The 492536-nt window shown below is 42.1% G+C and overlaps 11 protein-coding genes, 2 non-coding genes and 3 pseudogenes across 24 annotated transcripts; 6 read left to right on the plus strand and 10 right to left on the minus strand.

Moving 5' to 3' along the window:
• Nucleotides 1-38635: 38635 nt before the first annotated feature.
• Nucleotides 38636-64175, plus strand: TERF2 (telomeric repeat binding factor 2). 4 transcript variants are annotated; one of them, XM_027618736.2, is made up of 10 exons: nucleotides 38636-39058; nucleotides 39163-39258; nucleotides 39916-40046; nucleotides 50595-50681; nucleotides 51728-51874; nucleotides 53705-53811; nucleotides 55542-55934; nucleotides 60542-60627; nucleotides 62532-62572; nucleotides 63014-64175. In XM_027618736.2, the coding sequence occupies exons 1-10, from the start codon at nucleotides 38680-38682 to the stop codon at nucleotides 63170-63172; spliced, it is 1626 nt and encodes a 541-aa protein (XP_027474537.1). In that variant the 5' UTR covers nucleotides 38636-38679; the 3' UTR covers nucleotides 63173-64175. The 4 variants fall into 4 exon arrangements, with proteins under 4 accessions (XP_027474537.1, XP_027474539.1, XP_027474538.1 ...); XM_027618735.2 differs by having other exon boundaries at nucleotides 38637-39058; nucleotides 62529-62572; XM_027618738.2 differs by lacking the exon at nucleotides 60542-60627 and having other exon boundaries at nucleotides 62529-62572.
• On the minus strand, nucleotides 61210-74712 carry NIP7 (nucleolar pre-rRNA processing protein NIP7). 2 transcript variants are annotated; one of them, XM_027618748.2, is made up of 5 exons: nucleotides 74572-74712; nucleotides 74363-74449; nucleotides 74128-74266; nucleotides 73483-73623; nucleotides 61210-61713 (listed from the first exon to the last, which is right to left on the minus strand). In XM_027618748.2, exons 1-5 carry the CDS (start codon nucleotides 74625-74627, stop codon nucleotides 61660-61662), a joined length of 477 nt encoding a protein of 158 aa, XP_027474549.1. In that variant the 5' UTR covers nucleotides 74628-74712; the 3' UTR covers nucleotides 61210-61659. The 2 variants fall into 2 exon arrangements, with proteins under 2 accessions (XP_027474549.1, XP_027474548.1); XM_027618747.2 differs by lacking the exon at nucleotides 61210-61713 and adding an exon at nucleotides 72043-73275.
• TMED6 (transmembrane p24 trafficking protein 6) lies at nucleotides 64317-71845 on the plus strand. Of its 2 annotated transcripts, none has more exons than XM_027618745.1 (4): nucleotides 64317-66386; nucleotides 67666-67792; nucleotides 69369-69520; nucleotides 71393-71845. In XM_027618745.1, the coding sequence occupies exons 1-4, from the start codon at nucleotides 66180-66182 to the stop codon at nucleotides 71624-71626; spliced, it is 720 nt and encodes a 239-aa protein (XP_027474546.1). In that variant the 5' UTR covers nucleotides 64317-66179; the 3' UTR covers nucleotides 71627-71845. The 2 variants fall into 2 exon arrangements, with proteins under 2 accessions (XP_027474546.1, XP_027474547.1); XM_027618746.1 differs by having other exon boundaries at nucleotides 69423-69520.
• A 29-nt stretch (nucleotides 74713-74741) lies between the features above and the next one.
• On the plus strand, nucleotides 74742-87054 carry COG8 (component of oligomeric golgi complex 8). The gene is made up of 7 exons (XM_027618729.2): nucleotides 74742-75278; nucleotides 76636-76843; nucleotides 77671-78498; nucleotides 80278-80446; nucleotides 81210-81477; nucleotides 81725-82455; nucleotides 83321-87054. Exons 1-7 carry the CDS (start codon nucleotides 74884-74886, stop codon nucleotides 83476-83478), a joined length of 2757 nt encoding a protein of 918 aa, XP_027474530.2. The 5' UTR covers nucleotides 74742-74883; the 3' UTR covers nucleotides 83479-87054.
• VPS4A (vacuolar protein sorting 4 homolog A) lies at nucleotides 86577-97939 on the minus strand. Of its 2 annotated transcripts, none has more exons than XM_027618742.2 (11): nucleotides 97761-97939; nucleotides 93858-93969; nucleotides 93627-93774; nucleotides 92381-92439; nucleotides 92146-92265; nucleotides 91486-91642; nucleotides 90800-90948; nucleotides 90341-90422; nucleotides 89891-90110; nucleotides 88168-88308; nucleotides 86577-87453 (listed from the first exon to the last, which is right to left on the minus strand). In XM_027618742.2, exons 1-11 carry the CDS (start codon nucleotides 97779-97781, stop codon nucleotides 87352-87354), a joined length of 1311 nt encoding a protein of 436 aa, XP_027474543.1. In that variant the 5' UTR covers nucleotides 97782-97939; the 3' UTR covers nucleotides 86577-87351. The 2 variants fall into 2 exon arrangements, with proteins under 2 accessions (XP_027474543.1, XP_035580960.1); XM_035725067.1 differs by having other exon boundaries at nucleotides 92381-92442; nucleotides 97761-97938.
• Nucleotides 97940-104176: 6237 nt separating this feature from the next.
• Nucleotides 104177-213867, minus strand: SNTB2 (syntrophin beta 2). The gene is made up of 7 exons (XM_027618739.2): nucleotides 212001-213867; nucleotides 163860-164073; nucleotides 149594-149804; nucleotides 138397-138539; nucleotides 124691-124887; nucleotides 113956-114140; nucleotides 104177-111711 (listed from the first exon to the last, which is right to left on the minus strand). Exons 1-7 carry the CDS (start codon nucleotides 212578-212580, stop codon nucleotides 111619-111621), a joined length of 1623 nt encoding a protein of 540 aa, XP_027474540.1. The 5' UTR covers nucleotides 212581-213867; the 3' UTR covers nucleotides 104177-111618.
• LOC113936223 lies at nucleotides 164673-166775 on the minus strand (annotated as a pseudogene). The gene is made up of 2 exons (XR_004819752.1): nucleotides 166302-166775; nucleotides 164673-164705 (listed from the first exon to the last, which is right to left on the minus strand). The product of XR_004819752.1 is annotated as a zinc finger protein 510-like (transcript).
• A 7071-nt stretch (nucleotides 213868-220938) lies between the features above and the next one.
• On the minus strand, nucleotides 220939-256197 carry UTP4 (UTP4 small subunit processome component). Its single transcript, XM_027618728.2, is given in 18 exon segments — nucleotides 220939-221140; nucleotides 222640-222750; nucleotides 224333-224518; nucleotides 227070-227165; nucleotides 228168-228253; nucleotides 228256-228273; nucleotides 231675-231831; nucleotides 232230-232352; nucleotides 234194-234258; nucleotides 235014-235110; nucleotides 236747-236838; nucleotides 236940-237111; nucleotides 243418-243629; nucleotides 247135-247224; nucleotides 249654-249738; nucleotides 251022-251213; nucleotides 254146-254306; nucleotides 256049-256197. Coding segments are annotated over 17 exon segments (2058 nt in total). The 5' UTR covers nucleotides 254305-254306; nucleotides 256049-256197; the 3' UTR covers nucleotides 220939-221023.
• Nucleotides 225194-225255, minus strand: LOC113936835. Its single transcript, XR_003524393.1, has one exon. It is a non-coding gene; the product is annotated as a U7 small nuclear RNA (small nuclear RNA).
• CHTF8 (chromosome transmission fidelity factor 8) lies at nucleotides 256142-266982 on the plus strand. The gene is made up of 4 exons (XM_027618749.2): nucleotides 256142-256239; nucleotides 263484-263541; nucleotides 263803-263920; nucleotides 264322-266982. Exons 2-4 carry the CDS (start codon nucleotides 263519-263521, stop codon nucleotides 264544-264546), a joined length of 366 nt encoding a protein of 121 aa, XP_027474550.1. The 5' UTR covers nucleotides 256142-256239; nucleotides 263484-263518; the 3' UTR covers nucleotides 264547-266982.
• On the plus strand, nucleotides 256154-266982 carry DERPC (DERPC proline and glycine rich nuclear protein). 2 transcript variants are annotated; one of them, XM_035725065.1, is made up of 4 exons: nucleotides 256154-256239; nucleotides 263484-263541; nucleotides 263803-263920; nucleotides 264322-266982. In XM_035725065.1, exon 4 carries the CDS (start codon nucleotides 264543-264545, stop codon nucleotides 266160-266162), a length of 1620 nt encoding a protein of 539 aa, XP_035580958.1. In that variant the 5' UTR covers nucleotides 256154-256239; nucleotides 263484-263541; nucleotides 263803-263920; nucleotides 264322-264542; the 3' UTR covers nucleotides 266163-266982. The 2 variants fall into 2 exon arrangements, with proteins under 2 accessions (XP_035580958.1, XP_035580959.1); XM_035725066.1 differs by lacking the exon at nucleotides 263803-263920 and having other exon boundaries at nucleotides 256162-256239.
• A 417-nt stretch (nucleotides 266983-267399) lies between these two features.
• HAS3 (hyaluronan synthase 3) lies at nucleotides 267400-288595 on the minus strand. Of its 4 annotated transcripts, none has more exons than XM_027618731.2 (5): nucleotides 288581-288595; nucleotides 279535-279638; nucleotides 274970-275608; nucleotides 271558-271659; nucleotides 267400-270721 (listed from the first exon to the last, which is right to left on the minus strand). In XM_027618731.2, exons 3-5 carry the CDS (start codon nucleotides 275606-275608, stop codon nucleotides 269798-269800), a joined length of 1665 nt encoding a protein of 554 aa, XP_027474532.2. In that variant the 5' UTR covers nucleotides 279535-279638; nucleotides 288581-288595; the 3' UTR covers nucleotides 267400-269797. The 4 variants fall into 4 exon arrangements, with proteins under 4 accessions (XP_027474532.2, XP_027474533.2, XP_027474531.2 ...); XM_027618732.2 differs by lacking the exon at nucleotides 288581-288595 and adding an exon at nucleotides 286782-286911; XM_027618733.2 differs by lacking the exons at nucleotides 279535-279638; nucleotides 288581-288595 and adding an exon at nucleotides 278966-279080 and having other exon boundaries at nucleotides 269795-270113; nucleotides 270206-270721.
• Nucleotides 288596-288879: 284 nt separating this feature from the next.
• Nucleotides 288880-485074, minus strand: TANGO6 (transport and golgi organization 6 homolog). Its single transcript, XM_027618723.2, has 19 exons — nucleotides 484942-485074; nucleotides 471478-472118; nucleotides 469351-469467; nucleotides 467016-467157; nucleotides 463049-463185; nucleotides 461085-461247; nucleotides 454709-454791; nucleotides 437160-437272; nucleotides 435544-435720; nucleotides 432189-432321; nucleotides 428566-428754; nucleotides 420917-421051; nucleotides 413468-413977; nucleotides 410921-410978; nucleotides 379507-379647; nucleotides 344481-344632; nucleotides 333522-333635; nucleotides 295152-295353; nucleotides 288880-288937 (listed from the first exon to the last, which is right to left on the minus strand). The coding sequence occupies exons 1-18, from the start codon at nucleotides 485036-485038 to the stop codon at nucleotides 295177-295179; spliced, it is 3279 nt and encodes a 1092-aa protein (XP_027474524.2). The 5' UTR covers nucleotides 485039-485074; the 3' UTR covers nucleotides 288880-288937; nucleotides 295152-295176.
• Nucleotides 331028-331993, minus strand: LOC113935987 (annotated as a pseudogene).
• LOC113936825 lies at nucleotides 458551-458656 on the minus strand. The gene has a single exon (XR_003524386.1). It is a non-coding gene; the product is annotated as a U6 spliceosomal RNA (small nuclear RNA).
• Nucleotides 458636-460094, plus strand: LOC113936222 (annotated as a pseudogene).
• Nucleotides 485075-492536: the final 7462 nt, after the last annotated feature.

The raw sequence follows: 492536 nt of genomic DNA on the forward strand, positions 1-492536 counted from the left end.
AGGAAACCCACAAGTTTCCTGAAAGGGACGGAGGGAGGGGAGCGGTAGAGGCAAGGGGATGGTCGGAGGGGAAGGGCTACATACTGTAGGCAGGGAGATCAGACCTTCTGTGCCAGGGCTCCCAGCTAGCAGACTACTTGAGACCCAGGGCAGAGGCTGTCAGCTCTACAAAAGATCTTTTGGGAAGTGAGCAATGTGGCCTGAAGGCCAGAGGGCTCTTCCTGAATGTTTTGAACTATGTAAAACCCCTGGGAAGGAGGGGAACTGCTCCCATAAATGATTAAGACTGAATTTGTCATCATCCTGGCAAGTGGAATTAGGATCACATTAAAGTGTTTTTTAAATTAATATTTAAATTCCTTTTTTTAGAATTTCAAACAGGTACATTGAAAGAATAATACAATGAACTCCCATATACTTTTAACTTAGATTTACTAACTGTGAATGTCTTTTCATATTTGATTTCTTCCATATATATTTATTATTGCTGTTGTTGTGAATAATGTTAGACCATTTCAGAACAAGTTGTAGACATCATGACCCTTTACCTCCAAATAATTATGTATCTCCTAAGAATGAGAACATACTCTTACATAACCCCAGTATGATTTTCAAATTCAAGGAATTTAACATTCATACATACCTCCCCACTCCTGCTCTCTTGCTATCTCTGTCTCTCTCCCAAATAAATAAATAAAATCTTAAAAAAAAGAAGACATTTATATTGTTTAAAAGCATGACCTCAGATTGAATTTTTTTTTTAAAGATTTTATTTATTTGACAGAGGGAGAGAAAGAGAGCGAGGGAGAAAGAGAGAGAGAGAGACAGCACAAGCAGGGGGAGCGGCAGGCAGAGGGAGAGGGAGAAGCAGGCTCCCTGCTCAGCAGGGAGACCAATGCGGGGCTCGATTCCAGGACCCTGGGATCATGACCTGAGCCGAAGGCAGACGCTTAACCGTCTGAGCCGCCCAGGCATCCCTTTAGTTATTTATTATTTTTTTATTTTATTTTTTTTAAAGATTTTATTTATTTATTTGACAGAGAGAGACACAGCGAGAGGGAACACGAGCAGGGGGAGCGGGAGAGGGAGAAGCAGGCTTCCCGCGGAGCAGGGAGCCCGGCGTGGGGCTCCGTCCCAGGACGCTGGGATCATGACCTGAGCCGAAGGCAGACGCTTAACGACTGAGCCACCCAGGCGCCCCAATGAATAAAATATTTTAAAAAAATAAATAATAACTAGGGGCGCCTGGGTGGCTCAGTCGTTAAGCGTCTGCCTTCGGCTCAGGTCATGATCCCAGGGTCCATCGGGCTCCCTGCTCGGCGGGAAGCCTGCTTCTCCCTCTCCCGCTTCCCCTGCTCGTGTTCTCTCTCTCGCTGTGTCTCTCTCTGTCAAATAAATAAATAAAATTAAAAAACAAAAACAAATTCTTAACAAAATATTTTATTTATTTTTGAGAGAGAGAGAGCACGTGCGAGCAGGGGGAGGGGCAGAGGGAAAGGGAGAGAGAGAATCTCAAACAGACTCGCTGCTGAGCACAGAGCCCAACACAGCGCTCTATCTCGCGACCCTGAAATCATGACCTGAACCAAAATTAAGAGTTGGCCGCTCAACTGACTGAGCCACCCACGCGCCCCATATTTGCTGAGCCCAACAGAGTGCTCAAACTTAAAACCCCAAGGTCAAGAGTCACATGTTCTACCAACTGAGCCAGTCACGCACCCCGTTTTCTTCTTTTTTAATTTCATTTACTCCTAAAGCAGCAATCATGCAGGACAAAGATATATGAATAGGGTAAGGATTCAGGTGAGTGAATATAGTCTCCCACTGCCTCTCTTCAATCTCAGGGAGTGTGCTGAAATTGAGCATGTACAGACCAGACTCGAAGCAGCTTGCAGCTAAGGCTAAAAAAACTAAAGAGAGATCTGAACTGCTGCACATCATAGGCAAGACAAAGTCTGCAGTCTGAGTCTAAGTTAACTGCCTAGTAAAACAAAAAAAAATTTTTTTTAAGATTTTATTTATTTGACAGAGAGACAGCGAGAGAGGGAACACAAGCAGGGGGAGAGGGAGAGGGAGAAGCAGGCTTCCTGCTGAGCGGGAGCCTGATGCGGGGCTCGATCCCAGGACCCTGGGATCATGACCTGAACCAAAGGCAGATGCTTAACTGACTGAGCCACCCAGGTGCCCCTTCAGATTGAATTTGATTCAGAAAAAGATTGTAGCCTAAATGTACTGATTATTAAATTCATATTCACAATTACCACGCGTTAGCCAGAAAGTCTAGCTTGGAATCCCCGTCCCTGCCACTCACAAGCTTGGTTAATATTAGGTAGCTTTCTTGATCTCTTTTTTTTCCAAGTGGATACCCAACTGAACCAACACCATTTGATGAAAACATAATTCCCCAATGAATTATATTCATGTCTTTCTTGAAAATGAATTACCCATATCAGTGTGGGTCTTTCTCTGAACTTTCTATTCCGTTCCAGTGATTTGTCTATTCTAAGGCCAATTCCACACTGTCTTGATTACTATAGTTTTGTAGTAAGGCTTGAAGTCAGGTAATGTAAATCCTTCAGCTTTGCTCTTATTTTTCAAAATTGTTTCTATTTTAGATCTTTTGTATTTCCACATAAATTTTAAAATTATCTTGTTGAACCAAGTAACCAAAGTTAACATCAGTGATAAATCATATTGGTAGCATGTGTTAGTGATGTAGTATGTGATGAGGAGAGCACTTCATCACTATGTAGTCTTCCCCAAAACCCATAATCCCAGTGGAAGCATAAGAAAAACATTAGGCAAACCCAAATTGAGGGGCATTCTACAAAATGCCTGACCAATATTCCTCAAAACTGTCAAACTTATTAAAAACAAAACACGGAATCACTTAGAAACTGTCACAGACCCAAGTGGACTAAAGACATAAGACAACTAAATGCAAAGTAATATCCTGGACTGGATCCTACAACAACAACAAAAGGACATTAAGGGAAAAAACAGTGAAATCCAGATAAAGTAATAGTAAGGTGCCAGTGTTGACTTCTTAGTTTTGACAAATGTACTACAGTAAATATAACATGTTAATGTTACGGGAAGCTGGGTGAGGGGTATATAAGAACTCTCTGTACTGTTTTGCAACTTTTCTGTAAATCTAAAATTATCCCAGAATAAAAAGGTAATTTTAAAATCAGCCAGTTAATTTCTAAAAAACAGCTTATAGATTAATTTATAGAGAGTAAACATCTTAACAACCTTGACTCTCATAATCCACAAATATGGTATACTGCTCATTTATTTGAATCTTATTTTAATTTGTAGTTTTCAGCATAAAGGTCCTTTGCATTTTTGTTAAGTTTATTCCTAAATATTTTATGATATTTATGATATTATAAATAGAGTTATTTCAGTTTTCACTTGTTTGCAGCTATAACAGAGAAATATAATGGATTTTGTACATTAACTTAAGTATCCTATGACCTTGCTAAATTCACTTAGAGTTCTAGTGGTTGTTTTGTATATTTCTTTTCCTTTTTTTTTTTTTAAAGATTTTATTTATTTATTTGACAGAGAGAGACACAGTGAGAGAGGGAACACAAGCAAGGGGGGATGGGAGAGGGAGAAGCAGACTTCCCACAGAGCGGAGAGCCCGATGTGGAACTTGATCCCAGGACCCTGGGACCCACGACCTGAGCCAAAGGCAGTCGCCCAACGACTGAGCCACCCAGGCGCCCTGTTTTGTATATTTCTTAGAATAACCTATATAGCAATCATGTCATCTGCTAATAGAGACAATTTACTTCCTCCTTTCCAATCTGTGTGCTTTTTCTTTTTTTCTTGCCTTATTTCACTGGCTGGGACTTCTAGTACAACATTAAATAAAAATGGCGAAATGAGCATCCTTGCCTTGTTTCCAGATTTAGGAGGAAAGCATTCAGGTTTTCATGATTAAATATGATGTTGTCAGGATGCTTGGGTGGCTCAGTCGGGTAAGCATCTGCCTTCAGCTGGGGTCATGATCCCAGGATCCTGGGATGGAGTCCTGCATCGGGTTCCTTGCTCAGCGGGGAGCCTGCTTCTCCTCCCTCTGCCTGCTGTTTTCCCTGCTTGTGCTCTCTCTTGCTGACAAATAAGTAAATAAAATATTTAATAAATATATAAATAAAGAAAGAAATAAGATGTTGTCTGTAGATTTTTTTCAGCTGATGCCCTTTATCAGATATAAGGCAGAATTCCCCCATATTCCTAGTTGCCTTTTTTTATCATAAAAGGATATTGAATCCTGTCAGATATTTTTTCTGTATCCTTTGAGATGACCATTTGATTTTTTTCCCCTTTATTCTGTTAAGATGGTGAATTATTTTGAATGGTTTTCAAAAACTTAACCATCTTTGCATTCCTGGAATAAACTCCATTTGGTTATGATGTAGCTTTTTTATATATTGTTGGATTTAATTTGCTAGTGTTTTTTAAAGATCTTTGCATCTGTATTCATGAGGAATATTGGCTGTAATTGTCTATTCTTGAATGCCTTTGATAGTTTTTTCCAAGCTTTTTGATAAATATTTACTGAGTAACTACAGCTAAGTACTGTGTCAACATAAGTATTAAACAAAACTCAGCACAGTGCCTGCCACAGACAGTCCTCAGTAAATGCTGGATATTTTGGAGTTATTACTTCTAGATGCTATAAATGAGACCCACCTCCTAAAGAAATTTACTAAGAGGAAGATGGCACCTACCATATAAAACTTTTTTTTTTTTTTAGGTAGTCTCCATGCCCAATGTGAGGTTTGAACTCATAACCCTGAGATCAAGAGTTGCATGTTCTACCAACTGAGCCAGCCAGGCATCCCACCATATAAAACATTTTTTACATTAACATTTTACTTTTGCTGGGGCACCTGGGTGGCTCAGATGGTTAAGCGTCTGCCTTCGGCTCGGGTCATGATTCCAGGGTCATGGGATCAAGCCCCACATCAGGCTCCTGGCTCAGCGAGGAGCCTGCTTCTCCCTCTGCCTCTCCCCCTGCTCATGCTTTCTCTCTCTGTATCTCTGTGTCTCAAATGAATAAATAAAAATCTTTAAAAAAAATTTTTACTTTTGCTGTTTTTATGTATTAGAAAATCTCCCCCCGAGCTGTCCAGGAGCATGCTCTGAAATTTGTCTCTGCTAACAGTGGGATCAATGTGTGAGAATCTGCTCCAGGGAAGTCGTTATTTACCTTGCAACCTCATTCTACTATTTTTGTATAAATAGTGGAATTGGAACAGGAAACAGTCAAGGAAAACACTGTGCATGCTCCATGAGAATAGAGTAAGAAATAAGGATTCTGTCTCATTTTTTGCAGACATCAAACACACCTCCTGTGTTCTCACACCTTTTTGCAGGGGGAGGGGTCCCCTTTCCTGTTCCAGGAACGGAATACAATGAGGTAGCCCTCAAACCTGCTCTTGCCCTTCTCAGGGTATTATGTCCCCTGGCAACCTATTCTCTTTCCCTGCCAGAAGGAAGACAAACTCTTAAAGCCATCACAGTCCAACACTCTCCTTCCCTTCCTAGGGCCAAACCCAGGTCATCCAGTGTCAGGGAAGCTTCAGGAAGTTGATGCAAAGTGAGAAGCCCTAATTCTCCAGGGTATGGCCTCAGGGAGGGTTTGGTTGCAAGCATCCTACAGTCGTTCCAACCCTCAGGTCAGCCAGACCTCCCTGGCCTGTTGGGTGGATTCTTCTGGAGCTTCCCCCAACACTATCCTGTTCAGTCTTATGCCAGTGGGGCCCAACCTCCAACAGCCCAGCCCAGTTTCTTTTCTTTTTTTTAATTTTATTTATTTATTTGACAGAGAGAGTGAGTGAGCACACAGAGGGAGCAGCAGAGGGAGAGAGAGAGAGAGAGAAGTAGGCTTTCCACTGAGCAGGGAGCCTGATGCAGGGCTTGATCCCAGAACCCTGGGATCGTGACCTGAGCCGAAAACAGACGCTTAACCAACTGAGCCACCCAGGCAGCCCCCCAGCCCAGTTTCATTTCCAGAAATGAAAGAAAGTATCACTGTGTAAATAGCTATTAATGAGGATGGTTTCTACCCTGGCTTGGTTTTCCTGGCTTCAGAACACTCACTTTTTTTTCTTTCTGATGTTTGTTAGCTTACTCTAAACAGGTAAATACATACACATGTTTCAAAAAGAAAATATATGTGTGCCCCTTTATATGTATATTTATTATTATTATTATTATTTTTTTTTTTTTTTGGTGGGCAGCAAAGCAAAATTTATTGAGAGTAAAAAGCTCCTGATGAGGGAGGGGACCTGAGAGGTTGCCCATGTGTCCCTTTATATTAATGTGTATATAAATATAAGCAAATTACCCTTCATATGGGATGTATTGATTTACACACCCTCCCACAAGGTGTCAGGGCGCCTGCTTTTATAAAGTCCTACCAATAGACCACTAAAACAAAACAGAGTCCTAAAATGCATTCAAGAATAGAAGACGTGTAAAAAAAGAGAGAGAGAGAAGGGCAGTGTCTGGCTGGCTCAGTCAGTGGAGCATGCAACTCTTGATCTTGGGGTCTTGAGTTGGAGCCCCATGTTGGGTGTAAAGATTACTTTAAAAAAAGAATAGAAGACATGGTAAAAATATTATCTCAAATCACCGAGGAAAAGGAGGCCTTTTACGGTGTACATAAAATCTTAATAAAAACAAAAAACTAAAAACTTCTGTGCTGCAAACAATACCATTAAAGACTGAAGAGACAGGGGTGGCTCAGTCATTAAGTGTCTGCCTTTGGCTCAGGTCATGATCCCAGGGTGCTGGGATCGAGCCCCGCATCGGGCTCCCTGCTCTGTGGGAAGCCTGCTTCTCCCCCTCCCACACCCCCTGCTTGTGTTCCCGCTCTCACTGACTCTCTCTCTGTCAAATAAATAAATAAAATCTTAAAAAAAAAAAAATTGAAGAGACAAGCCACAGATTGGTAGAAAATATATGCAAATCACATATCTGATAAAGGATTTGTATCCAGAATACATAAAGAACTTTTACAATCAACAATAAAAAGACAACCCAATTTAAAAATGCACAAAGGATCTGAGTAGACATTTCACCAAAGAAGCTCTACAAATAGCTAATAAGCATATGAAAGGATTCTCAACATCACTCTTAGGGAAATGCAACTCAAAACCATGATGAGATTGTACTTCATACTCGCTAGGATGGCCATAGTGAAAAAGGACAGACAAAACAAGTGGTGGTGAGTATTCCGAGAACATGGAACACTCCTACACTGCTAGGGTGAATGTAAAATGGAGCATCCAGGGTGCCTGGGTGGCTCAGTTGTTAAGCATCTGCCTTCGGCTCAGGTCGTGATCCCGGGGTCCTGGGATCGAGCCCCGCATCGGGCTCCCTGCTCAGCGGGAGGCCTGCTTCTCCCTCTCCCACTCCCCCTGCTTCTCTTCCCTCTCTTGCTGTGTGTCTCTCTCTCTGTCAAATAAATAAATAAAATCTAAAAAAAAAAAAAAAATGGAGCATCCACTGTGGAAAACAGTTTGCAGCTCCTCAACAAGTTACACATAGAGTTACCATAGGATTTAGCAATTCCACTCCTAGGTATATACCCAAGAAAAATGAAAACTATGTGTCCACACAACTTGCTTACAAATGTTTATAGCAGCACTATTCATAATAGCCAAAAAGTGGAAACAACCCAAATGTCCATCAACTGATGAATGGATAAAGAAAGTATAGTGTGTCCTTACAATGGGTTATTATTCAGCAGTAAAACAACATGCTGAAACATGGATGTACCTTGAAAACATCATGCTAAGTGAAAGAAGCCAGTCACAAAAGACTGCATGATTTAATTGATGTGAAATCTCCAGAAGAGGCATGTTTAGAGACACAGAAAGTAGATTTAGTGGTTGCACAGGGCTGAGACGGTTGGGGGACTGGGGATGACTGCCAACAGGGTAGGGGATAAAAATGTTCTAAAATTAGTTTGCATGGTAGTTACACATCCCTGTGCCTGTACTAAAAGATATTGAATTGTACATTTTCAGAAGGTGAATTACATAGTCAGTTATATCTCAATAAAGCTATGGGTGGAAAAAACAGACAAAACTTAGATACAATGTTAGAAGTCTGGGTTAGTGGTTGAAAAAGGGCAGGAAGAGGGGAAAGGAGAAATATTTTTTTTTAAAGATTTTATTTATTTATTAGAGAGAGAGAATGAGAGATAGAGAGCACAAGAGGGAAGAGGGTCAGAGGGAGAAGCAGACTCCCCACCGAGCAGGGAGCCCGATGTGGGACTCGATCCCGGGACTCCAGGATCATGACCTGAGCCGAAGGCAGTCGCTTAACCAACCAAGCCACCCAGGCGCCCGAGAAATATTTTTTAAAAACATACAAAAGCTGTAATAATTCCCAAATGTGGAACCAATGAAAGAATGCATGTAAAAAGATGTTCAAATGTTGAAGTTTTTTACAATGTAAGTGGTTCTTTTTGTTTTTTGTTTTTTTTAAAGATTTTATTATTTATTTATTTGAGAGAGAGAATGAGATAGAGAGAGCATGAAAGGGGAGAGGGTCAGAGGGAGAAGCAGACTCCCTACTGAGCAGGGAGCCCAATGTGGGACTCGATCCCGGGACTCCAGGATCATGACCTGAGCTGAAGGCAGTCACCCAACCAACTGAGCCACCCAGGTGCCCTAAGTGGTTCTTTTTGATAAAGATAATCTAGTACATAGACTGGATGATGTCACTGTTTTTACTTCAATCTGCTGGACAAAAGGCCACTTTGAAAAATCATGTTTCCATAAACACAATTTCCTTTAGGCTAGTTTTGCCCTAGGAATTCTCCCATTGTCTTTGGTCAAGGCCTTTATCTGATCCGTTGAGTATGAGTAGCAAGGCACAGAAAGCTCCTTGGTGATTAGATTAATTGCTAATATATTTTTGAAATCAGCTTTATTAACCATCATCCACACATAATTAAGCAGAAATTTTCTCATGGGGGAGGTTGGATAAGTAAACAATGGCTATGGATTAAGTGATAAATTTTTAAGTTTATTTATTTAGGTAAGTAATCTCTACACCCAATGTGGGACCTGAACTCACAACCCTGAGATCAAGAGTCACATGCTTTTCCAACTGAGCCAGCCAGGTGCCCCAAAGTGATAAATTAACAAATTCAGATAAGGGGTAGCAGAAGGGGCAATTTTTTAATTTTTTAAGGCCCTAATACATTCACATGGTTCAAAACTAAAAAAAAAGCTGGGGCACCTGGGTGGCTCAGTTGTTAAGCGTCTGCCTTCGGCTCAGGTCAGGATCCCAGGGGCCTGGGATCGAGCCCCACATTGGTCTCCCTGCTCAACGAGGAGCCCACTTCTCCCTCTCCTTCCAGCTTGTGCTCTCTCTCGCTATCTGTCTCTCTCTCTCAAATAAATAAATAAAATCAATTTTTAAAAAAGAAAACATCTCAATGAAGTCTCTTGCCCACCCTTTCTACCCACTTTCCATCCCCTTCCACTCACCCACCCCAGATAATCACTTAATATTTTTTGTGTATATCCTTCCTGAGTTTCTGTATGCAAATGCTAGTAAATATAAATATTTATGCCTACCTTACTCACTTTTTTAAATTTTTATTGTTATGTTAATCACCATACATTACATCATTAGCTTTTGATGTAGTGTTCCATGATTCGTTGTTTGTGCATAACACCCAGTGCTCCACGCAGAACGTGCCCTCTTTAATACCCATCACCAGGCTAACCCATCCCCCCACTCTCTTCCCCTACCTTACTCACTTTTATGTAAAAAGTAGCATAGTTCTGTGTCTTGCTTTTTTTACTTAATGACATCTTGGAAATGTTTAGATAGTAATACACAGAGAGCTTCCTCATTTGTTTTTACAGTTGGATAGTTTTCCATAGTTAATATTCATTGTTTGATATGAATGTTTCATAACTTTGTCTCCTACTGGGAAATTTGGGTTTCCAGTCTTTTGAAATTACAAACAATGCTATAATTAATAACCTTGGTCTTACATCATTTTACATACATAAAAGAAATGGGACTTCCAGGTCAAAAGCATACGCATTTGTAGGGTTAGCAAGGGTACTGATTTTTATTTTCACTGGTGATGCATTTAAATGACAGCTTCCTCACAGCCCCACAGAGCGTGTTACCAAGTTTTTGAGTTATACCAATGTGACATTTAAAAAATGCTATCACGGGGCACTTGGGTGGCTCAGTCAGTTAAGCATCTGCCCTCGGCTCAGGTCATGATCCCAGAGTCCTGGAATCGAGCCCCACATCAGGCTCCCTGCTCAGTGGGGAGCCTGCTTCTCCCTCTCCCTCTCTGTGTGTGTGCTCTCTCTCTTAAATAAACAGATAAATAAATAAATCTTTTAAAAAATGCTATCACACTGTAGTTTTGATTTGTATTTCTCTTCTTATGGGTGAGGTTGAACATCTACACACTTAAGATTCAGAAAGGAATTTATCAACTTTCTATCTAGATCAACTCCTGGAAAATAATCCTAATAGCCAAGAATTTCTTTTGAGTGGAGATGGTTTATTTTCCACATGCCAGGAATGAGCCTACCTTCGGGGATATTCCCTCTACCTAGAATGGTCGTCTCTCATCCCGACTTCACAGATTTTCTCTCTCTTATCTCAAGTTAAATGTCACCCTCTTGGTGAAGTTTATATGAGCCACCTCATCATAAGTGGCTACCCATTCTAATATATAATTCTGTTTTCCTTTTCTCCATAGAACTCATGGCTACACATATTTTTCTGATTTATGTGTTGATTGATTTGTATGCCCACCATTGTAGTCCCAGTATCTTGGCACACAGTAGGTGTTTACTCTCTGTTGAATAGATAAATGCCCAACTTCTGGAATGAGGGAGAAGGGGTTAAGTTTCTAAACAGAGTTTTCTGAAACTGGAGTGTGGGAAAGGAATTTGGCCTTGCCACTGGATTAAGAATGCCTACAGGGAGCCCCTAACCCTGAAACTTTATTCTTAAAGCATTTTAACTTCATACTAAATTTGAGCCGTGGACGTGAGACCCACCCATGGTTAAGTTCAGGTTAGGTTTGGGACACTGGGACATTTTCTTTCATCCATAATCACTGGATCAAGGCCTATAAATCAAATAGTTAAGACACAAAACACAAACAAGGTCGTAATTTGTTTCTTCCTGCCCTCTGTTTTTCTTGGCATGGAAAAACTCCAGCTTTTCCTGACTAGGGATGGGTAATGACACTGGGGGGTGATTCATTAAAAGTGGCCTGAGTAACTGGCCTTTTATTTCTTCTCATTCTTTCCCTTTATTGTCCCAACTCATGTAAGGAAGCACATTGAATAAAATAATTCTTCTGCTGATAAAGAACTTTCCCTTGACTCTTTGTTCACTTGCAGTTACATGTTCCCAGAATCAAAATCTTGGTTGTAGGGAGGCCGAAGTGGCTAAGGGTGGATGTAATGTATATTTCTGGTAGAGAAGGAAGGCGAAGAGTCCTGGCTTATGGAAGCCCCTTCTTTTGCCTTCTTTTCTTAACAAAGTTGCCTATTTTATTAGGAAATTGTTCCAGTCTCCAGGGAACCTGACAGGAGTTAGGTATGACTGTGGGTAAGTCTGAGAACCTTAGTTCCCCATCTCTAAATTGGATGTCACAATATCAATACTTTCCTCTCAAATGAGTGCCATTAATGTCAACCATTCCTAAGGCCAGAAGAGAGAAGAGGAACTGGTAACAACAAAAAATATTCAATTTAATAGTACACATAGATCATGATAATAAGAGAAATCACAGAGTATAGTATGTTCATCTTTTACATTATACACTTCTATTTTATTTGAAATGTTTTTATATTTTTTAAATAAAAGATAAATTTTAAAATATGTATAGAAAAAAAAGCTGGACAATAAGAGGCCAAAAGGCTAACAACAGCTATCGCGGGGCAGAGGGCTTGGAGTGGATTTTTGTTCTCATCTTTATCCATCTCTACAACTTTTTAGTTCTTTTCACAGATTGTGTATACTTTTGTGATTAAAAAGAAATAATAATAAAATGTTGTTATATTTAAGTTGGTTTGTGTGCCCCAACCTCCTGCACCTTTCTGTGGAAACTGAACAATTTATTTTCCAAGAGGTGGGCATAGAAGGACATGAGTGGGACTATGATCCAGGTCAGGGTGAGGCAGTGGAAAAATACCAGTGATGCCTCACCCTCAGCATGGTTCTGGTGAAGGCCACTAGGAAGTCACCCCCTCCTTCGGTTTCTTTTAACCCCCCTCCACGTGAAATAATCCCAGTTCCTCTCACCTGCTGTTGTAAATCTGTTGTAAATCTCAGAGTCCGCTCCTAGCGCTCCACAGTCTCTGCGGATTCCCGAGGTAACCGGCTCCTCGGCGGGGGATGCATCTAGGAAGGGGAGAGTGAGAAGATGAATCTGTGGGTCTCTGATGTTCTAAACTGGTGGTTCTTGCTGACTTTTGAGAAGAGGCCTCAGTAAGACAGCATGCCTCCTCCCTACTCAGGCTCCGGGTCGGGTAGGGGTCTAGGTAGTCCGAAGACGGATTACCTTCTACTAGGGCTACACGTTAGGTTGGAGAATGTGACTCAGGGCGTGAGCCCAGTAGGCTTCCTTGTATCCTAATTAAACAGACTTTCCTACCAATCCCAGGTAGCAGTGGACTAGGCTGCCCTCCCCGTGTGGAGTGAGACGAGAGAACCTGCGCGCCCTCCCAGGATCATGGTCCTAAAAGACCAGGGGGAGGAAGACACTGACGACTCATGCCCAGTTTCTCCTGATGCTCTTCCTTCTCGAAGTGCAGAAGGAGAAAGGGGAAAAGAGGGGCCTAGAGCATGACTGTTGATGGCCCTCTACAGGAAGGAAATATCTGGAGCTGGAAGAAAGCACTTTCCTCTCCAAAAGTTCTTACTATGTCTTGGATTATAGAACACTTTGAGGATATGAAGCAAGGTGCACATACGTGCCGGACTTTGATATTAGTGGTTTATATCTGCCTGTCTTTCCCTTTCTTCTGGAACCCCCGTCTTCCTCTAGGACTGTTACGTCCTCATCTCCGCGAAGCCCGCCCGGTTGTCAATCAGTATGCCCCACCTCCCCGTGCTTACAGGTGAGGCATCTGATCCAATCTATCCAATCAGAGAAGCTCATTTCCCCGGCCCCGCTGTTTCCGGAACCTGCGCTTGAATTAAAGCAGCAAAACAGGGAAAGAGAACTAAGAGAGGGTAGGGGAAGACCCCTTTTTTATTCAGAGAACACCAAACTGGAGAAAAGTAAAGCTTGAGGCTCTCCAGGGCTATTTTGTCTGCCTAGTTGAAAGAGTCTCAAGAAGAGAGCCCAACAAAATGGAAAGTGTCCTCAGGACATCGTTAAATCCTTGAATCTGGTCGTAAATGAAAAACCTAAACATAAACGAGCCACTTAATTTCCTTTTATTTCCCCCCGCTCAAGCTACGTTTCTGTTCTTTGTAACTGACGTGCCCACATAGAACTTGGCCTCCACTTTCCAGGGGTGGTCAGACTCTGAAGCCCAAACCTCCATTGGAGTTCAGAGCCCTTTCTGTTAGTGGTGCCCCTTATAAATTTGAAAATTGATCAAGTATTCTAAAAGATTCAGATACATCTGATAACTGAATTTGCGGCAGCAGCACTTGCTTCTTCACGTTGGCACCATTTCTGCTTAGCAGCAACTCGAAAAACACCCTGAGAGCACAAAGCTGGAGGGCCCAGAGCTTGAGAGAAAACAAGTAGCCTGGGTGTGTTAGAAGGCAAAAATGTTAGGAGAAAGAGACTCATCCTCTTTTTCTTTTTATATAATCCACCAGAGTTGCAGGTGGAAAGGAGAGAAGGAGAAACCCACCCAAACCAAAGAGGATGTGGGGGCCAGTTAACCTGCAAAAGGGCACTAGGAATTTGATACAGGGTGGTGTAGAAAAAGCTCTGGGATAATAAGAGCTTACATTTTATTAAGCATTTACTCTAGGCTAGAGTTACACTAAATACTTTACATGCATTATAACGACTCTAGGTGGCAGGGGCTATCTTTATTCCCATTTTGCAGATGGTAACACTGAGACTGAGAGGAATTAGGCACAAGAGAGTCCCCCAGCTCCACAGGTTGGGGAGCCAGATCCCGTATCAGGGAAGTCTGAATCCCACACTTCCTACCCACCATGTCCCTCCTGTTTAGCGAAGGACCTGGGTTAGAATAAAGCTTCTCGCACTTGCTGGTTGAGTGACTTTGAGTAAAATCAGCCTCTCTGAGTTTGTTGCCTCCCCTGAGAAATTCAGATATTGTATTACATAACTTAATCTCTTTCCAAGCCAACATTTCAAAAAATTTTTCAACAATTTCAAGAATTAAAAAAAAATCCCCAACTCCCCAAATGAAGATTTGTATTGCTGGCCTGTGCTTTTCCCCTCAAGACCATATAGATTTGTTTTCCCATGGATTAGGATCAAAGGGCTCCTTTGGGTTATGTAGTCCTTTGAAATGAATTCAAAGGCATGCATTTTCCAAGTGCAGGGGGGATCTGGAAAGCCTTCATCCTTGCTGAGTGAATCAGCATCCAGGGAGCACAGGTGACAAGACCTGACCCATCCCTTCACTGTCTGATAAGCCCAAAGGTCCCAGCTCTGAACTTGACCCCACTTCTCCTTCTTCCTGCCCTTTTTGTGGGTTTTCTGATAAGGTGCCCTAAGTCAGCTGTGACACTGTTTTCTCTCTCTGCAAACATAGCCCCCAGGGCGTGCACTCTGCCTGTGAGCTCCCCAGCTGCTTCCAGCTCTCCCTTTGCCCACAGCCTTTTAATTGCTGCATTCCAACAAATTAGCCATGTGACAGAAGATTATTTTTAACTTCAATAGAGCAGCTCCCTCTCTTTTAATATATCATGCTTGGCCCACATTCCCTCGGTGAAAAGGGCACCATCGGCTACTTCTGAGAACTTTTAATTACTCCAATTGTTTGCAAACCTCTTAGAAGCTTGGGGAAAAAAAAATACATTTCTTTTCAGTTTTCCCATTTCTTATTTAATGGGAGCTGAGGCTGAGTCCAACCTGGGGACTTACCAGGTTCAACAGGTCTCCCCAAATCCCCTCCAGCCCCCTCCCACCTGTTCTCCACAGGACTTTTTTTTAAAGTGCAAATCCACTGGGAGGATGAAGGGTGGGCAAGTTCCAGAGTGACAGGGACTCCCCTCCCCCAATCCCACAGAGAGCCTGGAAGATAGCAGGAATGGAGGTAGGGCTGGTGGCCCCAGGAAGACTGAGTGCTCAGCACCTCCTAGATCTTGGAATCCTCCAAGAGGGTCCTGATGATTGAGCTTGAGCTTGAGTCTGAGCCTTCCAATTTTGGGTAAACCACACAGAACAATAAGCATCTCAATGGCCATCACATGGACCAAAGGCCAATCTCCAGTTTTTCTGAATGTCCTAAGCCCCAGATATTTCTCTAATCTCAGGAAGCCAAGTGGGCTGTGTGGCCAAAAATGATTGGGATTATATCACCCACCTCCACCCAGAAAGGTAGAGATTGACTCGCATTTAAGTTTGAGTTCCCCTCCCCCGCCCGCCGCAAACTGAGAAATGTGTAATTTCTTATATGTGAGTTCTGCAAAGTAGTTCAAACAGGTTATATCAGTATGGGATCATTACAGCCATTTGCTATGCTATATGTATTTTGACACACAATGAATTATAAAAAGACAGGTGTGTGTGTATGTGTGTGTGTGTATGTGTGAGAGAGAGAGAGACAGAGAGAGGGAGAGAGAATGGGTGCAGTCGTGTGTTGGTAAAAGGGAAGAAAAAGTGTTCCAGGCAGTGGGAAGAGCATATATGCTAGCTGTTGGGTGCGGAAAAGCATTGTGTTTGGAGAATTAAAAAAAGGCCAGCGTGACTGTAATCTACAGAGAGTAACACATTATGCTCCCAGAGCCCAGTCCTCTCAAGTTTTTAAAATTGAGGTATAGGGGCTCCTGGGTGGCTCAGTTGGTTAAGCGACTGCCTTCGGCTCAGGTCATGATCCCGGGGTCCTGAGATCGAGCCCCGCATCAGGCTCCCTGCTCAGCGGGAAGCCTGCTTCTCCCACTCCCCCTGCGTGTGTTCCCTCTCTTGCTGTGTCTCTCTCTGTCAAATAAATAAATAAAATCTTTAAAAAAAAATAAGGGGCGCCTGGGTGGCTCAGTTGTTAAGCGTCTGCCTTCGGCTCAGGTCATGATCCCAGGGTCCTGGGATCGAGCCCCGCATCGGGCTCCCTGCTCAGCGAGGAGCCTGCTTCTCCCTCTCCCACTCCCCCTGCTTGTGTTCCCTCTCTCGCTGTGTCTCTCTGTCAAATAAATAAATTTTTTAAAAAAGATTTTTAATTAAAAAAATTAAGAAATAAATAAAATTGAGGTATATTTTACATAAAATAAAACACTAACATTTTAGTGTATAGGTCAGTGAGTTTTTTTAATGCTTTGTTTCCTCCACACATTTTATTTTATTTATTTTATTTTTTTAAAGATTTTATTTATTTATTTGACAGAGAGAGAGACACAGTGAGAGAGGGAACACAAGCAGGGGGAGTGGGAGAGGGAGAAGCAGGCTTCCCGCTGAGCAGGGAGCCCGATGTGGGGCTCGATCCCAGGACCCTGGGATCATGACCCGAGCCGAAGGCAGACGCTTAATGACTGAGCCACCCAGGCGCCCCTAGGTCAGTGAGTTTTGACAACTGCAAATGCTGCTACCCAAATCAATATTCAGATTTTCCATACCTTCAGAAAGTTCCCTGGTGCCCCTATCCAGTTAATGCCCCCAACCTCAGGCGGCTGTTGTTCTGATTTCTATCACCATAGATTCAACTTGTTTGTCCTTGACTTATCATCATATAAATGGGATCATACAGTATGTACTTTTTGTGTCTTTACTTTGTTTTACAATACATCATCTGTATTGTCCCAACAGTTCCAATCTCTATGGCGTTTTTCTGTTGGATTTGCAGGAATTTGTGAGTTTGAGCCCATGTTGGGTATAGAGCTTACTTAAAAAATACATATTAAAAAAAAAAACAGAATAAAATCCCTTCCCTCATGGAGCTTCCATTCTAGTGACAGGGGTGGGAGAAAAAAAATAAACAAAAAATGTATTTGAATAGTGTGCTATCATTAATGTAAAATGGAAGAATAAAAGCTGGGGAAGAAAACATAAATGTATTCTTTTATTTGTTTATTTAATTTTTAATTTTTAAATTTTTAATTAATTTTATTTTTTAAAGATTTTATTTATTTATTTGTCAGAGAGAGCGAGCACGCACAAGCAGGGAGAGGGGCAGAGGGAGACGCAGTCTCCCCCGCTGAGCAGGGAGCCCAATGTGGGGACTCGCCTCCAGGACCCTGGGATCATGACCTGAGCCGAAGGCAGATGCTTAACTGACTGAGCCACCCAGGCATCCCTATTTTTATTTTTTTAAAGTTTTTTTTTAAAGTAATCTCTATACCCAAAAACGCAGGGTTCAAATTCCCGACCCCAAGATCAAGAGCCACAGGATCCACTGACTGAGCCAGCCAGGTGCCCCATAAATGTGTTCTTTTAAAGCTGCAGGAAATTCCTATCTCAGAGAAAACACACCAGAAACTGGTAGCCCTGAGGCAGGGAGCTGGGCAGCTGGGAGAACGCAGGCAGAAGAACAAAGTCACCTTCTGCTCTGTGTATCTTCTGAATTTATAAATGATTGAATGTGTTATCTAATCCAGAATTAATGGATACAATTACAATAGTTTTGTTAAGTTGGAAGAAACGTTTGGCAGTACTGCCAAGCACCTGGGCCCTGAAGTTGTGGGAAATGCCTCCCGGCGTTTTAATCAGGGCTGGAGGAAAGGGCGGGCTCCCAGCTGTCACTCACGGCAGTCATGAACCAAGTCATACCATCACTCCAGGGAGATAAAAGAGCCACTGAGAGGACAGAAGGAAACACAATCAGTCTTGAGTCGCATACGTTTCAAGGATAGTTATAAAAGGCGTAGGCAGCTCCTTCCTAAATGTGAATTAATGTCAAAAGAGAATCATTTCAGGAAGTGTTGAGTTCCTCTCTTCAAACTTTTTGGGACCATCCCACTCTGGTATGAATCACATAGACCCAAGTTCATTCACAGGGAACATCTGTGTGGGAGGAAGGGGGGGCACAAAAAAGAGACCATCTGACACTGAACTTGGATACCTATTGTCTTTTTTCCCAGCTTCCCTTGGGATGTCCACTTGTTTGGTTGTATGGGAAGGAAGGTCTTTAAAATGCTTATATGGCTATTATTTGAGTTTATTCATTTAATATGTGAAAATGGCAATTTGGAAGAGGAGCATGACTGAAATCCACATTCTTTGTGAATGTTTGCATTCCAGAAGTTTTGCAGAGTTGTTGGAAAGTGGCTTTGGGATTTCTCTCTCCTTGTGGCCTCTAGTCAACCAAGATGATAAAAAACAGGGGTACCGGGCTGGCTCAGTCAGTGGAGCCTGCGACTCTCCATCTTGGGGGTGTGAGTTTGAGCCCCACATTGGGTGTAGAGATTACTTAAAAATAAAATCTTTAGGGCGCCTGAGTGGCTCAGTCTGTTAAGCGTCTGCCTTCAGCTCAGGTCACGATCCCAGGGTCTTGGGATCGAGTCCCGCATCGGGCTCCCTGCTCTGCTGGGAGCCTGCTTCTCCCTCTCCCACTCCCCCTGCTTGTGTTCCTGCTCTCGCTATCTCTCTCTCTGTCAAATAAATAAATAAAATCTTTAAAATAAAATAAAATAAAATCTTTAAACCAAATAATCAGGGGAGCCTGAGTAGCTCAGTCGATTAAGCGTCTGACTCTTGGTTTCAGCTCAGGTCATGATCTCAGGGTGGTGAGATCAAGGCCCCCCTCATCTACTTGAGATTCTCTCCCTCTCCTCTGCTCCTCCCCCCATGCGTGCTCTCTCTCTCTCAAATAAAGAAATAAAGTATTTTAAAAACAAACAAACAAAAAACAAAATAATAAAAAATGTTTGGCTTGGGGGCGCCTGGGTGGCTTAGTTGGTTAATCAACTGCCTTCGGCTCAGGTCATGATCCCAGGGTCCTGGGATCGAGACCCACATCAGGCTCCCTGCTCCCCGGGGGGGCCTGCTTCTCCCTCTCCCTCTGCCTGTCACTGCCCCTGCTTGTGCTCTCTCTGTGTCAAATAAATTTAAAAAATCTTTAAAAAAAAAAGTTTGGCTTTGAATATCAAGTTTATAATTATTGATCTTATCTCAATAAAGTACCTCTTACAAAATCCTACCATGATTTTTCCTATATTTTATTAACTTTTAATTGCTATTAATTTAGGAATACATCCTTCTTTCTTTCTTCTTCTTTTTTTTTTTTTAAATAGAATGTTGCAGGGGCACTGGTGGCTCAGTCGTTAAGTGTCTGCCTTCAGCTCAGGTCCCTGGGATCAAGCCCTGCATCGAGGCCCTCATCAGGCTCCCTGCTCAGCAGGAAGCCTGCTTCTCCCTCTCCCACTCCCCCTGCTTGTGTTCCCTCTCTCACTGTGTTTCTCTCTGTCAAATAAATAAATAAAATCTTTAAAAAAAAATAGAATGTTGCAGGTAAACTTTTGGTTCTCTTTAGTCATTTTCCATAATGCTAATTTAATTGGCCTCGAGTGTGGTTGGCAAATAATTACTTTAACACAGTGATTCTAATATGCAGCAAAGTATGAGAATCACTTGTCTAACTGATATAGGACCCCAATGTTCTTGGAAACTCAGTACTAGAAATGATGGGAAATACATATTTAAAAAATATAATAAATTGTTTTCCTTCTTTAAGTGAAGGGTAAGATTTGCCTTTCAAGACGGATTGCATTTTACCAAGAACGCATCAGTGAACTTACGGATGTGCAAATAAAAAGCCAATATGCAATTCTAGAATGGAGTCTGGGGACAAGATGACCCTAAACTCACCATATAAAAGTTGTCATTGTTGTGGGCATGTTGCATCTCTGTAGAGTATTAAGATATGGCTGGAGACTGGGGATTGAAGAAGAACTGATTGAAGAAGTTTCTTGGCTAGAGAAAGAGAGGGCCATAAAAAAGACCCCTGTGAAAGAGTCAGGCTGAGACTCTTGAGGACTGTGTTGTCCAACATGGTAGCCACGAACCACATGTGGTTATTTAATTCTAAATTTAAGTGAATTGATATGAAATCAAATTTTTTTTTAAGATTTTATTTATTTGACAGAGAGAGATACAGCGAGAGAGGGAACACAAGCAGGGGGAGTGGGAGAGGGGAGAAAGAAGCAGGCTTCCCGCTGAGCAGGGAACCCCATGCGAGGCTTGATCCCAGGACTCTAGGATCATGACCTGAGCCAAAGGCAGATGCTTAATGACTGAGCCACCCAAGCTCCCCGAAATGAAATCAAATTAAAAGTTCAGTTCCTCAGTCATAGTAGCCACATTTCAAGTGCTCAATAGCCACATGTAACCAGTGGCTACCATACTGGATGCAAATATAGAACATTTACCTCATGAACGAAAGCTCCATGGGACAGTGCTACTCTAGAAATCATTATATATGGTCTTACCTAGTAGCTAGTTTTAAATTTTCATTCATGCAGTGTAATTACTTGCTTTCCTCCCAAGCCGTCAACAAAGTTTTAAAATAATAGTAACAGCTAATATTCATTGAATACTTATGTATTGGTCAGTTTTCTTGGTTGCAGACAAGTTTCACTCTTGTTAATTTAAGCACAAAGAGATTTACTGAAGGGTATGGCTAGCTCACAGAATCATTTGGAAAGTTAAGAAATACACTCTGGGCTAAACATCCAGGAATGACTTCCAAAATTATACTGCAGAACTGGGTTGACAAGCAAGCCGCAGCCTCTGCCACCATCTAGAAGATTCAGAACTGCTAAGCTGCCGCCAACAGCAGCTGGCTTCAGAATCACATTGCCTTTGCCATGATCAGCACCAGCAAAATGAATGCTTCTTCACACCTGCCTCTCCCTGCATAGGGTTCACAGTTTTAAAGTCTCATACAAATGGCATAAATCACAAACAGAATTGGAGCAGCAAGGGAGTTTGAGAAATGTAATAAGTGTTTAGCTTTCTATTTCCTGCAGTTCAGAAAGCAAGGTAGAAAGGGGTTGCAATGGATTTTGAGAGAACCAGTCTAAAGTATCTGTCACAACTTGCCATGTGCCAAGTCCGGTAAACATGCCCAATCTCATTTCATTCTTACAAGAATTCAGTGGGGAAGGCCCTGTAATTATCCCCATTTGCCAGATGAAGACACTACAGTAAATGGTGGGACTCACAGTATGAACCTAGTTGTGCTTTTGGAAGTTAAAGGAGCCCTCTGTCCACTCTTGGAAAGAACTTAAGGGAAGCAGGGAAAGGACAGCTGACTGAAGAAGCCAGGATGGAAGATGACAACCCATGAGAATAAAGCAGCAGTCCCAAGGTGACAAAGGACAGCCAGAATGAATCTGAGAACTCAGGAGTGGTGCCAGATTCATGCCAGATTCCAGAGTCCCTACTCTCTCCCCAAAGTCCATGCTGCCCCCAATGGAAAGAACCAGAACTTACACACCAGTGACAAAGACTGAGAAGACTTCTCTGGTTTCAACGGTCCCAGTTGCATCTGTGACACAGAACAGAATGCAAAATAAAGAACTCAGCCGGGAAGGCTTCCAGAAGGAGGTGCATTTTCAGTCAGTTTTAGAGGAGAGAAGTGTTAGCTTACCCTACTGCACTGAGAAGGCAGAGGGTTTCAGATGAAAGAACTCATATGTCTCATGCCAAGACTCAGGGCTGAAACGGACCAGCCACTGTAGCATATCAAAGCAATGTCCTTGACTAAGGAGGAAGGAGGTGGGTCAGTGTTTAGCAGAAAACAATAAATCTGGTGGGGAAGAGAATTGATTGCAGGATAAAATCACATGAAACCCGTCCCATGGTTATAGTTATATTAAAATATTAATAAAGTATGGACTGAAATTCAATTTGGAACAAAATTAAAATCTCAGGGAGTGGAACTCAGAAATTTTTTCTTTTCTTTTTCTTTTATTTTCTTTTATTCATTTATTTGGGAGAGAGCACAAGTCAGGTAAGGAGCAGAGGGAGAAGCAGACTCGAGTGGGGTGAGGGGCAGAGAGAGAAGGAGAAGCAGACTCCCCGCTGAGCAGGGAGCCCGATTCGGGGCTCTATCCTGGGACTCCAGGATCGTTACCTGAGCCGAAGGCAGACACTTAACCAACTGAGCCACTCAGGTGCCCTAAGAACCCAGAAATTTTCTAACAAACACTCCAAGTTGATTTGTCTTGATTTGCCTGTCACAAGGGCTGTTCCCAGTCCCAGTTCTCCTTCCCTGTGAAAAAACCCAAACTTCTGGTGCCCCTTTGCCACCTCATTCTTTCTTGAAGACATTCTAGTAGGATCACAAGATAACCATGCTCGGGGGATAGAATAAATCTCAAGGAAATGGGTCGCTTGGTGCTGAGAGCTTCAGGTAATTTGAGAAAGCAGTGTCAACATCTCAGAAATGTGGTAGCTCTGTGTGATTCTTACTTTGCTTAAGCTTTATCAAACAATATTACTAACTAACATTCTAACAAGCCTTTGCATCTGCTAGGTCCTAGGCTAAGCAACTTAGTAATGCTTTATATCACTGAACCCTCACAACAATTGCCTATACTAGAGGCTATTAATATTCTCATTTTACTAATAAGGAAACTGTGGCTTAAGAGGTCCCACAGCTAAGAACTGGACTCTGCAGCCCATAGATTTAGCCATGCTGCTATGCTGCCTTGATTTCTTCTTTCTTAATTGTGTTTCCCTATTATTTTTCACATGGTATGTTTGTTTACTCATTGGCTCTTCACTCCTCCAAAAACTATAAGTTTCTTAAATGTGATGATCAAGTCTAATTCATCTTTAGACACCCTTACCCTCAATACCTGACAAAGACTAGCACATAGTGAGTGCTTAATATGTGTGAGCTAGACAGAGCTTTGTGACATAAAAGTCACTCATTTTATATACTTATACACAATTACTCTTGCAGATATTCACAGCTTCTGGATAACAAGTTGATGACGTTTGTACTCTCATTTCATATAGTGCCATGGTCAAGTGTGAGGGTCGTAGAGCCAGATAGTTACTGGTTTGAATCCTGCCTCAGCCACTTATTAGTGGTGTAAATTTTGGCAAATGTTAAAAGAAAAAAAAGTGTTACAATTTATAAAGGGTTATCTGTAAAAGGAGCACTGCTCTTGGGTCGTGAAGAAATAGTTGGAACAGTTTATGATTCAGATGCTTAAAAATATATATATGTGTGGAGGCACCTGGGCGGCTCAGTTGGTTGCGCAGCCAACTCTTCATTTTGGCTCAGGTCATGATCTCAGGGTCAGGGGATCAAGCCTTGTGTGGGGCTCTGTGTTCAGCTCGGAGTCTGCTTGTCCCTCTCCCTCCGTTCCTCCCCCTGCTCTCTCTTTCTCTCTCAAATAAATAAATAAATTTAAAAACTATATATATGTGTGTGTGTGAAGACACATGAAAAGATGCTCAACATTGGGGCGCCTGGGTGGCTCAGTTGGTTAAGCGACTGCCTTTGGCTCAGGTCATGATCCTGGAGTCCCGGGATCGAGTCCCACATCGGGCTCCCTGCTCAGCGGGGAGTCTGCTTCCCCCTCTGACCCTTCCTCCTCTCATGCCCTCTCTCTCTCTCATTCTCTCTCAAATAAATAAATAAAATCTTTTTAAAAAAAAAAAAAGAAAAGAAAAGATGCTCAACATCACTAATCATCAGGGAAATGCAAATTAAAACCATAATAAGGGGAGCCTGGGTGGCTCAGTCATTAAGCATCTGCCTTTGGCTCAGGTCATGATCCCAGGGTCCTGGGATCGAGCCCCGCATCGGGCTCCCTGCTCCGCGGGAAGCCTGGTTCCCTCTCCCACTCTCCCTGCTTGTGTTCCCTCTCTTGCTGTGTCTCTCTCTGTCAAATAAATAAATTAAATCTTAAAATAAAATAAATAAAACCATAATAAGATACCACCCCATTCCCATCAAAATGGCTATTATTATCAAAAAGTAAGCTACAACAAATGTTGAGACATCTGGGTGGCTCAGTTGGTTAAGCATCTGCCTTCGCTCAGGTCATGATCTAAAGGTCCTGGGATTGAGCCCCGCAGTGGGCTCCCTGCTCAGTGAGTGGGGAGCCTGCTACTCTCTCTCCCTCTGCCCCTCCCCTGGCTCATGATCTCTCTCTCAAATAAATAAATAAAATCTTAAAGAAATAATAAATGCTGGCAAGGCTTTAGAGAAAAGGGAACCCTCATGCACTGTTGGGGGGAATGTAAATTAGTACAGCCACAGTGGAAAACAGTATGGGGCTTCCTCATAGATAAAATAGAACTACAGTACAATCCAGGAATCACATTTCTAGTTATTTATCTGAAGAAAATGAAAATACTAATTTGAAAAGACATATGCACTCCTACGTTCGTTGCAGCATTATATACAATAGCCAAGATTTGGAAGCAACCTAAATGTCCATTGATAGATGAATGGATAAATAAGATGTGGTATATACATGCAATGGAATATTACCCACAAAAAGAATGAAATCCTGCCATTTATGACAACACTTGTGGATCCGGAAGGTATTATGCCAAGCGAAATTAGTCAGAGAAAGACAAATATTATATGATTTCACTTATATGTGGAATCCAAAAATCAAAACAAATGAACAAACCAGAAACAGATTCATAGATACAGAGAACAAACTGACCGTTGCCCAAGGGATGTGGGGTGTGGGAATGGATGAAATAGGTGAAGGAGATTAAGAAGTACAAATTTGCAGGGGTGCCTAGGGGGCTCAGTGAGTTAAGCAACTGACTCTTGACCTCAGTTTAAGTCTCACAGTCGTGAGTTCAAGCCCTGCATTGAACGTAAAAAAAAAAAAAAGAAGAAGAAGCACAAACTTACAGTTACAAAATAAATAAGACGTGGGGATGTAATGTACAGCATAGGATATATAGTCAGTAATATTATATCAACTTTGGTGACAGATGTGACTAGATTTATGTGGTAACCATTTTGTAATGTATATAAATATAGAATCACAATGTTGTATACCTGAAACGAATATGACACTGTATTTCAATTATTCTTTAATAAAAAATATGTACTTGATAAAAGTGGTAGATGGGTGGGTTCTCAGAGGAGCCCGGGGTCTTCCTAGAGTAGCTAGTAGCCTACTGAGAGGAGAACCTACTCCTACTCAGTCGCCTCCTACTAAGAAAGATGGAGCAGCAAGAACAGGGACTTGCTGGGGTTAAATGTTAACTTGTGTTTATTTCTCTACAACTGCCTGCTGTTTAATTTGGCCAACCCAGTGAAGATTCTTTGGTAAGCCAGTGTGTAATTTCTAAACACCAGACCTACGACCTTTATACACATGCTAAACATTTATAGAGTGGGAGAGTTCTTTTTCCCCATCAGTGAATTGAATAAATAACAACATCCTCCCCTCTCCCCCCAAAAAAGCATTCTTTGATCTACACGAAAGATAAATTGGTAATAATTCATCCTGATCAGCTAAGGATTGTAAAGCAGAGTCTTTGATAAGCCAATTAATTTCAGAGGGCACGGGAGCTTGTTTCTTCCTGATACTGATTTATATTCTCAAAGCTATAGAATGTTAGAGCTGAAAAGAAACCTTTTAAGATTATCTCTTCAAATCTTCTGATTTTAATGGATAAGAAAACTGCGCACTCCAGAGAGGAAAGTTTAGACAAATGCTAATAAAGAACCATATAGAAAATGTTTTGTCACAACAATTCCTAAAGCATTTTAAGCTTTCTGTGGTTGTTGCTTTTTGTTTCCTTTTTAATCTGGTGATCCAAATACATTATTTGGGTCTGGATTTGGAAATCTGTGGGCACTAATCCTCAGTTTTGTGCTGACGTCAGAGATATTTGAGAATCACTGCTGTCCCCTGCTGGAAATTTAAATCTCACAGGTTTTCAAGGTTCTATGGAATTTTTTTAACAGTCAAACAAATGATAAAAGTAGTATCTCCTTAAGGTAGTGAGTTTAAATAGCATAAAAGGGTATGAAGAGAAAAGTAAAACTGGGAAAGTGGTAACTGTCATTAACAATTTTATTGAACATTCTTCCATAATTTTTTACTTATATATTTATATATATCTACACATATGTATAATACATTTTAAAAGATTTATTTATGGGGTGCCTGGGTGACTCAGTTGGTTAAGCGTCTGCCTTCGGCTCAGGTCATGATCCCGGGGTCCTGGGATCGAGCCCCACCTCGGGCTCCTTGCTCAGTCAGGAGCCTGCTTCTCCCTCTGCCTCTGCTGCTCCCCCTGCTTGTGTGTGTGCAGGTGTGAGGTGGGGGAACAGAGGGAGAGGGAGAGAGAATCTTAAGCAGGTGCCATGCTGGGGAGTTCTGAGTGTGGGGGGCTCCATCTCACAACCCTGAGATCATGACCTGAGCTGAAATCAAGAGTCCTATGATTAACGGAAGGCACCACCCAGGCGCCCCAATATGTTTATACACACATAGGAAAATGCTATATGCAGGGTTTTGTAGCTTAGTTTTCTCTTTTTTCTTTCTTTATTTTGAATAGGAATATATTCAAAAGCTTCCTATTTTTTTTTTTTAGAAATATGTCCTGAACAGTCTTTTAAAAAGTAATCTCTGTGCCCAGTGTGGGGCTTAAACTCAACCGGGAGATCAAGAGTCACATGCTCTTCCAGCTGAGCCAGCCAGCCACCCCCTCCCCAGGGGCTCCTGTCTTGAACATCTTTTTTTTTTTCTTAAGATTTTATTTAATTTTGACAGAGAGAGAGTGTACAAGCAGGGGAAGCAGCAGGCAGAGGGAGAGGGAGAAGCAGGCTCCCCGCTTGGCAGGGAGCCCGATGCGGGGCTCGATCCCAGGACCCTGGGATCATGACCTGAGCCTAAGGCAGATGCTTAACCATCTGAGCCACCCAGGCACCCCATTGAACATCTTTTTAAAGCAGTATATTGGGGCAGCTGGGTGGCTCAGTTATTAAGCGTCTGCCTTAGGCTCAGGTCATGATCCCAGGGTTCTGGGATCGAGCCCCACATCGGGCTCCCTGCCAAGCGGGGAGCCTGCTTCTCCCTCTCCCACTCCCCCTGCTTGTGTTCCCTCTCTCGCTGTGTCTCTCTCTGTCAAATAAAGAAATAAAAATCTTAAAAAAACAAGCAGTATATTGACAACCTCATTTTTGATGGGAGAATAATATTCCATTGCTCAGGTGTATCATAAATTATTTGTTTAGTCCTCTTTTGATAGACTAAAATGTAAATCTCTCTAAGAGTAGGGAATTTATTATTTTGTTGTTGTTACTGCTGTCTCAATAAAATTTGCTTAATAAATGACTGGACATTTTCCTAGTTTAAAGTATTTCTCTGCTTAAAAATGCTGCCCTGAATACCCTTGTGCCTGTATTTTGGGGCAGTAGATAAAGTCTGGAAGGAAGTACAGGTTCAAGGACATGTGAATTTTAAGTTTTGACAGGTGAATACTTCTGATGAAACATGGATCCAGATGTTTAGTAATTCTATCATTCCCATACCTGCTTGAGCATCGAAGCCAGAAGCTCCCAGAGAATTAATGAAAAATAGCTCTTTCTGCACATCCCTTCTCTGTTTTAATTCAGTAGTGTGTGTGGGGGGTCAGGAATATTTAAAGCCCCCGCCCCCAACTATGATTCCCGTGCACACTCAGAACTGGCAATAGCCACATAATACCCATGTCTTGCTACACTGCAGCAGAAGGGAAGGTGCTCCTATATCCCAATGTTCATGTGGTAACTCATCTGTTATTCACCTGATGCTTATCCAGTGCCTACTGTGTGCAAGACCCTATGCTCGCTCAACCACGGGCAAGATTGTGCAGGCGGTGTGGTACGGATTTCGCCACTGCCCTGGGTGGTGGTGCTGGGAGCAGACGGGTGAGTTTGTTGTTGTACGAGTCGGCTGGTGGTTGGGGTTTGGGGAGGGAGCGCTGTGTGGGTGAAACTTGGGAATCCTGCACTACAGCGGCAGGAATTTTAAAAAGGCCCAGCCCTGCCCTCGGTGACATGTATGTGTGTCTAACAAACATGGAGCCCCCACAACTTCTAGGTCTTCCTAGGCAGGAGCTACTGGGGGTGACCCCAGCAGTGGTGCGGGGCAGGGCCCAGGCCTTTCCCTCTGGGCCCTTCTAAGCCAGATAAAATATCATGCAGATGCAACACACGTGGGAAATGCGCCATGGACAGCCAACAGATGGCAGTCATAAAAAGAGATGACAGATTCCACCGTCATTCACGACCCACCCAAATGTCACGTCCGCTGGGCTCTTTCCCTGACAGTTACTGCCCCGAGCAGGTGTTGTTTTCATGTACTCCGTGGCAGTTAAAATATAACAACAGAAAAAAACTCCAACAACCAAAAACCAAAAAACCGAACTATTAGTACTGCTCCCCGAGGCTTACTGGATCAGAACTTCTAACCACCTTATTGCATGACCCCATTGTATTCTCCCAACAGTGTAGGGAACTCAGAGAAGTTAAATAACCAGTTAAAGGCCACACAACTTAAGTAGATTGATCTTCACATTCTTCTTGCTTGCACATCTCATCAAATAATTTTGAAAAATTGTCTACCCCTAGAAACAGACATACACATCTATGGTCACTTAATTGATAACAAAGGAGGCACTACAGAGAGTAGGAAAAGATCTTAATAAATCATGCTGGAATAGCTAGATACCCATATAGAGAAAAAATGAAATTGGTCTCCACTTCATGCCATACACAACATCAGATCCAGGTGGATAAAAGACAAATGTGAAAGGCAAAAATCTACAGCTTTTTAGAATATATGAAAATATCTTCTTGACTTCTGAATAGGAAAGCATTTAAGCCACTAACAGCCCTCAAGACAAAGGAAAAGAAAGGTAGATAAAGAGAATGATTCAGTGACACTAAAGTTATACATTGTGGTTCATAAATATATTATGTAGAGAGTTTGACAGATAAACCACAGAGTGAGAGAAGATAGTTGCAACAAATGTAACTATATGCTCATCGCAGCTTGTTGCAACACTAAACTAAGGCAACAGTATTCAGTGGTACCACTTTGGAAAACAGTTTGGCATCCTTTTTGTACAAATGTTATAGAGTTGCCCCTTAAACACCACTGGTGGTTTGACTGAACCTGCAGGTCCACTAATACACAGATGTACACTTAATATTTTTTCTTAAAATTTTCTCTTATAGTTTTCTTAATAATATTTTCTTTTCTCTAGCTTATTTTATTGTAAGAATACAGAATGTAATATACATAACATACAAAATATGTGCTGATCAACAGCTTATTTTATATCGGTAAGGCTTCTGGTCAACAGCAGGCTATTAGTAGTTAAGTTTTGGGGGAGTCAAAAGTATTATGCAGATTTCTAACTGCATGGGGGTCAGTGTCCCCAGCTTTGCATTGCTGAAGGGCCTACTATAGTTGACAATGAAAAGGAAAAAGACAAGAAATCACTGCCTAAGAATGTGTATCTCCTTCCACATTTTAAAGTTGACATCTAAAAGTTTCCATCTTATTTACTTTTTTTTTTTACTTGAACAATAATGCTTATAGCAGCCTTATTTGTAATGCCCCAAACAGGAAACAACCTAAATATCTATGGAGAATGAATAAATAAATTGTGGATTTTCATATAATGGAACAATACTCAGCAATAAAAAGGAATGACATGGGTGAATCTCAAAAACTGTTACGCAAATTAAGTTAGACACAAAGAGTACCTACCATATGATTCTGTTTATATGAAATTTAGAAACAGACAAACTAAGATGTTTGAAATCCAAACAGTCATTGGTGGATGGGGAGTATCTTGAAAGGGGCATAAGGGAACATTCTGGGGGTGATTCAGCACGCATTTAACTAGATGCAAAAGATGTACTTTCTGGTACATTACAGATGTTAACATTCAAAAATAAAACTGTGATATTACCGCCACAAATACACCCAATGAAATATAAGTACCATACTGATTTGATATCCACCATCATCTATTTAAAAATAAAAAAATATGGACAGGCCCTTCTTGAGCAGTCATACTTTTTTTTTTAAAGATTTTATTTATTTATTTGAGAAAGAGAATGAGAGATAGAGAGCACGAGAGGGAAGAGGGTCAGAGGGAGAGGCAGACTCCCTGCTGAGCAGGGAGCCCGATGTGGGACTCGATCCCAGGACTCCAGGATCATGACCTGAGCCAAAGGCAGTCGCTTAACCAACTGAGCCACCCAGGCGCCCCGAGCAGTCATACGTTTTAATAAACTTTTTTTTCCCTTAAGTAAGCTCTATCCCCAACATGGGGCTTGAACACACCACCCTGAGATCAAGAGTCACATGCTTCACTGGCTGAGCCAGCCAGGCACCCTAACAGTCATACATTGTAAATCATTCTTTTTCTTCTTGAAATCTATGTCTCCCACCAAATATTACTCTAAAGTAACATGGTTTTATGTTTGAAAGTCCTTTATTCATCATCTATTACTCTGCAACAACATATGACCATTTATTTTTTGTTGCATTCTAAAATCTTAAAAAATATACTATCACCACAAGGCTTTATTTTGTTTAAATTTATTTATTCGTCAGAGAGAGAGAGAGAGAGTGCATGCACAAGCAGAGGGAGAAGCAGGCTCCCCGCTGAGCAAGATGCCCGATGTGGGACTCGATCCCAGGACCCTGGGATCATGACCTGAGCTGAAGGCAGATGCTTAACCAACTGAGCCACCCAGGTGTCACTCACAAGTCTTTAAATATTAATTTTCTTCGGGCTTAAGCTAGCATTATAAGTCATACACTAATAATATTGATCAAATTAGCATAAAATTATGTCCATTGAAAATTCATCTCTCAGGGTGCCTGGGTGGCTCAGTTGGTTTAAGTGTTCAACTTTTGATATCAGCTCAGGTCTTGACTTCAGGGTTTTGAGTTCAAGTCCCTCATTTGGCAGGCTGGGCATGGAGCTTACTTAAAAATAAAAAAATCATCTCTCAAAAATGGATGAGGGAGTAGTTAATGGGACCTTAATTAGTCTTTTTTTAAAAGGCTTTATTTATTTATTTGTGAGAGAGAAAGAGCGAGCGAGAGACAAGATGAAGGGGGGAGGGGCAGAGGGAGAAGCAGACTCCCTGTCGAGCAGGGAGCTGGACTCGGGGCTCAATCCCAGGACCCCAGGATCATGACCTGGGCCAAAGGCAGAGCTTAACTGACTGAGCCACCCAGGTACACCGGGACCTTAATTAGTCTTGAACTATGCCTGTATTTGTATCCAAACTCGGTTTCTAACACCATAATATACACCAATATACAACATAATATACACCAAAGTGAGATGCGGATGGTATGCCTTATCTTTTGCAAGGTGGGAGAAATCTGACTGGGAAAGGGAAACTGGCAGGATCTCTGACATTGGTGTATTCTTACATCAGTTTTAAGAAAGATAACACATGAAGGTTGATCCCCCTTGAAAAGTGTTCATGCTTAGGGATATGTGTAATTCCGGTTTGAAGACCACCAGTTTAGAATGTGTGGAGATGGAATTCTGACCCAGATATATCTGACTCCCAGCCAACTACCCCATACAATCCTAATTTATTCCTTATCACTTTGACCTAAAAAAAAATTTTTTTTAGGAATATTTATTTGCCGGGGGAGGGTTGGGGGCAGCTCTAGAAGTAATACATAACCATTGCTCAAAATTGAAATACAGTGTCATTTTTACATGTTGGTATTCCACCTAGACCTTAAATTCCTTCAGGGCAAAACTAGTGTTTTATCTATATTCATGGCCCTAGAACCAGTGGAGCTTCAATTCACAAAGCAGGGCCTCAATAAATACAGAGCAAATGCCCATGGTGGACAGGACCATATCTGAGTCTTCGACCTGCATGGATAAGGGCCCCAGGTTGGGAGAGGTGATGCCAATGGGTGACTCGGCTTTGGAGTTTAAGCCTCCTGTTATTTCCATCAGTCCCTTCCTCCATTCTTTGCTACAGACAACTGTTGTTTTCTCAAACCAACATCCAATGCTTGATGCACTTGGCTTCAAGACAGTACCCTCACTTAGCCTTCCAACGAGATTGTCCCCTGGTCCCACCCCAAAGCCTTCCTTTATCAGATTTCTGTAACTCTCACTGCTGACCACAGAGAACTTTCATCTGTGGGATTGGGAAGAACCAGCCATGTGTGTTCTTGACACAGATGTTCCATGTGCAGAGTGAAAAAGACTGAAGAACCTTCTGTCCATGCTGGGCTTCATCCCCTGTTGCTGTTCTCTAGCCCACAAATGCCAGAACAGTGCTTCCCACACTCTCAGCATTCCATGTCACCTTTATGACTTTGGGTATATCCACAGGCCACCTGTATTTACATCCTACTTTTCTTTATATGACTCATTATTTTTTACCTAAAAACTTGCTTAAGCTTTGTCCTGAGCAATAATATCGAAGTAATGACATGCCTGATGAGTGAAGTATGATGTGTGTATATGTGTATGTGTATGTGTGTGTTTCAAATGTGTTTTAAAAAGTTCATAGTTATTAATATTTTTAAAATATTAGTTGGTGTATGTTTAAGAAAAAAACACCCAGTTTTCCCCTCCTTTCACTTTCACACAAAATGCTTTACTTCTGACACTTGTGGTCACCAAACGTATGGGGTTTCTTCCCCACACCAAGCAATTCTTTGTGACACCAGCTGGATGTTCTATAGTTTAACTCCATTACATACAACTTCTGTCCAATGTGTCTACAAATCAGAGGTTGCCATGATCCCCCCAATTTCCATTAATTTGCTTAGAGTGGCTCATAGAATGCAGGAAAACATTTATGTTTACCAGTTTATTAAAGGATATGATTAAGAATAGAGATGAACATTCAGCTGAAGAGATACATAGGGCAAGTTCTGGGAGGGTCCCCAGCACAGGAGCTTCTGTCTTGGTGGACTTGAGGTATGTCACCCTCCAGTTATATGGATGTGTTCACCAACCTAGAAGCTCTCTGAACCCCATACTACTGGGATTTTATGGAGGCTTCATCATGTATGCATGAGAGATCATGAGCTCCATTTTTAGCCCTCCTTCTCCCTTCTCAAGAGAATAGGGGAAGGGGTGGAAAATTCCAAGTTTCTAATCATGGCTTGGTCTTTCTGGTGACCAGCTCCCATCTAGGAGCCATCTGCGAGCCCACCCAGGGTTATCTTTTTAGAACAAGAGATGGCCCCAGTGCTCTTATCACTTAAGAAATTACCAGAGTTTTAGAAGCTCTGTGCCAGGAACCGGGGGCAGAGACCAATATATCTATATTCTACTATCTCACAGTGTACTACTTAAAAAATCTCCCATATAAGACTGGAAATGTCCTGTTCTAGACAGGAAGTTATTAGGCTATGCAGCTTTCTTTTTTTTTTTAATTTTTTATTGTTATGTTAATCACCATACATTACATCATTAGTTTTTGATGTAGTGTTCCATGAGTCATTGTTTATGCATAACACCCAGTGCTCCATGCAGACTGTGCCCTCTTTAATACCCATCACCAGGCTAACCCATCCCCCCACCCCCCTCCCCTCTAGAACCCTCAGTTTGTTTTTCAGAGTCCATCGTCTCTAACGGTTCGTCTCCCTCTCCGACTTACTCCCCTTCATTCTTCCCCTCCTGCTATCTTCTTCTCCTTTTTTTTTTCTTAACATATATTGCATTATTTGTTTCAGAAGTACAGATCCGTGATTCATCAGTCTTGTACAATTCACAGTGCTCACCATAGCACATACCCTCCCCAATGTCTATCACCCAGCCACCCAATCCCTCCCACCCCCCACCACTCCAGCAACCCTCAGTTTGTTTCCTGAGATTAAGAATTCCTCATATCAGTGAGGTCACATGATACATGTCTTTCTCTGATTGACTTATTTCACTCAGCATAACACCCTCCAGTTCCATCCACGTCGTTGCAAATGGCAAGATCTCATTCCTTTTGATGGCTGCATAATATTCCATTGTGTATATATACCACATCTTCTTTATCCATTCATCTGTCGATGGACATCTTGGCTCTTTCCACAGTTTGGCTATTGTGGACATTGCTGCTATAAACATTGGGGTGCACGTACCCCTTCGGATCCCTACATTTGTATCTTTGTGGTAAATACCCAGTAGTGCAATTAGGCTATGCAGCTTTCTTCATCCTCTTTCGAGTCAGGAATCATGGTAAGGTTTCATAAAGCACAACATTTATTGGGGACCTTTTCCCTCTACTCCCTGTAGAAAATTAGGAAAATACAGAAAGGTCTAAGGAAGAACAAATTTGAAATCTCTTGTTGTTCTATCTTGGTTAATACAAATAGATCTGGATTTAAAATCAGACTCAGACATAAATTCATTATAATGTCTTGGACAAGTCACTTAACCTCCTAATAAACTGAATAATCCTCAGTTTATTCATCTGTAACCTGGCATAATGATACATTTTTTGAAGGATTTTGATGAAGATTAAATGAAATAATAGCATTTAATTACCGTAGCATGGTAAGTGATAAATAGTAAATGCTCAAAAAAGTATTTTACAGGGGCACCTGGGTGGCTCAGTTGTTAAGCGTCTGCCTTCGGCTCAGGTCATGATCCCAGGGCCCTGGGATCGTCCTGGGATCAAGCCCCGCGTCAGGCTCCCTGCTCTGCAGGAAGCCTGCTTCTCCCTTTTCCACTCCCCCTGCTTGTGTTCCCTCTCTCACTGTGTCTCTCTCTGTCAAACAAATCAATAAAATCTTAAAAAAAAAAGTATTTTACAAATTATAACTTCCATAAATGTGTGGTCACATTATATGTTTCTATCCCTTTTGTGTTATTTTATCTTGAGCATAAAGTAATCTTTGAGTACATAATTATTTATTTTATGGGGGGGCAAAATTTTTATCACAGAATAAAATTCCTTACTATGAACACACCATGACTTATTTAATAATCTTATTATTGGCTCTTTCTAGTTCTAATGTACACTGTAAGTAATGCTGTGATGAAAATCCTTGCACTTAAATCTTGGTGCTCATTTACAATTATTTCCATAGAATGAATTTCTAAACAATGGAAGTTTTATGGCTCTTGTTTTTTTATTTGGTTTTATTTTGTTTTGTTTTCCTGAATTGCTCCCTGGAAAGGTTTTATAGATTGACACTTTCAGCAGCACTGGCTGAAAGTGCTTGTTTCACAGCACCCTCCCTCACACTGGGTATTTTTTTTTCTAGACTTGCTAACTTAATTAACATATATCAGGCATTGTTTACAGGCCTTATCTCATTTCATCTTCACTACAACCCTATGAAGTGTCCATTTGGTAATCTGTACTCTTTAGCAGGTAGGGGAAACAAGATCCTTAGAGGTTAAGTTCTTACCCAAGCCAGTAAATTTTTAGGCCAGGAAAAGCCTGATCATTAACTTGCTGATCATTAACTTGCTGACTGTAGCTTTTCCCCCTATACCACCCTGCCTCCTGCTGGTGTCCAGAGGGAGGGCAGGAAGCACTGAAGTTCCTCAAAGCAGAATCCTTAACTCAGAGCTGGGGTGTTTGTGGTGAGTAAAGAGTGATGTCGTGACAATCATATGATGGTGGGGCTTTGAAAAATGAGGAGAAAACTCAACAAGTTTTACACTTAATATTTATGCACTTTATGTAAGTTATAACTTAATTTAAAAAGAAAAGGAAAAATGAGAATTTTTGATAGAAAAGAGGAGGAAAGACTTTTCAGACAGATAGTGGATGAGCTCATAGAAATAGCTTACACTTACTGAGCCCATACAACCAGCCAAGTCCTCCACGAAGGGCACTGGAAATAGTAACTCACTTAATTTTCATACAATCCCCATGAGGCACCTCTGTTATTTGGGCTTGACAGATAAGAAAACAGAAGTAGGAGAGAGATGGTTAAGCATTTTTTAAAATTTATTTATTTGAGAGAGAGCGCGCACACACTCGAGCAGGGGGAGGAGCAGAGGGAGAAGGGCAAGCAGACTCCACAGTGAGCTCAGAGCCCAACGCAGGGCTCAAGGCTCGGTCCCAGGACCGTGAGATCATGACCTGAACCTAAATCAAGAGTCAGACGCTCAACTGACTGAGCCACGCAGGCTCCCCAACGGTTTAGTAATTTGCTCAAGTTTACATGGCTAACAAGCAGAAGAGTCAGAATGTGAGGCAGGTAATTTGGCTTCTGGTTAAGAGAGGCAGGCTGGGATGGCAAAGCAGCCAAAATCACCAAAGATCTGTCAGACTTAGAGGCCTCTCCCTCTTCTGGAATGTCCACAACATAGAGATTTTGAAAAAACAGGATGCTATACAGACTCAGATCTTTGCCTAACTAATTCAAGGGTCTAGCATGTGATTTCACAACCTCAGTGATGCTGCTACTTGCCCTCCTGAGTTGTCCGTTAATAGCCCCAAACTGGATCTCTGCTGGTTCTAAACCAGTGAGGTAGGTAGAAAAGTCTTTTACGCTCAACCAGTTACTGGACCTCTCAGAGAGGTGGCACACCACTCCCACAACTAGGATTTCTCTATTTGGTCCAGGTGCTGGGTGGTGGAATTCCAAGAGCATCAAAGATACCTATAGGTGATTCATATCCTATGTCCCCACTTCCTTCCTACACCGACTCCAGGCCCACTCAGTCGTCTGGAAATTCTCCTTGTTCATTCATTCCCCCACCTGTGGAAGATACGGACAATGATGCACCCAATGAAGGAATGGGAATTGACTCTCCAAGGTCTATGTGGCAAACCCATCACAGAAATGAAAAAGAAGAAGAAGTAAGTAAGGTTCAGGAATGTGCCCAGCAAGGCGAGGGCTGAAAGTGGATTTGGAAGTGGAGTTGGACAAGAAGAGAACCTGGAGAAGGAGAGAAGGACCATGATTTTTTTTTTTTTTTCAAGTCCTCTCCAGTCTGATCTACAAGGACAGAAAAGGAGAAAAGAACTCAGGGAAGATATCCTGTACAGTCCTAAAATTATGTAGTCAGCTGTTCTGTATCTAGAAAATCACGACACAAATACACAAGAAATGGGAGGCAGCCTTAATGAATAAGAATGTTCCTATTTCAATAAATATGGTTTGCTGGTAGGCATGAAATTAAATTGCAGTAAATAAAATTTGCTGGTGGTATGGTTTTTCAATGTGTTATCAAAAGCCTTTCTCGTGTGCCTAGTCAACTCCAACGTCAAGAAATATGTCAGGCCCTGGGCTAGGTTCCAGGATGTAGGGTGGACAAGCAGACAGGGTGTCCGCTTCCCAAAGCAGCTAACTCTAGATAATGTATTTTAGGAAGGATGAAATATTAGATGCTAAGGAGGGCGCAACAGGGGGTTTAACCCTGCCCAGAAAGTCAAGAAAGGTTGAAATTCTCTTAAATGAGGCTTGAAGGACAAGAAGGACTTAGGCTAGAATAGGCAAGATAATGGCTCCATGCCAACTGAGTAGCAGGTGAAAAGGAAATGACAGAAGTTGTTCATACACACACTTGAGCACAAAATGATGTTGACAAATAGGCAACCTCTTCAAGCTTTAAACATCATGTTAAGGCATCCGCAACTGTTCAAAAGCAAAAGGGAACTGCCAAAGAGTAACAAGTGAAATATTTTGATATGTGTTCTACTGTGTATCCTTTGACTAATTCCGCTTTAAGGAAAGGATCCTAAGGAAATAATTATAAATTTGTGCAACTATACTGTTAAAAGTGTGTTTCTAATATTGAGATTGTCTAAAATTAGAAAATTTTGAAATAACCTAAACGTCTTATAGTAGGGGCTTAAATGAAGAAAACTTTGGTTTTCACCCATACATTAACAGCTATATAGCTGTTAAAGATACTGCGGAAAAAATATTTAATGGCATGGAAAGATGTTTGTTATATGTTAAATGAAAAATGATTATATAAAATATATATAACACCGTTTTTAGTAAAAAATATATGTACACACATACACGCACACACAATATGTACAAAAGACACTGGAAAGCTATAAAACTGCACGTCAAATTATTCTTTCCTGCGGGATTATGGGTGATTTAAATGTTCATCCTTTTGCTTATTTTTTTTCTAACATGTCACTTTTGTGATTAAAAAATTATATGTCTTATATGTCTAGAGGTTTCTCGGGTGCCGGTCATAATCTATTTCTTGACCTTGATTGGGTTTACAATGGCCTTTGTTTTAAATTATTTGTTAAAAAAACAATTTGTTTAAAAATGTAAATCTGTTTAATAAACTTTCTTTTATAAAATGTGTTACATTTCACAATTTTGTGTTTAATAAACTGCACGTATTTCTTTTTCAATATCTTATACGTAGTCCCAGTATCTTATAGCGTTCCATAACTCCGAAGGGAACTCGACACTTAACCGCAAACCCGCTTGGTTCACCCGCCTAGACGGCTTGGACTTCAAGCCCCAGCAAGCATTGCGGCCTGCACATCGGGAACTACGGGGTCCGAGACAGGGTTAGGGATGCACGGTCTTTTCCCTCCCAGAAGCCCGCGGGCTGCTAGGAACACCGTCCGTGTCATGGCCGCGGGAGCCGGGACGGCAAGCCCCGCTTCCGGCCCGGGCGTCGTACGTGACCCGGAGGCGTCACAGTCGAAGAAGCGGCCCGGCCGGGAAGGCGGGGAGGGCGCGCGGCGATCGGACGCGATGGCGGGAGGAGGCGGGAGCAGCGACGGCAGCGGGCGGGTGGCAGGCCGGCGGGCGTCCCGCAGCGGCGGGCGGGCTCGGCGGGGGCGCCAGGAGCCGGGGCTGGGGGGCGCCACGGAGCGGGGAGCGGGGGAGGCACGGCTGGAGGAAGCGGTCAACCGCTGGGTGCTCAAGTTCTACTTCCACGAGGCGCTGCGGGCCTTTCGGGGTAGCCGGTACGGGGACTTCAGGCAGATCCGGGACATCATGCAGGGTGAGGGCCGGACCTGGGGAAGGGGGCTGGCTGGAGAAGGGGATCTGTGGGCCCCGGGGGAGGCGCTGGGGGGATCGTCGAGCCAACGATGTCTTCTTTCCCAGCTTTGCTTGTCAGGCCCCTGGGGAAGGAGCATACCGTGTCCCGGCTGCTGCGGGTTATGCAGTGTCTGTCGCGCATCGAAGAAGGGGAAAATTTAGGTATGGCAGTTTCTGTATTCTTCTCTGGGCTTATTTATGGTTACGTTGTTGTTTTCCAACTTATGTCCGGAACTGAAGGATTCGGGGTTAAGGTGCACTACTATGTTTCGATCACAGTGGTCTTTTTTCTTCTAGAATGAATCTGTTCTTTGGGTCTAGCTTTCTCCAGTTAAGATTCTCTTGGCTACTTTTCTGTTTTTTATTTCGTCCCACCTGTTCCTTGCTTGCCCCAACTTTGCTGCGATCTAGTGAGTTATATTAAGAAGGCCAAATTTTCCCCCATAGTAGAATGTTTTTCAGAGTATAAGCACTTTTTTTCTTTTAATTGAACTTAAGAGCTGTTTAGCAAAACTGTCTTCAGTTTCTGGTCGCATGTATCTGAGGAGAATGTGTGTATCCTGAAATTTGAGATGCAAATGCATGTGTTAAAAAATAAATTTTTACTTGTTTTTGAAATTATTAAAAAATAGTCACTTCAGATTCACTGGTTTGAATTTGAACTCCTAACATGTTTGTAAGCTTGTAGCCAGTATGTTAGAAAATTAAATGCAAATCTTTCTATATTTACATGTGTCTTTTCTGATAAATGTGTATTTTTGGACATGTTTTTGCTCCTTATAAAAATAGCTTAAAGCGAAACTGTGCTCTTTGTCCTAGACTGTTCCTTTGATATGGAGGCTGAGCTCACACCACTGGAGTCAGCTATCAATGTGCTGGAGATGATTAAAACGGAATTTACACTGACAGAGGCAGTGGTCGAATCCAGTAGAAAACTGGTCAAGGAGGCTGTAAGGCTCTATTTTTCTTTTTCTTTTGACAAAAATCAGATGTCTTTGAGGATAAAATGCTTATCTTTTCTGTGTGGGGATGGAGAGAGCAAGTGAGCACACTCCAACATAGACACGTACAGATGTTACATCTCTTCAAGTGACTTCTAACCAGGCCAGGCTTGGAAAGTATTAATGGCAGGTATGTTGCTTTTGTGATTTTGGTAGTGTTCCTTGTGGCCTTGGCAGGAGAGGCCACAATACACAAGAACCGGGTTGACATTGAGGACTGACATTTTGGAGGTTATTACACCATTCAGGAGCATTGTTAAAGGGCTAGAAGCAACTGGCCTAGGTTTTGGTCATCCTTGTTTATAATAAACCAAAGAGGATAGCTGGGGCCTTGGGAAATGTGGGACTGACTTTGAAGAGGAACATTCCCTTTGAACACACAGAATTAAAGATGCTAGGACAATCATCAGCCAGTTAGAAAAACAGTAATGGTAGAAGGCTGGCACAGCCAGTGTTCTTGACAAGTAAAAAGCTACTGGAGTGTCTAGGAACTTGGGACTGTGTGTCATGGCTCAGGTAGCTCCAAGTAGTAGAACTTATTTTTATTTAAAACATAACTGGCAATGGGATCCAGTCAGAAAAAGCTTTTTCTTTCTCAGTAACGAAGGCTGGGGTGTGGAAGCAGATGTAGAGGTGGGGCCTGAAGAACAACAGCTCAGCATTGCCTTGGTAGTGGAAAGTAAGGAAACTGGTAAGAAAAGAGCACCCCCTAAAAAGATGGTATCTGACATGGGGGTGGGAGGATAAAACTTTGCTTAGCAAGGAAGACTTTCTGTCCCTTAGCTGTGTGCTGGGTACTTAGGTACCCTGCTAAAAAAATAACTAGTGGGTGGGAGGTGCAGATATTTATTCAGTCAAGGACCTTGGGCAGGAACTACTTTCAGTCTTGGAAAGAATGCTCAGGTAATCCAAATTCCAAAGAGGAATAACTCCAATAATAGATTTTTAGTATAGGTAGGTCAGGTTTGTGTTGGAGGGAAAATGCCAGAAAAGACATATTAGCAAAGGAGGAGAAATCCATGCCTCCTTTCAGAAGAGCTAAGGATCTTTTGAATGGGAAGAAATGGCTCCGTTGGTGGAGCATGCAACTCTTGATCTCGGAGTTGTGAGGTCGAGCCCCACGTTGGGTATAGAGATTACATAAAAATAAAATCTTGAAAAAAAACTGGGCAGGAAAGGGTACCATTTCAAAGTAATTCATGTAATTCCTTTTAAGTAGGTAGCTGATTCAGAAGTGCATCTCCTTCAGAACAGAAAAGCTATAGATTTGTCTCTGTCCCCTCTTCTGGAAGAGTCTTGTGGACTTTCATCTGTATACTTGTTAATTTATTATTATTTATTATTTAAGTTTATTGGTCTCGTTTGGGGGGCTTCCTTATGAAAAAAATCTGTTAGCGAAGTCTAAATTCTTTTAAAATAGTCAACCGTACTCTTAATGTTGACTCCCTTCTGCTTTTCCATTTTCCATCATGTACCAGATTTCTTGTTATACTTACCATATTACTGTTATTGCTGTGTACCAAATTACCCCCAAATCTAGCAGCTTAAAACAGGAAATATTGTCTCTCATTTTCTAAGAGTTCGGTTCAGCTGAGTGCTTCTGGCTTGAGGTCTCTCATGAGATTGTAGTCAAGCTGTCTGCTAGGGTTGCAATCATCTCAAGACTCCACTGGAGCTGAAGGATCTGTTCCCATGCTCACTCACATGGTTGTTAGCAGGACTCACTTTCCTTGCTGGCTGTTGGTTGGAGTCTTCAGCTCCTTGCCTCTCCACAGGGCTGCTTACAATATGATAGCTTGCTTTCTCTAAAGTATGTGATCCAGGAGAACAAGAGCCCAAGACAAAAGCTGAAGTCTTTTATAACCCAATTTCAGAAGTATCATTACTTCTGCCATATGCTGTTGGTCACACAGACTGGACCAACTATGGATTAGTGTGTGGAATGGGACTATGCAGGGGGTGGGGATCATTGGGGGCCATCTTAGAGGCTGGCTACTACAATTACCTTGAACTCTTAGTTATTAAATGATACCATATCACTTGCCTCAATTTATTATTATTTTTTTAATTTTTCATTTAGAGTCATAGGATCTGTTAATGGTCATCTTCGGGAAAATACCATGGGGTGCCTAGGCTATTTGAGGCTTTTCGATGCATTTTAAGCTTTGTAAAGTGTCACAACAGTTCATTTAAAAGTCTATTAAGTTTTTGTTAAAGTTTATCAAATAAGTTACTAAGTTAGAACTTTTCGTTATATGGTGTGGGGATTTCTGCAGGTCTTCAGGACCCTTTCAGGAATCAAAACTATTTTCATGACAGTGCCAAATCATTAGTTGACTTTCAGTGCACTGATTTTGCACTAATGGTGCAAAAGCACTGATGGATAAAATTGCTGGTGCCTTAACATGACCCAGGAGGTGGTTACTAGTCATTGTAGTCTTTGCCACATACGTGCAGTTAAGAAATAAAAAGCCAGTTTCAATTAAGAATGTCTTTGATAAAGCAGTAAAATTAATTTTATTAAATCTAGACCCTTGAGCAAACATCTTTTCAGTATTTTGTGACAAAGTAGGAAGTTTGCCTAAAGCATTTCTGCCACATAAAATGATGGTTGTCTTCAGGAAGTCACTCGTGTGATTGCTTGAGTTGCATGCTGCTCTAGATGCTTTTTTTAATGGAACACCTTTCTTTACTTGAAAGAACTGAAAATTTTGGTTATTTAGGTGTGGGCATTTGGCAGTCATTTTCTTGCAAAAGAGCAATGGGAACTTGTCACTTCAAAGAAAACAACTGGTAGTGCTAAAACTCAAGCTTTATCAAGTAAAAATTCAAATTTTGGAAAACTTGTATTGATGTACCTGACAGCCTCCTAATCCTTACGCTTTTCTGATAAGATTGATGGTGGTTATTAACAACTGTGATTTAAAAAATATTTTTAACGAATGTGTCAACATTTGGAAGATCTCTGTAACTCAGTAAATAAATATTTTCCAAATGGCCAGTGCATTAATTTACAAAATCATTCATGGGTAAAAGATCCATTTAAAATGCAAGATAGACTAAAAGATTTTAATGTAACAGATGATGAAAAGTTCACTTGCCCAAGTTTGCTGTAGAGTCAAAGAAGAATATCCACAATTTTCTGAAAGGTCTATTAAAATACTCCTCCCTTTTCCAACTTATCTGTGTGAGGCTGGATTTTTTTTTAAATATACTTTAACCACAACAACACATCACATCAGTATAAGTGGAGAAGCAGATATGAGAATCCAACTTTCTTCTATTAAGTCAGATATTATGGAGATTTGCAGAAATGTAAAACAAGGCCAGCCTTCTCATTAAACTTTTGTCTTAGAAAACATAGTAACTTTTCATAAAGTTATATTTACATTAACCTGCAATGGGTTTGTTATTTTTTAATGAATTAATGAATTAATAAATATTTTAAATTTTTCTCAGTTTTATATTTCTAATACGGTGATCTAATGCACATAAGCAGAAGCTCTTTGGGGTCCTCATTAACATTTAAAAGTATAAAGGAATCCTGAGACTAAAAAGTTTGAGAACTGATCCTGTAAGCTGTTAATGATATTGAGGCCAAATTGATTTTCTCTTCATAACCAAAGATTCCTCAGTTAGGTTCCCATGGAGAACAGCAGAGAGTAACATGTATGGCATATTATTGCAACATTCTCCCCTGCACCTTTGGTAACAGCATCTTTTCTTTTTTGGGGCCTTACCCCATTTTGGGGGGTGGTGCATAAAACACAGTCTCTAAGTACCTTAATTCTTGAAATAAAAGGCTTTGTCAGAGCTTTTTGAGCATTCCTGTTTCCCATAACAGCCTGTTTTTTTTCTGAGTTTTCTTCCTTAGCCTTTCTTTCCTTTTTTTTTTAAAGATTTTATTTATTTATTCATGAGAGACAGAGAGAGAGAGAGAGAGAGAGAGAGAGAGGCAGAGGGAGAAGCAGGCTCCCAAGGAGCAGGGAGCCTGATGCGGGACTCGATCCCAGGACCCTGGGATCATGACCTGAGCCGAAGGCAGACGCTTAACCATCTGAGCCACCCAGGCGCCCTTAGCCTTTCTTTCCTAATGTGAGTTTTGGTTTTCTCTTTCTATGTGCTTTCTGCTATTACCCCCCAAGATACCTATCTCACCTCTAATGAAAATCTATGCTTGGAATTTCCTTTTTGTTTAAGTTAGCCAGAGACCATTGCTATTACTTAAACCCTAAGAACCTTAACAGCTATATAAGAGATGAAATTATACTTCTTTCTGAAAACTCTCAAGTGAAAAAAAAAAAAGCAATAGTTCATCTCTTAAAAAAAACAAAACAACTTTCCAGGAAATTAAAAATAGTTTTAAAAGATAAGCTCATGGGGCGCCTGGGTGGCTTAGTTGTTAAGCATCTGCCTTCAGCTCAGGTCATGATCCCAGGGTCCTGGGATCGAGCCCCGCATCGGGCTCCCTGCTCGGCGGGAAGCCTGCTTCTCCCTCTCCCACTCGCCCTGCTTGTGCTCCTGCTCTCGCTATCTCCCTCTCTGTCAAATAAATAAATAAAATCTTAAAAAAAAAAATAAGTTCATAGTATAAACGTTGGAGGCAAACTTTTAATTTATAATTTGAATGCATTCACATTTCCTTTCTTATTTCACAAATTAAATATAGTAGGACCTGGTTCTAATTCTGGAAAAGACAGAGTAAGCATACTCTCTTCTGTCCTTCTTAATGCAAGTATAAATCCTAGATAGAATGTGTGGAGCAGCTGTCTGAGGATTCATAAATGTAAATGGTAGTAAGCAGACGGGGAAGAAGACCAGAATTTGAAGATCCACCAAACTGGTGATGATTAGTATACAATGTTTTTCTTCTCTGATAGCATCTAGCCTGGACTTGAAGTCTCCTGAGAAACCTAGAAATGCACTCCAGGTGGGAACAGAAAGAACTCCAAGAAAGGCTTCCTCTGGCCTGAGGAGCAAGAAAGGGATGTCCTAAGAGTCAGGGAGGGTGCGAGAAATCCCAGGGTTTCTTTTCTCTCTGCTCTCCTGCTCTGGCACCCAGGCAATACTGCATTGGTAGCAGCAGTGACCCAGTGCCGACAGTGACAGCAGGGCTGGCACTACAACTGAAGGAAGAGAACCCATTCTCTTTAGCAGTGGAGCTGTGACCCCCAGAACTTAGAGCACATTCCACTGCTTTTTTTTTTACTGTCTATCCTGCTGCTTAGCCCTGGATGCAGATACAGTGTGTGGCACAGTAGGGAAACTAAACCCCAGGAATGCAAGGCTGGTTTGAAATTTGAAAATCAATCAACGTCCTTCATTCTATTAGTTTAAAGGAGAATGAAATATAACATCTATCAGTTGATGCAGATAAGGCATTTAACAAAATTCAACATTAGTTCATGATAAAAACACTCAGCAAACTATGAATAGAAGAGAACTTAATCTGATAAAAGACATCTACAGAAAACTTATAGCTAACATCATACTTGATGGTGGAGGATAGAACCAAAAGGCAAGGATGTCCATTCTCACCACTTCCATTCCATATCATACTGGAAGACCTGGCTAGTGCAGTAAGTCAAGAAAAAGAAAAGAGACTAGAGAGGAAGGGAAAAAAATGTCCCTATTTGCAGATGATATGACTGTCCATATGGAAAATCCCATGCAATATACTAAAAAGTCTATAAGTTTAGCAAGATTGAAGGATACAAAAATCAACAGTTATTCATATTTCCAGTATATATTAGCAGTGAATGACTTGAAATTACCAAAACAATGCCACTTACAACAGTCCAAAGAAAAATACTTAAGGTCTAGGAAAACATGTACAGTATCTGTATGTGGAAAAACACAAAATGCTGATGAGAGAAATCAAGACCTAATAAATGGAAAGGCACACCATGTTCATGGACTGGAAGACAATATAGTTAAGACATCCATTCTCTCCAGCTGATCTGTAGATTTATTTATTTATTTTTAAAGATTTTATTTATTTGAGAGAGAGAATGAGATAGAGCATGAGAGAGGGGAGGGTCAGAGGGAGAAGCAGACTCACTGCTGAGCAGGGAGCCCAATGCGGGACTTGATCCCGGGACTCCAGGATCATGACCTGAGCCGAAGGCAGTCGCTTAACCAACGGAGCCACCCAGGCGCCCTGATCTGTAGATTTAATATAATTCCAATCACGATCTCAACAGGATTTTCTGTAGACACTGATTCTAAAATACAAATGGTAAAGCAAAGGAACTAAAATAACCCAAACAATTTTGTAAAAGAAGAACAAAGTTGAAGCACTCTCTACCCAATTTTAAGAATTACTATAAAGATACTTATGACCATAAATAAAGATTAATGAAACAGAAGACAGAGTCCAGAAATAGGCCTACACAAATGTGACATTGATTTTTAACAAAAATGTGAAAGCAATGCAATAGAAAAGGTATTCAATAGAATACCTTTGTTGTCTTCAACAAATGGTATTGAAACAGTTGGATGTCCACATGCAAAAATTGAACCTTGACCTCACAAAAACTCAAAAAACTAGTTCAAAATGGGTCATAATCTAAATTTGAAATGTAAAGCTGTAAAGCTTAGAAAATAAGATGAAAGAAAAACTTTATGTTCTGGACTTAGGCAAAAAGTTCTTAGTTACGTATGACGCTAAAAGCATGATCCATAAGAGGAAATTTTGGTAAGAGGAAATAATGGTAAATTGGTCTTAATCAAAATTTAAAACTTTTTTTAAAAGATTTTTTATTTATTTGACAGACAGCGAGAGAGGGAACGCAAACTGAGGGAGTGGGAGAGGGAGAAGAAGGCTTCCCAGTGAGCAGGGAACCCAATGCTGGGCTGGAACCCAATGCTGGGCTCAATCCCAGGACCCTGGAATCATGACCTGAGCCGAAGGCAGACGCTTAATGACTGAGCCACCCAGGCACCCCCAAAATTTAAAACTTTTGTTCAGAAAGATACTGTTAAGAGAATAAAGACAAGCTATAGACTAGGAGAAAATATTTGCAAATCACATATCTGACAAAGAACTTGCATCCAAAATATATAAAGAACTCTCAAAAGGAAATAGTGCTATTTAAAAAATGGGCAAGGGCACCTGGGTGGCTCAGTTGGTTAAGCAACTGCCTTCGGCTCAGGTCATGATCCGGAGTCCTGGGATTGAGTCCCACATCGGGCTCCCTGCTCTGCAGGAAGCTTGTTTCTCTCTCGGCTTGTGTTACCTCTCTTGCTGTCTCTCTCTCTCTCTCAAATAAATAAAAAATTTTAAAAAAAATTTAAAAAAATTTAAAAAAAAATTAAAAATGGGCAAAAGCCTCACCAAAGAGAATATACAAATGGCATATAAACACATGACAAAATGTTCAACATAATTTAGTCTATAGAGAAATACCAATTAAAATCACAATGACTACTAGGACGTACCTATTACAATAGCTAAACTTAAAAAAATACACTAATGCGTGCTAATGAGGATGTGGAGCAACTGGAACTCTCATACATTGCCAGTGGGAGTGCAAAATGGTATAGCCACAAAGGAAAACAGTTTAGCCATTTCTCATATAAGTTAAATATATTTTTTCCATATGACCCAGCAATCCCACTTGTGGGTATTTACCTTAGAGAAATGTTATGTTCACCCCAAAACCTGTACATGAACGATTTAACATCTATTCCTAATCACCAAAAATTGCAGACAACCCAGATACCCTTCAGCGGGTCAGTGGATAAAAGTAGCACAGTAGCCCACCCACCCCACCCCACCCATAGTTGCACTCTATAGTTTCAGTTATCCATGGTCAACTGTGGTTGGGAAGCGGACGATCCTCCTTCTGACATATGGTCAGAAGGTAGAAGGTCAGGAGTAGCCTTGGGCTAAGTCTTAATATATATGTCATTCACCTCACTTCACCTCATCACATAGGCATCTTACCATCTCACATCACAAAAAGGGTGAGTACAGTACAATCAGATATTTTGAGAGAGAGACCACATTCCCATAACTTTCATTACAGTATATTGTTACGTTCTGGTTTACTGTTAATTTCCTACTTGCCTAATTTATAAATTAAACTTTATCATAAGTCGGTATGTATAAGAAAGGGAAGTGGGAGGCATTACTATACATTCAAATAATGCAATACTGCTCAGCCATCAGAAAGAAAGAATTATAGATAATGCAACAACAAAGATGGATCTCAAAGGCATTTATACAGAAGGAAAGCGTCTTAGGGTTACATCCTCTAAAAAAATAAGCACTACATGCTGTAGGATTCCATTTATATGACATTCTTGAAGAGATAAAACTGAAAAGATAAGTGGTTGCCAAGGGTTGCGGTTGGGGGAGGGGTGACTACAGAAGGGTAGCACAAAGGGAGGTTTTTGGATTCCTGGTTTTTGTATCCTCATTGTGGTAGTTAATAGGAGTCAATACATCTATTAAAACTCAAGATACTACACCCTCCAAAAGTCCATTTTACTGTATGCATGTTAAAATTTAAAAACATAATAGGATATAAATTATTTTATACAGAGTAAAACCTTTGAATTCTTCAAGAAAGTTATTCTGCTGAAAATGATGTAAAAGTGAATGTGGTCATCTGACTATAAAATGAAAAGTCCTACTTTGTAACTTCCCGGGGCAGCAGGAATTCATGGTTGTGCCTGCTATCAAGAGCATTTGACACCAGTTTCCTTTGCATGCTGAGGACAGAATCACCAGAGATTAATACTGAATTCCCTTTGCTATTCCTCCGTCTTTTGCCTTCAGTTCTTCCCTGAAATGAAGATTGAAGACCAGTTTTCCTTCCGGGGTGTGTGTGTGTGGGTGTGTGTGTGTGTGTGTGTGTGTGTGTGTGTGTGTGTGTGTGTGTTTCTTTTACCTCCTGGTGTGTGTGTGTGTGTGTTTCTTTTACCTCCTGGTGTGTGTGTGTGTGTGTGTTTCTTTTACCTCCTGGTGTGTGTGTGTGTGTGTGTGTTTCTTTTACCTCCTGGTGTGTGTGTGTGTGTGTGTTTCTTTTACCTCCTGGTGTGTGTGTGTGTGTGTGTGTGTGTGTGTGTTTCTTTTACCTCCTGGTGTGTGTGTGTGTGTGTGTTTCTTTTACCTCCTGGTGTGTGTGTGTGTGTGTGTGTTTCTTTTACCTCCTGGTGGGTGGGGGTGTGTGTGTGTGTGTGTGCTGTTTCTTTTACCTCTCTTTGAGACAGGATTTAGGGTAGCTACTTCATCCTGTTAGATAACTCCAAGTGCTCCCAAGTTTTCCCTGGCTTTTCTAATTTTTAAAAAAATGACACCTATATTTTAGGGATGTCTGGGTGGCTCAGTCAGTTGAGCAACTGCCTTCGGCTCAGGTCATGATCCTAGGGTCCTGGGATCGAGCCCCGCATCGGGCTCCTTGCTCAGCAGGGAATCTGCCTCTCCCTCTCCCTTCTACTCCACCTGCTTGTGTGTTCTCTCTCTCAAATAAATAATCTTTAAAAAAATTTTAAAAATGACACCTATATTTATTTTATTTTTTTAAGATTTTATTTATTTATTTGACAGATAGCGAGAGCAGGAACACAAGCAGGGGGAGTGGGAGAGGGAGAAGCAGGCTTCCCGCTGAGCAGGGAGCCCGATGTGGGACTCCAGGACCCTGAGATCATGAACTGAGCCGAAGGCAGACGCTTAACGACTAAGCCACCCAGGCGCCCGACACTTACATTTTTAAAATACCACTTAAAATTTTCGATCACTGTCATTTTTCCTCTATATATATTTTCTTGGGGTTTCTTTACTAAAGGACTCTTTTTCTCATGAGACTTCTGCATCCTATCTGGAATTTTGCCCTCCTTGTGTGCTACCTGTGGATGCCCTGGGTTTGTTCATCTCAGTAATTCCCTGCACACCTGAACTCGAGTTGCCAGCTAGGGTTTAGGGTAGTGAGAGGCTGTGCTGGTTGTCCTACAGAAATGGCCTCAGGACTTTCCTGAATGGAACTAGCAGAACTCCATGGTCAGCAAATGGCTTTTTTTTTCCCCTCACAGTATATCCTCCCCCCTCTGTCCCTATCATTATATCAAAGATTTTGCATCCAAAAAGAACAGATCCAATTGTTCTGGGGACCTGGAATGACTCCTGTCCATTTTGCCTTTCCTTAGGAGGCCCTATTCAAATTGGGTAAATGGTCTGTAATCCAGAGGATCAGATTTTGCTTTATCAGCTATTTTTTAAAAATCCAGTGTAATGTTGAAAATCTACTCCCCTACACAATGAAAGAAGAGTGCTTACAGTTGTTCATAATGCCTGAAAAGTGATTGTTAGTTTTTAAGTACAGGAATTTGACAGAATGTGAAAAAGTTCTTGGGTATGTAAGACTCACTTTTACTTTTTAGTAGTTTATTTTAGTATCTGATATTCTGATTACACCTGTCATTATACAACAGTTAAAACTGTCATTATACAACAGTTAAAAAAAAAAAAGTGTTTTTTTTCCCCTTTTGTAGGCTGTCATTATTTGTATCAAAAACAAAGAATTTGAAAAGGCTTCAAAAATTTTGAAAAAACATATGTCCAAGGACCCCACAACTCAGGTAAATTTGATGTATTTTTGCTCCCATAACTTAAATCCATCTCATTGTTTTTTGTGGGGAACAGGGAAAGGGTTCTTTGTCAGGAATTTATCTAAATATTTGGCACCTTTAGCATGTTGTCTTTTATATCCAAGATTGCTTACTGTAAGATTGGCTTTTCAAAATTTATTTTTCATTATACAAATTTACCTAAATTATTTTCTTGCCCGTTTCTGTCAGGTTTGTGACAGAACTTTATTTAAAGTGATCAGCACCAGATATTAAACTATCAAGTTCTGTAACACTTTTAACTTTATTTACATAAATGCTGATCCTGCAGACTTGAGAATCTGCTTGGTGAGGACTTAATTCCTCTGGTTCCTGGTGTCAAAAGCTCTGTTGGTGTCCTGCTCTTTTTTTTTTTTTATAAATCTAATTTTGAGTTCTTGAAAAGGTAATACATGCACATAATAAAATTCAAAAGGTACAACAAAAGAGCTTAGCTCATCTCTTAAGTCAGCCACCTCATTCCTCTTCATAGGCAACCAGTTTTTTTTCTTTTATCCTTTCAGAGATATTCTGTGCATATGCAAGCAAACAAATGTGCATGTGTGTATATAGAGATATACACGTATATCCATTCTTCCTGCTCTTCCCATATGCACATGTGAGCATATTCTACACCCTAATTTGAGCATTTCGTAAATTGCTTTTTTCACTTAACATATCTTGAAGATTGTTGTGTATTACCACATAAGGAGCTGCTTCATCCTTTTTTTTCTTAAGTTTAAAAATCTTTATGTAAATGTATAAAGGTACTTTAGATCCTAAGCTTCATCTTTTTTTTATAGCTACATAGTAACCCACTATGGCTGATACATAATTTATTGACCTGTTCTTTGTGGTATGCTTGCATAAATCTTCCCCTTCCTATATATATATATATATACCAGTGATTGCAATTGACAGCATTGTGAAAGTTCTGATAATGTTGTCTCAACTCATCATCATTGAATTTTTACTGGAGTTTTCCTCTCTTATGTCACAAATATTGGTCCTTTGTGTAGAAGCTGAGAAATGATCTCCTGAACATTATCCGTGAGAAGAACTTGGCCCACCCTGTTATCCAGAACTTTTCCTACGAGACCTTCCAGCAGAAGATGCTGCGCTTCCTGGAGAGTCACCTGGATGACGCAGAGCCCTACCTCCTCACGGTGGGCCTTGGCCTTCTCTTCCCATAACCGTGATGTGGCCTTGAGGATGTGCAGGCAATTAGAAAAGGACAGCTCTTTTTAGAAGTGAAAAGAGTAAATGTGTGTAAAAGACTTTGAATTATATGCACTGTCTTCCTTAATTAAATGCCTTAAATATACAGAAGCAGAGATCCTGACAGAGACAAAATAGAACATACCTGGTTTCCCTCACCTCCCATTTATACCTTCTACATGTGATTAATCTGTGTGGCTAAAGTAGGGGCACACTTAAAATTAGTGGTGGTTCCCAAAGGAGATGAAATTTGAGTTCAGTTTGGGAGGAAGAGTGGTTTGGTAGACATGGTGTGATGGGGTTGTTAACACGAAGAGGGAATAACTGGAGAAAAAAGGTGTGACTAGAAGTATAAGGGAAAAGAAGCCAAATGTAGACATTCTTTAACTGGATCAAAGTGATCAGCAGAAAGAATGGTAGCAGTGAGGCTTAGGACAGCATGTGGAAGAATTAGAACACAGTCTGTTCTAGAGGGTGGGCTGTGATATTGGATAACTGAGTGAGTTTTGTTGTTGGTTTTTTTGTTTGTTTGTTTTTAAATCACCAACATTTAGAGAGTGTTGAGAATATCTTAGTTTGGGGTGACTGGCTGGCTGAGTCAGTAGAGCATGCAACTCTTGATCTTGGGGTTGTGAGTTTGAGCCCCACATTGGGTATAGAGATTACTTAAAAATATCTTAAAAAAAAAAAAGAAAGAAAATATCTTAGTTCATAACAGTAGATCTGCCAAGCCCATGTTAGGATAGTGTCATTGATCGTAGCAGTCATTTGGCAGATGTCAAATTATCTGCAAAGCAGATAGTTTGAGATATTCAGAGTACAAGTGTCAGGATACTTGAGCCTTGCCTACTGTCCTTTCTCTTATATTACAGATAACTGGAAAATAAACTGCCACTGTTTCTGTGAGGGGAGAGACCTCTCAGTTCTTAAGACATTACTTGTTACAGGCATACATATCTGAAACAGAATGATACTGGACTGATTAGAAATTTTTTCTTTTTTTTAATAATTTTTTATTGTTATGTTAATCACCATACATTACATCATTAGTTTTTGATGTAGTGTTCCATGATTCATTGTTTGTGCATAACACCCAGTGCTCCACGCAGAATGTGCCTTCTTTAATACCCATCACCAGGCTAACCCATCCCCCCACCCCCCTGGACTGATTAGAAATTTATAAAATTTTAGTCAAAGGGAGGGAGATGAGCAGTTGGAGTCAGAACAAGATTGGCACACTCAGGACTTTATGTGGTATTAGGATTTTCAGAGTTACCAGGCAACATATTTGTGGGAATATAGTTACAAAAAATTTTAGACACAAACTAAAAGACACTAACATAAACATTAGTTATCTTAAGTTTGAAAAAAAAAAGTCTGACTTTTGTGCATGACCCCAAAGGTATATTTGGCATTCAGAAACTAGATTAGGGATGAGATTGGAAGAACAGCAAAGGAAGAACAAAGTAAAATTACGTACTTATTTGTTGTCCAAAAGGTTAAAGAATTCTTGCAAGTATCAGGATGGTTAGCACCACTCAAATTGAATTCTCTTTTAGTATAGAAAACTGTGAGCCATTTTTTGAAGAAGGAAAAAGCAGGATATTTGAAATAGTTCTTGTGAGTTCTCTCCCCTTCTATGTCCTCCTCTAGTTTATGCCTAGATTGGATTTATAAGTGAACATGTTTGCATGTTGAGTATGTATGTTTGTGGTGAAAGAAGAGAATTAATGAAATTCTGTGGCTTCCTCTTCCTGATGACATCCTTCTTTTCCCAGATGGCCAAGAAGGCTTTGAAATCTGAGACTGCTGCCTCAAGTACAGTGAAGGAAGATAAACAGCCAGCACCAGAGCCTGTGCAAAAGCCACTCAGAGAACCTGCAAGGTGAGAGGGATGCCCTTTTGCAATCTTGGGCGAAACAAGGGTAGTCTGTTGGAAACAGTCTCCTTAGAGCAGAATCAGTTAGTTCCTCCTGGTACTGAAATGTTACTGGATTACTTGTACCAGGCACTGTGGGAGTTACAGAGCATGCCCTGGGAAAATGAGAATATTGAAGACAGGATGTCATATCCCAGACAGAAGTTGCTGACTGGCTATTCCTCAGAGGTTCTTTCCTTCTTTGTTCTCCTATCCTTGCCTTGCCCATATCTACACACTGCTTCCTTGTGGATACCTGATCTCTTAATGTAGTGTTCAGACTTGTGAATCAGATTCCCAAAACAAGTTTTTAAAGTAGGGATCAAAGTTTAGATGCCTTTGGGGGCCCAGTAGGAAATGTACAAGAGTGGGTGTAGGATAATACAGAGCATGTGAATGTGAACCAAAGAGTGCATGCTTTTCAGCTTTGTGTGATTGTTGCTATGTGGGAATGTCCAAGGATGCCCAAACTTAGTTCAAATTTTTGTGTGAGACATTTAGGGTTTTTTGTTTTTGTGGTTTTTTTGAGCTTTCCCAGTTTCTGAATGTTGGTAGTTAGTCCAACTAAAAAAAAACAACAAAATTTGCATAGGTTAGGCAACAAGACATATCTACCAAATGGGTTTGGCTTGTAGGCTGCCAGTTTGCCCTCTCCTAACAGTTTTTATTTAAAGTATACTAGTGGGGTGCCTGGGTGGCTCAGTTGTTAAGCGTCCGCTTTTGTCTTAGGTCATGATCCCAGGGTCCTGGGATCGAGCCCCGCATCGGGCTCCCCACTCCACAGGAAACCTGCTTCTCCCTCTCCCACTCCCCCTGCTTGTGTTCCCTCTCCCGCTGTGCCTCTGTCTCTCTCTGCCAAATAAATAAATAAATATCTTTTAAAAAAATAAAGTATACTAGTTATTCCAAATGATAAATGAACTTACCTTTATTATGAAAAGGCAGTTTCTCATTGTTCTAAGACTGTGTGGCACACTTCTAACTTGGGAGAATTCTCAAAAGTCCCATTTAGAAGTGTACTGTAGGAGGAAGGGGGCAGAATGGAGACCGATCTTTTCCTTCTCTCACAGGAGGGTTGGACTGGACAGCAAAGTGAGATTGCTAGATTGTCGGTTGGTTGCCCAGGCTGACTTGTAGCTGTTAGGCACTATACAGAGTTCTTACATAGTGGAAAGCAGTGTTTTACTGTGCTTTAGTTCATGCAGACAAAAGGGGTTAGTGCACTGGCTAAAAAGGTCTCTTGGAGGGGGAGTATCATTGGCTCTAGTCCTTTAAAGTTCTTACTTGGAGTTTAAACTCCAGAGTTCAACTTACATATTTAAAGCCTCTACTTATGCTTATAAATGCAAGCTTTATAAAGTTGTTCAGAGTTTTTTCTTTTTAATTTTTTAAAGATTTTATTTATTTGTGAGAGAGAGAGCACAAGCAGGGGGAGCTGCAGGCAAAGGGAGAAGGAGAAGCAGGCTCCCCACTAAGCATGTAGCCTGATGCGGGGCTCAATCCCAGGACCCTGAGATCATGACCCGAGGTGAAGTAAGACGCTCAACTGAGCGAGGCACCCAGGCACCCCTCTTTTATTTTTTTAAATGAAGAGTCCTCTTTCTCATTTGAAGCTTCACACTTTGGAAAAGTTGTGGCTCTTTGGATGAGCATCAGTAATGGTGAGATTGATCTTTGTATATTTGCTTTATATATAGGCAGTTACGGAGTACTCCAACCACCATTGGAATTATGACCTTGAAAGCAGCTTTCAAGACTCTGTCCAGTGCACAAGATTCTGAGGCAGCCTTCTCAAAACTGGACCAGAAAGATCTGGTATTTCCTAATCAAGTGTCCCTACCATCACCAGCCCTCAAAAACAAGAGACCAAGAAAAGATGAAAATGAAAGTTCAGCCCCTGCTGAGGGTGAGGGTGGCTCTGAACTGCAGCCCAAGAACAAGCGCATGACAATAAGCAGATTGGTTTTGGAGGAGGACAGCCAGAGTACTGAGCCGAGCGCAGGTCTCGACTCCTCCCAGGAGGTCGTCCCAGCATCACCATCCAAGCCCACCGTTCTCAACCAGCCCCACCCTGGGGAGAAGATTCCCAAGTATGAAGACCTTCTTTGTAGCAGTTTTGGGGCTGGTTGGTGGTCCTGGTTGGGCCTGGTATTGCTTCCATGAATGAAGTAACTTTCAGCTAAGTTATTCACCACCAAGGCTTGCTCAAACTGCTAGAATGTGACTTGGGAGTGGGGAGTGACAACATAGCCATCCCTGGCAGTTCTGAAGCCCCACCTGTGGGCTTCCAGGCATTGCTCTAGGTGTGAGTGAGGATGGAAGGGTTTCAGAGCCTCCTCATTGCTGCTTTCATTTCTAGTAAACTTCTGAATGCCCTGACTACTAAATATCAGTCTTCTTTGTTAAAAGAAATTTGTTTGAATTAGGCTACTTTAGACTTTGATCTTAAAAAAGATTTATGAATATTTATAGTTTTGCACCTTCTAAGAGCAATTAAGACTTGGCAAATTGAGTAAATATCTACTAATCTCTCACATTCTACTAGGTTCTATGGGGCAGTGGTTAGAATGCTTTTATTTTGCTCCCCATCATGACCCCCAACCTAGCTTTCAAGTTTTGCTACCCTTTGTGCCCTCTTGTGGATCCTTCCTCCAAGCAAACTGGTTTGCTTGTTCTCTCTGGAACACACTTGGTTTTTGCTACTGTACTCTTCTTGCTTCCTGTCATTCCCCACAGTTGGACTATCATTCCTCCATCGTTCCTTGTGAGAATCCCATCCATCCTTCAGAGGGAAAAGATGCTGATATTGACTAAGTACTTTCCATGGGCCAAGCACCTCTCACATATTATTTTACTGAATCTCTAGAATCCTCATTCTGTGAGTGATATATTAGCCCCATTTTAGAAGGTTTAGAAAAGTTATTAACTTGCCTGAAGTCACAAACCTGAAAAGTGGCAAAGTTGGGCTTTGGGATTTTTTTTTTAAAGTAGGCTCCACACTTGGTGTGGAGCCCAGTGAGGGACCTGAACTCAGATCTTGACTCAGAGTCCATGGCCTATACACCACATACGACAAGCTGCCTCTTAAAATTCTGCCTCCTCCATGTATCTCCCCTGGTCACCCTGCTGTAAGTGATCACCTCGCTGGTCCCCCAAGGCCATTGCCATCTCTACCACTGCTCTGTTGTAGTTGTGTGGAGACCTATGCTCTGACATGCACGTGCTAGATACCCAGAGAGGCTGTGACATCTAAATGATTAATACTCAGGCATGAATCTTCACTATATGTACCACTACCTGCATTTGGGTGTGAGTGAGTCATTGGCCGGGCAAGCAAATGGAGCTCAACACATTTTATTCTCATTTGATACATGATCTCCTTTATTCCTTGCAGTAATCCTATAAAGTATAGCTATTATCCCATGAACAGATGAAGAAACTAGAGAGAGTACATGGTTACAGTGGTTTTATAAATGGGAGGATTTGTGAAGGTTTAGACCTTTCCACCTCTCTCATGTGTCAAGGGCATGAAGTATGATGGGTACTCTAAAGCAGAGGTTGGCAAACTACAGCCCCTGGGCCAAATCTACCTGGTACCTGTTTTTGTAAATAAAGTTTTATTGGAACTCAGCCACGAACATTATATATGTATTGTCTGTGGCTGCTTTTGATGCTACACTGAGTTGAGTAATTGGAACAGAGCCAATAAGGCCTGCAAATCTGAAGATATTATCTGGCCCTTTATAGGAACAGCCTGGTTGTAAAGGAATTGTGTGAGTTACCCGGGAGCTCCAGGAAGAAGAGCTGAGTCTGCTCAGCAAAGTTTTGGGTAGATCAAGCCTTGCAGAGGAGCAAATGTTGAGCTGACCTTGAAGGAAGAGTAGGAAGTCATCAAGCATATTGTGGGTGGGGGTTCTAGGCAGCAGAAACCCCTTATATAAAGTCATGAGAAAGCCTGGTATGCTCCAGAAAATGTCATGTACTCTGTATGGCAGAATATAATGCACAGAGAGGATGAAGGGAGAAATGTCTGGATGGGTAGATGGGCCAGGTCTTGAGTTCCTATTGTATTCTATCAGGCAGAGGTTCTTAAGCTGGGTTTCGCATCACAGTTACCTGTGGAATGTTTAATAAAATACACAATCCCAGGCTCCTGAGTACTGAATTAGAAGGGGCAGGGGATGGGTCTGTAATCTTCTTTTCTAACTGTGCTCCCAGATAATTCTAATACAGCTAATCTGAGGGCCTAATGAACTACCATTGATGGCTTTTGAACAGGCACTGAGGCAAAGGAGACAAGATGGGTGGCTGGAGACTGCTACGGGATGAGTAGTTAGGACCTGGAGAAAGCTGGGCTGGTGGAATTGAAGGCAGGATTAGGGTGTATCACCTGGAGGGCAGGGTCACAACTACTAGATTTTTATATGTTCTATGGCACTTGGCAAGGACAAGTGCTGATTAGATACTTTCTGACCAAATAATAATTCTTGGTTCTTGCAATTTAAAGGGTCATACCCAAAACTTCTATAAAAGGCCAGCAAAGGATTAACATATTAGGCTTTCTGGACCACTTGTGTCTCTGTTGTTTATTTTTTGTTTTGTTTTGTTTACAACCCTTTGAAAATGTAAAAACCATTCTTAGCTCAAGGGGTGTACAAAAACCAGCCACAAGCTGTAGTTTGCCGACCCCTTGAGACCAGACCCCTCTAGCCCATTCATTGCTCATCAAATTCTAACTTCACAAAGAGGAGCTTAAGGACCAGGAAGTGACCTGACTTGCCCAGAACCGCAGAGCCATCAAACAATGAGATGAGGACCCAGATCTCATTCTCTTCTATAATAGAAGTTAGGCAGTACCAAACATTTGTACACAAAATAAGTGCTGAGTTCAAAGGAAGAGCAGGTTACCAAAATGATCTGTGCAGATTGTCTGCAGGAAGAATGAGCAGGTAACGCAGGTGGAAATGACAGATCCGGAGGTTAAAATCAGTTTTATCCCAGCATGGGGATAAGCAGGTAGAAAACTGAAACTATAATCCTGACTTATTTATAAATAGTAATTAACACAGTTAATATCCTGAAAAGGAAAAACCTCATGTAATCTTTTCACTTGTCTCAAGCAAATTATTCTCAAAAATAACATTTTGGGGGATATGAACCAATTCAAATATAATGAAAAGTAGATGGTTCACCATTTGTCTCAGCCATCTAAGTAATTTCATAGAAAACTCATGGAACTCAAATTTTTTTCAAGTCTGTACTTCTTAAACGAACTGCTTTCATTACTCATTTGCAAAATACCTAGCCAGTCTTAAAAATAGATTTCTGGTCATAGTGGGGGAAGGAGACTGAAGTTTGTCTCTACTCTCTTGATCAAGTTTTATAGGATCTGATCTATATAACTTCTTCAAATTACTTCAGATACTTCCCATGTTACTTTGTAATTGATGTTACAATTCTGAGGTCAGATTTGTGCTGTGTTCTGTTCCCAGGGCAATTGTACTATTAATCAGGTAAACATGGTTACAGTTGATTAGAAAAGACTGACTACAGTTTTCATTTATTCAATAATTTGGGTTTGGGATTATTTTTTAGTTTTGGGATTTTTGGTTATACTCAAGTACTTAACATTTCATGTGCACAGAAAGGATTCTTACTTGCTTACTATGCTAATCTTCAATGGTATAATTTATTTGCTGCTCTTTGATAATCCTATTTTTACTTTAGCACGTTTTTCCAGCTGCTGTTAGGGTATGTGTTACCATGCTAGGTGTTTGGGATGGACAGATGAAGATACAGCCCTTGCTTGCAACGTGCTTATGATTAGGGTGTATGTTATGAAATGGCTGTTTTAATAAAATGGAAGCACAACCACAAGGGCAGAGGAGTGAGGTTTTTTTGTGTGTTGGGGGCCTAGATTTAGGGCAGGCTTCATTGGGAATGATGGCCTTAAAAAATGGGTAGAATTTTACTTGGCAGGGAAGAGAATCCTAAGCAGAGGGAACTGTAGAGAGAAAAGTTATAGAGTTTATAGAAGGAAAAGAGGAGCAGAAGGCGTGGCTCTGCTGTTTGTGCTGATGCGGTTGTGGAGGCAGGGTTGGAGAGAGGAGGCTTCGGTAGCAAAAAACTGGCTGGAGCCAGAGTGGATGATCTTGACTGATCCTCCATACAGGCTTCATTGTTGAGGCAGTGAGAAGTGATCATGGAACGGAGAAAGGATGAGGTAATTTTAGACTGATGTTCAGATGGTTTTGGAACGGGAAGGGGCTAGGGACAGAGACTCCAGTTAAGAGACCAGTGTTAGGTACCATATGCTTGGACAAGAGTGCAGTCCAGAGATAGGACTGGGCATGTCTTTGAAGGACTGGGAGCAGTTTGCTCATTCTAGGTTAGAAGAATGCTGAGACCTTCAAAATCAGAGTCAAAACCAACCAAACAAAACCAGGAAAATGAGCAGATTTTGAAGGGGTTAGTGGTGTATTCACTGCTCAGTTTGAGGGATGATCCTGCGGCCTGTGGGACAACGACATGGAGATGCCCAGCCAGGTCAGCATTTGGGAGTTGTGTGTTAAGTGAATCTCAACTGTGGTCACAGCAGAACAGGGAGGAGTATAGGCCATGAAGAGAGCCAAGGACAGACTATAGATGACCCCAATGATCTGTTTTACATCTTGTCCTCTTGTTGATCTCCCCTCAGAGTACCCAAAGGCAAGTGGAACAGCTCTAATGGGGTTGAAGAAAAAGAGACATGGGTGGAAGAGGATGAACTGTTTCAAGTTCAGGGTAAGCTAGGACATTCTCCTCGGTCCTTGACATTAGCTGAATTATAGACAAGTGTTCCTATCACATTAATGTTCTAAAAACTGCTGTCTCCAAACTAGAAAAAGTCCAGTAAGTTCCTTACTGTGATTCATGAGTAGTCCTAGTTTTATGTCCTTTCCCATTAAACAGTGGGGAGACTGTCAAAGCAGCACTTTATATTTAAAGAGAATGCCTGGTTTTGTTTTAATAAATCCTATATCTAATTGTAGCTGATGTTCTTCCTAAAGTCTTTAAATTAAAAAAGATAGATGTGGTCATTCCCTGCATTTCCTGTTTAAGTAAAAAATCTCTTACCAGTTTCAATATATAATTTTTTTCTAAAATAGGAAACTTTACTTTTCCATAATTAATACTAAAGTTCATAGCATTTGCAGTAGAATCTCTCCCACCACATACTTTGCATTCTAATGGAAATATCATAATCTTGGAGATTCTAAAGACTTTGGTAACACAGCAACAGTAAACCTCTGCCAGTCCCAAAGGTTTTGTCCTTAAAAAGTACCTTCATTGGCACAAACATAGTTGGCAGGATCAAGATCACAAAGGAAATGGGGGAAGTAACAGAAAATCAATAAAAGTGGCATAAAATATTTAAAAACAACAGGATATAAAAGTTCTAGAAAACATCCACATCCAGTGCAGTCCAGATTTGTCAACTTTAAAATCTGCTTCCACTATAGTATGAAATACTTCATAACTTAAAACTAAATAATCTGCTCCTCTAAGTATCCCTTTTCCTGAGCCACCTTCATTGTTTAAGAAGACCTGCTAGGACAGTAGCATCTGCTGAAGCAGACATTCAGCAAATCATGTTTATGCAACTTTGCCTTTTCTTGCAGCTTTTTAATGGCTCTTGTTGGCTTCCAGTGGCATGTCTTTTATACTAGTAGACCCTTCTGTAGTCCTCTGGCCTTTAAAAAAATTATCTTGGTGCATTTTTTTGAGGCCTCATGTCTTTCCATATGGTGAGAGGGTGGAGCTTGAGCAGATCTCCTACGGTCTCTCTGAGTGGGGAGCAATAACTCTCCTGTTCTTTTGCTTAAGGAGCTGAAACACATTTTATTTACATAAAATGATCAGGGATTTTGAAAATTCTGGCGTAAAACAGTAAAATTGTGTTATTTCAAAGCAGTGGTTAGCAAGGGGTTACAAAGCAGAAATTATACACACACACACACACACACACACACACACACAAGTATATAATACAGTCGACCTGTAAACAACACAGGTTTGAAATGCACAGGTCCACTTATACACATTTTTTAAAATACAGTATAATACTGTAAATATATTATGATTTTCTTTTTTTATGATTTCCTTAACCTTTTCTCTAGCTCACTTTATTGTGAGAATATAATATATGATACATTTAACATGCAAAATATGTGTTAATTGACTGTTTATGTTATTGGTAATGTTTCTGGTGAACAGTAGGCTATTATTAAGTTTTTGGGGAGTCAGCATGGATTGACTATATGGGGAGTTGGTGCCCCTAAACCCTGCATTCTTTAAGGATCACCTGTAGATGTGTATATATTAGAGTTTTAAATACCACAGTCCCTCAGTAATTTTAGAAAATCATGTAGGTTTTACTAAAGAGCCTGAAATCCATCACTAACCAATATTTATTGAATGTCCGTATGTAAAATATTTGCTTTGTACAGATTCTCATTGGCTGAAATGATTGATATCTTTCAAACAAAGGACAAAAACAAATTACCCTTCAGTGATATACTTTTTCTCTCAATGTTGGGAAATTTCAGTCACGTTTTGCCTTTAGGAACATTCTATGTCTTTTTCTTGTGGTTTGTGCAGAGAAAGGTGAACTCTGAAATGAGTCTATTTTTAATGTTTTCCAGCAGCACCAGATGAAGAGAGTACAACCAGTATAACAAAAAAGCAGGTAATTTAAAATTACTTTTTCTGACCTTTTCTGGTAATGTGGGTAGAACAGAGGTAAAATAAGCACATCTCCTAGCATAGGCTATCCATGCACCTGTAAAAAGGTATTTTGCAATTTTCAGATAATCCAAACTGAGTTAAAGTCATAGTTATTTTCTGGAAGAAAAATCTGGACCAGAAATCTGACACATTCTCCTGACCATGAACAACATAACGTTTGAAGTTTTGAATGCAGAAGTGATTAGGATGAAATAGGACATTGAAAATTATTAAATGTCTAAATCCACAGTGTTAACTTATCTCTATCGTGTTTTAAAAATATAAACCCTTCTTTTGGGTTCAGATTCTTGTCCTAGGATTCTTGAGTTTACCTCTTAACCGTATGAAAATGTGAATAAGTGGAGAGACAGGTTGTGATAAATATTTTGGTCTTCTTTTGCAGAAGTGGACTGTAGAAGAAAGCGAGTGGGTCAAGGCTGGAGTGCAGAAATATGGGGAAGGAAACTGGGCTGCCATTTCCAAAAATTACCCATTTGTTAACCGAACAGCTGTGATGATTAAGGATCGCTGGCGGACCATGAAAAGACTTGGCATGAACTGAAACAGGCTTTCATTTCCACAGAATTCACAGGAGCATGGTTCCTAATAATAGCCCCTGATAGTCTGTTGTTTCTTTCAGAAGCTGGGCTGGGATGAGAATTTTGGGCATCCTCCTCCAACGTGGGGGAGGTCCCAGTTCTACTTCATCGATGTTGGAGATCATGGAGCTGAGAAACAAAGCCAAGTCCACCCCATGTCCTTGGCAGAGATGACAGGCACATAGCTTGTACAGTGCCAGAATATCATTAGTATTTCCCTTCTTTAGTGGTTTGCTTGAATTTAAATCCCTGGTAATCAGTAGAACCTTCTCCTAGGAAATGGTGGAGTCTGTTAGGAGCCACTTATGACTCTGACCTGTTAAAACCAGCAACATGAGCATTATTTGGAGTGAACTTGTTCCAGGTAAAGCTTTGGCCTTCTGATGCAAATGCAGAGGAACTTCATCTGTCATGAACTCAGGCTGATGAGAGCCCAGTCCTGGTGGAATCAGAGTCTCTTTTAAAAACTCTTTAGCCAGTTGTAACATCAACATCCAGATCTGACAGCCTTGGCATTTGCTCTTAATATTTGCTGGGCTACGTAGGCAGGTTTAACCTCCACCTCTCCTGTGGTTGAACCAGTGTGTTTTTTTTGTAAAACGGTGATTGTAGATAAGCTTAGCCTTTTCCTCCATCCCCTCTGCCCAATTCCCTTCCTTATGCTGGACTTTTAAAGCTTAAAAAATCCTGACTGAATATAAATGCTTAATTCCATTCTTTGTGAAATGGTTGCTTCCGCCTGATTCCCTTATTGTGCTGTGTTAGTGTCTTGCTCTAAAAGTCAACATTCCCTTCTCCTTTTGTACTGTGTCGTGCTTGCTGTCTCTCTCGGACATCCTTAAAGACTGTCTTTTTGGCACACACACACAAAAAATCAGTAAAGTGTTTTCTGTAATCTTTTTTTAAAATATGAGAACTAAATACTGTCCATAACTTGTAGCATTCTTCATTAAAGTCTTGCTTCTCTCAAATGTTAAGTAGCTATTTAATTCCAGCACAGCATGTATGAGCAGTTGGAGGTAGCAAAATTGTTAAACAAGCTTTGCTGAACCATGCTGACTATGTTAAGACGCTGATGTCAGACTGTATTGGATGTTTTAATCCTTGAAAGCCATGTCAAACAGAAATGTGGGAATGTCCTCTTAATTTGTCCATACCCTCATATAACATATTTTTGGGACAAAATTCCCCCTTTCTCACTTTTGAGTCAGTGAAAAGCAAGGTTCAGTTTTAAAATTCATCCTGTAGGTACAAGTTAGAAACTTTGTATAGCTTTATTATCTATTTACATGTTTTGGGATTTGGTACTACTGTCTTTTTTTTTAAGTTAACCCCAAATGAAGCTACAGTGAAAGGGTGAAACTCTCGATCCCTCCTGATCTGGTTGCAGCTATTTGTGGTCTTCCTCTAAACGTGGTTAGGATCCAGGAGCTTTTATCTCTTCCACGCTTAACATTATTAGACTACGCTCTCTGGGTAGAAGAGTGACACTGTGATACATTTAAGGAAGCAGAATATCCTTATCAGTGTTTCTCAAATTGAGAAATGCATAAGTCCATTAACACTTATAACTTCAGGGGTATTTTTATTATACTATTCCTGAAATGTGTACAAACATAAAACTATGTTTTACATAGTTTACACCTTCTATAGAACTATAATATACACTATGAACTGATGATTGTTTTGCTGAATCTAAGTCACTGCTCATGACATGGGTAGTGTTGGGACTGTAGCAATGATAGGATGTGGGTGGGGATGCTTGTGCATTGGGAAGTGATCCCAGTCTCTCCCACCTTCACCTTAGCAAGACTGATGCAGAGCCACTGTGCCTGCAGAGTACTGTGATGTTACGTGGCCTTTGCTAGAAGTGAATACAGTTATGAGGTCTGTTCTTTGCTTATTAGTTTATGACACTTAAGGAATTACCACTTGGGAGTCAATGCAGTGAAGCAATACGTGGTAAGAAGGTGCTGATGCTGTTTTGTTTTTTTAAGATTATGGCTGAAACCAAAATATTTAGGCACTGTCAGCACTCAGACTGACAGAAACACTGTCCTGATAGGTAAGAGTGTGAGACCCACTCGGGGCCCCAGCTGCACCAGCTGTGCTTCTGGGACACAGAGCTGGCCGGTGGAATCTCTGAATGTCCCATTTCCTCATCTCTAAGGCAGTAGGTAATGGTATCTCCCTCCCAGGGCTGTTGTGAGAACATATAGGAAGCAAGTAAATCACTTAGCTCAATGCCAGCCATGAAGTCAGTGGTTGTTCAATGAGCCTTTTCCCTGCTGAAGAAGTCATAAATAAAGGAGGAAAGATTGAAGGTTTGAACAATATAAATACTCTTTAAGTTGGTTTTTCGATAGCTTTAGAAGAACAGATCAGGGGGAAAGTAGAACGAGAATGATCAGTGGAGAAGTTTGACCACTGCCTCTTGCTCACTTTATTTGTCCATTAAAATTTTTGCACACACTTCTATGCTATGCTTTTTGCTAAGATCTAGCACTGGGCAGAAAATATTCTGTTGAAAGAGGTTTGCCCCACATATCTTACTGAAGCAGCAATAGGTATCACCTAGCAATTTGATACGAACAGGAGAAACAAATCTCTCCAGGCAAACTGTCCGTATATTCAGATGGTTGTAAATAAACTTGGCCAATGTTTATTCCTAAGAACTGAAAAATGATAACCTAAAGGAAGGACAGAAATACCTCTTCTGAAGTAGATTCTGTCTAGCACCCATGAAGTAGGTTTGGTAAGCCACTGAGTTTTTGAGGTAAAAACAAAAACTTCCTGTGAGCCAAGCATGGGGATATATCATGCCAGTTCTATTATGGAATATCCATGTGTGACCCTGAAACTGGCCTAAGTGTGACTTGTAAGTTAATGATTACCCTAGCAGTTGTCTAAACTACTTGGTTTCACTAGACTGCAAGCACTTCACCTGCAGAGGAGTCTCCAGAAAGCAGCATGTTCCCTTTGCTCTTTGGGGCTGGACTGGTGGTTCTGAACCTAGTGACTTCTGCTAGGAGCCAGGAACCCCTTAGTGGCTCTGGGGACCAGCTGCTCTTCCATGGAGCAGATCGATCTGACTTTGCCATCATGATCCCTCCAGCAGGCATAGAATGCTTCTGGCAATTTGCCCGCCAGACTGGATACTTCTATTTCAGTTACGAGGTGAGTACACGGGCCCCTCTGGCCATACCGGGGACTTGCTTTTTTGTTTCCTTTTGCAAAGTGGGTCAGGTTTTATTCAGATAGAAGATTCTGGTTGTCTTTATTATGCTGTGATTCCCTACCTGTTAATGAAATGGACCTGCATTTAGATGGAAACTCCTGATGGATGAATAATCACTAAAACATATGGCTTGATTTCTCAAACTGGGGGCAACGGAGGTGTGCTCAAAGCCATGGGACAAACAGACTGCCTCTTCCTGGAGAGGTAATCATATATTAACTCAGATTTGGAGATGAGAGGAGAGAGAATACATTTTTTAAAATAATAATAAGGATATGGTACAAAGTCGAATGAAAACTTACATGAACTTTGGCAACAGACCCTGAGATTTCAAAGAAAGATACTTCAGTTTATGGGACTGGGGGAGCCACATTTAGTCTCCCGCTTTAATGGGTAATTCTGGCAAACTACAGAATTACTGGCTCAAGGTCGATTTGGCCAGACAATCCTGTTTCTTAAGGAAGGTTAATGTTTTCAACTTGCCTGTTTACAGGCCAAGGACATTTATCTATCCTGTGGTCTTACACCACAGTGCCCAAGGATGGTGAACTCAATAGTAAAGTCAGAGGCTGTTAATTTCCTTTGTTCTTCATCTTAGAAATCTGTTAAAGCTTTCTAAATTTTGTTTACATAGTAATAAACTATTTTGATCTTATTCCATTGCACTGTAACTCAAAGCTTATTTTAAATTAGCTTATCAGAGCCTTTCCTTGTCTCTGAATTTATAACAGAACAGTAGCTACTAGTAAGCTCACTATAGCCTGGGCTTATCAAGACCCAGCTTGAGGAGAAGTGCCTACCGAATGCCTTATTTGCTGTCAAGCAGCAAGTAAACCCAAGTCTGGGAAACCACCAGGGAAGTCAAAACCAAGCAAGTTCAATCAAGAACTCTACAGCCAAAAACATACATATTGATCAATATACACCAGATGTACGTTCTGAGACAGGTCTTCTTAAAAGGAGTGTTACTGGCATTTTGGGCAATTCTTTGTCTTGCAGTACCGTTTCTAACGTGGCAGGATGTTCAACATTGCTGTCTCTTCCTACCCACCCCCCAACACCACTGTTGTCTCAACCCAAACTCCCAGGGAGGATTGGGCAGTACCATCCCCGATTGAGAACCACTGTGCTGATGATCAGGAATGTCAATCTTAGCACTTAGCTAGCTTTCTGGTGATGTAGCAGGGGCTTTTCTCCCTCTTTAATGTGTCTTGGCAGGTGCAACGGACACTGGGAATGTCACATGACCGACATGTTGCTGCCACTGCACATACCCCACAGGGTTTCCTCATAGACTCCTCTCAGAATGTTCGAGGCCAGATAAACTTCTCTATCAAAGAGACAGGTCTGTTTTAATCACCACAGTTACTGTAATAATCATAAGTGTCTTTGAAACTGAGTCAATAATGAGGAAGTACTGAAATTACTCAAGTACATGAAATGTAAAAGCTCTGGGTTTTTCACACAGGGATAATCAAACAGTAGGGGGACTAAACTGCCTTGAACACCAAAAACTATCCTTCCAACACCAACATCAAATCTTTATTGGAGATTGCTGGCGGCAGAGGACATAAGTGGCAGGCTGTCCACTGGCAGATTCGGGACAGGGTCTCCAGGTGACTAATTATTGTAACTCCAGACTCCAGAAGCTCAGTTTTATCTCATTGCCTCCAACTGACCAGGTTATGAGAAAGTGACCAAAATAGACCCACTTGTAATACAGAATTCCAATTAACAAATTTATTATAGGATAGCATTTCTTTCTAAAGTTATCAGAATACCTGAGGCAGTTATTAAACAGCAGACTCAGAACGAAAGGAAACGCATAGCCATGAAAATATCCACATTCCACAACAAAGCACTTCTCCAGTTACAAGAAAACTTCTATAGCCAGATCGAGTCTGTCCCCACCTTGGACAACATGGGTCAGTTTTTTGGGTTTTTTTGTTTTTTCCAAGAGCAAGCGAGCAAGAGCACAAGCACGCACGTGAGCAAGCACACAAGTGGGGGAGGGGCAAAGGGAGAGGGAGAAGCAGACTCCCCACTGAGCAGGGAGCCTGACACGTGCGGCTTAATCCCAGGACTCCAGGATCATGACCCAAAACCAAGGCTGATGCTTAACCAACTGAACCACGCAGGGGTCAGTTTTAATTGCCCTATCAGCCGGGTATACGAAAAAAGACAATGTTTTTCAACCAGGGCATAAAACAATCCATTGTGTAGCACAGGATATTCATCATCTTTGGCCCCTACCTGCCAGTAGTGCCTTCCAATCATTTTGACAATCAGATACACTGCCACACCTTTCTAATCCTGCTCCTCCCCACTTCCAAACACACAAGAAGGATGGCGACACCAGTTAAGAACCAGCACCAGTACATACCCTAAACCATCAGTTCCTGTACAAACCACCTTGCAGAAGTTACTCCATCCAGCAGAATAGCTTCTTTCATTCAAAACACATCAATTTTTTTTCTAGTTTCAAGTTCAAGATGGTATCCCCCAGCTCTAATGGTATACAAGAAGTAGGAAAACACCATGCTCTTAATTTCAATTCATTTTGTTAAACAGAAGTTTCAATAAGAGATGTGAGAAATATAAGTTGAAAAAGACGGAGAAAAAAACATTGTTTTCAATCTAGTATAGAACTTAGTAAATTTACTTACAAATTTACTAATTTATAGAACTAAGTTACTAATATTTGGCAAAACACAGTATTGTAACTGGTACTTAGTAAAGTAAGTTTCATGGAAGATCATATAAGGTCTTCCACATCAAAAATTGAATCTACTTCCTAAGTAAAAAGAAGGAACTACAGTAGCACCTTTAACACTGGTAAACATGTATCTCCAGGGAAATCAAACAAAGGGTCAACAAAGGGTGGAGACCAAGATTTGGTAATGATCTAGGGATTCCTACAGGTTTTTATCAGCTTTGTCTAAAAAATCAGCAAAATCACTTTGGTTCTGTGCAAGTGTACCTCAATTTTGGAGTCTTCTATGAGGGGCCGGAGATGGACCACAAACAGAAGAATGAAAGAAAACAACTGAATGATACTCTGGATGCAATTGAGGTAACTATTTTGTGGGAGATTGTGGAAACATCCTTGGAAATGGGTAATATCATCTGAGTGAGCGCTCATTTGGGGAGAAACCAAACAGGCACAGGGATCTGAAACCTTTAATTTTTAGGACTTGGAGCTCTTGAAACTCCTCACTTGTTTTATACCAGGAGTTGGCAAACTATGGTACACAGACCAAATCTGGCCCACTGCCCATTTGTCTTTTTAATTAAGATAGAATTCACCATTTTAAAATGTACAATTCTGCGGTTTTTAGTATATTCCCAAGGTCCTGCCACTATTGCATCTAATTCCAGAAGTTTCATCACAAAAAAGAACTCCATACCTTTTAGTCACTCTTCCTTCTCCATGCCCCCCTCCCAGTCCTGGGTAATTATTCACTAATCAACTTTCTGTTTCTATAAATTTGCCTATTCTGTACATTGTATGAGTGGAATCATACAATGTGGTCTTTGTTTCTGGCTTCTTTCACTTAGCATGTTCTCAAGGTTGATCCACATTGTAACAAGTATTAGTACTTCATTCCCTTTTATGGATGACTAATATTCTCTTGTATGACTATACCACATTTTGCTTATCCACTCATCAGCTGATAGACATTTGGGTTGTCCACTTTTTGGCTATTATGAATAATGCGGCTATGAACATTTGCATGACGTTTTTTGTAAACATGTTTTCATTTCTGTATACCAAGAAGTGGTATAATCTGGTGGGTCATATGGTAACTGTTTAACTTCGTAACTGCTATTTTTCAGTAGCTAAACCATTTTACACTCCCACCAGCAGTATCTGATGGTTTCAATTTCTCCACATCTTTGCCAACATGCCACTGTCTCTTCTATTATTGACATCCTAGTGGGTGTGGAGTTGTATCTTATGGTTTTGAGTTCTGGCTCCCTAATGGCTAAGGACATTGAGCCTCTTTTCATGTTTTTTGGCCATTTGTATATCTTCTTTGGAGAACTGTCTATTCAAATCCTTTACCCATTTTAAAATTGGGTGGTCTTTTTATTGAGTTATAAGTTTTTTATATATTCTAGATATAAGTTCCTTATCAGGTAAGTGATTTGCAGACATTTTCTCCATTCTGTGGGATGTCGTTTCACTTTTATTTTTAAAGATTTTATTTATTTGAGAGAGCGAGAATGAGAAAGAGAGAGAGCACATGAGAGGGGGAAGGGTCAGAGGGAGAAGCAGACTCTGCTGAGCAGGGAGCCTGATGTAGGACTCAATCTGGGGACTCCAGGATCATGACCTGAGCTGAAGGCAGTCGCTTAACTGACTGAGCCACCCAGGCGCCCCAATGTTGTTTCACTCTGATAGTATTTTTCAGTGCACAAAAGCCCACTGCCTGTTTCCGTAAACGAAGTTTCAATGAAACATAGCTATGCTCATTTGACAATTACATATGGCTGCTTTTGTGCTAACAATAGTGGAGTTTGGTAGTTGCAACAGAGATTGTATTGCCTACAAAGCCTAAAATATTTACTATCTGGTCCTTTAATAAGTTTGCAGGCCCTCGTCTTCTACCATATACAAAGAACAGAAGACATTGCCAGAACGGCAGTGACGTTCGGAATACGTGCCTAAGTCTAAAAATACTCTGAAAGAGCTTTCTAGTTTCAGCACTGAAATTTTTCATTATAAAATTATATCTTTTTAAACTGAAGTCCAGACCTTTTTTTTCATATACAGCAAAACCAGCTTTACTAACAACTACAATAATCAACTTACTACATATCATAAAATTACGAGTAGGTTACTCAACTTCCAGGTAACTTAGATTAGTGCTTGTGAGCACCCAGGTGAGACTAGATGCGAGGTAGGGAGGACCCTCTTTTTATTTCATTTTCTGTCCCACAGGAGAGTACACAGAAGGTGCAAAACAATATCTTTCACATGTGGAGATACTACAACTTTGCACGCATGAGGAAAACGGCTGACTTTTTCCTTCTCCAATCAAATCATAACTATGTGAACTGGTGGTCGACAGCTCAAAGCCTCGTTATTGTTCTTTCTGGAATCCTGCAGCTTTATTTCTTAAAGCGTCTCTTCAATGTCCCGAAGACTACAGACACAAAAAAGCCAAGATGCTAAGCCAAAATGACTACAGCACCTTAACTCTTTTCTTCTGGGGCAGACGCTTTGTCAAAGTTTCAGTCAAATAAGCTTTGTAAAGTTACTGGAAAAAATCAATTTATCTTGTTAGAACATCTTAGTCTACTGCTCTCCTTTCCTCTCCAATTGCCTCAAAATGGCAATAAAATAATAAATGTGCAAGTTTTGATATTAACTATGAGTGTGTACTAAATGCTACCATCAAAATACTGTTCAAAATACAGTAGTCCCTTAACCTTTACTAAGTCTATTTATAGAGAGTTAACACAGAACCTCGGGAGAAAGGAGTTGAAAAAATGGGACAAAACATATCTCAGTTTTATATGTTACATACAAAAACAGGAATTGGTAGACTGCTTTTTTGTAGTTAAAAATTTTATTTTTAGAGATGTCACCTTTGGAATTTAAAGTAAGCAGGAAAAAAAGAAAAAAGCAATATATTTAAAGAAATGTTTTATAATACAGGCAGTTTTAAAAAACTTAGTGGAATTTTTTCATTTCTAAAAAATATTTCAGTAATTCCAAAAATAATTTTGTCAGGCATGGGCAAGGTTAGAGGAGCTGAATTATTTCAGTGGTCTCTGATTAGTGCTTTCTGTCTAGTCCAGTCAGGTAAGTAAAGGTTTGTAAGGGAAATCATGTTTTAAGAAATCAAGGTGATGAAAAAAACATTAGCCTGGGATCATACCATCTAAGAAAAAGGAGAACAAGAACCAAGATATATAATCAAACTATACTCATGAGATCCTATCCTTAGTAATAGAAATACCCAGTATATGCAATATAAAAATAATTCTTACCATTTATTTAAACCTAACATTTGCCAGGCACTGTGCTAAGTGCTTTACAAACATGATTTCTAATTCTAAGACCATTCGTAGGGAGATGGTTAAAGCTGTTTTTTGAAGCAGGAGAAAATAAGCTTATCAAAGTTTAATGACGCCTCTAAAGCCATATAGCTGGTAGGTGTGAGAACTGGGGTTTGAATCCAAGGTTTTCTTGCACACCACACAGAACCTACTATATAGAAAATTAGCAGAATAAATTGCTATTATTTTATCCAAATTTCATTTGTAAAATCCCATACATGACCTACCGTTCTAATATGGCAATATCTGACTTTCATGGTATTAATAAATAATGAAGAAAATCTATTGTGTTCTTATCGTGAGTTTGGAAAACAGTGTTATCACAGACAACAATAAGCTAGCTATTCTTGTCCTCAGTTCCAATGACTTAGAACCTGTTACTCAAGACAAGAAGCCCTCTGATTCAAATATAAAACACAGTATTCTATTTAGTCACAAAGATCCGAAACACCGTTTTTGAGCCATTTCCGCATAAGAATCCAGCCTGCATTCGTCCATAATAGAAAGAATATTAAACTAAGAAGTCCCTGAAGAAGTCACAGTGTTGACAAAATTCAACATGATGATGGAGCCTACACAGACACAGGAAACAAAGCTAGGCCCTTCCACACAGCCATAAGTCCTCGCGATGATTTCGTTTTAAGTCAAAGTCTCTTCATGCCGCACATATTCCCCAATGTCTGCTTGATGAAATACCACAATCGCCATGGGGTCTACTTTCCTGCAGTCTTGTGTAGACTTTGCTGCCACCCCAAAACCCTGGGATTCAAAAGAAGAGACACTGATTCACTCAAGTCATTCAATAGGCACGCATTGAGGGGTAGAAATAATGAAGATGAAAAAAACAGTTCTTTGAGAAATTTGAAAGGTGCTAAGAATTTAGTCTCTGAAGCGCACAGACTGAAAATACATCCTTCTTGATTAAAAAGATACTTGATTTTTGTAACAGCTACCATCTCTACTCACCAAAGGGACGTCTGCCATGGAGTACACCACCACTCCCTGGTACTGACAAGTATTTTCGGTGATTCGACCCAGTCCAGATTTCAACACATGGTTCCCATAAAGGAAGGACTGTTCTGCTCCAGGCTTTATCCACACTTTATACTACAAAAAAACAGAATTAAATCCAAGAGACATTAAAATGCTAATTGTTGTATCCCTGCAGATAAGCCAGCTGCTGGATATGTGATTAATTTCTTGAAAGCATTTTAAGGAAAAGAGAAAAACGGATGGTTATCTCAAATTGTTCACTCCCTAAAAAGAACTACCAGGACGTTCTTTCTTCAACTCTACAATCTCTCTCATGGATAGTTTAAAAGCTCTTTTTCTGGATCCCACTATGCTCTCACCAAAACCACCAATTTGCTTTTTTTTGAGTGAGGTCTGCATAGGCTTTTCTACTCTGCTGGACCTAACTACGACTATGCAACCGCACAGCATTCCCATGCCAGAACCCCAACCATACCCAAGCAGCAAGTCCTGGAAACACCTCCATGTGCTGGCACTGACTCCCTGGCAGCGAAGCTGCCCAATTATCTGCTTTCTGACGTGGCCCTCATCTTTGACTTCCTTCATCCCCAGTGGCCGAACGAATACCACCCTACAAACCTTGGCATAGGGTGCAAGGTAATCCAGAGCTGTGATGTGCAACCGGAACTTGTGAGTCTTAGTGAATTTTCCGAAGCAGGTCCCCAGCGACACCAGCTTGTCCCCAGAGATGTTGGCGGCCAACTTCAGAATCTTCTCACTGAAGGGGTAAGGAAGAAGAAGGTGTCAGATGAGGGAAGCTGGTGGGACCCAGCCTCCACCCGGGTCCATTGCTGTCCACCCAGCACCGCCTCACCTCACGTAGTACACCCGGTCGTTGTGCAGCCTGAAACAGTAGGTGCCGTCGGGCCTGTCGACCAGCAGCTGAAGGTTCTCCCCGATGCTGAAGGCAAAAGGAGGACTGGAGACAGCGCCCCAACAGACTCCTCCCGGCCCCGCGCCCCCACTCTACCCGCGCTCTTCCCGCCACACACACATTTCCCCTTCCCCTCCGCACCCGCTTACTATTTCGCTATCTTCTCAAACATTACGCGGGTCTCTTCTTCAGTCAAAGGCCGCATTTTCCCGCTGGGTTACAACACCGAATCCGCGTGCCTCAGAGGCCGGAAACGGAAGTCAGCCGCCGGCCGCTCCCTGGCAACCCCAAAGCCTGCCTCTCTAGCCGCCTTCAATTTCTTCCCCACGCCAGCGCCCCGTAGCCTGGAGGACCGTCGGGAAAGAAAGCCGGCCGGATACGAACCCCCGGCTGCTTCCGGGCCTAGATTCTGAGCCAGCGCCCTCGCTGGGCCGGAGGGGAAGTGACGCTGCTGCCGGAATATGGCGGCGACGGCGGCAATCGCTTCGTCGACCACGGCCTCTGCCACGGCGACGGTCACTGCAGCGGCTCTCGGGGAGGTGGAGGATGAAGGGCTCCTGGCATCGCTGTTCCGAGACCGCTTCCCCGAGGCCCAGTGGCGGGAGCGGCCCGACGTGGGCCGCTACCTCCGGGAGTTGAGCGGCTCCGGGCTGGAGAGGCTGAGGCGCGAGCCCGAGCGCTTGGCGGAAGAGCGAGCGCAGCTGCTGCAGCAGACGCGCGACTTGGCCTTTGCCAACTACAAGACCTTCATCCGAGGCGCCGAGTGCACCGAGCGCATCCACCGCCTCTTTGGCGACGTGGAGGCGTCGCTGGGCCGCCTGCTCGACCGCTTGCCCAGCTTCCAGCAGAGCTGCAGGTGCGGCGGGCTCGGCACTAAAGGGGCTTTTAGCAACTGTAATAGCTGACATTTATGATGAAAGAAATAGCTAACACTTACAAAGCACTTACCATGCATGGGTCAGGCTCTCCTCTGAGCATTTTAAAAAATCCATTTAAGCTTCACAACAGCTTTGGAGGTAGGTACTGTTATTCCCATTTAATGTTATGAGTAAGTTGAGACAGCTTAGGAATTGTCGAAGAGGCTCTTGGAAGCTAGTAAGTTTCCAAGTTAGAATTGGACACCAGCAGCAACTCCCTCATAGGACTGTTGTGAGTATTAGAGAATACATGCAAAGCACTTATCATTGGGTCTGACATAGCTAACACTCTGCAGTTGTCAGCTATAATATACACATGCAGACTGTCCAAAACTTTCATTGAGAGAAGTCTGACAACGAAATCTTTCCATTTGGAGGCAGCAAAAATTATCAAAAAAATCTCTCTTAAGCCATATTCTACCTCTCTAGATCCTCAGTCTCTTATCCTTAATTCTGCCTTTCATGGTAAAAGTTTAAGTTGTGAGTCTTTGGATATTTGACAATAGCTTCTGTACCCTTCCACCCTCCAGAATAGATAAAAGACTTCATAAAGCAGATCTCTGCAATTATGGAGAAGTGAAGACTGTGGAATTAAAAGTGGAACAACAGCCTACGAGAAGATTAAGGGGCTGAGGGAATTTGAGGGTGAGGTTGTAGCTTTTTTTTTTTTAAGATTTTTATTTATTTATTTGACAGAGACAAAGCAAGAGAGGGAACACAAGCAGGGGGAGTGGGAGAGAGAGAAGCAGGCTCCCCGCAGAGCAGGGAGCCCGATGTGGGGCTCAATCCCAGGACCCTGGGATCATGACCCGAGCTGAAGGCAGATGCTTAACGACTGAGCCACCCAGGCACCCCAAGGTTGTAGCTTCTAAACTGGTTAGTGATCACAAAAAGAATAGATATTATTAACATTTACTGTGTGTCCAGTTCTGTGTTAAATGCTTCATACACATCATCTCATTTAATCCTCACAGCCTTATGAGGTGGGTCCTACTAAATAGTACCGATGAGGAAAGAGTTCAGAGAGCCTAAGTACCTTGCCAACGCTAATTAAGTGGCAGATCTGGGCTCACATATTTTTATCATTTGTTAGTTGTGTGATCTTGGACAAGTTGCTTAGCCTCTCTGGGATTAAAGTTGTCTCAAGAGTAACAGTACTTACCTCACAGGTTTGGTGTGAAGATTAAATCATAAACCATCCAGCTCAGTGTCCAGTTCATAGTAAGTGCTTGGTAATTGTAGCTAACTTTCGGATGTAGAGCAGTGAGCAACCAATATTCTCCTGTTTGTTACTAGAAACTTTGTCAAAGAGGCTGAGGAGATCAGCTCCAACCGCCGGATGAACACCCTGACTCTAAACCGGCACACAGAAATCCTGGAAATCCTGGAGATTCCTCAGCTAATGGACACCTGTGTCCGGAACAGCTATTATGAAGAGGCCCTGGAGCTTGCAGCCTACGTACACCGACTGGAAAGGAAATACTCCTCCATCCCTGTCATCCAGGTAGTCAAACTGACCCAAAAGGACTCAAATTGATGTTCTTGTAATCAGTAATTCTGTGGTCATCACTGAACCTTTAGGCAGAAATCTTAGGGAAATTTTGCATGTTTCATATCGGTTTCTGCCAGCCAGACAGGTTTGAACATGAAACATTCATTCATTCATTCAACTGATAAATATTAATCATGTGCCAGACACTGATCTAGGTGCTGGGAAGACAATGAGACAAAGCAGAGAAGGCCCTAGTTTTCATGAATGTAAGTTGATAGTTGGCAAATAAATAAATAACATGATCCTTTCAGATAATGGTAACTGTCTGAAGAAAATAAATTAGGGAATGGGTAGAAGGAGACTAGGGTGAGGTACCCTAGATAGAGTGGTGAGGAAAGGCTCTGTTGGAGAGATAATATTTAAGCTGAGAACCAGATGACGAGAAGGAACCAGCCACACGAAGATGTGGGGAAAGAGCAAATCAGAAAGTGGAAAGAAAAGGTATAGCAGACTGACAAGGGAACAAGTTGGGAGTGTTTAAGAAATACAAAGGAAAAAAAAAAAAAGCCAGTGTGACAGGATTGCAGTGAGCAAGGGGACAGAATTAGGAAGCGGGTGAGGCAGGAGAACAAAACAGGGCCTCTAGGCCACAGTGAATAGTTACATACGGCCACAGTGAATTAGATCTTTGTTGGTAAGCCTGTACACATCAACTTTAGGAAATCTTCATATATCAGGAAAAGCAGTGGGAATGCTGATCTGTAGTATTCAGGGGTAGTGGAATGGATTCCTGGAAATGTCTTTCCCAGTGTGGTGTGACTGACCCCCTATCTTGTCAGGGCATTGTGAACGAAGTGCGCCAGTCCATGCAGCTGATGCTGAGCCAGCTGATCCAGCAGCTAAGAACCAACATCCAGCTCCCTGCCTGCCTCCGTGTCATTGGCTTCCTGCGGTGCATGGATGTCTTCACTGAGGCTGAGTTGAGGGTGAAGTTTCTTCAGGCCCGAGATGCTTGGCTCCGTTCCATCCTGACTGCCATCCCCAATGATGATCCCTATTTCCACATCACAAAAACCATTGAGGCCTGCCGTGTCCATCTGTTCGATATCATCACCCAGTACCGTGCCATATTCTCCGATGAGGACCCTTTGTTGCCCCCTGCCACGGGTGAGCACACTATGAATGAGAGTGCCATCTTCTACGGCTGGGTGCTACAGAGAGTCTCACAGTTCCTGCAGGTGCTGGAGACCGACCTTCACCGGGGGATTGGTGGTCGTCTAGACTCTTTGCTGGGTCAGTGCATGTACTTTGGGCTGTCCTTCAGCCGGGTGGGGGTTGATTTCCGGGGCCAGTTGGCTCCTGTTTTCCAGCGGGTGGCCATCAGCACTTTCCAGAAAGCAATTCAGGAAGCAGTGGAGAAGTTCCAGGATGAAATGAATTCCTACACCCTCATCTCAGCTCCAGCCATCCTGGGCAGCAGTAATCTGCCTGCTGCTGTGCCAGTCACTCAGCCAGGGACCCTGCAGCCACCCATGGTGCTCTTAGATTTCCCACCCCTCGCCTGCTTCCTCAACAATATTCTGGTTGCCTTCAATGATCTGCGCCTCTGCTGTCCTGTGGCCCTGGCACAGGGTGTGACTAGGGCCCTGGAGGACGCCCTTGCCAAGGTGAGCACATCCTGTTGGCTCTCTACTGGGGCTTTCTTTGGTAACAGGTGGCCAGACTTTTGTAAAAAATAAACCAGTTTATGTGATAGGTGGTTGCAGACTTAGGCTTAGTGGGGTTTTAGAGATTTTTCTGATTGAGCAGCTCTGGTTAGTCCCCCATCATGGGACCTAGAACAATTCATGAAGTGGCTCACCTGTAATAATGATTCAGTAAAGTATTAGTTTTCTACTGCTGCATAACAAACACAGCAGCCTAAAACAACATATTTATTTTTTCCCAGTTTCTTTGGATTGGGAGTCCTGGGTCCTCTGCTCAGGATCTCACAAGGTTACAGTCAAGGTGTTGGCCAGGCCACAGTCTCATCTAAAGTTTGGAGTCCCCTTTCAAGCTCATTCATGTTGGCAGATTTCTGTTCTTTGCAGTTGTAGGTTTAAGGCCTTCAGGTCCTAGTAGCCACCTCACTCCATACAGTGTGGCTTTCTGATTCTTCAAGGCCAATGGAGAGTAACTCTCCTACAGTGAGTCTCTTCTTTTAGGGAAATCCTCAACCCTTTTTTTTTTCCTCAACCCCTTTTTAAAAGGCTTATCTGATTAAGTCAGGCCCACCCGGGATATCCCTTGATTAACTCAAAGTCAACTGATTAGGGGCTTTGATTACATCTGCAAAATCCTTCACCTTTGCCATATCCTATTGGTTAGAAACAAGCCACACATCCTGCCTGCAATCAAGGGGAAGGGATTACACAAAGGAGTGGATACCAGGGGCTGGGATTCAAAAGAACCATTTTAGAATTCTACATAATACAAGAAATACTACAACCAATGGTATCCTGCACATTTTTTACATATTTAAACCTTTAGATATTGGGATGTTTCTTACAACTTATGGCATCTTATAATTGCTGTCAGCCAGATGGCAGTTGTGACATGGTTATATAAAATCTTTCTGGGCCCAGCTCTCTCACTTTTGAGCTTGCCCGCTCTCATATCTCAAGAGTGTATTTTGCTTTAATAAACTTTCCCACTTGTGTTACTCAAAAAAAAAAAATGTTAATGCCCTCCTGTAAGAGAAAGAAAGCATGAGCATTGAAATTTTGTAGTCAATGAAATTCAGGTAATAGTAATTTGCTAATATTTATATAGAACTTACTCCATGCCAGGTAGTGTTCATCATATTTTATACCTATTAAGACTTGATCCTCACAACCCTAAGAGGTAGGTCCTGTTGCAGGCCCTACTCTATAGATGAGGAAACTGAGGAACAGAGGGCACAAAGTGTTTAAGTTATCACTTGGAAGTCACAAAACCAGCAAGTGGCACAGCTAGGACTTGGAACCAGGAATGTCAGCTAGGTTGTTCTGTTACTTGTATGTGGAACTTCTTTTCTAGCTCTGTGTTCTTTTATAATTTTCTAGTGATCTAGCTTCCTGGAACCTTAACTACCTTACTCAGTAAAAACCTTTTACAGTTTTGCTTCATTTTCCTGGATCCAGTATAGTTCTGGTCATCTCCTTTAGGAATCAAGAACCTCTTGATGCTCTTCCACTGAAAGTGGAAAGTGTGCCAGTAATGAAACAAGTTGGGTTTGGGTCAGAAATACATTAGTGAAGTGACAGAACTGTGGAGAGTGACAATTCTGAATTTAAACAAGACGGTAATATAATGTACTGTTTGGAATGACTTTATGAAAACTTGAGGGCTGCACATTTGTGCTTAGTTTCAGGTACTGCTGATGGTGATAGACTACTCTAGTGACTGATGGTGCCCTTGTCCCCTAGGTAACCAAAACAATCCTGGCCTTCCATCGCGCAGAAGAGGCTGCTTTCAGCAGTGGGGAGCAAGAGCTCTTTGTCCAGTTCTGCACTGTCTTCCTGGAAGACCTTGTTCCTTATTTAAATCGCTGTCTCCAAGTCCTTTTTCCACCAGCTCAGATAGCACAGACCTTAGGTAAGAGAAAGGAGGGGAAAGCTCTTTAAAACTACTTTATTGATATAATTCATATACTAAATAAAATTCACCCATTTGTAAAACTCAATGTTTTTTATTAAGTATACAGAGATGTACAATCATTACCACTATCCAATTTTAAAAATGTTTCCATCACCCCAAAAAGATCCCTGCAGCCCAGTGTTAGCCCCTGGCAACCCCTAATCAGCTGTTACCGTATATTTGCCTTTTCTGGACATTTCATAAAAATTAAATAATACAGTATGTGTATATCTGGCTAAGTGGAAGAAGCTAGTCACAGGAGAACCACCTATTGTAGGACTCTATTTATATGAAATGTCCAGAGAAGGTATTTTAAAAAGATTTTTCCTAATTTGTCTTCACTTCCCTGTCCCCACTCTCTCTGTGCCTGGAGTGGGGGCCGGGGGAGCCAGAGCTTCCCTTAGGGCAGTCGGCCAGTGGCCACACCAGCAGAATGGCTGTTGGCCACTTTACCCCAGCTTTCTCCTTGGGCCTGGCACAGGGAAGCCAGTGCCTTCTGAGGTTCTCTTGGCTTTTAACTCGATCCATCCTCCACTGTGTTATTGCAGATTACCTCCAAAGTCTTGCCTTATGGTATAGTTTCCTGTCCCATATCACGAAGATGACTTTTACTGTATGGAAATGTGGAAACTGTCCTGTAAGTTTTTCTCCCCTGTGACACATCAATATTTAAATTTATTTAACGTTTTTTCTATTTCACTTTCTCTACCTTCTGGGTCAGGCATTCCACCCACTCAGCTCTCCAAGTATGGAAACCTTGGGCATGTGAACATCGGCCTCGTCCAGGAGCCTCTTGCCTTCCTCCTGCCGAAGAGAGAGCTGGTCCTCTGTCTAGATGAAAAGGAGCTGGTGCCGGAGCTCGCGGCTCCAGCACCCGCCGCCGAGGAGTCAGGCTTGGAGTCCGTCGCTGCAGCTCGCCCTGAGGATGCGCAGGAGCAGGCGGACTCAGCCGAGGCGCCGCAAGCTGAGGCGCCCGGTGCGGATCCCTAGCCGGCGCCCCTGCACCCAGCCGCGGCGCGGCCCGGGACACGGGATGGCCAGGGCTTCCTGCCGCGCCCGCGGGGAGGCGAGGCCGGCCTCGGAGAGCACCGGGCAGCCCCATGGGGGAGGCTCCAAACGCATTCGTGACAGCAAACGAAAGGGGGAACCTCTGCGTCACGCTCGCCAGTGGTTGATTATACAGTAAAACACGGAATTCACTAATAAAGCTGCTGACGTCACGGAGGCGGGCTGAGCTCTGCGGGCCGCGCTGGCGCTCCCGGAAGGCGCGCGGGAACTCTGCTTCCCGGCGTCCCCCGCGACGGGAGGGCTCGCCTACCGGGGCCGGGGAGGGTGGCTGCGGTCGGGCGGCTGTGCTCGGCGCACCGGGGGCCGGATGGGAGCCGGGCTGCTACTGGGGACGCTGCTGGCGCGGACGCGTCACTGCTTGGGGCCGGCCCCACCGTGGGGAGGGGGAGCGGCGGCCGGCGGCGCCCGGGCCTGCAGTTCTGCGCCCGCCCGGGACGGCCTCGAGGGCCCGGCGCGCCGGCGGTCCTACTGGCGCTACGTGCGGCGTCTGGTGCGGGGCGCGCCCGAGCCGCCGTACCCGCGCGTGTGCCAGGTCGGGGACCCGGCGCTGCGGGCCGTGGCGGCTCCGGTGGACCCGGCGCAGCTGGCGGGGCCCGAACTGCAGAAGCTGGTGCAGAGGTTGGTGCAGGTGATGCGAAGCCGACGCTGCGTGGGCCTGAGCGCTCCGCAGCTCGGGGTGCCGCTGCAGGTGCTGGCTTTAGAGTTCCCCGAGGCGCTCTTCCGCGCCTGCGCGCCGCCCCTGCGCGAGGCCCGCCAGATGGAGCCCTTCCCCCTGCGCGTGTTCGTGAACCCCCGCCTGCGGGTGCTAGACAGCCGCCTGGTCACCTTCCCTGAGGGCTGCGAGAGCGTCGCGGGCTTCCTGGCCTGCGTGCCCCGCTTCCAGGCCGTGCAGATCACAGGTGCGGGGGGTCGGGGCGGGGGGTCGGTGGCTTTGGGGAGGTTGGGTAAACGCGTGCGTCTCTTCCCCCGCCCATGGAGGCGGCGACCTCGGGTCCCATGAAACAGTTTTTGCAAAGCTCCAGTAAAGCGCAGACTTGTGAAAGTGTAGGCTCAGGGAAGCCTCCGGGCAAAACTCTGGAGTGGACGTGATTCAAGACTGACCGATTGGGATGGGGATGGCGGCCAGTGACAGCAGAGACAGCTCCTCGGGGTCGTGGTTTGGGCTGGGAACGTGGCCTCTTTCCGATGTTGCCGCCCTCCAGGTCCTCTGCTCTGTGCCCTCTCCCTCGCTGTCTCCCACACACACGTTCTACCCAATTGGAGCCATTGTGGTGGAATGGGAGAAGTGGCACGCAGCTTTGCCCAGCCCAGGGTGATAAGCCACAGGATGTTTTGTGGAATCTGATTTGCTGGAGTTGGAATGATTGTTCCTCTTGAGTAGGCCACTTGGTCCAGGTCAGAAAGTAAATGGTACCCCTTTATTTTATAGTGTACCAAGTTGAAAGACTTTTAGGAATTGAAATAAATCAGCAGTATCTCAGAAATGGGAGGAATGTTCAGAAATGAAGCACCTTAGGAAGATCATTTCTCATCTCAGCCCCATAGTAAGTCCAGCAACCTAATTGTCAGTGTTAGAACCACACTGAATACTTGGTAATGGGTAGAGTTGAGGCATCTTTTCTGGGAAGAATAGAGGCTGCTGCCTACATTCCCTTCTGATGTTGCCTCTTGTCAACAGGAAGAGCCAGAGGCAGGGAAAAGGTAAGGAGATTAAAAATGATGCAGTTAAGCATATCCTTACCCAGGCTGTAACTTACTTTGCAGGGCTGGACCCCAAAGGGGAGCAGGTGGTGTGGCAGGCGAGTGGATGGGCAGCACGTATCATCCAGCATGAGATGGACCACTTGCAGGGCTGCCTGTTCATTGACAAAATGGACAGCAAGACGTTTACAAACATCTACTGGATGGAGGTGAATGATTAAAATTTTCCTGCTGCATCTGAGGATTCTGGAAATGAAAACACAAACACTTGGGATTTGAGCTGGGTATGGCTTGCCCATTTCCAACTTGATATTGGGCTGGCTCTGACAGAAAACAGTGAATTGCCAAACCAGGTTGGAGGAATATATCAAAAATGTTTGCCCTGAAATCATCCATGGACAAAATATTGCCTTCAACATGAAAAGAAAATGAACTCCCCCAAAGAGTAGACATTTCCTGATGATTTTGTATGGTAAAAAGTGGGGCAGATAACCACTCCTAGTAGACATGATTTCAAAGACCTGTATGATCTATCCCAAAGCCAAGATTTGATAATGACATAGTCCCAAAATATCTGAAAGCTGTTTAAAAATGCAGGTTAAGACTACGGTTGACCATCTTCACTGAGTTCTTATTTTTACAAAGGGCTTGTGTGTCTTACCTGCAGAGTCCTTTGCCTTGGACAACAGTTTGCTTGTGTAAGTAAAACAGAACAGAATGGCCACAGTTCATGAAGTGTTTAATGAGAGTATTAACATAAATGGGTACCCGCACATTTTACCAGGTTCACAAGTTTTGGTCTCCACCTTCTGCCTTTAACAGATTTGGGGATGATTTTCCTGCAAAGATTTCTCGGGCAGCTGCTATTTGGCTCATTCTTTTTGGTGGAGCTCATGGATCAGGGCTAGGGGAGGGCTGATAGTTGACGAAGCAATGAACCTCTTCCTGTCACAATTAGAAAAGAAAGAGAAAGCAAAACTTGTGCTTCCTGGTCACCACACTTATTTTGGAAAAATAAATTAGCATCACCCTGGCCAATGATTAGCCTTAAGACACTGTCAGAGCTATTTGCAAGAGGTGAAGGAACTTGTTTCTCTAGATACTGGTCTTGCCTCATTTCTATGTTGAGTTTTGCAACATGGGTACTCTTACCAGAGTCCTCAAAATCCTAGGACCCGTGTAGTAAGTCCAGTAAGTTGCTTAGAAAAAACTTGTTTTAAACAGTAGTTAACTAAACGAACCCGGTATGGCTTTCTCTAAACAGGCCACCCTCTGGGGGCCTAAGAGGTCAAGCAAAAGGGAACTGGCTCTCTCTGCATTAAACTTTGGAAGGGAGTAAGAGCCGGCACTGCTCCAAGGTGAGGTTAGATACTCCGCCACTGGGAAAGTCTGTAGAAAACTCTCATTTATACTAAAAACATGGATCCTTATGAAAATGAGGATTCAGTGACCCTCCTTTCCCTTGGACAATGTTCAGAAGCTCCTGCAGGGTGGCTTCAGGATACTCAGAAGCTTCCTTACAGTGCTCTGAAGTTAACAGTCCTTACCGATGCCTTTGTAATGTAGATCAGTAACATTTGCCTGCAGCTTCCTGACCTGGGGACCCAAGAGTACGTGGTTGCTCAGAGTGGACCTTGGAGAAAGCCTGAAACTATTACTGACAACATGAGGTTTACTACTGTAACCAAATCCACCAAGGAGGATTTGTGCAACTAGCTACTACAGCCCAAAGCAGCAAATCTGCATTTCTAATAAAATCTCACCCACCTCAGGGAGATGTATCAGCCACAATAACCACACATACAAATCAGCATCTTGAGCTAAGGAAAGTTTTAGAAGTCAACTACCGAAGTCAAAGCCAAGGTAAACAGAAGGTTTAGGCCAGAATTCCCAAGTAGGGAAGAGTGAATTTCAGAGTTAGCATTTAGGGGAGGAAATACATGGCTCTCCTCTGCACCTGTGAGCCATGTATAACATGGATGGTGAGGCATGCCATCAGTCTGAGGTGACTTCGGCCTCACATGTGAGTAGGACATCCATCACCCTGCATCCTGTCACCAGTGGTGGAGAGAAGAATGGAGAGGCGTAGCATCTGTGATAGCCGTGACCAGAGCTATGAAGATGAACCACAGCAGCCCCAGTTTCTGTTAACCCCTGTGACTTGCCAAGGCGTCTGAGCAGTAGAAAGGAAGATTTTAAAAATAAAGCAAGGACCTTCTGAGTCAAGTAAAGGTGACTGGAGGTAGAGTAAGAAAACACAAGTAGCTAAAATGAAGGAGTACGAGTCGGGCAGTGTCCTGTGCTGGCTTCTAGTCCAGCATTCACCAACATTAACTGGTGGCTCAGGGCACCTAACTAAAGCGAGAGCCACGGGAACTCCTGAGTGACAAAGATGCCAGCCACGGATGCTGCCAAGGCGTCACCTGGTCAGGCCTGCTGAGGCACCTGGTATTGAGGCAGGGCTAACATACCCACACTGGAGAGGAGCATTTGGGCCCAAGCCTTCAAGGAACCAACAAAAGTTGACTCAATTCAGCCATTCCTAACCAAATCAAAGACCACCATGGTGCAAGGCTACTGTGATCTAAGAGTTGGCCACATCATCAGTTCTGGACAATCTGGGTTTTAGTAAGACCTGGAGCCATAATCACAGCTTTTGGAGGGGAAGGGAAAGTAGACCAGCCAGATGGCAGGCCTTTTGTGTATTCCTATGCACACTATCAAGCAGCACGGCCTCCTACTCAGCATTTTTAGGGCTGCCAGGTCTAGAGCCTTGGGGGGCGGAGCGGGAGGGTGTCTCAAGATCAGGAGTCACAGATTCAAATGGCCACAGGAGCTCGGCAGGCAACCTGGAGGACTGAAGCAGTGCGTGTGGAGGTGGTGAGCTGGAGAGAGTGTTCTGCTTCTGAGCATGGCAGCCCCTCCTTGGCTGTGGCTGACAGGCTGCCTCATGGGGACGCAGGCCCAGCACTGCCTCATCTCCCAGAAGCCAGAAATCTGCATTTTCACATCAACTCTTGATTTTTCAATGTTGGCAGCAGACCAAACCAAACACAGCTGCAGGCCATGTTTGGGCCACAGGCCTCCCAGTCCGCAGGAAGAACTGTCCAGGTGCCACATGGGCAAGGCCCCGGGGGTGGGGGTGGGGTGTCTGGCCAGCCTGACCAGAGAACAGGCGTGGGGACTGCGGCAGGTTGGCAATGCCCTCCTCCGATGGAGAGAAGAGTGTGGAGAGAAAACCAGGGGGTCTTTCTAATGGAAGCAAGCATGGCCTTCAAGGAGCCCAGATAAGAATCAAAGATGAGATCACTCAGGTGGCTCAAGAGGGAAAAGGATTTATTAGCCCATTTCCAGGGCAGGGAGCCAGGGGCAGTGGCAGGGTTCAGTGTTCCCACATTGAGAGGGAAGAAAACGCAGCAGTAAAACCCACCTGACTACCTTCACTCCTTCTGAGCTAGAGCTTTGTGCTCAAAAACCACCCTCTCCTCCTGCAGGGGGGACATATGGCCCGAGATGCTGACCTAGGAGGGTGGGAATGGCTTGGTTATACTCTTGGCCTTCACGGGCAGGGCTTGGGCTGGCACCCCAGGGCATCAGCCACTGTGTTCACAAGTAGTAAAATTCGGGTTAGAAGGGACAGGCGGAGGGAGCTGCAGGCCATCCTGAAGGTCTGCAGCAACCCCACAGTACGGGCTGCTCCCACTCCTTGACGCTTCTGGGAGATCTGAACTTTATTTATAAACAAGACAAAAATCCAAGCAGCATTAATTTAGGGGAACAAAGAAAGGTTTAAAAAAAAAAAAAAACCAAAAACCACAGAGGGGCAGGACAAGGAGTTGGTGAGCATCCAGAAGAGGAGAAGGAGAGGAAGGAGGAAGGACCAGTACTCCACCCAGTGCTGAATGTGCTTGTGTCTCTGCGGCCAGGGAGGCCCTTCCTGCCTGCTCCCTGGCCGGCAGCCAGACAGCAGAGGGGACGCTGCAGTGAAGTGAAGACGAGCCCTGGAGCGCTGTCTGGCCACTGACTTGGGGAGTGCCGTGGATTTATTACCCCAATCGACCCCCCACCTTCACCGTCACCAAGTGAAGAAATTTTTAACTCTCCTGTCCGAAGTCCTCTGAGAATTTCTTCACTTTCAGGAGATCGTCTGCATTCACGGTGGGCCGAGTGGTGGCCAGAGACCGGAGCATGTCCGACTGCAAAGACAAGGGCACGAAGCTGAGGAGGAGCCAGGCCCCGGGGCCTCGACCTCCCCTTGTCGCAGACCCAGGGGGTGCAGCAAGAAGAGGCCAGTGTTCCCAGTCACTCCCAGCCCCAAAAGCAAAGCTCCCTCTGGCTGCCTGGCGCCTGCCTGTCTCCCGTGACAGGACCGCTCTTCCCTCCTGAGGTGGCTCAAACAGGCCTACTTCTCGTCTGAGAGAATCCAAGCTCCCCTCACGTCTTAACTCCTGGGAGAAGCTCGCTCTGACCGCACACCCGCCACCCCAGCCACACTGGCAGACGCCTGCCCCATACGACAGGCAAGACGTCGGGGAGACCGGAACGAGAAGAGGGCAAGACTTGTCCCGTGAGGCTGCCTGTGCGCGCCATCCAAGCAAGCTGCCAACAGACGCTCGCTGCCTCCTTCTGGGCACAGAACAAGCCAAAGCCATGGAATGATGTAGTCACACCAGTGGGCCTTTATTCTTGCTGAAGAAAATAAAAGGCTCATGCTATGGCCTCCATCTTGGGCCCCTGCTGAGTCTGTAACAGCACGAGCCCCAGCTGCCCAGCGCCCCAAAGGCCATTCTCGGTTTCAGAGAGGCCACGACAGCCCAGGACGGAGAAGGGGAGAAGCCTATTTTTATTTTCAGATCCAAGACCCCAGTTTTCTGGGCTCTGTGCAGTCCCTCTCCCAGCCGGCCACTTACCATGCAAACCACAGGCTCTAAGAGTTTGTCACCAGGGACATCCATCCAAGTCATCTCCATGGCCCCTGGGTCCCCTGGTGAGCATGGGGTCAGGAGGTCATCGATCATAACGCTAGGGTTGGTGCGGGAAGGGCCACAGACCTGAAATCAAATAGGAGTTGGGCTGCAGGGGTTGCACCTCAGTGCTTGGGGAAGGGACAGGATGCTTCAGATTTCTGAGTCCTGAAGAGAAGGTGGTGGTAGAGGATGTATGCATGCCTGGCCTTCTAGGTCATCAGTCTGAGAAGAGAATGACTCCTTCAGAACTCTCAGGCTGGCAGTCGAAGTAGCTCAACGTAGGATTTCAGAGGTTTGTGATTAGCATGATATTCCAGGCACTGTTCTTCAGAATCTCAATTTGTGGCCCAAAGTGTCTTAATATCTTCCTCTTCCTCATTAACTCCATCAAATTTCACCACAAATGCAGTGACATCAAGAATGTTTTACTAACCACAGTCTGCTTTATTGGCAACATCCCCCCAAATATCCCCAAGGCTAATTCCCTCACCTCCTTCAACTCTTGACTCCAATGTCACCTGGGTGGCCTATCCTTTAAGAATACAACTTGCCCAGGGGCGCCTGGGTGGCACATTCAGTTAAGTGTCCGACTCTTGATTTCAGCTCAGGTCATGATCTCAGGGTTGTGAGATGGAGCAGAGAGTCCCTTGGGATTCTCTCCCTCTCCCTCTGCCCCTCCTCCCCATCCCCACCCCAGCTCACCCTCTCTCTCTCTCAAATAAATAAATATTTTTTTTATAATTCAAGCTGCCCACCCAACTCCAAACTTCAGAAACACCAGACTCCATCCCCTGCTCTATTTTCCCTCTCATCACCCTCTAAGAAATGAGTATCTCCTCAACTACTGAAGAGGCTCCGATAGGGCAGGGACTTTTGTCTGCTGTGGTCACAAGTGTCTCCCCAGCTCCTAGAACAGCACGAGAAGCATAGTAGGAACCCTGGCAGACACTCAATAGAGATATGCTGTATAAGAGGAGTTCCTCCTTAAAGCAGGTGATTTTTTTTTTAAAGATTTATTTATTTATTTGAGAGAGAGAATGAGATAGAGAGAGAAAACATGAGAGGGGGGAGGGTCCGAGGGAGAAGCAGACTCCCCGCTGAGCAGGGAGCCCGATGCGGGGCTCGATCCCGGGACTCCAGGATCATGACCTGAGCCGAAAGCAGTCGCTTAACCAACTGAGCCACCCAGGCGCCCTAAAGCAGGTGATTTTGTATCCGCCGATTCTTCAGACACCGAGTGGGGTCCCCACACACAACAGCAGAGCACTGACTGTGGAAGTGGCAGAGGTGACTGGCATGGTGCCATGTCCTCTGGCTTCACACAATCTGAGATGGGGAGCATTGGAGCAAGAACTCTAGGGAGAGAGTGGTGCAACCCCAGCCCCTACAGCCAGAGGGCTCACTTTATACTTGTCCTTGGTTCTCAGGAGAGTGAAGCTATGTCACCTGAGCAGCCAAGGAATTGGCAAAGAAAGCTGATATCCCCATTCCTGTGACACTTTCTCAGCAACTCCTTGCTGGCCCAACTTACCCTTTTTTTTTTTTTTTAAAGTAGGCTCTACACCAGGCGTGGAGCCCAACATGGGGCTTGTCAGATCAAGACCTGAGCTTCGATCAAGAGTCAGATGCTTCACCAACTGAGCCACCCAGGCGCCCCTCCACTCACCTTTTTGAAGTGTGTTGCTGACTGAACTTTTCTAACAGGCTGCATGAGGGAGTCCCGCACAATGATGCTGATGTCAGCACCTGAGTAGCCTTCCGTCTTCCGGGCCAGCTCGTGGATGTTGGCATCTGTGAGGTTGTGGGGAGTGCTCCCCAGATGCAACCGGAACATCTGGGCACGGGCAGCCTCCTCAGGCAGCGGAATGTAAATCCGCTTTTCAAACCTAGAGAGCCAAGCACATGGCAGGACTTGAGAAGAGATGGCTTAAGAGTCTTCGTGGAGAGGGGTGCCAGGGCCCTCCAGAAGCTGGCTTCACTGAGGACTCTGCTCACCCTGTAGACATGAAGAGGCCCCTGGGCAAATGGGGTCAGGCTGCACCCACGGGTGCCAGCAGCAGGCTGACTACAGCTGGAGAAAGACCTCAGCCCCTGGCTCCTACTGGGGAAGACTCACCTCCTTCTAATGGCTGAATCCAACACCCAGGGGATATTTGTGGCACCAAGAACCAGAGTCCCATCGTTGTTATTCCCCACCCCTGTGGAGAAAGGGACACACAGATGCTGAGTCAGAACACCTGCAAGGATCAGGGAGCATCTGGGGGAGGCACTTCAGGGCCTTTGTGTGTTCTGATCTGGGGCCAGCCCCATGCCCCCACCAGCAGGGCCCCAACCAGGTCTGCTGGGCTAAGAGCCTTCTCTGAAGCCCTGCCAGCCTCGGGAAGGTCAGAGGGCTCCTGGGCAAAGGCTGGGGTAACCTCTCTGCAGGCCTGTGGAGAGGGAGTGGAGAATGGCTGCACTGACATTTTCCCTCCATCCTAAGGATCATCGAACCCAGCCGCAGCTAAACGACGAAGCCCTGCGCTGGCTGCAGACGGACCGAGAACCAGGGCGGGCACCTAGCACTGGCACGCACCCTGCATCTGGACCAAGAACTCCGTTTTGATCCTTCGGGCAGCCTCGCTCTCATTTTCATTGCGTGACCCGCAGAGGGAATCCACCTCATCGATGAAGATGATGGAGGGCTTGTGCTGCCTGGCCAGCTCAAACAGGTTCTTGACGAGCCTGTGAAGGTGACAAGTGAGGCTGGGATCGGAACACCCACACCCAGCCCAGCCAGGGCCCCAGTCACTGCTTCTCTCTCCCTTCCCACAGGCAGGTCAAGCCTCCAGTCAGGCCTGGATTTCAGACAGTAGCCATCACAAATCCGCTGACAGCACGGTACCAGGAGGAACAGCCAGCCTCCATGACAGCCCAGCTCATTAGCTTTGGATTTAGGACAAGTCCCTTCCCCTCCGCCCAGCCTCAGTGTCATCCTCTGCACAACAGGAGTCGGTGTGGAAAATGCCTGAACTACATGAAGTCCCCAACAGAGGACACCCACCCGATACCCAAAGATTGTGAGTGCTTTTGCCTTCTGTTCATGAGGGCTCCTCTCCCCCCACCGAGTGCCCATTCAGTCTCAGCAGGTTCTGTCAGGACACAGTCCCACCCAACAAGCTAGCAGAATTCCCCTCTGCTGGCTACTTCTCCCTGACCCCCACCAGCGGTTCCTCTGGGCCATGGCTCATGGCAGGGAAGCAGGCCTGGCAGCTGACTTACTTCTCACTCTCCCCCAACCACTTAGACATCAAGTCTGAGGAGGACACTGAGAAAAAGGTGGAGTTGTTGGCCTCTGTGGCCACCGCTTTGGCCAGGTAGGATTTCCCTGTGCCAGGGGGTCCAAAGAGCAGTATCCCTCGCCAAGGTGTACGCTTGCCTACAACAAAGAATAAACTGAGGTGAGCTTCCTCCTGCCTGGGGAAAGGGAACAGAAAAAAGCAGAGGGGACTTAGTTACTCTAAGTATGGACAGAAGAGCAAAGTTCTACAAGACAACTGGTTCTAGAAGCAAAGGAATAAAGGGACCTGAATTAACTGCTGAGAGCCTGCTCCTAGCCCTGGCTCATGACCCCCAAAACCTTGCAAAGTGACACTGGCTGGCACTGGTTCCTGACCCTACTCACCCACCGGGATGGTCAAGTCAAAGTTCTAGTCGCAATGGTGTTTCTGACACCAGAGAGGAGCCAAGACGGTTGTGATGGGTAGACCCTGGGGCCTCTCTTGACTGAGAGCCCTGAGAGGGAAGCTTGGGGCCTCACCGCTGGAGGGCCCACCGAGCTGAGTGGTCACCTGCTCCTGGACACCTTCAGAGTGGGAGCCCTGGGCTGGCTTCCTGAGAAGCCTATTTTTCCATCTCGGCCTAAAGTAGCTCAACTCTTACCCGTGAACAAGTGTGGGAATTTAATTGGCAAAATGACAGCTTCTTTGAGGGCCTCCTTGGCCCCCTCCAGCCCAGCCACATCACTCCACCGAATGTTGGGCTTCTCCATCACAACAGCACCTGCAAGAGGCAAGATGAGCCTTCCACCCGGAGCCCAACCGATGAGTCTGAGCCGATCCTCCAGGGACCCTCGCCACATCCCGCTCCCATTGCCGCAGGGCGGCGGGCCTCTTACCCATCAGTTGTTCTTGCAATTTCTTTTTCTCTGGATTATCCCCTTCACTGTCACTATCACTGCTGGGAAAGGAGACAGAAGACGACAGACTGAAGCAAGAGGCAGTCGGCAAGGAGGCTCTGAGAGCGAGGCCAGGCTCTGGGTCATGAGCCGCCTGCCCCGCTCAACAGTGGTGACAGACCCACCAGCAGGGGCCTCAGAGATGCTCAGGCCACCTGTTAGCAACACTCCCCTCCGCGTTCTCCAGGAAACACTCCCGGAACCCATCCTTGTTTCTCCATTAAGGGAGTAAGAACAGAGACGTGTCTGTCTCCAGAAGGCTGGTGAGGGACATGTGCTTTGGGGGAACTTTGGGAGCAGCTAGGTGGGCAACCGGAGCTGTCACTGGCCTTTCACACAGACTCACAACCAGACAGCAGGTGGTGTGACTCGGAGGAGAGTGACGTTTAAAGAGGGGGACCTGGGGGCGCCTGGGTGGCTCAGTCATTAAGCGTCTGCCTTCGGCTCAGGTCGTGGTCCCAGGGTCCTGGGATCAAGCCCCACGCGGGCTCCCTGCTCCGCAGGAAGCCTGCTTCTCCCTCTCCCACTCCCCCTGCTTGTGTTCCCTCTCTCGCTGTCTCTCTGTCAAATAAATAAATAAAATCTTTGACTTTGGAAGGGGACACAGAGTCCCTGCGTGTGGGTCCAGCCTCCATCCAGTGCCAGCTCCATGACCTGGGCCACGTCTGAACTTGAGTCTGCTGCCTCCTCTGTCAGATGAAGAGAGTAGCTCCAAGCATAAGAGCAGCTGACTCCATCCTTCCTGCACGCCCCACTTTACTCTTGGGGCTTTACCCGCATCATCTCACCCGCTCCTTAGGGCGACGCTGGGAGGGAGGGGCTGTTATCCTTCTACAGATGAGGAGCCTGGAAGCACAGGGGGTCATGGCACGTGTCCACGGTCACCCGGCCAGGAAGTGGTGGCGCCGGGATCTACCCTGAGAGCCTGACTGCAGAACCCCAGGCTTGTAACCTCCCTGCTGGCTCGCATTTCACTCGCAGCTTTTCTGTGCGGATCCAACGAGGCATCGTCCGAAGCAGTACTGCGCACGGTGCCCGGAGCGAGCAGCTCGGGGCGCTAGCATGTGAGTGGCAGCCCCCCGAAGGAAGGCAGCATTAGCAACAGGAGTGAAGCACCACAGGAAAAGGACACACGCTCATGGGGTCTCTGGTTCCCCGGTCGGCTCCTCCACTCCTCTGTACTCACCCCTTGCTCTCACTCTGATTTTCTTTGACTGGCTTCTTGCCATGCTTCTCTTTGCTTCGTAAGTAATCCTTCAGCTTCTCCGCCCGGTCTAGGTACTGCATGCACTTGGCTCGAATGCTCTCCTTGGCCTTGTCGCTGTGTGCCTCATCTGCAAAAGGGGAATTGGAGAGGGTGTGCGCACCCTGCTCTCCAGGGGCTTTGCAGCCTGGGAGGGCCCTGCACGTGACTCACATTTGATAGCGTGTAGGAAATACTCCACAGCATGCTGGTAGAGCCGGAGTGCCTCCTCGTAATTCTTGGCTTTATCCTCCTCAGTGGCTTTCGTCACCAGATCAATGGCTTTCTGGAAATGCGAAGCAAATACCTCAGTGCTTCCCAAGAGACCCAAAAAGCCCTTGGGGTCCCAGGGCAGCAGGAATCCTGCGGATCTGTTAGTCACACACCATTATGTTGGCCTGTTTTTCCAACATCAACTAGAAAGGCCTTGAAAGGAAGCCTTTGTAAACGACAGCCATCCCTCTTCACAATACACTCATACAGGTGAAAACAACCTCCTTCTCCATTTCACTCTGGATTTCAGTAAGTGGAAACCTGACCAAATATCTCAGGTTTGGGCTCAAGGGGAGAATCCACTTTCTATTCCTTGCGTCAAGGGAAAGAAGAGTGGACCTGGACCCAGCACCTGGAACCGGGGAAACACCACAACCAATTGCTGTGTGGCTCAGCATGAAGGCCAGGAACCGCACTTGACCTCGAAGGCCAGAGAAGAGCCAGCCCTGGGTTCTACCAGACCGGTCAAAGGGATCTCTATTTCCTCCTACCAGCCCAGCCTGTTTCTCTGTGGGGAAAACAGAAGATGGTTTTCCTAAATTTGCTACTTAGGGAAGGGATGCTTAGACACATGGGTCAGTACACCAGTAGCTCTAGCAATGAAAGTGCTTGCTGGGGCGCCTGGGTGGCTCAGTCAGTTAAGTGTCTGACTCTTGGTTTCGGGTCAGGTCATGATCTCAGGGTCAAGAGATCAAGCCCTGCATCCGGCTCCGCACTCAGCGGGGAGTCTGCTCGAAGATTCTCTCCCTTTGCCCCTCCCCCACTGGCATATGCACACGCTAAAATAAATAAATCTTTAAAAAAAGAAAAAAGCAAGAAAAAGGCTGGCTTACTCCAAAGTCATGTATGTGCTGCCAACTGAGGGGAATGGTCCTCTGGCATCTTCTAAGAACTCTGTGAGAGTATCTCTGTGAATCTCACAAATCCTGTAGGCCTGTGCTCTAGACCGAACTCAAAGCAGGCTGGATCTTTCAGGCAGCTGCCCCACACCTACATATCCAGTTTTAGAAACCACGGCTTCACCAACCCAGGAAGCGCTACCAGAATTATCTTCCTCAAGCTGATCGGCACTAGACACCAGGCCAGCAGATCCCACTGTACACACACAGTTCCATCCACAGCAAACAATAAACCTCCTGACCAGCTCTTGGCAGGGCTCAGGCATTTGTGCAGCCCTTCCTCATCTGAAAGTAAGAAATCTCAGAAAGACACAGCTAGCTCTACAAAACTAATAGACAGAAGCAGGTTAGGCCAGGTTGACGATAAATGAACCCACCAGAGGTTGACGAGATGAGGAAAGGCCAAAGAGTGTTGGCTACTATTTTCAAGCTCAGCTACCTCCATTACCTACAAATAGAGAATGGCCAGGAGCCCAGAACCTTCTCGAATGATTAGCTTAAACACAAGCTTCGCAGGTCTACTGTTCCCCAACGACCCGCTCTTCTGATGAGACAATGAAATGAATTCTCCTGTCCCTGATGGCGTCTCTTCTCCAGAACAAACATGCCCAGTTCCTTGGACTTTTTCACTCTATATGCCTTCTTCCTTGGGTCTGTCCTTTGGAAAGGCAGGGCTCAGAACAATACTCAAGGGATGCTCTGCCCACCTCCCTCTGAGATAATTAATGCACCTAAGAGCACATTAGATCTTTTTGGCAACTGCATACAATGTTTCACAGGCAAGAGGCCTCAGCTGCAATTTGAAGAATAGTTTTGCATAACACAAGGGTGAGGTGATAAATAAAACTGCCAGCCTGCTGCATCTCTAGTAACACATATGGCAAAGGATGAGGGTGAAGGACAAGTTTAAGGAAGATATGCTAACAGAAGAGCTGGCAAACTGTAAAGAACCAGATGGTAAATAGGTTAGACTTTCCTGGCCGTACAATCTCTGCAGCAGCTACTCAACTCTGCCTTTGTAGCCCAAAAGCAGCCATAGAGAATACGTAAATGAAGGAGCAGGAATGTGTTCCAATAAAACTTTATTTATAGACACTGAAATTTGAATTTCATAATTTTCACGTGTCATGAGATTTCTTTCCCAGCCTTTTAAAAACATAAAAACCTACATTATGTTAAGTGAGAGAAGCCAGTCAAAAAGGACCACATATTGTATGATTCCAGTTATATAAAATGTGGAGAATAGGGGCGCCTGGGTGGCACAGTTGACCGAGCATCCGACTCTTGGTTTCTGCTCGTTTGGTGATCTTGGGGTCATGGGATCGAGCCCCATGTGGGCTCCGTGATTAGCCAGGAGCCTGCTTAAGTTTTTCTCTCCCTCAGCCCCTCCCCCCTCTAAAATAAATAAACCTTTTAATAAATGAACAAATACGTAAAGTGCCCAGAATAGGCAAATCCAAAGGACAGAAATTAGCTGAGTGTTTGCCCAGGGCTGGGAGAGATACAGGATTTGTGGGGTTAACGGTAAAGGGTGTGGAGTTTCTTTTTGGGTGATGAAAATGTTCTAAAAGTATGGTGATGGTTGCACGACTCTGAATATACTAAAAGCCACTGAATTGTATACTTTAAATGTGCGAATTTTCTGGTGAGTTATATCTTAATAAAGCTTTTCTTTTTAAGATTTATTTTAGAGAGAGAAAGAGAGCCTGAGCAGGGGGAGAGAATCTTCAAGTAGACTCCCTGCTGAGCACAGAGCAGATGCAGGGCTCCATCTCAGGACCCTGAGGTCATGACCTGAGCCGAAATCAAGAGCCGGCCGCTTAACCGACTAAGCCACGCAGGTGCCCCTTAATAAAACTTTAATAGAAATGTGAAAACATTCTTAACTCACATACAAAAACCGTCTGGGCAGGGGGGATCTGCAGGCAAAGTTTACAAACCCTTGTGATAACAAATCCGAGCTTCTGCTGGTGGATGGTGGGGGTCTGGCTTTGGATTCTAGTTAATTCTTGGCCAAGTAGCCCCGTTTATTCTATGCCTCTGTTCCCACTTTTTCCTCCACCTTCGGATATCTGAATGCTACCCACCCTTTCCGGATCCAGCCAAATGCCCCTTCTTCCATGAAGTCTTGCCTAGCTCCTTCACAGGCTTTATTTTGAGCACTTACTATGTGGCAGACACTGTGTTAAGACTTCACCTGAATTACTCAATCCAGAGCCACTGTCACAACAACCCTACAGGGTATTACCCCAATTCACTGACAGGAAACCCGAAATTCCAAGATCAAGTAACTAGCCCAAGGTCACATGCGGGTGAGTGGTAGAGCCAAGACTGAAGCCCAGGTCCGAGGCCTGGGCATGTTTCTGTCCGAGGGCCCAGTAGCACGGGCAGCACCTGGAGGATCGGTCAGTCATGCATCCAGGTGGCGCCACCCCAGCACCCCCAGGCAAGACCTAGGGAATGAATGAAAAGGTCGCTGGCCGACAGGAGGAAATCCGAGGCTGGAGAAGGAGCGGGGACTCGTCCTAAGGGAAGCAGGAGGAGGAGGGAGAGCAAGCAGCCCGACTGCGGGGCCGAGCTTCCCGGGCGGCGCCGGTGCGGTCCGCAGGAGGCTGATCCCCGCGGCGGTACCGGGGCGCCGCCGCCTGCACGTAGCGGCCTCGGGGCTCGGCCTGGCCCGGGCGGAGGGTGGGGTGGGGGTGGCAGGGGAGCGGGAGTTCTGGACGGGAGACAGCCAGTGGCTCCGGGCGCGTGAAAACAGAAACGGGCGGAGGCGGCGACAGGGCGGCGGGGCGAGGGCCGCGGGGCCGGGGTTCCGAGCAGGCCACCGGCCCGACTGCTGGTTCGCAGGCCCCACCGCGCCTCCTCCGGCCTCCGGAAGCCGAGCCCGGCCGCGCCGAGGTACCTGGAGGGTTGACGTTGTCATTTCATCTCCTGGGTCCGCCCCACACCCCGCGGCGCTGCTTGCGGCCTCAGTCCGGCCCCGGGGAGCCGAGCTGCTGGGTCGGGCGCGGGGAGCCCGGCGGCTTGGCGCTGGGCGCGGGCAGGGCTGCCGCTCGCAGCCGGAGCCGAGTCGGAGGGCGAGCGAGGAGCGCGGCCCAGAGCGGTCGGGCCCGAGCCGCGCGGCTGCCCCCCGGCGGCCACGGCTGGCACTGCAGGCGCCGCTCCCCGCGGCCAAGGGACGGCCCGCACTAGGGCCGCGCTAGGGCTGGGCAGGGGGCGAGTCAGGGGCGTGTTAGGGGCGGGGAGCCCAGCGAAGACGGGGTGGGGGCGGGGCGGGGCAGGGCGGGGCACGGCGGGACGTGTGGGCGGGGGCGGGGCCAGAGGCCGGGCTGGCTAGAAACCTCAAGTCCTCGATCCCATTTCTAGTAAAATAGCTCCTGTAGGACAGCTTTTCTTGCACAGTAAACCTAATTCCCAGAGCTTTGGGTTTCTGATGTTTAATAGGGTATGCTAATAATTAGTAACTACCTTGTCTGGCTTTTGGGGGTAATAAATGAGCTAGCTAATGTAAACACAGTGTACCCCCACACTGGTGACTCAGTCTCTGTTAACAATTTTAAAAAAATTCTTTTTTGAGAGCGCGCGCGAGCACGAGCGGGGGGAGGCGCAGAGGGAGAGGGAGAATCTCAAGCAGGCTCTATGACCAGCGCAGAGCCAGACCGTGGGGCTGATCTCAGGACCCCAAGATCATGACCTGAGCAGTAATCAAGAGTCAGGTGCTTAACCGACTAAGCCACCCAGGTGCCGCCTCTGTTAACTATTATGATGCTGGTGGCTGTCTAAAGTCAGTTTTAGTTTTTGTTTTAAGATTTATTTGTTTGTTTGTTTATTTATTAGAGAGAGAGAGCGCGAGCACAGGAGCAGGGACAGAGGGAGAGGGAGAAGCAGGCTCCCCTGCTGAGCAGAGAGCCCATGTGGGACTCGATTCTGCGGCTCCGGGATCTCCCTGGATCATGACCTGAGCGGAAGGCAGACACTGAACCAACTAAGCCACCTAGGCACCCCTGTTTTTGTTTTTTAATATTAACCCTGCTACTTTTCTCTTTAGGAAAATGGTTTTCTTTTTTAAAGATTTTTTTTTTTTAAGTAATCTCTACACCCAACATGGGGCTTGAACTTACAGCCCCAGATCAAGAGTCACATGTTCTACCAACTGAGCCAGCCAGGTGTCCCAGGAAAGTGGTTTTCTTAAACCTCCAATGCTGGGGTCTTTAGCCCTGTGAACTTCAGTATAGTACACCTGTGCTAGTTTCTGGGGATATAGCAATGATCAAAACAGCTCTAGGGCAATCTACAGTTTGAGAAGAAAGATGATGTTCATCAGGAAAGATGACATAATAAGCGTGTTGAGGCCCATGTGTGAAAATCCATGTGCTATGTGGGGTCCAACAGGCACCCTGCCCAAGATAGGTGGTCAGCCAAGGCTCCCATTTAAGCAGAGGTTTGAGGGATGAGGCAGGAGAAAGAATACTCCAGGTTGATAAAACAGCCTGTAGAAAGGTCCTGAGGCCCTATGGAGGCCACTGGTGGAATTTAAGAGACTGAGAGCAGAAAGAAAGTCCAAGTCTGATGTAAACTGATGTGGGGGAGTTGGTCAAGGCCAGGGCATTTGGCTACGGTAGAGATTTTGGGTTTTATCCTGAGAACAGTGGGAAACTGTTTTTTGTTTGTTTGTTTTTAAAGATTTTATTTATTAGAGTATGAGCGGCAGACGGATGGGGGGAAGGAGCCAAAGGGAAGCGGACTCCCTGACGATCATGACCTGAGCCGAAACCAAGAGTCGGACACTTACCCAACTGAGCCACCCAGGCACACCTGTTGTTGTTGTTTTTGATAGGTGACTCTAGCCCTACTATGCAGAACAGCTCGCAGGGACGGGGTGGCTACTGCATGCAAAGCTATCGCTGTAGTCCGGAAGAATGAGGGGAGCCTGCACCAGGGGCAGGGTCACGGAGAGACATATACAGAATGAGAGGTTTGGGAAGACAAATCATAAGCACATGGAAATGTTTTAGATTTGGGGTATGGTGAGGGCGGGAAGGGAAAGAGGTGACTCCTGGGCTATGGCTTCAGGACCTGGACAGATGAGTTGGGGAATACTGAACAGAGACCAGGTTTGGGGGCTGGAGGAGTGAGGAAGATCGTGAATTTGAGGTGCCTTTGAATCATCAAGTTTCAGTTAGATGTGTTTGGAAGTCAGAATAAAGATGAGGCCAGAGATACAGAGCGAAGAGACATCTGGGTATAGGTGGCAATGAGATCTCCTAGGGCAGAGCAGAGTGCAGGCTGAGGTGAGGGGACAGCCTAGGACAGAGCTTGGAAGTTTGTTGGCTGACGAGAGGAGGATGAGTCGGCCAAAGAAGCTCAGAAAGACAGCTGGAGAGGGAGGAGAGCCACAAGAGCGTTTGGGAGTCAGGGAAGGAGAGCTGAGGAGGAGAGGTGAGCACCGTATCTGATGCCGCTGAGGAGGCAAACAGTAATATGCAGACACCACCACCTCAGCCAGAGATGCTCCAGACATGTGATGGAGGCAGAAACCACCCCGCAGTGGGCTGGCTGAGAGGGGTTCACGAGGAGGCACAACTCCTTCAAGAAGTTTGGGGAAAAGAAAGGGAGGTCTAGAGCATTAGCTGCAGGAGTTGAGGGATCCAGGAAGGAATCTGTGATTTTTTTTTTTTTTTAAGATTTTACTTATTTATGGGCGCCTGGGTGGCTCAGTTGGTTAAGCAACTTCCTTCAGCTCAGGTCATGATCCTGGAGTCCCGGGATCAAGTCCCACATCAGGCTCCCTGCTCAGCGGGGAGTCTGCTTCTCCTTCTGACCCTCTTCCCTCTCATGCTATCTCTCATTCTCTCTCTCAAATAAATAAGTAAAATCTTTATAAAAAAAGATTTTACTTATTTATTTGACAGAGAGAGACACAGCGAGAGAGGGAACACAAGCAGGGGGAGTGGGAGAGGGAGAAGCAGGCTTCCCGCTGAGCAGAGAGCCCGATCCGGGGCTCGATCCCAAGGATCATGACCTGAGCTGAAGGCAGACGCTTAACGACTGAGCCACCAGGCGCCCCTGTGATGGGTTTTAATGGGAGAAGAGTTGAGCATGTTTAAAAACCCAATAGAAAGGATCTAGTTGAGGAGGCTAATGAACGTGAATGGGATCCAAGCAGAGGTAAGAGGCTTTAGACATTGTAGTTGGAGGGAAGAAGACAGACAGATGCCTACCTAGGTGAGCCGGAAGGTAACGAGAAGTTGGGAGAGTACCTTTGGGCGGCTGCTGTTTTCTCAGTGAAATTAGGAGGAAACAGAATCTGCTGGGAGAGAGAGAGAGAGAGAGAGAGAGAGAGAGAGAGAGAGAGGTGGGAGGCCTGGGGTTTGAGGAGAGTAAAGATGGTTTGAAATCCTTTCAAGTGACCCCCAAAATGAGCAGTGTTAGGGGCACACCTGGTAAAGGTTGGCAGCCTCTCTAAATGAGTAGAGGTCCCAATCTGCCTTGAGCTTTCCTCCCCAGGACTCAGCTACTCAGCGAGATGCGGGACGATAGCTGGGTTCATCCGGGTGGCCGCTAGGTAGGCAGAGCAGCAGGGAATCCACAGGTTTGGGCGAGCATGCGGCTGCAGTGGGGGCCTATGGAAATGGGGCTGGGTGAGGTGGGAAACGAATAAGGAGAAGGTAAAAGAGCCCATGGACTAATTGAGGACCCAAAAGTTTGAAGGAGCACGCTGGAGAGGGACGCTTCCGTTCCTGGTTTCAGAAATGGCTCTGTTCCAGCAATGAGTCTAGGGGGCGACTGTGGGAGTAGGAGTATGGCTGAGCTGGAGCCGAAGGGCCATTGTTCACACACGTCATACACAAGGAGGTTGAAGAACCAAAAGGCCGAGCAAGGTGCTGAGTGTGCCTATGGACACTGCAGGCAGGATAGTGGCTGCAGTGGCTGCAGTGGTGAGACAGGGCTGCGACGAGCCTGGGTGAGACAGGGAGACACACACACGGGACGAGTCGTGGCTTCTCAGCTTCCACCCCAAACACTGCGCTTTCAGACACTAACGGAGCTGTGTGGGGTGGGGAGGCTCGTATGTACTGCTAGGCATGTGGCATCGGCGCTGTCCATCATTGAGAGGGCCGGGACGGGTCTTTCCCAGGGCTTGATAGAGGTTCACTTAATATTTGCTGGCAGTGTTAATAATGAATTCATCCATAAGTAGTAAGTGAGCAAATAAAAGAGAGGGCCCCTAACTGGTGGCTGAGAGTGAGGCCGAGTCGAGAGCCGATTAAACCCACACACTGGCTGGGCTGTACGAGTTGGACGACCCTGCAGTTAAGGAGGGCTGGGTTAGTCCGCTAGGGCTGTCATCACAGAAGTGGGGGCGCTGACACAATAGAAATTGTCTCCACGGTTCTGGAGGCTGGAAGTCCAAGATCAAGGTGTTAGCAGGGTTCGTTTCTTCTGAGGCCTCTTGGCTTACAGAGGGCCATGCTTTTGCTGTGTCCTAGCCGGGTCTTTCCTGTGTGCGCATGCACCCCTTATCTCTGTCCAAGCTGCCCTTTTTTTTCCCAAGGACACCAGTCAGATTGGCCAAGGGCCCACCCTAATGGCCTCATTGTAACTGAATTGCCTCTTTAAAGGCCCTATCTCCAAATACAGTCACTTTCTGAGATGTGGGAGGGTTGGGCTTGGCCTGTGAATTTGGTGGGGCACAATTCAGCACAAAACAAGGGCTGGGTTTGAGATCCCCTGGCTGTGTCCACCGGCTCTTTGTTCTCTTACTCAGCTTTCTTGGGACTCTTGGCTTAGCTTCTGTCTTTGGTGAGCCGTCAGTACAGACATCGGCCCTGCTGACAAAGCACAGCTTCCCAGAGGAAGCTCCCCGTCCTGGAGAGAAGCTCTATACTGAGCATTTGCTTCTGGTGGCAGGAAATGGGGATCTCTTCCCCACCTCACTTGGTTGCCCATTGCTGACTCTCTCCTCGGAGGATAGCTTGAAACCAGACTCTGAGAAGCCCTTAGTTCTGCAGTCGTGTTGCCATTGCTGGCAGTGCATGGGGGGGTGGGGTTCAGTGGAGGGGAGAAAGGGGCAATAAAGGCACTAAATATGATTTGTGGGCTAGCACATGGAGCATGCTTAGGCTTCGTAAATCCAAATCAGATCAAGAACTTCATATTCTAACTTTCTCACTAGAGCAGAAATCAGATTCTCAGCTCCCACACATTGGAGCGCCCACGCTTCAGGTAGAAAGTCATTGAATTGCAACTACACGGTTCCATTTGTGCCTTCCTTCGTGCACCACACTTTCCCAGATTGGATTCGGCTGATGCTGGCAGTGCGGCGTGTGTCGTGAACCTGCGCTTGGACCAGTGAGTCAATTCTGCTTAGCCAATACAACCCAGTAAAATCAGACTGTACAAACGCCAGCATTCTAGGGCTCCTGCCAAGGAGTGGGTTCTTAACAATTTTGTTAAGGAAGTGGGGGCCAAGAAGAGTGTGGAAGAAGAGCAACAAAAACTAAGTTCAGGTGGTAACAGTTTGGAGAGGTAGGGCCAGGGTGAAATCTCATGCAAAGTGACTGACACCTGAATGCATGGAGCACTGATGATTCCTGATATGATTCCTGAGAAACCATCTCCCCTCCTCCGTGTCACTCAAAGTATAATAAAGCTCAGATGGACCCAATGATTAAGCTCCTGTCGGTGAAAGTCAGTGGTGGAACTAGAACCCAAACTAGGTTTTTAAGAGTTTGGAGTTGCGGGCGCCTGGGTGGCTCAGTTGGTTGGGCGACTGCCTTCGGCTCAGGTCATGATCCTGGAGTCCCGGGATCGAGTCCCACTTCGGGCTCCCTGCTCAGCGGGGAGTCTGCTTCTCCCTCTGACCCCTTCCCTCTCGTGCTCTCTCTCTCTCATTCTCTCTCTCTCTCGAATAAATAAAAAGAAAAAGAGTTTGGAGTTGCCCTACATCTGCTTAAAAATGACACCAGAAGAGACGAACGCCACATGTGGTACTGGATGAGATCCTGTGCCAGAAGAGAAAGGGAGACTTGCTGGGACGACTGGCATCACGTGGATGGGGTCTGTGGCTTGGGTGAGAGTGTTGGGCCGGGGTTGATTTCCCGGTGGGGGTAGGGCCAAACGGTGGCAGGGCAGGAGAGCGTCGCTGTGTTTGGTGGGACACACTGAGGACTTAAGGGTGATAGAGCAACATGTAAGAGAAAGACAGGAGGGGAAAATGGAACAAATGTAAACTTGGGTGAAGAGGAGATCTTTGTACTGCTCTTGAAATATTCAAAATGGTTTGAAACCATTTTAAGGTAAAAATAAAAGAAAAAATACAAGTCTAAAAGCATTTTTTTATTTACAGTATAAAGGTTACAAAGGTATATATGTATTTATATATAATACCCTTAAGTTACAAATTTTCATTGTAATGTACAATGCTGTATGTTGATGTGCAACTCAAGGGGAAGTGTTGTTTATGCATTTATATTTATAGAGTACACATAAAGCTTTTTTTAATTCTCAAGAACACAAATACTGCCCTGTTTTATGCCATAAGTTTTGATTTGGTAATCTGGTGATACCAGAGGATTTGAAAACTAAATTTTAAACAACACTTAAAAAGAAGTCTTGTTTAAATACAGGGTTCTAAAAAGAAGAAAAAACCAGAATATCACATTCTTTTAATTTCTTGTAGAAGTATTATTCTAGCTTTCGAAGACTTAATATACTTAACAAAAATGAAAGTTGTGTGGAACAAAATACATACAAGGGGGTATAATCAGAATTTGCCCACAGATTAGCCAAAATAGGCCTTCATAGGTAGTGGTTTGCCACATTATCTTCTAGAAGACCTTGGGTCTGGTACCAAAAGGGAAACATTCTTTGGGCACCAAGGTCTTACCATGCTGAACACATCCAACAGATTGTAAACATAATACTGGAGTCTTATGCTGGAGAAAAAAAATACAAAACTAAAACCGGTTCTTGTAATCAGGGTAGACTTGCTACAGGTGTGAAGAATATCACTGAGATTGATGATTGTGCAAAACCCAAAACTTGGTTGAAACCATTTCCTCTCCCCCAAATTTTAGCAATTCACAAAACAGGTGAAAAACACAACTGATACCGTCTCAAACAGGACTAAGATAGAAGGAAAGCACTTCTGCCAATCTAGGAGGAACAGACACTTTCACAATACTTATGTTCTGGTTCCAGTAACATAGAATCATTAGCACCTGATTGTCAAAGGGTAGGTTTAAAGTAGGAACACACTGAAGGCAGGACCTAATTTGTGTGCACTACTTCGGGACGCTGGAAAACAAAGGGGAAGGAGCCCACGTTACTATGTGCCCTGTGCCATTCCAATCACAGATGACTGAGGTACTTTCTGGGTATGATGAAGGATGCTGCCTTAAAAACTGACCCTAGTAATAAATGGAAGGCAAAATGGATGGGAGGGGGCTGTCACTGTATGAAAATTATGGAAAAATTCATCTAGCCTCCCTTGTTTCCTTTAGGTATCCTTTTTATTGAGTTTGAGTGTCAGAGTGTTCTAGAATAAGTGGAATTTTGCTAGGTTTAAAATATCTTTATTTTGACACACCATTACAGATAAATGTTCCTTTTACCATGGATAAGGACTTTCAGCAAATGAGATGTTTAAAGGGTGTAAGTGTGGAAATGCATGTGTCAGCACAATTTAGAAATAAGGGTAGATGAAATATACATTCAGTTTTGCTATTTTATAGTTTAAAAAGCATTTCTTTAAAAAGACTTTCTTGTTGATCCACTTTGGGCAACAGAACTTAAGTTTTGTTATTGTTGTAATTTATTCCTAGGGATATTCTACACTGTTCTTCCCAAACTAAAGTCTAATTTTTTTGAAAAGATTTTTAAGTAATCTCTACAACGAACATGGAGCTCAAACTCACAACCCCAAGATTAAGAGTCACATGCCCCACCAACTGAGCCAGTCAGGCGCCCCACTAAAGTCTAATTTTGCATTAAAAAAATTAAGCATAATAAAAAGACTGACCTACTTAAGTGTGCTTGGAGTTCTTTCATGTTGGCATGCACCAAAGACCAAGCATCATTTTAAATGTTTTCCAGTCAGCCAGGGGAGCAGAACTGCAGAGGTACTTTGGTAAAAGTATGAAGTGGTTAATTACTTAACCACTGATTGATAGATAGATGGCATGGTGTAAATGAGAAATAATGGATTATGTGCTACTTGAGGGCAGGAACTTTCTTTTGGACCCTTCAGAGTACCTAATAAATGCTTATTAGATGAAACAATACTTGAATTAATATGTCATTAATTAGCCTTGCAGTTTCAGAGTTCCTCCAGGCCCCCAAAGAACGTTGTCTATTCATAAGAGACTTCTATCACTTTGGAAGAGGTGACAGAGCACTCAGGTTCCAAGGGTATAATATGTGACTGGGATAAAGAGGGACACTAAAACAAAGCATTTGTGTAAATAGCATGGAGGTAAGGTAACAACAGAAATAAGGAAGGTACTAGGAATCTACCAGGGTAGCTAATCTTACAATATAACAAAGCATCGTTTCTCTATTATAGCTTTTTAGCTTCAACCAATCTATTTTGGAGCAATTCAAGAATTACAGTTCGGATGGCAGGTTTTTGTTGAATATAGCCAAATGTTCATTAGAGAGCAAGGATCATTTGCAAATGGCATTTTTTATGAATCACACCAAATGTAGATTCACTTTCAAAACTTAAGTCTGCTTTGGTTCAGTCACCTGAAGTGGGAAGAATAGGGAGGGCAAGAGATTAAGCTCAAGTTTATCAGTTTTGAAACAAAAGAAGAAATCTTATTAAAATATTTTGTTGAGTTAATATATAAAAACCATTCTTTTAGTTGGTAGTTTAGCTACTGTAAAAAAAAAACTGACAATAGATGTACAGATGTGCTCTATGAACATATTTTTGGTACCTTATTTTAACTTGAAATTCTATCCTTTGATAGAATGAATCTGTATCATTGATCTGCCAGATCTATTTTTTTTTTTTAGAGAAATGGTTTCAAATCTACCACTAGCAGTCTATTTCCAGTGTAAATTTCACTTATCATTATGTGATAGGAGTAGCTATATTGCTCAAAAACACATAATCCTGATACACAACATAATTATTTTATAATTGTCTGTCATCACACATTTATTGTCTATATACCCAGCACAGGGAAGGAGACAGCTTTAAAAAAGGAGGGAGGGGAGAGACTGCTGCTGTCAGTTTTTAGACAGTGTGTAAAAAGTAAAGGAATTCTAGATTACCAAGCAATCTTGGGAGAGAGAGAGAACAGTAGCAAATGGTAGATTCCTCTGCTTTCATCTTCAGGAGGGGGAATAAAAAAGCCACAATAACAATTTAAATTTAACTGAGATTTCCAAACTTAAGAAAGAATATAATATAATACCACCTGGCACATTATAGACCTGATAGAGACATACATACAAAAGAGTGAATATGATTATGGTCAAATTCAACTTAAACTTAGAGTTTAAGCAGAATCCCAAATTTTCTTTTCTTTTTTAAGATTTTATTTATTTATTTGACAGAGACACAGCAAGAGAGGGAACACAAGCAGGGGGAGTGGGAGAGGGAGTAGTGGGCCTCCCGCTGAGCAGGGAGCCCGATGTGGGGCTCCAACCCAGGACCCTGGGATCATGACCTGAGCAGACGCTTAAGGACTGAGCCACCCAGGCACCCCTAGCAGAATCCCAACTTTAAAGAAGTCTCTTTTCCTTACATAGATACTTGATCAGACTAGAGCAATCTGCTTTGAGACCAAAGAGACCTGGCATTTTACTTCTTCATTAGCAACTGAAAAAAGATAACCTTTGGCTTTCTACCCAGCCATTCATTCGGGGCGTCAATGATGGATGGCAGTGACAGGGAAATGTATGCTGGATATTTGGATAGTTTCAATATTATGTACAATCAATAGCTTATAACCAGTGAAAATAATAACAAAGTTCAGCGTAAGTGTCCAAGATAAGATACAAAAAAGCAGAGAAAGTGCTTAAGTCTACAGGTCTTCCCTGAAAGCTTCAAAAATGTTTAACTTTTAAGTAGGTAGGGCTTTTAATAGAATTTGCATAGCAGCTTACAATATAATTTGCATTAAAAATGGAGATTCTTCCATGTTTTTGAAAACATACAAATATATCCACATGCACATATAAATTAAACAAGAAGACCTGGAGGTTCTCACAAAATTAAAAAAAAAAAAATCCATTGTAACCTTTTCTCAAAAGTGGTCACACTTTTGTCCATCAAAACCATTTAAAGTGAAAACTTTTTCTAGGAGAAACATAATCTTGTCCAGATTCCACACAGTTTAATTTTTTTTTTTTAAGAATAAATTTTGGTTTATTAGCTAAGTGCATTTCATCAGCTGAAAAAAGCTTTGTTACCATTCTGCTTAGGAACATAAATTAGGAAAACAAATAATCAGTGACAACTTTAATCATTTGTTGGTTAGATTTTTCCACTTATAAAAATATAAGAAATAAATAATTCAATCTCTCCTGCCATCCAATAATGTTCCATAACAAAGTTTATGAGAGTACAGCTGATAAAAACAGGCACTATCAGACTTTACCTAGCCTAAAAAGTGCTAAAACATGGCTTTAAAAGAGGTGAATGACATTTAAAGTAATATTTTTGATTGCTTGTACATGTCCCAATATTTAATCTGTAACTGTCTACTAGGTAGGTGAGTTTACAGTTATAAGTATCTAATAAATACTGTATAAACATACATTAAAGTATTTCTTCATATAAAATATTAGATATTAATTTCCAGGTAAGGTTTGTTTGATAAATTCAGGAAAGGGCTTACCTTTTTCAGAAAAAGAATAACTGAGCCTTTTCTTTCTTTCTTTCTTTTGTTGGCTCTTTCTTTCGAGAGGAAAGGGAGAAATTTTAGGGAATGAGGAGGAAGAATTTTCACATGCCAATTGGCTACTTGTAGACATCTGTGTGGAATATGGAAAGATGTCTAAGCCCCAGGTCTGGAGGGGAGCTGAGGGCACAGGAAGTGGGTCCATTGGGATGAGGTGGACACTACTCTGCAGCTTCTTTTCCATTCTACACATGGAAGCCCACAACATTCTCAGCAATTTTCCTAATTCAAAATGAAAAAGAAATGACAAGTTAAGCTGTTCTATAAAAGGTGTGAAATACCCCAAATGCCCATTTTTAGTTAAAATAATTTGCCATATTTTGGCATCTTAATACAAAATACATATTTATCAAGGCTGTCTTATTCATAAAAAGCACTTCATTTGTGGTTTGAAAATTCCATAAACACACTTAATTGAAGAACAAGCTGGTTACCCATGATTGGAAAGCTGTTGATGTTATACAAGCAGCTTAAGGCTCTTGCTCTTGGGGGTGCTAGTGGTCAAAGGAAATCTCCCACACATTTTCATTTCACATTAAGACTCAAAAGATTTAAAAAACCAAGCTTGAACAAAATGAGCCAAAATGGCTCACACGCTTTACCTTCTCCTGCTCACATGTTCATCACACCTTTTTTAGAGATCTTTTTCATGAACTGATGAGCACGGGGGCTCAGAAGTTCTGCCTGAAAAAATTCTCAGTGGCTTAGCCTTTCACACTAACCAAGAAAACCTCAACCACATGGCTTTGTTGCAAAATCTGTGACTGCATTGTGCAACTTTTCAGGTTAATAATGCTCTCACTGCAAAGAGTGTCTAAGCTCCCTTATCTGAGGGTATTTATATGTTGAAATTCTGCTTCCAGAAATCACAGCTGGACCTTCAAGATATTTTTTTTCTTCCTTTGCAAATTTACTTCAGATGGAACCAAACATAGGTTTATGAATCTTTAAAACATAAAAAAAGTCCTTGAAAGACATCCTAGTCTAGATTCCAATTTCCAGTTTTAAGTGGATCAAATCATTTATTTTTGGAACTGTAGCTGGGGGAAGAACAGTTACCAGTTATCTCTCCCCAGCCCCTGCGTGTGGTTAATCTCACTGTACAAGGGGAAGGAGGACTGACTTATGGGCAGAAAAAAGACAGTGGGGTTACAATGTCTAACTCAAACTCTCTGCTCATGAGTCTGCTCTTTCAAATGTCCCACCTAGGTCAGTCTGCACTCACACCAAACAGCTCAGGTTGTGCATTTATGGTTGTGGGGTTTTTCCTCCCTATATGGAGTGCTACCCTCCTCCACTCTCCGAAGTGCTCACATGCTCTTATAGTACTTCTAATAAATCTAGTAAGTGAGAACTATTCCTAGACTTTTCTTCAGAGAACATCCAAGTCAATATTCCCTTTTCTTTAAGATCCAGGGACTGCAGTAATCTTGACATTTTATATAGCTATTATCCTATTTTAAATGTTTTCAGATATATACCTCCTTCATAATTAGGAAAAACAAGCTGAGTGTGATTCTTTAATACCACAAAATCAGCAATCTTACTGCTACTAAGTCGTAATGATGACATCTGGCAATGCTTAGCAAAATCCAGGTAGCTGTTTCGTGGTCTCGTCACCCGCCCACTGCAGAATGCGTTACTAAGCCAACAGTGAGTCTTGAATTAGCAGCTGCCTATCCATGCCACTCTGCTGCCACAAAGGGAGAGGACAAGGGCCAGGATCCAGCATGGGCTCACAAAGCCCAAGGCAACTCCACAGGATGTTTGTGCTGAAGAGCTGGCTTTACAGAGCCTACTCTTTAAACAAGAGGGCTCTCCAAGACTTAGCTTCCTCAATGAGATCTGCCCACTAGAAAAGATACTCCTAAGGAAACCCATCTCAAAGACTATTCCTCAAAACTAAGATGGATGCTCTCCCTGGAATGGCAGTGATATCCAGTTATTCAAATAGTGACTAATAAAGCTCCACTAACCCTAACCAAAGGCACATTTGGTAAGCAATAAAAAATGGCTTAGGCTAAAATGAGGATTTTCTTTTAAAAGAAATCTTATCCCCTGGCTCCTACCAAAGATAAATCAGAAAAATCTAAAACAAGCAAACCTCTTCTTTCAAATCAGTGGTTTCCAACTTGGTCGCCACTAGAAAGGGAGTGGAAGGCAAGGCAAATCAAATTTCCTAAGTTCTAAGTCCTAAAGTTAGCACTTATGAGTGGCAAAGCTCGTGATGCGGTAGGAAAGTGATGGCCAGGGTGGGATGCAGGGGAGCCAGGACAGATGGGAGAACGCTTTGGTGTGCAATTCAAGGACTTCCTAGGGTGGAAGGATTATGACAGTAAGCTCCAAAAGCACATACGACCTATCTAGAATGGCCAAGAAGCACAGGTGTCTGTAAACTAGCACGTGGCAAGAGATGGCTGAACTAAGCAAGATGTCAAGGCTAAGCTTGGAACAAATCCTGTAGGAAGAAGAAAACGAAAACAACTCTTGGATATTTGATTATGTCCAAAAAAAAAAAAAAAAAAAAAAAAAAACCCACAACGAGCCATCCTTCTTCATAGGGGAAATAAACCTAGTGACTTAGAAACCACATTAGGAAACGAGGCAATAAATCAACAGCTTTGTTTGGAGCTTATTAGAGTCCTAGAATTTCTGGCCAAGGTAGCTTGTGAAAGGCAGGCTCTTCTTTAAACATGGTTACTGGTCAGCAGTGATGTGCAGGTCCTTGTCAAGGCACTGTGCTGGAGGGGAGAGCAAAGAGCTTTCTTTTTGTGCTTTTTTTTTTTTTTTTGAGGTGGAAATACTTCTTGTGACATTCACGACTCTTTTCTGATTTTGTGCTGCTCATACGAGCAGTCCCATGCGAGTGACTTTGGCTGACAAGAACGTGTGCAACACAAATACGATCGGCTTCGGACAAGAGTGCAGGTCCATGGTCTGTGGGGAAAGCATAAGAATTATCACTACCATACACAGAAGCTTTCATAAACAGACATAAAATAAACAAATTTGGATGTGATGTTCTACTTTTTAGAAAGAATGTAGATTAAAAAGGTGCCGGATTTATGGAAACATCTCTCAGGAACTCAAAGCTACAAATGCAAAGTATTCTCTGAAGTAAGGTCATTCCATGTAGTAATGACACACTAGTGTGAGCCTCCATGTCACAGTTAGGAGAAAAGTGGTGGGGTGCTGGATTCCACCGTGCCTGGTAGGAAGAAGTAAACAGTAGAAGATGGAAAAGAAAGAGGAATACCCTATATGGAGACCGTTAATTATGATTACATTCCCAGCGGGGGATCATAGTGAACTCAGCTGAATGTGACTATGGATGGGTATGATTTTTGGTATCTCTCATAGGTTTGTGGTGGGAATGACAACTCCTGAGGCTAGTTAGGAGGGATAGTCATAGCTTCCTAAGCTCAGGCGTCTATCTGGACAGCTGACACCAGGTAAACAAGGAGACCTGCCATCAGGCTGCGTGAGTCAAGTGATTCGTCAGTCATTGGCACTGATGCAGAAACCAGGAATAGGGCATAGTTAACTATGCCTTTTAAAGAAAAATATAACTTTATTCAAAATATAAGTTACAGAGCACGAATTTCATCATTAAACTTTGTATATATTAAGTATAAAGCAGGGATTAAAACTATATAGCCAGGAATAATCTAATACATAGCTTGCTAAATGACAACCGCTATTAATAACTGGTTAATTTAACAGAAGTTAATTTAATAGAAGCATTTAACTCTAATGCTTCGGGCTTTTTTTTTTTAAATATGTACATATCTTTATTTCCCAGCAAGGTCAAATATACCAGAGATATAGACACAATGCTTAAATCCAAATGATTTTAAAGTGCTTATTGGATTCTTGAGGCCCTTAAAACACTCCCTGATCTAATCAAAGACCCTTGGGTGGGAAATCAGTGATTTGATGCTTCAGAGTATACTTCCTTCTGAGGGATGTGTTTCTCATTTCTTTTTTTTTAATTTAAATTCAATTAATTAACATATAGTATATTATTAGTTTCAGAGGTAGAGTTCAGTGATTCATCAGTCTCATATAATACCCAGTGCTCATCACGTCACATGCCCTCCCCAATGTCCATCACCCCGTTACCCCATCCCCTTACCCATTTTCCCTCCAGCAACTCTATGTTTCCCATGATTAAGACTGTCTTATGGTTTGTCTCCCACCTGCCTTTGTCTTATTTTTCCCTCCCTTCCCCCATGATCCTCTGTTTTGTTTCTTAAATTCCACATATGAGTGAGATCATATGGTAATTGTCTTTCTCTGATTGACTTAATTCGCTTAGCATAATACCCTCTAGTTCCATCCACGTCCTTGCAAATGGCTGCTTCAGGCTTTTGAAAAGCCCTGGTCCATGGCCCAACCAAAGTCTCCTAAAGTTTCATCATTTAAAATAAGATTTCTAGACATGATTTCTTATTTGGAGGTTAATATCTCTCAGATCTCTTTCAGTAATAAAATGTCAAGATTCTGTTTTGCAAATTTCCACCTATGGTGATTGTGTCAATAGACATAATATTTCATGTATAATACTTGAACTACTGGCTCAAAACTGGTAAGACAGAAAAGGCATTATTTTACTCCTTTATCTATCATAATTTATGATTTCTGAAGTACACCTGACACACCTCTGTGGTTTCCTAGGGGAAATCATGAATTCCTGCTGATCTTTCCTTTAACAGACAAGGAGATTAAAAAAAAAAAAAAAAGATGGCTGTGTGAGGATAGCTCTGTATCTTTTTTTTCTGATCAGCAGAATTTCTGTAGTTACCAAGTCATTCTATCACTTTTAACTCATCTCAACCAACTATAAGAGTAATAGATAGAATTTATTTATTAAAGTTTACCAGCTTTTGTATTTTATAGCTCATATTGATAAAAGCCTATTTCTTAAAAGGGCTATCCATTTTTTCTTTCTACCATTCAAACAAAACTTTTTAAAAAGGAATGATTTCCTAATATGGGGAAAGAAAAACATATACACACATACATCCCAAACCCAAACCCAATACATCTTGAAAACCGAAGAACAATTTCCTGACTCCAAATGGACTATCAGTCCATAATTTTCTATACAAAAGGTAAGAAGCTATGAGAAAGAAAGAAAATACCTATTAGAGTAAACCTGGTTCCCAGAAACATTCTTACCAGTTCTCCCTCAGGACCACCAAAATCCAGATACAGATTTCTGATGCCATCATCAGCAGACATTTTCAGCCTTTCAAAGGGGTAGCGGTACAATATGCTGCTGGAACCTCCATTTTCCTTGGAGATAGTGAACCCATTTTCATAGTGGACAGTGAATCTTACCTCTTGGCCATTTAGCGTGCAGCCTATTGAAGACAAGCAAAAACCATCATTAATGGCACCTGGGTGGCTCAGTCAGTTAAGTGACTGCCTTTGGCTCAGGTCATGATCCCGGGTCCTGGAATCAAGCCCCACATCTGGCTCCCTGCTTGGTAGGGAGTCTGCTTCTCCCCCTCCCCCCTGCTCATGCTCTCTTCTTTCAAATAAACAAAATCTTAAAAAAAATAAAATAAAAAATAAAGTTACCACTGCAGTTATCAAGTGGAAAGTGATTCTTCTGACTTCAACAAAGGAAAAAGAACCTTTTCTTGAGAATGTGTGATACCTAACTTATTTGGAACTCCTGTTCTGGTTGCTTGGGTCAACATCTTGACTGAGATGAGAAAGAGATGACCATAACTCTCCAAGACATCTGATCTGATTCAGTTCAATTCAATGAGTATCAATTAAACACTTGTGCTGAGAGTAGGCTGTGCATGGTATTGGAGAAGTAAGAGGCATGGTCCTCGCTCTCGAGGACTTCATAAACGAATAGGCATAAACATGAAATCCCTAACTTTGTTAGGTAGAATGTATAGAGCACAACTAAACACAGTAGCATGAATAAGGCCAAAATCAAGGAAAAGTTTCCTGGAGGCGATAGTACATCAGATAGGCCCTAAAGAATAGGTCAAACTGGTAGGCAGTGAAGTAGAAAAGCTTTCAAGCAGGCAAGAAGAAAACTACCAAAGGAGAGATGGCAGAGATGCCTTTTAGGGGCAGTCACATGGTTTGGTTGGTATTTCAGAAGAGGATAAAGATGATGTTTATTATCAAAGGTAAAGGCTATAGTTAGCCAAAGTCATACTGTCAGTCCTATCAAAGATAAAATTCAAAGGACTGATCTGAATTGACAGGGAACAAAATTTGATCATCAAGACTGACACATGTCTTTTCTCAAGACTGGTGAAGTTTCTGTTCCACTAACATCTGAGCAGTATTGTTGTTAGTACAGGCGCTACAGGTTTGAGGCCCTCTGACACCCGGGAATTAACAAAGCCCTTTGAGAGATGAACTTCAAATCACCTAAAAGATCAGAGTCAGGCTATGCTTGGTCACTAAAAGTAGCTTCCAAACAAGCAAATCCTCCAGACCAATCAATGTATTCTTTCACTGCACTTGCAAAAACTAGTTAAGACAGCTCTGTGTTTAAGAAATAAGGAAAAAGAATAGCAGACAAATATTGGCAGTGCTACCCAAAGAAGAGAATTTTGGACAAAAGACTTTGAATATTAATTATCCTCAGAAAAAAACCCTCGGGAGGGGGAACATGGATAAAACTAACTACCTGTAGAAAGTAATTCAATGCAATCATCTCAGAATAAATGGCTAAGGGTTTGGAGGAAGAACAGACAGATCCCAATCAAAGCAAGTAGGGTACAGTTTTATTCTGTTAACATCCCTGAAGCTATAGTGTAGTCAAGGGGAGTGAGATCTGATGAGAAGAGAGGGGTCACTTCTAGTCTAGAAAATAGAAGCTCAAAGAACAAGGATCTGCTCAAGTTCTCGAAGCACTGGGTAGAGAAGTTGCTGTGCAGGTGGGTGAGTACTTCTGCCTGCAGGTGTGTCATTAGTGGGGCAAGAACAGGTGACTGCAGCTAGCAAAGGCAAGCCATTAACCCCTGATTCAACTAAAACCCTTTCGTGGGCTATAAATCCACTATGCACCTCAATTTATAGGTAAGTCAGTAAAAAATGTAATGTGCTGATTTTGCTTAACAGGGCTGTTACCAGAAATATAAAAAGACACAACAGCAGCATTCAAGGACAATCACAGAACATCAAATATTGAAGTTTAAAGGACAGAAAAAAAACTACAGTTTTTGAGGTACTCAAGGGAGGAAGATAAACATTTAGCACCCAGGAGTGGGGGGCTTTGTGTTCCTTTTGGAGGGTGCAATGTGGGTTTATGGTGTTCAGAGCCCAAGTTAGGGGAAGCAACTTCATGAACCTGGACCCAGAATAATCAGAAAACATACATGAAGTCCAGGAGAGTTGGGAATTATGTATTAGTCTGTTCATTAAATCATTTATTCCTATTTTTTAAATTCTCTGCTCTCACAGGGCAGCAGGGATGACAGATGGGTCATCAGAAACATTCTACACTGGAGAAATCATTGTTTTGTTTTTAAGATTTATTTATTTTAGAGGAAGAGAGAGCAGGGGGAGGGGCAGAGGGAGAGGGAGACAATCTCAAGCAGACTTCCCCCGATGAGCGGGAAGCCCAACATGGGGCTCAGTCTCAAGACCCCGAGAGCATGACCTGAGCTGAAACCAAGGGTCGGATGCTCAACCCACTAAGCCACCCAGGTGCCCCAAGAAACCATTGTTTTGAGCACTTATAATGTGCCAGACACATAGTTACATGTTATATTATGTGTTAGGTTCTGGGAGATACAGAGTTAAATAAAAGATGGTTCCTATTCAGACAAGGGAGAGAGAAAGAAAAGGAAATATGGATACAGAAGAATGAACTAGGTCCCATACTAGGGAAACAGACAAGACACTATGGAAAGATAGAGGAGAGGGAGGAGACTAATTCTGGGGAACCGAAAAACTGAAAAACCGAAAAATTAGAGGTGTTAATTTGCTGGGGCTTAAGTAACAACGACAAGTATAACAATGGCCACTTTGTTGAGGGTATACTATACACCAGAATTAGTTAATCATGACATTTTAACTCATCTAAAAATCTAATAAGCTTTCAGGGTTTTTTGGAAAATTTTATTACCAAGTAATATATAAAACAGACACCCTCATCTCTTCTCTAAGTTCATCTCATCCCTGAGACTTCATTCATAACCCACCCACGACCTGGAATAGGGGTCAGGGACAAGGTGGTGATCGGGGATGGGATAAAAGGAGGTGAGGGGAAGGCTGCCATGCACACCAACCGCCTAAAACAAGGAATCTCCAGTTTACCACATGTACTCTCATCCAAGCTCAATCATTCTGAACAAAGTTCTCTGAGGAGAATCTCCCTTTATCATTAATAATCTGCATTATAAAATTCTCTGACTTTGCGGCGCTTGGTTGGCTCAGTCGTTAAGCGTCTGCCTTTGGCTCAGGTCATGATCCCAGGGTCCTGGGATCGAGCCCCGCATCGGGCTCCCTGCTCAGCGGGAAGCCTGCTTCTCCCTCTCCCGCTCCCCCTGCTTGTGTTCCTTCTCTTGCTGTGCCTCTCTCTGTCAAATAAATAAATAAAATCTTAAAAAAAAATAAAATTCTCTGACTTCATGTTTAAGGCTCAATTATTACATTCAATTATTTTTTCTTTCATTCTTTCTTTTTAGAGAGAGTATGGGTTCATGTGGGGGGGGAGGGGCAGAGGGAGAGGGAGAGAGAGAATCTTAAGCAGAACCACACCCAGCATGGAACCCAACATGGGGTTCGATCTCACGACCCATATCACGACCTGAGCCAGAATCGAAAGTCAGACGTTCAGGGCGCCTGGGGCTCAGTCAGTTAAGCATCTGCCTTTGGCTCAGGTCATGATCTCAAGGTCCTGGGATGGAGCCCTGTGTTGGGCTCCCTGCTCAGAGGGAAGTCGGCTTCTCTCCCTCCCTCTGCCACTCCCCCCAACTTGTGTGTGTGCTCTTTCTCTCTCAAATAAATAAAATCTTAAAAACAAATCAGACGAGCAACTGACTGAGCCGCCCAGGTGCCCCTCAACATTTCCCTTTAAACTAGATCTCCCCCAGGGGCGCCTGGTTGGCTCAGTCGTTAAGCGTCTGTCTTCAGCTCAGGTCATGATCCCAGGGTCCTGGGATCAAGCCCCGCATCAGGCTCCCTGCTTCGCGGGAAGCCTGCTTCTCCCTCTCCCACTCCCTCTGCTTGTGTTCCCTCTCTCACTGTATCTCTGTCAAATAAATAAATAAAATCTTAAAAAAAAAAACAACTAGATCTCCCCCATTAATGTTTTTAGATGTTCAAATCTCTCCTTATTAGAAGTGTCGTTACTCAACTCCTCACCTTCCCTCTTTCTCTCTCTCTCTTTTTTTAAAGATTTTATTTATTTATTTGACAGAGAGACACAGTGAGAGAGGGAACACAAGCAGGGGGAATGGGAGAGGGAGGAGAAGCAGGCTTCTCGTTGAGCAAGGAGCCTCACACGGGGCTCGATCCCAGGACCCCGGGATCATGACCTGAGCCGAAGGCAGATGCTCAACGACTGAGCCACCCAGGTGCCCCATCTCTCTCTCTTTTTTAAAAGATTTTATTTTTAAGTACTCTCTACACGCAATGTGGGGCTCAAACTTATAACCCAGAGATCAGGAGTTGATCTCTACCGACTGAGCCAGCCTGGAGCCCCCCTCTTTCTTTTTTTAAAAGGAGCTGTCTTTAGTCAGTTTATCCGTGTTTTACTTCCCATTCAATCCCCAGCCCTCTACAGTCGGCCACAGCCATCACACCACTGAGCGTCTTTCCCCAAAGGCACCAATAATTATCTCCATGTTGCTGAATCCAACCAGCTTCTTTAGCTCTTACCTTGATACTTGTAAGTACTCATTGTCAGCTGTCTGCCTAGTTTCTATTTCTCCATTCTTCCTTTACAGCCAAACCCCAATTTTATTCAAGTTTCTACACTCTTTCCTCATGTGTTTCAAAGAAGGTGATCTCAACTTCAAGGGTAGATAGACCATGAGCCAATCAGAGCACGGCTTTCCCCTGGTGACTGTTGCTGCTCCAAAGTATACACATGAACCAAAGTAGCTCAATCAGATTAAAAAGAAATACAATTGGGAAGGAAAGACCACCCCTCACCTTTTATTCTTTTTTTTTTTTAAGATTTTATTTATTTATTTGTCAGAGAGAGAGAGCACAAGCAGGGGAACGGCAAGCAGAGGGAGAAGCAGGCACCCTGCTGAGCAGAGAGCCTGACCGGAACTCGATCCCAGGACCCTAAGATCATGAACTGAGAGGAAGGCATAAGCTTAACCAACTGAGCCACCCAGGCGTCCCCTCACCTTTTATTCTTGCTCTTTCCTTTATGTAGATAATGCATTTCTTTAATGTTTAATCTAGTTTTAGAGGAGATTTTTCTGTTAATTTCAGCCGAAACCATCCTAACTGATACATTTAACCCTACTGGCCATTCCTTTCCTTTTTCCTATGGTTTCCATGATGCTTACGGTCCCCACCTGCCTTAGTTTTCCTTCAAGTGCTCTGGCTACTACCTCACAATCTGCTAAGTTGGGGAGACACTGGTGTTTTCAAACTATGGGATACTGCCGAGTACAATGACATATGTTAAAGATAACTTTCTAAGCACCTTTCCAGTAGTAAAAAAATTTAATAAAGCCAAGAGGAAAAAAGGCTCATTAGTAAATTTATTGTGTTACATCAAGATAAATGCTGGTAAATATATCCCATGGTTTCTACTTTGTGTCTTTTTATTTATGTTTTTAATTTTTAATTTTTTTTACTTTGTATCTTTTTAGATGAGAGACTACTGGAGATTACCAGTGTATCCTGAAGGACAAAGATCCTAATGTCAAAGAAATGCTCTGTGGCAAATCCTGTTTCTGCTGCTCTGGGGCCAGTTACTTGGTATGAGGGCTCTGGAGGGTTGCAATATTTCCAGTAAGACCTTTCCTTCAGTAGCTGCAGGACTGTGCCACCTTGGGCTCCTCTGGGTCTTCCAGAAAAACCCAGAAGGGAATGGGCTTTTTAGGTCCAACCTGCCCTGACTGCCCAGGACTCTCTCAGAGAAAGGCTAGAGCTACATTCTCCATTCCTGCACATAACAAAATGCCAGTCTATCAGGTATAATCAATGGGCTGATCATGCCCAGGATTACAAAGAACATGGCACTATGTTCCTTTCTTATAGCTATTTTGTCAAAGGCATGAAATAGGTCTTATTTATTTTTATTTCTCTCATTACAAAGCACAGCACTTTGTAAGTAATAAAACACCAAATAAATATTTGTTGATTTAATGAATTAAGAGAAACTGATACTGTATACATGTCCTCTAGGAGTTTAATCTGGGCATAAGAATGAGTCATTTAGAGGGGGGAAATCAGGGGCTTAAGGCACTGGTTTTGGAGTCAGAAAAGACCCAATTCAACCCCTTGCCATATTAACCCCAGTTCTTTCATCTTACAAATAGAGGTAATAAAACTTGGCTTAGAAGTGTGTGTGTTAGGATCAGAGGAAACAGGCATTCAATTTATGACTTGTAACAATCCTGGTAAGTACTCATTATTCTTTCTCCTTCTGCCCTTCCTACTTCAAAGGCAGGGGGTATGCCTACTGTGTCTATTTTAGTACAGCCACAGTAACAGTACAGAGTATATACTCAATCCATATTTGTCCAGTAGATGAACAAAAATTCAAGAGAATTTTACAAAATTGAGAATATTATAAAAGCAAACTTTCGTCATATATGCTAACAGTATAAATACTTTAAAATGCTCATTTTTCTTCTCCTCTTGCAGATTTTCTGCATATTTACTAATGCAACTCCTCCTATATCTACTTCTTAGTCTTTATAACATCAAAACTACAGAAATGCGAAGTATCTTCATAAAATTCTTATTTGATTTAAAAATTGTAATAGTTTGGGTAATTGGTATGATGAAATTAGCCTTTAAAAGCATACTTATTAAAGTTCAAATAATTATATACATATATGTATTTTCATATTTTATTCCTGTAACAAATGGAAAATGGTTTTATATACCAAAGGGAATTAACTGCATTCTCTGCCTAGTGATTTTTTTTTTTTAAGATTTTATTTATTTATTTGACAGAGAGAGACACAGCGAGAGAAGGAACACAAGCAGGGGGGGTGGGAGAGGGAGAAGCAGGCTTCCCACTGAGCAGGGAGCCCGATGTGGGACTCGATCCCAGGACCCTGGGATCATGACCTGAGCTGAAGGCAGACGCTTAACGACTGAGCCACCCAGGCGCCCTGCCTAGTGATCTTGACGTTCATATTTGCTAAAAGGAAAAAGTCCTTGTGTACTGGAAGGATCACAGATCAATTCTACTGTAATCTAATAAAACTTTAAAACTAAATGAACATTATGAAGTTCATGTACTGCATTCACTAGCAAAATCTTACAGGTAGTCACTGAAATTTTTCTAAATGATTAAACTATACAAAAAATAAATAAATGAGTAAACCATAACGAAAACACATAAGAGAAAGAAAGAGAGCTTAAATGATTCTTCTTGTCAACTTCCTAACATTCTTTAGGTCATGGATATCTGAATAGGTAGTACAATGTGCCATAATTATAGTTTTATTTTATTTTTTTAAAAGATTTTATTTATTTATTTGACAGAGAGAGAGAGAATAAGTAGGGGAGTGGGAGAGGGAGAAGCAGGCTCCCCACTAAGCAGGGAGCCCAATGCAGCCTGGGATCATGACCTGAGCCAAAGGCAGTTGCTTAACCAACTGAGCCACCCAGGCGTCCATAATTATAGTAACCTTTCTGAATCTCCCAACAATTTAACACAAAGTGGTAACATGCATCTGAAGGACATGCTTATGTATGAATGTGTGTATATATGTGAATGTGGATGTGCACATTAAGCATACACATATTAAGACATAATAGGGGTGCCTGGGTGGCTCAGTTGTTAAGCGTCTGCCTTCGGCTCAGGTCATGATCTTGGGGTCCTGGGATGGAGCCCTGCATCGGGCTCCCTGCTCTGAGGGAAGCCTGCTTCTCTCTCTTCCACTCCCCCTGCTTGGGTTCCCTCTCTCGCTGTATCTCTCTCTGTCAAATAAATAAATAAAATCTTAAAAAAAAAAAAGACATAATAGATTAGGTGCATGCACACACACACACACACACACACACACACACACACATTTTAAAGGAATTCTGGCTCTCATCAAAGCAGTTTACCTTCAGCCAGTTTAATACATGTGGCAGAGTTCTAAATACAGAGTAAGTGATTAGTAAGTACATCAGTTGACCTGAATTGTGGAAATGAAAGTACTACCAAGGTAATATTAAAATATAGCTGTAAATGAGAATTAAAAAGTTCAAAATTACCAAAAAATATGTTTCTTTTGTCTATTTTAAAGTATAAGGACCCAACCAATCCTTAGTCTCTCTTTCCTCCTCAAGCCATCTGTATTTAAACAACTGTGAGCCAGGGACTGGACAGATTTTTGTTTCCTGCCAGAAGTTTAGCTGCCAGACACCAAAGCAGCAACATGAAACTAAAAAATGTTAAAAATTTAAGTTGCATTCTTTGTTTTGGGAAACATATCTCTGTGGATTCTTTTTCTTTTTTTTAAGAATTTATTTATTTATTTGAGAGAGAGAGAGCGAGACAGCACACAAACAGGGGGGAGGGGCAGTGGGAGAGGGAGAAGCAGACTCCCTGCTGAGCAGGGAGCCCGATGGGGGGGCTTGATCCTAGGACCTTGGGATCAAGATCTGAGCTGAAGGCAGACGCTTAACCATCTGAGCCACCAGGCGCCCTTCTCTTTGGATTCTTAAAGAAGATATGGTGAGGGGCGCCTGGGTGGCTCAGTCGTTAAGCATCTGCCTTCAGCTCAGGTCATGGTCCCAGGGTCCTGGGATCGAGCCCCGCATCAGGCTCCCTGCTTGGCGGGAAGCCTGCTTCTCCCTCTCCCGCTCCCCCTGCTTGTGTTCCCTCTCTCGCTGTGTCTTTCTCTGTCAAATAAATAAATAAAATCTTTAAAAAAAAAAAGAAGAAGAAGATATGGTGATCCCAGATGCCAGTAAAGGGCCTGATGAATGTTCTTGGGCTCCCCAAAGGAACACAGGGCACTGCAGACCTTCACATTGAGGACACATCCCTGATAGCACATTCTGTGGCCAAGACTAAAACCAGAGCCCAGCAGCCCTTAATGTGGTCACCAATCACTTCATCAAGAAAATGGGCAGGAAACACACAAGTGAGAAAGACAGTGTGGATATGGTGGCTTTGGTAGAAATCCAAGGTGGGGTCTTACTAGTCATTGGTGTCACTGCTTGAATTATCACTGTGGTTGTAAGGAAAATATCAAGCAATTACTAAAGAGTTGAAGAATTATGTCATTTTGACAACATTTAAAAAACCGTCCCTCCGCCAGTGTTAGAAGATGACCCACGGAAATGCTGCCTATGCAGTTCTAAAGCCATGGAGATCCCTCACTTTCCAGAAGCAACGGAAAGCAAGGTAAATTGTAAGACACTCTGCCCTTTAAACATTTTCTCTTTTTATAAAATTCTATAAAACTGTTTATAAAATAAAATACATAGAAAACAGGAACAAAAGTAAACTGACTTGGAACCAAGATAATAAAATTCATTCAAATCATATTAGAAACTCTGTGTCTTCATTTTGACTATTCTTTGTTCTTGTTAAAATGAAAAGCAATCTGGAAATATCTATACATATATATACAGTACATACACACAAACATATACAAATGAAGCCCATATAGACTAGCCACAAGAGGGCGCTTCAACAATGAAAAGACACCACCAGGCTTATTTCATTCGGTAAGTACTGGGCACACATTTTCAAACTTTTGAAGACAAACTCCTACTCAAAATTATTCTTATTTCTCTAAAGCCATAAGCCTTGCCAGATGCCCACATTTTAAGGGTCTCTCTCCATATCTTAGACTCTAAATCTTCTGAACTAGAGGGTTAGTGCGTCTAGTACTTAGTAAATGAGTCCTTATACTATCACATACAGATTAAAAAGATGAACAGCAAAACTGCCATGCTGTACACAGGGTGTTATGACGCAGCCATGTACAAGGCTTAGGAAAATTTTACTACTGAAACAGAAAAACCAGGTTCTTCCATCATGATCATTTTAAGCTGCCATATTTTAGAATATTTTTGAGTCTGGGGGCGTCTGGGTTGCTCAGTTGTTAAGCGTCTGCCTTCGGCTCAGGTCATGATCCCAGAGTCCTGGGATCGGCATTGGGCTCCCCACTATGCAGGAAGCCTGCTTCTCCCTCTCCCACTCCCCCTGCTTGTGTTCCCTCTCTCGCTGTCGCTCTATCTGTGTCAAATAAATAAAATCTTAAAAAAAAAAAAAAGAATATTTGAGTCTGGCCCAGACGATAACGGTTTTCACTTTATTTTTTTTAAGATTAAAAAAACATATTTTATTTATTCATTTGACATAGAGAGAGAGAGCATAAGTAAGGGGAGTGGCAGGCAGAGAGAGAGGGAGAAGCAGACTCACTGCCGAGCAGGGAGTCCAATGCGTGGCTCGATCCCAGGACCCTGGGATCATGACCTGAGTGGAAGGCAGATGTTCAACTGAATGAGCCACCCAGGTGCCCCTTTTTATTAAGATTTATTTATTTATTTGAGAGAGAGAGAGGGCATAAGTGGGAGGGAGAGGGAGAATCCCAAGCCGGTTCCACACCCAGTGCAGAGCCCAATGTGGGTCTTGATCTCAGGACCCTGTGATCATGACCTGAGCTGAAATCAAGAGTTGGATGCTCAACTGAGCCACGCAGACGTCCCTGGTTTTTACTTCAAAACAAAATATAACATTTCCATGTAATTACTATTAGAAACGGTATGTCAGGATCTATACCTAGAGAGACTTCCTTAATTAGCTCAGCAGCAGCATGGCAACCCTGAACAAGTATCCTGGTCCAAGTTGACAGATCCCGATGTGTCTCCACCCTGAAGAGATGCATCTCAATGCCCTGCCGAGAGCCTGTTCTGGTAGCAAAGGTAAGGTCAGATCCAAGTGAGGGTGATCGACATCCGGAGCCAGAATGAACCAACCTAGGACCACAAAGAGGGCAAAGATCAAAAGTAATTAATGTACTGGTATAGGAAAATGTCAGCAATTTATGCTGATAAATAAGCAAAGAGTTATAAAAGCCATCTGCAGTTTTTGGAAAAGTATGTTTCAAAACAATATTATAGTCTTTGAAGTATATACTGTTGTTTTCCCATAAAATAACCCCTTGAGTCACAGACAGAACACTGGGCTGGATGAGCTAAGGCCAAATTTTCCATTGGCTTTTTTATGCTCTGAAAAGGCTGTGCACGTCAAAAAAAAAAAATGTTCAATCTTGGTTAGGAAGTGTTAAGCCCCCACACACGAACAGCCTCCCTTACTATCAACATCACTCACTAGATGGTACTTTTTTTTTTTCTAACAAGAATGAGCCTACACTGACACATCATAATCACCTGAAATCCACAGTTTACTTTAGGGGTCACTCCTGGTGTTGTACATTGTACAGGTTTGGACAAATGTGTAACAACATATATCCATCATAATAGACAGAGTATTTTCAATGCCCTAAAAATCCTGTTTGCTCTGCTTATTCATCCCCTCCCCCTCCTCCTAGCAACCACTTATCTGTATACCTTTTACTTCCTTTTCTTAACTTAGTGCATTAGCAAGGATTGCTGGTATGATGTTGAAAAGGAGTGGCAAGAGGGGGCAGGACCTCCTTGCCTTATTCCTGATCTCAGTGGGAAAGCTTTGTGTTTGTCACTATTAAGCATGATATTGGCAATAGATTTTTTGTAGATAGTCTTTATCAAGCTGAGAATGTTCCCCTCTATTCCTAGTTTACTTTTTTTAATCATGAACGGGTGTTGGATTTTGTCAAATGACGTTTCTGCATCTCTTGATAGATTCATATGATTTTTCTTGTTGAGCTTGTTGATGGGATGGATTACATTAACTGATTTTCGAATATTGAACCAGCCTTGCATATCTGGGATCAATCCCACTTGGTCATGATGTATAATTCTTTTTATACTTTTTTGGATTTGATTTGCTAATATTTTGTTGAGGACTTTGCATATATATTCATAAGAGATATTAGTCTACAGTTTTCTTATAATGTCTTTGTCTGGTGTTGGTATTAGGGTAATGCTAGCCTCACAGAATGAGTTAGAAAGTATTCCCTCTGCTTCTATCCTCTGAAAGAGATTGTAGGGAATTTCTTCCTTAAATGTTTGGTAGAATTCACCAATGAACCCATCCAGGCCTGGTGCTTTCTTTTGGAAGACCTTACACTTTCCACAAAAAGTAACTCAAATGGATCTTAGATCTAAATGTAAAACGCAAAAGTATAAAACTTCCAGAAGACATCGTAAGAAAAAATCGAGGTAATCTAAAAAGATACAACACCAAAAGCATGATTCATGGAAAAAAAATTGGTAAGTTGTACTTTCTAAGTTAAAAACTTCTGCTTTGAAAGACACTATAAAAGAATGAAAAGACAAGCCACAGAATAGGAGAAAATATATGAAAAACACATATCTGATAAAGGACTAATATCCAAAATATACAAAGAACCCTTAAAATTCAACAATAAGAAAACAAAAAACCCATTTAAAAAATGGGGGGGGGGGAAGGGCAAAAGACTCACTTCTTAGTACATATCCAAAAGAATTGAAATTAGATTCTTGAGATATTTTACATCTATGTTCATAGCAGCATTATCCACAATAGCCAAGAGGTAGAAGCAACTTATATATTTGTCTACTGGCAGAATGAATGACTAAAGAAAATATGGTATACACATTCAACAAATAATTATTCAGTCTTAAAAAGAAGGAAATCTTGTCATGCATGCCAACACACATGAACATTTTAGACATTATACTAAGTGAAATAAGCCAATCACAAAAAGATAAATACTGCCTGACTCTACTAATATTAGCTACCTATAGACCAACTCTTAGAAACAGAAAGTACAATGGTGAGTTGAAGCCAGTAAGTCATATCAGCGACTGTGCATCTCAGGGTTTTAATGAAATTCTTACATGAACATTTCATCTAACTCCTGATTGACTGGAGAAGAGACCATTATTTCTGATAAATGTTGTACCTGGGGATTTCTGGGCAAGAAATTTGGGCAGAACTTACTTACTGGGCAAGTCTAATCTGTTCTAAAAGCTTTTATTTTTAGGCTGTGAAAATTCTGATAAGGATGAGACATAACTGGAGTGCTTGGCTGGCGCAGTCAGTAGAGCATGTGATTTGACCTCAGGGATGTAAGTTCGAGTCCCATGTTGGGTGTAGAGATTACTTAAAAATAAAATCTTTTTTTTTTTTTAAGATTTTATTTATTTATTTGACACAGAGAGAGAGAGCACAAGGAGGGGAGTGGCAGGCAGAGGGAGAGGGAGAAGCAGGCTCCCCACTGAGCAGAGAGCCCGCCGTGAGGCTCGATCCCAGGATCCCGGAATCATGACCTGAGCTGAAGGCACTCAACTGACTGAGCCACCCAGGCACCCTTAAAAATACAATCTTAAAAAAAAAAAAAAGAATGAAACATATTAATTTCTGTTCCTAAATAGCCAGTGAAAACTGATTTCCTAATCGTTGGAACTACTTGACTAAACTTTTGACTCCCATTTACTTGAGATGTAATACTGGTCCACTATATTAACAAAACAAAAATGATGTGCCATCTTTTTACTTTGAAAAGTGAGTTCCAACTCATTTGGATGGGGGGTAGGTAGTGATGATCCTGAAATAGTTTTAGATGTAACAAAATGAGAGCTTGAATTAATCGTTTTGGGGAAAAGGTTCAAATCAAGTATGAGACAGCAATGACACAAAGTACAGAAGAGAAAAAACACTGAGAAACAATTAGCAAAAAACCTTAGAGTTTCTATCATACACTGTATATACTCGGCCCCATGAGATGGTCCTAAGAATAGAGTTTCAAGGACAAAGAAAAGAAATATAACATACATGAACTAAAAACTATTTTCATAGGAAAAGAGCAGAATACTGCCTAAGAAAGTAGTGAGTGTTAACAAAAAATATATATATATATTTAAGATTTTATTTATTTGACAGAGAGAGACAGAGTGAGAGAGGGAACACAAGCAGAGGGAGCGGGAAAGGGAGAAGCAGGCTTCCCACTGAGCAGGGAGCCCGATGTGGGACTTGATCCCAGGACCCTGAGATCATGACCTGAGCCGAAGGCAGACGCTTAATGACTGAGCCACCCAGGTGCCCAACAAAATATATTTTAAAAATCCCTTCAACTGGGGCGCCTGGGTGGCTCAGTTGGTTAAGTGACTGCCTTCAGCTCAGGTCATGATCCTGGAGTCCCAGGATCGAGTCCCACATCGGGCTCTCCGCTCAGCAGGGAGTCTGCTTCTCCCTCTGACCCTCTCCCCTCTTGTGCTCTCTCACTCTCTCTCTCAAATAAATAAATAAAATCTTTAAAAAAATAAATAAAAATAAATAAAGTGCAAGGTTGAACATCCAAAAATCAATATGCTAATACACCATATAAACAGGTAAAGGACAAACCCACATGATCATTGTATTAGACATGGAAAAAGCATTTGACAAATTCCATACCCTTTCATGAGGAAAACACCCCTCACAAACATGGAAGAGAAGGGAACTTCTTCAACCTGATAAAGGCATCTATGAAAAACCCATAGCTAACATCATGCTTAATGGTAAAGGACTGAATGCTTTCCCCTTAAGATCAGGAAAAAGACAAGGATGTCTGCTTATGCCACTTCTATTTAATATTGTACTGGAGATTTTAGCCAGAGCAATTACGCCAGAAAATGAAATAAAGGGTACCCAGAAAAGAAAGTAGTACAACTACCTTTTATTTGAAGATGACATGATCTTGTACATGGAAGTCCTAAGGAATCCACTAAAAACCTATAGACTAATAAACGAGTCAAGCAAGAATGCAGATCAAGACATAAAAATCAATGTATTGGGGCACCTGGGTAGCTCATTTGGTTAAGTGTCTGACTCTTGATTTCGGCTCAGGTCATGATCTCAGGGTCGTGAGATGGAGCCCCGCCTTGGGCTCCATGCTGAGCATGAAGCCTGCTTAAGATTCTCTCTCTCCCTCTCCCTCTGCCCCCCCCCAACAAAATCAATGTATTGACTGTATATAGTAGGAGCGAACAATCTAAAAAGGAAATTAAGAAAAAAAATCCATTTGCAATAGATCAAAATGAAAAAATACTTAGGAATAAATTTAGCAAAAGAAGTATAAAACTTATACTAAGAAAACTACAAAACATTGCTGAAATAAATTAAAGACCTAAGTAAATAAAAAGATACCCTGTATCATGGACCAGAAGACAATGTTTTTAAGATGGCAATATTCCCTAAATTGATCTACAGATTCAAGGCAATCTCTACCAAATTCCATCTTTTTTCCCCAGAAATTGACAAGCTGATCCTAACATCCATGTGAAAACGCAAGGGACTCACAATCACCAAAATAATTTTGAAAAAGAACAAAACTGGGCGATTCACACTTAAAACTTACCACAAAGGTATAAAATTGAGAGTCCAGAAAAAAACCCTCACAGTTATGATCAATTGATTTTTGCCAAGAGAGTTCAGTGGAGAAAGAATAGTCTTTTTAACAAATGGTACTGTGATAACTGAATATTCCCAAGCAAAAGAATGATATTTGATCACTACTTCACACTATACAAAAATTGACTCTTTATGGATAAAAGAATGAGTGTGAGAGCTAAAACTATAAACATTTTTTTAAAAATACTTTTTATTTATTTATTTGACACAGAGAGAGAGAGAGAGCACAAGCAGGGGAAGTGGCAGGCAGAGGGAGAAGCAGGCTTCCCAATGAGCAGGGAGCCCGATGTGGGGCTCGATCCCAGGACCCTGGGATCATGACCTGAGCCAAAGGCAGCCGCTTAACTGACTGAGCCACCCAGGTGCCCCTTAAAACTATAAAACTTTTAGAAGAGTACAGAAGAGTAAATTTTTGTGACCTTGGATTAGGGAAAGCCTTCTTAAATATAACACAAAAATGCAAGAGAAGACTGATAAATTGGACTTCATCAAAATTAAAAACTTCTGTGCTTCCAATGACACTGTCAAGAAAGTGAAAAGACAATTCATAGAACAGGAAAAATATCTGCAAATCATATATTTGATAAGGTATTTGTCTATAGAATATATAAAGAACTCTTACAATTCAATAATAAAAAGGCAACCCAATTAGAGGATCAAGGATTTGAATAGATACTGCTCCCAAGAAAATATACAAATGGCCAGTAAGTACATGAAAAGATGCTCAACATCATTAGCTATTAGGGAAATAAAACTTAAAACCATGAGGATGTGGGGGTGCCCGGGTGGCTCAGTCGGTATCTGCCTTTGGCTCAGGTCATGATCCCAGGGGTCCTGGGATCAAGCCCCACGTCAGACTCCCTGCTCCTCGGGAAGCCTGCTTCTCCTTCCTCCTCTGCCACATCCCCTGCCTATGCTCTCCTGTTCTCTCTCTGTCAAATAAATAAATAAAATCTTAAAAAAAAATAAAGTTAAAAACAAATAAACAAACATGAGGATGGAGAGAAAATGGAAAACTCACACCGGGCTGGTGAGAATTTCAAATGATATAGTGCCTCTATTAAACAGCCTGGTACTTTCTCAAAAAAATGTTAAACATAGAGCTCCATATGACCCAGGAATTCTATTCCTAGCTATATATGCCCCCAAACCAACATATGTTCACATAAAAACTTGTATATGAATATTACAGCAGCATTATTCATAAGAGTCAAAAAGTGTAAATAAGCCAAATGGCCATCAACTGGTAAATGTGGTATATCCATACAATGGAAGATTATTCAGCCATAAAAAGAAATGAAGCTGAGACACATGCTACAATATGGATCAACCTTAAAAACAGTATGCTGTGGGAAAGAAACCAGACGTAAAAGGCTACATATGATTCCATTTATATGAAATGTCCAGAATAGGCAAATCTATAGAGATAGAATTAGATTCCTGGTTCCTAAGGGCTGGTGGAGGGGAAAATGAGAAGTGACTGCCAATGGGTAAGGATTTCCTTTTTAGGGTGATGAAAGTGTCCTAATATTGATTATAGTGATGGTCACACAACTCTGGGAACATACTAAAAACCATTAAATACTACACTTTGAATGGGTGAATTGTATGGTATATGAGTTATCTCAGTAAAGCTGCTAAAAAAATAACAGTGAAGGGGTGCCTGGATGGCTCAGTCAGTTGAGCATTGGACTCTTGATTTTGGCTCAGGTCATGATCTCAGGGTTGCGGGATTGAGCCCCGTGCTGGGCTCCGTGCTCAGCTGGGAGTCTGCTTGTCTCTCTCTCCCTCTGTCCCTCCCCCACGCTCTCTCTTGCTCTTTAAAATAAATAAATAAATCTTCAAAAAAAAAGAACACAGGAGATAGAATTCATCAATCTTTTATTAAGCTAGATATAAAGAGATCAGCAAAAAATACAAAACAATGCCACTCTTCACATTAATTTTTTTTTGTTTTGGAAAATATTATTTTAATACAAATAAGTTAATATTGAGACACGATAGGTTTTTTTTACTTTTATTTTTAAATTAATATTTTTTAAATTTCTCAGTTTTAATTTCTAATTATAGTAAATATCAATCAGTATAACCCAGATAAGGAAAAGCAATTTTGTGTTTTCATTAGTTTTTAAGAGTATATAAAGGTCGTCAGACCAGAAAGCTGGCAGACGAGGACTAGTTTAGTGCTTTTCAACTGGCTACACATTTGAATCATCTGGATAAGTTTTTATTAATAAGAATAAGATTGCCTGGGCCCCACCCTAGACCAGTTAAATCTGAATTTTTGAGGATCTGAGCCAGACATAAGTAATTTTTTAAAGCTACGCACCAGGTAATTCTAGTGTATATCCAGGGTTGAGAACTAATGTGATTAACTTGGCTAAACCAGTTGGTAGATTAGAAGAAATTACCTTTTTCTTGAAAGACACACTGTTGCCTTTTATCTGAACCAACACTGGCTTTTGACAACTAAAGGAAATGTAAAGGAGCATCCATTTGCCCTAAGAAGAAGTCCTTTTGCTCAGTATGCCCGGGTGGCTCAGTCGGTTAGGCATCTGCCTTTGGCTCAGGTCAGGATCCCAGGGTGCTGAGATGGAGCCCCACAGCAGGAAGCCTGCTTCTACCTCTCCTCCTCTGCTGCTACCCTCTGCTTGTGCATTCTCTCTCTCTGACAAATAAAATCTTAAAAAATAAAAAAGTCCTTTTGCTCAAATTACCATTAGAGGAGTGAAGGATGGAACCAGCAAATTTTTTAGAAAAATATTATATGGCCTACAATGAAGCGAAGAACAAGCTTTTTTTTTTTTTTCCTTTAAAGAACAAGCCATTTTATTTATTGCTCTTTAAGGTACAATCCTCATCCAAATTTTCAAAAGTCCTATATGAAAAACATTGTCTGAGAGTGATTTTTTTAAAAGATTTTATTTATTTGAGAGAAAGTGAGCGAAAGGGAACACAAGTGGGGGGTGGGGGGAATGGGGGAGAGGCAGAGGGAGAAGCAAACTCCCCTCTGAGCAGGGAGCCCCATGCAGGGTTGGATCCCAGGACGCTGGGATCATGACTTAAGCCAAAGGCAAACGCTGAAGCTTAACCTTAACCGACTGAGCCACACCGGCACCCAAAAGTGCTGTTTTTTAAACTGCTGCTTCTACACTGGAGCTCCTTGGGTGGTTTCTTGTGCTGTCTCTTTAAAGGGTGGGGACTCAGCTTCCTAACGCCCTTGGGGCTCTCCAGAGCTGAGCCCACTGATTTTTAAAATTTCAGGCTTTAAGTCCCACTGGTTGTAAAATCTCAGGAAATTCGGCCCCTCTCCCTTTCAAAGGCAAATGTTATGGGGATTTGTCTTCCCTGTGCAGGCTTCCTGATGTGATAGTCTGTTTCTTGCCCTGTGGCTGCACCTGTAACTAAAGGCATTAAAAAATTAATGAGAAGAGTGGCATTGTTTTGCATTTTTTGCTAATCTCTATATATCCAGCTTAATAATAACTAGCTTTCCCGACCATGTCTCTGCCCTTCCTACCCTCTTCAATGCAACCTCTTCTCTGCCTTTAGTTGTGGTGTTTGTTCTGCCAGCCTTTGGGTGTTTTCTGAATTATTTATGCTGATGTATTATCCAGCTGCATGTTTCTGTGGGATGAGGTGAACTTAGGGTCCTTCTACTCCACCATCTTCCCAGCCTCTCTCCACAAGTTGTTTTCTCAAGTAAAAAATGGTGGTCCATGAAAAATCACAGCTAGTTCAACTAGCAAGTCAACCACACATGTGTTTTTGAGACAACCATCATACTTCAGTACGCAGCCGAAGTGCTTTTTTGAGTACTTCCCACCTCATCTTATAGAATATTAAGAAGATGAGGACTCAAGGGTTAAGATTAAGTAAAACTGAATTTTTACTGCTCCAACAAAGACATTTTGAGGTGAAACTGGCATCCCCACCCCCACAACGCCCCTCAAGTCCATACAGTTTGGTATGGAATCGACTACCTTGATTCATGCTAAGGCACCAGCAATTTTATCAACCCTCAGTACAAATGTCAACAGGGAAAAAAGCAAGTAACATCTTAGTATTACTAAGAAAATAGTTTGGGACTCAAAGACCCCCTGAAAAGGGGATCCTCAGAGGTCCATGAAGTATGCTTTGAGAACTGCCTCACTGAGCTGATTCCTATAGAACCAACATGCCAATTGAACATCAGTTATCTCAGCAAGAGTTAAGTTTCAAAATTATTCCACATGTGATCCAAGTTAAGACAGCATGGGCAAAGCAACAGGGTGGATTCTACCATATTCAGTTTGATTGCTAATCCCATGTCAGACATTAAAAAATATAAGTCTGGGAGAATTTTTCCTACAGGTTTTGATTATGAAATATTTGGCAGAGGAAATCTAATTCAAACCAGGTGCTGGACTCTTGCTGAGCAGCAGTCGGTTAGAACACACTGCCAAAAGGACCCCTTCAGTGGGGAGGCCAGATGAGCTCATGCAAAGGCGTTTTTAGCAGGTTTTGCCCCCTAAATCCCCTAAGCGCAACACCACTCAATTTTCCACATTGTAAAGTAGCCACACTTTCTTTGGATCTTTTTCTATTCCAAAGAAAGTTTATAGGAAAAGACTACAAAATGCACATCCTGCAAAATTCATAGCACCTTTAAAACCAATGGGTTTTTCTACCTGTATCATGTATCTGGCCTTAATCTTAAGAAATATGTAAAACAAAAATTTTAAAAAATCAAATAAAAATCTTCTTCATTTATCACCCTCAAATTCCTCACCAGCGTGAAAATACCAACTATTAAGTGTACACACACACATATCTTGGTTTCTAAGAATCTGTAAATGTGCAAGCCAATAAAGGATATTAATTTATATTACCCTAACAACATTCTTTGATTTTCAAACTACAATTAACTCTTATTTTATTAGGGACTACCTACTTTTGTGGGTAATCAAAGTCCTTGATTTCTTTTCCTTCCCTATGTGTTTATACTATCTTCTTTTTTTCTTTTTCTCATCTACTCATAAGAATATGTTCCAAAGTATTAGAAGTAGAATTAATGAAAGTAAATATGCAGCCCTTTCTCATTACTCATAAGTCTCAAACCCTATCTTTCCCCCACACCGAAAAGACATAAACCTACCACTTTCTGGCCTTGCTGCTCTCTGTGGCATACCTCCTGGTCTGGTTCCATCCTTTGGTTTCTCTCAGTGGCCAAACTCTACCCCGCTACGGGAGGCAAAGGATGATTAAGCCCCACTTAGTTCTACCTTGCAGTGACTTGAACCAATTCCATCTCGCTGACACGGCCACATGGAAAAAATAAACCTCTCATCTGCCTGTCATCTTTGCTCCTAATCTACTGGTACTTCCTGAACAAGGAGTAAAGAATCCTTGCTGCAACATGAATTAAACTTATTAAGAAACAACATGTTCAGAGAGCTACAGGCGCCACCCATTTAATTTATGGCCAAGTTCAATTTGCATGTCTAGGTTGGTCCAAATAATACATTTGAATTCCTCACATTTAACATGAAACTTTCACTATTTATAAAAACTATCGGGTAGAGCTAAGCTCCTCTTTTAACAATGGCCAAATCAACCCAATTACTTTTTACATAGAATTCCTCTTTGACAGATTTTCACTTAATAATAAATAATAATTATTATAATTAAAGCAGCTAACACTTACTTATGCACTTACAATGTGTCAGGTACTATTGTAGCATTTTACAAGTATTAACTCATCTGATACTCACACCCACCCTATCTCATTAGTATTCACCAAACAAATTAATTGTACAGCAAAGAAAGACTAGGTAACATGCTGCCAATTACCTACTATAAGTGGCAAAATAGGGACTCAAATGCAGTCTATTAAGGATTGGTCTTAGTTTCTTCTATTACATCTTTGGGGTTTTTTGGGGGAGGGGTTGTTTTAATTATAACAGCTTTACTGAGATATAATTAGTGGATTTTAACATACTCAGAATTGTGCAACCATCACCACATTCAATTTTAGCACACTTTCATTACCCCAAAAAGAAGTCCTATACTCATTTGTCATCACTGTCTATTTTTGCCACAATCCTTGGCAATGACCAACCTACTTTCTATTTCTATAGATTTGCCCATTCTGGACATTTGAAATAAACTAAATCATATAATATGTGGTCTTTTGTGTCTGGCTACTTTCACTTAGTATGTTTTCAAGGTTCATCCATGTTGCAGAGTATATCAGAACACATTCTTTCTTTCTTTTTTTTTTTAAGATTTTATTTATTTATTTGACAGAGAGAGACAGCTAGAGAGGGAACACAAGCAGGGAGAATGGGAGAGGGAGAAGCAGGCTTCCTCTCGGCAGGGAGCCTGATGTGGGGCTCGATCCCAGGACCCTGGGATCATGACCTGAGCTGAAGGCAGACGCTTGACGACTGAGCCACCCAGGCTCCCTCTTTTCTTTTCTTTTTTTAAAGTAAGCTTCATGCCCAGCAAGGAGCCCAACGTGGGGCTTGAGCTCATGACCCTGAGATCAAGACCTGAGCTGAGATCAACAGTCAGATGCTTAACCAGTGAGCCACCCAGGCGTTCCTCATGTAAAAGTGTTTGTGTGGACATAGTTTTCATTTCTTTTGGGTATACAACCTACGGGTGGAATTGCTAGGTCGTATGGTGACTATGTTTAGCCTTTTGAGGAACTGCCAAACTGTTTTCCACATGCACCATTTTACATTCCCATCAGCAGTGTAGGAGGGTTCCATTTTCTCCATTTCCTAATCTACACTTGTTATTGTTTGTCTTTTTAATTATAGCCATCCTTATAGGTGGGAAGTGGTATCTCATTGTAGTTTCAATTTGCATTTCCATCATGGCTAATTATGTTGAGCATCTTTTCATGTGCTTATTAGCCATTTGTGTATCTTCTTTAGACAAATGTTTTTTAAGATCCTTTCCCCATTTTTTAATTGGGTAGTTTACCTTTTTTATTACTGAGTTATAACAGTTCTTTATATTTTCTAGATACCAGTCCCAAATTAGATAAATGATTTGCAAATATTTTCTCCTATTCTGTGGGTTGTCTTTTCACTTTCTTGATGGTGACATTTGAAGCATAAAAGTTTTTAATTTTAATGAAGTTCAATTTATTTATTTTTTCTCTTGCTGCTTGTGCTTTTGGTGTCCTATCCAAGAAGGTCTGCCTAAGCTAAGGTCACAAAGATATACTCCTGTATTTTCTCCTAAGAGTTTTATAGTTTCAGCTCTTAAATTTTATTTATATCTTTTCCTTATTTGCAAATTAATGCCACACTGATAGTAGACACAGAACCATCCTATTTCCTTCTTTAGTACCAAAGTGCTTCGGTGGTCTAGGCCCCGTCCAGTCAATGGCCAGAAATTATTTGTTTATAGGATTCTACTTTCTAGTATTGAACAAAGGCTCATCTATGGGATGTCACAGATTTCTGCTCCATTTCTCCAGTGACACACAATTAAGGAAACGTCTAAGGATAAAGCTACCCTCCTTGCATTCTATGATCATATCTAGAGTATAAGCTTCTTCCATAAAATTTAAACTTAAGAGATCTCTTTCATCATATTCATAAACTTTAAATCTTTGGGAAATACAAATTTAATTGTTGTAATTACAACTACTGAGGTATGTCATGTTTTCATAGGATTCCTGTCATGCTCCCAATGTAAGTATGAACGAGAAACTATAATTTAAGTAATAGAATTGAACTCAATTAAAATTTATTGAGGGCCCACTATATGCAAAGCATTATGGGAGTGCTGAGATGACTAAGTCATAGTTCTTGACCTCAAAGAGGTTATAATTTAGTGGGGATTAAAAAAAAATCCAGAGGGGAAAAAAACAAAATCAAACCAGAGAACTGATGATTAAATTCAGTCTTTCTGCAGAACCCTTATATCCTCAAGGAATTAATTAATTCTTAGGCTCAACAAATCCTTTATTTCTATTCTGTGATCTAGGTGCTCCAGCTCTAAATTACAGAGAAATTCCTAAAAGCTATGTGAAAACTATATTTTATAAAAAGAATGATATATGTAAGAGAACTTGGAAAGTTGAAGGAAATCCTATATAACGTGAAAGTCTTCCTGTAATTTAAAGAATACTCTTCCTCAAGTGACTCTTTGTCAACTCAAAGCAGGAAGCCCCATCACCATTCCTACCCCCAACCACACCGTTCCCTGGAGGACATACCAGATTGTCCCATCATGTAGCTTTTTTTACTACCAAATACTTTTCTGTGGAGCTCCTTTTTTAATGTATAGTTTTTGAGTTACTTCAAAACCGGATTATTTTTTTAAGCTCAAATAATGCTAAATGTGAATATGTTTTCTAGTTTCAGACTAGTTTCTAGTTACCTCTTAAGACATTTTGGTCCCCAAATCTATATATCTCTATTCTTTTCCCTGCCAACTTTCCACATCTGGCATGCTAGAAACTTCCTGTTGCTTCAGGTCAAATCGATGTTTATTTGCTGGCATCACAATTATGTGCTCTTACACTAGAAAGAGAACTGAAGAATATTTTGCTGAGTTGTGTGGTTTATCCACAGTACCACATTCTGGTTTAAGTGATTTCATCACTCAAAAGGCTACCCCAGGTTCAGTGGTTTTCTAGTCACAGTCAATAAAGTAAAGGAAAAAAAAAAACCTACTATTTATCTTTATGACTAAGCAAGACTTGAAGGGAACAGTTATAGGAAGCTGTTTCAACAACTTAAAAAATGCTAAATGACAGAAAACGTTTACTGAGCTGGAAGCTGCAAAATAATCAATAAGGTTGTGAAAGGAAAGTTTTTGTCTCAAACATCTATATCCGCTACTTAAATGCTATTTTAGGTACCTAAGATAATAGAATTCACTTTAAATTTTTTTGGTAGAGTTAGAATAGGATAGCTATTTTATTTTTTTGTCTTTAGACTTACCTTGTGGCAACAAGAGGGTAGCTATGACACGGTGATGCCCAGGCATCCCTTGTCCATGGCATACAGTCATAAAGCAGCAAATCCTTCTCAGTCACAGCCATGAGGACAGGTCTCCATTGTTGTCTTCCACCATCTAGTTTTGCCTGTGACAATGGTAAAATCCAGAAAGCAGAGCTAACTATAATGATATGTATCTGTAAAAGTCCCTTCAGCGATGGTCTCACATGGGTCTCCATTTTGTTCCCTGAACCTAACAGGCTTGCAGAACAGGAAACATCCCATCAGGTTCCTTTCCACTGGCTGGGATTCTCCAACGGGAGGTGTGAGGTGGTCTGTATAAGCTGTAAAAGCTCTCTCTGAGTGAGAGACATTATCTAGTGATAGGACTCTGTTTTTAGAGTTCCCCATTAACTTTAGGAAGTTTCTGTTTCTGTTTCAAATGTACCATTGCATTTACCTGCATGAAGTTCAGTTACCTCTGTGAGGATTTAAAAATGTAGGAAAACACCACTATTTATCCATATTGTCAAGGATCCAAAGCCAAAAAGCAAAAGACTATGCTGAACAAAATCCCTGGTTTATCAAAACATTTCTCCCCATGAAATGACAGACAGGGAATACTTAACAATAGCGTTATTTTTACACAGATCCTAAAACAAAAACAAAAAAACACAGATGCTTCAGGGGCGCCTGGGTGGCTTAGTTTGTTAAGCGTCTGCCTTCGGCTCAGGTCATGATCCCAGGGTCCTGGCATCGAGCCCCACATCGGGCTCCCTGCTCGGCGGGAAGCCTGCTTCTCCCTCTCCCACTCCCCCTGCCTGTGTTCCCTCTCTCGCTGTGTCTCTCTCTGTCAAATAAATAAATAAAATCTTAAAAAAACAAAACAAAACACAGATGCTTCAGCTATCACTGATGGTTTCAAGGAGAAATCAAAATGATTAATCACTTGTCTCTTACAGAGTTGTCTTTAAAGCTACTTATTTTCTCTTCCTTAATGACTTCTGAAGGTCATTTGGACATGTCAGAGCCCCTTAAGAATGTATCTATAATCTGAAAAGTGGCCTGAGTGGTTCGGTTCTGTGTTATAACATCTATTACTAGAACTTTCCCCTCATAGTTAGAGCCACAAACTGATTCCAGGAGTCGGAAATGAATTCTAGCCAGTGAAGTGACCCATGTTCTTGCATGTGCTGAAAGCACAAAATATACGACCCTACTCTGAGATTCCAGCAAGGTATTGTAGAAATAATACTCTATAATACCTGGAGGGAAAATATCAGTTCCAAGGAGGTTCTTTTAGATTCTTACATTTTTGGGTCACAGAAAACCCAAAGGTATTTTAAGTCTTTGTCTCTGAGATTGTTATGAATAATATTTCAAAGGGGAAGATATGGTCGTCTTCCCTTATCCACAGTTTTGCAGTTCCTGGTTTCAGTAACCTACAGTCAACCATAGTCCTGAAGCAGATGATCCTCCTTCTGACATGTGGTCAGAAGGTGAACCATAGCCTAACGCTGTCACATTGCCTGCACCATTCACCTCACTTCATCTCACATCATCATAAAAATCACTAATATAGTACAATAAGATATTTGAAAGAGAAAGAGACCACATTTATATAATGTTTATTACAGTAAATTGTTATAATTGTTCTATTTTGTTGTTAGCTGTTGTTACCGTCGTTAATCTCTTACTGTGCCTAATTTATAAATTAAATTTTATCCCATGTATGTATGAGTAGGAAAAAACAGTATATATAACATTCGGTACTATCTGTGGTTTCAGGCACCAACTGGGGATCTTGAAACATATCCTCCATGCATAAGGGGACTACTATAATGTAAAATCTATCTTCCCAAGAGGTTAAAATGGCAATCTGACTTTTTTTTTCTTTTCTTAAAGATAGGGAGAGAGGGAGGAGGGGGAGGGGAAAGATAGAGGGAAAGGGAGAGAGATCCTAAGCAGGCTCCATGCCCAGCTTGGAGCTCAATGCAGGGCTCAATCTCACAACCCAGAGATCATGAAATGAGCCAAAATCAAGAGTCAGATGCTTAACTGACTGAGCCACCCAGGCGCCAAGCAATCAAACTTTTTAAAATTAATTTTTCCCCTAAGTTATAAGAGAGAGTTTGAAGGCTAGATCAGAGTATATGCATTTGGAAAACCTAAATTAAATGTATTTCTTCCCAAAGAAGATATTTTAGGCAATAAAGGAAAACTGCTAATACCAATAGAAGCAGTATCTAATTTCAAGATAGAGAACTTTTTTTCAACTAACAATTTTTTTTAAAGATTTTATTTATTTGACAGAGAGAGACACAGCAAGAGAGGAAACACAAGCAGGGGGAGTGGGAGAGGGAGAAGCAGGCTTCCCGCTGAGCAGGGAGCCCCATGCAGGGCTTGATCCCAGGACCCTGAGATCATGACCTGAGCCGAAGGCAGATGCTTCACTAACTGAGCCACCCAGGCGCCCCTCAACTAACAATTTTTAAAAGCGTTTATTCTTCGGCCCTTTTGAGTCTTTAGTTTTTAGAGAATTTATTTTCCCTCTTCTACTTACCATTGCTGGAAAATGAAATGTCAATTTAAGTCATTCTGTTTGTGTATTTGTCTTAAGTTATAAGGATACTGTTGGCTTTCAGTGGAGTCAAAATGTTGCCTGCTATATATAGCATGTATTTTTGGTTGTGGTATCAGTACAAGCAGCCTTGGGGCTCCACTATTAAGGTTCTGGCCAGAGAACAAAGGGATACTAATGTTAGGGTTCTGGTTTGCTTGTGTTTCAACACCCACACATGCACACACCTGGCCAAACAACAGCCTTGTCCAAATTTTACTTTTTAATAAATAGAGTTGAATAACACTAAAGATGAAAAACTACTAATAATTACTATTCATTCCCTAAATCCTAATCCTATAAATCAGGTGATATACTTGTTATTTTGTTATTATGGTAGAAAACAGAGAGCAAAAACTAAATAAGCCATTCTGCTAATGCTAATTTAGTGTATATGTTCCTAAGTATTTGCACATTTTGAGAATTATCAGGAACAAATTAGGAACTGTTGAAACAGAGTTTTCTTTGGCTGTCCTGGCTTTTCTAATCAATATTCAACTGCTTAAAAATACTGGTTTTATAGGTAATATATGTCGCCCCATTTGGTGGACTTAAAGAAAATTCTCTTTAAAGAATATAACCAACTAAAAAGTAAACTATCAGTTACATAAAAATCAGTATCAGTGAAGAGACAGAAGTCCCTGTGCAGAGAAGAGATTATCTATTGTTTACCAAATATCTGTAGTATAGGTTTTCCCTGTTTTAAGCAAACTCAATTTTTAACAATGTGAACAAAAAAGATAAACTAAGGAGAGATCATTTAAAGTTAAATAAATGATCCTTCCTAAATTTATCTCTGCAAAATGACTATCTTTTCTTTTTTTTCTTTTTTAGAGAAAGAGAGAGAGAGAAAACATGAGCTTGAGCATGGGGAGAAGGGCAGAGAGAGAATCCTAAACAGGCTCTACACCAAGTGCGGAGTCCAACACCGAACGCCCGACTTGAGCTAATCCCAGGACCCTGAAATCATGACCTGAGCCGAATGAGCCACCCAGGTGCCCCACAACTATCTTTTTTAAGTATAACTGAAACAACTTCATTTATATGCAAGATTTTCAGTAAATACACCTCAGGCCAAAAGAAATGCTTACCTATAGTGAACAGATTATATAATCTATACTTATTTTGACCACTTTCATACTCAAAGAATTAAATAATCTTATAGTTAGAAAAAGCTTTGGCATTTACTGAGTTCAACCTTTATCAGATACATAAGCTCATTATAATACCTCTGAGAAATGTATCCAGTCTTGCTTGAACACCTTATTCCAACAGTGGCATCTGATTTGGATAACCCAAACAACTACTTCAAAAAAGTAAAAATCAAGAGTATTTTAGAAATAGTACATTGAGGGACACCTGGGTGGCTCAGTCGGTTAAGCGTCTGCCTTCGGCTCAGGTCATGATCCCAGGGTCCTGGGATCGAGTTCTGCATCAGGCTCCTTGCTCAGGGGGGAGCCTGTTTCTCCCTCTGCCTGCTCTGACTGCCGCTCTCCCTGCTTGTGCTCTCTCTGACAAATAAATAAAATCTTAAAAAAAAATAGAAATAGTACGTTGAATTAGTTCAGTGGTGCTATTTTTTAAAGAGATTAAACTTTTTTACTTAGTATTATTTCCCAACCTTGAGCTTGTGTTCTTGGACAATATTTTAAAATTAGTGATTTGTTTGCTTGCTTTTTGTATGCATAAGGATATACACAAAAAAATTACTGAGCATCTACTATATACATAGCATTAGGCTAAGTTCTCTGGGGGCAATAAAGATTTGGGAAAAAATGTCCTCCCATCTTGCAAGAGCTCAAAATTGATTGGAGGAAATACCACATAAATATGGTCCATCACATATTATGATGAACTGGTGGCTTTGTTTTTCTCCTTTCTACTTGTCTTTATGTAGCATAAACCAAACTAATTTCACTTTAAAAGTTTAACAGCTCTCATATATTGCTGGTGGGAATCTAAATTAGTTCAACCCTGATGGAAGGCAATTTGGCAAAATTTATCAAAATTACAAACGCATATGCCCTTTGTGGTTCTTTAAAAATATGTCCACAAATTCTTTACTACTCTTCCCTTTAAGAGGTGGGAGCCCTTGGTGTAGAGTGGACTTAGTAACTTGCTGCTGATGAAAAGAATACAGTAGAAGAGACTAGGTCATAAAAGGCACTGAGGTTTCTAGCTTGTTCTTTCTCCCAGATCAGTCACTCTGGGGAAAACCAGTAGCCATGTCTTAAGGACACTTAGGCAGCCCTGTACCAAGGTCTGCATGGCAAGAAACTGAGGCCTCCTGCTAACAGTGAATGAATCATGCTGGAAGTGGATGGCCCAACCTCAGTCAAGCCCTCTGACGACTGCCCCCTGGCACACAGCTTCACTGCAACTTCACGAGGGGTCCCAAGCCCGAACCACCCAGCTACACCACTGCTGTATTTCTGATCTTCAGAAACTATGTGAGATAAATATTTGTTATTTTAAGGCCACCAAGTTTTGGAGTCATTTGTCATATAGTGATAGATAACTAACACACTCTTGGACCCAGCACTTTTGGGGACTTATCCTCCAGGTACAGAAATATCTCCTACTCTCTAAACTCTCAATATCCAAATATAGTAACTGCTACATCAGTTACATTTTTTGATAAATCCCTTACTAACCAAAGTTTTACTATTCACCCCCAGAAACTTAAGAACCAAATATATTGAGATAATACGGGTTCCCTTGTTATCTGATCTATCTGAACTTGGAAACCAAAGAGTTTGGATAGCACATGTGTGGAAGAACAAATTACAAGGTTATTCACTGTACCATCCTTTATAAGGGCACAAAAGATTACAACAGCAAAACTGGGAGGAGTGCTTATTTAATTGCGGCCATACGATGGAAACCCATACAGTTGTAAAAAAAAGAATGTTCTCTCTGCATTAATATAGAAAGATCTCCAGAATATACTGTTTAATGAAAACAAGAGCAAGGTATAAAGTAGTATGCATAATATGCTGTCTTCTTTTATAAGAGAGAAAAAGAAGAATATGGGTTCATATTTGCTTTTATTTGCATAAAGAAACTCTCAAAAGATTTGCTAGAAAGGAGTGAAAAGCGATTACCTCTCTGGGGAAAAGGAGTAAGAACTGGGTGGATGGGGGACAGAAAGGAGAGTAAGATTTTTCAGCAACTAACTTTTTTTTTTAAGATTCATTTATTTGATACAGAGAGAGAGAGAGAGCACAAGCAGGGAGAGCAGCAGGCAGAGGGAGAAGCAGGCTCCTCACTGAGCAGGGAGCCCAATGCGGGGCTCAATCCCAGGACCCTGGGATCATGACCTGAGCTGAAGGCACACACTTAACCAGCTGAGCCACCCAGGTGCCCCACCTATTAACTTTTTATTCTGACCTGTAAACCACATGAATGAATGTATTACCTTTAAAATCATGAAGATTTCTAACATTGCTGAAAGCACAGAACAACTACCACTCAGTTGAGTTTTTCAAGCAGCATATAAAAATTTAGAAACAATGAATTTATACAACTCAACACCCAAAAAAACAAATAATCCAATTAAAAACTGGACAGAAGACATGAACAAACATTTCTACAAAGAAGACATCCAGATCGCCAATAGACACAATAAGACACTCAACATCCCTCACCAGGAAAATGCAAATCAAAACTACAATGATCTATCACCTCACACCTGTCAGAATGGCTACACTCAAAAAATACAAGAAACGACAGGTGTTGGCGAGGATGTGAAGAGAAAAGAACCCTCTTACACTGTTGGTGGGAATGAAAACTGGTGTAGTCACTGTGGAAAACAGCATGGAGGTTCCTCAAAAAATTAAAAATGGAGCTACCCTAAAATCCAGTAATCAAACTACAGAGTATTTACCCAAAGAATACAAAGATACTAATTTGAAAGGATATATGCACCCCTCTGCTTATGGCAGCATTATTTATAATAGCTAACCTGTGAAAGCAGCTCAAGTGCCATCAATAGATGATTGAATACAGAAGATGTGGTATAGGGGCGCCTGACTGGCTAGTCAGTGGAGTGTGTGACTCCTGATCTCCGAGGGTTCTAAGTCTGACCCTCCTGTTGGGTGTAGAGACTACTTAAAAATAAAATCTTAAAAAAAAAAAAAGATGTGGTATACACACACACACACACACACACACACACACACACACACAATGGAGTATTATTCAGCCATAAAAAGAATGAAATCTTGCCATTTGCAGCAACATGGACAGAACTGAAGTATAATGCTAAGTGAATAAGTCAGTGAGAGAAAGACAAATACCATACGATTTCACTCATATGTGGAATTTAAGGAACAAAACAAATGAACAAAGGAAAGAGGCAAACCAAAAAACAAACTTTTTTTTATGAGGATAAAAAGTGCATTTTATTTTTTTAAGATTCTATTTTAATTCCAGTTAGTTAACATACAGTGTTACATTAGTTTCAGGTGTACAATATAATCATTCAACAATTCCATACATCACCTGGTGCTCATCACAAGTGCATTCCTTAATCCCCATCACCCATTCAATCCATCCCTCCACCCATCTCCCCTCTGGTAACCATCAGTTTGTTCTCTATAGTTAAGAGTATGTTTCTTGATTTGTTTCTGTCTCTCTTATATTTTCCCTTTGCTTGTTTTTTTTGTTGTTGTTGTTTGTTTCTTAAATTCTACATATGAGTGAAATCATATGGTATTTTTCTCTGACTGACTTATTTCACTTAGCATCTTACTGCCTAGCCCCACTGATATTGTTGCGAATGTCAAGATGTCATTCTTTTTTATGGCTGAATAATATTCTATTGTGTATATATACCACATCTTCTTTATCCATTCATCAGTCATTGGACACTCAGGCTGCTTTCGTACCTTGGCTCTTGTAAATAATGTTGCAATAAACATAAGGGTGCATGTAACCTTCCAAATTAGTGTTCTTATATTCTTTGGGTAAATACCCAGTACTGTGATTGCTGGATCATAAGGTAGTTCTGTTTTTAATTTTATGAGGAATCTACACACTATTTTCCACAGTGGTTGCACCAATTTGCATTCCCACCAACGGTGCACAAGGGTTTCTTTTTCTCCACATCCTCCCAATACTTGTTTCTTGTATTCTGGGGGGGAGTTGAGCTGTATAAGTTCTTTATATATTTTGGCTAACCCTTTATTGAATATGTCATTTGCAAATATCTTCTCCCATTCAGTAGGCTGCCTTTTAGTTCTGTTGATTGTTTCTTTTGCTGTGCAGAAGATTATTTTGATGAAGTCCCAATAATTTATTTTTGTTATTTCCCTCTCCTCAGAAGACCTATCTAGAAAGATGTTACTACAGTTGATGTCAGAGAAACTACTGCTTGTGCTCTCTTTTAGGACTTTTATGGTTTCATGTCTCACATTTAGGTCTTTTTTTTTTTTTAAAGATTTTTATTTATTTATTTGTCAGAGAGAGAGTACACAAGCAGGGGGAGTGTCAGGCAGAGGGAGAAGCAGGCTCCCTGCAGGACTCCATTCCAGGACCCCGGGATCAATACCCAAGCCAAAGGCAGCCACTTAACCGACTGAGCCACCCAGATGTCCCTCACATTCAGGTCTTTAATCAATTTTGAACTTATTTTTGTGTATGGTGCAAAAAAGTGGTCCAGTTTCATTCTTCTGCATATAGCTGTCCAGTTTCCCAGCACCATTTGTTGTAGAGACATTCTTTTTCCCATTGGATATTCTTTCCTCCTTTGTTGAAGATTAATTGACCATATAATTGTGGGTTTACTTCTGGATTTTCTATTCTGTTCCACTGATCTATTTTTGTGTCAGTACCATATTGTTTTGATTACTACAGCTTTGTAATACAACTTGAAGTCTAGAACTGTGACACCTCCAGCTTTGCCTTTCTTTTTCAAGATTGCTTTGGCTATCCAGAGTCTTTTGCAGTTCCACACGAATTTTAGTATTCTCTGTTCTAATTCTGTGAAAAATGCTGTTGGTATTTTTTTTTTTAAAGATTTTATTTATTTATTTGACAGAGAGAGACACAGTGAGAGAGGGAACACAAGCAGGGGGAGTGGGAGAGGGAGAAGCAGGCTTCCCGCGGAGCAGAGAGCCCGATGCGGGACTCGATCCCAGGACCCTGGGACCATGACCTGAGCCGAAGGCAGACGCCCAACGACTGAGCCACCCAGGTGCCCCAAAAATGCTGTTGGTATTTTGATAGGGATTGCATTAAATGTGTAGGTTGTTTTGGGTAGTATAGACATTTTAACAATATTTAGTTTTCCAAGCCACAAGCATGATATGTCTTTCTTTGTCATCTTCAATCTCTTTCATCAGTGTTTTATAGTTTTCTGAGTACAGGTCTTTCACCTCTTTGGTTAGGTTTATTCCTGGATATCTTATTATTTTGGGTGCAATTGTAAACGGGATTTTTTTTCTTAATTTCTCTTTCTGGCTGCTTCATTTTTAGTGTATAGAAGTGCAGCAGATTTCTGCACACTGATTTTGTATCCTGTGGATTTTACTGAATTCACTTATGAGTTCTAGCAGTTTTTTGGTGGAGTCTTTTAGGTTTTCTATATAGAGTATCATGCCATCTGCAAATAGTGAAAGTTTTACTTCTTCCCCACCAATTAGGTTCTCTTTTATTTCTTTTTGTTGCCTGACTGCTGTGGCTAGGATTTCTAGTACTATGTTAAATAAAAGTGATAAGAGTGGACATCCATTGAGTATGACGTTCGCTGTCGGTTTTTCATATCCAGCCTTTATTATGTTGAGATATGTTCCCTCTACACCTACCTTGTGGAGGGATTTTATCATGAATGGATGTTATACATTGTCAAATGCTTTTTCTGCATCTATTGAAATGATCATACGGTTCTTATCCTTTCTCTTATTGACGTAATGTATCACACTGATTGATTTGTGAATCAAAGCACACTTGTAGGGGCGCCTGGGTGGCTCAGTCGTTAAGCGGCTGCCTTCGGCTCAGGTCATGATCCCAGGGTCCTGGGATCGAGCCCCACATCAGGCTCCCCGCTCAGCGGGAAGCCTGGTTCTCCTTCTCCCACTCCCCCTGCTTGTGTTCCCTCTCACTGTGTCTTTCTCTATCAAATAAATAAATAAAATCTTCAAAAAAAAAAAAAAAGCACACTTGTAACCCAGGAATAAATCCCACTTGATTGAGATGAATGATTTTTTTAAATGTATTTTTGAACTTGGTTTGGTAACATTTTTTTGAGAATTTTTCATCTATGCTCATCAGGGATATTGGCCTATAGTTCTCTTTTTTAGTCGTGTCTTTATCTGGTTTTGGTATCAGGGTAATGCTGTTCTCATAGAGTGAATTTGGAAGTTTTCCTTACTTTTCTCTTTTTTGGAATAGTTTAAGAATAGTTATTAATTTTCCAAGAAACAGATTCTTAACTATAGAGAACAAACTGATAGTTATCAGAAAGGAGGTGGATGGGGGATGGGTGAAATAGGTGATGGGGTTTAAAGAGTAGGCTTACCATGATAAACACTGAGTAAAGTACAGAACTGTTGAATCACCATATTGTACACCTGAAACTAATATAACACTGTATGTTATCTATGCTGGAATTAAAATAAAAAACTTAAAAAAATTTAGAAACAACGATAAACATAACTAAAATACTAAAACTTTCAAAGTCGTAAGTACTTATACCATGATTCTCATTAGGTTCTTCTCTGCTTAGTTATCCTAATTATGCTTCCTACAAATTATCATAGTGCTAATTCTGTGTTCTAATTTATTATAATTATTACTTGAAACATTTATAAAATTTCAGAGCTCAAAAGAAAAGACAGATTAGTGGAGTCCAATGTTGGTCTGACACAATCCGCTGATGAGTTACCAAACGAGACTGCTAGACCCCACCACAGATCTATCCAATCAGAACCTCTGCTGAGGTGGGGCATGGGGGGCCAGACCTCACAAACTCTAGTTAAAACAAAAGACAACTGTACATTTGGCTGATGGCTTGTAAAATATTTTGCATATTTTATACTTTTCCCAGAACAGAAGAGTAAGCTTTCTGTCCCTGAAACTGGCAGAAGACTAGAACAGGGGTTGTGAAACTATGACCTATGGGCCAAATGCAGCCCAGTACCTGTTTTTGTACATAAAGTTTTATTGAAACACAGCCACACCTCTCCATTTTCATACTGTCTACCACTGTTCTCTTGCTGGAACTGCACAGTCAAGGAGTTGTGACACTATCTGGCCCTTTGCAGAAAAAGTTTGCTGATCTTATTCTAAAATCATGAAAATTATTCTCTGTCATTAAGGACGGAGATGGTAATAAGAATCTCTTTTTAGTTATGTTGTGTTGATGACTATCATGACAGTCAGTTCTTCTGGTGGAGGTGATAATTAGCAACAAATAACTAAATGGCAGGGAGGAGAAACACAAAACCAACAAACAAAAGATCTGCAAGCTAGATATCCAGGACCTGACTGCATGATAAATATTATAAATATATGAAATGGGGGAACCACCTTGGCTCTGAATGGTGACCCAGTGAGACCTTGCCCTGCCTCTCAACCTACCTGTTCTGCCAGCCAGGCAATGTGCTTGACCTCCTTGCTGCCTCCTGCTGTACTGGTTGCACCAAGCATGGCATTGAGTTCAGCCAGTACCTGTGGGAGGAGAGCCATTATGTTGGTGTGGATAGCTACGAACCAGGAGTGTGCTGTGGCTGTATCCTTGCAGCGTAGGATCAACGTGTTCCTGCTATCAGGAGAATGTAGTTCTATCAATCTGTGTGGAAAAAGAAAAAAAAAAAGTAAGCTAGATCAGAAGTCATCAAACCTGCCAGAGTGTAACATACATAACTGGCAATCTATTTTAATTTTACATTCCGGAATAGAGATACTTTCTCTTAATTCCTTAGGGCCCAATTTCAGAGAAAACCACATATGGAATGATAATCATCAGAAAGACTAACTGCTGGGTCTGCTGTTTCAGTGTGTTAATTTAATGATCTAAAATGAAGGAACCTATTGTATAGTCTATAGTAAAACACCTTACTTTGCTTTAATTTCCATGTCAAAAAAATGGAAAGCATGCTTGTTGAATGTCATAGGCACATTGTAAAGAAGGAAATATTTTTTTAAATACTTAGAAAATTCTGGTATAAGGTATTGCTAGGTAAATAAATCTGACTGCCAAAGAGTGAACTGAAATTTCCACCATGTGGAATAAAGAAAAAATAACTAAAGAATATGATTCCTTATGAAAATCTAAAACTTGATGAGCTTAAAAAGTCAAACAAATAAATTAACATATATACACTTCTGTGTTCTAACAGTGAACATATGTATCTTTCAAAAAGGGAAAAAGATAAAGCTCTCAGAAGTGTTTTTCATGGTAGGCTAGAAAGTGACAAACTGCCACTGACCAGGTACAGATCTTTTTATTTTTCATCTTTCTGAAGACAGTTTTTGCTGCCTTGAAGCAAGGTCATGAGATCCTGCACCACCTGTCAAAGATAAGCAGTTTACATGGATACTAGCATGCCTGCCTTGAAGCTTGCGCCCCTCTCTCTTGCTACTTTTCTAAACCCTTTATGATTCCAAGTATTTCAATTTGCCATATTTAGTATGGCAAATATTCACTGCCGTTTCAACTCTGGTCAGTCTATCATTTCTTAAGTGCACATTTATTGAGCACTTACTATATGCCAGCTACAGTGAGACACTGACATTGGAGATACAGTGGTGAAAAAAATAGTCTTTACCCTCATTGGACCTATTGCCTGATAGGGAAGGCAGAAATTTAACAATTAATATAATTACAGGTTATAAAAAGTGCTCATATAAAGGACTGTGATAACTACCACGAAGTTCTTGTCTAAGGGAAGCAAGGTGGTAGGGGCAAAGCAGGACTGCAATGGAGGCCTCTCTACCTCTGAGGCACACTTACCCAGCTAGTGTCATGCTTTGAAACAGGTTATAAACACATCTATTTCATACTTATCAACTCACCTATCTAGTCACCTGCCCTCCCACTGAAATTAGTCACCTAGCTACCTGAAAGGCTAACCACCAGTTTATCCATGTTTTATATGCCTTCAAAGTTCTAGGGCAATAGCCAAAAGGCCAAGTAATTCTAGAAAACAGCCACAACATAAAATAAGATCTGGGAACAGTCTTGAGCCCATAGAAAGCTCATATTAGTCAGAAAAAAAGCTTTAGATAGCAAGTCATAAGCAATTTGAGCTATTTGCTTTTGTTTTGTTCTTCCATGCTGGGTGCGAAACCTGCTTAAGATTCTCTCTCTCCATCTCCCCCCCCCCCCCAAAAAAGGTAAAAACCACCTAAATGTCCACCAATGGAATGGATAACCAAATTGTGGTATTATACCAAGAATGGAATATTATGCAGCCTTAAAAAAGAAGGAAATTCTGACACATGCTACAACATGAGTGAAACTTGAAGATACTACGCTAAGTGAAACAAGCCAGTCACTAAAGGGGAAATATTGTATGAGTCCGCTTATATGAAGTATCTAGAGTATTCAAACTCATAGAAACAAAAATTAGAATGGTAGTTGCCGGGGGTTAGGAGGACAGGGGAATAGGGAGTTGCTGTTTAATGGGTACGGAGTTTTAGTTTTGCAAGATGAAAAATTTCTGGGGATTGTTGCACAAATATACTTAATACTACTTAACTATATACTTAAAAATCGTTAAGATGGTAAATTTTATGTTATGCATATTTTACCACAAATAAAAATTGTAATATAAATTAGAAATAATCTTATGGTGGGATGTAAGATGGATTACAGTAGAAAGAGATATGGCCTGGGGAAATTTAACTGGACCCAGGAACGATGAAACTACACAGAGCTTACCAGTAGGATAGACTCTTATGCAGGAGGAATTCCTCCATCCTAAAAGCCCAGCAAAAGTAGAAAGAGGAAGATAAACAAATAGCTTAATATTCATATTAACCTTTATTTAGTCCTCTATGTTATTTTATCATATCTATTCTTTTTGATGTTATTTTTCACTATATCAACTGTTGCTACCATGATCCTTAAGATACCTATTGGTTAAAAAATTGGTTATATTCTCTAGAAGAAAAACAGCTATTCATTTGTTATGGGAAGATTTAAAATGGTACATTACACTCAGTACCAATAAAATATCGCACTAAAAGGCAGAATCATTTCTGTGCTAATTCTTTTGATGAGTTAATAATTGTATTATATAGAGCAACTGCTCAATCATTAAAGTAGCGAAACTTATTTCAAAGTTACTTAATGATAAGCAGTTATCTATAAAATTCAATGCTAGATTATTTGATAATGTGTGAAAGCAAGTTCGTGTTTATTTTATTACTTATACTAATCTTAAGAAGAAAAAGTATTTCCGGTATTTCTAGCACTTCCTATATAACACAGCAATTGAGCACACACATTTAGTTTACTCCTTCCTGAAATCCCACTAAAAACAGTTAAAGGGGATTTTTAAAAAATTTATATATATATATTTTAAAGATTTCATTTATTTGATAGAGAGAGCGAGAGCAGGAAAACAAGCAGGGGGAGTGGAAGAGGGAGAAGCAGGCTTCCCACTAAGCAGGGAGCCTGATGCGGGGCTTGATCCCAGGACCCTGCTGAGATCATGACCTGAGGCGAAGGCAGATGCTTAATGATTGAGCCACCCAGGCGCCCCTTAAAGGGGATTTTTGAAAAACTTAATGGACTTTTTCTTTTAGCAGTATTAGGTTTACATAAAAAAACTGAGTAAGAAGTACAGAGAACTCCCAAACACCCTTCCCTGCCTCTCCACAATACACCCTATTATTAACATCTTGCATTAGTGTGGTCCATTTGTTACAGCTGATGAGCCAGCCAATATTGATATAATATTATTTACTAAAATCCCAGTTCACTCTTTGTGTTGTATATTCTGAGTTTTGACAAATGTATGCCATATATCTACCATTACTGTATTCTACAGAAGCATAATTTTACTGCTCTAAAAATCCCCTGTGCTCCACCTATTGATTCCTCCATCACTCAGGCCCTGGCCCTGACTCCTGGCAACTACTAATCATTTTACTGTCTCCATGGAATCATATAGTATGTCACTTTCTCAGACTGGCTTCTTTCACTTAGCAACATACATTTAAAGTTCCTCCATGTCTTTTGTGGCTTGGGAGCTCATTTCTTTTTCTTTTTTTTATAAAAAGATCTACCATTTATTATTTTTTTAATTTAAATTGAATTAATTAACCTATAATGTATTATTGGTTTATTTGACAGAGAGATTGACAGCAAGAGAGGGAACACAAGCAGGGAGAGTGTGAGAAGGAGAAGCATGCTTCCCGCCGAGCAGTAAGCCCGCACGGGGCTTGATCCCAGGACCCTGAGCTGAAGGCAGATGCTTAACGACTGAGCCACCCAGGCACCCCATGTATTATTGGTTTAAGAGGTCAGGTCTGTGATTCATCCATCTTACATAATACCCAGTGGTCATTACAAAACATACCCTCCCCAATGTCCATCACCCATTTACCTCATCCTTCCACCCCCTCCCCTCCAGCAACCCTCAGTTTGTTTCCTATGAGTAAGAGTCTCTTATGGTTTGTCTCCCTCTCTGGTTTTGTCTTGTTTCATTTTTTCCTCTCTTCCCCTATGATCCTCTGCCTTGTTTCTTAAATTCCACATATCAGTAAGATCATATGATAATTGTCTTTCACAGATTGACTTATTTCGCTTAGCATAATACCCTCTAGTTCCATCCACGTTGTTGTAAGTGGCAAGATTTCAGTTTTTCATGGCTGCATAATATTCCATTGTGTGTGTGTGTGTATACACACCACATCTTCTTCATCCATTCATCTGTCGATGCACATCTGGGCTCTTTCCATAGTTTGGCTATTGTGGACATTGCTGCTATAAACATGGGAGTGCAGGTGCCCCTTTGGATCACTACATTTGTATCTTTGGGGTAAATACACAGAGGTACAATTGCTGGGTCATAGGGTAGCTCTATTTTCAACTTTTTGAGGAGCCTCCATACTGTTCTCCAGAGCAGCTGCACCAGCTTGCATTCCCACCAACAGTGTAAGAGGGTTCGCCTTTCCCTGCATCCTCGCCAACATCTATTATTTCCTGACTTGTTAATTTTAGCCATTCTGATCAGCGTGAGGTGGTATCTCATTGTGGTTTTGATTTGTATTTCTATGATGCTGAGTGATGTTGAACACTTTTTCATGTGTCTGTTGGCCATCTGGATGTCTTCTTTGCATAAATGTCTGTTTCATGTCTTCTCCCATTTCTTGATTGGATTATTTGTTCTTTGGGTGTTGAGTTTGATAAGTTCTTTATAGATTTTGGATACTAGCCTTTTTTTTAAGATTTTATTTATTTGTGAGAGAGAGAATGAGAGACAGAGAGCATGAGAGGGAGGAGAGGGCAGAGGAGCCGACTCCCTGCTGAGCAGGGAGCCCGATGCAGGACTCGATCCCAGGACTCCAGGATCATGACCTGAGTTGCTTAACCAAATGACCTACCCAGGCACCCTGGATACTAGCCTTTTATCTGATAGGTCATTTGCAAATTTTTCTCCCATTCTGTCGGTTGTCTTTTGGTTTTGTTGACTGTATCCTTTGCTGTGCAAAAGCTTTTTATCTTGATGAAGTCCCAATAGTTCATTTTTGCCTTTGCTTCCCTTGCCTTTGGAGACGTGTCTAGCAAGAAGTTGCTGCAGTTGAGGTCACAGAGGTTGCTGCCTGTGTTCTCCTCGAGGATTTTGATGGATTTCTGTCTCACATTTACATCTTTCAACCTTTTATTTGATCTTTTTTTTTTTTTTTTTTTTTTGAGTCTTTTTTTGTGTATGGTGTAAGGAAATGGTCCCGGTCCAGTTTCATTCTTCTGCATGTGGCTGTCCAATTTTCCCAACACCATTTGTTTAAGAGACTTTTTTCCATTGGACAGTCTTTTCCTGCTTTGTCAAAGATTAGTTGACCATAGAGTTGAGAGTCCATTTCTGGGTTCTCTATTCTGTTCCATTGATCTATGTGTCTGTTTTTGTGCTAGTACCAAACTGTCTTGATGATGACAGCTTTGTAATAGAGCTTGAAGTCTGGAATTGTGATGCCACCAGCTTTGCTTTGCTTTTTCAACGTTCTTCTGGCTATTCGGGGTCTTTTCTGGTTCCATACAAATTTTAGGATTATTTGTTCCAGGTCTATGAAAAACTTTGATGGTATTTTGATAGGGATTGCATTGAATGTGTAGATTGCTCTAAGTAGCATAGACATTTTAACAATATTTGTTCTTCTAACCCATGAGCATGGAACGTTTTTCCATTTTTTTGTGTCTTCCTCAATTTCTTTCATGAGTATTCTATAGTTTACTGAGTGAGAGCTCATTTCTTTCTATTGCTGAATATTATTTCGTTGTCTGTATGTACCAGTTTTTTATCCATTCACCTACTGAAAGACTTCTTGGCTGCTTTCAAGTTTTGGCAATTATGAATAAAGCTTCTATAAATATTTGTGTGCAGGTCTTTGTGTGAAGGTAACTTTTTAACTCTTTATGGGTAAATACCAAGGAGCACAAGTGCTAGGTCATATGGTAAGACTATGTTTAGCTTTGTAAGAAACTGCCAAATTGTCTTCCAAAGTTGCTGTACCATTCTTCATTTCCACCAACAATGAATAAGAGTTCCTGTTGCTCTGCATTCCTCTACAGCATTTGGTGCTGTAGGTGTTTTGGATTTTGGCCATTCTAATATGCATAGAGTGGTATCTCATTGTTTTAATTTGCAATTCCCTAATGATATGTGATGTTGAGCACCTTTCATATTCTTATTTGCCATATGTATTTCTTCTTTGTTGAGGTGTCTGTTCAGATCTTTTACCCATTTTTAATTCAGTTGGTTTGTTATTGTTGAATTTTAAGAATTCTTTGTATATTTTGGATACCAGTCCTTTATCTGATAAGTATTTTACAAAGATTTTTCTCCCAGCTGTAGCTTGTCTTTTCATTCTCTTAACAGTGTGTGATGGTTAATTTTATGTGTCAACTGAAATGGGCTAAGGGATGCCTAGATACCTGGCAAAACAATATTTCTGGGTATGTCTGTGAGGGTTTTTCTGGAAGAAATTAGCATTATCAAAAGACAATAAAGAAAATGGCCTTTGCCAATTTGAGTGGGCATCATCCAATCTGCTCAGGGTATGAATATAACAAAAAAGTGGAAGAAGGGTGAATCTGCTCTTTGCTTCAATTGGGCTATCCATCTTCTCCTGCTCTTGCACACTAGCACTCTTGGTTCTTGGGCCTTTGAACTCAGACTATATTATACCACTGGCTTTCCTGGTTCTCCAGCTTACAGAGGGCAGATCATGGGATTGGCCTTCATAATGGCATAAGCCAATTCCTATAATCTATCTCTCTATCCATCCACCCATCCAACCATTCATCCATCTATCCATCCATCTATCCTACTGGTTCTGTTTTCCTGGAGACCCTGTTATACAGTGTCTTTTACAGAGCAGTTTTTTATTTTCTTGAAGTTCAACTTTTTTTATCATTTTTTTCTTTTATGTATTGTGCTTTTGGTGTTGTATCTAAGAAGTCATCAGCAAACTTTAAAGGGGATTGGTTGATTGATTTGATTTTTTAAAAAATATTTTATTCATTTATTTGTCAGAGAGAGAGAGAGAGAGCACAAGCGGGGGGCAGGGCATGGCAGGCAGAGGGAGAAGCAGGCTCCCTGCTGAGCAAGGAGCCTGATGCGGGACTCAATCCCAGGACCCTGGGATCATGACCTGAGCCAAAGGCAGAGGATTAACCAACTGAGCCACCCAGGCATCCCTTGATTGATTTGATTCTAAATAATCTCTACCCCCAATGTGGGGCTCAAACTTATAACCCCGAGATCAAGAGTCACATGCTCTACCAACTGGCCCAGAAGCCAGGTGCCCCTAAAGAGGACTTTCAAGAAGCATAATCTTACAAGAGAGAACACGAGAAAAGCAACTACAACAAAATTTTGGAAGGCGGCAAGCAGACAGGGGAGTTAAATGACTTAGCAGACCTAAGAAAAGTGGGGAGTAAAATCCCAGTCAATCCATGTTGCAGAATCCTGAAGAGGATGGGGAATTGGAGGCACCAGTTACCTCTGGGAGTGGGAGTAAAGCACACAGCTAAAATAAAGAAGCTGGCTGCAAGTCTGTTCCAGCATTCCCCACGCCCAGCAGCCAGTGACTGCCCCACCCTCAACCCAGACAAAGATTCATATCCACCCTCATCCCACTAAACTGAGTAGAAGAGCCAGTGATAGCCCTAATTCAGTCCCTATATCAGGCTAGTTGTTTGGGCGTATTTATTTCCACCTGGTTGCTTTGGCACTGTAACCAGCTTAACATCCTTTAAACACATGCTAAAAAGTTTAGTCGCAAAACCATGAGAAATTTCTTTCACTCCTCCTACTGACCTACTTAGTACTAAAGATAGGTATCTGTTCATCCTTCCCTAGGCACAAAACGTTCCACCTTCTGAAAAAGCCTTTACACTTCATACTGTTTCTGGGACAGTCTCTCAGACTCCTCTGACACAGTCTAAACTCTGAAAATTCTGATGTCAAGGATCCTAGTTATTAATAACTGGAAGAATGGAAAATAAATCTGTTACAAAATAAAACTAAACCTGATTAAACAGATACTGGGACCCTTAAGCTGGAAAAAGATGAAAACTGACAGTAAATTAGTTCACAAGGCAGGAGCACCAATTTTTCATGAAAAGAGAAATTTAAGTGTTTCTTAAGAAGGGATTGTGAAATAGAAAACTAACTAACAAGAAATTGAAATGAAACTCCAAAACAGAACTGATGATTCTAGGATCCAGAAGACTTTGCCTTTGGAGAAGGAGCCCTAAAACTTTGATAAAGGGGACAAAGTATTTCAGAAAGTCTACTGCTGTTCTAAAAGAAAAATTCAAATGGAAACTCCGCTAATAAAAATTTAAAGGCAGTCTGCTAGTAATTGTTTGGGCTCACAGGAAAGAGGAAGAGACAGCTACAGTGTGAAGAGTTTTGGCCTCTAATCAAACCACTGAGGATTTCCTGAGAAATGCAAGTACATTTTGATCAGATGAATCAAATCAATGTTTAGGTACACTGGAACACAGGATTCTGTAAGTTTAGCCTGTTTATTTCTTCTTTTAGTAGTCTTTGACACAACTTATATATTTAATTTAATAATAATCATACTGTTTTATATGCCATAAAGCCAAAATTTACCTTTTACATGGAAAATAGCTAATGTGAAGATGACCAAGACTTCGTGAACCAGTTCAAGCTAACAGCTAATATTTTTGGAAAGCAGCATTTAAGAACACTGTGTCACTACTAAACTCCACACTGCCCACAGTGCTGTTTGGGAGGGAATGAGCTCATGTTCCCTGGACTTCATCATTATTTACTTAGCCTCCACTTCCCACAATGAACTGCTTAGAACCATCAGAAGCCCCTAGTGAGGTCTTGAGAATTCAAGCTGGAGGAATAGAACAAACTTCTTCCTCCTCTTCACTTACTCATGCTGATGGTCAGCACTTTTTTTCAGCTCTAGACACTGAAACTAAATCAAAGTAGTAAAACAGAAAAAAAAAGAAGTTTCCCTCTCATGTCAAGTAAATTTTTGGGTTAGCAAGTGAAACCTTGATATCAAGATGAAGGATGACTCACAAAGAGATTCTACTATACACCACAGGAATAGTTAATATTAAAAAGACTGACACCACCAATGTTGGTGAGGATGTAGAACAACGCAATCCCTCATACAATGCTGGTGTATTTAATTTATTAATAACAGTATTCATTTAAATGGCACAATCATTTTGGAAAAAAGACTAGCATTTAAAAAAACTAAACTTTTATTTAAAGATTTATTTATTTATTTGAGAGCGAGCCAGGGCAGGGGGAGAGGGAAAGAGAGAATCTCCAGCAGAGTCCTGCTGAGCAAGGAGCCCGACACGGGGCTCAATCCCATGACCCTGACATCATGACCTGGGCCAAAATCAAGAGCTGGATGCTCAACCCACTGGGCCACCCAGGCACCCCAGAAAATTAAACTATTTGACCCAGCAATTCCACACCTAAGAATTTACCAAAGAAAAATGAAAATGTATGCCTACAAACGGTTGTACAAAAATATTCATAGTAACTATTGATATTAACTCTAAACTGGAAATAGCTCCCATCAATGGGAAAACAGATAACAAAACTGTGACATATAACACGATATCATTCAACAATAAAAGAGAAAAAAACTAAGGATATATGCAACAAGATAAATGAATCTCAAAAACCTGATGCGAGTAAAAGAATTCTACCACAAAAGAGTACATATGATTGCATTTATACAAAATTTCAGAACAGCTAAAACTAATCTATAGTAGAAAGTCAGAAGAGTAGTAACCTTTGAAGGTGGGAGAGGGAACTGAGTGAGAAAGGGCACAAGAAAACTTTCCAGGGTGATGGTAATATACTATGGCTCGGGTTACATAACTGTATGCATTTGTCAAAGTTTATGATTTGTGCATTTTATTTTATGTAAATATTTTCTCAAAAGAAAAAAACCATAATGAAACACTGAACTCTACTTATTTATATGCATACTTAAGTATTTAGAGGGAAATATATTAAAGCCTGCAATTCAGTTTGAAAAGTATCAAGAAAAATTAAAATGGAATGAAGGCTGGATAGATGGGTCAATCTGTGCTAAAGCAAGTAAAATAAAATATTCATGGTAGAATCTAGGTGGGGGGAAAATGAGTATTGAACATAGAATTCTCTGGCCCTGCTTTATGTTGGAAGATTTTTCACAATAAAATATTAGGAAAAAAGTAAAGAATGTTGGGAAACCACATGCCTACCAAGGGCTTAAAGAACAGAGTAAGTATTTTCCACATTAGAGAACATGTAGGCCTATTTCTTGTCCTGGGTTTTACAAGAGACTATGTTGAAGATTAAAATTTTCAAATAGAAATATGGTCAGTTATATAAAACTGCAACTTGATAAACGTTTTGCTCACAGATGTCCTAACAAAACTTATTTTTACTGTTCCTATGATGGACTGTTTTTTTTCATGGCTTTAAATGTTGCAGCTGTGTTACTTGTCATGACATTTTCCTGAGACAGAGCTGAGATAAATTTAAGGATCAAAGAGCGCCAAGTGATTTTATAGATATTATCTTATTTATCCTTGAAGTAGTTCTAAAAGACTCTAGTTGAGCAAGCACTATTATGTCCATTTTACAGACGGAGAAAACAGGACAGAGAAATTAAGGGATTTATTTAAGGTCATAGGACACAAATGGCACCTATAATAATAGTATACTGAAAGCTTACTATGTCAATTTTACTATAATCCTTTTATTTAATCTGCACATAAGCTTTCATTTTATACAGCAGGAAACCAAGGCTTACAGAAAACAAATAGGTTGGCCAAAGTGACAAATTCCATCATCCTAACTTCTATCTAATTAGCTAATGGGTTCTGAACATTTTTTCTACTATGACATATAGGATACATGTTCACAATCCTGTGGACATAACTGAAGTTATGCATAATTTTGCCAGGTACTGGTAATTCTACTGCTTCTCTTTTTCTCCAGAAAGCACAATGGAATGCAAGTAAGAGTGATAGAGAAATAACCTTGAATCTCTACCGATTTATATTTTACAAAAAGCAAATTATCTACAAAGTTTAGTATTTCAAGTAAAATGAGAAACAAATTACTTTGCAGTATTAAGACTGAGAATCTGCAATAGTCTGAATCTTCTAAGACTTTTCCTTGTATAGTAAGTATATCATGTTCCGGGAGACTGACCATCTTAATGAAGAGCAAGGTGTGATACAAATCTTGTAGCCTAAACTGCCCTCTCCAACTGGTTCTGAAGACCTATTTCAAACGTGATCATGCACCAGATGTCTCTAGGATTTAGCATGAATGCTACAGAGAATGCAGCCCCGTATTTTAACGAAGGCCAAGGTTACTCAGCTCTAAAAGATGTCTAAATAGAAGGTAAAGTAGCACAACCTTCGGTAATGCAGCCAAGTCATATCCCCTTCTTCTTTTTTCCCCCTCCACTCTCACAACCCTAAGTTCTGTAGAAACTCTGTAATACTTAGCCTTTTTTTCTAATACCCAGCTATATCAGCAGCACTACAGGTGTTAAAAACCTAACCCTTACTGTGATATTAGGAGATGGGGCCTTTGGGAGGTGATAAGATCATGAGGGCAGAGACCTCATGAATGAGGTAAGTGCTCTTATAAAAGACCCCAGAGAGCTTAGCTCTAGACTCTTCTGCCCTTGAGGACACAGCAAGAAGACAGCCATCTATGAATCAGGAAGCCGGCCCTCACTAGACACTGATTCTGCTGGCATCTTATCTTGGACTTCCTATCTTCTACCAGAACTATGAAGAATAACTTTCTGTTTGTTTATAAGCCACCCCCCCCCCGCGCCGTCTATGGTATTTTGTTATAGCAGCCACAACAGACTAACACAAGAGATATCTATTCTCATTCTCAGAAATGATTTACGATGAAGAGACTTAGCCTGAAAATATTCCTCAGTCTGACAACCAGCTGACAAATTTAGTTGCTGTTTGTTCTTTATCACATTGTTTCTCTATTCTAGTTCCTTCTTTGTGGTCCCTACTACTTTTTTTAAGTCCATGATTAACCAAAGGCTCTACATAAATGTATCTCATTTGAAGAAAAAAAAATTAATTTTGATTCAAGAGGCAGAGGTGATTACTTTACAAATTAAATTCTTACTTTATGAAAAAAATAGAGCAATTCTTTAAAGACCCAAGTTATGTTGTATTTAGATATGATTTAATGTGCACACAATCTTTCACGAATAAATCTATATGTAACTTGAAACAATTTCTATAATATCTTGAACTTTTAAAAGAAAGCAAACAAAAACAATACAAATATATCAGAATATAATTTTTAAAATGTGTATACATAGTTGGCAGTTAAGACTTCTTTAAGCTACTCTTTCTTAAGAACCTACTATGTTCTGTGCAAAGAACCTGGCTCTGTGCAAAGGGCTTCATATGTATTGTCTCGTTTAATCTGCACACTGAGTATTCTTTTTTTTTTTAAATTTTTTAAAAAGACTTTATTTATTTATTTGACAGAGAGCGAGCACGCAAGAGAACACAAGCAGGGGGAATGGTAGAAGGAGAGGGAGAAGCAGGCTCCCTGACGAGCAAGGAGCCCAATGCGGGACTTAATCCCAGGACCCCGGGGTCATGCCCTGAGCTGAAGGCAGACACTTAACCAAATGAGCCACCCAGGCACCTGTCTTTCTTTTTTTTAAACAGATAAGGATATAGTGGTTTATGGAGGTGAAAGCATTTGCTTAGAGCCTTCTTTTCAGCAGGTCACCCTAATTAGGATTGTCTGATTTCCACAAGAAGGTCTATCTGATTGCAGAGCTCAACTCTTTCTAGTATACCACACAACATATTACAGAGTAGGATCTTTAATGTCCCTATGGCCTAAAATGCCAATGTTGGGGCACCTGGGTGGCTCAGTTGGTTAAGTGTCTGCCTTTGGCTTGGGAATGATTCCGGGGTCCCGGGATCAAGTCCCGCATCGGGCTCCCTGCTCAGCGGAGAGTCTGCTTCTCCCTCTGCTCCTCCCCCTGCTCATGCTCTCTCTCACTTTCTCTCTCTCTCAAAAAAATAAATAAATAAACTTTTTAAAAAATGTCCACAGTCACTCAACCTCTTGCTGTCTTCTTGTGATCCATCCCATCCTGACTGGACACCTGTCTGTGCATTCAGATCAGAAGAGACCATAAAAGTGAAAGTACATTATAAAAAGTCTGGCCCTTGCCTAGGTCTCTGGATAAGTTCATCTCTCTCTCCCCCTTTTTCCCCCTAATGTCTAGTCTAATTAGGTTTACCAGCACCATTTCATGCAATCACTGAAGACAAAGTCAGAGAACCCAACTGGTTATAGAACTATAAGGGACATAAGAAATTATTCAATCCAATTCTCTCTTTTTACAAATAAGTAAACTCAAGTCAAGATATGCCAACTTGGGGAGACGAACCATGAGAGACGATGGACTCTGAAAAACAAACTGAGGGTTCTAGAGGGGAGGAGGGTGGGGGGATGGGTTAGCCTGGTGATGGGTATTAAAGAGGGCACATTCTGCGTGGAGCACTGGGTGTTATGCACAAACAATGAATCATGGAACACTACATCAAGAACTAATGATGTAATGTATGGTGATTAACATAACAATAAAAAATTAAAAAAAGAGAGAGAGATGCCAACTTGCCAGGGTCACACTGCTAGTTGATGCAGCCATATCTATAATCAGATCTCTGACTCTATGTTATCTACAATATAAGGAGTTTCCATCTGAGGGGACATTTAAGATTTCTTTAATAATGTTTTTAAAATTATAAAGTAACTTCATAGTGAGAAAAGTACTAAAACTCCAGGAAAGTATAAAATGAACAGTAGAAGCCCCTTCTCTCCTTCTACCTTCTAATCTTATTTCACTCCCTGGGAGTAACCAGCATTAAATTTCTTGTGTGTTTGTCCCAAATTTTTCTGTATATGTATATGTACATATATTTGTGAAGAAATTTAAATATGGAACTCCAAAAATTATTCTTTCATCTCAGGCTGATGTTTTGCTCTGTATAATGTAGTCAACAGTCATATTATTAATAATATGCATAAGCAATATTACAACATGTCTCTAAGTTTGTAAAGCCTTAAGCTTGATATTCTCCTTAGGTACAGCTCACCTGTTTTCCAGATCCGGCATGCTTAGGTTTCTAGCAGCAAAGCACATTTTGAGAGGGATGACCTTCCTGTCCTTGGTGCTGTTCTGGTGTTTTGGAGAACCAGAGTCCTCACTGCCACTAAAGCTTGGTGATTGAGGAGATGCACCTTCCCATGGTAGATCTGATACTAATGATGGCTTCTTGATATATGGTGTTACTTCTCGGATGAACTTGACTACGAACAAAAATCAAAGAAGAAGGTTACTGTTTTCGCTTCCTGTGAAAAAAGACAACTGAAATACATACATACATGTAATATCTGCCAGGAAGTGAAAAAAGACACTAAGTTAAAGAGCCAGAACAGGGGCGCCTGGGTGGCTCAGTTGGTTGGGTGACTGCCTTCGGCTCAGGTCATGATCCTGGAGTCCCTGGATCGAGTCTCGCATCAGGCTCCCTGCTCAGCGAGGAGCCTGCTTCTCCCTCTAACCCTCTCCCCCATGTACTCTCTCTCTCTCTCATTCTCCCTCTCTCAAATAAATAAATAAATAAATCTTAAAAAAAAAATAAAAAAACAAAGAGCCAGAACACAGAATCTTAGGATTGGAGGTATTTTAAGGCTACCTAATCCAAATGAAATACCACTACTCTATTCTAAAAAGTTTAACTTCTGCACTTTTGCATGTATTTTTCCTTCTGCTTAGGACTCCTCTCTCTCTATCTGCCTGGTCAACTCTACTTCAGAGTCACCTCCTTAGCAACCTTTCCCGTTAACTCTCCAGGGTATTACTTAAACCTCTGTAACAACCTCTTAGCACCCTGGGTTGTAATCCTTTGCTAATACTTCCGTTCACCTGCTGGGTCTGAGTTCTTCGAGGGCAGAAAGTATGATGTATTCAGTCTTAGTATCCCACACCTAGGACAGTGTGTGCTCAATACATGTTTGCAGAAATGAGTAAAGAACAAATGGGGGCGTCTCGGTGGCTCATTTGGTTAAGCATCTGACTTCGGCTCAGGTCATGATCTCAGTGTCCTGGGATGGATCCCTGCATTGGGCTCCCTGCTCAGGAGGGAGCCTGCTTCTCCCTCTCCCTCTGCTCCTCCCCCTGCTCGTGCTTTCTCTCTCTCAAATAAATAAATATCTTTAAAAAATAAAAATTAAAAAAATTCCCCAAGATGTGAAAAAGAAAGAAACCAATGAACAATTAAACACTTGAATTATTTCCATAGTTGATCGGCCATGTGTGAATCTCCTGGTGACAGAATCAGTATCTCCTGAGACAAGGCCACTTAGCTTTAGACAGCTCAACATTCAGAAAATTCTTGAAACTTCCACCCACTGGTTTGCAGTCTACTGAAGCATACGGAAAGCACTCAACCTCTTTCACATGAGAACATTTCAATTATCTAAAAACTGAGATTATTTCTCTCTCTCTTCTCCCAACTAAGCTAAATATCTCTATTTCAATTCAATTCAGCTCAACCAATATTTTTAGCTACCTACCAACTGCCAGGAATTAGGCTACCCACTAAGAATACAGTAACAAATGAAGAAGCATGGACCCTGCCCAATCTAGTAAGGGAGACAGCTTTATAAACAGATCATTAAACAAATACAAAAATAAAGTGTATTCAAGGTAAGGTATTTTGATTAATGGTAGCCCTAAATTAAAACATAGCTTTTAGTATATGGCAAACTTTTTTCTTTTTAAGTTCAATTTTAAGACCCATAAAATACTTCTTTGACTTCAGTCATGACTGGCAACTGCTGTCATTTGAGGCATGGTGTTCTTGTTTCAAAAAACAGATAAACCGAGGATTATTAAAATTTCAAGTGACATTAAAAATGTAAATAGTTGAATGCAGAATGTAGTCATCACTACCTCTGCTATCATGATATATTATATCAGTATTCTACTTCCCTCTCAAATTCTTTTTTTTTTAAAGATTTTATTTATTTATTTGACAGAGAGAAAGAGCACAAGCAGGGGGAGCGACAGGCAGAGGGAGAGGGAGAAGCAGGCTCCCTGCGGAGCAGGGAGCCCAATGCAGGGCTCGATCCCAGGAACCCATGATCACAACCTAAGCCAAAGGCAGATGCTTAACCGACTGAGCCGCCCAGGTGCCTCTCCCTCTCAAATTCTACCGTGGTAGGTCATTAGAGTAGTATCATGGGAATTGAAAAACTAGAAAGATATAATTATTATCAATGCTTATCAATATCATAATAGTATTAATATTCTACAGCATTGGAAGCTTTACAAGCCGGGGTGCCTGGGTGGCTCAGTCGATTAAATGGCTAAGTCGTGATTTCTGCTCAGGTCATGATGTTTAACCAACTGAGCCACCCAGATGCCCCTAAAGGATTTTATAATAAAACATCCAGATTTCTTTTCTTTGTTTGTTTGTTTGTTTTGTTGGATAGGTTCTATTATTAATAAGTTGGGAAATATTTTGCAGATTTACTCCCCATGAGTCATATTTACAAGATATTTTTGTTGAAACAGGAGCTATGTGCAGATTAAACTGTTTTCCCAAAACTTCTTCTTCCTCTCCAGTCAATGGTTTATTATCGATGAATATTATTTCCTGCAAGTGTTTATCTTGGATTTTCTTGTTCCTCTTCATCAGGTCATCATCTCTGTAATCTTCTCGGTGGCTCTGGTTTGAGAATTCTTCCTCTAAGAACCAAGGCTCCTCTCCTTGCTCCAACTTGAAGATTACGGCTGGTTTGAAAATGCAGTTCCCCACTGAGACTAGGTTGTTTTAGTTCTCCAGCATCACATCTCTATACAGGGTCCTCTGAATAGGACCCATTTGCTGCCACTCCTCTTGGGTGAATTCCACAGTCACGTCCTTGAACGACACTGATGCCTGAGATGTGTCCATTTTCTGCTGTTGTTGGGAGAGTACAGAGAACTGTGACGGATAAGCTTCTGCAAGCTGGTCCAGTTTCCACTGTCACAGTCTGTGATAGCTTCTGGATGTGGTGACATCACCAAGTCTGGCTCTTTCTGGACAAGGTAAATAAGAACTGCTTCTGGTGGAGCAAATTAGGACCCACTCCTTTCTGGGTTCTTCTGCATGTTCTGAAGCTCTGGTGAGGGTGGTTCCTGTTAGATGAGCTCTTCTTCCAGGTGGGACTCCTGTCCCCAGGGCTCCTCTCTTCCCTGTCACACAAGAGCTACTTTGTTCCAGACGTTGAGACTTAAGCCTGAGGGCAAAAGGGCCCTCTTTTTTTTTTTTTAAGATTTTATTTATTGGGAGCCTGGGTGGCTCAGTTGGTTAAGCAACTGCCTTCGGCTCAGGTCATGATCCTGGAGTCCCGGGATCGAGTCCCGCATCGGGCTCCCTGCTCAGCAGGGAGTCTGCTCCTCCCTCTGACTCTCCCCTCTCGCTCTCTCTATCTATCTCATTCTCTCTCTCAAAATAAATAAATCTTTTTTTTTAAAGATTTTATTTATTTATTTGACAGAGAGAGACACAGCGAAAGAGGGAATACAAGCAGGGGGGGTGGGAGAGGGAGAAGGCTTCCCGCGGAGCAGGAAGCCCGATGTGGGGCTAGATCCCAGGACCCTGGGATCATGACCTGAGACAAAGGCAGACACTTAACCGACTGAGCCACCCTGGTGCCCCAAAACATCTAGATTTCTAGCAGCCCAATTCCCATCCCTGAAGGTAACCATTATATGGTCTTCCAGACATATGCTAGATATACTAAGCATATGTAAAAATAAACACACACATGTACATATGTATTCATACATACACTTCACATAATGGTAGTATATAATGCTTATTGCTCTGAACCTTGCTTTTTTTACTTAATAATACTGATAATAGTTTTTTATAAGCCCAGCATTCTGCAGCTCATTCTATAGCATGACGAGGTTATAGACCTTTTGCCTCAGATGGACCTGGTTCAAATACCAACTGTGTTTTCTATCTCAGAGTTACTTGACTGTTCTGAGGTCCTCACCTATAAAATTGAATTAACACTAAACAAGTAAAAGTAAAAGTTTCAGTAAAATAGTATGTGCCTTTCTTTTAAGTTTTTATTTATTTATTTAAGTAATCTCTACACCCAACATCACGATGCATGCCAGGTGTCCAACATGTCTTTTTTTTCCTTCCCTAAACTAAACAGTTAGAAAAGTTAAAAAATTTTAATAGCACTTAGTAGAAACTAGGTGAAATTATTGTCTTATAAGTTATTAAACAAGATCTGCTGAAATTAAGCATAATCCTAGACAATATAAAGTATTTTTTAAAATCCTAGAAAATATAATAATGCTAACGTCAGAATTTAGATATAGTTTATGTGTGTTTATATACGTGTGTGCCCTTTCTATGCAGTTATAATACATGCATTTCTAGGAGAAGGTAAAAGCTAGCTGCCTCAGGTCACCAAGGAGATTTTTTCATCCTAGAAAAATAAGCAAGACTGCAGCCAGTATATCCCTTGAATGGCTGACTCGGGCATTTCAATACATGCTTTAGTTCTGTGCTTTCAAGAGAGGATTAGATCACAAGAACTTCAGCAGAAATTCCTAAGTTTCCAGTCATGGCCAATGGCAGACTTGCTTTGTGAACATTTAAGGCAGTATACCAACTACTGGGCTACCAATCAGAGGAAATTAAGGGCATTCTAAATGACTACTCTTGAATATTATAGTAGTGTAAAAGGACCCTTCATGATCTACTCATTCCAATTTTAGTATATGTGCTGCCGAAGCGAGCACCTTCATGATCTACTCAGAAGTTCATTCAGTCACACAGTAGCATCACTGAACTGATGACTGCACATATATTTAAGACAGACACACATACACAGCCTATTTCATGGCCTTATGAAAGAGCAGCAGTTTCACTTGAATTGATGTCAATGATGCCCATACCCCAATTGAACTGGCCATCCATAATGGCTCAAGAACTGTGAATAGACATCTGTTTGTAATTTACCTGAGATTTGGGAGAGGTGGAAAGTTAACAGTGTTCTGTTCTAGTCCTATAATTAGACCTCTCCAGTTACCACAGTACTCTCACCTGGATACCTGGCTGGATTAGTAAAGACTCTACACCCCTACATGGCATTCAGTTCAACTCAGAACCCACAATATATTTCAGAATTATTTCATTTTTCCTGATAGTTGAAGATTATCCTCAAAATGTTTAATGAAACACTGATGTTTGCACTGTTTTAGGTACTTAGATGTTGAAGTTAATTTCCTTTCTTCCACGTACTGATCACTCTTATTAAAAATTAAAGAGTTTTCCCCTCACCCTAAGAGCATCACTATAACCCCTTTTCACAAGAGTGACAAAAACATATACATGTTCTGTTCACACATGTGGAAAGATGTCTGGAAGGATTTTCATAAAAATATCGATAGTGCTTATATGTAGGTGTAGGATCGCCTTCTTTTCTTTATACAGTTCTATATATTTGAAATTCTTATGAGTCCATATAACTTATACCCCCCAAAAAACACTTAAAAAATGAAGAAAACTTATTCTGAAACCTTGCTCAAACTTTTTTTTTTTTTTTTTTAAGATTTTACTTACTTATTTGAGAGAGAATGAGAGAGAAAGAGCATGAGAGGGGGTAGGGTCAGAGGGAGAAGCAGACTCCCCGCTGAGTGGGGAGCCCAATGCGGGACTTGATCCCAGGACTCCAGGATCATGACCTGAGCCGAAGGCTGTCACCCAACCAACTGAGCCACCCAGGCACCCACTGTTCAAACTTTAAACATGGAACCACCTTAAACTGAAATCTTGTCGAGACTTCAAAAACTATAATGCACTGGATGGGATCCAAGATCCAACTGATTCTTACTGAATTCCATGCTCTAATGAACAGGTTTATAGGAGGTCCATGTATTTTAATGAGGTACCCTGGGATCCTGGTTTGGGGCATTAGGCAGCATCTGATTTTGAGCTGAATGTCTTTTTATGTGGCTTTTAAAAGATACTTCATAGTGCAAACATAACTTACAGCTGTAAACACAAGTGTTCTAGCAAATCAATCCCCTCCCCTTCCAAATATCGACCTTCCATATAATCATTATTTTCTCCTTTATCTCTAACACTTATCTTTTTCTTACCTAATCTGGTGGCCTATACTATGAGCTTAAGTGAAACTAATGGTCAGACAATGTGGGGAGAATGGTGCCATTATTTTCCCCAGCTTTTGCAAACAAATTTGTCTCTGGGTTATCCTGACTGTGAAAGAGCTGGGTTGTCATTTCACTCACAGATGAGTTATGGTGACATCACTGTTAAAGTATTCTCCCACGAGGTTTCTCCTCAACCTCATCCCAAGCTCCTCCTCCATCAGGAATCTGATAGATGGTCACCAGAAACATTAGGGAGGAATTACTTTACTTTCAGTAAAAAGCCTTTTACATTCTCAACTTGCAGGTGTCTTTCAGCTCAAGTATCCTGTCATTTGGGGTTTGAGGAAACTGCATAGTCTAGGGATTGTCGACATAAACCCTGAATGTATTCAGAGTGATTATGGTTTCACTATACCTTTCCTTCTTTTTTTAAGATTTATTTATTTATTTGAAAGAGAGAGAGAGAGAGAGCACGCGCATGCACGTTCTCGGAGGAGAGGAACAGAGGGAGCATCTCAAGCAGACTGTCCGCCAAGCCCGGAGCCTGAGGTGGGGCTTGATCCCAAGACCACAATCCAAGTGGGGCGCCCAACCGACTCTGCCACTCAGGTGTCCCTATACCTTTCCATTTTACAGTAACATTGCATATTCACTAATTTACTGAGCTCCTGGTACATGCCAGACCTGTTTTAGAAACTTAGAATAATAAATCCACAAACAAAGAATGCAAAAAAAAAAAAAGATAAATGTAATTAGTAAATAAATTATATTCTGGAGAAACAAAACTTATGGTCACATAAAAGCCTATATGCAAATGTTTTTAGCAGCTCTATTTGTATGTACCCAAACTGGAAACAACCCAAAATTCCTTCAGTGGGTTACTGAATAAATTGTAGTACAGCCACAGAATAAAATACTACTTGGTGATAAGAAGTAATGAACTACTGATACACTGGGCAACTTAGAGGAATCTCAAAGGCATTATGCTGAGTAAAAGCCAGTGATGAAAGGTTACATACTACATGATCTCATTATTGAAAAGACAAAAATATATGATTAAGAGCAGATCAGTGGTTGCCAAGGTGAGGAATGGGGAAGATGTGATTCATTCTTTGGAGCTTGGAACTGTCCTGTATCAGAATTATGGTGATGGTCACAATAATTTATACATGTGTTAAAACTCACAGAACTGTATGCCATTAGAGGGGAAAAATGGCAATTTTACTGCATAATTAAAAAATAAGAAAAAATAAGTAGGGGTGCTGGGTGGCTCAGTGGTTAGGCATCTGCCTTCGGCTCAGGTCATTATCCCAGGGTCCTGGGATCGAGCCCTGCATCAGCCTCTCTGCTCAGTGGGGAGCCTGCTTCTCCCTCTCCCACTCCCCCTGCTTGTGTTCCCTCTCTCGCTGTGTCACTCTCTGTCAAATAAATAAAATCTTAAAAAAAAAAAGAAAAAGAAAAAATAAGTAAATTTATAATAGGTTATAAGATGTTAAGTGTTAGGGGAAAAAAACAGTAGGGGAAGGCAGATCAGGAGTACAACAGGGGGGTCAATTTGCAATTTTAAATAAGGTGGTTAAGGTAAGCCTCATTAAGAAGATGTTTGAACAAAGACTTAAATTAGGAGGTAGGGAAATCAGTCATGTGGATATCTGGGAGAAGCATTCCAGACAGGGAGAAGAGTGTTAAAGCAGTAAAGAAAGCCAGTGTGCCTAGTACAGGGTAATCAAGGGAGAAAGAGTAGAAAATGGGGTCACAGAGATAATGGGGGTAGGAGGCAGATAATGTTGGGACTTTGAGGTCATTGTAAGGACTTTTGGCTTTTACTCTGAAGTGGTAGGACATAGAGAGGTTTTAAGCAGAGGAGTGACATGATCTAACTTGTATTTTAATCATTTTCACTACTATATGGAAAATAGAGTGAAAGAGGGCAAAGGTAAAAAGTAGGAAGACCAATTATTCGAAGTGAAAGATTACGGTAGTGAGACCAGGGTGGCAGGAATGAAGGTGGGGAGAAGTGGTGAGATTCTCTACTAAAGGTAGACCTACTTAGATATTCTGACAGATAGAAATGCGGGGGGTGAGAAAAAGGGAGAGATTGAGGATGATTTTGAGATCTTTCCCCTAAACAACCGGAAGGATGGAGTTGACATCAAGAGGTTTAGGAAGAAAGATCAGTAAGTTGAGACCTATGTTAAACAACCAAATCTAGTTGGGAGCCAGATACATGAGTCTGCAGGTTAGGAGACAGGTCTTAACTGGAGCTATAAATTTGGGAGCAATTGGTGTATGACTGCCATTTAAAGCCATGAGACTGGAAAAGATCACTGTATCAGTCAGGGTCCCAGCAGCAAACGAATGCACAGGATTAATTAAGAGACAATTTATAAAGGTATGGGCAAGATGTTAGGGAAACTACAAGGGAAAACAGAGTGTGATATCCTGTTTACACACCTAGGCCTAAAGGGACCAGGAGAGGAAGTGGCTGGTTACCAGACCCAGGGGAGTCCTGTACGGGACTGACTCAAGAGGAGCAGCGACCTTTAGTCAATTCAGCCAGTTTGGAGCCAAGGGGATAAATGCTCCAATTTCACTTTCCTCCTTCTTTCCCTCCAGTGTCCGGTTGGGACTCTACATTGGCCAAACTCAACAAAAGCCAAAGGTCAAAGAAGCTTGTTGATATAATTCCTGCAGGTCAGCCTCCTGGGAAAGAAAGCAGGTAGAGAAGGAAGAGTGAACCTAGAGGGGCAAATGGAAGACAACCAGCACGATCACCAAGGGAGTGAGTACAGATGAGGAAGACGACCTTCTACCGTTAAAGGGCTGGGGAGAAGAGAAAGAAAAGTAAAAGAGACAGTGACTTACAAGACACAAGTACTCCATAGAAATACTGACCTAAAATAGTACCAAGTTTACCCAAACTTTAAATGCCATGCTTTGATCTTACTAACCCCAACTTGATTCCTTCCTCTCTTTACCACATTTTGGAAAAAAAAAAGAAAAAAGTTTATGCTTGCTGTTTTTATTTTCTCCTTTTGCTCCTTAACCTCTTCTGAATAAAACTGCATTCTGAAGAGTCACTAATGTTTTTTTACTCACCCAATCTAAATTTCTCAGTCCTTATTCTTGCCCATTCCAACATCTGACAGTGTACTCTATCAACTATTTTTTATCCCTCCTATCTGTCACTTTATTTTCTAATGCCTTGTTTTTCCTCCTATATCTACAATGTAGCTGCTCCCACATGCTCCAATTTTTGTACTTTCTTCTCACTTTATCCTCTAGTCCCCCTCAACTTTCCATGCTAGATCCCTACATTTAACATAGATCTCTATAACCAGTGTCTCTTGTCAGTCCCAATTCCTTCCACTTAGGTGCTGTCCCAATCCTTCAAAACCACCATATCCAACTTCATTATCCTTAATCTTCTCCTGTGTGCATTGTTTTCATTGTTAGCATTAGTATCAACATCTTTCTAGCCAATCAGTATCTAAACCAGTAGTATAAGTACAGCATAAAGACAGACCAGAAATCAGTATCTAAACCAGAAAGTACAGCATAAAGCCCAATAATCTGTATTATATTTTGGATTAAAGACCTAAGCGTGAGACCTGAAACTACAAAACTCCTAGAAGAGAACATAAGCAGTAATTTCTTTGACATCAACCATAGCAACATTTTTCTAGCTATGTCTCCTAGGGCAAGGGAAACAAAAGGAAAAATAAACTATTGAGATTACACCAAAATAAAAAAGTTTTTTGCACAGTGAAGGAAACAATCAACAAAATGAACAGGCAACCTACTGAATGGGAGAAGATATTTTCAATTGGTACATCTGATAAGGCGTTAACATCTGAAATATATAAAGAACTTACAAAATTCAACACCAAAAACCACCCCCCCAAATAATCCAATTAAAAATAGGCAGAGGACCTGAACAGACATTTTTCCAAAGAAGATATACAGATGGCCAAAAGACACATGAAAAGATGCTCAACATCACTAATCATCAGGAAAATGCAAACCAAAACCACAATGACATAACACCTACACCCATCAGAATAGCTAGAATCAAAAAGACAAGAAATAACAAGTGTTAGTGAGGATGTGGAGAAAAATGAACCCTTATGTACTACTGGAGGTAACGTAAATTAGTACAGCTACTGTGGAAAATAGTATGGAGGTTCCTCAAAAAATTAAAAATAGAAATACCATATGATCCAATAATTCCACTACTACTTACCCCAAAGAAAACTAAATCACGAAAAACACTAATTTGAAAAGATAGATGTACCCCCATGTTTAGCGCAGCATTATTTACAATAGAAAATGAAGCAATCCAAATGTCAATTGATAGATGAATGGATAAAGAAAATGTGAGATCGATCTATCTATTATCTATCTATCTATCTATCTATCTATCTATCTATCTATCTATCTATCATCTATCTATCTGTAGATAGATGTATCTATAATGGAGTATTATTCAGCCACACACAAAAAAGGATGAGATCTTGCCATTTGGGACAACACAGATGGACCTAGAGGGTATTACGCTAAGTGAAGTAAGTCAGACAGAGAAAGACAAATACCATATGATTTCACTTATATGTGGAATCTAAAACAACAAAACGAATAAATAAACAAAAAGCAGAATCATACCTATAAATACTGAGAACAAACTGATGGTTGCCAGAAGGGAGGGGGATGGGGGAGGGGCAAAATGGGTGAAGGGGAGTTATGGAGGGCTTCCAATTATGGAAGGAACATCGTTTTGTGTGTGTGTGTGTGTGTGTGTGTGTTTTAAGATTTTATTTATTTATTTATTTATGAGAGAGAGAGAGAGAGAGAGAGAGAGAGAGTGCACAAGCAGGGGGAGCGGCAGGCAAAGGGAGAAGCAGGCTCCCTGCTGAGCAAGGAACCCGATGCAGGACTTGATCCCAGGACCCTAGGATCATGACCCAAGCCTAAGGAAGATGCTCAACTGACTGAGCCACCCAGGCAGGATGGCTTTTTTTTCTCTTTAAAAGCAGGAAATCCATGTCTCTTTATACTTTCTTTCCCTGAAGACATGGGAGGAGTGATTTGTGAGGTTGTGTCAGTGAGGAATTACATGACGATCACCTGAACCTCAGATCTGATACAAATTTGAGTTACAATTCTTCGGATTCGCTGTACCATCATTTCCAAAGTCATACTCATTTTCCCATTATTGCCCTATCATTTAACCCTGTGAAGTTAGCTCATTTGTCCATGCCAGTCACCAGGAGGAAAATATTCCCAATAAAGAACCCAAGCATGTCCTCAGAAGCAGTACCTGTGCTTATAATATGTGATTTCAGTATTTTCTGGTTAAAAAAAAAAAACTGTAGTTTATATTGGTTCTGAGATTTTCAATTCATTTCATTACTCATCTTTCCTTCTCCATTTTATTTTTTTAAAGATTTTATTTATTTATTCATAAGAGACAGAGAGACAGAGAGAGAGGCAGAGGGAGAAGCAGGAGCCCAATGCGGGACTCAATCCCAGGACCCTGGGATCATGACCTGAGCCGAAGGCAGACGCTTAACTATCTGAGCCACCCAGGCGCCCTCCTCCATTTTAACCCAAGGCCTTACCAAGTCAAATAAAAGTGTTGACCTAACTTTTTCAAGGATCTCAAATTATTATTGGAATGACAAGGAGAACTCAAGTTTCTTCTGGAACCTCTGAGCTGCAGTGGAATGAGTCCAAATAAGCCAGAAATAAGGTAGCTCTGAAATTGTGTCCAGCAGTTAAAATTTCAGGATTTTCAAATTATGGCCTTTTATAATAAATTTATTCAAACTGGCAAGAAAAGATATATTTTTTAGGCTTCAATCAAATTCTAACATGGATATCTATTACTTTTATACAGAAGTATTAGCTTTCACACTTACATATAAGCATAGAACAAAAAGCTAGATTGAAATAATTTGGGTTTTTGGATTGTTTACTATATAATTTCTCCTTGCTAGTTTTCTCTAACTACTAATCTTACACGGTAAAACTAGCCGTGGGTCATTTATAAAGTAAATATTTTTTAAGTGAATTTAAAAAGTGATTTTCTTTGGAATGTTTCCTCAAACTAGAAAAGAATATGCAAGCTTTTCAACTTTTTATAAAAACAAGTTTTAGGGGTGCCTGGGTGGCTCAGTCGGTTAAGCTTCTGCCTTCGGCTCAGGTCATGATACCAGGGTCCTGGGATTGATCCTGCATCAGGCTCCCTGCTCAGCGGGGAGTCTGCTTCTCCCTCTGCCTCTCCCCCATTCCCCCCTGCTTGTGCTTTCTCTCTCTCATGCTCTCTCTCTCAAATAAATAAATTATTTTTTAAAATTAAGTTTTAGGGGTGTCTGGGTGGCTCAGTCATTAAGTGTCTGCCTTCGGCTCAGGTCATGATCCCAGGGTCCTGGACTGAGCCCCACATCGGGCTCCCTGCTCAGCAGGAGGCCTGCTTCTCCCTCTCCCACTCCCTCTGCTTGTGTTCCCTCTCTCACTGTGTCTCTCTCTGTCAAATAAATAAATAAATGTTTTAAAAAAAATAAGTTTTAAACAACTTAGGTTTGCATCTTTAAATGTTTTTGTAAGGAGATAGCTACCAGCAAACTTCCCTGTAGAAAGTGCCATATAGTATGTGTGTTTAAAATCCTTTATATAACTAATCCAAAACCTGGGAGACACTGTATCTGAAAAATTACTTCAAATTATATATTTTTCTCTTCCTTTTGGTATTAAGATTTATGTTACTTTCTATGGCATATCTCTGTTGTTATAAGTCATTTCCACTTTTAGTACTTCTCCCTCCCCTAATTAAAAAAAAAAGTATTGCTTTATGTGAAACAATGTTCCAATCTGTTTCAGACCCTTCTGCTTGCACACAAAGCAGAGAGGACTGCTGACAACAGTAGAAAAGTCTTGACCACCTATAGGATTAGAAAAAATAGAAAGATAGGACTTTATTTAATTTCATTTCCACTGAAACAGAGGCAATGAGAAAGGCAATTTGTGTAAGAAGAAACAGGCTGGTTAGGAATAATTTATATTGCTTCTCAGTCTCCTGCTGAATAAATATTAAAGTAGAGGCTAGGTTTTTTTAGGAAAAAAATGAACCCTACCATATTTTAAAAAATATCATAAAATGACTCATACACTATAAAACTAAGGGCCAAACTAAGGGTATCAGAGTTGCTAAGTGCCAAAAGCAAGTTCTCAGTTTTATATTTAAAAAATTATATATAGATTTAGTATGTCCATAAAGGGAGCAAGAAAATATGCCAATTAGTTAATAGCAGTTATATCTGCATTGCAATTATAGGGATTTCTATTTTTGAAGTTAACTGTTCCTATAATGTTTGACCTTCTTATAATAAGCATGTTTTCTATAATAAATAATATTAAAGTTAACTTTTAAATACATGCTATCAGTTAATAAAAATGGATTAGAAAAGTAATTTCAGAAATAGATTCAATAGCAGAAACAAGACAACAATGGGGTAAAGTCACAATTCAATAAACGCTGAAAAAAATGGAGTATCAGTATGGAATTATCTTAGATCCACAGCTCACATCCTATAATGCATTTGCATTAACCTACAATTGATGCCCTTGGGATCATCTTTGTAGAATCATTAAAGTATAAAAGCAGAGCAATAAACTTTAAAGTCAAATACTCTCCATTCAAGTCTTGATATTACATTTGCTTTTTGGGAGTTTTGAAGCACCTAATTAACCTCTGGGCCTCAGTTTCCTGATTTATAAAACATAAAAGACTAACCCCCTCAACGGCTGTTGTGGGTATTAAATGAAATAATGTATGAAAGGTACCTAGGCCAGGGCTTGAGCATTGTAGGTACTGAATATTGGTGTGTTTGTGTGTGTGTACAATTAATATAATATACTTAGGTGGGAGTAGAGTTTAGTGGACGGAGTCTAAGATTTGAGTTTAAATTGACCAGATTTGAATTTCAGTTCTGCCAATTATAAACTTTGTGACTTGGACAAATAATTTCACTTCTCAATTTCAATTTCTAATCCATAAAACTCTAATATTAACCCTCATGCCAATTTTACTGAATAACTGAGTGGATTAAATAAGATTAACTAATAAAATAAAAGTAAACTGTGAGAGCCTGCCTGGAAGGTAGTAGGCATTGAACAAAAATGAGCTACAGAATGGGATTATTATGCAACTTTAATACTAATTCTTTTTTATTTTTTAAAAAAGATTTTATTTATTTATTTGACACAGAGAGCGAGAGAGAGCGACAGCACAAGCAGGGGGAGCTGCAAAGGAAGAGGGAGAAGCAGGCTCCCCACTGAGCAGGGAGCCTGATATGGGGTTCGATCCCAGGACCCTGGGATCATGACCTGAGCCAAAGGCGGACGCTTAACCACTGAGCCACCCAGGTGCCCCAATGCTAATTCTTTAATGACTATCTGGAGATGGTAATGAAGATATCTTCAGAAAAAGAGCAAGTTAATTGTTCTTTGTCTCCCCTTTCACAACAAGACCAATTTTGACAGCACATAGCCTTCCTCATTTACATTCCCCTAACACTCCACAAATCACTATTATGGCACTTGTCATATGTCACCGTTTCTGTTTTTCTGCCCATCTTTTCCACTTGACCAAGGTACACTGAGGGGATTAAACTCAAGACACCGTAAAAGCCAACCATAATTACAACACATCTGTTTTACAGTGTTAATCTATCCATGGTTCTTTTGGCTTTTCCTTCTAGACACTCTTCAGAACCGTGCTGCATTTTATGCAGGGCTATTTAAGGCCCTGAACCCATTCCCTTGCACATTCATGAGGCAAAATTCATGTATTTTTCTTTTTTAAGATTTTATTCATTTATTTGAGAGAGACAGCACGAGCAGGGGAGAGGGGCAGAGAAAGAGGGAGAAGCAGGCTCCCCGCTGAGCAGGGAGCCCCAAGCGGGGCTTGATCCTGGGACCCTGGGATCATGACCTGAGCCACAGGCAGACACTTAACCGACAGAGCCACCCAAGTGTGCCAAAATTCATGTATTTTTGTAGTACATACACAATGTTTCTGTGACCCTGGCTTGACATTACATTTCCTTTTAACCTTTTAGAGCAAGTTGTACCCCACTCTACATGGCCTCACTATAACAATATGCATGCTTAGTTATTGCACAAATGAATTTTACACATTAGTCAAAATTTGGCTGTACATTGATAGTGTTCATAGCAGTGATCACTAACACACAGAAGATGCACTAATAAATACTGGTTAGATGAAGTATGAAAATTTCTGTCACAAATACAGATATATTTTTGTAGTCCTAATTTCCCTGTCCTGTTGAATCATGACACATACTTATGGCTTGGGTAAGAAAATCCGGTTAAAAATTGTTGCTAATGGTGGGGCATGCCTGGCTGGTTCAGTCGGTGGACGATATGACTCTTAATCTCAGAGTTGTGAGTCCAAGACCCATGTTAGGTGTAGAGATTACTTAAAAATAAAATCTTTAATACCGAAGAATTCACAAAGTTTGTTTCTTGCATACCCTCTTTGAAAGAATTACTGGAGGATATACTTTAGCAATCTAGGATAACCATAAACACGTACACACAATATATATTACCTTCTTCCCACAGCAAGAGTTAAAAAGGAAAACGAAATTAAAATGCCACATTTCTGCCCGGGAGGATGGACCGTGAACAGTGTACTTGGGGAGTAGGGGAAAGGAAGGTTACAGACACTACTTAGATGCTGGTGAAGTTAGAGGGTGTGTTAAAATTAGTGTTAATCATTGTAGTTTGTGCAAGAGTAGGCTCTCTAAACTACTGGGGAGAGGGAGGGAATCTGTCATTGTAACCATGGGGACAGGTAGGGTGAAAGTAATAGAAAAACACAGGAAAAAAGATGGCAGGATAAGTTAAATAGGGAAAATATGCAAAAGTTGGACTTTTGTCACAAGAAGGTACTCAATTTTAGATTATTTATCATGATGTGAATCTTGAATCTTTATATTAAACCTTTTTCCTTTGAAAAAAATTTAAAAAATAAAGTCTTTTCAAAAATTGTTGCTAATAGCTACAAATTAAGCCTTTTGTAAATATTTGGATAAAGGATCTTTGCTCAACATTGTTATATGCCTTTTGAATATGTGGGACATGGTCACGCCCTGTGTATACTGAAAGTTATCACATAAATTCTGTACGTATGATCTTTGCTGAGGTTCTTAGCTAAATTTGCCACTAGAACTAATCTGTCATTAGAACAAAATTCTCCTTAATAAACTATGACCAATTTAAACACATGGCTTATGGGTGCACAATTAGCTTTTGCAGTGTCATAAAAAATTAATCCTATTGTGAGAGGTCAATAATGGATTAAAACATTCCTTTATCAGTAAAGAAAATCCTTGCTTCAATAAACTCAATAAGCTTTTATTTATTCCTAACATTAATGATAAGAAACAATTTTTTTCATCTTAAAAACCATGTTTACCCCTTCTCATCAACAAAGAACTGTCTCTTATGTATAAAACATGTAGGATATTTAAAATGTCTGATATACAGATTTTGTCCTCACACTGTTTAGTTGAGAAGAAAAAAGAAAATATGTACCCCTCAAAAGAGCAATTAATAAAGTAGAAATTATAAAAAACAAAATATGATAAATGCTATAAGGGAAATACAAATAAAATGTTACATATAATTGGATGTAACAAAAACAAATAAAATGAAAAAACTGAAAAATACTTAATAAAAATACTAATAAAATAACATTTTCCTACTAGACCAAAAAAAAAATTCTAGCTGTTTAAGCTCAAGGAAATCCTTATCCGTATTTTTGTTGCTAAGTGGATGTGTCCTGGACTAGCTGGACACACCGGATGGTTTGTTTAGATCAGCACCTAAGTGATAACTATAGACGGAAACACAATATTAACCAAGCACAATAGCTGTGTTGGAGGGGTCAGCAAGCACTCCATCCTGCACATCCAGTCAGAGTTACCACTGGGGAAGGAGAATGCCATCCAAGTTTCCATATCTTTAAAGACTTTGTAATTTTTTTTTATTGTACAAAAGAACTGCTATTCGTAACTGCCAAGCTTTTGTTGTCATTAGGGATTTTCTGACCAAATTGGCAGAATTAACTGAGCTCAGGAAAAGGAGAAAAGACTAAGACGCGTTCATATTCTTTTCCTCATTCTTATGTAACTAAGCTAAGGAGTCAGTTGTAGTAGACTGAGCATTGTTAGACTTAGAAATCAGCTGGTGGGGTGCCTGGGTGGCTCAGTCGTTACGCGTCTGCCTTCGGTTCAGGTCATGATCCCAGAGTCCTGGGATCGAGTCCCACATCGGGCTCCCTACTTGGCGGGAAGCCTGCTTCTCCCTCTCCCACTCCCCCTGCTTATGTTCCCTCTCTTGCTATCTCTCTCTCTCTGTCAAATAAATAAATAAAATCTTAAAAAAAAAAAAAAAGTAAGAAATCAGCTGGTGAATGCTGTGACCATGAAAAGGAAGCATCACTTCTCTGGCATTCTTGCTAACAACACGTAAACTCAGTCTATTCATGATAAAGCAAGAGACAAATCCAAATGGACAGACATTCTACAAAATGATTCCAATGATTCAAAAATGAATACCACATAGGGTTAGTTAACAAATCTATCACCTCGGGTGCCTGGGTGGCTCAATCGTTAAGCGTCTGCCTTTGGCTCGGGTCGTGATCCCAGGGTCCTGGGATCGAGCCCCACATCGGGCTCCCTGATCCGCGGGAAGCCTGCTCCTCTCCTACTCCCCTGCTTGTGTTCCCTCTCTTGCTATATCTCTGTCAAATAAATAAAATCTTAAAAAAACCCAACAAATCTATTACCTCACATAATTACATTTTTGTGTGTGTGGAGAGAAAATCTAAGCTCTACTCTCTCAGCAACTTTAGAGTATGTAATACAGTATTGTTAACTATAGTTACCATGCTGAAAAACAGATCCCCAGAACTTATTCACCTTATAATTGGAAGTGTGTAGCCTTTGACCAACATCCTCCCATTCCCCCCACCTACTTTTACTTCATTCTTAATGAGCCAGAGTAAATTTGAGGTGTGAGAATAATGATGAAACTGAAAAATACCATCATTCTAGAGGTATCTGTATATACTTCCAAAATTCCATTAAGGTAATAATATTATAGAGCAGCTCTGGCCATGAGAGGGTTTGCCCTTGCAATTGACAGCCAATCTGTGTTATTATTAGCTTCCTATAATCAGTAAGAGTGTTTATCTTGAGATTATATTTATCTTTACACATGCTAAATCCTCCACTCTCTCTCTCAGAGATTATTCCAGGGAAGGAGATTCAACAAGGTAGTAAGTACACATGAATTACAGACGTATGCTCAATATAGCTGAAATAAATTACCATATTTAGAGATTAATGAAATAGCTATAAATTTCAAGTGTATTATGTTTGGCCTCCTACACAAACACACACTCTCTCACACATGCACACACACATTCATCCAGAGTGTCCTGGGGACAAACACTAATCTAAAAATAAATAACTTAGAAAATTTTAGGGCTAGAAGACACCTTAGTGATAATTCAGTCCAACCTGTTCATTTTTAAAGCTATGAAACTGAAACCCTAAGAAAAAATGAGGCTCAAAGACAATAAAACTTCTTCCAAGTCACAGTCTGTGGCAAAGCCATGGCTAAAATCCCATGTCATCTTTTCCTGAGTACATCCTCAACTTTCAGTTTGGTTTTTTAGATAGTGTAAAATTGTAACTGGCTGGCTAAAAATCCTGCAGAAGGGTACATGTTATTACTACTACTTTACGTTAACATATTTTAAAAACTCAGGCCAGAGTCCTTTCACCTTGTTGTAATTCACCTTTTCTATCAGAGATCAATATTTAACTCACTAGTACCCCTCCTCTGAAAGCAAATGCTGCCTTCTCAGCCAGCAGAAGCAGTCAAAGCCACTGTCCCCTTCATTCTCATGGCCATGGCAGCAATGGCAATGGCACGGGGAGAGGGTGGTTAGACTAGTGGTGCAGTAGCCCTAGCCAAGCTAAAACTAAATAAGAAGCATGATTTAAGAATACAATTTTTCATTTTTATTTTATTATTATTATTTTTTAAGTAGGCTCCATGCCCAATGTGGGGCTTGAATTCATGACCCTGTGACCAAGAGTCACATGCTCTACCTACGGAGCCAGCCAGGCACCCAAGAATATAATTGTTCAAAAGAAAGTTATTACTTTTTGGAAAATATCGTGCTTCAATGTCTATCCCTTCAGAACTGGTGATATTCACACAAGTGTCTCAATTACATTTCTTTAGATTTCAGTTTCTTTGTATGTAAAGCCTATCCTTAGGGGGTTATTGTGAAGATTAAATGAATTAAAGTATGGAAAAGGATTTTAGAAATTGTAGAAGCCATACCAATTTGAGATACTACTGTTATTACCTAATGCAGATTTTGACAATCATTTCACCAGGTTCAGAAATTAGCATGGTACATGGCAAAAATCAGGTGCTCAGTGTTTATTAAATGAATTAAGTGTACAAACCTGGCGAAGACCTCCTCCCAAAGGCATTATCATATAGCATAATGGATTACATGTGGTGGGAATTCAGAAATAGACCATTGTCCCTTTCTGAGTCTGACCTATACACGCCAGACAACTACTGGGAGGGCTAATGAGATAAAGCTCACAAAGGAGACCAGGGCTCTGGGAAAAAAGGTCCTCTCAGGACCATTCTTCTTGAATGTATAAGCCTGTCACACAAAGGACACAGAGCAAAATAAAGCTGAAAATTCAAGCAGTAATATAGCCCCTTAACAGTGGAGAAAATTGTTGGAATTATTCTTAAACTTGGATTATTCTGCTGAAATGTTCAGTGAGTGAATAAAATGTTTTGATATTATACATGCCATCCTTTATAAATGCCTCGGTGCTCTAATTTTACAATTATGTTTTTATTTTCTGTTGGTGAAAATCCCAACAGTAGAAAGTGTGAAATAAATACTATCTCAGCAACAATGCAAAGAGGAATCCTGGAATGAGTAGGAAAGCATACACATATGAACCATAATGGGTTCTTCAGTAGGAAATGCCTCCCTTTTTTATGTGGGTTAAAAATAAGAACTGGGGGGCTCCTGGGTGGCTCAGTCGTTAAGCGTCTGCCTTCAGTTCAGGTCATGATCCCAGGGTCCTGGGATCGAGCCCCACATTGGGCTCCCTGCTCCGTGGGAAGCCTGCTTCTCACTCTCCCACTCCCCCTGCTTGTGTTCCCTCTCTCGCTGCGTCTCTCTCTGTCAAATAAATAAAATCTTAAAAAAAAAATTGTTAAAAAAAAAGAACTGGAAGAACACAAAAATACTAATTCAAAGGGATACATGCACCCTGATGTCTATAGCAGCGATGTAGCCACATTATGGAAACTGCCCAAGTGTACATTGATCGATGAATGGATAAAGAAGTTGTGTGAGATACCCACCCACACACAATGTATACATAATGGAATATTACTCAGCCATAAAAAGAATGAAATCTTGCCTTTTGTAATGCATGGATGGAGCTAGAGAGTATTGTGCTAAGTGAAATATGTCAGTCAGAGAAAGACAAATACTACATGATTTCACTCATATGTAGAATTTAAGAAACAAAACAAATGAGCAAAGGGAAAAGGGGGGGACAAACAAAGAAACAGACTCTTAACTATAAGAGAATAAACTGATGGTTACCAGAGAAAGGTGAAAATAGGGTGGGTGGGTTGGGTGAAATAGGTGATGGGGATTTGTTGTGCTGAGCTCTGAGTGATGTATGGAATTACGGAATTGCTATATCGTACACTTGAAACTAATATAAACACTGTATGTTAACTGGAAGTTAAATAAAAACTTAAAAAAATAATAAAACTGGAAATCTCTGAAAACTCGTATGTTGGGCTCCCCAGCCTCATGCAAAAATAGAAATGCCCAGTTATTTTTCTCTTGTCTTCTTTCTCAATCATCCACACTCTCCCCAAGAGACAATGTGATTCCTTCTGCTCACATAAAATAATTCTCACTCTGCAAGAACTTCTGTACTTCATACATCCAAAACTGTGGCAAGATATTGAACTCCTAAGACCCTCAAGTCAAGAAACTCCATTCTAATATGAACACAGCATATTTTAATTTATATTATGGGTAAATAATTCTTATTAAAGGCTAAAATAGAGGTTTTTTAGAATTCTATTTGTGCTGAAGACACAACACACTGAACAAAAATCCTAAGTATTTTTTATAGTATAGCTTATTGGAATAAGGAAGAAAAACAAGAAGTGCAGAAGTAAGAACATAAGAGAAAATAGGTGTAAAGCTCTCATGGTGTTGGACAGTCATTTTCCCACTGAATAAGCACTTACAGATCAAACCTATTTGAGGCAAAATACTGGGAAACATAAGCTGAATAGAACACATTCCATGTCTTCAAGAAGCTCAAAATATAAGAGAAGATATAAATATGCAAACACCATCCTTACTACTCACTTAATGTCGTGTGTGCCAAAAAGAGTTATGTTTTATGTGTATAATTCCATTTAATCTCATAACAACCCTATGAGATAGGTACATTACTCCCATTTTACAAATGGAAACCAAGGTCTCAGAGAAGGTAAAAAAACAAAACAAAACAAAACACAAACTTGCCACTTGACACTCTGCCATTAAATAGCAAAGATGGAAAGAAAGACCAAGCATGTAATTAGTACTCCTATATTTTACCAATGAACAAATAATTAAGGACTTTTATAGAAATAGATATAAAATGTACAAAGTAAAAAAGGTAACTGAAACAAGGGCTTAACTTTGAAAGAAGAGGATAGGATGGAGTCAGTCTGGAAACGTTCGCATAGGAGACCTCAATCTTTGAAAGATAAACCAAGAGCCTCAGACAGACAAGGTGGAAAAGAGTGAGCCTGGCTGGGGTTACAGCATAGAGGGAAGGAGGAACATGAAACATTCCGAGAAATATAAGTAGGTAGGAAAGGTGTAGGGCTCAAGGTGGAAAGCAGTGATAGGCTGTTGAAGGATTGGTGATATTCAGTTAAGGGTTATCAGCCACCACAAAAGGTAGTCTTGGCTGTTATGGATTATTCCTCCTTAAAAAGCTACCAAGGTAGGGGCGCCTGGGTGGCTCAGTCGTTAAGCGTCTGCCTTCGGCTCAGGTCATGATCCCAGGGTCCTGGGATCGAGCCCCGCATCGGGCTCCCTGCTCCGCAGGAAGCCTGCTGCTCCCTCTCCCACTGCCCCCTGCTTGGGTTACCTCCCTTGCTGTCTCTCTCTCTCTCTCTCTCTCTCTCTCTCTCTCTCTCTCTCTCTCTGTCAAATAAATGAATAAAATCTTAAAAAAAAAAAGAACTGAGTTAAAGAAAGGACATAACATAGATCTCACTTATACATCAAACACATCACATGAGTTGTGAACAGGACACTGTAAGATGTATACTACAGCGTTCCTACCCTCAAATAATAGCATATAAAGGTAAATAGGTAAAGGGCTTGTCTCTGTGCACTCCAAGATACCTGCACAGGTTATCCCAAGTTTGGCTTTAGCCTTAATCTATAAATCCAAGTAAAACAAACCACCACAACAAAGGCCACATGGGAAAACCTTTTCAATACAACTTGTTTCTTTTTAAGTCTATATTGAATAGTTAAAGAATGATTAAATATCATTAGGATCTTTACATTTGACATGGTTAATTAAGCCACCTTAAATATATACACTACTGGGCATGTACTTAAGAAACCAGAAGTTGTTTCCCTCCAAAGTAATCTGGAATTTTGCCGTAAGCCTCAGTACAGTAAATATAAGATTTCTTTTTTTCTTTCCTTGCTTTAAAACAAATTTATCTCTATTTTAAAAAATTTTTTTAAAGATTTTATTTATTTATTTGACAGAGAGAGAGACAGCGAGAGAGGGAACACAAGCAGGGGGAGTGGAAGAGGCAAAAGCAGGCTTCCCACCGAGCAGGGAGCCTGATGTGGGACTCGATCCCAGGACCCCGGGATCATGACCTGAGCCGAAGGCAGACGCTTAACGACTGAGCCACCCAGGCGTCCCCCCAAATTTTTTTTTTAGATTTTATTTATTTGACAGAGAGAGAGAGCACAAGCAAGGGGAGCAGCAGAGAGGGAGTAGCAGACTCTCCACTGAGCAGGGAGCCCAACACGGAGCTCGATCCCAGGACCCCGAAATCATGACCTGAGCTGAAGGCAGACACTTAACCAACAGCCCCAGGTGCCCCAATCCCTATTTTTTTTAAATCACAAAAGGAATTGGGCACTCTGTAAATAACATAATATCATAGAAGCACATAATATACATGAGATGGCTCTCTGAAACCTCCCTAAGTGATCACTATGATAACACGAAATGCTTACCATTATTATAATAGATAATGTAGGTACATCTATAAGAATACAATAATATAATGTCTTACCCTATAAAATGTTCCAAAGTAAAAAAAATTGCATAGACAGAAAAAAAACCTGGGGAAAGGGAAATCTTTAATTTATATAATCTTCTATTGATTGAATTTTTAAAAGTATTTGATTATTTTGTGATAAAAAGTCATTTTAGGGGCGCCTGGGTGGCTCAGTCGTTAAGCGTCTGTCTTTGGCTCGGGTCGTGATTCCGGTGTCCTGGGATCGACCTCCGCATTGGGCTCCCTTCTCTGCAGGGAGTCTGCTTCTCCCTCTCTTTCTGCTCCTCCCACCCTGCTCCTGCTCTCTCTCTCTCTGTCTCTCAAATAAAAAAAAATTTTTTTTAAAGTTATTTTAAAAAATAATAAAAATGAAAATGTTAAATTTACCAAAAACTGAGGAAATTACAAGAACAGAGGTCTCCAGAATTTTGCTGTGTATGTAACTATCTTGCTAAACTTTTAGTGTTTTGTCCCCTAAAGCTGTACATTTTCCTAGGTAAGTAGCTATCTCAGAATCAACATTTGGAATGAATTCTGATCATAATTAGCACAGTAGTTAAGAGTGTAGGCTCTGGAAGGGGCGAACTTTCTCTCTGTCAAATAAATAATCTTAAAAAAAAGCCTAAATTGATTAGTTTTAGGTGATAAACATTACCTAAAAAATGGTATGCTATGGGCCAAAAGTAAGGAAAAATACAGGGCAACTGAGAGCAAAACAAACCAACCTAGTCAGTCACTATGGCTATGGTGTGGAAGCTTCTATATTTGTCAAATAGTTTCTATCAACATAGATGCATAGTTACTGTACTATGTAAGAATTCCTTTCATATTCTGCAAGAATAAAAATGCTAGCAAATTCCTTATTAAAAAATGCATGCAGAAGATATTTTCCTGTAGGGAAATTGGAGATTAATTACCTACATCTTGCCCAAATAATACAGACTGGAGAGATGAGTAATGACTGTTAAACAAAAAATTTAAAGGTAGGAGCCCAGAATGGCTTTCCACATTTGTTACACTTCCTAATAAGCATAACTGTGTGTAGGACCTGAATAGAAAGACAGGATTTCATAAATATACAATAGATTCTTTTTTATAACACATTGGTTGCATTTAAGTATTTTTTGAAGCATTATTAGAAACTTCAGTTTTATTTGAGAAAAAGTTACTTATCCCACTTTTCCTCCCTCAAATTCAACTAAAGTTACCAGAACCTTAAAATTGTGTTTGGGGGATGCCTGGGTGGCTCAGTCAGTTAAGCATCTGCCTTCGGCTCGGGTCATGGTCCCAAGGTCCTGGGATAGAGCCCTGAGTCAGGCTCCTGGCTCAGCAGGGAGCCTGCTTCTCCCTCTGCCTGCCACTCCCCTGCTTGTGCTTTCTCTTTCTCTCTGATAAACAAATGGATAAAATCTTTAAAAAAAAAATTGTGTTTGAGATCACTAGGGGACCATGTGTGTGAAGTATAAAAGTAGTAGCATGGAAATGCTAGACGCAGGGAAGAGGAAATGGGAAAGATAATATTATCCAAATAAAAGAAAAAGCCCACTAATTCAAAGGGATACATGCACCCCTACGTTTATAGTAGCATTATTTACAGTAGCCAAGATATGGAAGCAGCCCAAGGATCCACAGATTGATGAATGGATAACGATAAGGAAGATGTGGTGTATATACACACACACACACACACACACACACACACACACACACACACACACAATGGAATATTATTCAGCCTTAAAAAGAATGAAATCTTGCCATTTGCAACAACATGGATGGAGCTGGAGAGTATAATGGTAAGTAAAATAAGTCAGAGAAAGACAAATAGCATATGATTTCACTCATATGTGGAATTTAAGAAACAAACAAGCAAAGGGAAAAAAAATAAGAGAGACAGAGAGACAAACCAAGAAGTAAATTCTTAATTATAGAGAATAAACTGATGGTCACCAGAGGGGAGGTGGGTGGGGGGATGGGTTAAGTAAGTAATGGGGATTAAGGAGTGTACTTGTCATGAGCTCCGAGTGATGTATGGAAGTGTTGAGTCACTATATTGTACACCTGAAACTAATATAACATTTTATGTTAACTAACTGGAATTAAAATAAAAACTTAAAAAAAAAAAGGAAAAAAAAGCTGTATGTCACACCCACCAAACCAGATGCCAGAACACACACCCAAGGATCAAATGGAGAGAGGGGAAAGGAAAGAAGGAAGATAAAACTGGAAGTCTTTCTCCCTACCTTCTTTATGAAGGGTCACAGAAAGTATCTGTGAAATGTGAATTCCAGTAACAACCTCCTCCCTAGGATGGAATTGAGGGCCATTACACAGAAATTACTTAATTATTTCTTCCCTTGAGAGTAAATTGGGTCATGCGTTTGCAGATTCCCCTTTTGCTAATGGGTCCCACTCTGTACATAGCCAATTTAAAACATAACCTTTAGGGAAACAAAACAAGATCATCAGGACATAAATACTACGACCATATGTGAACGACACAGCCGTAACATCACTGTATAATTTCCATTACTACTTCCATAACTGAATTTAGCCCAACAGCCAAACTAACGATTTGAATTAAGCAGAAAGGTAATCTGATGCCAAGAAAGATGTGGTAAACTGGAGAGTGGAAAAATACTTGCTTAAGCCACAGACTATTCAACTGAGATGGATTACTGAAGGGGCCCATGCTGTAGATTTCCTTATGCTGGTACATCATCTGAAAATATCTGGCTTCGGTTTAAGACGGGATATTCTTAAATATGTTTTAAGTTTCCCAAAGCTTAAATCGGCAGTCAGTTCATTTAGTTTGTGGGCAATGCACTAACTTAAGATCCTTTCTTTCCACAGACCAAAATTAATCAATCATCTGTCCCTGTAAAGAATTTGGGCTTCTGAAAGAATTTTAAATCTATGCTAGGAAAGGCCTGAGGTACTAGGTCTAAAAGGAATTGTGGCAAAGTCTGACTTCTTAGAAACTACTGTCTCAACATGTTTTTCTTTTGAGGAGCAATAAAATTCCATATACGGAATAAGCCTTGATGGCACACAACCCAATGAATCTGGTGCCCACTGCACTGGGAGATTTCTGGTGGTCCTAGAGACCCTATAGAAGCAAATACAGCTGAGCAGCAATGCTATGTGTCCACTTCTGCTTCCTCATACCCTGAACAAAGGACAGTCCTCAACAGTCTCTAGCTTATAAGACAATTATTAAGGAGAGGTGCTCAATGAATAACAGATTCCTACTATAATAAAAAAGGGGTTTAAGGAAGCTGTTTTAAATGGCAAATAAATGGCAAAAACTGAAAGGTGAACATCATTTTTAAAAATAAAATTATTAAAAAAAATAGTGCATAAAAGTCACGATCTGCATTTAATATGAACAGTAACCATCATATTACCTTGTTACTAGCTCTTGAAAGGTAGGAATTTTATTTGTTCAAAATAATGCCTACTACCTGGGGAGATGTGAGGAGTTACTTCTGCTTTCTTCTTTTTTTTTAATAGCTTATTTATTTATTTGAGAGAGAGGGAGCGTGCGTGCATGTAGGCGAGCAGGAGGAGAAGCAGATGGGGGGAGGTGGATCTCAAGCAGACCACGCTGAGTGTGGAACCCAACGTCGGGCTCAATCCCACAACCCTAAGATCATGACCTGAGCCAAAACTAAGAGTCCACCAATCAACCAACTAAGCCACCCAGACGCCCCACTCCTGCTTTCTTCATTAGCCTTGAGTGAAAATTGGGAAGAACAAGAATAGTGAGAAAGCCTCCTAGTCAAAGGGAACAGAGAAGATGGCCAGGGGCTGCATCCACTGATTATATAACATATGGATGCAAAAAAGTTTGCCTGGTTAAATGTGATATGCTGGTAAGAGATCACAGAAAGACTGGGAACAAAAAGATGTAGCTAGGGGCGCCTGGGTGGCTCAGTCGTTAGGTGTCTGCCTTCAGCTCAGGTCATGATCCCAGGGTCCTGGGATCGAGCCCCGCATCGGGCTCCCTGCTCGGCGGGAGGCCTGCTTCTCCCTCTCCCACTCCCCCTGCTTGTGTTCCTGCTCTCGCTATCTCTCTCTCTCTCTCTGTCAAATAAACAAATAAAATCTTTAAAAAAAAGATGTAGCTAAACATTATTGAGACTCAGGTAATAGCTGAAATTATAGGAGATGACCTACACATCGGGTGTACATAAAAGAGATGCAGAGTCGTATCAGCTTCCGTTTCTTCATTGACCTGCTCCTAGCTAGCACCAGTTTCTCCACACAGGGAGAAAGAGATTCTCTTTTCCATCCGAATATGAAGTATAGAAAGAAGTGAGATTAACATTTTTTGAACACCTATTATGTGCTAGGTACTTTATATAAAAAAAACTTTACATAACCTTCACAATCATTTGAGAAAGAAACCAAGGCTTAAAGTTATTTTCCTGACATCATGTAGAACACTAGGCCTGCATGGCTCCAAAGCCAATGCTTTTACTACAATAGAACATGATCATCAGCATAGATTCACCTGGATCTATTCTGCTCAACAGCACTTTCTCTTGCCCTGGAAGAGAGGCAACCCTGGCCTGTTCTCACCACGTTCCTGGACCATAATGAGCCCCGGATTCTCTAGTTCTTCCCTTGTTCAGGCTGTGCCTAAAGTGTTCACGACAGCTGTACAGCTTATTCCTACTGCTGAGGACATGCTGCAGGGACAATGTCATGGAAAAGGCACAGGTGGCACAGTCAGTTAAGCATCTGACTCTTGGTTTTGGATCAGGTCATGATCTCAGGGCGGGGAGATCAAGCCCCGCATGGGCTCCATGCTCAGCACAAAGTTTGCTTGAGTTTCTCTCTCCCTCTCCCTTTGCCTCTCCTCACTCTTCGTACGCGCTCTCTCTCAAATAAATAAATCTATAAAGAGTTGATTGCTCACAGAAAATATTTTAACGAAAGTAAGAAAAAAACCCACAAAAACAATTTATACAAAAATAAATTCCAGTGTGCTTGGGTGGCTCAGTCATTAAGCGTCTGCCTTTGGCTCGGGTCATGATCCCAGAGTCCTGGGATCGAGCCCCGCATCGGGCTCCCTGCTCCGCGGGAAGCCTGCTTCTCCCTCTCCCATTCCCCCTGCTTGTGTTCCCTCTCTTGCTGTGTCTCGGTCAAAAAAAAAAAAAACTTAAAAAAAAAATTCCAGGTGCATTAAGAACTTAAATGTGAAAAATAAAACTTAAAAAACAACAAAAAAGAAAGAAAATGTTTTAACCAAACTCAAGATTATTATCTTCCAAATAAGAAATCCAAAATAACTGTTCAAACTTTTTTCTGAAAATCTGAGAATAGTTTCTCAGGAGAGTTTTTTTTGGGGGAGGGCAGAGAGGATGTATTGTTGTTGACAATAAACACAATCTAACAGGGTTAACATTCCTTTCAGCTGCACTTTGTTCCGAAACTGGTTAATACCCAATGATTTGCCACTAGTTCCCAAGTCCAAGTTAAAAATACATTCCTTTCATAAATAATTTTAGATTTCTTCAAATGGATAAAATGAATACCTTACCAAGTAGTATTAAAGGATTTTATGTCCATGCCTCCTTAATCCTTTCTATTTTGCTACATCCTCCCCCTCCCCATTCAGCATATCAACATGGCAAAAAATAAGTTAGCCTGCTGTTTTAAATACAGACCTGCATTTGAGGGAGTCTTACAAGTTATAAGACTGCAACTTTTGGTTCAGTGCATTCTCTCCCATTTATTAGTGTTAACGATAGTTCTTCTCGTTCTGTGACATTAATACCATTACAAGATGCTGTACAAGATGCTTAGAAGAAGGCATCAAAATCCTTTAAATAATCATGTTTTCACATGTAATACTTCATGATGCCAGGTGGCAACTTCCAGCCCAGGATGCTGTTTTCCTATGGCTTTCCTGAGTATTCTGCTTCAAAACCAGACAGTTGGTGGCCCTGAAAGTGTGATGGGGAGTAATTATAATAAAACAGAGAGATGACTCCATTTGTCTGATATTTCAGTGACACATCACTGAAGAGGGAACACATATTAATGAATAGGTCAGCAGTATTTACTAAAGTGTTTGGTAAAAGTTACACAGCAGTCTTCTGCCATTACCCCATAAAGAGAAATAATGAGGATCTTTAGGGTAGAGGAACCTTACCAGTCAGGTGAGGACAAAGTAGTAGCAAAGAAACATAGTCAATACAAAAAAATTATTTTAAGATGGCTCATGGAGCACCTGGGTGGCTCAGTCGGTTAAGCATGGGGCTCTTGGTTTCAGCTCGGGTCATGATATGGGGTCGTGAGATAAAGCCCCATGTCAGGCTCCCTGCAAGGTGGGGAGTCTGCTTCCCCTCTCTCTCTCCCTCTGCCCCTCCCCCTATTCATGCACACACACACACACACACACACACACACACACACACACACTCTCTCTCTCTCTCTCTCTCTCTCTCTCTCTAAAATAAATAATCTTTTTTTAAAAAAAGATGGATTATAGGTCTAAACTTGAAATACCACCATTAAGCTAATAGAAAAAAATATAGAATATCTTCGTGACCTTGAAGTAGGCAAAGATTTCTTGGACAGAACAAACAGTAACCATGAAGGAAAAAATTTCAGCTCAGCTAAATCTACCATTAAGGAAATGAATAGACAAGCTCCAGGTTAGAAAAAATATTCACAGGGGCGCCTGGGTGGCTCAGTCGTTAAGCGTCTGCCTTTGGCTCAGGTCACGATCCCAGGGTCCTGGGATCGAGCCCCGCATCGGGCTCCCTGCTTAGCAAGAAGCCTGCTTCTCCCTCTCCCACTCCCCCTGCTTGTGTTCCCTCTCTCACTGTCTCTCTGTCAAATAAGTAAAAAATCTTTTCAAAAAAAAAGAAAAAATATTCACAACACACACATCTGACAACAAACTTGTATCCAGAGTATACAGAGTTCTACAACAATAAAAAGAGAAACAACCCAGTAAAAAAATTAGGTAAAAGACTTGAACACTTTTTAAAATACATCAATGGCCGGGGGCACCTGGGTGGCTCAGTAGTTAAGCGTCTGCCTTCGGCTCAGGTCATGATCCCAGGGTTCTGGGATCGAGCCCCGCATTGGGCTCCCTGCTCTGCAGGGAGTCTGCTTCTCCCTCTCCCTCTGCCTGCTGTTCTGCCTACTTGTGCTCTCTGTCAAATAAATAAATAGAATCTTTTAAAAATATATATATATATGAATGGCCAATAAACACATGGAAAGATACCTTCTCTTTATTCACCTCGTAAATGGAAATTAAAAACCAAAACAAAATACCATTTCACACCTACTACAAGAGCTAAAATAATAAGATGAATAGAACTTAATGTCAGCAAGGACATTAAGAGCTAAAATAATAAGATGAATAGAACTTAATGTCAGCAAGGACATTAAGAACTCTCATACGTTGCTGTTAGGAGTGTAAGATGGTACATTTACTCTAGGGGATTATTTCGCAGTTTCTTATAAAGTTGAGCATACATCTACCCATGAATCAGCAATTCTACACTTAAGTACGTACCCAAGAGAAATGAAAACATATATTCACATTCACTCACACACACACGAAAACTGAACAAGAATGTTCATGGCAGTCTTATTCATAAAGTCCAGAAATCAAAACCAATCCAAATTATAACAAAATTATGGGGGCACCTGGCTCGTTCAGTTGGAAGAATGTATGCCTCTTGATCTCGGGGTCATGAATTCAAGCCCTATGTTGGGTGTAGACATTATGTAAATAAATAAAAAACTTAAAAAAAGAAAATTATGGAATACTTATACAATGAGATATTAATCGACATTAGAAAAACAATGAACTACTGGGGCGCCTGGCTGGCTCAGTCAGTAAAGCACATGACTCTTGATCTTCTTGGGGTGGTAAACTGAAGCCCCACATTGGGCTTAGAGTTCACTAAAAAAAAAAAAACCCACAAAAAAACAAAACAAAACAAAAAACTACTGGTACAGGTAAAAACCATGAATCTCAAAAGCACAATGAAAAGTGAAAGAAGACTTATGCAAGACAATACCTACTATGTGGCTCCATTCCTATATAAATTTCAAGAACAAAACTGATTTATGGTGAAAGAAATCAGAAAGCAGTTACCTGGGGTGGGGATGGGGAGAGAAACTGACTGGAAAGGGCAATAAGGGAACCTTCTGGGCATGACGGAAATGTTCAGTAGCTTATGTAGTCATTACACCGTTATATACAATTGTCACAACTCACTCAACTGAACACCTAAGAGCATCTTACTGTGTGTTAATTATACTTCAACTTTCAAAAATGTTAAGGAGTCAGAATTAATCCAAGTGACAGTTAAGTAACCCAGCACAAAGAAAAATTGGACAGCTTTTTAATTTCATCTGAATTTTAAAAACTGTGAAATATTTAAAATACACTAAAAAATATAGAGTACAATATAATGAACATTCATATAACTCAACTTTATCAATCTTCACATTCTGTCATATTTGTTCAGCTTTATTTCCTAACAAAACACCCCCATGAACCTCTCTTTGACTCATCCTCCTTGTGCCCTAGCAGTAATTGTATCCTGAATGTGGTATATAACAAATTCATTATTTTTCTTGTATTTCAATTCCAAGGACCTAAAAAATAAACTGCACTGCAGCAGCACTTTTAGGCCACCTGTATTTTATTTATTTATTTACTTATGTTTATTATTTTTTAATTTAGTTTTTTTAAGATTTTATTTATTTTTGTGTGAGAGAGAGCGCGAGCACAAGCAGAGGGGATTGGGAGAGGGGGAAGCAGACTCCCCGCTGAGCAGGGAGCCACGTGTGGGGCTCGATCCCAAGACCCTGGGATAATGACCTGAGCTGAAGGCAGATGCTTAAATGACGGAGCCACCCACGTGCCCCATTTACTTACTTTTAAAGATTTATTTATTTGAGAGATAGAGTGCATTTATTTATTTGAGAGATAGGGTGCAGGAGAGTGGGGGAAGGGCACAGGGAGAGAATCTTCAAGCAGAGGGCCTTGGGGCTTGATCCCAAGACCCCTGAGATCATTACCTACGCTGAAACCAAGGGTCAGTCGCTTAAACAAATGGGCCACCCAGGCGCCCCTAGGTCACCCATGTTTTAAATAACCTTTTACACTTGAGATTTGATGCTCTGTATACTCCATCCTTCTTTCATTTAGCAAACATACATAATACCAGTGATGTGACTGGTGTTTTGCTGGGTGCCAAGAATGCAGTCTACAGGAGCAGAATGCCTGGCATAAAAATAATTTCATGCCAGTGTTCTAATGCTAATAGAGAATACATTAAACTTTTTGCAAAAGAAGTTGATTCCTTACTTGTCAAAATATTCCAAACATCTAAATCATTGTGAGTAAATTTAGTTGACAACAATGGCCAACACAAATATAATATTTATGCAAATAATTTCCCCCTTTCTCCTGATTTTTCACACTAAAAAGGGCAGAGAAAAAGGAATCACTTGGCATCTAAGTCCTAGAGTTTGGCTTTCTTTGCAATATTCATTAAGAGAGTCTTGCCCTCATTCACTAAAGTACAATAAAGAAACCTCAAGTTACACAATAATCAGTGGCAAAATTAATTGCAATCTAGATCACTCAATATTCCTTCTTCCCTAAGTGATTCTTTTCTGCTTGAAGAAGACAGCTTTATAAATGCTGCCTGTGTTGGTCTAAAGAAGACTAGTTACTACTTTTTTTTTTTAAGAGTTTATTTATTTATTTGACAGAGACACAGCGAGAGAAGGAACATAAGCAGGGGGAGTGGGAGAGGGAGAAGCAGGCTTCCTGACGGAGCCCGACTCAGGGCTCAATCCCAGGACCCTGGGATCATGACCTGAGCCGAAGGGAGACGCTTAACGACTGAGCCACCCAGGCACCCCATGAAGACTAGTTACTACTTATAATGAAAGATGGAAGAGCGAAAGCTGATTTATCTGCACATCTACAACATAAAAATCTCTTATCTGGCACTTCTGTGTATCTCCATCACAACAATAAAGTTCACAATAAGGTATTACAAATCCAGAGGTTCCATCTGAATAATCAAAAAGAGATTAAACTATATTTACAATATTTTTAGTGTTAAAATAATTTGATATTTCAATTCTCTGACAGTCCATGTATTTGTATATAGTCAGTTTAACTACAACTCTTCAGTCTCTATGTTGTATTTAGAGTGATAAAATATGAGAACTAGAAGGCGTCCTATTTTTAATAGATAAGAAATGTAAGGCTTGTAATGCTGAAATTATTTTTTCCGAGGTCACATAGGGAGCTAATGGCCATCAGAAACGCTTTGCTTTATTTTTCTCCCAAGTATCTTGTCCTGTCATGCTTAGGTACCAAAGCATTTCTGGTACCGGAAGACTCAGGGAGTTTCTGTTACCACAACCCAAGGATTGGAGATGTCTTAAGGATCCCAAAGACTTCTTTTGAGGCCCAAGCACAAAAGAAATAGAAGGAAATTTGAGAAATAAAAAGAAAAGAGTGGGAGGAAACGTTGGTGGTAGAGGAGTAAGAGCAGAACAGATCTTTCTCCCAACCACAATGTCCCTAGAGAGAAGCAGAGGAAAAACATGCAAGGAAAACATTTTTCTTGTCAAATATATAGATGAAAATATACGTACAAATACATATGAATATATTTACAAATTTGCCAGACCTGGCTGCTAGAAACTAGCTTGGCAGCATTTAAAATTATTTTATTTCTTTATTTGCCAGTATCAATGCCATTTACTAATCTTGTGAGTACTGTCATTACTTTGTATCCTGAAATGAAATTAACAAATACAAAAATCAACTCTATAACACTGTAAGTGGACAAAGCAGATCCATATAGAAACATCTGTGGTGGGATGCCTGGGTGGCTCAGTTGTTAAGCATCTGCCTTCGGCTCGGGTCATGATCCCAGGGTCATGGGATCGAGCCCCGCATCAGCCACCCTGCTCGGTGGGAAGCCTGCTTCTCCCTCTCCCACTCCCCCTGCTTGTGTTCCTCTCTCACTGTGTCTCTCCCTGTCAAATAAATAAATAAAAATCTTTAAAAAAAGGGGGGGGCACCTGGCTGGCTCAGTCGGTGGAGCATGTGACTCGTGATCCTGTGTTCATGAGTTCAGAGCCCCATGTTGAGTGTAGAGCTTACTTTAAAAAAAAATCTTTGAAAATAACGCCAAATATTTATCCTTAGTACTCTGAAATGTAGTATAGATTACTAGTGGTTTTTTAAAACGAGACAGCCCTTACTGCAATGAAAACAGCTAACAATTTAAATACCTTTACTGGCCAACAATTACAGCAGAATAAGAAGGTAAATCCAAGACACTTAGTGTTCAGTGAAACATTGTGTTTCATTTGGGCAAACATTTATTTGTAAAGGTGGATACCGTCTGGAGAATGCTACTTTGCTAAAATTGATGTTTTTCAAAAGTAAAATAACATTGTAATATACTAAAAATGGAAGAGCTAACAGAAAAAGTTTGGCTAGAATGATTACAAAAGAAAACTGACTTTTGCATTACAAAGCAGTTAGCAGACAATGAATAAAATTGTTACAAGCATACCTAAGACATCAGTTTATTATTTTTACTAATAATACATTAAACTTATTTAAAAAAATCAGTGCTTTAGAGTCTAGAAAACCAGCTATTTCATCAAGTGTGTTTGCTGGAGTTTGCATATCACTTGCTCGTTCTTACCTTTGGACATGCCACTGCCCTCACAAAGAATATTTATGTCTATCTTCTGTACCTCCCACCGCCCCTCACCTGACCCAAAACACATTCCTAACATCAGTTGCTTCCTTATTCCAAGTTCTTTCAGCATTTGTCTACCACTTGCAATGTATGAAATAATGTAGGTTAATTTATGTGCAGTTTATTAGCATGTTTATACCCATTCTGGGTACTTCCTAAAAGTAGGGCTTGTGTGGGGTGCCTCACTGGCTGAGTTGCTAGAGTTCGAGACTCCTGATCAGGGGTCATGAGTTTGAGCTCTACACTGGCCATAGAGTTTACCTAAAAAAAAAAAAAAAAGGTAGGGGGGCGCCTGGGTGGCTCAGTTCGTTAAGCGACTGCCTTCGGCTCAGGTCATGATCCCAGGGTCCTGGGATCGAGCCCCGCATCAGGCTCCCCGCTCGGCGGGAAGCCTGCTTCTCCCTCTCCCACTCCTCCTGCTTGTGTTCCCTCTCTCGCTGTCTCTCTCTCTCTGTCAATTAAATTAACAAAATCTTAAAAAAAAAAAAAAGGTAGGGCCTCTGGGGCTCCTATTGTCTTTCCATCTCTCCCAGAGTGCCTAGCAGGGTGTGGGTATTCAACATGAGCTGATTAATCACATACAGCTATTTGTGCCCAGCATGAAAAATCCTAGACAAAGGCGAGGAGACATTAACAATAATCTCCAGACAGATGCAACAACACAGAATCCAGGAGCACAATTTCCTGCACATTAAGCCAATCATAACAATAAATCCTGTTGGTCTTTAGATCTGCTAGTTTCTTAACCTAAACAGATTTATCAGAGAAGCAGTGTATTATAATGATAACTACCAAGAGGTGTGGAGTCTGATTAATCTGAATAACTACCTTGCCTCTACCAAGTGTTGTGACCATCGACAAATTATTTAATCTCTCCAAGCCTCAATTTCTTCAAACTGATTATGCCTGCCTCACAGTGCTTTTAAAAGAATAAACCGTGATAATGCACAGAAAGAGCTTAGCAGCTGTAAGCTCTCAATAACATCATTATTATTTGTATTGTTTCAATTTTTTTTAATTTACAATTTAGCTATAAAATATCTTGGGGCATGTGGCTGGCTCAGTTGGTAGAGCATGCGACTCTTGATCTTGAAGATTATGAGTTTGAGCCCCACACTGGACATATATATTAAAAATTTTTCTTTTTAATTTTTTAAATTTTTTATTTTTTAAATTAATAATAAATACATAATAATAAATCAATGGCTTCAACATCTGCATTATAAGAGTAGAGGCAAGTTTGCCTAGCAACCACCCCATTCTGCACTTCACAGTTTGGTGAGGCTGCCAATCTTGATATACCAGGGATGGGCACATGACCCAGGCCTAGAATCACAGTCTCCAACATCTTGGAAAGAGTGATAGTTTGTAGAGGTAGAAAAAGCAGAGCTAATCAGAGTCTTCCAAGAAACTGATATGTGGGTGCTAGAAGAAAAATGTTTCTTTTTTAACAGGGGTTATTAAGTTATAGCAATATATTCCTAGAACTGCCAATGCCATTTTAGCTGACTATACAGAATTAGACTCTCCACAGCAGGAGATGTTGCAGCCAAGATAATTTGAGCCTTTGGATTTCTCTGGACCTAAACCTAGATCCACCCCCAGTCTTAGGAACTATATGAGGCAATACATTCCACTTCTGCTTAGTTTGGTTTGGGTTTCTGCAACCAAAATAATTCTTAACTAAAAAAAAAATTGTACAGGGGCGCCTGGGTGGCTCAGTTGGTTAAGCATCTGACTTCAGCTCAGGTCATGATCCCAGGGTCTTGGGATCAAGCTTCCTGTCGGGCTCCCTGCTCGGTGGGAAGTCTGCTTCTCCTTCTCCCTCTGCCCCTCCCCACTGTTTGTGCTCTCTATCTTCTCTCTCTCTCAAATAAATAAATAACATCTTTTAAAAAATAGTTTTATTGATCAACTGGTTTTACTAATAAGTCTATGATTTTTCTGAGTCTCTTTCAAAATCAAAGCTTCCCATTTTTCAAGTGCAAAGTATAACATTTTACATACATGACAGATTATTCTTAACTGGATATATGTCAAAGAATTCTAGTAATGTCTTGGGAGCCAAGTCACAGAAACAAACCAAGTTTGAGTTCTCTAACTCTTTTATTCTTTCCAAAAGGCAAATCTACTGACGCTGTAATCACCGGCACTTTGTTCACATACAAAATTATTTCATGAGTTGTGCTTTTTAAAATGAAATCAAACACAAATTGTATGAAGGAATCAGCTTGTTTTCCTTACACTGGCACTCACATAAATAATAAAATTAAATAAAAATAACTAAATCAACTGCATTTCTCCAGACACAAAATATTAAACACACCAGAACATACAGTTGTTTCTCCAAAGCCAAAATCTCCTTTGTGGAATCTAGGGAAAATCCGCTTTAAAGGAAGAATATGCTCTTATGCTGTGTGACTAGATGTAAAATTTATAAACTAAAATTTTTCTTCTCAGTCCCCAGAGCCAGTAGAGTTATATCGCCTAAGTGCTTTATAACAAAGCTGAATGGTATAAGCTTAATATCCTCCCAAGTATTCCATTTTTGCCCACTGGTAATAACCATTCCCCTATTATCCCTGGATAGAAACCTCAGGGCCGGGGCGCCTGGGCAATTCAGTTGGTTAAGCGTCTGCCTTTGGCTCAGGTCATGATCCCAGGGTCCTGGGATCGAGTCCATCGGGCTACCTGCTCAGCGGGAACCCTGCTGCTCCCCCTGCTTGTGTTCCCTCTCTTTCTGTCAAATAGATAAATAAAATCTTTAAAAAAAAAAAGAGAGAGAGAGAGAAGAAACCTCAGGGCTAATTAACTATATCGGATCTGCCCCCACAGCCTGTCATTTCTTCCTTTAAAACAGTGGCTCTAAATTTTCCATCCAATGTCTCTGAGGGATCAAATGCCTGTGCTCACAACAGATGCTCACTCCCAGAGGTTTACTACAAAGTGTCGATCTTTGGGTGTAGATGCAGTCAGAAGGATGCTATCTAGGTAGAAAAAGGTCCCCAGTGGATTCTGCTGATCCCTGGCAAAAATCATCTGCTTTAAATGTTCTTTGAGGGGCGCCTGGGTGGCTCAGTCGGTTAAGTGCCCAGGATCCTGGGATCGGGCTCCCTGCTCAGCGGGAAGCCTGCTTCTCCCTCTCCCACTCCCCCTGCTTGTGTTTCCTCTCTCGCTGTGTCTCTCTGTCAAAGAAATAAAATCTTAAAAAAAAAAAATAAATGTTCTTTGAATTGTGTCTTCCTTTCTATTCCCAGTGCACCCACCACCACCCCCTTCAATGGTCACCACCTCTGCTTTGAGCTGCTTTCATTACAACAACTGTAGTTTTTCCTACCTTTCGTCTTTCCTCTCTGCACTGTATCCAATGCATCCACTGCTGCCAACCCAAAATTCTGTTCCCATCATGTCACTTCCTGGCTCAACAACGGATTGCATCAGTTCCCCACCCTTCTATCTCTTCAACCTCTTCCCTTGTCTGTTGGCCTTTTCTCCTTGCCTTGCATATATGTCCCAATTCTTCCCCATGTAAAACAAAATAAAAAACAACCAACTACAAAAGTAAAACCTTTCTTGGACACTTCATTTAATTCTAGTCACCATGATTGCTTCTTTTTATTCTGAGAAACTTTTATTTTTTTATTTTTATTTTATTTTTATTATTTTTTAAAAGATTTTATTTATCTATTTGAGTGAGAGAGAATGAGAGAGAGAGAGCACGAGAGGGAAGAGGGTCGGAGGGAGAAGCAGACTCCCCGCTGAGCAGGGAGCCCGACGCGGGACCCGATCCCTGGACTCCAGGATCATGACCTGAGCCGAAGGCAGTCGCTCAACCGACTGAGCCACCCAGGCGCCCCCTGAGAGACTTTTAAAAAGCATGGTCTACTCACTGCCTCTTGATCCTGTCACTCTGCTGAAACTGCTCTTACAAGAACTCTAATGATCTGGTTCTCTAATTACCAAATCCAGTGAACTTTTTAGTTCTTGACTTTCTTGGCTTCTGTAGCATCGGAAGATGCTGATCACATCCTCCTTTTTGGAATTCTTGCTTTGCCGACTTGCACTGCACCATCTTCTCCAGGCTCCCTCCCTACCTCTCAAACCATTTCTTTCCAGATTTCTCTTCCTGTACTCCTTTTTTCAAATGTAGGGGCTCCGCAAGTTCCATCCTGGCTCTACTTCTCTTTTTAATTTGCACTCTCTCTTGATGATTCCATCTACACTCATGGCATCAAATACCACCTCTACCCTGACATCTCATAAATCTTCATTCTCCTATTTCTCTTGACTATAGACCATACTCCAGACTGGCTATTGGACTTCTGCACCAGGATGTCACACAGGTAACTCCAACATGCCCCAAACCAAACTTCTTTTTTTTTTTAAGATTTTATTTATTTATTTGACAGAGAGAGACACAGCGAGAGAGGGAACACAAGCAGGGGGAGTGGGAGAGGGAGAAGCAGGCTCCTCGCTGAGCAGGGAGCCCGATGTGGGGTGCGATCCCAGGACCCTGGGATCATGACCTGAGCCGAAGGCAAATACTTAACGACTGAGCCACCCAGGCGCCCCCAAACCAAATTCTTACCTTCACTCAAAACACAGTTCCTCCCCTGATACTTTTGGTTTCATAGTTATCTGGTTTCCGAGGCTAGAAATCTAGGAGTTATCCTCCACTTTTCTCTTTCCCTCAGCCCCCAAACCAATCATTTAGACCTGCTGTTTCTTTTCTTTTCTTTTTTAAAGATTTTATTTATTTATTTGTCAGAGAGAGAGAGAGAGAGAGAGAGAGAGAACAAGCAGGGGGAGTAGCAGGCAGAGGGAGAAGCAGACTCTCCTGAGCAGGGAACCCGATCCTAGGACCCTGGGATCATGACCTGAGCTGAAGGCAGACGCTCAACCGACTGAGCCATCCAGGCGCCCCAGACCTGCTGTTTCTGTCTCCCCAATATTTTTCAGCTTCATACTGTCCCATCCAGTCTCACTATCGTCATGGTGTTGCAACAACCTCCTAACGGCTTTCCCTTACCTCATGTCTTGAGCTTCTACACTCCATCTGCCCTTCTGAACTTCCTAGGACATCACTCCCTCACTTAAAACACTCCCTCATTTAAAGCACTTTAAATTAGCCTGGGTGGCTTCCCAGGCCTAAAACTTTTGACAGCACACACCCATAGGTAAAATGTGAGTCTACACACTCAATCTGTGAATATTCATCAATACATATATATTATTAAATATCATTAAGATATAGAAATCAAGAGAGAATGGCATAAAGATTAAATTAAGACAATAACATATTCCTGATGAAGTCATACTATCATTAGCTGCTATATGACTCAAACTACAAGATACTCTCAGGGCCAAGTTCATTAATAATTATAATGTGGTAATCCACATTTAAAATGGTCATCTTGGCAATTTCATTTTTTAGGCTACCTTCTCAACAGATATGATTACCTTGAAATGTGACAAAGAGCTCCTACTAGAAGAAATGTCAGCTTTACCTTTTTGTTATTGTTTGTAGTATTATAATTACCTTTTTTAAACATTTTTTTAAATGTTTTATTTATTTATTCATGAGAGTCAGAGAGAGAGAGAGAGGGAGAGACAGAGAGAGAGAGAGAGAGGCAGAGGGAGAAGCAGGCTCCCCGCCTAGCAGGGAGCCCGATGCGGGATTCGATCCCAGGACCCTGGGATCATGACCTGAGCCGAAGGCAGACGCTTAACCATCTGAGCCACCCAGGCGCCCTATAATTACCTTTAATCCATGGTTTCTTTGTGCAAATCTTTAAGCCACTTGTTCATTTTGAGAAGACTAATTTAGTTAAAAGCACATGATATAATGTATATCCACTCAATCAGGCTCAAGTAAACTACAATAAGTCACAATGTGTTAATACCAAATTAGTAAGGTCACCACTCTCAATCCCTTTGCTTTGTGAAGCTTTGACTCTTTCCTCGAGATATCACCTTGTATATCAAATGTGTAATGGCCCCATCTTGGAAGACTGAGAGAACCTGTATCACCCATACATTAAATATTAATAAAGCTCAAGTTCTTTTTTTCAGGTTGCAAAGTAAATATAAACCCCACTTAGAGACAACTGCTTGCACTGCAATGCATACAAGGTCCTTGATCTCTGGCCTCTGCCCATCTTTCCAGCATACTTTCAGGCACACATTTCTTACCATGCTTTACTTGTCTCAACACACCAGCTACTTGTCACTTTCTTACCTTTGACATGCTATCTCCTTTGCACTGCTTTCTCTGCTTCAAGGGCACCATGTTCTCACCTCTTTTAAAGCACTTATCACAACCTGTTATAACTGTTTCCTTACTAGCCTAAGGGGCAAGGATTACTCCCAATTTTTAATTCCCACCATCTACCACAACACCTTGTTTGCAGTAGGTACTTAATAAATGTTGACTGACAGAATGAAAAAGGTCCAAATTCCTCTGGCTGGCTTTCAAGGCCTTGCATAATTTGGCTCCAATTTATCTACCCAGCCTTATTTTCTTCCAAGTCCATTCCTATTCTCCTCACTCCCCATCATATGTCATGCTCATTTTGGCTTTTGTTCAGGTTACCCCCTCAACGTGGAAGGCCTTCCATCTACAGAGAAGCAACCTGTTCTTCAAGCCTCAGATCTAATTATCCTTTTCCCATAATGTCACAGTCTACTCTTTCACCCCACAATGGATCATTCCCTTCAGAGAACTCTCAAAGAGGGAGTACTAGATATTTGATCACTTACTCTCTATGTGGCAGTTTTCTCTCCCCAATTTCAGTCTAAGTTCTTCAACGCCAGAGACTACCTTCAACTTATTTTGCACACTGCTCTCTCACAACACATTGCAACATGATGCACAGGAGAGACTAAGACACCTGAATGACTAGTTGTAGGTAGTATAGTACAAGGGAGAAAGCATGACTTGGGTTTTAGTCCAAGTTCCACCACTAATTAGCTAGTTGACCTCAAACACGCCACTTAACCTCTCCCGTCATTAATTCCTCGTCTGGAAGATAAGACTTTACAACCTTTAAAATTCCAGGTAAGGTTTTTCCTTTTGTGCAAAGAACATTAAAATTTTTCCTCTAAAAATCAAGAGAAATTCTGAGACCTTTAGTAACTCACTTAACTTTAATGAACTATAGTGTAATCATTTGTAAAACAAAAATAAACAGCCCATCACCTCCAAGGACCGTGTAAAGGTCAGATGAGAAAATGCATATAAAAATGCATACATAGGGCACCTGGGTGGCTCAGTTGGTTAAGCAACTGCCTTCAGCTCAGGTCATGATCTTGGAGTCCCAGGATCGAGTCCCGCATTGCGCTCCCTGCTAGGCAGGGAGTCTGCTTCTCCCTCTGACCCTCCCCCATCTTGTGCTCTCTCTCTCTCATTCTCCCTCTCAAATAAATAAATAAAAACTTAAAAAAATTTTTTTTAAAAATGAATAGATGGGGCGCCTGGGTTGCTCAGTCAGTTAAGTGTCTGACTCTTGATTTCAGCTCAGGTCTTGATCTCAGGGTTCTGAGTTCAAGCCCCACATTGGGCTCCACACTGGGTATGAAGGAAGCCTATTTAAAATTTAAAAAAAAATTTAATGCATAGATCATTTTAAAATGCTAATAAAAAAGTAAGGTATTATTATACTATTATGTTATTTAGTGAAAAATACAAGTAGGCAGCATTATTTGTTGCCAGTTAGGATAGTGTGTAAATCTAGCCATGAACAGGGAGTGGATCCTCAAATAATCCATCAGCTCAGAACAGCAGAACACTTCCACAGCCATGGGCTGTATCTCATGCCTTATGTACAAAAGACACACATTTGATCACCAAGTAAAGTAATCTTTATCCTGGAAAAATTACACAGCAGGTAACATATTGAAGTTACTGAGTTACCAGTTAAGATCTAAATTAAAGCCTGGTTTTGGTTTCTAAAAATGTTCTTAGAATTTTCATAACCACTCTATATTAGAATCAATAAACTTCTCATACTTTTATAATAATTTGGAGGACATATTTTAGCATGAAGAGACTATGAGAAGTAATATGGTTACAAAGACATAGTTTCTCATATAAACATGTCTAATCATTCAAGTGAAACATGAGGAGGCTAGTTAAACAAAAAGAAACAAACACAGAAACACAAACTTCCTGATAATTTAGATGTTCTTCAAGAGATAAATTGATGAATATACATGCAAAATCTCAAAGAAAATGTAAAATGTTTTCCTTAGGAGACTCTAAACTTGTCCAACAAACAAGGAAGAAAGTGGCAGTGTAGGAATTCAGACTAGCTTCTTTAATTTAGCAGCCTAATACTGTCAACAGTATGTTACATGTCTCCTAACGTGCACAAAGAACCACATTATAGGGGTGCCTGGGTGGCTCAGTCATTAAGCATCTGTCTTTAGCTCAGGTCATGATGCCAGAGTCCTGGGATCAAGCCCCGCATCAGGCTCCCTGCTTGGTGGGAAGCCTGCTTCTCCCTCTCCCACTCCCCCTGCTTGTGTTCCCTCTCTTGCTGTGTCTCTCTCTGTCAAATAAACAAAACAAAACATTATATATAACACTCAAAATCTCAAACCATCCTGGATACAAAAATTATTTTCAATTTTCATGTTAAATTTCACACCAGTCCACTTCCTCTATACACTTAACCATCTTCTTTTCAGTAGATTTGATAACAAAACTTCTGAAACTACATTTAGGCAATAAAAGATGATTTTCCAACAATAGTCCAATGAGAACTGCTTCAAAAAAAAGATCTTTGGGCGCCTGGGTGGCTCAGTTGGTTAAGCGACTGCCTTCGGCTCGGGTCATGATCCTGGAGTCCCGGGATCGAGTCCCGCATTGGGCTCCCTGCTCAGCGGGGAGTCTGCTTCTCCCTCTGACCCTCTTCCCTCTCGTGCTCTCTATCTCATTCTCTCTCTCAAATAAATAAATAAAATCTTTAAAAAAAAAAAGATCTTTTCTCAAATATCAAACCTTAAGCTGAATACTTTATACTGTCTTCCCTAACCTCTTCTGGAACATTTTTTGATGTATAGTATAATTTGTGTTCATTTAATTTCACAGCCCTAAACATATAAATTCTAGAAGCTTCCTAGTTAGACCCTATTTTTAGCACTCAAGATACAGCAAATTCAACATACAATACCTGATGGGTGAGCAGTCACCCCTTTATGCTTACAGTCTGAATATCTCTGCATAGCATTAGCTTAATATCAATGTTAACAGTCACTAGCCAAAACTATAAGCACAGAGAAAAGCAAGTTTTAAGGTTCTGAGTGGTAAAATCGCTACTCAGCCTTTTGGCTAAAATCAAGGGTAAGGTTCTGAGTGGTAAACATGAAGAGGAAAAATCAAAGGGATGGGAAACTAAATGCAAATTTAAAAATAAAAAAGTTGAGATGACAGGGGGCGCCTGGGTGGCTCAGTTGGTTGGGCGACTGCCTTTGGCTCAGGTCATGATCCTGGAGTCCCAGGATCAAGTCCCGCATCGGGCTCCCCGCTCAGCGGGGGGTCTGCTTCTCCCTCCGACCCTCTTCCCTCTTGTGCTCTCTATCTCTCATTCTCTCTCTCTCTCAAATAAATAAATAAAATCTTTAAAAAAAGAGAGAGAGATGACAGGAAAAAAGATTAGAAAAAGGTGTTTGCAACCAAGAACTGCAAACTGATTCTTAACCTGTTCACCTAAAGTAATCTTTATTCTTATCACGTATTTCTTTTCAAGTAAAATGGTGCCTTGGATTTTAACAACTTGTTACCCTGGCTACTCTCAGAGTGCTTGTGTCATCTCACATGTACCTTCATGACCCACTCCTACCTTCCTCATTCAGACTTTGGTTTTTGTTATTGTTGTTTACTGCTATATTCCCAGTCCCTAAGAAAGCACCTAGCACACAAATTGTCAAATGAATAACAACCCTTTGAAGGAGGTATTATTACCATCCTGGTTTTTCAGATGAGGAAACTAAGGCTTAGCAAGGTTGAGTAACTTGCCCAGGGGTTACAAACCACTAGCCAGAAACAGACCCACGTCTGTCTGACCACAAAGTCCTCATTTGTACTTACCCTCACTGGGCAAAATAACTTCCTACTGTCTCTCATTTGTGTGTATTTACTGGTGGCAGCTTTCTCGTAGGGGAAGCTTCAACTTCTCCATCAACCTTTTCCCAGGCATCCTCAACCTCTGACCCCCACTAAGGTCTTCTACAAATCTCTCTTTGCGCTGTGTCCTCTCAAGTTCTAGTATAACATCCTTTTTAGCCCTTTGCTATAGTTATTTCTTATCTCTCTCTTATCTCAACTCCAAACTTTCTGAGGGCAGGAATCAGGTATCTTCAAGTGCCTCCGGCACATGGTAGAGTTGAGTAAATGTTTGATGTATGAATGAATAATCCTGACAAATCCATGAGATAAAAAGGAACCCTTTAGCTCAGTTCCCTAACCACAGGCAACCAGAGACTACTGCTTTCCTTTGCTTGAGGGTGGCAAGGGCATGCCTGAAATTCCCTGCCCACATCACAAAAGAGCATCACTGTGCTACTTAAGGCAGCTTTTCAAGTTTTGAGACATCTAATGGAAGAACAATAAGGTTCCAAAACTTTAAGGACTAAGCATAAAATCTACCTTTTAGAAGTGGCCTACCTGGATGGAACACCAGCTCTTGATTTTAAATGTCTGACTGGTTCAATTTAAATCACTGTTTTCAGTGATTTAGCATATTCTAAGTAATTTTATTTTTATATCTCTTTGGCTTGAAAGTGTAATTTCATACTTCCCCACACATTTAAGGACAAAAACTGCTTATCTTTTACAAAATAGGAAGATAACATAGAACCTGTGTGTTAGGTAAAAAGGCACTCAGTAAATATGTTATTATGCTGCTGTTTGTAAAACCTCCTTCTAAAAGCACATGTGGCCTATTTTAGACTAGTGAATACCGGGCAACATTTACTAGATGATTTTCATTTAATCGGTATGAATACCAGGTTCAAAACATATCTAAACAAAAACTGGGCTTTTAAAAAATATATGGTGTAAAGAGCTGAGATGTCTGCCCATTACCAGTGAGTACTACATAAATAGTACTACTCCAATATTCTGGTTCTAAGAATTTACAACCAAATGCGTAGCTAGACCAATTTCAAGGTGCACATTTAAGGTTACAATTTTTTTAATACACCCACTGCCCAAGCCACAGTCTATAATTTTACTCCATTTATTAACACTAATTTCTGAGCAGTGTCTGGCACCACCTATAAGTGAGGTATAAATAAGATTTATAAATAGGATATTATAAAGATGGGACACTGGAATTTCATACTTGGGAGCACGTGCAAACTAACATTTTTCCAAGTATTTACAAGCAGGTTTGGGAAAAAGTGAACATCACTTTGGCAAGCTGGACTTCTGACCTCTCAGGTCCATGACTAGTCTCTGCCTACCCCTATTCCCCACCCATTCCCTTCTGCTCTTCCTCTGCCAGGAATACCCTCCTGACTCATCTTTGCTTGTCTATGTCCATTACTTCCTTAGAGACCTGGCTCAAGATTTCAGCTCCTTGAAAAAGGCCTCCCTGACTAATCCTGATTTCCACTACTTCCTAACTTTGCATTCCCTTGGCATTTATATACAGTTTGCATTACATAATCAGTAACTTAAAGTTGTTTTGCATTTTTCCATCATGTCCCCAACTAGAGACCAAATAGAGGAACATTATCTTTTATATCCTCTTCTAAACAGCCAGTAATAAATGCTTCCTTCTTGAATGGCTGAATCACCAGTGAGAGAAAGGCATTCGCTCAAAAATTTCTGAAGTAAGCAACCGGCTTTTCAGATCACCTTGACAATACTCTACCACCTCCAACATGCATGAGTACTTCACAGAAATGAGATTTACTTTTGCCTTCCATAAATTCATCACAAAAGATCCAGATTACAGATCACGTAGGTACTTAAAGCAAATAATAATAGTGGCTATTCAAACATATCTTGAGATTTAACATTTCAGGCTTCATTCAAAGCCTTGAAGCAGCATGCCTGTGAATGCTAGGAAGCTGGCACCAGTCTCTTGCAAAAGGGGCAAAACTCTAGTTGGCAGTAAATGTTCAAACACGTGAGCCTCCTCTGTTAAACAAGGCTCATTAGCCACACAAACTTGCTGCTTCAGCTTTCTGGCTTCGATGAAGTGCTATGATCTCCTCTGGTTATTGTCGAGAGTCAATGGTGGGCTAAATTCCCATAAATTAAGCAGTAGTTTTGGTGGTTTGCCCAAACATACCACTGGCATCGGTGTGGGTGGGGTTTTTTTGTTTGTTGGTTTTTGTTTTTTTTTTAAACAGACCCTCTCTCGCCCGGGGGGGGGCAGATGTGAGTGAAGAGAGTGCCAACCCGGCACTTCTCAGGAGGCAAAGCGAGACCTCCAGGACTCGAGCCCTTCAGTATCCCTCTAGTTCTTAGTGTCAGCTTATCTTGAAGAGGCGGGGCTTCAAGCGCTGCAGCTTTTTCCTAAATCTCAACCGAGTCTTCCTTAGGGACCGAAAGCCAACTTTTCCTGCAAGAAGCCTCAGTTTTTTCCATACTCAAAGCCCCAGTAGGCAGGATCCAAGCGAGAGCCGGGCCACCGGCGCGGGGAAGCCGAGGACGCGGAGGGGGAGGGAACGGACTCTCTCCGCAAAGGGGGCCAGGATGGTAAAAACAAAGTGAGCGCCGGCCAGCCCAGCGCCGCCCGCCGCCCCGCCGCCCCGCCGGCCGCACTCACCCTCCAGCAGCACCTCCTTGCCCGCGCGCTTCAGCGCCTGCACGGCCTGGTCGTGGGTGGCCTGGCGCAGGTCGGTGCCGTTCACCGACAGGATGGCGTCGCCCAGCCGCAACGCCCGGCTCTGGTCGGCCGCCAGCCCCGGGAAGATCTTGGAGATGAGGATCGGCATCCGGTTCTCGCGGCCGCCCTTGATGCTGATGCCCAGGCCGCCCGCCTCCTGCTTCACTACCCGCACCCGGCGCACGGGCGGCGACGCGCCCGCCTCGCCCGCCGGGCCCCGCGGCGGCGCGGGCGGGCTCGGGGGACCCAGGCCGCGGCTGGGGCTCCCCGGTAGCGAGTCGCCGGCCCCGCCGCCGTTCGGGAGGCCGTTGAAGGCAGCCGCTGCCGGCCCCAGAGCCGGCTCGGGCTCAGCCGCCGCAGCGTCGCCCGTGAGGCTTAGGCTCTCCCCGCTGAGCTCGGCCACCACCCGGACCCAGCGCTCCCTCAGGAGCAGCTCCACCAGCCCCGCTTTGGTGGCCCGCGTCCACACCGCCATGGCCGGCCCCGCTCCCGCCGCCGCAGTCGCCGCAGCTACCCTCATTCCAGTCAGGCAGCCTCGGCGCTTCCCCCTTCCCGCCCGAGGGGGCGGGTCCTGCCCCTCCCCACCCCGCAGTCTTTAATTATTCATGAAGGCCACGCCCATCGTCCGGAGGGGCGGGGAGTGGCGGGCGGAGCAGCTTCCGGGAGGTTAAGTCGTTGCGCTTCTTTAGGCCAGTCCCTTGATGCCCGCTGGACTTGGGCAGCGCGGGCGCCGTGAGGGCTCCGTCTCACTTTCTCCTTCGGTTGGTCTCCGATGGCCACCCCGAAACTCCTGACCTCTACCGCGCAGTTCGAGCAGCCCCGGTCCGGAAAACAAAATCAGCCACAAGAAGCACTTTGCAAGCCGGCTAGACTTGGTTCCACGTTCACTTTTGCATTGATTGGTTCATTATGTATTTACTGAGTGCTCAGCCTTGTGCTCCTTTCGATGCCTGGAGATGAGCTGAATAAAACCTACCACAATTAAGAGCTGGCGGTCTAGTGGCGGAGGAGAACTGAGAACCAACCAATCTGAGGCGATACTATGCGGTTAAGTGACATGTAGAATACGCCCTCAGAGCAGAGTAAAAGAAACCTTCGGTTGGGCCTGGGGTCAGCTTCACAGAGCTGACAATGTAAGGTGAGTAGGTGGAGCAGAGAGAATTGCATAAGCAAAGGTCCAGAGACATGAATACAGGTATTTGTTACTCTGTTTTGTAATCACCTGTTCACTTGCCTGGAGTGAGGGGACCATTGCTTCTTCAGCTCTGCAGCTACAATAGGTAGGCCTCATAGATATTTACAGAATGATGGTTACTTAGGAAGATGTCATAATTCCAATGTGAACACAGCATAGGGTCAGTGGAGGTGGCAGGAAAGGAGTGTGAAAAGCCTCATATCATCTAATATGGAAGAGTTTGGACTTGGATTTGTAGATCTAACTTTTTTACCCTGGAGGTCATGGCCGGTTGTTGGGGCAAATGTTGATGGGTATCCCCAAAATTGTATGCACACTGCAGACCCTGCAGTGGCTTTTATCCAAAGACATGAATGTTGCAATCCACCCACTTCCAGCTTCATGGGCTGGGAGAACTGAGGAAACTGAGGCCCAGAATGCCAAAGACTCTGGCCCAAAGTCCACAGTGAGGAAGGAGAAAAAACTTGGGTCTCCCAGCCTCCTGGTCCAGGGCTTTACTACATACATACCTCAAACCTCAAAAATGAGGGTCCAGAAATCACACTGCTGACAGAGATCTCAGCAAAAACATGAGGTCAAGGTGCCCTCTAACTTTTCTTCAGCAGTAAAAGTGAAATCCCCATGTTTTCACTTGTGCGGAGTGGGGCTGCAAGCAGAGGGAATGAATGTGCACCAATTCCCGTAAAAGGGTCTGGATACCTGCTTGCTCATGAAGTACATGTTGAAGCTCGTAAGCCATGTCCATGCACTTCTCTATGAATGCACATTCGTGTGTGGGCAGGAACATTCAAAGAGCCTCCTATACCAGGAGTTAAAACAATAAAAATGGAGACTGGAAAGTATCCAGAGCCCAAATGAAGAAAGAATTCAAAATGAGAAAAGTTCTTACCAAAAAAATCATTACAGCAGAATCCTCTTTGCAATTAGGGGAGCAGGATTTTCCAAGCTGCAAATGTCAGCAGAAGCTCAACCCTCCAATCCTCTCCTAAATCAATTGCAATGAGGCCAGCTCCCTGTTCCAGCAGGTCCCGATGTGCCCAACCAAGTGCATCTGCAGTCACAGATGTTCTTGGCTTTGCTCCAGCTGAGGCGTGAGCCCCCAGAGGCCTGAGTTATGTGAAATTTCTGCTTATTAGAGAGAACTCGGCAGCTGATTCCTTAGAATATAAGCACTATTTTGAACACTTTTATGTCCATAATCATCCAGAGGTTGGGCACTTGAACGACACCTTTATTAGCAAAAGGGAAGTGCTGGAAATTCTTTCCAAAAGTATTAAGAACTTTTTGATCAACAGAGTTGGAGGAAGTCACAGATCTTCCAACTAAATAGCAAGGGCACTTACATAAGATAGCAAGTTATGTGACATAACTCTAGGTATTTAACTCTAGGAGGAGAGAAGGTAATGGAGATTGCTATTTGGGTTACTTGGGAGTTTTTACTTAAAAGATTATTTTTAAATATATCAGTGAAAAATCCCCGATTTATTGAGCTGTTTTTACAAGGTCCTCCATCAGACTCTAATTTTCGGTGTTCTCTCTCATCACTACGTTCAGATCAGCCACATTCAGTCAGTGTGATGCCTTGCACGTTCCCGACTGAGGCCATCCTTCCAAACACCTCCTGCCCCTCTCAACCACTTTCCCACATAGCAAGATCTCATCCCAGGTTTCCCTGTCTATCCAATTTGCTGGGATTTTTCCTTTGAACAATTTTATTCTATGCCTGCCTGTTTGGCCCGAGTAGATTATAAAATACAGGCAGGCAGGGACCACCCATTGACTTCTTTTCGTCCCCCACTATTCCAAAAATATTGCCTTGCCGAGAAGAACTCATTAAACATGTGATTGATTGAAATTCAGTGCCTTCTGTGCTGTAGTCATTTCAAATAATCCCTCTGAAGGTTACTGGTTCCTTGCAGAGTGAAAATTACAATCTAGGAAATCTCAAGTAGTCAGTGGAAATCTACTTACTGTGGATAATGAAAGCTGAAATAAAAAGAGTACACATCTGTTTCCACGGTTTCTTAGGGACAGAGAGACAAGCTTAGATAATTCTCTGAACTGGCATGTTATTTTATCTACCTCTAAAAAAGGAAATGGCTGAGATAATTCCTAATAACCTTTCATTCCTCTCACCTACCAATATGTATCCTCTGCTCAAGTTGTTATCTCACTGTTTCTCAGAACAAGGCAGGGATCATTGCTACTTTATTTTTTATTACTTTATTTTTTTTAAAAGATGGATTTATTCATTTGAGAGACAGCGAGCACATATGGGGGAGGGGCAGAGGGAGAGGGGAGAGAGAATCTCTAGCCGACTTCCCGCTGAGCTCAGAGCCCAATGCAGGGCTCTTTCTCGGCAACCCTGAGATCCTGCCCTGAGCTAAAACCAGTTGGACGCCCAGATGACTGAGCCACCCAGGTGCCCCTATTTTTTATTACTCCTTTAAAAGGAGGGGGTTGGATTAGCTCTCTCAGTTCCATAATTTCCTAGAATTCTATGACTTAGGCTCTGTTCTATGCTCTCTCAAAACCCAATGGTCTTCCCCCCCTTCTCCCTCATAGTAGGTGTATAGTATAGCATGGTAATTAAGAACACAGGACTCAAATTGTAGTTTGGCTACTTAGTATACTTTATGACAAGGGGTAAGGGGCTGAGGTCTGAGCCTCAGCTTCTTATTCAGAAAAATTCAGATGCCTTCTACCTCTAAGGATGGCTGTGAGGGTTAATTGGGAGGTCGTATGTGAAGTGTTTAGCTCACTGTACCCGCCACCCTGAGAGTTCCATAAAAAGTACCTGCTGCTGTTATTATTATCTGTTGACCTGCATCAGGTATTTTCTACCTTTGGTAGAAAGTCTCAAGCTTAAGAGTCTATACTTTATCTAGGAATGAGTCTGCCATAATACCATTTGATTCCAGGCTTAAAAGGCAAATGGCCAAATTAATTTTGGTGACAAACAGATCTTGTATAAAGCTACATTTCGGCTGAAAGGGAGTAGGTATTGCCAAGAGTCCGTCAAAGGAAAGAATTAGTGGATCTGGGGTTTGTTCCAAGGTTTGAGTGTTGTGTAATTTCATAAAGGAGGGCTCCAGGCAAAATTGCAGCCCTTAGCAAGCCTGAAGGTCACCACCACAAAGAGGGCCTGATGCCAGAGGAACAAAAACAAGAGCTGCTCAATTACTACTAAAGAAGAGACCAAAGGAAGAATGAAGCTTGTAAGATAACCAATCCAACATCCAACTTTGAAAATTTATCCATGCGTGACTTTCCCAGTTAGAAGACAGTGAGATCAATTGTCCCTTTCAAAGGGCAGTGCTCCATTGCCTTCCAGGAGAAAGATCCTAAAACCTATTTTTCTTTCTAGCACAAACATGAAGTGAAAGAGGGAAAGGTGAATATATCCTTTAGCTGATGCAAGCACATTTGAAAATTCACCCCGCCAAGATAAATCACTATCTGCAACCCAAAAAATGGATTAACTATTTCATGCATTAGGACTATGAAAACCCACATCTGCTAACCACATTCGAGAAGCAGCTGGTGACAGTTTTGTAGCTCTGTGACCTTCTTTTTAGGAAAATATTAGGAAGGACATACTAAGCAGAAGGTTAGTTTCATTGAATCCACTTAGTTATGGAAAATCACCAGTGTTTTTTATTGACAGTCATGGAAATCGCACACTTTGCCATGAAATTCAGAGAAGGTCCCCAAATAAAAATCCCTTTTCCCTCATTACCAGTTCCAACAGAATTTTCAGTGCCTCACCATAAGACTTGGAGTCTGGCAGTCAGCTTCACCTCTCTTCTTTCACAGGCCATTAAACTCCAAATGATATTTATTGATGCACACAGTGTTTTTAGGCCTTTCGTCCCATAGCTTCAACTTCCTCCTGAGTCGGTTAATGCAACAGGCCATTGGAGGGATCAGACCCCTTTGAGAATCCGTTGCATGCCATGTGCACGTCTCAGACAAACGCTCACTTATGCAAAGTACAGTATTCAGTTTGGGGGCTCACAAAGCCCCAAAAGCCCTTCCATGGACTCTTTAACAGGCTGAATTGTGTCCCCTCAAAATGTATAGGTTGAAATCTCGCCCACAGTACCTCAGAATCTGAGTGTATCCGGAGATAGGGTTGTAGAACTAGCGGGATAGGCTACGCTCTCTCTTGCTTCGGGCTTTTGTACTGAGAATGATTTAGGAATGCTTATTTTCTTCCCCCTTTCCCCTTGATCATTACCACCCAATTCCAACTGCTAACTCTGCTGGTGAGGTGCCCCTTATCTGTGCTCATCCCTAATGTAGCCTCATTGATTTACTTGTTCCTTTTCCCAACGAGGCTGTGAAGTTCTTGAGAGCTGAGATCACCCTTCACCTGTTGTTGGTGCACAGCAGATAGCAGGCACTCAATAAATATATGTTGGGTATTAAGTCCTGTAACTTCCTAAAGACAGGACTGACATAAAGCTAAGCCTCAATATCTACATCTTTGCTGTCCACATACGAAAGTCACTAGCCACATGCAGCTATTTAAATTAAAATCAAATAAAATTTAAAGTTCCATTTCCTTTGTTGCAATAGCTGCATTTCAAGTGCTCTGCAGTCACATGTGGCTAACTATCTTAGTGCACAGCACAGATACAGAACACTTCCACCACCACAGATAGTTTATTGGACAGAGCTGATCTGTATCTGAAAATACCTTGGACTATGAAAGAAAAAAAAACACATTAGGAAAAAAAGGAAGGGAGGTTATGAATATGTAATTTACAGTTAGCTCAACAGCCAAAATACACCATAAAAAAAAGTGAGCATTATCTTTAACAGACAAAATGAGATAATTTTTTTTTTACCCATTAGATAGGCTACAACTAAAGTCTACCCTACACTGGCAGAGTGTTAAGAAAATGAGTACTTTCAAACACTGTGGATAGAAACACAGCCAATCCAAAGGGCAACGAAAAGTGAAAGATGAACTAGCAACTCTACTCCCCAGAGAAAACACCCCCACAGGAGCATTAACCCATGATGTACTACTAGGCTGTTCATTACAACACTGTATGATTTACACACAAGACTGCCCACAGAACGCAGTCTTATAGCTAAATCAAGTGCTCATCCAGAGCGAGAAATGCTTAAGCACCTTCGTTGCAGCCTGAGATGGAAAATCCGTGGTGTATCATGCCTGCTATTCATATTTACAACTGGGTCCCTACAACCAAGAGACAGTAGGGGAAACAAATATAAGAATGCCGCCTTGGCCTCTCATGAACTGTTGTGTGACCATGGGAAAAATAACATTCCCTCTTGGTCTCCATTTCCATGAGCATAAAAATGAGGCCAGAGGCACACGGTTTCCTTCACAAATCTGTTTCCTCCACCCCTAACCCCAGCAACAGTCGGAACAGCTCTTTTATCTGTATCATATATTATGGTTCAGAATAATGTCGCATTTAAATAAAGTTTTGATGCTTAAAAAACCACCAAGCTAGGTCTCTTGCTTCCAGTATTCCAAGATTTTAGTTTCTCTCTAAATTGCTGTCATCTCCAGGGTAGACGGTACATTATCCATTCAGAGATCAGATTACCAACTACTATGTGAGAAAAGTAAATTTTTAAAGCATTTGAGTCAGGTTAGCAGAAAAGACCTTTCCTAGGCAGTCTCAGATCAAAATATTTCCGTAGATTCCAGGTAGGAGCCATAGTCTGCAAAATACCCAGACCACAAACATGCTGCTTCTAAGTTACACAGATCTCTAAAAGTAAAATCACCCTGGAACACATGCACTGAAGTGTTCCTCTCATTTAATACAGCTTTGCCTTCCCTTCCCCCAAGTTCTCTAACTTGCCCCAATCAGTTTCTGCTTCATTTGTATTCAAAGTTCCTCTACTTAGGAAGAATTTCAAGGCTCAAAGATCTTACTTCCCATACCATTTATGGAAATCCAAATCACTGGCTGGAAATGCTGCAAAGGAATGCTTTCTACTTTCAAAACTTTTACTTCTTCACTCATGATCTGTGAGCCTTTTCGGTCAGAATTACACCCTCCATAATTCACAACGTTTCAGAATATGTTTAAGTAAATCAAGTCTTAAACTAGAATCCAGTTAATAAAGACTCTGAATTTATAGCTCTTCAGACAGTGAAAAGCAAGTGAGTTAATATTTAAGGCATTCTAGCCTCCCTCTGGTCATATGCAATGAAGATCAGTAACTTGAACTTTTGGTTTCAACCATGCAAAAGAAGACCTAAAACATTTCTTAGGAAGGGAAGGATCTTACAGTCTACTGAAAGGTTGTAATAGTCCACACTAATGCAGACCAGGAAAATATGCCTAAGGAAATTTATTCAAGTAAGAAGAAAGGAAAATTATTTTACACAGAGGGCCCAAAAAGCTGCAGTTCTTTGTTTAAAGTACTCCTATTATAGGAATGTCCATGTCTGTGTGGATTTCTTATATATATGCTATTAAATGATTTTCTTGTTAAAAAATAAACAACTCATATTACTGTAAAAGAAACGTTAACAGGCAAAGCAGAGAAGTAGCATCCACTATAAACCTTGTTTTATCTGTTCCCTCTTAGCAAACCTGAAACAGGCTGTCCTTTATGTTATAAGGTTCTCTCTTATTACCTCTCTGTTAATTCTCTTCCCACATATTTACCTTAAATTCTCACTTTTTATTTGCCCTTTCCAGACTGGAGGATGGGTTCATCTTAGCAAAACACGTTTTTTGCCAGCATTTTACTCATGATGTCATCAGAACACATATCCTTCTCTGCATCCCAAAAACAAACAAAACGACACATACTGGGTTTCCACAGGCATGCAACACAATACATTCATTGAGATGGGAAAGAAATCGATCTGCTCGGTTCAGGTTAACTAGAGTTCTTCACCTTCTAATTTAAAAGATCACATTAAAACAAGTCAGCTGATAACACCCATGGGAATAACAATGTCAAAGCAAGTAGAAGACAGAAAATGTGAAATAGATGGCAGGCTTTCTGGTTCCATCCTCCACTCCTACTGTTAACAAAATCCCTGCCCAATGTTTCTTTAATCTTTGAAACTGGCATATATATATATATATATATATATATATATATATATATATACACACACACACACATGTATATATAAAATAGCATATGTTATATATATTACTGTATATATTTATTAGGTGAAAGATGGTTAATGAGATTGATAACCCAAAGCCAGATTTTTTTTCCTTTAAATAAAATAAAGAGCTGAGTGCCAGAGGCCAAAGGCATCAATTTTTGAGACGGAGCACTACAGTTAAAATTCTTCCTTGAAACAAGGCTGATGATCACCACTGGTAGTGAGGCTATCTTGAGTGAACAAGCACAGTTCGCCTGCCCTCTAGGGCAGTGGTGGGCAGGTCCCCAGGCCTCTGCACTGGCTGCAGGCAGGAGGCTGGCAGACAGTGAAGGTCATCAGCCCTCTGAAGCCTTGGGCATGTGTGAGGGAAGAGAAGTACCATCTTTTATCCCCTCTGAGACTGTGGTCTAAACAACAGGACCCTGACAAAGTTGGATGAATTTGTACCTGCTTGGAACATTATCCCAACTACAAATACCTTGGAGTTTCCATTCACTGCAGTCAATGAAGGGAAGTTACTGTCCATTATTTTGTAAGATAACATTCATAATGACTAGTCCTAAAGAATAACTTTGTTTTATTATCATGATTTGTGAAAACAAACAGGGCAGACAGTTCAAGGAAGGACACAGAGAGTGCCCTATTTTAGGTCCCAAATTTCTTCTTTTTGATGGGTGGTGGAAGCTGAGCGATGATGTCATCCAGGGGCCGTTCTACTGCAACCAGTGTTCTTTCATCCAAAAGATCCATGAAGAGCAGAGGCTGTAGAGAGAGGACAATGACTCTACCAGGAGTTAGGCTCCAGGGCCAGTCCTGAGCAGACGGACTAGAGCTCAACAGTCAGCTTAGTTCAAGGCTGACGGGATCAAATTTCTGACAATCTTCCTTCCCTAGGACTCAAAATGGTTGGTCAGGTTGGGAGGTTTTTTCTTTTTCATTTATTATTTATTATCCCTCCCCTATCTATCTATCTATCTAAAGTAATCTTGGGGCGCCAGGGTGGCTGAGTCGGTCAAGCTTCTGACTCTTTATCTCAGGGTTGTGAGTTCAGGCTCCACACTTTTTTTTACTTAAAAAAAAAAACAAAACTCTACACCCAACATGGGGCTCAAATGCACGACCTTGAAATCAGGGGTCGTATATATGCTCTAGTGACTAAGCCAGCCAGGTGCCCCAAGGTTTGAAACTTATCTTCCTTTTTTAAATTAATTAATTTATTTAAAGATTTTATTTATTTATTTGACAGAGAGAGACATAGCGAGAGGGGACACAAGCAGGGGGAGTGGGAGAAGGAGAAGCAGGCCTCCCGCGGAGCAGAGAGCCCGATGCAGGGCTCCATCCCAGGACCCCAGGATCATGACCCGAGCCAAAGGCAGATGCTTTACGAATGAGCCACCCAGGCGCCCCAAAACTTATCTTTTTAAAGTTTTTTTTTTTTTAAATCCTTATACTCATTGTGGGGCTCAGACTCACAATCCTGAGATCAAGAGTCACATGCTCTTCCAACTGAGCCATTCAGGCACCCAAGGTTGGGAACTTTTAACTGAATTCACTAATAAAAGATTTCAACAAGATTTTTCATGTTTTTCTATACAGAACATTTGTTCTCTAATTTCTTTGGAATCAGTGTTAATCAATGGTTTTGGAGCCTGAATTCTTGGAAAACAGCAAGCTACAAATGCAGGAAGAAACTAATCATACTTAAATAATTTACAGATGTCCCTCTTTAAAAAAATAAAATAAAATTCTTACAGACCCCTGACAAATATTCCAGGACACCCAAGGAACTCTAATCTGAAAAGCATGATTATGGCACTTCCAAGGTGGCACAAATGGCTGTAGTATCATAAGCTTAATGGATATTTATTTCATATACAGTGAAAAGCTTAGCCCAGAAAGGGAAGTCACAATAAATTCAATGACTTCCAGTTGCTTGAAATGTATCTTGTGGAACATTCTCCAATTAGAAGGCACATTTAAAGGCCAGCTTTGACACAAATATACCACCCAAGCTCCAACATAATTTCTCACTACCTATGTATTTCATTTTGGGTAAGTATGATGTACATGTCTCTAATATACTTAGGCAAGACTAATGAAATGCAAACATAAGGAACAGACATCCTCAGAAAGGGACTTGTCTCCCCAAACCAGGTTTTCTGAATATAAAATGAAGGTGCTCTTGTCTGCCTATTATGGAGCTTGTTACATTTTGATAATATCCCAAGGAACCATCTAGAATATAATGCAAGATGTTTTACCTTATATATCTTAGAAATTTTAAAGGCATGGGCGGTACGCCTCCTGATAACATCTGATTCGTTCGTGGGAGGAAGTGGATTGTAGAGTAAGGTTTTGTCATTTGGAAGAGGCTAAAAAGACAAAGACATACTGTTTAAATCGTTATTTTTATTGGGCTTCTCCAGGACAAAGGACTATAGTGATTTTTCAGGCAAACACCACCTTTCAACCATCATATTAGACATGACTCTCCTTACTTCAGGAAGAAAGCCGTAGCCACTTTTCCAGCTATACTGTCGAGGATAGGAGTATGAAGCAAACAGCGTGGTACTCTAGTCCAGCAAGATCAAAGGGCCCAGCTGGGGCTTCTGGCCAGTCTTGTCAGTAATACTTTGTGAGACAGGAACAAACTGGCATGTGCAGGAACTTAGCCCATGCAGGCTCTGCTTTCTAGACTATTCCCCCAACCAGATCACAGACAGGCCAAGTGACTAAAGTTCTCCCCAGGCCAAAACCGAAACACAAACCACCCCCACTGATCTCACTGACACCTCAAAAAATGGCCTCTGGCCAAGCAAGTGATATTTCATCTCTGGCTTCCTTGGGAAATAGCTCTGCCCAGCATGAGGAAGTGATGGACTTATCACCAATGCTTGACAAAAAAATATGGACAGCCCTGGGCTGAGTTACAAAGAGGCAAGCGAGTGGGAGGGGCCCTTCCTGTATCACTCATCCTGCAGAAGGCACTTGTCAGCCAGCTCTGTTTCCCACGCCCAGAGGACACAGGGCCTGCGAGATGAGTTCCAGTGACATATCATGCACACCTCCTTGAGAGCCATCTGCCGCTTTCCCCTCAGTTCCTTCCACCCCCACCCTCACAGATAGACCAAAGCACTGGGGGTTGGTTGTAATCTAAGCCCAAAGTGCATTACAGGCATGGCCACAGCTCATACTGCTCCTAGGAAACGAACTACCTGCCCAGAGAAGACAGGGAAATTGGGGTGAATCAAAACAGCAGCTGGTAGAGGCTGGAATCTAGAACTGAAAAAAATGCTCACATCCCACCTAAATCACAGCCATGAAGAATGGAATTTTCCTGGCTGGACTTTTTTCTTTTTTTTTTTTAAGATTTATTTGTGAGAGGGGGGGGCAGAAGTAGACTCCCCGCTGAGCCAAAAACAGACTGAGCCACAAGCAGACTAAGCCACCCAGGCGCCCCAGGCTGGACTTTTTTTCAAGACATTAAGACCAACTCTTCAAGCTTACAGATACTGTTTCAGCATTTTCAGGCAAGGGGCAAAAGTGATTAAAACCTCAGCCTGTGTCTCCTTTAATAAAACTGTGTTAGTCACCCCAAGGTGCAAAGGTGAAAGTGATTCAGCCAAATCAATGGTATTCTCCATGAGGGTTACCTTCTGATTAATGACCTAATCACTTTCCTATTTTAAGTTTGTGTGTTCACAGGCAAAGCAGAGAAATCCTCCAATCAGCAAAAACCAGTACACAAAGGCCAGCCCCTACCCTGGGAGCCTCAGGGGCCCGGGAAAGAAAATGAGGAAATTTGCAAAACAAAAATCCCTCTCCTCCAAATAATAGGTCAGGAAATTTTATTCTGATCCTCCTTTCTCTTTGTACTTGTTGCTTTAGAACTTGAAAATTCCTAAGTACAGAAAAGTCAGTGTAAGCACAAAATGGTAGTGGTGAGGAACTTACCAATGACTTGTCGATGATGCAGAACATGTAGGCATCATGGAGAAGGATGTGCATTGGTCTCTTGGGATGAAAACTGATGTGTGTGATGGGAGTATCTCTCTGGAGCCAAAGGTAATGAAAGCCCTGCTTTTGGATGGTCCGGCTCCACTCTGTATACTGTTTGTCTGGGATACTGTACTCAAATACCTGAAGAAGGATATGATACACAAGAAATGCAGGCTGGTACCCAGAAAAACTGGAAGGTATCTCTTATTCCTTACCAGAAAATATCTATATAGACCCCGACTGTTTCATAGTCAGCCTTATGCTTTCTACTTTTTTTTTTAAGATTTCATTTATTTGACAGAGATACAGTGAGAGAGGGAACACAAGCAGGGGAGTGGGAGGGGGAGAAGCAGGCCTCCCGCCGAGCAGGGAGCCCGATGTGGGGCTCGATCCCAGGACCCTGGGACCATGACCTGAGCCGAAGGCAGACGCCTAACAACTGAGCCACCCAGGTGCCCCTGCTTTCTACTTTTAAGTAAAAAATTTTTAAGGTAAATCATAGAACGTAAACAATTAAATTAACACAGAAAGGTTTATAGTGAAAGGTCACCCTGTCATCTTGACATCTCTCTTCCCCAAGACAAAAGCAGTCTATTTCTTACTTACCTCTTTTCAGATCTTTTATGCATACAATACATCCTATTCTGCATGTTTCATTTTTTTATTTAGCATTGTGTCACAGAGACTGACCCAAGTCAGTATCAATAACTGTAGCTATATATCACTCTTGCCCCCTTAAAGAACACATAATAATCCATTCACTTTTTGGATGTACCATGATTTACTTATCTAGTCTGTTTTGTTGTTTTTTTTTTAGGGGGTCTTCCAGTGAGAACCGGAAAACCTGCTAGACAAATTCTAAAAGAGTTGTAACACTTACCTAGTTTAACAGACACTTATTTCCAATCTTTTATTACTACAAACAAAGCTGCAATGATTATTATCTCTGTCTTTCTGCACCACTCCTACATCTACAGGAAGAACTCTTCTTTTTCTTCTTAAAGATTTATTTATTTATTTTAGAGAGGGGGAAGAGAGAGAGAGAGAAAACCATGTGTGCACACACAAGCAGGAGGTGCAGTGGGAGAGAACCCCAAGCCAACTCCACAGTGAGCACAGAGTCCAACACAGGGCTCGATCCCACGACCCTGAGATTGGACATTTAACAGACTGTGCCACCCAAGCACCCAAGGAGAACTCTTAAAATTGGAACGTCTGATTCAAAGATTATGTGGATTTAATTTTTTTTTTTAATGTATCTCAAAGTGTCCTCTAACGGGGTCATACTAATTTATTCAGTGTACCAAGTGGTGTTTCCCTATATCCTCACAGCATTTCGTATTATCAACTCTACAGATCTTTGCTAATCTAACAGGTACAAAAAATTTCCCACCAGGTGTAATGACTGAAGCACCTAAGGGACCAAATGCCAGAAAAGGGCATCAGGTGGACATTATGTGTGACAAAGACAAGGATATGGCTTTACTAATCTTTCAGTTTTGGGTCAAGGACACAAACCCATGAAACCAAAATCACAGATTTCATTTTCTGGATGGAACATATATGTGTGTGCATATGTGAGTATAAAAACTGCTTATCAAAGTAGCAAGCATCATTTGCCCAGCAATCTACTTAAATGTGCTTCTCAGATCACACTTAATCGGAATTTCCAACAGCTCAGTGAGGAAGGTATTATGCCCATTTTACAGATAAGGATATATAAGTATTGGTCATTTCACACAATGTGTTCCATTTCACAGTATCTGTAACTCAGATATTTTAAAGATCTTCTTACAATCTGGTATGGAAAAAGCACTAAGCTACGCACTCATTTTGGTAACTGTTACCTCCATTACAGGTAACAGATTTCACTAGGGCCTAATTTCCTTATCTGTAAAAGTGAAGGCAAATTACATGATCTTTTTTCTTTTTTTAAAGATTTTATTTATTTATTTGAGAGAGAGAGAATGAGAGATAGAGAGCACGAGAGGGGGGGAGGGTCAGAGGGAGAAGCAGACTCCCCGCTGAGCAGGGAGCCCGATGTGGGACTCGATCCCGGGACTCCAGGATCATGACCTGAACCGAAGGCAGTCGCTTAACCAACTGAGCCACCCAGGCGCCCCTCTTTTTTTTTTTTTAAAGATCTTATTTATTTGACAGAGACACAGCGAGAGAGGGACCACAAGCAAGGGGAGTGGGAGAGGGAGAAGCAGGCTTCCCGTGAAGCAGGGAGCCTGATGCGGGGCTCGATCCCAGGACCCTGGGATCACGACTTCAGCCAAAGGCAGACGCTTAACGACTGAGCCACCCAGGTGCCCCAAATTACACGATCTTTTAGTCACTTCCAACCTCAAGATCTTATTTCATCCCATATCCAGTCTAACACCTGGTCCATGTCATCTCTAGTCTAAAAACAATCAGTAAAATGAATACTTCAAAATTCCTCCTCCTTCCTGTACCTCTTTACTCTGTAATCTCAGAACTTCATCATTCCACTGTGCCCAACAAGCCAAAGGATATTACTGGCCTATAATATACCCAGGCTATACATGGAAACTTTACTTCACACAGGAGAAAACTACCTGCATATCATCCAATATTTACAAACAAAAGCTCCTCCAAAATTGTCATTATCTTAGCTTCTTAGTTACTATCCAACAGAAAGGAATTAGAAAGCACTGGAATCTCTTACCTGCTGGTCAGAATGAGCAATGACAAGGTTGTTGGTATTGGGGGCAATGGCCAGAGCAGTCACAGGGAAATTATAGGAAGGTACGGTGCAGTGAAGCTAGGAACAAATAAGACACAAAAGATAACTCTATACAACTTCTCTCAGGAAAGACTGGATGGTTTAGGTCTGCTGTTTTTAAACAGGAGTTCTATGGAAGTTCCTAAAAACATCAGGTAGTACCCCCAAACAATAAACCTTAATTAAAAACAAAAACACTTTTAACTGCTTACAAAACTGACAGCATTTGCAAAAAACTACAGAGTAAAGCTTTTGTTACTATCCCTACATCTGTATGAATTGCTCATAAATATGTCATTGATCAAGGAATCTATAGCTCTACCCTAGATTTAAAAGAAACTAATGCAGTTCCAAGACATGTGCACCACTACACAGAGACACTCTTAAATGCCAGGCAAGGCTGAAAGAGCAGTACATGCTTCTGCCATAATGTCATAAAGATTAAGTTATACAGTTAATAAAGCAGTACATGCTTCTGCCATAATGTCATAAAGATTAAGTTATACAGTTAATAAGCGAACTCATTTTTAAATGTTGCAGTTTGGTATTGTTCTATAAACGCTCAAGGCTTATTGCAAGTTTTGGGTACTTACATGATTTTTATAATGAAGATGAAAACTTGTAAGGGATCATTAGTAATTCAATGTGTGAATGACAAGATCAAGACTAATTAGTGAAAAGTACTTTCCTATTCCTCTGTCAAACTTGTTTAATTTAAACATACCTTGAGGTTACAAGGCAAGCTATTGAAGGAAATTGTTACTATCTGCCCCTATTCACCTGGGTAAATTAGAATTTTCCTCCCTATAATATAGAAATAACCTAGATGTGAATTCATCACCCATAAATCCTTAATTTCAAATTTCACTGTTCCTACTGATTTTAATGTTGCAGATTACAGTTTTTGGGCTCCAAACAAAACAGGAAAAATTCTTAATTTAGAGAAAAAAGCGTAATAATTTGCCAGGTCATACCAATCTGCCTTGAGTCTTGTAACTGTTAACTTCCTCCTATTTCCTACTACTTAAACCCCATGCTCACCTTTAGATGTTTTATGTTGTACACATGGACTCCAGCACTGGTACCTGATGCAGCTAGCCAATTCCCATCTGGACTGACTGCCAAAGACACATGGACTCCACTGTCCCTGTGCAGACAGAGTAACAGTTAAATCTCTGAATTCTGTGTCCACATCCAGCCTTGGCCTGAGATGATGGCAAAAGCCAGTAAGACTTTTACTTTTTTTTTTCCATTTTTTTTAAATGTTTTATTTATTTATTCATGAGAGTCAGAGAGAGAGAGAGAGAGAGAGAGAGAGAGGCAGGAGAGGGAGAAGCAGGCTCCCCGCCTAGCAGGGAGCCCGATGCAGGACTCGATCCCAGGACCCTGGGATCATGACCTGAGCCGAAGGCAGACGCTTAACCAGCTGAGCCACCCAGGTGCCCAAGACTTTTACTTTTTTATTATTACTTTTTCAAGATTTTATTTATTTGACAGAGAGAGAGAGAGCACATGCAGGTAGAGTAACAGGTAGAAAGAGAGGGAGAAGCAGGTTCTCCACTGAGCAAGGAGCCTGATGCGGGACTCGATCCCAGGACCCCCTGGAATCATGACCTGAGCCGAAGGCAGACGCTTAACTGACTGAGCCACCCAGGCGTCCCCCAGTAAGACTTTTAAATCACGACTGGATAATTTGACAGTTCTGCAAATAAGTTCTAGACATCAGTCTACTATTTTCATTTCATTAGTCATCCTTCGTGTAAAGAGGAGCCAGAGATAAACCTGAAGGCATCACTTGCTCAAGCCTGAGTGAGATACTGCCTACTACAGGAATGGAGAATCAAGGCAGCAGCTACCCGAAGTATTTTAGTTGTTTCAAACTCCTTTTTTTTTTTTTTTTAAGATTTATTTATTTGAGAAGGACAGTGCAAGCAAGTGCACAGGGTTGGGGGGGGCAGCGTGGGGAGGAAGTCTTAAGTAGAGTGTGCGCTGACCATGGAGCCTGACATGGGGCTCAATCCCAAAACCCTAAGGATCATGATCTTGAGCTGAAGCCAAGAGTCACACACTCAACTAACTACACCACCCAGGTGCTCCTACCAAATGATTTTTAATCAAAGTTAAGGACAAACAGCTAGTTCAACAGGCCTGAGGCATCTCCTTAATTTATTGGGTACCTGTTGTACATGTGGGCCATCTTTGTCATCAAAGGATTTTAAACCAATCTGGCAAAATGAAGACTCATGTGGGTTAAAACTCAAACAGCAAGGTTACATGCCAAAACATGTGCTGCACACAATACCCCCAAACAATGAAAAGGCTTTATAACAAGACATATGCCAGGTGCTTAAGGATGGTGAGGTGGGTAGAAAAGGATAGAGAACAACGTGAGCTAAATGAAAAGGACTGGAATACACAAGTTTGGGGGCTGTGAAGAAACCAGCCTGGGTGCCTGGGTGGCTCAGTTGGTTAAGCAACTGCCTTCGGCTCAGGTCATGATCCTGGAGTCCCGGGATTGAGTCCCGCATCGGGCTCCCTGCTCAGCGGGGAGTCTGCTTCTCCCTCTGACCCTCTTCCCTCTCGTGCTCTGTGGCTCTCATTCTCTCTCTAATAAATAAATAAAATCTAAAAAAAAAAAAAAGAAACCAGCCTGACTGTAAGAGGACAAGAGATGAGAGAGGAAGAACAAATAGAGTGTTATCTGTAATGCAGAGCCTAATTTTAAGGGGTGTTAAATACAAAATAGAGTCTACATATTTTCTTTTTTTAAAGATTTTATTTATTTATTTGACAGAGACACAGCGAGAGAAGGAACACAACCAGGGAGAGTGAGAGATGGAGAAGCAGGCTTCCCGCTGAGCAGGGAGCCCGATGAAGGGCTCGATCCCAGGACCCTGGGATCATGACCTGAGCTGAAGGCAGACGCTTAATGACTGAGCCACCCAGGAGCCCCCCGAGTCTACATTTTTTAATAAAAACATATACAGGTACTCAATACACATTGTCACTTATTTTGTCTAACTCTTAACCTGTTGGTTTCTTTTCTTATATGCTTCTGGAACAGCTCAGGAACAGTGAGAGTTTAAGTTAAAAGAGTTGATTTTCTAGGCTGATGGAGTCTAAATGACAGTGAAGTTGCTATAATCCAGGGCAAGGGAGAATCAAAAAAGCCCATGAGAAGTACTGGGTACCAAGTTCTCAACCATGAACTCAGCAACAGTTAGCTATACACAGTTACTGAGTCATGCAGCATACTCATGCTCTCAAAGAACATGAGAAATTCGGTCATGAACTTTATATGACAAGTAATGCAACTGCATCTATAAGTTCATCTTTAATTTTACAACTGGGGTGGGGGAAGGGGGGACATGCCTGGGTGGCTCATTCGATTAAGCATCTGACTTAGGCTCAGGTCAAGACCTCAGAGTCCTGGGACCCAGCCGAGTCGGGCTCCCTATTCAGCAGGGAGTCAGTCTGTCCCTCTCCATGCTTGTACTCTCTCTCAAAAACAAAACAAAAAAACTACCATAACAAAAAACCCCCAAGACCAACCACCAGGGGCACTTGTTGGGGGGTGCAGTCGGTTAAGCCTCCAACTCTTGGTTTTGGCTCAGGTCATGATCTCAGGGTAATGAGATTGACCCCACGTTGGGCTCTACACTCAGCGCAGTCGGCTTGAGATTCTCTCTTCCTCTCCTTCTGCCCCTCCTGGTTGTGCTCTCTCTTCTCTAAGAAATAATAAAATAAGTCTTTATTTAAAAAAAATAAAATATGGGGCACCTGGGTGGCTCAGTCAGTTAAGCGTCTGCCTTCAGCTCAGGTCATGATCCCAGGGTACTGGGATTGAGCCCCATGTCTGGCTCCCTGCTCAGCAGGGAATCTGCTTCTCCCTCTGCCCTTCCCCCTGTTCATTCTCTCTCTCTCAAATAAATAAAATATTTATAAATAAATAAATAAATAAATAAAATAAGGGGAGCCTGGGTGGCTCAGTCGGTTAAGTGTCTGCCTTCAGCTCAGGTCATGATGCCAGAGACCTGGGATGGAGTCCTGCATTGGGCTCCCTGCTCAGCAGGAAGCCTGCTTTTCCCTCCCCCTGCCTGTGCAAATAAATAAATAAAATCTTCAAAAAAATAAAATAATAACCAATGAAAAAATTAACATGTCCAAAAAGTACCTTATAAACATGTATCAGAGATACACAAAAATATTAATGGTAGCTATTTCTGGGTATCAGGATTACAGATGATTTTAACTTTCTTCTTGCTCTGCTAACAAAACTCTAAGAAGGGTGATGAAACTTCTGGCCCCAAATAAGGAATTAAAAACCCAGTGAGAAAAGAGTAGGTGTAAGAACATTTCAGATCTCATCAAGCGTTTTCACTTGCCAGATATCTCCTCCTACTTTAAATTGCAAACATGTGAGTATTTGCAGGGTAGAGAAGAGCATTGGGGAACCCCAACAATGAATGAGGTTTAAAAAGTAAAAAAAAAAAAAAGATACATCAGAGACTGACAACTCTCCCCCTTGGCCAGTTACCAAGTTCCCACCTGACTGAGGCTGGAAAGTATGCAGGTGCTTGAAGCTTCCTTCCAATAGCCGAATGACATGTAGAGACCCTTGATTTGATGCCACGAAGAGTTTTGTTGAATCTTCAGAAAACAAAATCTGAAGAGCAGAGCGAAGGAACGCTGGCATTTTGGAAACCTTGGGGTGAACCAGTAGAAAAAAAACGGTAAGAGAGAGAAGTGAGACCTAGAACCCATCAAAAATAATCATAGCAAGGCTTAAATGACATTAATGCTTCCTGTAGCTAAGGGAGCCAACTGAACAAGCGCCTAGAACACTGGCGTGTATATTGTAACCTATCCATTCCCCGTTTCATCTCTTCAGAAGCCTAAACTTTACTGCCACTCTCTGGCATTTCCCTACTCCTCCAAAAATATAATCACTTCAAACTGGAAATAAAAGACTGTTTTATAACAGCTGCCTCCAAACAGCTTTTCATTGAGCAAAGACTCATATCCAGTACATTCCATTTCACACAAAAATCACATACTTATGAAATTTCTTATTGTTCAACCAGACATTGGGTTATCACTTACCCTTTGGAGGCTTATGTTGTCATGTTCATAATTCAACCGATAAAGGAAAAACCGAGAAGTTGTAGAATAGGCTATCCAACTTCCACAAGGGGAGATACAGCTGCAAATAATGTTCTCAGGACCCTGGGAATGTTAGGAATCAGGATGAATAACCAGAAAAGCTTCATATGATAAGGTTCACTGTGACATGAATCCTCAAGCTACTGCCACTGTGGACATAACCACAAATACCTACACATAATCCTGACACTCATATGCTGGGTGTCACTATGATTACTTCAGAGGTACAGCACCTACATGGTGTGGCTAGATTTCCAAAACCAAGAACAGAGCTCTATGAATACTGTGAACTTATCTCAGCCCTTTGTGTATTTTAAAGATAGCTTCATACTAAACCCTAAGTTTAGAAACCTGAGAAGAAAAACATTTAATGCGGTAAAGCTTTGGAGGCCAGGTGACTTGGAAAACTGATTTTCTGCGTTTTGTCTACGATACCTGCCTTAAAGATCTCTAAGAAAGAGTAAATAAAAAGAGTTTGTAAAACAAAGGAAAAGTTTAATGTAACATTTATATAATTCAAAAAACTCACAAAATATCTAAGTATATGTACATATGTATACACACACACATACTCTCTGTCACACAGAAAAAGATTTGGAAGGAGATATAGTCAATTAACAATAATTATTCCAGGTGAGCAGACTACAATTAAAGAGGTCATCAAGAATATAAACTATAAATACTGTCTGAATTCTTTCCAGTAAAACGGTATTCACAAATATTTGTATAATTAAAATAAAGACATTTAGGGGCACCTGGCTGGCACAGTCAGAAGATATGTGACTCTTGACCTCAGAACTGTGAGGTTAAGCTTCACGTTGGGTATAGAGATTACTAAAAAAACTAAAAAATTAAAAAATAAAATAAAATAGGGTGCCTGGGTGGCTCAGCTGGTTAAGTGTTTCCCTTCAGCTCAGGTTGTAATCCCAGGGTCCTGGGATCGAGCCCCCGTCCGGCTCTCTGCTCAGCCAGGAGTCTGTTTCTTCCTCTCCCTCGTGCTTGCTCTCTCACTCTCTCTCTCAAATAAATAAATAAAATCTTTAAAAAAATTTAAAAAGGGCGCCTGGGTGGCTCAGTCGTTAAGCGTCTGCCTTCAGCTCAGGTCATGATCCCAGGGTCCTGGGATCGAGCCCCGCATCAGGCTCCCTGCTCAGCGGGAAGCCTGCTTCTCCATCTCCCACTCCCCCTGCTTGTGTTCCTGCTCTCGCTCTGTCAAATTAATAAATAAAATCTTTAAAAAAAAAAATTTAAAAAGATATTTAAAGGGAAGTTACAAAGCAGTTTGCATATTATATATTTTCATCATTGTAGAAAGGATATACACACGCACACACAGGGGGAAATTTTCTCTGGACAGCTGTACAAGAAACTGTTGGCAGTGATTTATCTATGAAGAGTGGGACCAGGACTTGGGGTAAGGAGAAGGCTTTTTTTTTATTGCATACTTTTATACCATTTTATTTATTATTATCTTTTATTTATTTTTTTGAGAGAGTGTGTGCGGGAGGTGGCGGGGGGAGGGAAGTGACAGAGAAAATCTTAAGCAGGCTCCACACTCACCACGGAGCCTGACATGGAGCCCTTATCTCACAACCCTGACATTATGACCGGAGCCGAAATTAATTGACTGAGCTGCCTGTACCATTTTAATTTTATAAAAATATGCGAGTTATTTACATAATAATACCAAAAGAAAGAAACACAATTTCCTGTATTCATTCATCCAATACATTCTGAATGCCTAACTTATAATCACAGGAAATCTAGTCCTGTTGACACAGTACTTCATTTAAATCATTTAAGATTTTACAGAATTTATGATATCAACCAAGTAACCCTCAAAATTCAAAATAAGAAAAATGTTCTGGATTTCAGAAACTGAACACACAGTTAAACTTCCTTACCTTTGTCTTGAGGTGCAGCAAATGATCTGCGTCTTTAGAAAGTGGAAGGGTATCCCCATTCTTTCCTGGAACAAGAAATTTCCAAGGTTTTCCTACTCAAAGAAAGATTATTTGTACATTTTTCTTTTTACTAAGAAGTCATTCCTGAGTAGAATGGCAATCTCTACCCCTGGGAAATTAGAAAAATGTCTGACTTAGTAAACCCACAGGTTTGGGTTTATATGAGGCAGAAGGCAGTGAGCACTTTCGTAGCTTCTGTTTGGATGCCTTGGATATGGCCCATGGAATATCATTAATTCTCTGAAGCTACAACCTACAGTCAGGCACACAGGTGGGTACAAGTGGGGTTTGTGAGACCGCGACTTCAAGTTCATTTGCTCATTTTGGAGCCTAAAGTAAAAACCTCTCATCTACCATAAAACAACAGAACCTGAACACTTCATGAACAGGTCGTACAAAAGGTGACTAGGCTGTCATCCCAGTAAGATCCACGTGACCTTCTCTTCCATGCAGGGCTGCCACTACCCAACATTAAATCTTGTGATTTTCAGCAGCCTATTCTGATCCCAGTCAAGGCAGGGTAAACTGTGTATCTACAACGCTTACCTCCACTATACCTTTGCAGTGTGCTTTACAGGATCATCAACTTTTAACATATGATCCAGTATCCTGATAACGATTCTAACACTCTGAAGAACTCCTTTGCTCTGAAGGCACAGGAAAATCTACTTCCATTTTTCCACAATCAGAATTTCAACTGCAATTCTAATTTTTTGCTTCTCTCTCCAGTTTTATTAGAAAAGACTTTCTCCCATTGTACCTGTTGCAACTGTAGATCCCAGTCGCCAAAGTTCCAAGTGATGAGCAAACTGGAAAAGGAGAAGCTGCCTCTTTTTTGAACAGGAAATGAGACGTCGCTGTATCCAAGAATTGAAAAGTGATAAATAAGCCAAGGTATTCTATTGCTTCAGTACAATACAGTAGCAACATCCTGGCACATATTTTACTGTCAAAATCCATGTACTTCATTAAAATTTCCTAAGTACTACCATATGCCAGCGCTGTCCTAGGATCTAAGAACATAATGGTAAATAAAAACATAGCTACTTGCCTCAAGCTTGTAGTCTAAAAGGGTTGACCAAGAATTCAACAGGCAACTGCACTAAGTGTGCTAAGAATTTTAACAGGGCTAAGCACAGTATGTAATGAGAAAAAGTAGAAAAGATATCTAATCTAGTCTTGTGAGGATAAGACAGGAGTCCTGATGAGGCTCATTAGTAAAAACTTGTCAGGCAAAAAAGGTAGGGCAGGATGTTCCAAGCAGAGTGATGGCATGTAGAACAGCTCCAAGTTAATAAGAGAGCATTAGAGGGAATATGGTTTTTCCGCACACTGAACTGGGAGACGGTAGGGATGGGGTGCAGCGAGGGTTTGACGGAAGTGAGAGAAGATGCTGAAGGACCAGGGCCAGACCAAGGACAGGTTTCACAGGCCATGCTGAGGAATTAGGTCTTTCTCCTGAGGGCAACAGGGACCACCAAAAGCTTTTAAGCATGGAATGATGAACAAAGTTGTTTTTTGAGTGGATCAATGGAGAATAGGCTGGAATGACACAAATGTAAATAAAAGATCAATTTAATAAGCGAATTCAGACGAGAAAAGACACTGATTCAAACTAGGATAATGGCAGTGGAGACAAAAAGAAATGACTAGAGTGACAAGACAATGAGGAGGCCGACTCAGTAAGGTTTACTGGTTGAATGGAATGTAAAAGCAGGTAGCGAGGAGAAGAGTTTCTAGCTTGGAAAGATGTCCTTTTACCTTGGAAGAACACTGCAAGCCTGGATTTTCCTGCCCCCACCCAGAATAATAGAATCCAGTCTTAAAAACAAACTCCCCATAAAACACAACTATCTGGGGGGGGATGGGAGGCATGGGGTGGCTGGGTGATAGACACTGGGGAGAGTATGTGCTATGGTGAGCGCTGTGAATTGTGCAAGACTGTTGAATCACATATCTGTACCTCTGAAACAAATAATGCAATACATGTTAAAAAAAGAAGAAGATAGCAGGAGGCGAAGAATGAAGGGGGGGAAATCAGAGGGGGAGACGAACCATGAGAGACGATGGACTCTGAAAAACAAACTGAGGGTTCTGGGGGGGGGGTGGGGGATGGGTTAGCCTGGTGATGGGTATTAAAGAGGGCACGTTCTGCGTGGAGCACTGGGTGTTATACACAAACAATGAATCATGGAACACTACATGCAAAACTAATGATATAATGTATGGTGATTAACAGAACAATAAAAAAATTAAAAAAAAAAAACCCATAACCATCTGGAAAAGGGATGATTTCCCCAGAAAGTGAGCTAGGAGTGCTACCATAAATCTCTTTGTCCCTGTAAATGTCTTTGTGAGAGGCTTACCTCAAAAACAGAAGAAGAACGAAGAAAGTAGGTAACAACACAAGTCCTACAGATTTGCCCAGGAAGTGTGAGCTGTGCTCAGTCTTACAGGATAGAGGGACAGTGGGGGCTAGGGGGTGATACTTACATGGGGAAAAGTGATTTTTCGGAGAGCAGCATCATAATTCTTAACCTCCACCTTCTCCATGAGAGGTCGGATAACTAAATGGGTGTCAGTGCCTAGGGCAAGAGGGGTGGGGGTGGGGAGAGATGGCATCAGAATTAGAACAAGTCCTGCATGGACTGGGTAAAGAAGTAACCCAGCAGAGAGTGCAACCTACCTCCAGATATCAGTGCTGTTGGGCTGTGCGCCACGGCTCGAACGTCATGTGTATGATGCTGGAATGGCTTTGTCCGCACCCACTGCTTCTCACTGCTGTTGGAAGTCACAGAGACCAGCTGAAAATGGAATACTGTCCCCTCGGCTGTGCCCACCACGAAACTGTCTTCTTGCTGAGAAATTAAATCATTAGGGAGGTACATTTAAGCAAAACAGGGCCCAGTTTGAAAAATATACCCTGAGGTTTTCTGTCTACAGAGCTTAGGGGAAAACCTATGCCCAGAACTGAAAGGTAAGTTATGGGGTCTTTTTCCTCTAGAAGCTGACAATTCCATCAGAGGAGCAAGCTCACACACAGGTAATAATGTGCCCCCTCCTGACAAAATTAACAATATGTACCTCAAACTGTTATAGTGCTTTCAAATATACAAAATAGACCCCATTAGAAAAGCAAAAAAAACGATCATGTAGAAGTAAATTTCAATTAATAGTAATAAAAATATATTCTCTAAAGATTTGGACACAGGGACTCAGATATGAGTACACCAATGTTCATAGCATTATTCACAAAAGCCAAAAGATGGAAACCCAAATGTACATCAACAGATAATGAATAGGCACAATGCACTGTGTATGTATATATACATGTATAATGAAATATTACTCAGCCTTAAAAAGCGATGAAATTCTAGTAATGGTATAATATGGATGAACTTTGAAAATTTTATGGTAAGTAAAATCACCTAGACACAAAAGGACAAATATTATATGATTCCACTTATATGGGGTACCTAGAACAGTAAATTCATAGGGACAGAGTAAAATAAAGATTACAAGGGGTTGGGAGAAATAAGGTGTTATTGTTTAACCAGTAGAGTTTCTGTGTGATGAGAAAGTTCTGAAAATGGATAGAGGTGATGGTTGCACAACACTGTGAACGTACTTAATGCCACTGAAATGTACTTAAAAATGGTTAAAATGGGGGTGCCTGGATGGCTCAGTTGATTAAGCATCCGACTCTTGGTTCTGGCTCAGGTCATGATCTCAGGGTGGTGGGATCAAGGCCCGTGAGGGCTCTATGCTCAGCTCAGAGTCCGCTTCCTCTTTCTCCCTATTTCTCTGCCCCTCCCCCTGCGCCCATGTGCACACACATACGCTCTCCCTCTCTCAAAAGTAAAATAAATCTTTAAACGAAAAAAGGTTAAAAAGGCAAATTTTACATTATGCGCATTTTACCACAATAAAACAAGTTGTTTTTTTTTTAAAGTGAAGTCTGGATGTGCCTAGGTGGCTCAGTCAGTTAAGCCTCCAACTCCTGATCTCAGCTCAGGTCTGATCTCAGGGTCATGATTTCAAGCCCCTCATTGGGCTCCAAAAACAAAAACAAACAAACCCCAGTAAACTACTGGGAATGTGGGAGGAAAATATCGCACAACTGTAATCAAAAGAATTAAGTTTAGAAAACCCCGAAATTCACTAGCTTCTTTTTAGGATGAAGAGAAGGCAGGTGGAGGTAAGCGGCCTGGTCAGTATCACACAAAGACCCAGGTTCCCTGGTCCTCAGTTTAAGGCTCTCTCTTACCAGTATGTTGAGTACTGTAACTTCTCTTAGTTTTAAAAAGTCTTGGTATATCTGGGGCACCTGGGTGGCTCAGTCGGTTGAGTGTCTGACTCTTGATTTCAGCTCAGGTCATGATCTCAGGATCCTGGGATTGAGCCCCACGTTGGGCTCTGCATTCAGCAGGGAGTGTGCTTGAGAATTTGCTCTCCCTCTCCCTCTAACCACACCCCCAGCTCACACTCTCTCTCTTTCTCAAATAAATAAATAAATCTTTTATAAATAAATAAGTAAACAGTCTTGGCATGTCTACAATTTTTAAAAATTCCTTTATAGTCTCAAAACCATCCTCATTTTCACTCTGGCTTTTAAAGATACATATAACTTTGAGCAGGGGTAAAAGAAAAAAAGACAGGATGGATGCTTGATAAGGTAAGCCAGAACTGGATCAGCAGTTAAACAATCAAACAGTATGAAGATTAGGTCAGCCAGTTAAGACAAATGAGATGTCTAAACATGTATGAACATGTAACTGCCACAACTACACATTTACTGTGCTAAGAACTATGTATGAGTAATTTGCAAGGTTAAGTATCATTTGTCCTAACGGGAGAAACTGTGAATGACTTTGAAATGAGCATAAAAAGTACTGGTATCCTTGTCTAGGGAGCCCTGTGACAGTCTCAGAGCTATTTTACAACTCTGTAAACTGTAGTAATGAGAGTGATGCAAAAGAATTTTGCCTGGTGGAATGCAGCTACTAAGTGCTCTATGGACACTGAGTCTTGCAAGAATTTGTAAATAAATTCATTTCAGCATTCCTGATGACCTTATAGAACTGTATTTGTTAAACTGTTTTGAACTATAACATCTTACTGGTTTCCTCATTTAGTTAATGAGTTACAGAAAATCTCCGACATTTCCACTTCATGTTTATATGAGTTATGATTTTATCTTTTTCCCCCTAATCATCATTTAATAGCTCTTTACACAGGTAAGGAAACTGGAACTTCAAAAGCCTTTGCTCTGGGCACACCACACCAACTCAACCTTGTGCCAGTTCTCTTTGAGGTAACTTGCAGGTACATGATGGTGAGAAGAAAGGAAAGCATATCTAAAGGACAGCATATAAGGTAGCCCAGACCAGCCTCTCCCTTACCTCTACATGAAAATCATTATCCCAAGGAAAAGTGGAGATATTGAGCAGCTTAGGAATTCACAGACTGTCCCCCATCTCCAGCTAAACAGTTCATTTACTGGATGCCTGGGTGGCTCAGTCAGTTAAGCGTCTGCCTTTACTCAGGTCATGATCCCAGGGTCCTGGAATCAAGTACCACACTGGGCTCCTTGGCTCAGTGGGGAGCCTGCTTCTCCCTCTGCCTGCCACTCCCCCTGCTTGTGCTCTTGTCTCTGGCAAATAAAATCTTTAAAAAGAAAAAAAGAGTTCATTTACCAAAGGGGGGGCAGTTTGCACAAAATCCCACCAACAGAGAGGGACTAAGAAGACAACACTAACTCACTCCACGTCATCTTTCCTTGAGGTAGAATCATAAAAGAACTGAAAAGAAAATGAAAGAAAAGTGCTCTCTTAGGGCACAGAGGGAACAAAGCAAGGGGAAAGCTGACCTAGAAAGGGAGAGGGGGAAGTGTCCTAATTTAATCAGAGTCCCTGTTTCACACAGAAAAACAATCTGAAGACTGACCTCTAAATGAAACCAAATGTTCCCTACAACTCCCTGCAGGAATCAGTACTCGCCTACTTGATAAGGGTGAAAGACATCTAAGAAGATCAAAGGACTGGGTATTTGCCACCATTCACTCTTCAGTCAATGAAAATCCATTAAAAAGGTATCTAAAAATAATCAGCTGTTCTGGCAAGAGAGTATAGTGGAGAAAAGCCTTGAAATTAGGATCAATTTCAAATGAGAAGTGAAAATAATGCCAATACCACACTCACTGTGCCAGATACTGCACTTAGCACTTTACATGCACTACCCATTTAATCCTTACCAAATTCTGGAAGTATATATTGCTAGCACCCTGTTTTCACAAAAGAAACTGAGGTTTAGAAACAAATAGCCTGCCCAAGGAAGATGTGTAGCTATTAAGTGCTACAGCTGGGATTCAAACCCAAGTCTGCCCTAGTCCAGAGTGTGTGATAAGCATGGAGGGCTGGAATTTGTACAATTACACCCCCTCCCACCAAAAGCACACAGTTCCCTGACTCTCAGGCACACATTTGCCCACATTTAAACATCTCTGAAATCAGGGTATCTGTTAGCTGTCAACCTGCACATGTGTGACATCTTCAGATAAAGAGCAAAAATCAAAATTTGCAGAATGGGGGCACCTGGCTGGCTCAGTCAGCAGAGCACGCAACCTTTGATTTCAGGGTCCTGAGTTCAAGCCCCACACTGGGTGTGGAGCCTACTTAAAAACACCAAAACAACAACAGCAAATTCAAAACAAACACAACTTGCAGAATGGTTGTCAAAAACTGGGAAGAAAATCTTGGGACTCTAGTGGAGCATCACGGGTGGCTGGGAGGCATGTGTAGGAAACATGGACCCTGATGACCAAGTCCATCTGTGCATGTGAAAAAGTTTTAGGAGTACATTATTCACTTCACTTGTATTTTCCTTGTTATATATGCACAAAAGTGACATAACAAAAATTTATGCTTAAGTCTCAAGGACCTCTTCAATAAGTAAAATATAAATAAAATATAAATATAAATAAGTACAAATAAAAAAATTTAGTGGCAACTGGGTGGCTCAGTTGGTTAAGTGTCTGCCGTTGGCTCATGTCATGATTCCGGGGTGCTGGGATCGAGCCCCAAGTTGGGCTCCCTGCCCAGTGAGAAGTCTGCTTCTCCCTCTTCCTGTGCACCACCCCCCCCCAGCTCGTGCTCTCTCTCATGTTCTCTCACTCTCCCTCTGGCTCAAATAAACAATTTTTTTTTTTTTTTAAGATTTCATTTATCTGTCAGAGAGAGAGAGCACAAACAGGGAGCAGCAGGTAGAAGGAGAAGCAGGTTCCCCACTGAGGAGGGAACCTGATGCAAGGCTTCATCCTGGGACCCCAGGATCATGATCTGAGCTGAAGGCAGAGGCTTAACTGACTGAGCCACCCAGGCACCCAATAAATAAAATCTTTAAAAAATAAAATAAAAAAAATTATGTCAGTTTGTATTATAGTAGTTTGTATTATACACTTAATAACTTTTACATTTAAAAAAAAGCACTGTCATAGCTTAAATGGCAGGATTTCTTCTTTCCTATGATAACAAAATTATGGCATGTCTTATAATCAGTTGTATCTAAGATTCAATACAATACAGTAATTATAGGCACATGGTAGAAGATGACAATATAAAATAACAGAGTACAAATTAAGGCTGCCTCCTGCCTGCCACGACTTTCCTCTCTAAAAATTACCATTAGCATTTTTCATCTTCTCAGATATTGTAAATATGTTAGCAAAACTACATATACAGAGATTAAACATGTATCTAATATAAAATCTGCCTCTCCTTTTCTTTCCTTTTTTTTAAAGATTTTATTTATTTGAGAGAGAGAACAAGCAGGGGGAGTGGCAGGCAGAGGGAGAGGGAGAAGCAGGCTCCCTGTGAGCCCAAAGCGAGGCTCGATCCCAGGACCCTGAGATCATGACTTGAGTGAAGGCAGATGCTTAACTAACTGAGCCACTCAGGCACCCCGCCTCTCCTTTTCAAAACTCTATTTTAAAAGGAAAATTTCTTGGGGGGCCTAGGTGGCTAAGTTAGCGGTTAAGCTAGTCTGACTTCAGCTCAGGTCATGATCTTGGGGTCCTGAATTGGCCCTGCATCAGGCCCTGCGCTCAGTGGGGGGTTTGTTTCTTCCTCTCTCTCTTCCTTTGCCGCTCCCCCACTCATGCTCTCTAATAAATAAATATTAAAAAAAAAAGGAAAATTTCTCCTACTCATTCCAACTTATTCTTCATTATAGTCACATGTGACATCTAAATGTTTCACAGGACTTTTACACCCATCAAATTGTTCTCATGGAAAACCTGTTAAGTGGGATAGAAACAACTTACAGGCAGGAAAAGCAAGCATGAGTGTTCTCTACACTAATTATTGCATGTCCACACTTTAGACAGCAAACAAGTCTCAAACTAAGAAGACAAAGAATAAAGGATCTAGTCAGCAAACCTCAAAGTCACTTCCCATGCCCCAATGCTAAAATACCCAAAGGTTTCTGATTAAGAATTCATGTTACCAAAAGGAAAGAGACACACTTGTTCAATACAAGTCTGCTAAAGTCATATTTAAATAGAAGAAATTTAATTTTTTCAAAATCACTATAAAATTATTTCCTAATTTCCCAAGACAGGAAGCAGAAGAGTTACACAGAGAAAAATAGCACTTCTCAAGGTTCTTCTAGGGTCCCTGTGGCCTATCTAAATCAGACTGGATTAACTGGGGGTGGAGAGTGTGTGAAGAAAACCGCTCTGGTAACTAATGTTCTAGACAATATTCTCTAACTAGTTGTTAGGAGAATAAAAGGGTTCAAAGAAATTATGTGGGTTTAAGATGCATTCCCCTAAACTCATCTCCCTGCATAAAACACTGAGGATCGGGCGCCTGGGTGGCTCAGTCGGTTAGGCGACTGCCTTCAGCTCGGGTCATGATCCTGGAGTCCCTGGATTGAGTCCTGCATCGGGCTCCCTGCTCGGCGGGGAGTCTGCTTCTCCCTCTGACCCTCCCCCCTCTCATGTGCTCTCTCTCTCATATTCTCTCTCTCAAATAAATAAAATCTTTAAAAAAGAAAAAAAAACACTGAGGATCAGGGAACATTGTTTGTGCCACATCACTGACACAGCCTCCTCTACTCACCCCCCAGGTTGTACAGGAACTGCTCAAAACAGGGACCATACTCACATCAGATACTGCAATGGACTGCACATCAGCACTGGCAATGAGATGGTTCTTCACAAGCGTCCCAGTAGCTGAGTCCCAGAACTGCACCTTCCCAGCAGAGTCCACACTTATGACAGTGCCATCAGACAAGAAGGCCACGCCCCATATGATACACTTCCGCTTAGACACACTCATATACTGCCTATCCACCAGCATCTTATGAACAGCGCTCCCTGAAAAATAAGAAAAGCCCAAATTTGAATGGTACTTACTTCTTTTGTCTTCAAAACCTGCCTGTGGTAGGCATCTATTAAGTTAGCTGCCTGAGCACAGACCACAAACAGCCAGGAAATAGTAGTTATGCTGAACTCAGTCTCAGAACACAAAAATGGTTACCTAAAGACTGTGGGGGAGAGGGGGGAGGGCTAGTTGGAGACAGAAATTTTGGGGGGGAGGGGAGGAGGTGAAACTGAAAGGAGACATTTGAGAACTTCACTTAAAACTGCCTAAAAGCAACGCATATTACACTTGGCTCTTTTCTAAAACCCCACAGAAAAGGGAGAGAAAACAATAGTTGATAAAATGTTGGGAATGAAAAAGAAAACATGGAGTAGTAACTGACATAGCAGAGCCCTGAAACTAAGTCCCAAGTCAACAGTGGGGAAAACCAAGAAGCCACTTAATTTATACCATGAAATCCTCAGAAGACTTAGAACTATGGTGACCCCAAAAACTCTGGAAAAAGTGAAAGTGGAACTAAAAAGAGAAACTGGATGAAAGTATGCTTAAGAAACTTACAGATCCTTCAGATAACTATCCCCTAACTAAAAAGCCAACAACTCCCAAACTTCACCTCAAACAAGAATGGAGATTCATTCTCTGAAGAGAGAGATCAGGCACAACCGAGGGTGGGATTACTATATGGAAAATAGATACAGTAAAAATTTATTAACCGAACGTTGAGAACACCGGTTTTCTTCCCAGAGTGCTGATGACCGGGCTTATTATCACCAGGCAGAATAAAACACATTTCTGGGAAATATGACCAGCACAAGAAAAAAGATCTAAAAAGCATCAACGTCTTTGGGGGTTCCCCAAACTAAGATTCTGGCCAGATCATTCTTCAGTGAAACCCAAGAGCAATAAGCTCTACTTGTGTGGTAAGTAAAGTTATCATCAGACATGTGAGCAAAGCTGGAATATGAAAGGCGGAGGCCAGAGAGACTACTAGGAAAAAAAAATACGAGGGAGAAAACAGAGCAAGAGCGAAGACTACCTGACAAATAACCTGAATAACCTTAGAAAGAGAAGTCCGTATATAATGAAACAAAAAACGCTATAAAAAAGAACACTCAGGAAACAAAAAAGAGCTTTGGAAATGGCAGAAATGAAAAACTCAAGTAACACGATTTACAGATAAAGACAAGGGTGCCTAGCAGGCTCAGTCAGTGGAACATGTGACTCTTCATCTTGGGATTTGGAGCTGGAGTCCCACAATGGATATAGCAATTGCTTAAAAATAAAATCCAGGGGCGCCTGAGTGGCTCAGCCCATTGAGAGGCTGCCTTCAGCTCAGGTTATGATCCCAGGGTCCTGTGTTGAGCCCTGCATCAGGCTCCCTGCTCAGCAGGGCGTCTGCTTCTCCCTCTCCCCCTGCTTGTGCTCTCTTGTTTGTCCTCTCTCGCTCATGCTCTCTCTGAAATAAGTAAAATCTTAAAAAAAATAAAATAAAATCTAAATAAGTAAGTAAATAAAAGATAAAAATAATCTCTCAGGAAGCAGAATAAAAAGTCAAAGGTATGAAAAATAAGAAAGGGGAAAAGATAATAGTAGAAGAGCCAACATCCAAATAGTAGAATTTCAGAAAGAGAAAATGGAGAGAACCTCCTTTACCAAATAATTTAAGAATTTTCTCCAGAGCCCTGCATCAGGCTCTCTGCTCAGCCAGGAGCCTGCTTCTCCCTCTCCCGCTCCCCCTGCTTGTGTTCCCTCTCTAGCTGTCTCTCTCTGTCAAATAAAGAAAATCTTAAAAAAAAAAAAAAAAAAGAATTTCCTTCAGAGCTGAGGGGCACCTGTGTGGTGCAGTTGGTTAAGCGTCAGACTCTTGGTTTCAGCTTAGGTCCTGGAATTGAGCCCTGTATCAGGCTCTGCACTCAGCGTGGAGTCGACTTGGGACACTCTCTTTCTCTCCCTTTGCCCCTCCCCACTGTGCTCTCTAAAAAAAAAAATAAATCAGTCTTAAAAAAAGGGGGGGCTACCAGGGTGGCTCAGTTGATTAAACGTCTGCCTTTGGCTCAGGTCATGATCCCAGGGTCCTGGAATTGAGCCCCGTGTCGCTCCTTGCTCAGCGGGGAGCCTGCTTCTCCCACTCCCTCTACCTGCTGCTCCCTCTGCTTGTGCGCTCTCGAGTGTGCTGTCAAATAAATCTTAAAAACAGAAAAAAATTTCCCCCAGAACTGAAAACTGGGTTTTTTGATTAAAATAATCTACCAAGTATCTAATATGATTGATGTTAATGGATCCACACATCAAGAAACCTAATTATTACATTTCAGAACAGTAAGGATAAGATCCTAAAAGCTCCTTGGAAAAACAAACCATAAAAACCTATACAAAAGATCTTCTCCCAGGATGGCATCAGAGCTTATAATAATACTCAAAGCTGAAGACAGTGGAGCCATGACTTCAAAATTCTAAGGGAAAATAATTCCCGACCTAGAATTCTTTCTCATGAACTCCTTCTCATGATCCACCAAACAAAGGAATAAACCAGGAAAGTGAATGGACACAGGGGATTCTACCTGAGAGAGAAGCAAAGGAGATCCATGGAATGACTGAGAAATCAGTGTTCAAGACCTACAGAGGTATAGCAGGCCCAGAAAGTGGTACACTAGACTGGAGGTCAGAAGGCTCCGGGGAGAGAATCATTCAAGAAGATAAAAGTGGTAGAGAGAAAATCAGATCTATCTGAACCTAATTTATACAACTGGAAGAATTTGAGGATGAACCAATGAAACATATATATACATACACGTATATATATGTACCTGTACATATGTGGGGGTAAACATCAAAGAAATTAGCTAAGAGTTACAGATGGTTGCCTTTGAGGAGTGAAAGAAGGGCGATAGGGGGACTCCTGCTTCTTTGTAACAAGCCTCAAGGAGTTCTTCGACTATACTATACATATATAACAGATAAGAATAAAAAATTTTGCTTAAGCATGGAGGAAAAAGAAAAACGAGACAAACCTGACCTGTTTTACTTCCCATTTAGATGGGCCCACCTAACAAGCTGAACTCAGTCTCATCACTGAAGGATTCCATAAGCCAATTCTGCAGGCCAAGAATAGAGAAAGTATATGGTTCTCTACCTTTCTGATCTCATGCCTCACCAGTCATGCTACCAAGTCCTTATGTTCCTCAAAGAGAGACACCTTTTACCACGGTCTGGTATATATAAATAGGTATTCTAACTGGTCACTTGTATATGTCGTATTGCTCAAGGGTGAACTCTTACTAGATAAAACCTAGGTATCCCATCAAATAACCTGGATTGCCCCAAAAGCAGCAGCAGTAATGCAAGAAAGGAGTGAAATTCATAGCTAACATCTCAGAAGGTTAATGAGGTTAGGCCCCAAAGGTCACTGAAAGCACAAAGGCTCAAGGTTTTGAAAACCACCAATGTGAATCTGACCAACAAGACGCACCGCCCAAATGAACTTAGAGAAACAGTCACCTGATTTGACATCAAACACACTGATGTAGTCTATGGAGCCAGCTGCAACGTGGGTACCGGAGGGATGCCAACTGAGACTCAGGATGCGACCTTGGGAGTTGTACAACAAAAAAGAAAGGGACATACACATAAATATACAGTAAGAGGTAACTGAGTTCTCCTTTGACAACTACCTACAGGGCTAGTGTTCTACAATCTTAGCTCTCATCTACTGCATGCTGGTGAAGAACCGTTTATAACAGATGAGGAACAACTCTGCCTTGGAACCCATAATGAAGTACTTAATATTACTTTAATAATGTAGAAATGGTCGACAGGAATGTAAAGAAACACAACTTTTTGTGGGTGATCTGTTACTAACCTAACAAAATTTAAATGTGCATATTTGGCTCAGCAATTGCACTGGGAATTAAACAAGGAAAAATACTTGCAGGAGTGTTCAAAACTATGTATACTGGAATATGCATTGCTGCTCTGACCGTAGTAAAAAAAAATTAATACCCATCAATAGGAGTTTGGTTAAATAAATTATGGAACACCATAAAATGGAACACCATGCAGACTGGCGTAATTGACATGGAAGGATAGCTGTGATACACCAAGTGAAAAAACAAGCACAAGCACTCCAGTGTATTTGTTTATATGAATATACAAAAATGCCTGGATTAGTTCCAAAATGTTGCTTACTGAGCGGAAGAGATACTTATTTTCTCTTTCACACTTGGCTAAACACACAGGTTTTGAATAAGCATTGTATCGCCTTTGTAATTAAAAAGGAACACCCAAGGGGCACCTGCGTGGCTCAGTTGGTTGGGAGTCAGACTCTTGATTTTTGGCTCAGGTCATGATCTTGGGGTCATGAGATCAAGCTCTGTGTCAGGAGTCTGCTTGAGATCCTCTCTCTCCATTTCCCTCTGCCCCGCCTCTGCTCGTGCGCTCTCTCTCTAATAATTAAAAACAAACAAACAGGGGCGCCTGGGTGGCTCAGTCGTTAAGCATCTGCCTTCGGCTCAGGTCATCCCAGGGTCCTGGGATCGCGCCCCAAGTTGGGCTCCCTGCTCTGTGGGAAGCCTGCTTTTCCCTCTCCCACTCCCCCTGCTTGTGCTCCCTCTCTCACTGTGTCTCTGTCAAATAAATAAATAAAATCTTTAAAAAAAATAAAAACAAACAAAAAAACTCCCAAAAAACACACAAGCTTGGCTGGCTCAATTGGTAGAGCATGCGACTCCTGACCTCAGGGTTGTAAGTTTGAGCCCTGTGATAGGTGTGGAGATTACTTAAAAATAAGTCTTTATAGGGCGCCTGGGTGGTTCAGTCGGTTAAGCGTCTGCCTTGGGCTCAGGTCATGATCCCAGGGTCCTGGGATTGAGCCCCACATTGGGCTCCCTGCTCAGTGGGGAGCCTGCTTCTCCCTCTCCCACCCCCCTCTGCTTGTGCTCACTCTCTCTCTGTCAAAATAAATAAAATCTTAAAAAAAAAATCTTTGTAAACAAAACAAAAGGAATCTGACTAGCAGATAATAAATATTACTGAGGGCGGGGGGATGGGTTAGCCTGGTGATGGGTATTAAGGAGGGCACGTTCTGCGTGGAGCACTGGGTGTTATGCACAAACGATGAATCATAGAACACTATATCAAGAACTAATGATGTAATGTATGGTGATTAACATAACAATAAAAAATTAAAAAAAAATTACCGATGGACACAATACATGGGACAAGTACTATTTTTTAGAAGGATCAGCAAGCTATGGCCCTAAGCACAAATCAGGCCCACCAAATGTTTTCATAAATAAAGTTTTACCAAAGCAGAGCCATACCCATTTGTTTAAATATTATCTATGGCTACTTTTATGTGACGAGAGAGTTGACAGAGCATATGGACTGCAAAACCTAAAATATTTACTACCTGCTATCTTTACAGAAAAAGTTTGCCAACCCTCTGCTCCAGAAGTCAGTGTCAACTGGTCCAGGTGGAACAGGGGCAAGTGTTTAAAAATTCTAGTTTTAAGACTTTATGCATGGGCGCCTGGGTGGCTCAGTTGGTTAAGCGACTGCCTTCGGCTCAGGTCATGATCCTGGAGTCCCGAGATGGAGTCCCACATCGGGCTCCCTGCTCAGTGGGGAGTCTGCTTCTCCCTCTGACCCTCTTCCCTCTCATGCTCTCTGTCTCTCATTCTCTCTCTCTCAAATAAATAAAATCTTTAAAAAAAAAAAAGACTTTATGCACAACGTTAAAACTTCAAAAAGAAAGTTAAGTGAGAACTAACAAAGTGACTTACACAGAAACACTAGCTTTCCTATTTTGGATTTCAGATTTTCTATAAATACTGAAGCAGGCAATCACAACTATGAGCCTGAGGGAGGGATGGCTTCGAGCACATACCCTATTATGTAGATAAAGTCAGCATGCAGATAAACTAGTACTTGGATGCATGGGAACACAGCCTATCCCCAGGGGCACAGAAACATAACTTCTTGTTAAGGCTACTCACTGCCCCACCAAAAATGACGCTTACTTTTCTGCCGATCAAAATTTCTTTCAAACTGGATTTTGTCTAGGGTGATTTGAAATAGCTTCACAGATCCGTCTTCACAGCCAACCTATTAGAGAAAGAGAAACAGAAAATAGAAAAGACAAGCATTTTGTGTAACTAAATATATCTTTCTACAAATATAAACATTTCTTCCCTAAAGCTGTCACTTGCAGTGAAAAAGAAAAATACTATGTGAGAGAACAAAAAACTTACTGGTACCAAGACACTGAGAGGGTATTCTTGGCAGCCTTCATGTCCTAGCTAGAAAACAGGCTAATCAGTGGCCCAATTCCTATACAGGACATGAAAAAGAAGTAGGATTTCACAGCATGTATCTTCTAGAGACCCATGGCCTAAATAAAATACCCATTAACTATACAACCTAAATGGAGACATGTCAAGATGTTGTATAAATTAGTGCAAATCAAACAAGAATCCCAGAATCCCAGAAAATGAAGTATCTGGAAGCACCCATTTTAATAACAAGTGTGTGTGTGGGGGGAGGGGGCTGTCTTCTCAGTCTGCACTCAAACAATTTTTGAGAAACACTGTGGTAAAACATAGTTCCATAAGTTAACTTGTGGAAGGACCTCCCAGAACTTTTAACAGACTTCAGTGTGTTGTGAATCTACGAAAGGATTTCATGTTAACAAGCCATATTCTAATGCTATTTACCATAAAACATAAAGCACAATACAACAAAAGAGAGTTCACATCTCCGAATTCCAAAGTACAGTTTGAGAAATGCTGAACCAAACTAAGCCTCTCATTTCATAAATGAATAAATGAGGTCCAAAGTAGCAGCAGAAAGGATGCAAAATGACAAGTGATTTTTTTTTAATTTTTTAAGTTTCTTTTTTTATCTGAAAAAGAGAGAGAGAGAGAGTACAAGGGCCGACGGGGGGGCGGCAGGCAGAGGCAGAGGGAGAAGCAGGCTCCCCGCTCAACAGGGAGCCCGATGTGGGGCTCGATCCCAGGACCCCGGGATCATGACCCGAGCCGAAGGCAGACGCCTAACCATCTGAGCCACCCAGGTGCCCCAGGATAAGTGCTTTTTAATCCCCAATATCAACTCCAATCTTTTATTGGGGTTGCTGGAATGTACCTCAGATTGGAGTTGCTACACGTCATTAATATAATTTAACTCTACTCTCCTGTGAACACAGAGAAAAAACTTCAAGTAAGCACAAGAGAAATCTTCCTTTAAATTACTAATAGTTGGGGTGCCTGGCTGGCTCGGTCGGTAGAGCGCGCAACTCTTGATCTCAGGGTCGTGAATTCAAGCCCCAGGTTGGGTATAGAGATTACTTAAAAGTAAAATCTTTAAATTACCAATACTTGCTTACTGACCAAAAGCTGAGAACCATGGGGACTGATAGCCATGCTCCAAATGGGTCCTCCAAAGGCATCCACGGCATACTTGATGTTTAATGCCTGCAAATCATACTCAATAATTTCTCCATTGAGTCCAGCACTAAAGAGTCGCTGTCCTTTTGCCCAACACAGAGCTTCTGTAGCCCGAGATTCATGACCTGGAAAAAACTACAGAAACACAGGAACTTGTCAACTCACCATGAATTAATCAGCTAGCAGCACTGAGTGGTCACAGGTAACGTGGGGGTAAAAATTAAAACACTTCCCTAGAAATAACCAGTGTGGGGTTTTGTGCTACCAGAAGATTATGTTTATTAAGATTTTCATTTTTTAAATTCAAATTTTAGTCACCTATACAGTTGGGTTTTTTCTTTTTTTAAATATATTTTATTTATTTGAGAGAGAGAGAACACGAGCAGGATAAAGGGCAGAGGCAGAAGCAGACTCCCTGCTGAGCAGGGAACCCCATGCAGGGCTCGATCCCAGGACTCCAGGATCATGACCTGAGCCAAAGGCAGACACCCAATCGACTGAGTCACCCAGGTGCTCACAGTTGGTTTTGTTTCTCTTTCCAGGACTTGTTCTGTAAAACCTTTTCAGTAGAATAAAGTTTATATACAATTATATTTGACATATCCGATTTAAAAAAAAAATGTAACTATCCTGGATTTCAAAAGCTTACGTATGTCAAAGTTATCAACGTATAGACTTTATTTTAGATTTCATTTATGGGGCTCCTGGGTGGCTCAGTCGTTAAGCATCTGGCTTCAGCTCAGGTCATGATCCCAGGGTCCTGGGATGGAGCCCCGCATCAGGTTCCCATCTAGCACTGCTTCTCTCTCTCCCACTCCCCCAGCTTGTGTTCCGTCTCTTGCTGTGCCTCTGTCAAATAAATAAATAAAATCTTTAAAAAAAAAGATTTTATTTATTTCAGAGAGAGAGAGACAGAGAGAGAACACAAGCCAGGGGAAGAAGAAAGGGAGAGGGAGCAGCAGACTCCCCGCTGAGCAGGGAGCCCAATGCGGGGCTCAATCCTCGGACTCCGGGATCATGACCTCAGCCAAGGCAGACTCTTGACCAACTGAGCCACCCAGGCGCCCCAGTGTATATACTTTAAATAAATGCTGTTTATAGTGTCAATTTTACCATTAAGAAAATAAAATAAATGGAGGTGCCTGGCTGGCTCAGTGAGAAGAGCATACAACTCTTGATCTCAGGGTTGTGAGTTTGAGCCCCACATTGGATGGGTGTAGAGATTACTAAATTAAAAAAAAAAAAAGGAATAAGCTTAAACATTTTAAAAATAATAATGCAGCTCAATCCAGCATTTCATTAAGTCTCAGATTTCTAAGTGCTTTCTCAACACTTACAGAAGTTTTCATACATATCAAGGCATTTTATTCTTGTATCTGCTCAGCATCAGAGGGACTGAGTGGATACAATTTTTCTTCTCTTAACTTGAAATGACACAAGTACTTGTGGGTTAAGCAGCTTGCCCAAAGTGCCAAAGTCAAATGTGAAGAGAACGATTTTAATTCTCGGGACACCTGGGTGGCTCAGTCTGTTAAGCGTCTGTCCACGTTTGGCTCAGGTCATGATACCAGGGTCCTGGGATTGAGCCCTGCTCGGCGGGGAGCCTGCTTCTCTCACTCCCTCTGCCGCTGCCCTGCTTGTGTGCGCACTTGCTCTCTTCTCAAATAAATACATAAAATCTTAAAAAGAAAAGAACGAACATTTTCATTCCTATTCCTAGTCCCTACTCTTGCTCTGAGAATGATTAACAATAGTAGGGAAAGGACTAATAGTAGAGAAAGCAAAAGACTAAACTGAATTAACTATTGTTGAGAAAAGAAGAGGTGAGAGAAAAAAATGAGATACTAAGAATGGTTGAAATACTCATTAAACAATTATTAATTCAGGAGTGGTTCTGTACTAGGCACTTGCTAAATGCTGGGAATGCAGTCATCAATATCAGTGACATGGTCCCTTCATAAAATTTGAAATTCAGTGGGGAAGAAAAACATTAAACATACGAACTATTATAATTTTAATCATCATAAATGACAAGAAATATCACAGAGTGCAACAAGCATGTACCATAGGACGTTTTTCATAGTACAGAATATGACCTATTTGTGGTGATGACCAATTTTTTAACTCTTGGTTCTTCAGGGTTCAACTCAGTAAGTCACCCCTTTCCAGGATTACTAAACTCACATCATTAGAGTAAAGCAACTCTCCACTAAGATTTTATGTCTGTGCTTAGCTTTATCATAAAATTTGCGTACTGTTTGGAGATTGTATACTCCTATTTCCCCCACGGGACATTGAGCTCCTTCAAGGTAGGGCTTCTGACACTTGTCATAATGCCTAACACTTGCCACTCACTCATTTAGAAACAACTGCAGGGTGCCTAAATTCCAAGTACTAGGCTGATGGGCACTGAATTCATTCATTTATCCAGCTATCCATTCACAGACATCCATTCAGTGCCTAGATGCATAACACAGTAAATGTGAAATGAATTATTTTGTTGCACCGGAAATCAGTAATCAGTGCCTTTGAAAAATAACCTCTACATACACCCGAACAGTATTTTCCTCATTTACTACCAAATATAGGCATTTAAGTCTACATTCTCTCAGACAGATGAACTTAGAAATTCATCTTCCTACCATCATGTCACCAGAAAGTTTGATACTAAGATGTTTCATCGTTTTTTCTGAATTAACAATGAAACGGATACTGACAACCCCAGCAGGAAATGACACCTTACCAAAGTTGCAGTAGTGCAGAGACTGATAGAAAGCAATGGGCTTGACAGTTTCCCTTTTTGTTGTGCCCAAAAGATCCAGCAAACCTCAGTTTCCAAATGACAGTGAGCCACCACAACTCCTAGGTAGAATCTTTCTGACATTACAGATTAAAACTCTGAGCTCAGACAAGAGACTGCATATTTATTACACAAATTACATAGTTCTAAACAACTCCAGAGAGTCACTTTCTTTTGATCTCTTTGAATACAAATACATACAAGATGTACAACTGAACTTAAGAAAATTAACTCAGCAACACGGAATCAGGCTTCCAAATGACTTACTTTTTCCTGAAAGTAGTTTGCTGACAAGTTATAAATTTCCACAGTGCCATCTGTTCGAGAAACAGCCAATCTGTTTGACTGGTTATTGTAAGCCACGCAGCGGATCCCTGATGGAACATAATTAAAGAAACGTACTCGATGGACCTTAAATTCACCCATTCCTGGGGGAGGGGAAAAAGAGTCATTATTGTTAAACGTTAATAGCAGCGTGTCACGTGTATTATTTCTTTTCACTGTCCTGGATGGAAGAGTCCAACTGCATCTCACTGAGGTTCACTTCTAAATATCTAACCAACGATGCTTTCACACCCCACACAAGAATCTACGAAACCATCTCCAGAAGCACAGGATGCTTCAGCTAAAAACGAAAACATCAACATATAGAGCATGTCCCAGACTCCTAACAATCCTGCCAATTACCTGAAGTACTGTGGGAAAGAAGGGTGATGTAAGACTGAACATAACCTCGTTCTCTAATTGAGAGTGTGCACCTAAAGGAAGGGAGGCACATCGTGCTGAGCAATTGTATTAGAGGCAGAAGCTAAGGTACTCCTTTCTATTTGTGTGTGAGGTTTTGGGGGCTGGGCGGGGGGAGGGGGGTGAAGAGGAGGGTAAACACCACTAACGCTTTCAAGAAGCCAGAAATATTGACAGCCTAAATCAGTCTCTCAAAGTCAAGTCCACAGAACTCCTGCATCAAAATCATCTGGAAAAAATGGTTTTTAAAAATACAGGATTCTGGGGTGCCTGGGTGGCTCGGTCATTAAGCATCTGCCTTCGGCTCAGGTCATGATCCCAGGGTCCAGGGATTGAGCCCCGCATTGGGCTCCCTGCTCTACGGGAAGCCTGCTTCTCCCTCTCCCACTCCCCCGGCTTGTGTTCCCTCTCTCACTGTGTGTCTCTCTCTCTCTGTCAAATAAATAAAATTAAAAAAAAAAAAATACAGGATTCTGGGAAACCTGGGTGGCTCAGTCGGTTAAGCGTCTGCCTTTGGCTCAGGTCTCCTGGGATAGAGTCCCAAATCAGGCTCCTTGCTCAGTGGGGAGCCTGCTTCTCCCTCTGCCTGCTGTTCCCCCTGCTTGTGCTCTCTGACAAATAAATAAAATCTTAAAAATAAAAAAATAAAAATAAAAATGCAGAAGGGGCGCCTGGGTGGCTCAGGTGGTTGGGCGGCTGCCTTCGGCTCAGGATGTGATCCTGAGTCCCGGGATCGAGTCCCACATCGGGCTCCCCGCTTTTCCCTGACCCTCCCCCCTCTCATGTTCTCTCTCTCTCTCTCTCTCAAATAAAGTCTTCAAAAATTTTTAAAAATAAAATAAAGTAAAAATGCAGGATTCTGGGTCCTACTCCACAGCTCCAGAATTCCAATCTCTTGGTTGGGGGGAGGATGGGGGTGGGGGGGGAGGGAAGACTAGGAATCTGCATTTTATGAACACTTCTCCCTAACTTTATAGCACGCTAAGTTTCCAAATTACAGACTCAAGCTAAGGTAGGGAAGTGAGGCTGATGGGGCAGGCAGCACCAAGAGCTCCTCAAGGGAAGGAAGCGACGGGACTTAGTCTGGCATCTGTCAACTATCCCCTCCCCACCGCCGCAAACATACACACTCGGCGAAGAGAGGGGCCGACTCTGGTTTGCCCCTCACTGGTCTTCCTTCAAGGTTAGGAACCCACGGGCAGAACAGGCGCGTTCGGCTTGGCCCGGCCCGGCTAAGAGGGCGTCTGCAGCGCGCGCTAGAATTCCACCGCCCTTTCCTTCTTCGGCAATCTACGGAGTAGCCCCCACCAGGCCGAGGCACAAGGGGAACTGCGAGCTCCACCGGCGTCGGCCTCAGGCAGGCCGCACCCCACAACTCAAATTCCTTTCTCTCCCGCCAGCTTCCCATACCCATTCCCCAACTCACCTACAGATGGGGGCTCGCCTCTCTCTGCCGCGGCCCCACGTGCGCGCGCCCTCGCGTGCTCTGCCCCGGAAGTGCTTGCGGCGCAAGGCCGGAAGTGCGCAGGCAGTGCTCGCGGCGGCGGCGACGGCGGCGGGAGGTTCGGTTGTCGCCCGTTGGCCGCGCGGCGCCGCGCTCGGCGGCCGCCATTGCAGGTCAGGCCGCGGGCGGGGTGCGCGGGAGGCCGCGGGGAGCGAGGGCTGAGCCGGGGATGGGGGCGAGGGTGCGAGGGAGCGGGAAGCTAGGGAGCTGGGGCCGGGTGGGGCGCTCGGCTCGAGGAGAAGAATGGCGAGCCGAGGGGCGGGGAGCGGCGGGAGGGGGAGGGGCGGCTGGGAGGGGGAGGGGAGCGAGGAGAGCCGCGCAGAGGTGGGGGCGAACCCAGAGGGCCCCCCGGGGTGGGAGGACCAGGAACTGTGGGGGGAAGGGAGCGGTGTATAGACGGAAGGCGGAGGGAAGGAAGGGAGCGAGCGGGGCGGAGCGAGAGAGGGCGGAAAGGGTGGCCGAGCGCGGGCGGAGGACGGAGAAGGGGGCGGCGCGGGCCGGAACCTCGAGGTACGTGCGGGAAGGGGCTCTTCCCCGGGTGGGGAGGGAGTCCAGCATGAGAGGCTTGTGGGAGCGGAGTATAACTGGAACCCAGAAAGTAGCGGGAATATCAGGGGACTTGGTGGGAGGGTTGGGGGAGTAGGACTGTGAGGTTTGTTCAAGGGGACATTTTAAGTCGCGGGGGAAGCTGCTGGGAGAGATCATTGGGAGGGTGGTTAGAAGGAAGAGTGATCCAGGTTCTTTTGTGGGCGGAGTGAGAGACTAAACAGTGGGGTGGGGTCGGGTCCTGGAGGAGCTAAGTACTTCAGATTGAAGAGAAAACAGGGAACGATTTGGAGAGTGGGGGTTGTAGAAGAACAACGTTTAAAGAGTAATCTTTGGGAGGAGGGTGGACGGTTTGAGGGGTGTGGAGGAATGCAGTTTAAAGAATAGTTTTCTTGGGAGGTAGGAGGAAGGGTTAAATAGGTTGGTAGGAGGTCCCAGCGAAAGTCTGGGGGTGAATTGGAAGGGGGGTTGGGGAAGAGAGGGGAAGCGGATTGAGAAGTCCCAGAAAGTGGGCGGGACTAGACATAGGAAGTGTTTTGTAGCTCCTACTGAAGGGATGGGAGGGGGTCGGAGGAGAGGGTGGAGAAGATGGGATTCGGTGGGAGGAGAATCCAGGATAGTGTGAGACCTCCAGCAGGGCTCTGAAAGAGGGGCTTTGGGGAAGATAGGGGGTCATAGCAGTAAGAGGAGGAAGGGTTGAGATGGGGCTGCAGAGTAGCAGAAGATGGAGAAAACTGGAGTAACTCAGATCGACTGAAGCCATCTTTTCCACCCATTGTCTACAAATACCAGTAATTGATTCCCCCCATCATGGGAATCCTAAAATGTGATGGGAAAGTACCACGTGTATGCATAGTATCCACACATGTTTTTGAACACACTCTTCACTAATGAAAAGTTTGGAAGCATTCATTTCCACCTACCCTCTATAGCCCCTTTTTGGAGGGGGAGCAAGCTTCTCATTTGGAAACAGAATTTTAGTGTTTAATGACATAAGCCTGTCAGGAGACAAGATTTTCCTTTTGAAACTTAGACCATCCCCTTCAGTCACAAACCACAATAACACTGCTAATAAAAATAATCTGATTCATTTGTATATGAAAACTTCCTGAATTGTTCATTTAATGGAAAGGCACATAGAAAAATAGGTATCTTTAGAGAAAAGAGAAAAAAAACTTTCAGAACTTAATCCTTGAAGCAGTTTGGTGAACCTTGACTGTCATGTTTGAATTTTTCTCCCATTTATGTAAACTTGGTTTTACTCTGATAACCTGCTGCTTTTGTAGGAAAGTTTACTCCACTATAAACATTAAGATAATTATACAGTATAGCATTTAGATATTCTGTTGAACATATACTAAGAAAATGCCACATTCCCTGCCGGTAATAAGTTGTTTGACCCTAAAGGCTTACGTGTTTTAGGCACTGTGCTGAGGACTTCCCATTCATAACCTCATTAAATTTCACAACAGCCCTTTGGGATAGATTCTTTCTTATGCCCAATTTATTGGTGGGGAAACAAACTTAGAAGGTTAGAGTATTAATCCCATGTCACACTTAGGAGAAGTGACAGAATCCAGGTGTGACGACTTGAGTTCTCCCTGCATTCCTAAACAACTGTCCCTGGGACTGAATAAAAGCTCAGTAAATGCTAAGTGTTGGTCTAGCAATTTGAAAACCTTTTGTGTCATGTATTTAATTTTTTAAAATAAAAAATGAATTTTTATATTAAGAATTGTAAAGTTAAAGCTTTTATTCCCTATCTTAAAAAAATACAAGAAGAAAGGCTGTAATGAAAATTTATAAAATACTACTTAGCCCTAGTAAAATTGAATTATTTTTAGTTACCATTGAGTCCCTTGTTTGGGTAAAAGCTGTATGTGTTCTCTTTAATTGGATCCATATCACACTTCTGCCACACTATTTTAGAGGCAGTTACCATTATGAGGATCATTGCTCATTCATTCTGTTGTCTGTAAGACATTAGTAATCTGAACAATTTAACATTTAACAATTTAGAAAGTAAACTATAAGAGACTTAATTTTGTTGAAGATTAAAATGAATCTGTGACAAAGAATGTCCTCTGTTCTTTTGGCTTGTTTTGCCTTATACTTAGTTTTCAGTCTTGGAGGTGACATTGAGTAGATCTCTAAATCTCATCAATTGAATATGATAAAAAGGCTTGTTTTTGACTGCCTACCCCAGAGATGTAATAGGTACTTTGGCTGGTAGTTGTGTAGGTTACTGATCTTTGTAAAACAATCAGAAGTTATACAGAAGTACTGTATTTGAGGGTTTGTGAGAGAGGACTGCTGGAGAAGCCATATTGTGGAGGGGTTAAGGTAACATCCCACTTACTAGCTCTGTGACCAGTTACTTAACCTTTAGTTTCTCTAACCATGTTTCCTCATCTGTAAAATGGGAATAAGAGTGCTTATGTTGTTAAGGTTGTTCTCAAGATGAAACCAGAAAATCAGATAAGTCTCCACAGAAATTTAGCTATGGTAGAAATGAAGCTTTTTGTATTATAATGCTCTGCCTGGATTTTTCTTCTTAAATTGTGTTTATACTCTGATTTTTTTCAGGGTCTTTTTTTTCCTTCAGGTTTTTAGTAATAACTTTCATAGTAACTAAACTCAAAGTAGAGGTAGAAGTCAAAGACAGTTAAATAAGGTATGTCCCAGATTGATACAGTTCCACTTAAATCTTTGAATTTTGAGTGGGGCATCCAGTGTGGCTCTGAATTGGTTTTGAAATTCTGAATCTTTTGCTGTGCTGTAGTTTGTTCGGGGGTCTTAAAGTTATCGGACCACTGTTCTGAGAAGCAGTAGTGTGTTGACTTTACCTGGGACCCCCAGACTGGCTTCATGTCTTAGGATGACTTGGGGCAAGAAATTTCTACAAATTTTGAAGCCCCAGAAATGACCTTTTTTTTCCTTTTAAACAGGAAAATATTGAGAGTTAATTAGAATATTTAAAGTACTTTAGAAAAAGTTTCCTTTAGAAAGCTAAACTTGAGGAGTGCCTGTGTGGCTCAGTCATTAAAGCATCAGGTCATGATTCCAGGATCCTGGAATGGATCAAGCCCTCATTGGGCTGCCTGCTCCGAGGGAAGCCTGCTTCTCCCTCTCCCTCTGCCTACCGCTCCCCTGGCTTGTGTTCCCTTTCTTGCTGTGTCTCTGTCAAATAAATTCCTAAAAAAAAAAGCTAAACTTGGTAAGTTAGGAATATAAAATTATATTGTTTAGTGATGTGAAGGCCTGGAAAAATTAAGCAGGAAAAAATTTCCTCTTTTGAGATATGGGGGTGGGAGGAGTTGAAATAATTCATTTCAGGGGAAAGAGGTTTGTTCCCCTGCCTCCCCACTTTGCCATCACTCCAGGCCCACACTAGTTGTGGCCTATGAGACTCCACTCTGAGGTACAGTGAATTAAACATCTTTCAAAAAGTGACATTGCAGAAATTTTTCCTTGGCTCCACAGTTACACATATTGTCAACTTAGAATTATTATTCTTAACCAAAGACAAGTTGGCCCTCACCAAATGTTCCAATGACTCCTTTTAGTTTCATGATTTGATAGGGTGTATTTTTCAGGCTATGTCTTCAAAGGTTTTTAATAAATCTGCAATTTCTGTACAAGCAGTATCTTAGAATAAACATGTAGAAATTGTTCTACTTGTCTTTAATGTTGGAATTAGTTGAGACTGAAGACTTAGGATTTTTTTTTAAGAAAGATTTTATTTATTTGACAGCGAGACACGGCGAGAGAGGGAACACAAGCGGGGAGTGGGAAAGGGAGAAGCAGGCTTCCCATTGAGCAGGGAGCCCGATGCGGGGCTCGATCCCAGAACCCCGGGATCATGACCTGAGCCGAAGGCAGACGCTTAACCGACTGAGCTACTCAGGCGCCCCTAGAATCTTTTTTGTTATACAGAAAATATTTATGATGTTACATTTGTTATTACTGATAGGATTCGATTTCTATTATACTACTTCACCTGTTCGTTTTCTTACTACCTGCCTACTGTCAAAAGAGTATAGGGACAGATTGGGCTGTGTGTTATCAGATTCTTTAGTGAGCTCCACATTAAGTGAAATACACATTCCCTGTCGTCTCCATCAGGTGTGTCCTCAGTGAAGTGCCCAGGTAGACCTACCTACTCTGGCCCTGAGAATTCAAGTTGCCTAGAGTAGTAATCTCAAGGAGCAAGAAAAAGAATAATAAAAATCAGGTAGTAGCCTATTTTAAGGCACTAAAGTAGATTTTTGAAGATTAATTTGAGAGAGAGCACACATTCACGAGTGGGAGGGGCAGGGGGAGAGAGAGAATCTCAAGTAGACTCTGCGCTGAGCACGGAGCCAACATGGGGCTCAGTCTCAACAACCCTGAGATCATGACCTGAGCCGGCCATTTAACTGCAACACCCAGGCACCCCTAAAGTAGAATTTTAATATTTGCTAAAGGAATGCCTTCTCTTCGTTTCTCCCATGTACATAAACGTAGCCCGGCCAGTCCACAGGTTCCTATGAGCTAGACTCTTACAAGTGGGTCTGAACTTCATTAGTCTTCACATCTGCAACATCCCAGTGGGACTAGCACAATTTTTAACCAGCATGACTTGGGATAGCAGCAGAATGGTGAAGCTGTAGGCCCCAGAATTTGTATTTTCAGGAGCATTGCTAGATGTTTGCCAGTATGGAGAGATCTACTGAGGCAGGGCCTCCTATATAAGTGGGTAAAGCTCTTCTGATCCAGCTATCGGGCATCTGTTTTCCTTTGCCCACTTGGGCCACTGTTGTGAATTCTGTTCTAAAAGGAAACTGTTCAGGAAATGTGAAATGCACTAAAAATATTTCTGCATCCCCTTAAAACAGTCCATACATACTCCTCTCAGATGTGTTTCCAAAGGCCTTAAAGATTGATTTCCTTCCCTGCCGTGGTCTTCCTCAACTTGTTTATCTGTATGAACACTTGATTGCTTCTCAGAAACTACCTATGTATTACTATATTCATCAAAAAACATACAGTGCATTATCAGTCATCAAGAGCTTAGTTACAAGAACCCTTTAATCTATATGCATTTATTAACCTTTAGAAACTTTGCAACTTCAGTTTCTAGTTATTGAGGTTTTTTTGATTCATGGCTAAAATACACCTACCACTCTAAATTATAGTCAAAATTACAGTGTGGAAATACCAATTTGCTTTTTCCATTCTCTAAAAAAAATAGCTGTCTTTAAAGCATTTTTGCATATATATGGTCTTCACAGTAGTGTAATGAATCCGATAATCAAGGTGTTAGCGCCATGGTCATCAAGTGACTTGTGTATGATGACACAGTGAAAAGTTCTACACTTACAGGCTGGAACCTGACTTTAAGTCTTCCAGTTTTAAATTGTAATCCTTTCTTCAAGAAACCTTAGAAGAATTTTAAAGGTGCTTTTGGTTGTTCAGTTGGTGGTGGTGTAGGGCCTCCTTAGCTTGTCAGAAGACCTTTGCCCCTGAGCCTCGTGTATTTGTTCTCAAGCAGCACCACACCTGGTGGCTGCTGCAGAAGGTCTGATTTACAGATGCCTTCTGGGTCCCCTGTTGCCCTTCTGACCATGTCTGCCGTGCCTGCCTGATGCTTTGATGTCTTTCATTCTCACTAGTACTTGGTTTTCTCCTTTGGGAACGTATTGATTTTGAATGTAGATAAAGACAGGTGGCCTAGGTTCTGGGGCGTGTACGGCATCTGATTCATAGTAAAAGTTCAATAAGTATTAGCTACTGTTTATATTTGAATTTGAAGACCAGTGAATTGACTGACCTTATGTTCCCAAAGTATGTTTGGTGCTCAAGAATACAGAAGTTCTGCCATCCTTTAAGGCTCTTGGCAATATACTTTTCCCTGGACATCCAAAATGAAGGTTAATGTATCAGTGAAGAAACCTGTTTAACTTTTTAATCCAGTGTTTACTAAGCTTGAGCACAATTATACCTATTAACATACAGTACTACAGTTGGTAAACACTGGACTAATAACTTTCCACTGAGTTCCATCGATTTATTGGAAAGACTTAAACAGAATGTGTAGTTTAGATCCCCCAACCCCTCAGTCCCCCCCGTGAATCTATCTTCCTAGAAAGACAAGTGAAGCCAGTTGTCTCAGGCAAAAAATACTCGCTTTAACCCATTCTTTTAGAGTACTGCAAACTTGCCACCAGGTGGTACTGTTGCATAAAATGAAAGTGTCATAAAATGATTTGAGTGGCAGGGTATACCTCAAAGATGGTCAACGCATATAATGAGAGTCATGTTAGATACCATTTAGCATTCACCAAAGTTGCCTGAAGGACTTTTTCATTTCTTGGCTTTTGTTAAAGGAGGTCCTTTGAACCTTGAAATATAACCAGTGTTAGACTTGAAGTTCATATTTTATATCACCAAAGGGAAAAGTAAAATCTAAATGAATTATTTAGTTTTTTTTTTTAGAAATATTCAGAATAGAAAATAGAACATTCTTGAGAAAGGCAAGTTAGCACAGGGGTCAGCAGTGTGGGCTATAGTGTATGTTCTAGGTTCAAATTCTGGCTCGTTGACTAGTAAGTACATGACCTTATCTACTTACTTTCCATACCATTATTGATCATTGGTGATCTTAAGCAATGTTGACCATACAGTGTCAATTCAAAAATATTTACAGCTTATAGCAGTGTTAGGGGAATGAAAGAAAATCTGTCTAAAGCACTTTAGAAAAAGGCCTCATGCACAGTACATGATAAATATTAGCTATCATTATTATTCTAAATTTTTTTTTCCTCTACAGCTTACTTTCAGTTGCTTTTTAAAGACGGAAAGCTCATGGTGCAAATTGTTATTTCCAGGTGAGTACATTTTGAGACTTTTTTGTTTAGCTTGAATGATTAGGGTTATATAGGTTTGAAATTTTCCTGGAAGAATCAGGGTCCTCAGGTGCATCTTGCACACATCCTTGCATTTCATCTGTAGTTCAGTGCCTAGCACTGCCTAATTTTCCAAGAACTTGTGCTCAACAGAGAGTTCCTTTGGGCCTTGAATGGTGGTGTAGGACACTATTCATCCTTCACCCCTCAAAAATATTGTAACCGCCAGCCCTTTGCTTGCAGTGCTGGGGCTGGAGGCCTGGCAGAATGGGTGCTGATGGAACTACAGGGGGAGATCGAGGCTCGCTACAGCACTGGATTAGCTGGAAACCTCCTGGGAGACCTACATTACACCACTGAGGTGAGGGGACTTTTCTTTCCCTGCCTAATGCCTCAGGAAAGCAAGCTACACCAAGGTGGTGCTCCCAGGACCCAGAGTGAGGACTGCCCTCAGGTTTGTTATTCGAGGTCTAGCTAATCTAAGCTATCTGCTTGTTCTCCCCCGACCCCTGCAATAGCAGGGAAATTTAACTTTGGGGAATCTGGAAAATCACAGTTCTAAAAAGTGGAAATTCTCTTACCTGGGGCTACAAAGAGTAAAAAGGGCACGAGGGTGGTTGTCTGGTGTGGCTCTTCAGCAGTGGTAGAGCCATACCAGGGAGTGGAGGTGCCAGCATTGCTCGCCAGTAGCATCTCTAGAAGGCACCTGAGTGTTAAGACCTTACCCTGAACCTCAGGCATTTCATTCTTGTTCTGCCGAAGGGAATCCCTGTGCTGATCGTGGGGCATCATATCCTGTATGGAAAAATCATCCATCTGGAGAAACCTTTTGCCGTTCTTGTCAAACACACTCCTGGGGAGCAGGACTGTGATGAGCTTGGCTGCAAGACTGGCACCCGGTACCTGGTGACAGCACTCATCAAAAACAAGATCCTTTTCAAAACTCGCCCCAAGCCCATTATCACCAACGTCCCCAAGAAAGTATGAAAGAACCCCGGATTTTCCCTAGAGAGCGGCCAACTCCTTGGACTCGTGCTCAGTTGCCACCTCGAGGACGGCTCGACGGTTCCCTGGGACCACAGGGGGGTCCTGTTTTGAACACAGGCCACCCGCTGGGCATGAATTCTGATCCCTTCCTCATGGCAACCGGTTCTCTTGGTGGAAATCTGGCCCCATTTCCAAGGAACCCATCGCCTTTTCCAACTTCATCAGGCTCATTGGCTTCAAATCCAGCACCTTTCCCTGCTGGTGCTCGTGACCCTGGCATGGCTTCTTTTCCAAGAGGGATGAATCCCACTGGTGCAGGTGCAGTTTCTTTCCCAAGGCCTGGTGGCCTTTTGGGCCCAGGCCCAGGGCCATCTCTGAACCCTAGGGCAGGGGCTCTTCCAGGTCCAGGGCCTCTGTCTAACCCAAGGTTAGGGGGTCTCCCAGGGCCGGGTCCTATGTCCAACCCAAGGTCAGGTGGTCTCCTGGGAACGGGTCCTGACCCCAGAAGTGGCGGCCCTATGGGCCCTGGGCCTGGGCCCAACCTGAGAGCAGGTGTCCTCTTGACCTCTGGGAATGGTCCTCCTAATCCTAGGCCCGTTGGCCTGGGACCAGGACCAAGTCCCAATCTGAGGTCAGGCTTCGTTGGTACAAACCCTGCCCCGAGGTCGGGTATGTTTCCAGGCCCGGGCCTTGGGCCCAGCCCAAGAGCAGGTGGCCTGGGCCCAGGCCTTGGACCCAACCCAAGAGCAGGTGGCCTGGGCCCAGGCCCTAATGTGGACACCAGAGCGGGTGGCCTCCTGGGCACAGGATCTGGTCTTAATTTAAGAATGGCTGGACCTCAAGGCCTAGATCTTGCCCCCATTCTAAGAGCAGCAGGTCTTTTAGGAGCAAATTCAGCTGCTTTCTCACAGGCTTCTGGAAACATGGGCACGAGCCCATCCTCTATGGCAAGAGTACCTGGCCCCATAGGCCCAAACTCGGGTCCTGGCTCTCGGGGAATTGGCCTTCCAGGGCCAAATCCATCCATGTCCAGGGCTCCTGGCCCCATAGGTCCTAATTCAGCTCATTTTTCGAGGCCAGCTGGGCCCATGGGGGTAAATGCTAATCCCTTTCCAAGGGGGACAGGTTCAGGGGGCCTGAATCCAGCTTCCTTCTCTCAGTCCTCTGGCACATTGGCTTCAAATCCATCTACCTTCCAGAGGTCTGCTGGCCTCCAGGGCTCAAGTCCAGCAATTTTCCCAAGGACCTCTGGGCCACTAGGCCCCAACCCAGCTAACTTCCCAAGGGCCAGTGGCTTGCAGGGTCCAAGTCCCGCTGCCTTCCCAAGGTCTACTGGCCCATTAGGCCCTGGTCAGGTTACTTTCCCCAGGTCAGCTCCTGCGCCCCTGGGCTCTTCTCCAGCAGGCCCTGTAGGTATCAACCCAGCTCCTTTTGCAAGGCCGTCTGGGACCCTGGGTCTAAACCCAGCTTCCTTTCCAAGGATGAATGGCCCTGTAAGCAAGACTTTGGTCCCGTTTCCTAGAGTGGGGAGCCTCCCTGGCACAAACCCAGCTGCTTTCCCCAGACCAGGGGGTCCAATGGCTGCAATGTACCCAAATGGAATGTTACCCCCTTAAACACCGTTTTCTCTCCAGGACCACTTTGGTTTTTAGGCACCATGGTTCTGGGCAGGGGCTGTGTTACAAGTAAGGGTAGATGCGGAGCTACAGTCTGAAGTACATAGCTGGGGCTCAAGTTCAGATGAGCCATCTTTTTCCTCTGCTTTCTTGACTGAAGGTGAGATGTTATATGTGGGAGATGGATAACGGCAGGTGGGAATGATCTTGACCTTGAGAGAAAGGATCTCCAGCTCTCCAGAAGCCTGCTGTGCTTTTGTCCCACAGCTTTCTGCCCCTTGTTTCTTACTAGTTTCTTGAATTGTTCATGTGGACTTTTCCTCAGGGATACATTGGCCTGCAGGTCCCAATTCATATGTAGTCCCCTGCTCACCACTGGAGAATCCGCTCACTGCTCTCTAGAAATGTTGCATTGGTGAACAGACTGTGCTTCAGCAGCTCGGACCTGGGCGTCCTCTACCGCCATACCTTTCCCTGGGGGCTTGACCACCACAGAACCGGGAGGTGGGCATCCACTTCAAGACCCACCAAATACAATTTCTGCTTGATTGACTGGGCCTGCAGCTTCCTTCTCCTGGGACTTTGAGGAGGCCAGAATCAAGGCTCCACCGCTCATCTAACTCCCTCTCCACTAGTACTCCCGATCAAAGAACCTCAAAATTTAAACTGACGTGGATGGGAATTGGGGTGGGGGGGTGGGGGGATAAAGGGGAGATATCACTGTGCTTCGTTCAGCCTGATGTGAAAGGATGGTTGGTGTTTTTCCTGCTTGTATCTTTTCTTACCGTTTCTTTAATAAATGGGATGAGAGGGCTGCCGATGTCACTCCACTTCGTTATCTGTTCCCACAGGAATTTTACCCACTGCTTTTCATTGTTGCAGCTTGGCCACAATCCTACGTTATCTGCCAGGTAAAACGTGGTCACTCAAGCAGGAAGCAAGCGTTGACTTTTAACCTTAGCTAGGACTCATTCATCTGCCCGTGATTTCACCAGAGACCTTGCCCATCCTCAACAATAATAAAAAAAGTTAAGCCACCAGAGGTTGTGCAGTTATCAATCAAGCGGGCCTGCTGTATGCCCCAGGTCCAGAGGCAGCTGTGACTACTTACCCTGTTTGAGTTCCACTGCCAACTACCCTGACAAAACTATTTCTACTCAAGTACCTCTTTTGAAACTGGAATAAAACCAGTTTAAGTACAAGGAGGAAGTTCAGAGATAACCAGCATTATGTGAGAATCTTTATTTTGAGAAGTGTATAAAATACTCGACCTGAAAAGTAAAAAAAAAAAAAAAAAGTAAAAATAAATACGTTTACAAATCATTGTAGAAAGAATACAAAAGGGTTAAAATTCTCAATGAGGAAAAAACCAAAATGTGTCCAGTTGTATAAAGGCTCTTCCCTTGCAAGAAACGGGGATAAAGCTGAAGACCCAGTTTGGTTTCGCTGCTGAAAAATATACAAAATAACTTAGAAAAACCAGTCGAGGTCAAACGTTGTGAGCCCACTACTTGTACCTGCCTACTCTTGATTTGAGCTAGGTTGATAACCACAGTGCGAGGCAGAGCTGAATGTAGGACAACCAGGAGTTCTCCATCCAGGAGTCTATCCTACCTTAACCTTCAAGTAAAAGCTGAAGAAAAACAAGCCCTTAGTGAAGTCTGAGCTCTGCAATTGGCTGACCGGATTTCCTCCATTGTAGTGCTCAAAATAGTTTACTTGGCCCGCAGAAACACGGAAGAGCCTGGAACAACTGCCTTTAGCAAATGCCTGCAGCCTCTTCCCGGCCTTCATGGGTTGGGCCCAACACCAGCCAGCAGTCTTAACCAGAGGCTCAGGGTCTGTGAATCAGCAATGTTGGCTGCACCTGGAAAACCCTTGCGTTCACGGGAGAAGAAAGAAAGCACCAGGGTTTGCCAGCCTGTGGCTCAGAGCACACTTGGTTCCTTTGTAGGGAGCACCTGGGCACACTAGAGGCTTGCCCCCTCAATGACTGTCTACCTTAGTGCTGGTTCTGAGGGCTTAGCAGGCCCTGCCAAGAATGGACATTTGGAGAGCGCAAGCAGGCACTCGTGCAATCAAGCATCCCCTAAGTCAAAGGCTTAGTCAAGATCCCAGGTTTCAAACCCAAGAGCGGAGAATAGTCTGGATTGCAAATCTCCAGAAAATGCCTTCTCTCACAACCCCCAACAAGCAGAAGAAAACCAAAGCTTCAAGGAGTATGAGAGAGAAAGGAAGAACCTTAGAATTTAGGAACCAATTCCATCTCTGAATTTGGTTTCTGGAAAGAAGCAAGCAAGTGCAATAATGACTATCCACAACTTGGCTAAGAATTCCCTGGAGAAGCCACTGAGGAGAATGGACAGTCTCAAAGACGACAAGCTTGGATTTGAGGCTTCACTTAGGGAACACTGAAAAGCTTTTCATTGGAGATGATTGTCAAGAACTGTAGCCTGAAAGTCATGCACGCTTAGCCAGCTGCTAAGGAATCTGTTCAAGCAGTTCCAAGATTGTAGTTAGTTTGGTCAGAGGCTCCTAATTGTTTTTGCCCCCACTTGCTGAGGGGAGGGGTGCCTATGGCAGAGGGGCCTGGGAGAGCCCAGGCTCTGTCTCTGACCACCTTGAAAAACTTCCCCAATGAGAAAGAGGGTGGGAGAGGTGACTGCATCACCTCGAAGAAAGCAAAGGAAGGAGGCTCTCTTCGACTCACAGTGGAGTTTGAGAGAGGAATTCAGGAGTATACGGGGTCAAGTACCTGAGCCCTCACTTCCTTTCTGAGCATGTTGGGGTTTCATCTTCCTGGTAGGTGACCAAAACATTTCCTCTCCCCAGCAGAGATCACAGACAAGTTCATCTAGATGTCGGGCAGTTTCCAGGTGAGATACATTCGGCCCAAGGCCTCCATATAGCCCCTGGCCTTTAGCACCACCACCAATCTTTGTTCCTCCTGGCAGACTTTCATTTTTAACCTAGATATATATACACACACTCAAAAGCAGTTCAGTGCTAACTCCCTGCTAGTTTGGTTCATCCTTGGGATGTTGAGATGTGGAATGGAGTATGTCACATAATAAAGCACCATTCCTGGACCCTGTTTTCTCATGCCCAAAGATCAGGCTTCTGGGCCTTATATCTCAGGCACAATCTTATTGCATTGATAGCTAGATGTGGGGGGGGGGGGTGCGGGACACATTACTAGCTGGTCCAGATCTCTCAGGAGTTCTCCCACCACCTCTGGTTGTGTTCAGATGGTCTAAGAGAATTCTCCCTTGCCACAGGCTGTCACTTACCTATCAGAAGTTGCCATTGATTGGAACTAAATGGTTTAGCACACTTCTGGGTTCCCCGTGGATCCTGGGGGAGGAGGTGGAATATTTCCCAGCGGCCACCACGCATGCAGAGGCAAGCAGATGGGTGGTGTGAAAATAGCCCTCTGAGCTGGATGGCGTTGCCTCCTGTAAGAACTGCCCCAGACCGTATAGTACAGGCACCACTCTTTGCACTGCAGATTTGTCCTATGGACCATTAATAAACTAAAACAGCACTCCCTCCTCCCTCCCACCCCATCTTTTCTCTTCCATTCCCCTTCCCTCCCTTACCCATTGCACTTGTCCCACTCTGCTTGGGGGGCTGTGTCACACCTCAGCAAAAGCTAAGCTGTACTGCTCTGGTTTCTTACCACATCGCCGGGCGATTATGGCCAGATACAGCATGAGGAGGCCCACCCAGTAGCAGCCGTACAGGATGGCCCCAGAAACCAGGAAGGCTAGCTCCGTCTCACTGAACAGATCCTGGCAATAAGCTGTGTAGGCCAGCCCCCCTAGAAGGACCGCTACCCAGATGGACACAGGGATGAGGCCAATGAAGTTCACCACGATGGTTTTTCGGCCAGAAGTGCCCCAGCCAGACTTGTTGATGGTAGCAATGGCAAAGATCTTGGCTGGCAGGAGGCTGGACATATAGAGAAGAGAATAGAGGGACATGAAGATCATTTCTGCATTGCCCCGAAGGAAGCAGGCATAGGTAGCTTTGATAATGCCCACCAGCTGCACTGTCAGCAGGAAGAGGAGAATATTCCAGATGCGGCCTCGGTAGAAAAGCTGTATGACCGTGGCAATGAGGAAGAAGGGGAAGAAACCTGTGACCACCGATTCGTAGGTCATCCAGAGGTGGTGCTTATGGAACCACAGAGAGTTGTAGAGCCACTCCCGGAAGTAAGACTTGCTCCAGCGCGTCTGCTGGTTGAGCCACCGGAGGTACTTGGTGGGGGTCTCTGTGAGGCACTTGGAGCGTGCTGTATACTTAGTCCGGTAGCCGAGGCTCAGGACCCGGTTGGTGAGGTGGCGGTCATCTCCAAAGCTGCACTTGCTGCCTAGGAACTTCTGATGGTACCAGTCCTCCAGGAATTGCTGGAGGAGGCTGTTGCGGTACATGCCCAAAGGCCCACTGATGCACTGCACACAGCCAAAGTAGGACTGACAGGCCCGCTCCACATTGAAGGCCATCCAGTACCGCACACTGCTCAGGAAGGAGATCCACGAGTCATACTTGTTGAGGATCTGCAAGGGAACCAGAGATGCTGGGCCTCCTCACCTGAGGACTCGAGCCCCGGGAGAGAGACACCAGAGGCCATGAGGCCTCCCTTACCCTGAGTTCTGTAGCCCCCTGCTCAGATACCTGGCCATCAGTCCTAACCCAGCCAAAGCTGGGAAACCTGAGGCTCGGAGGAGCCAGCGGTACCTAGTCACTTCCCCCAGCACCTCACTGCCATCTGCACTGACTGCCCCAGTGAAGTTCCTCAAGCAGTCAGAGCCACCTTCCATCTCAGGAAACAGCCTGTGGTGGTGGCAGAGAGGAAGACTCGGGAAGGATGCACAGCGACCCCCCCCCCCCCCAAGCCATTTATCTTGACCCTTCTCTAGTTGGAAAGCTTCTCAGGAAGACCTGATGTGTTACCAGCATTCCCTCTGGAAGAAGATCTGGCCCCGTAATCTTACCATACTGCCCTGTTCTTACCATTCAACGCAACTTCCTAAAAAACAAGGGTTTCTCAAGGGCCCAACTCGGGAGGTGCTTGTTGCATCACCACCAAGGAGCACCCTTCATGATCAGGAGCCCAGAACATGGAGCCCCTCCCAGCAGCATGGGCTCTCTACTACATACCTGTTGAGTGATTTTCTTTTTCCTCAGGTTGGAAAAGACCAAAAAAGGAATTTCTCACTACTAAGTGAGCCCTTCGATACTAGTGAAAACTATCAAAGAAACCCCCCCCCACACACACACACTCCTCCAAAATACTAGGTAGTCAAGATGCTCACTTCCCAGGCATATCCATTGGATTGGGAAGCTGAAAGAGTCTAGGCCCCACCCCCAGGAATCCCTGGTTACTTCTTACTTGGACATCTCCTCCAACTCCCCCTACTTGGGGGTCTTCCTCCAGGACTCGAAGCATTTCGATGGTGCAGGCTGGATCCAGCACAGTGTCAGAGTCACACACCTGTAGAGGGAGTGCATGGTCAGCCCATTTTGACCTTGGGCCTGTGTACACCGTATACTGCTCACTGCTTCAGGGACATAAACACCTTTCAAAGGGTTCACTTCAGCCACTAGCAAAGAGATTTATGCTAAACAGAAGAGGTGAGATGAATAACAAGTAAGGAAAAGGAGAGCTAGGCTGAGAGAGAAACCCTGGAGACTCAGTGTCAGGGACAAATGCTTAGCACTGAGCAAGTTTTTAGCCTCTTATAGAGCCAGGCTCCACAAAAATGGTCTCAGAACGTTTCCCTGGGGGAAAAGGAGGTACACATTGAAATCAGATGTCAGGTACAGTGGCTAGACCCAGGCCAGCAGACACTCCAGGTTAGGTGAAGAAATGGCTCTTGCCAGAGGCTACTGCCCAAAGCCCTCTCAGAGATTAACATGGTATTCCCAGTTTCAGCCTCTGGTCTCCTGGACAACCTGCAGCAAATGTGGAGGATATATCTACCCAGTCATAGGTGCCCCGCTAATATGGCTGTAAGGCCTGAGCTCCTTTGGCTAAGTCTCTAAGGTCAGGGCATGCTATGTCCAAGGGCTGCTCTCACCTGGATTCTCAGGAGCTTGAGTCTGGCACCTTAAACCACTTGGCTATCCTGACGTGACACTTGGATCGATTCTGGATGAGCATGGAGGCTCGCCACAGCTGCCTCCAACCAGAGCTGAGGTCAAATCCTGCCCCGTTGCCCACCTTCCCTAGGGAGGCTCATGGTCTAACAGGTGGCTCCATTATTAGTTGAACCTGAGCTATGAACACTTACCCTGCTGGCTGACTCCTTGTCTATTTTCTATGAGACAACTGAGGTGATACAGAGAGCCCAGATAATCACTGGCAGAACAACAGAGCAAAGAACAGTACCCACAGATAAGCCCAAACCTTGTGTTGCACAAGTCCAAAATACTTTTAGTAAAGTTGCTAATGCCTGCAGGAAGGGGGCTGCCCCCCCCCCCCCACAAAAACCTTGCTGGGTTTTCTCTTGCCATTCTGGAAGACATGGTGGCCACAGCCAAGCAGCAGAAGGTTGAAGGGATCCAGGCAGAGCCATCCCACCTGTTCCCTCCTACCTCCCCACCAACACACCTTGGGAGAGGGTGCCTGGAGGGCTTCGGGCCAGACTCCCAGAGCCTCTTCAGCTGACAGGCCAGGCTTTCCAGTGCTGCCAGTCTCAGGGCTACTTCCTGCCCTGACCCTAACCCGTTCCTCATGCTGCTCAGCTTCCTTCACTCCAGGGAGGTCTTTCTAACAGAGCAGTGTTAGGGAAGTTAAAGCTCTTGGCTGCATGGGTTTCCCCACCGGCTGAAGCAGGGCTATCTCCCTCAGAGGGAAAGACACACCCATAGCAGGACTGTTGGAAGACAGGCTGAAATCCACCAAATTGAACTGAAGCCCAGGCTGCCCCAGGCAGTGAGCCCAGAGCCATCAAGAGAAAGGCTGGCTCAGGTGTGTGAGCCTATTTGCTGATCCATCAGAATGAATCCACAGGAAATGATCAGTAAAGGAAGAACGTGTGGCAGGTTTTGGGAGTTCTGTGCAGCAAGGGAGGACACGACAGAGTCCCTGTGGCTTGAGCATGTGCCAGAGCTCAAGGGCTTTTCCTCTGCCTTCTGAGCTTCCAGGAAAGCACCAGAGGCCCCTTGACCCTAGATGAACTGCAGAATCAAATGCCTCAACATCCCTCCCTACAAGGCCGAGGAGGTCCTTGGCCCTAGGAAGACAGAAAAAGGTCAATGTACCAATTCACTTGAGGATGCAACTTCCAAAAAAGCCAAAAACCAAACATCTGTGGCAAGCTAATTTTAGGTGGGTACAGTAGAGAACATTTCAATATTGGTGTACTCAACATGCCCTCAGCAAGACTGAGCTGGTACGCAGGTGGGCTGCCATGACACCTGCTATTCATTCAAGTGCTGGGCAAAATCCTCTGGCATGTGTGGAGAAGGAATCCAACAGAAAAATGGACATGTGGACGCTGGACCGGAAATCTGGGGTTCTGGGTGCAGTTTCTACTTGGTACTTAAGTGTGTGAGCTTTTCATCAGTTCCTTCTAGGTTCTGTTATTTGAAAATTGGGAGCTGTGTTAACTGTGCCAACCTAATAAAATTTCCAGCTGGGTGTCAGTGACCTTTTTGACTGGAAGCTGGGCAGGATCTGGTCAGGGTCCTAGCCCTGCCAAGACGCTGCAGAATTAAGCTGGGGGATGAGTCACTGCTGTGACTTCCCCCCACTTCACAAACACCACTTTGACATTGGGTAGAGTAGGGCTCTCTGGCCCGTAACTAAAACAATAGTTGAGTACTTCGGAGCATGATTTGTTTTGCTCTTCACCACACCTCCTTATGGAGAGATTCATCCCCACGTTACCAATGCTGAGGCACAGTGGATACAGGCAGACTGCCTAGGCTCAAATCTCATCTCTGCACCTTACTGCTGTGTGACATTAGGCAAGTTACTTAACTTCTCGGGGCTTCAGTTTCACCTTCTATGAGTGGCAATAGTAACAGTATTTATCCTCTAGCAGTATTACGAGGGTTAAAAGAACTAGTATGGGGGCGCCTGGGTGGCTCAGTTGGTCAAGCGACTGCCTTCGGCTCGGGTCATGATCCCGGGGTCCTGGGATCGAGCCCCACATCGGGCTCCCTGCTCGGCTGGAAGCCTGCTTCTCCCTCTCCCATTCCCCCTGCTTGTGTTCCCTCTCACGCTGTCTCTCTCTCTCAATTAAATAAATAATATCTTTTAAAATAAATAAAAGAACCAGTATGTAGGGGCGCCTGGGTGGCTTAGTCGGTTGAGCGTCTGCCTTCGGCTCAGGTCACGATCCCAGGGTCCTGAGATCGAGTCCTGCATCGGGCACCCTGCTCAGCAGGGAGCCTGCTTCTCCCTCTGCCCGCCACTCCCCCTGCTTGTGCTCTCTCTCTCTCCCCCTCTGACAGATAAAATCTTTAAAAAAATATATGTATGAAGCGCCTACATTGGGGGGGGTGTGGTATGAATTAAGTGCTATCCACTTGTTAGCTCTTACTAGTATTGGCACACCAGTCCAGAGGCCCGCCCTCAATCACAGAGCTAAGTAGAAGAACCAGGATTACATCCCTGGGCTTTATGACCCCAGGACTGCTGTTCGGAGCAGCAGTTACCTCATTGCCTTCTGAAGTTCAGAGGAAGGATGTACACAACACAGGCGACCTTAACCGGACCTAAAATTCCTACCCAGTATGTCCAGCCGGCTGGATATGTCCACACGGCCGCACATTCCTGGTAAAGGCGCGCTTACCTGGATGTAGTCCACTGAATCGCCAAGAGCCTTGAAAGCCGTGTACATGACCTCTCGCTTGCCTCCCCATTTCTGCATGATGCACGAAAAGGTGCTGGTTCGCACCACATCCCGCACGCGGTCCATGCCCTCCTGCAGGCTGGCCTCCGTCTCCCCCTCCCCCGCCTCATGGAAGTTGCTGCGCCACACAAAGAAGCCAGCTTGCTCAGTGCCGCCTAGCACCTCGTGGAAGATATCCAGCATGTAGGCGTCCTCCTGGCGATTGCCATCCACCACCATGACCACCTTGAGGTCAGGGAATGCGATGCGCTGGGCTGAGCGCAGGCACTTGCGCAGATAGTCGGGGTCCTCCTGGTAGGCAGCGATGCAGAGTGCCACCGAGCGCCGCGACGGGGCAGCGGGGACTTTGAGCGGCCAGCCTGCCCGCCGCATCCGCCGGTGCTCCAGGAAGGCAAACAGGCTCTGGATGAGCAGGTGCAGGCCCAGGATGGCCCCATACAGGCCAAAGGACAGGTAGTGCTTTTCTGTGTGAATGAACTGGTAGCCTGTCACGTAAGCTGCCAGGATGCCACCCAGCACCGCCAGGGCAAACAGGCTGGTGCCCACCACACGCAGGGCTGTCGTCAGCTGCACCGGCATCTGGTGGGAGACGGAGGGAGGTGTGGAGTCAGGAGGCAGTCAGTGGGAGTGGGGGCGTTTTCTCGGGCAGGCCCAGAACAGGGAAATGAGCCACTCATCAAAACCATTGCCCCTGACTGAGCATGACTACGACCCGTGTGTATACTCAGAAGCCAGGCCCCTGGGGTTCGAATCCCAGCTCCGCCGCTTCCTCTCTGTGGGACTCAGCCCTGCCCCTTGGTTCATTCATCTGTGACTCGTGGACTGCAGCAATAACCTTGTAGCATCTTTGAGGGTGAACTGGATTACATATGTAAAGCAGTTCGAGTAGCATTTATTCTTGTTAGACAAACCAAAGCCAGAAAGAGCTCTGTGATGCCCACCTGGTGGATGGTGGTCCTGGGATCTGCCTGACCCAAAGCTCGTCTAGGCAACCTTCAGGAGGGGTGAGCCAGAGGCAGCCCTGAGCAGGCGAGGGGCCCGGGAGGGAGGATGACCAGGGAGGCAGCCAGAGGCCAAGAGCTTCTACCCGCCCTGTACCCACCAGGGTCTCGTGCAGAGTGAGGGGAAGTAAAACACAGCCACCCATGAGGCCCGCGAACAAAGTGGGGGAGGAAAAGATCAGAAACAGCAGGAAACAAAGAGGTGGGGGGGCAACTTCTCGCTCTTGAAACAGCAAAATCAGTAAGAGAAAGTTTCCCTGTGGGGCGCCTGGGTGGCTCAGTCATTAGGCGTCTGCCTTCGGCTCAGGTCATGGTCCCGGGGTCCTGGGATCGAGCCCCGCATCGGGCTCCCTGCTCGGCTGGAAGCCTGCTTCTCCCTCTCCCACTCCCCCTGCTTGTGTTCCCTCTCTCGCTGTGTCTCTCTCAGTCAAATAAAATCTTTAAAAAAAAAACAAAAAACAAAGTTTCCCTGTGTTCTCTGCTGTCTCACCTTTTTCTCATCTACCGGAGAGGCAGGAAAGAAAGGGAAAGCAACTGGGAAAAGCAGACCAGGAAAAAGAGGAAATGAGAGCTGGGGTGTGGACAGCTCTCCTGGAAGCCCAGCGGTCGGTCGGGGCGCCAGAGGGAACTGCAGCCACCACTGCAGCAGCCTGGGAGGGCTGGCTGCCCGCAAAGCCCCATCCACTTGGTCCTAGTGCCCGCATGGCACCTCCGTGCTCGTCCGCCGGCCCTGCCACCCCTTCTGCCCTAAGTCCGGGCTCCCAGCAGCTGCCCTGTCGGCAACATCTGGGTTTTAATGAAAACAGCTTAGCACTCAGCACCGAAGACTTGTGCTTGAGACACAGCTCTACCACCTCCTGGCTGCCTGACCTTGCCCAAGTGGTCTGAGACTTGGGGTCCCCCAAGGGGGGGTTCTAATGGTTTCTTGCTCCATAGGTCTCAGGTAAATAAGTTCCCGGAAATTAGCACTTCCTGCCCTGAAGGATGACCCAGGTGGGAAGGCTGATTGGGGAAGAGAGGAGGGGCTGATGAGGACAGCTCCCCACTCCTCATTCTGACCCACGCCTTCCCATCTCCTCTCTTTGCCACCTGCCTGATCTGGAGAATCCCATTTCCAACACCACCCACCCACCCACCCTCTACAGACCACGGGGTCTCGCTTCCAAGCTTGCTCCAACTCTAGGTCTTACTGGAACCAACCCTTGAGCCCCACTCCAACACAAATGCACCTTCATGTGAGGGGAACAGTGCCTGTTCCCCTGGCACCTGCCACATAGGATGGGTGAGGAACACGCGGTCATTGCCTAAGTCCGTCTAGATTCAGGCACCAACAGCATTCCAGCAGCTGCGGTCCGGAAAGTCCTGTTGGCAGCCTTGCTGCTTCGGGAAGCTCGGCCTCTAGACGCTGTACCCCGCCATTCCTGGGAGCCTGCTTCCTCGGCAGGACTCCCAGCCTTCCCCGGTACCCCCGCCCCATGCGCCTGCGGCTCAGGGGCCCCAAAGCCCTGCACCCACTCCAGGAGCACCGCCCCCCCCTCCGCCCCGTAGCCCTCTAGACCTTACACGCCAAAGGGGCGCCGCTGGGCACCACTGCCCACCTGCGCTCTGGGAGAGGGCCGGGGGCGCCGAGGCCAGCCCGGCAACCTGCCGGGTGCTGGCGCCCCGCCTCGGTGCAATGCCGGAGGCGGTGCCCACCAGGTTAATGCAGCCGGGAAGGCACTCGCCAGGCTTCTCATCCCCGCCTGAGCCTCGCCTTCTGGCAAAGGCGGCGCCGGCCACACCCACGTGCCGGTTTCCCACGACTCAGCGGGGAAGGAACGGAAAACCCGAGGAATCAGGCGGACCAGGCCCCGCTCATCTCCTCTGGGCCCCAGCTACCTTGGCAAAGTGTGCCTGCAGACAAAGGCAGCATCTCCGGTGTCGCCGGCCCCTTCCTCTCGCGGGCAGGACCCCCAAATCCCGCACACGAATTGGAGGCACTACCCTGGCACCCCGTACCCCACCGAGGACCAAAAATGTCCCGCAGCCAAAACCCCACGAGCAATTAGGTGCTGGTGCGGGCTCTGGCAGAGGCGCCCCTGCCCAGACAGGGGGCCTGCCACCTCAAGCGGGGAGAGGGGAGCCTCGACCACCTCTCACCCACCCCCATTTCGTTCAGATGGAATCCTCTAGAGCTCGGAACCCGTAGGCTAAAGCGCACCCGGCTTCAAGGGAACTAGGTTGGGGGGCGCTCCCTAAGACACCTCCCCCCAGATGACTGAAGGAGAAAACCCTCGGCCAAGGACGCACGCCGCCAATCTACACCCGAAACTTTGTAGGGCTGCCGGTGTGCGGCCTCTACAGCTGACAGGTGTGCCCTGCTACGGGACCCACACGCGGCGGGATGGGAAACTTGCGCGCGGGGTTGGGGCTTTTTCCCTTGCGCCTGGCCGCCCGGCCGCCCTCCCGGCCCCTCCGAGCCGGCTGGGGAAGGGGAGGTAGGGCCCGCAGATACAGGCGGCCGTGGCCCGGCTGACCCGCAGGGCCCACAGCGCCCGGCATCCTGGTGCGGGACAGGTGCGAACCCCCCAGCAGGAGTGGGGGAGGGAGAGACTCCCACCAGCCTCGTGCCCCGCACCGTCGTCCGCCCCCTAATCCATTCACAAAACAGAAGCCGCAAGGGAGGAAGGGAGGAGAGGATGGAGGAAGAAAGGGAGGAGGGGTCAGTGGGGAAGGGGCTGCAGGAACCACCGCCGGGAAGCCTGGGGACACTGCAGCCCTCAGCCGGCCTCCCGGCGCCGGACGCAGCGCCCGCACAGGGCGGGGGGAGGGGGGTAGCGGGGGAGGCGGTGGGGGTCCGCCAGGCTCGGCCAGCGGCACCCCTGGAGCTCGGCGCAGCCCCCGCGCGGCGCGGCCCGCCCCTCCGCTGTGGCCGGCTGGCCGGGCCCGCGCTCACCGTGCCGCCGGCTGCCCGCGCTCCGGTGCTCAGCAGGCCCGCGGCGGCTCCATGCCCCTCCTCCAGCTCCTCGCCGCCGCCGCGCCTCTCTCTCTCCCCGGTGCGCCGCCGCCGCCGCGCGCTCCGACTGACGAGCGCCGGCCCCACGGAGCCGCCTTTAAGTACCGAGCGCGTCCCCGCCGGGAGAGGCGCCCTCCTCCGGCCCTAGGGCCGGGAAAGTTGGGAAGAGTGGGAGGGCTCCCCCGAGGGCCGCGAGGAGCACCCCCTTATTGGCTCAGTCGGAGGGAGATACACGCGGCCGGCGCTCGGCGGGACGCCGGGTCCCGCATGCATGCGGCTCCAGCCTCGGTCTCTGCGCCCTGGAAGGTGGGTTCTCCCACGGCGGCCAGAGGCCGAGCTCCTCCGCGCTCGCCCCGGGGCCAGCTGCCCAGGAGGAGGCGATCATTGTGCTCAACCCAGAACCCGAAGCGTTGTTAACTTTCAGTATAACCCCTAGCGACTTCCAAAACTGTTAACTCTCCATTCCGCCTCCCCCGCGCCCGGCTTTCTAAGCCTCGCAATCTACTCACTCTGCAAAACCGCCGAGGCGATGGAAATCTTCCCCCGACTGCGGCACGCCGAGGGGCTGTGCGCTGTATAGGGTACTCCCTAAAACAGAGACAGCAGAACCTTCCTGCCGGCAAAAAGAAGAGGCGCAGAAGAGAATAATTATCAAATATAAAAAGACTGTTCAAAGAAGGTGTTAACAATTGTGACAAGCTTAGCTTTGGATTCCGCAGTGGGGCGCTGATGACTTTGAGGGTTTGCAAAAGCTCCAAATGGTTTTGCAGGAACCTTGGAAGTTCCGGTGTCTTAAAGCCGAAACCAATTCCTCCTCCCCTTTTCTTACACCTTTATTTCCGACATCCACAACCTCCTAAATTCCCAACTGACCTTATAGCCAGTGGTTTCCAGGTCCCCAAAAGCTGGTGCTGGACTTGGATGAGATGGGGTGGGGTCAAGGAGAGGTGGGGAGTTGTTAGCAGAGGAAGTTTAGAACCAGTTGAGTTAGAACCCGATTTCTAAATCTCGGAAAAGCTTAGAGAGATCAAAGTAAAGACTAGTTAAAAAAAAAAAAGTGAATTTACATGTCCTCCAAACACACCTGAGATAATTTCCATCACTTCTTCCCAAGCTGCAACAAATTTATAGCAACATTAGTTGCAGTCTACAAGCTGCTTCTCTTAGAAATCTTAGGGGCCTCGGGCGCCTGGGTGGCTCAGCCGGTTAAGCGTCTGCCTTGGACTCAAGTCATGATCCGCGGCTCTGGGATTGAGCCCCGCTTTGGGCTCCCTGCTGAGCGGGGAATCTGCTTATCTGGCTCCCTCTCCCCCTCTGCCCCTCCCCCTGCTCATGTGCTCACGCACTCGTGCTCTAATAAATAAAATCTTAAAAAAAAAATAAACGTCCGTAATGCATTGGAGACAAGGCATTTTTCATTGACACTGATCTCTGAATAGAATTCTGGTCACTGAGGATCACATCCCGGAGGAATGAGCTTGTAGAATCCAGAACAGATGCTGTTCTCTGGTTGAGGATAACTGGAGTTAACTTTCACTGAGCACCTGCTCCCAGCTAATCTCTTCAATTCTTGTAACGACCCTGTCAAATACTCAGTCCCATTTCTGGGAGGAAGATACTGAGGTTAGTGCCACACAGCTAGTGGCAGAACTGACTCCAAAGTCTTCCTCTTAACCAAAGGCTCCTCTCTCCACCCATGCATTATTCACTCTTCTTAGGGCCTGTCTCAAGTTCAAAACATATTCCCATTGTGGATTCAATACTAGTTTTTAAAAACACACAAAAAAAGAAAATTTAAACCATGTAGCATATTGGTGATGATTTTCTCAGGCCAAAGTGTGAAATGATTTGGTTTCTGTAAAGCAAGATGGAATGGGGTGGAGTGGGTGTCTTTGTTTGCCTGGTGGACCCAGCAATGAGCATGAGTGAGGGTGGGCAGGAAAGTCCCTGAGCCCCTAAGATTTCTTTCTTTCTTTCTTTTTTAAGATTTTACTTATTAGAGAGAGCGCACGAGCTCAATCCCAGGACCCCAGAATCATGACCTGAGCCGAAATCAAGTCACACACTTAACCAACTGAGCCACCAAGGCGCCCCAGAAATCCAGATTTTTATGTGAAATCTCCTAATTTTTAAGTGTTGGCAACTAATTCAAATGTTGGAAAAAACAAAAACAGTCCACAGGCCAGGCAAAATGTGTCTGTGAGTCACATACAGCCAACTGGCTGCTTGTAAGTGACCTGTTTAGAAGCTGAGGGAATGGAGCAGCCAGTTTGGAAAGATCCTGTCTGCCCTCAACACAACAGCAGCCTGACTTCACTGGGAGCAAGTTTCCTGGGCTGTTCCAGGACCATCTCATGCCTAGTTAATTTCCAAGACTTCAACTCTGTCCCATGGGCTTATTGCTAGCTCACTCAGTTGGCTCCAGGGAGTTTTACAGGTGGTGAGCTAGTCAATTAAAAACTCCTAAATGAACAGCAGGTCCAGATGCAACATCATGAGAACAGTAAACACTCTGCCCATACCAATTGGCTTGGCCCCCTGAATGGCTTCCCCTGAGAAGCAAATTCTTTTTCTGATCTGCAGGGCCAGAGACCCTGTGTTATCAGGCAGCAAGGAGCATCTTCACCTTTGTGGCCAGCCTGTGCCAGGGAGGATTTGCCTGTAATTAACATCCAGTTTGCAGTGCCCTATTTGCATTCATCTCTTGGAGGGGAGAAGGGTAAGGGAATTTTTAAGGGGCTGATATAATAAAGCTCAAGTTTATCTCTGCTTACCACTGGGGATTTAAGAATAGGACTATTTCCACACTCAATCACATAAAAAAGTGAATTCAGATGTTGCTGAATTGGCTTTTACGTGGGTTCCAGAGAATAAGCCTCCCTATTCAGCTCAGTAGTAGAAAATGCATGCTGCATTTCAACATTCATTTGACAAACAGTGAAGACCAGCCCTAAGAAAGGAATGATGCTTTGGCACCAAGAAGTGTCAGGCTGGCCCCTGCCATCTAGACAGTTACCTATTTTGAAGACAAATACACTTGAAAAGTGGTCAACCGGGCACCTGGGTGGCTTAGTCATTAGGCGTCTGCCTTCGGCTCAGGCATGATCCCAAGGTCCTAGGATCGAGCCCCACATCGGGCTCCCTGCTCCACGGGAAGCCTGCTTCTCCCTCTCCCACTCCCCCTGCTTGTGTTCCCCCTCTCGCTGTATTTGTTTCTGTCAAATGAATAAATAAAATCTTAAAAAAAGTGGTCACCATTCAAGGCAATTTATAATTAGATGTTGATGAGAGAATCCAACTAGAAGAGTTTGAGGATTTCAGGAAAGAGATTATCTGTGAGCTGGAATGGGCTGAGCAGAGTTTGTAGAAAGACAAGAACATTCTAGATGGAAAGAAGAGCTTAAGAACAAGAGTAGGTGGGGCGCCTGGGTGGCTCAGTTGGTTAAGCGACTGCCTTCGGCTCAGGTCATGATCCTGGAGTCCCGGGATCAAGTCCCGCATCAGGCTCCCTGCTCAGTGGGGAGTCTGCTTCTCCCTCTCACCCTCCCCCCTCTCATGTGCTCTCTCTCAAAAAAAAAAAAAAATCTTAAAAAAAAAAAGAACAAGAGTAGGTAAGGATGCCTGGGTGGCTCCATCGGTTGAGGATCCACTCTTGGTTTCGGCTCAGGTCATGATCTGGGGGGGCAAAGCATCGTGAGACCGAGCCCTGCATGGAGCCCCGAAACCCAAACCCCAAGTCGGGCTCCGCACTCCATGGGGAGTCTGCTTGAGATTGTCTCTCGGCCTCTCCCTCTGCCCCCCCCCCGCTCGCACTCTCTCTCTCTCAAATAAATAAATCTTTTTTTAAATTTTATTTATTTACTTGAGAGAGAGAGAGAGAGAGAGAGAGAGAGAGGGAACACAAGCAGGGGGAGTGGGAGAGGGAGAAGCAGGCTCCCCGTGGAGCCGGGAGCCCGATGTGGGGCTCGATCCCAGGACCCTGGGATCGTGACCTGCGCCGAAGGCAGACGCTTAACGACTGAGCCACCCAGGTGCCCCTGAATAAATCTTAAAAAAAATTTACACCGAAGAACTTGTAACAGTACCTGCTCTAAGGAGTGTCTGACGAGTTTTAGCTGCTGAGGAGGATGCTAAGGGCAGATTCTGGAGCCTTGAATGACTGAATAAGGAGTTTGCATTTTAACTGGCAGTGATGGAGAACTCTTTTTTTAAATCTTTATTTATTATTATTTATTTTTTACTTATTATTTATGAGAGACAGAGAGAGAGGCAGAGGGAGAAGCAGGGAGCCTGATGCGGGACTCGATCCCAGGACCCTGGGATTATGACCTGAGCCGAAGGTAGATGCTTAACCATCTGAGCCACCCAGGCGCCCAGTGATGGAGAACCCTTAAAGAAGTCCGAGCAAGGTGGTAATAAGTTACAAGTATTGTCCAGTGACAGCTGAGGTGTGGTCTGGGGGCGGTGGTGGGGCTCAGGAGTAGGAACAGGTGTACGAGGCATGTTAACAAGCCGATCAACGAGACCAAAGGGGCGCAAGCGGGCTGCGTGCACTGTTGGTGCTGCCCTCAGGAAGCGTCCCTGCGGGCAGGCGGTGTCACTATCTTGGACACAAGTGAGGGTAGGGGTGGAGGAATCATCAAGAGAAAGAGACTTCTATTGTTTAGAGGGACGAAAGGGCCATTCTCCAAGCTTTGGAGGGTTTGAGGTAACTGAAGATGACAGGTCCACAGACAACGATTTCACCTTTCCACCATTCTTCAAATCTAAACTTGTGAAATGCTCAAACACCTTGCACCTGCCATTCAATCTCCCTTGTCACGGCTGGGGCTTGAACCTGCAGGACGAGCCTGCCAGGACCCAGGTGCCGCTCCGCTCCGCTGGTCTCCTAGCGAGTGACGGGGCGGCGACGGGCGGAGGGGCATTCTAGCTGCACAGCTGCCCCCCCTCACCCTCTGACCTCACGCTTCAGTGCTCCTCGATGGCATGCAGCCCGCAGCTTCCAGCGAAGCAAAGCGGAATGGGGGATGGCAGCCAAGCCGTCCCTCCAGGCTCCATCCCATCAACTTCTCTGGGCTGACCATAATCAAAACCTCTTGAAGCTAACGAAAGTGAATTTAAACTGGCCTCCAAAGAATAGCAGGTTATGTCCCCCAGCTGACTAAACAGGGCTTCCTCTTCAAGGCAGCTTAATCTGCAACACTAGTTAATACATAATTCCAAGTGGAAAGTATGTGCCTTGACGACAGCAAGGCAGCTCCGACCCAACAAAGTTATCCTTTCATAACTTGCCCCCTTACCAACAAGTACTCTGTAATCAGCACCCTTTCTGGGGGCTATGTTTGACGAAGCAGGTGTAAGGACTTTTCTGTCCTGCAGTTATAATGGTGAGATTTCACTCCAGTCTCTCTCTCTCTCTCTCCCTCCTTGGATGGAAGAATCGTTTTCATTTCAAATTAAGGGGCCTCTGCTCTGCTGGCGGCCGAGCAGTCAGCCCCTGCTAAGGGGCCAGGTTCTTTTATGCTGGCTGGAAGGTCAGGATTAGAAGGGCACACCAGAACGATAACCGAATATCAAACCAGACCTGGAGATGCTTTTCTTGGAATCCTGAACAGCAAAAGCTCTTCCTGGCCATTTTGCCTTTTTCTCCCTCTCCTAGGTGAATGCAGAAAAAAAATCCAGAAGGCGATTTTCAACCATAATCTCCTTCTTGTTGGGATATTGTGCAGCTACTAAGAATTACGCTCATGAAGAGAATGTAGGAATATGCCAAAATGCTGCTGATGCAAGGTTAAGTAAAAAAAGGCAGGATACAAAATTGTTATGAATGACTACTTTACATTCTTGTTTTCTTTTAAATCCTATAAATTAAAAGGCAAGAGACAAGTTCATCCAGATTATCAGGATCAGGTTTTGTCTGGGGTAGTGGCAATAGATTTTTCTCTTTGCCTTTTTCTCTGTAGTCTCCAAATTTCCTATTAGTAAATAAAATAATTTTGTAATAAAAAGGTATTTTAGGGGCGCCTGGGTGGCTCAGTTGGTTGAGCGACTGCCTTCGGCTCAGGTCATGATCCTGGAGTCTCGGGATCGAGTCCCGCATCGGGCTCCCTGCTCAGCGGGGAGTCTGCTTCTCCCTCTGACCCTCTTCCCTCTCGTGCTCTCCATCTCTCATCCTCTCTCTCTCAAATAAATAAATAAAATCTTTAAAAAAAGGTATTTTAAAATGATATAAATCTTGAATTTATAGAATTTCCTTCTAACCTGGGGCTAGGTGGGGTATAGTCTATATCGTACATGGGTTCAAGTGAAAAGGGTTTGGAAACCTCAGGAAAGAAAAGCAATAAAGGGGCACCTGGTTGGCTCAGTCAGTAGCATATCTGACTCTTGATCTTGGGGTTGTGAGTTCGAGCCCCACATTGGGTGTAGGAATTACTTAAAAAAAAAAAAAAGAGCAGTCAAGTCAGGAGGGCCAAGATATATATAGGATTAGTGGTAGTCAAAACGTGAGTAATTTGCTTTATTTAAATCCTTCCCAGTGATCCTTTGAGAAAATTTAGCAGAGAAGGAAGGAGTATGCATAGCTGAACTAGCTCATCCAGCACCTTTAGTGAATTATAAAAAGTCTTCCTCTTGGCAACACAGCCGGGAGCCATGGCACACCCCAGCTGCTGTCAACCCCCCTTCACCCCCTCATCTAGGATCGTGGTGATCCTGGGTCAGGGAGGGAGGTGCACATGAAAATGGGCTCTAGGTGGACCCTGAAAGGATGCTTTTCCTGAAGAAAAAAAAAAAAGTATATCCAAGAATGATGATGTCAACAGCTTTGCACTGAGGCTGGAGGAAGCCCCAGGGAGAGGTTCTGCTCTGGGTGTTGTAAACTGCCCCCTCCCCACCCCCCTCCGTGTGAGTACTCACGTGAGTGTCCACACCCACATGTGCACAAAACTCACTGTACCCAAAATGGACACATGCATACTTGCTCATTACACAAGCACACACCCACTTTCTGGACTTTAGTAGAACACAATCCCAGTCTATCTTCCCAGCCCCTGTAACAGCCGGAGGGGAACAGATCGCTTCAGGTAATCTTGTTCCAAATTCATTTGGCTCTTGTTACGGTAACATCAACAACAGTGTTTAAATGTGTTGGCATTTCTGCTTTATGTCCTCTTTCTTGATGAAAGACATCATCAGTCACTGTCACAGAGGAGGTCCAAAGATGGATCCTCCCTAAAAGCTATTAGAGAAGAGCCAATGGTGGGGGCAGGTCCCATCAACTCCTTCATGCGGAAGGACCTTCCCCCCACGAAGGATGCCGTACTATGACTTTTTTATTTTTTGGCTAGGACACCCCCTTAACACACAGACACACACACACACTTCTCTCACTAAGTGAACTAATGCAGTGGTTTTGGCATCTGGCCTGCTGCACAGACTCTGAAAACCTTGGAGCTTTTTAAAAACACTAACGCCTGGACCCTATCCCAGGTCATTTTAGAATCACTGGGGGTGAGCCCCAGGCTTGATTTTTTTTTTTTTTTTAATTCCTTAGGTGATTCTAAGGTGATTCTATGTATGCAAGGTTGAGAACACATCCAGAGGATTCTCCTCAGCTGACATTTGCAAGTGCATTTCTGGCACCCGGAGGACAGCAGAGAGCCAGCCAATCCCAGACGTGAGCTCCAGAGTGTAGAAGTGTCTGTCCATTTTCCTCTAGCACCATGTTCCTCTGCCACACCTGTCTGAATTAACTGACCTTAAAAACTGAGCAATAGAAGTGCCTGGGTGGCTCAGTCGTTAGGTGTCTGCCTTCGGCTCAGGTCATGATCCCAGCGTCCTGGGATCGAGCCCCACATGGGGCTCCCTGCTCCGCGGGAAGCCTGCTTCTCCCTCTCACACTCCCCTTGCCTGTGTTCCCTCTCTCGCTGTGTCTCTCTGTCAAATAAATAAATGAAATCTTTATAAAAAAACAAGACAAAACTGAGCAATGAACTAATGAGCTACCAAGCCCAAAGGAAAACAGGAAAAGGAGAAAAGGTGCTGGTTTGAACTGGAAATGAGGAGGGAGAGCCAGGGAGAAACACAGAGGAGGATAGGACCAGATGGGCAGGATCAGTCCCCACATCTCTGCAATATACCTGGAATTGGATTGACATCGTCTTTTTGTTGGCAAAGGAGCTGCCTGCCTTTTCTAGGAGAACTGGGGGGTGGGGGGAAACCAGCCAGCCCTTGTCAATGGAAGGACAGGGCTGCCAAAACCTGACTTGGATTAGCTTTCAGTTTCTAAACAAAAGAACTTAAAAAAAAAAAAAAAGAATTTCTGCACTTTGGGGGCTTTTCCTACTCAAAGGATGGGTTAGGGTAACGGGTCTGGGCATGGAGTCCCCATGATCATCTCTCTCCCTTGGTCCTGGCCTTGGCCACGGAAAAATACCCACGTGGCTGATGCTGCAGCCTCTAACCCTGATGCTCACAGTTTCTTTGGGGGAGTTCACAGGGGAGGGGGAGCACTCACCCCTCCCCCACAGCTCTCTGAAGCATCAGCACCACCATTCTTTCAGTAAAGACAGCCTAATTTCAGGCTGGCCCTTCCCTAGGATTAATACGGTCATCATAGGATTGGAAGTTTTGAAAGTGGTGTGTGGTCTAATAAAGGTGTGTTGTATGTTGGGGTGGGGGAGGGCAGAGACGATTGTTCGAGTTCTAGAGACTCTGGAAGCGCGGAGCAGGTGGCTTTGTTCTCCCCAGCGCCAGGCTACCTTGGCGTGTGATGACTAGGGCTGTACATCAGAAAAGCCCCACCCAGGCACCGTTCTGAGCAGGCTTCAGCTCCAAGGCAGACAGCGAAGATTAAATCTTACATCATTTAATAAGCCACTTAAAGGCAGAGAGGGCGCTCCTGCAGTTCCGAAGCTCCCTGCAAACTGCCCTCTCCTGACACCCACAGCTCTCCCCCTCACCCCCGGCTCTGGGGTGCAGGCAGGTGCTGGATGACCAGCCAAGCCTGAGAACTAGTGAACAGAGGAACAAGGTTCTCTGCCCTCGTGCACTTACATCTCCCCTTCCTCTGTGTCCTCCCGTTTGCAAAAACTTACGTCTCTGGACCTTATTTCTCCCTTCTGCAACAGAGGGCTGTTCATTCCAGTCTCATTTTTTTTTTTCCCTCTCTCAAGGGAGGGTATGGGATAGAGCTATCAGTGTATGTAAGCAAGTAATACAGACGCAACAGATCACAGATTAAAACGATCTGTTGTGCTCATTCTGAACATGAAATCTGAGAACTTGACACCCTGCTTCCAGGAGATGAAAGGGTAAAAAAACCAAACCAAAACAACAGCAAACCTTCAAAGGGGGTGTTTCTGGGCTCTGACTGGATCTGTGGGAAGACTTTCTACACTTTCGGTGTTGCACACACTTCTGCTCCCAGGGAGGCCGTCTTGGGTGTCTGCTACCTTAGCCACCCCCAGAAAGAAGAACAAGCCTTTAAACAAGCCATTTATGAAAGCTGTTACGAGTATAGGAGCAGGAAGGCTGGGGAGTTTTAGCGGATCTCACCTCTAGCTGCTGGGCCAACAACGAGGTCAAACACGAGACACAGAACAAGTTCTGGTGTCCGAGGCCGGGTTTGGTGTACGAGGACACTGCTCGCAGGCAATCAGGGCTGACGTTTCACCTGACGTAGGTCGTCCATTTAAACAAGCAGGGAACCACTTTCCGATCCTCACTTATAGTAACACTTTTTTTTTCACCATTTGGAAATACAGTATCTACTGGGGAGCAGCAAAGCACAATGGTTAAAAGCCCAGCTTCGGGAGCCAGATTGCCTGGGTCCAAATACTGGTTTAGCTACTTACCAATGGATATGTAATCTAGGGCGAGTAATTAGCCTCTTGGGTGCCTCACTTTTCCCATCTGTAAAACAGGGATAATAATAATACCTACCTCACTGGCCAGGTGGGAGGATTTAGTGGATTAATAGATCTCAAACACACAGAAGAGTACAATAAGCTCTTTAGAGCGTGAAGATTCTGTTCAGTGATGTAGAGCTAGAGCAGTCGTTTATTTGCGTGTTACAAGATGAACTTGATACTCTGAGGGGCCATCTGACCCAATGTCCTCAGTCTGGTTTGGGAGCCCTGGTCCTTATCCTGGGGACACTCCAAACCCCTTGGGAGGGCATCCCCTAACACCCAGGGCACAGTCTCAGAACGGAGAGTCTGGTAAAAATGGTTTTGGGTTTTTGGTTTTTAGTAGGCTGTACGCCCAACCTGGGGCTTCAACTCACAACCCCTAGATCAAGAGGTGCGTGCTCTACCGACCGAGCCAGCCAGGTGTCCCTGGTAAGAATCCTTTTTAGTAGACCTGCAGGGGCTCATGATTTCTTTCCAGGATGAGTCCTAATAATCTGGTGAGTGTACTTGCAACATGTGTCGTTGCGCCCCCATTGGTGGTTTTGGTATACAGAACACCCCAGCCCCTGCAGATTGTCCAGTCCTTGAATTATTTAGAGCATGGTCTCAACACTTTGCTGTGGAGACTGAACCTATACTTCGTGGGTATTAAAGCAATGTCAACTGAGGATAGGGCAATGTAGATCAGCACACACTTTTTGGTGGACATCGTGGTACTAGCATTTAGAAATGTTCAAAGCCGAGCTCCTGGCTGGCTCAGTCGGTAGAGCATGCAATGCCTGATCTTGGGGTTGTGAGTTCGAGCCCCATGACGGGTGTCGAGATTACTTAAAAATAAAATCTTAAACAAAAATAACAGTGTTCAAGCAGCATGATCCAACATTTACACCTCTTAGGACCTATCCCGTAGAAATGCTTCAGTATGCAGTTATGCTGAGAATCCCTAAAGAATCATTGGAAATTAGAAACAACTCAATGGACCATCAAGAAACAAATGCTTAAACCAGCTCACCTACACTACAGAAGACATGTGCCATCACAAAGGACAGGGAGCTGTGAGTATTGATAGGAGAGTGTGTCCAAGATATATAACTAAGAAAAAAATATGTGGGACAGTATTTATGATTCAATCCTATTTTGGTTTTTGAAAGCAGTAATGCCGGCCTGAATTCATTTGGGAGAAGTGTGAAAGGCAAGAGAGATCTGAAGGGACATGCACGACAATGCCACTGGTAATCCTGGGGTAGGAGTGGAGGTGAAATTGGGGGCATTTTTCTTTTTTGTTTGTTACATGTGTATTACATTTGTTAGAGTTTATGTAACATATGTGATCAGAAAACACACACACACACACGCAGAAGCAGCCAGGTATCCATACTTGCGGGCTCTGTCGCTCCTGGGCATCCTCAGAGGTGGCCCGGGACAAGCACAGGGTCTTGGTAGGCATCCCTCAGCACGTGTCAGCAGAAATCAAACTCTATCTTCACGGGACACACGTGCTGAGGCTCATCTGGATATATGAACCCTGAGTTTTCTTCCCAAACTGTGCTCTATACTCATTTGGCGGGGCAGGGGGTAATGGAGAGAGGCTCTCTAGTATTTAACAGAAGTTCGAGAGTTTGGCTGAGACCCAGGAGACGTGCAGCCAAATCCCACCACAGGGGGATAACAATAGCTGGCCTCCCTGTTCCACGAGGTTGTTGTGAGCATCAGACCAGGTTTTGGATGCAAAACGACTTTCTGCACGAAAGGGAACACAGAGCAACTGATCTTCCTATTCTGTGCCCCACGGGGACTGCAGAGGGTCACCAGGAGGGAGGACAGCCCCTGAGCCCCCACCTGGCGGCGCAGAGAACTGCAGAGAAGGACAATAAGCAGGCACGGCCCCTTCCAGGGCCGGTGGTGAGGGTCTGCATTCCCTGTTCACTTCCCAGCACGCAGCCCCGAAACCCCGCCAGCAGGCAAGACAGCTTCCCAGCCCCCAGCAGCATCTCTGTTCCAAACCCTGGTGCCTGCGAGTCAGAGGTGTCGCGCACTGCAGTGAGCCGGCTGCATGTGACTGCAGAATGTCTGTGGCTGCAGAACCCGCTGGAGGACACAGCCAGGCTCTCACGGGTCCCACCTGCTGCGGCCCAGGCGCTGTCAGGCAACAGCGGCTACCGCTCACAGCCCACCTGGAACTCTGCGCCCCACTCCCACCCTCGCCCTTACCACTGACATTCGGCTGAGATCTGGGATTTCTGTGCAAAACGACTACAGAAGCCAATCGGGCTTTGTACAGGTCAGATGAATCATCCCCCAACTCATTGCTCCCAGTTGAACCACTTTCCGCTGCCTCAGCCATCCCTCCAGCTCAGCAAAGTGCTGCTGAGCATCGCAGGCAGGTGCAGGCTCTCACAGACAAAGGGGGGCGGGGGTAGGGGGCCGATGAGGGCAGATCAACACCTTTGCTTTCCAGGAGAAGGGGGCTGGTGAAGAGATGGGGCTTACCACTTCATTCTGATGGAGAGAAAAAGGTGGCTGGGTACACAATTCCTTTGGGCTATAGGCATTTCCCATTTTACAGCATTCATCCATTTGGCCTCAAGGCCTCAAGGCACTTTACAAAAATAAGCTGAAGGGGCTGCCCCCATTGCTCAGAGTGGTCCAGCACACCCCACCCTTCCCTGTCGCTCACTCCCCTGGAGCCACCCTGGCCTCCTGGCCCGTCCTCAAACCTGCCAGACACACTCTCGGCTCCGGGCCTGTGCACTTGCCATTGGCTCTGTCTGGAATGCTCTTCCCCCAAATATCTTCCCAGTCACTCCCTCACCTCCTTCTGATCTTTACGCAAATATCAACTTCTCAGTGTGGCCTTCTCTAAACAACTGACCTAACCGTAGAGCTCCCATCCTTGTACACTCTGCATCCACCTTCCTGACTTAAGTTTCCCCCATAGCATTTAAGCTCACTTGACATTCTATCTCCTGTATTATCTTCCTTATTGCCTGTCTCCTTCCAGTACAACGTAAGCTTCCCCTGAGGGTAAGGGTTCCGTCTGCTTTGTTCGCTGCTGTGTTCTCAGTGCCTGGCACGACATCTGGCACAGAGTAGGTGCTCAGTGAATGGCTTTTGCTGTGATTTGCTTTGCTAACCTCCAGTCCCTGGCACCTCGGCCCTTCTATGTAGACGGGTGAGCAGAGCCACAGGAAAGGTAAAGGAATGGAGGAGAGAGGTGACAAGAGGAGCATTAGCAAGTACGGAGAGGTGGTAAGGAGCAAAGTGAAGGTCAGGAGATTTCTGATTAAGTAACAGAAGGCTTGGAGAAGGGCACATGCCGAGGAGGAGGAACCACACGGCAGAGAGGGAGACTCTCCAGAAGACTCTCCACGAGGTCACCTGAACAAGCAGTCGACGCTCAGGCAGTAGACACGGGGCTTGTCTGCAGCCTTGTCTCTTGCTATAGAGCCATCCTCTGTAGGCCAAGGAGCTGTGGACAGCAGGCCTGGGAACAGGAGCAAGAAACCAGGAAGGAAGGGAGGGAGAGAAGGCGGGATGGGGCCAAGTAAAAGACCACATGGATGATCCAGGGAAGTCTGGGTGGCAGACGGTTGGCCATGGAAGGAACCAAAGGTGAGAGGCCAGGGGAAGTTCAGCAGGACAGAAAAGGGAGCAGACTGGAAGGGCAGCAGAGAGAAGGTGGCCTTGGAGGAAGGGCAGAGGTGGGAGCAGGCCTGAGGACACTGCTCTTACATATTACATAGGACCAGACACACCTCACAGGCCCTGTGGGCGGAAGCGTCACTGTTGCTCCTACCACCTGCCATGGAATTCCGTGCGTCTTTCTTTCTTTCCTTTTTTTAAGTTTTATATCTTTGTTATCCTTAAGTTCTTTTTTTTTAAGTTTACTTATTTTTTTTAGTAATCTCTATAGCCAACATGGGGCTCGAACTCATGACCCCAAGATCAAGAGTTGCGTGCTGCTCTGACTGAACCAGCCAGGCGTCCCTATCTGAAGTTCTTAATTCTTACGCTCTTTCCCAAGGATGGATGGAGATATATGTATACATATATTTATTTAAAAATAAATATATATTTATTTAAAATATATTTATATATTTACAGATATAAAATATATCTGTAAATATAAATTTGGAAACTTTTTATTATTTTGGTCATGTTTAGGAGGGTTAACATTATGGTGTCTTTCCCTTGAATTTGGGAACAAGGTCAGAAAAGTCACTCTCTGAAATGGAATCCATCAAAATCAATAAAGAACAGATGCTTTTAGCCACTTGCCAAATAATTCAAATTAAGAGGCAATTTATAAATGGAGATACAGAGACTAGAATGCTTCTTGAGGCACTCCCTAGGAGAATAGGGTTTGAGACTAGAGCTTCTCAGTCTAATCAAGGTGATCAATTAGGATCTATCTTCAGAACTGGAATGCATTTAATGCAAATGAAGTTGTAAGTTAATCCAATCATCTAACATATCCAATCTGATATCCGAAGTACACTGTATGGAGTTTAAAGATAGTACAAGAAACAAGAATTTTGAGGGTATATCCAGCTGGTTCAAAGGAGATTCTTCTCTGATTTGAAAGCCCCAATCCTGATTTTCTAGACATCCTGATCTGGAGAATGGAAACAAATCCAGCTACCCTAGCTAATGATAATATTTCTCAAAAACATCTAATTGCCTTTGTTCTAATTCTTTGCTTAGTAAGCTAGCTTGTGATCCAAATCTGTAAGAAGGCCACTTTAAAGGAATGCCCACCACAAAGGTTCTAAGCTAAGAACCGCATCTGTAATCTGGCCAGAGAGAAATAGCCTATTGTTAACTGGCAAATGGGCGTGCTTGTACACATGCCTTCAGTCACCTGTGAGTTTTGGGAAGTTGTGTTTTGGTTGCCGTAGGCCTGGTTACCCCAGGCAGTGGAGATAAAATTCTGTTACCTAGTCCCACAAAGCTGAGGACTGGTCAAGAAGCTCTGGGTTAGCCTCGTCCAGGTGTTGACAACAGGGAGAGTTTGTCCAAAGCAGTCAGCCTATTTCTCCTTTTTGTTTTCTCTCTCTCTCTCTCTTCTTTTTTTTTTTTAAGATTTTATGTATTTGAGAGAGAATATAAGCAGGGGGAGGGGCAGAGGGAGAAGCAGGCTCCCCACTGAGCAGGGAGCCCGATGCGGGGCTCGATCCCAAGACCCTGAGATCATAACCTGAGCCGAAGTCAGGCGCTTAACCAACTGAGGCACCCAGGTACCCCTTTGTCTTCTCTTTTAGCTGCAAATTCAGTGGCCAAAATATTTAGAGGAGTCCACAGTGCTACATCCGACATGATTTCAATAAACTTGGCATCACGTCACCAATATGCTACACACTTTCCAGTACACGTTTAATCAACCCATTGTCTTAAGCATTCCTCCCTAAAGGAGCAGAGGACTGAATGCACGATATAAACTCTCTCATCTGAGATGTTTGTGGCTCTTTTGTCCTATAATCAGGGCAACTTAATGAAAATAGTAGCAGAGGGAGCTAAGAAAAGAGCTCAGGAGGACAAACAAAGGGCTTACCCTTTATCTCTGGAAGATTCAACCAGCTCCACTCTCTTTTCTGGAGATCAAATCCTCCTCAATGCCACAGCTTTCCAGCTCAATAGCAGAAGACCAGATTCAGACCTGTTCTTTCTAGCCAAAATAATTTTATTCCATTTTGCCTATTTTGATAACAGTTTCCTTCCCCTCCCTGCCTCCAAATGCATTTCTGTGCTCTGATCTGCCTCTTGAGCAGCCGAGGATGACTAGCTCTGGCTGTTCCTCGTTATCACAAGGAAGAACAGTCTCACCATGGAAGGATATCAAGATATGTGACACATGTGCCACTCAGGAGGGTGATCAACCTCTTCAGTTCAAGTGACAAGAAAAGAATGGTCCATTAGTCAAATTCTACCAGTCATGTTAAAAATATACTTCCATCAAGTAGACTTCCTTCTCTAAATGCTATAGGACAGTGAAAAATGTGTAGATAAATGAGATTTGTAATCTTTTGTCTTCTAAGGACACATGCTTCAGGCAGGGTGCAGGACGGCTAAATAGATGCTTCAGGAAGGTCAGCCTGAAGACACAAATGGCCAGACACATAAAGCCATCCAGGGTCAGCCATACTGACCCCACCAAAGAGGCAGTGGGGCCACCTGCTGGAAGATTTGGACATTGCTCTGGCTGCTTAGACCTCTACCTCCTTGATGTCCTTTGAGCCAGGTCTATGGCAGAACCACAATCTTTTTCTCCAGCTTCTGTGGTGGGAAGAGGAAATTTCTCATTATCTCATCCAGCTCTTCAAGGGCCAGCTGGGCATGGAGCTTGGCCACGTCATCAGGCTCCAAGCGCACCACATGTTTCAGCAGGTGGTAGAGATCCTTGAGGACATCCCTCAGCACCTGTATGAGAGAGACAGCGTCATGACGATCTGTCTACTGTGCCAGAAATTTCTCAGAACGACCTATCTACCGTCTCCTTCCTGAGAAGTTCTGTGAGGAAACTCACAGGCTCCCTGAAGAAGATTATGAATGGCCTTCTCAGATGGAAGGAGGGGTAGCTGTACTGAGATAGGCTTCCCTTTGGGTTTCTCATGACCCCTGACGCCTCACTATACTGGCCTTGGGGGCTGCTACTCCCTTTTAACTCCAGGCCAAAGTAGAGATCCCAGGCCCCTTCGTTCAGTCCCAAAGCATGGCACAGAACTCAGGACCACAGACAGGTCATGGTGCCCAGATAGGGTGACCCAGGGTGCCCAGATAGAGCATAATTACCAGCACCTTCCTCTCTAGGTCCCACAAAGCCCTCTGCGGACACCCATCTGCAGACATCTATCTTAGGAGACCCAGAAGGCTATCTCTTCAGCAAGCATGCCTTTCCTTGCCACTGCTTTAAAAATTTTCCACCCCCCCCAAAAACAAAAAACAAAAAAAAAAGGAAAAAAAAAACAAAAAAGAAAAAAAAAACCCAAAATAGAACACAAAATAAAAAAATAAATAAAATAAATAAAAAAAATTTTCCACCCCAGTTCCATCTCCATGCCCTTCTTCAAGTCACTATAATTTTATTTTTCAACAGCAACATTGCAACAGGAAACAAGGGAGGGCTCTGTAGATAGAGCCACACCCATCTTTCACTTCCAATGCTCTCATCTTAGGCTCTGGTATAGAACTGAGTAGGTGGCAAAGCACCTACTCCCCGGAGGTCCTAATTTCCTCCAAAATCCTCCTGGCTTTGGAGTTATAACTTTTAGCAGGAAACAGGTTTCAAAAGAACAGGTAAACTCAAGTAAGAGGCCTTAAGGATCAACTGGCCAAACTAGAGACTGAAGACTCTGGGTCACAGGGGGTCACAGGACTTGTCTGCAGCTCCTTGTGAAATTACTTCTGGTCTAGGGCTCTTTGCCTCAAAAGCTACTATTTTTGCATCAGGTACTGTATGAAGTATTTTTCATATATTATTCAATTTTTATGTGAAACATATTAGCCCCATTTTACAGATGAAAACATAGAAGATTAGAGGGTTATATAACATCCCAAGATTACTCGGCTAAAAAAATGGGGGAGCCAGATTTTAAACATCCAGAGCCTGTGTTCTTATTTGTTTATTTTTATGGAAAAGGTAATACAGTACAAAAAAGTACACATTACAAAATAAGTCTCAGGGAGGGGGGCCTGGGTGGCTCAGTTGGTGAAGTGTCCGACTCTTTTTTTAAAAAAATTTTTTATTAACATATAATGTATTATTTGGTGTTGAGTTTGATAAATTTGGGGTATAGGTCTGTGATTCATCAGTCTTTAACAATTCACAGCACTCACCATAGCACATACCCTCCCCATTGTCCATCCCCCAGACACCCCATCCCCCGACCCCCTCCACTCCAGCAACCCTCAGTTTGTTTCCTGAGATTAAGAGTCTCTTATGGTTTGTCTCCCTCTCTGGTTTCGTCTTGTTTCATTTTTCCCTCCCTTTCTCTATGATCCTCTGCCTTGTTTCTCAAATTCCACATATCAGTGAGATCATATGATACTTGTCTTTCTCTGATTGACTTATTTCACTTAGCATAATACCCTCTGGTTCCATCCACGTCATTGCAAATGGTAAGATTTCATTTTCTGATGACTGCATAATATTCCATTGTATATACATACCATGTCTTCTTTATCCATTCATTTGTCAATGGACATCCAGGTTCTTTCCATAGTTTGGCTATTGTGGACATTGCTGCTATAAACATTGAGGTGCATGTGCCCCTTCAGATCACCACATTTGTATCTTTGGGGTAAATACCCAGTAGTGCAATTGCTGGGTCGTAGGGTAGCTCTATTTTCAACTTTTTGAGGAACCTCCAGACTGTTTTCCAGAGTGGTTGCACCAGCTTGCTTTCCCACCGACAGTGTAGGACGGTTCCCCTTTCTCCGCATCCTCGCCAACATCTGTCGTTTCCTGACTTGCTCATTTTAGCCATTCTGACTGTGTGAGGTGGTATCTCATTGTGGTCTTGATTTGTATTTCCCTGGTGCCGAGTGATGCTGAGTACTTTTTCATATGTCTGTTGGCCACTTGGATGTCTTCTTTGCAGAAATGTCCATTCAAGGTCTTCTGCCCATTTCTTGATTGGATTATTTGTTCTTTGGGTGTTGAGTTTGATAAATTCTTTATAGATTTTGGATACTAGACCTTTATCTGATACATCATTTACAAATATCTTCTCCCATTCTGTCAGTTGTCTTTTGGTTTTGTTGACTGTTTCCTTTGCTGTACAAAGGCTTTTTATCTTGATGAAGTCTCAATAGTTGATTTTGCCCTTGCTTCCTTTGCCTTTGGCAATGTGTCTAGGAAGAAGTTGCTGTGGCTGAGGTCGAAGAGGTTTCTGCCTGTGTTCTCCTCAAGGATTTTGATGGATTCCTGTCTCACATTTAGGTCTTTCGTCCATTTTGAATCTATTTTTGTGTGTGGTGTGAGGAAATGGTCCAGTTTCACTCTTCTGCATGTGGCTGTCCAATTTTCCCAACACCATTTGTTGAAGAGACGGTCTTTTTTCCATTGGATATTCTTTCCTGCTTTGTCAAAGATTATTTGACCAGAGAGTTGAGGGTCCATTTCTGGGCTCTCTATTCTGTTCCATTGATCTATGTGTCTGTTTTTGTGCCAGTACCATACTGTCTTGATCATGACTGCTTTGTAATAGAGCTGGAAGTCCTGAAGTGTCTGACTCTTGATCTCAGCTCAGGGCTCGATCTCAAGGTTGTGAGTTCAAGCCCTGCGCTAGACTCCACATTGGGCGTGAAGCCTACTTAAAAAAAAAAAAAAGTCTCTCTTCTACTCCAGGCTCTTAGTTTCCTTTCTGAGAGGATATCATGCTTAATTGAGAAATGTTCTAGGTATTTACAAGCACACATTGTGCCTTTCCCCCTGCCTTAAAACTACAGAATTATGTTTTATGTTGTTATATGCCATCATCCCCGCTGACTTATTATATTTTGAAGATATTTCGTATAACTGGCATATACAGAAATACTTTTTAAAAAAATGGCTGCATAGGATGCATGTCACACAATTTATCTGCCAATGAAACTCATTTTTTTATCTTTTGATATTGCAAATATTGCTGCAATAAACACTCTGCCTTTCTGTCTTTGCAGACATGAACAAGTGTATCTATAGGACAAATATCTAGAAATGGAACCTCTAGGTCAAAAGGTAATGCACACATAAAATTGTGACAGATGTGGCCAGAGAGTTGCAATAATCTACATTTCCACATAACATTATATTCTCATCAGTGCTATGTACTGTAAATCGTTTATCTTTGCTTATCCACTAAGTGAAAAATGACATCATGCTGTTTTTAATATGCATCTAATAAATAAACTATATATTTTTTCTGGTATGTGTAACTGAATTTTACCTTACTGATTTGTAAGAGCTCTTTGTATATAAAAAAAAGGTCTATTATTTATTATATAAGTCACAAATGTTGTTTGTCATAGTTGGCATTTTTTTCTTTGTGAAATTTTTTTTCCAGGGCAGAAATTTGCACTTTTGATGTAGTTAAATTTATTAATTTTTCCTTTATGGTTTCTGGATCTTGTATTTTGCTTAGAAGAAGGCCTATAATAACCATGATGTTATGCTGTATTGTTCCTATTTATTAATAGTGCCACCTAACATGAATCATGTTGGGTTTATGTCACGATATGCAGGCATCTCTGACAATAACTGGTTCAAATGGTCTCTAAAACTTTCTCTCACCACTTTTATTTATTTTTAAAGATTGTTTTATTTTTTATTTTATTATTATTTTTTTAAAGTAGGCTCCATGCCCAATGTGGGGACTGAACTCATGACCCTGAGAGCAGGAGTCACACACACTACTGACTGAGCCAGGCAGGTGCCCCTTTCTGTACTTTGGAACTTCAAGCATTGGCTGTACCCTGAAGTCTATGCCAATGTGTAATTTCCAAAAAGGAGGAAGATCAGAAAAAAAGAAATAGGAGAATGTAGACATTCATCCATTTTTTCACTTTTGTGGCTTTTCATAGAAACCTCATAATAAATATATATTATAGCCTATGTACTATAAACATGGACTGTCTCTGAAAAAAAATAAAATAAAAAACTGGTTGCCTGGGGCGCCTGGGTGGCTCAGTCGGTTAAGCATCTGCCTTTGGCTCAGGTCACGATCCCAGGGCCCTGGGATCGAGCCCCACATCGGGCTCTCTGCTCAGCGGGAAGCTTGCCTCTCCCTCTCCCACCCCCCCTGCTTGTGCTCTGTCAAATAAATAAATAAAATCTTAAAAGAAAAACAAAAACAAAAACTGGCTGCCTCCAGGGAAGATAACTGGAGAGGGATATGGGAGAATTATATACTCTTGTACCTTTTTATTTATTTATTTATTTATTATTATTATTTTTTTTTTAAGATTTTATTTATTTATTTGAGAGAGAGAGAATGAGAGACAGAGGGCATGAGAGGGAAGAGGGTCAGAGGGAGAAGCATACTCCCTGCCGAGCAGGGAGCCCGATGCGGGACTCGATCCCGGGACTCCAGGATCATGACCTGCGCCGAAGGCAGTCGCTTAACCAATTGAGCCACCCAGGCGCCCACTCTTGTACCTTTTTAATATTGTATTTTATGAACATATTACCTACTAAAGAATAAATAAGCTTTTTGATTAACTGAATTAACTACTAGGCAAGGGTTTTCCATAAGGCCACTTAATAGGTAGAAGAGATACAGAACCTGACTTTAAAGGCTCACTGTCTGGTAGGGACGGTAAGTCATACACATAAATAAAGAATACAGAAAAAATACAGTAAGTGTCCTAACAGAGCAGAGAGAGAGAGTATAAAGAGGGGTTACAGGAAACAGAGGTTACATTTTAGGAACAGGAAGTGAACTGGAGATGGTGAGCAGAAATGATAGGAAATGCTTAATTTGGTGGGTAACAAGTACAGTTGACTCTTGAAAAACACAGGTCTGCACTGTATGGGTCTATTTATGTGTGATATTTTTGACAAATACAGTACTGTAAATATATTTTCTCTTCCTTATGATTTTCTTACGAACATTTCCTTTACTCTAACTTACTTTAAGAATACAGTATGTAAGGGGTGCCTGGGTGGCTCAGTCGTTAAGCATCTGCCTTCGGCTCGGGTCATGATCCCAGGGTCCTGGGATCGAGTCCCACATCGGGCTCCCTGCTCAGTGGGGAGCCTGCTTCTCCCTCTCCCACTCCCCCTGCTTGTGTTCCCTCTCTGTGTGTGTCTCTCTGTCAAATAAATAAAATCTTAAAAAAAAAAAAAAAAGAATACAGTATGTAAGGGGCGCCTGGCTGGCTCAGTCGTTAAGCATCTGCCTTTGGCTCAGGTCATGATCCCGGGGTCCTGGGATCGAGCCCCGCATCGGGCTCCCTGCTCCGCGGGAAGCCTGCTTCTCCCTCTCCCACTCCCCCTGCTTGTGTTCCCTCTCTCGCTGTGTCTCTCTCTGTCAAATAAATAAATAAAATCTTAAAAAAAAAAGAATACAGTATGTAATATATATAACATATAGAACATATATTAATAGATATATTAATAGACCCTTTATGTTATCAGTAAGGCTTCTGGCCAACAGTAGGCTATCAGTAGCTAAGTTTCTGGGGATTCAAAGGTTATGCGTGGAGTTTTGACTGCACTGGGGTGGGAGTGGGGTGTGGGCATCCCTAACCCTTGCATTGCTCGAGGGTCAACTGTACAGGAACTGGGCCTGAAGTCCCCTGAGCTTTCCACACAAGTATGGTAAGCGTGTAGCATCCTATATCTTGGACTTGCTAAAGAATAGAGAAAGAGCCTTTTCCATCTTTTGCTATTCTTGAACAGCATGGGTGCTGGGGAGTGGAAAGAGGAAGGTAGGGGGGAAGGGGCACACAAAACAGGCCCCCCAGGCAACTTGCCGGTCTCCCCCTTGTCTCCTGTGTTCCAGGTGCTGGTGGGGTGGACCTTCTTTCTTTCTTTGAGCAAAGCTCCTTCTCAGCACAAGGCCTTTGCATATGCTGTTCCCTCAGCCTGGAAGACTATTTCGCCTCCTCTTCACCCTGCAACTCCTACTCACCCTCAGCCTAAAATACCCCTTCCTCAGGGATGCCTTCTCTAACTCCCATCTAGGTAAGTCTTTCTACCCAGCCTGTAGTACTGTTTGTAACTCGTATCACAGTTGTAATTTAAATATTTACTGTGTAATTAAAAGTGTGTTTTCCTCACTAGATGACACGTACTATGACGCTGCGGCCATATCTTGCCTTGTTCATTCTGGTGTAGTCCCAATGCCTTATATAGTGACTGGTACATGGCAAATACCTAAAAAATTTCTGAATGAAAGAAGGCATGTCTGCATGCTACTCCTGGCCAGTTTCTCGCTCAGTAAAAACTAAAAATTTGAAGAACATCTATTGAAACAGTGCCAGACAACCAGGCTCAGGCTCGCTTCATGGGTGTGTGACCTGAGCAGTCACATTAGGTCCCACAGTCAAGAGGGCCACATGCTTGGTTCAATGATCTCCTATGGTTGTCTTAAAATTCTTAATAATGGTATCTTTGGATTTGTATTTTTTAAGGGAAGTACAGTGGGACAAACGAGCCTCAGCGTGAGCAGATGAGATATGCCCAACATGTGTGTCCACCATTCTCTGCCAGTGCCTCCTGCACACAGCATCTGCCATGCCCCAGAAGCACAGAATTCTGAGGGACCCACAATGTGCAGGAGTTCAGCAAGACTTGAAGCCAGAAGAAGGGCAGCATGTTTGTTATATTCATGACTGAGCACATGGAGACACAGACAGCCCCGAGAGGCCATACTTTCCATTTGAACCAGAACTTGCTTCAAACACAGAAAGAAGACAATGGCTTTCTAAGAAACATGGATGAGTAAGGTATCCTATAATATCCTTCATGTTGAACCAACCATTTACTCTGAAACTGATGATATACAGGAAATAGGACAATACACAGTTCTTTGTTCCTTTCAGTCCTTTGTTCTTCACCAGTAAACCAAAGGTAAAGAGCGTTGACAGAATGTGCACGTATCAAGAAGAAAAATAAAAGCAGTTGAGCTAGTTTTGTGCAGTTTCCACTGTTCTGCTGAGAAGGAAATATGCGTGTATAAGCTACAGAATATAATTTGTGTAATTTTCGTGATTCCACATATGAGTTGAATGCTCTCTCTCTTTTTTTTAAAGATTTTATTTATTTACTTGAGAGAAAGTGCGCACACACACTAGAATGGGGGTGCAGGGGAGGAACAGGGGGAAGGAGAGGGAGGGGGAAAGAATCCCAAGCAGACTCTGTGCTGAGTGTGGAGCCTAATGGAGGGCTTGATCTCATGACCCTGAGACCATGAACTGAGCGAAAACCGAGAGTCAGCTCCCTGCTCATTGGAGAGTCAGCTTCTCCCTCTCCCTTTGCCACTTCCCTTGCTTGTGCTCTCTCTGTTAAATAAATAAAATCTTAAAAAAAAATAAAAATGTTAAACAATTTTTCTCTACTTAGAACATTAACAGCAAATAATACACAAATGACAAGTTGAGGGAGAGAAAAATTGTGAAAGAAAGGAAAAAACTTTCTATATATATACCATTAACAGCATGTTTTTCTTATTTTTCTGAACCAGGTATCCCACCTTTTCACTCTGCACTGGGCCCCACATATTATACAGATGGCTCCGCAGAGAACTCTCACTGCTCCTTGCCTAGTGTTGCCACATAAAGTGCCTGAATACTGTGCGCAAACCTCACAGAGATGCTGCCCAAATGTGGAGCAACTGTTTCGGGGTTTTCTCAGGTAGCTGCTGAGATGCCATGGGAGTGGGTCTCCTAGCACCGGCGCATGCAGCCTGGGGGAGGCGGGGGGCACTATCCCCACTGCCCTTTGGTAACCTCTCTTTCCTCGAGGCTGGCAGTGTGAAAAGGAGAGATGGTTACTGAGAGAGGATGACTCCCAAGAGCTACTGCCTCATGATTACTCACTCATCCAATAATCATTATTACGGGCCTACTTCGTGCCCAGGCAGTGTGCTGGTGATGAAAAGGATGAATAATGCACGAACCCTACCCTCTGGCAGCTACAGCCTAGCGGGGAGGCAGACACACACACACACACACACACACACACACACACACACACACACACACACACACACACACTTTTATTTGTAGACAAAGTGTGGCACCACGGAGTGGCTCGGGGAAACTTTAGCAAGTCCCCTCAGCCTCAAGCCACCTTAAATAAGTGCAGATTCTAAGCAAACCTGGCCTGCTTATTATGTGAACATAATTTAAAGACAAGTCTCCTGACACTCTTTCCAATGGCATTCAGCCCAAAGTGTCTCTTATAGAGAAATTCTAGAGTTCCCACTGTTTATTACAAGGTCATCTTTTTTCTTCTTCTAGAGGAATCTTTCACCTACTCAGAAATATCTTTGAGAATTTTTGCTAGAGCCTTCTAACATTCAAAATAAGGTTAGCTTTTACTTGTTAAAAAGGGAGGTTCTAAGGCATTCTGTTCTGTTAAGATACTCTGCTCCTTCCTGGTGTGGGTAGGAATTGTCCCCTTGGCACTGCTGTGTCCTTAAAATAACAATAATGCTTGTTCAAACACTACTTCATACTTGAGGGCGCTGAGCTCCTTGTTATCAGTTACCGGATCTCCTTTTTTGGGTAACTGAGTGTTAGGCAAAGGCTCCTTCTTAATTAATGGGTCTATTTTAGCAACCCATCCTGGAAAGGCTTCTTCCCAATCCCTGTAACACTGGGGATCCCACACATCACAAGGACTTCCTCTGGACTCCCCAAGGATCAAAGCTTCCTGCTAGCCGGGGATTGTCACCAAATCCCACAGATCAGGGGTTGAATACAAGGAGAGTTCAAAGGTAAAGTTACTCACAGGAGCCACTGTGGTGGGCAGGATATAGGCAATCCCACGGAGGAAACCTTTCATTAAGAGTTCAACACACCTGCTCTTCATCCCCCACCCTCTGCATCAAGGCCCAAGGACTCCAGGGAAAGGCAGAGGGAGTACAGGTGTGAGTGGGGATAGGTGCATCTCATCCAGAGGAGATCTGGCTTAGCTTTTGTAACTGGTGGTTGAAAGAAACATTTTCCCCATCTGAGTTCTTAGGCCAGGGATATCTTTTTTTTTTTTTTAAGCTTTTTTATTTGACAGAGAGAGAGACAGCGAGAGAGGGAACACAAGCAGGGGGAGCGGGAAAGGAAGCAGGCTTCCCGCGGAGCAGAGAGCCCAATTCCGGGCTCGATCTCAGGACCCTGGGACCATGACCTGAGCCGAAGGCAGACGCTTAATGACTGAGCCACCCAGAGACCAGGGATATCGTAAACAAGTACCCAGATTCTTAGTCTGAAAAGTCTTTGGAAAGGGGTGGGGTTCATGTGTTTTCTTAAAAGAATTTAGAGCTCACATGCAACACACACACACACACAAGTACACACAGGCGCACAACACAGTGGGACCCGATTGGGTGGAGGCCCACACGCAGGTGGTGAAAGAATCCACCCAAGGCAGAACAAAGGAGACAGAAGTTTATTGAGTACACTGCAAGGGAGCCATGGGCAGGACAGCAAAGGAGAGACTGTCTGCCAGGAGTCAGGGTGTGTGTGTGTGTGTGTGTGTGTGTGTGTGTGTGTGTGTGTGTGTGTGTGTGTGTGTGTGTGTGTGTGTGTGTGTGTGTGTGTGTGTGTGTGTGTGTGTGTGTGTGTGTGTCAGTCAGCAAAAGAGAGACTGCCAGGAGTCAGGGTGTGTGTGTGTGTGTGTGTGTGTGTGTGTGTGTGTGTGTGTCAGTCAGCAAAGGAGAGACTGTCTGCCAGGAGTCAGGGTGTGTGTGTGTGTGTGTGTGTGTGTGTGTGTGTGTGTGTGTGTGTCAGTCAGCAAAGGAGAGACTGCCAGGAGTCGGGGTGTGTGTGTGTGTGTGTGTGTGTGTGTGTGTGTGTGTGTGTCAGTCAGCAAAGGAGAGACTGTCTGCCAGGAGTCGGTGTGTGTGTGTGTGTGTGTGTGTGTGTGTGTGTGTGTGTTAGCTATTGTTAAGGAGGGGAAGTGAGGAGGTATGGGAACATATGGGATTTCCTTTTTTTGGTACCTGTACCAGGTTCTACTAAGTAGCCCATTGGCCACCTAGGGCTTATGGATATTTTGAGGTGGGTCGTCTAAGGAGCCTGCTTGCATTCAGCGCAGTGGTCACTGTGGGCCCTTTTTCCTTACTCAGGTATCCAGTGCTCAAGCCTGTTGCCTAAAAGTGGCCTCTACAACACACACACACACACGCACGCACGCACACACACACTGCCCCCCTTCTCCAGGTACCAGTTCCTTTCCTTGAAGCACACACAGCTGACGCTTCAGGGACAAGGGCAGTCTTTAGGGTTAGATGTGGCTTAGAGAAGACCAGATGAGGCAGGCCATACTAATAAGGAAATGGTGTGAGCAAAAGACTGCCTTGGGCACACAGGTGCACTTTCAATGGGAAAGCAGGAAAACAGTGTTTGACTCTTTCAATGAGCTTGACCTGGAACACCCTAGAAGTGGTTGTTGTATCTATGAGTTGAGATCAAAAGAAGAAATAAATGGCAAATGTCTTTCTTCTTTTTAATTCCTAACTGTATTTATTTGATTATAAAAGCAATATAACCACATGATCATAAAAACAATATAACCACAGCCCAGACTATCTGAAAGAGGAATGAAAAGAAGTCTCTAGTCAAAAACTACTTAACACAAGCTCCATTAGTAAAGACATTGAGTGATTAGTAGATTCATTTACAGTTTTCAAAAATTATTTCAGTATTTTATATTTTATTTTTTTAAGTTTCATTTATTTATTTTCAAGTAATTTCTACACCCAACACGGGGCTCGAACTCATGACCCCAAGATTAAGAGTTATATGTTCTTGCTCTTTTGACTGAGCCAGCCAGACGGCCCTAGTTTAGTATTTTAAAAGTCATTTATACTTCAACGTGATTTTACAAATAGAAATTAGATGGATGAAACTGCTATTCTTCTGTTATCATGTGGGATCGATAAGACACAGCATGAATGGTCACAAGTAAGACATTTACAGAAATAAAAACTCTACAAAGATGCTATCTAGCAGAGGATTTTCCACCTATAATTTCTTAATATTTAAGGGAAAAATGGATTGCTAAATACAAAAGGATAAAAAAGTTAAATGCCACCATACACTAACGGTACTTAGAAATTCAATTTTCCCATAGAACCAACACATGAGGCAAAAAAAGATCACAAAGAAAGCAAGCTCAATTCTGTCCAGTCCTATCTCCCACCAGCTGTGGCTTCTTTGTGGCTAATAAATATTGGGCACAAGGACAGAACCAGGGAAGTTAGACATTGAAATAAAAGGTAGGGCAGACAGGAGAACTAGGGGGCGGAGACTGGAGTTACTGGTGGAAACCGACCTGGCAGGCAAAAAGATTCTCTAGACTGGGGCCCAGAAGAGGAGGAGACCCCAGCATCCAACTAGTTGTTTATAACATGTTAGAACAAAGCATTTGGTGTAGTAGGAATCTGTCAGGAAGCCACAGGCCAACTACTAAGGGTCCTCATTTTGACCACCGTGCCTTGGTGTTAAGACGAGTGATTGACTTCGTGGCTGAGGGCAGTGAGAGTGGACAGATGGGACTAAGTACAGAGAGTCAAGGATCGTCAGCAGAGGACAACTCAGCCACCTTTTCCCAAACCGAGTGCAGGAGGCTCTGCTAAGCATTCTGGGCAACGAGGACCTGTGTTCATCCTTCAGGAGCTCACCTCCAGAGCAGGGAGACAGACCTGCAGAGCTGAACCTAATGGCCTAGAGGCAGGTGAACTGGGTGAGGCAGATGATGATGCTCCCCATCACTAGCCAGGGAATCTGGAGCAAACAACTTCCGCTCTCAGAACCCCAGTGATCTCAACTGTAAAATGGGGATAACACTGCCTCCTTTTAAGGTTGTTCTAAGAATGAGAGTTAATGTCTATAAAGACCCAAGCACAAAGACTTGCATATGGTAAGTGCTAAATAAGTGGAGGTTTGTCAGTCTCCCCCACAAGTACTGTAATCTCCGTGTCCTTCTTGTTACTCTTACCTAAGGGAGGCCTAGGAGAGAACCTGGCGTGGAGCAGCTCTGGAGTGTAGTAAATTTTTGACAAATAAATGAATGAATGTCTAATAACAATAGCTAATCCTTACATAAAACCTGTTATGTGCCAGGTATGGTTCTAGGCATCTTATCTACAGTCACTCACTCAATCCTCACAACACAATGAGAGAGGTACCTTTATTATCTCCAGTCTGCCCCAGGCCACACAGCTAGTAACAGGCAGAGCCAGGATTCAAACTCCAAGCCTTGCTTGGAACCAAAGTTCTTTATTAACTACTATGCTGTTCTGCCTCTCGAAGTGGTTATTATTCTCCCTCTGCCAAAGTGGGAAGCAGAAAGCACACTGCTTACCTTACAAGTTGATTGTGTGATCAAAAGAGATAATTCGTGTGAGAGTACTCTGCTATAAGCCAAGGGATATATAATTCAAAGTAGTGTTGCTATTATTACTCTGACATTGAAATAATTGGGTTTACCACCATGGGGCCAAGAAAATGAGGGGAAAGGCATGGCTCTGAAAATGAAAAAGAGAGAGCAGAGGCCCACAAAAAGGTGTCAGGAAGACGAATAAACAGAGAGGAATCAGAAGAAAAGGTGTAAGAGGAGGTAGAGAGATTTAAGGCAGTCTGAGCGCAGAAGCGGGGCCAGCGCCGGTCCCAGGCGACTGGGAACACTGACCGCGCTATTCCGCAGGGCTGGGGGCACCAGAAAGAACTCTGCGGGGCAAGCAGACAGGGGCCAGGCTCTGAGGTCTTGGAGGCAAGCAGCCTCTCTAAGATAAAGGGCAGGAAACAGATACATTGGAGAAGCATAATGGAGGTAGACAATTTGGACCTCATTCAGGGAGCTCTGGCCTCAAGAAGAATAAATGCTTTACTGATAAAACCCAAACCTTCACTTTGATGGGTGTATGAAAAAGAAATTACGGCTGATTCAAATAGAAAGTCTGGGCTTTTGAGACACCTCATTGAAAGCAAGGGGAAGGTCGGCAAAGAAAGACAGGATTACTAATGTCTAAGAGATTTCTATCCATGCCTGACAGAGAATCTCAAACGTGTTGAAGTTCAGGGTAGCATTATGATTAACCAGAGGTTACTGAGCTTTTCAAAACGCTTTTTATTTCCAAAGTATTTTTCTCTGCTAGACCTAGAGATAAATGGCATTTTTACCCTTTCTAGATTGTGTCTGGCTGTTAAATGGGGAGGGTCTCTCGAGTGCAAATTGGAGAAGGGGTGGGATGGGGATGCAGGGAGTATCACGCGTGATTTTCAGTGAAGAATAAGGAGAAAAATTTTAACTGGTCAAGTGCCAAAAATGCTACAGGTACATACGCAGGTTGGCAGTTGAGAGACAAAGACCAAGACGGCCAGTGCGGTTAACGCCTGGTAGGGGGTGACAGCTCAGGAGTCCTAAACAAAAAGTAGGCGACTGGAGACTGGACTTAGCTATACAACACCTAACTGTGTGCCCCTGGGCTAGCTCAGGCTGAGGCATGCCACCTGAGGTGTGGAGGGCCAGAGCCCAGCGCCCACAGGGGCTGCAGCCCGCGCACTGCTGCACGGCCAGGAGCTGCACTAGGAGCAACCGTGGCAGCGTCTTCCAGAATGTCTCTAAATAGCAACCTGAGGAAGGCAGCAGCTTTCCTTCACCCCCACAGGCACGGAAATAGAACAAAGAAGGCAGGAAAAATGGCCGGAGTGTGTGCAAAGGCAGCAGGCTGTGGCTTGTGGGAGAGGAGATCCGGAGCTTTGTCCTTAAAAGGCGATTACAGTCCCAGCTTTCCAACTGTACTCCGTGACCTTGTATGGGGAAAGGGGCTCCACTTTCCTGGCCCTGGGGGCCCTCCGTGCAGACACCCTGCTGAGGGAGCCCCGGCCTGTCCCCTCCCGGTACCTAATGCCTCCCACGTGGGATTAGACCGTGCCTGCAGAAGGCTCACTACGTGTTTACTACGTTTCAGTCATTGTGCTAAGCCCTTCGCACACATTATCTCCTTTAATCCTATGAGGTACGTGTTATTAGGCCCAGTTTACAAGTTAGGGGAGGGTAGGGGCACCTGGTGGCTCAGTCGGTTGAGCTCCCAACTCTTGATCTCGGCTCAGGTCTTGATCTTGGAGTCATGAGTTCAAGCCCCTCATTGGGCTCCAATGTGGAGCCAACTTAAACAAACCAAACAAACAAATTAGGGGAAGGGGATTTAGAATGGTTTCAGTGATTTGCTCAAGGACACAGCTAGAATTCAAACCTGCGTCTGTGAAGTCTCACTCTGCAAACTCTGCTTTTAAACGTGTGCAGTTACTAGCAAATCCAATATGCAAGAGGAAGCTGTGGAGAAAATGTGACCTTTTCCCTGCACCATAAATGCTGTTTATTTGGATGGAGCCTGGGCAGGGAGGAGGGGACCCGTAACTGGGCTCCTGGCTGACCGTAAGGTTTGGCTCTCCTTTGGGCCACCAGTTTGCTTTAGGGCATCCTGCATCACCCCAGGCTCAGCCAGGTCACCCAGCTTCAGGTCTAGCTTGAGTCACCCCGAGGGGAAGGACAGGTCACTCTCCTGAGGGCATCTGCTCAATGGAATTCTAGGCTCTGTGCAAGATGCTTCAGGAACAAAAGGTTAGAGAATTAGACCAAAGGCCAGAGAAAACCAGTGACTGACACATCAGAGGCCCTGGTGGGGTTTGCATTATGCACTAATATGTCCATGGCATGGACTAGACCAGAAAAAGGAATCCCCGCCAACCACACCGAAGCATGGCTACAAAGCCCAGACTTCACCTCTGTGCAATACCATCGTTCTAGTGGAGGGATTCTCTGCCCCTGCTGCACATAACAGTCCCCTGGAGAATGTTTTACATGGCTGGGCCCCCACCTCACACCTAAGAATCAGAATCATAGAGGCTGGGACTCAGGACTTTTAAAAAAAGTTTTAATTTATTTTTATGATTTTTATGCTCTCCAGGTGACTCTAATAAGCAGCCAGGATGCAGGAGTGTGGGAGGTTAGGAAAAAACAGTGGGTAGGAGACTAAGAGTTATGCCATGGTTTCGAAAGTAACAACAGTGCCTGGGAAAAATCTAAGTGCCAGGAACAAGGGTGACGTGATTTGGATATAGCCTATTACACTTCTTGGAATTTTCTTAACTATCAACAATCAGGTTTTTATTTTCCAGAAAGGGGATAGGGTCAAAATCATTTTCTTTTAAGATTTTATTTTTAAGGGATGACTGGGTGGCTCAGTTGGTTAAGCATCTGCCTTCAGCTCAGGTCATGATACCAGGGTCCTGGGATCTAGTCCCACATCAGGCTCCTTGCTCGGCAGGGAGCCTGCTTCTCCCTCTGCCTGCTGCTCCCCCTGCTTGTGCCCTCTCTCTCTCTCTGACAAATAAATAAATAAAATCTTAAAAAAAAAAAAAGATTTTATTTTTAAGTAATCTCTATACCCAACATGGAGCTCGAACCCACAACCCTGAGACCAAGAGTCGCATGCTCCAGCGACTGAGCCAGCCAGGCATCCATCAAAATCATTTTTGATCCACAAATTGGCACTGCATCTTTCTTCCAAAATATTTTAAAAATTTGTTCTTAAACATGTGTATACAAAGTGCGATTCTGAAGACAGAGAAAGTTGTAAGCTACCAACATGCGTTCTTTAAGAAAATGAAAGGATAAAATGAATGCAGCTGCCTCTGTTGCTGGGTTGGCTGGAATTATGACAGAAACCTCTGCCCAGACGGGAGAAATTAAGGGAAATACATGTGTTAAAATTTTGACAGATACACACACACACGGCTATATATAGAGTACATAAATAGTATATCTATGGTGTGTTTGTGTGTGTGTGTGTGTGTGTGTGTGTGTGTGTGAGTGAGTGTGTGTCAAGAAGCCAAGTTTTGAAATGTAGAAGGTTCTGGCTGCATATTAATATTCATCCTGTCACTCTGCCTCAGGACTCCTTCTCCCCGCTGATCCGGGAACAGCATGTCTGCAACCCAACTGTGATGAAAACGTTAGGCATTTCTAAGGAAAGGGAGGTAAAATTCCCTCCTAACGAGAACTTGTTTGGACAACTTCTGCCCCTGGGAAACCTGAACACTGGAAGAGCTTGGAAATCTCAGAATTTCCAGGTTAAGATCTAGGAAATCTATTTATCATAAAGGCAGGTACAAAGAGATGAAGAGATGTGTTCCATGCCTCTTGGAGAAAAGATTTCATGCACTCTCTCAACAAACATTCATTAAGCACTTATTTTGTGCAAAGCACTGTGTGAGATCTGAGAATAGAAAAGTGAATGGAATGAGTAGTCAAATTTGCAGAGACGGAGAGGAATGAGTAGTCAAATTCGCAGAGACGGAGAGAATGGTGGTTGCCAGGGGCTGAGGGAAGGGAAATCAGAGTTCGTGTTTAATGGGTGCAGAGTTTCAGTTTCGCAAGATGAAAAGAGTTCCGTGGATGGGCGGCGGTGCTGGTTGCACAGCAATGTGAATATATTTAAAGTTACTCAACTGTACATTTAAAAATGGTTAAGACGGTAAATTTTGTCTTACGTATCTTTTACCACAATTAAAAAAAAAATAGTGATTGGTGTGTTCGGGAGCTAACAGTCCCTTGTTGACATCAGAATGAACAAATCAGGGGCACCTGGGTGGCTCAGTTGGTTAAGCGACTGCCTTCGGCTCAGGTCATGATCCTGGAGTCCCGGGATCGAGTCCCGCATCGGGCTCCCTGCTCAGCAGGGAGTCTGCTTCTCCCTCTGACCCTCTTCCCTCTCGTGCTCTCTATCTCTCATTCTCTCTCTCTCAAATAAATAAATAAAATCTTTAAAAAAAAAAAATGAACAAATCATTACAATATCTACTGTAGTCCAGAGCGGATACGTAAAGTACTGCAGAGCCTGGAGAAGTGATTATTACTTTTTTTAAAAAAAGATTTACTTCTTTATCTTAGAGAGAGAGAGAAAGAGATTCAGGGTTGGGGGGGGGGCTGGGACAGAGGGAGAGAAAGTCTTAAGCAGACTCCTCGATGAGTGCAGAGCCTGCCCAGGCTCCATCTCACCACCCTGAGATCAGGACCTGAGCCGAAACCAAGAGTTGGCCCCTTAAGTGACTGCGCCACCCAGGTGCCCTGCAATTACTAATTTTACCTGAGAAATCAGGAAAGGCTTTTACACAGAGTGTAAAATCTAAGTAGATTCCTAAAGGGTGAATAAAAGCTTCCCAGATGGACAGGTGAGGGGAAAAGAAGGCATTCGAGGCATAAGAAATAGCAGGAACTGCTCAGCAGGGAGCCTGCTTCTCCCTTTGCCTCCCCCGCAGTGTGTGTGCACCGCTCTCTCTCTCTCAAATAAATAAATAAAATCTTTAATTAAAAACAAGAGAAATAGTAGGGACGAAGATGCGGAGGCAGGGAACAGTATGCAGATGATCTGGGGCTGGTACGAGGCTGTCAGGGCCTTTGAAGAGAAGGACGGAAGAGGAAGAGACAGAGAAGTTGGGGGAGGGGGTCCAGGACATAAAGGGCCTCATGTGTCATGTGAAGGAGCCTGGTCTTTATCTCATGGACCAGGGTAGAAAGGTTATCTGGGGACTGAACCTCAGGAGATTTGCATTTTGGAAAGACCTCTCCAGCCGCAGTTCCCTTGCCACGCCGACTGACCGAGGATCTGCCAGCCCTGGAGAATCACAGAGGTGAAGAAAGTGCAGTGGCTAAGGAAGCGGAAGTCCTAGGAACGCGAGTTTGCCCCAATATACACCCGGGACAGTTCATCCCTTCCCCAAGTACCTCAGGCCGGCTCTAATTAGTGCCGTCCCAACAGCCAAGCAGGCAAAAAGGCAGCCTGGACCTGCACTCTGTTCTACCTCTTACTGGCTGTTCGACCTGTGCATTTAAATGTAAACATTCTGGACCTCAATTTTCTTGCCTGTAAATAGAGTTAATAAGCATATTTATCTCACAGGGTTATTAGGAGGATTCTATGAGATCATGAATGTGAAAACCTGGTGCTTTGCCTGGCATAAAATAAGCCCTTGATAAATGTTATATTATTATTAAATACTAAACCTCAAAGAACATGCAATTTATTTAGAGCGGATTTGCTAAGAGCAAACAAACCACAGGGCGATGAGCAATGAGCTGTAAGAGACTCCAGAGCATCAATCCTAACTGTCACTTCATGTCACCCCAAGGACGGTACACTTGGTCAGAACTCCTCCCTTTCAGAGGACCGAGCAAAGAGAAGTGCACAGCCCACTTCTGAATGCAGCCCAGAGGCCCATCTGATTATCAGAGGAAGAATCGATTCCGATCAGGCTGCAGGGCAGAAGGGAAGTCCCAGGAGTCTCACTCCCCAGCCTAGCAGCCCTGAAGGTGTTCGGTCTGCTCCCTGCTTTTTTCAGTTCTGTGTACATTATGGGAAGTTGCTGGACAGTGTCGTCCGTGGTTGGCCTAAACTTTTGGCAAGAGATCGTGGAACATGACGTATGGGGAGCGGAAGCCAGGGTTGTTTCCTGTCTCTGCTCTCTGCTCGCCCTGGCAGGTCCGGGGAGGTCAGGGCACCTGGGTCCAAGGCCAGCCCCAAACACTCTCCTCTTACTCTTCCATCCTTCTCCAGGGCAGACCGTAAATAAGCTGTCAGGAGGCAGTCTGGCCCGTTTTCCTTTTGGGCATCAGGTTTCCAGGACCTGAAACAGCTTTCTCTTAGCCATGATCTGTGTAGAAAATGCCCAAGTGACTTGGTCTCTGAGTCCTTCAGATGACAGTCACCGAACATGGAGTCCCAGAGCCGTGCTGCCTGGTTTCTCTACCTGAGCTCTGCCACCTACTAGCTGTCGAATAAGTTACTTCTCTTTTCTTAGTTTCCTCACGTGTAAAATGGGGATCTTAATCATACCTAAATGGATAATGGAGATTAAGTGAATTAATTAATGGAAAGTACTTAGATATAAGTGCTATCACATAGCAAATGCTCAAATTATTTTTAGAGTTTTAAGATATATTGAATTTTTCAGGATTACAACTACCATATCAACTAAGAGATGATAATATTTTCGTTTAGAATTTTATAGAGTAGCTTACTCTTTAAGATTTTTTTTTTTATTCATTTGAGAGAGAGAGAGAGAGAGAGAGAAAGAGCACAAGCCAGGGGAGAGGGAGAGGGAGAGGGAGAAACAGACTCCTTGCCGAGCTGGGAGCCCAACCTGGGACTCGATCTCAGGACCCTGTAAATAACAACCTGAGCCTAAGGCAGATGCTTAACCATCTGAGACACCCAGGTAACCCTAGTTTACTCTTTTGGGAAAATCAAGCTCCACAATGTACTTCTGAGCTGCTAGTGTAAGATATCTGTATAATCTTGTATTTGTGTTACATTCACGATGAGTCTACATATAAGAGCACCCAAATAGTTCATTATATCTTAGAGCTAGCCTAGACATTTATGTATTAAAATATATGTTATTTTAGTATAAACGACTATTCTTTTATTCCTTCTTCATATTACAGTTAGGACATTATATTGATTTTTAAAATATATATGTAGGTTAAGAAGCTATAAATTTCATTTCAGGAGAATAAAGAGGAAACACCAAAATATCTGTTATAATAATTTGTTATAATCAAAGTGTGTTGGGTCTGATACAGAGAAAGGGAGCTGACAGTAGATATTCCCAAATCTGGTGCTTAACTTGTGCTTCCTTTATGGTGTCACCTAAGACACCCTGGAGAATAAGACGAACCTTGCTCCAGGTGAATGAGTGAATTAAGTAGAAGGAGGAGGAGGAGATGCTATCCTTTTATTAGCACTTGGCCAATGTAAGCTAAGCTACCATGAACAACTGGAAATGAGTGCTAGTTCTTCCTGGCATTAGCTTTGGAAACTTATAACCACTTGTCTCTTCATGAACTTTCTTTCCTCATTCATAAAACAAGACAGTTGGATTATTTCCCAAAGTATATTCCATGGAACATTATTACTTGGCATGCTTATAATGAAGAAAGGGTTCCTCGGTAAATGAGTTGAAGAAACTCTAAGTTTTCTTTGCTGCAGGCCTTCTCAGACCCTTTAATAGGTTAACATGTACCTAATCGCCAAGAGGAAAATACATAGTCATATGCAGCATCTTCCAAACTTATTTGACCATGAAGACCTTATGTCAGAGGAACAACTTGTAAAGTTAATAAGCCAAGGGAAATTTTTTTTAAAAGATTTTATTTATTTATTTGGCAGAGAGAGACACAGCGAGAGAGGGAACACAAGCAAGGGGAGTGGGAGAGGGAGAAGCAGGCTTTCTGCTGAGCAGAGAGCCCGATGCGGGGCTCGATCTCAGGACCCTGGGATCATGACCTGAGCCGAAGGCAGATGCCCAATGACTGAGCCACCCAGGTGCCCCAAGCCAAGGGAAATTTTTGTGGAATACAAATTAAATAGTCTCTAAGGCCTCTTCCACCTTTAACATTCTAAAATTCTCAACACACAAAGAACAAATAATTCAATCAAGAAATGGGCAGAAGACATGAACAGACATTTCTGCAAAGAAGACATCCAAATGGCCAACAGACACATGAAAAAGTGCTCAACATCACTCAGCATCAGGGAAGTACATATCAAAACTTCAATGAGATACCACCTCACACAGTCAGAATGGCTAAAATTAGCAAGTCAGGAAACGATAGATGTTGGCGGGGATGCGGAGAAAGGGGAACCGTCCTACACTGTCGGTGGGAATGCAAGCTGGTGCAGCCACTCTGGAAAACAGTATGGAGGTTCCTCAAAAAGTTGAAAATAGAGCTACCCTACGACCCAGCAATTGCAGTACTGGGTATTTACCCCAATGATAGAAATGTAGTGATCTGAAGGGGTACCTGCACCCCCATGTTTATAGCAGAAATGTCCATAATAGCCAAACTATGGAAAGAACCCAGATGTCCATCGACAGATGAATGGATGAAGAAGATGTGGTGTGTATACACACACACACACACACACACACACACACACAATGGAATATTACGCAGCCATCAAAAAATGGAATCTTGCCATTTGCAATGATGTGGATGGAACTAGAGGGTATTACCCTAAGCGAAATAAGTCAATCAGAGAAAGACAAGTATCATATGATTTCACTCGTATGCAGATTTTAAGAAACAAGGCAGAGGATCATAGGGGAAGGGAGGAAAAAATGAAACAAGACGAAACCAGAGAGGGAGACAAACCATAAGAGACTCTTAATCTCAGGAAACAAACTGAGGGTTGCTAGAGTGGAGGGGGGTCGGGGGATGGGGTGGCTGGGTGATGGACACTGCAGAGGGTATGTGTTGTGGTGAGCGCTGTGAATTGTGTAAGACTGATGAATCATAGACCTGTACTCCTGAAACAAACAATACATTATATGTTAATTAAAAATAAATAAATAAATAACATTCTAAAATTCTGAGTTTGATTGGTAATACTTTATTCTTGGTCTTTTTAGATCAGATAAGAAGGGTAAGGCATAGGCTATCCTACAGAAAATAAAATAGTGTAAGTCTGATGCAGAAGAGGAAGACAAACCAAGTTCTAACATATGTAGATCTATGTAAATGATTATGCAAAAGAGGCAGAAAGGGAGCAGTCTTAAATGTCAGGGCTTCCAAATTGTCACTTATGTTATCACTAGAAAAGGTTGAACATTGATATTTTAGCAGTCACGGTAAGGTACTGAGTTGTAATCTTTTCGGCTCTATTTCTCAAATCCATCACTACTGTCATATGAATCTGGCCAAGTTACTATTGAGGAAATATACGGGACTATCCCCCACTCCTAGGCACTGACTCCCACCTCTTCCCTCACAGGTGCATATAGTGGAGGCTGAACATGGTTTTACACAAAACAGCATTTACACATACCCCACCTGGCCCAACCAAGTTGATTTGGGGATGGGCATCTGATCTTGGCTGGAACATTAAGTTTCTTCCCTTCAACTTTTGCATTTGGGGCCAGGGAGGGCATCTCTGAGTGTTGGACGTAAGAGCAACACCGGGACACTGTCAGTGGTCATACTGCTGCCACAGGAGGAAAGCTGGGCTTGAGTGGAAAAAAACAAAGGTGAAATACAGAAGAAGCAGAGACAAGAAATGGAGCATTTCAATTCCTGATTCTAGGAGTCACGGATAACCAGCTCTATCCCAGCTTTTCCCACAACATGACTGTTCAGCCCTTCTTTGGATTTGGTAGGCTAAAAAGTTCTCTTTGCTTAAGCTAGTTTGGAGTAGGTTTCTGTTGCTTAAAACCCAAAGAGTTCTGACTATAGTCACATATATCCTCCATACCTACTTTCTTCGTCTATAGAGAAGGAAGGGTGGAGGCTGCCATCTGAAAGCTGATGGACTGAACACATGCGTACACTATTGCCCTTTCCTGGAACCCCACTAACATGACAGTAAAGGGATACAAAATTATCTTTTTTTGGCATTAAGTTATCAGAACAAAAAGCACTAACAAGGCAATAGCAACAAAAGTTTAGATGCTAGAAAGCAGTTGGATGAATTCTAGGGTCACCATCCTAATTTGCCCAGGTTAGTAAGTTTTACATCTGCTGCACTTACATACTTATTAAGTGTCCTCTTTCGCTCTCAGAAGTATCTTAGTTTGGATGATCAATTGATTCACTAAATCCAGAAGCAAGCCTAATGCAAACTCAAAAACGTTTTGGAATTGGTGGGTCATACCTCTTAAAATGGAGGTGAACAGAAGCCCTGATTGGAAGTTTGAGTAATAATCAGGTGGCCTGGTACCCAGGTGACTGCCCTTCCCCAACCACAGCAGAAGCTTTGAGTTTTACCCTTCGGAGGATCCAACCAGAGAGACTCTGGATAGATGGACTTCAGGTGCCAATAAGGATGAGGCTACCATGTTGAAAACAGAATGATGAAGTGAAAGTACATACTAAATGGTGAGACTGCCATCCTCCTTCCACTCATTTTCCAGAATCCTGGCAGCCAGGCTCACATCCTCTAGGTAAGAGAGACCAGATGATTTTCTCTGATCAGCTCCAAAGAAAAGACTTCAAAAGAGTCTTGGAGTCTACCAATGAAAGGAAGTCTCCTGATGAAATGACTTGGCTAGATGATCTTCCTCTTATTAAATTCACCAGTCCATAAGTATTGCCCATGCACACAGAGCACCATTAATTTTTAAGTGCTGAGTTCTTAAATCTTGCAGTAAGCTTAGAAAGTAACTAGTCCAGATAAGAGCAAGTGAGTGGAAGGGTGCAGGAGATATGCCTCTCAGAAAATGAAACTGTTAGAGTACTTGATATGTTTGAACCTTTTAAGAGATTTATGAACATTTGGTATGGGGGATAAATTGGTAATAGGTTCACATTAAAATAACAAATGTAAACCTGAGACATTTATTAACTTCAGAGAAAGCCAAAATTCATACAAGAAAGGAAATGTAATCACAGTATATTATATGGCTCAGCTGTGGATAACAGTTACAGCCATGATAACATAAACACTAAATGCTGATATAGCAAAAACTGTAACATAACTATATAGGGAAAATGGGAAGGAGAATACGTGTGTTTGTGGGGAGCATGTTAATAATAATAATTAACACATACTAAATAATAACTAATACATAGAATGTATAGATTCTAAATGCTTTACATAAGTAAGGTCACTTAATTTTAAAAACAACCCTATAAAGTGGTACTATTATTCTCCCCACTTTACAGACGAGGAAATTGAGGCACACAGATGTCAGCTAACTTGTGCAGGGTCTCACTTCCACTGAGGTGTAAAGCTGGGATTCAATCCCAGACATTCTAGCTATAGAGTCTACCTTCTAAGTCTAAGCCACTATGCTGCTTGCTTCGCTCCATCTCACCGCAGGCCAGTCTTCTCCATCTTAGGAGCATAATCCCTGAGTGAGTCCTACTTTCACGTATTAGATCTAGCAGGAAGTCAATAAGTGGGGTGAAAAATCAAGAAATAGCAGTGTAAGCATGCTATGTAGAAATATGGAAGTAAACATTTAAAGAAACAAATAATCAAGTTGAAAATAGTTGCTGATGGGAAATGAGAATGGAGAGTAAGAAAGGAGGATGGGCTATGGATCTTTGAATTAAGTTTTGTAAAACTGTGAATAACATTTTTGGATATAAAAATCAAAATTAAAAAACAAATGTTAATGATAAAAAGACGAGTAACCCAATTAAAAAAATGGGCAAAGACTGTGAATAGACATTTCTCCAAAGAAGATCTACAAATGGCTAATAAGCTCATGAAACAACGCTCAACATCTTGAGCCATCAGGGAAATGCAAATTTAAACTACACCACTTCACACCCACTATGATGGCGATAATCCTAGTAAATGATAGACAATAATAAGTATTAACGAGAATGTGGGGCATTTGGAACCCTCATACATTGCTGGTGAGAATGAGAAATGACACAGCTGGAAAACAGTCTGGCAGTTCCTCAAAAAGTTAAATGTAGAGTCACCATATGACCCAGGAATTCCACTCCTAGACATATACCCATGAGAATGAAAACATGTTTGCACAAAAACGTGTACACAAATATTCACGGCAACATTACTGAAAAGAGTCAAACAGTGGAAATGACCCAAATGTCCAACAACTGATGAATGGATAAACAAATATGGTATACTCACACAATGGAATATTATTCATACATAAAAAGTTACGCAATCCCGATACAGGGCTATAATACGGATGAACCTTGATTACATCATGCTAAGTGAAAGGAGCCAGACGCAAAATGTCACATAGTATGCGATTTCTTTTACGTGAAATGTCTAGAAAAGGCAAATCCGTAGATAGAAAGCAGATTTATGGTGGCAAGAGTTGGGGAAGGGGGATGGGGAAGAGTGACTGCTCATGACTACAGGGCTTCTTTTGGGGGGTAATGAAAATGTCCTGGAATTAGATGGTGGTGGTATTTGAGCAATTTTATGAATATATTAAAAACTCTGAATTGCACATTTCAAACTTCTAAAATGCATTTATTTATTTTTAAAGATTTTATTTATTTGAAAGAGAAACAGAGAGAGAGAGCACACACATGCACAAGCAAGGGGAGGGGCAGAGGGACAGGCAGACTCCCTGCTGAGGGCGGAGCCTGATGCGGCGCTCGATCCCAGGACCTTGAGATCATGACCTGAACTGAAGTCAGACACTTAACCAACTGAGCCGCCCAGGCGCCCCTTACTTATTTTTAAGTATCTCTACACCCAGTGTGGGGCTTGAACTCACGACTCTGAGATTAAGAGTTGCTCTTCTGACTGAGCCAGCCAGGCGCCCCTGAATCACATACTTTAAAAGGGTGAATTTTATAGATATGAGTTACACCTCAATTTAGGAAATTGCGTGAGGAAAAAAATACAAGATGAGGGGGGATAGGGCTACGGTGCTACCGACGAACACAGCACACTCACTGACCTCCGTTTAGGTCAGCGGCAGCGGCCTGGCAGAAGTGTCTTCATCTGCCTGGACCTGGCCTTGCCTTTCTCCCGTGCAACTTCCCTTAGGTTGGCTCTGACTCCGGCCTGGCACCAGTCTTCTCCTGACACCTTCTAGCCCTAGTCTCTCAGCACTCAGATCCTGGGACAAATACGCCCCTGAAAAATGCCCTGGATACTATCCAGGGTTATTTAGCTCTAAACTCTCTTTAACTCAGCCGTTTAAGGGTATGACTTCTAAGTTGCTATCCCATATACAAATCTTGTATTTGACAGACAGTAGAGATCCTTGGAAAAACAGGCATTCATTAATGACTAAACATTTGGTTGTTAATGTGTGGGAATGAACATGGGAGAAGTTGTGCTTCTGGTTTGACTGGGTCTTAGGAAGGAAAAGACAGCAAATTATATTGGGCTTTAACAGAATAAGACAAGCTTCTAAATATATATAACAGGTGTAAAAAAATTATCACAGTTTTTTTGGCAACCCCTCGCCACAGAGAAGTGATGAGAACTTTGCTATTTACAGAAAAAGTAGATGGCTGAATGGGAACTGGAACTTGGTACAAGTCTCCACTTGATTAACTAAAACGTTACTTTAAATATTCTCAGCATGGGAAAGAAACAGGTGACTGCTTAATGGATATTTTCATCCACTACTGCCATAATTATTTGCTTTAAAATAATCTTTATTTGCTCTTTCTTTCTCTTTTCTTTTTTTTTTTTTAAAGACTTATTTAGGGGTGCTGGGTGGCTCAGTCGGTTAAGCGACTGCCTTCAGCTCAGGTCATGATCCCAGGGTCCTGGGATCGAGCCCTGCATTGGGCTCCCTGCTCGGCGGGAAGCCTGCTTCTCCCTCTCCCACTCCCCCTGCTTGTGTTCCCTCTCTCACTGTCTCTCTGTCAAATAAATAAATAAAATCTTTAAAAAAAAAAAAGGTTTATCTGTTTATTGGAGAGAGAGAGCGTGCGAACAGGTGCCCACGAGACAGAGAGAAAGGGAGGAGGGCCAGAGGGAGAGGGAGAGAGAGACTCTCAAGCAGACTACCCACTAAGTGTGGACCCTGACATGGGGCTTGACCTCATGACCCTGAGATCATGACCTGAGCTGAAATCAAGAGTTGGATGCTCAACCGACTGAGCTACCCAGGCATACCTTTTTTAAGTCAACTCTGCATCTAACGTAGGGTTCGAATTCCCCTTCCTGAGATCAAGAGTCGCATGCTCTACCAACTGAGCCAGCCATGTTCCCCTATTTGCTCTTTCTTTAAAAAATAAGAGGTTCGGGGGTGCCTGGGTGGCTCAGTCGGTTGGGCACCTGCCTTCGGCTCAGGTCATGATCCCAGCGTCCTGGGATCGAGCCCTGCATCGGGCTCCCTGCTCAGTCGGGAGTCTGCTTCTCCCTCTCCCTCTGCCACTGCCCCCTGCTTGTGCTCTCTCTCTCAAATAAATGAAGAAATTTAAAAAAAAATTTTAAAAATAAGTGGTATTATTATTTGTGGTACTATAACCACTACTTCACAGTGACAGGGAAGAAAGGGAGAAAACAATACTGTTGGAGGTCAAATCATGTCCAAACATAGATTGAGTCCTCTGGTTCAATAACTACAAAGCGTCTAGATTCTTCTATGTTTTCCAGTCCAACTGGTATCCGTGAGGAAGAAGAAGGTGGCATATGCAATCATAAGATCCTTGCACAGAGTCAGAAGGCTGGATTTCATGTAATAAAGCCTGTCTTCTAAAACCTGAGATGCCTGATAGTGTGAGCCTGGCATGATAAAAAGGTTCTAAAAGTTCCAACCATGAAATAAACTGCCTGTTTATTCAGACTGAATATAAAATTATCTTTGGTGGGTTTAAAAAAATCATTCCAAACTCCGGCAAACCTAAGATATGATAGTAGCAGTGGTGGTGATGATAGTAGTCTTAACAGTCGCACCAGCAGCAGCGACTAACCATCATCACTGTCATCTTCTATATTTACAACCCTTTACAGTTCGCAGAGTTTCACATGTCATCCCATCTAATTCTTGCCACATCCGTGTCAGGGGGATAGGACTGATGTGCAAATGAGGTTCAGAGAGGTTAAGAGATTTGCACCAAGACCAGAACTTGCACCAAGTCCAAGCGTCCAAAAAATTACTCCATGCGCCTCCTTATTCTATCTACTCAAGTGTCAGAATTACGTTCTTTCCAGGTAAGCATGTCAGAAACAGTGCTTCTCTTGTCTTCCTAGACTATGTGGTACAGACACTTAAAGGAGAGAGGAAAAAAAAGGAAGAGTGTGACAGAGAAGAGACACCCCATGCAGAACAGGCTTCTCGAGATGCAGCAATAATGAACAGGTGGAGAAGCATAAACACAAAAGAGAAAGGACTATGGAATCCTAGGGGCCCAGTATGGGTTGAATTGTGTGTCCCTGCTCCTGAAAGATACAGTGAGGTCCTAACCCCCAGTACCTCAGAATGTGACCTTATTTGGAAACAGTCGTTGTGATGTGACTACTTAAGGTCATACTGGAGGAGGGGGGCCCTATTCCAGAAAGGAAGAAGGAAGCCAGGTGAAGACAGAGACACACAGGGAGAATGCATGTGATGACAAAGGCAGAGACTGGAGCTATGTGGCTCCAAGCCAATAAATGCCCAAGACTGCGAGCCGAGCACTGGAAGCCGGTGAGGGGCAAGGAGGAACTTCCCTACAGGTTTCAGAGGGCACACGGCCCTGTTGACACTTTGAGTTCGGCCTTCTAGCCTCCAGAACTAGGAGACAGTCAAGTTCTACGGTCAGTGGTACTTGGTTAGGCAGCCCCAGGAAACGACTACAGAGCCCGAGTGGATCCTTTCTTCTAAGACTGAAAGGGAGTGGCAGCATCTCTATCGTCTGAGAGAAGAGAAGGAAGAGTTTGGGGGGAAGAGACCATTTATAAACCTAGGACTTATTTGAAAGTCCCTCTAAGCCTCTGTCTCTCTTGACACTGTGAACAGTGTCCAACGAATGCTGAATTCTTATTAAATGTCTTTTATGAATAATACCAACACTGTAAACAGCCGGGCCCCGGCCAGGAGCCGATGATCAACAGAACTGCTGCCTTGGTCCACCGGCTGGACCTTTACACTCCCAGGAAGGGAAGAGGCTCTTTAATTTCAGTCCTGGGAGGGCTCTCTCTCTCTCTTCCAAGCACTTTTTCAAAGTTTATAGGGGAATAATTATTACCTGGATCCCAGTCATGTTTATATAAATGTTCTTTTCATTTACTCCTCACACAGGGCCTTCGAGCTGTTAAAAAGAGCAACGTGTGAAACTGGCTCTGGGGAGGAAACTGGGCCCATGTACTGTACTCACGGCACAAAAACCACACCAAATGTCAACATAACCTTCGGGATAGAACAAAACCAAGAAAAGGAAGGAAAAGTTTCCATTCCGTGTATCCATTTACTTATAACTTGCCATTTGGGCCGTGTCAGAGATTAAGTGCCATGTCCTCTTCGAGTCCCAGTTCTCGGTCTGGACAGACAGGAAGCAAGGTGAGCCCAGGACTCACACACCCGATCTTTTGCATGGACCCCGAGTAACTGCTGTAACCAAAAATGCCTAACATCACACTCGAGCCATTTTTCTTTCTTTCTTTCTTTCCTTCTTTCTTTCTTCCTTCCTCCCTTCCTTCCTTCTTTCCTTCTTTCTTTCTTCTTTCTCTCTCTCTTTCTCTTTCCCTTTCTTTCTCTCTCTCTCTCTCTCCTTTCTTTCTTTCTTTTTTCTTTTTTAAGCCAGGGTTTGCCTTCTCTCTGACAAAGAACTAGGAGAGTAACCTCTGAATACACAAATGTTAGTGAAACCACTATTCATCATGTTATCAGGAAGAGCCTTCTGTCATCAGGGTCCATCACTGGACTCAAAGAAGGAATTCAAAATCATTCCTGGGGAAGGGGCCTGGGTTTAGCTCAGAGCCTGACTCAGCCATCATTTAATAATTAATCCCAAACTCTTCCCCCTAAAGATGTTTCCAGGGTTTGCTTATTTTTGAAGACAGGACCTGGTGTTAAGACTTGTTTATCATCTTGAAAGAATGAATTCTAAAGCCTACTACTTATCTCCTACTAGACAGAGTATAGATTTTTTTTTTAAGATTTTATTTATTTATTTGACAGAGAGACACAGTAAGAGAGAGAGCACAAGCAAGGGGAGTGGGAGATGGAGAAGCAGGCCTCCCACAGAGCAGGAAGCCTGATATGAGGCTTGGTCCCAGGACCCTGGGATCAGGACCCAAGCCGAAGGCAGACACTTAATGACTGAGCCACCCAGGCGCCCCTAGATTGGTTTTTTTTCACCTAAAATGAGTGATTAGAAGGAAGAAAAGCTATGCTCTAGGAAATACCTTTTAATATTAAAAAGCAAGGGAGAAAGTTTCAATATAAAATTGCTGGCACATTTTTTTAAAAAAGATTTTATTTTATTTTAAGTAGGTTCCATGCCCAGTGCAGAGCCCAGTGTGGGACTTAAACTCATGACCCTTAGATCAACATCTGAGCTGAGATCAGGAGTCGGAGGTTTAACTGATGGAGCCACCCAGGTGTCCCTTAAAAATAAAATCTTCAGGGGATGCCTGGCTGGCTCCTTCGGTGAAGCCTCCAACTCTTGGTTTCCGCTCAGGTCATGATCTCAGGGTTGTGGGATAGAGCCCTGTGTCAGGCTCCGCACTCAGCGGGGAGTCTGCTTGAGAGTCTATTCCTCTCCCTCTGCCCCTCCCCTACTCTGTCGAGGGCAGTGTCTCATTCATATATGAATGAATGAATGAACGAATGATTTTATTTTTCAGTAATCTCTATACCCGTTGTGGGGCTTGAACTCACAACCCCAAGATCAAGAGTAGCATAAATTGCTGTCACATTTAGTCACTGTAAACCCATGTGCAAAGTTCTCAAGTACTTCACAGTTCTTCTAAGAAGTCAGCTTTCTGTAAACAATATAGAGGACTGTAGCAGTAGTTATCTAAATAAATCTAGAACTATGGTCAGTCCCAAATCACTCATCCTTTTTTTAAGATCATCAACCTTTTTCTACAGCCAATTCTCATTATTCACTGTGGTTATGTTCTATAAGTTGCCATCAATACTGAATTAGTTGGATACTGAACCATGGCTCCCAGGGGAAATATAGGTTTAGGTTTCAGAGAGCCTCCAGATCACTTACTTTTTTAAATCTTTTTTTCTCTCTCTCTTCTTCACATTCGATCATCTCTATTGCTCTACCTGCTTTTAATTCCATTCAGTGATTAAAAAAAAAATCTCATGGAACACTACATCAAAAACTAATGATGTAACGTATGATTAACATAACATAATAAAATAAAATTAAAAAGGAAATCTCAGGGGCACCTGGTGGCTCAGATGGTTAAGCCTCTGCCTTTGGCTAGGGTCGTGAGTCCCGTGTCCAGCTTCCCTGCTCAGAGGAGAGCCTGCTTCTCCCTCTCCCTCTGCACCTCCCCCTGCTCATGCTCCCTCTCTCTCTGTATCTCTCTGTCTCAAATGAATAAATAAAAAAATCTTAAAAAAAAATCTAAAAAAAAATTTTTTTTAAATAAATAAGAAGAAAATCTCAGGTATTGTAGTTTTCAGTTCTAGAACTTCCATTTGGCTCTCTTTTTTAAATTATTTCTATTTCTTTGCTGAGATTTCTTTTTTTTAATTTTTAGTATTATTTTATTTAAATTCAATTAGTTAACATATAGTGTATTATTAGTTTCAAAGGTAGAGTCCAGTGATTCATCAGTCTTACATAATATTTGTTGAGATTTCTATCTTTTTATTAATTGTAGGCATTTTTCTCCTCTACTTCATCAAGGATAATTATAATAGCTGCTTTGAAATCCCAACATCAGGATTATCTTAGGGTTGGTCTCAGTTGATTTTCTTTTCTATTGAGAATATTTCCATTTTCCTGGTGTTCATATATTGAGTTATTTTGGACTATATCCTGGACATTATGAATGTTAAATTAAGAAGACCCTAGATTTTGTTCTTCTCCAATTAGTGGTTTCTGCTGCTTTTTTTTTTAAAGTGGGCACTTATCTTGCTTGGTTCAGGGGTGAGTTCTATATGTAGGCAGACAGAATTTGGGATGCCTTTCTCTGAATCTACCCATTCCAGGATTTCCCTTCTCTGTCCTGGAGCTGTGGTATTCCCCAGATTCAGTGTTCTGATTCCCCTAGAAAGACTGTGATATCTCTACCATTGGCCCTCCTGCATTGCATTCGCTCCCAAATAGACTTGTCCCTAAGTTAAAAGCCAAGAAAATGGAAACTGACTCTGTCCAATGCCTCTCCTCTGAGCACAGACTCCCCATGAGAATCTGCCTGCAGCTGAGCACTCTCCAGTGTCTCAAGGTAGTTGCTTACTGTATTACGTTCAGAATTTATAGTTATTATCTGAAGGAGGGCCTGGCTGGTAGGCTATTACTCAGCCATGACTGCCCCAATTATTCATTATTGTCTTTGGAATGAATTTCTGAAAATGGATGTTCTAAACATCTAAAATGCTTAAGTCACTTTGCAAAGACCTGGGAAGTTAGTTGCAAAGACCTGAATAGTTAGCACAATTTTTTTCATTCTGTTGCTCAGCTTACCCTCTCCATGTTGAGGAGGGCTGTTCTTAAGTCTGAGGCCAACAGAAGGCACAGGTCTAAACATACCTCCTCCCCTGGGTACTCCTAGTAAATTTAATTTTCAATAAGGGTAAGGTAGAATGCGTTAAAAGGGAGTTCCTTCTGGCTTCTCCTGGGATTCAGGCTATAATAGGAATAAATTAACAGTTAACAGATATGGTTATAAGGCCAAAAGAAGGCTAAGCAGAGAAAATAAGTTTTTCATTAAGAAAGTGAATGCAGTATCTCCCTCCAGTGTGGATACTGTGTTGATTGCACACGATTCTGGCTACTTTCAAATGAGTGGGGGTTGTGATGTCTTCCCTTTTTTTTTTTTTTTTTTTTTTTTTTTAAAGATTTTATTTATTTATTTGAGAGACAGAGAATGAGAGAGAGCATGAGAGGGAAGAGGGTCAGAGAGAGAAGCAGACTCCCCGCCAAGCAGGGAGCCCGATGCGGGACTCGATCCCGGGACTCCAGGATCATGACCTGAGCCGAAGGCAGTCGCTTAACCAACTGAGCCACCCAGGCGTCCCAGATGTCTTCCCTTTTTGATTCTAATCTATCTCCTGATCTTCTGAACCCCCACCTCTTACTGGACTTTCTGCCTCCTTTCCAAGCTGCCGGAACCACAGAGGTCCTTGGCGGGCACATCTACCAGCAAGAGAAAATTCACTGAAACCTGGCATTATCTTTTGGCACTCTATAACTTCAGAAATAGTGATTAGAAGGGAAACACACACACACACACACACACACACACACACACACACACACACACACACACACACACACACACACACACACACACCCCCATTTCATCAACAAAGTGGCACTCTATAACTTCAGAAATAGTGATTAGAAGGGAAACACACACACACACACACACACACACACACACACACACACACACACACACACACACACACACACACACACACACACACACACACACACACACACACACACACACACACACACACACCCCCATTTCATCAACAAAGTGGCATTTTCATTTCAGCTGTTCCTGGGGGCAAAAAAGCAGAAAAGATAAATCCTAGATTGAAAGCTTTGTGGTGATCTCTGTTTCTCATTAAAGTGCCGCTGATTATAATCACACCTACGATTACAAGATTTAACACACCTGGCCTTAAGGATGCACCAGGAAGAGGAATCATACATTCATCCCATCCCATTTCCTTTTCTTTATTCACTGAGTAAGCATAATTTATAAATTTCAGTGAGTGCAAGATACAGCTGCTTTGGAGAACAGGAGAGAGATTATGAAAGTGACAATAATCTTCCATGGCCACAAATTATTTTAATACTGGTAAGACCACGAGTGTTGCTTTCATTGGCTACACACAGATGTGAGAAATCTGGATAGAGTTTCTATTTCTTCTCTCACTTTACTAACCAGATATTTTGCTGTGTGCGTGCACGCGCGCGCACACACACACACTTACTCTCTCACTCATTCAGTAAGGGTGTGTGCACTTATAGAGGGTTTTTTTTGCCACTTTTGTCAAAATTAATTTTTAATAGAAAATAAACATTTATTCCAGTTTCAGTTGTTATACCTTAAGTTGCTAATAAAAAAATGAATTTAAAATAATCACTTAATTGGGGCACCTGGGTGGCTCAGTTGGTTAAGGGTCTGCCTTTGGCTCAGGTCATGATCTCAGGGTCTGGGACTGAACCCTACGTTGTTGGGCTCCCTGCTTATCGGGAAGCCTGCTTCTCCCTCTCCCTCTGCCTGCGACTCCCCCTGCTTATGCACGCACTCGCGTGCTCTGTCAAATAAATAAAGTCTTTTTTAAAAAAATCACTTAATCATCCTTTTTTAAGACAATTGAAACTGTGGCTTAAAAAAAAAAAAAATTCAGCAGGGCACCTGTGTAGCCCAGTTAGTTAAGCGTCCAACTCTTGATCTCAGCTCAGGTCTTGATCTCAGCATCATGAGTTCAAACCCTGCACTGGGCACCACATTGGGCATGGAGCCTACTTAAAAAAAAAAAAGCAAGAAAAAGAAATATTCAGCATCATTTGCTCATAGGTCTTTCAATATTTGTTCTTAAAGTTTCTGGAACTTTCCTAACTGTAAAGTACAGGGATTACTGAGCTATATGAGGAAGCCTCTCTGGGACAACCAATGAGAAGTTAAGCAATTGTCATAAAAGGAATCAATGTATATTTAGCATGGTAATTTGGACTATACAACGATCCCCTCCCCTCCAGCTCAGGAGGGACATGCTTCTAAGCACTGAGGTGTGAAGAGTCAGACTGTTATTTGTTGTTAGAATTAGCTAATAAGAGTTCATCTCTGGCACAGATGCTACTGGTCCTTAATATCCTGTGATTTTAGCAAATTCTGTAAATAGTTTGGATTTAATCCAATTTATTCAGAAATTAAACATGTTTAAAAGGTTCACTACTCTGCCAGAGTATGTGCTGGTTTAGTATCCTTAGAAAATATATAATACGTGTAGGGCGCCTGGGTGGCTCAGTTGGTTGAGCGACTGCCTTCGGCTCAGGTCATGATCCTGGAGTCCCGGGATCGAGTCCCGCATCGGGCTCCCTGCTGAGCAGGGAGTCTGCTTCTCCCTCTGACCCTCCCCCCTCTCATGCTCTCTCTCTCTCTCATTCTGTCTCTCAAATAAATAAATAAATAAAATCTTTAAAAAAAATAAAAAAAATAAAAATAAAAAAAAAGAAAATATATAATACGTGTAGATAAATCATAGTCTTAAAGTATACTTAAAATACTGCATTATTCAACCCAAAACCTATTTTAACAAAATGTCCATAATTAAAAGCAGCTGATAAAATGAAATCCAGTTATGACAAGGGAGACTCACTGGCACTTGAAGCTGTGTTGCTTAGAGAACTTTAAACAGCACATGCCCTTAAAGCCATTCAAGGACGGGTCAGGAGACAGCCTCTCCTCAGTCTTTACCATAGGATTCCAGCCAAGGATGGGACAGAAATTAGTACTTCTAAATATTTCAGCAGAGTCCATAGAAGTATTAAAAAGACTTTTAAGAATGTCTCTCTGTCTGTATCTGTGAGAAGTAGTGCACATCAGAGGCACAAAGACAGAGGCAAGTCCATACACTCACTCAGATGTGAGAAGAATGGGAGGTGGACTGTTAGGGCATCCTCAGCTAGAGTTTCTGCGGGCTTTTAACTACAGGCTGACTACCCATGTGAGTCAGGTGGACTTTGGTGAGAGAATAATGTTTGGTGGACAGGACCTCTTTGGGGCATTTCTTCCTAAGTGGAATACACAACATAAGGGAGTAGGGGAGGTAACAGAGGGAAGTTACTCTTTCCAGCTCAGAAGGAGTTGATGAAGCCCATATATGTATTCAGGAAGCCCATGGGATCCTCTAGCAGTGGAGAGTGGCTAATGTGGCCATCCGGAATCGGACTGTTTTCCTATACAGCTCCAAAAACTCTGGATTGAGATTCATGGGATCCAATGGCCCATAGATAAAATGAATGGGAACAGTTACAGAAGCAAGAGCTCCCACCCAGCATCTTCTAACCTTCTTTCTCTGGTTGATATAGTGTAAGAGACTGATGGTAACTGAGTTCTGTCATTGTTCAGTATCCCTGCCCACATGTCTCACAACTTACTCTCAGAGTATTGGGTGTATGGCCCAAAGACTAGGGTGAGACCTCGGGAGAATTCAAAGAAGTTCATCAATCATGTAAGGATGGATAAGAGCATGCCTCCATTTTTGAGAAGCTTTTGGAGGAGAGGACAGTGAGTCTCAGGAAATATACCTCCATTTGACAGCCAGAGACTGTTCGTGGTAAGCTGACCAGATTGGTTCTGCTTGAACCTATAGAGCACCTCCTGAGCAATGATATCTCTGTAATCATGAGACAAAAGTTTTGATCCTGTGGTTCTGGAGCCCCAGATGCTGCAAAAGTGCCTCCACAGTGCTGGCCTGCTCAAATGTGGAAAAGTGACGTGGTCTTGGTGTGTCAGTGAAGCCAAAGCCCATGAAATCAAGGGTAATCACTCAATAAAACCTCAGGGTCAGACCTTCCCAAATCTTGTACCAGTCATAGCTGGAAGTTGGAAACCCACGTAAGAGCACATCTCAGGACTTCCAACCATAGCCACAGAGTCTTGGTAGATGTGCAGTCCCTTGTAGGTGAGAAATTTGCCTGACGACATGCATGAGTGAGGAGCAGGAGAGAGATGGGAGAGGGGGGCGGGTGTGGAATATGCAGATAGGCTGCAAGCAGGGGCACAGCAAGTAGCCCCACTGGAACCCACTACTCCCTCATCCTGTGGAGGAGATCGTGGTGCACCACAGCTGCGTTTTATCCTGGTAGAGCAGTGTGGAGCCCCCGGTGCCATGGCGCCCACAGCAGCGCAGGGCCAGCCGTCAGCTGGGAGCAGCCTACGCATGCCTGCGAGGGCAGTGCCGGCCACAGGAGTAGCGAGAAGCACTAGGATATGCTGGTGGCCGCAGCCCACTCATAGAGCTTTACAGATTTATTTTAATGGTGTTAGAACTCATAGTTTTAACTAAAATTTTATTTCGAAATAATTTTAGATTTACAGACAAGTTGCAAAGACAGCACAGAGAATTCCTGTATACCCCTCACCCAGTTTCCCCTATTGTTAACAACTTACATAACCATGGTATATTTGGAAAGAGTTTTGTAGATCTTTTCTTTTTTTAAAGTAGGCTCCACGCCCAGTGTGGAGCCCAACGCGGGGCCTAACTCATGACCCTGAGATCCAGACCCTGAGATCAAGACCTGAGCTGAGATCAAGAGTTGGAGGCTTAACTGACGGAGCCACCCAGGTGCCCCAAGAGTTTTGTAGATCTTGAGGATGGATGAAAAACACTTTCTTAATTCCCTCTTGTAGAACAGATTCTCATCAAGGGCAGTGTGTACCCGACAGCAATTTATTTAATTAATCTGCATTACTGAGTTGTGATTTGTGTGTCCTCACCACCATCAAGGTCCTAGATAATAACTAGCGGATAACTAATGAGTCCATGCTTGTACAAAAATGGTGTCAGGCACTTGATATGGCAAAATTCTATCATGAGTAAAGCCTGTAGGTCTGACAAAACAAACATTCTTCTAATGGCTTCACTGACAGTTAAATACTGATGTGCCAGCCGTAGATGAGCCTTGTGGATATCAGGAAGTAAATTATTAATATAAACTCTCTCTATAAACTCAGCTGGGAATGAGTTTCCATTAAAATCAAGAGGAAAATTAATTTCGAGGTCACTCATTCTTAGCACACATATGGATATATATTTTTTCTTCCCGTATGGGCCATACACTGGGGAGAAATCCAGCCAGACCCACTTGGAGGAGGAAAAAAGTTCAATTTATGCAGCAACTAAAATCTCCTGGATTGAATTCACAGCTAGAAAGGAAACATTTTAAATGAGGTCCTTCAGGAATTCGGTTTGAACAATGAAATGAGTCAGGAAGACAAGTCACTAGAGTTTAGGCCACAGACGCAGGCTCAGTGTGGTCCAGTTAGCTCACCTGGAACCTGCCCCTCTGAGAAGAATGCCAGAACTCAGAGTCACAACCCATAAACCTGCGCTCTGGCTTTCCTGCAGTAGTTAATGTGCAGTTTGCCTTCTGCTACAGAGGAAATAGGGACTCTTACTAAAGATGCAAACAGTATTGCTGCTACAAAATAAAATCTCTGCTGATGGATTCATCTGCATGCATCCACCCAGGGAAAAGATCTGAGGCTGCCTTGGTGAAAGGAAGACTAATAAACAGATAAAAACCAAAAAGGTACGGAAGCTGCAAATGGCAAGGAACTACTTACCTCAGTAGCTTTCTGGCTGAGGCCCCGAAGCAGCAGTACAATCACGTGAATGGCAGCTCTGCGCACTTGAACTTCACAGTCTGTTTTAGCCACAGCAATCAGGCAAGCTGTTACCTAGGAGGATGACAGAAAAAGTCAATAAAAATCAGGATTGCACAATTACCTAAAGCTTGTCAACTGCGTTCCACTTTCTACACGTTCATCACGAAAAATCTGGCTTAGAGAGGGGTGGATAGTTTCCTCGTTCTCAATAAAGATGGAGCAATCTAGTGGTGGAGATCTTGATTTAGTTTGGCTTTTCTGGAAAAGGGCAAAATCTGGTTTGGAATTTAGGAGGCAGATTAGGGAGTCGGAAAGGATATGCATATATAATAAAGATATGGTCAAATTAAAATATTTCCTCAAAAATGGGAAGAAATGTTACTTGTCCCCCTTTGGGGAGACTAAATCAAAGAAGGGAAAGATGGCCCAAAACACAAGTGACTTTTAGGGAGTGGGGACCATGAAGATTTAGGTGAGCAGGCTTCAGAGTTCAAGGCCCTGCATGAATATGAATGCACCACTGATGAAAGTTACAGCCCAGGGATAGAGAAATACATAAAGAGTCAAACTGATCTTCTTCAGCATGTTCAGATGTCCCAGTCCTGCAAATCTAGCATACACCACCATGTCAGTCACCTGGGCCAATTTCAGAGTCTCCCTGGGCTTCTTCATGTGTGGAATAGGTCTTTCAATGCTCATTTGCTTTAAAAAACAGCTCTATAACAGAAAAGACTAGAAATTACTAGCACAGCATGGTGCCAGATATATAGCTAATAATTATATGTCATAAAATAAGAACGTTGCTATACCCTGTTATCACCCTGCCCCCACCCCACTCCTGGTAAACGCAAAAATATTTTAAAACCTCAATAAAAAGATACCACTAAAAACAACGGCAAAAAACCGTTCTGAGGCATTCATGTAAGATTTAAAAATTAAAAACAAAAGTCTTCAAAGTGCGGCCAATGGCAGCAACAATCTAAAGGTAAGTCTGTATTATTCAACTGGTCTCTTATACTTTATTTCATTTACTGCGTGAGTGTATTTCTCTGCCAACCATGGAAGGATTTCTAACCATGATAAGAAAATAGCCAGATTGTGTGTTTGGAAACATGTATAAATACATATTATGTTTAAAGAATGGTTTTTAAAAAGGTTTAAAAAAAGAATACAGGCACAAACGGGGAAATAGGCTTGTGCAGAAATTTTAACTATGCAGGTTGTATTTTTCACAGCTTTCAAACAGTTGGGCATAGTTCAAAGTGTCTAATTAATCAGTGATGGCAGAGAGATTAGAAGAAGTAGCTTGTTCTTAAATATAATTGCATCTGTGATGTATTGGCACGTAATCAAGTTGTACATCTATTAGACAAACTTGCATCTTGCAAGTGAAGGGAAATCCCAGAAAAGCTCAACTCGTTGGGGGCTGTTTTTCAATAACATCCAGCAAGCTGTTTCTGCTTTTGACCTGGGACACCCTGACCCAAGGCCGTCAGTGGCTTCCATGCCTCTGGCATTAACGGTAGAAGCAATTCAGTTCTGGGAGGAATTCCTTGGGCAACCTCCAAAAGGTAACAATATAATAGCTACCTCCACTTGCAGGCTTAGTATTTACAAGGTAAGAGCTGAAATCAGAGAGACAAGTTAGAGCTAGGCCTGAGTCCTTCTTGACACATGGAAGTTTAGCTTATTCAGTCTGGTAACTAAAGCACGAAAACCAGCCTGGGGCCACATATTGTGCAGATGCTCCCAAGCCTTTTGCCTGCCTCTCTCTGGGTTTAGTTTGGGGCCTAGATTTCCACATTTGGTGGATCAAGGCTTCCTGGCCTAGAACCTTGCTGGTGTCCGGCTTTGCCACCTGTTGTCCCACACTGTGCTGAGCAGGTCATGCTTGTGCCTCAGCTCTCAGTGGGTCTGGCTCTGGCTGTCAGGCACTAATTCCACAATTGGGATAGGCAGAAGAATCCTGGCTGGAAAAGGGCTTCCCCTGAAAGGCCAATGCTTGAATCCTTGTGCCACTTTGAAGGTATGACTGGGAGAGGAGCTGGTTATTACAAGCCTTGCTGAGATCAGCTAGAATGGCCCCCTGCTTGCTACAGGCTGTTAGTGATTTATGCACCAGATAGGACCCAGCCCATCTGCAATCAGCCATCCAGGATGATCAGGAAGAGGCCTGTAAACAGAAGAGTATTCACGAACCTTCCTCAACACCTGCCACAAGGACCAAATCCTATGAAATGTATGATGGTCAATTATGCAAAATGTTTTTAAAGCATAAGAATTTTACTATGTTCTTGCAGATATCTTTTTTTTTTTAAAGATTTTATTTATTTATTTGACAGAGAGAGGGAACACAAGCCAGGGGGAGTGGGAGAGGGAGAAGCAGGCTTCCTGTAGAGCAGGGAGCCCAATGCGGGGCTCGATCCCAGGACCCTGAGATCATGACCTGAGCTGAAGGCAGTCGCTTAACCAACTGAGCCACCCAGGCACCCCGCAGATATCATCTTGAGACAAGAACAGCCTTCTGTTCAGGTCACGCTCCCATCACCAACTCATAATGTTGCTTTCCCGCAGGCCACTGGAGCAGACCCCTCATCAAAGCCTCAAAGCAGGGAGGATACATGGCCACTCTCTTCCATCTACCCACTCTGAACAAGTCACTCCCACAGTTTGTCTCTCACACCTTCAACCCCAAGGACACACTTAACATTGCCTTCAACCTCTAAAAGGCTTGGCAAACAGAAAGATGACGTAAGGTCTTTACTAATTAAGAACTGGTTTAATATTTCTATTTTGTTTCTAAGTCCTCCCAGAGGGCGAAACCCATCCTACATTATCTTCATGTTGCCTGCCTTCAGGGTCAGTGTACCTATTCTAATAAACCACACTGTGGAAGGTTTTCTCTTCACTGGTTAAAACACTTAACTCATATCCACTTCTGAGAGCCATACAAAGAGGAAGATGATGATTATTCTGGAAATACTAAAAATCAGTTTAAGCAATTTAACACTTGATAGGAGCCAACAGAAATAAGGGAAAACATCACTCCCCAAAATAGTTGGCACATGCCAAGCATAATCAGAACTATATAAAAAAGATAACACAGGGGCACCACCTGGGTGGCTCAGTCGTTAAGTGTCTGCCTTCAGCTCAGGTCATGATCCCAGGGTCCTGGGATCAAGCCCCACATCAGGTTCCCTGCTCCGCAGGAAGCCTGCGTCTCCCTCTCCCACTCCCCCTGCTTGTGTTCCCTCTCTCGCTGTGTCTCTCTCTGTCAAATAAATAAATAAAATCTTAAAAAAAAATACAAATGGCAAGATTACCACAAACCAACTTTGGGAAATTCCAGGAGAGAAGGTACCAGAGTTGAGGTATGTATCGTGAAAGCATGACTTCAATTTTCCAACTGCATCTTTATCCCTTTTCCTTGAGCTTGCTTTATTAAAATTTCAGGTGGTCTGCTAACTTATGTGAAACTAAATCATCTGTCTTTCTATTTTGTAAACTAGGAAACCTTAAGAACAAAAGCAGTATAGTCTCGGGGTCCCTGGGTGGCTCAGATGGTTAAGCATCTGCCTTCGGCTCAGGTCATGATCCCGGGGTCCTGGGATCGAGCCTCACATCGGGCTCCCTTGCTCAGCGGGAAGCCTGCTTCTCCCTCTCCCTCTGCCTCTCCCCCTGCTCATGTTCTCTCTCTCTCTGTATCTCAAATGAATAAAATCTTTTTTTTTTTAAAGATTTTATTTATTTATTTGACAGAGACGGAGACAGCGAGAGCAGGAACACAAGCAGGGGCAGTGGGACAGGGAGAAGCGGGTTTCCCGCGGAGCAGGGAGCCCGACCCGGGGGTCGATCCCAGGACCCCGGGATCATGACCCGAGCCGAAGGCAGCCGCTTAACGACTGAGCCACCCAGGCGCCCTCAAGTGAATAAAATCTTTAAAAGAAAAAAAAAAAGCAGTATAGTCTCCAATTCATACATGTTCAGCTTGCTCACTTAAGCTGCCATGAAGAAGAACCCTGATGGCTGCCTGAGCTCCCTCCAGGTTCCCCAGGACATTCACTGGAGTCCTCACCTCAGGGGTCCACTTATCCTCAAACTGCACTTAGCCAACGGCACCCATCGTGGCAAGACTGGGAATCAATTTGGATCAGGGGGGTTAGAGGTGATGGCTTTGCATCAGACCCCAAAGCTCAGGTTTATGGAATTCTGGGCACCACATTTAAAGTGGATTGCCCCATTGACTTCTCACCTGCGCACATCTTACTTGCTGTACTGAGGATGGGCCTCTTACTGTGGCTCCTTTAAATCATAGTTACTTCCCACAGAGAGTGATAAAGATGAAAATGCTTATCAAGATTTGGTTTCAGGGGTGCCTGGGTGGCTCATTCGGTTAAGTGTCTGCCTTGGCTCAGGTCATGATCCCAGGGTCCTGGGATCGAGTTCTGCATCGGGCTCCCTGCTCAGCGGGGAGTCGGCTTCTCCCTCTACCTTTCCCCCATGCTTGTGATCTCTCTCCCAAATAAATAAAATCTTAAAAAAACAAAAGGATTTGGTTTCAAGCAACACAGCTCTTGACAAGAAAAAGGAGAAATAGGGGAAAATAATAATGCTCTTCAAACAGGTTAAATCTTGACATCAACAGGGAAGAAAAACCTGAATTTCCAGTACAATGACTGATGGGTTGATCTTATCCTTTATATGCCTTCCCTACCACAAACACCATCACAGTACAGACACTGCCCAAATGTGGATCACCCAACAGGTAGACAGCTTTCTTTAGAGGCCCAAGAACTATAGCTATGACCGCCAGGTCAGATCATGTTAGAAGAGACCATGGTGGTTAATTTGTTCAATTTTATATCAGAACGGATGACATGGGGCACCTGGGTAGCTCAGTTGGTTAAGTCATCCAACTCTTGATTTTGGCTCAGGTCATGATCTCGGGGTCATGGGACTGAGTGCAGCGTAGGGCTCCAAACTCAGTGGGGAGTCTGCTTGGGATTCTCTCTCTCCCTCCCTGACCCTTCCCTTGCTGCGCACGCACACACAAGCTCTCTCAAAAAGAAAAAAAAGGTAAGTTAGATCCTTTCATTCTTCTGCTTTGGCTTCCCAAATCACTCAAAATAAAAACCAAAGTCCGTACAAGGCCCCATGTAGACTGCCACCACCTCTCTGACACACCGGCCTTGCTGTTCAGTAGCATGGCAAGCATGCACCCGCCTCAGGGCTTCTGTACTTGTTGCTCTCTGCACCTAGAATGCTCTCTCCCCAGGTATCTGCCTGGATCAGCCCCTTGCTTCCTTCCGGTCTTATCTCAAATGTCACTCATCAGTGAAGCTTTTCCTGTTCATCCAAGTTCACATATCATAACAAGCTCCCTTTGTGCCGCTTCGCTTACCAGATTTATTTCCTTAGCACTCATCACTCCATCTGACACAGGATCTATTTGTTTACTTCCCTGCTTGTTTGTTACTCACTTCTCCTTTCCAACATCAGCCACATAAGGAAAGGAACTATGTTCTTTTCACAGCTGGATCCCCACCATCTGGGGGGGGTTTGTTGTCCCATAACTGGCACAGAGTAAGTGCTCAATAAACATCTGTTGAATGTGTAAACAAAATAAATGAACAACTACTTAAGAGCCATGCCCAATATTCCACTTTTTCCAATGGAATGGACAAGAGCAGTCTGACTACAGGAGGGCTCAATGGCTGAAATACCAAGGCTGTCAGGTGTCCAACCATGTTCAAACTTGTCCTCCACCCAAGGCAGCTGGTTTGGCACTGATGACATGGCAAGCGTGGGATGCTACATAAGAAGGAACATCTAAAAAGAAGAGACAGAAATTATGTGGGATGGAAACACCTGGTTTTTCAAATCAGAGGGAATATATTGCCTTCTGAAGTTTCATTGCCAAAAGCAAAGGAGCTGCATGACCCTTCCTGTTAGTAGCTTTACTTATATGGCAATACTGCTCCTGTTTAAGGCACAAAAGCAATCTTTTTTTTTTTTTTTTGGCACAAAAGCAATCTTATAAATGAATTGAAAACATTTATTGGGAGACAATACAGAGTATCAAGAGGATGGATGCTGGAACCACCTGCCTACATTCAAATCTCAGCCCTCCACTTCCTATCTGTATGACCTTGGCAACTTATTTTATTTCTCTGTGCCTCAGTTTCCTTTGTGAGAACTGGATCCGTTGACATATACAAGGTACTCAGAAAAGTATTAAGTGCTTGCTATTATTACTATTTTTAAAACATGTAAGAACCAGTCTTCCCAAATAAGCCTTACCCTCTTCTTCATTCAATATTAATCAACAGACACTGAGCACGCACTATATGCCAAGCACTGTGATAGGTGCTAGGGAGTATGCATAGGTAAATAAAGACTGGTCCTGCCCTCGTTGGGCTCACAGTTTGTTAGTGATCATAAACACGCCTAGGATTCATGTTTCAGGGAATCCAGGTCTCAAGAAGTGGGAAAGGGGCTGGCCAGGTAGATGCCCCCAGAGTAGCAGCTCCTCACATGGATGTGCAGGTAGAAACAAAAGGAAGGGCCCCCTTTTTACGTTACCACCCATGGTAAGCAAACAGCCTACTACCCATTCACACTTCATTTCTGAAGGCTTAATAAGCAATCCCAGATTCTTGCTGTGAGCCAGGAAGCTGTAAAACTAACAAGATCCCTCATGATGTAGCCCCTGCCCGCCTCTCTTGCCTCAGCTCTGCCACCAACTTAACCTCCCAACCACCTCCTTCACTCCAGCCTTTCGGATCTTCTAACAGTTCTTCAAACATGCCAGGCTGTCCCATAGCTCAGTGCCTTTGCACAAGCTGTCCCCTCTGCAGAAACGCCTTCTTGGGCTACCCAATTTCTACTTATTCTAAATATTCAGGTCCAAGGGTCTCTTCCTCTAGCACATCTTCGTCAACACTCAAACCTGAGGGGCTCCTAAAATGTGCTCCTACGGCACTTATCACAAAGGATAGCAACTGTAGTCTTTTTTTTTTTTTTAAAGATTTTATTTATTTATTCATGAGAGACAGAGAGAGAGAGAGAGAGAGAGAGGCAGAGGGAGAAGCAGGCTCCCAAGGAGCAGGGAGCCTGATGCGGGACTCGATCCCAGGACCCCGGGATCATGACCTGAGCCGAAGGCAGACGCTTAACCATCTGAGCCACCCAGGCGCCCCGCAACTGTAGTCCTTGACGTCTGTGTCTTCTACTAGGTTACCCATGCCTAGAAGGCAAGGTGGTATCTCGTAGGGTGGTTTTGTAACCTCGGCCCCTAACAAAGGGCTTGGCACACTGCAGGTGTTGGGTGAACGTACAACTGGGAACATGCAAAGGATGCTGGTTATCCCTGTTCTCTCATTTCCTTGCTGCCATGCTTGGCACTGTCATCATCAGCCTCCTTCAAATGACCAAAATGCTCCATAAAGAAAAATCTTAATTAAAAAAAAAGTCTTTACTCAAATGTCACCTTTTCAAATGAGGTTGACCTTGAATACCCTATTTAACACTGCGACCTCCCCTCCACCTGACACTATAATGCTGGTCACCCTAGCCTCCTCTACCTTTTATTTTCCACATATACATTATCCCTAGATCCTGGTTACCAATCCTGCAATGTAGGTATTTTAATCTCCCCCTTTCCACTTAATAATCTCTACCTTCCCCACCCCCAGGGGAGGTTAGCTTGAACTAACGCCTGAGATCAAGAGTCACACACTCTACTGCTGAGCCCGCCAGACGCCCCTTTAATCCCATTTTGTAAGTCAGAAACTGAGTTCAGAGTCTAAATTGTGTGCTCAAGGGCGCCTGGGTGGCTCAGTTGGTTAAGCGACTGCCTTCGGCTCAGGTCATGATCCTGGAGTCCCAGGATCGAGTCCCGCATCGGGCTCCCTGCTGAGCAGGGAGTCTGCTTCTCCCTCTGACCCTCTTCCCTCTCGTGCTCTCATTCTCTCTCTCTCAAATAAATAAATAAAATCTTTAAAAAAAATTAAAAAATAAAATAAAAGAAACATTTAAAAAAAATAAAAATAAATTGTGTGCTCAAGTGAATGCAGGTAAGTAGGTGGTGGAGCTAGGTCCTCACTGATTCCCATCCCCAGATGTGCTTGGAAATTGCATTCTCTTTCAAAAGCTCAGGTGGGTCTCCAGAGAGATGACACTTCTTGAATGTTATAAAACTCGCTTTAGCTCAATTTTTCTAATCAATCAAACCAAGAAATTTCTCTAATGCCCTGATAGGAAATCATATGCCACCAGCTTGCTGTAGCAAGCTACAGTTTCCTTAAGAGAGAAAAAGGGAAGAGTCTAAGACTCAAAAAGAAAGCTGGTCTTGTTTTTTGCTTCATAGACAATGAGGTTCAGGTACTGTTTGGGGTCACTGGTTTTAGAAAATGTATGGAATCCTGTCAAACCTGAACTGATCCACCAAGAGATCTGGGATAAGGTTTTTTGTTTGTTTGTTTTTTCCAGACTTATTTATTTGAGAGAGAGAGAGAGAGAACATGAGTGGTGGGGAGGAGCAGAGGGAGGGGGAGAAGCAGGCTCCCCACTGAGCAGGGAGCCCGATGAGGGGCTCAATACCAGGGCCCTGGGATCATGACCTAAGCTGCGGGCAGATGCTTAACCAACTGAGCCACCCAGGCACCCCTCAATAAAGCTGTTATTAAAAATAATATTTAGTCCTCTGTCCCTCCCCCATCCCCATGCTCACTCTCTCTCTAAAAAAAAAAAAGATAATGATAATATTTAGGTTTGGGGTGCCTGGGTGGCTCAGTTGGTTAAGCCGACTGCCTTCGGCTCAGGTCGTGATCCCGGACTCCTGGGATCAAGTCCCACATCGGGCTCCCAGCTCGGCGGGGAGCCTGCTTCTCCCTCTGACCCTCTCCCCTCTCATGCTGTTTCTCTCTCGCTTGCTCTCTAATAAATAAATAATCTTTAAAAAAAATATTTGGGTTTGATTCAGATCACGATTTATGGTTCAGTTTGGGTTGAGTCATGTGAAGAGACCGAGTAAAGAGAAAAAATGCGGGAACCACTTCAATATTTGACCCAGAGAAGTTATAACAGGCTAAAATCTTTAGATAATATAATAAAATAGACCTGCAAATGCCTTCTCTTAAGTGTTACAAGTTCATATACTAAAGGACAAGAGATTTGCTAAGCACCATCCAAAACCACGGAAGATCAGGTACCTAATGGTTCACATACATTAGAGTACTCTAAGGTTTGAAGTTGGTAATAATCATTATTTCTTTTTCTTTTTTTTTTAAGATTTGTTTTATTTATTTATTTGACAGAAAGAGAGACAGCAAAAGAGGGAACCCAAGCAGGGGGAGTGAGAGAGGGAGAAGCAGGCTCCCCACTGAGCAGGGAGCCCAATGTGGGACTCGATCCCGGGACCCTGGGAACATGACCTGAGCTGAAGGCAGAAGCTTAACAACTGAGCCACCCAGGCGCCCCAATAATCATTATTTCTAAGTTATTAAAAAAAGATATATAAATAGGTGATGGGGATTAAGGAGGGCACTTTTTGTGATGAGCACCAGGTGTTGTATCTAAGCGCTGAATCACTAAATTTTACACCTGAAACTAATACTACACTGTATGTTAACTGGAATTTAAATAAAAACTTAAAAAAAAAAAGAAAAAAGTACAAAAAATTGGGAATAGGGGTGTGTCCCTCATGGAAGAGCTAAAGAAGAGGAAATGACTGATGGATAAATTTCTTAAAAGTCTGAAGTTGGAATTTAAGGACATGAATAGCCTTTATTATCAATAAAACAAAACCTATAAAGCTCAGGAATCAGGAAATGCCATAAATTCAAGTGTATGCATATATCCATGAATGTATTTCTCTGCTTATTCGTAAGACACAATCGTGAGATATCAAAGAAAATTCCTTCTCACTAGGAACTTCTTCATATTTGCTGTTCAAAATGGTCAGCCTTAGCATACTGAATACTATAGAAGGAGCCAGAATTATTACAGTTTCGTAAGTTTTTGTTGGAGGAAAGTTATGTGCTCTATATGAGAAATCTGATCTCTCACAGATAAAAAATAAATATAAACCATGTTTTATTTATATAGTTATAACTTACAAGCCATCTTCTTCCAAATAAAGATTTAAGACAGTCAAGTGCGTTGGTCATAAAAAGATTCCTGGCCACATATTAACTAGTCTTTTTCTGTCCAGTATCATCTTTAAATAGCAGAGTGCCTAGCACACAGTAGATAGTCAAGACATATATTAATATATTGATGACTAAATAAACACAAGGACAAATATAAAACCTAAGAGGCTAGAGGAAGATGTTCATAGAGGACAACAGCAAGATGCCCATTTCATCAACTCCGAAACTCTAAAACCAGGAGTGTCCAGTGCCAACATCCCGCATAGCTATTATTAGGGCTGCCCATTCAACTTTTATGTACTATGTACCAAGTACTGGGTGTAAAGTGGTCAACAAAACATAGAACTTAATTAGTCTTTTGGGGTAAATAACCTCATCCCCCACCTCTGACCAAAGAGGGCCAGTTAGAATATTTGCCTGAGATTTTTCTGTGAAGAGAGATGAAACTCACAGATGGCCCACAGACCCAGGGTTAAGTTCCATCTGCTCTTGCTTGAGGTGTCTTCAACTCTGTTAGCTATCTTGGAATCTTTATAACAAATCCTCTTTTAATGCATAAGGTAAATTAAGGTGACTTCCTGTCACTTGCAATAAAAAAATTCTTATGAATAGAACTTTCAATATACATACAAGATTAGTGAGGCCAAGGGAGGTTCAATAACTTATCTGATCTGGAAAAAAAACACAGATCTGATTCCCAATCCCCAGCTATATCATAGGTCCAAGAAAAAAACAAGTTTTAGAGAGAGGAATCAATATGTATCACCTCATGAACCACTGAGCCCAGCAGGAAGTCCAGCCTCTGGCACAGTTCTCCAAGGTTCGATAAGCTGCTGGCCCTGTGAGCACTATCTGGATCTCTTGCACCCCTCAGGAAGGTGTGGATCAAAGGTTCTCTGTATTTTGAGACCATGTCCCCTATAGAAGAAAAAAAAAATAAAAATCTTTAAAAATAAATTTTCAAGTTCTTAAAGAAGGAATAATGAGGGGCACCTGGGTGGCTCAGTCAGTTAAGCATCTGACTTCAGCTCATGATCCCAGAGTCCTGGGATGGAGCCCCATGTCGGGCTCCCTACTCAGCAGGAGTCTGCCTCTCCCTTTGCCCCTCCCCCAGCTCATACTCTCTCTCCCTCTCTCAAATAAACAAATAAAATCTTTTCTTTTTTTTTTAAAGAAAGAATAATGATACTATCATGGTATATTGTATGGTATTTTATACTTTCAGAGTACTTGCTTAACCATTAGAAATCATGCTCTGGGAGAATATTCAATGTCACGTAGGAAGAAGACTAATGATTGACCATAAGACTGAGTGACAATGAGGTCACTGTTGACCCTGACGAGAATGGTTTTGATGGACTGGCAGGGGTGAGAGCACGAGAGAAGTGACTGTAAGTGAATGCAAGAACTGCAGATGGAAAGGTCACTTAAGGAGTTTTTCAGCAAAGCAGATCAAGGAAATTGGGTGGCAGCTGGTCAAGGAAGCGGGGGTCAAAAGAGGTTTTTGTTTTATTTGAAGAGAGGAGAAATAGCACACTAAGACATTCAGAATTGTCATTTTATATATGGAAACAACGTCTTCCTCCACAGGTATGCCAAGAGCTAAAGCTGTTTTGTCCTGATCTAGGTTCCTGAGGCTCTAGTTCCAGAACCCAAGTATAACACTCCACCTTTAGCTTTTTTGTGGCCCTAAGGCTACATGATATTAATAAGGTGACAAAATGGTTTCTGAAGCATTGTTTATAGTCATCTATTCTTTTTTCTATTCTTAATCATCAAAATGATGAATCACAAACACACACAACAAAAACCCCACCAACTTGGCCTATCAGGCTCAGCTCAAAAGCCACATCCTTTAAGAAACCTTCCTCAGTTGGCCTTAATTAGTCCTCCTGGGAAGTCCCACAGTTCTTTGAACTTAAATCACTTTGGCTTAAATCACAAGTGTCACTAATGCCTTGATTCCCACATGTTTGCCGCCTCTCTCATTAGACCATAAATTCCTTGAGGGTAGAACTTTGTTTCCATCAGTTCTTAGTAATCTTTGTATGTGCTAGGTACTCAACAAATGCTAACATTGAATTGAATTCATTAATTTATTCAACAAAACAAAATTACGTGCTAGGTATCATGCTCATGTTCTAGGGATAAAATATATAAACATAATCTTTACCCTCTAAGAAGCCCAAAGTTTAGGAGGTGGGTACAAACGGATAAGTACCAACAATTACAGCACTGTGTGCTCAATGCCCAAATGCCAGCAGAGAATCAAGCAGAGGTTGCTCGGAGAGCCCAATTTCACTCATCTCAGTCACTCTGGAATGGGGAGGAGGAGGCGGCTTGTCTTGATTTTCTTTTCCCTCAGGGTCAGGAACACAATGTATTTTCCATACAATAAGATTAAAGATGAAGGAGAAACTTCTCTAAAATGCTCGCAGTTCCTAATATACTCTGGGCAAAGACTCACCCTCTGCCCAGTTAACATTAACACATATTACAGAAATTGAGTCAGTGGTAACTCAGCTATAGCCTATTTCCAGAATAGAAGACAGGGGACTTTGTGCCTACTCTTAGACCTAGTATTTGTATTTCTGAATATCAGTCCTGAAGAAGTAGCCACATATATGCACAAGGGTATCTGCATAAAGCTTTTACTGCAGAATTGTTAATAGTGAAAAATGAGAAAAATTTAATTAAATATTAACTAATATGGAAGTGGTTAAATAAACATATGTATTACAGAATACTATGCAGTCATTAAAAAAAATGACAGAATTATATGTACTAATATGGAAAGGTCCCTTAAGACACTATTAAAGCAAAAGGAACTAATAGAACCAGTATCATTCCATTTGTGTACGTAAAATGCACACATGCAACTTCTCTCACTATTAACAAACCAAATGTACAGATTAAAATGTCTGAAATATACAAATGTATGGAAAAATAATAAGAAGGATATAGTAAAAGAGAAGGTTTATTTTTTTAAGATTTTATTTATTTATTTGAGAGAGAGAGAGCATGAGTGGGGTTGCGGGGAGGGGCAGAGGGAGAAGAAGAAGCAGACTCCTCATTGAGCAAGGAGCCTGATGCAGGGCTTGATTCCAGGACCTGGAGATCATGACCTGAGCCAAAGGGAGATGCTTAACCGACTGAGCCACCCAGGCGTCCCAAAAGAGAAGGTTTAAATATCTTGTCCACAGAGTAAATATACCCAAGATCAAAGTTTGGTAGTTTGACACTTAACTCCTATGATATACTGATTGTATTTAAGATATGTCCAACTAAGAGGAAAACATATGTTTCTACTTTTGTTGTAGTACTTTTCCTTTCTGGAGTTAGAAAGGAACTTGCTCGTTCTGTAGTGTGAGAGTTAAGAGATGTGTGCTCTGGGGGCACTTGGGTGGCTCAGTTGGTTAAGTGTCTGACTCTTGATTTCAGCTTGGGTCATGACCTCAGGGTCCTGAGATCAAGCCCTGGGTTGGGCTCTGTGCTCGGCAGGGAGTCTGATTGAGATTCTCTCCCTCTCCTTCTACCCCTGACCCTGCTTGCACAATCTCTCTCTCTCTCAAATAAATAAATCTCAAAAAAAAAAAAAAAAAAAAGAGATGGGTATTCTAGTTTTGGCCCTGCTATCAATTAGCAGTGTGACTTTGGGCAATCTGTTTCCCCTCTCTGGACCAGCTAGAGATAAGGCACTTAGACAAGACCAATCTCTCTGGCCCCTTCCAGTTTTAAGAATCTATGAGTTGGGCGCCTGGGTGGCTCAGTCGTTAAGCGTCTGCCTTCGGCTCAGGTCATGATCCCAGGGTCCTGGGATCGAGCCCCACTTCGGGCTCCCTGCTCGGCGGGAAGCCTGCTTCTCCCTCTGTCTGCTGCTCCCCCTGCTTGTGTTCCCTCTCTCACTGTGTCTCTGTCAAATAAATAAAAAAATCTTAAAAAAAAAAAAAAAGAATCTATGAGTTAATGGGTCATGTTTGGTTTAGTCATTCAGGAGACTGGAAAGGAGGAGCACACATTTACCATCCCTGGAGGGAGGCTACTGCCGTGAAAGGAATGAAGTTTCCTTGTTGGGAAGGAAGGCACAGTTTGGAAATCCGAAAGGAGGGGAAATTGCAGGATGAAAGGTTAAGAGCAGATAACAAACAAGTGAATGCTTACCAATGTAGGGATTTAGAGTTAAAAATGAGTGGTAAAGAAAAGGAATCATGTGCTAGGCAGTACAGTAGGCCAGGGGATCCAATCATAAACAAGAAAGACACAGTCCTTGAGAAAAATTTTAGGAAGAACATCAAGAGGTATCTCATTAATTCATCCAGCCAATTCACCTTTGTCTTTTTAAGTGTTTTTTTGTTTTGTTTTATTTGTTTTTTTGTAAACTCTGCCCCCAACATGGGGCTCGAATTCACGACCCCAAGATCAAGGGTCACATGCTCTACTGACTGGGCCAGCAAGGCTCCCCTCATCCACCAAATCTTAACTGAGTAGCTACATTACTACAATTATGTTCTCAGTCTGGAGGTAGTAAAACATGAGCAAGAAAGTAAAGGTCCCATCTTCATGAAGCCTACTTCTGGGGGGGGGGGAAAGTCAAGAAACAGTAAATAAATTTTCCTGTAGCAGAAAGGGCTATGAGGTAAAAAAAGAAAGGTGTGTGGGGGTAGAAGGGGTGGGGGAAGACTGAGAGCTACAGATGAGGGCCCAGGGAACAGCTCTCAGAGGAGAAGACCTGAAGGAACAAGTCATGAAGACTGTGGAGGACAGTGAAGAGTAAATGGACAACAGAAGTTTGATATTCAGTGTAGATATCATAGAGTTGTTTCTTATCCTGACCTGCCGTAAAAGGACACAGTAGTACATTAACAAAACCACAATTTAACATTCCATGTATATAAATTCCTGCCCTGCCTGAGCTTCATTACTACTTTCAAAATGAGCATCCATTTAACTGCATGCTCCACCAATCCCATTCCCAAGAACACCTAAGAACCCAGAAGAGCCAGCCCGGAGGAAAGCTAGCATCTCAAGAGCCCTGCACCGTACCCCGTCAGTGGGCTCTGTGCCACGCACTTCTTTGTTGTCAGGTTTGGGGCTAGAAGAGCTGGAACACTATATTCGCTTTGCATTTCTCAAAGCGCTCTGTCGTCAGGTTCTCTGCAACCTGATCTCCCTTAGAGCTCACATACACAGCCTCCATTTGTCACACCCTTGCTAGATCCTGCTCTCCTTCATGGATCTACGTCTCTGCTCCCACTTCCTGGGGGCCACTGCTTGCCTCTGATTAATCCTCCCTCCCCTTAACTCCTACCATGCCATGTAGCTAGTTTCTCAAGACTGTACTGGATTCTAGTCTCCAGGTTGGGGGTCAGTCCTGACCAGGTTTCTATGTAGAACAAAATGAATGCATGTAGTCAAGAGAATATAGCTTTCAGGGCTGCAATTTGACACAGGCAGAGATTTGCAAGATCCTACATAAAGGGTTCTTAATTTTAGCTTTAGGGATCCCTATATGTCACATTTTATTATGCACATCTCATTGGCATTCTCCCATTCTTCCTTGCAAAGAGCACTATTTCTGTTCAATTTTGTTCATGTATCCACCATCCCCCCTGCCCCAGCCATCACCCATGTGATTATGTGATTCAGGCTAATGTCTTCAAGGGTCTAAGTGAATCATGGTAGACACATCCCCTTGCCTTAATTGGTTTATGTATGGGCATGTGACCCAGTCTGAACAATGAGGTGTGAAAGAAAATCTGCTGAAGACATTTTACCTCTGCTGTGACAACACCTTTGGGTTACTGCAGCCAACCTGAAACCATGAGGGACCAGAGGATGAAGTCAATAGCTGAGGTTGGCAGAGCAGAAAAATGAAAGGAATCTGGGTCTTGAATGATATCATGAAGCCAAAAAATTAACCAGTCCTGGACTTTTTGTTTTGTGCAATGATTCATTCCTTACTGTTTAAAGCCAGTTGAGTTGGGAGTTTCTGTTATCTGCACCCAAAAGCATTCTAACATATAATATGAAAACTGGAATGTTCTTTAAAATTATAGAGCACTTTGGAGCACCTGGCTGGCTCAGTTGGAAGAGCATGCAACTCTTGATCTTGGGGTCGTGAGTTCAAGCCCCACATTGGGTACAGAGATTACTAAAAAAAAAAACCTTAAAAAAAATTGTAGAGCATTTCTATGTCAGTTCAATGTCTATCAATACAAAGCCAGAAAAGTTAAATTTGCCCAAACGAACTTAAGACAGTGCGTGTATACACACACACACACACACACACACACACACACACATATGACTTTTCCAAAGAGCTAAGTCATCCTTATACATGTGCCAACCTATTAAAAAAAAAAAGGTGAGTAACTATTTACAGTAGTAGTTCATGTGAAGGGGTTATATGCTGAGTATATTTCGCAACTATTGACTAACCCATTTCATTATGAACTAAAACCTTGGGCTCTGGGACACCTGCTACTATTCCTTAGTTTCTGATTAAGCAATAAAACCTCAATTATCCCATCCAGAAGGGTTGGGTTTAGGGTTGGTTTGTTTGTTTTTTTGGGGGGTTGTTGGTTTTTTTGTTTTTTTTTTGTATTCTTCTTTATCCAGATGAGATGTTCTCGTTGCTTCAGTTGAAACTTATTTGAACCACAAGATTCCAAAATCCTAATTCACCTTTTGTCTTTAAGATAGCACATACTTGGGCGCCTGGGTGGCTCAGATGGTTGGGCATCTGCCTTCGGCTCGGGTCATGATCCCGGGGTCCTGGGATCGAGTCCCGCATCAGGCTCCCTGCTCAGCGGGGAGCCTGCTTCTCCCTCTGCTTCTCTCTCTCTCTGTCTCTCATGAATAAATAAATAAAATCTTAAAAAAAAAAAAAAGATAGCACATACTCGCCCCCGGCAAGAGCGAACATTAACATCCTGTTACGTTGTCCCCTTAAAAATATGCATATTATATGGCTTTTACAAAAAATGGTATTGATTTCTGATTTTCCTCACCCCCATATTCAGAAAGTACTCACTACAGACTACAATATTTAGACTAAGAGATACCCATGAGAATTGAAGTTAGAGAGACCACCATCTTTTCCTCAGCCATTTCTGACTGGCTTCAGGGAAATGAACACAGTAAATTCAAGCTCACTTTTAGAAACTTACTCAAGTAGATGCTAGTCAGAGAGGTTTATCTTCGTTCAGCTCTAATAACTTCTACTTTGTGCAATGATGATGACAACACCTGGCTATTTGCATTTCCATATTCTTCTCAGGAAGTCAGCCATAATCAACCTGAGAAACACACAGCTGTGTGTTCAAGAAAGCAAGTGAAGGATCTAGATTTGTTTGAACAAACTTGATAAGAATGAGTTGCTTCGGAAGGTGAAAAATCAAGTGCATAGTGAAAAGAGAGATGGAAAATTTTTTAACCTATGACTTACTTGTATCAATTATCATCTATGTGAAAAGATTCTTTTCATATATTAGGATTTGGAAGATTTTTATCAAGCTTTTCAATGGAACTTTCAAGTCCACACTGATTCATTTATGAGATCCCATCTTCTTTCACAGAAGAGCTGAGATGACTTGCAACAAGAGACTCTAGAATGCAGTGTAGAAGAATGCTATCAAATCTGAATTAACAGAATCACTTCTGGAGCCAGGGGACCTGCTGATTTCAAGGGCTCAACCATTCCCCTTGTTAACTGAAACAGCTCTTAAAAGTGAAATTGAGAAAAGGTGAGTGAGAAAGAAAATGCCACCCTTGGCCAAATCCTTACACCAGCTTATTAAAGCTCCACTATTAATGTCTGGGGGACTCCTCTATTCCTTCTTTCTTTCCTCCCTTCTGTCCTTTCCTTTTAATTAAAAAAAAAAATTTGGAGGCAGAGAAATGAACGCAGGTACAACCATTCCTACGTACTCTATTCTATCTACCAATAGGAAGCAACTAAGAAATATCCTGTCCAGGGGCGCCTGGGTGGCTCCGTCGGTTAAGCGACTGCCTTCAGCTCAGGTCGTGATCCTGGAGTCCCGGGATCGAGTCCCACATCGGGCTCCCTGCTCAGCGGGGAGCCTGCTTCTCCCTCTGACCCTCTTCCCTCTCGTGCTATCTCTCATTCTCTCTCTCTCTGAAATAAATAAATAAAATCTTTAAAAAAAAAAAGAAATATCCTGTCCTGCTGGTTAAGGTATTGCTGAGTAAAACCAGTTATATTTTTCAAAGATCGAACGATCACTTACAGCCAGCACTCCTCTGTAATCAGAAGTTTATATGCATTCTGAGTAATGTTTTAGTCCAGTGTTTCTTAAACACAAACACGGGCACTGAAATTGTGCAGTGCGACTTGATTATAATGTGAATGCAGGTGATTCAAAATTATCAGTAAGATGAAAATGCAACATTTAAAAAATTCTTTTAGAGAATTCACAGATCCCTAAAATATATCAGAATATAATCTCCAGGCTTCATTTTGAGAAAGGCCCTTCCCACTAGCCAATTTAATGAAAACATTTAATATGTACTACTATGGGCAAGGGATTCCATAGGGCACTAGAGATTGAGAGATGAAGGAGATTTTGTTCTTCCAATAATTTTTTTTTTAAGTAAGCTCCACTCCCAGCATGGAGCCCAATGTGGGGCTTGACCTCATGACCCTGAGATCAAGAGTCACATTCTACTGAGTGAGTCAGCCAGGTGCCCCTGATAATGCCCCCCCTTTTTTTTAATAGACTTTATTTTTTAGAGCAGTTTTAGGTTCACAGCAAAATTGGGCAGAAAGTACAGAGTTCCCATATACTTCCTTCCCTCTCTTTCCCCAGATTCCCCCACTAGCAACATCCTGCACCAGAACCAGACATTTGTTTCAAATGATGGACCGATACGAACACAGCATTATCATCCAAAGCCCACAGTTTACATTAAGGTTCACTCTGGTGTTGTACAACTGCATGGGTTGACAAATGTATAAGGACATGTATCCAGCATTATAGTATCATACAGGAGAGCTTCACTGACCTAAAGCTCCTCTGTGCTCTGCCTCATCTCTCATCCCCATCTCTCCCTCTGGGCTAACCCCTGGCAACTACCGATCTTACTGTCTCTATAGTTTTGCCTTTTCCAGAATGTCCTATTGTTCCAACAATATGATAGGGTATGTAGACTTGGCTTCTTTCACTTAGTAATAGGCTTTTAAGGTTTCTCCATGTCTTTTCATAGCTTGATAGCTCTTTTTTTTTTTAAAGATTTTATTTATTTATTTGACAGAGAGAGACAGTGAGAGCAGGAACACAAGCGGGGGAGTGGGAGAGGGAGAAGCAGGCTTCCTGCCGAGCAGGGAGCCCGATGTGGGACTCGATCCCAGGACCCTGGGATCATGACCTGAGCCGAAGGCAGACGCTTAACGACTGAGCCACCCAGGCACCCTATAGCTCATTTCTTTTATGTGCTGAAGACATTCCACTGTCTGGATATACTACAATTTATTTATCAAATCACCTACCGAAGGACATTTTGGTTGCTTCCAAGTTTTGGCAATTATGAATTAAGCTGCTATAAACATATACAGGCAGGTTTTTGTGCAGATATACGTTTTCAGCTCATTTGGGTAAATACTAAGGGGCATGATTGTTGGATTATATGCTAAGAATATGTTTAGTTTTATAGGAAACTGCCAAACTGCCTTTCCAAGTGGCTGAACCACTTTGCATTAGCGGTTCCCCACTCTTCAAATCCTTAACTTCATGCCCCAATGATATGACCCTGCCTATTTTCAGTCATATTCACCTAGCAGCATGCCCTTTGTTACAGTCGCCTGGTATAGCTAATTTAAAAATATGGTATACACATTGAGTGGAATATTATTTGTCAGTAAAAAGGAATGAGGTTCTGATACATGCGGCACCATAGATGAACTCTGAAAACATTAAGTGAAAGAACACAGTCACACAAAAAACCACATATGTATGATTTCATTTATGGAAATGGAAATGACAACAATAAGTAAATCCTTAGATACAGAAAGTACATTTGTGATTGCCTGACTGGGAATGGGTACAGAATTTCTTTTGGGGTAATGAAATGTCCTAAAATTGACTGTGGTGATGGTTCACAACCTTGCGAACACACAAAAAAATTCTGAACTGTACATTGTAAATGGGTGAGTTGTATGGTATATGAATTACATCTCGATAAAGCTGCCTTTTTAAAAAGAAGTTTTGGAAGTAGGAGGGGTAGGAGGACTAGAGAATCTATTTTACAATAAAGCTGGAAAAAAGTAACTTACATAAAAATCTCCACATACTAGAAGAGAAGAGGTATACAGAAACAGAATCAGATGTAAAATACACTTCTGCCTTCTAAAAGCTCAGAGACCACAGGCTTGGGGCAAATTCCATGGACAAATCACAATGGCTGCTTCCCTCAAACATGAGGCAGGGGATCCGGATTCTTTGACGATATGCCCAATACAGGAACCAGATCCTGCCCTTGAACCACCAATGAAGCAGAACCCAGAGTTTTCCCTCTGCTTTGTGAATGGCATTGCTTCTGCCAGCTCTTTGCTTCCTTATTTGTCAGTAAAAGATGTGCCAATACAATTTCAGTCTTTACTACTTCAGAGCTGCCAGTTTAGGGAGTGACATTTTTAAAAACCTTCTAAATTAACATTCACTGCATCAGTTTTTTTTTTTTAATATTTAGTGTAATTCAAAAGTCTCTTAAACGAGGCAAGAAAAATATTGAAGATTTAAACCTAGAGGTCTTTGTATACAGTTAGCCGTTTGGTCCAATATCCCATCTCTAGGTATGGCTGTGCCAAACCACATTTGACAAACATTAACCCAAGGAGAGTTAAGACCTCCTGCAAATATTTAAAAACCTTTGTGCTCCAGCCTTTTTTATTTTGTCTAAATCAAATCTCTTCTTCGCTTTATTTTCCTCCCCTGTATGGACCGGACTCAAGTGGCGATAGAGAACTGGTCATTCTCTGCATATCTCTGAATCTTCATCTTATCTTTGCAAGCTCCCAGATCTCAGTTACAGTGTTTAAACCCCCTCTGTAATCCAACCAGTTTAAGTACACTCTTCCTCTCTCCACGATAGTACTTTCTATACTTTCAGTTTTTATATTAGATATATTGGGGAGAAAAAAAAGTAAAAGTCCAAGACAGTTAAATGATACAACATGCACAATTTCACTAAATTAGGGCGCCTGGATGGCTCAAAGTTAAGCGACTGCCTTCACCTCAGGTCATGATCCCAGAGTCCCAGGATCGAGTCCCACCCACATCGGACTACCTGCTCAGCGGAGAGTCTGCTTCCCCCTCTGACACTCCCCCCTCTTGTGCTCTCTCTCTCTCTAATAAATCAATAAAATCTTTAAAAATATTTTTTTTCACTTAGTTACCAAAAAGGATAGAGAGAAACTACTTTCCTCTCATCTTGAATTCCCATTTATTCTGGAGCTAAAGTGATCCTTAGGGGTAGCATCATGGACAGTCACATGCCCTCACAGAAATACTGCTGCTGATCCAGTCAGTGAGGAAATAGGAGACAATAGAAATCTAATTCTGTTCATGTACACTATTATGTCTTTCTTAACATCTATTCATTTTTCTTCCATTTCAGAACCCAGAACTCTACTTCACTACTGAAAGATACACAGCAGAAGAACTACCAGTCGCTTGTAACATCTCATGCCATACAAGTTATTGCTATGTGTGGACCAGAGTCAACAGAGATTATAATTTCTGTCAAGGTCAGAAGCAGATTCGATTGACAGGGCAGATCCTGACAGGCAGGATTTCCCCTCTAAAAGCCATTTAGAGAATTAAATAATTTAAATGCAATTAATTTTTGATGAAATTCATCATTAAAAAACTCATAGGTAAATTTTGATCTATTAACAACAATTACCTTTCAGCCTTGAATTTCCCCTGCAGCTCTGGGGAAATCATCTCTTTTCTGATTTTGGTTTCCCTCCCCCACACAGCCCTTTATGAACAGGGGAGAGATTTTAGTGAAGATCAGTTATGCAGCTACAGACACAAAATGCCCTGGAATAAAACAGTGTTGTGTGCCCTTGCAAGCCTCTTTATCTGCAAAGCCCTGTGTGCCTATTATCTTGTTAGAGGCTCACAAAAATTTGAGGTAGGTAGAAAAGAAATCCTATTAACTCTGTATTACAAACAAGTTAAGAAAAGTTGAAAACAGGCTGATCCCAGGTCACACAGCTACTGAAGAACAGACAAGTTTTCAAGACCAGGCTCCTGTCTCCAGGCAGAGGGTTTTTTCTACTGCCATCAGGACATTTACTTGGCTTTCCATTAAGATCAGCAGGAACTTCCGTTCTGAAACAAAGGACATAAATGTGGCCAACTGGTTCCCCCGCATCTCTGACATTTCAGTCCTTGCAATTTTCTTCTCTCTGTTTAACCTTATAAAGCATGGGCAGAAGAGAAGCCTGGGACTTAGTCCTTAAAACAGTGCTGGTCCATGGGCAATCACCAGACCTGTCACTTTATTGTCTTGTGTAAGGGCGGGAATCCTATTAATTCTAGCCTCCAGAGAAGAACCAAAAAATTCCCCTCTTCTTTCCCATTTTCAAGGGGGAAAGAACTGAATACTTTCGATTTCCTGACAGTAGGAGATGACTGACAAATGGCTTTGTGAAAGCTGCTGAACCCTTCAACTTGATGCACATATTAGGGCACCGCGGCGTGCTGGAGCCAAAGCCACCGTCTAGTCTTGATAGGGCTTGCCAGGGAGGCAGGTCACACTAGTCACCGGGCAAGAATGCTGGGTAGTCCCTGGATAGATTTCCCCCTACTGGTGTCTACATGTCAGGACCCACATTTCTCCCTAAGGCTAATTGTTGATCTGCCGCTTTTGGTTTTTCATTCATACTGTTATCCTTTTTAAGGTAATGTAACCAAGACATGACCCTGACTTATGAGAAGGTTAGCAAAGATTTCCAGGCTTCTTAGCCCTCCATTTCCTGGGTCTAGTTTCATTGTATCTCATCACACAGCCCACATAAGCAGGGATAGTTTGCATGTAAATTATATGTAGACAGATGTTGATAGACTTACATGTAACCCAAGGAAGACCCCTGTGGACAAGTTATTAAATTAAAACAAACCTGTCCGTGGGGCTATTGTTGGTGCAAGTGACCTCCCAGGCATGTTTTAGAGAGACAGGGAGACCTTCTCGTCTCCAAACAGTTCTTCTATTAGCAAACTGTACTGCCTCGGAGTCTACTTAAGGATTAGAACTTCATTTCTTTGGACTACACAGCCTCCCTATTAAAAATGTAAAATCATCCCAAGAAGGGCAGCACAACAGGAGGCTGCCATCCATCCCTTAGTAAATATTAATATGCCCGCCTCCTCCTTTTTACAAGCTGGGAAGGAACAAGAAAGATTTGATGGTGAGATAATTTCTGAAATTTGATTACTTTCTAGTGATGGTCAAGCCTGAGTAGGGACCTGTAGAGGGAAATTTTAAATGGGAGGGGAGAAGGGAAAAAGAGTTAAGTGAAGGCACTGGGAGAAGTAGAGACCCTACCTAACACTTTGACCTGCGCAAGGACGTTTTCTTTCCTTATCTTCAAATCACAAAGTGATGTGCAAATAAGAACCACAGATAAATATCTTTGGGACAAAGTAAAACAATGCACAGGAAATGCTTTGTACCAATGGATCTTTGGCAACTCAATGAACTAAAGTAAAACGGAAACAAAGTTTGAAATAGGAGATGCCAAGACTTCTATAGTTAGGTATTAACTAGATTACTCATTCCATTTCATCAGCTCATTGAACTTCAAGATTGGTTTAATCAGTGTATAAACTATCAGTTTACACAAAGTCACCCTGCAAGGAAAATCTGCAACAACTGACTCTACCCCTGTATGTTACTGACAAGACAAATAGGGTAGTTCTCCCGAAAAGTGTGCTTGAGACAGTGACAGACTTCAGAAACGTGGTGGAATTTTCTTGAAGGGCGGAATTAACAAAGTAAAGCACAGAAATGTGATCACAAGGAAGGAAAAGTTCCAGGTTTATTGCAAGTTATTTTAAAAGATGAAAGAAGAAAAAAAACTTGATATTTTAAATGGAGACGCTCTTTACAATTTTGTAATGATGAAAGTATTAAGACCATTTCCACTGACTTAATTAATTTAATTTGCTACATAAATGTTCAAACTCGTTAAAGCATGCCCAAGTGTTGGTTAGCCTCATAATATTGACAAACACAAATCAGGAAGCCTGTGGCCTGAGAATATACTTCATGTTTAAATTATTAACAGAACATTCCTCAAGTGCTACGAAATCAGGTCAAACAAAAGGAAAATTAAGTTACAATTTCTTTCTAAAGGGATTATTATATTTCAATTAGATTGTTGGTGTATTCTCTTTTAAGTCCATTAAGTCATAAATGAATGCAAGGATCTATTTCAAGATTTGCAAAGAAAGGGGAGAATCAGGTGCTTCTCTGTCCTGTATCCTTTCACATACACACTGAAGGATCCAAATTAATGTTTTCATTTGCTCTAAATAGGAATAGGGGAGTGAGATAAGAAGAAGTATGAAGACACTGAAAATAAAAATAGCAGAAGAAAATGCTGGAGCATTCAAGTATACTTAATATTGTTATCTTTGAAGAAAGGACCCTTTGCCAATGGCATCTTGTACCTTCTGAGCCAATGATTCTTGCAGTTGGTGATTTTCAGAAAAGAAACGCCATATCTACTCAAATATATTTAAAGAGAACTAATTACAAAAGGTAATACTTCTGCGGTTAAAAGTAGAATACAAAGCTTGATTTGGGGAGGAAAAGGACTTAAGAATGATCTGGAAAGATGAGTCACTTCCAAAGAGACTCAATTGAAAAGCAAGTAGTGAAGGGCTGTCAAAGAAACAGATTTATATGCTGGGAAAATGGTTACCTTAGAATAGAGGTCAGCCGACTTGTTTTGTAAAGAGCCAAAGAGTAAATACTTTTGGCTTTGAGGGCCATACAATTTCTGTGTAACTACTCAACTTTTGTCATTTTGGTGCAAAAGTTGCCACAGACTACTATTTATAAGCAAATACGCATGACTGTTTTAATAAAATTTTATTTATGAACACTGAAATTTGCATTTTATATTCTTACTATATCACAAAAGATTATTATTTTGCTTCCCTCCAACCATTTAGATTTTATTATTTTTTAAGTAATCTCTACACCCAACATGGGGCTCGAACTTAAAACCCCAAGATCAAGAGATGCATGCTCTACTGACTGAGCCAGCCAGGAGCCCCTCAACCATTTAAAAATGTGAAAACCATTCTTGCTTATAGGCTGCGCAAAAATAGACAACAGGCTGGATTTGGCCTACGGGCTATAGTTTATTGACCCCTGCAATTTCCCAACATAAAAGCCCCACGATTTTTTTGTTACAGAAATTAATTCCCTGTTGCTACTGCAGTCATCAATGTACATTCTGCTTCTAAGAGCTCATGCCAATATCAGGCAGCTGGTTTTCACAGTATAATTTGGCTTTTATAGTCTCCATATCAATTAAAATAAAAGTTTTGATTAAAGCAAATAACATTTATTTATGACAGTTGTGATTAAGGGCTCAGACCCAGCACCAACTAGCAGTGTGACCTGGGGAAGTCACTAACTCTTCTGAACCTGTTACCTTTTCTATAAAATGGCAGAGAAGAAGAATCACCTTGTTGGGCCACTTAAAGCATTATGAGAGAACATGCACATGAAGTGATTAACAGAGAACCTGGCATGGAAGAAGACCTCAACTTTAATTTGTATGCTGGAATGAAACAGGATGATCACCTATTTTACTTGTCTAAAGGGCTACTTTCTCAGGGTTGGCCTTGGGAAATGAAGGAATATGATTTACTCACTCAAAAATAACAAGAAGATAATAGCAACCAACATTTCTTCACCCCTTACCATGAAAGACACTCGTTCTGAACACTACATATATTATCTTTCATTATTACCTTATCAGGTAGTTACTATAATTATCCCCAATTTATAGTTAAGTAACAGAGAGATAATGTAATTTGTGCACAAAAATTAAAATGTATTCCAAGGTGATGTCTATATGTCAAACTCTTATTTACCTGCCCAATGGCTGCCACAATCAATAGCCCCACCTCTCTACTTGGTATCTGGCAACCTCACCACGGGAATTAATACAGTAATGAGTATGTCTCTGTAATGACACTCAAATATCTGTAAGGAATATCATATATATTATACCATTTGAGTCTCTCAACATTTCTATGAGAATAACAGCTCCTGGGTGGATTACAATTCCATCTTCACTACATGTTAAAAAAAATGACAGTCTCTCATTTCTTCCTCTGAATTGCTATAATATCTACTTTTCGGGGGCATGTGGGTGGCTCAGTTGGTTAAGCCTCTGACTCTTGGTTTCGGCTCAGGTCATGATATCGGGATGGTGAGATCGAGCCCCATGTTGGGCTCCACACTCAGTGTGGAGTCCGCTTGAGATTCTCTCCCTCTCCCTCCACCTCTTCCCCTGCTCTCATGTTCTCTTTCTCTCAAATAAATAAATAAAATCTTAAAAAAAAATCTGCTTTTTCTCACCATTCTCACAGACACCCCTCTAATCAAAGTCCTCATCTCTTTGTGCCAAGGAATACCACAACAGCCTCCCAGAGATCTCTCTGGCTCCAGGCGCTCCTTTCTTCATCCATCTTTCATACCCCTGCCAAGCACACCTACACATCTCTCATGTTGCTTCCTTTCTTATGAATCTATAGTGATTACCAAATGCCCATCACATCAAGTCCAAACTCCTCTGTCCAGCCTTCAGAGCTCTGCCCCACCCTCCATATCTAGACTTATTTCCCCAAGGCACCAAACACAACTTGTTGTAGGAAGACAGCTCTCCATTCATACCACATGCCTTCCACTTTTGTTCTGTTCTCATGCTTTCTTTCCTATCTGGGGACATCTTTTCTCCTCCTTTCTCACATGTAACCCCTAGTTGGGTATCCATCATCAATTCTCTTGCCCAGATTGCCCCAACAATATTCTAAGCAGGTCTACTTGCTTCTAGTCTTGTCCCACTGTCATCCTTCATAGAGCAACCAAAGTGATCTTGTTAAAATGTAGTTATGACTAATTCTTCCCTCCTTAAAATCTTTCAATGGCTTCCATTTAAGGTCAACAAAAGTCCAAATCCCTTAACACAATACAAGCAGGTCTTTATGATCTTGGCTTTTTGAACCAAGTCAGGCCGTGGAAACCGGTCTAAGTTTGAAGATGAATGAGAATCATGATTTCCTCTCTTTTTAAAAAAAAAAAAAATCGTTTTTAGTAATTTTTTTAAAAAGATTTTTTATTTTTTATTTGACAGAGAGAGAGAGAGAGAGAGAGAGCACAAGCAGGGGGAGTGACAGGCAGAGGGAGAGGGAGAAGCAGGCTCCTTGCTCAGCAGGGAGACCAATGTGGGGCTCGATTCCAGGACCCCGGGATCATGACCTGAGCCAAAGGCAGATGCTTAACCATCTGAGCCACCCAGGCGCCCCTTTATTTATTTTTAGAAATATTTTATTTATTTATTTTTGAGAGAGAGCACGTGCAAGCAGGGGGAAGGGCAGAGGGAAAGGGAGAGAGAGAATCTCAAACAGACTCGCTGCTGAGCACAGAGCCCAACACAGTGCTCTATCTCACGACCCTGAAATCATGACCTGAACCAAAATTAAGAGTCAGCCGCTCAACTGACTGAGCCACCCACGCGCCCCATATTTGCTGAGCCCAACAGAGGGCTCAAACTTAAAACCCCAAGGTGAAGAGTCACATGTTCTACCACTGAGCCAGCCAGGCACCCCTGTTTTCTTCTTTTTTAATTTCATTTACTCGTAAAGTAGCAATCACGCAGGACAAAGATACATGAATAAGGTGAGGATTCAGGGAAGTGAATATAGTCTCCCACTGCCTCTCTTCAATCTCAGGGAGTGTGCTGAAATTGAGCATGTATAGACCAGACTCAAAGCAGCTTGCAGCTAAGGCTAAAAAAACTAAAGAGAGATCTGAACTGCTGCACATCACAGGCAAGACAAAGTCTGCAGTCTGAGTCTAAGTTAACTGCCTAGTAAAACAAGAAAAAATTTTTTTAAGATTTTATTTATTTGACAGAGAGACAGCGAGAGTGGGAACACAAGCAGGGGGAGTGGGAGAGGGAGAAGCAGGCTTCCCGCTGAGCAGGGAGCCTGATGCGGGGCTCGATCCCAGCACCCTGGGATCATGACCTGAGCCGAAGGCAGACGCTTAACGACTGAGCCACCCAGGCGCCCCTAGTAAAACAAAAATTTAACAGTGTTTGGTGGACTACAAAAGAACCCACAGCCTGCCCAACATAATACTCATAATGTCTAGGACATAATCCAAACTTGGTTGTTACACAAAAATATAACTCATTCTCAAGGAGAAATATCTATCAACAGAAGCCAATACTGAAATGATATAGATATTTTAACTGCCGAAATGGATTTTAAAGCAGCTACTATAACTATGCTCAAGGAGGTAAAGGAAAATATACTTAGATGAAAAGACAGGAAATCTCAATAGAGAAACAGAATGTATAAAAAGAACCAAATGGGGAATAAAATAACCCAAATTTGAAATTCTAGAAATGACAAATACCTAAAATAAAAAATTTACTGGATGGGCTTAAATTCACAGGATGTCAAAGAAAAGAATTCCTGAACCTGAAGATGGATCAATTGAAACTGTCTAATCTGAAGGAAAGAGAAAAGACTTGGGAGAGGGAGGAAGCAGAGCCTGAGGACAAAAGCAAAAAATTCTAGCATACATTATAACTGGAGTCCTAGAATGAGGACTGAAAACTTAAAACAAAGTAGTATCACTAATAAGTCAGGAGTGGAGATTAAGAAGGATAAAATATACTTGATCCAAAAGAAGTAAGAAAAAGAGGGAAAAGGAACAAAGAATAGATGAGACAAACAGCAGGATGGCCGATTTAAACTCAACCATATCAAAAATTATTTAAAATATAAATAATCTAAACAATTTAAAAGACTAAAGTGAAAAGACTGTCAAACTGGGTAAAAAAAGGGGCGCCTGCGTGGCTCAGTCGTTAAGCGTCTGCCTTCGGCTCAGGTCATGATCCCAGGGTCCTGGGATCGAGCCCCACATCAGGCTCCCTGCTCAGCGGGAAGCCTGCTTCTCCCTCTCCCACTCCTGCTTATTTTCCTTCTCTCGCTTTGTCTCTCTCTGTCAAATAAATAAATAAGATCTTAAAAAAAAATGGGTAAAAAAAAGGCAAGATCCAAAAAACAAGCAAGATCCAACAATATGGTGTCTACAAAAACCCACTTCAAGTACAAAGACATAAACTGATTAAGAGATAAGGAATAGGAAAAGATATACCAAAAAAAAAACACAAACAAACAAAACCATACCAAAAAAAAAAAAAAACACCAAAAAAACCCCACAACCCACTAATTTTAAGAAAGTGGAATGGCTATATTAACATCACAAAAAGGAGACTTTGGAACAAGGAATACACAACAAGGAGACATAACAATTCTAACTGCATGCACACAGTAACAGAGGTTCAAAATGGGTGAGGCAAAATTAATAGAACTGAGAGCAGAATTAAGACATATCTACAATTAGAGTTGGAGATTTCAACCTCCTTTTTCAGTAATTGTTAGGACAAGTACACAGGAAATCAGTAAGGATACCAAAGATGTTAACAAATTATCAACTGAGCCACCCAGGCGCCCCTAGTAAAACAAAAATTTAACAGTGTTTGTTAAACAGCTCAACTTGAAATAATTGATATTTATAGAACAAACTTTATAAAGTGCACATGGGACATTCACCCAGAGACCATATCCTGGGCCATAAAAAAGTCACAATACACTTAAAATAACTGAAATAATATACAATACATTCTCTGACCACAAACAACTTAGAAAGCAATAATGGAAAGTTACCTGGAAAATCAATATTTGAAGGTTTTTTTTTAAAGATTTTATTTATTTGAGAGAGAAGGAGACACAGAGAGAGTGCAAGCGTGAACAGGTGGGGAGAGACAGAGGGAGAGGAACAAGCAGACTCCCTGCTCAGCAGGGAGCTTGACGTGGGGCTCAACCCCAGGATCCTGAGATCATGACCTAAGCCAAAACCAAGAGGCCGATGCTTAAACGACTGAGCCACCTAGGTGCCGGGTAAATGAAGTTTAAACAACAAACATCACACTTTTAAGTAAACCATGGTAGAAACAGAGATCACAAGCAAAATTAGAAAGTATTTTGAAATGAATAAAAATGAAAACATATCAAAATTTATGGAATGAAGCTAATGTAGTTCTTATAGGATAATTTGTAGTTTTTAATGCTTACTTTAGGGGGAAAAAAAAAAGGTCCACAATCTGTGATCTAAGCTTCCTCCATAAGAAACTAGAAAAGTAAACAAATTAAACCAAAAGTTAATAGAAGAAAGGTGTTATAGGCGACCTCTAAAATGGTACCCTATGATTCCCATCTCCTAATATTCCTGCCTTGTGTAATTCCTTTTTTTTTAATTTTATTATGTTATGTTAGTCACCACACAGTACATCATTAGTTTTTGATGTGGTGATTCACGATCCATTGTTTTAGTATAACACCCAGTGCTCCATGCAGTACGTGCCCTCCTTAATACCCATCACCGGGCTAATCAATCCCCCCTCGCCCCTGATTTCCTCCTCTTGAATTGGGGTTAAACCTAGTGACTCACTTATAACAGACAGACTGTGACAAAAGTGATGCGATATCCATTCTAAGATTAGGTTACAAAATGACTAACGCTTCTATCTTGCTTGGCCTCCCTTGCTCTCCTGGTTGCTCAATTTGGTGAAAGTTAACTGCCAGGCTATACTACACTGCCCTATGGAGAGGAGCATATGGCAAAGAACTGAGGGAGGCTGCAGGGTCAACAGTCAGCAAAGAACTGAGGCCTTCAGTCCAAAAGCTCACCAACCGAATCCAACCTACCATGTGAGTGAGCCTGAAAATGGCTCTGTGACCAGTTTATTCTTCAGATGAGACCACAGCCCAGCCAACACCTTAAGTGCAGCTTTGTGAGAGTCTTTGAGGCTGAGACACCCAGTTAAGCCATACTTAGATTCCTGCATTACAGAAACTGTGAGAGAAATGTTGTTTTAATCTGGTAAGTTTTGAGGTAATTTGTTTGATAGCAAAAGATAACTAATACTGAAAGAAATATTGATGATAGGACAGAAAACCAATAAAACAGAAAACCAAAAAACAACAGAGAAAATTAATTAAAGACTGGTTCTTTGCAAAAAAAAAAAAAAAGTTTTTATAATTAATACACCTTTAGCTAGACTGACCAGGTAGTAAGTAGCACTGTGTGCATCAAAAAGAGGACAAGACTAAGACAGAGCCCTCGGGGATTCTGACCTTTGGAGATCTGCTCGTGGGGGACAAGTGAGCAAGGAAGACTGAGGAAAAATAGCCATGAGGTAAGAGAATCAGGCAACCCTTCCGTCTGGGTGGCCCAGAGAGGAAGAAGGTATTTCAAAAAGGAAGCAGTGGCCAAATGCATCAAATGCTACTGGGTGATTAGGTAACACAGGGATGAAGAAGGGGTCAATGGATTACTATTTTGGTTGATAAGGGAATGTTGAGAATAAAAAGTACCATTGGACTGACTTAAGAAAATGGTGTGGGAGGAAGTGCAGCAAGCAAATCCAGACAACTTTTTCTAAGAGTTTTACTGTGAATGAGACCAGAGAAATACGGCAATAGTTAGAAGGGGATACAGGGCTCAGAGAAATGTGTTTTGTTTATATGTTTAAAAATATATTAAGTGGGCGCCTGGGTGGCTCAGTTGGTTAAGCGACTGCCTTTGGTTCAGGTCATGATCCCGGGGTCCTGGGATTGAGCCCCGCGTCTGGCTCCCTGCTCAGCGGGGAGCCTGCTTCCACCTCTCCCTCTGCCTGCCGCTCCCCCTGCTTGTGCTCTCTCTCTCTCTGTCAAATAAATAAAATCTTTAAAATATATATATATTAAGTAATGTTTATATGTAGATGGAAATAATTCAATAGAAAGAAGAAACTGATGATGTAGGCGACCCAAATCAGAAGCAGTTTTACTTCAGGGGCCTTCATCCTTGGGAAATTACTAGAAATAAGTCCTAGTCACCAGTGAGTAGGGTCTGGGGGTGGGTGTGTCTTGGTTGATCCTCTAAGAGAGAAGCTTTTTCCCAGTGGTAACTGTAGCTTTCATTCTTACGTGTGTAGTGAGTAGTACAAACCTGGTTCCCGGCTGTATGCTAGAAGGCTGGTTTGGGTTCAGTTCTTGTTTTCCTGAGGAAGTTGAAATTCTACCTGCTACTGTCTGGTGTCCCTATTGGCCTGAGGCTTCAGTCCTTGCAGAGTTACTACTTAGAGCTTGAGGTAATATAAGGTAAAAATTAGCATGGAGTGTTTATTATATACCTGGCACTTTACCTTTATTAATTCCTGTAAGCCTCACTAGAGCTCTATGAAGTAGGTGTTATTATAATGATCATTTTACAGATGAGGAAACTGAGGCAGAGATGGTAAGTAGCTTGCTTATGGCCAGACACTCAAAACTCAAGGATTTGAATGCAGGCAGCCTTGCCTCAGAACCCAAGGGTTTTGCAAAAGTTTACAGAGAGAATATATGAGAGTAAGGGTTTAACTTACAGCACATAATTTGGACATGCTGATCTCAAAAAATTCTCCACTATGATGTCAAAATATTCACATTGTGGGTGGTGATTTAATTTTAGCAAAACATGATATATCATATTAAAATACTGTCATATTCGGGAACCGAACTGAGGGTTACAGAAGAGGGGGTGGGGGGATGGGGTATCTGGGTGATGGGTATTAAGTAGGGCCCATGTGGTGATGAGCACTGGGTGTTTATACACAATGAACTGTTGACCACTACATCAAAAATTAATGATGTTGGCTACATGTTGGCTAATTGAACATAATAATAAAAAATAAAATACTGTCACAAATTTAATTATTTTGTTGGCATTAAAATTTTAAATGTGTTTGTTTTTAAATATGTAAATGAGTAGAAAATATAATCTAATTTTGTTTTTGCATATTTACTTAATATTATAATAAATATTATTTTAACTAAAAAATTGATGTCTGCTTTTCAAAAAAACACCATTTAAGGAAATACTGGGAGAAAACGTTTGCAAAATATATATATATCTGACAAAGGACTTGTACCCACTCCATATAAAGGACGATTATGATGCAATAAAAAGAAATAATACAATTAAGAATGGAAAAAGATCTGAACAGTTACTTCACAAAACAGATATATGACTAGAAAATAAGCACATAAAAAGACATGTGCTCAACATAATTAGTCATCAAGGAAATACATACTAAAACCACAATGAAATACCACTAAAATGACTAAAAACTAAAAAGAAAAATATTGATACCAAGTGTTGGCAAGGATATGGAGCAACTGGAACTTTCATACACTGCTGGTCATAATGTAAAATGGTACAACAACTTTGGAAAACAGTTTTGGCGGTTTCTTATACATATATTGTATGACCCAGCAATTCTACTCTTAGGTACTTAACCAAGAGAAAAAATATATATACATTCACACAGAGATTTGTACCAGAATGTTCATTGCAACCACACTCATAATTATGAGCTCAAAACTAGAAATAACCCGAATGTCCATCAACAGAAATGTGTGAACAAACTGCGTTTAATTCATATAAAGTGATACTACCTAGCAATAAAGACTAGTGAACTACTACTGACAGACACAACAATGTGGATGAATCTCAAAGTCACTATGTTGAGCAAAAGAAATCAGACACAAAGGGGTATACATGGTATAATTCCAGTTACATGAAACTCTAGAAAAGACAGATCTAGGGGCACCTGGGTGGCTCAGTCGGTTAAGCGTCCACCTTCGGCTCAGGTCATGATCCCAGGGTCCCAGGATCGAGCCCCTCGTCGGGCTCCCTCCGCGGCGGGGAGCCTGCTTCTCCCTCTCCCACTCCCCCTGCTTGTGTTCCCTCTCTCGCTGTGTCTCTCTCTGTCAAATGAGTAAATAAAATCTTAAAAAAAAAAGACAGATCTAATATATGGTAAGAGAATTCATCAGTGGTTTCCTGGGGTGGGGTGTGGAATGGGAGATAATTTAGGCACAGAGGAACTTTTTGAGGTGATGAAAATGTTCTCTACTTTAACTGCAGTGATGGTTACATGGATTTATATCAAACCTCATTGAAATGCACACTTTTAAAATGGGAGCATTTTATTGCAGGTAAAGTTTACCTTGGTAAAGTTGATTTCAAGGAAAGCAAAGTATAGATTAATAGCATGTAATAACAGGAACACTATTAAAATCTGTTCTTGTAAAAGAAGGGAAAAGCCCATATATGTTTGCATACATCTATAGGAGCACAGGGAAAGGTATGACAGAATGTATACCAAATTATTATCATTGTTTCTCTTTGGAGGTAAGAATAGTAAATATAACTAATATTTGGGAGAGACTGATTTTCCCTTATATATTTGTATTGTTAGGCTTGTAGCCAAAAGCATGCACTACTTGCAGTAGTGTGTAGTTAATATACGGATATGGTTGCCAGTGCACCATCCTTGAACACAATGCTGTTTCTCCCATAAAAAATTAGAGACTACTTCCCCTCTCCTTGAACCTGGGCTGGATTTGTGACTGACTTTGGCAGGAGAACGTGACAGAAGTCATACTAAGCCAGTTCTAGATTTAGCTCTTAATAGGCATGGTAGCTTCTGCTTTTGCTCTCTGGGAAACCATTCACCATGCTGAAAAGGAGTTTGGTCTAGATTACCAAATGTTGAGTGTCCACATGCAGGGACAGAACAAAGGCATGTGGAAGAGCACTAAGCTGCCCCAGTCAGGTTTCCAGCTGAGTGTAACCTCCTGGGTGGGCCCAAGGCTACACCACATGCAGCAGAAGTGCCACCTGAGCCCAGGCAATGCCATGTGAAGCAGGGATGAGATGCCCCTGCCAAGATTTACACATATTATAGAATTCTGAACAAATGAACGGTGGTTGTTTCAAACCATTAAATTCTGGGATTGTTTATGACACAGAAGAAAACCAAAACATATTATGAAAGAAAAAGCCCATAAAGTAAAAAAAAAATTTTTTTTTAAAGATTTTATTTATTTGACAGAGAGACACAGCGAGAGAGGGAACACAAGCAGGGGGAGTGGGAGAGGGAGGGAGAAGCAGGCTTCCCGTGGAGCAGGGAGCCCGATGCGGGGCTCGATCCCAGGACGCCAGGATCATGACCTGAGCCGAAGGCAGACGCTTAACGACTGAGCCACTCAGGCGCCCCAAAGTAAAATTTTTTAATCATTAAATTAAAAGTTAAACTATTTCTGGAAACCACCTAATTAGAATGCTCTTGAAGTGAATGATATAGTGCTGCACCTGTAAACAAATTTTGTTGAGTAAGATATTTCTAAGGCTGATTTGTCATTCCTTGACTAGTCTTGTAAATTACTTAATAGCAAAATGTATTAGTAACGTTTTTCTTAAAACAAGACTTTTTTTCCCCATTGCAATGAAAACAAACAAAATAACACACAAAAAAGAACCTTCTTAGTCTGCTCCCTTTGAAAAACACAATTTTCAAAAGATATTTTTCTCTGACAAGAGACAGAGCAGGAGGTCCAAAAAGTCCTACCTCACTCACAATTTTAGGAAGTAATCTGTCAGTATATAAACAATTTAAAATTTAAACAGTTTTTGAGCCAGTGATTCCACTTAGGCAAATATCAATCTTCCAGAAATAAAAGCCCAGTACTTCAGCATGCACATATATATGGAACGTGCATATATACATATGAATACATATTTCTGTTGGCACACATACGAGAATTTATATTGCATTGCTGCATGCCATAGGAAATACAAAACAGAAAAAACTGAAGGTCCAAGCACATAAGAATGGTTGACTAAACAGTGTAAACTGTGGTACATCCATACTCTAAAATATTATAGCCATTTAAAAGTTCCTCTCCTCATCTTAATTCCCAAGGCAAGCCAAGTGGAAATCAGAGTAGCCTACTAGACAAATCCAACTAGCTCATTTTCCTTTATCTTCTACAGCTGGCGAGAAGAAGATGGTTTTCAGAGCAGAATCTGGGGTTGAATTTACTCCTCTCTGGGAACATGACAGATTTTCTATTTTTCTTTTTAAAGATTTTATTTATTTATTTGTGAGAGAGAGAGCATGGCAGGCGGAGGGAGAAGCAGGCTCCCCTGATGAGCAAGGAGCCTGATATGGGACTCGATCCCAGGACCCTGGGATCATGACCTGAGCTGAAAGCAAATGGTTAACCAACTGAGCCACCCAGGCATCCCAACGCAATAGGTTTTCTAAAGTCAGATTATGGGCTTCATCCTGTAGCTGGATGAGATCATGGGTGGCTCACCACTTGGATGAACTCTGAGGTGGCCAAGCGCTGAACTAAAACTTAAAAATTAAGCAGGTGATATGGAAAAGTTGACAGGGCACATTAAATAAGGGTGTTTTACAGGCTTTAAGAGTGAGAAATACACCTTCAAGCCCAGGACCCACCCTTTTCTTGGAATATAGAGTAATGTGAGAAAAGGTGCCTTTTAACCTGGAAGTATAAGCTGCTTTGCCCGAGTATTCCTGGGTGACATTCTACTTGCCAAAGCATGCTCCAATAAAGAAATGAGATTTAGTTCTCTCCCCTGATTTCTTGATTCCAAATATTAATTCCTGATCTTTCCTACAGAGCTCACTGAAGGTAAACTCTTCTTTAGATGGAGCAACATGAATATGGCTTTCTATTTCGCTCTCAGTTTTTAGAAGTTTCTGACCTAGAGTAAACTGGAACTTGTCTGAGCTTGCTGATTAGAAGACTACATTTTGCCTCTAAAAATAATTGCGTACTGTTCTTTGTATATCATGATGACACTGCCAGATCTGAGTTGCTCTTCTGGAGCACCAGTGGGTTCACACTGAGTCATGCATCCACGCTTCCATCCATCAGTCAATCTTTCCCTGCTCTCTCCCTCCTTCCGTTTCCCCCCCCCATCTTTTTCCTACCATCCACCCACCCACGGGCCAACATTCTCTGACAGGTTCCTCCCTCCATTCTGGGAGCAAAGGTACACATTTTGGAGATGGTTGGTCAGGGTTAGAAGTCTGGTCTGAAGCCACAGAAAAAGTTTTCTCTGTGAGACCTTAGCAGTCTCGTTCACTGCTGACAAGAACACACATTTCTGGAGGGCAACTTAGCACTGAATATCAAGAGCCTTAAATGCATGCATATACTTGGACCTAGTAATTTCCCTTGTAGGACCCAATCCTAAAGAAAGAATTAATGATTTACCAAAAGAATTTATGTATAAGAATAATCAATAGCATACCTCATAATCCTAATAAAGTTCTTCATAAAGTAAGGAACTGAACTGGAAACAACCTAATTAAACAATAATCTTTCTAAAATATAATTAAATAAAATTATGATAAATCCAAGTTATTAATTATAATACAACCAATAAATCTTATATTTTCAAAAACTAATGACATGGAAAAGTGCTTATAACTAATGTTATATGAAAGAAAGCAGTATACATATGGTATAATTAAACTTATGAGAAAGAAAAAGAAACTAGAAAGAAACATCAAATTGTAAACAAAGAGTGGTTCTTTCTTTTTTTTTTTTTTTTAAGATTTTATTTATTTATTTGACAGACAGAGACACAGCCAGAGAGGGAACACAAGCAGGGGAAGTGGGAGAGGGAGAAGCAGGCTGCCCGCGGAGCAGGGAGCCCGATGCGGGGCTCAATCCCAGGACCCTGGGATCATGACCTGAGCCGAAGGCAGACGCTTAACAACTGAGCCACTCAGGCGCCCCAAGAGTGGTTATTTCTGAATCGTAAAACCATCAGTGATCACTTCCTTTTTTATACTTTTTAATATTTTCCAAATTGTCCAAAAATGACCATGTATTACTGAAACAATTAGGAGGAGAAAGGTCTATAAATAGATTTTATTTTTTTTCTTTAAAATTTTTTATTGTTATGTTAATCATCATACATTACATCATTAGTTTTTGATGTAGTGTTCCGATAAATAGATTTTAAAGTCACACCTCTCAAAAATAATGACACGAGGAAGAAAAAAGAAGGAAGATGAGGAAAAAAAATTACTCAGTCTGGGCTTCAACTTTCAAATCTGGCCAGATTAGTATTTCCAATTGACATTAACACAAATATTTGTTAAATTGAACTATACTGAAGCTAATGTAGGCAGATGTGGCAAAAAGCATTTCATTTGATCCTCTGAATTCCGCCGAAAATTTCTCCTTTAAAATATGAAAACTCTAATCTTGACTGTTCTTTATTGCTGCCAAAATCTATAAAAGCTCAACTCCCAGACCATCCAATTATACACATGTCCGACCTACCTTTTTACCTTAATTCAGATCTGAGCTGTGAGTCGAAAATCTCTGCAAACTATCAGACAAAAGCTGTTTTTCAAAACCTGACCTGCTGTGCTGGGGTGAGGATGAGGGACTGATGTAGGCTTGCAGCATGTAGCACACTGCCACATTCAACTGCAGGGCCTTGAGAAGAAAAGGGAAAAGACCATTTCCCTTGTGCTCCCACAATACCCCTCACAAGCGGGTCACCTTACGGAGATGATCCGTGTATGAGTCATTCTCTCCTTCTAAACTATAAGCTCCTTGCAGGAAGAGAATGTGGCTCTTTCATGTCCCTATTTCCAGCCCCAGGTAAGGAACGTGCCATTCAGTAGCTGATCAAAAAATGTTTCTGAGGGGCGCCCGGGTGGCTCAGTCATTTAAGCAGCTGCCTTCGGCTCAGGTCATGGTCCTGTGGTCCTGGGACAGAGCCCCGCATCGGGCTCCCTGCTCAGCAGGGCAGCCTGCGTCCCCCTCTTCCTCTGCCCCTCCACCCCGGTCATGTGCTCTCTCTCATTATCTCTCAAATAAATAAATAAAATCTTAAAAGGAAATGTTTCTGAACTGAACCGCATTGATACCCCCAAATTAAGAAAAAAAAATATACTCAAGATAAACACACACATACACACACACAACTTTGAGCATTAGTAAGAGCTACCAAATAACCCAGGAATTTATATGATTTAGAACTTGAAAAAAGCAAGAAATTAAGTTAGAATTCAGAGAACGTTCAGGTTTTACTATGAGAAGAGGTGGAAACTGTTTTTCCGTCAAGGACTTCTGATGCAACTTTGGATTCAAATGAGAGCCACATACAAATAAAAGGCAATTTCATCTGTTTTTTTTTTCTTTTTCCTTAGAATATAAAATAAATATTAGCAAAGTATACAAAATCTTCCCTAAATATAAGGGATAATTTAAAAATATACTTGAGTTCATATTATGGTCCATTAAACGCCAAAGGAAGGCAACAAACAGTAGAAGCCATATATAATCACCTCAAAGGTGGCCACAGGCTTTAAGAAGGACAACTCCCAAATTCAGCAGACATCAGAAAAGATATCACTAAAAATTATGCTCATAAGATTGGTATAAAATAGAGAAGATTAGCCATGTGCAGAAGCTTCCACATCTGAAAGGATTATAAATACATTACAGAAAGGAATGAATAACTTTTTAGTGAGATGGCAACCTAAAATGTAACAGAGACAGGGGATAGGCTAGAATTTAATCAAGGCCACCAGGATGACTGTGCAGGTTGAGTACTGTACAACTCCAGGGTACACCACTCATACAATAATGCCTTTTGTAATTTTTAGGGGGCTGTGAACAACCTGCATAATTGTATGTGGCAGTCCTGGATCTAACTAGCACATACGAGTAATCTTATAAAGCAGAAACAGAATGGTCCACATGAGCTCTACAACAGGGTGTATCAACAAGGGGCCCTAATGAGATTCTGGGCCAGATCATTCTTCATTGTAGGGGGCTGTCCTATACATTGCTGGATGTTTAGGAGCATCCCTGGCTTATACCCACTTAAATGCCAGTAACATCCCCATGCCCCCAGTTGTAGTAATTAAAAACGTCTCCAGAGGGACGCCTGGGTGGCTCAGTTGGTTAAGCAGCTGCCCTAGGCTTGGGTCATGATCCCAGGGTCCTGGGATTGAGTCCGCATCAGGCTCCCCGCTCAGCAGGGAGCCTGCTTTTCCCTCTGCCTGCCACTCCCCCTGCTTGTGCTCTCTCTCTCTCTCTGACAAATAAAAATAAATAAATAAATAAAATCTTAAAAAAAAAAAAATGTCTCCAGATATTGCCAATGTCTCCTAGGGGGCAGAAGTCTTCCCCTACTATGCTATTCGAAAATCACTAATCTAAAAAACAAAGAAGAACGGGGTAATGTTTGTTCAGCCCTGCTGAAGAGAAAGCAGATATGGCATCTGGAATATGTGAGAAAGCTGTGTAGTCTACATCACATCCGGAACAATGCTCAGGGCAGTCTCAGAAGGAAATACCCTCACATATGTATCCAATTCCCTTTGCTTTAATTCTACTTTTCAAGTAATGTCCCAATTACCAATTCAGTATCTTGGGCACAGTAATTCACTGTTATATTTTTAAAAGAAGTTTTAAAAAATACATTGACATATAATGGTCCCCAGGTTATTGTCAACATCAACGTTGGGCCATATAGGAGGAAACATATGCAGAAACATTTGGAGTGATTGGTAATTTTGCAATGTGTTAAGATTCAATTTCTAAAAGTACAATAAAAAACCAAATAATTCCTTAAATAAAAGAAACTAAACCAAATCTTTCCACAATATTTTCTACATTGAAATTAAAATATATAGATTAATATTTATATAATCTTGGTTTGAGAAAGCCTTTCTATATGAAAGAGAAACCATCAGAAAAAGATAGATTTGGGCGCCTGGGTGGCTCAGTTGGTTAAGCGACTGCCTTCGGCTCAGGTCATGATCCTGGAGTCCCTGGATCGAGTCCCGCATCGGGCTCCCCGCTCAGCAGGGAGTCTGCTTCTCCCTCTGACCCTCTTCCTTCTCGTGCTTTCTATCTCTCATTCTCTCTCTCAAATAAATAAATAAAATCTTTAAAAAAAAAAAAAAAGAAAAAAAAAAAAAGAAAAAGATAGATTTGCCTACATCAAAATAAAAAACTTGTGTTTCAAAAACAAAATTAAACAGAAAATATGAACAAAACTAAGAGGTAAACAACCCAAAGAAAATAGTAACAACATAAATTTCAATGGTTCATGATTTTTAAATAGATAAAGCTTTTATAAATCAAATAACAAAATCAATACCCCAATAGAAAAATGGAGAGGGGTGCCTGGGTGGCTCAGTCAGTTAAGCGTCTGCTTTCGGCTCAGGTCATGATTCCAGGGTCCTGGGATCGAGCCCCGCGTGAGGCTCCTTGCTCAACGAGGAACCTGCTTCTCCTCCCTCTCCCACTCCCCCTGCTTGTGCTCTCTCTCTATCTCTCTCTGTCAAATAAATAAATAAAATCTTAAAAAAAAAAAAAAGGGAGAAAGAACAGGACCAGACAATTCATACACACACAATTTAGCCAATAAATACATGAAAAATGTTTAACCTTATCAAATGAAATAATGGAAATCAAAACAAGACAGCATTTCTTTATATACATGTGTTTGATAAAAAATGGTAATACATAGCATATATAGTACTGATGAGGGTACAGACAAATATTCCCAAACCCTGAAATTGAGACTGGTACAATCTCAGGGGGATGGGCAAAATGGGGGAAGGAGAGTGGGAGGTACAGGCTTCCAGTTATGGAATGAGTAAATCACAAAAACAAAAGGCACAGCATAAGGAATATAGTCAATGATACTGTAATAGCGTTATATGGTGACAGATGGTAGTTACACTTGTGGTGAGCACAGAATAATGTATAAACTTGTCAAATCACTATGTTGTAAACTTGAAACTAATGTAATATTGTATGTCAACTCTACGCAAATTAAAAATTTTAAATAAATAAATAAATAAACGGGCACAATCTCCCTGGAAGACAATTTAGCAATAAATATCTTTAAAAGTATACACGTTTTTGGGGAGCCTGGGTGGCTCAGTCAGTCAAGCGTCTGCCTTCAGCTCAGGTCATAATCCCAGTACCCTGGGATCGAGCCCCGCATCAGGCTCTCTGCTCGGTGGGGAGTCTGCTTCTCCCTCTCCTTCTCCCCCTACCCCTACTCATGCTTGCTCTCTTTCTCTCCCTCTCTGAAATAAATAAAACCTTTAAAAATAAATAAATAAAAATAAAATATGCACATACTTTTAACAAATTCTCCTTTTAGAAATTCTTCCTTGGAAATGATCATGAATCTGCACAAAGTTTAGGTACAAGAATATTCACCTTAATGTAATTCATAATAGCAAAAACTTGGAACAACCTGTAAGTTGGTCAGCTGAAAAAATTATGGTACATTCAAATGATATATCATGTAATCATTAAAAATTATAGAGGATGTGGAAAATGTCCATGTTAATGACAGGAAAAAGATGCTTAATGACATGGGAGAATGTTCAGGGTGCAAGGGTGTTTTGGGTAAGAGACTGGGTCCGGAGTCAGACTGTCTGGGTTCAAATTCTGGATCCACCATAATTAGCTATGTGACATTAGGCAAATTAGTAATCCTCTCTGTACCTGTTTCTTAATGTGTAAAAAAAATATAACCCCTATGAAATAATGGATCTAGGCTACAATTATCAAAAGTTACTTAAAAGCATGAGGAGGAAGGTTGATGCGGAAGTTTGTAACAGATGTACCTGACTGGAAACACCACTAATCAATCTCAACATCAGTAAAGTGAGAAAACATAAGTGACACATAAGTGACATTATGTGCCTCCTATTGTGATACAACAGGAAATACAGTATACATCATGCCTATGAAGTATTCTTAACCCCCCCAGATTGGACCCAAATTTACCCAAGTGTCTAGATCTATTAGCATACCTTAAATATGGAGATTTAATTCCATTAAAATGAGGTTCAAGAACAATCAAAAGAAACTGATGATGGTAAAAGGTTAGAATAGTGCTTACCTCTGGGGCAGGTATAGACTAGGAAGGGACAAAAGGAGACTTTATGAGTTACCAGAAGTTTTCTATATTGACGTGAGTGTACTTTATATACTTTATTGTGTGTATGTGATAGCTTAGTTTTTAAAAATGGAAAGAAGTAAAGCTCCTGCTTTTCACCACTGTCTAGTGGTAGGACGACAAGTAGGCATGGTTAGGGAACCAGACATGATTCCAAGAGGAAGCAGCAGTGTCCTGTGCCGGGCTCCCCATTGTGGGCCTTGTTCTGTGGGGCTCCCCCTGCTGCCAAGAAGAGCTGGGGTGGGGAGAGAGCAAGGCCTGGGCCAATAAAACTACGGTACTTTTTAGGGAAATCTTACAGAGTAGCCGTTCACAAGGATTTCCACATCACTAGTAAACTAAGAATACTGGCTGTGTTGTAAAAATGGGCTTTAATTTCATGTAAAGGATTTCAACAAGCCACCTCATCTACGCACTTGAACAAGCTGGTAATGTGAATTAGATATTAGCAGTTAAAGCTAAGGCAATGTCTTATGGCTGGCTCCTTGGAAGAGTAGGCTACAGAAACATTAGAACTTTGAGAATTGATGGAGTTTCCTTTGAAATGCCAAAAGACTGTTTTGGAAATTGGGCTAATTATAGGAACATGAAGGAGGAGTCAGGCCCCTCTCCCACTCAACCCAGTCCTTCATCTCCACCTTTACCCCTGGCCAGTAGAGCCTGAGAAATGTGCATTTTCAGTGTTCATCATCCCAATGGTAGAGGTGTACCAGAAGTTACAGAGAAAAAATACATGTTATGCTCATGTACTCTATGGCATACATTCCTTCTTGGCTCTGATAATCCCAATGATACATGCAAATAAGAAGTCGGAGGTTGCACTTGACCCTGCAATACTTTAAGCTTAAAATTCACACCTCCTGTGAGAGAATGATTTCTTATAATGGTGCATTTGTCTGGTATGTTTTCATACTCATATTTAGGACTAAAGCAAATACAGAAAGTTGGTCTTTCTTTAAAGAGTGGAAAATATTTTTTAAAAAATTTCACTCTCATGGTATTCTTCTTTCACTAATAAAAAAATTTAAGTGGTTGGAGATCTAGGTCCTCTTCTTTAGCCAGGAGGGACACCCAGAAATTAGGAAAATTCAGGGCTATGTCCAAAGAAATGAGGCATGGTTAGGCAGAATCTTTGTAAATCCTTTGAATGCTGGTGAAAGAGGAATTCAATGTGATTTCTTGATCGCAGACAAATTAGCCAAACTGAAGCTGAGATCACTTCCTTTTCGGCCTTAGGTCACATGCTATTGGATACATGATGGAATTACTAAATGGATACTGTATACCACTGGTCCACACTTAAGTGACTGGTCTGCCTTATTTCAAAGCTTCAAGCTATCTAAACTCAGTATAGCAGTCCATGGCTAAGTTTACGTAATGCAAGTTAAAGAAACCCTTCCTAATTCTATGTTATACAGCTCAATATAAAAATATCAAAAGTATACTTATTGGCTTATGGAGAAATTCATTAGTTTATCTTAATTTAAACCCTACCTTTAGAGTGAACAATTGTTTTCTTTGTCCTTACTCTCCAGTATCTCATCTTCTAGTGCCTTAAGGGCACTCAATAAATAGTATTTTTTTTCTTAAAAAAAAGTGCAATCTTTCGGGGCTCCTGGATGGCTCCATTGGTTGGGCGTCTGACTTCAGCTCAGGTCCTGATCTCAGGGTCCTGGGACCGAGCCCCACCCACATCAGGCTCCCCGCTCAGTGGGGAGTCTGCTTCTCCCTCTCCCTCTGCCCCTCCCCCTGCTTGTGTGCTCATGCTCTCTCAAACAAATAAAGTCTTAAAAAAATTAAATATAAGAAAGCAATCTTCTGAGCAAAAATAAAAATTTATTGAGGCTATACTGTATGCCAAACACTATTCTAAATATTACCTTATTTAATCCTTACGACAGCCCTATGAGGTAAGTGCTATTAATATCTTCACATTATACACTAGGCCACTGAGGCAACAAGAGGTTAAGAAATGTTCCCATGGTCACAGAGCCAACAAGCAGCAGTTTGGGATTTGAACCCAGGCACTGTGACTCAAGAGCTCACGCTCTTACTACTCTCAGCTTATGTAGTCTGGAGCAATTTCCTTTGAGTTGGTGGGTTCAATTCTTAGCACCACTTTATTTACCAGCTGAATGAGTCCTGGACAAACTGCTAAAGGTCTCCGTACCACAATTTCCTCACCTATAAATGGGTCTAACAACAGCCTCTCTATAGGATTTATGGAAAATTAGATGAGATTATATTGCAGACAACCTGGCAAACAGTAGCCATTCAACAAGAGCTAGTGCTATTCCTTCCCTGTCTGACATTCCTCTTCTCTTTAAGCTTGCCGCTGCTCAGCAAGTGTGAAACTTCCCATTCCAGCTCCAGTGAAAATCAGGTCCCAACATAGCTCAGGAGAGGAGACCAAGCAGTGGTAGGAAAACTGGCACTATTGCTGCCAACTATACCCTTGGCGGGTGTAGTTCATCTCAGCCCCAAAACAGTCCTCACCGTGCGAGCATAAGAAACCTCCAACGTACACAGACTGTGGTTCCAAAGCCATACTGCCCCCCTTTTCCAGACGATGGAAAACTCACCTAATGCTCTGACAATTCGCATCAGGACTTCCCCGACTTTCATTCTGGTCTCCGGTGTGTGCTTGTCTTTATCACTGTCATACTGAGCCAACAGGCCAAGCAAGATTTTCTCAGGGTATGCATCTGAGAGCAGGGCAACCCCTGGGGTTAAAAAAAATAAAAAGAAAGGATTCATTATGATTTAAAACTGGAAGGCAAATAAACCCAGACAGCCTGTGATGGGATCAACACTGAGACACTTAAACCCATCTCTGCAATTCTACCAGGAAGGGCTGCCCTTTATTTGGATGACAACTCAGTGAGTGCAAAGAACATGGGTCTGGGAGTTCAGACGCCTGGATTCTTCTGGTCTCAGTCCTCTATGATCTCTAAGATCACTTCCAGCACCGACATTCTATGATTTATGGATTCTAGAGTCTAAAAGCAGAGGCTAGATGATCACATATTGTGGCAGGGATTCACACAGCAGCAGGAGAAGACTAGATTAAATACCCTCTAGGGAGCCCTCCAAGTCTGAGACTCTAAGGTTCTCTGACTAGCATCATCCCTGCCAGCATATCAGTCGAATATCCTGTCTCTGCTGCAGTTCTCTGTTCCAATATGAGTATTCTCTGTAAAACCGTCAACGAGGAGAGTAATCTCCACAAGGAAATATCTTCAGAGCATTCTGGGCATGATCAGTAGGAGACCCATGATTATTTATGGCTGAGTTCCCTGATCAGAAATGGGGAAGGTCCTGCTCTTGAGTCCATATTCCAAGGGGAGTACTCCCCCCTCCCCTTATCTGGAGGGAATAGGTTCCAAGACCCCCAGTGTATGCATGAAATTGCAGATAGCTCCAAACAATCTACATCCTATGTTTCTTCCCATACATACCTACCTTTGATAAAGTTCAATTTATAAATTAGGCAATGTAAGAAGTTAACAACAATAACTAATAATAAAATAGAACAATTATACCAATATACTGTAATAAGTGTTATGTGAATGGGGTCTCTCTCTCTCAAAATATCTTATTGTACTCCACACACCCTTCTTCTTGTGAAGAAGTGAGATAATAAAATGCCTACGTGATGAGATAAAGTGAGGCAAATGGTGCAGGCATTGTGGCAGGTTACAACTGACCTTCTGATGATTAGTCAGAAGGAGGCTTATCTGCTTCCAGACCACAGGTGACCGCAGGTAACTGAAACCGCGCAAAGCAAAAGTGCAGATTAAGTGGGGACTGCTGTACATGCTGATCCCTTCTGCCGTCATGCCAGTACCTCCTAGATGGGTAATCATCTGAGCCCTGCCCCATATTAGGCAAACTTCACAGGGGTGGAGCGAGGAGGGGAGATATGGCCCAAGATAGGATCAGAAATAAAGCCCCTGGTCTCAAAAGTATATTAATAGAAGTTCTGTTACTTGAGTGGAAAATGTTATAGACTTCTAAAGAATAGTAATGAAGAAGAAAAACAAAGGAAGGAAATACAGGTTTCAAAATATATTCAGGAGGAAAATGCTTCTTTGTATCACCTCCACCTCAACTACTCTGGTCTATCATTTGTGGCCTGCTACTTTTCTTTTTTTCCCCAACCGGTCTCTCTGCTTTTACCCTATACCCTCACTGCAGCTGGAAGCATCTGGTTAAAACAAGTCAGGCCCCATCATTCTTCTGCCCAAAGCCCTCAGTGGTTTCCCTTCTCCCCTGAATATGAGCAACCCCCCACCCCCACCTGCCTTTGTTCACTCTCCGACCTGATCTTTTACTGTCCTCAGCCACTCCGGCCTACTCACTGTTCTTAGAGTAGACCAAGCTGCTCCGGGCCCATGGTCCTCCCCTGGTATCCTGTCTAGGCTGCTCCTCTTCCAGGTAGCCTTACAGCTTGCTCCCCAACACCATGGTGTCTGTTCAAATATCATACTTATCCCTTCCCCTACCACTCTTTATCCCCCTCGCCCTGCTTCACTCTTCTTCTTAGCACCTATTATTACCTGGCATGTTATATACAGTATCTGTTTATTTATTGACTGCTCTCCTCCTTAGAATGTAAGCTTTACAAAGTCAAGGATTTTTGTTGTTGTTGTTGTTCTCTGTTGTAGCCTCAATGTCTAGAAGAGTGCCAGCACATGTCAGGTGCTCAGTAACTATTTGTTGAATGAATTAATAAAAGGTTCAAAGATACAGTCCTGATATAAATTTCAGGAATTAAAGAAAGAGAAGACGGGGAAGGAGTAATAGAAATGCTTAAGAAATCCTTAATCATTTTTCATCTGAGTTTACCAATCTCCCATTTTAATTTGATATTCATGCAGGCAAAGTCTACATACTATTTCCTTAAAAAAAAAAAAAAGATTTATTTATTTATTTGAGAGAGAGGGAAGAGGGGCAGAGGGAGAGAGAGAATCCTGAAGCAGACTCCCTGCTGAGTGCAGAGCCGGATGGACGCTGGCCTGGATCCCAGGACCCCGAGATCATGATCTGAGCTGGTAACAAGAGTCGGCCGATTAACCAACTGAGCCATCCAGGTGCACCTATTTTCTATGTTATAGGTTGTGATTCCATTCTCTTATTTAAATCAGATATACACAAAGGCAGTGCACCTGCTGAGGGCTGCACCTGCCTGCCTGTTTTTTGCCTTCTCCACCCCTGTCTTTTCATTGCTTCCAAAAAGCCTGGGAAGTCCCTGCATATGGTCCTAAAGCACATCTTCCTTTATGTGGCCTCCAATTTTACACAAGCAGAAGCTCTTCTCTTCAGGAAGTTTCAGGCTGTGGCAGAACCTGAATTAGACAGTTTCCCTGCTGGCACAATATGACGGTGCATTTGTAGTTAGCTCTATTATGCAAAATGACGGGGAAGTTCTTGGAGGTCCAAGGTGGCGTTAAAGATATTTTAGCATAGGGGAAAATGTCTGTGGCTAAGAGAAAGATAAATTGTTTACGAAGGGAGAGAAAGGAAACAGCTTCCAAATCTTCCAAAGAATACAAAGCAGAAGTGAACTGGTAGCTGGTAACTGCAGTTCTGGCAGCCACTGTATCACTGATAAAAAGGCCTGGTATACATCATAGATCTATGGCAATCATAACTACTTTTCATCAGAAGTTCCCCAAGTCAGAAATCTGGTAAATTTGTTTCCTTTTAGGAATACAGTTGTGACTTTATAATGGAAATCGGTGGGAAAATGGGATTTGGTTTATAAAACTTTGATCTATATCTAGCTTTTCTGAAAAACATTTATTTCTAAGTCCCTCCTACTGTCGCTTATGCCTATTTTCTCTCATTAATCTTTAGCAGAAAATAGTTATTTCCTTCTCACAATATATCCTGCTATATACTTCAAAACCAAACGAGCTCTTGATTTCCTTTCTGTAGCAGACATACATTTTGGTGGCACACAGCATCTACTCTGTCTTCTGCGAGCAAAACCTTGTGGTCCTTTGGGAACTATTCCTTTCCTATCCTTAGTCTCTGTGGTTTGAGTGGAGCTAACTACCCACTTTCTCTCCCTCCATGTGTAAACTCAGATCCCAGGCAGGCCAGTTAGGACATTCCATCCCATGCCCACACAACGATGGGCTCAGGACTGGGCAATGAGACTCAATTCTGGAGCCCACACTGGAACTACTGGGAAAGATAAGCTCTTTTCCCCTGCCCCCGCTGTTGAAGTTATTAGCCTGGCGCTGCCTGTGGCCATTATGTGGAGAAAACACACCCAAAAATAAAGCCAACACAGAAGAGGGTCAAGCCAAGAGAGGGAAGGAGAAAAGGAAGAGACATGATGTCACGCTTTGAGCCTCTGGATCCAACAGTATTTCCATCCACTAGATTCTGTGCATACATAAATCAATAAATATCCTTTTATGGGGCGCCTGGGTGGCTCAGTCAGTTAAGCGGCTGCCTTTGGCTCAGGTCATGATCCCAGGGTCCTGGGAGCGAGTCCCGCATCAGGCTCCCTGCTCAGCGGGGAGCCTGCTTCTCCCTCTGCCTGCCTCTCTGCCTACTAATGTTTCTATCTCTCTGTCAAATAAATAAATAAATAAAATCTTAAAATAAATAAATAAATAAATATCTTTTTATGTGCATGGCAGTTTTGATTTTTTTCATCCAAAGGAATCCTAACACATCCTTCTTCAGGTTAAAAAACATTTTTGAAATTTTTATTTATTTACTTACTTACGTACTTTTCCTATAATGCCTAACTTTTAATTCCACTAGGGAGCTTTAAATTCTTCCACTCTTGCATTAAAAGGTTGCCAATAGCAAAGCCCAGTTTCCTTGCTTCCCACAGTCCCATGTTAGCAGTTGTTTATCTTCTTGATTGCCTTTTCCCCAAACTGCTGCCAAATGGTCCTCTGACTGTTTGAGTTTTACCTTCTAGGATACAGCTGCTACCTAGGAGTTTATAAATCCCTAGAGGACAAGGGCAGCTCCCTCCTTACTCTTACAGCAAGCAGCTGCGAGACTGCTTACATGATGGTTTAGACTACATAACAATTAAAGAGATGAAATTCTGTGTGGCTGCTTTTGTTTCTTATTTGAAAAACTCTCTGAATTTTGACAACTGAGGAAGCACAGCCGTAACCTTCACATGACCCTTGGTCCCTCGCACTCGATAATTCCTTTGTAATTTAAAAATGGGGTAATTTCTGGGTCAGCACAGGCTTTAAGGAAACACAACACATCAATCCCTTTGGCAAAAAGAACCAAATGACCGTGTGAAAAATACCTGCTCCTGCTCTGATTGCAGGAAAATGACTACGTATTTCAAGATGTGGCCTAACAGATAAGTTACACAGAAGATAAAGGTGAACCTAAAATGGCCAGGGTTCATGAAAACATTCTGATCTGTATTTTCAGGCAAAACATAGGATATAGGCAAATTAACTCAAGTGAAAAAATATTAATGAAAGTACATTATGCAACAAAACAGAGACAGACAACTTTGTAAAGCCACCATTTATCTCCCCAAAAGACTTTCCTTGCAAAGCCGGAAATGTATTCTAATCCCAACAGTGTTGACTTCAAGACGATTCCTCAGCAAGGTGTTCAGTGATTCTGCAGACCTCCAGCAGTAAAAGGAGCCTAGGTATAGTCTTACCTTATATAACACTCTTGCATTGTAGGATAGTTTAACTCTAAATGTCTTTGCTGACTGGCTCTATCCTAAGAACCTGCTAAGCCAATCTTCACTTTAAAACTAACCTGCCTCGGGGCGCCTGGCTGGCTCAGTTGGTTAAGCGACTGCCTTCGGCTCAGGTCATGATCCTGGAGTCCTGGGATCGAGTCCCGCATCGGGCTCCCTGCTCGGCAGGGAGTCTGCTTCTCCCTCTGACCCTCTCTCTCTCTCATTCTCTCTCTCAAATAAATAAATAAAATCTTAAAAAAAAAAACTAACCTGCCTCATTCTCCTGGGCACATAACAACCTACCTCCCAAAATACCCACATCAACCTGGAAAACCACCTACTCCCTCAAACTTCTCAGGTATTTCTGCTGACAAAACTGTAAGATACACAAAACATATTGTGTGATTCCATTTACATGAAATGCCCAGAATAGGCAAATCAGAATAGACAGAAAGTAGATTTAGTGGTTACCTAGGGCTGCAGGAGGTAGGGGGAAATAGGGAGTGACTGCTAATAGATGTGAAGTTTCTTTCTGGAGCAATAAAAACCTTCCAAAATTGATTGTGGTAATGGGTACACACTCTGAATATACTAAAAGCACTGAATTGTACACTTTAAATGAGTGAATTGTATGGTATATGAATTATATCCCAAAATGTTATTATTAAAAGAAACTATAAAAGCTATTTCATATCTACCCGTTTAGGTTTCTAGAATAGAAGAAAAAGGGAGAAAATAACATAGCTCATCTTAAATATAAAGGGAAATCCAGGTCCAGAAGCAAAATGTCAGCTTCTTTTTGTATTCAAATCTATTTTGGTTGCCCCTGTAGGGTGAAGGTGGACAGAGGGAGAAAAGGATTTGTTATCTGAATGGGAAAAAAAAAGTCAAGTATTTCACATTTCACAGAACCTCTCTAACATGTGTAAGAAAACATATTATGTCTAAAATTCTAAGTTCTGTGTTAAGCCAGAAACTCTACTCTAGGCATCTGTCCTAACAGATATACTAGCACAAATAGAAAATTACTTATGTACAAAATCATCACTGTAGCACTATTGATAAAGAAAAGACTGGAAACAAATTAAATATTCACCAATAGAGAACTGATTAAGTTGTGGTCACTCATATAAGGGGATACAATGCATCCATAAAAAAATAAAGCTTTTTAAGAACTGTTATGGAATAAATTCTAAGATCTACTGTTAGGTATAAAGCAAAGCGCAAAACCATGTGTATAGAATTCAACCATTTCTGTACAAAAGGGAAATATACACTCATAAAATATTTCTGGAAGGATACACAAGAAACTCGTGATATTGGTTGTTTCCGGGGAGGGAAACGGGGAAAGATATGAGAGAAGAAAGTTTTTATTCTGTATCTTTTTGTACCTTTTGAACTTTGAACCATGTGATGTATTATCTATCAAATATAAATTTTACAAATAAAAGTTAAAAAAGTCTGTGATAAGGGACATGGTCTTTTAAAATAGACCAGCCTCTTTTAGAGACAAGAGTGTAAAAAGAATGTGCAATCAAGTGTTGTAGAATGACCACAAACGTTTGTATTCTCTTCCTCCTGAAATCCTACTAAGTGACAAAAAGGGCATAAACCCATAAACAAGAATAAAGAGAATGGGATAGGTGTCAAAAGCTGAGTCTGGGTAAATAGAACGAAGATGGAACATTGTAATGACATATATTCAATACAGCTGTTAAATCATTTGGAAGAAATTAGCAATAATTACATAGAAAACTAAACAAATGGATAAGGAAGACTGAACTAGGCTCAGCAATGAACAATACCCAAAGAGTCAACAGTAAATACAGCCCAAAGATGTAGCCAAAAATCGTGATGTGCAAATGGCAGGAGGGGAGGGACATGCGTGTGCATGTGCGGTGTGCATGTGTGTGTACATGTGTGCATGTGTTAAATCCTAATCCAACATATGGAAAATGAGTAGATAATCAAGAGAAATATGGGATGCCTGGCTGGCTCAGTCAGTGGAGCATGTGACTCTTGATCTCAGGGTTGTAGGTTCAAGCCCCATGTTGGTGTAGAGATTACTTAAAAATAAAATCTTTAAAAGAAAAATAAAAGAGGGCCGCCTGGGTGGCTCAGTCGTTAAGCATCTGCCTTCAGCTCAGGTCGTGATCCCAGGGTCCTGGGATTGAGCCCCGCATGGGGCTCCCTGCTCCACGGGAAGCCTGCTTCTCCCCCCCTCTCCCACTCCCCCTGCTCGTGTTCCCTCTCTCGCTGGGTCTCTTTCTGTCAAATAAATAAATAAAACCTTAAAAAAAAATGTGTGAGCATTTTATTTATAAACGGGAAGGTAATCACTAAAAGAAACTACTTAAAAAGGGGTGGAAAAGGAATGGTTATCTTTGGGGACTGGAACTGTGAGGGGGAAGCAGCAGGGTAGGAGATAAGCTTTTTGACTCGTTACAAACTAGGTTCAAAGTAATTAATAAAAGTAAGTTTATTTTAAAAACTAGAAAGAATATAAAAAGCATATTAACCTAGAGAGGAAGCCCAGTGAAAGAACAATAATGGGCAAGAGACGAGGTCGGGCACAGGAGAACTTTCCTTTTACAAAAAGGACAACGAAAAGATCCTCACCGACCTGGGCCCGTCCGCTCTCGCAGCTCTCTGACAGAAAGATAAGAAAGGATAAAACCTGAGGAGGAGGAAAAGAAAATACCCTTAGCAGGGTACTTCAGCTGTTACTTTTGAGATCTTTCATTATGATGAAAGCCAACAATAATTTCAGCTCCAAGAATCGAGGAAGTTGCACAAACTGGGGAAGTTGGTTATTAAATCAAGGAAGTGTGGGGAATTCAACTGGATGGCTGGTCTGTCTTTGTAATTAGAGTAAATGACAACGTCTAGATGCCAATTCGATGTTAAGTTTCTCTACAGCTCCAAAGCTGTGCTAAGTGTGGACAAGCCCCAACAAATTTATAAAGATTCAATATGACTGAGTGTTACCCAGGCCTGAAGAAAAAACAGGGTTAGACTAATAAACTATCACGGTTAACAGCTAAAGATTTGTGAGAACCATACCTAGAGTCTATCTCTTTAAGTCGGGATCTAAATATTACATTCGAGGGGCAGCTGGGTGGTGCAGTCAGTTAAGCATCCGGCTCAGGTCGTGATCTCACGGTCATGAGATCGAGCCCCACGTCGGGCTCAGGGCAGGGTCTGGTTAAGATTCTCCCTCTATCCCTACATCACCCTGTGCTCTCGCTCTCTCTCTCTCTCAAATAAATAAATACATCTTTAAATAATAATAACACATTCAAACACTAAAATAATGCCAATGTATTTTGCTTGTTTTCTACTTCCCATTTTGGAGGGGAAATGTTCAAAGGAGTGCATCTATATTGGCTCATAGTTAGCTATACTTGCTGGAAGCCATTTGGATCACAAAATATTATTACAATAAACAAACATCTAATAGCAAAGACAGATTCCAAATATATACTGAAGATTTTCAACATGCCAGGCCATTCTAAGCACTTTACATGCATTCGTCCATTTAATGCTCCCAACAATCCTTGGAAGTAGATATTATTATTATTCTTAATTTTATGAAGGGAGAAGTTGAGGAACAGATGGGTGAAAAATGTGACCCAAGATATTTGGCACTTGGCAGAGCAGAATTGCAAACCTGCACTGCTGCCAGGGAGAAAGTAACTGCTGGAATAATACTAGCTTTGAAAATCCTAACCCCAAAGGTAGCGAACTTTACGTTTTCAAGTATATGCTCTCAGCCTTACGTTTTACTGAACTCCGAGGTCAGAGGAAGAAGAGGCACTCCGCACACTGCATCCCATAAGAGAAAGGCCTGAATTCTCTAGACTATAGTTTGTCTAGTGGAGCTTCATAGGGACTGCTTCATTCCTACTTGGTATCTTTATTTAGCCTGTCACAAAGGGAGGTGAGTGATGTTAATGAAAGTCACAAATGATTCTAACTTGAGACGCTGCTGACATTAGTGGTAACAGAGAAGCCATACAAAAGGAAATTGAGAACTTGGATTTTCAGGAGTTCCAGTTTTTAACCAGTGATCCTCAAACACCTCCACTCTACTTGACACTGCAAGCCCCCTAAATCTCGTATTCTACGAGATAATAATAAATAAATAAACAAAATTCAAAACAGCCCCCAAAAGCTTAGAGTCCACCTTGTCAGGGCTGCCTCTATCAAACACCTGTGGGCGACAGAGAGGGAGGGGTAAGGCAGAGAGCTGAGGAAAACGGAGCCTCAAGGACGCCACCACCATCAAGGGTTCTGTTGTATGTGCAGAAATTCGAACAAAGCTGCCTGCATACTGGCTGAAGGCAGAAGTGAGGAAGGAAGGACAGGAAAACAACAATTACCGCTGCTTTCAGGGTAATCACTGCCCTACGCATTCTGAGAAACCCACATTTCAGCTGTTCCAGGGTGAAAACTAAAGAAGCAGGATGTCATTCATTTAATTCTCTTTATGTAGCTTTCCAAGAATAAAAAAGGACATTAACATTCTCTTTATTTTTTTTTAAAGATTTTGTTTATTTATTTGAAAGAGAGAGAGTGTGAGAGAGCATAAGCAGCGGGAGCAGCAGTGGGAGAGGGAGAAGCAGGCTCCCCGCCGAGCAGGGAGCTCGATGCAGGACTCGATCCCAGGACCCTGGGAACATGGCCCGAGCCGAAGGCAGACGCTTAACCAAGCCACCCAGGCGCCCCAACATTCTCTTTATGATATCAAAACATTTACTGGTAAAAAGAAAAAAGGGACTTCCGATTTCCCATAAAATATTGAGTGGTTCTCTTTTAGCTGAATCTTGGTAAGAAAATAAAACTCTTTACACCTCTTAACACCCAAGATGGGTGGTCCTAGTAGCAGAAATACTAACTAAACTGCAGACTCATTTTTCCCGAAGTTTTCTACTGGCATTTCACCTCAAGCATACTCGAAGAGAAGTTGCAGAATCAGCAGAGCTGACTGATGCGTCAGGCTCTCACTCGTTGTCACCTGGCCTGCAGCTCCAACAAGACAGGGCTGATCTTTCACGTTCTCTGGTGTCTCAGGGCTAGGAGACTTGCTCTGTGCTTTGAGCACCAAGCAGTGACACAGGCAAGACACAAATGCTAATGAAATGCTCCTTTTTTCCTGCATTAAGCCTAGCACAAGTCCTGATGAGAGGATTAGGCAAGTCTCTGTGATAGGCATTCCAGGCTAGGACTTGCTTAGAAAGTGTTGTCAAATCAGTAACCGTGACGTGTAGGACTTAAACTGTAGTTTCACATGGAAACCAGGCAGAGCTACTATAAATTTCACCCAAAGAGCCCCTTCTCCTCTGATAAAGGCACATATACAAACACTCCGCCTATAAACCTTTTCATGGACCCTCTAGAAGTCCACACAGCCCTCAGGTTAAAATCCCTGTGCTAAATAAGGCACCCATAAATAGAGGGGAAAGGAGAAACCATTAAAAATTTGCTTGCACAATGAAAAGAACTTGACCTTTTTTTCCCCTGGTGGTATAAATAATACATGGTCACGGTAAAAGATGCAAATACTAGTGAAAAGCAAAAGAAGAAAGTAAAATAAAAATCACCTTTGGAAGGGATAGGAGCATTCGGGAGTGAAGGGGAGAGAATCTTTAAGATAATGAAGATATTGTAAAATTGATTGTGGTGATAGATGCACAACTCTGTGAATATACTAACAGCTACTGTATTTTACATTTAAAAAGGGCATATTGTATGGTATATGAATTATATCCCAGTTAAGCAGTTTTTTTTTTTTTAAATCACCTGAAATCAACACATTTTAGTGTCCTCTCATTCGTACACCATTCCTTGAATCACACACTCTCTCTCTCTCACACACACACACACAGTTTTTATTGTGGACAACTTTGTTTTAACAGCTTTCTTTTTTAAGGGAGGATGGAGGGGCGCCTGGGTGCTTACTCGGTTAAGTGGATGCCTTCAGCTCAGGTCATGATCTCAGGGTCCTGGGATCAAATTGGAGTCTGTTTCTCCCTCTCCCTCAGCTTGTCTCTCCCTCACTTGTGCGTTCTCTCTTTCTCTTTCTGAAATAAATATTTTTTAAAAAGGGGGGGAGGATGGGCGGAATTTATTGCCTCAGATGGCACCCCTTTTACACTAGATAATTTGAGGTGGTCCAATGATAACACTGAACACTTTAATAGTAACATTATAAGTAATAACAATAAGGATGATAGAAAGAGAAGGGGGGCGCCTGGGTGGCTCAGTCGTTAAGTGTCTGCCTTCAGCTCAGGTCATGGTCCCAGGGTCCTGGGATCGAGCCCCACATCGGGCTCCCTGCTCAGCGGGAAGCCTGCTTCTCCCTCTCCCACTCCCCCTGCTTGTGTTCCCTCTCTTGCTGTGTCTCTCTCTGTCAAATAAATAAAATCTTAAAAAAAAAAAAAAAAGGAAAAAAGTTAAAAAAAAAAGAGAAGGGATTTCTTTCAAATTTTACTTCAGTTAAAAAGACGGAGATGGAGGTGCCTGGCTGGCTCAGTCAGTGAAGGACATGATTCTTGATCTCAGGGTCATGAGTTCGAGCCCCACATGGGTGTAGAGATTACTTTTTTAAAAAAAGGGGGTGGAGGAGTAAAAAAAAACCCAAATCAGTTACATAAGAATATACAGAAGTACTTTGCAGCTAGGGCATAAATCATAATGTTTGGAAAACATCTTTAAGTAAAGGCAATGGAAAAAATTCTCTCATGCATTCACCCATTAATAGAGTATGTATTATGTGTCAGATACTGTTACTAAGTGATACAAATATAATAGGACAGTGTCTGTCCAGAGAAAGAGACAAATTAGCCAATGATTACAAGACAGTGTGGTTGATACTGCAAGTTGGGAATAATGACAACATAGGGAGAGAGGAGTCAAAAAAGGGGGGTGGGGTGGGGGTGGGGCTTCCTGGAGAAGGGACATGTGAGCCCTGCTGCAAAAGGCACTAGGTTCTGCAACCGTGAGCTATGCCCAGGCGCAAGAGCTAACGGCATAATTATTCAGTGTGGAAAAAGTTCCATAGACCTTTTAGACAGAACGATGCTAGGCACCCACCTCCTACTTACACTTTTAGGGTGGATTCCCCAAAGAGAAATAATTGGCTCCAAGGGCATAAACATTTTCAAAGCTACATTCCAAAAATGTCCCCATTAGTTTTCCTACCAAGAGTGATCAAGTGTGCCTCGGCCAGCACTGGGTATTCTCATTTAAAAAACAAAACAACACTGTGTTTTTGAAATGTCACAAAAAGGGGTGCCTGGGTGGCTCAGTCGATTGTCTGCCTTCGGCTCAGGTCGTGCTCTCAGGGTCGTGGGATCGAGCCCCGCATCGGGCTCCATGCTCAGCGGGAAGCCTGCTTCTCCCTCTCCCCCTCCCCCTACTTGTGTTTCCTCTCTCCTCTCTCTCTCTCTCTCTCTAATAAATAAAATCTTAAAAAAATAAATGTCACAAAAAGTTACATTTATTATTTTAATCTACCTTTCTTCGCTTATTAAAAAAATATTTTACCAAAATTTTATTACTTTTATTCCTCTACCATGAATTGCCTATTTATTTTTATCCATTTATATACTGGATATTTTTATCAACCTCTATAGGCTCTTTATGTAGTTAAGGCATTAACTGTTTACTTGTCCCTTTTGTAAAAAACACAGGTTTAAAGAGATAGAATTTCCATGCCATAAAATTCACCATTTTAATGTGTACAATTCAGTAATCTTTACTATATTTGTGTAGTTGTGCAAACAACATCACTATTTAATTCCAGGACATTGGTATTACTCCAAAAAGAAACCTCCTACTCATTAGCAGCCATGTCCGTTCTCCACCCAGACTCCACAGCTCTAGGTGACCTCAAATCTACTTTCTGTCTCTACAGAATGATGCTTGACCTTTCTGCTGCTAATTTTCTGTATTATATTCTGCAGTTTAATAAGGCTGTTTTTTAATTTTTTTTATTAACATAAAATGTATTATTTGTATCAGGGGTACAGGTCTGTGATTCATCAGTCTTACACAATTCACAGTGCTCACCATAGCACATACCCTCCCCAATGTCCATCACCCAGCCACCCCATCCCTCCCACCCCCCTCCCCTCCAGCAACCCTCACTTTGTTTCCTGAGATTAAGAGTCTCTTATGGTTTGTCTCCCTCTCTGGTTTTGTTTTCATGTCTTCCTCTCTTCCCCTATTTGTATTTTGTGCCAATACCATACTGTCTTGATGATGACAGCTTTGTAATAGAGCTTGAAGTCCAGAATTGTGATGCCACCAGCTTTGCTTTCCTTTTTCAACATTCCTCTGGCTATTTGGGGTCTTTTCTGGTTCCATACAAATTTTAGGATTATTTGTTCCATTTCTGTGAAAAAAGGTGATGGTATTTTGATAGGGACTGCATTAAATGTATAGATTGCTCTAGGTATCATACACATTTTAACAATATTTGTTGCTCCAATCCATGAGCATGGAACATTTTTCCATTTCTTTCTGTCTTCCTCAATTTCTTTCACGAGTACTCTATAATTTTCTGAGTACAGATTCTTCACCTCTTTGGTTAGATTTATTCCTAGGTATCTTATGGTTTTGGGTGCAACTGTAAATGGGATCAACTCCTTAACTTCTCTTTCTTCTGTCTCACTGTTGGTATATAGAAATGCAACTGATTTCTGTGCATTGATTTTATATCCTGCCACTTTACTGAATTCCTGTATGAGTTCTAGCAGTTTTGAAGTGGAGTCTTTTGGGTTTTCCACATAAGTATCATATCATCTGCAAAGAGTGAGAGTTTGACTTCTTCTCTGCCAATTCGGATGTCTTTTCTTTTTGTTGTCTGATTGCTGAGGCTAGGACTTCTAGTAGTATGTTGAACAGCAATGGTGATAGTGGATATCCCTGCCGTGTTCCTGACCTTAGCAGAAAAGCTCTCAGGTTTTCTCCATTGAGAATGATATTTGCTGTGGGTTTTTCATAGATGGCTTTTACGATATTGAGGTATGTACCCTCTATCCCTATACTCTGAGAGTTTTGATCAAGAAAGGATGCTGTACTTTGTCAAATGCTTTTTCTGCATCTATTGAGAGGATCATATGGTTCTTCTCCTTCTTTTGTTAATGTAGTGTATCACATCGATTGATTTGCAGATATTGAACCAACCTTGCAGCCCAGGAATAATTCCCACTTGGTCGTGGTGAATAATCCTTTTAATGTACTGTTGGATCATATTGGCTAGTATTTTGGTGAGAATTTTTGCATCCATGTTCATCAGGAATATTGGTCTGTAATTCTCCTTTTTGATGGGGTCTTTGGTTTTGGGATCAAGGTAATGCTGGCCTCACAAAATGAGTTTGGAAGTGTTCCTTCCATTTCTATTTTTTGGAACAGTTTCAGAAGAATAGGTATTAATTCTTCTTTAAATGTTTGCTAGAATTCCCTTGGGAAGCCATTTGGCCATGGGCTCTTATTTGTTGGGAGATTTTTGATTACTGCTTCAATTTCCTTGCTGGTTATGGGTCTCTTCAGGTTTTCTATTTCTTCTCTTCCTGGTTCAGTTTTGGTAGTTTATACATCTCTAGGAATGCATCCATTTCTTCCAGATTGTCTAATTTGCTGGCATATAGTTGCTCATAATATGTTCTTATAATTGTTTGTATTTCTTTGGTGTTGGTTGTGATCTCTCCTCTTTCCTTCATGATTTTATTTATTTTGGTCCTTTCTCTTTTCTTTTTGATAAGTCTGGCCAGGGGTTTATCAATCTTATTAATTCTTTCAAGGAACCAGCTCCTAGTTTTGTTGATCTGTTCTACTGTTCTTTTGGTTTCTAGTTCATTGATTTCTGCTCTGATCTTTATTATTTCTCTTCTCCTGCTGGGTTTAGGCTTTATTTGCTGTTTTTTCTCTAGCTCCTTTAGGTGTAGGGTTAGGTTGTGTATTTGAGACCTTTCTTGTTTCTTGAGAAAGGCTTGTATTGCTATATACAAGTTTTTCATAGATGGCTTTTGTGATATTGAGGTATGTACCCTCTATCCCTATACTCTGAGAGTTTTGATCAAGAAAGGATGCTGTACTTTCCTCTTAGGACCACCTTTGCTGCATCCCCCAAATTTTTGAGCAGTTGTGTTTCATTTTCATTTGTTTCCATGAATTTTTTTTTAATTCTTCTTTAATTTCCTGGTTGACCCATTCATTCTTTAGTAGGATGCTCTTTGCCTCCATGTATTTGATTTCTTTCCAACTTTCCTCTTATGATTGAGTTCAAGTTTCAAAGCATTGTGGTCTGAAAATATGCAGACTGATATATGATCCCAATCTTTTGGTACCGGTTGAGACCCGATTTGTGACCCAGGATGTGATGTATTCTGGAGAATGTTCCATGTGCAGTAGAGAAGAATGTGTATTCTGTTGCTTTGGGATGGAATGTTCTGAATATATCTGTGAAGTCCATCTGGTCCTGTATGTCATTTAAAGCCCTTATTGCCTTGTTGATCTTTTGCTTAGATGATCTGTCCATTTCAATGAGGGAGCTTGTTAAAGTTCCAAACTATTATTGTATTATTGTCGATGTTTCTTTAATTTTGTTATTAATTGGCTTATATTATTGGCTGCTCCCATGTGAGGGGCATAAATATTTACAACTGTTAGATCTTCTTGTTGGATAGACCCTTTAAGTAGGATATAGTGTCCTTCCTCATCTCTTATTATAGTCTTTGATTTAAAATCTGATTTGTCTGATATAAGGATTGCCACCCCAGCTTTCTTTTGATGTCCATTAACATGGTAAATGGTTTTCCACCCCCTCACTTTAAATCTGGAGGTGTCTTTGGGTCTAAAATAAGTCTCTTGCAGACAGCATATTGATGGGTCTTGTTTTTTTATCCAATCTGATACCCTGTGTCTTTTGATTGAGGCATTTAGCCCATTTACATTCAGGGTAACTACTGAAAGATATGAGTTTAGTGCCATTGTATTGCCTGTAAGGTGACTATTACTGTATACTATCTCTGTTCCTTTCCAGTCTATGTTACTTTTAGGCTCCTTCTTTGCTTAAAGGACCCCCCCCCTTTCAATATTTCTTGTAGAGCTGGTTTGGTGACCGCAAATTCTTTTAGCTTCTGTTTGTCCTGGAATAAGGCTGTTTTTGACATAAATGAGTTTTAAACTTTTAAGAGATCAAATCCATTAATCTTTCCTTTTTGACTTCTCCATCAGAGACTAAATATTGTCTCTCTGTGTTACATTCACCCTTATTTTTTCCTTTCTACTTTCTGGTTCACTAATTCTCTCTTCAAGTGTGTCTATTGCAAAACCCATCCACTGAGTTTTTAATTTTACTTATTCTATCTTTTTATTTTTAGACATTCTATTTGCTTTTTTTCCAAATCTGCTCTATCAGTTTTGGTTGTTTCCTATCCCTGAAGATATTTTCAAGCTTGTCTTGCATTTCTTTGAATATACTAAACCTGGTTACTTCATAATTTGTGTTTGACAATTCTAATATCTAAAATCTTCTGGCATCTGGGATGCCTAGGTGACTCAGTCATTTAAGTGTCTGCCTTCAGCTTAGGTTATGATCCCGGAATCTTGGGATCAAGCTCCAGGTCAGGTTCCCTGCTCAGTGGGGAGTCTGCTTCTCCCCCTGCCTCTGCCCCTCTGCATCCCGCCACCCCCCAATCCTGCTCATGCTCTCTTACTCTCTCAAATAAATAAAATCTTTAAATAAATAAAATAAGATTAAATCTTCTGGGATCTTGTTTCCTTGTGCTTGGGTATTTTGTGACTATGTACTGATTATTGTTCATAATGTAACGTAAAATAATTATTATGGGAGGAGTGAATGGGGAGTTCTTGCTTAATGGTTATAGAATTTCTGTTTGGGGTGATGAAAATGTTTTGGAGGGGCACCTGGGTGGCTCAGTCAGGTAAGCAACTGACTCTCAGCTTCTGCTCGGGTCATGATCTTGGGGTCGGGGGACTCAAGCCCCACATTGGGCTCCACACTCAGCAGGGAGTCTGTTGGGGATTTTCTCTCTCCCTCTCCACCTGCTCACACACATGCATGCTCTCTCTCTCTCTCTCTCTCAAATGAATAAGTCTTAAAAAAGTTTTGGAAACAGATAGCTATGACACAACATTGTGGATATATACAGTTAAAAGAGCAAATTTTATATGTATTACCATAATAAAAAATTTTTATTACTAAAAAATTAAAAAATAAAAAATTATTAGTGGGGTTCTTTGGGGTCTAGAATGGAGGTGCCTTCCTCCATAAGAGATACACTTGTGTTTCTACAAGATACCCATACATGTTACCACTACAGAAATTTTAAACTCTAGGGCACCTGGGTGGCTCAGTTGGTTAAGCATCCGACTCTTGATTTTGGCTCAGGTCGAGATCTCAGGGTCGTGATATCGAGCCCTGTGGTGGGGCTCCACAGTGGACATGGAGCCCGCTTAAGATTCTCTCTCCTTCTCCCTCTGCCCCTAACTGCCCCCCTCAACTCCCACACCCTCTCTCTGAAAGAAAGAAAGAAAGAAAGAAAGAAAGAAAGAAAGAAAGAAAGAAAGAAAGAAAAAGAAAAGAAAAGAAAAGAAAAGAAATTTTAAACTCTAATTCCCTGCTTGAAATTTCCTGAATCCCAAAAATGCAGATCTGCAGAAGAGGTGGTCCATTCAGTGATTACAACCTCTCAGGGACAGGTTTTCTTTCCTTCCCACCTCCTGTTCTGCTTAGTGCCAAGACAATGCCTTCTCCTCTGATCTACCTGCAGGTGTATTTATTTGGGGTCTAAGCTTAAAGTTGGAGGTCTTCTATTAGACTCCCCACTTCAAGTTGGGCTTGGGCTTTCATCTCTGCAACTTGCCATTCAAAGCCTAGAAACTCACAGCTTAATTTTATCAAATGCCCTCAGGGAAAATGCAGGTTCTTATACTCAGTTTACCTTCCAGGATCCTGGCTTTTTCTTAAGATGTTGGTTTAGTAAGTCTCTGTTTTCTTGTTAGTTCTTTAATGCTTTGTAAATATTTTAAATATGTTACTAACCCTACATAATAATTGTTTTTAGCTGAGCTGTCTCATCATTACTAGAAATGGAAGACAGAAATATATTTTCTTCTAGGTTTTGCCTAGCTTGAATTTAAGATTTAATGTCTTGATTCACTTGACAAATATGGTACATGTTGAGGTTTCTTTGTTATTAGTAATGGTGAGCATATCATATTTTCCATTTATAAATTCTGTTATCCTAAAAAAGCACCTTTACTCCTGAGCCCCTCCTTTAAACTGCTATCTCACTGAGCATAACATGAATTGAAGTTATTTTCACCTTTTACAATTTTTGACCCACTGACCTTACTGATCTCTCAGCAACCTAATAAGTGTTACATGTCACAGCTCCTAATACATGCTGCTGAAAGATCAAACATGTTGTGCCACTAGAGAACCACAGTTAAGAGCAGAGCAGGGTGGCTCTATGAGCTGTCATTTTCCTTGTATGTCCTTGTTACAAACAGCATCTGGATAGACACATCCGGGTGAAATTTTGCTGCTAATTTAACCATTTGGTTGCTGAATTGCAAGAGAAGAGCATGTTCAACTTTACCTGATTAGTATTCTCTGACTTAATAATTTTGCAAACTGAATCGCTTTATAAACTAAATACAGAAAAGTTATGATCATGGTCTAGTTTCTAAGCAACCATTTCATTAAGTAAAGCTCCACTTCGGAAAAACATCTGTTTGTCAGTAAGGTTTCTGCTGTCATTATACAATTTCATAGTGAAAAGGCCAGGGTCACCCTGTGCCTCAGTAATCCTTAGTTGTGAAAAGGTCAACAGGGGGTACTACAACAGAGGGAGCCATCGGTTTCAATCTGTGCTAGTCCCTGAACCTTGTTACCATGAAACAAGTCAGTTTTTCTCAACAGCCACATAATTTAAAAACATTATCTTATGATTATAAAACAATAAATGTTTATACTATAAAATGTGAAAAATATAAGAAAAAAGGCATGAAGAAGAAAATAAAAATCACTTGAGTTTTTGACACCTTCACATTAGATCTCATTTCAAAAAGGGGTTCCACTGCTAAAAAAATTATTTGAAAACTACTGGCCACAATCAACTCCATATGGTTTTACCTTTTTCATCTGCAATGAGGATGTTTTCCATAATGGTTAAGGGCTGTGTGTTGAAACAGTTTGGAGATTTACAGAGATAGAGATTTGCTGTTGTTTTAAAAGCAACAGACCCTTGTTTTCACAAGAAATCCTTAGAGGAGACTCAATGATAAGAGAAGAAAGCAGAGCCCTCTAGTTAGAGTGGGGCTGACTAGTGGTCTGAGCCCACCCAGCCTACCCCCTTTCTCACTGATCCTAGGGTCCTATACAACATAGGCATTCATGTGGTCCTGACTGTCTGCAGGCTCCTCCCTGCCACAGTACTGCGCCTTTGCTGTTCCCTCAGTCTGGGGCACTCTTCCCTCCCTTCTTTAATAGGCTCACTCATAATCATCTACCAGATCTCAGCTTATGGGTCACTTTTTCCTTCCCCTCTCTGTCAGGTAAAACGTCCCTAACAAAGGCTCTCATACCACTGTGTAGTTTTTCTCCACAGCACCTGTCAAAGCCACATTTCACCTTTGTTCATGTGATGACTGGATTACTACTTGCCTCCCACCATCTCCTCCCCACCCCACCCCCGATCAAATGTAAATTCCACGAAGGCAGGGAATGACTTTTTCTCAGCAATGTACTGAGCATAGCACCCTCACACACACAGTAGGTGCTCAATTAATCTTAATGAATGAATGAATAAACATTTTAAACTATTAAGAAAAAAGAAAATGGCCAAAGATATTTTACAATTTTTTTGCCCTTATCTAAAGTCAGGTTACCAATAATGGAAAATAGAAGCTGGACATCAAGTGCAAACCTGCTTCCAAAAACAGACTTCCCCTAAGAAAGAAAACTTTAGCAATCATGCCCTGGCAGGTGGACAGGACAGATGACCTAATTAGGTCTTTGGTAGCTCAGTGCCTGTGATCCATTCCCTGAGGCTCAATTCATTCCCAATCTTCCAGCTTCCTCAGGGACAGCAGAGACACCACAAGGTCAGGAAAACCAAGTACAAAGGTCTAATAGAAGAATCTAAAGATGAGTTGCTAAAACTGTACAGACACCATTTACGTGCACTTTTCCCAAGTGCACTGCCCAAGATCTCGACGTGACCAAAGAAGGAGAAACTGATGCTTCAATCAGTTAAAAATGTTAAACTTATGACTCAGCAACAAAAGGAACTATGTCAGGGTTAATAAAAAATATAATTGGGCTTATTAAGTGTGTGAACAGGTTCACGGATCATCTTAATCACATCTGGTGAGATTAGGAATTTTAATTTGTATTTGAAATAAAGGGACACACAGGCTGCGTGCTGTTTGGTTTGAGAAGAGCAAGGGCAGGGCACCCCTCTAACCACCACCTCAGAGCAGCTCCAGTAAAACAGATGGATTCCTTCTGAGAGTCAAGTAATATCGTACTTAAACATAAGTCTAAGGAGGAAGTTGCTATTTTACTTGTGAGTTCTCTCACTAGTTTATCTTCCTTAACTTGCCTTCAAATTCCAACTTTACTAAAGACAGAGTGGCTCCAGGGCAAAATTTAAATAACTGTTCTGTAGAGAAAGTACTTGTATACACTTTCTTAACAGCCTGTGAAGTTGACATCGAGACAAGGGACTGTCCCACAGCATCTCACAATTGCCTTCTTGGTACTGAATCCTGCCTTTGTGACTGCTGGCTTACATGAATAGGAGGTAAATGAGCCCTGGAAACCAAGAAGTTAAGTATTTACATGTTTAGCTGAAAATGTCAAGATCTACTGGTGCCAGGGCTTAATTTACTGTCCGTGAGAGCAGAGGCCATGATGATTTAAGAAAGGTGAGAAAACGTAATGGAGAGAGAAGGGAAGTGCAGAGAAGGCAGCACTTGACTCTGGAGTTGATTCCAGTCTCCATCCCTCAATAGTCGGCCTTTTAATGGCAACAGCCTGGAACTTCGGTCTCTATGTCTGAAAAATGGGGAGACGAAGACATGGACTCACCGTGTTGTGGTGAGGAGTAAATGAGATGATGTAAGCTACATCTGGTAAGTACTGGTGCTCAATAAATCATGAGTGAAAATAAGAACAAAGGAAGCTTAAGTAATAACCATCAACAAGCATGATACTTTCAAATCCAGGCAGCCCGTCACCAAGACATCACCAGTGGACTGCAACAACAGAAAACCTTTAAAGACTCCCTAGAGCCCACAAAGAACGGCTCGGATGCCTTACCTTGGTACTCCAACAGCTTCTGCATTCCAGTCCGATGCCACTGCTCCCCTTCATGCTCACTTCGCTCCACTAACAACTTGAACTGCTTCTCTTCCTCTGTACTTGCCCCACTCCTGCACATCCTCCTGCCTCTGCTTTCCTTCCAGTCTTGACTCCCTCACCCTAGCTCTACACATCCAAATCCTGCCCATCTGCCCTTCAGAGTCCTACGGGCTCCATGAAAACTACTGTTCCGAATTTTTAAAGTTTATTATTGTATTTTAAAAGTGCAGAATTCAGTGCTTTTTAGGATATTTACAAGGTTATACAACGATCACCCATATCTAATTCCAAAACATTTTCATCACTCAGATCCGTTATCAGTTACTCCAACCATGCCCCTTTCCTCCCATCCTCTGGCAACCACGTATCTACTTTCTATCTCCCTGGCTCTACCTATTCTGGACATTTCATATAAATGGAGTCATACAATGTGTGGCCTTTTGTGTCTAGCTTCTTTCACTTACCGTGTTTTCAAAGTTCATCCATTTTATAGCATGAATCAGTACTTTATTCCTTTTTATTGCCAAATAATATTTCATTGTGTAAGATCTACCACATTTTAGTTATCCATTCATCAGGTGATGAATATTTAGGCTGTCTTTATTTTTGGCAATTATGAATAATGCTGCTATGAGCATTCATATATAAGCTCTTGTATGGACATATGTTTTCATTTCTCTTCGGTATGTATCTAGAAGTGGAATTGGTGGGTCATATGGTAACTATGTTTGACTTTTTGAGAGCTGCCAGACTGCTTTCCAGAGCAGCTGCACTGTTCTACAGCTTCCACCAGCAGAGTACGAGGGCTCCGATTTCTCCACAGCCTCATCACTTATATCATTTTAAAGTAAGTTATTTTTAAATGTCATTTATTGGAATCAGAAATGAACAAATATCAAAAGTTCTATACAGAAAGCTACATGTTTACCTGACTCACTCTCTGAGAATAAAGAACCGAAACAGTCATGATCATCAGCAGGAAGAAAGGCAGGCAGTATGAGTCACACACTCACATTCCACTAATGGAAGACGAATTTCAAAGATACACATAAAGATTGCTTAAAAAAAGAATACTGTGCACATTGCCAAATGAGCAAAACCACACACACACACACACACACACACACACACACACAAGCAAATGTGAAATCAGCATATTATTAAGTTATAGAAAGGGTTGATTTATAGTGAAACCATTTCCCATTGGTAGGCCTAGTTCTCCCGAACCTAAGACCACCTGGGAACTCAGCCCTTGTACCTAGGAACAAGAACAATGTGTGCACTAGGACTAATTATTCTTCCCTGTTGCAAGAGCATTATCTTCAGAGCCAGAGAGATTTAAGACTCAAATTCTGATGCTGACACTTAGTATCAATGTTACTTTGGGCTGGTTTATTAACTGCTTTGAGTCTCAGTTCCCTTGTCTGTAAATTAGGGCTAATACCAAACTTGCGAGGTTGCTGTGACTGGCACAGAATAAGCACCTAATAAGTGGTAATTTCTATAATATTGACTGTCATTTCTCTTACATGGCAATTATCCAGGACAATCTTGGGGAGTGAAAATAACTAACGTCGAAGTAGCCAGTTCATCTTTTACTTAAAGGTAAAAGTACTAAACTGCTAAATATGCTTTTTTTTTTTTTTAAGATTTTATTTATTCATTTGACAGAGAGAGAACAGGGAGCCCGATGCAGGGCTCAATCCCAGGACCCTGAGATCATGACCTGAGCCGAAGGCAGAACCTTATCTGATTGAGCCACCCAGGTGCCCCTAAACTGCTAAATACATTCTGATGCAAATCTGAATGCTTCAATCTTCAACTGATAGAGGAAATCACTGGATAGATATTTGAAAAATGAGGCTAATGTAAAACTCAAGTGTTCTGGGCTTCGAAGTGCAACCTATAACTAGAGGGAGATATACATATGTATCACTGGGGCTGCAGTAAGAGGGTACAGTAGACCGGGAATCCCTAAGAAATGGATCTCCACCATCCTCCCGACTTTTGCGACTGTAGCAAAGTCAATTATTCATCTATAAAAGGATTATCATATCTGCTTTTATTATATTTCAGGACTGTGGACAGAATCAAAGCTTTCTAGATAATTAAGCATTATTCAATTTTAATAAATATTACTGATAGTCATAATATCTGTTTTTAATGTTAAAAGCACAAAAACAGAGCCAATTTCTACCATTATTTGAAAAATTCTAAAGAAGTAACCAAGTGTATTGGAGAGAAAGGAAGATTTGGAAGCCATGAACAAGGGTTCAAGTTGCTTGCCTGCTATGTCCTCTTAGAAAAAAGACTTCCAGGGCGCCTGGGTGGCTCAGCCAATTAAGCATCTGCCTTTAGCTCAAGTCATATCCTAAGGTCCTGGGAGCGAGCCCCACATCGGGCTCCTTGCTCAGCGGGAAGCCTGCTTCTCCCTCTGCCTCTGCCTGCCATTCCCCCTGCTTGTGCTCTCTCTCTGTCAAATAAATAAATAAAATCTTAAAGAAAAGAAAAGACTTCTGCTATCTAAATCTCAGAATGTTTAGCTATAAAGCGGGAATCTCTTCACGCTGCAAAATTAACTCAATGGATCATGGACCTAAATGTAACTGCGAAAACTATAAAACTCCTGGAAGAAAACACAGAAGTAAATCTTCATTAGCTTGGGTTAGGCAGTGATTTCCTAGAAATGACACCAAAAGTGCAAGCAATAAAGAGAAAAATTGGTAAGCTGGACTTTATCAAAAGTAAAAAGTTTTGTGCTTCAAATGCACCGTTAGTAAGAGAAAACACAACCCACGGGTACTTTGTGCCATTCATATAGTGAGTTAAGAACCTGTTTCCAGAATATATAAAGAACTCTTACAGGTCAATAAAAAGACAAAATATGTAAATTAAAAATGAGCAAAGAATCTAAACAGACATTTTTCCAAAGAAGATAAAGATATAGGCAACAAGCTCATGAAAAGATGCTCAACATCATCAGTCACTTAAGGAAATGCAAATCAGTCACAATGAGATACCACTGCCCACCCATTAAGATGGCTGTAATAAAAAAGACAGAAAATAGTAAGTATTGGGGAGGATGTAGAAAAATTGGAACCCTCTTATATTGCTGATGGGAAAGTAAAATGGGGCAGCCACTTTGGAAAACAGTTTGGCAGTGCCTCAAAAGGTAAACACAGAGTTACGATATGACCCAGCAATTCTAATCCTAGGTATAAACCCGTAAGAAATGAAAACATATGTCCACACAAAGACTTGTACATAAATGTTCCTAACAGTGTTATTAATGATAGCTTAAAAGTAAAAACAACCCACATATGACATCAACTTATGAATGGGTGGACAAAATGTGGTTAATCTATACAGTGGGACATTCTTCAGCCATAAAAAGGAGTAAGTACCAATCCATGCTATAACATGGACGAACCTCAAAAACATGCAAAGAGAAAGGAGCCAGACACAAGACCATACATAGATTGTATGACTCTTTACATGTAACATCTCAAAGAGGCAAATGCATAGACACCAAAAGTAGTTTAGCGGTTTCCAGGGGCTGAGGGTAGTAGGAATGGAAATTCACTAATACTGGATACGGAGTTTCTTTTTGAGATGATGAAAAAGTTCTAAAATTAGATAGTAGTGATAGCTGCACAACTCTCTAAATATACTAAAAACGCTGAACATTTTTTTTAAAGATTTTATTTATTTATTTCAGAGAGAGAGAGAATGAGAGATAGAAAGCACGAGAGGGAAGAGGGTCAGAGGGAGAAGCAGACTCCCTGCCGAGCAGGGAGCCTGATGCGGGACTCGATCCCGGGACTCCAGGATCATGACCTGAGCCGAAGGCAGTCGCTTAACCAACTGAGCCACCCAGGCACCCAACGCTGAACATTTTAAATTGGGGACTTTAGGTATAAATTATATTTCACAAAAAAAGTTTAAAAAATAGGGATAATCTTCTACCTAGAACTACTTCAAGAATTTACCGAGGCAGCATATACGCGAGACATTTGCTAAATGCTCATTTGTTAATTAGGTGATACAAAAACCAGGTCAGGACATAAAAGTAATCTTCCCATTTCAAGGACATAAATGGAGATGATAAACTTCACAAGACTGCATTCCAAATTTCAATGCCAGATCCAATTAGATGGTCCTTCAAGGGATAGAATTATTTTAAGCTAATGGCTTCCCAACTTAATTTACTTGAGGTAGAAATCTGAGAATGAGATAGGGAGTTCAGCTTCTGACAAGTTAAGACTTGTAATCCTGCTCAGTTTGAAACTCTGTAAAAACAATTTCACCTTGTATCCACCGTCCTCCCGCCCCCTTCCGGGCCTCTTGCCTTCCCCTCCCCTTGGCTCTTTTGTCAGAAATGAAAATTCTTCTCTGAAGAGAAAAGAGGGTAGAAGAGTTGGTGAGATCTGTTTGGGCATGTCAAGACGTCTAGGTTGTCCTCACTACACGCACAGGTATACTTTCACCTCCCATGCTTGGCTCAGAGTCTAGGGTTTTTGTTTTTTGTGTTTTTCTTTTTTTCCCTTTCTCAATGACTCTGGTAGTTTTATCCAAAGATCCTGCTGACACTGACAGGGATCACTTGGATCCCTGAAATGCATCTGTCTCTGGTGTTGCTTTCACAATGCCCTTTAAATAATTGAAAGTGACTGAGAGGATACATGAGCAGATCCACAGTATGATAAATGACCTGACCATAATATCTTACTAGAAGAATATTACTTATTTATCATATTCATTATTGAACATCTATTTCAAAACTGAAATATAAAAAATTCCTCAAACATCTAATATACATTATGGGACCCTCAAGGATATATTTTAATTCCTATTTTGGAAAAGAGGACTTCTACTTTTTACCTTATATACTTCCTAGTCAACTAAATTTTTTAGAACAATGAAAATGCATTAATTTGTGCAACAATAATGATATAACAAAGAATGAAAAAAAGAATAATCTAAAAAGGAGAGACACTTAATGGCCATAGTCTAAGATTAGGTCTTCTATTTATAAACTCTGGCTTGAAACTGGAACTCAGGAACTTGGTACATAATTCTCTGCCTGAAGAACTTGCTACCGAGTACCCATTGCAGAGTAGCTGTGGTGAGAACTAAATCAACCATCACTTTCTCATTAGGACTAAAAGGAGATGCACGTCTTTCATAAAACTAAAATTTAACTCCTAGGGAATTTAGTTCTCAGATTGTTGTGACGCACAGATAATACATACACCAGAAATTCTTATATCAGGTATCAATAAGTATCTGTTGAATGAATGAGTTTATTTAATCCCACTCCGCTCTGCTGGTAGACTGCAAAGTTGGTGAGAAATTATAAAAGAAACCCAATTTATCAACAAATTGAGCAAAAGATATGTTGTAATTTTCACATGGAGACATTTAGACAGCCCAGAAAAGGAAAACTTTAAACATAGACACATGTGCGCACGCACGCGCACACACACACACACTCCCCGCAACTAAATGCTACTCAAACCACAGCCCAACACCCCTTGTACTGCAGAACATTTACAAGTAGGCTGGTCTTGTCTGACTGGGAGTCCAAAATGGCTCGGCTCCTGGCATGCTTTATGCCTGGGCAAATGACATTGGCAATGCGGGTGGGAAAATTCAGCTCTTTCCTTTCTTAATGGGAAATTCACCTAAGGCCTTGGCCTTTAAGTGCATGTTACAAACACCAAAACATCAATTAATTCAAACTTGTCCATTGTGGGGAGCTGAGAACAGAAATTACACCTCTACCTCCCATGTTCCTCATTGCCAAATTAGCTACTAACTGATTAGCACGCCAATTAAAATTACTAAAAACAAACATAAAACCAACAGTTCTGATTTTTATAGCAGACCCTAGAGGCTAATGAGCTCAATGGGTTAATCAGCTAAGAAGCTTATTCCAAACAGCAATGTTGCCACATGAGAATGATATACCTCCTCTTCTCCAAAAACGCTGTCCTTAAAAAAAAAAATTAATCAACAAGAAACAACTTATCATAACAGTATTACAGTTTCTTGAGAAAAGTGCCAGGTGACTTATTTTCTGAGACTTAATTATAGGCATTTGAGGTTCTTGCTTCATTGATTTATCTTGCTTCCGTAAGTACCATTCATTGTCATGTGACTTCCTGAGCCCCAAGTTTATCTCAATTCCAGGCCTCTTTGCCCATTCACCTGTGGGTAGTTACTTTCTTGAAACTCTCTACTCTTTTGGCTTCTCCTCGCACGAACTTGTCCTTTTACCTCTTTGGGTGGTCACTTTGTCTCCTCTGAGGAATTTTCTTTTTGCTTTTTAACCTAGGCATGACAACTCACTGTTAAAGTGTTCTGTATATAGTAGGTGCACAATAAATGTGTGCTGAATAAAGAATGAATTCCAAGGCTCTGGCCTTTATCACTGTATGCTATCCCCTCTGCACTCTCTCTTAAGCTTTAAATACCAGATCTGTACAAAGCGTACCCAAATTATACCAAGAAATAAGTAGCCAATAAAGACCTAAGCATGCCTCGTGTTCAGAGGACCTTGCCTTTTGCAGACAAACAGAACACGTCAAAGTGAAGGACTGCATTACTGGCTTCAATTCTTCACCTCTCTGAATTCATGCCCTCTGCTCTATGACCTGGCAGTATGTCCCACTAAAAGAAAAGAGTTTATTTCTCTACCTCTTGACTTTTGGGCTGGGTTGGGCCACAATGACTTATTTTAGCCAACAGAATGAGGCAGAAGTGATAGGATGCTAGTTCCAAGGTTAGTCCTGAAGAGGCTTTTGAGTTTATTCTTATTCTCTTACACTTCTGCCATGACCACAATACGCCCCACATGGCCCCTGGGCTAGGGATGACCAGGACCAGGCACAGCAGAGCTACTGCAGCCGGCCCACAGATCTGCAGGGAGAGGCAGAACTGTCCATCCAAACCCAGCCTACATCAGCTGAACTCCATCGGTTCATTCCTTCATGCCTGAGTGGTAACAGATGATGGGTGTTTAAACTACTGAGCCTTAGAGTAGTTTGTTACATGGCAGTAACTACCTGATAGCATCTGCCTACTCAAACTCTGGATCTGAGAAGTTACATGTATTACCACATTATCTAGCAGTCTAACAGTAGAAGCAGTAAGTAGTAATATGATGATGATGATGATGATGATGATGATACTAAATTCAAAACAGCTAACCTTATTTGAACACTTACTGTGTGCTAAGCACGTTCCTTTTTAAGATTTTATTTTTGAGAGAAAGAGAGAGAGACAGTGTGTGTGGGGGGGGGAGTGTTTGTGTGTGTGCATGTGCACACACATGACTAGGGATGGGGGGGAGGGTAGAGGAAGAGGGAGAGAGAATCTCAAGCAGACTCCACACTGAGCGCAGAGCCTGATGCCACACTTGATCTCATGACCCTGAGAGCACAACTTGAGCTGAAATCAAGAGTCAGACACTTGACCAACTGAGCCGCTAGCCGCCCCTGTGCTAGGCACATTCAAGGTATTAACTCATTTAATCCTATTAACCTCCCTTTATAGACTTGTTACAATAGAACAGTTTTAGATTTACAGAATTGAGAAGATAGCACAGAGAGTTCTCATATATTGCACACCCAGATGTCCCTATTATTAACTTTTGCATTAGCACTGTACCTTTGTCACAATTAATGAACAAAGAATGACATTTTATTATCAGCTAAACTCCATAATTTACTCAGATTCTCTGTTTTTCCCAAATGCCCTTTTTCTGTTCCAGGATCCTATCTACCACATTACATTTAATCACTGTATCTTCTTAAGCTCTGACAGTTTTATCCCTCCCCTACTCTTATTAAATTTTAATTTTATGGTAACAGTTTAGTGAGATAAAATTCACATGTCATAATATTTGCCAATTTAAAGTATACAATTCAACAGTTCCTACAATACTGACAGAGTTGTGCAATGATCACCACAATCAATTTTAGAATGTTTCCATCACCCCAAAAAGCAATCCTTAGCTATTCAGCTATTAGCTTCAGCTATTACCTCCCAATGCTCTCCCCCTTCCCGCCAGCCCTAGGCAACTACTTATCTAGTTTTTGTCTCTATAAATTTTCCTATTCTGAAAAAAAAAATTTTCCCTATTCTGCATGTTTAAGATAAAGGAACCATATAATATGTGGTCTTTTGTGACTGGCTTCTTCCACTTATAATGTTTCCAAGGTTCATTCCTGCTATAACAAGCTTCAGTATTTCTTTTTTTTTTTTTTTTAAGATTTTATTTGTTCATTTGACAGAGAGAGAGACAGCGAGAGAGGGAACACAAGCAGGGGGAGTGGGAGAGGGAGAAGCAGGCCTCCCGCCGAGCAGGGAGCCCAGCGTGGGGCTCGATCCCAGGACCCCGGGATCATGACCTGAGCTGAAGGCACACGCTTAACGACTGAGCCACCCAGCGGCCCCTTCACTATTTCCTTTTTGTAATGACTGAATAATATTCCATTGTGTGGATGAAGTACAGTTTGTTCATTCATCAGGTGATGAATACTTATGTTGTTCCACCTTTTGGCTATTATGAACAATGTTGCTATGAATATTCAGGTACAAGGTTTTGCACGGACCTATGTTTTCAATCCTCCTGAGTACATACCTAGTAGTGAAATTGCTGCATCAAGTGGTAACTCTATGCTTATCTTTTTGACAAACTGCCAGGCTGTTTTCCAAATTAGCTGTACCATTTTACATTTCTATTTAGCCCGCTTTCTACAGATATGAAATTGAAGCCCAGAGATTAAGTAATTTGCCAAAGTCCATACAGCTGAGCAGCAGAGGAATGGAGGTACACCCAGGTGGTCTGTCCCAGAGTTCTAGCTCTTTTTTTTTTCTTTAAGATTTTACTTATTTACTTGTCAGAGAGAGAGAAAGAGCACAAGCAGGGGGAGTGGCAGGTAGAGGGAGAAGCAGGCTCCCTGCTGAGCAAGGAGCTCGATGTGGGACTCTATCCCAGGACCCTGGGATCATGACCTGAGCCAAAGGCAGACGCTTTAACCGACTGAGCCACCCAGGCGCCCCCAGATTCCCAGCTCTTGATGATTACATTCCACCATTGGAGCCAAGAGAAGCTGTGAGATAAATGACCTCACCATGTCTGATTCTCACCCTTTTAGGAAGGGTGCCTATACTCTACATCCCTGTTCATGACAATCTCTCTGTAGATTTGGAATCCACAACCTTAAAAAAAAAAAGATGCGGGGGGGCGCCTGGGTGGTTCAGTCGGTTAAGCATCTGCTTTTGGCTCAGGTCATTATCTCAGGGTCCTAGGATCGGCCCCGCATCAGGATCCCTGCTGAGCAGGGAGTCTGGTTCTCCCTCCTCCTCTGCCCCTCCCCCTCACTCATGCGCTCTCTCAAAATAAATAAAATCTTAAAAAAGAAAAAAGATTTGGAATACACAGATTAATGGAGATGGGGAGAACAAAGAATCACAAAAGAGAAATAAAATTATTGCAAAAAACATTTTGATGAAAAATATTATATACTATGAGAGTCTTTTAGTTTAAAGGGAAAGCAAGGGTGCATTCTAGCAGTAGTCAAGTACATAAAAGGTTAAGGTAATGAAAGTTCATGTGTGAGCCATTTATCACCTCCGTGAATGAGAAGAAATGGGCTTTAATCTATAGAATAATAAAGACTTCCTCATCATTATCAGACAATGAAATTCTATTAGAACCCTTAGGGAACCATCCAGAAATATTATTATTATGACTTAAATTGAGTACTAGCTAGGAGGCAGGAAGATGGACAAAATGACCTTATGGTTCCACAACTTCAGAGATTTTGTGCAAGCATACATGCTACAATCTTTGGTCCACAGACTCCAAGTCCTTTCACCAGGACTAACTTACCCTGAATAGCAGACAGATAAACAAAGGTGTCTTCATGCTCCAAGTTCTCCAAGAATATCTGGAACCACAAAATAGAGCAATGATACGATTCACAAAGAGCAAGCAAGACATGAGAGCCCCTTAGAGCAGCCTCAAAAGAATAAATGCCTTTCTTCTTGACTTAGCTAGACATTGGTCTGAGTGTAGAATCTTGTAGGGAAAACAGTGTATATGTTTGAAGTCCCCTTTTTATAATCGCTAAAGAAGGGTGGCAAGTTAGGGGGAGATACTTCTTGAAGTGGTTAAGTATATACCAGAAGTAGGCATGGAAAGCAAAATCTGGAAGAAAAATCCTCAACATTTTCTCCACTACTGCCCATGTGGTGGACAATTCTCACCTGTGTCGTGACAGACTACCAGTCATGACACACGAGATGCCATTTTTGGGGCTAGGTCCATTGAAGGTATATTCGCTATAACTTGATCCTTTTCTCTTGCACTCAGAAATATATAGGTATGCAAGTAACAGAGATATTGGACTAAATCTGTTCTAATTTATTTTTTTAAACCTCTTGCAAATTTCGGCACTTCAACTAGTAACAAATGGTTTTCAACAGATTATCTCACAATTTAGGAACGCACCAGAGTGTGTCAACTGCAGAGGATAGGGCTTATCTAGAAGATACGACAGCGACATGATAAGTTTAGGCCCTAATATGAGGGCCAGAGAAAGATAGTGGCCATGTGCTCATGTGCTTCCTGCTTGGTATCTGGAGGAGGATGAGGTGTCTGTTCCATATATAGTGATGCATCCTTTGCTGGCACAGTGATTCTTGATACCAACTTGGTGCTGCCGGTCTCACAACGGCAGCACGTTAGGAAGAACCTAAATTAGTTAAACTGGAAAGAGGGCCAGGTTGGAAGGGTAGAGGGAATCATGTAAGTAAAGGAAGCTTAATCCAGGGTAGTGGCCAAGGGAATAAAGAGGAAGAGATGGAGATATATTTGAGAGACTTCTTGGAAAAATAATTGATGGACCTGACCAATCACGCACAGAAGATGAAGGTTAAATAAGTTAAAGAAAATTCCAAAGATGTTTATAGCATTCACCATCTAAAGAGGTGTATGAAGGGCTGTTTGAATGATTACTCAAAGGAGATATATACTTTGAGGTTTTCAGCAATATTTCAATGGCAGCAAATCCTTGGCACATTTCCAGGCCTTGGTTGTTTCATCTATAAAATGGGGATAATACTAATACTATAGCTGTTGTGAGGACTAGAGATAATATCTGAGAGATACAGGACCTGGCTCAATAAACAGCAATTATTATTATTATTATTAACTTATTTGAGGGGGGAGGGGAAGAGGGAAAGGGATAGAGAAACTCAAGCAACCTCTGCACTGAGCACAGAGCCAGAGGTGGATCTCACAACCCTGAGATTGTGACCTGAGCCAAAACCAAGAGTCGGATGCTTAACCGACTGAGCCACCCAGGCGCCCCCAACAGCAGTTATTATTATGACACTATTGGTTCTAATACTTTAGTGACTAAAGATAAATATTTTCAATCAGAATTATAACTCTTAATTTAATGGCTAAAGTGTACGAAAGAGATGATGATAATAATAATGATGGTGATGATGATGATGATAGTAATGACAGTGAACCTTTACAAGATGCTCATTATGTGCCAATCACTCTAACTAGTGCTTTACATAGACTGTTTTTTTTTCCCAAGGGGTCAGCAGGGCTGCATTCATTCCCTCTAAAGTCTCTTATTTTTATTTTTTAATTTATTTTAAGTAAGCTCTATGCCCAACGTGGGGCTTGAACTAACAACCCCGAGATCAAGAGTTGCCTGCCCTACCAACTAATTCAGCTAGATGCCCCTACATAGACTATTTTATTTTAAATCTTTCTTTCTTTTATTTTTTTAAAGATTTTAAGTAATCATTACCCCCAGTGTGGGGTTCAAACTCACAACCCCAAGATCAAGAGTTGTATGCTGTACCGACTAAGCCAGCCAGGAGCCCCTACGTCTTGCAACATAAAGTGGGTCCTATTGTTATTACCCTCATTTTACAGATGTAGAAACCGAGACTCAAAAAATTTAAATGACTTGTCCAAGAAACTGATCCGCGATTTGATCAGTAGTCTCCTAATCTCTAACCCATACTGAGGTCAGGAAAATTCCCATAAAAGGGAAAAGATCCTCAGCTAAGCATACATTTTCTGTCACATACATCTCCAAAGTAAAGAACAGCTTCTTCACTGTGATGGAGGGAGAAGGCAAGGAGGTTGGGGGGCGGGGGAAGGCCCAGTTCTGCACAATTCCCCTCTTAAAAGGGGCCCAGAAAAAACAGGTGGCTTCTTGGGAATTTGCTCATGCTGTTCCATCCCCTTTTCTTTCCTGTTCATGCTCAGCTGAGCGGTCTCAGTCTTGCCTCCTCGGAACAATTAAAATTTCCCTCAAGGGAGTCCAGGGCCGTGCTTGATACACAGTCAAGTCTCCTGCAAAGCTGCCCCACTCTGTGTGCCTGTGGTTTGCCAGTGTGTTCTACTCACCTTGAGAAGCTTCTCCTGCATCTCAAGGGCTTTTGTTTCTCTCCGCTCTATCCAGCAGGAAAGACTTCGCAGAGCAGCAGCCCGGGTTGGAATTTGAGGATCATAAGCTGATAAGAGAATCTCCTGGAGCTGGTCTGTGGTTACACTTCCAGATTTCTGGTTTGTAGTAGTTCTGGGCCCACTGACCTCCTGAGGAATGAGTGGAGCATCAGATTGCAGGCCCGTTTGTTTGGATTTCTCATGGCTTTGCTGTTGTTGGAGGTGGGACTCATCAGTGTAACTTTCATGACTGGTTTGTTGCTGCTCTTCTATCTCCCCTTCTGGATTCTTTCTGTTCAGGGTACTCTGGGCAGCCACACTGACAGCCTCAGTGGAAAAGGCCCCATGGGTAGAGATGGTGATACGGAGATCGGCAGCAAGCTCCTGGATGACAGGGTCAGGGTACACCTCGGAGACCTTCTCCAGCAAAGGCAGCAATTGCTTCAGGAGAGCAAAACCACTTGACTTCAACTACAAAATGAAATGAAAAATGCCAAACCGAAATTAATATAACAGATGTTAATAATGCCTAAGCACAAGGAAACATTCTGAGTAAGAGGGGCAGGAAGCGTACCTTATTCATAGTGTAATCAGCATAGTCTACCACTCAGTAACTATTGTTGAATAATTACAGCTAACACTTATTAAATACTTACCCTGAGCAGGTACTTTTCTGAGTTAAAAATATACCAGTGAGGCATATGATTACACTTAATTTTTACAACCTGGTGGGAAAAACACGGTTATCTTATGGCTTTAATTTGCATTAGCCAGACTACCTACCAGGGTTATTAAGCATCCTTTCATGTTTATTGGCTGTCTGCATTTCTTTTTCTGTGAACAGCCTGTTTATAACCTTTGTACACATTTACCTATTACAGCTATTCTTACCATATCAGATTTTAATAGTCATATGGTGAAATTCTTTTCCAGATTATTATATTTTGACTTTTATTAATCTTTTTTATTGTATTATTTTTTTATCTCTATGTACCTTTTGCTATAAAAAGATGACTTAATATTAGCAAAGTACTGGGCGCCTGGGTGGCTCAGATGGTTAAGCATCTGCCTTCAGCTCAGGTCATTAACCCAGGGTCCTGGGATCTGGTCCCGCATCGGGCTCCCTGCTCCTTGGGAGCCTGCTTCTCCCTCTGCCTCTCTCTCTCTCTCTCTCTCTCATGAATAAATCAAAATAAAAAAAAATATTAGCAAAGTACTTAGTGCCCGACATATAGTAAATGCTATGTAAATGTTTTAAGACAAAATACGATAAACAAAAGAATACCCACATATTCATACCCCTATGATCCTAGCTATGATTACTATCTTGATTATAAACGGGGGAAACTGAAACACAGAACAGCTAGGTAAAATATACAAGGTCACACAACTGGAAGATGGTAAGATATGAATTCAGTAAATCTGGCTCCAGATTCTACCCTCTCACCTAATACCCTACACGTCTCAACTGAACAAATAAAGCAGCTTTTAACTACATTTTCTAAAGTGGCTGGTCAGCATTCAAGGACATCACAGGTCTGGAAGGGACTGGGACAATAACTGGCAAAAGAGAATTTTTCCCAGAAAGTGAGAGTGAAAATTACATAAGGTTTTATTCTCTCTAGAAGCTTTGTGCATAATGCCACATGCCTTCCTAGGAAAAGTGCATGTGCAGTCGGTAGAGAAACAAGAAGCAATGATAGGGGCGCCTGGGTGGCTCAGTCATTAAACGTCTGCCTTAGGCTCAGGTCATGATCCCAGGGTCCTGGGATAGAGCCCCACATCGGGCTCCCTGCTCTGCGGGAAGGCTGCTTCTCCCATTCCCCTTGCTTGTGTTCCCTCTCTCGCTGTGTCTCTCTCTGTCAAATGTATAAATAAAATCTTAAAAAAAAAAAAAAGAAGCAATGATAATCCCTTTCTGTTTGAAAACACTAGGAATATTATCATATGGGGCTTCATTAGTCCCTGATATTTGAAAACCTTGCAGGTCTTAAATCGATTTTTTTTAGAACAAGGCGGGGTATTTATTACTTACTCATTCAATCACTTCATTATCCAACCAACCAACCAACCAACCGTCTTTGTAGGACCTATATAACATTCTCATTTAAATTCTACATCCACAGAACTATTACTGTTTATTTTCCCCACCGCTTTCCTTCCAAGTAAATAAAAACTTGAGGTTCATGTCAGGCTTGTATGTGTAGAATTTCACCATACATTCCCCTCACATTTCTTTGTTTAAACAATTAGGAACCATGCAAAATGGACAGAAGGTAAATTTTCTAGCTTTGCAACATACATTAACCCATCTGCATGTGTACAGCTAACCGTTCCAATATTACTATATCTTAAAGGGAGAAGAGAATATGTATGTCCAGAATAAAAGTATATGTTATCTAAGAAAAGGGCCAATTTCATCAGGAATCTGTGGAACTGGGAAAGATATTTTAGTAATAGATAGTAATATTTAGATAATTTTGTGAGTGTTATCATTATGCCAGACTTCATTCAGTAGTATTCCTCTGTAGTATTATGGACATTTGTTTTTTTCTTTAAGCACCTGAAATGGGAATATCTACTTATAGCTACAATGTATGGCCTCTTTTTCAACTGTATACAATAATTTCTTCTTAAAAAAAAAAAGATAAATAGACCAATGGAACAAATAGAGAACCCAGAAAGAGACCTATAGTCAACTGATCCTTTACATTTTTTTTAACTGAAGTACAGTTGACACACGATGTTACATTAGTTTCATGTGTGCAACACAGTGATTCCAGCATAGTCCACTGATCTCTGACAAAGGTGCAAAGTTAACAGAATGTAGAAAAGATAAGGCTTTCCAACAAGTGGTGCTTGAACAACTAGACATTGATGTGCAAAAAAATGAAAAATTTTTTTCAGTGCAAGAAGGTGTTTTTATTATAGCACAGGGACAGGATCCGTAGGCAGAAAGAGCTGCCAAAAAACGAATTTAGACACAGACTTTACACTATCACAAAAATTAACTCAAAATGGATCACAGACTTAAATGCAAAATGCAAAACTATAAATTCTTAGCAGATAACAAAAGAGAAACTCATCTAGATGACTTTGGGTATGGCACTGACTTTTTTAGACAAATTACCAAAGGAAAAAATCCATGAGAGAAATAACTGATAAACTAGATTTCATTAAAATTTAAAAATTTTTTAACTTTTACTCTGCAAAAGACAATGTCAAGAGAAAGACAAGCCACAGACTAAGAGGAAATATTTGCAAAAGACACATCTGATAAAGTTCTTTGTGTATCTAAAAGACACAAAGAACACTTAAAACTCAACAGTAAAACAACCCAATTTACAAATGGGCAAAAGATCTGACAGACACCTCACCAAAGAAGATATATTAGATATACAGCACATGAAGAGATGCTCAACATCGCTTGTCATCAGAGAATTGCAAATTAAAACAGGATACCATTACACACTTCTTAAAATGACTAAAATCCAAAACACTGACAATACCACATGCTGGTGAGGATGTGAAGCAAGAGGAGCTCTCATTCATTGTTGGTGGGAATGCAAAATGGTACAGCTACTTTTGCAAGACAGTTTGGCAGTTTCTTACAAAACTAAACATACTCTTACCATATGCTCCAGCAACTGAGCTCCTTGGTATTTACCCAAATGACTTGAAAACTTATGTCCATACAAAAACCTACACATAGATGTTTATAGCAGCTTCATTCATAATTGCCAAAACTCGGAGGCAACCAAGATGTCCTTTAGTAGGTGAAGGGAAAGATAGATTGTGGTACATCCAGACCATGGAATATTATTCAGCACTAAAAAGAAATGAGCTATCAAATCTGAAAGACACGGAAGAACCTTAAATGCATATTACTAAGTGAAAGCAGCCACTATGGAAAGGCTACAAAGTATATGATCCCAACTAAATTACATTCTGGAAAAGACAAAACTGGGGAAAGTAAAGAGATCAGTGGTTGCCAAGGGTTTGATGGGAAAGATGAATAGGCAGAGCACAAAGAATTTTAAGGGCAGTGAAACTATTCTGAATGATATTATAATAATAGATACATGTCATTATCCATTTGTCAAAACCCATAAAGTGTACAATACCAAGAGTGAACCATAATGTAAACTACAGACTATGAGTGACAATGATGTGCCAATGTAGGGTCACTGATAGTAATAAACGTATCTCTCCTGTGCAGAATGTTGCTAGTGGGGGAGGCTGTGCTCTGTGGGGCAGGAGGTATGTGGGAAATCTCTCTACCTCCTGCTTAATTTTGCTCTGCACCTAAAACTGCTCTAAAAAAATAGTCTAGGGGCACCTGGGTGGCTCAGTAGTTAAGCATCTGCCTTCGGCTCAGGTCATGATCCCAGGGTCCTGGGATCGAGTCCCACATCGGGCTCTCTGCTCGGCGGAAGGCCTGCTTCTCCCTCTCCCACTCCCCCTGCTTGTGTTTCCTCTCTCACTGTCTCTCTGTCAAATAATAAATAAATAAAAATCTTTTAAATTAAAAAAAGGAAGTCTAATAATAAAAAATCCAACTATCTTTTCTTCCAGTTTTCAAACTTCTTAGTCATTGTGGGATTCATCTTATTCATTGGGTAACTTCTCTAATCATCATAGGCAAGTAGGTGGATTCTGACTCAAATAGTTTATAAGGCTTAAGATTAAAGTTATGCATTCCTTCAGCTTCATAAGCCTATAGATTTTCCACTATGAGAATAATCAGAGAAATCCAAGACTACAGGTGCCAACTATTTTGTTCATAAATGTTCAAAATATTTTTGAGGTATAAAGTAATATGCATTTAATTGATAGATGAGAAAATGGAACCACTGAGTCATTATTATTTTTTTAAAGATTTTATTTATTAATTTGACAGAGAGAGAGAGAGAGAGAGAGCAGGAACACACTCGATCTCAGAACTCTGGAATCATGACCTGAGCCGACGGCAGATGCTTAACGACTGAGCCACCCAGGCGCCCTATTAATTATTTTTCAAGGGTCACCAAGGCCATATCAAAATTGAGAATTAACCATATAGCCCTCATTTCTACTCCTGTCATGCTTCTCAGCACAGATCTCATATCCAGACTTCAGAATTCTGCGTAGAAGGCCCTGAGGCCTAAAGCCCACAAGTGAGTGAGATTCCTTTATCTGGCTGTGTCTCTTCCAGAGTCTCTGGAATACTTCAGAAGTGGAATGAGCAGAGCTATGCCAGCCTACGTCTATGATTTCTTTCAGGGTGTCAGGAATGAACCAGTTAGATGGGGAGTTGTTCTGAATTTCTGCAAGTTTTCAAATTCAAGAACTGGAGCTTGGACCAGTAGGATGGGATTAAGGGTAGTGAGTGGTGGAAGGGAGCATGTCTGCAGAGGTAAACATATGAGAACCAACTGACAGTCAGAGGAGGGCATGTGTCCACTGAAAAAGTCCCACATGAGCCTTTACAAAGCTCACCTAAGGGGCATACAAATTCTCATCCTGCCTTGTCATGCTCCAGTGAGAATCACTATTTTGGAAGAATCCAAAGGTCTCATCCAGCAATAAAATGCTGACCTAAAAATTCCTAATTCCAAAAAATACTTATGTTTATTCTTTGTGTTCTTACTTCTGTATATCATCTATGTTTCTTCAGATATTTAGCTGAGCAGTTCACATGTCCAGTTCTTATTTCTGACATCACTGAATTTATTTACAACTGGTATTTTTATTTTGGTTCTAAGTCAGCATGCAGTACAGCCTGTTTTATAATGAGCGACACATGAGATACAGAAATAATAATCTTTTCTAAAAAAATTAAGAATTCACTGGCTTAATCACAGCCACCAGAAGGTAAGCTCCATGAGGACAAAGAGGCACATGATAAATATTTCCTGAATGAGTTCACTCTATGATAGTCTCCGAAAATGAAAATGTGGTATGAGATCCCAGGATGTGGGTTCGAGTCCCAGCCCCACCACCCTGAGCCTCAAAGCTCACATCAGCTCTATGCAGCAGTGTGTTAGGGTACCTGATGGGACCTGGAACATCGTTAAGAAACTGCTTCCTAAGGGGACAGGAAGTTACAACATCACACTTTCACTGATGACCAACCCTGAAATTTAGAAAATGAGTTTGGAATAACACTTGTCTTGTTAGCAGTCTTAGACCTACACTTTCTCCAAATTAACTCCTCTTCCCAGACACTATGTTCTAATAATCAACTTAATTACATTAATTAGAAAGGAAAGAAAGGTTTAAATGTTGTTCGATTCTGTTTCATTATCTAAAACAATGAACTCTAAACAGGGGTAGATACAATATAATCTAGACTCTGAAGCAAAGGCTTTTGCCTGACAATGACGATCTGAAAACATAATTAAGAATCACAACTTTTTTTCTAAAACAAAAACAGAAAACCCAGCATTTCTATGGAAGCCCCTTATGAATCCATGAATCAAACAGGAAAAAAAAAACAAAACTAATAGATCTAGGGCAAGAGTAAAGGGGTGACGTGTTTAAGTTCACTTAACTAAATGCAAAGTCAGAGGAATCCAGGATGTAATCAGTGAGTCAGGATGGCTCACGGAAGGGCAGGGACAGGTAAGGACATACGTTTTTATCAGCCAGGTGAATCTCTCTTAAAACATGACTAATTTACATTGCCAGTCCCCCAACAATGGGCTTCTAGAAAGGGAAATGGAAATATCTGTGTTCTATTTTCCATTTGGGATGCGGTATAAAATTATAAGTGTTAAATAAGAGAAAAGCAAAAAAACCCTCAACTTATGGAAACAAAGACTATTCTTTTTTTTTTTAAGATTTTATTTATTTATTTGACAGAGAAAGACACAGCGAGAGAGGGAACACAAGCAGGGGGAGTGGGAGAGGGAGAAGCAGGCTTCCCTCTGGGCAGGGAGCCCAATGCGGGGCTCGATCCCAGGACCCTGGGATCATGACCTGAGCCGAAGGCAGACGCTTAACAACTGAGCCACCCAGGTGCCCCAACAATAAATATTTTGTGAGTGAATGAATTTAAATATTATAAATTAAGCATGTAAAACATACATGCACTCGGGGCGCCTGGGTGGCACAGTCGGTTAAGTGCCTGACTCTTGGTTTCGGCTCAGGTCATGGTCTCAGGGTCCTGGGATCGAGCCTTGTGTCAGGTTCTGCGCTCAGTGTGGCGTCTGCTTGAGATTCTCTCTCTGCCCCTCTCATCTGTGCTGTCTCCCTCTCAAATAAATAATAAATAAATTGGAAAGAATTCTTATTAACACCTGACTTGTTTATCCTCATTCTCCTAAGTGCAACGTCCATTCTGATTTTCTACAAGGGTAAGAAGGGAAGCAACAAGTTTCTGTCTTCTCTCCTCCCTCCATCCAACTTTGGCTCATGTCTGCCACTCACCTGAACCGCTCCTCCCAGCATGACAGCCACCAGCCCCATGGACATACTCAGTGTCTGCGACTCCACGGTACTCTCTGCCTGGTGCGCCAAGCTTGCACACGCTCGCTGCAGCGTGGCTGCTACGAAGTCCACAATCTGCGACAGAAAGAGAATTTAGAATCGGTGAGGACTAAGAAAAAGAATCTCAAAATTCTCTCTACATCCTCACCTTCTTCCTCATCAACATCATGAAGGGCAAGAACCTGCAAGAACAGGCATGGTGCTCAGTGTCTTAAGTGCACAGTATCACCTACATCTCATGTCGACTCTGGGAGGTCAATGCTCCTGTCCTCATTTTTTTTTAAGATTTTATTTATTTAGGGGCGCCTGGGTGGCTCTGCACGTTAAGGGTCTGCCTTCAGCTCAGGTCATGATCCCAGAGTCCTGGGATCGAGCCCCATGTCAGGCTTCCTGCTCAGTGGTGAGTCTGCTTCTCCCTCTCCCTCTGCCTGCCACTGCCACCCCCCGTGCTTGTGTGCACTGTGCCCCCATAAATTAAAAAAAAAATTATTTATTTGAGAGAGAAAGGGAGAAAGCACAAGTGGGGAGAGGGGCAGACAGAGAGGGGCAGAGGGGCAGAGAGAAGCACACTCCCCACTAGGCAGGGAGCCTGATGCAGGGCTCGATCCCAGGACCCGGGGATCATGACCTGAGCTGAAAGCAGACGCTGAACAGACTAAGCCACCCAGGCGCCCCCTCAATTTTTTTTAAGTAAACTCTACTCCCAATGTGGGGCTCAAACTCATGACCCCACGATCAAGAGTCACATGCTCTCCTGACTGAGCCAGCCAGGCACCCCGTCCTCATTTTTTGGTGAAGAATCTGTGAGCTGGTCAAGGCCATGTAGTCAATAAATGAGAAACCTCACTGATACTTTCCCAAATGTTTTAATATACTAACCAACATCCTTGACTTTTCATGAATTTTGCCAGGAAATTAAAATGAAAAATGATTTGATACTTTCTGACCATCTTAGAGGGTCCTAGATCTGCTTCTCCTAATGTGGACTCCCCCTGCCCCAACCTGGTTGTGACAGTCTGATTCTAGTAAGCAAAGAATGGGGGAAGAGGCGCTCAATTTTATCTAGAACTGAATCCCCAAACAACCTGTACAAAGATCCAGAGTCATTTTTTTAAGTATCAAATATTTTTAAAGGATTAAGATTATTCATATTTAAGATTTTATACAGCATTTGGCTAACTAAGCTTTAAATGGAATTAATTTGGTCAGCATCATTTTAACTGCACTTGCATTAATCACCTTAAGTAGAAATAACTTTGAATAAAAGCAAACACACACACATCCGTGCATCTGCATGCACACACGTGCAAGCATGCACACACACACGCATATTCAGGATTAATGGCTCAAAAGGGAAAAATCATTTTGAAAGTGGTACAGCTGAGATAGGTAATAATAAGCCTCTAAATACCATGCAAGCTTGCATGTTTAATTCTCTGGGCAAATCACATGCTATGCTATGCTAGAGTCTATTGCAAGCTTAAAGCAGGAGAATGGCTTGTTACCACTTGTCTTTGGAGCAAGGCAGGAAACTAGAAAGGTTATTAAAAGTTCCACTTACTGAAATGAATAACGCTGGTTATGGCAATTTTCACTACCCTCTCAAGCCTAAGACTTTACTGATATTAGAAGTTAAGGACACTGGCCTTTCTAGAGAAAATGCTACACTTACCATCTTTTGCCTCCACAAAGTTTTCTAAAGCACCCCTTGATTATAGGAAGCTCCTACTTCAGCACAAATGTACTGTTAAATTGCTGGAAAAGATCTAGCCTTTCCACTTTTTCTAAGTCCTTCCTCTCTCTCTCTCTCTCTCTCTATATATATATGAAGATGCTGCAAAACAAGCAGTATGATCCTATTTTTGTTAAGAAAAAAACTCTATGTTTGTATGTATGTAAAAAAAAATCCCCAAAACCAAAAAACAAAACATCTGGGAGTTTAAACTATGGTTTGATAGCCAGCTGTTATTGTCATCCATGAAGTGCCTTTCCCCCAAGCTTTTTTCTTGTAGCAACAAAACCACCATGCCCATCTGGACAACAGCTCCTCCCGGCTACTACTCATTTCCTGTGACTGATGCGGCTGCCAGTCACAAGGATAGGTATGTAACTGAAGCGTGTTCTAGAATTTACATACGTTGTGGAGAGGAGGGAGAGACTTTTACTTTTTACTTAACCATTTTTGTAATGTTATGTAATCTAAAAAGCCAAATATTCCTGAACGTTTATAATAAAAAACAGCGGTGCCCTACCCCACTTCTCCCCGTCTGCTGTGGCTCTACAGAGGCAACCACATTTAATGGTTTAGGTGCTTAATAATAACATTAAACATTTACTATTTACCAGGTACTGTTCTGAACACGTTACAGATATTAATTCCCTACCTCCTCTCCCCTTCCGATGGGGATGTATAAACCTGCTGCCAACATCCTGGCAGTCGGGTGGGAGCGGGCTGAGGCCTCACTGTTGAGTCTGCAGACAGCAACCTAATGTTCCAGTTTTTCAGTTTGCTGCTGCCACCCAAGTTCACCATCTCTCAAGAATATGCCTCTGGGCTTTCACTGGGAAGGGGAGGTGTTTGTACAAATCTGAGGAAGGAATCAAGGGGTCTACTGAACCTTGCAGAGCCTTTCAACCTGTTTTAAGCTCTAAATTCAGCTTCATCTTTACAGCTCATCTACCACCTCCAGTCCTTCCAGTGTTCTGCAATGAGAAGTAGCTTGCCTTTTTTTTTCTTTTTCTGTTCAAAATAAAATGTGAACAGCTTCATTGAGGTATAGTGCTTTGCTTCTTGACTTCTCCCATGCAGGCACATAGCTCTCCATTTTCGGAGCTGCTAGATCAGCTATTTCCCAGTTTCCAAATGTTACTCTCTTTTATCTGCTATTTCTCCTCTCCTGCTCTGTTGGCCCCTATGGTTTCCAGAAGGAGCAGATAAACACATGTGTTCAATATACTATCTTTAATCAGAAGTCCATACTTCTTAAATTATGCACTTGTTGTTTAATATTTCTATAATGAGCATGTGTTACTTGTGTTAAAAGCGTTTTTAATATATGAGAAAAAAAAATCATATAAAGCACTTCTACTCTGCCAAGTACAGAGATCTAAATACAGAAAGGTGCAAAGGTAGCAATTTTTTGAAAGGACAAAAAAAAGGAAATCTCACTCATCCCACTCCATTTACACTGGCCTCCTTGCTGAGCCCTCCACACTTGAGACATGCTTCCTCTTAGCTGGAACACTCTTCCCCAAGGTATCTCTGAGGCTCCCTCCTTCCCTGCTTCCAGATCTCTGGTCATAACCCTTTCTGGAGGGGTCCTGGGTGGCTCAGGAGATTAAGCTACCGACTCTTGATTTCAGCTCAGGTCCAGTCTCAGGGTTGTGAGCTCGAGCCCCATGTTGGGCTCCATGCTGGATGTGGAGCCTGTTTAAGATTCTCTCTCTTCCTCTCCCTCTGCCCCACCCCACCCGCTCATGCACACGCACACGTGTTCATTCTCTCTCTCAAAAAAAAAAAAAAAAAAGCCACTTTCTCAGTGAGGTTCTCCATGACGACTCTATCTACCACACTGTCTTTATATCCCCTTTGTTTGATTTTTCTCTCTGGTAGTTACTTGTTTACTGTCTCTCTCTCCTGCGTGAATGAATCCCATGAGGATAGATATGTGTGTTGTTCACTGCTGTGTCCCTGGCACCCAGAAGAGTATGTGGCACACAGGGGGCCTTTACTACATATTTGCAGAATGAAGGAGGTGGGGCGGCGCCTGGGTGGCTCAGTCGGTTAAGCATTTTCATCCAGCTCCGGTCATGATCCTGGAGTCCCAGGATCAAGCCCTGTGTCAGGCTTCCTGTTCAGGGGAGAGTCTCCTTCTCCCTCTGCCTCTGCTCCTCCCCCAGCTTGTGCTCTCTCACTCACTCTCTAATAAATAAAATCTTAAAAAAAAAAAAAAACTAAATAAAATTAAATTTCTTAAAAAAAAAAAAAAGAATGAAGGAACTGGGGAGTTGGTACAGGGCTCTGTATCCCTACACAGACCACCGAATGGTTTATTCCTCTCTGTATCTTCTCGTATACTATCTGCCAATATGTTTTACTGAATTTTTTAAGCTTTTATCCATAAATACTTCAATATACATTCTAACAAGGAGTTTTTCTTTTTTAACAGAACTACTGTAATACCAGGAGCACCCGGCTGGCTCAGTCAGTAGAGCACGTGACTCTTGATCTTGTGATTCTAAGTTTGCGCCCCAAGTTGGGTGTAGAGATTACTTAAAAATAAAAATCTTAAAAAAAACCAAAAAACCCAACAACAATACATAACTACCGTACCATGATTACTCTCGATAAAAATTCCTTATACTTTCTAATACTTGGCCCATGACTGTTGTAAAAATGTCTTCTCACACAATTGGTATGTTTGAATGAGAATGCACACACTGCATTTAGTTGATATGTCTCTTTTAAGTTATAGAAGCCTTGCTCCTTTTTTATGCCATTTACTTGATGAAGAAACTGGGTCATCTGTACTCTAGAATGTCTCACATTCTGAAATTGGCTGATTTTGCTTCTTCATGGCATAACATTGCTGTACCCTCAGTTTCCTTGATTAGATTCAGATTCACATTTTATGGACTTTTTTGTCTTTTGTTTGCTTGTTTGTGGGGTTTTCTTTGTTTTTTGGGGGAAGAACCCTTCCCAGGTGGTGCTACATACCTCCTATTGTATTACATTAGGAGACACATAATGTCTGTTTGTCTACTTCTGGTGATGTTGAGATCAATCATTCCAGGCTGAAAATATTTAGGGGAACATACACTGATATATACACTGACCCTGAAATCCACCAAAAAGTAAATGGATAAACAGATGGAAAACAAAATGGATAGACAGATGGAAACATAGATAAATATGTGATAAAGCAAATATAATAAAATCCTAATAGTAGAATCTAAGTTGTAGGTATATAGGTATTCACTATAAAATTCTTTCAAGTTTGAAAGTATTCATAATAAAATGCTGGGGGAAAAAAGAATCAGTTGAGTTGGATGTATTTGGCCTAATTACATTCATTATACAGTACCCCTAATAGTTTTAGCAGACATTGATTGTCACCTAGATCCATTATTTCATTATGGGATTGCAAAATATAAATTTGTAGGTCTCTTTTTGAATATTTTAGCTGTGATTCTTATATAAAGAAAATTTTTCCACCAGCTATTTGGTTACAATGAAATACAGTGCTGACAGAAAAGGTAAGATAAACGTTTTATTCTTTCGTTTATCAATTTACAAAATAATGACTTGATGCCCTAGAAACTTTCAGAGGTGTCCAAAAGGGATTTTAGGGGGGAGAAGGGGACAGTGGCTCAGGTTTTTATAACTTTGATGTGTTGCAGGCATTTTTTTTTTAAGATTTTATTTATTTATTTATTTGATAGAGAGAGAGAGAGATCACAAGTAGGCAGACAGGCAGGCAGAGGGAGAGGGAGAGGGAGAAGCAGGCTCCCCGATGAGCTTGAAGCCCCATTTGGTACTCAATCCCAAGACCCTGGGATCATGACCTGAGCCAAAGGCAGCCCTTAACCCTTAACCGACTGAGCCACCCAGGTGCCCCCAGGCATTATTCTTTTTAATACTCAAAATGCCCTATCTGTGGCCAAGAGGAGATCTTTCAAGTTGGCTCCTGAGTACTACTGATATGACTTCATTAATCTCAGGCATCTTCCTTTTCTTTAGGCACAACAAGATGCCCTGAGGCTTACAGTGGACAATTCCTGCCCTAGACCTTGAATGAACCTTTACTCCAATGAGCTTTGTGTTCTTCCAGTAGGACGTGATATTTAGAAACTACAGTCCAGCACAAAGGATGCTCAGTATAGCTGGGTTGTCACTGCTGCCTGGCATGGACAGTGGAATGAGCAAGGGACTATCTATTTTTTAAAAAGAAAAAATTAATTGTGAGTTCATATGAATACTTCCAAATGAAAGTCACTATTATAGGAATTTTAGTCAAGCTCTGTAATTTTATATTCATAACTTTTTTTCTTATGCTGAAAATCTTGGTTCCTAATGATATTAACAAAATTACTTATAACATATATTATTTATAACTTATCCATATGTGTGTGTATTTCAAAATAAATACTAAAATTATCACTAGTAGTAAAACTACTAAATGCAATTTAATATTTTTTTGTGGTTCTTTTCATCTTGATACATTTTAACCTTAGCTGAAGGATAATTTAATGAGACAAGTCACTTCTCTATCAGCCTAAAACCATTGTTCCTTAATTAGGAACAAAGGCAGCTAAGTGCAAAAGCTCAAGTCATATAGTTTTTAAGCCATTTTCCCTTCCAACTAGCATCTTCAGACAAAAACATAAGGTCTGGGTGAAAAAGTCTTTAGGGAACTGATACAAACACAGGAGAAACAAATCACCCTACTGGGTAACACAGAGTCAGTGAACTGAAGGAATAAGAAGCCAAAAAAGAAATCATGAACATAATTCTCATTAAACAGGCACGTAAGTTGGAGCTGACAGACAGCTGCAAATTTTCTCAGCAGGAGCTATAGTGAAACGCTGCTTAGCAACACCCGAAGGCAGATGACAATGAGGGTGATACAAAGAGCTGAAGAATCAGATTTAAGCGTGACAATGATACCATCTTACAACTGACTATTCACCAGCCAAGCAACAACTAATTCCAGTAATAATGGTAAAAATATGGTGACTGCATTTCCTATGCTTTATTACTTCTATTTCCTGGGTTTTTTGTTTGTTGTTTTTTATTTTTTTTTCTTTTTAAGTAGGCCCCACACCCAATGTGGGGCCCAAACTCACAACCCTGAGATCAAGAGTCACACGTTCTACTGACTGAGCCAGCCAGGAGCCCCTTTTATTTCCTATTTTTTATGAAGCTGGTAAATATAATGTCTGAGCCAACAAAATCCAGGAACTGATTCACATAGCTATAGTACCCTTCAAACATTTTAAAAAACATCTTAAAACTTAATAGGCTGCTGTGGAGATAGGGTGTCAGGTAGATCTATGAAATTCAAAGTGGTATTATTATCATTAACGATTTTTTTTTTAAATTTAAGTTTTCTAATCAACTTTTGACACATGTTAGAATCATCCATGGGGCTTAAAAAATAGAGATGCCCAGGCACTAATGCAGACATGCTGAATCAGAATCTCTATAAGCAGTGGGCCAGGCATCCGTATTTTGAAAAAGACTCAGAAAATTGTGTTTGCCCCCCAACGTGAAGACCCTGTAATGTAACACATCAGTATCTACAACAATTCTCAAAGTTTTCTCTGCATGAGAATCACAGCCGGAGCCTCTCTAACATGCCAGTTTCTCTAACATGGTGGGACCTCCGCAAGTGCGGATTCCGTTGGCTGTCATGGGCTCAGTACTCTGCATGTTTAAGCAGCATTCCAGGTAACACTGAGGCAGGTGTTATCAAGCCATCCTCTGAGCAACTTTTTTTTTTTTTTTTAACATTTTTTGGAAAGCACGTAAAGAAACCAAAATAGACAAATACTACCAGCCTGGGATCTGGAACGTGGCAGCCACTGACCTGAGTGATGTTTGTGAATATCTGCTCAGACATCCTCTCGCAGAGAACAGCCAACAGCTGTAGGACCAGCAGCTTCTGCTCCTGGCCTTCCACAAGACTTTGGTGCTGCTCTAATTCCAAGAGGCTTTTGCTGGAGAAGTGCTTTGTTTTTAACTCTGCTTCATTTTCCATGGCCACATGAGTCAACTCCTATCAGCATTGGAGAAAAGAAAAAGTGAAGGAAAAAACCACAGAACTAAGGGCATCAACAACAGTGAGAAAACTCTGTTTGAAATGTATATGTAAAGAACTAGTCTAAGTGTTCATTGTAGCATTATTTACAATAGCCAAAATTTGGAGACAAAGGTCTAGCAATAGGAGAAGGAATAAATAAACTGTATTTATTATACTGGAGCAGCTGAAATAAATAAACTAGACCAATATGGAAATCAAAAGAAAGATCTCAAGAACAGTGTTGAGAGAAAAATGGAAATTGTAGAATAATATGTATATTATGATATTTATATGAAGATTTAAAACTTCATAATAAAAAGCATACCTATACAAAGAGAACTAGTATGATAGGCTACTTACTTCATCAGCATTTTTTACGATCTCTACCACTAGCCCTGCTGAACTGAGACTTCAAGCCATGTAATATTTTCAAACACTTTTTAGAGACTATTAAATGCTTTCAGCACTTTTCTCTCTATAATATTTAATCTCTACTAGTAGATAATTCATTACTGTGGGGTTTGTAGGCTTTTCCCCTACACTTCACACTGTAAATTTCCTTGGGAAGGGAAAACCTTAAGTTCCTTAACAATTAATGCTTTACCAAAGAAAGTGGCAGTTTATTTTTATTTTTCAAAGATGTTATTTATTTTTTTGACAGAGAGAAACACAGCGAGAGAGGGAACACAAGCAGGGGGAGCGGGAGAGGGAGAAGCAGGCTTCCCACCGAGCAGGGAACCCGATGTGGGGCTCGATCCCAAGACCCTGGGATCATGACCTGAGCCAAAGGCAGACGCTTAACGACTGAGCCACCCAGGAGCCCCCTAAGTGGCATTTTAGAGCAATGGTTCCCAACTGTGCCTGGGAATTTCTGCTTCCCAGGGGAGAGTTAGCAGTGTCTGAGGACATTTCTGGTTGTCATAACTGGGAAGTGATATAGGCATCTAGTGGTAGAGGTCAGGGATGCTACTAAACATCCTACAAGAAAGCACAGGAGGGGTGCCTGGGTGGCTCAGTCGTTAAGCGTCTGCCTTCGGCTCAGGTCATGATCCCAGGGTCCTGGGATCAAGCCCCGCATCGGGCTCTCTGCTCGGCGGGAAGCCTGCTTCTCCCTCTCCCGCACCCTATGCTTGTGTTCCCTCTCTCGCTGTGTTTCTCTCTGTCAAATAAATAAATAAAATCTTTTTATTTTTATTTTTTTTTATTTTTTTATTGTTATGTTAATCACCATATATTACATCATTAGTTTTTGGTGCAGTGTTCCATGATTCATTGTTTGTTCATAACACCCAGTGCTCCATGCAGAACGTGCCCTCCTCAATACCCATCACCAGGCTAACCCATCCCCCTACCCCCCTCCCCTCTAGAACCCTCAGTTTGTTTTTCAGAGTCCATCATCTCTCATGGTTCGTCTCCCCCTCTGACATACTCCCCTTTTCTTCCTCTCCTGTTATCTTCTTCTTTTTCTTTTTTCTTAAAATATGTTGCATTATTTGTTTCAGAAGTACAGATCTGTGATTCAACAGTCTTGCACTAAATAAAATCTTAAAAAAAAAAAAAGCAAGCAAGCAAGCAAGGATAGGAAACCCCCAGCCTCCCAACAAAAAAATTACCCAGCCCAAAATGCCAATGGTACTAAGGTGCAGAAACCTTGGCCTAGAGCAAAGCCCTCTGGTTTTTTTGTTTTTTTAAAGATTTTACTTATTATTTATTTTAGAGAGAGAGAGAGCATGGGGTGGGGAGGACAGGAGAGGGAGAGAGAGAATTTCAAGCAGGCTGCATGCCCAAGGTAGAGCCTGACAAAGGGCTTGATCCCATGACCCTGAGATCACAACCTGAGCCAAAATCAAGATTCGGTCGCTCAACCAACTGAGCCATGCAAGCGCCCCTGACTTTTTTTGTTTTTTAAACAATTTTTTTAAATTCTCCATTTAAGAGCACATCTTCTTGGAATGTTATTTACAATGAGTGGCTAGGTAAGGGGATAGGATGTGAATACAGGAAGAGATGCCTGGGTGGCACAGGCGGTTGTGCAGCTGACTCTTGGTTTCAGCTCAGGTTGTGGTCTCAGGGTTGTGAGATTGAGCCACACATCAGGCTCTGTGCTCAGTGCAGAGTCAGCTTGAGATTCTCTCTCCCTCTGTCCCCCCACTTGTGCTCTCTCTCCCCCTTTCTCTCTCTCTCTCTCTCTCCAAGATAAATAAATAAATCATTTTTTAAAATGTGAACACAAGAGGTAAGAAAAGTTATCAAAAAAGTGGCCCCTACTTCAAGTTCTAGAAGTGTTAGCCCTGATTCTCTCCTTGCAATTCCCCCATAACTACACCAACCTTAAACTCCTAAAACTCCTTAGACACTTTATTTAGGGAAAATAAGGGAGAAAGCAGAGCTGGAGGATAGAAAATCAGCGATCACCCCGTTTACAGTCTCAAACAGTGCAAATAAGTAGTAGAGAATTGGGTACTGTCAGAGATTAGAGCAAGAGGAAGCACAATCACCAGCACTAAGAAACAGACCCAGAAAAGGTTTCAGGTGGTTACAAAATGAAATGAGAAAGGCAGAACTGCTAAATCTCCTTTCCAAATACCTGACAAAACAACAGTCAGAAAGGATAAAGGATTACTCCATAACTGCAAAACCTGCTATTAACTTCAAAAGAGTACTTATTGTCAACACAGAGCAAAGATTAACCCTTTCATAGATCAACAGTTCTACTCTGGTCATCTCTCAAAATTTAAGGCAGATTACCTCGGGAAATAGTTCGATCATACATGTACTGCTGAAGGTAAGTTTTTTTTCTTTTTACCAACCCAAAGGCTACTAAAAAATAAATTACTCTTACCTCCTTTGATTATTTCTCTCTTAGATTAGGACCTTAATTTTAGGAGCTAAAGTTATGACTGCCCTGGGGCGCCTGGGTGGCTCAGTCATTAAGCGTCTGCCTTCAGCTCGGGTTGTGATCCCAGGGTCCTGGGATCGAGCCCCGCATCGGGCTCCCTGCTCGGCGGGAAGCCTGCTTCTCTCTCTCCTACTCCCCCTGCTTGTGTTCCCTCTCTCACTGTGTCTCTCTCTGTCAAATAAGTAAATAAAATCTTTAAAAAACAATAATAATAAGGGCGCCTGGGTGGCTCAGTCGGTTAAGCGTCTGCCTTCGGCTCAGGTCATGATCCTGGAGTCCCAGGATCAAGTCCCACATCGGGCTACCCACTCAGTGGGGAGTCTGCTTCTCCCTCTGACCCTCTCCCCTCTCAACTCTCTCTCACTCTCTCACTCTCAAATAAATAAATAAAATCTTTAAAAATAATAATAAATAAAAAAAATAAAATTATGACTGCACTGAAAATTCAAAGGGGATCCTGGTGCTACCCCAGAATACAGCTGACCATGTCCTTACTATACATAGTTCTTACCTTCAAGCAGAAGATGAAGAAGTCACCTGCCAAACCGCACTCTTGGCAGTGGGCTAACAAGTCCCCAAGATGCTCTACCTGGCACTGCTCTGAGGACACCTTCTGGTACAGGGCTTCATCTTCATCTTCATCACTGCAACACGGGGTAAGATTTATCTTGGCAGTGTCACCCAGAGATTTTTTTTTTTTGAAACTCCATAATAATCTTCTAAAGTAAGAGGGTATTTTCATACAATAAATCATTAGAAAGATCCCAAAATTTAAGTTATTTTCCTGTTTCTCCATGCTGAAAAAGTATTTATTCTCAGAAGGTAGGGTATCATGTCCTACGCAGTCATTTGCTCAGTGGGGAAAAGACTCATGAAGGAGGTGGCTTTGCAGATGGATGTTGAGAAATTACTATTATTTCAATAAATTGAAAAAGCAAGGAGAAATTAAAGTATAGGTTGTATGCAGATACTCTGGTTCCTGAGGAAGAATACAGAAAAAGAAGTCTGCAAAGGAAGGTCAGATCACAGAGGGCCTTCAAGGCCATTCAAAGAAAGCTAGACTTTTTTTCGAAGAGCCACTGAAGGGTTATGGGCAGTAGGAAAAGACACTATCCTTACAGGGAACATGCAGTCAATCTCAACTAATAACTAACCAGCAGAAATATGGAAATGCGTAGACTCAGAAAACTGAGTAGGCCAAATTTCCAAGTAATAAAATATGGCCAAGTTACTAAAAGCAATGCTACGATTTCTGCAAAAAGTTTTAAGAAACTTCTCATGAGGTACTAAGGGTTTTAGTTTTATTGCAGATTAAATGAAAAAACAAAGATACGATATTATTATACTATATCACGTAAACAAACACAGAAGCACAAAGATGTACTACAAAACAAAACACTAAAAAAAATGCAAACAGTGACTAGGATCGTAGTTGCTTTTTGTTTTCCTCTTTATGCTTTTTTGTGTTATACAAAGAAGGTATGTACTCTTGTGATTAAAGAAGGAATAAAGTGTTTTCAGACTAAACTGAGAAAAAAATGACATGTTGCTTCATATCATTGAAAAGTACAATTATGAAATAAACTTAATTAGGCCATCCCATTGGGCAGTAAGTCCCAATTTGCCAGTTCACTAATAACATGGCCTTTATACTCCTCTAGTAAAATAAACAACCTACAAACTAAGCTTAAGATCATTTCTTGTATTATCCCAGAATCTCCCAGCGTCCTTCAGATCAGTCATGTATCTACATCACATTTTATGTTAGGAAAAAAACTGAAATGGCTAAGAGTCACTTCTAAGCTTCTCTGAACCATCCTGTAAAAATGAAGTATTATATTCAAATACTTTTTTAAAAAGACATGACAATAATTACCTTATGAAGCTCTATTTCATTCATTCTTAAAATTTCAATGAAAAATGAGTCAATTCCAAATACTGTAGTTTATTTAGTTCCAGAAAAGTAAAAATTCTGGATCCAAAGATCATGAAATCTAAGCTGCTCTTTTAGTGTTTCTTTAAACAAACTTTTTATTGATAACTGGGGCTCCTGGACAGAATGATAGGGTAAAAGGTTTAGATTTGCCTTTAGGGGACTGGCAACAGGAGCAAGATCTTTAGAACAAAAGATAAAATCACACACACACACACACACACACACACACACACACACACTTCTTTGATATAGTGAATGTCAACTTTTTGGAGATATAGAGTGTCTTAAGTATCCAATGAAAACTATGGACCCTATTTTCAGAAAAAAATTTCTTGTATATAATTTCAAAGGGACTGTGGACGCCTAGAAGTCCATGTAGAAACCTGGAGTTAAGGGTCCACTGCTTCTGGCAGTAGATGGAGATTCATTCAGTAACTGCCTATTCAGTTTTCTCCTACCATGAAGAGAAACTATAGTTTCAATAAGAACTGTCAATTCTGACATATGTGCACTAAGATGTACACTAGAGACTTGTCATGATGGCAATTAGCTTTAACTACTGATAAGTTAAAGACTATAAAATTCTCTATACAGTCACTAAAGTGGTCCCAGGTTAAACTGTTCCAAAGTGCTTTTGTAAAATAAACATGTCAAGAAATTTTAAACTCTTTCAGTTCAGGGGCATAGTTACAACCATAAAACCTACTAGTGCTCAACAACTCTCAAGAAATTGGTAGCTTGCGTTTGTACTGATAATTCTGCTTGCAATCAATGTGTTCTCCATTTTCCTCAAGTCCATCATATTGAAAGAATGTCTTATAACTTTACTAAGTTAACCAGGAGCAAGAAATAAAATTTACACCTTAACAAACAGCCACACTTTGAATGTGATGTAAAAATCTGAGCTGTTGGGGCGCCTGGGTGGCTCAGTTGGTTCAGCGACTGCCTTCGGCTCAGGTCATGATCCTGGAGTCCCGGGATCGAGTCCCGCATCGGGCTCCCTGCTCGGCAGGGAGTCAGCTTCTCCCTCTGACCCTCTTCCCTCTCGTGCTCTCTATCTCTCATTCTCTCTCTCAAATAAATAAATAAAATCTTTTAAAAAATAAAAATAAAAAAAAAAAAATCTGAGCTGTTGGGGCGCCTGGGTGGCTCAGTCGTTTGGCATCTGCCTTCGGCTCAGGTCATGATCCCCGGGTCCTGGGATCGAGCCCTACATCAGGCTCCCTGCTCCACGGGAAGCCTGCTTCTCCCTCTCCCACTCCCCCTGCTTGTGTTCCCTCTCTCTGTCAAATAAATAAATAAAATCCAAAAAAAAAAAAAAAATCTGAGCCGTCAGTTAAGAACTGTATGGGACTCTGGTCAACAGGAACTTACATTCTAAGGTAATAATATCTACACATATCACCCAAAAAAAGGAAATAATTTAAAATATACTTATAAGATGTTAGAGAAATAAATGATCCATTCCACTAATATCCTAATTGCTCTCCAGGAGAAAGAAACCCCCATCATAAAATTAACATAAAAGATAGCAATTAGACAATTTCCCTGAGGAATAAGTCTGACTCTGAACACACATACACCATTTAGAGAGTCAGAAAGAGAAATGGATGGTTCTGGTGCTGAGGGTAAACATGTGACTGCCCTTTACTCTGATTCTCTGGCAAAGACTTTGTCAAGTAAGTGGGCCTGTGATGCAGAGCTGTAAGGCTCCAGCAAATTGCACCTACTATTAGCTAGCATCTGGGAAAAAAACCTGCAAGATTATTTAAGGCGCTCACATTTCATTTAGAGATTATAAATAGCAGCACCTCAGCTGCTTCAAGTTCTAGGTCCCGTTCTATCAGCGCCCCTTAGTGGACAAGTCAGGGAAGGGCCTTTTGGGTGCAATTGTGTCCGAAGAGAGAGGGTAAAGAATGGGTGGACTCACCAAATGGCCTCTTTGATGGTAACCATGATGCCACCTCGAGTGGCAGCTCTAAACTGACACAGAGAATGAAGAGAGGACACAGATTTGTCCAATCCTGCAAATCCTTTCAGGCTGGCAATTGCCTTCTTCCTCTCTAGCTTCCCCAGAATCCATAATAAGATCTCTTGGCAAAGTGACCTGGCAGAAAAAGCAGTTATAAATGAGCCTGTCATCTTACTCTACACATCTAACAAGCTAACATAAAAAAAGAAAGGAAGACTGTCAGGTTCCACGGCATTCTAAATGCTGGCACGACCACCTAGTACTACTGAAGTGTAGGACTGGAAACTATGCTTCCTGTGAATTTCAGGATATATCTAATATCCTGAAATTCAATGAGTAACTGACTAATCTTTGGCCCTAGAAGCAACCATGATAAGACACCGGAGCCCCACATGGTTTTTAAAAAAAAATAATTCCAAGTGTAGCATTGCCTTTGGATCAGGCCCTGTGAAAGAAAGTTTACACTGATAAAACCATCTACCAATGGGACCAAGAGCTGGTGACCAAGAAACAGCATACCAACAAATTCTGGCTGATTCCTCAGCCCCTTTTATCTCTGCCAGTCAACGAGGATTGGGATGGAATAAACATTTGCCTCCGCCTTCCCAGTCTCTGATGAGGACATGATAGTGCTGTGAATATTTGGGTTTCAAAACTGTAAGTTATTATATGGACAGTTCTTTGAAGCCAAATTCACATATTTATTGTCCCCATCTTCCTCTCTTGTCACTGCTCCTAGAGCTGGGCTCTAAGGATGTGCTGACCAAAAGTTAGAGTCCAAAGTAGTATGTGAGTTTTCCTTCACTGCTTAACAACGATGATGGAAGTGGTCTACTGAGTTTACGATTTTCCAGGGACAGTGCTTAACACTTTCTAGTCTGTCTTCATAATACCTACCCTATGAAGAAGGTATTACTGTATATCTGATCACATGTGGGGGATTTCCAAACACTAAAAATCAGAATTCCCTAGGATTTAAAAAGGATATAAACCCTTATAAGGAGGAAGAAACAATGTAAGTATCTGTGAAAACAGAGCTGACACAAAATGAAGCCTACTTGAATTCCAATACAAGAGATTATTTTCTGGATGATTAAGAAATCCCTTCGTTCCAAACAACACTGAGCAGCACTCACACCAAATCCAAGTCTAAATGACAGAGTGCCACATTCAGATCCAGATTTCCCCAACTTGATTTCTCATTCCCCACAAGGTTGTTATGATCCATTCTCCATTTCCTCCTTCCTAGACATGTAATTCCAGTACTTCTCCCTGATCAAAGAGTGACACGTTTACACATGTAAACAGGGACTTTGTCTCTGACGTCTAGGACAGAGGCTGAGGAAAGCCATTCTAAAAATTACATCCAATCCCCTGCAATCTGAAAAGCTCTCTTTCTTTTGCAGATGAGCAGAATAAGAGAATCCTCAAATGTTTTACTGATTTTGAAAGAAAAAAATTATAAAGTAGCATTAAGTTTTATATTCAAAATAAGAATAAGAAAAACATACAATAAAGATTTCACTATAAACAAATAAGGTTCTCTGGGTTTTTTTGTTTGTTTGTTTGTTTACCTTATGTGAGACACACTTTGTTTGGTAAAACAGTAGAGAGAAAAGAGCACTCCCAGGACGGGAAGCAGGGAATCCACTAAAACTGTCACAGGTTCATTCCCGACCACGTATACCTAGGGGAAAAAAAATGGTGAGAGGTACCATGAGTACAAGGCCAGAGGAATGGGAATCAAATACCATACCTACTAGCAGCATAGAGAGTTTTATCTTAAGCAACACATTAGTTCTAAACCAAACAATTTTAGCTCTAAGGCTAAGAAAACCATTTGAGATTGGCAGACAGGCTGAAACACAGGGAGCCTGAGCTGGAGCAGTGCCCTTCCGTGTGCGCAGCCTGAAGAACTTCAGGGGAAAATGGGTAAATTAATCCATCTCCTGACCCCTTCCTTTCTTGCTTTTGACCACCTTTGTGTCTCTTGCTAATCTATTACTCATCTACACAATAATTCTCTAATTACTGAAGGCCCTGCTCAGGAACTAACAAGCAATTAATGCCAAATAGAAAAACTTAAAACTAGATTTAAAAAATAAAACAAAGCTTGCTCTAGATTTGTCACTCTTAAGATCTAACTGCCATATGGGCATGTCCTATTCTAATTCAATAAATGTTAAAAAAAATTACAATGTGCACCTAGCTCTGCACTGACTTTATAGGGTTAAGCGTGTAAGGATGTCGATTTTTGTTAACAGTAATTATGTTACAACATTTTAGTTGTCCTTTCAAAAAGGATAGCACAAATGCCTTCAACAACATTTATGTGAATATCCACTGGAATCCAAGCATTGTCCTAGGCATTGTAGTGAATATAAAAATGAGTAAGAGTTGTTCTCCCTCAATTGCTTGTGATCTACCAAGAAGAATAAAACAAGTAAACCAATTATAATAATAATAATCCAAAGCAGGTAATTTAAAGAATTAAGAAGAGCAAAATTCTATTTTTTCAATATTCTTTCTATAAATAAGGGCTTAAGTTTCCCTTTCCTCATCCTTTAAAAGAGGGCTAAGACTGGGGCACCTGGGTGGCTCAGCCGATTAAGCGTCTGCCTTCAGCTCAGGTCATGATCCCGGGGCCCTGGGATGGAGTCCTGCATCGAGCTCCTTGCTCAGCGGGGAGCCTGCTTCTCCCTTGCCTGCCGCTCCCCCTGCTTGTGCTTGCTCTCTCTCTCTAAAATAAATAAAATCTTTTAAAAAAGAATTAATCACTGAAGGTTCATCTTTCTCCATTCATCGTCATTATCTGTGTCTATGCTATCAGATTTTAATTATTAATTAAATTGTGTTTAATTGAAGTAGAAATCAATGCTATTTATTTTTTATCAATGCTATTTATGGAGTACTAAAGGTCATGGAGGCACAAACTGGAAAATTCTGCTTTTCCAGAGAACTCTGTCCCTTTAAATCAACCCTAATTTTTCACACTCCTTAAGCCTCCCAGCTCCTCTGTGGAGCCTGATAACCAAGGAGCCAGTTTCCTGTGCATGATCTAATCTCCATAAGCCCAGCTAAAGGAGGTGCATTGTATGGCAGTGTTCACAAGTAATATGCAGGCCTAATTATGATATCACCAATTACAAGTGGTAAAAAAAAAAAAAGAGAGAGAGATCGCCCTAGATAACGTAAGGGCCTATTGTTTGGTTCTGTAGTCTGTGTTCCCAGAAGTAATCCCCGTGGAGCCATCCTTCCTTACCAGCATCTTTTGTACAAAAAACCAAAAACCAAATGGAGTTAAATCTCCATTATTTACTGGCTTGACTGGGCCAAAGCACCACAAATTTTTTTAAACATTTTATTTATTTATTTGACAGAGAGAGAGAGCTCAAGCGGCGGGGGGGGGGGGGGGGGGGGGGGGAGCGGCAGAGGGAGAAAGCAGGCTCCCCACTGAGCAAGGAGCCCGACGAGGGACTTGATCCCATGACCCTGGGATCATGACTTCAGCCAAAGGCAGATGCTTAACCAACTGAAGCACCCAGGTGCCCTGGCACCTCAAACTTTAACATGAATTCCATCAAGCCCATTTCTCAGGGGTATATGTTGTTATTGATAAATTCCTCCAGGGGCCCCTGGGTGGCTCAGTTGTTGGCGTCTGCCTTCAGCTCGGGTCATGATCCCAGGGTCCTGGGATGGAGTCCCACATCAGGCTCCTTGCTCTGTGGGGAGCCTGCTTCTCCCTCTGCCTGCCGCTCCCCCTGCTTGTGCTCTCACTCACTTTCCCTTGCCTATGCTCTCTCTAGCAAATAAATAAATAAAATCTTAAAAAAAAAGATAAATTCCTCCAATTTTTAAGTTCTCTTGTTATACTTATCTGAAGGAACAAGTACTGCTTTTGAATCTTGGAACAATTGATCAATGAATTGTTTCTGTGAGATCTCAAAGAACTTGAATGGCCTCTGCTTGACACATAGAGCCTGTCGCCTCCCTTTCAAATTAATAATACATTTCTCCTTGTACTGAGCCCAAAACTATCTCCATTTTAAACTTCCTGATAGGAGGACATTTATTTTCAAAAGATTTGGATGGGCCATCCAAAAGGTCTACCTTTTCCATAAGCCTAGTATTTATTTGACTGTTCAACTGTTCATCCACTCATTCACTAATTTAAATATTTAGTAAGCATCTAACCACCATTAATGACTTTTCTCCTCTAAATTCCAATAGCATTTTAGGGCTTATAATCAGTCCGCAAACACACAGCCATCTTTCCCCTCTTCAACTAGCCTCTCTATTTCTCTATTTTAGCACCTATTACAATAGATGATTAAGTTGTGTTACCTGAATGTTTGGTGACCAAGCAGTTGTTACAGAAGTATACAACTTAAGTGAACCCACTGTTACTATTTCTATGAAGCCAACAATAACTACCATTTAATTGCAATGTCTATTCAAGAATAAACCAGGTTAGGGGCGCCTGGGTGGCTCAGTCGTTAAGCGGCTGCCTTCGGCTCAGGTCATGATCCCAGGGTCCTGGGATCAAGCCCTGCATCGGGCTCCCTGCTCCGCAGGAAGCCTGCTTCTCCCTCTCCCACTCCCCCTGCTTGTGTTCCCTCTCTCGCTGTGTCTGTCAAATAAATAAAATCTTAAAAAAAATAAATAAACCAGGTTATTCAGCTAAACATTTAATACGCAATTGCTCCTCACAAGTCCTGTAGGTTAAGCATTTTTATGCCCATTCTAAAAATGTGGAAAACAGGCTCAGAGAAGCAAAGTTAGTTGAGCCAAGGTACTTAGAAAGTGGCATAGCCAGGGTGAACCCAGATCTGTCTGACATAAAATCCATGCACAATCCATAGAGACAGGACGGAAAGTGGATGAGTGGTTGTAAGGGGATGGGAAGAAGGGGAAATGGGGACTGACTGCTTAATGGGTATGGTGTTTCCATCTGGGGTGATGAACAAGTTCTGGAACCAGACAGTGCGATAACCGTGTGAATGGACTTAATGTCAGTGAATTATATACTTGAAGAGATGGTTAAAATGGTAAATTTTATGTCACGTGTATTTCACCACAATTTTAAAAAGAACAAAGCACGTACTCCATGGCCTCCCAATACTCACCTCCCCACGGGCATGTTTTCATTGCTTCAGTCCCTAACCCATACCAACTTTACCCCAGCCATCTTCCCTCAGAATCAGTAGGCCCCAGCTTGTTGGGCTGTTAATAAACTCTAGTCCTGCTACCTCTGCAAATTAGGGCAGAGTTCCTCAGCGGCACCACGGACAGCAGCTTCTGTACCACCTCCCTTCCTCCCACTGCGACTCTTTCGTATTATATAGCCCCCTTCTACCAAGCCTTCCAGTAGATCTTCAGGGCTATACTGTGGTCAGGCCTTTCCAAGGACAGTGCCCTCCTCCCAACCTCTTGCCTAGCACCCAACCCGTATGCAGGTTAAAAGTTTGGTGTGCACCTCACATACAACATTACCCTCATATACAGTCCCAGAGTGGAATCTGGCCACTTCCCACTTCATGTGGACTCCCCAGATCATTGACTTATACCTGGAGTTTAGTGACCCATAAAGGGACACAGGAGGCTGCCCTGATTCAGCCAATGTTGCACTTCGATCTCTTGCTGACAGCACTGACAATGACCAAATGCTCTAGGAAAAATAAACAAACAAACAAACAAAACCAGTTCTTCCAATGAAGTCATACTATATATGGAAGAAACTGTTGGGGCCAGGTCCTTCCAGTCTCCTCCACACCAGGCTGGTGACCCTACCAACCGAGGAAGGAGTGACAGCACAACAGTAAGCTGTTCCTGCCCCGTGGCGGAGAGGGCCCTACCACCCTGCATCCACACCCTACCATCCGGTGTTGTGGGGTTTCCTTGGACTGTGCTTATGGACTGTGCTTATGTATCGTCTCCTTCTAGCTGGGGTTCTTTCCTGCTCACCTAGAGGCAAAGCGGGGTGGGAGTTCAAGTTCTGAAACAAAATCACCTACTTTATGTATTATTTTGACCTGTTGAAATTCCCTTTTCTCAGTAGTATAACCACTGGGTATGTTTCACATAGGGTTGTCTGTAATACTTCTACTGACCAGGTGTGGGACTTAACACAAATCAATTGACTTCTCTGAGTCTCAGTTTCCTTATCTAGAAAACAAGGAGGTTAGATTAATCAAGCGTTAAGGTCTCTTTGGTATCTAATCTATCATCCTCTGACTTGAGTGCAAATTTGCTCTCTTCTTCTGTATCATTCTGGCACCTCAGTCATTAAGAGGTAAAACTAGTTGAAAAACATGAACCAATCCTCCACCACCCCCAAAATTTTTAAACCCTGAAACCTGACCAAGTTGTAAAAATTTCTAATCCTCCCCACATGCTTTCCCTTCTTCTCTCAGTTCTGAAGTTAGTACTTTAAAGATGAAATCCTGTTTAGTTGAAAGGTTTTCTGGTTACATGACGTATCCGTACAGACTAGGGATCGCCAAACAAATTACCAAGAGGTGGGAAAGCTGAAGCAGGAAAGGGAGAGACAGACTCTCAAGGTACCTATTCAATTCTTTGGTGTGAAAAAGCCTCTCCGCGACTAAGTGAAATGGTGCTTTGAAGAAAAGATGAACTTCCATGTCTACCTGTGGCTTTTCCAGTATGAATATGTAGGACAGGGCTGATAGGCAAAATAAGAGGTGAGTATGGATTTATGAAAATCCTAACGGCTCAGAACAGATCACACGAGGAAACAGACAGGTACCAATGACCCCACTGGCAGCTTGGGGATTTCCACAGTCCTTTCTGAATGCATCCTGGCTTTCTATCACAGATCCAGCCATGAGAAGAGGGGTCTGTGCTTAAGCCTTACAACCCTTCATCTGAGCTTAGAGACTACTCTTAACAAGTAATAGAGACATGTTTCTGCGTACTCTTAACAATAGATCACACACTACCTGTAACTGTTTGCTTGACTGGGAGCTCCCTGAAGGGAGCAACTGGCTTTTAATCATTTCTGTGTTTGTAAACCTAGCACATTATCTGCCATTCTGTATGTACTTGGCAAAATTTTTCTTTGTGACTGATTAACTGAATCAAAGAATGAATGAAGTACATTGAATGCTTATTTTCTCAAAAGTTCTATTTTTGTAGGGAAATTACAATGCCCTCTGTATTTTCTCTTCTTCCTCTTTTTTTTTTTTTTCTTTTTTAAGCTGTAGCTAGAAGCTATTCAATCAATGTTAATTAACTGAAGAATGACAGAACTTCAGCCATGGAAGGGAGAGCGGACTGAACAAAAGGAGGTCTGTTTTTTACTGTACTGGCTTATTCAGTACCTATCTTCAATACCTAAAGGACTGAATTTCTCTAGAAATTTAAATTAAAAAGGAAAGGAAAAACCCAGAGTCAAAATGGTCAGGAGTATTAAGAATAAACATATGTTTCTGATTCAAAGCAAAACCAAACAGAAAGCAATCCTCACATACTCCATTTCTCATTTACTAGACTTCCATTACATGGTTAAGCATGGTTAAGCACATCCCTCTGAGACCACTGCAGAGTTGAAAGAGCACCAGGAAGTCAGGAGTCAGGAAAACAGGTATGAATTTTGTTTCTGACACCTACATGATTGCCCAAAATCACATATTAAGTGAGTGAATAGGGGTAAGACAATTAAACCCCTCTAGGATTCAGTTTCCTCATTTATAATGCAAGTGTTAAGCTGCGGCTTAAATACCAGCTAAGATAATTCATGTTAAAATATTTTATAAAATATGCAGCCCTATGCAAATGTTACATTTATTCCTAAATACCTGCTGATACGGCTGTAAATGGAACTGTCTCCTTAATTTATGGCCTTATCTTTTATAGGGATGTATATGTGTGGAAATACAAACATGAATCAAGCTGACTAAATCCTAACACTGAAATTTAGTACAGGCTGGAACTTGACTGTACCCCTGTTAAAGATTAAACTAGTCAAATGCTGCCTTCTAAAATATCACAGTGATCCTTTTGATAGTAATGTTCCAGAACTTCTAATGCACTTACTGAGTTTAATTAAGACTTGTGAGAAGCAAAAGGACAAGCCAAGTTACCTAATATAGTATTTTGCACTGTGCATGCTTTCAGAGCGTATTGCATAAAATAATCTTTTTTAAAAAGAGTTTCTTTGAACCAAAAGAGAACTGACAGTTTTTTGAGCCAAATTATTTGCTAAAGTATACAATGAACCTTCCACAAGTTACCTTGTTTCATCTCTACAACTCAAGTGTTAAATAAGTCATCTAAAGTCACATGGATTGTCAACCCTTGAGCCAGATTCCAAGCTAGGTCTATTGGACTCAAATGTCCAGGTGCTTTTCACTACACTATACCACAGAAACTGAATGTACCATCTAACACTTGAATCTTCCACAGCTTTGAAGGCTACTTAAAAAAAAAAAAAGATTTATTTATTTATTTCGGGGGGGGGGGGGCGGGGAGGCAGAGGGAGAGAGAGAGAATCTCAAGCCAAGTCCTTGCTGAGTGTGGAGCCCAAAGCGGAGCTCAACCTCACAACCCTAAGATCATGACCTGAGCCGAAATCTAGAGTTGAACGCTTAAGTGACTGAGCCACCCAGGTGCCCCAGGGATACTTCTTTTGGTCCTTTGCATGTTATTCAAGGTTACAGTTCAATTAGAGTTGGAAATATCCAGAAAGAACAACTGCATTTAGGGAACAGCCGTAGTGGGAGACTTTTACTGCAAAGCCTTTTGTAGTACTTCTTAAACATGTACCATGTACAAATATTATCTTTTCTAAACACAGAGTGAGAGAAAGAGAAGAGATGAAAGGATTGGTTCCTAGATCAGATCTGGCACTCACTAGTATGACTTGGGACAAGTCACTTCACAATCTTCTGGATTTTGTTTCCTTTACTGTAAAATGAGGGATTAGCTTGTCAAACCCAAAGAATGTACCACACCAACAGTGAACCCTAATGTAAACTATGGACTTTGGACGATATTGGTGTGTCAGTGTAGACTCATCAACTGTAACACATGTCCCACTCTGATGTGAAACGTTAACAGTGGGAGAGGCTGTGCATATGTGGGGGCAGGAGATATATGGGAACTCACTGCTTAATTTTTCTGTGCACATAAAACTCCTCTAAAAAACAAAGTCTATTCGAAAACCAGAAAAAGAAATTAAATTATTTCTATATTTCCTTCTAGCTCTAAGATTCTATTATTCCAATTTACTCTACAAAAACAATTAAAAATTCAAAAAGAGGAGTCAATTGGCCAGCTGAGAGAGTAACTTTAATTAGAAATTTGTTAAGATTAAATGGAGAAAAGAAGACTTGGATAATTAAAGTCAGGATTCCCTGAATCTGGAAACAGAGAGATAAAATGGAAATGAGAATGAAGAATATAAACTAATTAGGTACCTTCTAGCCTCTCCTACCCTAAAATTTCTTCTGCCTTTAGGGAGTCTCAGGAAGCAGTGTGAGGAATACTAAAATGAAACATTCCCCACATACTCCCAGTCCCACATGGTATCAGATTCTGGCTGGTTCTCTTAAGAGCAAGAAAATGTCCAAATTGTAAAGAATTTTATAATTTTCTTATCCTGCCCTACCCAGAACCAATCTCTATGCAGCCTAGGTCTCCCTCTACCTCTGTAGGCAAAAAACAAACAAAAAAAAAAAACGATTTATCCCTCTCGTACCAGAGAGGACAAAAAAAAAAGAAAAATTTAAGTATTCTAGGGATAGGGCCCCAGACATTCAGAGTCAGAAGGAGACAGAATAGGAAGCCATTGGACTAAAAGTTATTTGAGCTGCAAATCCCCTTCTCAGCTTAGATAATTTTACCAGATGTAAGGTACACACATAGAAATGATGAGTATCATTTACACAGAAGTATAAGTGGCTATGCCAAATTTTCAGTTCAAATCAATGAGCATCTATGTGTGCACCTGTATTGTTGAGAACTTTCTACCTGGCCCACCAGAACCACACTGCTCCATTCCATGCTGTATGTAAAGGATGCAAGCGTAAAAAGACCTCTTGGATCACCTAGGTGGCTCCGTCGGTTAAGCATCTGCCTTCGGTTCAGATCATGATCCCAGGGTCCTGGGATCAAGTCCCACGTCAGGCTCCTTGCTCAGCAGGGAGCCTGCTTCTCCCTCTCCCTCTGCAATCCCCTGCTTGTGCTCTTGTGTTCTCTCTCCCTCTCTGTCAAATAAAGAAATAAAACCTTAAAAAAAAAAAAAAAGACCTTCTCTTATAATTGCTCCTGCCACATTTTCATTCAGCAAGCTGAGGGTTATTTCTTTAAATACCAAAATGTATTTCTATTTTACCTCTTTCAGAAGAAATCTTTTTAAAATGGATTATATGCAATCCTTGCCTTCTTAAACAAAGTATACTGAACATACCAGTCCCAACAGTTTGTTTTTAAAATTATTATGCCCTTTGGGGGTACTTCTGTCCCCTTTCTTGCTCTTCTCTGCTGGCAGTCTCCTGTCAGTGAGCCTTAGGTAGTTTAACTCACTTTTTTTTTTTTTTTTGGTAAAGCTATTTATTTATTAAACTTTTTTTTTTTAAGATTATTTATTTATTTATTTGGGGGGGTGGTGGGCAGAAGAAGAGGGAGAAGCAGACTCCTGGTTGAGCAGGGAGCCCAACCTGGGGCTTGATTTCAGGACCGTGGGGTCATGACCTAAGCCAAAGGCAGATGTTAACCACTGAGCCACCCAGGTGCCCTGAAATTTTATTTTTAAGTAATCTCTACAACCCAACATGGGGCTCAAACTCACAACTCTGAGATCAAGGGTTGCATGCTCTTCCAACTGAGCCAGCTGGGCACTCTTAACTAACTTCTAATCTGTTACTTCTAATTCCACTATGGTCTTAATCAGAAAACCAATCTGATCTGGATTGTGTATAAAGTAAACAGGAAACTGGCTCTGAGGAACTAAGAGGCTCTGCAGTTAGTTATGTGTTGATTGCAGCCAGATAGGCGCTATTGCGATACAGGTAACACAAGACATCCAACTGGAAATGTCAAGTGAGGCACCAAGACAAAATAGTCTGAAAACTCCAACATAAGATACCAGACTAAGACGAGAGCAGGACTATAAAAACTTCCCGTTCAGAAAGAGGGTAGAGGGGCGCCTGGGTGGCTCAGTTGGTTAGGCGGCTGCCTTCGGCTCAGGTCATGATCCTGGAGTCCCGGGATCGAGTCCCGCATCGGGCTCCCTGCTCAGCAGGGAGTCTGCTTCTCCCTCTGACCCTCTTCCCTCTCGTGCTCTCTTTCTCTCATTCTCTCTCTCTCAAATAAATAAATAAAATCTTTAAAAAAAAAAAAAGAAAGAGGGTAGAGAAGGATCAAACGTGCGGAGACTGAGGGGTGCCTGGGTGGCTCAGTTGTTAAGTGTCTGCCTTCAGCTCAGGTCATGATCCCGGGGTCCTGGGATCGAGCCCCGGGCTCCCTGCTCGGCGGGAAGCCTGCTTCTCCCTCTCCCACTCCCCTCTGCTTGTGTTCCCTCTCTTGCTGTCTCTCTCTGCGTCAAATAAATAAAAATATAAAAAAAAAAAGTGTGGAGACTGAGGAGATTGATAAGGAAGATTTCTTTGGGGAGAGCTGTTGGTGAGGGTGAATCCCATCCTCCAATCCACCAATGAGAAAAAAGACAACCCAATTTAAAAATGGGCAAAGGATCTTTTTTTTTAAAAAAACTTTTTATTTATTTATTCATGAGAGACAGAGAGAGAGAGAGAGAGGCAGAGGGAGAAGCAGGCTCCCAAGGAGCAGGGAGCCCGATGCGGGACTCGATCCCAGGACCCTGGGATCATGACCTGAGCCGAAGGCAGACGCCCAACCATCTGAGCCACCCAGGCGCCCAAGATCTTTTTTTTTTTTTGACAGAGAGACACAGCGAGAGAGGGAACACAAGCAGGGGGAGTGGGAGAGGGAGAAGCAGGCTTCTGGCAGAGCAGGGAGCCCGATGCGGGGCTGGATCCCAGGACCCTGGGATCATGACCTGAGCCGAAGGCAGACACCCAATGACTGAGCCACCCAGATGCCCCGGGCAAAGGATCTTAATAGAAATTTCTCCAAGTAAGACATGCAAATGGCCAGTAAGCACACAACAGGCTGTTGAACATCGTTAGCCATTAGGGAAATGTGAGTCAAAAACCACAATAAGATACTACTTCACGCCCACCAGCAAGGCTATAATAATGGGGGGGCGGGCAGGGAGAAAGGGAGGAGGGTAGCAGGAGGGAGACAAGCAGTCTGGTAGTGGTAATGGTGGGCAGAGAGGGTAAACTGGAATTTTCATACTCTGCTGGTGGGAATGTAAAATGGTGCTGCCACTGTGGAAAACAGTCTGACAGTACCTCCCAAAAGTTGAACTTAGTGCTACCATATGATCCAGCAAGTTCACTCCCAGCTATATACCCAAGAGAAACCAAAACGTATGTCCACACAAAAACCTGCACATGAAGGTCTATAGCAGCATTGTTCGTTCACCAGAGCCAAAATGTGGAAACAACACAAATTTCCATCAATTGACAAAATGTGGTGTATCCGTATAATAGAATACTACTTGGCATTAAAAGGAATGAAGTACTGCTTCATGTAACAACATGATGAATCTTAAAAAAAAATCCCACTGGTAAAAAGTCAACTACAAAAGACCACATGTTACATGAGTCCATTTATATGAAATATCAAGAACAGGCAAATCTATAGAGATAGAAAGTAGATTTTTTTTTAAGATTTTTTTGTTTTATTTAATTATTTGACACAGAGAGAGAGACACAAGCAGGGGGAGTGGCAGACAGAGGGAAAGGGAGAAGGAAGCTACCCAAGGAGCAGGGAACCTGATGCAGGGCTCGATCCCAGGACCCTGGGATCATGACCTGAGCCGAAGGCAGTTGCTTAATCAACTGAGCCACCCAGGCGCCCCAGAAAGTAGATTTTAGTGGTTGCCTACAGCTAGGTGCAAAGTTGAGAGAATGGAGAGTGACAGCTAATGGGTATGGGGTCCTTTTAGGGGGACAATAATATTCTAAGATCAGATTTGTGGTGATGGTTGTACAACCCTGTGAAAGTAACTACAAGCATTGACTTGAACACTTTAAATGCATGAATGGTGTGGTATACGAATTATATCCCAATAAATCTGTTCAAAATAAAAGAGAGAAAAAACCAGAGCTGGAAATGTTCCCAAATGCTTCTCTAAAATTAAACACCCTCTTGTACCCTCCCGCTACCCAGTGAGTTGCTGGATCAATTCAACTATCCCAGATGTTTTCCTTATTTCCTGCCTTTGAGCTGTGCTCTGTAATTTAGTATTAGCAGAAAGTTAATAAAGACAACACATCCTTTGTTGCTAAACTTTACACAGTGTTTACCATTTTCCTCCAACATACACATTTCCTCTGTTTTCCCACTGCAGCTGAGCTGCCAAAACCTTGTAGGGAGAATAATTACCCTTCTGCACCCCTTCCTGGTTTCATAAGAGTACCAATCTTTTGTGCATAATCAAGTGTTTACAGCAAACTAATGTTTTGCTTGCCTCTCTAGGAGGTTTTAAATTCACCAAACTGTTCACCAAATTAGGAGGGTTATTTTTCCTCCCCCCTTTTTTTGGGCAAGAATAGGAACAATGGCAGGATTCACTATTTCTGGATCTCCATTTTTTTAGAGGCTAATTCACTTGCCAGAAAGAAGTTGTTTTGCTTTCTTTTTCCTCGAAAAGCAATTTTTTCGATTTCCCAGAAATACTATGAGGGATTTTTACAAAGTTTAGTCACAATTAGTTCTACCCTTGACACCACTTTCAAGTCTTTCTGACATTCCACACCCAACCATTTAATGATTTTTCATCCTGATATTCCTTAGATGGTATGTGACTGAAGATAACCTTTCTGAAAGTTAGCTGGTTCTTGTTCTCTAACTCAGAACATTTGCTTTCTAGACTGCTCTAGAAATTTCTTCTTTCTATAATCTAAAATGTCCTTGCCTGTGCATATGTAGAACAGGATATAAAAACTTTCTTTTCATAAGTCTCTAAATAAGGCATTTAAAAAAAAAAAACAATAACAGGGGTGCCCGGGTGGCTCAGTTGTTAAGCATCTGCCTTCAGCTCAGGTCATGATCCCAGGGTCCTGGGATCGAGCCCCATATTGGGCTCCCTGCTCAGTGGGAAGCCTGCTTCTCCCTCTCACACTACTCCCCCTGCTTGTGTTCCCTCTCTCGCTGTCCCTGTCAAATAAATAAAATCTTTAAATAAATAAATAAATAAATAAAAACAGCATTATATTCACTAAGTCACAATGTCATGTTTTATTTTTTTTTTTTAAAGATTTTATTTATTTATTTGAGAGAGAGAGAGAATGAGAGATAGAAAGCACGAGAGGGAAGAGGGTCAGAGGGAGAAGCAGACTCCCTGCTGAGCAGGAAGCCCGATGCGGGACTCGATCCCGGGACTCCAGGATCATGACCTGAGCCGAAGGCAGTCGCTTAACCAACTGAGCCACCCAGGCGCCCTGTCATGTTTTATCTATAAGCTATTTAATTCTGTATTTGTATGCCAGGTCAACCCTCTAAAGAGTATTCTCTCTCTTTTCTTTAATAGCAAAATTAAATGAAAGGGTAGTAAACATCTTACTTTAGTAAAAAGCTGAGCGTTGTAGAGAATGAGTTTTGAATGTTTCAGCATGCACTTTATATCTACAAATTATTAATATCACACATAAAGTTTAAAACAAAACAAAACAAAAGCATCTGTCTTCTTACCTGAAAGAACATAACTTAAGATTTACCCTATACCCTCATACACTGCTAGAGGGAATGTAAAATGGTGCGACCACTTTGGCAGTTCTTCAAATGGTTAAATACAGACTTACTATAAGATCTAGCAATTCTACTCAGGTTAAACACAGAGTTACCATAAGATCTAGCAATATAACTAAGAGAAATGAAAACATATGTTACACAAAGACTCCTACACAAATGTCCATAGCAGCATTAATCATAACAGCCAAAATGTAGAAACAACCCAAACATACAACAGAGGATGCATGAATTACAAAATACAGTCTGTACCTACAACAGGATACTATTCAGCAATAAAAAGGAATGACGTCTTGGGGCACCTGGCTGGCTCTGTCAGTAGAGCGTGCGACTCTTGATCTAAGGGTTGTGATTTCAAGCCCCATGTTGGGTGTCGAGATTACTTAAAAATAAAAAAAAAAATTTTAAATCTTAAAAAAAAAAAAAAAGAGGGGCGCACAGGTGGCTCAGTCGGTTAAGCATCTGCCTTCGGCTCAGGTCATGATCCCAGTGTCCTGGGATCGAACCCCGCATCAGGCTCCCTGCTCATCAGAGAGCCTGCTTTTCCCTCTCCCTCTGCCTACCACTCTGCCTACTTGTGTTCTCTCTCTCTGTCAAATAAATAAATAAAATCTTTAAAAAAAAAAAAAAGAATGAAGTCCTGCTTCATACAACAATATAAACCTGAAAAACATCATGCTAATAAGCAAAAGAAGCCAATCACAAAAGACTACATATTGTATAATTCCATGTACATGGAATGTCCAAAATAGGCAAATCTAGAGAAAGAGAAAGTCGATTAGTGGCTGCCTGGGGCTGGAGGGGTGAGGGGTAGGGAGAGTGGAGGGAAGTGTGGTGGAGGGCTTAGGGAGTAGTGTGAGGTTTCTTTTGGGTAATGAAGTATCCTAAAATCAGTTGTGATGATGGCTGCACAAACCTTTGAATATAATAAAAAGCCACTGATTTGCATACTTTATTATTTATTTTTCATTTTTTTAAAGATTTATTTATTGATTGAGAGAGACAGAGAGAGAGAGTGTGGGGTGGGGAGGAGGGGGCAGGGGTAGAGGGAGACGGTGAGAGAATCTCAGCAGGCTCCCCACTGAGCACGGAGCCTGATGCAGGACTCAATCTCACCACCCTGAGGATCCTGATGAGACAGAATCGAGAGTCAGAATCTGAGCCACACAGGTGCCCTGATTTGCACACTTCAAATGGGTGAACTGTAAAGTATGTGAATTATATCTTATAAAGCTGTTTTATTTTCATTTTTTTATTTAACTTTTAGTTAACATACAGTGCAATATTGTTTCTGGAGTAGAATTCAGAGCTTCATCACTTAGATACAACACCCAGAACTCATCACAAGTACCCTCTTTAATACCCACCACCCATCTAACCCATCTCCTACCCACCTCCTTCCATCAACCCTCAGTTTGTTTTCTATACTCTGTAACTTATGGTTAGAGACAAACAAACTGAGGGTTGCTGGATGGGAGGGGAGTGGGGGTAACTGGGTGATAGACATTAAGGAGGGCACATGATGTAATGAGCACTGGGTATTATATAAGACGGATGAATTACTGACCTCTACCTCTGAAACCAATAATATATGTTAATTAATGAATTTAAACTAAAAAAAAAATTATTTTATTTATTTTTTACAGATTTTATTTATTTATTTGACAAAGACAGAGATAGTGAGAGCAGGAACACAACCAGGGAGAGTGGGAGAGGGAGAAGCAGGCTTCCCAGCAAGCAGGGAGCCTGATGTGGGACTTGAATCCAGGACCCTGGGATCATGACCTGAGCCGAAGGCAAACACTTAACGACTGAGCCACCCAGGCGCCTGGAAAAAAATTTTAAAAAAGAAAGATTTACTCTACAGTCAAATGTCCATCAACCGATGAACAAATAAACAAAATGTTGTATATTCATACAATAGAGTATTACTTAGCAATTAAAAGGGACAAAATATTGATATATGAAACAACCTGGATAAATCTCAGAACATTATGCTAAGAGAGGGGCGCCTGGCTGACTCAGTTGGTAGAGCATGTGATTCTTGATCTCAGGGTCATAAGTTCAAGGCCCCATTTTGGGCACAGAGATTACTTAAAACAAACAAACAAACAAACAAACAAACACCATTATGCTAAGAGAGAGAAACTAGCCACAAAAAATCACATGTTGCATGGTTCCCTCCCAGGAAACAGCCACAAAAGGCAAATCCACAGAGGTAGACAGCAGACGAGGGGTTGCTGGGGCTGAGGGTAGGAACAAGGAGCGACTGTAAATAGGCACAGGGATCTTTGTGGGGTAATGGGAATGTCCTAAAATTATATTTTGGTGACAGTTTAACTCTATAAACTTACTAAAAATCATTGACTTGTATACTTAAAACATTATCCTATGGTCTGTAAAGTATATCTCAATAAAACTGTTTTATAATAAAAGGTTTATTCTTAAAAAATTCTGAAGAGGCAAACCCCATTTTTTAAATGGGCAAAATATATGATTAGGAAATTTACAGAAGGGAAAATTATGAATGAACTAAGAACACAAAAAGATGTTCAACTCACTAGTAATAAGAGAACTGTTAATTAAAACCACAATGCATCTTCAGGTAGGAAGCAAGAGAAATGTGACCAGGGGTAGGCAGATAGAAGATTTCAACTGAATTGGTAATGTTTAATTTCTTAAGCTAAGTGGTAGGTTCATGAGTGTTTTACTACTAATTTTTTTTTGTATGTTTAAATTAGTTCATAAAAAGCTAAACATTTACTCTAAAATGTTTAATTTACTGCTACAGAAATGGGAAATGTAGAATTTTAAAATTATGAATAATTCACATGCCATAAAATGCACTCTTAAAATGTACAACTAAGTGGCTTTTTGTATATTCACAAAGTTGTATAACAATCACCACTGTCTAATGCCAGAACATTTTCCTTACGTCAAAAAGAAACCCCATACCCATTAACAGCCATTTCTAATTCTCCATCCCCAGGCCCTACCAACCACTAATCTACTTTCTGTCTCTATGAATTTGCCTATTCTGAATATTCTATGTAAATGGAATCATACAATGTCTGGTCTTATGTTTCTGGTTTCTCTTAAAGTTTAAAAATTGTTATTTTTAGGGCACCTCAGTGGCTCAGTCGTTAAGCGTCTGCCTTTAGCTCAGGTCATGATCCCAGGGTCCTGGGATCAAGCCCCACATCGGGCTCCCTGCTCTGCGGGCAGCCCGCTTCTCCCTCTCCCACTCCCCCTGCCTGTGTCCCCTCTCTTGCTGAGTCTGTCTCTGTCAAATAAACAAAATCTTTAAAAAAAATTTTTTTAATTGTTATTTTTAAATGATTGTGTTGTGGCATGTGTCCATACTTCATTCTTTTTTATGGCAAAAAAATATTTCATTATATGGATGTATCACATTTGCTTATCCATTTATCAGTTGATAGACACCTGGGCTGTTCCCATGTTTTGGTTATTATCAATAATGCTGCAATGAACATCTGTGCAACAGGTTTGTGTCTGAACATGTTTTCATTTCTCTTGGGTATATACCTAAGAGTGGAATTACTGGGTCATATAATAGTAACTCCATGTTTAACTTTTTGAGGAACTGCCAAACTGTTTTCCAGAGCAGATGTACCTTTTTACATGGAATATAATTTTGAAAGCTGTTTACTAGTGTGGATATTTTTAATAAAATACTATTATGAATTTATTGAAATAAGCTTTAAAGAAGAATACTTACCCAGCTCCATCTGGCCCTCACACAATGGATTTCATTTTTTGTCTAAAAATATATGTTTCATATATATTTATAAGACCGCAATCATAGAGAATATATATTTTTTTCCATTTTCAGTAATATATTTAGGTAGTCATTTGCAAGATTCATTTATTCAGACTTTTTATGATGGTGATTACTATCAAAAGATATAAAGTAGATTCAAAACTATCATACAGTTTTGGAAACCTACAGTATTGCAATGTCACTGTTAGTTTCTTCAAAAGATATGTTTTCATCAGTGGTATGTGCTACTTAGAGAATCTAAACTGTTTAACATTCAGAGTAAATGATGAAATTGACAGTTTCAAAATATATCAGATTTTTAATAACAGCTTAGTTTCCAGTTTTCAGAGTGAAAAAATATTGATCATTTGGAATTCAAGATTAGTCATTCCAATTCTTGAAGTACCAATTAAAAAGGCAAAACTCTTTTAAAAGACTAAGTATAAATATTAGCTAAAAACATTAGTGACTCAAATTACCAACCTTAAATACATCCTCAATACACCTAGTAAGTTCTTCTTCTGTCACCAAAATGATCCCTGGCACCATGTCACTCTCTGGAATCTCTAAAGAACAAAAAACAAAATTACCCATACTCAGTGCCTCACTGAATAGGGACTCAGGACTTGAGAAAGAAAATTTTACTAGAAAGATAGTTCTATAAGTAACAGCTAAAATTAGAGATTTGACATGGTTACTAATGTACAACATCAAATACAGTATTTCATGAAATCTATGATGCCAACAAGATTATAAACATTCATTATTGTTTTATGTATCACTAAAGAGGAAAAAAACAAGTAACCTATGAAACATTATGACTTAAAATTTTACTTGTAAATTTAATGAATAAAAAAACTGGGGATTCGCGGCACCTGGGTGGCTCAGTTGGTTAAGTGACTGCCTTCAGCTCAGGTCATGATCCTGGAGTTCCAGGATCGAGTCCCGCTTCAGGCTCCCCCGCTCAGCGGGGAGTCTGCTTCTCCCTCTGACCCTCCTCCCTCTCGTGCTCCTTTCATTCTCTCTCTCTCAAATAAATAAATAAAATCTTAAAAAAAAAATTGGGGATTAGATTAAATGAAAATGACAGAGTCAATGGTTACACTGAGGTGACTGGTACAAAGGAATTTATAAAACTTTTCTCTACAGACGTGACTGAAAATTTCCCTTGGCGGCCTGGGTGGCTAGATGGTTAAGCGTCTGCCTTCACCTCAGGTCATGACCCCAGGGTCCTGGGATCGAGTCCTGCATCGGGCTCCCTGCTCCTTGGGAGCTTGCTTCTCCCTCTGCCTTTCTCTCTCTCTTTCTCTGTCTCTCATTAATAAATAAATAAAATCTTTAAAAAAAAAGAAAAGAAAAGAAAGTTTCCCTTTAAAAAGTTTTAGGGGCAACTGGGTGGCTCAGTCGTTAATCGTCTGCCTTCGGCTCAGGTCATGATCCCAGGGTCCTGGGATCGAGCCCCGCATCGGGCTCCCTGCTCTACAGAAAGCCTGCTTCTCCCTCCCCCACTCCCCCTGCTTGTGTTCCCTCGCTCGCTGTGTCTCTCTCTATCAAATAAATAAATAAAATCTTAAAAAAAAAAAAAGTTTTAAAATAGGGCACCTGGCTGGCTCAGCTGGTGGAACAGCAGACTCTTGATCTCAGGGTTGTGAGTTTGAGCCCCACATCGGGTGTACAAATTACTTACTTACTCCCTTACTGAGCAGGGAGCCCAACATGGGGCTCGGTCCTAGGACCCTGGGAACATGACCTGAGCAGAAGGCAGATGCTTAACCTACTGAGCCACCCAGGGCACCCCTTAAAAATAAAATCTTAAAACAAAATTTTAATAGAGTTTTTAAGAAAGTATTAAAAGAGGGGAGGTGGGTAAGGGAAATGGTGCAACAGGTGATGAGGATTAACGAATACATTTATCATGATGAGCACTGAGTAACAGAATTGTTCAATCACTACACTGTACACCTGAAACTAACTTAACACTATGTTAACTATACTGGAATGAAGATTTAAAAACTTAATAAAAAAAAGTATTGAGAGTTCTTTTAGATTTACTTAAACAAACAGTTTTAATATATATCATTCCTTATATAAGCTATATAATTAGGATAAACCGAATAAGGAGTTCTTGAAACTTCACACTAAGAGTCCAACTCTTCTGAAACATTTCAATGCCATTACTGATTTCCATATTTTACCATAATATATTGTCTTCTGTGCCACCAAGGGCGCAGGTGATGTGACATTTCTTAAAAGTTCGCCACTCTACTACTGTCTTCATGATTTTTTTCTAAGTTGCTGATGCCCATTCTACAAGATTTAATGCTCATTTGCAGGCACAAGCAATGCCATGACTATTATCTGGCCAAAAATAATTGTGAGATGCATCTTGATATCAGAGTTGTTAAAATGTGCAAAATATTTCCAAAATTAAAGTTTTTTTTTCAAAATTAAAGTTTTTTATGTGAAAAGCACATCTTAGAATTGATAAAATATGGGAATTCATCATAATCGCCACATAGTGTTAAAAATATGATACAAGGGGCGCCTGGGTGGCTCAGATGGTTAAGCGTCTGCCTTCAGCTCAGGTCATGATCCCAGGGTCCTGGGATGCGGGGAGCCTGCTTCTCCTTCTGCCTCTGCCTCTCCCCCTGCTCATGCTCTCTATCTCTGTGTCTCAAATGAATAAATAAAATCTTAAAAAAAAAATGATACAATATAAAAAACAAAATAAGAAAGCTTATTATTTTAGATTGTTTTTCCAGTGGCAATGATGGGGCTATCTATCTAAAACCAGTCAAACTATTGGGGCACCTGGGTGGCTCAGTCGTTGGGTGTCTGCCTTCAGCTCAGGTCGTGGTCCCGGGGTCCTGGGATCGAGCCCCACATCAGGCTCCCTGCTCCGCGGGAAGCCTGCTTCTCCCTCTCCTGCTCCCCCTGCTTGTGTTCCCTCTCTCACTGTCTCTCTCTCTGTCAAATAAATAGATAAAATCTTTGAAAAAAACAAAAATAAAAAAATAAAACCAGTCAGACTATTATATAGTCCTTTTAGTTATCCATAGATTGTTGATGCAAAACATGTAGCTGGTGTTACAAATATAATCTAACACATTAAGAAATGCCTGGCAAACAGATGTCCAATAAATACTTGTAAAATGAATGAACAAGGTCTAGGAAAAAAATAATTAATCCGCAAATGGACTGAATCTAGGCCTCCCAAGAATAGTGCTCTTAGACCAGGACTCAAACTTGAGCACACATTTGAATTACCCAGAAGGGTCTGTTAAAACACAGATTGCTGGGACAAGAGAATAGATAGATTAGTAATGAGGTATAGTCTTAGTACATGAAATTAGATATGTAAGAATTGCTAGACCCTAATGCTGAAGGCCAACAGAAATAATATTTCAGGGGTGCCCGACTGGCTCAGGTGGTACAGCATGACTCTTGATCTCGGGGCTGTAAGTTCAAGCCCCAGGTTAGGTGTTGAGATGACTTAAAAATCTTTAAAAAGAAAGGAAATAAGACTTCATTTCTTGAGCCATTTTTTGAAGGACACACTGATTCTAGACTAGATTTCTATGAAATATATAAAGGAATTTTAATTACTTACTCAAATATCATGTTTAGTTTGGACCCAACCAGAGACACCAAAAAATATATATAAATAAAATAAATACATACAAGCACAGACGCACACACACACACGATGTTTATCACATCTGAATAATCACAAATTTTACTTCACCAGGCTCAGTTTGGTGAAGTTTTACTATGCACCAGAATTAGACTTTCTTGGGGCACCTGGGTGGCTCAGTGGGTTAAACATCCAACTCTTGACTTCAGCTCAGGTCTTGATCTCAGGGTTGTTAGTTCAAGACCCTGGACTGGGCTCTACACTGGGTGTGGAAACTACTTAAAAAAAAAAAAAAAAATTAGGCTTTCTCTGTCCCTGGCCACCACCCCACCACCACACGTGCCCAGAAAAATTTATACTACAAATAACTTTTTGAAAAAGTCTACACAGAACTAAATTTGGTTTAACCATAACATCAAACTTCTTACTACCTTTTAGAAAGGTTTTCCTTTTTTTAAAGGAACAATGCTGAAATAATACTCTGTATCCAAACATTAAATACAGTAAAGTATAGGGGGAAAAAACTCAGCGAAGTATGAAAACATACTAAAGGAGGTGGTAAAACGTCAATTTTCTAAGACATTAAAACAGAATAAAACCCACCAAATATGGGAAAATCTGAGCATCAAAATGAATGACAGGAATGTCTGATAACCCAATGAATAAAAAAGAATCTCTGAATCTATTTTTTTAAAGTATGGAACACTATATGAATTTGCTTGTCATCTTTGCACGGGACCATGCTAATTTTCTCTGTATCATTCCAATTTTAGTACATGTGCTGCCGAAGTGAGCCCTCTCTGAATCTTTCTGATACTTAAATAGTTTTTTAAAATGAGGTGGGGCTCCTGGCTGGCTCAGTCAGTAGAACATGCCACTCTTGACCAAGGGGTTGTGAGCTACAGCCCCATGCTGGCAGGGTAGCTTGTACTTAAAATTTTTTTTAAATCTTAAAAAAAAAACGAGGGGGGGAGGGATGAGGCAAGGAGAAAGAAAAGCTCTGCTTTATAGAAGAATGCCAGCCTAGAGCGCCTGGGTGCCTCAGTTGGTTAAGTGACTGCCTTCGGCTCGGGTCTTGATCCTGGAGTCCTGGGATCGAGTCCCGCATCGGGCTCCCTGCTCAGCAGGGAGTCTGCTTCTCCCTCTGACCCTCCCCCCTTTATGCTCTCTCTCTCATTCTCTCAAATAAATAAATAAATAAATCTTAAAAAAAAAAAAAGAATGCCAGCCTAACAAATTAGAAATAACAAAAGAAATAGAAAGCCACCATTTTACTGGCAAGAATCATTAATGGTTACCAAACCACAGTATGAAAGACTATCAGGAAACAGAATACATATAGTCTCAGACTATCAACCCATAGATTACTTACTAATTACAAGTAAGGTATTTTAATGGAGAAATATGGCTACTAATGAAATGACCAAATTTAACATCATTAACAATGGGATAAACTGATAACATGTGCCCCCTAATCTGATGGAAACTGAGAAAAAATAACCTTCATCCTATGTAGTACTGCTGCTGAAAGGTTTAATCTGGATCTAATCATGAGGAAATAATTAGACATACAAATTGCAGAATATTTTATAAACAAGGCTCTTCAAAAATACCGTTGAGGACATATGCCATCCCTCCTCAGTGTGGCCTGAGCGCCTGGCCGGACCCCAGCCACAGGGTGCTGCTACAGAGAATGAGGATTTGAACCAGGACCGAGAGGAGCAGAAGCTGCTGCTGGACCCTAGCGGCCTGCCTACCAAAGCCCTCAATGGAGCTGAGCCCAACCACCACAGCCTGCCTCACGGCTCGCACAGATGAGCAGGCCCTGCTCTCCCCGACCCTTGCTGAGACAGCCAGCAACATCACCCGAGTGTCTGCTGCAGACCCCCAGAGCACGGAGCTGTGTGAGTACACGGACCCAGCATGGCAGGAGAGCACCCACTTGGCTGTGCGGAGCACCAGGCTGACCCGCCGCCGCCATCACTCACCTGCCAGCCCCACCATGTGCGGGCCAGTGAGCCCCTCCCCTTTTCCCACTTGCAGCAGGTCTCCAGGACAGCTGCTTAGGCCTCCAGGGCACTTCCTCAGATCGGGGCAGATGTTTAAGAGGAGCTGGTTGCACAGTTTGGGATCCTGGGACAGCTCTTCTCTCTTCACCCGTACTCCACCCTGCCTCTCCTAGCCCCCAGCCTCACTGTGGCTCACAGAAAAGAATATGGAGGAGGAGAAAAGTGAGGCTGGGAGCAAGTAAGGACTGAGCAAGGGAAGGCAGAGCCACTTGGGACTGACCTTCAAAGCCCTCATCAGGGATGGGGGAGGTCCAAAGGTTAGGGCCTAGTAGGTCTTCACTGTCACTGGGAAGGTGGAGGTACCACTGTGAGGGTGATCCCTAGGGAACCTATGGGGGCCCCTTCCCACCCTTTCTCTTGGCCTCACTCCTGACCCCCTCTCCCAGCCCTGGTGCTCACATGCATCTCACTAGGGTTTGTCACTGCATCTGGATGAGCTTGAATTCAAATGAATTGAGTTTGTATTTCCAGCACCCTGGGTTTTTAAATGTTTGGGGTTTACGGGGTTTGTTTTGGTTTGTCACCCTTGATAAAGGAAGTGTATTCATCTGGAAAAAAAATCTGTCATGGTGAAAAACAAAAGACTAGGGAACTATTCTACCTTAATGCAAACTAAAAAGATGTAACAAGTAAATGAAATGCATGATTCTTGACTGGATTCTAGATTAAAAAAAAACAGCTACAGAGGAAATTCTTGAGACACTTAGAGAAATCTGAATCAAGTCTGTATATTATTTTTTTAACTTTATGTATTTTTAAGTAATCTCTATGCTCAACATGGGACTCAAACTCATGACCCCAAGATCAAGAGTTGCATGCTCTTCCGACTGAGCCAGTCAGGCGCCCCGAATCAAGTCTGTATATTAGATGACGTCTGCAGCCAACTCTCAAGTGCTTCAGAAAAAAATGTACACGTATAAAAAGAGAAAGATAAAATGAATATGGCCAAAATGGTCAATCCAGGTAAAGTGTATAGGAGTGGTTCAATGTACTCTTCTTGGAACTTTTGTGAGGCGGATTTTTCAAAATAAAAACTTGGGGACAAAAGAAAGCAAAACTAAAGTCACTGAAATACAACAGACTTAAGTCATTTAAATCTGAAACACGGAGGAAGATCCTTGAGAAGGACACCCAACCACCAGACTTCCTTCTTTACCTGCTGTACTTAAACATCGATGGAGAGGAGCTAAAAGAGGCTGAAGCAAATACTTCAAAGCAAATTGTGGGTGTTCTCTTGACATTGTTATAAAGGTACTGGTGGCAACTCTTTGAAACTGCCGTGCTGTCAATTTATCTTGAATGTGAAATAAATCTAGAATCTACAAGAAAAAGTACATGAGGTAAATATAAGACTCTTTGTAAGGAGCATTACATTAACTAGAAAAAGCACTAATGTCTTTAGACCAAAAAATAAGCTTACTGCAATAATACTGATTCAAGAGATTTTTTTTTTTACATTTAATAACCCCAGTATCAGAGGGTTTGAGAACCAAGCTATGCTTTTATCAAATAATGCTATCAAATTCATAAAATACATGTTCATCGTAGAAAATCTGCAAAAGAAAGTTTTAAGAAAAATCATCCCAAGTCACTAAAACATTTTTGGTATATTTTTTCCAATCTATTTCTGTTTCATTTTTTTCTTTTTAATTGAGACCACACTTAATATTCAGTTTTACATATTGCTGAAATCTGCTCATATTGTTACAAATTCCTCAAAAATATTATATTTAAGATGCATGTAAGAACTTATTAAATTATTTCCTAATATCCAGACTTTCAGTTTTCTCTCAAAATTTTGCTATTATAGGAAGGTGGGAGGATGGGTTAGCCTGGTGATGGGTATTAAAGAGGGCATGTTCTGCATGGAGCAGTGGGGGTTATACGCAAACAATGAATCATGGAACACTACATCAGAAACTAATGATGTAATGTATGGTGATTAACATAATAAAAAAATTTTGCTATTATAGTATACCTGAAACTAATATAACACAGTATGTTAACTACAATGGAATTAAAATTAAAAACCTAAGGGCGCCTGGGTGGCTCAGTCAGTTAAGCGTCTGCCTTCGGCTCAGGTCATGATCCCAGGGTCCTGGGATTAAGCCCCGCACTGGGCTCCTTGCTCAGCAGGGAGCCTGCTTCTCGAGACTCTACCCCTCCCCCGTGTTTGTGCACACTCTTTCTCACTGTCATTCTCAAATAAATAAATAAAATCTTTTAAAAAAATTTTTTTTAAAAATTAAGAACTTAAGAAAAAATTGCTATTATAAATAGCGCTACCAAATGAAATTTCTGAATCAAGGCATATAAATATATTTAGGGTCTGAAGAACCCGTCATGCCTGAACTATCCCACAAAGGAATCTATTTTATTCTCAAATATAAATATAGTTCTCCAGTGCCTATGAGTGGTATACCCTAGTATAAGCAGTCAATAGAAAATTGCATTTCTAGGGACACCTGGGTGGCTCAGTCGGTCAAGCGTCTGCCTTTGGCTCCGGTCATGACGCCAGGGTCCTGGGATCGAGTGCCCCCTCGGGTTCCTTGCTCAGCCGGGAGCCTGCTTGAAAGATTCTCTCCCTCCCCTCTGCCGGACCCTCTGCTTGTGCTTGTGCGTGTGCGCGCGCGCCCTCTCTCTCTCTCTCTCTCTCTCTCAAATAAATAAATAAATAAATAAAATCTTAAAAAAAACTTCTCTCTAGCAAATGCTTAACCCACTGAGCCACCCAGGCATCCCAAGGAAGATTTATTTTTGCTTACTCTTCTGTGCTTTTTAAATTGTATACCATGTTAATTTACTTTGTTTACTTAATACCTTTTTTTTTTTAACTAATTAAAAACACACAGAAAAGATAATGAACAAGATGAAATTTCAGTTTCACATTTCAGCTCTGAGAGCTAGCGGGATTACTCATTTGACAAAGGGGAGGCGTTCTCAAACCTAACAATTAGGCGGGTCTCACACACAGGTGTTTATTCACTCATTAACAAGGCCCCTCACTGAGCAGTAAACGTACATATTATGTTGCTTTTACCTCCCCATCAAAGAAACATTAAAGTCCCCTTTGTGTGAGCAAGCAGATAGTCGTCACACAGTGAAAACCAAGTTGTTTACCTGGGGGCAGACATCCCTGTGGTAATCCTCTGGTGAAAGAGCCTGCTGGGGGCAAGAGGCCAGAATCTGGGCAATCAGGTCACATTTCTTCCAGTCAGCAGCTGCTGCCGCGCCGTCACTCCCGCCAGCCACCCCAGCTGTCAGCGACGGACAGAGATGTCAAAACTCATACCAGTTCCCCCATATGGTCCTTAAAATCTCGGCAAAAAAGTGTTTTCTCACTACTGGTAATTATGTATTTCTTTTATAAGATAATCTACCCCTCTGCACTTTCCATGCTGGTTTCTGGGAAGTTTGGAGGAAAAAGGAGCACTTAATCATTGTAATGTTATTATCGACCTAAGTTTAATAAGCTGGGGGCAGTGGGAGGATACAAATGTTTTGGAATTATATTTTGGTGATGGGTGTACAACTTTGTGAATATACCAAAAACCACTGACCTGTACTCTTTTAAAAAGTGGATTGATGGTATGTGAGTAATATCTCAATAACAAAAAGTTACAAGGCATGCAAAGAAGCAAGAAAGTATGACCCATAACCCTGACGAAAAATCATAGAAACAGACCTGTTAAAACAGACACAACAAAATTCAGAAACAAGGACACTAAAACAGTTTTACAAATTTACTCCTTATTTCCGAGAAGGTAAAGAAAGATCATGATGAGAGAAATGGATTAATGCAATTAATGAAAATTAATGAAAAAGAAAATATGTGTGGGAGGCCTGGGTGGCTCAGTCAGTTAAGCATCTGTCTTCGGCTCAGGTCATGATCCCCTGCATCAGGCTCCCTGCCCAGTGGGGAGTGTGCTTCTCCCTCTAGCTTTACCCCCCTCCCCACTTGTGTGATCTCTCTCTCTCTCTCTCTCAAATAAATAAATAAAATCTTAGGGCGCCTGGGTGGCTCAGTCACTGAGCGTCTGCCTTCAACTCAGGTCACGATCCCAGGGTCCTGGGATGGAGCCCCACATCGGGCTCCCTGCTCAGCAGGAAGCCTGCTTCTCCTCCCACTCCCCCTGCTTGTGTTCCCTCTCTCTGTCAAATAAATAGATAAAGTCTTTAAAAAAAAAAAAAACTGAAAGAAAGAAAGAAAATACCTGTAATGAAAAATATACTGGATGGGATTAACAGATTAGATACTGCAGAAGAAAAAAATCAATAAACCTGAACACAAAGCAATAGAAATTACCCAAGATGAAACACAGAAAGAAGACTGAAAAACAAAACAAAAAAACATAGAGCATTAGTAACTTATAGGAGTACATTAAGCATACTATTAGGTGTACATCAAATTACAAAAAGAAAGAAGAGGGGCACCTCGCTGGCTCAGTGGGTAGAGCACATGACTCTTGATCTGGATGGTCGTGAGTTTGAGCCCCACATTGGGGCTTGTACTTTAAAAAAATAAAAAAGTTTTAAAGAGAGAGAGAAGAGAGGATAGAAAAAAATATTTGAAGACAATGTCTGAGCAATTTCCAAATATGACAAAAACTATAAATTCTCAGCTCTAACAAGCTCAAGAAACATTAAGCAGAAGAAACATGAAGAAAATCATCCACACCAAGGCATACCATTAACAAATTTCTAAAAACCACTGACAAGGAGAAAAAACTTAAAAGCAACCAGAGGAAAAAAGATACATCATATACAGAGGAACAAAGACAAAAATGATAACAAAATTATTTTCAAAAAAGGAAGGTGAAATAAGACTTTTTCAGATAAATAAAAGCCAAAGGAATTCACTGCCAGCAGACCTGCACTATAAGAAATGCTAAAGTTCTTCAGGCAGAAGGAAATTTGAATTAAAATTTAGATCTACACAAAGAAATGAAGACCAGAAATGGCAAATGTGTGAGTAAATATAAATTGCCTCAAATCAGTTGAGAAGAAACAAGATTTAAATAGATAACAGAAAAATATATACATGCATAAGTAGAGGGAGAAAAAGCTCATAGCAAAAATAGGGCTCTAAGTGTTTATAGCAGCTCTCCAATTTGCATGACCTTGGGTGAACTCTAACTTTTCTTCAGAAAAAGATTTGCAAGGACCTATTTGCACATGGCAACTTCTCTCAGATAACTGATAACTTGTCAGAATTGAGGAGGCAACATTATAGCCACTCTAGACCAAATCTATCAATGTTTGCCTACCACACTGACCTCACCTTTGTCTGACAGGACCAAGGTACATTTGCCACTAGAAATGGGAAGTCAAGATTGATTCTTCTGTCTCTCCTCTTTCCTCCCCACATATCCAGCCCTTCATTAAGTTCTGACAATGCTACCTCTTTTTTTAAATTACTTACTTAACTGAGAGAGAGAACGCGCGCGCGTGCGCGAGTACACAAGTAGGGTGCAGGGCAGAGCAAGAGGGAGAAAGAGTCTGAGGCAAACTCCACACTGAGCGCTGAGCCCAACCCGGGGCCCAATTCCATGACCGTGTGACCATGACCTGTGCCAAAATCAAGAGTCAGATGCCTAACCTACTGAGCCACCCAGGTACCCCTGGCAATGCTACCTCTTAAATACCTCTTACAGTCATTCATTTCTCTCCATTTCTATGGCCACTGCATTGATCCAAGCCATTGTGATCTCTCAGATGACTGCTTCTTAACTGATCTCCCTCCTTCTGCTCTTACCCAACCGATTCCTCACAATACATCCAGATAGATATTCCTAAAACGTAGATCTGATCATACCTCTCTCCTTCTTAAAACCTTCCAATGGCTTCTCATTGCCCTCAGAATAAAGTTCAAAATCCTGAACACCACACTCTGCCCTCACCCACACTGAACCTTATTCAAAAACACTATGCTTTTTCTGTGTCAGTTCCTTCATACATGCTATTCTCTCTGCCTATGTTAGTCAGTCTTCTCTCACTCTTCAACTAATAAATTCTTATTCAGCCTTGAGGGCTCAGTATAAATGTCGTTTCCACCAAAAAGCCACTAAGTGTGTGGTAATTGGTTACAGGAGCAAGAGGAAATGAATGTACATGGGATATGGGAGATAAGGGACCAAGCACAAAAGACAGGGAAAGGAATCACCAGGATTTAAAGGTGAAGGGAGGGGCGCCTGGGTGGCTCAGTCGTTAAGCGTCTGCCTTCGGCTCAGGTCATGATGCTGGGGTCCCGGAATCGAGCCCCACATGGGCTCCCTGCTCGGCGGGAAGCCTGCTTCTCCCTCTCCCACGCCCCCTGCTTGTGTTCCCTCCCTTGCTGTGTCTCTCTCTGTCAAATAAATAAATAAAATCTTTAAAAATGAATAAATAAATAAAAACAGAAAAATAAAGGTAAAGGGAGATCCCAGGAGGTCTGCTGTGCAAGAAATAACTAGTCCAGGGCGCCTGGGTGGCTCAGTCGTTAAGCGTCTACCTTTGGCTCAGGTCATGATCCCAGGGTCCTGGGATCGAGTCCCACATCGGGCTCCCTGCTCGGCGGGAAGCCTGCTTCTTCCTCTGACCCTCTCCCCTGCTTGTGTTCCTGCTCTCGCTGTCTCTCTCTCTCTGTCAAACAAATAAATAAAATCTTTAAAAAAAAAAAAAAAGAATGAACGAACTAGTCCAGATTAGAGAAGACTCAGGGAGAGATGTCCCCAAGAAGATCAAATCAATAGAATATTGAGTGTATTCAAATACATTGAAAGGAGACTTAAACAACTGGGAGAGAATTAGTCCTGGGCTCGATCCCAGGACCCGGAGATCGTGACCTAAGCTGAAGGCAGACACTTAACCATCTGAGCCACCCAGGTGCCCTATAAGCAGTTTTAGAAAAAAAATACTGTTTTAGAAAAATGGCAAGAGAATGAATTTCTGTGAAAAAGAAGTTCATTAAGGTTTCATCTCCAAATCTAACCTCCTCAATCTCCACAAAGGCAGAGATTAGTCACAATCAGGTCTTACAGTCAAATGCTCAAGACCCTGACCCGAAGGAAACTGGATACCAAAGTAAAAGAAACATTTTATTTCTTACCACCTGCTCCTTCCAGAATGCCCCGGACTACTGCCTGAACACCACTGGGTCTCATTAACCTTTCAGAGAGCAGCTGCCCACATAGACGCCGAAGCCAAGCTGGGGCCCGACACCTAACTTGTGTCTTCTCATCGGTGCAGGACTGAAAAAGGAAGGAAAAGACATGAATTCAGTGTCAGTGAAATAGATAGATGTGTAGAAGTCATTAAAATATGTAAATATATACTGAGTCATACTGACAATTAACAGTATGATAAACAGACTTAGGAGAGCGGCATTTTTTTCCAAAAAGAAACCTCCTTCAGCATCACTTCTAAGAAAGTAGAGATACCATGAAACTTCAAGTGAAATATCAAGTGAAATTTCAAACCCAGAAATAGACAAACACATAGGGGAATAAAGTATAGATTTTAGAAACACAAAGTAGATGTAACCAATCTCTGAAGTCCTTCCAATCAAATCTAGCTTCCATACAAGAGTCCTATGAACATTAGTCACCACTAAGAGTACAGGTCGTGACAGTAAGAGGGCATGCTAGTCCTTGCCTCCATGGTCTCAGCTACTGTGACTCCTTGGGGCACAGCCGTTTCAAAAAAGAGCCGAATTTCTTCAAGCACTCCTTTTTGAGAGCTTTGTGGAGCCACCATGAACAAAAGAGACTTGAGGTCTCTTGTTTTGGGTCTAGAATGCGAACTATGTTGCTGTTAATCGTGGTATGTAACTATGTGAACATAACAATTAGTGACAGAAACATTTAATCCTAACTAGCCTGTCCTCTCTCTTTTATTTAAGGAGGACTAATAATTACCACTTATTGAGGGGGTTATAATTTGCCAGGCACTGTGCTAAATAACTCTCACGTAATCTCAAAACGGACTTGCAGGAGTTACTATCCTATCATTAAGGAAACTGAGGGATGGAAAGGTTTACTAATTCACATAACTGCATGCTGGGGTGTGCTGACCTCCAGAGCCTCTGCTTTTCACCATGCTCTTAATAATGCATTGATTTAATCTGGCAAACTGTGGAGACATCCAGAGAAGTGGAGTGTGAGGCCAGAGGGGCTCCATGGGAGGCTACAGTAATATTCTAGAGATGAGCTGAAAATGACTTAATCTAGGAGATATATTTGTACCCAGCTTCAGCTGGTCCTTGTACCTGACTTACCACTAATTCCTTTGGCCCCTCACTCTTCACTCAGCTATAGTCATAACTAAAGGTAGATACTATAAGCAAGTAGGTAACTCCATCTACATCAAATTAAAACATTCAGATAAATAATTATTTTTAAGGAAAAAAGGAACTATCTTATACCTAGCAGAATATATACTATTGTGTTTTCAAACAAAGGAGATAAAAATAGTCCCAGTGATAGACCTAATATTAATGTCTTGACTATATATATTCCATTCAAAGAATAAGATGTCTAAATATTTCTGCCAGAAGAATGTATTGTCAAACAGCCAAATTTTAGTATTAAAAAAAAGGAGTTCCAGTTTCAGAATGAATAAAATATATTTTCAATAAAATTGCCATATTCTAGTTAAATTTAAAAAATGAACAGGGCGCCTGGGTGGCTCAGTTGGTTGGGCGACTGCCTTCGGCTCAGGTCATGATCCTGGAGTCCCGGGATCAAGTCCCGCATCAGGCTCCCTGCTCGGCGGGGAGTCTGCTTCTCCCTCTGACCCTCTTCCCTCTCATGCTCTCCCTCTCTCATTCTCTCTCTCTCTCAAATAAATAAAATCTTTAAAAAAATAAAAAATAGATAAATAATGAACAAAAATTCAAAATAAACAAATAAAATGGCCATATTCTTGGAAAAAGTGGCCATCATTCCATTAACAGAAAAATCCTTAAAAATTATCCTGACAGGGGGTGCCTGGGTGGCTCAGTCATTAAGCGTCTGCCTTCGGCTCAGGTCATGATCCCGGTCCTGGGATCAAGCCCCGCGTTGGGCTCCCAGCTCAGTGGGAAAGCCTGCTTCTCCCTCTCCCACTCCCCCTGTTTGTGTTCCCTCTCACTGTCTCTGCCTGTCAAATAAATAAATAAAATCTTTAAAAAAAAAAAAAATTACCCTAACGGTCAGGGTGCCTGGCTGGCTCAGTTGTTAGAGCATTCAACTCTTGATCTTGGGGTTGTAGTTTCAAGCCCCACGCTGGGTGTAGAGATTATTTAAAAATAAAATCTTGGAAAAAAAAATTATCCTAAGGGTCAGTGTAACTTAGTTTTACAAATAATCGAAGACTCAACTAGATTATCAAATTTCCCAGGAAAAGACAACACCCTGCACATTATCATTAATGATTCACCCACAAGAGTCCCCAGGCCTGAATACCTGGGGTGGTCCTCCCTGGAGGATAAGTAATTCTCGGACTGCTAATGGTTGATACACTTGATCCAAGATGTCTCTCAAGGCCTCCCTAGATAGTGTTCTTTCCTCTTCTGTTAAAACCTAAAAGAAACATGTACTTGGCTTTAGCAGGCAATAGAAGGTAATGTTTACAATGCTGTACAAAAACACTGATGAGAGGACAGGAGAGCAGGCTTCTTTCTCCTCTTGACTCTCTTCCACATGGAGGAAGTATTAAGACTAAAACGCTCCTGGCCTCTTCTGTATCCCCTCACTCACTTCTGGGCAGGAGATCTAAGGCACTTACCTTATTGGTGAGTTTGGAATAAACTTACTTACTGGTGAGTGTTGGCACAACTTGGCTCGTTCCTCTTCTATGTCTTGGGAGCAAGTGCATGTTCTGCTCTGCTCTTCCTTGCTGTAGATTTTACAGAGGCATATCCCCTGTCACGGGGGGAGCAGAAGGTGCTATAGTTTTCCAGCACTCCTTAAAACTGGGTGAGTAGTAAGCGTGTGTAGCTCTGGAATGCAGTTAGGAAACCCAACTGTCTCCATCAATAAGCTATATCCCCAACTTTGCACTTAGGAGCAATAGAGATGACATTTTGAGTCTTCATCTCACTTAATTGGTTAGCTTTTAACTCATTCAGAAGCTGGGCAGCAAAGAGGGGTGCTATTTGTTGGGTCCCCTTGAACCTCAACAGTACCGTTCCCCTCAGTAACTCAGTAAAGCAGTCAGGATTGTGCCCATTACCATTTAGCAATGTGAAGCACATGCACTGCTTAGCGCAGCTCATAATGCTGGGACTTGCCCAGCTGCAAAACATGCACCCTCTGTGTTTCCCCTTCTGTCAACTTCTCTTGCCTTTCTACTTGGTCCTTTCTCTGTGCTTCCCTTTTCTCCCTCCTGCTCGACACTCTAGGGCACTGCTTAGGTAATAGTAATAAGACCTGTGAACCCAGAACCCTCCTATCTCAGAGAACTGGAGGCAGTAGGCACGGATAGAAATGCCAAAACTCACACCCTGTAGTAAAGAGCACAGTGCCCTGCTCCCCATAACATGATGCCCCTGGGGGAGCTGACAATTTCATGTCACTGCTCGGATGATAGGAGCTTTTAGACAAATGTTTGTGAACATACGCAGGAAAGAAAATAGAAAAGAGAGCAAACAGAAAAGACACAAGATTGCAGGGTGACACAGAGAGGTGACAGAGAAATGAGGTGGGTGGGCATTATGGATCTGGCTGCAAGGGCTAAGGAATTAGCCCACATCCAAGACACACTGACCTTCGATACATTTATATCTTAACTTCTGGCCAGGCTCCTATGCTGAGGCTGGCGGCCTTCTCATGAGGGACTAGTAGTCCCTGCTACGCTGAGGAAGAGGTAAACACACATTGAGTGTGTGTGTGTCTTTGTGAATGTGTATATATTTGTCTCTTCAGTTCATGTCTTATGCTTCTGTAGCCTCCACAGCACCTTTACAATCCAGGTACTCAAATCCTTACTATGTCAGCAAAAAAACAGGCCAATACCCCTAACAGCTAATAATAACAACGAACACTGATTGAATTATGCAGTGTACCCAGTGCTTTACCTACTTCATTTCATTTAATCTTCCCAAGAACTTAATGAAGGAGAGATGAATAGTTTAAAACTAATATTAGTAGTAATTACTTTTTGATGAGCACTACTGGGGATTGGGCTAGGTACTTTACACACATTATCCTTAATCCTCACAACCACTTTCCAAGGCAGGTATCATTATACACATTTTATTAAAAAAGAAACAGAGGCAAAAAAAAAAAAAGAGAGAGAGAGAAAGAAAGAAAAGAAACAGACTCAAAGAGCCTGCAATAGTTGTCACAAAATGACAAGAAGAAACAGGCGAAATGGACTCTCTAAGCGTGCTAAGGACGAGCATCTAATAAATGAAGCTCCAGCCATCTAAAAAGATTCATTTGGCCACTAGATATGCTTTGGCATTCAAGAGGAATTCTAGGTCTTTCCAACAACCCTTTTCCAAAGAACCAAGAGCCATCTTTTATAACCACACATACAAATATATACACATTCACAAAGACACACACACACACTCAATGTGTGTTTACCTCTTCCTCAGGCTTTAGTGGTTTTCTCTTGGTTGGACAGAATCCCAGCTGGCACAGACCTGCAGCAATATCCCCAAAATGGCGGCAGAAAATCAAGCTCCCCAGAGATGTGTGACGTGCAACATTTAGAAGAACCCTGCAACTGCTGTACAGTCTCTGGGTTGCATGAGGAGGAGCATCGAGACACACCACATCCTGAACGATGGCCCCAAACTCAGTTCTGCATCTCAAAGGGACTCCAACTCCAGGCATGAGATAGGGGCAGACACCCAAGGTGACTACAAACTGCAAGGCTGACTGGACAGTCTTCTGCTGGGAGATACTAAGTGTATCCGGGCTCAGGGCAGGAGCAGCTTCTGGAGTCCTCAGGTTGGGTTTGCCTGGATTGAAATCAGCTGCAAGGTGGATCATGGTTTCCTTCAAGCACAACAGCAACAACAAGGCTTGAGAGGTAAAAGTCCAGGTGACATCCACAGAGTTTTGTGGCCATTCTGCCTTATTAGCAATTTCATCCCTTAGGAATTTGAGTTTCTTCCAGTGAGGATCCTTCAGCAATTTGTCCTCCAAAGCAGACAGGTTAGAATTTAAAGTAACCAACAGGACATCATGTTTTGTGATCTGTAGTGAACCTGAGTCTGATTCTTTTGAAGGAAAAAAAAAAAAAGGATCACATACATGGGAAACAAACTGTACTTCGCTCTGTGTGGAATGCCTTCCCCACTCCAGCTCATCCTCGGGGGCCTGGCCCAGATGTCATTGCCCCCTGGAAAGCCTCCCCCAGTTGTGCCATCCAAGCATAGCCAGAAATCAAGACCACATTTTCTGCCTTCCCAAAGTACTCTGGGATGTAGTTAGAATGATGTACCTAACACATTATACTTCATCTAGTTTGTTTCTATTTCCCATGTGTTCTGAGGGCAGAGGCCATGTCTAGTCATCTTACTGGGCCTGAATTGTAGCCAGAACTGAAAAATAAAAGGCTGAATATTTACCACAGAAGATTCATTCAAACTGTTCTAGGTGCCAGGGATAAAGCACTGAACAAAACAAAGTCTCTTCCCTCATGGGACTGTATCACAAAATACAGTCCTAGGTTCAGAGGGATTCATTTAATCACCTTTCCCCGACAAAATACCTATTTTCAATTCCTACCCCCGACCCTTCCTAAAATGGTCTTTTCTGCCCTCTACTGGTGAAGGAGCCTTAAATGCTCACAACAACTCCCTCCTTGAAACACACCCATCTCTCAAGGGCCTCAAGGGCCTCAAGGGCCTAAAGGGCCATCCCACCTACTGCCGGTTCCTTCTCCACCAGGGCTTCTCCTGAGTTCTGCACTCTCTTCCTCGAAGATCTTCTCCAGGCCCATGTCTTTAAAAACCACCTATAAGCTACCAACTACAAAATTTGTATCCCCAGCCCATGTTGACCCTCTAAGTATCAGGATAAGTAAAAAGAAAATCACATTATAGCAATTGTTAAAACCAGAGAGACAGAGAAAATCTTGGAAGCAGACAGAAAAATATGAAGCACTATATACGAGGGATGATGCTGTGAATGACTGTGAACTTATGAACAATGACTGCTAAAAGATGGTAGAAAAGCATCTTTAAAATAGTGTGGGGCACCTGGGTGACTCAGTCAAGTGTCCAACTCTTGATTTTGGCTCAGGTCATGATCTCAGGGTCGTCATCTCAGGGTCGTGAAAAGGAGCCCCATGTCGGGCCCCTCACTGGGTATGGAGCCTGCTTAAGGTTCTCTCTCCACCAGGGCGCCTGGGTGGCTCCATTAGTTAAGCAACAGACTCTTGGTTTTGGCTCAGGTCATGATCTCAGGGTGGTGAGATCGAGCCCTGCATCAGGCTCCATGCTCAGCATGTAGTCCACTTGGCCCTCTCTCTCTGCCCCTTCCACCGCCCTCTCTCTCTCTCTCAAATAAATAATAAAACCGTAAAAAAAAAAAAAAAAGATTCTCTCTCTCCCTTTGCCCCTCCCCCACTGCTTACGACACTTTCTCAAAAAAATTTAAAAAATGTCAACTTGGAATTCTAGATCTAGTAAAAATAACCTTCAAAAATGAAAATAAAGACGTTTCAGATCAAGGAAAACCAAGAGAACTGTCAGCAGGCCTGCACTACAAACAAATGGTAAAGCAAATTCTTCAAGCTGAAGGAAAATAATACTAGATGGAAACTGGGATCTTCAGGAAGGAATGAAGAACCTCAGAAATAGTAAATATGTAGGTAAATATAAAAGACGAATTTTTCTCTTAATTTCTTCAAATACATATATGTCTAAGGCAAAATCTATAAAATGGGATTTATAACTTCTATAGATATAATAAACATGAAAATCATAGTAGCATAGAGGCGCTTGGGTGGCTCAGTTGGTTAAGTGTCTACCTTCAGCTCAGGTCATGATCTCTGGGTCCTGGGATCGAGCCTCACGCCCAGCTCTCTGCTCAACGGGGAGTTTGGTTCTCCCTCTCACTTTCCCTCTCCCTCTGTGCTCTCTCTCTCTCTCTCTCAAATATATAAATCTTTAAAAAAAAATCATAGCATAAAGCCCAAGTTGGGGTATGGGAGCTATAAAATGACCCTTAGGGGCACCTGGGTGGCTCAGCTGGTTAGGCTTTCGGCTCAGGTCATGATCCCGAACATCTATCATACGCTACCTTTTGTGTAAGAAAGGAAACAAATATAAAATACATTATTTGCTTTATTGTCCAAAAGGCAGTGAAAGAACAAATTAAAAAGTAAAATGAGTTATGTACAGAGAGAACAGTGGGGAAGAGCTAGGGACAAATTTATCCAGTTTTAGAGTTTTTGTTTTGGAACCCTATATATGTTTTTCATAGTTAAAAAAAATTAAATAAAAATTTTTTTCAAAATAATTCCTAAAAATCAAAAATATACAAATGGATCTAATAACTTTGTACTTCGGCTCAGGTCATGATCCCGGGGCCCTGGGATGGAGGCCCACATCAGACTCTCTGCTCAGCGGGGAGCCTGCTTCTCCCTCTCCCTCTTCATTCTCCCTGCCTGTGCTCTCCTGCTCTCTGTCAAATAAATAAATAGAATCTTTAAAAAAATAAATAAAATAAAATGACCCTTAGAGTTGCAAGGTTCATAACTGTTATGTGAGGTAGTATCAATATTAATTCTAATTAAAAATTAGAAAAATTGAGGACGTGTATTGTGATTCCAGGACAACTACTAAAAATACAATGCAAAATGGAGGGTTACGGTTAGAAAACCATAATAAAATGCTGACAATGTAAATGAATACAAGAAGTAACACACTTCAAAACTGAACTTAAAACACCTTCTAAGAAACAAATTAGAAAGGATTAAAATGGAATGATAACTAAACGAGTGCTCAGCAGGGGCGCCTGCCTTCGGCTCAGGTCATGGTCCCAGGGTCCTGGGATCGAGCCCCACATCAGGCTCCCTGCTCGATGGGAAGCCTGCTTCTCTCTCTCCCACTCCCCCTGCTTGCGTTCCCTCTCTCGTGTTCTCTGTCAAGTAAATAAAAATAAAATCTTTAACAAAAATAAGAGTGCTCAGCAGTGCATTACTTATAATAATGTAAAATGAGAAATATACATTCAGTAACAGGAGATTGGATGAGTAAATAACTGTCTACCTGTACCTAACATACTATATGTAAGTGTAGTATTTTATTATTTATTATCTCTTCACCAACTAGAATAAAAGCTGTTTGAGGACAGGAATGTTGCTCTGTTTTGTTCATTGTTGTATTCTCCTTGCCTGGAACAAGGCCTGTCAGATAATGTAGTATTTGTTAGAAATAGGTAGTAGTTGAATGAATGAATAATGGAATATTTGTCGCCATTAAGTTATGTCAAGGGGCGCCTGGCTGGCTCAGTTGGGATAGCATCTGACTCTTGATCTTGGGGGTGGTAAGTTTGAGCCCCACATTTAAAAATACAAAAGTTTCATTGAATATCATTTAACGACATGTTCATTAAATACATTCTAAAGTGAATAGAGGGGTGGGACACCTGGGTGGCTCAGTGGGTTAAGTATCTGCCTCCAGCTCAGGTCATGGTCCCAGGGTCCTGGGATCAAGTCCCATGTTGAGCTCCTTGCTCAGCAGGGAGCCTGTTTCTCCCTCTGTCTGCTGCTCCCCCTGTTTGTGCACTTTCTCTCTCTCTGTCAAACAAATAAATAAAATCTTTAAAAAAAAAATAAAGTGAACAGTGTATGAAATACTATATGAGCAAAAGATATGAACACTTTACAGAAAAAGAAATGCAAATGACTTCTAAACATAAAAATATGATCAACCTTGCTCGTAACAGAAAAGTAAATTAAAACTATACTGAAATAACACTTCCCATTTATCAACTGGCTAAAATCCAAAAGTTTTATAACACATTATGTGGCAAGGTTTTGGGAAATCACGCACTGTCATACATTGCTGGAAGAAACGAAAATGGTAACATTCTTGAAGAGAGCAATTTGGCAATATCTAGCAAAATTACATACGTATTTAACGTTTGGCCCAGCAATCCCACTTTTTAGGAATCTATCCTACAGATAAGTACACAGGCAAAAATGCAAAATGACACATACACAAGGCTATTCATTGTAGTGCTTCTTGTATTTACAAAACACCTGAGGGGCGCCTGGGTGGCTCAGTCGTTAAGCGTCTGCCTTCCGCTCAGGTCATGATCCCAGGGTCCTCGGATCGAGCCCCATGTCGGGCTCCCTGCTCTGCGGGAAGCCTCCTTCTCCCTCTCCCACTCCCCCTGCTTGTGTTTCCTCTCTCACTGTGTCTCTCTCTGTCAAATAAATAAAATCTTTAAAACAAAACAAAACACTTGAGAAAACCCATATGTCCATTAAAAGAGAACTAATAAACAATAGTATATCCAGATAATGGCATGCTTGTAAAAGAGGAAAATTGCTGTGAACCCCTATGTAGTAATCTCTAAGACATATTAAATATTAAAAGTAAGGTATAAAAGAATGTCTACCATATGCTACCTTTTGTGTAAGAAAGGAAACAAATATAAAATACATTTGCTTTTATTGTCCAAAAGGCAGTGAAAGAACAAATTAAAAAGTAAAATGAGTTATGTACAGAGAGAAGAGAACAGTGGGAAGGAACTAGGGACAAAGTTATCCAGTTTTAGAGTTTTTGTTTTGGAACCCTATATATGTTTTTCATAGTTAAAAAAATTAAAATTTTTTTTCAAAATAATTCCTAAAAATCAAAAACATACAAATGGATCTAATAACTCTGGTACTTTACGTCCAAGCTTGTCAAACTACGATCTGCAGATTAAATCTGGCCACCACGTTTTCCATAAAGTTTTATTGGAACATAGTCATGCCCATTTATTTATATATTATCTATGGCTGCTTTCAAGCCACAACAGCAGAACTGAGTAATTGTAACAACTATATGGGTCACAAAGCCCAAAATATATACTGTCTGCTCCTTTACAGAAAAAGTATGCAGACTCCTGCTCTATACCAAGTTAGCAGCATAAATGCAGAGAATTATTTCAAGTGACTTGAAATATAGAACTTTAGGAGCACCTGGGTGGCTCAGTTGGTAGAGTGTGTGACTCTTGATCTCGGGGTTGTGAGTTCAGGCCCCACACTGGGTACAGAGATTACTTAAAAATAAAATCCTTGGGCGCCTGGGTGGCTCAGTTGGTTAAGCGACTGCCTTTGGCTCGGGTCATGATCCTGGAGTCCCGGGATCGAGTCCCACATCGGGCTCCCTGCTCAGCGGGGAGTCTGCTTCTCCCTCTGACTCTCTTCCGTCTCGTGCTCTCTCTCTCTCATTCTCTCTCTCTCAAATAAATAAATAAAATCTTTAAAAAAATAAAAATAAAAATAAAATCCTTAAAAAAAAATAGAACTTTATACATCCTGAGGACAACAAACAAACAAAAATCCCCTAAAATAAGTAGGTTTGTTGATGATGGTGATATAGGATTTGTTATTTTAAAATATTATATGCATGTGGGTGAATGTGTTAAGCATACTTATAGATGTGTGTGTGTATATATGTGTGTATATATATATATATGAAATAAGTGTCATTAATTTCATTGGAACCAGTATTTTCAGATAAAAGAAATACAAATATAAAAATATAAAATACAGAAGAATGGCTACGTGGACAAATATGTGATAAAGAAAGAATCTTGGTCATGGCATATGGGTTTTCACTATAAAATTCTGTCTGCTTTTCTGTAAGACTGAAAATTTTCATAATGAAATGTTAGGAAAAATTTAAACTCCATCATATTTCATTTTAATTGGGATATCAGTAAGAACTGTGGATTTATGTTTTGTTTTCTGAAAATCCACATATTTTGTACCTCTAGTAATTGAAAAAGTCTGTAAGCAATGACACCAGGGACAGTGAATATGCCTAGTGTCCATAGTATAGTCTGTAAATACCACTTCTCCCTAGGGGCACCTGGGTGGCTCGGTAGGTTGAGCGTCTGACTCGTGATTTCATCTCAGGGTTGTAGGATCAAGCCCTGCGTTGGGCTCTGCACTGAGTGTGGAGGCTGCTTGAGAGTCTCTCTGCCTCTCTGCCCTCCCGCCCCCACCCACTCATGCTCTCTCACTCTCTCTCAAATAAATAAATAAATACCACTTCTCCTTAAAGACAGCAGTTTTCAAGAATAGGGCAAGAAATGTGTAAGATGAGTCTGGGACATCTTGTCATGCCTGAAAGCAAAAAGGCTATCAAAGACTACTAGGGTCTCCCTGCTCAGCGGGGAGCCTGTTTCTCCCTCTACCTGCTGCTCCCCTGCTTGTGCTCTCTCACTCTCTCTCTCTCAAATAAATAAAACCTTAAAAAAAAAAAAAAAAAGACTACTAGAGTCATGTCAAGGAGCCCAAGAGCCAATTTGGAGTGGCTCCCACAAGCCACAAGGGCGACAATTTGAGTATCAAGAATAATGAGTACAGGGGGCACCTGGGTGGCTCAGTCATTAAGCGTCTGCCTTGGGCTCAGGTCATGATCCCAGGGTCCTGGGATCGAGCCCCGCATCGGGCTCCCTGCTCAGCGGGAAGCCTGCTTCTCCCTCTCCCTCTCCCCCTGCTTGTGTTCCCTCTCTCACTGTCTCTCTCTCTGTCATATAAATAAATAAAATCTTAAAAAAAAAAATGAGTACAATTTTTGAAACATATCCTATACACAAAAAAATCTATTAGCTCATAATAAAACAAAGAAATTACTTCACTGGTTACGTTTGAAGATTAAGACACTATCATTCTGAAAACTGATCAATAAAGGAACACTACGAACCTGTTATTAAAATATGTACATGTATATACACATATAGAAAATGGTCTCTAAGGTTATACTTCAAAGTATTAAGTGATGACCTCTGGGTGGGAGGGATATGGGTGATTTTTCTTTTTTAATTATATTTAAAAGATTTTTCTAGAGTGAATATGTATAGTTTCTGTACTTAAAAGTTATTTTAAGGTTATAAAACGGCATATAGTCTATCCATTTTTATCAAAAAGAAAAATATTTCCCAAAATGCAATCTCCAGATAGTGGAGATTAAGGTCATTTTATTTTTCTTCTCTTAGTTTCCTCTGTTTTTAAAAACTTTACAATAAGGAATATCAACTACTTCTATAGAGAAAAAGGAACATAACACTACTTGTTAAGAATAATGAGAATCATCAGAGTAAGAATTTTTCAGTACTTCTCTAAGACCAATCAGGGCAAGTGTTTTGATTCAGTAGCATGAGTATCTGGTTCCTTTAGCTAGTATGTACCTAAAAAGGAAAGGAGTGCTCTGCTAACTTGTCACCACTAACCATTAAGATCACTAAACAACCTCTAAGTGACTTCCTGCGACTTTATAAGATCTTTGAACCCAAACATGAGACACAAAGAAAACGATTTAAAACAAAAGCTATTAGCTGTTTTTCAAGAGCCCCTTAATAAAGTAGTCTTCTCTGCCCTCTACTGGTGATAAATAAAATCTACCTGAAAATAACAAAGGAATCCCTGAAGGCTGTTTTCAAAATGGGGTATAAGGACTCATGTTTTGACAGGTTTCAGATCCTCAGGCAGCCTGCAAGTTCAAAACTATTTTCATATTAATACTCGGCCACTCTTTGCCTTTTACGGTCTCATTCTCTCATGAGTGTACCAACTATGAAAAGTTCATTGAGTTCAGATTCCACATCCCAACTAACCTTTTAAGAAATTACCTCTTGTTCAGATTCAGTACAGTATGAAAAAATATTCACAATTATCTGAAAAGGCAGTTGAGTTCTTCCTTTTCCAACTACATATCTGAGTCTAGATTTTCTTCATCTATTTCAATCAAAACAACCTATCATGACAGACTAAACAGAGAAGCAAATATGAAAATCCAGCTGTCTTCTAATAAGCCAGATGCTAAAGAGATTTGCAAAAACCAAAACAATGCCACTCTTCCTGATAAGTTAGCTCTTGATCACTACACTACACGATGCAGCCTTAAAGTGCTACTCTATGTACCTAAAACCACCCCTCTCACACTTCAGGAAATGCTGCCCTTACGGACAGCATTATTTAATCTTCCCAATTTAAATGCCTATGCTTTGTGACATTTAAAAGCAGACTTTACAGTTTGTGTGGCACTTTTTATTATGTTCAAAGTGCAAAGCAATATGGCATGCAAAAATAAGTGTGGTACAGCTTATTTACAAATTATCAAAATTTCCGGCCTCTTCCCAACAATGTAATTCAAATTTAATGACAGAGTTCAGTGACTCTATATATAGTATAGAAACTTACAGTTAGGAAAACTGTTGCTGAGATGGTCTCCATTTCTTACAAATAAAACTTCACTAAAATGGCAAGCCCCTGGGGCACCTGGGTAACTCAGTCAGTTAAGCGTCCAACTCCTGATTTCAGCTCAGGTCATGATCTCAGGGTCATGGAATTGCGCCCCGCATTGGGCTCTGTGCAGAGCCTACTTGAGATTCTCTCTCTCCTCCTCCCTCTGCCCCTCTTCACCCCTCGAAATAATAAATCTTTAAAAAAAAATTTGACAAAACCCTTCCAAACGCTGCTTAGCACATTTCCTAACAACAGAGGTGGAGATACTATTAATTGCCCCATGATGAAGAATAGAAATGGAAGGCAGAGGAAGAGAAAAAGCTTAACGAGGCAGAACATTTCATGGCTCAAAAGTGAAAGATCACTGGGATCCTCCTTCCTTTCCATCTATGTAATTCCTACTGAGACTGAATTCCTCTTCCTCTTGTAGACTTCCACGGCTCCACTCCTGACTCCTCCTCTATCCAATTGCTCTCTGTACCATCCTTTCACCACGGGCATTATCCCACCACGTTGAATCTCTCTTGGTCTATATGCATAGTACCATCTCCCCAAACAGACAAGATACTTGGGAGCATACGTGTTTATGTAATTTTGCTTCTCCAATAGCAGTTAAGGTCAGGCTACTATATACAAATGACTCCCAGTGAATATTACCTCAAAGGGAGTCAATTTAAAGCAAATAAAAATAGTTTAATCCACCTGGATGTAATTTTAACCAGTACTTTCATCTGCACTCCTCAATACCCTCAGTCCATCGGGGACATCTGAATACTCATCATGCACAGATTTTTTTTAACACCCTCAGCAGCTGGTATGATAAAAGGAAAGAGCAGGCAGATGCACACAATATATAATACACTGTGCAAAATTGTATCATTTTACCACAGTACATATTTTTTTCAAATAGGAATGCTTGAATTCCTGTTTGTTAAATGAGTACATATGTATGTATGCAACTCCACCACAGACTCTTCAAGATTTAGAGAGGGTCTTTTTTTTTTTTTTAAGATTTTATTTATTTGTCAGAAAGAGAGAGAGAGGGCACAAGCAGGGGGAGCAGCAGGCAGAGGGAGAGGGAGAAGCAGGCTCCCCGCTGAGCCAAGAGCCCCATGTGGGGCTCGATCCCAGGACCCTGAGATCATGACCTGAGCCAGCCCACTGAGCCACCCAGGCGCCCCTAGAGAGGGTCTTCTATAAATGTGCTTTGTGACACATGATTACTTCCAGATTTTTCTGTTCATTTAACCTCATCCTCAGTCATTTCTAGTTGAGTTGCTAGACAAGTGACCTCTCAATTAGCAAGATAAAACTATGTTTTGCAGTTTACTTCTTCATTGGGGCAAAGTAGTATAGTTATCATATTATAATGGAAGACACCTGAGTTCAAATCCTGGCTCTATCAAAAAAAAAGGTATCCAAAATATATAAAGAACTTATACAACTCAACACCCAAAAAACAAGGCAGAAGACATGAACAAACATTTCTCCAAAAAAGACATCCAGGGACGCCTGGCTGGCTCAGTTGGAAGAGTTAAGTGTTGAATCATGCCTGATCTCGGGGATGTGAGTTTGGGCCCTACGTTGGGGGTAGACATTACTAAAAAAGTTAAATAGGGGCACGTGGGTGGCTCAGTCGTTAAGCATCTGCCTTCAGCTCAGGTCATGGTCCCGGGGTCCTGGGATGGAGCCCTGCATCGGGCTCCCTGCTCCGCAGGAAGCCTGCTTCTCCCTCTCCCACTCCCCCTGCTTGTGTTCCCTCTTTCACTGTGTCTCTCTCTGTCAAAAAATAAAGAAATAAATAAACTTAAATAAACTTAAAAAAAAAAGATATCCAGGGTGCCAGGGTGGCTCAGATCATGATCCCAGGGTCCTAGGATCGAGTCCCGAATTAGGCTCCCTGCTCAGCAGAGAGTCTGCTTCTCCCTCTGCCTCTGGCCTCCCCTCTGCTTGTGCTCTCTCTCAAAATAAATAAATAAAATCTTTAAGAAAAAAAAAGATATCTAGATGGCCAACAGACACACAGAAAGATACTCAACATCACTCATCATCAGGGAAATGCAGATCAAAACTACAGTAAGCTATCACTTCACACCTGTCACAATGGCTAAAATAAAAAACACAAGAAAGAACAAGTGTTGGTGAGGATGCCAAGAGAAAGGAACCCTTGTGCACTGTTGGTGGGAATGCAAACTGGTACAGCCACTATAGAACTAAACAGTACGAAGTTTCCTCAAAACATTAAAAATAGAACTACTCTACAATCCAATAATCACACTACTGGGTATTTACCCAAAGAATACGAAAACACTAATTCAAAAGGATCTAAGCACCCCTATGTTTAATGCAGCATTATTTACAATAGCCAAATTATGGGAGCAGCCCAAGTGTTGTCCATCAATAAATGAATGGATAAAGAAGATGTGGGAGTGTGTGTGTGTGAATATTATTCAATCATAAAAAAGAATGAAATCTTGCCATGTGCAATATGGAGGGAGGTAGAGAGTATAATGCTAAGCAAAATAAGTCAGAGATAGAGAAATACCATATGATTTCACTCATATGTGGAATTTAAGAAAGAAACAAACGAAAAACACAAGCAAAGGAGAGAGGGAGGGAGGGAGGGAGAGGGGGAGAGGGAGAGGGAGGGAGGGAGGGAGGGAGGGAGAGAGGGAGAGAGAGAGAGAGAGAGAGAGAGAGAGAGAGAGAGAGAGAGAGAGAGAGAGAAAGAGAGAGAGAGAGAGAGAGACAAACCAAGAAACAGGCTCTTAGCTATAGATAACAAACTGATGGTTACCAGAGGGGAGGTGGGTGGAGGGATGGGTGATATAAGTGATGGGGATTAAGGAGTGCACTTGTGATGATCACCAGGTGGTGTATGCATATGAATCACTATATTGTACACCTGAAACTAATGTCACTGTATATTAACTATACTGGAACTTAAAAAAAATAAATTAAAAAACATCCGGGGGTGCCTGGATGGCTCAGTTGGTTAAGCGTCTGCCTTCAGCTCAGGTCATGATCCCAGAGTGGGATGGAGCCCCGTTGGGCTTCCTGCTCAGCCGGGAGTCCGCTTCTCCCTCTTCCTCTCCCTCCAGCTTGTTCCTTCTCTCTCGCGCTCTCTCTCTCTCAAATAAATTATTTAAAAAAAAACAACCAAAAAAACCCCATCCTGGCTATGGCTGTTTGGCTAAGTGGACAGAGCATGCCACTCTTGATCTTGGGGTGGTGAGTTCAAGTACCACATTGCGTTTAGAGCCTACTTAAAAAATTAAAAAATATCCTGGTTCCGGGTGCCTGAGCGGCTCAGTCGGCTGGGCGTCTGCCGCTGGTTCGAGCGGTGATCCCAGGGTCCTGGGATCAAGCCCGGCATCAAGCTCCCTGTTCGGCCGGGAGTCTGCTTCTACCTCTCACTCTCCCTCTGTGCTCTCTAATAAATGAAATCTTAAAAAAAAAAAAAAAAAAAAAATCCTGGCTCTACCACTTACTAGACTGACATACCAACTTCCAATGTACCTGAGCCTTGGTTCCTCATATGTAAAATGAAATACAAATAATACCTATCTCATGGAATTGTCGTGAGGATTAAATAATATACATGTAAACAGCATACTATTGGGCCTGATACTTAGTAGGCACTCAATTACGATTATTAATGACTTCTTTTCACTTCTCCCAGATATGGTACAATGCTTGCGGGAGTTTTTGCATTTGGAGGGCGGGTATCTCAAAATCACTTGGAACATCACTTCATGGCCCTTCATGTACCTTACCCTGCTCACCCTACAAACCTCTTCCTGCACTTTATACAGTCCTATCTCTTAATGTCCTTTCTCAAAGCTTCAGATAACATCAGAGGCTCCATACTGAATAATTTGCGTTGGTTTGAGAATGGAGTTCGGCGGACCTCGGTTCTGGGTCTGTGTTCTGCCCCGAATTTGACCACATGATCTGGGGCAGGTTACTTAATCTCTTCAGTGAGCCTTAAGCGTCCTCAGGTGTAAAAGGAGACTGCAAGGCTCAACCACTGCCACGGTCCCTTCAGATTCTCAAATGGGAAGATCTTGTTAACTCACCACAAAAGATTAAAAGTGACTGTAAATCCCTCCCACAGACTGTATATCCCTAAATACTCTCCCGAAGCCCAGCTCAAACGCCACTGCTTCCTTTTTCTCTACGCCTCGGAATTCTGGACAAATCTCCAGCGTCCACATTAGACCCTGCGCACTCAAAAGGTTGGACCTCACTTTCCGCGTCAGGAGCGCCTACCCTTTTGGAAGCTCTTGCCGCAGTCCCGACCTCAGAGGGTGAGAGTAAGGACTGAATAGAACCATGTACCCAGGGCGCTTAACAGTGAGTGCCTGGCACAAGGTAAGCGCTCAAGAGACGTCGGTTACCATCAGTATTCAGCGGATCCCATACCCTTCCTGAGCTTCGGCTTCCTCAAGTAAAATGAGGCTGGACCGACAATGCCCAAAGCCCCCAGGACCGGGGCGGGGCAGCCTCAGAGCTGGGGGTCCCAAGGAGGGCCTGAGGGGCGCACACTACGCAGGGCAGGGTAGCCCGGGAAGACTGGCGGCCCTGAGAGTGCAGCCCGGCGCAGAGATCCGTCCTCTCACCTCCCGGGCTCAGCAGCAGCTTCAGCGCTTCCAAAATGCTCTCCAGACCGCACGTTTCCAGAGCCTCGCCGCCCGCAGCCTGTTGGGGGGCCGCCATGATTGGAGTGGAATGCGCCACTGGGGACCTACTCAAGCCGCTCGGCGGACCGGAATCGCCGCCATATTGAATGTGGCGGAAGGTCAGAGGGGCGGGGCCTGTGGGGCGGGGCCGACTCGTGGGGTTGGGCGTTTCACAAATATTGTCTCAGGCCGCTTTTACTCCCCTGAGGGAAAAAAACAGCTAACACAGCCTGCCTACACGCACAATTTCAGAAATTCAGTATGATTAACCACTAAATAAAGAATAAGGAACAGAGAGGTACAGTAGTTGATCATGAAATAATACGTATCAGTATGAAAATAATTGGGTAGGGAAGCATTAAAAGTGAAGCAAAGCAGATGCTGTGCCTATTATAATGAAGTTTGGATACATATAACAATATTCAACTGAATATTGTTGCATTTCTTTGTGAGTGATATTTATTTTTTTTAAGATTTTTTTATTTAGAGAGAGAGAGAGAGAGAGTGAGAGAGCACAAGAGGGGGGAGGGTGGGAGGGAGAAGCAGACTCCCCGCTGAGCAGGGAGCCCGATGCGGGACTCGATCCCGGGACTCCTAGATCATGACCTGAGCCGAAGGCAGTCGCCTAACCAACTGAGCCACCCAGGCGCCCTGTGAGTGATATTTAAAAACAAGTGCTGGGGTGCCCAGCTGGCTCAGTTGGTAGAGCATGTGAGTCCCCGCGTTGGGCATGGAGTCTACTTTAAAAAAAATAAAAATAGTGCTAAACACAAATGCATCCATTCTGAATAGCTACAAATATTGCTATTGGTGATACAATATTTGAAACGGACTAATTACAGTTCCCAATAAAATTTAAATATTTGTGGGGCTCCTGGGTGGCTCAGTCGTTAGGCGTCTGCCTTCGGCTCAGGTCCCGTGGTCGTGGGATCGAGCCCCACACCGGGCTCCCTGCTCGGCGGGAAGCCCGCTTCTCCCTCTCCCACTCCCCCTGCTTGTGTTCCCTCTCTTGCTGTGTCTCTCTCTGTCAAATAAAATCTTTTTTTAAAAAATTTAAATCTTTGCTCTATTTACATTCTTAGAAAATTCTGTGTATATTAAAATCATGCCTCCCAGCCCGCCCACATAATGTTAATATGTAAAACAGCATTCGTTTCAGAGTCAGACCATCAGAGACAGGTTTTCATCTATGCAAATCCTGGTGTGACATCTTTTGTTTTTAAGATTTATTCATTTGAGAGAGAGAAGGGGGTGGAGAGAATCTCAAGCAGAATCCCAGCCGAGATTGGAGCCCCATGCCAGGTCAATCCTACAACCCCAAGATCACTACATGGGACTTGAACTCACCACCCTGAGATCAGGACCAGAGACACACAGGAGCCTCTCCTGGTGGGACATTCTAAACTCATGTTGTCCTCTCCCTTCACTAAAAGTCAATCTCTCGTATCATTCCCAACCACCCCCACCACCCACTTTCAGAAAGTGCTCCCAAATAGACTGTCCCACTTCCGCTGGAGATCCCCTGAGCTAGCCTGAGTTCACTCCTGAGGACAGCCCTTCAGCATTTAGCTGCTGGAAGTCTTAGGAAGTAGGATAGGCTCCACTGCCAGCCCCTCACCACTGAGAAAGAAGCTAGTCGTTTAAACTCCTTTCTCAGCCCCCGCCTGGTCACTCCCAGGACTTTTGGCTCCAGGCCAAGTCCATCAACCATTTCCTCCTCTCTAAAGTGAGTAGATAACAGAACCATTTTTACAAAGCTATCCTAGGGAGTTAAAATGATACTGTTTTCAAGTATTTAGCAATATCTGCCACAGAGGGGATGCTTTAAAAAAAATTGTACCTGTATCTTACTCTCCATCTCTTCCTCAAATAAAATCCTGCCAAAATATCTTTAAATTGGAAAAAAACATTTTTGAGGAGGAAATAAATGACCTACGAAATTACTACATCAGTCTTTTCATTGTGTTGTATATCTCACCCCAGACTTTGTCAGGCAATTTTTCTGAAGTTATGTGTGTAATCAAGTTCATTCTGGGGAATAAAAAATTTAAGGTCTCCCCATAAGGGCCACCGGAAAAAAACAAGTCCCAAAACAAAAACAAAAACTTTAAGGTCATTTCGAGATACTAAACGTTCAGCAAAGTGGGTATAAAGCATTGTGTGAGAAAGGCCGACCCCTAAGATTTGTGGGCATTGGGGTAGAACCACAAGTGGACCCCTTCATGCCATGTGCCTCAGTATTTCAAAGTATAAATCAAACCAGTAGACTGTTAAATAAAATATCGTCTGTTCTCCTACTTTCAAAAATATACCAGGTTTGAATTGAGACTTGTCAGACTTGGCCTCAGAGTTCCATACTGGATGTGGCAGTATATGGGGAAAGCCAGCCTCCCACCTCTGGCCTCACCCCTTTTTCTTCTCGATAGTGTCTCCATCCTGCATTCACACATGTGGACACCACAGCCTGGATGTGCACACACCCCTAAGAAACTACCACTTGGCCCCCCTAAGGTTAGGGGCACACACACAGGGAGCATGGGTCACCTTCCAGAAGGCAGACCAAGTGAAGAGGCCCACATAGCACTGGAAGCAGGCTAGGGATGGTTAGGGAATTCCAGAGTCCCAGAACTTGGAGTGAGGTCTGGGAGGAAGGTGAGGATTTGGGGTGGGCAATTACCCTAGGACTGGCATATTCCTTATCCATAAAGATACTCATCATGGAGGAGGCCAGGTGGGGGCCTGGAAAGCATGGGACCCAGAGTGGGGACCCTACTAGCCAAGACTAAGGGCGGTACTGGTGTGGGATTTAGAAAAGATTATTATAAGAAGGGCCCCAGAGCTGCGAATCCTTTATCCCGAAGTGTTATGGCACCAGATTTTATCATTTGGGCGCTAAAGCCTCAGATGCCACAAAAATGACACACCTATTTTCAAAAGCAGTGTCATAAAGATCCTATAAAATTTTTCCAGCAAAAAAAATATATCCCACATAGAACATTGGATGCATCTTAATACATATGATAGGATGTTGAGGAGTGCCTAGAGCCTATAAAGTTATAAATATAAGCTCTGCATCCAAAAAAAAAGGAAGCATTCTCAAGCTTCTCCCGCCCTAAAAAATCATTAAAATTGGCTTTTAATTACCCTACTTCCTTAGAATCCGGCATTTACACTTGGAGGATTTTAGTTTTTAGAACTGGATTCTGGCAGCCCCTTCCTTGGTTTGCTCTGGGCAACTTTGTTAAAACACTTAAGTACAGCTGGGAGGCTCCCTAGCAAATATGCTGTTAAATATCTATCAGAACCAATATGCATGAGAGCTACATGAGGGAGGATGCTGCTTCCCTGAAATGAACCATAAGGGGCTGTTCAAGACAAACACAGAGGTCTGTATTCACGGAAGGCAGATTCCATTGATTTGAACTCGACCAACAAGGAGCCCATTATCAGGGACTTGAGGGACAGCAGTCGAACGTCTTATCCAAGCTGGCTGGGGACTGCTTGCCTCAACCCAGAGAACTAACAAGGCTAATGGCACCCAATGGTTATCAGGTTTTTTTTAGCTGTTTTACAGAAACATAATTCCCAGTAAAGACCCCAGCAAATTAAAGGTTCTTATGGGTACTTATCTTCTAGAAGAAGCCACAGAAGAACCGGAGTGGCTGCACCCCTTTTTCCAAAACTGACCCCTTAAACTCTTACCCTACTTTTGTCAAAACCTTAGTCACTGTGATGATTCTCACCACTCCACAAAGGGGTCCCTGAAGCTCGTTGATTTTTCATTTATTTTATTTATTTTTAGAGCATTTTTTAAATTTAAGATTTTTTTAAGATTTTATTTATTTATTTGAGAGAGAGAGAATGAAAGGAGCATGAGAGGGGGGAGGGTCAGAGAGAGAAGCAGACTCCCTGCTGAGCAGGGAGCTCGATGTGGGATTCCATCCTGGACTCCAGGATCATGACCTGAGCCGAAGGCAGTCCCTTAACCAACTGAACCACCCAGGCACCCTAAATAACATTTTAAGTAATCTCTATACCCAACATGGGAGCTTGAACTTACAACTCTGAGATCAAGATTCACATACTCTACAGACTGAGCCAGCCAGGCTACCCAATTTTTATTTATTTTAAAGGAAAGATTTTCTCTTTGGATTACCACTCTCTTTAGCATTAATTAGATATCTATTGGAGAGGAAGAACTTTTCTCCATCCTCTTAGGTTCTGGGTAGGGAGGCCTGTGAATTAAACTGACAAAAGACAGATTAGTGAGAGAAAAGGCAGATTTTTCTTCACATCCAAGGGCCTTCACAGAAAAATGTGACTCAAAGAGGTGGTTAGAATTTGGGGCTTATACTCCAGCTTAATAGAGAAAGGGCACTTATCGGAAAACAAATGATTTTAAGAAAAGATAAATGAGATGGGAGATAGGATTTTTTGACAGTATCTGTTCAGGTGATTTTTTTTTTTTTTTTTTTTGAAAGAGAGAGAATGCCCATACATGAGCGGGGGGGTGCGGAGGCAGAGGGAGAGGGAGAGAGAGCATCTCAAGCCGACTCCACGCTGAGCAGGGAGCCCAACACAGGGCTCAATCTCATGACCCCCAAAATCATGACCTGAGCCAAAATCAAGGCAGACACTCAACCCATGGAGCCACCCAGGCGCTTCTGTTGAGGAGATTTCTTATCCTGGAGTGCCAGTTTCTAATCTCTGGTAGTAGGAGTCAATCCTCTCTGCTTATGAAACTCCATGGGAGGGGATGTACGACTGCTGAATTTGACGGGGGGGGGAGGGGCTCTGCTTTTAGGCAGATAAAGGGAGTCTAGGAAGAAAACCCCTACACAGTGGTATATTCTGGATCCCTTCATTCTTATTTCAACTGCCAGAGGCTCTTTACTGTCCCGGGTACCCTCCCCAGGCCAACTCATCATCCCTGCAAACTGACACACCTTCACAGAACACCACTTTGGATCACATAGTTGTCCTGCTCACAACACTTTGGTGGTTCTATCAGACCCACTAAATCCAGTCCAAAACAGAACACTTGGCCTTTTCTCTCCTAATACCCTGCATTTGCTTAAATGATTCCATTGACCCAAAACTCCCTTGCTGCACCCCTTATCCTATAATGAAAACAAGAGCTCACATTTAACAAGCACTGCCATGTGCCAAGCACTCTTCTAAATGCTTTATACATATCAACTCAGTGTTCACAACCATCCTATGAAGTAGGTCCAATCCTCCCTTTGGACATAAGGAAACTGAGGTAGAGAAAGATAAAGTAACTTGCCTAAGCCCACAGGTGGAAAGGACAGAAATCAGGATTTGAACTCAGGCAGCATGGGTCCCGTGTCAGACCTCGTCAGTCCTTGTCCGTACCCGCGGAACCAGCAAGAGGGAAACGTGCAAACACTTTCTCTGTTGTCTTTCTCCGTCTCATTTACTGACTGGTGTAGCCCTCTGCACGTGGTAGGTACTTTGTAAACGGTTTAATTTTAATTTCTATAGAACCATTTTATTTGTCCTCATGGTATTTTATTTTTTCCTGACCTTATTGTGGTAAGATATGCACAAAGTAATACCAAACCCAGCGTTATGATGTCTATTTTCTTCTGAGGGTTTTATAGTTTTAGCCCTTACATTTTGAGTCTTTGATCCATTTTGAGTTTATTTCTTGTATATGATGTAACAGTACGTCTAATTTCATTCTTTTGCACGTAGACACCCAGTGTTCCCAGCACCGTTTGTTGAAAACACGGTCCTTTTGGCAGAGTGTGAGGAAAATAGTGACATCAATTAGCGATAGAACAGGATGGCAGCTACACTTGTGAACGTAGCATAATGCATAAACTTGCCAAATCACTAAGTTGTGCACCTACAACTAATGTAACATTGTGTCAGCTACACTCGTGTGTGTGTGTGTGTGTGTGTGTGTGTGTGTGTGTGTGTGTGTGTGTGTGTGTGGTCATCCTTGTACTGTCAAAAAAAACCTTGCCTTTTCTCACTGAATGGTCTTAGCACCCTTGTAGAGTATCATTCGACTATCTAAGGGTTTACTTCTGGCTTCCCTATTTCTCTTTATAACTTTTTATTTTGGAATACTTTAAACCTGAAAAAAAAATTGAAAGGCTAGTACATGAACACTTGCATACCCTTCACCTGATTTAGTCATTATGAACATTTCATCACATTTGCCTGTGTGCTACCACTCTTGACGTACTTTTTTGTTAAACCATTGATTTGCAGACATCACAACAACTTTATCTCTGAATTCATCAGTTATGTCCTAATAAGGTTCTCCTAGTGAACTATGTCCCCAAGAAAACTAGTATTTATTCAGGAATATCATCTACTCTAAGATCCGTATTAAAATTTGCCCAGTTTCCAGGTCACCAGGTGGCTCAGTCGGTTAAGCATCTGCCTTTGGCTCAGGTCATGATCCCGGAGTCCTGGGTTGGAGAGCCCCATGTCACCTCAGGCTCCCTGCTCAGCAGGGAGTCTGCTTCTCCTTCTCCCTCTGCACCTTCCCCTGCTCGTGCTTTCTAATAAAAATCTTTTAAAAAATTGCTCAATTTTTCTTTAAAAAAAGTCTTCTATAGATTTTAAATTTTCACTCCTGGACCAAATCTAGGTCTATACCTTGGCAGCTTCTCAAACTATACATAGAACTACCAATATAACCTAGCAATTCTACTCCTGGGTAGATAGCCAGAATTTCAAAATTTTTGTATGCCAGTGTTCACTGCAGCATCATTCACAATAGCCACAAGATAGAAACAACTCAAGATGAACAGATGAGTAACACGTGGTGCATATATACCCAATGAAGTATGCAGTCCTGACACGTGCTGCAATACCCTGGGAACCATGAGTCCAGGTGAAACAAGCCAAGTTTAAAAAGACATGTATTACATGACACCACTTACATGAAATACCTAACAGAGTCAAATTCATGACCACAGCAAGCAGAATGGAAGTCACCAGGGCTGGGAGGGGAGGGAACAGGGAGTTACTTATTGCCCATGGTTATAGAATTTGTTTGGAATGATGCAGAGGTTCTGCAAACAGAGGTGATGGTTATACATTTTGGATATACTTAATATCACTGAACTGTACCCTTAAAAGTAACACATTCAGTTGAAACTATACTTCATATTCTGATCTTTTCCTGGGCTAGTGAAATATGGATGTTGACTCTCGTGATGCTTGGGCAGTGGCAGGCACAGCTTGCCAGTCCTGTGATCAGCAAGGTAAACAACCAACACACAACCATTCGGTTTCTCACTGCCATATTCAATAAGTAACACAAGCTATTCAACACTTTATTATAAAATGGTTTGTGTGAGATGATTTTATTCACTCTAGGCTAAAGTAAGTGTTCTGAGCACACTGAAAGTGGGTTAGGCTAAGCTATCATGTCTGGTGGATTAGGCATATTAAATGCATTTTTGACGTATTCTCAACTTATGATAATTTACTGGCCTGTAACCACATCAAAGTCGAAGAAGATCTGTATATTTCACCACCATTAAAGAAAA

This window comes from Zalophus californianus, chromosome 17 (assembly GCF_009762305.2).
Source record: "Zalophus californianus isolate mZalCal1 chromosome 17, mZalCal1.pri.v2, whole genome shotgun sequence".
In the NCBI taxonomy this organism is placed as follows: domain Eukaryota; kingdom Metazoa; phylum Chordata; class Mammalia; order Carnivora; family Otariidae; genus Zalophus; species Zalophus californianus.

Bases quoted from the DNA above. Each gene is read 5' to 3' on its own strand.
- TERF2 (XM_027618735.2), top strand. From the start codon at position 38,680: ATGGCCGCGGGAGCCGGGACGGCAAGCCCCGCTTCCGGCCCGGGCGTC. The intron at 50,682-51,727 runs GTAAATTTGATG...TCCTTTGTGTAG, and splicing joins CCAAGGACCCCACAACTCAG to AAGCTGAGAAATGATCTCCT. The intron at 55,935-60,541 runs GTATGAAGACCT...ATCTCCCCTCAG, and splicing joins CCTGGGGAGAAGATTCCCAA to AGTACCCAAAGGCAAGTGGA.
- DERPC (XM_035725065.1), top strand. From the start codon at position 264,543: ATGAAAGAACCCCGGATTTTCCCTAGAGAGCGGCCAACTCCTTGGACT.
- TANGO6 (XM_027618723.2), bottom strand. From the start codon at position 485,038: ATGGCGGCCCCCCAACAGGCTGCGGGCGGCGAGGCTCTGGAAACGTGC. The intron at 435,721-437,159 runs GTAAACAAACAA...TTTTTCTGCCAG, and splicing joins CAAAGTGTGTCTCACATAAG to GTCACTTTGCCAAGAGATCT. The intron at 333,636-344,480 runs GTGATACATATT...TCATCCTCCTAG, and splicing joins TGGGCTCAGTGGTTCATGAG to GTAACAGCTTGCCTGATTGC.
- COG8 (XM_027618729.2), top strand. From the start codon at position 74,884: ATGGCGGCGACGGCGGCAATCGCTTCGTCGACCACGGCCTCTGCCACG. The intron at 75,279-76,635 runs GTGCGGCGGGCT...GTTTGTTACTAG, and splicing joins AGCTTCCAGCAGAGCTGCAG to AAACTTTGTCAAAGAGGCTG. The intron at 78,499-80,277 runs GTGAGCACATCC...CTTGTCCCCTAG, and splicing joins TGGAGGACGCCCTTGCCAAG to GTAACCAAAACAATCCTGGC.
- TMED6 (XM_027618745.1), top strand. From the start codon at position 66,180: ATGTTCCCTTTGCTCTTTGGGGCTGGACTGGTGGTTCTGAACCTAGTG. The intron at 66,387-67,665 runs GTGAGTACACGG...GTGTCTTGGCAG, and splicing joins ACTTCTATTTCAGTTACGAG to GTGCAACGGACACTGGGAAT. The intron at 67,793-69,368 runs GTCTGTTTTAAT...GGATTCCTACAG, and splicing joins CTTCTCTATCAAAGAGACAG to GTTTTTATCAGCTTTGTCTA.
- HAS3 (XM_027618731.2), bottom strand. From the start codon at position 275,608: ATGCCGGTGCAGCTGACGACAGCCCTGCGTGTGGTGGGCACCAGCCTG. The intron at 271,660-274,969 runs GTAAGCGCGCCT...CTCCCTCTACAG, and splicing joins ATTCAGTGGACTACATCCAG to GTGTGTGACTCTGACACTGT. The intron at 270,722-271,557 runs GTAAGAAGTAAC...GTTCCCTTGCAG, and splicing joins GAGTTGGAGGAGATGTCCAA to ATCCTCAACAAGTATGACTC.
- CHTF8 (XM_027618749.2), top strand. From the start codon at position 263,519: ATGGTGCAAATTGTTATTTCCAG. The intron at 263,542-263,802 runs GTGAGTACATTT...CTTTGCTTGCAG, and splicing joins GTGCAAATTGTTATTTCCAG to TGCTGGGGCTGGAGGCCTGG. The intron at 263,921-264,321 runs GTGAGGGGACTT...GTTCTGCCGAAG, and splicing joins ACCTACATTACACCACTGAG to GGAATCCCTGTGCTGATCGT.
- VPS4A (XM_035725067.1), bottom strand. From the start codon at position 97,781: ATGACAACGTCAACCCTCCAG. The intron at 90,423-90,799 runs GTGCGTGCCAGT...CTTTCTCCACAG, and splicing joins GTTCTTGGTCCAGATGCAGG to GGGTGGGGAATAACAACGAT. The intron at 88,309-89,890 runs GTGAGTGGAGGG...ATTTGATTTCAG, and splicing joins CAGCAACACACTTCAAAAAG to GTCTGTGGCCCTTCCCGCAC.
- SNTB2 (XM_027618739.2), bottom strand. From the start codon at position 212,580: ATGAGGGTAGCTGCGGCGACTGCGGCGGCGGGAGCGGGGCCGGCCATG. The intron at 149,805-163,859 runs GTGAGCTGTACC...TTTTCCACACAG, and splicing joins ATGCCGGATCTGGAAAACAG to ATTGATAGAACTACATTCTC. The intron at 114,141-124,690 runs GTATAGATCCTG...TGTCTTCAATAG, and splicing joins AATTAAGGAAGTCTCTCTAG to GCTGCACGCTAAATGGCCAA.
- NIP7 (XM_027618747.2), bottom strand. From the start codon at position 74,627: ATGCGGCCTTTGACTGAAGAAGAGACCCGCGTAATGTTTGAGAAGATA. The intron at 74,450-74,571 runs GTAAGCGGGTGC...TTTTGCCTTCAG, and splicing joins TTTGAGAAGATAGCGAAATA to CATCGGGGAGAACCTTCAGC. The intron at 73,624-74,127 runs GTTTGTAGGGTG...GTTTTTTTGTAG, and splicing joins ACCTTGCACCCTATGCCAAG to TATAAAGTGTGGATAAAGCC.